The following is a 576,716-nucleotide window of genomic DNA, read 5'->3' as shown; positions in this document are numbered from 1 at the left end:
GGCAGTTTTTCAGTGCATCTGTTTTAAGCAGATGTATGGTTATTGTCATCAGCACAAAAAAGCAAGCACCAACACAAATGACCAAATCCATATGCTGCTGACACTTATCCTTGTCACTTGTGTAGCATAAATTATACTGAGTTAACTTAGCATATTCTAAAAATAAATGGATTTTTGTTCATATTTTTTTCTCAGTGTTATTTTTTGTTTCATCTTCCACTAATGGGAGTTCATTGCTCTCAAGTGGCAACAGAATTGGAAAAGCATAGTAAGCTTTTAAAAATTGTGCACTCTTGCAGAAAGTTACACTTCTGTGTCCCTTTTAGGAGGCTTGGTTTGCAGGGTAGCAGACACCAGCCAATTACATGCACAGCCTGGCCAGTCTGCCCACTCACTATGAGTCCTTTCTGCTGTAATGAGCTTGATCAGACTCTAAATTAGGCTTCTACATTTTTATGCTGATCAAATTATTCCCTTGTGTGTGATTCATGAAATAGCAAAATAAGGATTGAGGAAAATATGCCAATAATTTTAGCTATCAGTAACATTGCTAAAGTACCAATTGCATAAAAAAACTAACATCAGAAGTTGCCTATAGCAGTATTTCCTCCATTCTATGTCTCTGTTTTGCCTCACTTGGCTTTAGATACTGTCATAGGGGCTGTCTCTCTAGGCATTGACACACACTCTGGTTTAAAAGCATGAACACAAGAATATCTTGCATAAGGAGCTTGCAGGATTCAGATTGCTGGAGGACTTTAGGAACAGTTTAGATAAACTATTGATTGAAAGAGCACAACTAAAATTAGTTCTACTGGTGGGAAAGAAAGTCAGTTACCTTCCAGCACTAGTTTTCTCTGGTCCTGTGATTCTACGTTTTCTAGGTTCTTAGTGGAAACAAAGTTGTGGACATCCAACAAATTCTTGCAGACTTCATAAACCTCACCATTTAGGGTCTAACTTTTCTTACCTTTGCTTAAGCAAAAATAAGGTTCCATAGCTTCCTTGGGTCACTGCTTTCAGCATTTAACTATCTATATATTTTTACATATTTTCCTAATATCAAACCTACTTTTCACTTTTAAGCTCATTTTTTTCTTGTCCTGTCCCCACTTAACATGGAAAATAATTGCTCACCAATGAAAAACTCATTATATTATTATAAGATGAAATAATAAAATACAGTGACTAACAGAGTCCACCTGATGCCCTCAGAGCTCCTTCCAGTGGAACTTCCCTTGCAGAAGATTTCATATATCTGCAGAAATACTGCTATTATTATCAGAGACAGAAATTACTGTAGCGATTACCTTGAGTGGAATTAGTCATCTTTCCTTGGGTGGAATTAGTCATCTTCTAAGGTTTTGAGGTTTTTTTAGCAATTTGCTTTTGCTCCCACAAAACTCATGCTAATAAGATGTAGGTATATATCTTATATAGGGATGTATAAAAAAATATATGTATTAATTTCCAGCTTGCTAAAACCTGGTTTTTTTATCACATCTTTGTGTATACTGGCTTTCTCACTATAACAGGGAAGGAATGTGTATTTTCAACATATATTCACTTCTTAAAAAAATCTCTGAGGATTTTTGTAAGATATATGTAAGAGCCCTATTAAAGCACTCAAGCCACTGTAGAATTTTCCCACGCACATCAATTGTTAATCTTTGCTTTTTTTTACATAATTTGCCCACTGCAGGTAAAATGGAAAATCCTTTTTGTTATCCATTCCTTGACAGTACTTCGTAAATTGGAATACTCTCATTATATTGATGCTTTTTTGGGGCTACCTAAAAAGAGAGGCCAGACAAAATTAAGAGAATAAAAACTGGCTATATTTATAGAAGGGCCTTCAGGTACATTTAAGGCAGATGAAGCCCCCTACCCAAAGCTACACCCAAAAATGAACAGTGGATCACAGGTTTTTACACTTTTATAAATTTGTTTTATTTGCATAGTGGGGGTTAATCTTCAAATTACAACTTCAGGTAATGAAGTTATTTTGCCCCAAGTTTGCTCCTCCCCAACTCACTTTTGTTTGCATCTCTCAGGGCCTGAGACAGCAAGGTGTCCTGGATTCCCAGGCCTAGAGAGGAATTGTTTTGTCTGACCAAAATGGGAAAACTATAGCTAGAACTATATATGGAGTTAAGAATTATACACTAAAGAATTACAGGATTTAAAATGTATGAAAAATATAAAAGCTAAAATCCTAAGGTATCAATATATTCTTGAACCTCCTCTTAAAAAAATTAGCTTCTTCAAGCTGTTCTAGTAGACACATTGTATAAGCCTTGGTTTAATGTTTGTTTTGCTCTGTCCTTCTCTCCATTTTTTGCATCTTATTTAAGTGAAGTGTCCCCAGAATCTAAAATAGTCCGAAATTTGAAACCTCACAAGAATCAACTAGAATTTACATTATCTCTGTGTCTTATTATAGAAGTAATTTCTGTTCAAACCAGATTGAGTTGCTTTTTTTCCTGCAACTGTGGGGCTTTACTGACTGATTCCATTAATGATCTATCACAACTGCCACATCCTTTTGCATCATATAACTGCTTTACTTTTTATCCATGAGTTTTTTCTTCTTTCCTTGCATGTTTGCCTATTGAATTTTGTAGTTTTAGTTTTTGAGCTTTTTCTTCAATTTATCAAAATGATGTTTAAATCTTATCCTGGTCTACAGAGTGTTTATAAACTCTTATAGCTCATATAATCTAAAAATGTTTTTAGTGTACTTCTATCATTGCAATCAATATTGTTTTAACAGGTGTCTAGAGTAGACAGATAATATGGTTTCTCTATATAACATGGATAATAATTCTTTGAAAAAAAACAGCCTTTGAAGACAAGTAATCTTTACGAGTCTCAAAACGGGACTGTCACTGAATAATAGAATATCTGGTGTTATCAAAGCTGTTTGTATAAGACTTGTGAGGAAATTATACTGCCATAGTTCCAGATCTCAGCTGATTTCTACTTACACCAGCTCACAGTGAGAGCTGTAATATTACACCTTTGCCTATCAAAGTCAGGATTTTTTTCACTTTGCAAAGCATTTACTCCCCTGTGCTGTTGAAGGAGTCATTATATTTGATGACTCTTCTATCTGATCTAGTACTGCAAAATCTACAATTATAGAGATCTAGCCATGCACATATCCTGCTTGATATCAAGTAAGTTTTTAGGGAGTCCTGTGTTTTTTCTTTGGTTTGTTTGTTTGGGTTTTTTGTTTTTGTTTTTGTGTTTTTTATTATTTTCAGAGAGAGGTTATTTTGCTTATTAATGGAGCAGAGCTGACGGTATATCATCAAAGTACGAGGATGGACTACTGAAATGTCTTTTCCTGGAGTTACTTTTCACAGAAAAACTGGTATTCAAAGCTTTTAGATATTTTGTTGTTGCAGAATATAGATGGTTTTGGAAGCCAAAGGAGTAAAGCATGCTGAAAGTACATTACATTAGCTAATGCATGTGTGTGCTGAAATTGTGTCAAAAGAAGTCATGTTGTGGAGGGAGAGAAAATCCCAAAACCACAGGCAATGCAACCACTCAATTACTGCAGGACATTCATGTAACTTGGAATTCAGGAAGCAGCTCTTCCTCTTCTAAAGCAAATTTTGAGTTTTTGAACTGCTAGTTTGCCCTTTTTTGCCTCATTTAAGCTGTTGCAGGTAAAAGCTGCCCTCACATTCCTGGCCATGTGGAAGTGTAAAGGGCAATCTGTTTTCAAGCTGCAGAAATGGTCTGAGAAACTCTAATGAACAAATTGCATCTACCACTGAGTTTAATTTGGTTTTTTATGTGGCAAAAATATGAGGGGAGGGTGTAAATTCATTCTTTTTCAGCCCTTTGCCTATTCTAAAGGAGTCCTGTTGCGAAAACTGGAACAGGTGTCCTCAATTCAATTATACCAGAGATGGCAGAAGCAGTTGGACTAGGAAGCACATGCCATGACTCCACTGTAGAGAAAACATTGCAGAAAAGATATTTTTTAGCTTTTACTTTAGTTTTGATTAAGATCACACAGTTTTCTCATCGAGCTGCTACACTATTTTCTGTAGACTTAGGAATGACAAATTATAATAAATACACTCATTTAAATAGAAATGTAGATGTAATTTACCAACATTTCAAACTAACAAAATGTTATACAATGTTCCCTGTTAGGTCACCAGATTGTCACCTGTTGTTAATTACTGAGAAGTGTCAGGTTATATTTTCTGGGACCCAGTGTCTCACTGCATAGTCATTGATTTTCTGTATGGAGCTGTCTCATGGCCAGCACAAGACAAGCACAGCAATGGTACCTTAGTACAGATGTAGTGTAATTAGCATCATTAATAGTGTCATTCCAGGTTGGGCACTGAAGCAACCTCCCTTCGTTAAACTCTTCTGGTCACTGTAGCCATCACTAGTTGCAAATCACCCAAGTGAAGTATTCTGAACTATTTTATTTTTTCCACAAAATGAGGATTAGTAACCTGGCAGTAATTCAGATAAATGAGCCTTTCTTGGCAAAATTATCCTGTAAAAGTTATATATAAATAGATAGACACAAGCAGTCTATATACAGTGGTCTTTGGAAAACTGATCAGTATAAGAGAAACTATCTGTACACACACTTCACAGTCATTCATAGCAGTAACTGCCTGCACTGTATATGCTGTCCAGCAAACTTGTCCAGAATGTGTAGACATTGAAGACTAAGATGAAGGCTAACCACTGAATAGGAAAAAAACTGGTTTGTACACATTTTTTTCTTACTAAGTAAAATATAATTTAAAATATTTGTCATGAGCAAAATTTACATCATAGTAGGGATTAAAACCTGAAAAATGTATTTATTTTTTCCCCAAGAATTCCAATATTTCCTTCACATGCTGTGCATATATATCTATGATCTCTTTCCCTCAGGCTTGAAATATGTAGTTAAATGATCATTAGTTTTCAATTTAAAATAAATTGCCTAAACCACTTTGAATATTCAGAAGCATTTGAGGTTTTGCATGTAGGGAAATTATATAAAAATTCCTATAAATGTTTTTCATATTCTTTGCACTCTCCTTATGGCTTATTTTTTCATGCTTGTCTTTTTATTCCACTCACTGGAGTAAGCTCATGCATAGATTTGGACAATCTGCACCTGGCATTCTGATGGGAAGCATGCTTAGACCTCCATCAAATCAGTTAAGAAGAGGCCACCTCACTGTAAACAAAAACTTGATAGGAGGCATGCTTGTAGTTCAGATTGTTCTGAAAACCCTTTCAGAAATAAGCATAGGTGCTCACTTCTGGCCAGGTAAATTTTTTTCAATATCAAAATATTCTAGTGCAGCACATTTCTTTTTTTGTAATTCCAAAGAAGCCAACCGATTGAAGTGAACATGACAAGACATAATAGCAGTTGACTCATGCATTATGAAACATTTTCCCCATATGAATCAATATAAGTTTGTTAGTGCATTGTAGTAAAGATAATTCATTCTCATTCTCAAAGGATCAGCTGTATATTAATTTCTTTCATGGATTTGAGGCAAAGAAACACTTCAAACATTTTGAGTGTGATAAACATAAGACTACTTTGTTCACATTGGAGAGATGTGTATTTTCTCCCATGGTGAAGGTGCATTTATTGTTATTGGAGACAGGTCGATAAACAGCTATAAAGCTCTAAAATTCATGTTTCCAAGAGAAGAAACATTCAGTTTCACCTTTTATTTTTCCCTTTAATTTTCTTCACTATAATTCTATGCATGCAAGAATATGTCACTAGGATGATGGATTTCTGAATCTCATTAAAATAAATGCCTGGCACTGTAGAATGCTTCCAAACTGAAAATATATGAGAACAATCTCTTAAAAGGAGAAAGACATGCAAGAAGACCTCATGATCAGAACAAAAACCAACTTTCAGGAACTTGATCAATTCTACTCTCTTTTTATCATCATTCATCTCTTTTCCTGTCTTGGACCATAAGCACACGAATCCTCAAAGAAGTTACGCTTATTTGCTTTGCACCTGTCAACAAAGCTTTTACTGAATTTGGAGAGCTGAATTTTATGTAAGGACTCCACTCTTGGTAGAGCTGTTGTACCAAGAACATCAAAGCCATTCTATATAAAAAAGAGCAAGGTGGAGAGTAATGGAAGAATGGATGTGAAAATGAGGAAGGTCAGACTGTGTCACAAAAACATTTGGCCTTAGAAGCCAAGAGTGGACACAATGTTACTGTATTATAGAAACAGAAAGATGAGAAGTTTTGTTTTCCCTACTAATTACATCGGAACATGATGATATTTTCAATTAAATTACACAAGTTGGTCATTGAGGGTCACTTGGTTAATCAGTGGTCTTTGAATCCTTAGTGAATCGTAAATCTCAGAAACACACTGCTATGGAGTATCATTGAGACCAAAAATGGAAGACGATTCAAAAGAGAAATGAGGAATTATATAAATATAAAAAATGTCTAGCAGAATTATCTCAACTTGGGAAGGTATATTTAATTTTGTATTTCAAATTTCAGGGAAATCTCTTACAGAGGATAAGAAGCACCCACAAAGAAACATTCTTTTTTCTTGTGGTCCTTCCTACCTTTAGCTAATGTTCCATCCTAGATATTGGAATTTGCCAAATTGTGAATCTGGATATTTGTTTTCCTGTGAAACTAAAAATAATATTTTTACTTCTCTCTTTCTCATCTGAGAGTCTCCCAAATCTTTGAAATATGCAGCATTCCTGAGTATTACTGAAAGTCCTATAGGTACATTTACATCCACACTTATCTAATAATAAAAGCTATATTAAAATATGTTGAGGCTTCAGTTTTTACATGCAAAAAGAGAATACTAGAACAAAAATATTGATTAGACTGAAGAAGAGTTTCTAAATTACAGTAATGAATTAAATGCTTTTCTGGATGTACCCCAGATATTGCCATATCTGGATATGGTGTGTTCTGTAGATACATACTTGTGCATCTGGCACAAGGTTGTTTGAATTTATTTTATTTTGCTTCAGAAAAGAAAGTCTGTTTCAATTTTCCATGTAACATAGTAGGGTATTTGAGATATTTCTTGTCTAAAGAGTGCATTCATTTATTTTAAACTGTTTGAAAATTACTGATGCAACAGTTAATTATGTTGCAGCTTGGTAGAAGACTGACATACCACAGTGTATTTAAGTGTGTTTAGTGTACTTTAAGATGGATTTACTTGAATGGAATAATCACATAGTTTTCATTATCATTTGGCTTTTGAATTGTGCATCAAGTTTTGCTAAGTTCAGCATGCCTTAAGCATCAGAAATTCTATTTTCAATCGTAGCTTAAAGGCATTAAGAGCTCTCCTTTTTCTTTTGAAGGACTTGAAGGGCAATTGCAACAAAGCAATGCCACTCAGGCATGAAAATGTTTTTATGATTACTGAAGCTCCACCTCAATATCTTGTAAGAGAGAGCCAATGGCTGACCAGGCAAACTTGTATTGTTTTTATCACAAAATATAAGGTAGATATCAGGATTTGAATTTAATCATAATTTTATTCAGTGAATATTTAGAGGAAATTATTTTTGATGCTCTAGGGCCAAAGTTGCTTTTTAGGAGCTTCTTAAGCCAGTGCTTGATATGCCAGTAATTTGAAATTCAAGAAGGAGTACCACAGTGTTTCAATATTTCCAGAGGTGCAGTTGATATATTGCAATGATACTCAAATGAAAGAGCCCTGAGGTGAAAAAAACAGCAGAAATGGGGGATTTATCTCACTTCATCTTAGACATGTGCAGTGTAGATATCAGTGTCTGAGCCAAGCAAACGTCATTAATCAGATTGCCTTCATAGTCAAGGGAAACACCTGGTTTTATAGCTGGATGCATTTGATGGAATTTGGATGCCTTGTTTAGGATTTCCCACCTACGAAGTTTCTTTTCTTTTCATTGATGACAAAAATGACTAGCTTAGATGCAGACATGTAGATAGCTGTGTTTGATTAAATAAATGCCACTTTGGAACACTGTAAATAGTGGCAAAAGCAAATTGCTTTGCAGGTTTATTTATGACTTTTTTTTGTATAACCATCCAGTGTTATTGAAAATACACAATAAGAATATTAAAGTAAATCTATAAATTCTATTAAAAACTAAAATTGGAAAACATTATTTCTCTAAAGTAATCTTTTGCTTTTAAACAAGAAAGTTTTAAAAAAATAAATCACAAGTTGTCTGCTATGAATTATTTTACTGTCTTAAAAAATGCCCATGGATCAAAGGCGCTTCTTACATTCATCAAAACAACAATGTTCTGATGTATAAAAGTACAGAACCAGTACAAAGTACAAAGTATGGCTCAGATGAGCCATAAAGAACAAATAAGCAGCATTATCAAAAGCTTGTCAGCAGTAGGTAAGTCTGAAGGAGATAGTTTGCAGTCTGAAAAGAAAGCAGCACAAATCTTTCAAGGAGATCAGACAAGAAGCTGTGAAATTCCATCCATGTTTATATATGTATAAGCATGAAGTGACTTGCAAAAATTCCATTTAATGTTAATAACAGTAATATGCACAGCTGTGTAATTCAAATAATGTAATATTTACGTGCTATTTTTTAAATCACAATGTGAGTTTAATTGCAATAACTCTATTATCACAGTTCTTATCATATTGGTCCTTCTCTTCTTCTTCTGCAAGCACTTTATGCCTTCAGCTAGCCTCATTCTCACTCCCCTGTGTTCCTCCCCTTCTTCTTTAAGAGGGTCTCACTGCTACTTCTGGTAGCATAACTGAATGAGTCTGTAGCACTGACTCATACAGAGGTGTTAACATTTTCTCTCTATTCCTCATCATGGTGTGGCTCTTGGCGAGGGTCCTGTCCAGGTCCAGGAGCTGAACATGATTCTTGTGGGTGACTTCCAGCTGAGCATATTTTGTGATTCTGTGTTCATCTTATTTGTTCCCAAACATCGTATCTCAGTGTCTTCTATTACCACTATTCATAATTTGCAAAAAGATCTTAACTGCCTATAGTAAATTGATGATGAGGTCAATTTTGTAAGTTAAGAATTCAGTCTGAAACATTTAGTTTGCCTCTTTTCCAGTTTTGTGGAGATGTGAAAATGTTGCAAGTTCTCTCAAATGCTAAGTAATGCTGTCTCACTGCAGTTTCCATCTTAGCTCTCACTTAAGATAGAAGAAATACAGTTACTTAATGTACTTTTTCTCAGACTCTAAGATATGTACTTTTGACCTTCACAGCAGGAAAAAAATTATTGTTCAATTGTCAGCTTTGAGATTTAACTCATAGACAGTCTTTAATCCATGATGATACCATTCTATATCCCATGCTTAATTAGCTCATTACGACTTTCTCAGAAAGATCTTGACAAAGACCACCTGAAAATATTTATTCTCTGTTCTGCATTTTTCCCTTACACTCAAAGAAAAGTACCATTGAAATAAAACACTGTAACAGTGAAGGAAATATGTCAAATTCAAGGTTTACTTCATAATCATTAGAAATCATCCCCACCTCAGTTTCCAACTTTGGAGACTGAATTCATGTTGATTGTTTTTAAACCTAATCCATAGTATTTTTTAGTTTTCTTAGAACTTAATCCAAGTAGATATCTATTCTTACACGAAACCTTGACAGTAGATATAAAAATGTGGTGAAATAAGTAGACTTTACTTATCAAAGTGGAATTTTTTTATTTCATTTCAATTTTAGTTTCAAAAAGTCTTATCAGAGCATTCAGATTTGTTGAGATAGCCTGCTTCTGGATTTTTGTCTAAATGTGTTGAATTATTTTTCTTTTTCACAATTCATGTTGTTTAAACACTTCCTACATCTGTATACATAAAACCAGAATTGTTTTTGAATTTATATATAATAGAATATGTTAGAATTTTCTTTCATGAAGACTTCTTGATATAATAAAGATTCTTCCTAATTGAAATGTAGCAAGACTTTGAATGAAAGAAATTCTTCTCAAAGAAGAATCACTGTATTTTGCAGTACTTGAAAGCAATATAAAGTTCATTCTTGTTAGCTGATTGACTTCAAAATAACCTAAAATATGTTTACTTGGAAAGAGGCACAGGAAAATTTTACTGGTGATGCCATATGGAATAATTACCGTAACAACCCTCAAAAGGGTAAAGCACTAGTATGTGTTTTGTACAGTCAGAGCAGTAAATTAATACCCCAAGGATTAACTCACCAATGTCTGAAGCAATCTGTAGTGCAATAATTGTATCATAGACACTGAATTTGACTCAGCTAAGCTGTCACTGTCCTTCTGCCACACCGGATTGCTAATGGAAACACTGTCTGCTGAGGAGGAGCTGGGACAGGTCTAACGATTGTGTTCCAAGAGATCATATTGACACAGGTACCTGTTCATGATATCAGGATAGTTTTTTGTACATTTATTTATTGCTTTGTGTCAATTTGTGTACCTATTGATGAAATAGGCCACACAAGTCTGTGTATGCTTGGTAATAGGTTACAAAATGAGATTGTTTCCCATATAAACACTGGCATTTTTAACTATATATTCAGTTTTTCATGGCAATTTCAGGCAATATTCCCATTGAGTCTGAAGAAAGTAAGACAATTTTGATAATCTTATATATGCTGTATATACTTTGCAAAAAAGCATTAAAAATCCTCACTTTCTCAGGGAACAAAATGTGCTAAGACACATTTAAACAAGGACAGTGTTTTGCTCTGCTAAATTCAAAATTAAAAATGAGTTGGTTTTAGTTAGTGTGGCTGGTTATTTTTTAAAACTTATTTGTAAAAATGGAAATGGTAATTTTAAAATCAGAATTATTTTTCATTAAAGCTGATAAAATGTTTTTATCTAGTTAATGAGATAGTTTTTTGAAATTTAATATGCTGTATAAAAATATATGCTTTATCAGGAAGGATACTTTGCTTCAAATTTTAAAAGACTGAGTAACAGAGACTATTTTAGTATGAAAGCGAACTTTTTGTATGCGTACAGAAATCTTGGACGTGTACAAACAGCAGACCTGGAGAGCCTGTACTCTTCAGATGATGCAGATGATTCTTTAAGAAATAAATGTACATTCTCATGCTGTATACTGAAGTGGTTGCAATAACTATTGTATTTACTTCTGTGCCAACTAAGCTGTACTGCTTTCAAAGAAAGATATTCTTGTTTATAGAGACCTTCATTTTGTTAATATATTAAACACAGTGAAATGAATGCAGACATTCTGTCTGCTTTGTGATAAAGCTAAATTAATACCCAAAGGATTAACCTTCAGTGTGCAGTGTACTGACTACCATTTTAGGAATTACTATTAATTGCTTTTTAAATGTGGCTCCACCAAAGACATTACTCGTGATAAGGGCAGGGGAAGGGGCGGTGCAGGAGATGAGAAAAGCACTCTAATCCAACATGAGTAAATATTAAAACTCAGCACATTTTTACCACTGTTATATCTGCTCTAATAATTTTATTTAAGTGCTGGGGGTCTTTTTGATTGTTTTTTTATTGTTTTATGCACATTTTCTGAAAAGATTTAGTTGCTATTCCATAATATTTGTATTCTTCATCAATGTTATGTTAACAAAAGCAGAACTCAAATTCTGTTGCCAACTGTATGCCAACAAAGTAACCTTCTGTAAAGCATCTCATCTACCATAAAAAAATTACAGTGTTTCAAAATAATCTTTAGCTAATTTAAATTCTTTCTTCCTTGTGAGTTTTTATAGGAGGTGGTGTCTTCTGCTCCTGAGCCTCCTGAAGTCAAGGGCATGACATCGGGTCAGTGCCCTTGGTACATTTAAACAGGAAAGGACTATAGGACTAAAGTAGTTTCCCTTGTAAACATATGGCATGCTGACTGAAGATAGGACCTCATTATACATAAAAGATCTTGAGCAAATCACAGAACAACATCATGAACTGTGCTGCTGGTCTAAAAAGGATTTTTTGATCCAGCATTGAAAAACAGCTGCTTAAAATATATTTGAACAATGGTTTTAGTGATAAATGATTAACTGAACTTAAAAAACAAATTTTAAAAAGTCCACCTTTAAACTTGCAGAGAAAATATCATAATCATATGCCTGTGAATGTCCTGCTTATCATGTATAGAAAAAATAATTAAATGCCATATTGTCATTATTTAAAAAAGGAAATATTGCTAGATTTTTCATGCATCAGTGAAAAAGGCAAAGATGGCTATTTCCATCAAGGAATACTTTTACTGAGGGCTGGAATGCAGATTTGAAACACCTGTTTGAAGCCCTGTTATATACAATCTGACTCATATCAAGTGCTTGACTTCCAAGTGAATATATAATAAACTCAGGAAATAATTAAAATATATTTCCACACAGAAGATAAGAGGTTGAAAATACTTTGTCAATTAAACTGAATCACTCTTCAGAAGACTAAGAAAGGCAATCTGTTAGTTACAGATCTTACTCATATTGATGTATATTTGCCTTAGGCTTGTGGTCTCAAATGAATCTGATGTCATTGTCATTGTCACCCTCTTATTTTGGCCTGATCTTTTTCCCACCATAAAGTTCTTTTAAAGCCACCATGTACTTTGATAATGATGACCTAAATTTAACGTAGCCTATCTTTTGGATTGGTCTGTACTTTATTTAAGTATTTGTATGTATTTTTATGGAATAATTTTTCTTGTCTCTGATACTCAAGTCCAGAAAAATTTTTGAGCAGTAGCTCCTGTTCTTTGACAAAATTTGAACTTTAAGAAAAGCTTACATCCACTTCTTGATTAAGTTCTTCTATAAGGAAAGGGTGCTTATGAAGTTCCGGTTTGTCATCTACATGTAGTTCAGTATTTTAGATGATATTATGAGCATTTTTATCTCTTTTACAGAACATTTTAGTTGTACTAAGCTATATTGTGGAATTGTGGGCAGATGTGTTTGGTTCTAATGTTGTAGAACATCATATAAATTCTGATTACTCATTATTTTTTTCTTAATTTAGTAAATCATGCTGACTTTGATACTTCTGGCAGACAATCCAGTGGCTGGCCCCTCTGGGCACAGCCAGCCTGTGCCAGCCGTGGAGCTGCTGGTGGCTCTGCTCCTTGCTCTCTTCTGTCTGCACAAAGTGACTGGGCATGCACTCACTGGATAAGTGTGCCCTGACTCTCCTTGGAAGGAATTTAAAAATATATCTCAAAAGCAGTACATGCAGAAGATTTTGCACGTGTTCAAAGACAAGCATGTGATTACATTATTTACTGGCTCAGTTTCAGAGCGCCTTATGAAACGCAGGCAAATTATGGAAATAAAAATAGAAAGAAAATTACTTAATAAGGCTGAAAATGCTGTGTAAGTATGTAGTGGTGTGATTGTTTTCCCAAAGTACAGAAATAAAGTAGGAATTATCTTTCATTTTACCCCTTTCTCCTGAGAACAACTTTTATTAAAAGGACAAAAATCTACATATTATAGTAGAAAATTTTCAGAATTATGTGGGGGATTTTTAAATCTCAGGGGTAGGATAAATACCATATAACTGAACCTAAATATTTGAGAAAATCTTTGTGCAGTGAATATTCTATACAACACATGTAAATTGTTTGCAGATTGAACTTGGTGCCTGGAGACTAAATTAATTTATATAAGATGTACCCATCTTTCTCACGTACACTATTTGTGAGTATTGCTAAGTATTTTCAAAGCATGAACTGATACTAACTTTATAGCCAAATGCCTTCTACTCCATTTTTCAAAATGTACTTCTCTATGTAGGTGAAAATTGTCAAAATGCAAATAGAGATGTTTGAATCACAATACATTATTAAACCTTTTGGAAATAGCTTACCTTAGTCCATTCCGTCCCATTCTTATAAAGTTTCCCTAAAATAGTCCAGATTTCTTGCTAATCACTGTTGTATGTAGAGCTCCTCACAGAAAAATAGAACCCACAAACACAGATTTGTCAGTGGTGATGGAGAGACAGACAGAAAACTGATCTGCCATGACTTCTGTGAGTATAATTTGGCTTTTTGTTTGTTTTTCAAACTTACCTCACCTAATGCATGTTTGTATTTACATTAATTAATCTTTTATTAACTGACATGTATCAAAACTTTATGAAAACGTAGTAACCTTCATTAAAAAGTAAACAAGAATGTTAAGAAATGCTATCACTGAAGATGGCCACTTTTAAAACAGGATAAAAAGAATGATAGAAATAAAAATATAGCAGAGGGGTCAAACCCATAAGGTGATTATCTTTTATAACCTTTATAGTTGCACTGGATGCAAAAAATCACTAAAAATCAATTATATTCCAAAAGAAACCAGGTGACAATTACACATAATATTGGATCATTCTACTGCATCATATAAGTTTATTTCTGTGTATTGCCTCAAAATTTTATGAAGATTGGAAGATTCAGTGCCCAGGCATTAGGAATTTGAACACAAAGGATCTTATAGGAAAAAAACCCACAATTCATCATATAATTAATTAGTACCACAATGCTTACCGTAAATCTCTTGGATAAAAATGACATTCAAGAAATATTCTTCATACATTTCTTCTCTCTGTAATTATCATCCTAAATCTCTATATACATCCATACAGCCATACTGCTGGGTGGTTGTTACAGTGCACCCAAAAAACCCCAGAACTTTACAGTTTAAATGAACAGAGGATTTTGTAAACTAAAAAAAAAAAAAAATTGAAACAGCTGCAACATTTAAGCTAGATTTGGTCCTTACACATGAAATTAGCTGAGTATTTAAAATTATTTGTGAAGAAACTGGATATTGATAAGGGTTTGAACCAGAGAAGTTAGAGGTTGGAACAATGCCAATGAAAAAAAAAGCCAAATTTCCTACTTGAAAGATTTTTCATCACATTGCTTATGAAATTTAAATGAGACCGCACCATACTGAATGATTTGTGGGACCTATTGAGGACCTACATAATTTTACAGAGTGTAAATGAATTATAGCCTGTACATTTGGCTTTCAGGTGTAAGTTGATGAGAGCTTTCAAAGCTATTCTAAAAGTTTTCTGGAAGATTTGTGTCATTTGAAGTAAGTAATTAGGGCACTTAACAACTAGGGATGAGATAATGCTCTTTTTTCCTGCCAGTTATGAGCAAAGCATAAAAATCTGGTGCAATGGATAAAAATAAAAGTGCTTCAGCGCTGCAATCACAGAAATGGCTGCAGTATACTATAGATACACTCCAGCTTGATCTGAGGTGACTATTTCAGGCCTTACAGTCAACCCCCAAGGCCAGGACTGCTGCTTAAGCTCTAAAACCCACAGGTAAATTTGCCCACCAACAGCTTGGTCACTTCAGGACTTCCATACCCCAGTGTAGTGGCAAAGGAGAGGCTGAATCTGCATTCACCTGGGAGTCTCACAGGCATCAACGTGCTGCTCTTGGTGCTCATTCCTCTCCTGGACCTGACATCCATGCAGTGCCAAGTTACTGAGCTGACTTCTTTAGGACACACACACACTTTCCCAAGAGCTAGAACAAAGGAATTTTTAATGTTTTGTAGGTGTTTCCATGCAGGTGTTCCCAAATTATCAGGCAGGTATGTCTATACTCATTTTGTTTTCAAAACTTCAGCTAAATGCCTGTTTAAGAACTTTAATGTTTCCAGGCAACAAAAGCACTGATCAGAATCTTCACACTAATTTTGTTTTCATGTATTAGAATGTGCAAGTGATGTTCTATGATTTCTAAGTTTTCCATTAAACTTCATTTCCATAAAACCACAATGGAGTTGGGTGGAGTTTTTTATGTTACACAAGAAATAAAAAGATTTTAGTGAGATCATTCTCTGTAAATTTCTAGTTTTTCTAAGGGAAAATTCAAAGCTTCTCAAATGAAATATGTATGTGGATGAGCTAAAGAGATTGAAAAGCACTCTTTATCATCAAAATAACTCTCAAGTGTGTGTTATAGTATAGTGACTATCTTCAGAGAAAATGGCCCAGGTGTAAGTAATTACTGCTTTTTCTATTTTTCTATGTGGGTTTTAACAGGGAAATATTTCAATACTGCCGTATCTTGTGAATGTCTTTGTGTTGCACACCCTGTATCAGTATCTGAGTAGTCAATCTATTATAGTTCCTACAACAAAAAAAAAAGTTAAATTTCTATGCCCAGTAAACAAAAGCAAACAGGATGAGTTGACCTAAAACTCTTTTAATTTTCTTGATAAATTCCCCACTGCAGCAGAATGCTTTGCAATCAACATTTTCTGTATTTTAAAGCTACTCTATCAGAATACTCAACAGTTCCTTTGTAATATCTCATATACCCTGTGTAATATTGACCGCCTTTACAGCTGACTTTACATGCCTTTTTAAGCTAATGTCACAGGGCAAGCTTTAGAATGTCTATCATTATCTTATTTTGTCACTAAGAGCTATTAACCTCAGTAAAAAAATGTTTTATTGGAATTTAAACAGTACTTAATTTTTCTCTCCATGGTACAGATGCAATTATTGCCACAATTTTTTCAGAATTGTACAAATATTAACTTAGGAAATAATTAAAACCTGTAGTTAATTAGCTCAGTTGGTCAGAGTACAGTGCTAACAACCCCAAGATTGTGGGTTCAATCCCTTTACAGGTCATTTACTTCAGAGCTGGACTCGATGATTTTTGTGGGTCCCTTCCAACCCAGAATATTCTGTGAGCCTGTGAAATACAAGGAAGGTGAAGGACAGCTCTGCTCCCTGGAAGAGCATATTGAGGTTTAAGAATACAAAGGTGTCAAAGAAGCACTGGGAGGACAGCAACATTTTTACTTCTCAAGTGAATGTATAATCTCCATGAAATATGAAGCTGAGATTAATTTGGATATGGCAGACCCTGAAAGCTGCAAACAACATTTACTACCTACCACTAGTAATAATAGGGGCTCTACTAAAACTTTACAACCTTCTTTAAAGCTGAATAAAGATATTTTACATTCTGCCTATTTATTGGATATTTGCATCAGTACAATGCTGAGTAGTTCAGTAGTTTGAAGGAGGAGGATATGTAGGTGATTAAATAATTCATGGCTCTGAATGATAGAACTAATATAGCAACCTTCTGAAATGTCAGCATACAGTGTGAAGCCTATTAGTAAAAGGTCCTCTTTTTCACAGAGAAGTTAAATAATTATTACTCAGAACAGCAGAGTACAAATCTAAACATTTAGAGACAGTCAAGAATTCTCAAAAGACTTTTCTTTTGGTACATTTTAGATGAATTCATATTTCCAGTGCAGCAACTGTTTATCTTTACTCCAGACAGTGAGGGGGTGAGATGTGAATCATGATGTCTCTTGTTTGGGTTGCCATACGGAAATCAAAGAGAGTTGCTGATCATGGATTCTCCATTTCCACTTGTATTAGGACTCAGCAGACTTGGTTATGATCTCATACTTTCCACTTATCCATCGCCAGGCATGACAAAGTAAAGTTAATTCTAATGCCTAAATGCTAGATACAGTTTTAAAGAACACATTTAGTTTTGAAAAGATCATAAGCCAGACTATACATATACATTATGTATAATTTTTTTGTTACAGATAGGCAAGCTAAACATCATTATTTAAATTTTTTGCAGGTGAAAGATGAAAGTAAGCAAGGAGTTGACTATAAATCCTGTAAAAAGTAATAATGGCCATGTGTAGGGTAAGAGTAATAGACTTGCAAAGTGAACAAGTGGAATCATGAAGAAGTGAAAGAAATGCCAGAAATGAATCTAGTCCTGGTCTCTTGCTCCATAGTGTTTCAGATGTGAAATGCATAAAAAATTCTTTATTGGAAAAAAAAAAAATCATCTACTTTATGCCAAAAAATAAAATCCCAGTAAATGTTTAAAATTTTTTACAAATAATTTTAAATAGCAAAGAGACTGTAACTGGCAACAGCTTCTTACCCATAAAGGTCAGATTTCCTGGAATGTTCAGGTTAATGAATCCATATGTGAAGTTTACTGCTGCTTTGAGTCACCAAAGTAGTGCTTTGCAGTAAAAACACCTCAGTACCCCTTCCTTGATGCATGGGAAGTGCTGCTTATTTCATTCTTTTATTGCTTGCATCTAATCATAAGCATTTTTTTTCCCACATAGCTCATGCATCCGTTTGGATCACAGCTGCTTTTAGCATACGGAACACCTTCAGATATGCAATTATTCCAGGCTGAATTCGGCTGAATAATGTTAATCCTAAGCTTCCTGAGCAATTTTTTTTTTTTTCATCCTGATTTTCATACCTGTTTAATTTAAAATCTGTTGTCTTGGGTTTGACTTTTTTTTTTCCCCTAAATAAATGACACTACATTACCTTTATATAATGGTCTTACCTTACATATTAAATTCTATGGTAACCAATATAAAACATCTGGATTTGAAGCAATGGGGTGTAATTCTGCAAATACACAACATAAGACTCTGTCAGGAGCACTTCCTAATAGCTGCTTAAGTGGTAGGAATACAGAAATTGTGTAGGCAGAATAAGATACTTGATGTTACTTGAAGCACAGCAATAATTCTTTAAATTGCCATCCATTAACTCCCTGCAAAGTCTAAATCATAATTTAATTGATTTCTCATAAAGCATAAAAAATATTACTGTATGAACAAAATGCCAACTTCTTGAATTGGAAAAATGCAAGTAAATGAAAAATAAACAATCATCAATAGAAAAAAAAAGGTACATAAGTTTAAATGCAAGGGTTTTATTAACTTTTTAGAATAATTTTATATTCTCCTCATGCAGTTCTTTGCAAATCCTGGATATGTTTGGAGAATATGGATAGCTGGATGCTCCTGCTCAAAGTACACTGTAGAATAATGTATAAAATGTTTAGAAGTGATGTATTTTCCATTGTTAATATTTTCCAAGTAATTGTCAAAGCTACTGGAGTATTTTACTACCTCAAACTGGCTATTTCAGCCTTATTTTACAATTTAGATTTCTAATGAAAAATAACATTTTATATTTCTAATCCCAAAGAGCTCTGGGTTATTCCCAGCCTAATAAATGTAGTAGCCAAGACATGTTGCCAGTAACACCTCTGATGTAAATCTCCATCCCCCAGCACAGGTTATCGTATCACAAATGGACTTTGGAACTGTGTTTTATGCCATAGAATACTAATTTTATTAATTAGTAATTAATTGGCCAAAATTGTCTCAGAGGGATGCTCATTAACAGTACGAATACATGTCTGTAATGTGTAGCCCCAAGCTTATGCCTCAGCAGTACCCACATATACTCTATGTGGCTACTACAGTCATACTGAGGAGTGAAAGTGCCACTATAAACACAACCTGTGCCTAGAAAATTGAGAGGTAAATCAACATCTCCAGCTGTAAGACTGTGTTTGTTGGGGGCTAGGGTTATGGCATGGGTATCCATCCCTTCTGGCTAACTCAGTTTGGTACTGTGGGTTTGACTAAAGATCTCAAAGTCTACTCATGAAAATTGAGTAAACAAGAAAGAATTACACAGAATGTGTAAGATACCATATTTTCCCGGATTTTTGCTGATCTCAGCCCTGAAGATGAACAAAAGTGTACTGGAGAGTAAATTCATCCTCTCAAAGGCTTCTAAAATGTTGATGGGCTTTCTGACCTCTCTGTGAAGGCCCAGACTCACATCCAGGAAGCCATGAAAAGTATACTAGTGAGTTTTCCAATCTGATTTTAAAAGTGATGATGCTGTCATTACATTAACATTTTGAAGACTTGAACACATTTTTAAATGGGATTACATAATAGATAATAGTCTGTCATCTAGACATCTCTAAACTGGCAAGATCTCCTCAAATGCTTGAGGTACATCATTTATCTCTCCTAATTTTAGGCACTGAGAGTGTAGAAATCTGAATGTAGAATTTTTTTTTAAGAACTGAAGAAAATGATTGAGAGTAACACTTCCAGGAGGCAACTCACCTGACTTATTTCACACTTTGAAATAACGATTAAATGTATCACCACAGGTATAAAAATAAAGGAAATAAAAAACTCAGTAAAGATGTCAAGAATTTTAATTGATCATTATAATTTGTCTTTTCTGGGGTGATCATAAATATTCTCTCTCTGATAGAAAGAAAAAGGAGAGGGAGAGGAAGGGAAGGGAAGGCAAAGCAAGGAGAAGCAAGGCAAGGAGAGGCAAGGCAACAGAAGGGATAGACATAATCATGGAGGAGATTTTAATTATTTTTTTTTAATATTGAAATACTTCTTTATTCAGTCAAGATGTTTTGACCGACTTTACCCATAATAATTGTGAAATCAATTTTCACTGAAAATATCCATAAGGTCTAAAAATGTTATATTTTTCCAAATGTTCCTTTGTGTGCTTAGAATTTTATTTGCTACAATAATATCTATTCTCATTTCTGATCAGAAAATTTCAATATTGCACTTGGGTTACTTTGACATAAAATAAGGCCAAGAGTATAGTTAAATCATGTAGTTTTAATCTGTGATGTTATGGATTTGTAGTCTTGCTTTTGAAAAAGCTTGATTATATATGAAAAAGAATGAGCTCCATGCCAATCTGACACTACACAGTTAAGCAGTTAAACAGTTCATAAGAAGTTCCTCAATTGCAGTGAAATATGAATTCTTCTGATTTCTAAACAGAGTTTCTTCTAAATCATAAACAGAAATGATAACTGACACTAGTGCTGCCATGGACAAAAAACCCCTCAACAATACACTAATGATCTTGTAACATTGGCCTAATGCACATATGAATTTTGTTTTCCCGGACTTACAAAATGAAAATTTCACTGCAAGACAACTTAATTCTTAGTTTATTCATTTCACTGGATTTTCCCAAAAGGTTTGTGATGCACAATATTTTGCAGCATACAGAATTCAGGAATGGATGAATTTAGGCAAAGAAGTTCCTTAAACAGAGCTATTCTATGACTCACATATAAAGATAGTCAATAGTGTTCTAATACTTTAGTCTATCTGGTATTATTCAGTCTAGAGTACGGGCCTAACAAATACTTTGCCTACAATGCAAACTCAACATTGATTTTAAGTAAGAGAGAGCAAAATCTGTTATATTAACCACCAGAGCCACAAATCATTATTTATGATGTACTACCAACATGAAACCTGAGAAAATTAAAATAGTTGCAACTGCAAAGATTTGGGTTTCATGGTTGGTAATTTTGTGGCTTGTTTGTTTGTTTCTTTGTTTTCCTTTAGTGCTATTTATTTATTTAAAGCTTATATAAAAACAAATTGTGCTTATCAGTTTATCATGGAGTAAAAGTAACAATTTCATAAACTAACAACACAGTCAGTGCCTGACTGCAAGAGCCACTCATATTTCAGACAAAATCGAAACAAAAGACAGGACTAATTTGGCAGTAATTTTTTAAGACCTTAGAAAGTTTTTGACAACCCAAGAGCATTAAAACAAACACATATATTTTTAAAGCAATTTGCATCTGCTGAGTAGCTACATAAAAGGAATTAGTGTTGTGGCGCTTTTTATCTTTTTTTTTGCAAAAGTAAAATCTACTTATTTCACAGTATTACAGGAAAGATACAATGTCATATGAAAATTACCTTCTTTTTGCCTTTTAGTCTGTTGTTTGCCATAAAGTCTTTACTCAAGTGAGCCTTTAAATTTTAACTTGACTCTATGAGATAAAATATCTGAATTTGTCTCAAATGTTGACTTGATATTGTTTAACATCTTCTGCCCAACTTATACTGGAAAAAAGCCATCCCATGGCTCCCTGCAGTGAAATCTGCCACTTTTAATCATCAGAGTTAAGTATAACAGATATGTTGCAGTCAAGATAACAGGTCTATACTTAAAGCTTACTTCACAAAGTTAAATATTTGTGACAAAAAGGTGGTATGTACATGCCTCTGGTGCAGGATGGTTATTTGTTGTTTTAATCCACACCACTCAGCCCTAGGAACTGTTCCTGAGTGGAATCGCACAGTGCAGCTGTTTCTTTTTGTTTTTATCACTATAGTTAGAGTATGAACCCTATTTTAACCAGAATGAAGCAACACTGATCTAAGCTAGTCTTCTGCAGTAATGAAAGTAATTGAATGGTATTAAAAAATCTCTGATTCCAAATCAGATCCCTGTTTGAATGTAATGACATGAGGGTACTTTTCAGATATTGATTCAGCAGCAATCTGATAGGTGAAAACAAAAAATAAAGATACTACAACATGTGATAGAGTATGAGAAAGGAAAGGAATCCCCTGTGCTCAGGCATTGTTTACTCTCCACCTAGGTGTACACTCTGAAAAATACTAAGTTTTGGCATTGCCACATTCAGCTGTTCCTGTACAAATATTAGAAAAGAAAGAACAAGAAACTTTTAAATAATAGAAAAGTTTTAGATAATTGGTGACTTAGCTGCTAAACCAGTGTATAAGGATCCTGCCTATTCCCAAAAATATATATGTTTGTTATCTAGTCAATAAATCTCATTTTAGTAACTATGGTTATTCTAAAATTATTATGTCATAACTTTTTAAGCCAGTGCCTTTTCCAGTGCTCATTTTAGACATTCCAAAAGTGGAGGGGAGGGGCCTGTGTAAATCCCAATTGTACAATTTCCAAATTTGGTACATAATATGTGTCAAAGCTCAGTTTGAGATTTCAATGCAGTGCTGAGTATTCAGTGAATAAAGTTATCTTTGAACTCACCCAGTCTTGTAGAATAGTAATTTTGTATTTAGTATGAAAGCAAACAGAGACCTGATCTAAACTGCATCCATCACTGGTGTCCCTAGGGAACTGCAAAAGGCTGGCAAGGCTTTAGTACGAAATCCTTTATCCACTCGGTTTATTTCAGAAGTGCCACCACCATTAGCAGCAAGGAGTGTGTGTGGTGCCATGGTGACATGCTCTATGACATCAGAGAGTGACACAGAAATTACATTGCTTGCATTTCATACAGGCAATGTATACTAGTAAGGTGTGGCAAATGACTGGTTTCTGTAAAGCACTGGACATCTCTTTTGCAATTAATTGCATCAGAAGACCACTCTCTCTTTCCTACACTACATATTTCAGTGCCATGTAGAGAATCTCAAGCAGAAACACAGGTAACTTTAAAGTTCTCTTTTTCATTTAAAGAAATTGGCACTTTGTCTAACAGGCACAGTCAAACCTGTGGGTTTTTTTCCTATCAGTCACCAAATATGAAAAAATAAGAGTCATGAAAATATGAAGAAATAAAACCAGGACTTTCTTTTAAATTTTATTCTTGCCTCTAATATTCAATAGATGTTGATTGATTTTTTTCTGGACTACTGGGAAACCTCAAAGTCTGTAATTATTAAAAAGCTATTACAAACAAAAAATCCCAGAAACCTTGCTTGCCATTTTTTCCAGACTCAAAATTTTACTACCCAATGAATACCAGTGTTGCAAAATTATTGAAATTAAGGAAATTTGTTAAAGATGCATTCGATGGAAATCCTTTAAGCACAAAATTTCATTATCTTGTATCCTGATTATTCTGGACCTCAGAAGAGAATGAAAGTCTTCATGGATAGAGGACCAAAAAAAAGAAATATATTTTATAAATAATACAGCGTGTGTGGCTTTTTGAAATTTTATTTCCCAAAAATACATGACTTCTCAATTGTCACTGATACTGTATCCGTAATTCTTTGATATTTAAAGGAATGTTTGCTTTAAATAGTATCGAAGAAAAAGTGTTTTTTTCCAAAAATATGTGTGTGTCACAGACACTATTTGCAGAGGTTTACACAGGATTCTTCTTACTCAAATCACAATAACTGAGGAATAACTGTCCCTGAAACTGAGTTTCATAAAGTTAAGAATGTGAAGGGCACAGAGAGAAGCCAGACGTACCAAGGGAAAGAACTTCTCTGCATGTTGAATTAATAAATCTTTTCATCTGTTTTCTTGTTTTGTGATTCACAGAAATAATGTAGGTGATGTTTGCTTCGACTGCTGCTATAAACTGTTTCTTTCCTCTTTCCTAGAGGAACTGGAAGATAACTATATGTACGAAGTGAAAACTGAACATATGCAACACTGAACGAAATCACAGTGCTTGCTTGCTTACTGATTTATTTTAAAATTTCAGAAAATAAATTTCAAATAATATCTGTGGTGATAAAAACAACAAAGAATGCAATTTCAGGGAAAAAATCTCTTTTAATTTGAATAAAATAGCACATTTATTGAAGACTTTTATACAAACTGGCGTATTCCTGATACATTCAAAGGAAGATAGGTAAATATCACTGTGCAAAATTTATTACATTAGTACTCAATATTGAATTTTTTGGCTAATAGAGACAAATTTTTTTATTTTATATATACAATTATTGATACTGTAAAGCTCAGAAAAGCAGTGTTAATTGGAAGTGTTGGCATATATACTTGCTGATAAATTAGCCAGTGGTCACTTTACCTAAAAGAATTCTAATACAATGGTTGTTTCTTTCTTCTCAAAAGAAAATTAGGTGATCAGAAGGAAAGTCAAAAGGCATACCAAACACGAACTCCATTTTTTTACCTTCTTATTTTGTATGTGCTGAAGCTGAAAGAGCAAGGAAATCAAATTAAAGCTGATGCAGCTTTTCGTGGTGGGCTGTCCCTGGTTGGATTGCAGGTGCCTACCAAAGCTGCTCTGTCCCCTGCTCCTCAGCTCGGCAGAGATGGCACATAGTGCAAAGCTCATGGGTCAAGACTGGGAGAGGGAGAGATCATTCACCAAATACCTTCTTGGCAAAACAGACCTGCCTTGGGGAAATTAGGTTAATTTATCGCCAATGAAATCAGAGGAGGAATGAGAAATAAAAACAAATCCTAAAAACACCTTCCCTCCCCCCTACCACTTCCAGTTTCTCTACATCCTCCTCCACAGTGGCACAGAGGGATGGGAAACGGGGGCTGTGGTAATTTCATCACATGCTGTCTCTGCTGCTCCTTCCTCACAGGCAGGACTCCTCACACCCTTCTCCTGTTCTAGTGGGTCCCTCCCAGGGGAGACAGGCCTCTGAATTTTTCCAACATGAGTCCTTTCCAGGGGCTGCTCTTCTTCACAAACTGCTCCAGTGTGGGCCCCTGCCATAGGGCACAGCCCTTCAGAACCAGGCTGCTCCAGTGGGGTCCTGCCAGCAAACCTTCTCCAGTATGGACTCCTCTCTCCACAGGGCCACAGGTCCTGTCAGGAGCCTGTTCTAGTGCAGGGTCCCCTGGGGTCACAGCCTCATTCATGCCTGCAGCTGTTCTCATGTGGGGGCTTCCACAGGCTGCAGGTGGATCTCTGCTCCACCCTGCACCTCCATGGGCTGCAGGGGCACAGCTGCCTCCCCATGGACTGCACCAGGGGCTGCAGGGGAATCCCAGCCCCAGTGCCTGGAGCACCTCTTGTCCCTCCTTCATCACTAATGTTGGCTCTTCAGAATTGATCCTCTCAAATATTCTCACTTCTCTCTCTTTCTGGCAGCTTTTGATCTGAAGAAGGTTTTTCCCCTCTCAAATCTTATATCTGAGACATGCCGATGCTGTCACTGACAGGTTTGTTCTTGTTCAGCAGCGTCTTGTTGCCAGCTGGCATTGGTTTCAGTGGACATGGAGGAAGCTTCTGGAAGTTTCTCACAGAAGTCACCCTTGTAGACTTGCCACTACCAAAACCTTATCACGCAAACCCAAAACACACTTGAGCAATCCTTTGTTGTAACCATGCTGGTTTTAGCAGATACATAGATAAATATTTGTAGAATGAAGTAATATTTTTACTACATAGGATTATAGAATCAGAGAATGGTTTGGCTTGGAAAAGACCTTGAAGATTCCAACCCCCTGCCATGGCAGGAGTACCTTTTACCTTAGACAGCTTGCTCATAGTCTCACTCATCCTGGCCTTAAAGACTTTTCCCTAACCTTCCTTTTATCACAGACATACCTACAGAAGCTTTTCTTGTTGCCCTTGATGTGCCTGTACAGACGTAATTCTATCAGAGCTTTAGCTTTCTTAAACTGATCCAAGAAAAGCATTTGGAGAGGCACTAGAGACAGCTATCAAAATTTATTTATGAAATTAAGAGTGAAGGGCCATTATAGACTGAGGTTATAGCTTTGTAGGTTAAATAGCTCTATGAACGTTATGTAGGAGGTCATCTTGCCACAGATGGCAATTGAACTGTGAAATGATGGAGAATTTAAAAAAAGAATAAAATTGAAGTGTCCTGAGTGGTATTAATGGAAGTTTAACTATCCAAGCAAAGAATGGAAAACAAAAATGAGAGGAAATAAGACTGACGGTATGTTTGCGGATGTGGCACACAATTGATTTTTAACTGAATATCTGCATCAGCTTAAAGGGAAGGAAATAATAATGGCTCTGGCATTTAGTAATTCTGTCAAAGACATACAGTTAAATAAGCTTGTACTGCAAATGAATAAAGGCATGGAAATCCAAAGAGAAGGATGTTTATTCCTAAATTTTATAACTTGAAAGGTAAGAAAGTCATCACAGTTTTACCAATAATGGCAAAAATTCATTATTTGTGTGAGTAAATGTCAGGTGTTGGCACAGAGACTCTAGAGACAAAGGGGAGGGAGAAGCATCAGTGATACTTATCCCAAAATACCTTTTTACAAAAATATCTGCAGATTAGAAGACTTTCTTAAAACCCACATCCTCTAGTGTGCTTGGGAAGTTATGGTTTTGTGGGGACAGAGATCTTCTTTTTGAGATTAATGGCTCAGCCTTGGCAAGTCTCCATGGTTGTCACTGTCTTCCTAAGGTAGCAAAAAGGAGAGTTCCCTTACTGCCAGCACCTCATTTGCCCTTTGCGTGGGGGAATTAACAACGACCAGGAAGGCAAATCACTGTAGTAATTTACATTGAGTGATTTGTTTATTCACTGTCTTGTGTGTTTTAGTGTGCCTTATTTTGTTCTATTAGGAAAGGGGTGTCTGTGGAGAGGAAAGCAACCTGCTACCAGGATTGAATGAAACCAAACTCCTTCCTGAAAATATTTGGAAACTCATAAGTTGCTTGAGGGATTTCTCGAGTGCAAGGTGAGATGTGCAGAAAGAAAAGGGTACAGTGAAAATTCAGAATGAGCAGAGAGATGGCCTTGGCAGTCACAGGTAACCCTAAAGAAGACCAGAGGGCAGATGCATACTAAGGTCTTAGTGAGGAATAAATAAGAAATAGATGAGGACAATGGGGATATTTTTTAATCCACCTTTTTTATTATTGTATCACTCTGTTTATCTCATTTTTTTCTATTCAGGAGCTTTGCACTCTAGTTGTGTCACCATTACTCAGTGCTAATGTGCAGACAAACCTCAATATTTTTTCAACTGAAATTCCTATTGTAGAGCTCCTCATGGCATTTTAGAATAAGATTCTAAAGAGTATGGCATAAGAACTGAGCTACTGAGGTTGTGTCAGAGGATTTTACTTGTGTCCACACATTCAAAGGCTACAAAATATTGTCTAAAATATATGAAACAAAAGTCTATGGAGAGAACCTGGCCATGAGTCAATCAGGAGCTGAAAGTCGCTTCTTCATCTGCCTGTAAGTTCTGATTCTATAAAAGCAAAATAAATTATTTTTTTCTGTTCCAAAACTCTGAACTAGTTGACCATGGCAGATTGTATTATTTGTTTAAAATGAACTCCCAGATGCAATGGACTAACCAAAAGTTGACCAACACTATTTTCTGACTTTTGACCTTAAAAATAAGCTGGATTCATACTCTACACTAATGATTAATGCCTCTGAGAAGAGTGCAGAACCATTTCGATAAAGGATCCAAAAAATATTTATTTTTTTTTCCACTTACTCATCTCTCTTATCTGCTTGGAAAAAATGTCCAAGTATTTTAAGTCCTAGATAATCAAATTAGAAATCAAACTAGGTATAACTTAGTCCAAATTGATTCATAAAACCTAGAGGACCAATGCCAGCTTAGATAACCTGTGACATATATGACTTAGATGTATATTTCCCCTTAACACCTGATAACCACAGTGGTGCTGAAAGCAGCCCAATCACAGTCATGTAGCTGTAAATTTATTCCAGGAACGTACTTTACTAACCAAAGCTAATCAGATTTCACAAGGACCAAGTTTTTCATACAGACATATAAATCAAGGCTGAGAGTTATAGGAAAAAATTGGAAACAAAATGTGATATTTATTTATTAAGCTTTTTTCTCAATTTAGTCAAGGACATGAAATCCACAGGTTTGTGCAGCTATCTGAGATTCTATTCCTCACCTATTTTCGCTATAACATTCGCTTGCTTACCTAAAGTTCTGCTGCTGTAGATATTCAAGAATCAGTCAAGTTAATTATTCTGCACATATTTCCTGCAAAGCTCATTCATAAATATCTCAAGTTTGAAGTGATTTTTTTTATTTTTTTTTTTTTTTTTTTTTTTTTTTTTGTGTGTGTGTGTGTAGTGTCTTTTATGAGCCCTTTAAGTAAAGGTCTTTGATAATTTTTACATGCCTATCTCGTACTGGACTAATCAAATTCACTATCTGATACAGTATCACCATAATTTTTATTTTAAAATGCCAGAAAAGGAGGAGGGACTTTTCACTTAAAATCCAAAGACAAAATCTTTAAACTACGAAGTAAAAGACTTGAGACTTCAGGGGTTTTTTTAGCCTGAAAGGTAAAATAGCTTCTGGAAGTTTACTACTGTTAGGCTTAAGCACCTGTTTCATCTTTTCTTCAGTCTGAACCTCTGTATGACAGGCAACAGAAAAGCCTGAAGGACAATAGGAGGACAAACAGCTGGAAACTTGACTCGCTAGCTAAGTGGCTAAGAGAGCCAGCTAGCAGACAGCAGACCAAAACATCGGTCTCAACATCAGCTCTTTTTTACTCAGTAATCTAATATAAAAAGAATCCAGGGAAGTGATGCCAGACCTCAGGTTGACTTTTATCAGATGCAAACTCTATTTAATAGAGTCAGGAATTATAAGCAGACAGCTCATATGAGTTTTGGTGTTTCATTTTCATGTGCTTCCTTGTCTGTTTAAAGAGACACACAAGCAATAAAGAAAACCGCATCAGAAGACAGCACTGACAAAAACTGCATACTAACATGAGTTTCTACAGTCTGCAGCAAAACTGAATAGTGAATTTTCCCTTTCCAGTCTTGTAGAGTATTAGTCAAATAAGAAACTGCATGCATCAATAGAAGACTTAAAAATCACACAGATGAGACAATTCTAAATTGAGTGCTCCATTAAGTTCATTGAATGCAAACTAGCATCAGTATATGATGCTTATCTGTGTCAGTTCTCACTACCTTTACCAAAATTTCACTGAAAATGTGGACCTAATAATTTGCTTTGAACAATACAAAGCTTAGGTTTTCTGCTTATTCATGCTTACTGCCTGTGTAGTTGATATGTCCTGACGAGAGGTAAGACTCATGGTTGAAGCCTAAGGTCAAATTTCAACCACATCACTTTTAAAAGGATTACTGTCAAGAGTAAGGCAAGAGGGTTTTGACCTTTATATTGTAGCCATTTTAACTGTATGAAAGCAACACAGGGAGATGTTTATTGGTGGGGTCTTGACAGGGGACCTGCATGAATTGATAAAATGTTTATATTTAATACTTATTTCTTCAATTTTTACAAGTACCTGTTTACCTCCATTACCTGTTTACGAGTAATGGAAGTTGTGGCATTTAGTATTTTAGAATAATTGATAGATTTTTTTTTTTTCCATGGTGAATACTTAGAAATAAAATAGCCTGTGTTATAATAGGCGTGTTCTGAATTATACAGGCAAAGGAAGTCTGAGATAGTGTCACTGGCAAAATGGAAGCCTCAGATAAGGTTAATCAAGGAGATAATTCTGTTGAGTCACAAAGTTCAGAAAGGACAGCCTTGTTTTCTAATGTGCTTCTCAGAGGGGAGTCTAGGAGCAGTTGTATCCAGTCCTAGTACCAGGCTTGGTCAGCAGTTTATGTCTAGAGGACTATATAGGTGTAGATGAGCCCCTATACAACTTTGTCCTGCAGGATTAGGGAGGAGAAACCAAACATATTTATATGAATCAAATATAGTATTTGTTTAAATTGATGATAATAGACTAAATAGATAATAGACTAAAATACTTTAATTGGAATTACTTACTACACAGTATAGATACTTGTAACTACTTATACAGCGCACTATTTTTTAAATCAATAATTTCAAAGCTAGCTTAGTAATTATTAAGTAGAGATTGATGTGACTCACCCATAGCAACAACTGTGGGCAAGTCTCTTTCTCAAAACCTTGAGGATTAACCTTGAGTGGTATCTCCCACGCATGGGAGAACTCTCCCCACACACTCCTGAAAGGAGTGTGTTAGAAGTTCCCAGCATTTAAAAAGTAGGATTGGGTTTTTATAGTACAAAGTGATTGACTGCCAGCTCTGTCAGCTCAGCAGCCTTTAGATCATTTAGCAGTACTATTGCTTCTTAGTTCCTTTATCAGAGACTTGGTCTGTTTTGTACTCCCCAGTGCCAGATTCTTTCAGGAAACATTGTTCTTCACATCCTCAGAATATTTAACTTTGGGATTAATGAGTAAACCTGGTCTCAGCATTCTTCAATACCAGAAGAGGCATGAGCCACCTTCGTCAACCATCACTGCTAACTTTGGCAAATAGTGTCAAATTTGAGATACTTTACCCCCACATAGGCAGAGCATCTTGCTACAAACAGCTCTACAAATGGAAAAAAGTTTATTATGGGGTATAAGAATATTCAATCATTTGAGTATATCAGTGTTATCAAGCATCAGCAAAACAAAAATCCAAACTGGATCCATGCAAACCCATGCTCTCTGTATTAGATTTACTTTGAAAATAGGCATGCTTGATCATCTGGCATCACACATTATGGGAATCAACCCTGCAAAGATTGATGTTGGCTGTCCTCTTCATCCATGGTATAGCTAAACTTTTATACAACCAAAGTAGTTGTGGACAACCTGGAGTCAAATGATATTGAGGGGAGGATGGGGTATACAACTCCATTAAGTCCTCTTCCTATAATAACTGTTAATTAATTCTTCACGTTCTAGTGTTCTTCATTCTTTCATCCTACCACTCCAGTTTTCATTTCACATCCCCTATTTTCACATTATATGTTATTTATTTCTTTGTGTCCCTGCCTCCATATTCCAGATCCCATACTTCCATATGCCCTATGACACTCCTACTGTGTCCCATCCTTTCTCTTTCTTTTTCTTCCTTGGGAACAATCTTAACAGGGTAGGAATTCTGACAGATTTCTTCTACTTCCAACCTGCAAGTTTTGCTGTTCTTTTTCAGGGACATAGGTTAACTCATCCCCTGGGCCATATCTAGGCTGCTGCTTGGCCAGATCTGCACTGTAGTCAGGTTGCATGAGTAGAACTTGGCTGAATGAGCAGAACAAAATTATTAAGTTTGGCACCCCAGGAATTGTAATTTCTACTTCTGCCTTTCACTGCAGCACTAAAGATTCAGCCCAGTTTCTGTGATACTCAAGCTAACATAAATTGCAGCTATAACGGAATTCAAGATAGCGTTTTGGAGTGTGTGTGTGAGAGCTAGATTAAGGACTGTCTTGAGCAAAACTTTCAGTTGAAATTACAGAGAAGAGAATTTGAAAAAGAACAAATAGTAGAAAACAAAAGAAGTTACAAGTGAACAAGGAAAACTATTTCACAGTTAACCACACCTTATTCATACAAAGATGCTGGGATATTTATTGGATTATAAATAATCCCCATGATTTTATAGGGAATTCTGTGTCATCATAAAATTAAATATTCCATTTCATAATAATATTTCAAATATCTTGGCTGAGATGTCTAAATCCAGTCCATAAGAGATATTGAAATACATGAAAACTGTTTACAGAATTGAGATAGTTATTCTTGTCCTTTATCCTATGTCACATAAGAATGTTGAAAACTGATTAAGTAAGAGACAGAGCAGTGCCTGACAGGTTTTGGAGTCTTAAACAGAGCCTGAATGTGGTTCAAGGTCATGAGTTGTAATGAGATCATCATTCCAATGCCCTCTGCAGAACTTGTTTTCTGTTTAGCAATTGTGTTTTACATGTAGTCTGTGCTAATCATCAGCGTACAAATAATAAGCAATTAATTTATTTCATTAAATATGCCTTTCATGATGACAGTAACAGGTTCCAATAAGCCCTTTTCTAGTGATATTTTTATCTCTAAGTCAGGAGGGTAAAATATTTCTGCCATTTTCTTGATGTTTGTCACTATAATACCCAGATACAAGGTAGGTTTTTTCAAAATGCGCTACTTAACATTTTGTTGTGCTCTTCTGAGGGGCAAGTAACCATGCTGGAACTTGGAATTAGTAAGATTACTATTACTGACTTAAGTGAATTCTGGCTAGAATTAATTTACTTTTCCTCTGAAAAGTCTGGAGAGAGGAAACTATATGGAAGTAGTAGAGCAGAAGTAACAGATGACATTAATTGCACAGAAAGGTTTCTCTTCCTCAGGAAGCAGCTGTCTCAGGTTGTTCCCAAAGTTCTTACTACGTTCGTATCTATTATTTTAATCCTAACCTGTGAAATAGTTTTCAACACTAAACTGCCTGATGGGAATATTTATGGCTTTTTTCTGTCCTTCATTGTTCCTACGCAATGTAAAGCACATTCTCAGCAGAAATCCCACTGGGGCATGGAATATTGTACATATAATTGCTAAATACTGCAATTACCCTCCAGCCATTGGTACCTTATCTAAATATTCACTACTATTCAGTCAAACATATTTTCCTCATAGACAGGTTTGTCTATGGGGAAAGAATTATAATCAAATGAAATAAAGAAGAGCATAGGTGAAATGTCTATGTAAGCAGTAATGTACTGGCACAAAAAGTAATTATTCAATCAAATCAAACAAATCTTAATATTTTTAATCCAGTAATTTTTATCCTCACGGGGACTGAATTACTTGAGTTTTTGTTCCAGCCCAAAGGGCAAAGATTCAATTTTGAATGATAATACTAAAAATTCTTGTTCATGTCAAAGAATTTGTTTACAGGACATTCAAGTCACAATTTTAAGTGTAGGCTCAATAACTTTTTCCTCATTGTGGCATACGATTAAGCCTGTTTATACAGCCTTGTATATTTGTACATCACAATGCATTTCTAACAGGTTTTATTGTAGAAATTCCTTTCTTAAAGGACCAGAGGGTTTAAAGAAAACAAAACAAACAAAGAAAAACCAACCAACCAAAATAAAAAACAACCAAGCAAAAAAAAAACCAACAACACAAAACTACACAACAAATCCCAACAAAAACATACCAAACAAATAAACAAAAATCTCTAAAAGCCCAAAAGCCAACCAACCAACCAGGCTTGTATATAGATTTATTTTGGAGTATCTTGTGTCTTGAGAGCTGTAAGGTAAAAACAACACTTTCACTAGAAGTTGTACAGGCACATTCTGGATGTGGAGATCTATACAATTTAATAAGCAAATGCCAAATAAATTCAGGAAATTGTGTAATAACAAGCTCTGAACACCCTGCCCTCAATCACTATTTTCTAACTGTATTAACCAAATTTGAACTATCCCCCACAGCTTGGTTATAGCTTCAATTAAATTTTCACTTTAAAACCTATAGAGGAGTTGCAATCCTTTGCACTCAAGAGTCAAACCAACAGCTCTGCGACTTAGAATGGAAACCTGAATGCATATCTTGCAGCTATCTCTATGTAAGATAATCAGTTGTTACTCAATTCAAAATGAAAAATGGCATTTCATAAATATTTCATCTGGCCTTTTTAAAGTTAGGGAACAAGCACTAAGTGTTAAGCATGTACATTAAAACCCATATTGTTTTCCCATGGCTCAAGGCATCCGTTACCACTAATGCAAATACCCAGAAGTTGTGAATACAGGCTGCTTTCACTAAGACTTTACACTTTGAACATTCATACTAGAAAATATTTCAGCCAGAAGTAAAATAAATAAATAAAATCAGAGCAGTTTGCTAAATCATCAGATGTTAACATAGTAACTTGCCCGGGGCATATACGTAATCAACCGATTAAAAGCACATCATCATGCAAGCTGGCAAGCTATCAAACTCAGAGCTAATGATGGGGAAAATCATATGTCCTATGTTATATCAGAAAAAGGGGAAACTATGTGAAATGATTTCTTGAACAGAGGGCAATGGGGTGAGCAGATTATACCATACCTGATGTTGGAGTGAAAAAATAACAGGGTTTGGGGTTTTTGTTGTTAGATTGTTATTTTCATTTGAACACGCTATGCTTCCATGGTCTTTTCCTAACTGAAGATCTGTAGCTAACCTTGCTAGCCCCAGCAATTATACCCCACAAACTAGTTAATAAAAGCTGTATCTAGAGAAATGCAGTAACAGATTATTTTGTGGTATCAGTTACTTATGAGAGAATATTCTACCTCTTGTCAGGAGGCACTGGAAAATAGACCAAGTGTTTAGAAACAAAAAACTGAAAAATCTACAGGGTCTTCAAAAAATATCCTCAAAAATTGCATAAGTGGCTCACTAGCTGAATTTCTTGTAACACTTCAAAAGTGATTTTTTTCCCATGTCTAAAAGACTCAATACATCAACTGTGATGGAGCATCACTCTGTGGTCTTATTTAATCTCTAATCTAAAGGTGCTTAGGTTGATTCTACAGCCTTCCATCTCAGACAGGGAACTGATGTTTTCTTCAGCCTTATTAAACATGCTAATTGTTCTAGAAGCTTTATAGACACCTGTCAAAGTCATTCAATCATGACAAAATTATTGATAAACTGGGGAACAGAACTCAGAAGACACAAATGAGAGGTGACTGCCACCACCAAGTGAGAATAGGCTTCTTTTAAATAAGAATGCTTCTTCACTTTTATAACTATACTTGAAAAGTGCCTGCATGTGGCAAGACTGTTCACCAATCTCTAGGGGGGTGAGTTGGACAGAAACACACATATACAGAGAGTTTGTGCAAAGGCCTGATAGTCCTAAGCTTATTGACAAGTAATACAACCTTCACAGTTCCCTAGTTCTCTGAGATCTCTCCCATGCAACCCTTCATCATTGTGATGTCATCCATGCCATGATAGCACCTCTCTGGCTAGCTCTGCCTGATGTGCCTGGCAATGTATTTAAATGTGAGTTATTGAAATGGAAGTAACATTCAAATAAAAGCCTAAAATCTTGATCCCCCAACTACTGTAATAAACTATGACTGCTCTAGAATAAATGTAACATGATGCTAATTAAATGCAATATCACAGAGCATTTATTAGCAAAGCAGGTTCTTTTTTTTCTGTGCTAGAACTCCTGTTAATAAGCAGATGAAAAAAGAAAAAAACTATTCTTACCTGTACTGGTTCTGACAGGGGCCCTTGTCCTTTCAAAAATAGCTGCAGCTGGTGGATATGACTTTGCTGCTTCTTTATTTCCTTCTGTTCAAAGGAGGAGTGAGAGAGAAAAACTACTCAGAAAACCAGAACCCAGAACTGTCCATACAACTGTGCTGGATAACCCTATAGCAGGAAAACACTGCCCTTCAACACATGAGCCTAAAGACCATGAAATGGATATTGCAAGTGTATTACTGGAGAGTGAGGTAGCAAAACACAAGGATTCTCATACCAATTTTGTATAAAAAGAAACCAAAGTTTCCTTTTTTAATGACTGACCTCTTGGTGACATCCCTGAGGAAAAAGGAGAGTGTTTATGCAACTGTTGTACAAAAACATAAGATTTCCAAAATATTTTATTTTTCAACATAAGTACAAATTGCTGTAGGAAGGAAGAAATTTTGTACCACATTTAAGGAATGAAGAAATGTTGGAACATGGATTCTTAAAAATGTGAAAAATAGTTATGACATGTTTTGTTCTGAGATAGAACTCAAAAGCAATTTTTATCTTTCAGCAAAATTACGAAAAACCTATTTTGCAAGGTGATCAAAGGAGTGAGTGCTTTAAATAGAATTCAAAGATTTACTTCATTCTTGAGTTTTTAATTTTTAAAGAGATACCTATATGTTCAAAACAATTCCCTTCAAAAAGAAAAAAGAAGATGAAAAATGTGGAAAACAGCTTATTCTGTAATTTTTAGATCCTTTGTTGACATGTAGTTGAAATAGAGTCAGTTTTATGCAACAGTCTAAGTTTAAATAATTCAGGATTGCAGTTAAAAAATATTATCTTCTCTAGCATGATGTGTGTAACATGATACCTCCTCTTTTTAGTCCATTGTGTAAAATATAAGGTAGGACACGGAGAGACACAGAACACTGAGGGTGCTCCTGGGACAGACGTTCTGATGTGTTTGTGCACTCCTGGGAAAAGTAATAATGTACTAAAAAGCAGTTCAGTTCTGCATAAATCCTAAAATGCCATGTTTTCCAAAACAGATCATGATCAATCTACAGAAAATTACTAATAAAAACGAAAATCTTTCAAAAGGTGCCATAGAAGCTGCTTCTTTGCTATCAGCACCAAAGGTGATGCAGACAGAGAGAAGTGCTGTCTGTTATGCACTACTTGGCAAAGCAACCGGCAAGTGATTAATTCAAAAGTAGACATTCAGAGTTGGACTAGAATTTGACTAAATCTTCTTGGGGCATGGCATGTCATTCCTGTTGAAAATATATTAGACTACTTTATATAATGACTTCTTCCAGGTTAAAACCCATGCCATGTCTATTATAATAAATAACAAAGTATTTAACTCTCCATAAGAAAGTCAATAGCTCAATAGGGTCTATGCAGGAATTAATAAACATTTTGTGGATCACAGCCCGTTATAACACTGTGTTTTAGCAAAAGATTTAACTAGTCCACCGACTGGAAGATGCAACATGAGCACTGCTCTAGGTCATATGCAGGCAGTTGTAGAAACACAGCAAGAAGCTTATTATTTGCAAATTTAATGAAAGCCTGTATCAAAACTACTGATAAACAACTTAAAAAAAAATCAGTGCTGTACACAAATTTAAAACTGGTTTGGACAGGGAATTTCACAGGTTTAACATTACCATACATCATGATCACTGGATGCTGTCCCATAGTTTTACATTGCTATGACCAGAGCTGAGGTAAGCATGAAGATTATCTTTTTGCAGGTTTTGGGCCTTTATTTAGTTACTTATCTATCCATTTTATTTACATTTTGCCTTTATATTGTTCCAGAAGGTTTTTTGTAGTTTTGAGTATAGAAGGATTATAAGTTGCCCATAAATATCAGCATAATTTGAACAATTACCCACAACTGTTGCAGTCACTTAAAAATGTTCAGTAAATGTTCAGTAAAAAATCATTTCTCTGTTGGAAATTCCAATACTTCAGAATCTGTAGATGCTGTATAGCAGAATAAAAAGCAAAAGCTTCAACTCAACTGTGAAACAAACAAATCATGTTCATCAAATTTTCCATTCAGTTTAAATAATTTGCCTATATTAAATACTTAATTGTATGTAGTAAGATCATATAAAATGTTAAGTGTAATAAACACATATATATGGGGTTTTTTTATCCTATATACTATATATAAAGACTATCATTATAAATTAACATGATGATTTTTTTAAAAAATGGTATTTTTAAGCAGAAAACACTGTTTTGCTGAAAAACGCTGAGCTAGTTATTGAGGATTATAAATGCCATCACACTATAAAGAAAAAAGAAAATTCTCCTTAAATCAAGAAGGATCTTATTTTTTTGTGCTAATTTGTCCTCCACATTAAGAATAACCCACTAATCTTTGAAAACTATTCATCCAAAGAGAAAACTTGCCATCATGCCACAAGCTGGAGACACTTACATAAGAACTTCTGTAGGTGAAACATATGTGGACTGAAAAAATGAGCAATTAAAGAGTATTTACCAACAGAACCTTCTGTATGCTGTTGCAGCACACCAAAGTATGCTGTTTAATTTGTTAAAAAAAATCATTTTTTAGAACAAAGATGCTGAAAATTATTTTTAATAAATTATTTTTTTAGTAGTTGTTTAGCAGGAACGTATGTAGATTTACCAATGATTTAGCCACTAGCAACCAGATGATGATATTGAAAGTTAATTTGGGACTCTGGATCTATTATTTGCTACTCTAATTACTTGCTTTAGTGAACAAAGCAGCCTGAGGAAAATAAGCTGGAATAGCATCACGTCAGAGGACTGAAATGATAGAACCTCCAGGCTAAGTGATCTGAGGTGTTGCCACTTGCCGAAAGACTTTGTATTTTAGGTATTTTGCATAAAGTATATTTTATCTTCTGAAGACTTTTTATACCAAAGCCTGTTTGATTTCATGACATCATTTTCAATAATTTCCTAAGAAGTAAGCTTTTTTCCATCTCTTTGACCTCCCTTCTCACCCAGTGATTCAGATTTGAAGAGGTAATAAGAAAAAAGGAAAATTCCCTTTGAAAATATCATTTGAAATGCTTTAATAACTTCTTTGCCCCAGAGTGAATATTGAGCTGTGCTGCTGATAGGCAGGGGGAAGGGTTGCACCTAATAAACGAAGCCCGCTGTTATTCTGCTGTGTCTCATTTTTGTGCAGTGATCTTCTAAAGAAATAGGCAAAGAGAGACTATTCAGTACCAATGATGTTTTCTGAAGAAAAAGGATGCCCTTGTATATACTATGTCATTTTAATAAAAAAAAAGATCATGTAGATCATTCAGTTTTCTACTAATTCAAAATAGAAGTATGTGCTGTAATAGATGAGTCCACTATCTATGGATTTATTTTGATATGTAGTATGATATAAAGTTAATATATCTGAATATATCTGAAGTTTAATTTATGATTTTCTCCTAAAACCATGCTTCCAATATGTAAACCATGCTTCCAGAGTAAATTCAAAGTAGCCTTTGTGTTCTCCTTGTCTTCCAGTGCCTTGCTTAAACTATAGAATGGAATTTAATTAAAGCCCCTACTTACTTCAATAAGAGAAGCCTTGTCAGTTTAATTGATTTTTGGTCAAAGTAGTATTGATTGGATAAAAGCAAATCCATTTCTTTCCCAACAATTAAAACATTTAAATAGGCTCTGTCTCCCTTTTGATGAAAGGACATGAAACCACTGACATCTGTTCCTGTGGCTGATGTTGATCATTAGCAAATGAGTTAATGTACATTTATATTACGACTCATCTTGTTTTATTATAATATTCTACTACATTAAGGTTTCTAATATCTATTAAAACCTGGAGAGTTCTATAAAAAGTCTTTACTACATTCTGCTGTAAAAACTGTCTCAAATAAGTGTTTTTATTCTTGGATCTGAGTCTGTACTGAGTGCTTTTAGTTCTCATAGTGAATATGAAACTGTGAACGGTGTTGAGCACTTCAGAGTTACTGCTTACTTAAATATTTTAAAATTATGTAAATACCATCTTCCAGAAATCAGACCTAATTTACTTGCAGAGAAATATTTTAGCAATTCTAAAGTCCAAAAATCTTCTCTCCAGACCTTCCCCACAGTGCATGCCAATGAAACTTGCATGGAAATTTCTACCTTTAACTTATCACTTCTGTTTGAAGCCTACTATGTCTTCCTAAAACTTCTGAAAATACTAAGACTTCTAAGATTTCTGAGATCTCACTTTCTTTAGCAGAATAAGATAAAAGTGAGCACAGTTTTACACCTAAGGTCCATGTAGGTCTCTATTCTGTCTCCAGCACTAGCCAATGTTCAGAAATGCAATGTAAGAAATAGCACATGGGGAGTGATACTTCCCACTGTGATATTTTCTCAGTGATCTCTGATGTGGTCCTCCGTGGGCTGCGGGGGCACAAAGTGCTTCCCCTTGGTCTTCTCCACAGGCTGCAGGGGAATCTCTGCTCTGCTGCCTGGAGCACCTCCTCCCCGCACTTCCTTGCTGTCTGCAGGGCTCTTTTGCTCATGTTTTCCCACTCACGTTTCACAGCTGCTGCACAGCATTTCTTACCCTTTCTTAAATGAGTTATCAGAGAGGCACCATCCATGTCACTGATGGTATCAACTCTGACAAGGGATGAGTCCACTGGAACCAGCTGTGTCTGAGAGGGACAACTTCTGGTGTCCTCACATGGAAGCCACCCCCTGCAACTTTGCTACCAAAAACCAATTGCCATGTAAACCCAAGACAGAAAAATAAATAACATCTGAAGCTTTGTAAAATCCACACATATTTGCAGAAACATTTCACGGTATGGCACTGGGAGTAGGATGCTTCTGAAAATGCATCTGGTCCTGGGGCTTAATATTTCTGGACATAGAAGCAAAAAAGAAGTTATAACAAAGAACTAATGTGGGAGAAACAATATGAGAAGCTTTGTAAAGTTGGAGCCTTGTTGGCAGCAGCTTCATACCTGAGACTGGAAGCTCTTCCAGACTGGAGTACTGTTTTTGCTATCAGTTATATATTCTTTAATTTGCTTCTACATATGTCTGTAATGAAAGCAGTTTTTAAAACTATTCTAGGCAACTAGTGCAGTGACAAAATATCCTAAGAAATAAAAAGTATTTCAATAAATTCTTTGTCATAGCTAAGAGTTTGTAACATATTTTTTTTTCTGCTCAAATACACTGCAGTAAGTGTATTCAAGACTGCTGGAGAAAATGCACCTTTTGCATGAAGATCCTGTTAAAGGAAAAAGTCCTCAAAACTGAACATCCCTGCTTTCATGGTATTGTTTGCTTAAATCTGTTTATCTTCCTTCAGTCATGTGCAATCACAAGAAAGTGACTGGCAATGGGCATAGCTGTGTATGGTTACATTTCTAAACATATGTATTACACTGGTAATACTGTCAAAACTAATTCTAACATTTTAGTGCTGTTGTTTGCTTGCTGATTTATTTTGTTGTTTTTTTCTTCCATTTAGTATTATCTTAGGATGCTAAAGTATCTAGTCTTACTTCTGGTCATCTACCTGATTGTTATTACATAGTAGCACAATCATATTGTTTGTGTAAAATAATGCTACAAGCTATGTAGGAAAACACAGTCTTATGTTTTTAAGTTTACCATGTATGGTCTCACTACAATTGTCAGGGGTGGAAAATATGTATTTTGCTTTGATAAAAGGAATCAGCCACTTTTTTCATTGTTAACACTGGTATGTTAAATGTCCAGGCTTTTAAAAATTGAAACCTCTTAAGCTAACAAATTATTTGCTCTCTCTGAGAAGTTATCTCATCCTGTTTGCCTGATTGGCAATGACCATGTATCTCCATTTAGAATTCTAGGAAAGAAGAAGCCTTGAATATAATGATTTTTCTGTGCAGTACTCAATATGATTATGGAAAGCAAAAAATTAAATTTTTCCATTCAAATTTTGTTTATGACATGAAAATTCTCCCTTTTCATCAATGTGTTGACAGGAAGTACACCTTTTCAAATAGTCCATTAACCTTGACTGCAGTTAGTCAGTTGGGAACTTTTACAGCAAAAATGATGACTTTTTAGAAGCTTGGGTAAGATGGAATTATGGACTTTTGTTTTCCATTGCCCTCCTGAGTTACATAGTAAGGTTTCCTAAATATTCTTGAAGTGTCTTAATAAAATATTTGGGTTTTTTTTATTTTTCTTGGTGTTCTCAGCCTACAGCTGCTTTTATTTTAAATGCAGATATGTCCAGGTCCAGTAGAGAGCAATAAGAAGCCACTTTTCTCTGACAGGCAAGAGGTAGACACTGTGCTAACAAGCATGGTGGGAGACAGCTTCATGACTTTTACCTACAAATATATCTGTTAATTCTTCCCTACGTGCCTAGCAGCCTCTCTGTTTCTTTTCCTTCCAGGTATGACTTGGCAGAGCAGCAGGTTTCAATACTGTACATAGTCTTATAATTGCCACTAAACTTAGAGTTTAATAAGGTCAGAATTTGTCTAAAGTACTCATTGAGATTTGTGTCATCATTTTTTTAAAGCACCTAGCAGGGGGGAAAAATGATCAAAAGCATTAATTATCAGTTAGTTAGATGTCTCCATGCTACTTTGCCTGAAAATCATGCTTGCCTTTAAATGCCATTCTACCCCATAAAATCATTCTTCTCCATCCCAGGATTCTTGCTGAAATCAACAGAATGGCATGACCTCAAGAGAGCTTCTTCAAATATAAAAAACATTTTCCAGCCTTTAACCATGTGAAGAGCTTTTAGGGACAGGTTCTCTTTAGTATCTGATAGCATTATCCTTCCAGAACTGCTGCTGCTGCTTTGTACCAAATGGCCTACAGAAACAATATTTTTGACAATGAAAAGTAACTTCTTTCTCCTCTAGATCTTCTCTCCCCACCCCCAGCCCAGCAGTGATATCTCCACAGGAGTAACATGTTTGTCTCTGTTGTCACCACAAAGATAAGTTTTCTGAGGAGATACAGGTGCTAGCAAGATGGCAATACTGTCACTGGAGCAGCAGAACTCTACCACTGACCTAAACAGAATCTTTTTGGACACAATGAAGGCTTCATTCCAAATGCCCGATCAGTAACTACACTGATAGTACCAACGGATATTTAAAGGATGGGAAAGCAACATTATTTTCTCTCTATGTCACTGCTCCCCTGAGAGTTTATTTCTTATTTCCCATGCAGTGTGAGGGGACTGGTGTGTATGGGTTTCTCCTGGGAACATCTGTGCACCCATCTGCGTGTGTTTGCGACTGGTACTGCTTTCTGGGAACTGCAGGCACACAGCAGCCCGTGGTGATGTGAGAGGAGGTGGCAGGCTGCATTTCCTCAGTTTTTTGTTAGTGTCAGATTAAAGACAAGGATAAAAGGTTACAGCATGTTCTTTCTTTTCTTACCTTTTAAAACTGTATTAACCTTCTTATGGAGGAAATAAAAGCTGACCTGTACCATTACAGTCTGGCCTGCCCTTTTAAAATTAGACCTGGTGACACCTCCTGAAAAATATCTAGAAGTGCTCTATCTACTCAGTTTGCACTATATAGCACGTATTTGATTGCAGACAACTTCCTCAAAGGAACTACCAGTTGAAGATTTAAGTTATCTCTTGTCTTTATTCCTTATTTTCTCTTTCTGTTGACATCAGTGGTACTTCAACTTTACTTGGCTTCAGATGTGACTAGAACCAGAACGGGGATTTGGTCTATGATCAAGAAACCTAAAACCTATATCCTGCTTGCCTTGTGTTACAAACTATGCAAATCAGGAACACAACTGCCCATACAGATGTGTCTATTGTCATTTGGAGCACTCAGGCTGGATGTCCCAGATATCCAGTGCAGACATCTGTGGGGCTGTCAGATCTGATGCAGGAGTTGCACCCAAATGCCTGCTGGAGGAGGTGTCTAGAGGCCTGGTGGGATTCTCTGGAGAGTTTCAGATGAAACCAGGTGCCCAAGTGTGAGCAGCAAAAATATTCTCCAGGCAACAAAGTTAGTGCTTAGATCATACTCAGGCACTTGGATGTCCAATGCCGGCCCCTGTTTGCAGGGGAGCTAAACCACATTGATTTTCATGCTGGCTGGTATTAGGGCACAGATACCTATGGAGCATGCAGATATCTGTGTATAAACATGTAAAGCTACACCTGAACTGGCAGAGATGTAGAAAGCAGTATGTGTCAGCACAGTGGACATGTTTTAGGCATGGTAGGAAATCTCAAATAGCTGTAGATACTTTTGAGTACTGAACTGATGCTGAAAATATTTAAGGCAAGAAGACTGAATGTGGATGCTGTCTTACAGAGACATTCACCTAGGTAGGAGCAGCACTGAAAAGGCACTGTGAAAAGGCAGCCCTCTCTCTGTAGACTCATAAATAAGTCCAGTACTGTCCCATAAATGAATGGGAAAACTGTGTGCCTTCATGCACACATGTAGTGGGAATCAACTGAGGGAGATTTCTGATAGATGTGTGTGACAGAATAATAGAGAGAAGACAGGCATGAGAAATATGACACTAATTTTGTGTATGATTACAATTAGATTTATTACTAATACAGTACCTAAATATTACCAATGCATCAGAACTCCCCCATGTCTGGAATACATCAATTACATGAGCATTCAGACAGTTCTTCCTTCAATATCCACCTGGCTTTCCTATCTTAGGACAAATTGCACTTGCTATCAGAGGCGTGCAAGTGGGGTGACTGACTTGACCAGAATATCTTTGTTGAAGTCACTATATGTCTTCACTGCCACAGATGCTCATGGTCCATAGAACAACCAAGGTTCAGTGTTGGTCTTCAGTTCCTCGGTGCTGTGTTCTAACCCCAGCCAGCAGCTAAGCCCCACACAAATGCTCTCTCACCCCTGCAGTGCAAGTCCAAAACCCAAAAGAAGGCCTCATACTAGATACTGTGAAGAAAGTTAACTCTATCCCAGCCAAAAACACCACAATCACAAAAATTCCGTGATGCATACCTTGGTCTAAAATGCATGTTCAGTGTTTTACTGAGTGATTTATGGGTGGCTGCTCATGAAAGAGAAATCAAACAGGATTTTGACCTTAAATTGAAGTGCAAATTCAAGCAGAAATAGTTGAACTGTCAAAACAAATTCAAATATAAGCAAACTTGTCTTTATATTAGAGATAATACCTCAGAAATGATGCAGTTGTTGGTGGTGCATCCTGCTGCAGACCTAATAATTCAGTGAAGGATCATTTTCTAAATCCTTCTGTCACAGTGGTTCCAATAATCTGGACCTTTTTAAAATAGAGTATTTTTGAAAATTCTCAGTGGCTTTCAGTCTTTTCTGCTGTTTTAAATCTGACAGTTATTCCTAAACACCCTTTTCAATATAGCCTGATTACCCCTGTTTACATTTTCTCATGTTTCTGGCACCCAGTCTCACAGTAATTAGGGTGGTTGCAGCTGGCAGTAGGCATTTCTGCCATGAGCATCCCTAATTCCTGCCATCACCTAACATCTGCTCACTGATATCCTGCTCCTCAGTGTCTTAATCTCGAGCTCCATTTATCCTAGGGGTAAACATCTTCAAGAAGGTTTTTTTGTCTGCTCTGTTCATATCAGAAAAGTGAATGCTTTTATTAACTATCATTTGATCTGACACATGCAACCAAATTCAACTGTTATTCTGTGCAGCAGGCAGCACATTTCTTATTCAAGTGTGTTAATTCACTGTGGTGGTCTCCTTTATTGAAGACATTTTGATAATGTCATTATAAATTGTGTGTGTCTAATGAGTTTCATTCAAGGCAATAACTGTATTAAAATAATACTTTTTAAACTATAACACTTATTTCTTAGATGCAAATTTCTAAGGAAAAACAGAGCAGTGATGCTTCAGTTTGATTCTGCTGTGTTTTCTAATTCAGTGATTATCTCTGAGATTTTGCATCTGATATGAAATTATGCCAGTCCAGTGAAGCAACTAAAGTTACACCCGTTCATTCTGAGCACACACCCCTGAGTTTTGATTGCAGTCTGTCACTGGGCCTTGCAGTAAATTTAAAAGAAATGCATTTTGCATCCAAAACAAAGGAATAGACAACAACAGAGAAAACAAAAACCTCCATCAGATTTGTGTTTCTTCAGTTTTCAGAAGGCTGAATGAGAATTGTCACTGAGGTTTGTTAGTGTAAGAACTGCAGTTTATTAAAACAAAACCCCACTAATTTCATAGCTACATCCTAATGATAATGATTGAGATGGCTGAAAGGACTTTTGGCTTTGGATCTGACCCAGGTCAGATGATTACTGTTTGAAAACCTAAAAAGACTAAAATAAAAAACTGATCTGTAAAAAAATAATAAAAATAAATTAAAAGCCATAAAAAAGAAGATCTGAAGAGCAGCTTTTGTAACCTAAGCCATGTCCTTACAGAAACCATTAAGACTAATCCAATCCTGAATCCTACACTGGAACAAATGAAAATTGTATGGAAAAAAATGACCTGTGCATCTGGAATAGAACCCTTCACAAGGGCGATTTGTTTTATTCTCACGTAGGCTTCAATTACTGGCAACCATATTCCCGAAATTGTGCAAAGGCATTCTCTTATGAAACTTGGCTGTGAGGGACTGGAAATACAAGCTTGACTCCTAGATGATGCTTGATACTAAAAAATAAAATTACACGTATGCACAGTTTATTTGTCTTTTTCATTTAAAACCTGATACCGACATAAACTTGAATGATGTTTTTTTTCATCCCAAAGTCCAGTTCAGCTGTGGAAATTAGGTTTGTCTAAGGAAGGTATGGGACAGTCACATAGTCACTGAAATCCTTGCTTGCCATGTAAAATTTGCTCACATTCTTCAAAAACTGAGCAGCTCCAAAACAACATAGATTTGGGCAGCCAAATGACTTTCTAAGCAAGTGCCTCCTCAGAGATACAGGCCAAATGATGTATGCTGATCCTTTTAGCACTAATGGATTTGCAAAAGCAGCATAATATCAGGACTATGGAATGATGGAGATGTAGCTGAAGTGATAGTCTACCTTTACAAATCAACATTATCAGTGAGACACAGACTGAAACCATATATTTTTCTTATAACCTCTCCCTGAAATGTGCTTCACTGCCAAACTGTGTATTATGGAGATATAATCCAGAAGTATTTTATTCTTGTGAGGTCTGGGATTTTTTTCCTTTTTTTCTCCCCCATTTTTCCGATAGGTTATACTGCAGACAGGTGACTTTGGCAAGCTGCCAGGCCCCCACCCAGCCACTCCAACTTCTCCTCTTTAATGGGATAGGGGGAAGAAAATAAGATAAAAAAACTCGTAGAGTGAGTCAAAGACAGGGAAATCTCTTATCAAATACCATAAGGGGAAAAACAGTCTAGACTTGGAGAAAATATAATTTACTGTCTTTAAAATAGATTTGGATTGTGAGTATCAAAGACAAATTAATACAACGATCTTCCTTCCCAGAGTTTAAGTCACTCCTTCATCTCGGACTCTATCTCCCCACTCTGAGCAGTGTGGGGTGATGGTGGAATGCAGTCAGTCCATATAAGTTCCTTCTCCTCTCACTATTCCCCTGCTCCTCCATGGAGTACGGTTCATTCAGTGAATATCCCCTTGCTCTGGTGTGGAGTTCTCCACAGGCTGCAGTGTGGGTATCTGCTCCACAAGCTGCAGGAGAATCTCTGCTCTGGTGCTTGGAGCACTTCCTCGCATCCTTTCCCTACCCTGATCTCTGCAGAAGTTTCTGACACTCTTTCTTTTCTCACTTTCCCCTCACACTACTCTGTGGTGGTTTTGCCCTTTCTTAATCAAATTTTCCCAGAGGAATTGCCAGCTTGACGAAGGGACTCAGCTGTGTCCGCTCAGTGATGGGTGCATTGGAACCAGCTCCTCTCAGAGAGGGAGGTTCCATTAGAACCACTTCTTAAAGGGGCTGCTCCTGCATTCTTCCCAGTGCCAGCAGCTTGGCAGGGCCACACTTAAATCTGGTGGAAAAAGATAAAATTCAGATTAGTCTAGAGAGGGGGAAGACTGAAGCAAGGCAGAATAGCAGCCTTCAAATACAGGTTAGACAGATATTTCTCTGTGAGTGTTCACACTGGCTAATTTTGGCTCCAAGTGGAAGAATTGTGAGTGCAACTCTAAGTGTTGAACCATAAACATCAGGGACACTCTGAAATTCACTTATGAAAGCATCATGTGTATTAACCTAATTTCTATGAAGATTTGTGAATTTTTTCTGGTGAGTCATGAAATGCATATTTGATATTCAGAAGTGTTCACCCAAGTCAGAACAGTTTATAAACTTAGGAGTTTTTATATATGTTTTATAACTATGATTATGTGAAGTTGGTGAGGCATTGGAACAGATTGCCCAGAGAGGTTGTGAATTCCCCATCCCTGGAGGTGTTCTAAATCAGAGGGCTCTGGGTAAGCTGGTCTAATGGAGCCATGCTCCTCATGGCAGGGAGGATGGAACTTGATGATCCAATTTTTTTTCCAGGGCAAGATCTCAGAGAACAGACTTCATGTTGTTTATTCAAGAGTCTTATTTTGACAGGATTTGCTGTCAAAATACTGTCTCGTGAGGCTTGTTGTAGAACTGACTGACATTATATCATCCCTTTTCTGTCTCTATCATTTATCCCTTTCCAAGAATGCTGCCAGCTTCAGTAGGATGTTCATATACCATGTGATATAGAAAATTAAGACTATCAATTTGAAACAGTTATGGAAAATGCTGTTTAGTTATAATGTAAAAGCCATCTTTTCCTTTTCATTCAAAATATGATAAATGCTGTCTGGAATCTTAAAGTATTTTAAAATGCCTTCCTTTCTACCCATCTTTCCATTCCTATCTGCTTATTTATGAGATGTCATTGAGTTTCCAGTTTTGCTTTTCCCTACTATAGCAAATTATATGGCAAACTCTACCCAAAGTCAGCATCCTTTAGTTTATCCATTAGTTATAGCTATCATGTGCATCCATAGCAATAGTGATTACTTCTTCAAATACTGGCTAAAGAGGCCAAACAAAAAGAGAAAAAAGGCTGGTTTTTGGGTTTTTTTCTAATTTTCATCTTTGTAATAAACCGTATTACTTAAAAATTGAGATGTTTACCCAGGCTGTCACTGTGCTCTAAAGCAAAGCCATAAACTGTCAATTATAATACACTATACTAAGTCATGAATATTCAGTAGCTGACCAGTATCTCATCCACAATCTAAATTTCTCTTTCTAATTTGCATCTCTTCACTAGATACCTGGTCAGGTCTTAAAAGATGTGAGCAACCTTAAAAATTCAGTGGTAATCTAAATTTTCTGTAGACTTCTGGGATACTTCCCCTAAGCTAAGACCCACGCTTTACAGTTTTGTTTACTTAGTTTACTGGATGTGCTATTTAAATTTTTAATTTCCCAACATATTTTGACTGATAACAAAGACATTAGGTCTGCATAGGATACTTAAGTTCTACATTTAAAAAGTTACTCTGAAATGAACTACTTGTAAATGTACCCAAAACCTGGATAGATGTGTCAGCGTTCTTATCATGTTAATAGAAGTCTTACTTCTTGAATGAGACTACTTTTTGTGGATATTAAAATTACAGATTCATATTTTTTCACTGTTTTGTTCCTGTCCATGTCACTGTCATTTAAAAAAGTGGAAAAAAGATCACAATAAGAAGATCAAACCTTTCACTGGGCATGGTTTAAGTGGTGATCATCGACTCAGTGTCACGACTGAGATTCTCCAAACCAGGAGACCCTCCCTTGATCTGCTTTTCCCCTCCCTTTTTGTGAGGGATGGAGAGAAGAATTGGAGGCACAAAAGGCAAAGATCACACGTTGAGATAAGAAGAATTTACTGGAAACAGCAAGGAGATCAGAAAACAAGCAGTAACAGCAACAATTCTAATGACAGGAGCCACAAGAAAAGGAAACCATTCACATGGAAAACCCCCAACAACAGACAATGTCCCCTTGCCACATTTGCTGGAATAGAAAGAACTTCTCCTTAGAAGGGAGTCCCTTAACCCCACCCCCAGCAATAACGTAGGATGGTATTAAACAACCTCTGTCTCTTGCCATGCCCTCTCCTGGCTACTGCAAAAAAAATTACCCTATCCTGGCTGGAACCAGGATCCACTGTAGTATGCCAGTACACTAAAAAAGTTTGAAACCCTACAGATCTGTTCTTATCCCTGCTTAATGTACTGCTTGATTTTTCTACTTTTGCTATCCCCACTGTGTGAGAGGAAGGGAAGGTGCATTCTCTTGTAGTTATTTCCATAAGTATCATGCAGTTGCTGGTGTCACAGTAGAGCAGCTATTCTAAACCACAAATGAATACTCACACAGCATAATTCCCAGAGTTATAAGCAAACCTGTGTGTGCAACAGAGATAATAGTCAGCTATTGTGATTTATTTTTTCTTTGACTTTTCTTAGGCTCTTTAGAAATGAGTAATAGCAGTCAGACACACATGGACTTTCAATCCTTTTACGTATAAATATTTTTGGTATTTAGATTTTTTTTTTTCCCTTTTGTTTGCAGTTACAACCATCAGATCTGTCTTGCCCTGGACACTTTCCTTCTTCTCTTTCCTCAGAGTCCCAGAGACACAAAGCATTTAGACTCACTGTATTAATCTTATATAAATTTTTAATTCTTGGATAGTCAATACTTTGCACAGCGTTTCCTTCAGATCCTACTGTAACAGCCTCAGGGTTTTAGATGTTTGTTTTTTTTCATACAAACTGTACAGCAATTCGGTGATTCAGTATATCAGTCACCTCTCTAATCATCTTTCTCTTCTAATGATGTGTCTGAACTCTGTTTACCATCTACATTTCAATTGCCTGAAAATTTTACATTTTTCAATAAATCTTCACAAATCTGATGTTCTCCAGCTTGACACAGAAGCTGCTTTTTTGACTACTTTCTCTTTTGAGGAACTGAAATCACACAGAGTCCATCACTGTTTTGTTTCCATAGTTTCTACATGTTGTTTGTCTCCTCTAGCTCTCTACCAGGTATGTCAGCAGTTCTGCCAGAGATTTGTCTACCTCTCCTCTTGGCTGTCTCTACAGCCTGTCTTTTTTCTCTTATGTTTCTATTAGTCTTGAAAAAATTAATATTCTGAATTTAAAACTGAAAAAAATTCCAAGTAATATATTTAAAGCAAATAAATTTCTGTTATCAATCAAAAGAGTTGTAATTTGCATATTCTTTGATTCATTGGCACTGATAAGTCAAGTGCTCACAGCATGGCCTGTCTGGAGATCAAGCTCTGACATTTTCAACATTTGAATTTGTAGTGAGGAGCCTTGGGTTTTTTTTCCTTCTTTCCCCCGCCCTCCCAAGTTGACAAGTTCTTTATGTATTCTGTGGATAAATAACATAGACTTGTAATGTTCTGTGTTTAAAAAGGAAAATTATAAGAGGAGAATTCTTTGCCTGTGAAGGTCAACTTTAGACTGTTCACTAATTTGTTAATTAAATAATAAAGCTCACTAATTTTTTAATTAAATAATAAAGCATGTGTGCTTAGAATAGCTGATCTCTAAAACAGAATAATGGTATGCATATAAGGCATACAGGTAGATAGCTAGATAGAGATCAGTATAGTTCAGGCTAGAAAAGAAAATGTTTTTTTGCTTAATAATAATGAAAATTTAACTTTCTGTCTGTGATTCCTTCAGGATGAGATTAGCAAGACATCGCCAATCCTTATTGGCTAGATTCACCAGTCTAAAATTACATTGTTTAGCTTTACAGCCTGCTTCATGGACCAGTTAGAAAACCTTTTAAATCATATAGGCTTTTAAATTAGCCGAGAGTGAGGGGGGGAAAATGCCCAAAATAGTTTTAGAGATGTTCAGGCTAATGTTTTATTTAATTCTCATCTGAAGTTTAGGAAGTTCAGCTGCTATTTACAGATGAGGCTGACTCAAAATCTGCAAAAACAACAAAATATTAAGGTAAAGAGATTTATTATGTATTATTTTTCCATATGTCTAGGTTGCAGTATCTTAATGTATTAATATCTTCCTTCACAGAGAGAAAAGAGAGACATAGACATATATCTGTAACTACTAACACCCACTTGAAATCTGCAATACACAGACCGTAGAAAAAGGACACTGTGAAGATGGGATATTTTCTCCTACTTCTAAACACACTGGCAAAAATAATCTAAAATCACATCTTGGGTGCACAAAATTATTTTATTCCGTCCTAATTCTTTTGCCTGCATTATTTATTCCCTGTACTCCATAGGAACAAAACGTTCTGGAAAGCTTCTATCAGCATAGAAAATTCTGATAATTCAGTTTTAGATATATTGAGACAACAAGGAGTCAAGCTCACTATGTGGCACAGGCCAGTACAAGCTCTAGTGTCTATAGCTCTGGTAGCTACCTCATTGAAGAAGAGTTTCTGGTGGTTAAAATAAGTTAAATATTTTCCTTGGCAAGAAATTAAAAAGCAGAATCCTTCAATTTGAGCGATTCAAGTGGATTTTTTACTAAGTGCTAAATAACATGGTCCACAAGCTCTCTTTACGAACAGGATATAAGTGCAGGTCAAGAAGGAAGTTGATCACTGTTTGAGAAGAGCATTCATTACCATACTTAGGGGGTCTAATAAGAGGCAGTGTGCCTGAATTACTAGCTGCTATAATTTTTCAAATTCTTTTTATTGAAATAGAAATAAATTAACTTGGAAGCAGCGAGTAATGATCTGTAGCATCTCTTATGCAGAGAGGTTTTCCTTCACTCAAAGAATCAGTGTATGCACTCCTCCTTCAGTCTTGTTCTCAGAAGCAAGAGACTGAAGAGATAGGCCTTAAACTTAAAAGATATTAAAAGAGATAGGCCGACAAGAATTTGCTCTTTCAAAATTCCTTTTCTGTCCTTTTCTTCTTTTCATATTTGTATTATTCCCTATTCTTAATATTACTTTTCATTTAACGAGAATCTATTTCTTTTTCTTGGTAAAAGCAAATGAATGTTCAGTAAATGCACAAGAGTCATTATAGGAAAAAGTGAATTAAAAAACTCCATCAACCCCCTTTTACTCAATTTTAGAGACACTTAAAATAATAGTGTACAATCTACAGCCATTTTCTAGGCATTGTGCCTTCCATTATAATTTTTTAAATGACTGAACTGAAAATTATCACATCCTCGTATCTTTGTTGCATTTGTTGCTTGTTTCTTTACCATAGGCATAATTTCAAATATAGCATACAGCATACCATCATCATTAGCCTTTTTCTGAAGAAATTTATTAGGCATGCTACACAAAGGAGAACAGGTGTGGTTTTTTTCTTTCATTGATAATATTTTTGTTGCTCCTTTAATCATTTTATTGTTAACATTTGACATTGACCTCTGGTTGAGGAATATAAATTATTCAAGTGTTCTCTAAAGTCAGAAGACCAAAGTAAGAAATTCCACTGAGTTATTCAGAAAAGATCCAAAGAAGGTACACTAACACGTTGGTGGCGAACATGTTGACCATAGTATGACTAACTTTCTAAGTTGTATCACATATATAACATTCTTCTCTCACAAATATTCTATTAAGATATATTTTAAAAATAAACTGTAATTTAAAATTCCTTAATAAAAGCATGATTGATGGAAATTTTGCCTTTCTATTTGAAATCCCACACTAGACATGATTTTTTATTTAAAGGTATAATGCAGTTATAGAGATGATGGAACAGTGTTTGGCTGAAAAGCTGAAGTGTATTTTTGAGGATACAGTGTAAAGGCATGGCATAGAATCCAGTAGATATTTACTTTCCTGTCTTAACTTCAACATTTCAAAAGCTGGAAAATAACTGAAAACAGAACAGGAGCTATAACAAATAATGATATATAATGAGCAAATTCTATGGGCCTGTCCAGTGTTCAGCCTTATGTCTCTGGAACCTTCACAAATATTTGTATTTGAAAATCAATGCTGCCATGATACAGCTCATTTTAGACAAAGAAGAGTCTTTTATGGACTTCAGTCTGCAGTGAATTAGGCTCCATACCTATTCTATGGTAACTATCGGTTTTCTACCACAAGAAATTAAAGAGGGTATAAAGGAACACTACAATAGTGTTGATCAATTCAAAGGAAATGTTCAGTGTAGCATTATCAGCATGGAAATATTTTCAATACAAGTCGTCAAAGTGGTCCTCAAAGTTATACTCAGTGATAGTGTAGAAATAGAAAATCTGTTCTATTGTTCCACTTTCTTATGCATCAGTTTTTCCAGTGAAGTGAAAATCCATATGACTGATTGCTCTTATCTCCATTTCAGTTCTCAGTTTCCTTTATTTCTTGGTCGTTTTATACTCTTCTTGCATATGTTTTGAATTTCGTAATATTTGTGCTGTTGTCCTCTTTTATTAGTGTGTACTTATATAAAAGAAAGGCAAGCTGGTGCTATTATTAAATGCTATTAAGTGGAAAAAACAAAGTTGAAAAATTATATCACTTTTGTAAAAAACATGTTGAACTAAGTAGGGAGTAGATACAATAAGAAAATGCGATATTTCTAGTGGACGACTATTATTGTTATTTTAGCAACTATGTTTAGCTGAACTGACCTGGGCCATGCTGAGATAGGGTACACCTGCTCCCAAAATCTGTCATGATTAACTTCTACATACCTTTCCCAAACACACAACAAGCTTATTAAAAAAAAAAAAAAAAAAAAAAAAAAAAATCCCACTACTTTCCATTGTATGTTTCCAAGTGAAACACTGGCTCTTTCTAATATCCCCTCCCCATCTAGCAGATAAAAATTTCACCTCAAATTAATAAAGTAACTCTGCACATAGAGTTCAATAGCATGCAAAGGCTAGAGGATGTAATAATTGTAATAGATCTATGTTTGAAATATCTACTTATTGATTCACAAATGGAACAAATTTCTGAACCTTTAATTCTGGGCATATGAAAGTATGTGTTCATGCTTCAAAGTCCTGTGGTCATACTTGTGATAACAGAATTGAGCATTTCTTTCATTTTTACATTTTCATGCTAAAATTAAAGCTTTGAAGATATGATTTTGTGAATGCAAGTGTTCCCCCTAACTGCAATGCCAGATGAAATTGATTAAATTCCCAATTGTTTGTGATAACTGAAATCTTAAGGAAATGTGTTAAAACAAAGAAATTGAACAAAGTATTTCAATGTACATGAGGCATGTCCAACCCCCTTGGCCAGGGCTTCAGATAGGTTAAACCAGAAACAAAAACCCCATTCTTAAACTCATTGGCGCTTCGATAAATAATGACCCCTTACTACAGGATCTTTTATGTTTGTTCATTCACTTGAACTTGCCAAAGTATGCTTTAAAATAATACAGTCATATAGATTACCTCTGGTCTATTTTGAAGCAGATCTGACTTTTCAATCAATATCAATCACAATATGTCATTCTATTCCTGGTTAGAAGTCAAATCTTCAGTTTAATGAAAAATTATGAGCTTTTGTCATTTATTTTTTTTTTCCCGCATGGAACAAACTTTGTTGTTTTGTTGATATTTTGACTTGTTTTCTTCCAAAGTGAGTTTAAGAACACTCACTTATTCCTGCCTGGACTCTCAGGCAATGCCATAAATGATGGCAGTTGACATTCACCACATAAGTCTCACTATCTTAATCTCACATCTATTGACTCTTCAGAAGTACAAATCTTTATCTCTCATGAGAATACAATGACATGACACTGCGAAGCACACACACACACAGAGCAAGTTAAACTCAGTTATAATATCAAAACTAACCCTTTAATCAAACAATTTTATATGTACAACTTGCTTTTATCAGGATCCTTATTTTAAGGAAATCAAGTCAGGACAGCTGTTTTTTCACTTTATTATTTCTTGTTGCCTAGGATGGGCTTTTTGTCTGTGCCTGCCTAAGACTTTTAAACACTTATCTTGTGAACAAGCAAATAAAAATAGAAAGAGACTTGACATATATAAAAGATTTCAAAATTGTATTCCTTCCTATTTCAATTCAGTTTAATTGAACCAAATTGGAATTAAATTCAGTATGTATGAATAGGCTGTTTATTTCAGTGTAATTTTCGTATTGTTAAAGTTCTCTTGTATTCCCATAAAGCTGAACAAAATCCCTTTTGTAGCTGTTGATGGGTGAAAGTGCCTTTAAACACTATGCATCCTTATCTGGAAAATTATTATAGTATGTTTTGTATGGTGAAATATTGTCATTCATATTATTCATTGTTCTTGGTGAAAAAATGTCATTATGCAAAACTAATAGAATAAATCAAGTAAAAATAATTACAAACTAATATCAAATAACACTCATAAAATAAATTGAAGCATAGATTAGCATTTTTCATGTATTAAATCCATGTTCTAACAAAAATACCTTACATTATGTGGCAAACTCAGATCAAAAGCCATGAGAAGTCCAAATTTTTATTACTGCTGCAGCTGTTCTTCAGAGTTGTAAAATCTTTGCCACTCTTTCGAAAGGAATGAAAAAAACTCACAAAAAGTCTTTTTAGAGATATTAATAGACCACTGTTTAACAGTTAATTGTTGCTGATATCTTAGTAAAAAAACTAATTTCCAAAAGTTATATGGATTACATATAAAAATTCCTCTGATAAATTAAGTCTCCCAAGGAAACATACAGTCATACACACACTTTTATTTTGCACTTGCAGTGTTTTTTTACATTGCATTATGCCCTATCAATATTGCTTACATTTATTTAAGTCTTGGAGATGTGGGTTGAGTAAAAAAAAAACAAACCATGGGCACAGGAAAGATGACAAGGAATAACACATAACAGCTTGGCCGGAAGCTCAGAGCAGGCATAACTTAGATAGAAGGACTTGAGAGAAGCATAAGCAAACTGCAGAGCAAAAGCTGTAATGGAAAACACCCCTATCAGAAAAGGAAAATTCGTGATTACCAGCTTTTCAGTTTATTTTTCTTCTGTTATATGTACTTTAACAAACTACATTTTTAACGAAATGGAGGCCAAAGATACACTTTAATAGATGCAGAAACAGTTTAAAAAAATGATAAAAAAATTGCTGCATAGTTCAGAGTGTTTGGTTTGAAGAAAAGCAGGAAAATAAATTCTCATTTCTCATCTTTAGAAGTGTAAGCCATCAAGGGAAAAACAACCTATACAAGAAGAGACAGACATAAAGGAGAGCACCTTTGTCAGTGCTTCTGAATGCATTTCCATTAGAGCAGGACATTGATGTGTGGGGTGAGGAAGTGAATTGTGTTATACTAATTGAAATCATTACTTATCATTTTTTGATTTTTATCAAAATTTTTGTCAGTTATAAATTTCATTAATGTGTAAGCTAATCTTCCAGTGTTTTGATCTATTTCTTTTTGAATGTATGATGTCAGATACTTTTATTGGCAGTGGGCTCTTTCATGATATCGAGATAACACACAGACTCTAGATATCCTGCTGATAGGGTACTGACTGAAAAAAGAAAAACCTCTTTTATCCTAGATTTCAAATACAAAGGAGAACATGAAACATACAGTGCCGCTTGAAAGGTTTTTCCCATTAGTTCTTTTCCTTATGCTGTTGCACAAATTTATCCCTAAGAACATAGCAGACATTTGATGGTACAAACAGAAATCTCAGTTTTTCTTTTCAGAAGCAGGTAAAGATAATTCTCTAAAGGGATTCATGACAATAACACTGTCAAAAAAACCCAAACCAACCAAACAAAAAAAATCCCAAATAATAAATCCCCTGCAAACTACAGAAAGTTCATTACTGTTTTTCTTCTTCCATAAATGTATTCTTTTTATATCCATACCATTGTAAGCAGCAGATTTGTAGTTTCCTTTTACATTCCTCCTACCAATATGAAAGTTATTTTCTCCTTTATCAGTCAGTGTTGTTCTTTCCTCATAAATTTAACTTGCTTTTTTTTAAATATTGATATTATTTTACATGCTTTCTTTGAACCTATTTATCAAACCCTGTATTTCATCATGTGTGAAATTCTCCCTCTGCCTTCACCTCTTTTTAGTGAACTTTCTACATCAGACAGATGATAGCAAATAGAGAAATCTACTGAAACTTATTTTTTTTCGATCTCCTTCTTGGTTATCATGTCTTTTAAATAAGTTCCTTAGATCACCGTTCTGAATTGTATCTGTCACATGTCTTCATCTTTATTTGGATTCAAAAACTGAATGAGTTCCATAACTTTACATATAAAAGAACCAGGCTATTTGAAAAGATTGAGCCCATTGTCATGCTTTTGAATGCATTTTTGTTTATGTAGTAGAATGAAAAAAAGTTTTATGCAATGTATTCACATATATGGAAAAAGCGTTAATATAACTATTAAAAATATGAAAAATAAACAGCTTATAATATCTAACATAATATATAATCATATTCCACACATAACTAAAATTTAAAAGTGAAAGGCAGGAAATGGACAGATAGGAATGGATATAGAAAAAAATAATGTCAGGCTATGGCTCAGAATAATAGGCAATCTTTATATTCCATTCTCATTTTGTCTTCTGGCTGGGACTTTGCACTCCAGTATCTACTTCAGTGAACAGCATGTTCCAATTCAGCAAGTAATGATTTAATAAAAATAAAGTCAGTTGCTTTTGTAGCATGGCTCTTGGACTGCTTGAGAAACACAAGTATTGATTGGTTGAAAGTGCCAATAAAAGACATACAGTGAAACAAATGATAGAAAACACATTCTTATCAAAATGTGTAAAACACAAAAGCATAAAGTAAAAACATGCATGGACTCTTGCCTCAGGTATTTTTTTGCCAAATCTTTCTTGGACCAGGGAGTGAACAGTCAAGGGCTGTGTCTGTGACCTTGGTAGTAATTTTATGACTAGTTGGACGAAAGTGCTTTAATCCATTGGCTTTTTTCCTTCAGTCAGCTGAACAAATCACTTCTGATATTCACAGTCAGCTTGGGGTCTCTTAATCAAAATGTACCATCAATATTTCCTCATTATACTCAGCACACGGAACTGTGTGGTTGCTGATTTGGGCTAATTCTAAAATGTCTGGTTTGTAAACATGAAACCATTCCAAAGAGTGTTTTTTGGTTATGAATAATTCAGTACACCATGGTTTAGCCTGTACATTATCTATAAATTTTCATAAACATAACTTCATAAATCCTAGTAGTCAGTGGTCATTTGTAGAGATGAGCAGCAGGTTTTTTTCTGAAAAACCTTACATGGGATCAAACTATGAAGCTGTTTAAATAAGATGATCATTTTCAATATGTGTAGAGTCAGGTTAAAAAACATCAACAACAAAAAGAAACATTTAAGCGAACTGTAATGAAAGCATATTTATTCAGCTGAATTCCACAATCAATAATTCTTTACTCTGCTGTACAAGAATGTAGTACAGCATGTTGTTCTCCATCAGCATATTTTTCTCCAAGGTGACTATGGGAGTTTAATCCAAACTCTTTTAAGTGTAAGAAGTATGAGATATAGCCCTTATGCTACATACATCTATGCCAGAGTAAATCAGGAACCAGAAGCCGCATCTTTGCAAAAGAAGTCTGGACTAAATTAGTGTGTTCTACATTGCAGCTGCTTGTATGGGAGCTAGAGATGAGAGGCCTAAAAGGAGAATCCTTGTGCAACAGCTGTAGCCCCCAGAACCTTCTCATTTCCATCTCAGTTTTTGCTGCCTTGAAAAGAAAAAAAAGAAAAAAAAAAAAAAAAAAAGAAAAAAAAACTAAACAGCCACTTTTGGTCTAGAATGTAGTGGCTGAAGTATAAAGCAGTTAAACTAGTAAACCTTATGCTATTATAATTAGTGCTGTCTCCACACAACCAACCCCTAAGAGTATAAATTCAGACCAGGAGTGAAAAGAAATTCCAAAGAAAAATTAGCAATAGTTTTAGCAGCAGAAATCTATTTTCTGAGATTAGAGTTCTATACAAACTTAAACATGTTTATAAATGTATTTACCGATACCAATAACACTTCTTGAGGCTGAAACATTCATAACATCTTTGCACATCTTGCATTATTTGAAGGCTAATCGAGAAAAATCTCCTTGGCACATTTCCTCCATGCATTCTCTCATTAGGTCCACTGACAAAGCCACTCTCTTCCTTTCACCTAAGGAATATCAATTTTGACAAAATTTTTGAGTTCTTAGTAACATTGAGATTTGAGAGATATTGACCATGGTATGAGCAGAAGAGGAAACAGGCATATGAATATGAACTAAAGAGCCACACACAGAAACACATATGAAAAAATTATCATATCTCTGCAACTTCTAGTAAGAAAACCATACTGAGAGTTTCCTCCCTATGATGCACACAGTTAAAGTTATAACCTAACTTGCTATAACACATCAGAAACTTAGTCTGTGGTCAGCTGAAATTCCCAATAAACAGCCTCTCTAGTTCTTCTCCGCTGTGTGAATCTGACTATTTGAACTCAAATTCAGAGTATTTACACTCAAATTGTTTCAACTGCAGTATTTAGTTTGTGTGGTCAGGTTTTGTTGGGGAACTGCAGGGGTGGCATCCATATGAACCTGCTGGAACCACTCCCAGCAGAGCCAATGCCAGGAAGCTCCAGGATGGACATGCCACTGGCCAAGGCTCAGCCTATCCAAAATAATAGTAACTCCTCTGTGATAACATGTTTAAAAAGGAAGGAAGTTTATTGCATGGATTAATTGCAGCCAGAGAAGACCAGAACAAGAATATGTGAGAGAAGAAGCTCTGCAAACACCAGTCAGTGGAATAGGAAGAGCAGGAGATGCTCCAGGCAGCAGAGCTGAGATTTATTCCCCTGCAGCCCATGGTGCAGACAGTGGTGAGGCAGCTGTGCTCCAAGCCCATGTAGATACATGGGGATGCAGAGATCCACACTGGAGTAGGTGGATGCCTGGCAGGAGGCTGTGAGGCCATGGGAAGCCCCTGATGGAGCAAGGTCCTGGCAGGGATCTGCAGACCCATGGAGAGAGGAGTCCACACTGCAGCAGGTTTTCTGGTAGGACTTGTGATCCAATGGGGAACTCACACTGGAACAGGCTGTGCCTGAATAACAGCTCCCGGTGGAAGAGGGACTCACATTGCAGCAGTTTGCAGAGATCTGTTGCTCATGAGGTGGATTCATGTCGTAGAAATTCATGGAGAACTGTCTCCCATGGGAGGGACCCCACACTGGAGCACAGGGACTGCTGTCCCTGTGCAGAGGGTGAAACCATGGGTGATGAACTGAGCACAACTCCCGTTCCCTGTCTACCTGTACCGCTGCAGGAGGAGGTAGAGCTGAGTAGGAGGGAGGAATGGAGGGAAGGAGCTTTTAAAAATTGGGGTTACTTCTCATTATACTTCTCTTGTTTTGTTAGTAATAAATTCCATTAATATCCCAAAGCTGAGTCTGTTTTGACCGTGATGGTATTTGGTGAGTGATTTTGGCCACTCCTTATCCTAACTCATGAACTTTTTGTTTTATTTTCTCTCTCCTGTCCACTTGTGGAGAGGAGATGCCGTAGAAGCCCACTGGAACTACTAATTTAGTCAAGTTCTTAGCATAGATACAGACCTATAACACACGTTCTGATGATGACTAAAATTATGATTATCAAGCACATCTTGATGCTGATGTATACTCATTATACTGTTTTTATTTCACTTAGAGCTTTTGTAACCAAACTTTTTTTTATTATTTTTAAACTGATTCCAATTTCTGCTTTGTAAATCCTCATTCTTCATGTTCATAGAATTCTATTCCAAAGTCTTCCATGCAGGTAAAGGGGAATATTTGAATGGTTAGATGAAGCAGCTTTAATCTTCTGCTATTTTTGCTTAAAATACAAGTATTTTTATATATGTAAATGAGCCGAGTATTTATGGGAAATTAAGTGGTCAGGTATCTGCAAGCAATTTCTCAGTAGTCATAAGAATTTTTTCAAGATTTTACTATCATTTAACCACATTTATAGTGTATTAAATATCTTAGTGCAATTTAGGCAAGCACATTCTTCAACATTTCCCATAGTCATGCTTTCATGGAGAGAAAATAATGAATATCAAAAGACTTTTTAATTTAGCTAAGAAAAGTGTAATGAGAGAAAATATCTGGAATGTAAATTCAGAATAATTCTAGTCATTAATTTGGCATAACATTTAATAATTGATCAGTTATTTGGAGTGATAGATTCTTCACCTCTTGAAATAAAGTCTTGCTTCATAACAGCACAGGCCATTGCATTCACTGAAAGAGTAACTGAGTTAAATTAGAGTGCCTGTGCTATAGATGAGGTCACAATTTATAATTTAAGGGTCCATAGTGGATTTAAGATGGAAACTTCTTTTAACATTCAGATATGTTAAAATGCTTTGAACTACAAAGTCATACAGTGACATAATGTCTGCAGATATAATAAATAACAACTACCGTTTAGTGTATTGATAAAAGATTTGTGTACACTGTTTTGCTTAGATATTTTCCTCATCAGTGTTTTCTCTGCATAGGAAATACTTATCTCCTTTTTGTGTTTTTGCCTCCCACAAGTGCATCAATGTCATTTTAGCAGGATAATAACACTGGCTCTGTGGAAGCACAGCGCCTCAGTCCGTGATTAATGCAACATTCTCATTAGGATTCTTTCTCTTTTTTTTCAGTTTGGGCTCTAGGACTGTCAAATCTCTCACTTTGATCTTCACTAAATTCACTTCAAAAGCTTTCTAAAAGTTCTATTAAAACATTTTTAGCTTATAAGAAGGATTTTTTTTCAGTAATGTCATTAATTTTAATCATAATTTATTTACACTATTCCCAATTTCAGAAATATGTCACTTGAAGAAAATGAAATGACGCCCATGTCATTATAATCTAGATTGTGAGATACTAGAATGGTTAACCCTTAATGGGTGCACTGGCTTTTCATAGAATATATTAAATAGCAAATCAGAAAGCTCAAAGGTTTGACCTCTGCACAAATTCACAATACATCAGATCTAAAAGGATCCTGAAAGCAAGCTATGCAAATTTTTTATTCCTTTTGCTTTATGGCAAGCTAAGATAAGGAGTTATGCCCATGTCTTTTTACTTATGGGCTATTCTTATGGTTTCTATTTACAAGTTTTCTGTTAATATTGTAGAAAAGTGTGTGTTGTCAGCATAAAACAAGGTCTGTACTGCTTCACTAACACGCTATGATTTCTGGATGATATTCAACTGGTGATTTGAACAGAGTATAGGAGAACTTAAATGCAAACAGAAATTTGATTCTAAATAAAAAATTCATTCTGCAGGCTAAAGTCTTAATGCAATCTGAGAGAAACAGCAATCACAAAAAAAAAGAATGCAGAGATTGGAAATTAAATCTGACAGTTCTGGCAAATAACAGATAAAGCAAAGACTAGTATTCCAGTCTTTACTTTTGTGTCTTTACATTATTAATTTTTTATATCTACATTTTTATACTGTATGGATGGCTACAATAGGAGTCCTAGTAAGAAAATTAAGTGAAAAAATTATTATCACTTAGATCAGTGGTGAAGCTATGCCACTCATATGATGTATAAAAGGAAGGATCGCAGAAAATACCTTAGTACACTCTTGACTTTGTTATGCCAGTGGGAAGTTTTAACAATTGCAAGTTTGTCAGCCTGAGCTGCAGCTGAACATGTCCTTAAGCAATCATATATGAGTAAGATCTTTGACTAATGGTCTCACTGCATTCCAATAATGTTTCCCCTTCAAGATCTGGCTGCTTTACAATGCATCATGTTCTCTGACCATAGGATATGATATTCTATCTGTGTGGTTTGTGTGTGCATAGCCTTCAAAAAAGTGAACATAATCAGAATAAACCATCTGTAATTAACTAAAGACTGCAATGAAAGGATCTAGTTCTATGGATTGAATGAATAGTTTTCTTTTTAGTTAATTGTTTAAATAATCTGATCAGAAATTTTAAGAGAATACATTCCCAAAACATGGAAATGCTGCTTTTCTTTAGCAAATAAATGTGGTTTGAATGTGGTGGGCTTACACTGAGAATAAGAGTGCCTTTTATTGGTAAGGTTTTGCCATCTGTTCTAATGATTTATTCATACTAAGAAAGAAGCAGGTGAAACTAAAGAATGGAGATAAATAGCAATGGATATGCACTGAATTGGGATGTGATTGTGCAAATGAGTTCAATGTTAACACTAATGTTCAGCCAATTGCTGTCATTCAAGTGACATCTTCATATGCTCTTATGTGGTCTTGAGATGCAAAATATTAAAGATATAATGCAGAATATCTCTTTCTAGGCAACTAATGATTTCTATCCTGTATTCAGATATCCATCATTATTATGAGTAATACTATAAAATATTGATGTACATTTTGGTCTTTCACGTGTAGCAAAAAATTAAGGAAATGTTTCGATGAAAGATCTCTGCATCAGAGATTTCTGGAAGATGTGAAGGTTTTTCAAGATGTTTGCCCTGTTTCTAAGTCTGTTTTATAGAGTCATTTTCCTCCAGCTTGTGTCTCAACCCATATAATGATTCCTTTATGGAGCTAAATATCCAAAACCTAAGAGTTTGGAATTTTTACATAAAATTTGATGTAACCAACTTCATGAATTTTAATTAATTAGGTAGAGACTTGGGCTGGAGTAGCGTTCCTATGGGGCTGTGTTTTGGATTTGTTCTGGAAGCAGTATTGATAACACAGGGATGTTTTAGTCACTGCTCAGCAGCACATGCACAGAGGCCTCTTCTGCCCCTCACCCCACCCCACCAGTGAGAGTGCACAAGGATTAGGGAGGGGATACAGCTGGGACAGGGATATTCCATGCCATAGGGTATCATGTTCAATGTATAAAACTGGGCAGAAGGAGAAAAGAGGTGACGAGGGGGGACTGGGAGGGACAGGGGGTACATTCAGAGCAATGGCATTTGTCTTCCCAAGTCACTATTACAGGTGATTGACCCTGCGTTTCTGGGGATGGCTAAACATCTGCCATGGGAAATGGTGACTGAATTTGTTGTTTTCAGGGATATGAGTGTCACCACATATATGTAACATATATGTAACAAAGGTTTTAACAAAAAAAAAAAAAAAAAAAGAATACCACACATGCAAATCCCGCACAAGTAATCCCTCAGTAAATATTCAGAAAATGTAATAATCATACACGTTGAGACTTAAAAACTTTCCATACTCTATCTCCAATTATAACATATAAAAGGTTATGGTTATTTCTGTGACAAGGAAATCAAACTGGAGACTGATATGTTACCTACACTTTGTCATAGGTGGCATGCTATTAAAATAATCAGCTTTCTTGATAAGCTCTAAGAATCATACTACATTTATAAATAATGTTTTCATAAGTTTATGCTTTTTGCTTAGCACCTGAAAGAGCCAGAAATATGTACTGACACCAATGGGTTCTTTTAAATTTTGATAGACTTTGGTCTTGAGCTGTGGATTCAGAATTCTGTATATTGGTTTGACATGATGTAGAAATCAAATTGATGTCTTCACAGGAAAAGTTCCATTTTAGAAAATATATTGCAATCAAAACTTTGCTACAGCTGGGAAGGGAACAATCCTTATACATATTGTTCATCTATCTAAAATGTTAATGGTTAATCATAATACAGAAATTACTGTTATTATTATTATTAATAACAATATTAATGATTCATTTACAGTGATAAAAACTTGTATTTAGTAGTATAGTTAAGACTAATGCATAGAAACTTCCTAGCACCTATTTCCTTTCTCTGGTATCATGTTGAACCTTCCTATTTTTCCCTACATTTAGACAGCTTCAGGTTTCCTTAAAAAAGAACTTATCTCTTTAGCATTTTGAGCTTCCAAGTAAAGAACTCTGATACTGATAAGAACATCTTCCTACACAGTGTTGAGTGCACCTAGATATTTTCCCCCTTTTTTTTTTTTTTTATTTAATGTTCTTAAAACATAAATTTCTTGGTGTGATCTCCCTTCATTTATTTCTCTTTTAAGTATGGTTTCCAGCCATTACCTACTGAAGTTACATAATAGGCTTCCCCAGCACTGATTAACATCAATGTAATTATGTTTCCCTGGGCTAATGTTCATTATTCATTCGCAACATGGGTTTGTTTTAACTTTATGGCATGTAATCTTCACAAATAAAGAATTTGGACAATAATAACCTGACTGCTTGAAAGTTGTTAACATAGCTAATACAAGGTAAAATGAGCTTAGACAAAATCAAAAATAGACAGCTCCAGACTGCCAAGTCAGTACAAACAACCTGTGGATTTTTAGTGGTTGCAGTGAGTGAAATGGTACTTGATGGAATACAGATTACTTTGTTAATAAATAATCAACTATTTTGAAGACTAATTATTACCAAATACAAAAGTAGTGCTGATTAAATCTAGTTTAACTTTCACAGTAATTTTCTTAGAGTTGATCCTCACCTTTTAATATGAAGCAGTATTTCAGAATGTGTTTATTACCAGATATTAGCTGATAAATTTTTTAGACATCTTCTAATTCTCTTTCTGGTGTTTGGAGCATCAGTATGTCATGTTCAAAGTCACAAGAATAAGTATTTAATTTTTAAAGTTTTTGAGTGATTGAACCATAACTGCAGTGTAATTATCTACAGTGCTTTGCACCTCTTCCCAGGCAAACGTAAATGCTTCAAAAAAACAGAATCTTTAACTTTCCAGTAGGTGCTTATAATTTAATAATGGAAAATATTTAATTCTTGGAAAAATGTCTTCCTTAATAATTAAGGTGCATTTTTCTTTGCCTAATTTCATCTCCTCATCCTAGTTTTAGCTTCTCCTACAACATATCAAATTAATTACTTCTGAGCATTTATCATCCTTAAGTATTTTTTTGTTATTAATATTTATGACCTATACATTAATTGTAATTTAGCCACAGCATTTAAGTCACATGACTTCTTATTAATCTGTCACATGCTGTAAGTCTCTCATAATGAATGAGACAATAGGTTGTGAAAGAAAAATCAAGATTCAAAATGTTTTCTCTGTAATTACTGTCTTACTTTTTTTTTTTCATTTTAACACCTTCATGTGTCTTCTTACTTAATGCTGAAGTGACTTATTCATTTCTGACTGAAAATCCACATTTTAATTGTCCTTTTTCATAACTAACAGAATGATGTAACAGGCAGAGAGGCAAACTTTTGGGGTAAAGAGAGAGCTAGGTTACTGAAAAAAAGTGAGAGCTGATAAAAAAAGTCACAGGTGCCTGACTTACAAAGGGAGATATCCTCTGGAAAGCAAACAACTGGCTAACAAAGAACAAGTGGACAACAGTGTCAAAGCAATAAAACTTTAACACTTACCTTGAAAAATGTGCAGGATGACCGGAACTAAAAAAAGGGAAGTTAATTTTGCGTTTAAATTTCAGACAGAAATAAGTTTTATCAAACAAAACCTGAACATAGTCTGCATGTACCTAATCATGTTGTTTCACACAGAAGAGAAACAGAAACTCAGGGTAGAATTTTCTTCCCTGTTTTATTTGCCTTATCTTAAAATTTGTATAGTCAGTGAAAGAAGTGGCAGAACATCATTCTGTACTCGATGGAATGTCTACAGGTTTTTTGAGCCAGGGCTGAACTTCAGTTTGCCCAGTATGTTCACTGACAATGTCCTAGTGATCAAAACTGAGCCCTGGATGAGCATCCAAAGGCTGCGGCAGAGGTGGAACAGGGGACTGCAGTGCTGTTTAGGCCAGCACTTCTATTAAATAAATAGTTAATCAAGCACCATCCTTACTGGATTGAATAATGCTCAGTATAATGAAGGTCTGATGGCTGTTTTGCCCTCCAGGTGCACCAGGCAAGATTAATGTCTTAAAGGAGTAATATACATAGAACACAGAGAAAGAGGTAAGTGAAGACCTTGAATTGACAGTCTCATGCAGTAAAGCAAGAAGTAAATTTCACTAGAAGATAATTGATTCTTCAGGGACCTTTACCTGTCAGATTCAATAGTAGGCTGGAAAATGCTGCTGCTTTTTTTAAGGTGCAACTGAACGAAACAGAGTGAAAGACAGATTCCTATAATTTGTTCTTTTATTATCCAATAGGTTTTTGGTTTTTTTTCAGTAAGATTAAGCTGTGTTGAACCAGATGTCCCAGTGGTATTTCAATACTCTGTGGCTAAACTAAACCCCAAATAGCTGTTTATAACACATAGGACTCTGAGTTCTAGTAAATTAATATGGTTTAATAAACAAAGCAAGTGCTAGAAAAATCTAAACAGTCAACAGCCATACAGCTGTAGTCTTGTACCTTGTCAGCATACTAAAAAAGTGGCATAATAAAAAATAGACAAACCAAAACTAACTCCAGGAAGAAGAAAGTGTAAAGAGGCTGCTTCCAAACTATTAAGAGTATAAGTACTTTGAGAGTAAAGGTTCCCTGTGGGTGTCTCCTGATGCCTCAAGTTTTATCTTTCATGTTTTCTAGATTCTGTACTGCATTAGTATGTAACTCTGAACTTCATATAGAGTTTTAGTAAGTTTTCTTCACAGTTTACTTAGACAAAACAATTCTTTTCCAGCCCAAGAATCATGGACACCCTTACAGCTTCAGACCCAAAAAGTATAAATAACTGTGAATTGAGGAGAGCAATCTGGGAGGATTTAGCTTCCTGAACCTGAAGCTAAAATTGGACAATTGACCTCAATATGTAAATGGACCAAAACTTATAAAAGTGTGAAAACATGTGATCCATCATCCATCTTGGATGTAGCCCCTGCTGGAGGGTTTTACCCAGGCTGACAAAATGAGGTACACTTTCTTAATGGAAAATCCTGCTCTGGAAACAGTTTCAGACATTTACATTGTTTCAAATATGGATTCAATTTAATATTCCTGAAAGTTCTTCCATGCGACCACTACAAGTCCCAGATACCCACCTTGGAAGCTCTGTAGCAAGTCTTCCTACAGTGTGTAGGGTAATTGTGCTCTTGTGTTATTCATCTACCTCTACTGAAATCAATGAAAGAAGATTCTGTTTGTTGGCCAACAGCTGTAGTGTCATTATTATTTTTTCTGCAGTACTCTTTTTGAATCAATGAGAGGCCAAGAGGCCTTGACAAGATATATTTTTTCTAATATTGATCTTGATGACCAAGCTAGTGCCCTCAAGTCTAACCATTGATTCTAAGAGACAGAACTCTTAAGCTGGAGGCCAACCTTGAGCTATTAAACACATCAGAATTTGTAATTAAAAAAAATGTCACACTGTCATATTTTTTATCACAAGCAAAAGGAATCTTTCCACACACATTAAGCATAGCATGAAGTGCAGAGATACACTAGAGATATGCACCCTGAATTTAATTACTGATTTTATAGACTGCATTCAAATTTGAATCAGATTCACTAACATTCCACTATATATGGAAGTTGATGTCCTTCTATTTTTCCTTTATTAGAATTTTTAAGAAAGTATTTTAGTGGGTTGTTTTCACTTTCATTCCCTGACAATATTTTCAATTTTTTTTTTTTTTTAGAGTCTCATTATGAATAGAAATTTGAACAAATAGACCCATTTCAGCTGGCCTGTCTTTTATCAGTTAAGGATCAGTAATTGTTGATATTACTCTATTCACTTTGTTGTAAACTAACATGAATCAAAACATAGAAAATATGTTCAGAGCTGTTGACTAAATATGAATATCTGAGAGAGCAAACAGAATTAGTTACCTAAAATTCAAAAACATTTTTTTCCTTACATATCTTGGAGCACTAGAACACTTGTTCTCTAAACATGCACTGTGAATGTCTGGATGCAGAGATATCTGCTGGCTTTTAAGAAGATCATAGCTACATGCAGCTTAAGGCATATTTAATATAGCTAGCATAATTTTAGAAAAAAAAATAATTTATGACAGAAGGCTGATTTATAGTTAAGTTCCAAAGATAGAAACTGATTTCTATCATTTGATAACATTACAGTGAGGAAGCCTCCTGATTCTGTGATTATGTATGTTATGGGATTAGGTTATAAATTATGGCTGACGTATTACATACTCTAAGAAACCCAGTAAAAGAGAGCTGTTGTCTCAGAAAACTTGTTGCTCAAATTAAGGGAGAAAACACAATCAGGGAAAAGGTCCACAGGAATGTTCAGGAAAGACTCAAAAATTAAGATCAAAGAGAGATCATCTATGCCAATCTCCTGCTTTAATAAAGACTAACCAGTTTCTGAACACTGCACAGTGCCAATCTAAAAATTAATAGAAATCACCAGGTTTTGATACAATAGGTCTTGAAGTCTGAAGATATTTAGATACCAGCACCACACACAAGCACTACACTTTGTAATTCAGTAGTCTGGAGATGACCAGCCCATAGATGTCAGCCCTGTCTTGATTTGCCTGAGGTCACACAGGTTCTTCTTGACAGAATAGGAAATTTAAGAAGTAATACTTACCCCAATGGCTTTGCTTTCCAAAACTCATTATTTTCATTTCAAATTTCAGCTTTACTTGGCTTAGCTTTCATAGGAATTGTGCTGAAGTATCTTTGTTTCATAATTTAATATAACACTTTTGTTTCAAATATTTTTAGTGTTATTTTCATTACATAGTTTTGAAATACCATTATTCAGTTTATAAGAATATCCTCATCAGCATTTCTGCTGGAAAACACATATTACATTTGTTCTGAAAATATCAAAAGGAATCAATTCATAAACAAACTCCTCCAAAATTTTATAGTACATTCATTTTATTATGCAATGAATACTTGAGTCTATATGACCAAGAGAAAGAGGGAAAAATAATAGGCCTATGAATAGAAAGATGTCTATATAAAAATGTGCAAGAAATATACCTGGTTTGCTCTAAGGACTAACCACTGCTATAGAAATGCACAGGGACTGCATTTAGGCTTTCATACTTTCCAGTTTTAAATCCTGTTACTTTCTGCTTTTACTTGCATTTTCTTTGTCTTTACAAAACTTTGCCTATGGCAGTTAATGTGCCAGTTTTTAGGTCAGAGGAATTTGCAAAGTTTCAAGAAAATTGAAGAAAATAAGCATTATAAGTCATTAAGATTTCATCCAACTGAAAAACTAAGCTTAGTTAAAGTTTCTACAATTTCTTGAAACTCAGAAGTGATTTTTATTTTAATTTTATGTTTTCCATGGATTTAAACCTAAACACTTATATTCCAGATAACTGACAGCATATATACACTGAGCCTGCTCTAATTAATTGCATATCCCTTTAGAGACTAAAAATGATCATACTATCAGTTTTTTGGTAGTGATAGCCTGTCAGGGCTGTCACCATCTCTAAGCATAAATTAATTTCTAAAACCTCTCATAAAAATAATCAAGTCTTTTTCTTTTGGATAACTGGAGAATGAACTTTGGGAGACTTAGCTCTTTATTTCTGAAATGTTTTGAGGCTGCACTGAAAAAGCACGTTGCACATATTACAAACCATGCAATATGGCATGGCTTATGACTGAAAGGAGGAATTCAATGTTAACTGTGATTGACTGTGACTGAGGGATCAAAATATAAGGTATTTTAGTTTATTGTTCTCTAGTTTTGACTTTAAAAAATAAAAATGTATAAAAAGTAGCAAGCTGAATGAAATGTTAAAAACTACTATCTAAATATATAAGATATTTTATTCAAAATATATAGGTATGTAAAATTTCATCTCATATTCTTAGTATTCTATCACTAATTATGAAAACTACTACCTAAAAATCAAATAATCTGAAGACATTCTGAAAGAGAAAAAGAACCACAATATTGGATATAAGGTGCATATTTCAAATCTAAAGCAAATAGTTTTATGCTAGTAGAAGTACTTAACATCTCTCCCCACAGTGAGTCTAAGGAAGGAGAAGTTCTTTGAATTCAGAGAATCTCAAATGCCAGTTGACAGAGTGAAAGACAGTGAATATGTGTGACAGCACAAAACAAGCCTGCTTTCAGGTTGGAAATAACGTCATCAAAACAACATCCATACTTCAAATCTTTTCTTGGTTCAATCCACAGTTACATATCCAATGCTGAAAATAAATATCTTAATTAGTTAGTTCTATTTACACAGACACATATAATGCTAACTCTACAGTAAGTAGAGAAAAAAAAATCTTCAAACATTAAAAATGTCACATAATATAGATTAATATAGATTTATAGAGGTAATTTTTAGCAAGTCATGTTTTCATCCATTTGGGTTATTTTCCACCCAAAGACAGCCCTTACACAGCTTCAACTCCAATCTAATTAGAAGATCTTAATTAAGGCAGGATTAATAAAAGAGAGCTTAAAAATTTAGATTGTTATTAAAGGAATACCATAATCAATTCTCTGTTTAGAATGTATTTGAAACTCTTAACTTGTTCCATTAAACTTTGTATGTGTACACTAAATTGCTGTTATTTGCTAAAATTCTGAACTTAAATGTTTTCTTAAGAGAAGAAAAAAGTTCACCCCTTTGTGAACACAGGATCATTCACTGAGTCAGCTTCCAGCTGTTGTTACTCACCTTAGAACCTGCCTGCTAATATGGTTTATGGTTATTGCAATACTGAGAATTCATATAATTCCATGGGGGGATTTTGTGATGATTAATAGCATATTTATTTAAACAATAGTGATTTCAAAGTAATAGTCATCAATACAAAGAGTCACGGCTAGATTTGTTTAGATGAAAAGTGTTCACAAAATCAAGTTCATTTTTTCTGATGATTCATGATTATTCTGGAATTTATAGAGACCTGAACAAAAAATCCCTTATTATAATTTTTTTTTAATTGCTAATACTAATTTTCTCTTGAAAAATAGATATAAGGTTTTTTTCTTTTAGTTTTGTACTGGCATGAGCATTCACCTAAAGAAACTTCTTTATCTACCCCCTTTGTAACTGATATGTTGTCTACTTAAATCCAAATTATTTTAATTTTTCATGGCAAAATGCTTTCTCATTTATAGAGGAGAAAAAGAGATATAGAATGTGCTCATTCTATGCAACAATGAGAGATAACAATCTTTGTGAAATTAAGGATAAGCATGCATATATGGAACAGTAATTTGCTAAGGTGGCTTCTGACGACGTTGTCTAAGGATAGATGCATTACAGCTTTGCATGATGAAATTAATATATGGCAAATATTTATATTACTTTCATAAATGTTTTAATTGTTGCATCTTTAAGAATATTTTCATAAAATTGTCTTTTCTTTCTTCATTATCTTTAATATTCTTGTACTTCAGTAGAAAATTCCTCAACAATAATCTAATACTTAGAAAGTTATTTTCCCCACTCCCAAACATATTCAAAACAAAATAGGACTTATTTCTCCATTTTTCTTCTTTATCAAAATGAAAATAAAAATTTTGAAATTTTTGTTCTTGTGTATCTAGAGTGAGAAGATGACATCTTTAAAAGCTGTCATTCTGTCATTCAAAAAGGAGAAACTGGTTAAAGAGGCAAGTCCTTTCAAGGGGAATGTAACTTGAATTTTGAGCAAATGACCTGCTGCTGCTTTAGTTCTTTTATTGAATATGTGTTTTTTTCACTCCTGTTTGCTAATGTGACTCAGCTTGTATAAGAAAGTGTTATAAACATTGATGATAATTCTTAAACAGTATACAGGGTTACATGATATCAGCTCAGCTGTTCAGGAGATAATTATCTTTTCCTGGGAAATGTCAAACAATTATGAGACATTTCCTGTTCATGAGAGGAAAAGGGAAGGCAAAAGTACAAAAGTGAGGGGAAACGGGTGGGCGGAAGAAAGGAAGGAAGGAAGGACCTTGACCTTCCTTCTTCTCTGTGTTTATATTTATTTTTTTATATTTATTTCAGATTTAGATTTAGATTTAGTTTTTATATTTACTTTAGATTTACAGTGTGGTTTTGGTATGTACTAAACAGAGTTCAAGGACATAAAATGGGAAATTCCTCTCCAAGAGTGCAGCAAAGGCTCTGTAGCTCCTGATTTTAAGGTGAAGGAAAGCAGGTTTAGATTAGATGTTAGGAAGAAATTCTTTACTCAGAAGATGGTGAAGCATTGGAAAAGGTTGCCAAAAGAGGTGGTAGATACCTGATTCTTGGAATCTTTCAAGACCAGACTTGATGGAGCTCTGGAAAATTTGATCTAGCACATTTCCTCCCTGTCCATGGCAGATGGGCTGGAATTAGGTGGTCTTTAAGGTCGCTTCCAACTCAAACTATTCTCTGATTCTATAAATGTTCAGTACAGACTAACCTACCCCACAGTAAACTCCATGGGCCATATGTATCTTGTAGGGAACCGATCTAACACTTTTATATACTGGTCTCATCATACTTTGCTGAATGAGTTCCTACTGTAAATTTCTCCTTATTTTGCCTCTGCTAATCCTAGGGAAGACTGGAAAAAAAAAATATTCTGGACTGATTGTACTGGGGTTTTTTGTTGGGATAGAATTAATTTCTTCATTGTAGCCAGTGTTGGGCAGTGTTTTGGATTGTTGTGAAAACAGTGTTGATAACAGGTTTTTAGTTATTTCTGAGCGAAGCTAACACAGAGTCAAAGATTTTTCTATTTCTTTTACTGCCTTGGCAGTGAGGGTGCTGGGCATGCACAACTTCTGGGGAGGGAACACATCCAGGAGAGTTGACAACAATTGACACAAAAGATACTCCATGTGATATGACATCATGCTCAGCATGTAAATCTGGGGGAAGAAGGGAGGGGAGGGCATTCAGAGTGATGAAGTTTGTATTACTGAGTCACTGCTGAGCACAGTGGAACCCTGGTTCTCCTGGAGATGGCTGACCCACTGCCCATGAGATGTGATGAATGAGTTCCTTTTTTTGCTTTGCTTGTGTGCACAGCTTTTTTTTTTTTGTTATTTTTTTTACCTATTAAACAATCTTTATCTTAACAAATTATTTTTCTCACTTTTACCTTTGTGCTGTTTATTCAGGATTTGAGAAAAAAAGCCTGAGCACAGTAAAAGATGGTAATAATAACAACAACAATAGTAATTACTTATTTTGAACTGGATTTTTGTATCCATATCACACATTTGTTCCATGCATGAAAGCAAGCCAACTTAAAAACAGACGTGACACACAATTGACAAAGAATGCTATTACGGTTTATTTATCAAACAGTTTAAGCTTAAGAATGCAGCTTCACATTGAAAATTTGTAATTTTTACCTCAGCTTGATTTTAAATGACACAAGTGTCTGGTGATTTCAAGATGGTTTCCTGATCAGTGGTTTGTTTTTTTTCTCCAAAATAAGCACAGTGCAAAATGATCTGCGCCAGTTCTATCCCTGAAATCCTTTTCTAGGCACAAATGGGCCAAAAAATACACCTATGTACTTTGTCCTGTAACTCAGGTAAATTGCTGGTGAATACTGCAGTATATTGGCAGTGAAAAGGATCATGCAATTTGCTTTATTGCACCCACTTCTTGAGTAGGATACACACTACTAAAATTTTTTCTTCATAAGGTTTCTAACTTATCTGACAATTATTAAAGAGATTTATTACATTTACATTTATTATATCTAGGAGGCTGTGAATGTGTTACTGAAGTACAGGTAGAAAATAGCCACTGCTCTCCTCACTTCTGCAAGGTCAGTCATTTCATCATACAAGTTTATCAAGCTGGTCAAGCATGACCTCCCTTTCAGGAAGCTGTGCTGACTATTCCTGATTATTTTCTTGTCCTTCATGTGCCTGGAAATAGTATCAACATTAGCTGATTCATAATGTTCCCAGAGACTGAGGTAAGGCTGAATGGTCTGTAGTTCCCTGAGTGGGCTGCATGTTGTTAGAAGAATAATATTAGGAATATTTCTAGAATTTGTGTCACAAGATGAGCTGGAGAGTTCTTTACTTGATAATATTTCTCCATGCATCAGTAACATGATGACTTTTTCAATAACATATCAAAGCAACTCTGAATGTTTAAGAGTTCCAGCACTAAGAGGAAGAGCATTATTGATTTGGAAGCCATTGATAGAATAAAAAAGAGAAAGGATAAAGCATGAGCAGCACATAGAGATGTTGGTATGTGATTAGCTAAACCAGGCACCTTCATCTAAATCTATAATATACAATATATATCTAATATCTTATATATTAAATGTTATATATCATATATTATATATCATGTATCATATATTATATATCATACATAATATATAATATGTCATTTATATATGTATATATTATATGCATATATGATATTATATATTATATGTATATATTATATAATATATATAATATAATCTTTTTCCAGATGTAGTCATGTCCCCCTCCCTCCTTTTTAGTTTAGCTTCTAACAAAGATGAAATTCTAACATTTTGATGGAGAGAAGCAAGAGAAAGAGGAAATGGAGGAGGAGAAGGAGGGCGAAAAGGAAGGTGTTTAAAATCCCAGGATTTTTTACCCAGTAGGTACTCTGGGACAGAATTGCACTAGCTGCAAACTGACTGGGATTTGAGGCACAGGGTGATGTGGGAAAGAGAGCAAGAAGCAACTGTGGGCACTTAATAGTTTTGGGGTGATGGAGAGGGCTTCAGTTTTTAGCCCAGGCAGCTGGGCTCACATTACAGAAGCACTGAAAGCAATGGTGGTGTGAGGACATTTATGCATATTGGAATAACATTTCTAGTAAAAATTAGGTTTTTTTTAGTATTTATCCCTTATAGTTCTGAATCTGGCATCTGTTCCAAATCACACTTTTTCTATCACAATTTCAACATGGTTTTAACTAAGCTGACATATTTAGAAAGGAATTTTCCTGTGTTTAAAACATTCAAAGTATGTATCAGCCCCCGATCATATACTTTGTAAACAAAGAAATATACTCTGCTTATCTTCATTAAATTCTTGTATGACTAACCCTAAAATGTATCTCTGATTATTATCTCATATGCTCTACCTATACTTAATTTGCACTGAATTGTGGCATCTATGTGCCATTTCCCAGTGTAACTTACTTTCACCATAATTTGGGTAGAAAATGCTCTGAATGACATGGCAAAGCCACTGGGGCCACAGTTCAGCCACCGAGCCTTCCTCACTCTGCAGTTAGCATGGTTCTGCCTCTCAGTGCCTTTGTCTGCATGAGAGAATAATTCAGTCATCTTTTGTCCTTAGTGTTTTTTAGTTACAGGCACTGCATATTGTCTGATCTTTACTCCTGCGTTACTTATTCTCTTGTACTGACTTATTAAGTAATGCTGTTTTCTTTGCTGCTCTAATAGACCACTCTTTTCTAATTAAAGTAGAATGAGAGAATGAGAAGCAGCATGTTTCCAAAGTAAAGCAACAGGCAGGAGACTCAATTTATTTTACTGTTTAGACAGTGGATCACTGTTTGACTTAGTGAAAATCACTTAGAAGGTCCAAATTTGCAAGCAGCTGCACAAAGTTTGGGTGTCTTCCTTTTGTTACATACCACAGAGTTTTGTTCTGAGAAGTGCCCAACAGAGAGAACAGCAGTTAAAGGTGATAAGTCATGCAGGTACTTGACATATTCCCCAATTAGGATAGTATTAGAGCATTTCAAAGTCAACATCTTGAAATCCCAGGTGATTTCAAGCTTGGTTTTTGATTTTTGTTTGGGTTTTTTTAAGTGCTGACTTAAAAAATAGTGTTCCTTGATTTTCCTGTCTACAAATAGAAAATAATAGCCTTCATAAGGCCTGTTGATTGAAAATGTTTATAAAACTTTGCAGGATTCCTTGTGTGAAGGAATGAAACTTTATGAAACTAAGACTCTCTACTAGATTATGACAGTTCGCCAAGTCTTCTAAAAAACAAGGTTTGAGTCAGCCTTCACTGTACACTGATCCACATTATTGTGTGCATTATGAGTCAAAAAGAAGAGAAACACAATTAGTCATAATTCTGCTTTCCTCCTAGAGAGTGATATATATCCAAGAAAAATCATCTGTGGCTACAAAGTCGAAAGAAAACTTCCTGTTAGTTACACTTGAAACTAAGTACTTTTCCACAATTAAAAAGAATCTGAGCAAACATGCAACAGAGGTTGAGCTCAGAGGAGTTCACCATGAGATGAGTACTTGCACTGGCAACCAGAAACAACAGTGAGTTTATTTCTAAAAGGTATTATTTTACTAACAATGATGCAGCAGCAGTGCCAGCATAAGCAGCATGCTTATAGAAAGGTGGCCTTATATGTGAACGTGAAGATCCTGTTGGAGTGGAGTTGGAAAACAGGTTTGGATAAGGAACTCTCTCACAGTCTCCTTCTCCCATCAATATACCCATGTTTTAGTGTGTTGGAACAAGCTTAGTCACATGACAGAACCCTTGGAGGAGACTGCACTATGACAAGACAATATGCATGATAAAAGGTGAGAGAAACTCCATAGCCAAGTCTCATGATCTGTGTAACGCAGGGTTACACAGCTGGTGCATGCACAGAAATTGCTGCAGGGGGATTGTAGGATTCTGTAATGCACAAGGAGATGGACACTTTTTATTCCTGAAAATTTCTCTTCATTATTACATAGTATCAAAAATACTACAAAAATCAACTTTAGCAAGAATCCTACCACAGAGATCATCAATAGCAAATATAAAAAGGATCAATAAAGTGAATACTTTTAATAATAATATAGCAATTAAAAATTACTATCAGCAATCACTACAATTGCTATTATAATCAATAATATATTAATGAGCAACAGTATGGCAACAGTCAATAGCATCAGCAATCAAACATATAGCAAAAATCAATATTAAAAAAACAACAATTAGCATAGGTTACTGTGAGCTTTTCATTAGTGAAGCAATTTCTCACCAATATAACAGAAGATACACTTAAAACAGATGATTTATATGGATGTAAAATACCAGTTTTGAGTGAATTATTCTTCAGAATGGGCCAAATGACATTAAAGTGTAAGACAAACCAGTAACCAAGAGAGACCCAGCCATTGCAGAGCTGTAAAGAGCAAACTGAAACTACTCCAAAAGTGGGCCCAAAGCAGGGACCAACAAAGTAATGGAGTCTGATTTCAAAAATGATTGACATCACGGAGTCTGGAGTTAGCTAGGTGTCCCCAATGAGAGTCTAAGATCATGTAGAAAGTTTGTGTAGATTTAAACTTTTTTCAAAAAGTAAAAACATGTGCAGCATGAGAAGGTCTCAGGGAGAGCGAAGCTCTATTTTGGATAAAAATAAAGTTCTTTTTATATTGTAGAGATATACACAATTAGGACACACAATTTTGAGCAGCCACTAGATGCTGTTAATGTCTATTTTTCACCCAGACCTCCAAGGAAGCGGTGATATTTCTGTTCTTTCAACCCAATTTTATTTTCCAAGACTGTTTCCACTTTCTCAGAGAGTAAGTAGCACTCTCTTGGGTTTTGCACTTACTGATCGTATCTCAGGAGGTCACCACTTTCTAGGTTTATTGCCTGTACCTTTAAAGAGGCCAGCTACACTTTTCCAGTATGTTTCTAGTTCCAGGACCCAGTTCCAGGCTCACAGCTCCCGTACCAGCAGGAATTCTCTTTGATAGCACCTTTCCTCTTTCTAAACTTTTTGGCTGCTTGCATCACAAAGTTATGGTGTTAGTGATGGCTCAGAATAAAATCCCAAAGTAAATCATGCAGCACTGTGTTGTTCATCTTCTACATCTCCTATGATAGAGAAACAGGAAACAGAAGCCAAATATTATGCCACTTACAAACATTTGCAAATAATCTTCTTTTGGAGGTGAGTGTGTGTCCTCAACATTTCATCTATACAACTAAGAATTGTCTACTGCCATATAATTTTGTTCTTTCAAAATCTGCATCTGAGCAATCTAGTTCTTCCAATACTAACTCTACAGCCTAATGGAAATTGCCATTGAAAGCCTCATATTTATTGTCATAGCTGTTGGTAACCTTTTCCTTACTAATTCATGTCTCTGTGGTTTTCCTTCTGAAAAATGGACATTTACTTCTATTCTGAAAAAAATTATGACACACTGCAGACAGCACCAGTTCTGGGTGTTAGAGATATTACAGACACCCTCATTATTGTTATTATATTGTTGCTATATATTATTATTATAAATGAGGGAAGAGCAACTATTCTGGGATCACATCTTACTGTTTATGGAAGGTATATGTAAGTAAGCAGTACAAAATTACTTGTGAATATCAATATATCATTTAAATGTAAAGTTGAACACGTTGCTACATATTTAAGGACTTGAGTAATAATCTCCACTTCTGCCTACCAGATTAAAAATGTATTATGAAATATTAGTTTTGAAATTACAGAGCTCCAGACTATGTGTATAAATTTAAAATAAATCCCTAGTTTCATAGGCTTTCTGAAAATTTTCCTACTGGAGAAGTCTATGAAAGACAGAGATGAGGACATGCCACTCACTGTGTGGTACCTATCATTCCCTTCTGCGAGTAAATAATTTCTCATCACTTCAGGAGTTGACTTTTGTTTTCTAAATGAAATATTTTTCTTCTAAATTTATGTTCAGACTTAGACAAAGCTTCCCTTGGGCTGACCAGGCTGTTGCCCACCACACAGGAGGGAAATGCTCTCACACTTCCAAATAAATCAGTAGAAACCCTTTCCTGTGTTATGTTTGATTTCTCTATGGGTAAATTCAAAGCAGACATTAAAGGATAATGTGAGGTGGGAGAAATAGCTAACCCATGGAGCAGTTTTATGCACTGAAGCTCTATTTTAAATTGTATTTTAAAAAGGCTTGGGATGAAATATGACCAGTAATGGCCAGAACACTTGATAAGGGGTCTGAGGATGAATTTCTTGCCATTAATATATCCTGGTATATCTATACTCTCTGTAATCCTCACCTGTTAAGACTGTACAGTACCAGAAATAGATTGAAGAAAAAGGAGAAGAAAAAGGCTCTAAATGGAAAACGTTGCACTAAGAATTCAAAAGAAGGATTGAAAGCCACATACGTAGTAGAAATACTTGGGGTTTTTTATAGCAAGTTTATTCTTCAGTGTAACCTGCACTACAAGCCTCCCAGAGGACATTTAGGAACACAGTAGTCTTTGGTCTTAATGGAAACTGTGTTTGCTGAGGATGGTGCTGTCTGCCTTGCAGTCACCAGGTAGTCTGGTTGCACAGCAGGAACCTCTTGCCTGTAATACAGACACAGATAGTGAAACCTGCTTCATCTGTCTGAGGATGCCTGGAGTTTCCTCTAGTTCAATGTGGGAGGTATTGCATTTCTTAGAAGAGCTGCTTTTTCCATGCAGCCGATGATGCCGTGACACATTTTCAAAGTAGCTGGGGACTGTGGGCCCATTTGACAAAGTAGGAAAGAGGCTAATCTAAGTGGAAAAAAGATCTGATTTGACCCCTTCAAGAAAATAGGTGGAATTATTGAGTAGACACGTGAGAAGAATGTAACTCGATTTTCTGAACCATGCTATGTCAGAAATAGTAGATTTGTTTAATAAATGTTGAAGGGCAAGTCAATTGACAGGCTATATTAATGAAAAATAAAGGATTTATCCTTCAACACAGAATGAAATTTTAAAAGGGCATAACTATCTTGTGTGAGGTCAAAAGCAGGAGAAAGATCTATGCAACTCTCAAGGTATTTTTTTTTTGAACTACAGCAGGATTCAATCAAATTTCTCACCGGATCTATTACCTCTCTATTTGCCTCTCCTGCCTTGCCCTTCCACAATATTTAATAGCTTTATAACTGCTTCTCCTTTCTAACATATCAAAATCCACTGATTCTTAAATGGTCATTAATGAGAATGTAATCTGTCTTGTCTGTGGATCACTGGGAGACAGCATAGCCCCACAGTGAGCTATTCTTCACATCCCTCCTGCACAGCCTTTCTGAGGATACTGATTTTACACCTCTCTCCACTCTAATTTCCTGTTCATTCTACAGTATAGCATCTATTAGTCACAGAAAGTTGGAAAGTTAAAGACTCTACAGCTAGAGTACTCTGAGGCTTGCAACTAGAAAGGTTTTAGACCTTTGTGTGTAATGGGCTGTAAAAGCAAAAGCTGTGATTTATTGTTTCTTTCAGATACTGAAACCTAATGGCTAGCCCACCTTCTGTGGAATTCAGTGATCTGCAGATGTTTATATCAAATAAAGTGTTTGAATAAATTGTGATTCTTTCTCTTTTAATGCATCATGCTTCCATGTTACTGTGCAATATTTCTTTCACAATTATATTTTTGACATTCAGTTCAAAGCTAAAAGTAATACAGATTAATATTTATTTTCATAAAAAAAGTTTAAAAAAATTAAATCTGTGACAATTATTAGCAAAAAATTCAGATAAATTATACATTAATTCATATTAAATCTATCTAAAATAAAATAAAATAAAAAATTTAATTTTTTTGGCATATGGATATGGATAAACACAGAATGACATCTAATATTATAGACACACACTCAATTAGGATATATACCTCTGCAAATTATAGAAGAGAAAGAGACTCAAGGAAAAAGAAAAGTTAATTCTGAACTGTACTAAGAGTAGTGATTTGTCGCTATTTTTGTGAAAAGGCAATTTGTATGTTTGCTTTTAATTTCCACTACAAAATAAAAATTGTTTAAAATGAAACACCATGGAATGACATGATTCTTAAGTGCAATGTCTTTCCCAGGTGTAGCTGTAAGCTTTGCAGGAAAATGATTGATCAGCTTAATAATATCTAGGAATTAGTTTCAAAATATGCTGTGAAAAAGCAGAATTTTTATAGCCAAAAAAAGAAACACATTGTTTATGTAGATTAAATAATTTATTGTTAGTGTAATTTAAATCCTAACTGTCTCTTGAAGACTTCTTTTTAGTTCAGTACTTATTATTACAGGAAAAAAAATTTAAAAAAATAAAGAAATTAAAAATAACAAAAGCTATACCATCAAAGACGAAGCTGAAATTTCCATACACACGGTATTGCTAGTACTTTTATCCTATTAAGTTTGATTTCCCTACACTCAGGTCTAAATGTTGGCTTCAGCAAAAGTAGGGGCTGCAGCTGTTTAATGTATCCTCAGTCCTTCACGAGTACTAAGGTGGCTGTTTTCTTCCTCACCTTAGACTCAGGTAAGGACTTTTTCTATGTTTGCCAGCTTTCTCACAATTTACTATTTGTCACTATTTTTCATATGTGTGCTTCATCTATATTTGCTAATTGTGGCATAATTCACATATGTTAGATACATCATCTTTGCTCTCTTTGCTGCCTTCAAAAGTGTTTTTGCCAGGTCTGTCTGTACTGCCTTGGCTGGTCATTAGTAGGATGACATTGGGTCTGGAGCATCAGCTTGTATCCTATTTCTTATGATTATGTGCCTTCCTCTCTCTGAACTGCATCCTCTGTCCCATTATTCAGGGTCTGCTTTGTCATACCATATCCATATTCCTCTATTCTTTGTTTCTATGTTAGAGTCATAAATATTAGATTCTATACAGAAAAACTACTTGTTACTACCACATATATGAAAATTTTAATCTAAAATGATAAGCAAAAGCAAAATGAAACAGACCTACTTTCTTGGTAATTTCAAAAATTGCTATTACAGCTCTAGCAAGTATAACAAAGTTTAGCTAGGTAAGAGAAGTTATAGCCTTGGAAGTTTGTTCAAAGATAAGCGCAAGCTGGTAGCTGTAGCAATGTCTTTTTCACTGAGCTACAGGGTCCATTCCACTCAGAGAAGTATTTAGGGCTTTTTCTAATTTTCAGGTAAGTGCTTGAGGATTGAGGTCTCCAATATCCAGGTGCTGATTGGAGAAGCTCATGATGCAGTCTAATGAAATAAAGCGGGGCTGTGTGGGGTTGCTTCTGTCAAAGATGGGAATTGAGCCTGCAGCTTCCGAGGGTGAATAAAGTTTCACCCATTTTATCATGTCTCGAAATAGTTGCTAACAAACAGGTGCTTAAAGGACGGGAGCAAGGGATGACATTCCTTACTAAAAGTGTCAAAATTGTGCTAGGAAATGAATCTTTGAAGGTTTATGAGCTTTTACTGCTTGGTAAACAAGTAGACCAGAGAAAGGTGTACTTATAGGATACTTGGTATTCACCTGGTTATTTGCTTACACTAAGCATTATTATAATTAGCAAATAAAAAACATATAAATACTGTGAAGGAAGGGAAAGATCTAATTCTCTCTCTTCCAATATGGTGGCCTCATGACTAGATTTCTTTTATCTTTGTCTTCATAATCTTTACAAAATTTCACTGTTTTCTGCAAGGTGAGCCAACTCTAAAAGAAGGATGAGCAGACTGCCTTCCTTTGCTTCAGAGATCTAAATGGTTGCTGGACTGCAGATGCAGCTTTGAATCATTCAAACAGTACAGAGCAGAGCTGTAATATCACTTAGGTAATTTCTTATCCTCTAGGCTGGGCTGCAAAAATATTAATATGAACAGCAGCAGATTTTCTTCCTTAAACTGTTGGTTAGTTAGTTAGTTAGTTAGTTAGTTAGTTAAAGTTTGTTTGTTTGTTTCAAAATATGAAATATAAGTCAAAGCTACTCTCTGACACCTTAATTCAGTGCCTTTCCAAACGCAAGGTCTAGATAAAATTTTTAATTTTAACTCCAAGGGTAATAGAGTGAGGGAAGAGTGTTTATAATTCTCATGTGAATTAGTTATGAAACTGATAGTTCTACTGGTACTTCGGTAGAAGAAATTTGGACACCTAATACATTTCCTGCCAGTCACATAAACAGGTATGACTAGGACAGTTAGTTGGCTTTTATTTATTTGTTTGGTTTGTTTTGTGTAGGGCCAAAGCTGTTTAATAGATATACTTCCAGCTGCTGCTGTTTTCCTAGGACAACAGGTGAAGTAGACAGTAACTTGGAATTTGAAGGCATTGCCCATGTTTCCTTTAGTCAAGATAAAAGAATGAGAAAATCAAGGAAAGAAGCATTTAAAAAATTAACTCAGGTTGAGTATAAGAAAATGAAAAAAAGGAAAATTTTAAAATTATATGAATGTGTTAATTGTTTAGTTAATAGATACTTTTTAATGAAAAGACTGTTTTTTAGCCTTTATGTGAAAATTACTAAAAGCCCATGTAACACCACAACAGCGTTTTTTGCGTTTTTTGTTTCGGCTTAGGGATTCTTTTTTGTTTGGGTTTTTGGGGTTTTTTTTGGGTTTTTTGGGGTGTTTTTCTTTAGCTGGTTTTTGGGGGGAGAGGTTAGGGTTTTTTTTGCTTTCCTAATTGAAGTTGCTAACAACTGTTCAAATTTATTAAAAGTGTTGTGATTTCTCTGCAGTCAATTTAACTTAATGATTGAATAGTTCAAACAATAATTATTTTAAGGAAGTCATGCTCTATTTTTTTTAGGATAATAAGCTAAATGGAGACACATGCCTCTAGCATAATTTCAAATGAGTACTTTGAAAATTAAATAATCAACAAAGTTGTGATTGCATGTTATCTGGAAAAGGTCACCCTAAAAAATTCCTGTGAGAAAGCATCTTTACAAAAATGCTTATGAGTTGGTTTAAATTCAAACAGAAATTATTTTATATTCCTTCCATTATAGATGAGTATACATGAACATAAGAGGCTAATAGTTTAAACCCATACTTATCCATTCTTCCCAGCACTATCCTTTCTTAAAGAATAGCAGACAAAAAAGTACTCTTAATTCTCTTAATTTCTTGTTCTTGTTTTAAGAAATTAGATTTTTCTTTTCCACCAAACAGCATAAAACAAACACTTTTGAGTTCTGTATCCACTCTGAAACAAGACAGGTATCTCAGATTAAACTCGTACAGCCAGCCTACACTGCCATATCATACAATATGCAAGGAATGAAACACGAAGAGCCAAATGAACATATTCCACATAGAAGAAGGTTTGAGACATCTAACACTTCAAATACAGCTCTACACACACATATAACTTTTTTTTTTCCCCACAGGTTACAAAAAGGGAGTCCTAATACAATTGGATCCAGTGCAGCTCCTGAGAATCATTGGATTTCACTCATACAGGACCTAATCTGTGGAGATCACTTCTGTTTTGAAGAACAGCTTCTGTACAGCCAATTGGAAAGTTGAGGTACTGGATATTTGGACAAAACTGCTTTTGGGTTATGTTATTGCCTTTATTTTTTGTCTTTATTAGTTTATAAAGTTCAAATCAAACACAGATGTTCTCACAAGCAATTTAAACTGAATAATGTGACAAATAGAACAGAGATTAAAAAAACAAATCTAGTTTTATGGATATTTACGTTATATTTCTCACTATGGGTTTGCAAAAGGTTCTGTTTTGAAAGTGTATACCACTCCTTATAAGTGTTTAAAAATTGTCACTGCAGTATAGTCTTAACCTCAATGCATTGAATAGGTTTTGAAATCTAACTTTTGTGTCACATTTGGTAGCATATAATTGATTCTGGAAATCTCTGTAGAAAAGTCACAAAGTCTATACTGCATGTCTAACCTCAGATATTTCACTGTGGCTTGGTCTAGGTCTAGGATATGGTGGGTTTGCTGCAGAACTCTGAAATGACAAGAGAGTTCCACAAAGGTAAACCTCATGAAGGTCAAGGAAAATTCCCCTTTTAAGAATTATGGGTTATTCCAATTTATATTAAGTGGTTTGTGTAACTCAGGGAGCTAGATCAGTGAATAAATACAAATCTGTATTAATGAAGCAGGTGAATATGGAAAGTGCTTTGTTCAAGAGCCTGTTGTGATTCAAACCATTGTGATACAGCAGCTGTAGATTTGAGTCATTTGAATCTGGTATTCACTATACAGATGAATGATATTCGCTTTCAATTTATCATGAGTACAGCCACAGATTGAAATAAGATGGAGTAAATGTCTGCGGTTCTCTGTTAACTGGCGTGCTTTATCATTTCATAGCTGAGTGACTCATGATCATGCAGTTCAGAACACCTCTAATTAATTTTTGCGTTGAGTCTTTATCCTTAACCTCAAACTATGGTTTATTAATGGGTTAAGGTAAAGAGCTTGCTAAAGTGTAATGTGTGGCTGTGCAAACATATTTGGAGGCACATAGTTCATTGTTGGATGTCAGATGTTTTACCTGCCCACCCAACTAATTGAGAATCATATCAGAGAGCCAGAAAGACATTGTAATGAATGACAGTGACCTCCAAAAGACATAACTGAATTAGAACTGATGAACTTGATATGAGTAGAATCACAGTGTCATTTTAAATACAACACAGTTTAACTCATTTTCCTGCCCTTGGAAATGTATTGCACTAAGCATAGAAAGGATTGGCAGGTAAATTTCAGCTTGTTGGGTTGTTTTGGTTTTTTTCTACAAGAGTCATAACATGAGAGGATTTACTGAAGGATATTTGTTATATCAAAATATTTTGGTTCTGAATGCATGCAAAACAGGCTTTCTGGAATCTAAGACATGTCTTTAAGGGTTTTGAGGAGCAAAAAGTGATAGTGGAAGAGAAGAGGGAAGAGAGTTTTTTCCAGAGAGATAAATGAAAAATCATTCTTTTATCTTTCTTGCTAAAGAACAGAAAAGTTTAAGACATAATTGTTTAAGATACATTTAAGACATTATTTCCCACATTTTTGTTTCCCAAAATAATAGCTTCTAATAGGCTAAATAATGGTGTATGCTATTCAAGAATTCTGTTAGTCTTTAGACTGGAGGTTTATGGTGGTCAAATTTTGACAAATATTTCAGGATCATTCATGTAGATATTCTTTCTACATTAATCCATAATATCAAGCAACAGAACCAACATCTGGCCTGCCAGCCTTTGTGTGGAATGTTAAACTCATCCTTTGTTGCAACAGAACAGATCTGAGTCTTGTGCCTGTTCCTTAAATCCATGTGGTTCATTTGCCATAAATGATAAAGTGTTCAAATATAGAAATTCCTATTGAAAAATAACATAAATTTCCAGTGAAGCACAAATTGTGCTGTATTTTGTTACACTTCTTTAAAGAAAAAAGATTTGGCTTGATTTTATACCTAAGCAGGAGCTGCTTATTTACTGGTGAAGAATATGTGGTCCAAACCATATATTTGGTGGTCCATGCGCTCAGCCTCTCAGTGAGTACATAGTGTGAAATAAAACAGATTAAGGGAAAACACTGAGCTTCCCTGCCTAGAGCGCCTTGAATTTTTTTCTCAACTTTGAGGTTAAGGCATACATTTATCTCTCCCAAAGTATTTTTTTTCCTTGTCTAAGATTACTATGATTCCCCTGTTTATTTTCTTTTATTGCTGTGTATTTATCTTTAATTGCGTTTCCCAGGAATAAGGTTTGCGTACAAAACAGAATAGTTGATGCATGTCAAAGTTCCATTTGTTTTGACTTAACCACTCAAACAAATGGATAACGACAACAAAGTTTATATAAACAATAGAAATGTCTCTGATGCATGTTTTTGAATAGGCTATATCATTCACATTATGGTATCTATCTTGACCATTTGGATCTTGGCATAATAATTAGATTGAATAGATCTGTTAAGAACTGCTCTTTCATTCAAGTTTTGCTGGAAAAAATTGTACCGATTAGGAAAAACAGTTGCTAAAATGGGGTCTATAAGAGGGGGCTATATTTTGTTATTTTGGAGGATCTGAAATTCTGACAGTTTTAACAATGATGGTCAGGAACAAAAGTAGCAGTGATTTTTAAAACACAAGTCTTCAATGTCTTCCAAATGTGAAGATTTCAATAGACTTACACACCAGGAGAGTGGAAGGATCTGACAGAAAATAGTCATTTTCTGTATGTGTAGAACTTAACAGTCCTTAAATGGTTCGTGCTGGATGAAAGAGAAACAGAAAAATGACCTTTATCTTTGTCACCACTGCAAATCTTGCTGTTCCACTGTTCCAGTGATGCATAGAGGTGGAAATAAAGGAGATGAGTACAATAGACTTTTCCATAGACTGAGTTTTCCAGGTCATTTAATTCTCTCTAGTGTGTTCAGAACCTTTCCAACAGAGCTAATGATAACGGATTGCCACATTATCCTACTCGTGGTGACCTGTTTGGGTACCTGCCAGAAATTCTACTCACTCAAAACTGTATGTGAAAAAAAGTGTTTACTAAATTCACTTCTAATGGTTATTATAATTTATTCAGGGGGGAAAAAATGTATTATTGAGTACTTCATGTGTTAAATAATGGCTCAATTATTTTAAAAATTGATACTTTAGGTTGCTGCTCTGCTGCAACAAATTTTGAATTTTCCTTATGGACTCTGGCCTTTTGCCAGTTCATGTTCCATGGGGACAATTCTCCCTATCAAACAAGGCTGTTTTTTTCAACATATAGCCAGCTAATATTACCCACAGGAATGCTCTCCTTCCTAAAAAAGAAGCACCTGTGGCTCTGAAAGGGATAATGTAACATTTTTTTCCAAGGAATTTTTTTTTTTTTTTTTTTTTTTTTTATTTTTTTTGGTGATTGCTTTTACAAGCTTAAAAGGTGCTAAGGAGAAAGTCTTACTACCAGAGAATATCATGGTGTTCAGGTTCTTGATCTCATTATTTTAATATGACTTTTTTATGCATAAAATTGACCATTCTAGATTTACCCTTATTGTTTGAATTTCTATCTTTAACATAATTTCTTGAGAGCCAAGAAGTTTATATCACATACACTATGTGATTTTTACCATTAAAAGAAAGAACCTCTAAATATTAATTTTGAAAAAAGCATTTAAATATTAATTAAAGAAATTTTGACTAGAACATGCATTGTTTTGCCAATCCAATTGGAGAAAAATAATTTTCTGAAATAGATTCTGCCTGGGCATCCTACTTTTGATATAACTTGCTCTCGCATGTTACCTACTTAATTTTTAAGAGCTAAAGAGATTTAAATTTAAAAGTTTACTGTTTATTCGTGTTGATTTCTAATCTAGTGTGTTTAAAAATGATTTCTGCAATTACATATAATACTTTGGGTTGTTTGTTTTTTTAACTACATTTAAGTTTCTATAGAAATCATACTTTTTCCATATCAATGCAAAGTTCATGTTAACAGTAATACTAAACTTTACTATACACCAACGACTTAGTTAGGCTTTCCATGTACAGTTATTAATTCTTTAACTTAGGGCCATTCAAGCCTGCATTGAGCATGTAAGTCACCTGAATAGCTTTCCCTTGATTATAGAATTAAAAATACTAGAGGTAGAAAATGCTATCAAATCTATTTCAGATGCAATTGCTCTCATCAGAAAAGGTTTCCCTTAGAGTCTGTTTCATACATTAAGGGCTCCAATTTCAATTTACAGAAAATGTTTTGCCTGCTGGATGCAAAGTACAGCAGTTTAGCTCGTGCTTTGCTAGCAGCTGAATCATCTCATGTTACTAACAACTTTTCAAGATGGGGAGAGCAACATAGACTGGAGAATCACAGGTAGCAATGATAACATATTAGTTTAAAAAAATAGGGTTTAAGAGGTTTGAGGCTTACATGACTGATATCTTGTTGACAACAAGCATGCCTGTGTTTGGAGAAAATTCATGTTTTTATTGCCTAAAATGAGTAGTGATTCTCTCCTTTCCTACTTATGTGTCTACAATAGAAATAACTAGAATATTCCAGGTTTTCAATCTTGAATCCATTTACTTTGGCTTCAATTTTATGTTCTTCCAGATTGCTTTATTTAATTCTGTAATGAAATATTATATTTTGCTGCTCTGTAATTTTAAAAAGGTTTAAGCACTTCAAAATTAAGTCTTTATGTTAGTATAATTTTTTTAAAAAGTCTTCCGAGTAATGTCTGAAGTCCTATTAGACTATAGTTCTGAATTATTCAGATATTAGTATGGTTTCATTAATACTGAGTACATAATTTAATGGATTAAATTGTGATATATATGTTTACAGCTTACTCCAAGCTAATGAGAATCTAAAATGTAACATATTAATAGTGTTTCACTGCCTTTTGTTGATGCACAATAGGGAAAATAGAAATACTATTCTAACAAATTTCATGTATGCAGGTTTCAGATCTCCTATAAATCAGTCTCCATACAGGAAACTTTTTATACAACCCAATGTGAGCTAAAGAAGAAAATATTTTGTCCTAATATAGTTACTTAGGCTCAGTCTGTAATTACAGTGAAGCCTTACCAATGACAAATCACTGCAAAAGATGAGGTTCAGTTCTCTCCTTGCACCCCTTTCTGCCCTGCAGCACATCTACAGATTATATATTCAATGTTTAATTGGTTGATACGTGGAAAAGATTCTGGTTTTGTTTGTTTCATTCCATTCTGTTTTGGGGCTAAACCAATATACTAGATGTAAGGGAAATTTCAAGGCAGTAAGGCTTCTACTTTCCAGGGCAGCTTGCTATCAGACTGGCATTGCAGCCGCAGTAAGCCACAAAATATGCCTAAATTTCTGAAGCAGGTGAGCTCTTCCTCTGATGCAGCATCAGAAATCCCCATGAGAACACAGGTGAACTACACACAGAGCGCTTAGGGTGCTACCTCCCACTACTGAAGGATTAATTAATACAAAATTAAGTCTGGTAGGGCCTCACCCCCACTTCTGGTCTGATCTGGGGAGGCACCATTCTTTTCATTAAAGCAGCAATGAGTCAAGCCTGTCAAGCCATTAAGGTCCAAGGAGCTTTCATTGTTGGTTAAAACCAGCTCTAAATTATACCAATTATACCAATATGTATACATTTGGTATACCAATACCAAAATATGTTTGCTTTACACATAGTGAATATGGAAGTCCGGTCACAAACCTGGCTGTTCAAGGCTGTGCTACACTGCTGTTTCCTACCAGCCAGGCTGAGATTAGCTACAAGGCAGCCACTCATTCATGCTGGGAATGGATAAAGGCAGATGGAATTTGGGGCAGATACTACACAGTCGCCCATCCTTTCCTAAGAAATAAGCAGGAAAAAGACTTATATTTTTAGCCACACATACTTTGTGAGTAGTGAATGCATTACTATGCTCATAATGACAAACACTGAACCTTGAAGACAGCTCATGGACCATGCCTTTCCAGATATGATATAAATATCACCGTCTTATGTGTAATTCATGTATCTGGGTGATAACCAGATGTAGCAATCCCTGAGCTAGAGGTAATTTTGGAAGATGGCCATATTTTTCAGGTTTTTTTGGGTTTTTTTTGGTACAGAACACTCAGAAAACTGATGATTTGAAATTGATAATCAAAAATCACGGAGAGAGTTAAAGTCTTGTGTAAGATTTTCATTATACAGGCACAATATTTCAGAACAACTTCATATACCATTCAAGTTTCTGGTTTTGTATTAAATTCATTTACATTTCAAGTTTTCAGGAGTATTTGCAAAGCATATGTTTATTAATGTTGTTTTATCTTCCTACACCTGCAAAAACTCCTAGTAAAGTGCTATAAAAATGCTCATACCACGCTGCTTTACATGACTAGAGGAAAGAGAGAGAAAGGGGCTGTCAACAGATCTTGATTTTGTCTCATGTATTCAAACCTGAATCTAAATTCATATCTCAAGATATTATATGTTGTAAAGACATGTAGAGAAGGGGTCTTAGCAAATGAAATATATTTCTATCTTTTGCAATGCTTTTAAATAGTAGAAAATCCACAGGCTTACACAAAAATTGAAACTTTACCTACTATAACAGAGACGCTAATAATAAGCATTAAACATCCCTAATATGCAGCACAATTCCTTCTGCTTTCACAGGATGACAAGAACCAAAGCTCACTATTATATATTGTCATTATACTAATTATTGCTATTTGTTTATTATAGCAGGAGTATTTTTTCCTATTTAAAGCCCTCAGAATGAAAGCTATTTTTATCCTTTGATTCATGTATGCAGTGGGGTTTCTAAAGAAGATTTCTAATTAATTCTTTCAAATTCATAGGAACATTATTATTGTCTTAATCTAATATTTGATACTGATAGAAATGAGCTGCAAAGTATTTAATGACATGCTGCATGTACTGTCTTATCAAGTTTGTCATTGCCACTTGACACAAGCAATTTTAGAAGTCAACAGACTCATTAGTTAATGTTAATGAATTTGGCAGACACACACAATTGGCTTTTACCTTGATTTTCATGTATTTTTATGGGATTCTTTTTTGAGAGTATAGACTTGATATTTATTGGTTGTGTAACTTTAAAATAATTTCTTGTAATTGATGTCTGCCTGGATTTTCTATCACATGAAATAAACTAGGTAACTACCAAATCTGGTAAGCTGAAATAACTCAATATAAAATGCAAATTTCATACAATCTTATTGTTCAGCGAGAAAAAGGGCCTTGGACAGTCTCCAGTCCAATCTTCCGCTCATGGCAGGTCAGCTTCAGAGGTCAGGCCAGACCGCTTAGGTCTTCATCCCTTTGGCTCAGACTGAGATGCTTAGGTCTTCATTCAGTTGGGTCTTGAAATCACCCAAGGATGGAAAGTGAACAACGTCTCTCAGCTTGTGCCACTGCCTCTCTGTCCTTATGGTGGAAAACTTCTCCTTATATTCAGATGAACCTCTCTTATTTCAATTTATCCTTCTTGTTTCTCATCTTTCCAGCTTGCATTGCTTTGCAGAGCCTGGCTGTCTCACTGACTTCCCCATAGCACTGGCGTCTGCTGGTAGGTCCCTCCAAGGCCAACTCTGTTCCAAACTGAGAAAGTCCAGTTTCCTTGGACTCTTGTTAAAGAGCAAGTGCTTCAGCCGTACCGTCTCACTGACCTCCTTGTATTCTCTTCAGTTGGTCACTGTCTTTCTTTTACAGAGTGGCCCAAAACTGGACCCAGTATTCTAGATATGAAAGTTCTTGGAAAAGAGAGAAATTAGGCAGTCTTTATCTTCAAAAAAAGTTTTTTTTTTTAGTTGAGACCAACTTTAATTTACAGGAACATAAATCAGATTCTTGCTGATGTACCAAAATTTGATCTTCACACATATGCATCAAAAGGGATAAAATTTTTGTCTTGAAAGAGGATATTATGTAGCTCCTCTTAAAATTCCTGAATTCAGAAACATCAGAGCAAAATAAAAGTTAAGGTAAGACCAATATTTGTATGGTTTATTCCCATAGGAGAGTTCTCTGGTTGCTTTTTTGGTGATGTTTGCATAGCTAGTTTTGTGTAAATGTTGCATTCTGTGTAAGAGTGAAAGAGCAAAAAGAAACGACTTTAACTGATGCAAAAGACATCCCTCTTTACTTGCTTTAAAATTAGTCTGAACTGTCCCAGCTGGTGGTCTAAAATGAAATAGCTAAATGGGACTGTTCCTCATACAGTGGTATCTCTTACACTTACATACTTACATACACTTACATACATCAGGTTCTCTTGCACACCTCTTCTTTCCCAGGAAACCAAACTGAGAACATGATGGTCATCAAAGCAGCAGCTTTCAAGGCAGGGAGCATACTGAAGAAATTGATAGAAATTAACCTTGTATCAGTGATTTGGCAAAAGGGATACATTACTTTACATATCACTCTCAAGTTTATTATCCTTTATTTTCCTTCTACACCTTCAGGTTTCATCCCTTTTGTCTTTTATGAGACATAGTTATTAGTGCATAATTACATTTTGTTGCACCACTTTCCTTGTTAGGTCATGGCTTTATCTCCTGTTTGCCCATTGCATGTGGTGGAGATGTTCTCTCCTGGTTTGAGATTTCAAAACAGATAGAAGTGTGGGCTGCTCACCATGGTCCTTCTAGAGGTAAGAATGAAAAGGTTGTATATTAGGAAGAAAAATGTGCATCATCCTATTGCAAATATCTGAGAAGGCAAAATATTTATAGGGTGATTTCTCTCAGGTTTATTTCTAGCCAGAAAGAGAGAAGAGTGGTATTATATGAGACACAAGAGTTACAGTCATTAAATTTTGTGAATAAGAGACTACACTATTTTTATTTATTTTTAAAGGAAGTTTAAAAGCTTTAACTGTCTCTTTTATGTGAAAAACATAGTGTGTAGTCTTTGTGATTTACAGTTGAAAGTTGTATTACAATATTTTAAATGAAAGTTCACCATTTCATTTCACCAGAACAAAAGAGGAAAAATGTAGCTTCTTTCATGCTTTTATTCTTTTACTCCAAGTTCTTTTCAATTAAATCTTAATGTAAAATGAGAAAGAGCTACAGCTTCCTTAAAATATGATTAGGTATTCTGGGCTTTAAGTTCTTGATACACAAAAATTAAAATTTCATTTTAATCCTATTACCTGAAGTGTATTATAATTGAATATTCATTTAAATATCATCCCAGTTCAGATGCTGCATTTAGAGATTTATTTATTTGTAAATGGCAAATTACATTTTAAGTCTATGTTAATTTAAGGGAAAAAAAAAAAAAGTAATAAGTTATTACTCAAAATAGTCTGCCATAACTATGTAATAAGGAACTCACACCTATGTGGATGAAAAAAAAGCTTTGACCACAAGACCTCAACATTTCACCTGGTGAAAGAAATAACTAATTTATTTACAAAATAACAAAATATGGAAGGAAGCACATCTCTTGATGAATAGGCTGAATGGAAATGTCACCTGATAGGCTGAATATGTTCTGGATTTAAGGGAAATTTCTGCGATTGCATGCAATAAAATAAGCTGTGTTCCTGAATATTGTAAAACAAGGCTTTTGATATTCTATTCCCATTTTTGCCAGACTTTGAAAGCCTCTCTTTCAAGTCTTTCATGAATGGAAACTGAAAATAAACATCAACATAACTTTTTCATAAAGCGAATAAAAGTGATATGTTAACTTGCTTAAAGTGCAAGGAATCTTTTACAGAATTTATACTGAACTGTTTATGAGGACTAGGCAGTATAAAAATAAATTTGAGTAAATGACTATTTCTAGCAAGTAAAATGCAACATCTAAATTTTGTAACAGTAATCCTAGTTAGTGTTTCAGATGTTTTATGCAGCAAAATTCCGCTTCCAAAATTTGATACTGAAAATCCTTTGATCCAAACTAGTTAGTTTAAAATTAAGTCATTGGTTTGCAGAAACATGTAAGATTTCAAGACATCCTAAGAACAGGTAGAAGAAAAATAGAAAGGCACTGGCAAGTGTCAGCTATTCCATAGCAAAACTCACTTCAAACAGAAAACTTTGTTTAGCTTTCCATAGTGAATGTGAGGCAAATACTTATTTTATTTTTAAAGGGAAAGATTTTTTTTAATTTTCAGATTTAGGAAAAGAAAGGCAGTGGGATGTCACAGTTTCTGTCTACAAGCTGGTGCTTCTTCAATAGCATGACTGGCTGGGCTCTGCAGCATAGGAAAATACATTATTTTAATCCCAACTCCCTCACCTACGTCCCTATAGAGATAATACCTTATAGTGAAGGAGTTGCTAGAGATATAAATGTGGTGGATAATGCTTTTTCCTCTTTAGGTACATCTTCCATTTTTACCAATAGTTATTCTGAAATTTCAGCAAAGGTGACGTTTGCTATGTAAACTTCTGCAAATGGTCACTGAGCTCACATTCAAGGGTACCCTCTGAGCATTTCTGTTTAATCTGCAGTACTTTGATGTATCCATACTGGTCCCACCCATCAAGAATTCATATATATTTCTATACAAAGTCATTTACAAAATCAATTACTAATCTCTGACTTTTTTAATATATCACATGCTTTTTATAATTCACATGTACTTAAAGAGATGTGTTCAGTTTCCAAGATATACTGATCCATAGATCTTTTTTAACTATTTTTGTTATGCAGATTTTCAAGTAAAAATTTCTCCTATTATCTGTAGATTAGTAAAAAAAAAAAAAATAATTACTTCATTGTCTTCTTGAGTTCAAAATTAAAAAGTTCATATACGGGGTAAAGAACCTTCAGTGTTATTTATTTGATTCAGTTTGCCCCTGACTGAACATTACCATTTTTACTATATGCAGGAATTGTTTATTTCACAGACTTGATGTAAACTAATTCATAGTATTTATTAAGATAAATGCAAAAATAAAATAAAAATTAAATGGATTTTTGTTCATTAAAAATCTCCTTTACTCTGTAAATCATACACTAATGAAAATTAGATAATTTAGAGGAGAGGTGGGAAGGGAACTCTCTTTGATGAGGACAGTAATCTCTGTACAGAAATTATGGAAGTACAAATGCTATTCTCTGTAATTTAGGGACTCAGAAACATTCCTAGCTGGGTTCAAGTCCCAGCCAGCATATGCAGTTGTATGAAAATCTGTTTGCTTAGTCCCATGAGCAACACTGCTTGCAGGAATTACATAGTTACTGCTGAGAAGGAAATCAAGAGATTGTAAGTAATATAGTAAAATAGCAGTATGTTTTTCTCATTACAGTGTAGCTACAAACCACAGTCTTCCAATTTCTCTGTTTCTCTTTTGGTTGATAAATGGACTGATCTAACTCTCCCACTTCAACGACCCATCTAATAAAAATACTTATGAACAATGTTAAATATTTTACAGTCTAATTATATAATTATTTGTAGAAAGAGAATCTTTGATCCAAATTGTTAGACTAGGAGGAAAAGTGGAACAACAGGCAATTTAGCTGAAATTGTGAATTACTAGTTTTCATGCTATAAAAGACCTTGAAAGTAGAAAGTCAATAAAACCACCAACTGAAAACCTAGTTCAAATTCCACTGTAGTTAATAGCAAAGCTTTCAGTAGTGCCAAGGGTTGCATATGTCCATGACATTTATAGAAATTTGAAGAACAGCATACAGTGTGTCTGAGAAGTAGAATCCTATAAAAATTCTATATGTGTATTCTTTTCAAAGACAAAATGTCTATTGCTACTACGGGGAATTTGAAGTGAGCACATTAACTTTCAGTAAAAAAAGCAAAAATTACTTCAAAGTTAATTTGAACTAAGTAGAAATGTGGATTAAAGAAAAGCAAGAAAATGTAAGATAGCATGGAAATAGAAGGTACAGAATATTCCTTCTTGAGTTTCTGTAGAAAATATACTATGAAAAAAAACCCAAACCAAACTCAAACCAAATCAGCCAAACAAACCAAAAAAACCAAGCACAAAAAATGAGCAAGCTAAACTCTTTAAAACTCTAGAGTGACTAATCAGGTTGCTAGCTCTTGGGGAATTTTCATGACACGCCTTGAGGTGAATTAGATACATTTGTGCACAACTATATATATACATATATTAAAAACTAATAAAACATGCAATGTGCTGAGTCCTACTATAATATGCAACCCTACATGGAGTCTACAATGACACATCACAAGTAGAATCCTTATAAACCTTTGCACCAGCACCAGTCCCAAGAACAGTGGTACGGGACGCTCCAGACCACCCTTGGGTCCATCCTCCAGTCCACATCTGCTGTGAAACATGGCCCCTAAGTGCATTCCAGGATGGCCACAGGATAATACTGAGGCTGTTCCTTATCTCAGCACTCAGAAATGCTTCACTCCCTTGTAAAGTAGCCTTCTGTCTCCAACACCCATTACATTCAGACAGCTTAAATCCTTCTTGTAGCTGATCCTTCTTGCCCTCCATGAGAGCTTATTCATCACTCAAAAATTACCACTGCAACGGGAATTTTCTCTTCATAGATAAAATCCATTTTAGGATCTGGGAGTGGAATAAGAAAGGAAGGGTGGCAGAAAACCCTCGGAAAAGTACCTAATTAAAGCAATATCAGTTGACATTCATTATCTGTAGACAAATGCAAGAGAGCTCACAGAATGACTGAGAACATCATGTTAATTTGGAAACAAGTGACTCACTATAAATTGTGAAAATAAAGTGAAAAAATATACACAGCAGTGCCAGTCAAATAATCTCCCAAACCTTTGAGCAAACAGAAATGCCGCACACTGAAACTTTTTAACTCACTAGAATGATGTGGGGACCAGAACACAAATGATAAATAGGAATAGGACAAATATGTTAATAAATTAAAATTTCAGATACTTATATATATATATATATATTTCAAACAACCCACAGAACCAAAACAAGACACGTATTGTAGTTGAACAACTCAAAGGGGCCAACACTGTCCACTTCTCATCTTAAGAATTGTGTAAAATCCATAGCATAGAGGTGATTGTAGTGTAACTGCAGGAAATCTAAGGGATTGTATGAGAATTATATTGCATTGTTAGACTTGGACTGACACTTCTGCCTTTGTTTTTCCTATAAAATATATATTTAAACAATAGAAGAATAAGAGATTTTTGAATATTGGTTTTATTGCTTATTTTTCTTTTTTTCCTTTTGAAAAAAAGAAAAAAATGGGTATATGCCATTATCCTACTGAGTTTACATCAGCATTATTAAAACTCCCACATGTAGATCATGATTTGTACAAGAAGCTTGTTTGTGAACACAGCAAAAGAGTAATAATTCAACTAAGGATGAAGAATTGCTTCATTTTAAACACAAATGTTTGTCTTTAATATTTTTGTACTTATATGAAATCTATCAGCATATATTCTTTTTGTCTGTATAGATTTTCCTCATAAAAAAATAAATGTTAATAATTCTTAAGACCTCAGTATAAGGAACTCTAAAATTTCCCTGGTTTAAAACATGGTAATTATCATACATAAGTAATCAGCCATGTTGCTAAATTTAAATATAATTTGGCTTATATAGAAGAAATGTGTGTTTTTCTTGCATAGCGCATTCATTATCCATAACAAATTAGTGCCCCCATAAATTCAGTCTTCCAGACAAATGAATGTTCAGCTACATGAGAATGTGGAATTTGCACATCAAAATAAATGCAACTGTACCAATCTTACAAATGGAATTAACAGATTCATATGAAGTAGTGTCTATTTAGCTGACAACATACATCTTACATGGTATAAAAATACACTTTTCACAAAAAATGAGTTTACATTTAAAAAAACAGTTGTACTACGTTAGAACTTCATGCATGAATTAGAGAGCATGATTTATTTATTTTAAACTTTGCTTATAAAAATTGTCATTTATGAAACACCCAGTCCAAGACATTAAGTTTTTAAAAGAAAATCTCAGAAAAGAAGTCGTTCTTCTCCATAAACTTCACTTCATGCTTAAGGCATTTGGCTTTGAGCCTCATTACTGAGTCTCTGTTTATAATGAATAAAAAGAAATAGCAGAAGTTAATTCAGTTCAACCAACATCTAAATCATCCTCAGGGTATCTGTCAATAAAAGGAACCTGGAATTCCTAGCTGGGATGAATTGGCTGGGTATTACACATTAAACTTCATTTGGAAACACTACAGTGTCATGTTGTAGAAGTCATCTTGCTAAGATTTTGCAAAATAGGGTATTGCAGAGAATGTATAACAGTATTTTGTGTTGTAACTCTGTCAAACTTAATAAATATAACCTGGGTTTAGTGTGAAATAGTATTAGTTAGAGTATGTGCTGTTTGTATTATGCATTTAAGCCTTATTATGTAAGTCTTTGAACAAAATGTCCTTATACTTAGCAAAACAGAGATTCACAGTGCTCATTACAAAAACATTTTCCCATCACTTGGATTTTCTTCAAAGAGCAGTTACTCCAAACTGACATACTTCAGTCAGCTGGTGAAATTTAAGTCCTGTTTAACTGGTAGAGCCTTCACCTACTACATCTACATAGTCAGGGTTCAGGGTGGTATTCACCTACTCACTCAGCCATGCTATGTATCTATCATATATATCATTGTTATATTTTTCTCTTCTATTGCATTATTCTGATTTCAATAACCTTTACTCTCTTGCCACAATTCAGTCCACTATTGAAAGCTTCTGTTTAACATTAAGTTATAAAATGTTCTCCCTTTTCTGACACCTGAATATTCTTCTCTGCTATATGTTTAGAGCTTGTTCAAAGGAACTTTTTTTGAGCATGAAGTCAATAACAATGTTAGACATAAAAACTGCTCAACTCATAGTGGTTTATATCAAATCTGATTCCAACTGGTTTATTGAATTATTAATGAATTCTAATTAACCAACAATCAATGGACCATATATTCAGGATCAATATCCACAATACAGATGATAAACTATAATGCTGGATATACATAAAACTGTAAAAAATCCCTTGAAATTTCTGAAAAGCCTTTTATAACTAATTTCCAGAAGTGGGAATTTAACACATTGAGGCAGCTGCCCACGTGCTCTGGCTTTGCCCACGCCTGTATCAGCCCATCCACTGGTGATATATGTTGCATGGGTACACACATGGAAGCAGGTGTGGGTCCTGTGTTGCAGTCTGTATCACCAGTGCCCTGACCACATCCCTGTGGTCCCAATGTTGAGGATGCTCAGCCAGCCCTAGACAGAGATTGCAATGGTGGCAAGGCAATTCTGGAATTCTAAAACTACCATGGTCTCTTTCTCCTTCTTTTCAAGCTCACCTCCTTGTTAATTCCCTGATTTAAAATTTAATCTAGCAGTTGCTGGCATCTTTCCCTCCAGGGTTGTCAGCATTTGGACAAACAGGCTCTTGGACTGTGCTGGGTAATCCTCATGACATTCAGCCGCATTGCCACTTTCCCAGCTACTGTTTGCTCTGGTAAATGAGCACCTTGACTGAGAGCAATCCCACTTGCTTGTTACTCTCTTCTGCTGCTTCTGTACTGGATTTTAGTGTCTACCCTGCAAGGGAGAGAAAAGCCTAGAAAGTCAGTGAGCTGGAGGGTGTAGGCAGCTTTTTTGGTGGGCTCTGAACCTGCTGGAAGTGAGTGTGGGGGTAACTGCAACTCTGTAGACAAGAAAGGAGCAGTGCATATTGATTTGGATGCCACAGAGTCTCTTAGGGTCTTGCAGGAGAAGTTTAAAAGTTTGTTCTGTAAATGTTTTGACTTAAAGTCAGTCTTAAGCATCTCTGTGACTATATTCACTGGTTTAAGATCAAAGTAGAGTGGTGGGGATAATGTTGCTTACACAGGATAGAGAATTCATTAGAGCCTATTTACCTTGTGATAACTAACTTGCATTTGTTTATCTTTCCTCTAATTTCTGTGGTTTTTATTCAATTCAGCTAGAGTGATTGCCAATATGTGAATAAAAGGCAGATTTACTGCATCTTGCAAAACAAATCATTCTTTTAAGTCATTGTGCTAATCAAATATATTTACTCTGGAATGGAATTGGTATTTAATGTCATTTGTGCTTTGAGATGTGGGAAAGCATTTATTTATTTTTTGTTTCTTTGTCAACAATTTTTTCCTGTCAAATACTAAAACATGCTATACATCATAAATGTAATTTTATTTATCTCAAGAATATATTAATAAATGTTTAGTCAATGTTTTTTACTACTACTACTACTACTATTATTATTATTATTATTATTATTATTATTGTTATATAATAACAACTCCTGAGTTCTGTTTAGTGCATTCTTTCTATAATAAATATAAATAGTTTGTTTGACAAGAAATTTATAGATTTGAACCCAGCGAGAAATGAAATAGAGCTACTGACATACATTTTAAAATTTTAATATTTATGTTTTAAAAAAAATTTAATTTCTTAAAAAAATCAACACCAACAAAAAGCCACAAAACAACAGACAATAGATAGATAGTCAATCAAAATGACTGCACTAAATTGAAACCCAATGTCTGTACATTTACACATTTTTCAATTTCTGAAATGTATTAGTTTGTTTAAAATTCTTAGCAGTTACAGAATTACAGCACCTTTAAAACACTGCAAACTACTTTAAAATTACTGTGTGTAACAAATATCAACCTCTTTATGTTTAAAAGTGCCTTTTAAAAATGTATTAAATATTAAATAAATTAATTTAATCTAATTCTGTTTTGAACTGCAAATTAAAATTGTAATAGTTTAATGTCACTAGGAGCACTGAAGAGCAAGTAATGTGTCCAGATTTTTCTATATTAGTAGAGTTATGTAAGAGCTTTTAATATGACAGCTTTTAAAAAAGAAAATGCTTATAAACTTTACTTAGTTTTAACAGTCTTTTCCCTTTAGGAAATTTAGAGTCAACTTGGGCTTGTAAAAAGTATCTTCATTTCATCTCACTCTAGTGATATACTCCCATAGATATATCAGAGTAAAACAATAGCAATTCAAATGAAATAATGGCAAATTAACATTTATAAAACAACAAGTTTAGGTTGAACAACCCTGATTCTCTCAGCCTGTCTTCATAAGAGATGTGCTTCAGCCCTCCCCTGGACTCATTATAATAGATCCACATCCTTACTAAGCTTGGGGTCCCAGAGCAGACACAACACATCAGGTGGGTCTCACCCTCCTTGCTGGCCCCACTACTTTGGATGCAGCCCAAGATGTGTCTGGCTTCTAGGACTGCAATTGCTGGGTCATGTCTGATTTGTCATCCACCAACGCCCTCAAGTCCTTCTTCACAGGGCTGCTCTCTCTTCTGTTCTCTTTTCCACTTCCACTTAATCATGGAGCTAATTTCACTTGGTTTAATTAGCTAATGTTTCTATTTTTTGCTTAGCATCCTAATTTTAAACAAACACACCACTGTTGCTTCACTCCTCTACACCTCAAAACCCACTCAGAATTTGGAAGTTGTCCAATGGGGAAGACAAATTTAGATCAGTAACAAGAGTTATGGCCTGATGTAATGCAGTTGTGCCTCCTTTAGGACCCTAACACTGGGGACAAAATTTGACATTTCCATAGGCTATTTAAATGCCTTATCAATTAAACAAAGAGCTAATTCTCTTTATCATGATTGCATTAGTTAAAGTAACCCTTAAAGAACCTTGCTTTTGGCCAGAAACTGCTAAAGGTGTGGCTGTTTTCTTCTTATGTAACACACATGCTTCCTGGCTTCAGAGCTTTAATGTTATGAGAAGTTTGGATAAATGTCATGCATTTAAGTTACACTGATTGCTGCTTTAGTGCACAAAACAAAATATATGCCTGAGTTCATGAGAGGTTGTTCTCAGGAATGGTTCCTGAAGTCCCTTTCTCTTCCTAAAGTAATCCATACCCTTATTTCACCTCCTAGAATAACACGTACCTTGATTTATAATTCATCTTAGAAGTGTTTAAAAGGTAGAACTTCCAAGGTGTCAATTTATGGAGGTGGAAAAGGCAATTCACTGTCTTACATTAGTTCTGGTTGATAGGTTTCCCTTTCCTCTATTACTGTCTGTGCTGAATAGCTTTGTAATCCCTGAAAGAAGAGATTGTCTGCCCTGGAATTCGTGATCATTATTGATTATGCTGGGTGAGAAATAAAATTGCTCAGTATATCTTGGTATTTGTCATCACATTGGAGTTACAGATGCAATACTGATTTCTTCTGGAAGCCTTCCTTTTAACAAAACTAATTAGAAAATCATGATACCTTTATTTAAGAAGTTCTAGTACCTAGTGCCTTTGGGGCATCTGTTAGAAGTTTCAGTTTAAAGAAGCCTACTTGATCTAGCTTTCCAATTGGTTAGCATTGGGAAAATATAAGTTCTTGGACTAGCTAAAGATTTTGATAATATGATAACTGTGTTTACTTTTAAAATGAAACACCTTGTGGAGTTGCTTGTGTGCAAAAATTAGAAAAATCAATGCAATGCATTTACACTCACAAACCAGAATCAGTGTTGTGAGATAATAAAATTGTATTTTTACTCTAAAGTTATTTTCACTGCCGTTTGCACCATTCATGGTTACTGAGTGCTGTTCATAACTGCTACAGTTTGTGTGAATGTCGGCAAAGGTTTTCTTTTATATATGCATCAGATATATGTCATATGGGTAGACTGATCAGTGTTTGTGAAATCTTCTTTCTAGTGCTAGGAGACTTCCTGGACTGATTTAGCTCTCTGTTTATTACCAAACTCTGGTCATTCAGGTCCACAGTGACAAGGTTGAGAAGCCCTAGGGCAATCAAAATCATTTCATGGCACTGGGATGGCAGGTTGAAGATACAGGAGAACAGGTGGTGTTTTCTTCAATCATTTCAATAGGAAGGAAGAATGTCAAGGAAGAGAATCCACCTGATCAACACATGGCTTAAAGACAGGTCCATTGGTGGATTTTTGGCTTTTTGAATCATGGGGATGTTTACATGGTACCAGGCCTCCTGGAGACATATGGGATTCACCTATTTAAAAAGGAGAGAAGGACTCTCGACCATGAGTTCACTGGGGTGATTTAGAAGGCTTTAAATTACATTTGAAGGGGAAAGAGGATAAGATCAGGCTGACTAGAGATGAGCCATGAGCAACAGGCCAGTGTTGGGAGAGAAATCAAGGGCAGAGAAGTTCATCTACACACAGCATGGGTAAGTAATAAAGAGGAGGAGCTGGAAGCCATTGCGCAGTAGAAAGCTATAATAATATATAATATAGTCATCATCACACAAACATGCTGGAATGTCTCCTGTGCCTGTAGTGCTGCTATGGATGGATACGAGCTCTTCAGATAGGATAGATGAAGAAGGAGAGGTTGTGAGCTGGCTCTGTTCACTAGGCTGTGGGTGTTGTCAACCTGGACTTCAGTAAAGCCTTTGATACTGTCTACCACAGCATTTCCCTGGAAAAGCTGACAGGCCATAGCTTGGACAAGTCTACTCTTCACTGGGTTAAAAACTGTCTGGATGGCTGGGTGCAGAGAATGGTGGTGAATGGCTACATCCAGCTAGCGGAGGGTCAGCAGTGGGGCTCCCCACTCTATTGTGTTTAATATCTTTATCAATGACCTGACAAGAGGATTGAGTGCCACCTCAGAAAGTTCCCAGCTGACAATCGACTGTGTGGGAGTGTTGATCTGCTCAACCACTCTGTAGGTGACTGTTCAACAAGGACACACACCTACAATGCCGAGCGTCAAATCTTTCTTTGCCTAAGGAATGGTCTGTGGAAGGAATGAAATAAACTGCAGAATACTAATTAAAAAAAACAAAAAACAAACCAAACAAAACACAGCCCTTGGATTACATGCAGCTGTTCCCTATATACAAATTGGCTGTAGTAACGAAGCTGTTCTATCACACATATATATATATAGTGTTCTATTATATAGTGAGTCTGATATCCATCTGATAAGTGAGGTTTATATGATGTCAGACATTTCAGAGTATTTATGTATATATATTTATTTTAAAACCCCCAGATATTTCTGTATAATAAAATGGGCCTTGTTCAGTGCCATTTCTAAAGAGATCACCATCCATGTAACAGATTCAATATGTTTTGTGCTTTTAGTTTGATTTTCTTTTTGGAGTAAGAATATTTAGATAGAGATTGGAATCACAGGAATTAAAAATGTGATTCTTCAATAGATGTTTGATTTTTTCACACTTTTTATTTTTGTTTCAAGGTTATGCCTTCATAGCCTTTGGAACAGGTATTCCCAAGGGAAGGGGCCCATAAGGATCATTTGGCTTAAGTTCAAGTCCTTCAGGGATTCTGTTACTGATATAGCTTTTTCAGCAAAAGTATATAATAATTTGTGTGATGTACAGGAAATTGCACAGCTCAGTGAAAAAAAGCAAACCCCAAACCACAAAACAACAAAAAACCACAAAGCTCTATAATCTATTAGAAATTATTATTAATCTTCAGTATTGATACAATTGAGGGAAAAAACCCAACAAACAAACAAATGTATGCTACAATCAGGATAGAAACTATAATATTACTACCTTGGTGAAAACTATTTTCAGTTCTTTTTATTAAATCCCATTTAAAAAAACACTGATGCTTTTGACTTTTGAAAGTAAAGTATTCTGTACACATGTGCATACTCTAGAATAAAGTGTTAATATCTCATGCCCTCCTTGAGAAAAGACTCTAACATTAAAGATGACCATTTCCTGGGGAGTTTCCAATTGGACACAAGAAGAACATTTTTTAAAAATAAGAACAGTAAGCTGTTCCTAGGGAAGTGATGGATTCCCCGACACTGAACAGAGTGCCGGGGCATCTTGTCTAAACCATGATTTTTCCAAGAGAGGTTGGATCAGATGATCCTTGAGGTTGGTTCCAAAAGGTATTCTATGATTCTAGAATTCTATGAAAATACTATAACCATAAGTCATTTAAAGATGTTTCATATCTGTGTTGAGTTCATTAATAATTTGGAGATCCTACAATAATTTCATAGCTGGATTTCTTAATTTCAAGGTCTTGAAATTACCAAGAATACCTATTGGACATTTATGTCAAAAGCAAAAAAGTTCTTGTTGCTGTAGTTATCTTGACAGCTGTAAATAACTCCTAATACAATGTAAAATAAACCTCTAGCTTAGACTCATACAAGTATTTTCTATTACTTTCAGAAAATTAATAAGAGACTTTATGTTAAGTAAAACTAATCAGGGGGATTTATTTATCTGTTTTTCTGATTTATGCTAATATGGCTTCATCATTAGTCTGAATTAGACTCTCTAATGCTGTTTTGGCCAGGATTAGAATTTCTCTGAGGCTTTACATTCTCACATGGTTGCCACTTCCATTCTGGTATTTCCCCACTGGTAGTTTTAGCCTGGATGTTAACACTAATTGCAGAACACTAAATAGTTCATTTTAATCTTTAATAAGTTTACATCTATTCAAATTAATTCTTGGAGTGTGAAATCTCTGTTGTCATTGCAGTTTAATGTCTTAGCATCTCAGGATAGGAATTTGAAATTAATTTTTCTCCATTGTTTTAGATGATTCAGCAGCTATTAATATCAGAAAGCATAATGCAGTTTCCTTGACTTTAAACACAATTAACGCTCATAATTTTAAATTCCCTTTATCAGTGTGTATCAGCACTGACACTGACTGATTTTGGCAAAGACCGAGAGGAGACAAAGTCCAATGTAGTTTTGTAAATGTCAATGTATGACATCACCACAGGGAGTTGGTGTCTTTCTGTACTGCCAAACGGAGGCTGTAATTAGAAATGAATGACAAGGTGCTTTTCATCTTTGATGAGAAAAGATTTTTGTGTCAAAATATCTCAATGCAGGAACAATTTTTCTCCAAGCATTTCTTGTCCTGCACTTATTTTGCATAATAATGAAGTGGGGAGCAGAGAGGGCAAAATTGTTGCATAGTGTTGTTGCTAAGTGACAAAATAGCAGATGTTCTGCATTTGCAGATAACAAATCTTTGATTGCTATCGTATTGTGATATTGACAGATACCATTCCTTAGTAGGCAATATATTCAATACTTGAAAAAAAAATTAAAAAATCAAATTTATTAAAGTTTCTAAGACCTTATGCAGAGAGCATTTTAAAATTTACTTGACAAAAACAAAACATCAAGTTTAGAAATGTGTTTTAAGGATTTAATTCCAAAATACGTAACAATTTAAGAAGATAAGTGACTTATGTTTTCCTGTTATTTTACATAGCCTGACCTGCCTGGTCAGTCAGTGGAAGTGGCATCATATGTGATCTGAATTTTTAATGATTAATAATTCACACTGCAAATGGATTTACTGTGTTTACGTGAAATCAGTATATAAAGAAGTTACTTTTTTTTGTTGTTGTTTTTGCATAATTCTGAGTTAAACATGATCTTTGAAGCATTTTAGAAACCCTGCAGAATGGTGTATGCTGCTTTCAGAGAAGTATAGAACTTCCAGTGTGGCATTATCTGAAATCATGACATGTAGGAAAGTAAATTTAACTTTGATAGATTATTAATTCCTTAAATCTATATTAAGTCCTGCAGATTTGCAAGACAACTTGATTGGTTTGCCAAAGCTTAGAAAACAGTTTAGCTCTTCTTAGCAAATATATTTGTTGAAAATTATATAACATATATGTTAAAACTTGAGCTTTCAGGGTTGTATCTTATTTCTCCTGATATTTACTTAAAATTTGCAATTAGATGAATGTACAAACAATAGATACCTTTACTAGTCCTGTCCTCTTTTCTTCAATTCTTCACAAATACTAAAAATATGAAAACAAATTCCAGTTCAAGGTATAACTTCTGTGCATTTAAAAGCATTTTTCTTTGCATTGAGAAGTATCCAAATTTAACAGTCAAACTCACTCTTAAAAATAACAAAAAAATATTTTTAAAAAATTATCTGCAAATTAAATCAGGGGTTGCTTACAAATATTTAGGTCTGTTTAGAGAGCAAGACTGAGTTGAATATGTGTGCAGATAAATATAATTTATTAGAAGTAAGAAGAAAAAATTGGTTCCTCTCCATGCCTTCAAACTTTAGTGCGCTGTCACTGCAATTTTTGATATTGTCTTGAATGAAAATGTGTGAATTTTCAATGTGAAAGCATTTTCCAGATGATTGCCAATGAATTTCTCTTTTAGTATAGACTGAATATTTTTTTGCTTTTTCTATGAAATGGCTAAAATTTCAGAAAAATTCATGGAAGTTAAAGGAACTGCATCAACATATAGATGATGTAAATGCAGTTTGAAATTACAGTATCTCTTATATAGATCCTTTCTGAGGAGATAAAATTTAGTTTTAATTTATTTGATAATTCTTTCACAGTTTGAATTTAAGTAGACAATCTTTAATTTGTGCTTGTAAAGAATAAGTAGGTTAATACAATGAGTTTAGAATTCTAAGAGAGTTTTCAAAGTTTTCGTTACCATGGTAGAGAGATGGAGTACATAGCTATGATCTATAGTGTAAAATCTGAACTATCATTTAAGAATCCTGTGGGTGACTTTAAAATCTGTGCTAAGCATTTAGTTGAAATAAATAAATTAAATTTATTGCCATTGTTTGAACAAATATTTGAACCAATTTTGGCTGCATAAGCAATATCTGCCTGGAAGCTGCAGGGAGGTTGTTGATCAGCTGTTATCACCATTCTGCCCACTTTAACAGATGGTGGGAATGACCAAATTAAAGACAGAGAAGGGTGAGAAAAAAAGAGAGAGAAAATCAAGGGAAGGTAACTCCATAGCATGGAGTCTTTCTGTCTCTGTTGCCAGATGGATAAAAATACCTGCTTTGTACATTCACCTTCCTTCTCCATTATAATGCTTGCCAAAATCTTTACAAAGTTCATTGTCACTAACTCATCCTCCCTCCCTCTACTGCAATTGTAGGTGTTTTTGGAAGTGCTAAAAGTCAGACAGGCTGCTTTAGGATCATGAGGTTATTTATTCTTCCTTGTTGGGCCCAAATTGTCAGTAGACTGGAGGAACTTCTTGTCATTTTTTAAACTATCTTAGACCACCAAACAGTTAAAATTAGTTTGAGAAGAAGTTGAACAATGGATGTTAATGTTCAGGAGTGTAAGGAAATTTTTAGCTTATTTGAAGTTAGTGTTTCACTTCCTATGTATAGACAAAGATAAATAAACATATGTTATGGTTTATAGAATAGACACCCTGCAGCCCTTGCATTAGAAGTACCAGGAAAAAATTTATAAGCTGTGGTTTACCTTTTCAAATCAGTCTGATGTCTGTTCTATTGCCTACTCTAAACAAAACTAGAGAAGATTTCTTTTTGTTTGCATTTGCATAGGTCTCCTTTGCAGAAAATGGCACTGAAAAAGGTCTTTAACACCTCTAGAATTCTTGCTGGCTTTGTTGTAAAATTGGATGATTTCTTTTGTATTTCGAGTACATGTAAGTTGAAAAAAGAAATTTTATTTCCCCAGAAACAAAATACAGACATCTGAATTTCATATTAGTGTCAATGACTGACTGTGCTTGTACAAGATTAGAAATAGAAGGATTGTACTTTAATGCTTTTATCTCTGTATCTGAGCTACTAAATGGTACTGACAGGAAAATTTGGTACATTGATTTTTTAATTTCCAAGTTAAAACTTACAGATGTAGTCCCAAAAGCAAAAAGCAGTGTTTATTATAGATGGTGCCACACTGGTAAACAGCAGTCCAGAAGACTGACTCGACTTGGACTGTAAGGATGATAAGGCAGGAGATCAGCCTGGCAGAGAAAGAACCTCTGGGTCCAACTGAAATACAAGATGGAAATGTTTATGGTGAGGAAGTGGGGATATGCATGCTGGGACAAACACAGCAATACTGCCTGAAAGTCTAGGGATGGGACCAGGAAAGCTTTGGCAGAGCTGGAAATAAATTGAGAGGAGTAATAATAAGAAGACAATCTGCAGGCACATCAGTCAGAAAAGGAAGAGAAAATAAATTGTACCTCCTGAACAAATGAGATAGGGGATCTGATGACAAGTGATATGGAGAAGACTGAGGGACTTAACTTTTTTTGTCCTCAGCAATTGTTCTTCCCCGCTTTCCTGAGTTTCTGAATCTAAAGTCAGGGAATGGAAAACCTCCTCCCTTGATCTGCTTGTCACACTTCATTCGAATGAATGAGCTTTCTGGGCAGAAAGAGCCCGTTGTTGGCTCTTGCCCAATTTTATGTACACCAGTATCCCCAAGTTCTTCTCCAGAGACCTGCCATTAATTCATTCATCGCCCAATCTGTATTGATCCTGTGGATTGCCCTGATCAAGATGCAGGGCCTTGCATACAGCCTTGTTGAACTCCATGGAGTTCACGTGGATCCACTTCTCAAGCCTGCCAAGGCCTCTCTGGATGCCACCCTTTCCCTGAAGCTTGTCAGCTGCACCACTCAGCTTTGTGTCACTTGAAAACCTGCTGAGCTGGGGCACCCAGCCCCAAGGTCTATGTCATTAACACAGATATGGAACAATATCAGTCCCAGTATGGAACGTAGAAGCTGCCCATGACAGGAGCATTGGACTAGATGATCTTTAAAAGTCCCTACCAACACAATTGTACAATTCTATATTTCTATTAAGTTTTTGTCAAGTACTTGAGCAGTCAAAATTATATCAATGGAGCAAAATTCCTACTGTGAGGAGCATATGCTTAGCATGAAAAGAATGGTAACTATGTTTCATAAACAGAAAGCAGAAAATGAATTTGTTTATATCTCCATCCAGAATGGTTGCCTGCAGTCATTTCTACATGATGCTGAAAAAGATCCATTAAATACCTTTTAAATATATTTTGTTTTCTTTGTTTGCTTTTAATTATTATTTCTGGAGTCTAATCTAGACCTACCTGTTCTATACCTGTCCTATCTAGTTCTGTCTGTTCTATAGCAAGCAAACCTTTAGCAAAGAATTATTATTTTTCATAAGAGTTTTACACTGGAGTCTTCATTCAGAGTATTTTCCCTCTTCCTTACAGTGTTTTTTTGAGATGATGTTATATTTTCCCCACTTTACTAGGGAACTTGGTCACCGATGTTAGGCAGCGTGTCCAAAAGTGCTGATCAGTTTTTATGTCTTATGTAAAAAGCTAAGAGGATGACTTTTTTTTCCAGTTTTTGTAGCACTTTCCCAGAAGTTTAATTCAAAGCAAAGCTCCAAATGATTTTTAGTTTCATTTTTGTTGATAGTTTCGACTATCAACACTTTGAAACACTGCAAATTGAACTTTAGCTGTCTGAAACACATAATCCTGTCTTTTTCCAGTACACAGTACCTAAATGAGGTAGGGATCTTGTGGGAAATAATATGTGATCATGTAAGTAAAAACTGTCTCTGAACAGCTACATATGCCAGGGTGATTTCAGGTTACATATTGTCTGGTACATTCTACCTTTTTGCTGTTTTTTTTCTTACACCCTACCATACTTGTGATACATTCTTGTTTGATTAGATGCAGGCACGATTTGAAGAAGGGTGCAGGGTGCTGTTATTATTTGGAGATTTTATTTGATTTTTGACAGTAATTTCCTGTTATCTGTTAATTTTGTTTTCATCTTCTGAGTGGGATTTTCAAAAATACTTAAGGGATAAATGCATGTAAGTGATAGACACTGGGAAGCAATCATTTGTTTGCTGCTTCCTTCTAGGAAAGCTTTGTAATTCCCTCTGCTTTCCAAGAGATTATGACAGGTTGAAAGACACATTTTATTTTTCTTCTTTCTGCTGTTCATATTTTCCGCTTTGCTTTATCTGCTGGAGTGAGGTTTTTTCCTGTCTTTTTCCTGTTCTTTCCATATTGCAGAAAATTGTTTCTTTTTTTCCTTTCTTGCTTACTATTGGAAAATACAGACATCTTCTTTATTTGTTTCATGCAAAGTTCCTTGATGGTACTTTGCCCTGGAAAAAGAATTTGGAGAAAAGAAATCTTGCTTTCTCCACAAAGGCAGTATTCAGTAAGAGTAGTGGATATAGGCTGTGCTAAGTGAAACATGCTAATTCCCCACAGCATTTGCCTGATGACACCTAAGACATCTAACTATGTGTGAACTTAAAATGCAGAGTTTTATAAAAGGCAGAGTTTATAGATGGTTTTCAGAAGAATGAGTAAAAAGTACATGTGGTATCTAGACATCACGCTTGGTAAAAATGAAGTCTAAGATACATGAGACAGATGTACTAATACTTCTTATTCTTATGACTGCAACAGTTTGAGCTTCAACACAAGCAGAAAATCCTTTCTTTAATTTCAACCATACTGCCTCAAAAGTTACTAGAGGTAAACTTAAAAAAACTCCAAAAACATAACATCACAAAAATAAAATTGTATAGTGAATGTCACTATGAGCAACTGCAACAAAGGCATGTTTATTCAAAGTAATCAAACATTTTGATAGGAAGTGGCACATCAAATATCTATACAGTAATTCCAATTCTCATAAGCGGAAATAGTTTATTCTGGATAGAATTTTATTCATTAGAAAAAGAAGGTGTGATGTTTTTTCCATACAAAAATAATATTTTGGAAATTATTAGGATTTTTTTTTGTCTTTCATTGAGTCAGTCAATAGAGACGTCAAATTTAATTTGTCTCATCATTCATGTGCCACCTGGGGTTAGCAGAATTCAATCAAAAAAAGTGGAAGAGCTGGTGAAGGTGAAGGTTATTCTATGATAACAAATAAACAAAAAAACAGTTATACTTCAGAGACATGATATGAAGTCTTTTTTTTTTTTTTTTATTTATATTAAACCACAGAAACAGAGAGGATCTGCACAGATGCTTAATTAGGATTGGTCTGAAATAGTCTTGAAATTGATCATCACCTCAGTCATAAAGGATTGCTCTGGAAGAGACATTCTGTGCATTTTGGAGGACTAAATCATTAAGGTTTATTTCCTGCAGAGCCAAAGAGCCCTGTATTGATTACCTTGGACTACCATTGCTGCTATAAAAAAATAGAAATCAAATCTTTTGTATAAACCAAATTGGCACTGATATTGAACTTCATTTGAAATTCTAATGTGTTACAGAATAAGCAACACTGGTGTTAAGATGATGCTGGCTTGACCGTTTGGAAGTTATAGAGACCTGGATACATTGCCAAGGAAATATCAGGAAGAAAAGGAGTATTTTCTCTATTCTCTGATCATAAATAGAGGAATGGAGTGCATTTCAGCAAATACAGATTTACCCGTGCTTGTATGAATTCAAAACCTGTTCTTTTCTTCCAATTCAAAAAATAACAGGCAAAGCATTTGCAGTTTGGCTGAATTAAGAGCCAGGAGAAATCATTAGAATCTCTGGATTTCATATAGATTTAATTTTGATACTCTTACATGGAAGCTAACATCTAGTTAGGGTGAAATATTTTTCCATGTGTGTGCTCCAGAGATAGAGCAAAACAAGGCTACGTTACCCAACCATCATGTTCTTCCTTAATACTTGGTAACATTTAATTTAAAATCAAAAAATAATTTGAAGTTAATATACTACTTTTTTACAAGTGAAATATTAAAAAACATAACACTTTTTTTTTCTGATTTCTTGTCCAGAATAACTCTGGTTTTAAGAGGAAAAAAAGTCTGATTTTTTTTTTGGGGGGGGGAATTACGACTTCAGGATTTAATCCGAAAAGCATACAAACATGTAAAAAGCATTCAGATTTTAAATAGATTTGTAGTTAATAATAATTAGATTGAGTACAATAAATACTAAAAGGCTTATTATTCATAACTTCAGTGTACCTCAGAATTTTCCAGTGTGATAGGAAAGAACATTTTTTCTTCCCAGTCTAAAGTATCTACATCTGTAATTCCAAAACACTTTTACTGGCCTTGAATTCATCTCCTCTCCTCTCCTCTCATCTCATCTAACATGAGGCTGTGAAAAGCTAAATTACACCACATTTCATTAGCATTTTGTTTCTTTTTTTCTCCCAGAATTATGTGCAGTCATGTCACTGGCCCAATGATCTCAATTGACTAAGAGAAAATCTATTATAAATATGGTTAAATGTAAAGTAATTGCTTTAAAGTATTATGAATAATTGTACCTATTTTGTGAAGATGAAAATACAGATTTCCAGAGATGATCCCACAGTGTGGAAAGATGGATAGAAAGAAATTTGATGATAGTGGCTCAGGGGATATCAGCAAGATATGCTGGCCCTTAAAGGATTATGAAAGTAGAAATCAGGTCAAGAAGTTACAACCTGCTGTGAAGGTTCCTGTAGCTTTCTCTTAAGACATACTCAAAAATGATCTTGAACTGTTCTATACAATTTTAACAGCAATTTCTTAGTGTAACTGTCAATTTAATGTTTCCTTTAAGAAACTCTGGCAATTCAAACACTCCAAATAGGAGCCTGAAGGGTTTTATTTCCATGTTAGCGATTTTGGAGATGACAAACATATATCATGAATCAGATCCTAAAATATATCTCTGATTGAAGTAACTGCCTTCCTAGAACAGCAGAACTGAAGACAAAGCTTAGTTCTGCCTGTACATTGAATGCCTGGAATACATTGGCCATATACAAAGTGTTGCTAAACATAATAATTTCTTGTATCTTTGTATACTCTCAATAATGATGTTCTCAAGAATTCATAATAGAAAAAAAAAATAAAAAATTACAGATTACAGTCCAGCATGTGTATAGTCCACAGTTGTTTTGAACTTGGATATTTTTAAAAAAAGGAAAAAAAATTAGAAAAGGCCCTTAATTGACTGCAGTTTCTTAAACTTGCACTTCTTCCTGATACCTATGGATCAGCAGCAATAACAAATCCTAAAGGCATTCAGTTGTGGAGTTTCCTTAACAGAATTTATTACAATTAAGCAGAATTCATAAGGTTTTTTCTTTGTCTTAGTGCAATACATGATAAGAACAGATGAAATTTTGATAAGTAAACTTAAAATAGAATTAATGTTACCTGCAGATAAGTTGTTCTGTTTAGTCCCCAAAATATTAATATTCCATATTGTAGAATATCATCAGGGTCACTTGTGGCTTTTATGTGTAACTTTCACCTTTTCAGAGAAATTATTAATAAAAATTATTAAATAAGAATTATCAATAAGACTATAATAAGAATATTATTGTTTAAATAATAGAGTGATCTAGTATTCTTAAGTAACACCAAAGAAACTATTATAATTACTTGGCTTGATCTCTCCAAATAGGGCAATAGATGTTAAAAAATCTCCGTAAATAGGACAAAGAAATCAAAATATAAAACATGTTTTTTGACATAGATACTGCCATATCATAAAGTCAATTCTGTGCTTAATTTCTTAGTGTATTAAATATGTACTTATTTCAGCCTAAAAATTTATTAGTAATGATTTTGTGACATCATGTTTTTAATATATAAGATGCTCCATTGGCTATTCTGTATTCTACATGTAGTTTTCTTGTGTCCAGGCCAACTTTAATGCTTCCATTAGTTTAAGGACTTGAATTTTTCACTGTAAGGTATAATTTCCTCACTTTTAAATCAATAAGAAAGTTTCTCTGAATTACCTCCAGCTCCTTGACAAACTCTGTGAATTATAAGCACAATATTTGAGTAAGGGTTCTGTAAAATAACTGATATATACCCGCAATATTTATTATTTTAGCCACTAGAGCTTTTTATTATTATCACTGTTTGTGACATTGTCTTGTAGTGATTTGATTTTGAAGATATTCAGATAATTTCCTTCAAAAATATGGTCCATGATCTGGTATTTAGCAACACTGTTTTGACTTTAGTGATATTGAAAAGCAAACTGTGGGAGAGAGGTGGTGTTGCATTTTCTTCTGACTCCTCAGGTAATCCAGGATAAGTGGTCTGATTATTGTGTCATTTAAATATATTATTTCCTACGACTAGAATTTTTTAAGGTCATTTTTAGATAATGCGAAATAGGTATTTGGCATGACTAAGTACCTGGGACCCAAATAGATAACCATCAGAGTAATATACAATCTTCATTCTTAATCACATTGTCAATTAACCACTCTTTCATTGATTTCAGTGTTCACAATGCATTTTGAAGAAGAAATGAAAGCTATTTAATTTTAATAGTGTTGCCTTTTCAAAACCAAAGTATACTGTATCAGCATTATTGTTTTCATGAACCAATATTATGACCACATTTAAAAAGATATCCTTTTAAGATATCTAAGTTAAGGTCTACTTTCCATAATTCCATGCTGATTTGGATTAATTCCTTCCTTTAATTATTAAATATACTATCAGCACTTTTGTATAATTTATGCCAGTTAACATGGCCTCATTTTTTTTTTTAGTATTTGAGTCCTACCTGTTATTTTTCAAAAGACTGACATGTGGTTGATAGATTGGTAATTTCTTGCTTGAAACTTTTACTTTTCATTGGCACAGCATCATCTTTGTTCCATGGTCCTCAAATATCTAGTAGTTCAAGGCTTGAAGCAGGGCATCAGCAGACCAGATTTCAACATGGATAATTTTTTAAAAACTGCTGATTTAAAATTGTGCATCATGCCTACTTTTTTTTACCAGTCTCCTTAATTTATGTCTTCTATGGCAAATATTTCTTCATAATGTAAGAAAATTGAAATTTTCATCTAGCTTCTGGGAAATAAATTAATTAGTTCAAATCTTTCAAGTTTCTGACATCATAATGAAATTTGTATTTCTAAGCAATCTGTACAGAATCTCTCCATAGATAACTTTTGCTGTCTGGAATGCTTTCCAAGACTCTCTCCTAGGATTTTCTTTTAATATTATGACAGTTGTAACTGGAAATGTACTTCAATTTTTTTCTCTAGACATTACTCTCTGATACCTTGGTAACCAAGATCTTTATTTAATCTTGATCAAGATATAAATGTTGGACAATTTACTTCAAAACATACAGGTAAAAACTCCCTGTTCCTTAGGTGGAAATATTTTATTTCCTGACTCCTGTCTGTTGATTTTTTATGAGTTTTCTTTTGCCAGCCTAGGTTTGTCTACATATTGCCCTTACAGCTTAATGCTATTCATACAAATATGAATTTTCAGGTTCTCAATTCAGAAATCATAGTCTTATCACATTATGAAAGAAGTCAGCACAGTGTCATTGTACATGACTTCATAGGTGCAGAGGACTGTGAAGAGTCACAGGAGAGTCTTCAGAAAACAAATTAAAAATCTGCAAAGTAAAGAAAATGTTCCTACTCTGCTCATTGCTGAGTACTGTGTAAGACAATACAAAGACCCTGCTCAAAAAATTGTAACATATTTATGTCACCCTCCTCTGAAATAGAATCTGAAAAGTAAAACACTTACATGCAGCTCTCTGAGTGGGTGTATCCGTATTCTGTCACCACTGGCGTGACACTTAATGAAATTTTTTTCACAGAAAACCTTCCTTTAAAAAGATTTCATCTTCTGCTGTCAAAAGGGGTGAATTTTATTTTGTGAATAAAATTCAACAGAATTTTCAACACGACTGTCAGGCAATTTGGAAGGTGATCTGACTCTCCCTCTACTTCCATGGTGTCCTCTCAAATAGAAACATCTTCAGCAGCATATCTTGACAGATCACTTTCAGAGCCTTAAGAAAATATTCAAGGGAACATTTTCCAAAAGGGAAGTTGTTCCTATGGAAGTCTACTTAAATTACTGTACTCACTAATTATGTTTAGTCCAATAAGTTAAAAATACATCGACCATTTATTTCTTTTCTTTTTTCTTAGGTATTTCTTAAACATTAATGGAATTGTTAGGCTAGAAAATCAATAAAAGGTGTTCTTTCTTGAAACTATCATGTTTCTCAGCAGTACAAATTAATTGGATCATATAGACCATTTCTGAACCTGGAGGACTTGCACACCAAAAAATGTCAAATTTTATTGGAATTAGTGCTGTCTGTCGTGGCTAATATGTTTAAGAAGTAACCCTTCCATCCTGTTATTGTCATGTCAGTCGATCCATCCTGGACTGGAACTGGTAATGGTGATCCATTAAAGGAGCATGGAGCACTGCTAATGCCAAAGTGACTGTAAAAGTACCAATGGCAATGAAATGATTGTAGGGAAGTACAGCTACCCCAGCCAGAAAATCACCAAACATGAGTTTTAAAGGAAAATAGAGTCTTTAAGGGCACTGTGTTTAATGTTGTAGACTTGTGAAGCAGTATTTTCTTCAAATTTTATTTTAATTCTCTTTAATTGCTCAAATATTTAAGTCAGGTTGTTTTAAAACACTAATTTTATTCAGGCAGGGTTTTTCAAAGAATTTCTTGGCTTCAAGGCTGTATGTCCAGGAGTGGTAAGTATGATTCTGGAGACTTTGGAGACTGGCCTAAGTAATGCAGTTCCCAAGCTCTGGCACTGACCCTCTATCATATATGTTAATTTCTTACATTAAAAAGTAAAATACCTAAATTAATTCTTCAGGGAACAATAGTAAAAGAACAAGGGAGAACTTAGGTTTTTTCTATCAAATTAATAAGATATTGCTTGATCAATGTTTCAGTCATTCTTTCAGTTGCCATGGCTGAAAAGAAATGATATATAGATTAAATTGATAAAATCTGTCCTTCCTACTAGTTCTTGGAACATTTTTGCATTTTTTTCTTTTTTATTCTGACATTGTTAAGCAAAATTAGGGTGGAGATAATTTGTGCTGTGGCTGAAACTATTCACAACACAGTGTTGTAACCTACATGGGTTAGTTCTGGCTGATTTTAGAACCAGGATGTAGAGAAACATGTTCTGCCTCTTAATAGCAACTTCAGTTTGAAGCATTTCAAGAAGAGGTAAAAAGAGAGTAGCCAGGGGTTATGCATCTTTCTTAGGACACAAGTATTTTTTGTGTGCTCAACTATTTCGGAACTCTTGAAAATCAAAAAAGAACTTTTACTGAGTGGGAGTAAGGAAGACTACATTACTAGGGATTGTCACTTCAAATCATTCCATTGTTAATATCACCTTGACCCAGACATTTGCAGAAATGGCAGAAAATGGAATCTGAGTTTAGCTCCTCGAACATAGCCAGGACTTCAATCAAACATCAAAGGATCCCTGAAGTTAGGGGTGGGCTATTTAGGGATAAATCTGAAAAGGTATTTAAGCAGTCATTCATGCAGAGATGAAAGTCTTATGAGGAGCTTGACTGTCATAACCTTGAATTTAAATGGTAAAAAAGTATCCTATAATAGGGGTTTTGGTGTTTTGTTTTTGGTTTTTTTGTTTGTTTTTTTTTTGTTGTTTTGGCAGTTGTTTTGTTTTGTTTTGTCTTGTTTTGTTTTGTTTTGTTTTGTTTTGTTTTGTTTTGTTTTGTTTTGTTTTATCTTGGTGGTGGTTTTTTTGTGTTTTGGGTTTTTTTATTATTATTATGCATTGATTTGTTTTAATTTCTTTTTTTTCCTGCAGAATATTGGTTTGTCCTATCATTTGGACACAAATTGAATGAAATTAGGTGAAGAGATGGTGATGACTGTAAGGCCTGGTGATAGGTGTTTGTCCACTACCAGTGTTCGTAGAATAACTGTTGGAAACTAAAAGCTATTTTACTTACTTTCTACCTTCAAACTTCTGATAAGTTTGGTATGAGAAAGCTGAAATCCCATAATTAAATACTATTATTTTAATGTTATTTCATCATATTAACATTCTCTTTACACTTCAGGATTATCTATCATTGCTCCTTATTTTTTGTGCTGCTGGGTTTAGGCCAACCAATACCAGTTCATCTCTTAGTATGAGGATAATATTTCTTTTTAAACCAGGAAGACTTAAATCACAGAAATGTAGGACTGAAAAGGATAACACAAGATCACTACAAATTCTAGTCAACAGACTGAAGGCTTAGTTCAGGAGATCTACCAAAAAAATAAGGATGAACTACTTGAAAAAAAACAATGAACTAAATATAAAATTATATAAATAATAGTGAGATAAAGACCATGTTTTATGTGTTAGCAGAATTTTTTTTAGATAAACTTGTACATTGCATCTCTGTGAAAGCGACAAAAGTGGTCTCAAAAAATCCAACATATAATGCTCACAGAAATATTTCACTTTAATTTTTGGGTTTCTTGCCTGAATAGTGGAGCCAACTTAATCAGGAATTCACCAGCCATACATTGGTCAGAATATGTAAGAAAGCAAGCTGAGAAAACCAGTGGTCTTATTTTGCCAGTCTTAAACTGAAATTAATGGATTTTATATTTGCCAGTCTTTGAAATTTATGGCTATATAATTTGCTTTCTGCCTTTTGTGATAATATTGCTCAATGAAAACAAAAACATTTGTACACATCCATGACTCCTTTGTTTAAATTCCATCTTTTTTCCTTTTGTAAGAAGCAACCATAACTGTTTCTGTGTAACACTTCAAAATATCTACAGAAAAAAATTATCTCTGTGTCAATATTACAAGGACATTCCATAATCACCAGCTTGTGAAAAAGAACAATATGTTTTGAAATAACTTGTAATTCATTATGTATTTAATGAAAAAATTCATCTAAAAGAGATTCTTAAAACAAATAAACAAAAAAAAAGTTATTTGTTTATACATTTTGCTAAGTACTTTAGCAATTTTGGCTAACTCTGTTGTTGATAGAAATTAAATAATATTTCTTAAGAACTAAACATCCTCATATAATTTTCAATAGTTGGATACCAGTGTACAATAATCCTATAAGAACCTAGGTAAGTTTGGTAGACCTACTAAATAATTTCCCTAACTTTCACTGCTTATTTTATGCCTACAATCATAAAAACCTGTCAAATTATATATCCAATTTAATAAAAACTTTGTCTCATCCCTTATAAAAAAGCTCAAATATTTCAGAAGGATAAATTTAGTAATAATAATTAATAAATAGGGCCATTTTTCATTAATTGAAATGACAATATTCTCTTGGAAAGATCTGAAAATCAGAAACATAGCGTATTTTAAAAGAAGCTTGCAGGAATTGAATGTTCTTCAATGATGTTGAAATGCAGGAAAATATACATCACAAACTGCATTTTACTCTTAGGATTTTCAAAAGATTGTGATTAGAAACTGCGATGACTTTTACCTCTCAGGGTTCCATTTGGCAATTCTTTCATGATTGCTTAATTAATCAAATCACATTTATAAGAATAGTGAAACTCCTTAATCCAGTCCAAAAGTCTGATTACTTTTGAAATAAAATTACAGTTTAATTTCAGAAATAGTTGGTATAATGCTTCTTAACCCCTATTGAGTCAAGTTCAATTGATTATTTTTAATTTCAGAAGGTCTCTGAACAAAGCTCTCCCTCGATAATTTAGCAGGTGAAGAAAACCCTGCAGCCAGTAATGGCAAGAATATATGTGGAAATCATGAGAAAAAACAAGTAGCAAGTTTAACACATTCTGACAATTATTTTTACAAAATTAGAATCTTTATAATCATAAATTTTCATGATACTTGCAACAGCTTGAACCCCCTCTCAAGTCTTGACCTCAGCTAACGCCCATTAATAAAAATTTCAGTACAATGCTTTATTTAACTTTTGTTAGGATACATTTTGAACACTGCATAAATCTCAAGAAGAAGTGTCTTTTTTTAGGTTCGTGATTTCATTTTGGTAAGTGTTGAGTAGTCCACCAAACTGCTTAAAACTGTAGAATTTCCCAGCAAATCTTTCAAAACTCATTATGAGAGTTGGTTTTTTTCCAGTACCAGAGAGCTCACTTGAAGAGGTGGTGATGCATTGATTTTTCACAGGATCCCAAAATTCTTTTAATTTGCAGGAAGAAAATAAAAAAATCCACAGAATTCTCATGAAAAGCTAAGCTAGTTATTCTCCTGCACGTCTTGTTGAGCTGTAATTCTTGCTTTACAAAGTGCAATAAAGGCAGAAGATTTGTACCTAGTAAAAATGCTTGAACTTTTTCACAACTATATGGTCAATGGGTGTAAACTCTCAATGCACTATAAAAAAGAGAAATGGGAAAAGCAATTTCGTAACCAGTGTTTCTGAGTTATGGTTACCTTCCAGTAAGGTAGCCAGAAATTGCTTTCTGTCCACACCTTTTACCACATATCTGAAATGCATCATTATGTGTTTGATTTTCTTTCAGTTTTGTTGGTCTACTGCATAATCTTTTCCTAAAGATGTTTCTTAGACTGGGAATGTCACATATCAAATTAACAAGTAGATCACTGAGAAATTCTTCAGGTTTAATCTTTGAGCATATTCTGATGACAATTAGATGATAAAAAGTTGTTTGCATCACTTCTGTCTAAACAGGCTTCTACCCTGAAAGGCAGGACAACGGAAAGAACACATTTTAGATGAATAATTTCAATTGAGAAGTTATTCTGCAGCATAGGGTCTAAATGGAACATTTCAGATTATTTTTACTCTATTACCAGTCTCAATAAAGAGCTACCAAAAAGAGCTGAACATGTTTAAAATTATCTAAAATTACATTTTCAAAGTCATAAGAAATAAAATTATTTTATTTTCCAATTTCTAAGACCTCATTAATTCTTATAATATTTTATTAATTTTTAATTTCTGGTTTTGGTTATAATTTTTAGTTCTGGAGAAAGTAAGTAGATAGAGAATAAATAGTATGTTGAAGTGACTTTGGTTTGGTTGTGAATTTTAATTTTATTTAGTTTGGGTCCCTTTAACTGGACATATTCAACTGGCCCTGGAAATAGAGGGATTTTAATTTTTTGTTTGTTTTCTTGCTTATTTTCTTTATACATTCTTACAGAAATATATTTTTAAGAGAGTTGAGTTGTTTTCCCACCTTATTTCCTAGACTGAGCTTTACATACCCATGAATACATAAGGATCTAGAATATGTAAAGAAACCTAAAGAATTATATAAATATTTTTTTAAAAAAATGTAATTTAAAAAAAATGAGTATCTGATTGTACAATAAATGAAGATATATTCTGTAAACTTTTAAACTGAATTTGCCAGTTGAGTGCTATGGAACACATAAAAACCCCAAAACAACTTTCAAGATGTACATCCTGAAGATAAGAGCACCTTTTGAATAGGCTTTCTTTTCAGAATAATCTCATGTAACAGCATCAGCTAAGCTTCTTTGTCTATTATTCTTCCCATTTTTCCTCTTGATTTTGATTGCCTTTCCTCTCTTCCACCTCTACAATTTGTTACAAAAACTTAAGATCTTTTCTTTATTTTTATTTATTCAGTTTAAGAATACAGGCAATTTCCCCCTTATTTCACTTAGGGATGACATCTCCTATAAAATTCAAAACCACGAAAGTGTAGACTGGTGATGCCTTGTAGTCAAACAGTTCAGACATCATATTTATTTAGCCATTTTAATTTCTGAAATATTCAAAGATGATAATGGACAGAAACCTGCCCCAAGCGCTCTGTGCCTTTGGGCTAGAATATTGCAACAAGCTCTCTCTCTTTAGCACTGTCCTTGAAAGCCCTCAAAGATTTTGTCTGGTGCGGAGTGATGAGGCATAACTCCTCAAGGGCACATCACTAAAAGAACTAGAGACATCCATAATCCTCAGGCTTTGCTTGTTGTTCAGAATGACTAAACTTTAATGTAAGTAAGAGAAGTAAGGAGTTTGTCTTATAGAACTTGGAATCAAGTATTCTAGCTTGATTTTATTTTTTTTAATTATACTCTGAAGTTTTTTTAATGATGGTGAAAGATTCTCTTTACAGAGATGATCAGAATTGCTTTGTTGAAAACTCAGGCGGTTACTTATTTGTTTTCTTTATATTGGTGTGAGGGATAACATTTTTTTCATTCTGACAGGAAATGTTGTAAAATCATTAACCTCTGAATCTCTATCTACTGTGCAATGCAAACATCCAGAGCAACACCAGACCCTGTGAAAAACTTGTCATTTTTCTAAGGTATTATACACGGTTCTTCCAGAAAAAAGGAAAGTGACATTTTCATAATTGTTGAAGTCTATTTGTTTTGTAGTGACCTGGTGGTGGAGATTAAATCTTTCTATACCAGAGAGAGCAAGAGAAGGTCTCTACCCTGAGGGCCCTTAATATAGCAAATTGAAGTGATGAAATGAAGTAGGGCAGCAGATTAGTAGAGCAGTACCAGCAAGGCCAAAGGCCAAGGTTGCACAGAGAAGTTCAACTATCCTCCATAGTCATGTTCTTTAATACTGGGGTTTTGTTTTGGTTCTGTTTGATTTCTCTTGGTGAGGTAGTAGAGGTAGTAGGTCATGGATCAGGACTCCACTATACCAGGTACTTCACAAGTGAAGGAAAATATTGTTTCTGTTATTGTTCTTTACAATTAATAAGTCATTACAATAATAAAGGGCTGAAAACAAGGAAAGATTGTTCTTTTTCTTTGGTGTAATGGACAATATCAGTAAGAAATTTTTTTGTCAAGAAGAGTCTAAAAAGTGTTTAATTTCTCCCATGTTTAAATATAGAGGGTGATTTTGAAGGGTAGCTCTTTGTAAATTTGATAATAATCCAGATACTAAGGTTACCATCCTGAACAATGAGACTGCTGCTATTTTGAGACTGCTAAATGGCAATTGTTATAAACCCTTAATTAAGTTGTTTCTATGCTTGGGGGAAGTGAAATATTATGAGGATATATAGATGGTTAAAAGGTATGGACACCTGAAATGTAAGGACATCTGAGTTGTGATGATATCTGGCTAATGGCAATTCAATTTTAAAAACAATTATATGAATCAGGAGAAGAGTTAAACATTTAGATACAAAAACCTAAGTGACAACAAAATTATTGAAACAATATCATATTTCAAGAGCTCACAGAACATTGAAAGGGTCAGTGAAGAACAGCCTTGAAGAGATTTACCCAGAACTTCCAAAAATAATGGAAGAAACACATTCAGCATGGGTCTCAAGGGTAAGAGCTAATTTACAGTGGGATATTTAAGAGGTTTGTCAGATGTGTAAGTTCATTTATAGGATGTTTTAAGGAGATTTTAACAGGGAGATGAACAGGTTTGGCAAACTTGAGAGGAGTGGGGTAAAACTTGCCAGTCCAGTGAAAGCCTGCTGATGGACCTTACTCTGACCATGCCAGGAGAAAACCTTTCAGTATGAAGTCGTCCACATATTCTCTGGATATATATATCATCTAAATATTTCATTTAACAGGGGCCTCTCTCTTCTTTCTCATCCTAATGTGTTTCTGTTTATGATAAACAGGCTTAGTGTAGATAGAAGGAGTTGATTTTCTTCTCTTTGTTTTCTCTCCAATAGGAAGAGAAACAGACTCATATTTCTCTTCCCAAATGTAATTGAAGGATGGGAACTGCAAATAAACTTTATTATAGAGTGGAAAGTTATGGCAGTAATATAGAATACATAGGATAATATGTAGAAAGACAAAATGAACGTTGAGTTTTGACTTTGATTATTTGAAGAATTTCAACAGGACATAAGATTTGTACAATTTAGTAATTTGTCTGCGAGGAAATTCTTTCTCTTTCATACCAATAACAACAGAACTCATTAGCCAACTCCAGAGAACATTGACGGAATACTCAGTGTTGCTGTTCAACAAAATTTAGTGAAAAATCTAAGCAAATTAAAAAATATCTCCAAATGCTTTACTGGGATAAATTTAGGTAGAACGTGGATGTTCTACATTCTGTTCAGTACATCTGGTGAGCAAACTACTATGTAGGGTGATAAATTGAGCACAGAATACGCTTTCTCTTAACCCACACCAATATGGTTGGGATGCTGCAAGAAGCCGATGGTACTATATCTATGGACAGATAATTTTGAAGATAAAGAACTGTAGATAAATAGGCTTTATTCAATTTCCTTTATACAGAACAAAATAATTTTTTGTTTTCCTGTTTTTTTGGTTTTTGTTTTTTTTTTTTAGTTTTTTTTTTTTTTTACAGAATATCTAAGTGTGCTGTTCATGAGTACTCTTTTGGGTAATGTTACCCAAATTCAATTTTATAATTGAATTCAATTTAGAAAATATTTGTTTATTTTTCTGTTGTTTTGACTACAACTGACACACTTTTTAAACCATTTGTTATACAAGAAATGTGTGTGAAATAAACATTTTTGAGTTTGCACAGAATTCTGCAGTTACAACATTCCTTTTTTTAATGCTGTCTGATGGAATATTTAATTCATTTCCCATATCAAATAAGCAGATATTTGAAAAGAGTGGACATTATGTTTTTCCTCAAGGCAGTTTCCATGCACGTGGATTCAAATATGATGTGGATATTTTGTTTATTTTTACAAGGTTGTTTCATCACTGTATTGTAAATCATTCACTTTTCCAAATAATAGTATTTGTCTGCAGAAATCACATAATGATTAAGGAGAAATTGTACTTCAAGATTTTGAAATGTGAATATATGAAGAATAAGGATAAGAATATATGGCTGTTGTCTACTTATCATTGATTTCTACTGACTTCTCCATTAAGAAATTCAAATTAAAATATGTGACTAAAACCTTTGTGATGGGAGATGACATACAGACATTTGTCTTAGGGGCATTATATATATTTTCTCCATCTTATTTAAAATGTGAGAACTATCATGCCCTGATGCTGCATTTTCTGAGGCCAAATGTCCCTCAGAGGGTGTCACCCTGTGCTCCAGGCATGATGAATTTTCTGATATAATAACCCAGCTGCCTCTGCTGCTGACATCTAGCATACCCTGTACCATACTTTTGATGGCTGTCATTGCTACACCAAGGTTATGTGGCAGGAAGTAGTTTTGGGATCACTGCATATTTATCACTTCTTGTTGCCAGAGACGAGATCCAACAGAAAGCACATTTGGGTGTTTCAGGGGAGAGAAGAAATCCTAGACAATATTAGCATGTATGAGATTCATCAGTTCATTAGTCATACAGGTCTCTTTAGGCACCTCAGTCTTGAGTTCATCTTCAGCATGGCTGAAAAAACAAAAGTAAAATATATTATGTCCTACCTGTGTCCTCTCCTCTGCAGAAATGCAGCAATGGAGCCTGGGGCTCCCCTGTAGCCTAAACTCAGTTTCAAGCTACTTGTGATCCGTCCTCCTTCCCAGCTTGTGTGCAGTCCTGCCACCTCCCTTTCAACCCCTCAGCCCTTATCCCAAGGAATTGTAGCTCACTAGCTAGGCAGAAAACTGTGCACTTTCAGGTGTCCTCTCTCCAAGGTTAGCACGAGGAATGGGATTGCAAGAATCTCATCAATATCAGAATTAATGCTACTGTAGCGGGCTCAAGATCTGTTAAGTCATTCTGACTACATAATGTGTGCAGAAATAAGCCCTTCTTTTTCTTAATCATCACATAAATTTGAGGTTACATAATTTTTTATTTTTTATTTAATAGTATTCAGCAAAATATTTGCTTTGTATATTGGATCAAAAAGTAGGTGTTTGGAGACAGGTAGAGGACCATACAGATGATGAAGATGAGGCAAGAGAGGAGCTTGCCCGGTCATGGTCAGGGGGGCTGCAGGCTGCTAACTGCTCTGCAGCTGAAGCCAGGTTTCACTAGCTTTCTTAGCTAGATTCAGAGCAAATGAAAACAGATTAGTGTAAACCATGATTGCTATAAACCAGTGAATTATGTCTGGTAGTCAAACTCCAACTCCCTCCTTCCATTTAGCACTCACTAATACATTTAGTATTAGCCTCTTCAGATTTAAGCTGAGACTGAATTTGAAGATTAATCTCCTGCTACAGATGGTCTGCCTAGCAAGGAATTAGTGTATTTCTAAGAAGCATCATTTTCGTACTGTGCTCCTCAATAATTTTATAAAGGCTATCAGTTTCTAATGTAGGAAATAAAGCTCCAAAAAGAAAAAAATTTGTTTGCTTTTTTTTTTTTTTTTTTTCAAAAAAGACTGCTTGAAATCTCCTCCCTAGGTAAAAATCAGGAGAGTTCTAGTTACTGGGAATTTTAAAACATCTGTCGATCTTCAAAACAGAACCTGAGTGACATAAGCATTACTTATATACTTGGTTTTATTCATACTTACAATCACATACTGGTTTTAAAATATATTCCCTTGGTGTGTACACTATATTTATCCCTCATCCACTTTTGCAATAAATAATTCACTAGATACAGATATTCACTATTGTATATCATTAGAAAAGCGATAAAGAGGGAGCAGCATCATGACTCTCATTACAGTCCCAAAAGAATATACATGTAAATATATAAAGTGTGGTAGAAAGTTCATATTTGCCCCATAATCTTATTGACTTTCACAAACTCACTACATCAAGAATGTATAGTGTAGAATGTTTCTCTTTTGTTTCTTTGTTTTCTTTCAGTTCCTCTCAACTTAGTTAGTAAGGGTCAGAAATGAAAACAGGACTCTTAAAATGTTAATTTGGGCTTTGCCTACTGTTAATGTGATTTATTTTTGCTAATAACACTACTAATAATAGATACTAATACATAATAATGCTACTAATTTTTGCTTCTCATTTTAAACTACTTATATATAAGCTTTGATGATTTACAAGATATATAAATATGTATAACATATTCAATGTGAGTGGCAACTCTATAATTTAAAACTGTATATCACAGTATGCCATAAAATTTTCTTATCATCAATTCTTGGCAATACAAAATTGATAAGTTTGGTGCTACTAGGTAATGTACTCTTTCCTGGAAGTCACCTTATTCTAATTTACCCTTAAACTAGTCTCTGCATGGAGGGTATCCTGCTATGGACTTACTAATTAACTTACTGGTGAATCAAAAGCAGTTCATCCATAGGCATAACTAACTGAGGATGACCATTACTGATTTAGTTGTTTTGGTTATCCAAGATACCTCGGTTATTGTTTGGCAGCAACAAAAGGAATATTCAGCTTTGGGAATTGATGTAGCATCAGGTGTCCCCAGAGGCTTTGGCACAATTTGTCTGCTCCAAATTGGTAACTTCTTAATGCACTATTTCTCAAAGAGGTCATCTGCTACAGCAGTATTTCTACTTTTCTGATTGTACACTAGCTTGCCTCAGTGTGCTAAGAGCAATAAGGAAATAAGGAAAAAAATAAGAGCAATAAAGAAAGAGGAGATCCTCACTGGAAAATTGCAAGAGCTTAGTAAAGATTTGAATAAAAAAGGCTGTGTCATAATATCCTCCTAGGAGGGGTGTTTGGACTGTTGTTTGATATACCTGGTCCCACTGTCTTGTCAGAAAGGCTAATTTCACTCATTTCTGTCTCTATATGAAAAATCACTTATAAACCATATATCCCAATTAGGTATTCCTTTTCACTGTCTTCATCAATGTGGACATGCAAGATTCCATGGATGAATCTTATGTATGCTTCCCTGTCACTTAGATATGATGTCAGGAAAGCAGAAGGAAGAAGTGACTGTACTGCTGCCATCAGTAATGGGCCTGAGCTCTGCTGCAATTTGTGTAATGTAAAAAGCCACCCTGGGTCACCCAAACAGAAAGAGACAGGGGAGTTTATACCTTCACTGAGTCAAGGAATTTGCCTGTCAGGTATAAGAACTGATCTGGTCTAAGAAGAAATGTGTGTTTCTAAGGAAGTGAAAGAAAGCTTTTTTGGATTCAGATGGATGGTCAGACTATCACTAGAATGAAAGGGAAGTTAACTGATTTTAGTAAAACAAATGAAATCTCTCTAGATGCGTTGGAGGGCTCCAAAATAGAATTAATTCTAACCCCAAGCCTGTCTTGCAATGGCAAGATTTTCTTTCAGGGGTAACCCCTGGGGTACAAAGCAGGAAGAAAAATAAAATCCACAGATGTCAAAGTTCACAATTGCTAGATAAAGAGATTTTTTTATTTAATCATAGGGCAAAGAGATTAAATACTGATTACCTCTTCCTTTTTTTTTGTAACTGTGTCAGCTCTTTTGGATGCTTTGAATTTTTTTTTTTCCTTTTTCTTTAAGCTAGCCTGAGAAAGGGATGATTTTAAGATAATCCGTCAACAAGAAGTTCCTAACTGAAGACTAAGGCAAATCCAAAAACCTTGCCACTTGACCTCCTTAAATGCACAATTCCTCCATGTTCCCTGAATATCCAAAAAGGGATTGGAGAGGTTTTTGTGTGCAAATACCACATGGCCCTGACAAGGAGCATGTGTCACATGGATCAAGATGAAATTGAAAAGTGTCTCTCAGGAGTCCATCTGATATCGATTTAAGATAGGGAAACAGGCTTCAATCACTGGGATCACTACATAGTATACACCAATGTCTGGAAATCAGAAATTGACAATAATTTAAAAATGTATAGACTGACGGTTATTTAGCAACCTGCAAAATTTAATTACAGCAATTATGAATCTAAAGATAATTTGAATAGCAGTCCTACATACAAAAGTTACCCAGGAAGAACAGTAGGTTGTGTTTTCTTTTATCCCTATCTGTTGCACATGAACTTTTAATAAAGTACTCTATAATAAATTTCTGCTATTTTCTTCATGGAAAAAGAGAAGTTATTTTATGTGTGAACTGACATTGATCACTGAGAATTTCAAGGCCGAAACCACCACACAGATCTAAGTAGTGGTAAAAAAGAGGAAGTGAAGCCTAACCAGGACTTGTATGTTTAGTCAGCAGTGAAAAAGGCTTTTGGAAACAAACTCTTACTGCACATTAAAATTTTTGTAACATACAAAGAACAATGTGTTGCAAGAGCAAAGCCAGTTGAACTGAACAGCTATCATTTCCAGGCTGGAAGCTCTGCTGTGTCTTTTACTTTGAAAAGTGGAAAAAGAATTTTGCAATAGGCAGGGCAAATACTTGTCCCCTTCTTTTCTCATGGGGTTTTTTATCACACTGTATTCCCTCCTCCTCTCCCTTCTTTTCTCATATTTTGGTGAACTATAGAAAGATGATGGAGATGATGGTGAAAAGTTTAAGACACTGAAAAAGTATTTGAAGCTTTCAGACTACGAGTTAAAAGTGAGACTGTTGTGTGATACACTTTCAAAGTAACAATAATACAAATTATTTTAGTGACTTCAGTGTCTCAAAAGAAGACTAGAGAAAGAAAGTTAAATTTAAAACTAGTAAGTCAATGGGACTCAATATTCTATTTCCAGAAATAAAGGAATGTAAGATTACAATAGAAAATTTTTTATTTCTAAATTAAATATGCCATGTATGTACCTAATTAACACAATATTGTGTGACCTTACTGCTGAGGTTTATGACAATCTATTAGCATTAGAATGACATCTTTTATATATTCTGCTGGCATTAAAATACAAGATTCACAGTTGTAGCCTATGCAGAAAAATAACATTTAATAAGATGTAATGACAGGTTTTTTGGCTGATTGTCTATTAAGATGTCTAATCGAATGATTTTCTATTATAATTCAGCAGTAAGAGAGCCAAATGCATTCTGATTCAGCCTTCTGTGCTTTTTACCTTTTAAGAAGCAAGCATTAGTAAGGGAAATGGCTTCTTTTACTCCTGTTAAATCTAATGAATTTTGATATTAGAAATAATATATCAATCTTATAATTCTTCCTAAGGAAGGCAGTATTTTAGCATGTGTAGTAATTGCAGTGATTAGAACCCTTACCTAAAATTTCTAGACAAAGCTCAACACTTAAGATATACCTTATAAATCTGAGGATTTATAAGTCCTCAAGAGTCTAAGAGCAGGTAGCTTGCCAACGTCTCTTAAAAATGGGATGTTGTAAATATTGGCATATAAATCTTTCATAATAACTTAAATATTTTCCTTTTTTTTTTTTTTTTCTCTCCTAGCATTAAATATTTTCCCATCTAGGACTGAAATAAATAGAATGACTAAATTTTCTTACTGAGACTTTCTATTTTATATATCTCTAATATATATATATTGTCCCTATATTGTTGTCCCTGCAGAAGGATCTTGGCAAACTTGGGCTGAAGTATTCATGCATTTATCTCTGTCTGGAATTATATAATGTGTACTATTTGGAGCTTCAATTCCCTTTCCTGATTTTATGTCATTCTCTTCGGAGCAGATGGTTGCATGCTAACAGTTGTCACTTACATATTAAAGTAACTTACAATTGACTGTTGCTCTTGCCTTAAAGTGAGTGTTGGATGAAATGGGAAAAGTAGTTGTCTTGCAAACAAATCAAGCTTTTATCATAAATTTGACATGCATCACGAATTAATGGAGGCAGTTTCTATAGTAATAATGTAATCCCTGGAAGAACTGTAGCTGTCTATTCAGGTGCATTCAATCTCTCCTTGATGGGAATAATTACCTTCCATCCTTGCTGGATAATTGCCTTTTGATTGAGGTCATCAGAGCAATCAAGATTGTGAGAAGCAGAAATCATTGCTTGGGTGAAGAAAAATGGGGGAGGAGGATAGAGACCAGAAAAGATATTTTAGAAGGAAGAACTGATAGAGAATTTACATGTATTTTGCTGTTTCTTTCTTTGAAGATATTTCTTCTTTCTTTTGCATGTTTCAAATGATGTGATTATATGAAATTAGATGGCTGTTAAATATGCTAAAGCCCATTAATACTTACTATATTTTCCTCCAAAAGAAGGTTATTATTCTGTCTGTCCTTGAACACAAAATTTTCTAATTCCAAGCTTTGAAAACAGTTTCCCTTTCTGGATGTCTGCAACTCTTTACTCTTATTAATTTGTTTACTTATGTACTTACTTATGTATTTATTTATTTACTTATTTTTCTTCCCCTATGTGTGATCATTGTTAAACCAATTAATTCAGTAACTTGAGCTTTTGCCCCGCATCTTCAGATCCTAGTGTTGGTCGGTATAGGAAATTGCTTTCACCTGGTTAATGGTTGGATGGCAAAACATCTGAGAACACCATTTATTCTTTTATTACATGACTTTCTCATTGTTCTACCTATCTGAAACTGTCTGCAATGAAGGCAACAGTTGTCTAGCCTATCATCTGGCAGTTTTAGCATTATATCCTTTAGTTGTACCGAAAAGGGAAGTTTTGCATTGGTTTTACAAATTATGAGGAAAGACCATAAGGTACACACTATTTATTCTTCCTTTCATAACAATATTATAGCAGATAGGGATGCACTATATTGCTTTAAAATATCTTGTTTTCATCACAGGTAAAAATGTTACTTATCTCCACACATTAATAAAGTTTGTTTTTTTTTATCCAAGTGTACATGAATAAGTTATGCAACAGAGAAAAATAAGCAGGGTGATCTCTCTTAGTTGATCATGGAGAGGACACTGTTGCATTATGTGGTATATAAAATGTATGCATTTTAAATTATAACCTTTCCATTAGTTTTTAAGGAAATCATGAAACAGAAAAATAGAATACTTTGTAATGAAAGAATATTTAAAGGTCATCTACTCCAATTCCCCTGCACTAAACAAGGACATGCTCAGCTAGAGCAGGCTGCTTAGAGCCCCGTCCAACCTGGCCTTGAAGTGTTCAGGGATGTAACATCTAACAGATCTCTGGATATCTTGATCCAGTGTTTTACCACCCTCATTGCTAAATATTTATTCCTTATATTTAGTCCCTGAGATTTGCTTTTATGCTGAGGTGGTAATAAAGCTGATCTTCTCTTACAGTGGGAGGGACTTTTCTTCCCCAATCCCTGTCTTGCTGTCTATCCACTCAAGAGGTGTGGGAAGAGTGACTGCCAAGACTGAGGAAAAAAAGCTGAGTACCTCAGCCTTCTCCTTGTCCATAATTACCAGTTTTCCAACCTTTCTTATCATGGGAGCTACGCTTTCTCTGACCTTTCTTTTTGATGGACGTACCTGTAGAAACTCTTCTTATTCTTTGCATCCTTTACCAAGTTCAGCTGTGCCATGGCTTTCCTGACTCCCTCCTTACACAACCAGGTGATGCCCCAAGGCTCTTACCAGGACATCTGTCTCTGCTTCCTTGGTCTGTGTATTTTATTCTTGTGCTTTAGTTTGCCCACTAGGTCTTGACTCATCCATGTTGGTCCCTTTCCTTCTTGGCCTGATCAATTAAATGCACTTGCACTGTATGGAAAGCAATCTTAAAGATCTGCCAAGTCTGCTCTGCTCCCTTTTCCCTGAGGGCAGTTTCCCAGGGGGTCCAAATGACTGATGCCTAGAATGGCTGGAACTCTGGTTTCCTAAAATTCAAGGTCCTGACTTGAGTCTTCACAAATACAAATGAGAGATTTACATCTCGTGTAACAGATGCCTTTATTTCATACAGCTATAAAGGGAAACAAAAATTCTGACTGTGTTATTTCCTTCATGCATTTAACATGAGTTTATCCCACAAACTGTAAATTACATCCATTCTTTGGAAAGGAAGTCTCTGGATATCTCAACTGCCATGTAGAACCAACTCAGATAATTCATCTTAGGCTGGAAAATTTGCTGTTCAGAAAAAGTTCAGGAATTTAGGGGTTTTTTTGTGCATAAATGTATTACATCACAATTTAAATTGCAAATAAAACTAAGCAATATGTAATGAGGATGAACTTATAGTAAATATGGAAACAGTTTATGTTGTTTCAGTGTAAGACTATATGATAAATTTTCATGAGCTTGTGTTGTGGTTTAACCCAAGTCATAAACCAAGCCCCATGCAGCTGCTTGCTCACTCTCCCACAGCAGATTTGGGGAGAAAATAAAAAGGATAAAATAAAATACTTGAATTGAGATAAAGAATGTTTAACAGGGAAAGCAAAAGCGACACACACAAGCAAAACAAAACAAGGAAGTAATTCACTGCTTCCCATGGGCAGGCAGGTGTTCAGCCATCTCCAGGACAGCAGGGCCCCACCACATCTAAAAATAACTTGGAAAGACAAACACCACCACTGGAAAAGTTACCCTTTCCTCCTTCTTCCTCACGCTTTATGTACTGACCATGATGCCATGTGGTCTGGAATATCCCTTTGGTTGGTTTGGGTCACCTGTCCTGGCTGTGTCTCCTCTCAACCTCACATGGAACCCCAACTTCCTCATCAGATGGCAGCATGAACACAGGAGAGGCCTTGGCTCTGTGTGAGCCCTGCCCAGCAACAACAACACCTCTATATGATCAACTTTGTTCATGAAAAATCCAAAACACAGCCCCATACTAGCCACAGTGAAAAAGAATAACTCTTCCCAAGACAAAACCAGCACGGCCTGTTTCAGAGACATACCATGAATCTTTAGATAATAAATTCAGTGTCCCTGAACCAGTACTGAATTAATTGTGAGCATATGATTTATCATTTCCAGGGATTTATCAAAAATTGTTAACTACCAAAATCTGCTTTTCAGAGGGTCATAAAGAAAAAGTTGTGCAGCAGCATTTCCTTTTGTTTTTAAACAAAAATATCTATATAAAATGGCTACCTTAAAACTGAAAGGACTCAGCATTTAAAATGGTGTAGTGAGTCGCTATATACAACTTATACTTCGCTTTAAGTTGCTCTGCTATTTGTAGTGACTCTACAAAACAACCTTTTCCTTCTCTAAGGAGAACTTATGATTCAGAGATTTCTATTATTCTTACTAAAGAGATGATCTAAAATTGAGAATCTAAACCTGCAATCTAACATGTAGAACATGTTCGAATATGTGCATTTTCTCACAGAAGAGATTAACAAAAGCTGTGTTAGTAGTGCTCATCAGAAAACAGAGCTAAAAGGAGCATCACAGAAATGTCCTGGTTTGCTGATAATCCTGCTCTGTGAAATACATATTTTCATTTGCTAATCCTATTTACAGAAGATAAAGTCCCATGCTTCAGAGCACTGCCAACCATGAACTGCTTGGTGTTTAGCACAATAATACTGCTGCCTGGGCAAGTGAAGCATTGTGTCTTGCTCCTTTTAAGTAACCCAGTTAAATTGCCTCTGCCTACCACACCTGGGATTATGGGACACTTCATACTTTTTAGATAAACACAGAATAATGATGATAAGCAATTTTCAAGGTATTGCCCCAACTACTCAGAAAAACAGATGCAAATGAGAGAAAAGCTGTTTAGAAGAAACAGGGTCTGGATTTGCTCTGAGACAGAGCGAGACTGCTGGAGAAGCTATTGGATTTGACAGAAAAACACAGAAGAGATCATGGTGAGTGACAGTAGGAAGAAAAAAAATGTTTGAAAGTTAATGGTGTGGAAATAAGGTAGGTTCACTAAGGCTCTGCATGTAACTGAAAGGAAATTGTTGCTGGTAAACACTAACTGTGTCTGAGTGCACAGGATGCACAGTTGGCTTTTATAAGAGGTTTCTTGCTGCTCCTTCTAGGCAGCTAGTGTTAGTCTTTTTTCATTCAAGTGGATGAGCAACTATTATAAAACCATCACAGTCTGTACATGGCTCTGTCATTTACAAGTGGGAAAAATAAAGGTTTTAGAAAGGAAAGATGTGTACTGATAGCTGCTTCCACAGGACAGAAATAAATTTTCTTTATTAGCTTCCTAAGGAAGTTATTACTCCATGTCTCACTCCTACTTTTTCACTTGTCTTCAAGAGCTGCTTGAGCTTAATTTATTGGTCTCCATCAGTCTTTTTGCTGTTCGATTTCCTTGTTTGCAATTAAAATCTTTGAAGCCAGAATGTGTGTGTCGGAACAGTGCCTAGTACAACTTTGTCAGGTTTCTCTGTAAATTCTGCTGGAATATTATTCAGAGGCTGTACAGGTTTTGAGGAAACTTTGACACAAGGACCTTAGTATGTTGCCAAAATGACTGTAAACTTGACTTCTTTTTTCTTTTGCATCATTAAGGAACTGGTCTCGAAATTATGTGTGTAGAGATACATTAATCTTAATGTATAGAAACGCAGCTTTGATCATGAGATGAAAATAGGTATGTGAAAACTGTATTGTCAGCTCTTAATCGCAAAATGAGATTGAAAATTTAAGACATGAAACTCCTTGCCTCTTAATCATTCACAGGCCAAGGTGACTCAAAAGTCAGAGTGGCAGAAAATGTTGTTATCCCTTCTCTTGAGTTCAGATAGAATGTAATTAGGTAAAAACTGGATATCTTACTCTTCTTCCTGACTGCTTTCTAAGAAGATGGTTAGTCTTAACTGACAGGAATGAAATCTCAGAAATGTGAAAAGAAATGTAAATGAAAGAGAATTCCTATTTTTAAGGTGCTGAGCTTTATTATCTTATATACTTAATGTATAAATTAGATATATTTAAATATATATTAATAAGATTTAATATATATTTAATATTTAATAAATGTAAGTCAAATAAAATCTGTCTTTAAATTCTGTGTTTAAAGGAGTTTAAAGGGTCATCGGGTAAAAAAAAGAATGAGAATGGCAGATGCGAATTACCATGGGTTTAAGGCTGAAAATTTTGCTTGCAGAATACTGTCCAAAGTAAATTTCTGTTGATCAGTGTTTCCTAGTTTTGTTGGAAACACTGTGTATTTGTGACACTTTTATCACAAGAGAATCATTGAACATTTAAAAACTTTACACCTTCTTTTGTGCAAATATTTAGCTTCAGTAAGGCCTGAAATATATTCTTTTTCTTTCCTTGTTTGGAATATGTGATAAAATTGCATATGAACAGCAGAGAACATTGACATGATGAAAATAACTCTCTTAGTGAGAAATGTAAAAGGATTCCTTATATGTTTGCATCAGACAGGATATATACCAGAGTGCCTAACGGAAAATCTTTGATTTTTTTCTTAATTGAACATAAAAATATTCAGGGAACTGTATTTTTAAAGGCCATCTATTAAACAGAATAAATTATCTCATTGACATTTTCTGGTAAGAACTATATTGGGACAGAACTTGCTTATTAGCAATTGTCATTCTCATCCATAATTTTTCTTATTCCAAGGATAGGATACTCAAAGAAGCCCAGGTTTTGTGTGATTCCCTCTGAGACTGGAGGATGGAAGTAGGATGAGAAGAGAGCTTGAAGTAAATGCAGCTCTGAAAGAGGGGTTCTACATCTACCTCAGAGTCTAGCATGGCTGGAGACATTCCTCTTTGTTCTTTGTATGCTCTTGAGCTGAGCCACTGATTAACTACATCCTTTGGTAGAGTACAGTGCAGCTCATTAAGCTAAATTTTGCAATAGAAGCCAAAATGTGGAGACTTTACTGTTCTTTATACATAATGGTTTTTGGAACTTTAATACACATCAGTATCAAATTCTACAGCTCAGGATTTTTTTCCACCAGAAACAGTTGTGAGGGGGAAAAAAAAAAAAGTTTAACTTCTGTTCTTTGCCAGAGTACTTTTCTGTCTCTTACCAGACATGTAACGATAGAACTGGAGAGGGTACCAGTGGAATGGTAAAAGTGTAAAGGAAATTTACTATGCTTCCTAGAATAATATTTGGGAAAACACTCTTGAACTAGTTCTCATGAATCACAGTTGGATATCTAAACCTTTGAACTCTAGAGGTGTCAATTTTTAGTTCTATAAAAGATGCTATTTAATCTAGCTTGATTTGGGAGTTATTTTTAGAAACACTCTTCAGGACTCTAAATCAGCTTCCTGTTGTGATACAGATCTCCAAGTGGTTGATGCCTGTTAACCTCACACGAAGCTGGCGCACAGCTAGCCCAGACTCTACTGGGAGGAAGTGTCATCTGAATTTGTATGAAACTAGGTATTGAGATGAAGTTCAACATCCAGACAAAGTTTCTGAGGACTACAAAATGATCAAGAGTCTGTTTAATGCCTCCTGCAGAAATCTCATTTCTGGATACTCCTCATTAAACCAGAGTATTCCTGTGTGGGGATTTTCATCTAGGATGGTAGACTATAATCTAGTGGTCTGCATCAGTTGGAAAATGCTCCTGGAAAGGTGAAGCAGTACAGTCTGAAAAGCCAGTAACAGTATTTGATCTACTTAGGACCTCCAGTAGGGAACCATTTTGCTAGGCTAACAAACTCCCTTAATTGAGACAGCTCTTGTAGATTTATCCAAAACCTCAGACAATTCCCTCTGCCAATCTCTATTACATCCCACTTTGTCTAGCTTGCACACATGCCAACTGCCTTTCAGGCATATCTGAAGCCGTGCTAGACATTTAGAAATCAGGGAAAAAACATTATATAGCTGTGCTGAAAAGCATATGTACAGTAAAAAATAAGCTTCCTATTTGTTTGTTTGTTACTTTAGAAGGCTCTTTCCTCCAGCAAAACACAGGGTATACTGAAATTTAGGATTTCCATGGTTCAATAGTCTAGATTTCTTATTAACACTGATCTTTAATCATGGAGAGTTCTTAAATTCTCATGATATTCTTATGGGACATTATGTTAATATGAATAATACTAAAGGCTATTGAGGAAAAACAACTCCTTGCTAGAACTTCAAGTTAGTTGGTTGAATTTGGTTTTTTCACAGATTTTCATTTGCATGTAATAGAAGTCTTTTTTTCCTTTGAGTCAATAACTATAAAGAATTGTTCTTATTTAGTAAGTTAAAAAAAATTCCTAAATCCTGTATTTGACAAAGCCTAATAATCCACTAAATGATTTTACATTTCTTCAAAAGCACACATCCTTTTCTTCACTTCTAGCAGTGGTTCACAATTTTGTTGGAGTGAGAAAAGACCAAGAACTCTGGGTCGTGAAATATATTCCTCTATCCATTGTCCTTAACACTGTCCAAAGACCATGCCTAGAGAAGGACTGGGATATTTTTCCCCAAGGTCTTCCAGCAAGCAATCATTTTCGGCACAGAAATGATATTTATCTCCAGAATTTTTTTTTATAACTTAGCAACTCTCTGCTCTCAATTCTCTGCACTACTGCCCCATATTAAACTCAGATACATGAAATCCAGTGGAAAGCATATGTACGCTGCCCGGATAAAACATTGCTCTTTATTTTCTTTTTTACTTTGCTCCTGCTAGTTATATTTTATAACATCAAGGCTAATATTTTAATATGCCTTTTTGTGGCCTTAATAATTTTAGATAACCTTCTCTCAGCCTTCCCTTTCTCAGACTAAATTGTCCTAACTTAGTCATTGCTCACACAAAAGATTTTTCATAACGTCTTTGCTGATTTCCTTTGGACCATTATCCAAATATAGCATATTTTTTTTGAGTGAAGAATCCATTCACAGAATGAATTTTAGATGTGAGAAAACCATGGGTTTCCATGATAGCTTTGTGATGTTCTTGGTTCTGTTCTTCAAATAGTTTCTATTACCCAATGTTTGTTTTCCCTTTATACTGCTGAGTATGGAGCAAATATCTGAGTGATCAATCCTGGCCCCAAGACCTTGTTCCTGAGTGATAATGAGACCACCATCTCATGTTGCTAGGATTTATTTTGTTGCTGTGATTTTATTTTTTTTTTTAAATTATGCATGGAAAAATTATATCCTAGAAATATAGAAATTAATTTCTGATTCAGATCCTGTCTCTATTGATGGCAACAGAAATTAGTCCGGGAAAAGCACAGGAGCCTATCCATATTGCAGAGTACTTTGCAGTCCTGTAGGTAATTTCTGTAATCCTTTTTTTTCTGCTTCAGCATCTACAGTCACTACTTTAGAGGTATTAAAACATACATGTCTAAATATACACTTTAGTATCTATTGCTGGAGATATTGTCCATTATTTTTACTAATTGCTATTTGAACCTGCTAGGCATTTTCATCTCTGGGGGATGCCACTGCTGACTCTTTTCCCCACTGAGAATTGAACACTAATCTTTACTTTCATACCTTTTAATGAGATTTCAATATGAAAAAAAAGAACCTTCTGCCTAATTCTGTCACAATTAAGATTCTTGAAATTTTCAAATGGCCCAGTAGACTGAGGATTAAGTAATACTTTATTTGTCAATATATTTAAAGAACCCCCTAGACTTATTTTACCCAGGCTGTAAAATCTTTGGAATAAAGGCAACATTGTATGAAGAATGAGATTAAAAAAACTGAATCTTCATGACAAGAAAATATTCTGGAATAAATACTCACATTATTTTTAGCCCCTGACAGGTAAGAAGGTGATGAATGGCTGCCAGTGGGACAAGTAAGAATAAGTTTTGTCATACAAATCTAACTGCGGATTCTATACTCTTTATACAGCATGATTAAGTAGATAGGGAGTATATAGTACTGCTTTTAATTTTCTGCTTTGGTCTGGACTTTCTAAAGGAATCTAAAAAAAAATCTAGCTAAGACTAGGTGGTAAATGTAAAAATAGCTAGAAAATTACATTCTAAGAATTTCTGCCAGCAGTAATTAATTAGGTAGGAAGAGTGCACTGACTTTATATTGTTAAACTCTAAAATGTTTATTCTAGGCCTATTTCTAGTTGCTGCAACCCTAAAATGTTTATTCTAGGCCTATTTCTAGTTGCTACTTCCAGTAAGAATCTAATGATGAGTAGTGGGTTGACCCTGGCTGGATGTCAGGCACCCACCAAAGCTGCTCTCTCACTCCCCTCAGAGACTGGACAGCAGAGAAAAAACATAACAAAGGGTTCATGAGTTAAGGACTGGGAGAGACCATTCATCAAATACCATTGCAGGCAAAACAGGCTCAAATTAGAGATACTGATTGAATTTATTTCTACAATATCAGAGCAAGATAAGAAGTAAAATAAGACATTTAAAAATGTTTTCCCTCCCCCCCTCCCTCCTTCCCAGCTCTACCTTCTGTCCCAGCGGTGAAAGGAGACAGAATTTGGTTTATGGTCACTTTATCACCCGAGCTTTTCTCCTGCTGCTCCTGGGGAGGACTCCTCCTGCTCCAGGATGGGATCCCTCCCCATGGGAGATAGCTCTCCATGAACTTCTACGTGAGTCCATCCCCAAACTGCTGCAGTGTGGTTCACTCTTCCACGGGGTGCAGTCCTTCAAGGCTGCTCCAGCATGGGCTTCTCTCTCCATCTCAGTTCCTGTGCCTGGATCACATCCTCCCTCTCCTCCACTGACCTTGGTGTCTGTAGAGTTATTCCTCTCACATATTCTCACTCCAATCTTCTCTGGCCACAATTAAATCTGTGCAGTAACTTTTCCTTCTTAAATCTGTTATCATGGTGGCTTTACTACCGTTTCTAATTGGGCCAGCCTTGACCAGCAGTAGGTACATCCAGGGATTGGCTCTGCTCGGCATGGAGGAAGCTTCTGGCAGCTTCTCACAGAACTTATTCACCGTAGTCCCAGAATACCAAAGTTTGGCTATGCAAACCCAGTGCATGATGGCATAGAGATCTTCATATTAAATTTCAGATCACAGCTACCTCACTGAGAATGAAGCATATTGGAAGGTTCAGATTTTGAAATTATCATGACAAACTTGAGCAATCATGTAGGGGAGAAAAATATGTAAACCAACATGTATAACCTGAAAATAATATCTTACATAAGAACAAACTGTGCTGGTAAGAGATGCCAAGAAAGAGCTCATGAGATCACAAGGTAAAAATGTCATGTTAAAGCCCTGTTGCTGCCCAAAGAGGAATATCCTTAGATGGATGACCAAAAAGTTTTGGACAGAGCAAATGTACAGAAAACAAAATATTTTTTAACTAAGCTGTACAATAGTAGCTCTCAGTTGAAAAGAAAAAAAAAAAACAACCTAATATTTCTAATCTGACTGATTTAGAGACGTGTAACTTCCTGCAAGTCCAGAGATAAGCAATGAGAACAACCAGAGGTTAGTGAATTTATTAGTGAAAACAGATTGACCTACTTAAGACTGGCTATCTTAAAGAATATAGAATTCATATGGAATATAGAAACCATCTAAAACATAAAAAGCTATAGCAGACAATTTACCACCATTTTTTCAATATACAGTGTGGATGAGCTGAGAAGTTACAGCTCAGGTTCCAGGGTTAAAGATGCAGACAGTACGACAGGGAACAATATGTAATTGTGGATTGAGTAAAATGCATAATGCAATTGCAAAATTTCTGTTACGAATGACAGTGTTAACAAAAGATTGGACAAATACTTGTGAAAAATTATGTAAGTGAAATTGATGTTTTACAGTGGCAGGATAATCTGCTCTAGGGAGTTACTCAAGATTTTTGTTATTTTTATCAGAATCTTTACCTCTTAACACAAGGTATATAGATATTATTAATAAGTAGATAATAAACAGATTAGAGAATTGGAAAAGAAATACTAAATAGGTTTCCTGAAGAAAAATGAGATATTAGAATTTAGACTATGTGAGAAAATTTGCAATTTTCTGTCTTTTAGTCCAAGTTGAGACAACTTAAAACCATTTGTTCTCTAAAGTAGAAGGCAAAGGAATAGAAATATGTATGTAATATTCCTGATAATCTTGCTGCCTCACTGCAACAGCTACAAATCAGCTCAAATGTTGGGTAATTACTTCTTATGATTATTTATCTTATTAAACAGCAATTCAGATGGAGGTTGAAACAGTACTTAATGTACCAGGAATGAAAATGAACCTACTTAAGGATGAGAAATGATCTACGGCAATCGATACCAAATGGTTGCAACAGAAACTGTCGTGGAAGAGCACAAAAAAATCCAGACTGACTTAGGAGTCATGCCAGGTCGAATGTGTTTGTTCTGTACAGAGACTTCTTGCAATATGGAACTGAATTATCTAAAGAGTGCCTCAGTTGAATTCATGTGCAGTCTTCTTTCAACAATTTCAAGTACCCTTAATGAGTTTTCTGATGATCTGGAGAGCTTTGACTAGACAATATAATCTTTTCTTCTTCAGGATGATAAGAAATTATGGGTGCAGCAGAAAATACATATTTTCTAATGCATTTGTATTGTTGATTAACTTGCTTATCTTTGGTCATGGTCTCTGCTTGCTTGGTTTGAGTAATGAAACACCACAAGTTAGTATGCTTTCTAAAGATATAAGTTAGTAGAGTGTTATTTTATATGAAACCATGTATTTTTGCATTTAAATAATTGAAGTTGATTTGCTTTGCTTTTTAGGGCTTAATCCCCTATTTTCACTAAATCTTGCATTCAATCACTCACACACTACTGACCTTGGAGATTTTTTCTGCCTGTTCATAACTTTTAATCTTAAACCTGAATTTATGACTGTCAGTGTACTTTATACAAATTTCAATAGGCCTCCTGAAATAATTTTATTTGCTTTCTTTTTGTTATAAATGGAATTTTTACCCATTAAGCAAATTATTCTAAGTCTTTGGAGAACTTTTGCTTTTTGTAAACTTTTATCATTTCAGTCTGTATTCTTTTTTAAAAAAAAAGATTGTTTGATGTAAAACTGACAGGTTTCTACAAGCATTCCTGAATGTTTGATTGTTAATATTTTAGAAGTATTTTATTTCATGGTTATTTTTACTTTAAAGCTACATAAAGTAAATAAAGGGGATGTAAAATTCAAATATTAAGTATTTAATCTGGTTTAAATACATTGTTCAATTACCACTCAGAACTCTTATGTTTGTAGTTGCTGACTATGAAGTGTGTTATCAGGGTTTTGATGTGAAACAGCTTTTTGCACATTTTTGCTTTTATCTTTGTTTTAGTCATTGCAGTACTTTGAGCCAAATAATTGGTGCAAAATAATATTGCTATTGTTTAAACTAAGGAATACTTTTACAACCTTTTAAGAAACTATACTGATCTTACTTTCTGCTGTCTTATCCCATTTTTGGAAAAGTTTGACTTGCAGCAGATGAGGAGGTGTGTCAATTGGCATCCATATGTCAGTCTTACTTTAAAGTTAGAAGTGAGCATTCTGTACTTATCTGTTATTGGAAATGGAAAAAATTACTGAAAATCTTCTGAACCAGCCAATTCCTTGAGCACAGAAAATCTAGAGTACACAACATAGTAAATCTATTACCTAATGAGGGCTTGTGCTTGCCTTATCTTATATTTTCAGATCCCAAAGATTCTGTAAAGAATGCATTTCAGTAGTGGGATTCATTTCTCTAATGTCTTGTGATGAAGTGATAATGGAATTTCTCCCTTTTGTCGTGTTCTGGTTTTTTTTTAGTCTTTCATACCAATATCCTCTATTTTTGTTAATATCTGTTTCAAAGCTCTAGTCCTCTGAAGCAAGTAGTTGCCAATTTAGGTTACATAATGCAAAATCTGAATATTGGATATTCACAGACTGAGATGACTCAGAGATGACTCATGGTTGTTTTATTGGTGGAGGCTTTGGGTTATTTTTTATTATTTGCTTTTCTTGATTTGTCCACAAAGTGCAAAAGTTGCACTTGTTCCAATGCTCTAATGTTTGAAATAGGATCTTTGCTGGTTGAAAGCCTACAAACTGCCTTAAATTGAACTGAAAAAGTCTTTATACTATAGCCTAGTAAAATCAGAAGGATCTGAAATATATTTCAAAACAGTGAAAATTCTTATGAACTATTTATGCTCTAGCATTTTTGAATGGGGGTCAAAAGTCCAGTTGTGCTTTGAACAATGGAGAAAATTGTGAGTAAATCACATTGAAGTTCCTAATATTATCTGATTCCAGTAAAGAGAAAGCACTCAAGGAAAATACTAAAAATAAGAGATTCGTAGAAAATCTTGTGTTGGAAGGGACGTCATAGTTCATCTAGTTCCAACCCTGCCATGGGCAAGACACCTTCCACTAGACCAGGTGGCTTCAAGCCCCATCCAGCCTGGCCTTGAACACTTCTGGGAATGAGGCTGCCACAATTTTTCTGGGCAACCTCTGCCAGTGTCTCACCCCCCTCACAGTAAATAATTACTTTGTAACATCTAACATAAACTTACCTCTTGGTTTAAAACCATTTACCCTTTTCCTGTCACTACATGCTCTTGCAAACTGTGTTCTTGGAGCTCCCTTCAGGTACTGGAAGGCAGAAATCAGGTCACCCCAAAGCCATCTCTTTTCCAACTTGAAAAAAGCCAACTCTCTCAGCCTTTCTTAATTGGAGAGATGCTCCATCCCTCTTACCATCCTGCTGGTTCCCCTCTGGAGTCACTCCAATAGTTGTCCTTCCTGTGCTCTTCCAAATTTGAATCTCAGCTCTTGGGAGCTAAAGAGGAAATAATCTGGAAATAAGCCCACTGACTGGCTGTGACTTGCATGATTTTATCTATGAAGCAAAATATTTTCAGTAGTAATGATGAAATGCTGAAACGTTAATGCCATATTGTCAGATACTGTTAAAACCTTGTGTGGAATGCTGTGTATGAGTGGATACTTCCTGCTCAGTATAGGCAGAGCTTACAAAGAGCTCTTACAAAGAAGGAAATATTTAAAATCTCAAATAAATATATATATATAGATATTGTAAAACAACAAATTAAATGCAATTGTCCTTAACCACTAGGGAATGGCAAGTCTTTCCAATAAGAAAAGTGTGAACAAAAGATTGTATTTGATAATTGGGCCTGTACAGTCAGAAAAATGATAATATTGGGGTATTTAAATAGAATTCCTTTTCACTCTCACACATCATGCTTTCTACACAGAAGATATAATTAATTCACTGAAAATGGAAATTAAATTGAAATTGCTTTCTTAAGAACTATTTAAAGAACAAATGGATAATAAAGCAGTTCTAAGAAGAAAAATCTAAAAAAAGATACCTGCTAAAGTCTTTAAATAATCTGATGCAGACAAAATGAATTCAGAATGAATACCCCTAAACTTATGACATTTGAAGTGGTGCATTTGGTGCAGCAGATATATGTTTAAAATATTAAATGTTTGTATTGAATCATAACTGTCAATATTAAAAATTCATTTTACATGTTACAATTGTCTTTTAGGGGTTAAAAGAGAAGATTATTAAATCAACAGATTACTTATTCACAGAATTGTTGTAATTTATACTATCTGAAACTTTTTCTGTAGTCGTTCTAACATGGGTTTCAAGAGACTTAGAGCAACACATTTCATTCAACATTGTGACAAAGATCGTCTCTCAGAAACGCAGCAAGTTGCTGTCCTTTAAAACTGACCCAATTTACTCTGGCCTTTTATGTAATTCCATGGAGGAATATAGAGAAAATTGGAGAATCAAGAACTATCATTTAAATATTCTGATGTAAGAAGTTTTGTTTATGGTTTCATAAGATATACTTATTTTCATATTAGCTTTTCTTTACAGTCAGAGTTTGACAAGGTTGGTTAGATTTGGTCAGAACAGACAGCTGAGGTTACTGAAGCAATCCTTCAGGATAGCTGTACACGGTGTGCCCTGAATCAACTTGCTTGGTCAAAAGTGTGACAATACAATATCTTTAGTTTCTTCTACTTTATTCCCCTGAGTACAGTAACAGTGATATTATTTGCTAGTCTTGATAGTGAATTGCCATTTTTTCTAAATTTTCTTAAATGTCACTTTCGTAAATTACTTTCCTAAAGCTTCTGTGTCCTCACTTAAAAAGGATTTAGTTCAGCCATTGAGGGAGTAAAAAGAATCCTCACATGAGAATGCTTACACTGACCCAGACCACTGAACATCTGAGAGATGAGGCATCAGGTACAATTTTGGTTCTAGTACTAAATACAATATTTTTAGACACAAAAGACAATTTTTACAATTTAATTATTCCCTGGACAACATCTTCTCTCCATTTACATTTGGTCAATCCTTTCTGGGTTAAAATTATTTCAAAAGTTGTTTAATTTCAGTCACTTGACCTTAAAAAAACAACCACTTTTAGATTTTTAAAACAAATGTGTGGCTGTCATAAAACTTATTAAATGCATTTAAAAATCATATGGTATTCCAAAGCTAAAGAATTAAAGTTTCCGTTAGACCAAAAGGTATGTTTATCTCCAGGAGTTTTGGAGAACAGCCACTGTAAAGGCCACTAAATGCAAAACCAGTTTTTTTTCATTAGTTAATTTACTGGAAAACTTGTTACTATTTTTTTCAAGAGTTTTAATTCTGATGTCTGAAATTATGCATTTTTCTTAGTGCATTGAATTAATTACTTCTGTTTTGAATCTCTGTTTATTCTTCATGTCATCTCTGTGTATTGAACCATGTACTTTAATCATTCTGGTGTATTTCTATATGTTGTTTATACCGGAATCTTTCACGTTAATGACAATAATATATTCTCAATCTTCTGTAAAAGGGTAGTTTCAAGATAATATCATATAATTATGATGTTCTAATATTGCCAATAAATATTATTCTGGTTGCAGTCATTTTTACAAAATATGCTAGTCCTGTTTCATATCAAAGCACAAAACATTCAGAAAAAAAACTTACTGTTTAAAGAGAGAAATTTATAAGATATTTTAGTATCTCCTAGATACAGATGACAAACATATATACCAAAAGTTAAAGACCACATTTAGCCTATGCATTTCACTTCAATACAGCCAGGATTTATTCTGAAGCTTATTTGGTAAGAATTTCTTTGGCAAAACTCTCTACATATTTCTCTGCAAGGATGATAAAAGAAGAAATTAATTATGTTTTTTTTTCATGATGAAAAGAAGTAATCTAGAAATTACAACTAACTTTCAGCAGGACTAACTAATAGAAAAAAAACAAGTGTTTATGAAATACACATAAATTGTTATAGTTCAGTAGCTTCAGAATTACATCAATATTAGGAAAAATTACATGATGAATACCCAAATTAACAAATAATTTAAATGCTTTTCAACAGTAAATTATTGAAAACTTAGTACATAAATATATATGCAAGGATGTGATGCACATTTCAAGAGTGGTGCCAGAGTAGGCACTACCTATAAGGACAAAATGTTTTCTATGGGAAATGTCTTTCATGAAAGTGAAATGCGATCATTTTTCAGACTCCAAAGAGACTTTTGGTTTGGTCTTTTTTTCAGATGTACTAGCACATTGGTCTGTTTCTTCATCATTCAGAAAACAGTGCATATTTTTTGCCATCTTTGCTAAGCAGATTAAAAAATTACTTCCTTTCTTTCTCCTTATCAGTGCTGGCCACCCTCGTAATACTGAATGCTATGGGTTTTGATGCACATCCTCTAGTGAATCTTGCAAGGCTGATGTGACACATCTATCTCCAGCTCTCCCTGCCTTTTTGAAGCAAAGTTTCCTGCCCTTGTGGAGGAGGTGATGAAAAGGAAATATGTTCTAACATTTTCAGTTTGTATTCTGTAGCAATAATTTAAATGGCTAATGAAAAGATGGGGTTTGTGTGGTTTGGATAGACCAGAATATGAATATTCAAGAATATTAAGTTCTCTCTTAAAAAGCTGAAAGCTTCTGGCATTAGGCAGGGCATTTGCTTTGGTGCAGTAATTTGCTAAAACACTGCTACAAGAGAACATTGACCAGAGCCCTTTGATTTTTCCCTGCTTTCTTTCTTATACATTTGCATAGGTTCTGCATCATGGCTAAGCTTGACAAAGTGTGACCGTACCTCTACCATGGAAACAGAACTTCATTATTCAAGTAATATGTCAGGCAAAAGCCTCAGTCCTCCTAAGCCATGTTCCCCTCCTACCAACCTATTTTAAGGTTTAGCCTATTTACTTAGCTTTTCAATTTCAGAAGTGCCAAAAATGGTGTCATAATGAAAAAACCATTGCATGAAATCAGGGGAAATTAAACTTTTTTGTGCCCACTTCCAAGTATGTGGAATCTGAACACTTATTTTATTGGATTCCACAGTTCATTTGAAGTGATGATGCATGTCATTGATAGACCTCTAATTTCCCACAAGCCTCTAAAAAAATGCTATCTCAGCAGCAGTTTTGCTTAGAATATGCCTTTCAAATTCCAGCTATAAGGCTAAAGTATTCTGAGCAGCAGATGCCGTTTATATTTACTTTGTAGAAATTATTTTGCTACAGGTGCTGGTCATTTGCAGGTTTTTATAGCATTGTGGAAGCATGGTGAGACTATCTTCATGTTGATCAAAGTGCTGAGACTAGGAAGTGCTAATATTTCCAAGTGCTGTATCATCATATATTTAGATATAAGAGAGAAGCTTCTGTTGGCAGATGTAATAGCTTTTTGCTATGTCATCAGTGTGAGAATAGATAGTAATTCAATTTTTCTTCCATAGTCATGGGTTGATTCCATGTAAAATATATTAAAAACTAAAGGAAAAAATACTATTAGCATAATATTTGGGAGTCATCCTTGTTTTTTGGGCAACTCAACATGTTAGAAAGATAAATAGGTCATATCCAAAGAAGACTTCTATTTTTTGTTGGCAATACTGTTGGATTAATCAATCAACCAACCTATTTAAAAAGATTTAAATAAAGCCATCTGTGAAATATTATGCTCCCAGTGCATTGTTCAGTTTTGTGTAAGAAGTGTAAACTTAGAACATCTGAATGCATGCTGTTGCCTGCTTGCCATGACTCTTTGTTGATACTTTTGCATTTCACCACAATAAAGAAGGATTTTCTCTTTTTCTCTCTCACACACACTTGTGCACGGCCAAGGACACACACAGACACGGATATACACACGCAAATTTATGGTCTGGTTCATACACTGTTTGAAAAAGAACTGTTGTGTCTCTCCTTCATGCATTTAGCTGTGGTACTGGCTAAAAACTTTTAGAATGCAAATGCAATCTAGAGAAGTGCACTTGTAATTATAACAAGACTAAAGTATTCAAATCTTATCTCAATATCTAATCTTACATGTCAAGAGCGAAAAAAGCCATTTTAATTTATTTGAAAGAATGATTCTATGATCAAATAATATTTTTTAATTATATATGAGCTGCTCTGGTGCAGAAAAAATAATATTAAAAATGTGTGCTTTAATGTGAGAGCTCACTTGCTGTTTATAACTAAGATTACTGTACAAGAGTCAAGAGATTTCAACTGCATTCTAAGTTCCAATAGGCATCTGATTCTTTGATATTGGCTTTCTTTGGAAATTTATGCAATGTGATATCACAGATTATTTTTAGAGGAAAAATTCAACTTCAAATATTCTTGTATATGGTTACAGGAGAAGGTTGGAGTTTTTGTTTGGGTTTTTTTGTTTGTCTATTTTTACATGAAATGCCAAATTTTCAAACAGATTTCAAAAGTTGATTTGATATTATTAAAATCTTTGTTGGTCTACCAATAGCATAAAGTTCACCCTGGTAAAATTGCTACATGGAAATGGCATCCAAATTAGACAAATGAATGTCATAAAATATCACTATCAGTTATGGTTAGTAAATCATGACCATGGGCAGAACAGATGACTTGACAGTTCATTAGGAAAGACAGGAGTCAGGAAGCAAGACATTTTAATAGCCAAAATGTCTGATGTTCTAGGCAACTACACTTAATATACCAAGGCAGATAGAAGAAAATCAGAGTTTGTTGAAATAAACTGCTATCCAACACTCTTGTAAAAGTTTCTACTCCAGAAGATTAATTTGGTACAAAGATAGCTATCAGAAAGCTTGAATGTATCAGAATTTTTGGGGGGAGGTGAATACCAATCTATATTAATAATTGCTAGCATTTAACAGTACTAAGGATCATAAGTGTAAGAAGTCAGAATAATAAGACAGTTTTGTTCTGGGATAGGAAGTTGAGAATAAGAGATGACACACCAGAGGAATAGAAAGGGATGAGTCCTTTCAGCCCCACAAAAAGCCTAATTGTTGCCATGTTTTCAGAAACAATGATTACTTAAGAAGCTTGAGAAGCAATTTGGAAAAAAAATGGTATGGGGTAGTTGTCTATCTGCTAGGCCTTTGTCCTAAGAATGAGCAACATGAGATAAGGACACAAGCATTAGTACCTGCTTGATAAAATTGTGAGCCACACATTTGCTCTTTTACTCAGCAGTGATGAGGCTGCATTTTGAATAATGTTCAGTTTTGAGTCCATCTTTACAAGACATTGAGGGGCTGGAGCGTGTCCAGAGAAGGGCAGCGGAGCTGGGGAAGGGTCTGGGGCACAAGTGCTGTGAGGAGCAGCTGAGAGAGCTGGGGGTGTTTAGCCTGGAGAAAAGGAGCCTCAGGGGGGACCTCATCACTCTCTGGAACTGCCTGAAAGGAGGGTGCAGCCAGGTGGGGTTGGTCCCTTCTCCCAAGTAACAAGGACAGAATAGGAGGAAACAACCTCAAGCTGTGCCAGGGAAGGTTTAGGTTGGATGTTAGGAAAAATTTCTTCATTGTAAGGGTGGTCAGGCATTGGAACAGGTTGCCCAGGGAGATAGTGAACTCAGCATCCCTGAAACTGTTCCAGAAATGTGTGGATATGGCACTTGGGGATACAGTTTAACAGTGAATAGGGTGGTCCTAAATTAACAGTTCAACCTTATGATCTTAGAGAGCTTTTCCAGTCAAAAATACTCTATGATTCTATGATTGTAATGTAAATCAGGAATGGATATGCTTTCATTATTGAGACACAATGCATAGAATGACAGTTGCTTGATTACTGTATTAAAGAGGGAGACACAGAAAGGGATAAAAAGGTAAAAGTAATATTGCCTTAAAAAAAAAAACCCAGACAAGTAGGGATAGAAATACTTAATAATTTTCAGCAAATAAACTTCAGGTCCTTTTTTAGACGCTTGCTATACACAGAGCAATTTTTCTGGATTTTGACAAATTACCATCAGGTCTGTTTCTTTAATTGTTTATTTAGGAAGTGGCATTCCATATGAGTAAGTGAAGCTGTACTTCTAAAGGAGCCATTATCATGCAGTTGTATCACTAAATTTCATCTGCTTTTGTCAGCTGAAAATTAGATTATGAAAATAGTTTTTTTTTTCTAAAATTTAGTTTTAAATCAATGCACAAATAACAGGTGACATAGATATTCTGCTTATCATTAAGTCTCCTAGTCTGTTGGTAACACTGAAAAGTGAAAAAACAAATGGAAAACTTGTGATCTTTCTGCAGAACTTTAAGATTACTATTGCAAAGCCCATTGTTATTTAGTGTGGGCTTCTCAGTACAATACACCAAGTCTTTCTCATTTTTGTACTGGAGACTCTAAAGCTTTAATCTAGGCTGTAAAAATCCAAATCAGATTTGAAAGGTGCCCTTGAGGGAAATCATGACATTTAGGGCAATGTCTGATTTTTTTTTTTTTTTTTGAAATAAATAATTCCTTTCAATTTGAATAGATATTCTCTTGTTGACAACTTGGGTTTAAGTGAAAATGGGTAATTTTGCATTCAGCGCATACTGCAAGTCTTATCTTAGTTAACATATTAATAAAAATGTATGGATTAAGGAAAAAAATATCACTGGGTTCTACAGTTATGCTATTTTAATAGCAAGACTCTTCCTTTCATATAAGCTGAAGCCTCCTTCATCCTGTGATAGGAAAGGACTAGCCCCTGCTGTGTGGTGTCCTCAGACTGACCACAGGGGCACATCTTCACTTAAGTGTAAAATTTCCCTTTTTATTAATACTTGTATCTATATTATAATTGTATCAAGGACAAAATGTCTGATTTTTAAAGAAGGTTATTGAGATATTTTCTTTCAAGGATATATGTGGATGACATCTGTCCTGGGGTGGTGTCCCTAAACCAGGACAATATCTTAATAATATTTACTAGCTTTCACACCTCTCAGCAAGATTTTTCTTTTTTTTGTTGAAATTTTGCAGGTGTTTATCTCACTAATATTTTCCACAGCAGAAAAAATACTCTGAAGCCACATTTTGTGACTTCACTTTGATGGAAGTTCTCCCTGTTTATCTGTCCTGATATCCTGAGTGAAATATATGAAACAACAAGAGTAACCTAGCAGTCGCTTTCTCCAGTCCTTCAGGATTAGCGTTCCTGGTATGTGTCAGACCAGTCTGAGTGAAATGTAATGGGAAAATAAACCCCTCTTTATTCTAACAAGATAAAAACCCTAAACTCATTATTAATACTGAGAAGAGATGCAAGGAATTGAAATTAATCAGGATATGTTTGTTTCAGCACTACCAGCAGTGTTTATTACCAACAGACTTGATAACAAGCATTGTCTCCTGGGCAGTCCCTCCCCTCATTGCCACTCACTGTTATTCCCATGGACTGCCATTGTTCAACAGGGGGTTCCTAAAATTCTCAGCCTTCATAATTAATCAAATCAAATTATCATCTTGGAAGAACTTGCTAATGAAATACTGTCAGTGACAATACTGACTTTGGATACGCAAAAGTACATTATAAATGTTCTCACAAGGCATCCGCAAATAGTTTTGGCAACTTGTTGATGAGTAAACAAATGCCTGTGTAAGTGAATGTAACTATATCTTCCATAAAGTATAGCTGCAATGCATCTAAGAAAGAAAACATTTTTTAATTTTTTTTTTTTATAATAAGGAATATAGTATATTAATTAACATTTGAAAAATATCAAGAGAAATATTTATAGACTGGATATGTCTGGATATCAGCTGGCTATAAATACAAGGCAGCAAAGCTGAAGAGGCTTCTTTAAGAATAGGATAATAGATGGTCTTTTAGGACAATAGAAGATACCCTGAGATGAGGCTTAGAGAAAAAGAAGTGGGAAAGACTGAAGGGTAGAGGAAAAATTGTAGAACTGTAGAATTGTAGAAGAAGAATTGGGAGTAATAAGAAAAGTTAAAGTAAAATTAAACAGAGACCGGAAAGAACAAAATGTTTGTGCATGGTAGAGATTTCCCTGAATGCAGTGACAGATTTTCTCATCTCATTGGGTTACGACACCATGTAGTTGTCCAGCATCTGCTCTCCTAAAACTAAGCTCAGTCTATTATTTTACACTTCCAGATGGAGATAGTGTGATGAAACTCTTGACTGGATTTGGCCCCCTATGCAGAGAACTCCTTGGCTGTTGCTGCATCCTCCACTGTACAAATTTATTCTTGTCTACAGGGATTAATTTTACCATGAAAATGTATGCTTTGTAAAGCAGCATTCCAGGATGGCAGACAGGGAAGACACACAGTTTTTGAGCAATGATGGTTGAGGGACAGATTTTCAGAGAAAAGTGGTTTATCACCTTGTGAGCTAGCAAAAGTACAGTAAAGCTCTGAGGACAGAAAGAAGCATGTTACCAACTACAGAATCCCACTGCAAGAGAAATAATCCCTTTTACACACTAGGCTCACTTTCTCTTCTGCTGATGTCTGTGTGGGTCATGCAACCTTCTGTCTCTGCAAAGGGAGAACATAATGATTCAATTTATGGAAGTCAGGGCAAAAGGAAAAACTAAGATCAGTGGGTCACAGGATAGAACCCTTGAGAATGACTGAGCATTGCATGACTCTGAAGTCCACAGGAAAAACAAGATTTAAAGCCAGAAATCAAAGCAGTAAATGAGACTGGGTAGCAAGCCAGTGCCAATTCTGTTAAAATAAAAAAATATTCTGCTTTTATAACAAAATAAATGAGCCAAAAATGTTACTGCTTTTAAAACAGGGTCTATAAGGATAATGTGAAACCTTTTCTATCTCCAAGCCTTTTATTGTAATTTATAGTGTAGAGTAAAAGTAATTGCATTTCTTAAAAAAAAAAAAAAGAAGACAAAGGGGGGAAAACAAAACAAAAAAACCTCACCCAATTCTCTCTATCCAAAGATATTCCAATATACAGTTATTCATTGTACAAAAACTTTTTCAGTATTATTAAATTTCTATACAAAGGGACATGGTTTGGTTTTTACTAAAGGTAATAGAATAAAATTCACTGTATTTTCACAAAGAGTAGTAGCCTATAAGTTTCCAAAAGAGAACTGCTGAAAAGTGCAACACTGAAACATTTTTCATTTTTTGGCAGTACAATGCGAAATACATGTTCTATCACATCAAATGTTTGATAGAATCCATATAACATAACTGTTTGGGTTTTTTTTTTTGTAAGGAATACTAGAAAAAAGAACTCAATTTGCCCTGTTTTTGTGAAGAGGTAAATATATTAAAAAGAAATTTAAGAAATATCTGAATTGGTATTGAAATTCATGAAAACAAGTTCAATCTTAGGAAACTTTATTTTAGCTCTATAATCTGAAAGAGGAGAGAAAAAACAGAATGATCTGCATTGTAAGAACAGACTGCCTGCTGTAGTTCCTGTGCGAGGCTTGTAGGATTTGAACAATTTAGGTGCTTATACTCAAGAGCAGGTCAGAAAGATTATATGAAATCGAGGCATCACATACTGGACTTTGATGTTCCTTTAGCATTTATCTTTCAGTTTCTGTAGAAAATTATTTAAGAAAGGATTTTTGTGTCCTAAAAAATCGTCAGTGACCTGGATGCCATGTATGCATCAAATGCTCCAAAGCTCATGGCCACAATCCTTTTCAAAACACCCTTCAAGACCATAATGACATTTTTTAAATGCCTGGATTTTTTTGTCTATTTAAATTGCAGTTTTGTTTCTTTCTCCTCAGACAACCATCATTCACAGTAACTCAGGACTGGTTATTACAATGGTAGCATCTTGGTATACTCCCCTTCTGACACTAAGTGCAGAGCTGAACAGGATAGTTTTTGTTATATCTTTTGGCAGTGAGACTTCATCCCCCATTCCTTCACTGCAGATTACTACAACATTTTTGCACTAAACATCCATTGAGTTCAACCCTGAAACAATTAATAGAAAAGTAATAGACTGGAATGCCAGTCATGGAAGAGATCAATTTCTCCTATCAATTTTCATTCTGTCTAGTCTGATAATGTTGTGTTTGAAGACTGACTTCAACATGAGGAATGGAATCATGTGTTATTTGGTGTGTCAACACATTAGGAATTGGAAACTGGGAAACACGGCCCTGAGTTTTTGTAACTGAATTGAGATGGGAAAGAATGGGAAATTTCTTCTGCCAATATTTTAACAAGAAATGTAAACTCCAGACACTTCCACACCTCAATGTTCCTAAACAGAGAGAGGCTTTACTGGGTGCCATTTAAGATTCCTTCACTGAGAAAGTAGAGTGTGTACTAAATTTGCACATGCAGGCATAATCTTAAGTGTTATGAATAAATATCAAATAAAATGAGAATTCAAAGATACCTCTCTGCTTGATATAGTCTTTTGGTTAGCTGTGGGTGACTGTGCTTTGAATAATTCTGTGACTGTGTCTCCTGCAGGTCACTAACTTTCTATGAAATTCTGACACACAGGAGTTCCCTATCTCAACAGGATATTTGAAGAAGGCATTTTGAAAAGCAGCTGCTTTTTGCTGAATGATAGCTAATCCAGAGAGTCAACAGAATAATTATGTTCCTTAAATATAAATTTATATATTGATGATCATGAAAAAAATGACATGCCTTCTTCAAATTGGACTGAAATATTTCTTTGCTGTTTATCTCCTCTTTAAATATGTTTAAGAGTAACCTCTCAGGCTTCCTTAGTGCCTTCCTAAAAGAATTACTTGATTCAGAGTTTCTAAACTATTTGATGAAACCAACTTTTACTCATATCTCTCCTAAATTGGTTTGCTTAAGACAGTAATGAATATAAACATAAGAAGATAAGTGAGTGCTTTATATCTAAATGCAGAAAGTTGTAATTTTCAAATGTCTTTTAAAAAGCAGTGGAGTCAGATGACATTCTGAAATCCTATTTTCATAATATTTATCTTGCATATTATACTCCGTCAACAACAATAAATAAACAGTTCCTTAACTCAAGGCTTTTATTTAAAACTTTAAAGTTATTTATTAGCTACACTATTCTTCTTTAGTTGTCATTCACCTATTCCATCAGTATGTTTCTCCTTTCCTTTTGCTTCATTTCTTTCCAGAGGTTGATACTGCCTTGGAGGAGAATGATAATCAGGCTGCATCACTTTGTTGTTCTCTAAAGTTTGGCTGCATGAAAATCATAAATGATGCAGTGACTGCTGCACTACACTAGGAAAAAATAAGAATACCAACAAACTCACGGTTAAAGTAGAGACTGTGTTTGGTAATATTATGAAAGTGACAGTAGACAAACTTTCCAAAAAAAAGGTAAAGATAGAAATAAAAATTAACTGTGTTCAGAATTCCTGTTAGGGAAGAAAATAAATGTGGGTGAGGAAGCCAAGTGGTAAGAGGAGAAAGAACAAATATATGCCACTTTTTTCCTGAAGGAGGGTAAATTTATCATGTCTCAGTTAAAATAACTTATTTTCCCCATGGAAACAGAGCCACACTTTCTGAAGAAAAGAGGCAATTTCTAGTGATACATTTAGATATTGATACAGGCACTAGCAGTGGGCGAACTGTTCATTGACAGATGTAGTGCAAATGAATTGGAAGATACTTTTAAAAGATGAGATGTATAAAGCTTGCAACGTTCATTTCAAGGATAGTTTTCCTTCTGTTTAAGGGCAGATGGAGAGATGTCATTACTGCGCTGATAGATAGGCAGTTCTAGTGCCTTCAGTTTGGAAATTAAGATTGCAAATGAACGTGGGACAGAAGCTGACCATATTGTTAAGCCTGGAGAAAACTCTTATAACATCTGATGAAGTAGTGTAGATTTTGAGCTTCTGAGATATGAGTGAGAGCTCTGAAGAAAGAGTAACAAAGATGGTAAAACAAGCTGCTAAATGTGAATGCAGCTTGACTTTTTTTTTTATACCAAATCAAGATAGAATTTAATTAAAAAATCACCTTAAATATGATTTCCAAATTGACTGCACAACCCATTTGGGACACCCGTGTGCACACAATGTATTGATGTAATAGCTACATGTCAAGTTAATGTAAAAACACTCAAGAGAATTTAGATCTTACTTCTGTCTGAAAATCAAATTCTGGTAAATTAGTGCTAGACAGGCTAAAAACTTTGCAGGTAGTAAGCAGACCAAGTTGACAGTAGGAGAAATCCCTACCCACGTATTTATTTGCCTTTTGGGACTGATTTATTGTAGTGAAGTAAATACTCATCATTCTCACAGGGGTAAACTTGTGACCTCAAACCACCTCACTTGAAGAGGGGAACAAGTCACTGTAGTGTGACATCTAACAAGTTAATTTTCTTCTCCATTTAGCTGGTATATTGCAAGACTTTTCAAGCTTCATACTTGCATTTCTACTTTAAAGTGCATGCCTCCTACATGTAAAGGCTATTTCAAGTATATTAACCAAGTGTTTGCAAGCTAAATCTGATGGTGAAAAGTAAGCTAAAACTCTGTATCATTTTTGGGAGGGATTAGATTGAAAATATGAGTTGAGCTGAGCTGTCTCTAGATGCCTATTTTTAACATAAACCTGAGATGTGGGGGGATTTGAGTGATGTCAGTTTGGGGTTTTTTTGATAGAATTAATTTTAGCCTGCAACGCCATGCTAGAAATTCTGGTGATTCCTTTCTTTTCTCTCATATTAGTTTGGTACATCAGGAGAAAAGTGCACATTTATTTTGTTCTAGACAGTTAGACTTCATGCGTGTTCAAACAAGTGGATTTTCTGGTCGTGAAAGCTTATAAAGATTTTAAAAACAAAATATGGGGGTTGCCATTGATGCTGTAGACAGTATCAATGGTGTTGTCTACACCACAGAATAAGGACCACCATAAAGGTGCATCTAGAAAGGATCAATTAATGGTACATGTGTAAGTTTGTAAAACCTCTTATTCCAGAGATCAGTAGAGATAATTTTTTTTTTTTTTACATTTGAGTATCCTCCTACTTCTGATACATTTTGTCATTAATTCTTGTTTTCAATTGTGCCATGTTCAAATTAAATGTATTTTAGAGATTCTCCTTATTAAACTAGTCTAGTGCTTGAAAACATTAGTACTGTTTGTAGTTTGCAAAAGACCAACATTACCTTAATTGTCCGTTCCAGGTTAAATACCCTGTAAATATTCCAGGGTTCCATTACCTGCTCTTATGCCCTCCCTAAGTTTCCACTGTTGATTATTCTTTGAGGAAAGAAATAAGTAAACTTTTGGATGATACAATAATACCTAATTTTTAGTTTCTTCCATGCCATGTATTTCTGCCCTGGTTTTGTCTTCATTCTACATCCATGCTTGGATTTATTTTTTGCTTAATTTTCAGCCTCACCATGGGCTGCACCAAGGGCTGCAGGGGAATCTCTGCTCTGGTGCCTGGAGCACCTCCTGCCTCTCCTTCTGCACTGACCTTGGGGTCTGCAAGACTCTCGTTCTCACATATTCTCACTCCAGTCTCCCAGATTCTGTTGCACAACTTTGTGTCCCCATTCTCAAATATGTTATTGCAGAGACACCAGCTTTGGGCAGCATGGGTGCTTCTTGGAGTTGTCTGGAACTTTCTCTGTTCACTGTGCAGACAGGATCAGGCATCTTCTCTCAGAAGCCACATCTGCAGCTCCTCTCTTCCTTGAAAAAAGAACCCTTGCCATGTAAACCTTATACAGTTGGCATTCTGAAATTTTGATACCTTTCATACTGCATACTGCTGCCCAGCCCATGTAGCAACTGCTTCAAGAACTGCAGTGCATTGCTTGAGAATCACTTTAAGCAGCAACACACCAAGTTCACTCGAGCTAAATTCAAAAGCTTTTGGTTCCAATCCATAGCACAACTCTCTCTTGTTTCATTCATGCAAAGTCACCACACCCAGGGAAACAGATGAGCCACAGCAGTTCCAAACATGTTGGATGAACATGTTGGAAAGACATCAGAATATCCCCCTTTTGTCACACACTTTGGCAAATCCTTGGTAGGATAAATGTATTTCCAAAATTTATAGATTATTAATTACTTTCAGATTATGTGTCATAATTATTTAATATTTATTTATATTCCTTTATTTATTATTTTTCCATAAATGAAGAAACAAGGCTTGTGTAACCATGTACAGTTAGATCTGAGTTCTGGAACACTTCATGCAGTACACTTGAGTAATTGAAAAACACAATTTACAGTAAGAAACAAAAAATGCTAAGGCCTTGGTAAGTAAAATATAAACAGGAATAAGAAGAACAATACTGCAAATCTAATTTGTTTTATTGATTCTGTTTTGGTATTGATTTTGACTTATGTTTCTTTCTCTTCCAAAGCTCTGTCTCTGTGAATAAACTTGTTTATGACACATGTTTATATTGATAGCATAATATGGTGTGCAGTATAAAACATAGATTTTTGAGGCAAGTGACAAGCTTTAACATCTGGATGTGGAAACACTTATGTGACACTTCCTGTCTGAGGTGGGATTTTAGGATCAATTCATGTTATATAGTATGTCTGTCAGATACACTGGATTACAGTTTTCATGTTTATATTTCTGTATTTAGTGACTCAGAGAACTAAGATTACAATTTCCATAACTATTTTTCCTAGTTGTGGTTTTTTCATAAATATATTGCAGTTTTATATATCTCTTCAACATCTCTAGTGAGAAAACAACTTTTGAAATGGAAACTTTAAAACTAGACCAATACAGTAAAATAATACCAATAAAATAACCTGCAGAGCTGTGAGTTCATTCATAGATTTCCTACATAGTAATTGAAGCTCCACAGAGCTATCCACATTGTTTTTACCTGTCTAGGTATGCTACCATTAAAATAGATACTCAGATATCTTAGTAGTAAAACCTTCAGATATTAACTTGTAGTTGCCACCTGTAATCACGCTTGTAATATATCTGTGAGTACATTTAGATAAACACAAACTCATGAACTGACTTTAGCCTAGAAGCCATAATTTCATGCTGCTTTTCTGCTTGGTACAGATTAAATTCCAGTCTATCATCACCTGTCTGTGTAGTCATATTTCACGTAGAAGTGATGCTGTTTTTCTAGACTGTTGTTTGACAGGTCTCTACCCAAGACACAGTTCTTTAGTTTATCCTTCTACCACCCATCTCAAGTAAATTATTGGGCAATGGACCCTTTAAGTCTAGCACAATAATTTCTCAGACTTAATAATAATAATAATAATCACATTTTTAACTACATTGTGAAAAATAGTCTTACTATAAAGCATGTCTTTCTTAACAAGTGCAATATTATTTAATTTTAATACTATTTGTATTTGTATTTGTTTGAAAGGAAGGTGATGTTTTTTTCCCCCATTCCTTTAATGATTCAATATCTGAGAGTACCTTACAATTAGGTTTTAAAGAAAAACGTGTCCTATTCAAAGATGACAATTTACTAAACATTAGTATCCAAGTGTTTTTATCCTGAAATAAAAGGATTTTTTTAACTTTTAGTTATAACTGTATTTTAAAACATTTTTTACAAAATTCTGTCCTGGCTTTGGCTCGGATAGAATTAATTTTCTTCCTAGTAGCTAGTTCAATACTCTAGTTTGTTTTTTTTCATTTAGTACGTGAATAATGTTTTAGTTGTTGCTGGGCAGTGCTTATCCTGAGTCAAGGAGTTTTCAGGGTCTCATGTTCTGCCAGAGAGGAGGGGCACAAGAAGCTGTGAAAGAGGATAGCAGGGACAGCTGACACGAAGTGGCCAAAGGGATATTCCATACCTCAAAATGTCATGCCCAGTATAAAAACTGGGTCAAGTTGGCCGGTAGGAGCCCATCACTGCTGGGGGACCAGCTGGGCATTGGTCAGCAGATGGTGAGCAATTGCATCGTGCATCACTTGTGGGTTTTGGGTTTTTTCTCCTCTCTTTTTATCTTCCATGTCATTGTATTATTATTAATAATATTAATATTTTCTTTCCATTTTTAACTGTTCTTATCTCAACCTATGGAGTTTACTTTTTTTTTTTCCATTCTCTTCTCCATCTCACCTTGGTGAATGGGCAAGTAAGCAAGCAGCTGCTTGATACTTTGCTTCTGTTTGGGGTTAAACCATGATAGTTCTCATATTTAATCCTGTTTTCTATATGTTTCTGAGGTATTCATGCTCTAACAGACAGAAATTACTCATCTTAAATATGGCTTCTTTTGTAATTCATAATGATGCTTTATTTTATTCCTGTTAGGAGAATGCCTGCTAGATAACTTGAAGGTTTTATTCATATGCAGAGTGTAAAATTTCTGTGCTGCATGAAACAAACTTTATCTTAGTAATTTCTTCAACACCAAAAATCCTGTAATAACAGAACCAAAATACTTAACAGTTAACAGTTCAGTAGTCTTTTGTTTTAACATTAGTTTTCAGGAATGTAATTGAAAATGTTATGTTACTGTGGTAATAAAAGAACATACACATTTCCTCATGTTCCTCTTAGAACACTGATCTAGGTTTGTGGCTCAAAGAAATCCTGAACTTTCTTTATAAAGAATGTATACCTTATTTTCTAGAGTTTTCATTTATGTTTAAGAAAAGATTTTTTCTCTGAAGTACTGTTCTGCAATAGTAAGGAGAGGAAATTAATTTTAAGTATTTAAATAACAAGCTGCCAGGAAGGTGGGCAGATCTTTTTTGGCAGGTACTTGATTCCAAAAACTGTCAAGATTGATGTCATCTTTGTAGTTCTAACAGTAATTTTCCTTTCCCACAAAGCAAGAATGCAAAGCCTAAAGCACTGCATATAACATGAATTTTGTATTATACTTTATTTCTTTCATTTATTAAATAAATACAACATAATTCTTCTCTCAGGTAACTGAAAATGTTAATATTGATTTTCTTTCAGGTACTTATTATAAAAATTGCTGTGAGTGATTGTTCTGTACTAGTAATGAAATGTTTTGGTGAGCTTGTCTATCAGCCTATATTTTATGAAAGGAAAACAGTTCAATTATCAGTAAGATGCTTTAAAAAAAAATAAAACACAAAACCAGAAAGTTATTTTTTTCATTTCCCAGTTGAATTGTGTTCGTTCATCATGAGAAAACACATTAGGCTCCTTTCAAAAATAAGTTTTGATTAGTAGGAAAATTTTCAAAACATTGTCAACTTCTTAGAAAACCTAAAGATATTTAAGGACCAAAGTCACACTTAGAGGAACAGCAATATGCATACATTAGTGTACTTGTAAATTTAGCACTGTCAACTTTCATTCCAGCTTGTAAAAATAAAACTGAAGTCTGCAGGAGACAGATGTGTAAGAGTAGCAGTTCTTTTATCTTTAGGGATGAAAGAAGCAGCAGTGTAGTATTAACTTTTCTGAGGTTTGGTTAATTATTTTTGCTCTTGAAAATGTTTCAGTGATTTACTCTTCAGCTTTAATAATACAAGGACTTGATATATATATATATATATATATATAACATTTACCCTTTTTCCAAGGCTATTAATTTCAATTGCTCAGTACCTACAACTGATTTAGCGAAAGAGGAAGTAAACTTATAGGTTAACTAAGCAGATGAAGTAATTTCCTTCCCTTTTTGCATTTCTGTTGTCCAGATTATAAAGTGCAACTGAAAAGCAAATATTTGTAACCTCTAATCATATTGATTTCCATAAATCATCTAATCGTGACAGAATATGCTTTTTACAGTTTTGCTTAATTGAAAGAAGAAATTGCTTCAGTATAAACTCTGAAGCCTAGGTTCTAATACTGCAAAGTCACTTAAAGAAACACTAGGTTGAAAAGAGACTGGTAGTTTAGTACCTGAAACAGAAGTTTTTGGATGTACAGAAGTTGCAGTGAGCTGTATTGCTAAAAAATACTGCTGATTTTGCTTGATGATGACTAAAATAATCTCTAAAAAAAGATTAAATGGCTTCTCCATGCTAAATTCAAGGATTTGGAGAACTGCAAGTCATAGAAGATTTAGGTACTCAAGACTAGAATGTTGAGAATTTAGCCTCTCATTAGTTTCTGAAGTGGAAGTCTTAAATTTAATATGACTCCTCTGGCAATTTTACTAATTATTTAAAAGGATAATCTCATTATTCTACCCACAGTTTTGTATCTAACAGGCAGTCACCCAAGTACATGACTGATAGAGCAATCTCAAGCATTAGCCACTCACCCTGTGAAGTGCTGATGCTGGACATACACATGACTCCTTAAGGCCATTGCAAAAATTCTCACCTAACATGGATAAAAAAATGGAGAAGTCAAGCAAAGAGCAATAGAAAATGTCTCAGTAAAACTATTAACTATATAATCACCATATTAGAAGGTGAAAAGTTTGGGGGATTTATGATCTCTATCTTAAACGCATCAACTAGCTCAGTTTAAAGTGTATGTGCCTCTATGTGTGCCTGTAAAAACCATATTCTTCATTTTGACTGTACAGTGTTGGGTTTAGTGATTTCCTGTGACAGCAAGTTTCACTTCATGTTTGATAGATTTTTCAATATTGGCTTAGGAAGAAAAAACAACCATCATAAGTGATTATGCTCTCAATTCATCTTAAGATACAAGAAAGAGTAGTGTTAAAATTGGCAGTGTAGTTTAATTATATAAGATTTCTTTTTTCTATGTACAAAATAAAGTGACAAGATTTGGGGACTGGATATCAATAAATATTGTGTACATGCTTAAAAAGAGATTCCCAGCTCTAGAAACAGGATGGAATGAGAATGAGTTTCTGTATTTCCTTCACTAATTTTTATCCCGGTATCCCTCTTGCTATCAAAATCATAAACTGCAAGAAGGGTTTTACATATTGAAGCTATCACAAGCATGAAGTTATTTTCTGGAAGTGATAAGTGAGAAGGAGTACTGTTTTCCATGTCCTCCCCATGTAGCAGAAAGTCATTTGTGTTGCCACTTTATGAGGCCACTTGCTAACCATGTGCAACTCTGAAAAACCTCTTGAATACAGCAGTGCCAGTTTAATTTAGGCATAGTTCTTATCAATGCTTTTGCAGATGCTGTAGGCAACAAGCCATGTAAGTCACTTACAGAATTTTCCAAATTACTTTCCATGTCTCAGTGATGAGTGAAAGCATTGTTCACGGCCGTGGCCTCTCCAAAGCTAAATGTACTTTGCTAAGTACATTTTTTTTTAAAGCAAACCTACAGTACTAGTATTTATAAAGCCCCCAAGAAGTGATGGAGGACTCAAAGTAATTTGCTTCCCACTGCAGTCTGATGGGTGCATAATAAAGACCAGATCTTTTCTGCAAGACGAAGATACAGAAATTTCACATCTCTTCCAATGCACAGAATCAGGAAAAAGCAATGTGTGAAACTGGATCACTCCCTGTGTTGCAGGTTGGTTTTTGGTGTGTAAGAGCCTGAACAAAAGAAGCATGAGTTGCTTTCGAGTCACTGGGCTGTTCTTGAATTAGCTATTGCCACACCATTTTGCTGCAAGCGCTTTCAGTGTCACTGCCACCGGTGTTCGTTTACAAGAGAAGGGTGTTTCTGCACAACCTCACATTAACGTTCACCTCCATTCTTTTGCCCCAGATGACCTCCAGCCTTCCCTGAGCTACTGCAGAAAGGCATTTGAGAATTGATAACCCTAAATTGTAGAGAGATCTGAAAATTACTGGAAGAAATCTCTCACATCCATTTTTTGACTTCTGTCTGGTCTAAGCAATTTCATTGGGAGGTCTCACTTTGGACAGCAAATTACAAGTAAAGAATGCAATTTCATACAGTTTGAGGAAAGTCAGTACAATGCCGGGTCTCATTTAAGACCTGGATCAATTGTATCTCTGAAATTTTTACAGTCTAGACAGAAGGGGAGTATTTTTAACACAACACAAAGGTCTTCATACTTCTCTGGTACTTGCAGAAAAATGGAAAGGTGGAAAAAAAAGAATCCTTACAGCAAAAAAAAAAACCAAACTAGTGTAATGTTCAAAGAAGGTTATTGTTTGAAGCGTTAGAAATCATTGCAGAAACTTAAAGGTATGTTTACAGCTAGACACTCAAACAAACCATGAAGTAGTAGCAAGACAAAAAAGAGTTACCAGCACCACCACAGAGTTCAGATTTGATGGCTGCTTTGGCCTAAGGGCATTTATTCCACATCAAACCTAGTTATGAAGTTCTTACTGTAATATTATGCCGCTCTCAGGGTTTAGTTTGCTAGTCTGTATCACTAGATCAGTGCAAATGCAAAATTATAGGGAGGCTATATAACCATCCCTAAGAGAAGCAATTAAAAGTTTTTAAACTTTTACCAGAACAATATCAAGACAAAAGTAGTAATTTCTGTAATTTTTTGAAAATAATCAGTTTCTTCAATAATTCCTCATGATGTTTTCCTACACCCTTTAAAAAGCACCATAGAAATCTTTCTTTATAGAAAGATTAGGTTTTAATATGAAAGCACAATTATTTTATCCTTTTACAACTGCATTAAACAAAAGACCTGCAAATCAGACTCTGTAATATTTGCATCATTTATATTCCAACTTTTGACTTATCTGCTTCTTTAGTTTTTCATCACACCATTGCCTGAACTTTCTGTGTGTACAGGAAATTTCAAGAATACTTGCTTTTCCTGGATTCTTTATAATTTGGAATCTTCTCTTTTTTGAAACCTGAAATGCAAAATATATGTACACCTAGTAACGTATTCATTCATGGTGTTCACTCCCTTAAAACAGAACATGTAGTTTTAGAAATGAGCACATAACTCTCTTTAAAATTAATACATATTTTTCTTTTTCCAAATAGTTTAACAGAGGAGAGGACCTGATGACAGTACATGGAAAGACAAGACCTACCTCATTTTCAAGTTCATCCATTTTGAGTTTTACAAAATAGATTGAGAATTAAAGAAGAATCACCTAGTGATTTTTAGACAATATTAATAGACATATATTAAACTGAGAACATATGAGATTATACTGAAACTCTGAAACCATCTATAAGAAAAAATAAAGAAATAAATGTCATTTTTTTGCAACCTGTCTGGCTGGTCATAAGAATTAAGTGTCAAGGTGCCTTATTAAATTAATTCAATACTCTAAAAGCATTTGCTATACTTTCAGTGAAATCTTACATTTTCCACTTTTATTCCTCTCAGAATCAAAACATATTGTAGCTTAATCTGAATGTCTGACCACAAGGATAAGGGAAAAATAAAACTGTTGAAAAACAGTACTTTTTATTTACTTTGCAGAGCTGTTTTTACTGCTATTAACAATCATCCTGTAGTTGTCTTCTGAAAATACAAATATGTATGTATCAGAATGCACCTTCCACTCAAAAATCTGATATATCATCCTTGGCAAGAGAAGAGAAAATGAAAAGGGGAATATTTTAATTAGATTTTATTTCAGCCTTTTCCTAATGCATAATGCAAAATGTTTCAGAAGGTCTTAATGTCTTTTAAGGCCTCTTAAGGTCTGCATGGAGCAGAACACAGGTAAAATATCAGCCAATGTCATACAGCTTCCCCAGATAACTGTTTTTAAAAAAATCTCTATCTATCTATCTATCTATCTATCTATCTATCTATCTATCTATCTATCTATCTATCTATCTATCATCTATCTATCTATCTATCTATCTATCTATCTATCTATCTATCTATCTATCTCATTGTGATAGTTAGGTGATATCTATGGTGATATATTACAAGTTCCAGAGACAAGAGCTGATGAATTTTTTATTAAAGAGAGTCATTAAAGTCAATTATATAGAGAGTATGTGTGACTTCAAATAATCACAGAATAGCTTGAGTTGGAAAATATCTTAAAGATCAACTTGCTCCAACCCCTGACAATTCTGGTGACAATTCAATGGAAGGATGAGCATTCATTTAAACTACAGGTGGGACTAGAACCTTGAATGCCCAACACTGGCATTTAGAAAAACTACTTCTCAGCACCTGGCTGCCTCTAATTTACCCAGAGCCTTTCTGATTCCACTTCTTTCAAAGGCTGACTTCACCTAGATTCAGAGGTTGGCTTCACCAGAGGTTGACAGTTCCTGTCATTCAAAGTGATACAACACAGCAGCAAATTAAATTATCTACTCAGGTGATAGGTAACACACAGTGGGATCTCAGCTTGTAGCAGTTAGAGTCCATGGGCACAAATTATGATTTGTGTTTATACTCTTTCTATCCTTTAATACTTATACATCTTTTGTTCCTTAGAAAGTCCCTAACCACGGACTGCAATCCCCTGAGTTCATGTTACGCACCTTGATAAGCCACGTGTGAAAAATTTTGATACCCCAGGGATATAATAGAGGACTTACACAGCCATTGGTCAGTCTTTAGCTGTACACCAGGCATCCTGCTCATTGCTGTAACATAAAGTGCTTGTCAGTTGCATTCTACGGCTTTCTGTGGTTCCAAGTCCTTCATGGATTCAGTACTTAGATTTGATGTTCCCTCCTCTGTGAAGCATCATAATTGCCTATAGCTGAAATAATCTTGAATGACATAAAATTTATGATTCAGACAATTTATTTTATTGCTTGAAATATCTTTGATATCAAACTGAAATTTTAAATTCACTATTCTCAGGGATCAATATGACTTTTTTTGCCACATAAAAACAGTGTAAAGGAACGTAAATTAAATGTCTTTGTAAAATTATTTTATATTAAAAAGTAAAAATAACTTAGTAACCATTAAAAATAATAATCAAAATTGGTTTTGAACGCAGTAGCAAAGTATTTCATTTTACTCCAAACAGGTTTTTGGTTTTAATTATTATTAGTTTGCAAAGAAATTTAAAAGACTAATTTTAATTTTCTGTTCAGCTGATCTTTTTAGCTGACAGTAATACCAAAAGTAAGTTCTTTACAGTCAAACTCTCTTTTGGCGACTCACAGTCTTAACATTTGCTGCTGACAATTACTGGCAAGAAATATTTATATTAGTACTATGAAAGAAGTATTTCTTTTCCATAACATTTAACTCTCAGCAACAGCAAAATAGCTATTTAGTGCTCTCTCTGGGGATTTCCACATATCAAATAATACTGAAAAGCACACGGAACTGTTGGAGTGTGTCCACAAGAGGATTACAAAAATGATGTGGATTACAGATAAAGAGGTTGCAGCACCTCTTCCATGAAGACAAGCTGAGACAGCTGGGCTTGTTGACCCTGGAGAAGTCTCCAGGGAGACCTTAAAACACCTTCCAATATCTAGAGGGCTAAAACTGGAGAGGGACTTTTTACAAGGGCATGATAGAACATAAGGGCTTTAAACTGAAAGGGGCTGGGTTTAGACTAGATGTTAGTAAGAAATTCATCCCAGTGAGAGTGGTGAAGCACTGGGACAGGTTGCCCAGACAGGATGCCCCATCCCTGGAAGTTTTTAAGGCCAGGTTGGATGGGCCTCTGACAACCTGGCATGGTGGAAGGCGTCCATGTCCACAGCAGGAGGGTTGGAATGAGATGATCTTAGCAGTCCTTTTCCAACCCATGCTATGCTCCTATATATGATTAATTGGCAGAAGATATGTAAACCCCCCAAACATTTGTAATTACAATATCCTTATTACAATAAACTTTAACAACAGCATTCTGAAGTGTTTTAATTGTCTAAAGTTTGGTTTTATTTCAAACTACCAGTAACTGTGAACTAATTTTCTTTAAGGAAAAGTAATATGAAAACACCATTGACCTAAATGTTAATGTAAATAAAAATAATTGTAAATGGAAATAAAAATAATTTCCTCTCTTGGTGACTCTTAACTGTAGCAGGCTATTTTATATACCTTGTTTTAATCTCCAGTGTTTTTTTGCTGTTTGTACTGTAGAAGATCTCAGAAAACCTTTCAGCTTGCAGATTATTTGGGGTTTTTTAGCTGGAGTTTTTTCAGTTAGATCTACAAAGCTTTAGTATCATTTTGCTGTTTTACCAATTTCCATTAATATACCCATGTCACTTGTATTCATGAAGAAAGTTTCTTCACAAATGTCTTATAAATCCCTCATTCTCTGCTGTAAAAAAGCGGGGTTGGCAATATATTTTCTGCATTTGGACAAAACTGCAGTGCTCTGAGTATTGCATCAATTCCTCTTCCAGCATCACAGCCTGGGTGTTTCCTGTGGCTGATAGGAATTTCATTAGTGTATTGCTTGACTACTTAGTGGCTGAAAAACAACTACAAGTAAAAAGTCTACTTGCACTGTTTCTCATATAAACTCTTAATCTCTTAGTAATGAAAATAGTGCCCTCTAAGACAATAGAGAATTTTGGTTTAGAAACTCTATAATTCACATATTCTAAAAATCAAGTATTTTATTTATTTTTCTGTTTTTTACAGAAAAAAACATGTTTATCATATTTGAAGAATTTATAGATATTTTTAAATGAAAAAAATATATTCTTTATGAAAACTGACTATGGCTTTTCTTTCTGAGTCCTGAATAGAAATTTGTCTTGTTCTGCGATAATATAATCCACTCCTTTGGAAAAGTGTTGGTTAGAGCATATTCCATCTTGACCCTCTTTTGTTTTGTTGGTGCATGAATAGTCCTGTGTGCAGTCTTACCCTGTATATTTATTTTTCCTACAGCTTTAATATTTACATTTGCTTCTTTAAAAATAATTTTAATCCTTTTGGCACATTTTACTTTGAAAAACTGGAGTATCTTAAGACATCAGAAGATTCATGTATGTGAATTCTGCCATAGAAATCTGTTTACAATGATGAGTGTTAAGTGACTAAGGCTTCCTTGATAAATAAAAAAAAAAAAAAAATCATAAAAATACACTATGAACTTTTCACACTTTTTTTACCCCCTGAATTCCACTTTCATGTTTTTACCTCAGACTGTGTATTCATATTAGCATTATATACAAGCATTCATATTGACTATGAAAAGGAAAATACTCTCTCCTATAAAGTGCTGGTACGTTTTTAACACCTAGAGCAGGAGAAAAAAATTGTCTCAGTCTTCTAGCATCTCTCTGCAGAAAAATGCTGGTATGTGAAAAGTTAATCCATCTGTTACTACTTCTTTGAAGAGCAACTAATTTCTGTAATGTATAAATATGGCTGTTTCTCTCTCCTCATGATCAGAATGAAGGCAATTAAATTCCTCCAGAATTCCCTAATAACAGCTTATTTTTCTCAGACTGAAATGTTGACTGGTCTGTCTTCCCACCTTCTCTGTTGTTCATTCCTAGTTCAAGTAGAAACTAACTGCAGGGACCTGTTACAAATTGGAGGCAGTAATTTGTCATTTATCTTATTTATTTAATAGGCCTTTTGAATAGATGTTCAATTAAATAATACTGTAAGACTTGTCTTTATTTAATCTTGTATTAAAAAAACCCAAAAAAACAGAAATTAGTGTCACATGCATTAACAGTCATTTTTACAAAAATAAAGGATTTAGCTTTTTTAGTTGGTAAAGTTCTCCTTTTAAGACAGCTTTCCAAGTGATGTTTTCCGATATGTCATCTGTACCAAGTTATGATTACAGTAAATATATAGTCCTGGTTACAGCTGGCGTTTTTAGTTGCAGCAAACATTTTGCCATTTGGAAATTACCCTCATCTGGTAGTCTGCATTCAGAACAAAATTTAATTTCTATTGATAGATACATCAATTAATGATCAAGTAGCATGTTAAGACTCTGGATCTGTGCTTTGTATCTCCTACTATAACAAAGATGCAATTTTCTCTAGATTTTCTATTGTTCCCTCTCCAAGGCTGCTGAGCAATATTTTTTGTTTCATGTCAAGTTTTTCAGTAGATTTTAATTTCCCCTTAAAGTGATGTTGGACAGTAGCATCTCAATCTTACTATCTGAGAAATATATATATAGCTCGATGAAAATACATACAGCTATTTTTGATATTTCATTTATTTTTGATATTTCTATACTTCTTCAAAGAGAAAAGAATTTGACTAAGGAGTGAAGATTTGTTAGAGATGTCCAGTTAAAGTATAACCCTGTAAGATGCGCACTTCCGAAATGCTAATTATGCTAGTCAGGTCCATTTAGAGAGGTGTTTGCTCAGTGTTCATTCCTAGAAATGGTTTGTAAAATCCAGAATATTGATGCTGTTGTGCAGTAAATAAATTGTTTTTCTTGTCCCTCATATATGTAATATGTCCCTTTGAGGTAAATCCCCACACATGGAGGATTTTCTCAAGTTAAACATCAGCCGTCCCCTGGGGTTGTACGAACCAAAGACAAAATTATCTGCAGTTCTGGTAAAAAGTAGTTGATGTGGCAGGATCAGGAAGTTTCCCAGAGTATGTGTACAGCTGATGCCAGCTGCTGTTGTGTGTGTTTGAAGTCGTGCAGTGGAAGGTGTGTAGAAGCATCTATTCACAGACGGTGCTGTGTGTGTAGCAGTCATGTCAACCCTTGCTGTCTGTGACTAAAATGTGGTAGACAACATAGCTCAAAATTCCTCATGTGTTTGTTTCCTCCCAGAGGCTATGTTTGCAGATGGTGTCCTTAAGATTTTTAGTGACAAAAGCTGATATAAAACTGTAGTCCAAAATGGCATTTAAAGGTGCATAATTTTCTTTTATTACAGTGTTTTCAATTTCTCTTCAGTTTGTTATGCTTTTATAACCTAATGTGATTTTAATTGTAATAATGTATTGCTAAAGAATCAGCAGAGGGAAAAAAATCCAAGACAGCAGTGGCATGAATTACAAAATCTGTCTTAAAAACTCCATGACTGCTCCCAATTATGAAGAAAATAATGTTCTAATAAGAACAGAAGATAGGACATTATGATTTCATATTGATGGTTCATTTTATTTTTTTCTCTTTAGCTGATCATGTTGATGCACGTGGCTTATGAAATGCTTTTCAATATAAGAGTTTGTATATCAGTATCAATTTTCAAAGAGTAAAGGAAGAGTTTATTATAGACAACAAAGGGGAGGTGCCGAAATTAGACGTTTCTGGTTAAGTATGAGAAAATCTGGTTAGAGTAACAAGAAAAACAGCAAAGATTTTGCTTCTCTATAACAATCCCTACTGAGAGCAAAAATAAAGCTTGAATATTTGATAAAATGGAGACAATCTTAGAAACTTGTAGAAAGGAAGTGGGAACCTGCTTAAGGAAAAAAATATCCTAGAAAATAAAAATAGCAATTTTTTTAAAAAAATCTGGGCCATTTTTAAGTAGTTTGTTTTGACCCAATAAAAAGAAAGTCCCTGATATTCTTAATAGAAGAGGCATTCAGACATGGTTATGTGAGTGGGTGGCTAAGACTGTTTAAAAAATTAGTTCCTGTATCTCACTCACACATACTTTTAAACATGTTTTAATGGCAGTTTGTCATCACTGGGTGTTAGTAAAGATAATCAGTGCAATATGTTCTTCAAGATTATTATGACAGTTAATTCATGACTAAATAAATTATCTGATGTGTAAGAAAGAAAGAGCAGTTTTGGAGCTGGCACCCAATGAAATATTTCATCTATGCTGTTTTTTGATTTTTTTCCCTACTAAACAAGAATAGTTGTGTGATTTTTACAGAAACTTGGCTTGATTAGTGATGTTATTTAGGTTATAATTCATTTTATTTAGAACACCTTATTTTAACCCTTGGATATATCTCCAGTAATTTTATAGTCACTCTTTAGAAGGGATCAATAAGGCCCAAACCTAACAAAGAAATAAATAATTAGAAATAGGCTAAGTTGTTGCAGTCTCTTCATGTTTTATTACAGGAAGAGCAAACACAGTTCAGCCTCTAGAAAGGCTGAACACCTTGAAATTTTAAATGTTGATAGTGTGAGTTTGAATAAGTACATTCAAAATTTGGATGATCATCACACTGATCGAGAAACCTGACTATAATGTGGACAAATGCCCACATAGCCACCAACCAAATTTAGACTATACATATCCTTGATTTCACTAATTATTAGAGCTGCATTGTACATTTTACTGAGTTAATTAAATTGATTTTTAAACAAGTCAGTTTAAATTACTTTTTATTTCTTTGGGGAGGCTTTTAAATGGGCAACTTTACTTGAATTATGTTGGATTCATTTCTCAGCGAGTGACCAAGTTAAGCCAATATTTTATTTTAAAAGGAAGAAATTTATATTTGCTCACACAAATTTGTACTAGCTGAAGAATGATCCCGAGACTTTTTGTGGGGGTTTGTGCAAGTTTAATTTCTCTATCTGCAGGTTACTTAATTTGTTATTAAACAGATCTTTTTACAGCCCACCCATGCTCCCAGTAACTCCAAGAGAAAAACGTGGGCTCAGAGAAAATCTGTGTTTGAACAGCTGTCTTTATTCTTCAAGCGGAAAAATAAGACGAGCAATATTAATGGATTTCATAGGAACATCTCTACAGTGCAGTGAGGGTGGAAAATAAAAATATTATTTGAATACTAGTGATAACAGGTTTGCAGCTGTCATAGGATATACCCACAGAATGATAAACATGTCCAGGAACTTTGTATGGATTGCCTTTGTAATCAAACCTGTTTCTGAAAAAGCAAGATGAATGATATAATCCTTTTAACTCATTAAGTCTTATTAATTTTCAAAAAGGCTAAACACGTAGACAGAATTTTCTTAGTAGGAAGTCATGACTGCCCAGTTGAACCTTTATCAAAGACATGACAGTCAAAGTCAAGTAATTGCATTTTAAGTGCTTTCTTTTATATCCACATATTTCTTGTTTTTTCTTGTTATGATTGTGTTTCCATACTTTCTGATGTTTACTTTGTAATTCCATATGCCAAAGCACTGATTTAAAGCTCAGTGCTCAAATATATCATTTACTTCCAAGCTTGTCTTAATCTTTCCAATAGTTTAAGTTTACATGTCCGTGTGACAAGTTTATCTTTGTGTAAAAAAGTAAAATATTTTGAGCAACTGAATACAGGGGAAAACAAATATTTTTATTTGCACATCTGTTCTTTAATAAACAAATAATTTTTGCTGTTCTGGATTGCAAGTAAAATGAGTTGCCTTAAATATCAGCAATCCTTTTTTACTGCAGTAATTTCCAGAAAATATTTTTGTCATAGAATTTTGAGAAATTGTCATTTCTTTAACTTCAAAGTGAGATTTAAGTCTCAAAACTGTTTTTGATATACCATACAAAACATAAGATTGGCAACTTTATTATCCATAAAAGCCTTATAATTTTGAAAAAAATAAAAACCAGCAAACTAAAACAAATTAGCAATGCTATCTTTATTGTTTAGGTAAAACTAAAAAACAAACAAATTAAAAAAAACCTTGTTTTTTTAGCACTATAGAAAATTTAATTTTATTTAGACTATATATGGATGAACACCTGGACATTAAACTGAAATGTTTAGGTTTAATTAAAGCCTTGCCAAGTTAAATTTGACAGTATGCAAGACAAAATAAGGTTCAAATTAATGTCTATATATACAGACCTACATTCATGTACATCTGCATGTACATGTCTTAATTATTCTGACTTGCTCAGACCAAGACAACTGAGACTGTTGTGACCCTACATAATGATATATGTCTCAGCAACAAAACTGGACTTAAAGACTATTGAGTTAGGAAAACCAAATGGCTAAGTAATGGTGGAGGGTGAAAGAACACGGATTTTATCTTCATGAGAAGGGGCAGGCAGAGAAATGAGATGAACATTACAATGCTTTGTAGGAGAGGGAACCTGGTGCTAAAAATCCCTTGTGGTCAGTGGATTTTCTTAATTTATTCTCAATGATTTTAAACTACTCTATAAATACCGAGCTGTAAAAAATGGCACATAAGGCACATTTATTGTGACACTACATTATAAATCTGATTGATTTCTCTGAATTTTATGCTTTCTTTGTGGAGGGAAAAAAACAGATCTAGTAAACATTGAGGCAATAAATAATGCATTAACATTCTAGTATATTGCATGCAAATAGTCAAGGGCAAAGATTGGCATATAGAGGCCAACAAACAAGGACAGCTGGGGGTAAGACGGGCTACAGAAGTGAATATAGGAATAGGAAACACAGCAGATTTATTTTTGGATTTGTAGCTGTCTTGTAATATTTAATCTGCTTGTTCTATGAAAACAGAAAATACTTGGGGGCAGGATGTCATGATCTGACTTTAATCATTCATCTCAGTCACTGCTGGTCACATAATTTACATTGTAAGAGAACAGCTGAGGAGATTGGTAAATTAAAATAAAAAAGAATGAAATTGAGCCAGCTAGCTCAAACCTGAAGCTTATGAGTAAGAGAAGGTACATTGTCTCTTCTCTTGTCCTTCATTGCTTCTCCTTCATAATGTCCCTCACTTCACCAAATTGTGATCATAGATTTGTTTTGTTTTCCTTATTCCCCACTTCCTCTGCAACTCTGAAAATTATCTTCCTTAAAACTGTGGCACTTCTGATATGTTTAGCAAATCCTCAAATCACTAAGAAAAGGGTGAGATTCCTTCCCTCTGTCTCCCATATAATATAATATTCAGACTAAATTTTTAGACGTGAAGTGGATGAATGTGAAGAAACATCCATCTTCTGCCATCTCAAGGAGAAATCAGTCTCTAAGTTTCTCGTCAGCTTCTGCCATCTTTTGTTTATCCAATGGTCCCCTTCACACCAGTTTGTTTTGGAACAAGGAATTTAGTGAGGAAATAAGCAATTTTATTAAATGGATTAACTGTGTAGTAATTTATTTCCTCACAATATCAGTGCATCCTTTTCTGAAGGTCGTGAGTTTTCTATGGTTCAGGAAATATCTTTCAGCCTGTATCTTTGGAAAATAAGATCAAAACAGATGATAATATCCACTTGCAGTTGTAATATTTGTACTAACTAATTTTCTCTTTTTATCTCTCCATAAATATTATAAGCACTTTGAATGACTGTATCATACTCTGGTTTCTTAATGTCTTTCTCCTTAGTGAATAAATTGTCAGAAGAGATCCACTCACATAATCACAAAGTTGAAACTGAAATTGTTTTTAGTTGTTCTTCAGTGAGTTAATTTTTCTGAAACACTAACAAAGTGTAAGTGTAAGTGTGGTAAAACAGTGGCAAAATTTTCAAATTTGAGATTTTTCCACTGGATGTGCTATGAGTCATCTCTACTGGAAATTTAAAATAGCTATGTAAGATGTTTCCTGTGCTTTTGGTTAGTATTCAGTTATGTATTTTGGATTTTTCTTAGGTGGAATATTATGATTTATTATATACTTTCAGTGCTGAAGTGAAGGATCTACAATTAGAGACTTTATCTGTTAGTTTATTGGAATTAGGCCAAGCTAACACATGACTGCTTTCCTGTATAATTATCTATGAAGGATTATTAAGTTTCTAAAGTCCTTTTGTCCTTGATTACATCTGGTTAAATTTTTAAAATTAGTTTAACTTAAAATCTGATTAATTAATTTAATCATTATATTTAATGAATTAATTTATTGATTTTTTAAAATTAAAACAAAGTTTTGTCCTATAGTAGGTTACTGTATGGGGACAAGGAGTCATATAAATATGAATACAAAGACTACAAATAATACACAACTTACACTTAAAAACAATTTTCAAAAACAGACAATACCTGCCTCTCCATTTTCAGTAATAATCTATATAATCTTATTTAATGACATCCTCATTCTTTTATTTTGAATAATTTAAAAGTATTCTGACAGAATGTAGATAGTGGAAAAAAAAGAAGTGAACATGCTGTGAGGGTTATTTTCTGTTTCCAATTGCTCAGATTTTTTTTCAATGGGACCTGTCACAGTACTAAGTTGCACAGATAAATCATGTTAATTTTATGGATAAGCAATTATAATTACAGTCTAAGGGAACACTCAGGGTAAGAAGAATAGAAAGTACAACATCACATTTAACAAAAGGTATTATCAGACTGATTTTGAGAGCCTATTTTACTAAGCCTGTGTCCTTTTGGCATCTTTTCTTTCTTTGCTGCTGTTCATGAAACCTGTAGGGAAGAGCAGGAACGTGACAAGGCACCCTGAGACAACATTCATTTTCAGATATAGGTAGCACTCCTTCTATTAGCCATCTTGCTATTCTTTTTTGGCAGCAGAGGTTAGAAATTGAATTGTAAAACACTTACGATTCCAACTAATTATCAGGGAGGGAAGAGAAGCATACATAAAATTCCTATCTCAATTCCACCTTGGTTCCTTTACAACCACTAATCAGGACTGTGCCAAGGGGTTCCTGTCTCTTGGAAGGGGATGCCTGAACTTTTAATCAAGGCAGGCATCATTCCACATATCTTCCAGAAGCACAAAAAATCATCTTAAGTAGGTGCAGTGACGGGCCTGACACTTCACTCCCTGTCAAACAAGTGAGTGAAAACTCTGTCCCGACAGAGCCTTCTCTGGGTAATTATTAGGATTTGTCAGCACTTGTCCAGCATGCACCAGTAGCCCCAGGCTTGTATTTTTGCATGATACACTGGCAGAATTTCAGCACACTAACAGCACAAGGTACATGATTTCTTCACTATATTTCACTGCATTTTGATGAACTGATGTTCTTAGATTGTGTTTCACAGACAATATGAATTTACCAAAGTGAAGAATTTCTACAGCAAGGAAAGTGCCACACTATAAACTTTAAGCTGTGCATAGTTTGTGTTCTTGCTTGTAAATTCTAAATTCTATTCCTTCATAAACAGGAATAAAGAAAAAAATTTAAAAATAAATTTTCATCTGTCAGTGAATACAACTTACAAACTACAGCTGCTGTTCCAGCAATTGGAGCTCAGTAGCTAAAGAAAAGAGGACAAGTTTTTTGCAAGACATGTTCTGATAGAATAAAAAAAACAACTAGAGATCAGTGGAAATAACTGCTGTAAATACAATCAATGACAATGCTCTGTGGAAACCACTAACAGCCTCATGACTTCTTTTAATCAAAGAGGGTGTTCTCTCCTCAGAAAAAAAAATTAAGAAATAATTTCAGAAATAAAACTCCAAAAATGAAAAAAACCTCAAGACATTACTTACTTCCATATCTCCTGCCAGAACTGACCACTTCTTGAAATAATTAGGGAAATATTGGTACTCTGTAGGGAGTGCTAAAGCAGTTCATCTTCATAGCAGTAAATTCCACTTTAGCATACCAACAATACAAAATTATACAAAAACAGTTCATCCAATGACAGAGGATGTAGAAATGGTAGAAATGGTTAGGAAAAAGTGAGAAATAACTGGATCATTGCTGACTTTCATGCAGATCAGATAGTGCCAGTTTATGCAAAATTAACATTATGCTGAACGTGTTGTGTGGGCAGGATAATTAATCAGAAATATGCTCCTATTTGGGCTGGATTATATTTCTGTACAAATATTGAAGAGCACAGAGATCTGATATTGGTTACATAATATTCTATGTCTGGAGTCTCTGTGCCTGATTCTGAACTGGTATATATTTCACAGCTTAATTCATGTTTGTTGCAATATGAAAGCTTAGAGGGAAAAGAAGCTATCCTAAGGGGTTTTGTTGTGATTGTTTGTTTGTTTGTTTTTGAGAGGTGTGTGTGTTTATTTTTGTTGTGATTGTTTGTTTGTTTGTTTATTGGTGGTCCTTTTTCTATGTAATGGTTACCTCCAAGGTGATGGCTAACACAGAAATCCTGACTAAATTCCATCTGCATGTGCACCAATCCAGCCTTTGGACTTTCAGACTATGACATTCTCTATATCTGATCCTAAAACTGTCTTGTCAAGGAGAGAAAAATTCTGTCTGCTTCTTGAAAACATCACATTTCAATACTCTAAAATGTATCAAAGGAAAGGTTGCCAACTTACACAGAAATCTCTGTAAGAAATTAATCTTCCAGCAATAAAGGGCTTGAAACCACTATTAGCACACTCTCTTGCAACGTTAAATTTAATTATCTTTTTAAAAATAAACAAATGAAGAAGTGTTGGCATCACAACCTACTAACAGCTATGCTAAGGTTTCCTCTAATTGTTTCTAAACTCAGACAAGGTGTCTGAACAGTATGTATGGGTAGATTTTATATTAGATCACTTATTTGAATCTATGAAGAAACCTGAAATGTTCTAGTTGTGAGCTACTGTGATTCTAAATATTTACTGGGATTTTCCTTTAAATATCAGGAAAATAATCTCCATGGAAAATAATGAAGGCAATAGTTTCATGGAGAGGACTATTTAAAAGAGCCAGACAGGATGTATGCCCTTATGCTTTATCACTAATACTGCAGAAGGTTTTACATTATGGTATCCTGGGCTTCAAATTAAATGTCAAATTCAATTTGCCACTGAAAACATGAAATGTGTGACTGCCCTTAGAGGGGTAACCTGACAGCACATTTTCATAATTGGTGTCTGCCCTAATGCTGAGTTAAAACACAGGAAGAAATGTTATTTGACTGCAGTCATACCTTACTATTTAAAAAGAAACAATCCACCTCTAGATAGGCTAAAATATATTTGGCTTAAATTTGAGCTCTTAGTAATTTTTGCTGGCTTTACTTAAAATCTGTGGAAAAATAATATTGAATACCATATGATAACAGATAGAAACCTCCCTGATGGGTTCATGTCAGCAGTTATGTCTTTATGCCTCTGACATTTAGCTCATAATAAAATGAGATTTGTGAAAGAAAATGAAGAGGTGCTTATTCCACTTAGAGTACTTTATTTTTTTTTTCTTTCTATTCAGACAACCTTGTGTTCCAATAATGAGATATCTAATCCACTTTAATATCCTATCATTATATCTTAGTGAACTATCTGCCATATAAGTAATAATAATGAAGTATGTTTAAATATAAAAATGCATCCTTAAACATCTAGACACTTTTAGTACTTGTTGTAATTAGAAACTTAAGAAACATGTGCAATTAAATATGCTCGTAAAAAAACCAGATACATCTCTGTAGTACCAATCAATTTGTTGCATCATTAATATTCTTCAGTATGCCACTTAAAAAATGCATAGCACTGTTCCAAATAGAAAATAGCTAAGGACAAAATTATTAACATTTAAACACTTGTAATCATTACAGAACAACAAATGAGTGTTTTAGGTGTCTTCTAACTAATTCTGTTTTCACAGATGCATTTTCACATTCTGCATCTGCTCCTCTAACATCTAAGTTTCAAATATAATGTCTTTTAATTGTATATTAAACTCTTTGTTGTTGTGAGATGTGGCAACTATTAATTGTAGTGAGATAGTCTATTGTAACAATTTAAGTGAAACAAATAGTATTTTTGTTTATTTTTTTTCATCTGAATAGATTGAATTGAATTAGATGCATAGTTTAAAAAATATACTCAGTGTTTTTAAAACACACTTAGTGTTAAGACTTGTTTCCAAAAGTGTCCAAAGTGACTTTTGTCTCCTAAGCTTAGGAAATATCTAGCCTGCCTTGAATTGAAGGTGTAGTGGCAGTGTTAGGTTGGATTCAATGAACTTGAAGTCCTTTTCATGGAATCATAGAGTCATAGAAAGGTTTTGGGTTGGAAGGGACCTTAAAGACTTCCAACCCTCCTGCCATGAACCTTTCACTTGAACAGGTTTCTCAAAGCCCCATCCAACCTGCCCTTGAACATTTACAGGGCCGGGGCATCCGCAGCTTCTCTGGAAACTAAAATGGTTTCCATCCTAAATGATTCTGTGATGAGATGGAACTTTTCAGCTATTTCATTATATATCACAATAAAATAAAATAGTTGACTAAAAATGGTCTTGATACCTACACCTGGGGGCTGAACTAGTTATGAAATCTGAAACAGTAATTACACAGGTAATAACTCAGAACTCACAAATAACGTGTCAAGATAAGGGGTTTTTTTTTAATGGAACTGTCATTTTTCTAATATGTGGATTGGTATTGAGGCAGACTTGTACCACATATGCACTGACAGACTGTGCACATGCACTCATTTTGCACACAATCCTCTCTGTGTCTCCCATCCACTCTACACATGAAACAGCCTCTTGCACTCAGCACATGTAGCCTACACCCTTTTCAGACAAGTGTCCTTCTGACAGTATTGAAGGATCTCACTTTTCCTTAACACACCTTTGGGACCCTGCCTTGCACCTTCCTTGTACAGTGCATGGGATCTCACATCCTAGGCACAGAAAATTTACTGGTCTTTTACATGCATAGTGTTAAATACCCTGGTGAACAATATGCTGTTACACCGCAGATAATTTGTCTGGAAGGGAGCACAGAAATGAGTTGAACTTACAGGTCCAAGGAGAGATTGTGGCCACTACTTCAGAGCAGCACACACAATCTTCAGGGGTTTATCCTTGTAGAAAAATGAGTAAGGATCCCGCTATGTGTTATCAAAATGCATAATCTCATTAGTCTGGCAGTTGCAGTAAGTGGAAGGTTTAAGCTGGGCCTATTTATTCTGGCTGATATATGTTACAGTGGCAGTGCAGGATATTTGTTTAACTGCAGTCATCTTCCTTCTCAGCAGTAGGACTGCTGCAGAAGAGAGGCCAAGATGAGCTGCTCTTTATATAGTAGAGGTGGTTCTACCGAGTGCAGCCGAGAAACAAAATAAAAGCTTGTGTCTTGCTTGTCCTCTCATTGTCCTTAATCCCTTGCTTGACAGAGAAAAGACCATTTCCAGATGTGATTACACTGGCACAGGTTATGATCTCCCAGAAGAATTTGGAAATAAACAAGTGGGCCTGAAAAAAGTAGCATGAGAACGTCCCTTTTTCCTTGCAACTTTTCGTTGCAAATATATCAAGTCTAACACAAAGAGTGCAGATTTAGAGCAGGTTACTAATGTGACCTGCAATTCTACAATTCTCCCTGAACTTGCCAATTTCTCTGAGGCATCTGTTATACTTAATATTAAGTGCTTAAATATATTTCCTAAATAATTAAAGAAAAATAGCAAAAAAGGACTATTATAGATGAAGGGTGATTTTATTGTAATTCAACTGAGATTGGGAGTTAAATGACCTGTTGAGTTTTTCACATGCAGTTGAAACTTCCATTCACTCTGGAAAAAAACAAGTGACGACTGCTATCACTCAGCTTTAGCCATCTGAAAGTTAATTGAACAATTTAAGATAGCTGTCTAGGTTTCTGCTGCAATCAGGTTTTCATCACACTTAGCAAAAAGAATGAGGTTGTTCATCTCACTTCAAAATAACTGTCAAAAATCTTTGAATTAATTTTCCTTCGGGTTTTCTATTCCTCTTCATTTACTAACAAGAGAGTTTATATACTTCGTTTCCAAAGTGTCATATTATACATAATTTTTATTCTTTTTTCTTTCTTTCCTAATAGAGATGAATAATATTGGGAGAACTAAAAAGAAAAAAAAAAAGTGTGTGTAACAACAGCTTGTGAGACTTTGAGCAATTGCTGTTCATAAAGTTCATAAACAGCTTAGCTGTGGAACTTATGAAAAAATCTTTGTTATTTCCAGCCCAAACTTTAAGAAATTTCAAAATCATGCTGCTGATGCATGTTGCATTCACAATCCTAAGTGAGGGAGCAAGGCTTTTTAAACTACTTCACCCCCAGCAGCTGCTTGTTCTCTGAAATGTGAGCTGAATTTTAGAAGCTGTCAGTCTGATTGGCAAACAGATGGAAAAATCCCCCACAGAACTAATTCCACTCCTTTTCTTCTCAGAAGGCCTCATCCAACAGGTATTTTATTCACCAGAGAACAAGACCATGCCTTGTAGTGGGAGCAGCATGCTGAAGCTGCCTCAATGCCTGCAAGTAGACAGGAGTTGATGGTCTTGACACTTCTCAGCACCCAATACCTCAAGGTATATCCTGAGCCATTTGACTGCCTGAGCAGTGCTCTAGCTTTTTCAAGCTTTATTCAAACGAATATTGTCAAATAGGGAACCTCAGTATTGCTGGTTTAGAGACGCCAAGGACTCTCTCTGCCATCTTCACCTAAGAACACAAAGACATTTTGTGACTGATTTGCTGTAAGAACGTCAAAGAGGATCTAGATCCTACAACAAATAACATTGAACAATTCCTCAAATAATTCAGGAAAAACCTTCCTTCATGGTCAAGTGATTTTTTGAAATCTCCTCTAGACATGTTAATGGTGGATTTGGTTAAAAAAGTAATATTAAACACAATGCAAATGCAGTCAACTGGTTGAAACGTTGGAAAGTGATACATTCTGCATCTTATATAAAAATTCTCTATTTTAAATATGTATGTGCAAATATATTCAAATACTATAAAATAATCAATATTTAATATAATATTAATACAATATTAACATTTTATTTTATGGGTATCGTGCACAGCTTGCCAAACAGGTTTGTTTCATCTGAATAATTCAGAATCACTTGGACTAGTAGGCATTTTGAGACACTTATTCAGCACTAGCAATGAAATATTTTGATTTGTTTTTTAGAGCAGTAGTTCAGATGTTCATGCACCAGTATAGAAATTGTGATTTATCATTATTTCAGAAAGAGTTAATTTAAATCTTTTGTAGAATAACATTCTCCACTTCTTCCTAGACCAGGACTGGTGTCTCTGAAAATATTATTAGTATCATGAATAAAACAACAACAATAAACCACAAAAAAAAACACAAGAAAAACTTATAAAAAATTAATTTAGATGCTGAAAGTCCTAGTTGCTCACCAAAAGGAACCTGACAAGGAAAGGTTCCACTGCAGAATAAATTTTTAATATTATTAGCAGTAAATTGAGTGTTCATAACTCTGAAATTGTTTTATTTAACTGCTAAATCTTGATCTTTATTAAATGCTGTTTACAATAGTTTGAACAATTACTAAAACTTGAAAATAAATGATCTTCTGTTGGGGTAATAATCAATCCTACAAGATGCCTTGCTGTTTACATTAGCTTAATATCATTTCTCTTTCACTTGTCCTGTAACAGATTTCACTGACATTTCATTGTACAAGTGTCTACGGTACGACTTTTATCAAATATTAACTTAATATGGTTTTAGTAAATTTCAAACAATTTAAAAATAGTATTGCCAAAAAGACTCTGGACTGAACAAATAAAAAACTTTATTGAAAGCATGCAGGACTATGAACCCAGTCAAGGTTATTTATATTCTGTATAACCACTGTCTGTAATAATTGTGGCCTAATAGTTAACATTACATGTAAATTTTCATTAGGGAGATCATTACAGACAAGCTCCTTCTAAAAATTTCCAGCCAAGCTACTTCCTCTGTTCATTATGAGCTTAGTAATATCTGAGCCTTTGGTTTTGTAAAGCCTCCAATTCTCCGTGGACTGAGCATTAGAGGTCTGTTACTCATGGGAGCAAGGAAGATAGGCTGAATTGCTGTCTGCAACAATTCCATTCATATCTTCCAAGCCCTGATTGCAGTGGAGGTTGTGCAGGGAAGCAGAAAGAGTTTGGTGCAGTTCAGATAGCTTTAAAGTGTAGAAGTACTTTAAATTGTATCTTCAGGTAGGCATCTGTCTTCTTCCAAGAGTACAAGCCTTTTATAGAAAGCCTGGTCAGTGATACAACTACCTTGTTGCATTTATTGATTTCACAGGTTTGCCACCTTAGGTAAGGAATATTATTATGGATTTCATTGCACCTTACACCAACATCCTCCACCTACTAAATGTGATAAAAAGTATTGCCTAATAATACTACCTAAACCAATCCAAGTATATTTGATTTACACATCATATGCTATTCTTTTTCTATCTGAATGTATGGGTCTGAATGGCTCAATTCCTAATTCTTTTCAGTTCCTGCTTTTACAAGTATGTCTAGAACATCAGAGTTGCTTATCACTGGTGTTATTTCTTCATTACCTTTGAACATGTTCCTTTTTTGAAGGGAAAGGGAAAATGAAATAATTTGAGCTTTTCTCTAGCATATATTGATATATGAAAAAACATTACAGAGAAAACTTTTTATTTTTATGACAAATCACAGCCTTTTCTCTGAGTAGTATAGTCACTGTAGACACAAAGATTTGCTCCACTGCTTTGAGAGAGGATGCAGATTTAAGCAGTCATCTCTCTCATGTTGCTACACATAAATGGATAAATATGCATATGATGGAAAAGGGAAATTAGGTAGTGATTATGGAAGAAAGCACTTTGATATCAGTGTCACAGTATCTATGCTAAAGGCTTTTTTTTATAAGTATTTTAATTAAAAGAAAAAGCAGACCCTTGCAGTTGCATTTAAATTTATCATAAGTTCCAGAAAACAAATATTAATGACAGTAGATGCTATTATTACCTTCAGAAAGAGTACAATTTTACTGGATCTGGTTCAAGCCTGTTGCACATTAAGGTTGACAGCATTGAATTTGTACTCATGCTCTCAGTATTCACAAATTCTCCTAGGAGTCATAACCACGAGAAAATATTCACCCTGTCACTACCAGCCAAAGCAATTAATTAAAATATACTGAATGTTGAGGGCTTTAATAAGTTTTCTACAATTAACACACAGAATTAAAAGAAATTGCAAAAGTAATTTGGCAGAAATCCTGGGAAAAACAAAGTATCATGTGGAAATTGAAAACTGCATTTTCTAATTTTTGTGCTGGAAAAGTTAGAAAAATTACTTGTTGCACATTATATACATCTGTATCTTAGTCCACCATTTTATACGAATTTTCTTCAGGGAAAATTCATGTCATTGGTATTAAGAAAAAATAACTTGCTGGAACTGTGTTTATGGTAAAGAAACCAGAATAAGAACAGGATAAAAATTTAAAAATCAAGAAATTATTGGCATTCATGATATTCAATGGTAGACAGTCCATCTTTAAATTAAAAATCTGACTGTAGAGCTTTGTCAACTCATGCTATTATGCAAACGGCATCTGTAAAAAGTAGTATATTCTGGACAATTTCATTTTCTTTTCTTGAAGAATGAAGAAAAGAAACTCTTCCTAACAGGCCAGTTGGATTTTTGTGAGCTCCTAATTTATAACTGAGAGAAAAAACAGGTACTGTTTAGCTGAAATGATTTTAAAGTCCTTTTAAGCAGCATCTTCAGCTGTGTGCTTTTGCATGATTTACTGTATATTCTGGTTTACAGTCATAAGATTTAAATGTATTTTTTTTCCTTTATTTTTTTTTTCTTTTTTCTTTAAAGTATTTCTCATTCTGGGATAGTTAGAGATGGGAAAAAACCAATACAAAACAGAAAATTGGCAAAATTTTCAAACCAGGAACAACTGAATACTGCTGGTATATATGCCCTTAAACTACTTTTAGAATAAGCCAGTTTTAAGTGGAAGATTTTTCTTATAAGATTTAAGGGAATATTCATTAGGGTTTTTTTCAGAAATAACACCCTTTCTTTTTTTTTTTTTTTCTTTATTTTTTCTTAGTAAGAAAGAAGATGTTCCTCTTAATGGATTTAGTGCAGTTTTGATCTTTTTGCTATAAGCAAAAAGGAATTCTTCAATCACGCATGTGTCCAGAAGTGAAAGCTTAGTCATTGGAAAGATAAATGACAACCACCTATATCTAGAACAGAAATTAGACTATCTACCTATATTTATTAAATACATCATCTTCATCCTCTTGCCCATATTATTTCCTACAAAGCTCCTTTATCATTATCCCACATGCCACATGGCAAACCTATACCTGCAGCATCAATGTATTTGTCAGTCTACATGAATGGTATTCCCCAACCCTGGGATGTTCATTAACTCTACTATGTTACTATAAAATTCATTTATCCATATGCCCAGTAAATTTTTAGCCAACCATCCTTGAAGAAACAAGAAATATAGAACAAATAAGTAGAGATGCAATATCTTTTCATTATGACAACAATCAAGATTTCTAAGTTTTTTAAAAAGATATGCAGTGGCATATTTTTCCCTTGCTTGTTTTGCTGGCAATTCTTCTACTGAAGTCAGCTAATATATTTATACAACAAATATCCAAGTATGAAGGCCAGTGTCCAACATCCATGACTTAAATTAGATTGCCTCCCTGTCATAGTGCTCTGGTTTTATATTTTCATATTCCTGTGTAGGAAAGTATGAGGTATAGATTATATTTATAGGTACAGGCTACATGGGGTTGTCACATAAATGTTATTATAGCTATTCAGCTATGGGCTCCTTATCCAACACAGCTTGTGATAAATCTCTTGTCTACAATGACACATTCATAATAAAAAATAAAATAATAATAAAAAAAAAATCACAGAGAGTTTAAAATGTTCATGTTTCAAGATTTCTGAGAGAGTTTAAATTCACTGTGTTTCAAGAATACAAAGAGAAATGTGTTTAAGTCCATCTTTTATTTTGATTTTCCCACTGTTTGGCTCCAGTTATTCTTCATTCTGGTTTTGTTCTACCAATCACAACCTTTATTAATATTATTTTAACAGTCTAATCCAATAGACATAGTAATACATACTAATAAAAACAGCAAAAATCTCACACTGTAATACTGGAAAATTTGATATATTTTTCCCTGTTCATGCTAGAGAAAAATCACTAAGTTAAAACAATTTCTGTGTGCCACTGTTATAAAAGTAGCTGAAAAGAGGTGAAGAAAAGAGGAAGAAGAAAAAGTAATAAAGTTGGGGGCAGGGGAAGAAATCTCTGCTTTACTCTCTTTAACAGATATGGCCATAAGGGAAAATTTTAAATTTTAATGAAAATACGTATTTCCCAAAGGCCTGGCCAGCAAAGAATGCTGAATGAGATTATTCACAAACCAAAGGAACACAATGACTGAAAAGTAGATTATCACTGAAGTGAAAAACAAAGGCAGAAGACATTAATAATTAATTGAGGAGGTTTCCTGTGGAGGTTTAGATGAGTTACAAGCTCTGTGTGGAAAATCACTTGTCTAGCAGATTGTTGTGCTCTCTTTCAGTGTTGCTTATACTTATGTGTACGTCCAATATTAAGTTTCCCTGGTCTGAGTTACCTGAAAGGAAGTACAAATGCTAAATGGGATTTTTTATCTGTGTTGAAAAATGTATCTGCTGTGCTGTGCTGTTTAAATGAAAGCTGACAAGCTACACCTTTATATTGTAGCAGGAATAACTTGTATATTGTGCAGGAATAACTACCACCAACATAAAGAGATGTCATCTTGTGCTCACAGAGTGTGCCTCTATATATGATGGAAAGACTGTCAAAACTGGTTACAGCTGAAGATACTCAGAGAGCAGTTGAAATGGGATAATCCAACAGGAACATACTCTTACATAATGATTTATATTTTTATTTTGGCAAGTGTGTAGAGCTTTGCTTCTGTTCTCTTACTGTGAAGATTTTAACATAGAGAATAGGACCCCCAAAGCAGTAAATATGGCATGTAACTAAACTGATTATAACCTGAAGGAGTAATATTATCTCCAAAAGGGGTTTGATAGAGGAAAAAAGGAAATTCTCCTTTGTCTCATAATTATGTCACATGTCATTGTTCTTGTAGTTATAAATCACAGACTCTACTGACTGAAGATTCCTCGGACTCCAATAGTAGGATCTCAAAATCCTCCTGAATAGATATGACTAATTAAATGTAGGAAATTAACTTTATGTTTGCAACTTGATGCTTTTCAAGTCAAAGACCAGAAGTATACATTTGCCCATAAAAACCCAGCTGAATCTTCTCGTATTTTGGACTGACTTTTCAGATACTTGAATGCAAAACCTCTTGAGTTCCAATGTGCTAAAGCTGCTGACGTTAAAGTGGACTGTGCTCAAAGATGAAGTGTGCCAAAATTTATGTTCATAGCATGGGACAGATAGGAAGCACAAATCTGGGGAATAGTAGGAGATGAGTATGAATAATGTATTCTGTAAAAGCACTGATTGTTTCAAACATATTGGTAGATTCTTCACACACTAAGTAAAATTGAAGAAACTGGAATCTATTTCAATCCAGTTTGCAAGTAGTAAAAACACCTAGATTCTCCTAAAACATTTTAAAATTGCTTATACTAAATATATCAACATATTACTTTAGGAAAAGAATCGCACAGTGGTTGGAGTTGAGAGGGAAGTATGCAGATATCTACCAAAGCATATTCACCTGGAACAGGTTGCACAGGATTGTGTCCAGTACAGTCTTAAATATCTCCAGAGAAGGAGACTCTCAAGCTCTCTGAGCAGCCTGTTCCAGTGCTCTGTTGCCTCTCTCAGCTTTCCCTCACAAGAGAGATGCTTCAGTCCCCTCATCATCTTCACTACCTTCAGGTGAACTCTCTTCAGTACTTACTTGTCTTTCTCGTACTATGGAGTCAGGAACTGGACACAGCACTCCAGATGTGCCTCACCAGGGCTGAGCAGAGGGGCAGGATCACCTCCCCTGACCTGCTGGCTCTTCCTTATGCACCCCAGGATCCCACTGGCCTTCTCAGCCATAAGGACTCATGATGAGTCACACTGCTGAGTCAGGGACAGCTTGTTGTCCACCAGTCACCAGGACCCCCAGGTCCTTCTCTGCAGAGCTGCTCCCCAGAAGGTCAAATCCCAGCCCGTACTGGGGTTATTCCTCCCCAGATGCAAGACTCTACATTTTCCCTTTTTGACCTTCAGACAATTCCTCTCTTCCCATTTCTCCATCCTGTTGAGGCCTCTCTGGAGGGCTATACAGACCTTCGGGGTACCAGCCACCCCTCCCAGCTCTGTATTATCAGCCATTTTCCTGAGTTTTACATTCAGCCAGGGTCACTGATTAATAAGTTGAACACAACTGGACCCAGTATTGATCCCTGGGGAACACTGCAAGCTACAGGCTCTAACTAAACCCTGCACCAGTGGTCACAACAATCTAATCTCTGCCCTCTAGCCAAGTCTCAATCCACCTCACTGTCCACTCATCTAACCCACACTGCCACATGAGCTTTATGAAACACTTTACATCAAATATCAACATCTTTCAGGAAAATAAGGACACATGTCAGGTTATGTACTTTGAATACGTTTGCTGTGAAAGATATGTGTATCATCTTCTAATCCTGGCTTTTTGGAAATTCAAAGCTGCAAGACATGCAGTTTTAAGGTGATATCCATATAAATACATATATATATATATATATACATATATGCAGAGCACTTCCTGCATATATGTATATATATATACATACATATATATATATACATGTATATATACAAATGTCCTGACATTTGAGCTATTAACACTGTTAACTACTGGAGCAGGATCCCACAGAGTATCTATCAGGATACCCACTCCTGTGTATGCAGAGACTTTTGGAACTAGACTTTTAATTGCATTAGGAACAACTTTGTCTCTTGAATTGTTTTTCATATTATTGAGAGATATTTTTAATTTTCCTAACAGAGATCTGTCTTTGTCCCACTAGGCTAAGCTTTAATTAAGAAACGTCAACGTTGCTAACAACTGCACAAAGAAGGACGGAAGGACCTTTGTGACCAAGGATGTGGTTGTCATGGAAACTCTTGCTGTTTCTGTCACTCACTGGCTGTCTTTCAGGTAAATCAAAACAAAGAACAAGAAAACTTTGCTTATCATTTTAAGGCTCTTAACTGCAAGCAGAAATAGGAAGATGTAAAAGCATGCTGGACAAGATCAACATCATTATGAAAACTGTTTGCCTAAGTGTGATGACCCACCCTTAAGGGAAGGAAACACTTAAGATTCAAAAATGCTCCCTGGTCAAAAAAAATGACAGAAGTAAGAGGGTCTGCAAAGAAGCACAGAGTATTATTGGTAAATTATGCATTTGGCATGAAAATTGGTATGTTAGTTCCTGACCTGCTATGTAAGCATGTGGCAGTGGGGTTCAGATAAAAATGTAGGGTAAAGGGAAAAGAGACATTAAGCACATGGCAGTGGGTCTTGGATCAAGGGGCAGAATGGAAAGCAAAACAGAAATTAAAGTAGTTCATTCAAAAGAGGGAGATTAATTTAAGAAAGGAAAAGAGAAAAAGGGAGGACAAGAAAAATGAAAAAGAAAAGGAAAAAAGGGTACACCACCCCTCACTTCAGCATCAATCCAGATGGTGGGGATGCCTATCCCAGTCTCAGTGCCAACCTGGTTGAGGGGCTGGCCGTCCTGATTTCAGTGTCAACCCAGGTGATAATCCAGCTGCATCAGTGTGGCTGATATCTCCAGGGTCCCTGGGCTTGGGGCTGGGTACCTTTTTGTGGAGAGTCTTTATTCTGAAGACAATTTCCTCACTTTCTCTGCTGGTTGCTTGTTATTCATAAACCATTCTTTTAGGCCTTTCAAGAAACGGGTCTGAGGTCTTCCAAAGTTTTGGTGGTCCCAATCTCACCTTATAGTCCATGTCCACTTTCTGCCATTCATTCCTGTACTCAGCTGCACTGCACCGCAGTTCTTTCTCACAGAAAAATGCTGCCCTCTCTCCACCTGCCCCCCTTTCTCCAGTCAAAACTTGTTCTTAGAGCCTGCTACTACTTGAATATACTTTAGAATACTTAAGTATTCATCAGCCCCTCATAACTGAGAGCTCTAAAGGGTCTCACTTCAGGTCATTGTTTATAAGATTGCAAGAGAGTGGCTTTTAATCATACAATTATATCATAATATCTATCCTGGATGCAATTCTAGTTGGTAATTTTCTTTGAAGTTTCAGCAACAGACATATTATTTCATTTGGGTTTTTCAGGCAAGAAAAATAAGTTTCAAAGGCTGCTCTTTAAAAAAACTGATGCTCTTCTACTTCCTGGAAATAGACAGTGTTTCTGACAAGCTGGAGAGAGATTTATGCCAGGTGCAGATATTCAAGGCCAAAGTCTAATGAACCTTTCTCAGACCATAATGGGGCCTAAGGGTGGGTGGGAATGAGACTAAAGCCACCTTCTCTGGGCTTGTACACTGAGTGGTGAAACTTTAAAGATCTAGAGTAAGATATTAACAAGTATTAAGACAGGTTTATTGCATCTCAACAGTTACTATTCTTCTCCCACATTCTTCCAAAATTTACTGGGTTTTTGTCACCACAAGATGAAATTCAAAAGCCATTGAAATACAGCATCTTGATTAGTAACAATAAAATGATATTTGACATAGGAATTAAATATTGGAATATGCCCATGATGTCAATGTACATGCTTTGGATACATACACGAGAGTCTGATCTAATCTGATTGCCCTCATGTAGCTTCATTATCTTGTGTTATTCGAGTCCATTGATTTTGGACAGCGAAATTTTTGTTTTCTTTGTGCTGGATTGTCAACCACATTGTAAATTCTAGTTTGTATTGTAAATGTTTGTATTTAGGTGATTCTAGTAGTAGTACCTTAAAACCACCACCTACTAATTGTAATTTATTTCTTTAAATTTAAATTTATAAATTAATTGCTACAAACTGCAAGAAAATTGATGCAAAATTCAGAAGTATGTCAGAAATTTAAATATATGATTTCTTCTTAAGAATTATTTATTTTATCTCGAAATCTTTGAAGTAAATGTCAACATCTGACAGAAGATATTTATCTGTGATCTAATGGGATTGAGCCTGCAGTTGGTTTCAAGTATCTCCTAACTCTCAACTGTTGTTAGAGAAAATACCTGTAGAGTTTGCTCCAAATAGATTTACCTGCATACAACACATTAATATGCTTCAAAATTTGTGTGAGTCATTTAATATGCTGACAATTCTGTATCCTGAAATTGGATACACAGGAACAAGCTTCAGCTGTTTGCCATAGGCATTGTTTAGGCACATACATTCAAACAACATCTTGCAAAGACTTAAAAGCATTAGCAGTGACTAATTCTAATATAGCATTAAAGTGTGTAACTACTTGGGAAGTTAAACTGAAAGTCAATATTTACAGAAGAATTTTATTTAAATGAGATTGTATCCTGTAAACTCTTTCCAGTCATTCAGCACTATATTTAAAATTGACTATTCTTCTCATCTGTTAATTTATTACTCATCTCTGATGGTTTTTGAAACATTCATTTTTTTAAATTTCATTCTGATTTTTGATTCTTTAGAGTTTTTAAAGTTTTATTCCATATTAATGCAGGATATTTAAATTCTGTAACAAATAATTTTTAACTGCAGTACTTGTTTTCACATGTCGTTGAATATGTGATAACACATACATTTTACACACCCAAAAAGGTAACTTTTTTATTTACTTAATGTGCAGGTATAATTATTTATTGTTAAATTTAATGCTATTAGAGCTGAAATTAACCAAATATAACAAAATTGGATTTGAAGTTATTAAAATAAGATCATCAGTATAACTAGCAATTTACTGTCTCCATAAGTATAATATTTGATTACATCATCCTGCATTTGGAGAAGTTTTTATATTACAGCACTCATTAAAACATGTTTACACCAGCAAATAGTTCATTCCTTCAGCTGATGGTAGCCTAGTAAGTTTAATGCCTGAATGCACTGTTAACAACAGAGCAATAGATATTGATGGTGTTCCACAAAGATAGTTCATTCAATTTCTGTTCTTCTAGGCTGTGTTAAAATTCAGTACTTATTTATCCATTAAATCAGTGTATCATGGGAACACTCCTAGCAGCTGGCAGAGTTTGGAAGAGAGTACTACACAGTTGTATTGATTTTGCTGTGCTGAGGGAAAGAATCCAAGTGAAGGAACAACCTCTTTATTTTGTGTTGATCCTATTTTTGTATAATTTTTATTTTAAAATTCACCCTGTTATTTTGGGTTCTGCTTAAGCATGAATGCATGGAAGTGTGCTTAAGCTATATAGAAAATAATATTTGAATGGAGAAAAAAATGTATTATTTTCTGAACATAAGAATGAGGACAAAACTATGTCTCTGGTTTAAGGCAATGGTAGTCAGGGAGTACAGCTAGCAGTTATACACCTAAATTGTCCAAAACTTCACATTTATGAAATATTGATAATTAACAGATGAAAAGAAGATCTCACAATTGGTATGTTCCTTCTTCCATGTTGTACTGTCCTTTAAGCCAAGCTGGAGTTTAAGAAGAATTAAGCTGTTGTTTTTGACCTGAGGACTGCCTCACTACTGAATAGATGGCTGGAAAAAAAATGTCGATTTTTGGAGGGTTTTGGGGATATTTTTTTTCTTTTCTGGTTTTTTTTACTCCTATGAAGGTTTCCTGTAGATAAAGACCGTATGTTGCAAGAGAAGAGATTGCCTTGGGGGAAGCTTAAAATATAAAATTCAGAGTAGCTTTTAAATCTGATTTGGTTACAGTAATACACAAAATACAGAGATGCTCACCTTAAATTTAATCCAAGTTTGTCAGAATTAGTCTGGGTGTATATTCCCAGGATCTTATTGTCCTGGTTCCCCTAATCACTTTGCAGTCTGCTTTTATGTGTATAGTAAAAGCTATTTATTTTTGGTTCACACTACGAACAAGTAAGAAGAGAATCTTTTCTTTGTTTAGACTTGTTAGTTTTCTTGCACTGATTTCTCAGAGAGGTGGGAATTACATATTACTAAAAACTTTTTCTTTAAAGCAGCACCCCTGACCTTGTCATGAGACAAATAGGTATGTCTCTACATGTTTCAGAAAGGAAGGTATTTTTATAACAGAAAAAAAATGACATAAGATTATCATCTCACAAATTATGGAAAAATTAGAATAGTGGGTTTATTTGCAGAGGTAAGACACTTGAAAAAGAGACCTTGAGACTAGGACTCCTGTCATTCCTTTTAATAATTATTGCTGCCTGTTACAAGATGTTTCAAATTTAAATATATGCTGAAGGTTGCATAATAGAGTGAATAGTATTTGTAGAGTTCTAATTCTATTTTAATCTAACACATATTCTGTATGCCTTTTTGTTCCCCTGCCCATTTATCTACTTCTGTAGTATTACCTTCTGTATGTTAATCGGGTCAAAGTGAGACTCATTTTCTCTGTAAGACTGTATAATTCATGACATCAATAAAATTATGGGTATAATGAAAGTAGTAAGATTTCACAAGATAGAGGCAGTACCTCTGAGAGGTCACTGTGCGTAGCATCAAGTGGGTAAACATTTGTCCTTAAAACTCAGCTCTGTGTACCATTCATTCCTTTTCCCATAAAACGTTCTTACTACCAAACAATGACTGCCTAAATACTGGGCTTTTTTCTGTATCCCTCAATATGGTGTTTAAAGTTAGAACCAGCATGACTTTTTCTGAGCAGTTGTTTGCTAGAATATGGATGGAGACTTACAAAAAATGCTCTTAAGTAAGAGAGCACAAACAAACACAAGCGTCCTGTACAAGGACACAAACAAACACAAGTGTCCTGTACAAAGACAAAACCTCAACGAGTTTTGACCTACAGCTGGCATGGATCTGAGGTGCTTCATGTCTTTTATCATGCCCATCCCTCTCCATCTGGCTATTTGGAGACTTTTAGGAATTGTCTCTATAATTTGCACTTATCAGCTTCCAAAATATATCTCAAACCTGCTCAATATGGAAGTTTCAGATTTGCACCATCCATGGCCAGGATTAGAATTCATAGCCTAAGGTTCACAAATTCATTAACCAAACCATGTAAATATGCATGCCACTCTGAGTGCGTTTTTATTCTTCCATTTTTTAGACAATGTCCTTCTCAATTCAGTGGACAGCATGTGAAATGTTGCTTCTCTGCCAAATGAATGATGAACACATGAATAACCAGTGTTTATCACTGATAAATCTATGCAGTTACCCACAGTACCCTGCCCCAGCTCCTGGCCCTGCACTGATGACAGTATAGGGAATATCATGCAACTTTGTCACCTTTGATAGCTGGGCATAAAAGCCTGGAGACAGAGCTCCAGATAAGTACTAGTGCCTGAGGACTTTCCTGGTCACAAACTTCTGTGTAAAAATGGAAAATGAGATGACACAAACCTTCTATTGCTCATCCTGAAGCACTGCATTTGCAAAGGGTGCAAGGCAAGAAAACAGCCATAGCACTGAAAAAAAAGGAAGATAACTATCCCCATCCTCTCTCTTCCATCCAGTGCTTAGTTAAATCAGGGAGTAAATATTGCAATTTCTATAAATTCAATTCAAAAGAAGAATGGAAAGCTAATAAATATTTACTGCTCCAAGAATCTGGATGTCATTTAATGTTAAGTATGAGAAAAGTTTTAGGCATGAAAAAAGGCACTGAGTATGGATTTAAGAAAATATTTTTAGGATAAATCCTTCTGCTTGCTTGCATGTCTGTATTGTTCTTTATTTTAACATTTTTCTATGTTTAATTTATAAAGCTGATTTCCTACTGCTGGCCAACAAGATGTTGAAATAGTTCTTATGACTTTCCCCATCATACTTTTCCAAATTTGACAGTGTATGGCACCTCAACAGAAGTCTTCATCCCCAGGAATCTCTGCTAGTTTCATTCATACTACAGGGAATTCAGCTATTATACTACACATTGCAACTGTGATAAGGTTTTTGTAGGAATATTTGTAACTGGTTTGCTGGCAAAAGTAATTCATTCTATGAAATGATTATCATTTTCATCAAGTGTGCTTCTAGATGACCACTTCTCATGATCAGGTGTAATGAAAAATGTATTATTTAGTCTGAACAAGCAACTGAGTCTGTTTTCCCTTACTTCCAGTGCCAGACATGTACAAGGAGCAGTTAGCTCATAATGGAGAATAATTTGGAGTTTCTAAGCAGCAGAAATAATATCACAAATACATAATAAGTTTTTAACTTCATTTCTAAAAGTCATTAGTGGTTACCACAATGTTTCTTAAGCATTGACCTGGCCTTTTCTAACAGGAATGCAATCAAAAGGCAGTGAAACCTTGGAAATTATGATAAATTCAGCTTTGAAATGAGATACTAGTTTTCAAGTAATGAGGTTAAACCAATATTGGAAGAGGTCTACTAAGAGAGCTGGCAGAAATGACAATGCCTCAAGTCAGAATGCAAAATTAAATAACTTTAAAAATTAAATGTTTTATCGAGTTTCTAATAGAAATTCCGTGGTGGTTGCAAGTGAATATGTGAGTTTGTATGTGTGTGTGTGCATATACCTGTGCTGAAAGAGAGTAAGACTGGATTGCCTTCTAAATAGTTTTTAGTTGCATTAACCCCTGTTCCCGCCCCCCCCCCCCCCTTACATTCCCCCTGAATGTTCATTGAGAGCACAGCAGGCTTTCTATGGCTTACTTTCACAGACCTGATCAGAAGTTTCTCAATGTGCTATCAATTTATCAGGCTAGATGTGTTCAGGATTTTTTTTACTTTACATGACCAAGATTTAATAAAAAACAAATTGTTGGTTCATCTCCAACCACCTTATTCCAAGAAATAGCACCGCACTAATAGCTTTTAACCCTAAGGAATACCAAGCTCAAACCTTCTGACAGAATCTAATTTCCAAGTTGCCTCCTATCTATAGAAATATAGTACAGTAGTAAGAAGAACCTTAATTTGCTGTTAATTTTTTGCAGTAAATAACTGAGAAAAATACCACACTTTATGTCAAGATGTTAGGGGGAAAAAACACAACAACCAAAAACACCTGCAAGGGGGTTTTCTGTGTTTATTTCTCACTTGTTGATTTCAGCATTAGGTGGCTAACATATTATTGCAAAAGTTCTCTGTGTCCTTGAGAATTCCAGTTTACTTTTCTTCAGTTAAAAGTTCCAGTCAGAACTCTTCACATGGTGTGTTGCCAAGTGTGTATGGTTGTCTCTTCTGGTTTTACCTAGCATGGCCAAATATAATGAAAAAACAAGATTGAACTGACAAATCACAGGCCACATTTTGGAGTAAAGGAAACCTCCTTGCTCTTTTAAAATGCAAAATATTTTTATAGAAAATAACATCAGAGAAGCTAGTTGCTACCATGTAGTGAATACATTTAGAGAATAAAAGATGGAATGTATATAAAACACCTTCAGAAATGATCCAGGGAGATAAAGTCATGGCTTGTTTGAATGAAAAGTCATGTACTTATTAAGGTTATAAACTTTCAGCAATGATGTGATTCTCTTCCCAAAGCTAAAGTCGATAGCTACTCTACATATGATAATTATCTGTGTGAGAAGGCAACACATAATATAACCTGCCTTCTTGTAAATATTCTCCTTTGCTCCCTAGGTGTAGGTGCTCCTTTTTTCTTTCACACTTTCCCCTTGGAGTAATGGCAGTAGGTTAAACTCAAAGCAATTTTAGTCATTATGAAGTTAATATTTGACTGCAGCATACCTGAAGTCTTCTTATGCAAAACACCCCACTTATGTGTTTTTGTTTCAATTTATTTTTTTATTAGTTGATTGTGTAAAAAGTTTTCTTACCACTTGAAAACACAGCTACTTCTTGGAGTCACCCTGAAAGAATAATCATCAACTTGTGTTGAGAACCTCATTTTTATTTGGAAAAATTACTAAATTAGAGTAAAATTTGTCAGTTTCTCTACATGGGAGACAAGCTGGTTGATGTGGAAAGGTCACATATCTAATAGTGAATAAACACTCTTCATAGCTATGTGAGCTGATGAACACAGGTAGCTATGGGGAAACTTCTTGCTGTTCCAGACTTAAAGATGCACTTGTCAACCCTATACTGCCTTTGTTTAAATTGGTGTAAGCAGTTCAGTGACAGCAATTTCTTAACTGTACTGTAACTAAACCTCTTCCCCAAACTGAATGAAAATAGAGTATGAAAAATAAATCTCTCTCCTGTCAGAAAGTAGGATATATGCATACAGTGCTCCATGATAAGACAGAGGGAGGCAGTTTATCAAGCTCCCTACAGCACTGAGACTGGTAACTGCTTTGCTCAGTGGACTGCTTTGATAGGGAGGTTTTTACCTATTAAGTGCAGTAGTGTGAAAATGTTATAATAGTGAAGAACATATCCTGCAATTTTGGCTTTTGTTCAACATGGCTAGGTGTGCTATGTACTGAGACCATTTTAGCAGTGGTTTTAGTTTACTTCTTTGGATTTATCCATTTAATGTTGGGTATTCAAGTAGAAAGGCTTTTTCTAGTATTCTTTTAAATACTCCATTAGAGCTGGTTTTGATTGAAATTTTTTCTGAGAGTTGTGTGTCGGGGGAGTGAGGAGGTTGTACAGTATTTTTATGTTTTAATCTTAGCATCCCTACAGCTCATACCGTGAGCTCAGTGGTTAAACTGTTCCTGTACCATTGATGTCCACTGGGGTGTGACCCTGTGGTGAGTGCACCATAGTCTGTGTTTGCCCTTAATATGGTGTGCAACTGTGAGCAGGGAGTGTTGTAGTCATGGCACTATATGTAGTGTCAATTTAGCTCAGTGTAAAGCTGTAGGTGGTTTGATAGTGGCTCACCACACAGCCACTAAAGTATCAACTCTGCTCAGCACAGAACTGCAAGCGATAGTACTTAAACTCCCTATAACGCTGTGATAGATAGTGCTCTCATTTTGTCCAGGAAGAGATGTGAAGACAGGCATTCTGACTAAGCCTGTGATTTAAGTGAGTTAGGTAAAAAAAGAATGTAATTTCATCATCTGCAAGAGGATGTGGCATCATTGAAATTCACTATTGATTTTAAAGTGATTAAAAAAGAACAATGGATCACAGAGTCAGCCATTTTAGAAGAAAAAGATGAGCATGTTCATAAATATTTCCTGACATTAGCACAGTGTAACTTAGCAGTTCTGAACCCTCCCCTGAGATGCTGCTTTTCTCTAAGCCCTGTGGAAACTACTCTTAAATGAGTTGCTTGGTCTAGATCATTCTCCACCTGTTTTTCACTTGTCATTGGCACCCTGCCCTGTTCAAAAAGTTAAAAATGAAAAGCCTCTCAAAAATTATTTTAGAATGTAAAACACACAACAAAATAACGTAGAATGAAAATATGCTGAAATGGGAGAATACAGAAATGAATGTTTTTTGTCTCATAGCTATTTTCTTGCAAAGATATTGTAAAATCAGGTTTGTGATAATGTGCTCTAAATTTACCTATGTCAGAGATGGGCAGAAGGTGAGAAGTGAAATGATTATATCTGCAGGAAAATGAACGCATTATGATTTTGTGACCTTTCCCATTGGGAGTTACATGAAACATTACAATTCTGTAGAATTTACACTTGTACCTACCTATCATTTACTTGTAACTCAAATTAGTATATTTTTCTATTTGAAATATATTTTTTCTTTGTTTATTTCATATTGTTTGATGACCATTTTAGATAGAATTTTTAAAAGGATAGAATTTGTATTTTCCATTTGATGGGCAGTTCTTAAAACTTTGTAACAGTGTTTGACGTACCACTTTAATGAGTTTAACATTCATAGCTATGGAAAAAGATCATAGCTATGGAAAAAGATCATAATGTACAAATTGGGTAACTCAAACAGAAATGAACATAGTGAAATGAACAAGAAACTATTGCAGGCCTCTCCTTACATTAATTTCACCATTGATTTGACTCATTGGGTGAAATGGGGCCTATTGATGGACTTAGTCACCTTAACATATGATTTAGTTTGTATAACTCCTGATATAGATTGTTTACAACTGGATTACCTTATCTAACAGGAGACATGCAAGGCAAACAAAAATCTAAAGTAGACTTCTACTATGCTCTTTAGTTTGATGTTTGCATCATAATTGTTTAAGATTTAAGAACTTTTAAGCTGCACCTTTAAGGATGTCAAAACAAATGTCAGATACTGGGTTTAGCAAGATATCCTATGTGTGCTCCTCTGCATTTCAGAATTTCCCATTAAATTAGATTTAGGAATGAAAAAAGTAAGTTTGTTAAAAACAGGAAGAAAAGAATGTTCCTCCTTCTAAAACTCTCTTGGTATTCTCTGTTCTGTTAGTGTGGTCTTAAACAATGTCTATAATTTGTACTGTATTCTATATAGTTAAGGTTATAAATTTGCATGTCACCCAACTTGCTCAGAAAAACGAGTACTGTAGTGTAGTCCGACAGCATAGTAACATGCCAAAGTACTATAAGAAAAATTAAGTATATCCAAAACCAAAAAAATTAGCTTTTTTGGTTGTGTGATATATGGAAAAAAAAAAAAAAAAAGCAATTCAATTCAATACCATTTTCACGGAACCCACAAGGTAATTTTTTATTTTTATATTTCCTTTGATCAGTTGCCCTTATATTTGTTGTCAAGGTTTTAAAATGCCGGTAGAGAGAAACTTTATGACAAGCAAAATAATTTTAAAATTATTAAATTAAATATTTTTTATGTAAGACTTGAGAAAATTATGAATTTAAATATTTCTAATTCTTGGCAACACTTAAAATGGATCAATTGAGTTTCCACTTTGATAAGGTATATTTTGACATAAATTATAGAGTTCTTAATGAACTTTTCTTAATTAACCTTATTTTCACATTAACCGTGTCAGTGGAAAAGTTAATTTTAAAATACTAATTAATCTTCCAAATAGAGCAAAAGCATATGCTTTTCTAGAAAGGTTTCCAATTTACAACCTGAGTCTTCCTGGGACATTTTTACCATACCTGTTCTTGTGAACATGATTAAATGTGCTTAAATAAATTCCTTCTTTCCCTCTTATACTCACACATTTCTAACAGTATTCCTTCTACAAAAGCTGGTGTGGGGAAGTCTTATATTATTTCATTCTACGGTGTAAACAGTGTTGAACAATATTCAAAGAAGCTCAAAATTCCTAAAATATTTGGAGGTATCAAATACACATATTACTTATCTGTATAAAGAACATAAAGATTTCAGTGATTTTTCAGTCTGGCTCTGATTTATCAGACTGGCTCAAGGGAAAATAGTCTTACTAAAGATAGAATTAATCACAGTGGTTTTGGTGTTTTCTTGATGTTTAAGAAATGAGAAACTGTAAAATGAAAAACCTAACTCTAGTCCTAGCGTACTTTAATGAGGATTTTTTGGCATGAAATAAAAGTAAAAGATTAAAAATAGATCTACATCCTGTTTCTATATCCACAAAGAATATTGATGTGTCTTCAGAGAAATTCATCAAAACTGATTTCCAAGGCTCTGGTCACAATACTCACATATTTAATTTCAAAGTAAATTTGTCTAGCATTTGCTTAATTTGGCTAGGAGTAACCAGTACAAAAAAATTAGCAGTTGATGAGTTCACTTCTGGTTTTGAGCCTTGAAATTTGCTTTTGCTCCAGTTTCAAAGGCATATCTGCAGCATATTATGTTGTCTGCCCAAGTTACTGGGAAAAGTAAAAGGATTGGCAGGTCTTTAAGAGTCTGTGCTCTGGGAACTTCTTGGACATAATTTTAGAAGTACCCTCAGTTGAACCCAGAGAATGTGTTTTATTCCTTGCAGAGTCATTTTTGTTAGTGTGGAAGTTGTTTTGTTCTTGTGTTCAGTGAGACATGATCATATTAGCAGCAACATTAGTAGTTTCCCTGTTTCCTAAATTTAAATTGTAAATAGATAAATATGTAAATTTACTTTTAAGCTTTTATTATGAATTCCAAGAATCACACACTTAGAGATGATTAATCCTGAAGGCCATACGCTACCTAAGTAAACAAGCCCCTATGTTCTTCATATGATTATACCAGAAGGAAAAGATTGCTATTAATTGGTTCACAATTCTTCCCTCTTATTTATAATCCCAGCATAATAAATATTGATAGAATTAATAGATTACCAGCTTCATCTTAATGGTGTCAAATAGGCCAAAATGCAAATAGGGATTGCTTTAATGAGATTTATTGATTTATGTGCATATGCCTTTTCATCATTTTTGTGCTTGACCTACACAATTCCTTTATTTTTCCTTTCCATATTTTTTTTTTTTTATTTATTTTTCCAGTTCCTGTATTCCATTTCATAAAGAAAATGCAGGGACCCCCTGGTCATATCAGGTACTAGTGTCTTAAAAAATTGTCTCCACCACGCAATTACTAGAATTTTCAAGCAGAGCTATTTCTCTATGTTCCTCACGTGCTGCTTCACATTCTTCCAACAGCAAGTCAATATTCCTTTAGTTCTTGCTTCAAACTGAAAAAGTAAATTTCAGGGGCTGTGTTGGAGTATTAAGTACTAAGACTCAGAAAATGAGACATTGTGCTGCTTAGACTACTTAGAGATGTTGGTATAACCTATTTTAAGATATCTCCATGTGCTTCTTAGGAAACATTAAAATGTCACAGATTAATAAATGTCAGAGAAGGTTTTATTTGGACTTCTAAAACAAGTTAGAGAATTATGACCTGTAGCTCCTGCAGCTGACATGCTAATCAAATAATCTGAAATAAGACAATAACTATCCTGAGGGTCTCTGTATTCCCTCAACCAGGCCCAAAGAGCATTTCTGTATTTAAGAAGTAGAGCCATCCAGGGATATTTTCCTCTGGGGTGATGTAGAGACAAGAGCATTCTTGAAGCAGCATGTATGGCAGCATGGATTTTATCTTCAACTGGCAGGAATATGAATTTCAGGTAATCCTCTTACCTTTAAAAAAGAAAGAAAAGGAAAAAGAAAAAGAGAAACGATTGTTCAATAGATGCTGGTCCTTCAATAAAGTCTTCATTATACCTTGGATGTGCTGATTAGCTTCATAAAAATGACTCATTGTACTTCTATGGTGATAAAGTGAGTTAAGTATCATCTGGTGTGTGTAATTTACTGTTCATTTTTTTGGCAAGATTAAATCAAATCCATCCATCTTATACAAATGCACTAGTGTGGATTTCTATTAGATAGATTTCTGCCAAATCACTGCTCAAATCTAATTTCTACAGCCTTTTCATGAGGTTTTTAAAGCTGTGACAAAACTTACTCTCCTGTTGCCCCACCCTGCCAGCCCCTCCACTGGTGGAAGGGAGATTCACCAAGTAAACCTTACAACTCCAGGGATGAGAAACTTTTTCCTGGTAATTTTGTTGGATCATACATTCTAAATGGTTAAATTAAAATTTACAATACCCTGCTGTCTTAACAGTAAACTAGGTTTCCTTAATGGAACTAAATCCATACAGTATGACTGCAGAGTAAGTCCTTTGGTACATGCCTGAATTCATAATGGATAGAAGTGTAAAAACCTAAATAGATCATGTGCAAATATAGATTTTTCAGAATGGTTAGGAAAGATTTAGAATAGTATATTCTCAGTTAATCAGCCAACTACAGAAGTCTAATTATCTCATCTGTGGATGTAAAGATGATATATATATATATATATGTATATATATATAGACATAGAAATTTAATTTCTAAAAGAAGTTCTGCAGATACACTGCAAAACTGTACCCCTGCAATGTTTAACTGTAGCAAACTAAACAAATCAATCAATCTTCCAAACAGGAGCCCTATGCAGAAATTATTTTCACATCTATAGGATTGGTTTGTGCTTGCCTCTGAATTAAGATGAAGATCTGCTGAAATATGTGTTGCTTTGTAAACCTGGTATATATATATTTGTTTTACATATCATCCTCGTATTTAAGTTTTGGAAATAAATATACATAATTTTACTTCCTATACTAGGTATTTAAATCAGGCACATTTAATTAGGAGTCTGTCCTCCAGGTATCATCAACAAAGACAAGAATAACGCTCCTGAGAGATTATTTTAGGACATAGGCTAAAAGCCTTATTAATCATTCTCACTAATATACTTACCATGCGGTGTAGTTCTCACACTGTATGCTTTTTTATGTACCTCTCTTTTTCCTTGGTCTCTTCCTCTACATAAAATCAGACATATAGAAACAATTACTCAAAATCAGCCAGTTTTTATTTATGAAATATGAACTTTCTCACGTAATGAAAGTATTAAAACCCTGAGAGCAGTTTTCTAACTTTTACCACCTATTTCAATATGAGAGTGACATAATACTTGAATTAGCACAAATTTTGATATTTAGAAGTATATAACAATGACTATTTAGTGCACTGATACTTTTATTTTATTTCACTGTCAAGATTAGATAAAAGTGTTCTCCTTGGCTGTCACTTCTTTTCTAGATGAAACAATGGAAGTATTTCCTGTGCTTAATTTGAAATTAGTAAGAAAAAAGGAATCAGAATAGAATTAGTTCAGCGTATTTCTGTCAGACAGAATTTAGATAATGGTTAACAAAACTAGAATTATTATTAACATGTTGAAAAGACATATGTTAAAAAATATTTCTCTGTATTTCCTCTTGGTACTGTTTTAGCAGATATTGTATTCACCTTCCCTTATTCAAATGATTTATGATATAAAAATACAGCGTTTTATGATAGCATCATCTCAGAGTTCTGTGGCTGGTTTCACAAGACTGTTTGGATAGATCAAGGATGGAAGTGACTATTCTTTGATAAGACAGCAAATCAAATTATCTTACCAATGTGTTATAACAGACACTACCACTCTCACTGTTATTTCACAGTTATTGGGATTATTTAGGGAAAAGAGAGTATGTGATGTTGATAGATGTAAAATGATGATTCACCTTGTTTCCCAGGTTTATTACTTCTTGACATTCAGCTATTTTTTGTATTCCTTTTCACATCATATCTGTAACTGTGAATTCTCAAAGTGGGTAGCACAACTGTGTGACAACAGAAGCAAAAGATGTTAAATGGTTATATTTATAGGAATGGAGTCCTTCAAACGGGTTTTAGGAATTATCTGAAGACCTTAAAAGCAAAAGCATGCTCTTCCTTGACCTGCACATTATGATAAAATCATAGAATTGTAGAACCATAGAATCATAGAATGGTTTGGGCTGGAATGGACCTTAAAGGTCATTTCATACCAGCTCCCCTGCCATGGGCAGAGCCAGTTCCCACTAGACCAGGTTGCTCAGGGCCCCATCCAGCCTGGACTTGAATGCTACCAGGGATTCAGCATCCCACATTTCTCTGTCAGGCCTGGTGAGGTCACACTTGGAGTGTTGTGTCCAGTTCTGGACTCCACCACACAAGAGAGACATGGTCACACTGAAGGCAGCCCAGTGAAGGGCCATGAAGTGATGTCTCCAATGCAAAAGGCTAAGAGACCTGGGCCTGCTCAGCCTGGAGAAGAGAAGGCTCAGGCCAATGTGATCCATGTCACAAGAACCTGAAAAGAGGGTGCAAAGAGGATGGAGCCAGGCTCTTTTATTTAATGGTGCCCACTGGCGGAAGGGACGATTAGTACAAACTGAAACATCAAGAGACGCTTTTCGACTTTGAGGGTGACTGGGCACAGGTTGTGCAGAGAGGTTGTGGAGTCTCTCCTTTGATCTGTTCAGCAGCTTCCTGTGCATGATCCTGTGCAACCAGCTCTACGTGTCCTTTCTGTGGTATGGGGGTTGAACTAGATGATATCTGGAAGTCCCCTCCAACCTCAGTTATCTGTGAATTAGTTAATCTGTACTGAAACAGGATAAGACAGTCAAGGCTTAAAAAGTCAATGCAGGTACTAAGGATTTTTCCAAGAAACAGGAATTCTTTACCAGAATTTTTTTCCTTAACAGTAGAGTGCATGCCATAGACCTGTTGTCCTACGATTTATTCTTCCTTATGCGTCAAGTCTTCTGCTCCTAGAGAAGTCAGTAGATCTTGAGCATCAATTTTGCTAGTTGGAGGGGCACCAGACAAAAAGCAAAAACATTTCTTCATTTTGTGGGCTGACCTTTACAACCAACAAGTTAGCAACATTTTACCATTTCCTTCTCTCCCTCTCACTTCTATCTTCTTTTTCATACGTTTTCTTACCATCTCATTACTACACAAAACATGCTCTTAAAACTGCTGTATTAACATTACATCAGTCTACCCATTTGACTTGCTGACTTTAATGCTTGTAAAATACCTTGTACTGACAGTCAAGTAGAACGGTAAAAAGCTTAGTAATTCTACAGACTAGGGTTTTGTAGTTATGAATTTTCTAATATATGCAGTGGTTATTTTTCCCTGGCTTGCTTTGGGGTCTCTAGGTGCTTAGCTTGAGAAAGCAAGCCAGGGAACCATGTATGAATTTAGAAGTACTATTATGCAGAGTGCATTAACTGAGGTTTTCAACAATTTGGTGTTTTGAAAAAAAATTCTTTGGAGATTTGTTGGCACTAAACACAACAGCAGAAGTATCACCAGCAACATGTTCTTTACATTCCCAGTGGAACCCTGAGGAACTCTGGCTGCTTTCCTTCCTCATTTACATTTATTTTTTACTTGTTCAGCAGAGCTCAAAAAGAAGAAAAAAATTCAATTTACACATGGATCTACGCTATTCCTGGCTATTCCTGTAAAGATGGCAAAAATACGTGTTGATGGTTTGAATCTTTGTTTTTTAGCAACAGGAAAAAGAAAATAAATACATTCTGTATCCATAGATGGAAAACATTAATCACTGAATACAAATGTTTAAAATTCAGCCTTTTTTCTGCAATCTTTTTTACAAGAAAAAAATGCAATACCGCTCATTATTTTTGGCTAAAATTGGAATGTGTATCTGTGTGTGTATTTGTGTCATATGATTTAGATTTGGTTTTTTACGGGTATAGTAGTATATATTTTGTGTATGTTTTTCAATTTGAGTAAGTTTCAACTAAAATGCCTATTTTTTCCTCCAAGTTTTACAGACAGGCAAGAATTTCAAGTAGCACATTAAAAGAACATTGAGCTGTCTCAATTGTAGTAGACCAATTGTACCCTCAGCAAAACAGTTCTTGCAAAACAAATAGTGTCAGGAATTTATCATGAGTTACATAGATTTATGTGGGTGATTTCTGGTGATGTTGTGTTTCACATCCTTTGTAACGAGATGATCACCCATCAAAAAGAGACAAAAGTGTGCGTGTGGTGACATTACAATGTCACTATTCTGGTACGTGTTATATAGTGTCATAATTCATGACACAGTCATTTCTTGCTGACAAAGAAATACAGATGGTTTGGCCTCTAATTAATCCACTATTCCTAGTCAAAAGGACAGCTTGAATTTTTAATTCAACCCCTCTCTACTTAATAATTCCTGGTTGTCCTTTAAAAACCTAAAGCAGAAGGTTTAAAAGTTTTCTTTGACAGTGCTTGTACAAAAAAGAAGACTTTAGTCTGTACTGCCCTCAGTAGTCTATAAGGTACTTCTAAAATTAATGTGCATCATAGTGCAAATAATATTTTCTCAGGGACCTAGATAAATAAATGGTAAGTTTACTTTGAGTTCCACTCTGATATGTGTCCTTTCCTCTTAAAGTACATGAAAAGCCATAATTCAATATAACTGTTATATCAGTGCTGTACTGATTCATAATAGAAATTCAAAATTTTCCCATGTTTTGACACAGTAGCAGAAGACCATATGAAGTTTCATCTTGCAGACCTGGCATTTTCTAAATCTATTGTCAAAGGAATTTTCCCAGGTTGAGCAGACACTTTTGTTTACATCTCTGGATAAATCCTCTGAATATAATCAGCTAATGCATAGCATAATGCATAGCATAATGCATTATATCACCAAATGCCACTCAATTTTAAATGTCAATGACTGAAGAAATCTTTATTATCTTTTTGACCTTGTACAAATTCTTATAAAAAGGGAAGGAGGGATTTGGGTCAAAATTGAGACCTGTTCTAACCATGTTCTTTCTTCCAAAGAAAAGTTTTACAAAAAGAAATTCCCTTTGCTGGGTGATTACCATGGGTCACTGCTAAACATGTTCCATAGAGCTGTGACTTCTTAGAGAACTGACAGCATAAAGAAGGGCGGTTTTCAAAGTAGGAACATTCTGTGCTGTGCATTTTTCTGTGCTTTGATTATCTGAGTATTGACATTGTTAGAACAACTAACAGTACCAAGAGTACCAAAGACGTTTGGTTATTTTTCCATTATGTTTTTTCTTATTACAGCATATATTCTTTTCTGGTTGGTTGGTTTCTTTTACATTTCTTAAAACACTTGACAGTGAAAATGCAGACAGAAGAAAATAGTAGAATCATAAAAAAATTGAGATTGGAAGGGACCTCTGTAGATCAATTAGTTCAGCCATCAGCTCAAAGCAGGGGTAATTATATCAAGATACCCATGTCCATTAAAGTCCTGAAGAATTCCTATAATAGACATCCCACAGTGTCCCTGGGAAATGTTGCAGTATTTAACTACTCTTATGCTTGGTTTTTTCCCTTGGTATCCAACACAGATTTCTTACACTTCAGCTTGTTTTTCACCCCTACTCCTATCAAGTTATGAGGTTAATGCAATGCCTGCTAATCATTTGCTTTATTTATAGTTTACATTAAGCTGTTTGTGGGTGCAAAAAGTTGTAACATGAGTGTAATGGTTAATGAAAAAATAAAAAAATTGAAAACAAGCATTGGCTGGAATGAGTGGAGTAATAAGATTATTTTGGGATTTCCCTTTGATATAGGTGAACCTAGTAGATACGATTCTACTCTGTTTATTTGATTTTTGGAATAACTCAAAATCTTATTTTGTATTTACAAGGTAGGGTGACATTTTGAAAATCTGTTACTGTTTTTCCTTAATACATGTTACCCTATTTTTTTCATAGCATGATTTTCTTTGATTTGAAGGTTTTTATTCCCTTAAAATCTTGCTTATCCCCAGTAAAAACAAGTGGATTTCAGGGAACAATATTGGCATTTTATATGAAGGACTCAGTTCTTGACTTTGCTTTTGCAAGTTGCGAGAGAGAGTTTTTTTGACTATGCTGGAGCAGCACAGTCTTGAGTTATGAAAAACAGAGGTGATTTTAATGAATATCATTGTAGTGCCTTGGGAATCTAAATCACTCTTGCTCAGGAGCTGTAGTTCAGTGGAAAAAAATATTTCTGTATGGGCCTACAATCTTTAAAGTTTAATCAAATAAAGGTTAAACGTTCAGTATTTGTTAGAGAATGGCTTATAGAATACTTAATTATGATATGTAATTTTATCTTTTATGACTTAATTGGTCAATTTAAGAGGTTATTTCCATATACATGACCTATTAATGTACTATCCTTTTTAGATTATTACACTGTTGGTTTTTCTATTTGAATTTATTGCTTGAACCATGAAGATGTATAAGTCCCCATGATACAGAGCCAAATTAGACAATGATCATGTAAAGTTTTGGGGTTTTTTTCCGGTGCTTGCTGTTACTTAATATTTAATATTTAATGCTGTTGTGTTGGACCTGGCATTTGAGTCATTTCCTGTGTTACTCTATATTTTCTTTTCTGCAGGAGTACCCTTGAGGTCTTGTAATTTTCAGGCAATAGGGAGTTTCTATCAAGATTTTGACCACTCTTTAATTATTTACCATGTCAAAGATTCTCTAATGTTTTTATTGCCCCCTTATGAGCCATTTACTAAAAAGCAATTGTTGTTTTGAAGATAAATTAGCTTTATTTTTGCTTGTTGTAATACACAGCAAAAGAGCTGTAAATGGGTTTGTTTTTTATTTCAGGTCATCAGAGATCCTATTAAATTCTACTGCCCTCATTTTTCACATTCTTAAAAGATCTATTTTTGGCCTTGTTAATAACACAAACATCTTGACATTTTAATACTGCAGTTGGCTTTTCCTAAAGCCAATGGATAAAAGAGGAGGTGAACTATTGTAATTTGTTGCTTTGTTTAGCGGTCCTACAGAGAGCCAGGTGGCAGCTAGACAGCACTGACTGTTGTCTACACATGGCCAACTCCTATTTCATGTCCCCAGCCTGTTCTACCACATGGAACTTGCATTGTAGCACAAAGGAGAAGGGATTTTGTCTAGGCCTAATTCACAGTTGTGGGTGGAAAACAGCTGGGAAAGCTCTGGACCAGGGTCATGGGCCTTGTCTTGACCTGCCCAATGCAGTTCCTGGCTGTGTCATCATCACACAACTGGCCATCTAACGGGGTATGACTCCCAATTTTCATATCTCCCTGAAAACTGTCATACAAATCCTGTGACCCTTATGAAGATTTTGATATGAAGGATCAAGTTTGGTTGCCATGGATTAAGCCTCAGTAAGTAACACTGCTCTCTAGAGTGTTCTCTTCCTTCCCCTGATTTGATGTAGTTAGTACATTTCTAAAATCCATCAAGTGGCTGAAATAAGGTGGGGCGGGTCTGGAGGGCAGGAACAGACTTGAGAGCAAAGGAAAGTTGATTTCAGAAGGTTTGTTTAAATAGTTTTCTCTGCATTCACAAATCAAAAAAATAGTGTTTCTGTCAGTTTGGCTTCCCTTTAGAGTCACTAGAATTAACTGATTGAAAATCAGCTGGAGACTTAGAGAACAAGGCTAGGCTATTCCATAGTATTGTGCCTCTTCACCTCATTTTAAATCGATAAGGCATTTCATGTATAAATGAAAGGAGCTGGTAGACAGCTTACTTCTTCAGTCATTTCCAATATACATCTGTTTCCATGTCACTGTTTGAGGCATGTGCAGATATGAGTCTGTACTTATGTGTACAAACCAACACTTCCTTGAATGACATGTATTATGTAAAATAAATTACTTGTATGAAAGGAGCTTTGCCTGTGATACACTCAGATTAATTTCTAACTTTACTTCGCATGCCACTCTGCAGTTTATGGGATAACTTTGATACTGTCTAGATATTAGTGTAAATTTACATTTATAGAGGGCATTTCATGATGGAGCACTCTGTGCAGAGAGACTCAGCATGCATGTATGAAAAGTACTTAGAGGAAATAATTCACTGCTGGAATTTAACAGTTCTTCAGATATACTTGGAATTTCAGTATCTAAATATTTCTAATGGTCTTACCTTTGGATTATGGCATCCTCTACAAACATTATGAAACTATATTATGAGAAGGATGGAATTCTACCTACTTAGCCTAGTTTTAGCTCTTTTAAGAAGGTAGTTAAATATTCATGTTTCAAAAATTGTTTCCTGACTAAAAAAATGTTGTAAAAAGAGAAGGGTTTTGAATCAAGCCCTACCTCATAAATTTTCTCTTGTCATCCAGTCATCAGTTTCCATGGACTTTAATTGATAGCCATCCCAAGATTAAAAGGCTGGCCAAACTCCCATCGTATACTCATAAAAACCAATATGGACAAATAGCAATTGCAACAGTAAAGCATTGGCTATCTCCACTTGGCAGTACTTTTGGAGGGATTTAGAGGGAAAGTAAATATACACAGGCCATTTTTTTTTTGTTTCAGGAGACTAGTTATATTTTCTATATTTGTATGAAATGGGACAATTGTCTCCTTAGACCCAGTCCTGAAAGTGATGTAGATAGTAGAATTGCATTTAATTAGAACTATTAGTAACATAAATTTATATATGTAATAAAATACTTAAAAGAAAGTCTCTGTGTTTATCTTTGTCTCTTTAAGAACCAAGAATTTTCAGAAGTGTCACTAATTTTCGTGGTGACGTATGTAAAAGTCTGCAAAGTATAATCCTGCAACTAGGCCTAGTCACTCTAGAAGCCAAATTTCCCTTTTAAAATCTATTTATATAATCAATATTTTAATTCTCATACACGTCATGTTTATTGTGGCTTTTCACCTCAAAAATCAGGAATTATTGTCTAATACAAAGAGACCTGAGGAATATATGGTTTTCAACTGAATTTTTCACCATTATTTTTACTAATTTTTTTTTGTTTGTTTTTTGTTTTTTGTTTTCCACCTAATTTTAACAGATGTAAATCCCTCTGTATTGGTTATATGTCTAGATCTGTAGATCCTTTCTTTTAGCTGCAAACCTCTCATTTCTCTTGCATTCATTTCCAAACACTAAGCTATTATTAAAATGCTGTTTGGAAGACATTGGCAGATGATCAGAATCTCTAGAGAAAAACAGAGAAAAAAGGCAAATATTATCTAGAAAATAATATGAAGCATTAGTTGCAGCTGCCATGCTTGAGCTGTATATCGCAATGCTAGAAGTGGATATTCAGAGGTCACTTTGCAGAAGTACTTTACAGTCTAGGACTGGCACAGTACAAAAAGAAAAGATTGAGAAGAAAACTCAGGTATCCTGAGTTCCACAGTCACAGGGATAACGTAAATATGTATTTTCTAGATTTTTTCCCTGTGATTTTGGGTGTTCACAGAAGCACAGAATATTCTGAGTTGAAAGGGACCCACAAGGATCATCAAACTCCAGCTCCTGGCCCTGCATAGAACATCTCCAAGAATCATATCATTAACTTCTTAAAATTTTATAGAAATTTTCTATAGAAATCACAGTTTCAAACTAAAGTTCTGGGTAGTGAGAAACAAACAAACAAAAAAATATCCCAGACTTTGCAGAGCTTAAAATTGGTGTAGGCAAGTAGACAATAAGGTACTAATTTAAGGAATACACATTTTTCCCTGAGTTGGGAATTTGAAAACATGATAAAGGCATGATTATGCCTGATGGAGGTGTTGTTTATAGGGTGTTTATAATTAGAGATTCTTCCAGTGTTTTTTCCTATCCAATTTGTTCATTTTGATGGAAGAATCAATAGTGCTAGCCAAAATAATTGGGAAAATTAGTAGCAACTAATGTAACACAATATGCACGTCCTCCTTGTTATAACTGGCATTTAGGCACGGCCTTGGCAGAGTGGCAGCACATATGCAGAGGCTGGAGGATCTGCAAACTGACAGCTGCTTATATTTTGATCACTGTTCAATTTCAAATACATTTTTTGTAGCAGTGAAAACAGATGAGGAGGCTGGGAAGCTTTACAAAAAGTGTCCCTGATAACAGTATCTCATTGCTAATTGAAGGAAAATGTGCATTATTTCTGTGAATGCCAGTTTTGTTGTTCCTCCCAAGCTGTTACTTACAGGCTAGAAGATTTCACTTAACTGCATTCACTTGTACTGAGGCTTTAGAAGCATAAAATCTACAGGTAAAAACGTGTCTCAAATGAAAACCAAAAAACCCAAAAAGTCTATGTGTATGCGTATTTTGTTTTTTTTTTAGAGAAAGAAGTTTCATTTTACTAGAGAATATGTACAGGGAGAAATATCCTTAAAAATATAAAGAATTTAAATTAAAGTTATTTTTTCTCTTTCTACTTGTTTCTATTTTCAGAAAATTAATAAATGTTGTGGTGATAGTGAAACAGGGAGGCATTTTTCTATGTTTGAAACACAAATGTGGGAGAACACAAACACAAAAACATACCTAATCCATTAATCATCCAACTGCACAAAATGAGAGGAAGATCTGTGGAAATCTTGCCATGTTATTCTTGTAATATAAATTAGTTTTTCTGTAGTCATATGCTTCAGTATCTATTAATTCATGTGACTACTGCTTTGTTCCCAACCCATCTAAGCAGTGAATGACTTTGTGTTTTCAAGTGGCCAGTGTAAAAGGACTGAATGGCTCAAGTACAACTTTTACTATGTTTCCAAAAGTATTAAGGTTTTTTTTAGTTTGTTGGTTTTGGTTTTTATTTTTTTTGTTATAAAGCTGTATCAAAGAACAGATGATTTATGGTTTCACAATTAGAGGTATCCTGGCATTTGAGGATATGGTATGAGACAGCAAATAAGAGAGAGGGGACACAAGGATTAAAGATACATTCTTGTAATTCTTGGCCTGTTCTTTCAAAGAAAAAGAAGAAAAGAATACACCAACACAATAAATGGAATTAGATGGCATATTTTCGTGGTGCATTTCTCTATAAAAATTCATGTCTGATATCACTACAAAGGTTATAAATCAACAGCATGAATTAGAAAAGTCCTGGAAGCTGCAATCTAGTTTGGTTTAGAAAAGTCCTCAGAATCAAAAACAAATTCTTGTTATGTATCCTCACTGTAAGCTGCATTTCTAGTCATTAATTTGGATTTACATGGTGTATGTAGTCCTTCTAGAATGGATTGGTTGATTTCCATCATAGAAGTAATAACAGGTAGATAGAATCATAAAATTATACAATGGTTTCAATTGAAAGGTATCTTAAAGATCATCTAGTTTCCAGCATCTAGTTCCATCACCCCTGCCATAGGAAGAGACAATTTCCACTAGACCAGGTTGCTAAAGCCCCATCCAACTTGGCCTTGAATATTTCCAGGGGTGGGGTATCCACAGTTTCTCTGGGAAACTTGTTCCAGTGCCTCAAAGCCCTCACAGTAAAGGATTTATTTGTAATATATAATCTAAATCTACAGTCTTTCATTTTAAGGCCATTACCCTCTGTTCTATCACTACATGTTCTTGTAAAAGTCCTGCTCCAGATTTCTTGTTGCCCCCTTTAGGTATTGGAAGGTGTTATAAGGTCTCCCTAGAACCTTTTCTGTTCCAGGCTGAACAAGTCCAATTCTCTCAGCCTGTGTTCATAGAAGAGGTGCTTCAGCCCTCTGGTCACATTTGTGGCTCTCCCTTGGATGCACTCCAACAGTGCCGTGTCTTTCCTATGTTGAGGCTCCAGAGCTGAATGCAACACTCCAGGTGGGGGTCTCAAAAGGACAGAGCACAGAAACAGAATCCCCTCCCTTGCCCTGCTGCATTAATGCTGCTTTGGGTGCAGCCCAGGACATGTTGGCTTTCTGAGCTGCAAAGGCATGTAGCTGGCTGGGTCTTGTTGAGCTCCTTGTCCACCAACATCCCCAAGTCTTTCTTGGCAGGGCTGCTCTTGATCCAGTGTCTACCCAGCCTGCATTTTTGTTGGTGATTCCATCCCATGTGCCAGACCATGCACTTGGCTTTGTTGAGCTTCACGAGGTTTGCATGGGCCCACCTCTCCAGCCTGTCAAGATCCCTTCATTCCACCATATCAATGAATCATATGATGTGGTTCTGCTGAGGAGATGGTTTTGGAAAGGAAATACATTGTATTACATTTTTTAATGCTTTTATGAATAAATATAAATATATTTTGATGTAATAGAGGGCACTCAATTACACCTAGATAATGGTATTATCTATTTATTTTAAGTTTTTAATGCTAAAACTAGTACTCTTATTTCCATCCTCAATTGTCATTATTTCTGTATCCATTTTGGTGATCCATTCTGCTGTTTACTTGCTACAAAGAGTAAAATTTTCCCGTTCATAATGAATGAAGAAAAAAGGTATCCTTGAAAGTAAAGGTAATTTTCAGTTCCTTCTATCCCAAAACACTATTATACTTGCAAATAATGTTAATAAAAATTACATCTACAGTTGTGGACAGGCAGGCAGGCATACATGTAAAAATTCTGAAGGACAGTAAGTCAGCTGAGGTGTCAGTCAGAAGCTGTTTAAGCTGTAATGATAAAGAGGATGAAAGAGTCTGTTCTAATTTTAATTAATGCTAAAGGGCTGGAAAGCAAAATTTACATTAACATTCTGAGTAATATTGAACATTCTGTTTTTTGGCAGTCTTAGTCAGAAGTCTTTTTAAATCTGTCAGTCTTAGAAAATTGTATTATTATATATTGGTTTGATTACTTTCTTAAATCTGTTTGGCATGTAGCCATTACTTAGTAAATTGCAGAACAAAAGCATCAAAAGTACTTCATAAGAAAAAAAAGGAGAGAGAAGGAGAACAAAAAGTAGATAAAATACACCAAGAATTTAAATTTCATATTTATATACCAGGAATATAGAAGCATGCCTGAGTGATCAAATGTGACTTGATTAAGATTTGAAAAAAAATCCTAAAGGTACCACATATTCTTTTACCTACCTTTCAACAAAAAGCATCTTTCATCAGAAAAACCAGAACACACTTGGAAAACTTTATGCTGAGATTCACCTTGAAAGCTGTGCTATCAAATTGTGTTGGAACATCTAAACAAACAAACCATGACTACACGTCCTCCTTTATGTAGCAGTGATCTGATATTTAAACGGTTAAAAACAGTAGGAAAAAAGTTTGCAGAACAAGTCCAAGTCACTTGCTGAGTTAGTTTGTTTTTTCTAAGTCCATTTCTCAGTATTGATTTTTGATCTGTGCAATACATTGCAAGGAGCTGGAATTTCTGAATCTAAAAGCAGTTGCTCTACTTTGTTTATTCCAACATGCACAGTGCATATCTCCTTACAAGTATAATTTGTGGTTTATTTTCCAAAAGAGGACGGAATGTGAAGTACCTCAGGGTTTATTTCATAGTAGTTCGTGGGTACCCAGTACAAAAAACCAAAGCTCATAACCCCAGGTCAGTCTTTTCCCAGACTATGATTCTGGGTGAATGTACTTTCTACTACATATTACTTTAATGCCGGAGTTTGAGGCAGTAGAAATAAATACAGCAACCCCCATTGTGAACCAGAGCAGTGAATTATTCACAGAAATCACAGCCTCCTAATGATGCCCCAGCAAGGCATTCCCTATCTGTGGATCCTGACCTGGAAGAATTCACACTTGCCTCAAGGAAGATAAAGTGCTAGCCAGACATAAAGCAGGAAAATAAAGATATTATAATTAAAATTGTTATAAGATAGACCTGAACTGAGTTTTTCCATGTACTCTTCCCTCTCCACAGGGGCTTCTCTGTGACAGTAGATCTCCTCTCCTGACTGACTAAACAAGAAATTCTTTCACTGTACTTCCTGCAGTGGGGGAGTATCACATGGCAACTGGAGCATCTTCAGCAGCACAAATTCATTATGAATGCTTTTGCTACTCTGTTTAGGGCAGCTCTATCAGATGTGATAGACAGAAATTCTTGTGCTCCCAAAGTAAAAGGAAAAAGAAATTTAAATCCTTCCCAATGAATAAAAGGCTGGAATCTATTTCTTGCTTATTGTCTCATTTCACAAGAGAGAGCTGATTCAGCAGAGCTCAGCAGATAACATTTTTTTGGCTCCATCCTGAGCCAGAGTCAGACACCTATACCCTGATATCTGTATCAAGGTGCACCACTGAATCTCTTACACTGAAAATAAGGGCCCATTCCTCAGTCTGGAATTTCTTACTTATGTTTAAAGTCTTTGTGCTCTGTCAGCTGGCTTTTACAGCTCCTTGTTTTAAACAAGTACATCTCCACTCTGTTTATTAAAAGTTCAGTTGAAACTAGTTTCCTAGCAGTCAGCAGAGAAACTTATGGTAAACCTTTAGTAACATTTAATCTAAAAAAATTACTAGAACTACATTTTATTATTCTATTTTGCTTGACAGAATGAAAGTCTCAAATTTCAAAGAAGTTAAGGCTTCCTTCTAAACAACAACCTTATTAGGACAGGAAACAAAAAAATTCAGGTAGCGTAAAACTACAAGGTGCAATTAAAAGTACAGATCAGAATAAAAATTAAATTTTAAACGTACAAGGCAGACAATAATTAAATATTAGATGAAACACTGTTAAAACATTGAAATTATCTATGGGAGAAAAGATTAATTTGTTTGATATAATGCTTCATAAAATTTTGCAAGTAATATACACAATAGTATTGATTCTGGAACATGTCCCTCTCATGCCACAGTGTAATCAGATTTATCCTTTAGCAGGATAAACTGTCAGACAATATTTATCCTGTAATACGTGGTATATATAAATATAATATTTATCCTACAACAGGTGTGATGCTTCCCTGAAGATGAGGTACTTGTGTTTATAATCCTTCTCTGAATAAATTAGATCAGAGAATAGAAAGCAGGCCTGCCTTGTCTACATATCGTGTGTAGCAAAGGCCATGAATGTCTCATCTTAAAGTAAAACCAAAAGGAATCAGCTTTAAGCTGGAAGAAGGTAGATTTAGATTAGATATATTGAAGAAATCATTTACTGTGAGGTTGGTGTGACACTGAAATAGGTTGCCCAGAGAAGATGTGGAATCTCTATCCCTGGAAATGTGCACAGTATGAGGCAATATGACCTAGTGGAAGGTTCTCTGCCCACAGCCAGGGGTTGGAACTAGATGGGATGGAAAGAACTATGGATCTTTAAGGTCCCTTCCAACCCAAACCATTCTCTGATTCTATTTAACCATAACATTTGCTAGTTTTTAGGCAGGCAAACAATATCCAGAAATATTTTCAAAAGCCATGTTGAAATTGTAAAACATTACTTTACATTAAAAATTAGAGAGCATTGCAACATCAACTGTCCATCAGTGATTCAAACAGCACCTATTGCTAATATTTAACATTATCAAGTTAGAATAAATATTATGATGAAGAAGAATATAATAAGATTTACCCGCCTCTTAAATTTACTGCCTTATTGCTTTGGAGAGCTATTTCATACAAATGATCTGTTGAAAAAATTGGATTTGGGGATAAACAACTAAAAAACCTAGAACTGTATAGAAGTAACCATTGTCTTACTATACTGAAAGGTAAACTAGAGTTGTCAGGAGGACTAAAAAGCAATTGGTGGGAGAAAGGACAGAACACATTGTTTTCCTTTTAAAAAAATTATCTACATAAAGAGCTGGCTAGTTCAGCTTTATCAAAATTCCACTCTTCAGGATGCCAGTAACATATCATCTATCAGCACAAAATTTGCAAATAACTATGCTGCCACTTTTCTTGCCTGAGACACTCTGTAACTCAGGTGAGCACTATGCTGTATCTATATCTTAAGTTGTGTGTGGGTCCTTGTTCAGGCAGAATTTAGTACTGTTTGTGTGCAGACAACAAGGAAAAGATTATGCAGAAGATGGATGACCATATTTCAAATTGTTTCACTATTGTTTTCTCTCACCAGGATGAGATGCATGAATGAATATTTAGTAGAAATGAAAAACAAAATTATGGGAACACATATTTTACATATGTCTACAGTATTTCTCTCTATAATAGTCCCTTTGTTCTGTGTAGTGAGTTGAGACCATTCTTCCTGTGGTTATATAAGTAAAACAGCTAGATTCAATAATCACTATTCTACACTTAAAAATATAAACTCTGTTTATAAATTAAATTTCATAGTTCATTATTTTCCTTCTATCCTCAAGATTTCTGATGTTTGTATTTTATAAGCTCTTTGCTAGAATAAGGTGAAAGATTTTGAAATCTTTAGTAGAGCCATGTTATTGGAAGAAAAAAAATCATCCTTCTAATGTAATGTATAGTTGTGACTATACATTACATTAGTTGTATTGTTGCTGGGAATGATCTAGCCAGATTGTATGAATGGAGCACAAAACATGCTTTACTTTGGTTCCCACTGATTGATTTGAGTACTGTTTTCTCCCCCTGCACAAATGACCCCTAACTATTATTATATAAAGTATATCTACACTTTAGAGATAACTTGCTACTATACATGAATCTCCGTAGTGAATGTTCTCTACAAGTCAAAATTCATTTCCACAACCTATCTTTTGTTTTACTGGTAGAGTAAGTGTATATAATAAGGATTTCCCTTTTAATGTATCTTTATATGAGAGGAGAGGTCCTGAATATTTGGTTTATGACTGCAGGTAGATGTTGAATAAACTACAGAGAGGACTGCTCTGCTGGCCCTTGCAGTATCTAGATCTTCCATGCAAAACGCCCTACAAATGTTAGTAGAAAAGCAAATGCTTTTCAGTACATAAGCACTGCTTTATAGTACTAAGAGAAGTTTGGCTAGTTTTGTTTTTTACCATATTAATATCACTTAGATGATTTTTTACTTGGCTGTCTTTTTTTAAATGAACTCTAAAATGATGAATATTTAATAAACATTTCAAGATATATTATTACAGTTTGAACTACTAGAGAAAGAAGGTAAGAGAAATTTCTGGATGTCGTGGTGTCTTTTGTCAGGATACACTTTTGGAAGTCCACCTTTCCAAATTAGTAAGTTCCTAGATATAAACTCCTTATCTCACAGCCAAACTCTTTAGGAGATCCTGATCTTTGACAACCAATAGTAGTGATCTCCAGAGATGCCAGGTGTTCTGGTTACAAATCTGTAAGGCACAACAGGTACAGGTGAGACCAAGTCCAAGCTGTTACTAGAGGCATGCTGTGGCTTTTCTTTCACCCAGGCCACTACTCCATGATTCTCAGGTGCAGTTACTACAGTTGTCTCTAGAGTGTGATCCTCAAGGCACAGATAGTATTATGGTCACTTTCCCAGCTGAAGGTCAAGGCTTCAGAAGAGACAGGGATATCCTGGAGATTAAGGCATAGCTGTGATGATGGTTTTTCCAAAGTGGATTCCTACACCACAAGGTTCCACAAGCTTGCTGAGTTAAAGCTGACTGATGAAGAGTAAAAACAAACATCAATTCCACACTGACACGACAACTGAGAACTTAAAATGTGGTCACAGGAGTATTATTACCCTTTTAGGTGACCTGGCAGAAGGTATGTGAACCAAAGCTGAGAGGATTACTCATATAACAAAGACAGGGAAGTGTGTAGTAAATCAAGTTGATTAACATCTTATATAAATATTTATTAATGCAAGAAATGTAAACAGCAGCATCTTATGATTATGATAATGATTAAATATATAACTTAGTTATCATAACAGAAATTGGTGAAGTCACATGGGTGGAATAGAATCATAAATTGTACACCTTGCCTGGGATGTGTTGCCTAGTGAAAAAGGAGACACGACATAGTCATGAGCCCTTTCTTTGAGTTACCAGAGAAATTGTACCTCCTGAAAGTCTGCATGATAACAAAATGAGAGATGAACATGGGTACTGCGACTGAGGCTGCAGCTCAGTGAGAACACTGACATGCATAAGGATTCTGTGTAAGTGATTAATGGAGTTCACCAAAGCACAGGTCTCAGATGAAGTGAAAGGTTGAAACAACCTGTCCAACCACTCAGAAACAAACACAGTGGAATTCAGACTGATGAGAAAGTTTGGGAGTATGTTAATTTTATACTTTTTCTAAAAATAGTTAAAAGGACAAAATAGGCATCCATAACCTGACAGTTTTCTGTAAGTGCAATCCAAAAGGAAAATTATCATGCAATTTAGACAAACATTAATAAAGAAAATTCATGACCTTTAAAAAAGGAGATGGAGATATAAGAAGAATGGAAACATGGATGAGGTGTATATTCATACATCTGCTTTAAAAATCTGACCCATAAATTAAGTTTAGTATAATTATCTTAGTATCTTTTTTAATGCCACAGAAGCAGACAGCCTATTATATTTCCACTAAACAAGGTTGACTCTCAGACAGTTGATGGGCTCTTCCTCCAAATAAAGAAGAAAGATGTCACTGGTTGCTCAAAAAAATTAAATAAATTCAAAATCAGCCAATTTATGAATGACCAGCTGAGGGGCAGCTGGAAGTAGGATTAAAGCCATCAGTCACACCCTGTACAACAGAATTTATAGCCAAATATTTTATTTAAATAACAAGATTTTTTAGCAAAAATAATGAATATTCCAGGTATTTTGAGAAGGACATTTGTAATTTCTATGTAATTGTGGACAGTTGTCAGGGGAAAGCATTTCCCAGACATTTAGTATGTGTCCTTTTCTAGAAATGGTGTGAAAATTTATCACAATTTTTTTTAAAAATGGGAAATAGAAAAAAATCCTAACATCCTAAAAGTTTTCAAACTGTGGGGGGACTGGAAAAGGCTAAGTCAGAAACCCAGAACTTGCATCTGTTTTTGCCAAACTTGTGAGAAGAGGTATTGTTCATATTATAAAACAGATTATTTTAATGGTGTGTTTAGCTGCAGCAAAGCCTGCAGAATGTGATTAATTATCTCACATAACTTCCAGAAACCCATTTCCCAAAGGAGTGGTGACAATAAAACTTTGTCCTTACAGCACTTTGCATTTGTGAGTCTAGAAAAGATTTATAAAATTTACTAATTAAGTCTCACAAACCTCAAGAGAACCAGTAAAGCAATAGTTTACTAATTTTTATGGATGCTGCACATCCAACTAATGTGACTTGTGAAAGGTCACACAGAGTCAGAGAGAGATAGAAAGAGATCAAATATATTCTTATTTCCTAGAGGCCAATAGGAGTGCCCAGCAAACAATAGTTCTGTTGCAATTCAGAATGCTGCATGCCTGTATCTGTAGAAGTGTCATTGAGAAGTCTCTTGCTATGGTTTTCACCCTCTTTTTTGCTCTACATTTTTATATCAAAACATAAATAGTAACTTTCTGCATATTAGGTGTAATAAATTAGCCTTTTTGTTAGAACAAGGGTGAAGTTATTTAAATATTTGTCCAATATGTATTCATGGTGTTGTGAGAGAATATGTAGTTTATTAGTCATAAGGATGAAATAATGGAAGACTCTGTAAGGGGGAATTTATGAACTTAAATTGCATGCTGAGTAAGACAGACTCTTTTAAATAACAAGCATGTATGATACTCTACTAAATGTTTATATCCCATGTCTACAATCAGGGAAATTTTTATTTTTATATAACTGTTATAATAATTTGGGGCATCTGTCTGTGTATCACTGAAGAATGCTCGTTAACTCCTAAAACTGCCATGTTACTGAATGCCTCAAGGAGTATTAAGTCCATCACAAATTGGAAAATTCTCTAACAGAAATCAATCTTCTTGTCTGGTTGAAGCTGCAAAACAAACAGCATCAGCCATTAATCTGACAGTCTGGCTTTTGGCCAAAAACACTGTTAAACTAAGAAGACCTGGGTGAACTGGGAGAAAATTTCTAGGTTAAAAGAGAGAGAGATGTCTGGGATGGAATATCCCTCAGAAAAAGTACAGTTTTCAAGTTTCTGCTTCTCACTTATACCTATAATAAACACAGGTGGAGAAAAAAATGGAGGATTCTGTTTGCTAGAGAGGTTCTTCTCAGGGAGAGGAGAGGAGAGGAGAGGGAGAGGGAGATGCGCTGTGCATTTTTCAATGACTGCTTTTAAGCATGGGCCAAATTCCTCAGCTTTTTCTCACATTAAAAATGCATTAAATCACAGGACCATCTTTCCTGAAGTCAAGAGTTACTCATCTCAAGGACTATAGAAACGGGATTCTAAACTAGGTATTGACCTTTTAGCCTGATATTGAGAAGACAGGTTATTTAGTGATAGCAGGAAAATGAAAGCAATTTCCCAGTCTCAATCCTTCATTCCCCTCTCTGTATGAATATATTCTCATACAGAGAAAGGCAAACTAGAGTGCTGCAAAGTGGCTGCAAAGTAATTAATCTTTGAGTGAAAGGATGAAAACAGGAAGTACTATCAGTAATTTACTTTGCTGTAAGTAGGTTAGACACTTCCAAATCTGAAATGATAACTCAAAGGAAGAAAAGTCAGGCAGTCAGCCACTGTCTGTCAACATCAGACTGTGGCTTTGCTTTCTGCTACTGCATTTTTCTGCTCCAGCAAAATTATCTTGTCATTTATCCATAAACCAGTTATGAATATTGGTTATGAATATCTGGAATTGTTTATAAATCTTAGCATAAAGATTTTTTTGTTGTAGTTAGACTTAAATCTTTGATAAGACATTAACTATAAGCACTGAACTATTGTGTTTTATTCTGCAAGCCTCTTGATTTCTAGAGACAAAGGGTTTTACAGTAATTTATCTAGCCTACTGTTCTAAGGCCTTGATTTGCCTTCTAAATCACAGGTGCACATTGCCATTATCTTGTAACATCAGCTTGTTCTTCACACGTGTTAGTGATTTGCATGTCCTCTAGATGATAGAACAGATACACCTGCATGCTGAAGGGCTGAGTTAAATCATTAGTCAAGGCTTATGTCAGGCTGCTTTGGGCCTCAATGCAGCATTTGATTGTAAGCACCTTGCTCTTCTGCTGCCTGAGTTATTCTGCCTCTTTCAGCAGAGCACCTTCCCTGGAGAGAAGCAGTCATGTGCAGTTTGCTAGGTCACCATCAAGTCAGACAGGAGTCATAAATACCTTTAGAGAAAAGAGTATTTGTTCAATAACAGAGACTTCTTCAGGAAATGAATTTGTCTTGAGGACTTAAGTTCATTTACAATCTGGTGTTCTCTTACACACAATCATAGCCTGATTCTTCATTGGTGCAGATTAATGATATGTATACAGTGAAAAGGTATTATAATTTGTACGCATATCTTACATATCAATATATCATAAATATATTTAATATTTTCCCTATAATAATATATAGTTATAACATTATTATATACAAATTATTAATAAAGTTATTGAATATATGCATTTTATATACACATATTATATGCTGGTTTTAATATACAGTGCATTCTCCTGAATATTTGCAGTTAATACATCTGCATTCTAAAAGGATGGTTCAGAAGAAATAGTGCACATTAGTAGGATACCAATAAAAGGATGCCTACCCCTGTCTAATGTTTACAAAGGAAATTAAGAGTGATGAGAGAAGAAATGTTAAATGTAGAATTATGTCTGTGATAGCATTATGAGTAGCACCTGGGAATTCAACCAGATATTTTGAGTTTAAGTGAACTGCTGATCCATTAAATTGTCCTTAATAGCTCTGCTATACTAATATTATTCATTGTAGAAAAGAAAGTGTTTCTGTGTATGCCTAAATTTCCTGTCAGGAAAACATTAATCCACTATAACCTTTGTTACTCATGCTGATCATCCATGCAGAAAAAAGAGTAATTTATTTTAAAATGACTTACCTTCAACATTTGTTGAATTTTTAAAAAAAGTTGATGAACTGACAAAAAAAAAAGTAGTCTTTCACTCCATCTTATTGGTTTTTGTGGGGTTTTTTTTGTGCCATCATTGTGCTTTGTTGTTTATTTTTTTGGTTTAGGGTTTTTTTTCATCTATTCCAGAAACTGGGTTTTCTGTGATGTAAAAAATATTCTATTCACCTGAATTAGTTTCTGTTTCAGGATATGGATTCTATAAATGGTCATTCCTATGGGCTCAGTGGTGACTTCATACTTCTTGTGCTAGTGATCCTTCCAGATCCACAGCACGTGCATCTCTAGTTGAGGTTACATACTGACCTATACACTAACACTAAAACCAGGAGAAATTAATTTTTAAAGCTGGAGTGGACTTTTTAACGTTGTCTCAATTAGAGGTTGTGAATTCTGGGCTGATGATTACCCAGATGGACACAAGAGTAGTGATATACACAGCAAAACACATTGCATGGAAAAACAGTGATCCAGCAAAGTGTCACATAACTAGAATTTCCTATTTAGAAGAAAGGTTACAACACATTTAAAGGGAAATTCCTTGCAAAAGATGTTTAAAACCAATCAATCTTTTTGTTGTTAGTTCATCCAGGATTTAATTTTTGAGGTGTAAACATGAATAACTTGATTTAATGTTTATTACTTATGCATAAAACATACAGAACTAAATTGAAAAATTATCCCATTATGTTTTCAAATCCAATAGAATTAAGAAAATAAACAGAATTAGAGGTTTCTCTGATATTTTCTTAGTTACTAGAAAGAGGTTATTAGACAGCATAATTACTGAGATTTTATGCAACATGCACGTGTATTTGAGAGTACATATACAAACATATGTACATGTATATGTACATATACAAACACAGAGAAAACTAGATAAATTGAACAAAAGGAAAGTCTTGATCAACAAATGATAAAGAACTTCTGTGAACTGAATGTAATGATTTCTGTAAGATTTCTGATTTTTGAGACTAGCAGGTATGAAGTGTCCTTGTGTCTCTCCTTGTGATTTCTAGAGAAATACATGTAGTATCAAACAGTTAATTTGTGGTCCCACGGGGGTGGGAAATACTGATCAGGAAACCTTTGTGCAGGCTATTAGGAAGGAAGTTAAACTTTGCTTATGAAGGATACTTTTTGGAGCAGGCTGTAAGAGTATATTATTTATCCTATGACAAAATATAATAGTGAAGTAAATCAGAGCCTCCTCACTGCTGCATGCTTGTTCTATCAATCACAGTTTATTGCAAGAATGAGTAATGTGAAGGAAACGTCTGTTCGATGGTGTGGGCAGGCTGTCTGCTCTGTCAGCTGTAGCAAGTGTCCCCTTCAGGCTGAAGAATCCCAGGATGTTCAGAGGAGTTTATATATTTCAGTCCTGCACCAGCAGTTTTGAAAGAAAGGGACACGAACATTTTCAGGCTATTTTGATATAAGTGATAGCTACCAAAATCCTTAAGTAACTTAGATTGTTTCAGACATCACAAGGTTTTATATACACATAAAATAGCATGGTTCAAGAACCATACTTAAGGCAAGAATTCCAGATAACAAACATTGTATGGATACATCATTACATACAAAAAATGTATCCATAGGCTACCTAAGAATTTCAAGGAATATTTCTGACAGGCCACATAGAGAAAATAGAAGCACTGAAAAATATGAAAACTTGAGGACTTTAGACCTAACTCTGTCTTGCAATGTATTTCAAACAGCTCAAAGAAGGAATGAAAACACTAAAAGATTAAAGAAGATTGTTTATTTTACTGTCAGAATTCCATATTATTGGGAAAATGTTGTTTTTTCCTCTGCTGTCTAAGGATGTCATACCTCTTCAGCGGGACAGTATGTAACTACACAAATCTTGCTCAGCTGTAATAGAGCTTCAGCTTTAGATAGCTATTTTTTCTTTGATTAATATCTAAAATGGATACAACCATTTTTCTTTTTTAATTTATATCTGTTGTTTTGAATATATCACAAGTTATAAAGCCATAAGTAGCCATCCAATGCTCACCATACATTTTGCTCAGGAAGTACTGGTCTTTCTTGGGGAACTCTATTCATTTTGACTTATTTTGATGTCTGTAAGACTAATTATCTAGATCTTGCAGCTCGGTTAGAATTTAATAGTTTAAAATCAAATCACAGCAAGCTGATTTGTTTGTCATACTAACAATCACTCTATATGTAGGATTTCCATGAATTACCCAAGTGCATATTACAACTGCTTAAACTGCACTCCAGGGATTCAAGCATTGCTTTCAAGTGTGGGAGGGATTTGGAAAACATTTTACACATCAAATTTTCCCTGAAATGCACTTAGCCTCTCTGTTTCACTGTTTTATCTATATGCATGTGAAGTGAATGACACAAATATCATTTCATTTGCTCGTGTGAGCCCTCAACAAGACCTCAAAGGTACAGTTCATTTTTATTAAGTGCTGTTCCAAACAATATGGAAGGGAAATATCTCCTGTTATGAACAGAATGTATATTAATAGTCCCAATTGTCAAACATGAGCAGCTCCTTAGAATTTGATGTATATCCTCTGGGTCCTTGTCTTTTTGCCTTACCTCAAGGAATGCTGTGGAGCCAAGTTCTGTATCTTTGCTGCTGCTTAAATCCTGGTTACTTGTGGAACATGTGCTTATGATAGGACTAGATGTTTTTACTGAAGCTGTAGCCCTTTTGAATGCAAAGTCTGTAGGAGAATAAAAAAATGGTTTTCTAATATTTTTGTCTTATGGCCGTCATAAAAGAGCACACAGCTTGGTGGTAATTTATGACACTACATCTGCTGAGCTACAGGAGCTTGGAAAAACTATCCTGCTAATGGTGTCCTAAACTAAAATTGTTATGCATTCATCAAGATACAATAAATAGAAGAAGAGCTAATGCATTAAAGTTAATAGGGCTGCTGGAGATATTTACAGTGAATAACAGTATGGATAACACTCAGAGAGCTATTAATCTCACTGGGAAATCCATTTTAGTGTTAAGTTTGTAAAAAGGGAAGAGTGAGAATGCAATAGATTGGTGCTTATGGCAGGCTAATGTAAAATTGTGTCACTTGACAATGAACTCATTTCAGGATGCATTCATTATATCTTAAAGCTATTTTTAGATATATAATTATAATATATAATTATAGTATATATTACTCTTATTCCTTGACTTTGCTATTTTCATCACATTTGAAAAATCAAGCTAAATCCAGTATGCCTACTACAAAAAAGAATGGTTTGTAGACATCAAAAAAAATAGACTTGAAATGAAAGTAAAGATTGTCTGTAATTTTGTAACAAAGCTATACAGTGCAACCACAGTAAGTAATTAACTTAAAATGGTAACAAGAAGCCCAAATAATTTATTATTAGGCTTATTAATTATTTTTTAGATTCTCTTTCATATGTAATATTGAATAAGATTTTAACACTTAAATCAGTCTAAACTAGAATTTGACAACACTGTTTTCAGTTGTTTCGCAGAAAGTGTTCACTAAGGACATCTCATTCCTTAATTAATGTTTGACAAATATCTTATTGACCTAGCCAGACCTTTGCATTAAGAAATATCTGCTTGTATGTGTATCTCACTTTTGGCCCTGTGAATTATTCTCTCTTGCTGTCTAAGTACTATTAATATAGCCATTATACTTTCAGTACAAAACAATGCTCAGTAAATAAAGAATGCACTTTTCCCCCATTCTTAAGTTTGATGTCCCTATGATTTACAGTAAGTACTATGTTTTCTTAAATCAACATTTGAGATTTAAGATGAGGATTCTCTTTTAGTTTTCAAGGTTGAAGTGGGACATATAATGCATGTAAAATTATCCAAAATACTGATCTAACAGATAGCAATAGTGACTGTAGGGAGAAAATTAATATGCAGGGGGAATAAAACTGAAAAGAGCAATCATCTTTGATAGCTTTGATAGTGGGATTGAGTGCATTCTCCCTAGCTTGATGGTGCCTCCAAGATCTGTGGTTCAATTGATGTGCTGCAGGAAAGGAATACCATCCAGAGGGACACACGTTTGAGTGTGGGGTGTGGGTGATTCTCATGAAGCTCAATAGGGTCAAGATCAAGGTCCTGCACCTGGGTAGGGCAATCCCAAATACAAATACAGATTGGGTTGAGAATGGATTGAGGGAAGGCCTGGGGAGATGAACTTGAGCTTAATGGTGGACAAGAAGCTTGACACAACCCAACAATGGGTACTTGCAGCCCAGAAAGCCAACTGTGTCTGGAGCTGCATCAAAAGTGTGGTCAGCAGGTCAAGGGAGGTGGCTTTGCCCCTCCACTCTTGTGAGACCCCCAGCTGGAGTGCTGCATCCAGCTCTGGGGCTCCCAAGATGAGAAAGTTATGTGTCTGTTGGAGTGAGTGCGAAGGAAGACCATGAAGCAGATCAGAGGGCTGGAGCACCTCTCCTATGAAGGTAGGATGAGAAAGTTGGGGTTGTTCACTCTGGAGAAGAGAAGCCTCATGGCACACCACCCAGCAGCCTTCCAGTACCTAAAGGGGACCACAAGAAAGATGAAGAAAGACATTTACAACAGCATGCAGTGATAGGACAAGGGGTAATGGCTTTAAACTGAAAGATAAATGTAGATTATATATATGTGCATGTGACCTCCCACTAGAGCAGGTTGCTCAGGGCCCCATTCAGCCAGGCCTCATACATTCCAGGGTTGGAACATCCACAGTTTTTCAGGGCAGCCAGTTCCAGTGCCTTGCACACTTATCATAAACAATTTCTTCCTTATACATATTCTACACTTCTTCTGTTTAAAACCATTGCCCCTGTTATTACCTGACCTCAGCACTGTCAAATTGCTGATGATTTGTTGCTCTGGACTTTCAGGCACTTATACCAGTTTTGTTCAACCGTAATTCTTTTTCTCTTTTTCTCTTTAAGTTAGATGTCTCTCTTGTGACTTTTACCTATTTATCATTACATCACCTACATTTATATTAGACTTTTTTGCAACATGTGAATTTTCAACAAGCTGATAAAATGTTCACTCACATATTCACTCAAACTGTGAATGAAAAAATGGTTGTATTGGAGACCACAGTAGCATGCAGTTCATGAAGTTCAAAACATCGACAGAACCTATTTCAGTGACTTAAAAACCTTAGTTATAATTAGATCACATTGCTTTGATTAATATCTAAAGCAAGGTCCATGAACAATTTTCAAATAAATTATAAATTTCATTTATATAGTGATTAATGACAATTATTTTTGGTTAAACATTGTTCTTTCCCTTCCTTTTTTCTCCTTACCAAAATACACAAAACCTTTATAGAGTAAAAATTATCCTTAAGAAACAGACATATTTAATTAAAGTGCATCATCATTAAACCATTTCAACACATTGCTGTCAAGCAGCCCAGGCAAATAATTATCTCCCAAATGATCTCATTTATAATAAGTAGGATACCTCTCAACTGTGCATTAGTCTTCCTTTAAATTGAGCTCATGTAACCTGTTTAAAATTTACTATAAAGTAGAAAATATTATCATCTGGATCAATCCATTTAAAACTCCAGCTCACTATGAAGATTTTGCCTCTGAGGAGGTAGAAGCATCTATAGAAATCCCCAAATTTGTCCTCTGAATCTTTCACCATTTGTTCCTCCTCTATGATACCCCAAAGTCCACCATTTGTGGAGTCCCAAAAATATCCTGCTCTTAGGGGAAAGTCTTTTTTCCTTTGGTCCCAGCCAGGTCCACCAATTTTTTTGTGAGGTTGACCTGACATTTGCTGAATGGAAAGGAGCTCATGACTCTCCGCACTGCACTAAGGAAGTCCCTGGGAGCTTCCTTAGGCAACAATGTGCAAAGTCTCTATCCTTCCTGTCACCACTGTGTCATTAACCTTTGATTTAGATGATCAGTACCCAGCAGAAATAAAGTCACTGCTGCAGTTTGTGCCTCCCCCTTCAGCAGAAGTCTGCACCAGGTGGGCACCACATTTATGCTGTGCTGGAGACACAGCTGATCAAGGTCTGCAGGACTGTGCACACTAGAACACCTAAACCATAAGTTCCTCCAGCCTTTTTTTTTCACTGTTTCACTGTTAATTATATATAAATCTATAAATCTATGTACAAATTATATAGATATATATAAACATATAAATGTATAAACATATAAATATATAAATACATAAATATATAAATATATAAATACATATATTTTTCTTAAAATGGTTCTGACAGAATACAGTGACAGGTTTTCCAATCACTGAAATTATAACCTGTATCAGTAACCAGCAGGAAATTAAATTCCTGTGAAATGACCTGTATACTTTTATTTCTCTTTTTTGTTTAATTTATCTTCCTTATAAAAGTTGTATTAGCCAAGGACCAAGTATTGTATGGGCAGTAACTTGACTTCTGTAGATTTGTTTCAAAAACCTGAGGCACAAATTCAAACTATTTCATTTCCAAGTCTTGTATGTTCAAGTTGCATGCAGAACATCCTCATTAATCTATTACTCTTCCTGTTTTTCTTCCACACCTGCACTGATTCTATTAAGAGTTCTTTTATTAATCTTTAAATTTGCACTGGTATGTAAGACCACACTTCCTTTTCAGCCTTATTATTTTGTGCTATAAAAAGCACCTGAAGCAAGTATTATATATTCATTGAACCCTCAGGAGCAAGGCATATTTCAAAGGAAATACTTGCAGTGTCATAAATTTCTATAGCTTGTTACTTTAATTCAACTATTTTCCCCTCTTTTAACCTAATCCAGAAAGCTCAAAAATTCTCATAATTTCAAGGAAATTTCAGCCAGTGCACACACAGGGTTTGGGAGGAGCTGTGTATGTGTGCATCTTTTCTAAATATAGAGAATAAACCAGAAGCTGGTAGTCTTAATACAGTAATGTAACAAGCTTAATTGTGACTTAAGTGGCATGACAGAGACGTATGATAATTCTCATGCCAGTACTACTGACACAGATTTATTTATTTTTTTTTTCTGAAGAGACATGTAGAGAAATTGGAGATAAAGTTTTGCCCTATGTGTATGCCAACTGCATGCTAATATTCTCAGGTCTATAAAGTGTGAAGGGAAACATATACGTTGAATGAGGCTATCAAAATTAAAACAGAAATAAGCAAGCATTTAATTTATATGGACTTTTATTAGAGAGATCTACTAGGAAGCTTAATGAGGAGGGTTTTGTGACTAGTTGTAGGGCTTTTAGAAGCAAGAGAAAATTATTATTATGGAAAAAAGGGGGAACAGCAACAAAGTAATGATACTGAACATTACTGTGGCATTCTTCAACAAATCCAGAGTCCAGGTCTTAAGAGAAGAAAACCTGAAGGACTTAAGTAGTGAAGCAAACCCACAAAGACAAAATTATTCTTATGCAGAGAACTCATAGCATGTGCAGTAAAATCAGTTTGCTGGCCCATGAGCTTTTCTTCATTGATCTCAAGCACAAAGACTGCAGAATGTGAAAGTAGGCATGCTAACTTAAAATAAGTATAAAACTACGCACATCAGGAGAATCAATAAGAATATCACATAAAATCATTAAAAACTAGTAAGGAATAGCAAGTGCAAAAAGTAATTCTGAATGTATATAAGCATTAAGAGAAGGAGCAAAGAAAATGGTATGTTTCAGTTCAGCAGACAGGAAAAGCAATAACAAATTGCTATGTAAAATCTTAAATATTTAATATATTTATTCATTCAAATGAGAAAGGAGAGGTTTCTGGATACAGCAACTAAAAAATTTTGAAAATAATGAGGTTGGGAGTGAACATAATATGAAAGGGAACCAGCATGCATGTTTGTCTCCATTTCATTCATCCCTATGTATCCATTTAGGGCCATTATTGGATCGCCCTGTCCCAGTGTGGCCATTCCTCCAGTAAAATAGATGGGTGGGAAGGTGCAGCACCCCTTCAGAAATTCTTTCAGAGTGACCAAAAGACAGACACGATAGTGTGAGTCACTGTGGCAGACAGTCCCTAAACTACCATGTGTGAGTACTAAAACTGTTTTCTAGGTGGGACTAAATTTTTGCTTCCAGAATAACAGTTCAGCCTGGAAAAAATGCTGTGAAACATTGTGGTATATGTGTTGGTGCCAAACACTCTCAAGAGCTGTCAGGAATGGTTAGAAGCAGATGAACTGGCTGCAGGGATGGAGGGCTAGCCTACGTGAATCATAATTTTCCCTATAGATTTTTTGTCAGTTTTCTAAACATCTTCTTTTGATGTGCATCCATATGTTGTTTGCAATCTAAAAGGAGGCTCTACAGTTCCTTGTATGTAATTCTCTGACGTGAAAAATGCAAGCAATAAACTGCTCAGATCAAATGAAGGTATGATCCAAACTATTACTGGTTTTACACATGCCGTCACTCAAGGTATTCTAGCCCTGACCAGCTGTGTATCAGTTCTTTACACAGTTGTCTTAATAACATCTGGAGTATCATAACTGTGTCAAGGTTTCAATGTACTTACTGCTAATAAAAGGTGCAAGTCACAGGGTTGTTCTGAATAACCTTTAAGACTGGTTTCACTCCACATGCAGTGCTTTTTAGTAATATTCGAATTAATTGTTTTACTAGAGAATGTACATGAACATAAAAAGTTCATTAAAAAGTAGCAGAGCATTATTTTTCTCTTATTTACAATGCAGTTAGAGTTTTAACTTTTATATCTTCTAAGGGAAAACCGTTCTTTTGTATATTTGTAAGCATATAAAAGGAGAGAAGAGGAGATTGAGATTTTTGATTGAGAAATCAAATGGTCAAACAGAAGCAAAAAGTTTCTCCTTACAAGAAGTCAAAATGATCCCATTCTAGGAATAAAACACCCCAAAGTTAATAAAAAGCAAGTCTTTCTTATTCCATACCTATTATATCAAATACCTGTTTTAATTAACCTCATCATGTAATTAAATATTTGGCTCCACGAATTAAGTTGTAATTACACGTAAGACAAAGTATAACTTAGATATAACTGTTTTGTGAACTCTGTGCCTTGTTCAGAGTTGCTGTCAAGGTACTATAATGAGCACCAGAATATCAAATAAATATTTCTCAAAGCATTTAATAAATTGTTTTTTCAAAGCATATTAAACCTGGAACTATACCTCTATTTAAATATGTATGCTTTCTCTAAATTTGAAATGTATGTGTGTGTTTACATAAGTGTTCTTGTGATGATGCACTTTTGTATATTATGTAGTTAAAAGGGTGTTTTTCTATAATTAAATTTTAATTTTATCCTAAAGAAAAGAGAGACTAGAACTTGTACTTTTATAAAACTTAAAAATAAGTGGGAGGAAAGGTTTGGTTTATATATAAAAGGGAAGTAAACCAGACATTTTTCTTTGCCACTATTTCATCATTATTTGATGCAAAATTTTTATGGTAACAGCATAAAAAGCCATAATTGGGAAGGCACTCCTATCAGGCTTTCAGGAATGTTGCTTCATGGGCAAAATCATCTTCATTATTCTAATCGCAAAGTGGTTGTATTTGCATAGGCTTATTTTTACTTTGTAAACTGGCTTTATGTTCAGATAGTTTCAAAGAGAGCGGTTTTGTCATAGGCATCCCTAAGAGCACAAGATTTAGATTTGATATACATGGAAAAATACAAATAAGCAAAAGATTCATGGGAGAGCTGTCATACATCAGAATATTTCTGAATTTCCATTTTGAACATTTATGCAGATATCTGCATATATTTTGTCTGCATGGAAAGAAGAAATATCATTTTAAAAATCATTATTAAGGAGGAAAATATTTAATTATTTATTTTTAGGGAGTTTATCTCTTATTATGACAGTTACCTGGCATCATTTTTCACATACTAAGCACTGAAGGACTACCTGGGTACTATTGAGGAGCTTTTAACTTGTCTTTAGATCAGTGTCTCTGTTAATGGAAAATAAAATTCCTAGCTAGGCTATCCAGAACACATAATTTATTTCATTAATTACAAGTTTCTTTATATGTAAATTATTTTCTAACATAGCATCCATTGTTCTAATGCAGCAAATAACTTCAAGACACAGACACAATACAAATTTAATTTCACTCAACATATAAACCACTGGGTATCATCTGCTGCTGCAGCAGGGCCATCTGGAGCTGGTTGCCCAGGACCATGTGCTGGAAGCTTTGAATATCCCCAAGCTGAGAGACTCTACCACCTCCCTGGGTTACCTGTGCCAGTGTTTAGCCACTCTCACAATGGAAAAAGTGTTTCCTGATGCTCAAAAGGAAACTTCTGTACCTCAGTTTGTGTGCATGGCCTCTGTCACTGGGCACCACTAGAGCGGCTCTCTTTAAAGGTTTCATGCTCTTTGCACCATCTTTCCAGGTATTAATACAGATCTCTCAGCCTTTCCTAATGGGAGAGATGCCCCAGAAACTTCATTTTTCACAGTATTTTGTAGAACTCTCTCCAGTCTGTCCATGTTTCTCTTGTACTGAGGAGCCCAGAGCTGGACACAGGCCTTCAGCTGTGACCTGGCTAGTGCTGAGCAGAGGGGAAGGATCACTTCCCTCTACATGCTGGCTAAGCTCTGCCTAGTGCAGTTCATGACACCACTGATCCTCTCCACGGTAAGGATCTCCACGGTAAGCTCTGCTGGCTCATGTTCAACCTGGTGTCCACCAGGATGCCCAGGTCCTTTTTTTCCAAGATGCTTTCCAGCGGACTACCCACCAGCATATGGGGCTATGGTATCATAATTGAAAGTCTACAGTTCCCAAACCTTCTGCAAATTCAGTAAGAACATGCAGATAGATATTAAAATTTAATCATAGAGTATGCACATGTATATAGAATACTTTGCTTTCAAAGATCAAAAGCATCAGTGTTTTGTGTAATGGGATTTAATATAGGACTGAAAGGAGTTCTTCACCATGGTATTAATATTAAAATTTCTACCCTGTTTCTACTGCACATTTATAGTTTTTTCTCAATTGCATCAAAACTCACAGTCAATATATATTTCTAATATATTGTAGAGCATTTTTTTCCCCCTGAACTGTGAAAATTCCTGTATATCACAAAAACTAAAAAATAATTTCCTGAGAAATCTATGACAGTAACAGAATCCCTGGATGTGGAGTTATGCTTGATAATCCTTATGGATCCTTTCAGACCTGAGAGATTCTCTGAGTCTATGACGTAATATTTTGTGAACACTAAAACCTTACCAAAAACGGTATAGTCTGGTCTTATTTGACTGGGATATTCTTCTGCATTATGTGTTAGTGCATAACACTTTCTGGGTGTTCCAGGCTTCTGTTTTTGACTCCCGGTGGCTGTTCATCAACTGAAAATCAAATGAGAGGGGCTGAAATTGGATCATTCTCCTTCATCCTTTCCCCAGCATTATTTGTGGCTACTGCTTCTCCTGTTTTGTATATATCAGCTTCTGTAGTGAAGGTGAGCTCCTTTGGTGAGGAGAAAGTATCCTGGAGAGCTTCAGCAGACATGGCTCCAGCAAGGCAAGACCAATACGGTGGCACTGGAACCAGCGCTGTGGCACCGAATGTCAGACTGTGACACAGGAGAGGATTGCTAAATCTGTGATCAGCTTGATATGGTTGATGAGCCAGAGTAAAAGTGAATTCAGTGTTCATTTACTCTGCATTGCACTGCTCTAGTGTTTCCCTGGAACATGTACATGCACACACACAAGTTTTTCATTCCAGAAAATCCTTTAGTAGCAAAATTATTGACCGATCTTCACCGTAGTAAAAGCTGAGCATTTTTACATTTAATACAATATTTACTAATAAATGAAAAGTATTCCTATTAATAATTTAAGCCAAACCATACCTGTCAAAAATAAATTAATGAAGTACAATTCACACTGCTTTACTCTGGTACTATTGTATGTTTGCTTCATTTCTGTTTTAGAAGAATAACTGTTCTTTCTGTGGTTTAAGGGAATGAGCAAAAATATCTGTTACATGACTCCAGAAGTTACTAGTTTTGCAGCTAGCAGCTCATGTACCAATTACAAAAATAAAAAAATATCATGAAGAGTAAGTCTACACTTTTGCATATATTATTGCAATTGTTTGATTCAGGACTTTGGTAATCTAAAGTAATTACCAGACGTAAGAATGTGTTTTCTCTGAAGGCACTCTATATTTGATACTCATATGGGCTTAAAAGTAAAACAATAAGTCTGAATGCCCTTCAGTATCTCTGTTGGCTAATAATGTGTTCACAGACATGAAAAAATGAGGCAAGGAGCGAGTGAGTAAATTATCCAAATAACTAACAGCCTGTAGAAAAAAGCATTGAACCCAGACTGCTCTGATTTCTGCAGGTACCTCCCTTTCTGCTTCATTAAAATCTGGTGGTAAGCTGGAAGATACATTCATTATGGAGCTGTATTAAATAGTATTGCCTTAAAACTACTTAAAGTTTTCATGATGGTGTCATTCTGAAGTTATATAATCCTTCAAACTGGTATCTGATATGTTGGTGATCTTGATGTAACTTTAGACTCAACTGTAAACTAAGAAGAAAACTATCATTTATGAACAGTGCACTCCTGAATGAGTATTGCCATGTTTAAACAAAAATGTAAATTTCATACCATCAATTTAAAATAATGGTGATGGCCGACATTTAAAATCTCATTCCTTATATGTGTTTTTGCTATGTTTCAACTGCTTGGGATATTTTTTTATTCCTGAAGTTATTTTTTTCTGCTTAAAAACTATCCTAATATTTTACTTTGATGATCTGTTCATTGTGCTCACTGACTTAAACAGTCTCCATTCTGACTCTCTTGTCATAGTAGAGTCTGTGATTTATCTGTTTTCATATCCCTAAAGATACAGCCTTAACTGAGTGGTCTCTTGCATAATCAGACTGGCTTGGAGTTCACTAAATGTAATCTTACACTGTGTATCTCAATTAATCTTGCAGACTGTGGCTAATCACATCCCCACCGGGCAGGCTCACATATCTCACCAAGCTGGATTATTAAAATCCATATTTCACGTTAACAGCCATGTGTGTGAGATTAGTTTCTAAGTAGTAATGCACCTGCCATAAATACCTCATATCTGGTATCTTCTGAAATACTGCTGCTGTCAAAGATGAAAAAGCATGATGTGCATTCAAAACTAGTTTATGTTTCTTTTTTATGGGCAAGTGATTTTTTTCTTGATTCCTTTGCTTTGTTCTGATATATCTGAAAATCTATACAGCACAGACTGTAATGAAGACAGAACCTGGGAAAAGATACATTCTGGAAGGACTGATGGAAGAATATGATTATATTATTTTATTCATTTTTTTTATCTTTTCAAGTAAAAGCTTAACTGAAAAAACCCTCATTAATTTAGGTTCATACCATTAGATGTACATTAAGGGCTAAATTCCATTTTACAGTAAAACTTTTTAAATCTGGAGTAACTCCAGTAAGCTGAGCTGATCTAGAAATTGCCTTAGCATTGTCATTTTGCTAATTACATCCTGGGATAAAACACTTTTCATCCAATCAGTAGACTATTAGCAGATGATCCAGACACTGAAGCTTGGAGTTTCAAGTCTCTTGGGTCTGTAAAGGCAACTGATGCTATACTTCAAGCTCAATAACTTTAAATGGAAGAATTTTTGTTTAACTCCCTGCATTCCTCAATACAATTGCTGCACTAATGCCTGGGATTTGCAGTAAAGACCAAACTGACTTTTTTCCCTGAACATTACTTAAAAGATATCTTTGGTTTAACGGGACATAAGAAGAGTTAAAAGTGTACAGCTACAAGCAAATAGGCTTTGCACAGAATTGCTGAATATGATGATGCTTTTCTTAAAGGAAATAAAATAAATTAACATGTTTATTATTTTGCTAATGCATTGCTCCTTAATTTAACTTCTCATTCCTGTGGGAGTGTGTAAAGGTCTTTCTGCATTCAGGCAAGTAGTTTGTCTCCCAGCTGTCTGGCAGAGACATCTCAGGCTGACTTGTGGGATTGATGGGCACCATCCTTGCCCTTTCACAACTTTCCAGGCTTTCTGTCAGGTGAATGCTTGAAAAGCTCCTGCTTGGAGCTCACAGATTCTTGACAGATAAAACTGCTGTTTTGATGATTTACAGCCTGATTGCTCCATCTCTTCTAACAAGCAAAAGCTGGTTTAGAGTAGCTACATTTCACTGGCATGTGCATTGATCAGTGTTGGTGTATAGCCCTTGGAATTTTTGTTGGAACCCTGGACACAGAGAACTTCATGCTTTCTGTGCTGACAGGTACAGACCCATAAGAAAACAATGTGTTTGACCTGAGACCATGGAAAAGGCTTCCAAAATTAATAGATAGAACTGGGAATGTGAGTGTGTAAGTTAGATAGAATTGTATTCAATTACTGGGTGAAAAAGTTAGAGTATGGAGTTTTAGTTATATTAATATGTGAGATACAAGATGGAGGATTTGGGGTATTGTCCTTTTCTTCTTCTTCTTCTAGGGTTTTTGGGTAATATTAGAGGATTGGATAGAAAAGTCCACATTGCAGCACACAGGTGTCAGGTCATTGGGTCACTAAAGAAAATAACATACTTGGCATTTGATTATTGGGTAAATGGACATATAAAATGCCTTGAAGAGATTCTTCATTCCTCCATTTGGCACCTTGCTTCTCTGGTAAATATGTAATATAGATAAGGAAAAATAAACACCTGAGCCTGAAAATGAGAAAACAGGTCTCTCTCTCATCAGTCTCAGTCCTGAGGAACAGAACCAAACCACCAATATCACACCCTGACAAATTTTGATGCCTGGAGGAGGTGGGGAGGCAGTGGAGGAGAGGGGCTAGATACTCCGATCATAAAATGGAGTCTTGTTAAGGACCATATAATAAAATTCATAACTTTACCAAAATATGGCAGGTTTTATCAGTAGTATCTTCAAACCAAATTTATGCAGAATTTTCCTGTAAGAATCTCTCATTCAAATGTAGATGTAAACTGACAAAAACATAGCCAAAAGGTTTCTGTTTACAGGGCTTTCAAATGTCCTTAAGGTATATCTGTTATTAATAACCATGCTAAAATAATTTTGGTTTAGGATTTTAAAATTATTATTAGAATAAGATTATTGCAAGAAAGCAGAAAAAGAAATGATTGTTTAAAAATTCAGTACCAGCTGATGATCATGCATAAATTCAGCAGTATAATTTCATAGTTCAAATATGATGGACATAAAAAAAAATGGTGGACATAAAGGAAAAGTTGTTGGAAAATGACAGTCGCTTATGCATTACACATGCCCAAGTCAGAAAAAGCAGCTGATTGTGCCATGTATTACATATGTCACAGTTACAGTTTTGTAGTTGCATGTCATAGTATGTGTTCCCTGTTATACTGAATTCTGTGTAAGAGTAGTGGCTCGTTTTTAAACTTTGCTGAACACTATTTTATTTTTAAATTACAAGTCCATCACAAGCTGAAAGAGTTATTTGGATTTATTGTTGCTTATCTTTTGCAAACCTTCATATGATGTCACATCAGTCACCAATTGCTGCTAATGTTTTGAAGAACGTCACAGAAAGGGGTAAAATGCTTCAAGACAAATCAGACACCATGCTTCTGGGTAACTGCTGAACACCCTCCAGAGACACACAAACAAGAATAAGAAATATGCTTTAAGTCCTGAGGTCAAATGCTTTACCTAAGAAGTACATTAATCCCCTGGAGAAGTGCTGCTTTGAGAGTTTAATTTCTTGTAGGCAATAGAAGGAAAACAAAAACCAGCAAAAGCCATCCAACCTTATGCATCCACTGGCATAAAATACCAAGAGGGTATAATATTGTCAATAATATAGCAGTTCCTAGGAGCTTGTTGTGGTGGGCATTTTACAAATTCAGAACAAATAACTCCTGTGAAGAATTTATCACCCCAAAATAAGTAGTCAGCAGGAGAGCAGATGAACTGCCTAATACAATCGAGACTGAAAACTGCATAGTTATCATGGACATAAGTAACTGAAACCACATCTTTATAATTTTTACACAAATTATTCTGAAATACAGATTTTATGTGGCTTCTAGCCAGCTAGTCAGTTCTTTCCATTTCTTTATACTATATCTGTCAAGTTATTATCTGATTACTTTTCGGTATTTAAACCCTGAAATACACTGTGGTGATGTTACAAGCTGTCAGGTTTCCGATCAGTGCTGAATTTCAGATGGAATAGGTCACAGCAAAGTAACTGACCACTCCTGACCAAATAGGTGCATGTGGTGATATTTGCATAAAGAGCTAGACTGATATTGGGACTAAACACATTTTTAATCTTAACTGTCATTACTGACTATGTTCAATTGCACATAAAGGTACTGTTTCCTTCTTCAACAGTTTTTGGCTGTTTGGTTGCAGAGAGCTGACCACAAAAATCCTTCTGTGAGTTTGATACTATTCTACCTGCAGAGCATGATAAATTATGTTATTAGTATCAAATCAGTGTTAACCACTGTTTGAAGCAGGGAAAAATAGTATTTTAAAGTTTTAAATTTTAAAAATTTTAATTATTAAAAGCCTTTTCGTACACTGACTGACTTAATTTGCATGAAATATGTGAAGACTTCTAACAGTTGCTTCAATGTGCTGCATTCGTTTGCTTCAAATTACATATTAGGCAACTTAACTGAACTAAACAATCTTCAGAACAATTATATTTCTAAATATATACTATTTAATTGTCAAGAAAACAGTATTCAGCATGAGAGGAATACTAGTGCCTGGAGAAGAAAGGGATAAATTCAAAGACTGCTTCTTCACCAGCAAAATTATTTTACCCACAATATCTTCTAAATTCCTTATAAGCACTTTCAAGTAACAGCTTTGCCTTGGACTTTCACAATATAGATCGTCTGGCTTTAGCTGGAGATAGAGGCAGGAGGATTAGATGCTAAAATTTTGCAACAACCAAAAAATGTTAGGGTAAACCCCAAAAACACCTACAGCATTCTCAAAATCTTCCACTCAAATCTGTACAAAAAAATAGACTTCCCATCATCAGGGAACTTGCAGAGAGAATACAGGAGTTCTACATTTTTCTCTTAAACTGCTAATTTCTATGAAGAAAATTAGATGAATTTGCAAAACCACAAATATATTCAAAGTTTCTTGAATACATGAATAAGGAGGTTTTTGAGAAGAATCTAGACTCCTGCGTTTCTACATTAATGCCATTACCAAGAAGCTTTCTTATTTTCTCTCCTCTGCCTGAAGAATTCTCAATTAATTAGCTAGAGCAGATTTGATCAGAAAACCTGAGGGAACAAGTCCTGAGAACAATCTGTGCCATATGTATAGGCTGTCTGGCCGAATAGGAGGATCAATTTCCTTACTTGAATCTGAATCAGAAATTCAGGAAATTTGAAACTATTAATTTTATTCACATGTAGCTTTGTCTTCTCTTCAAATCCAGAATACTGCCTGTCTAATTTTTTTTTTTTATCAGAGCATGCCAGAAGCTCTATCCTTTTCTTTACATCACTGCTTTATAAAAGATAATGCAGAACTTTCTGTAAATAGGTTATCTGTTGTCTTTTCCATGTCAGCCTACTAACTACTAGTACTGTTCAAAAAGCTGAGTCCACAGAACACACACCTGGATGATTTCTTATCTTGATTTGCTGTGCCAGTTGTTCTCTTGTCCTGGGATTAAAATATCCAGTGCTATGTTATTTTATTAAAAGCTGAGGTGACAAAGTGAGCACCTGTGTTTTTTTGTTCACTCCACCTGCTTGCTCTGGTACTCTGCTGTCTCATCTCACTGCAGCAGCAAAACCCATGTGGCCACCATTACTGAAAGTACTGTCTACTCCATACAGGTTTAGATGTAATTCTTTACTTGAGGAGAAGAACAAAATTTAAAAATTCAGTAATTGAATCCAGGCAGCTGCTTTACAATTTTTATATTTTAAGCAATTTTGTACTTGATCTTCCTCTTTCGGGTCATGAAAGGATAACCTAGTGATGTAAATGAGGATAAAGCTTGGTAATACCAGAAGAAATATCAGACTATACCTAAGAAAAAAAAAAAATCCACTCCCCAGTCCCTATAGAAAATAGAATATTTATTTACTCCAGCACCCTTAAGAAATTAATAAGAATTAAGAAATAATCAAATAAATTGATTATTTGAAATAAAGGTTAGAACAGGTTCTTAAGAAATAAATGCCCATGTGTAATTTTATCAATGGCTGTAAATAAATGTGAGCAGAAAGCAGATTTGGTTACAAGCATGACTGGTGCTGCAAACAGTAGAGTTAAATATAATCAAAGAATCACAGGATGGCAACGTCATTAAGACATCCTGAGAGAGATCTCAGGACGTGTCCAGTCCAGCCACCTGCTCAGAGCTGGGTCAGCTCTAGGGACAAACCAGGTTACTCTGGACATTTTATCTAATCAGGTCTTCACAACCTTCAGTGATAGTGACTCCACAGGATTTTTGTCCAAGCTGTATCAATGCTGGACCTTCCTCACTGGGAAAAAAATTATTCCCTATATCCAGTCTGAACTTCTGTCTTACCAATCTATGTCAACTTTATTTATCCCTGTCACCCAACCTTCTGTGAAAAGTGCAGGCTCCATCTCCCCTAGAATCCCCCACAGGCACTTGGGTTCCAGTTGGGTCACCCCAAAGCCATCTCTGCCTCAGGCTGTACAAGCCTCTCACAGGGCAAACGCTCCAGCTCCTGTCCTGATATCCATTTAGCTGTTCAATGTCTTTCTTGTAGAGGAAGATATAAAACCAGACACAATTTCTGGATGGATTCTTACAAGTGCCAAGTAGAGAGAGGGAAAAACACTTTCCTGGGTCTCCTGGCTCTGCCCCTTTTATTAGAGCTCACTCTCCATCAGTCCTTTTTTTGCTGTCAAGGCTCAGTGAGATCTCATGGTTACCTGAGGGCTGCTCCCCAAGCTGCAGGTCTGCAGCAGCAGCTCTTTTGTGACCAGGATACATCAGTGGAGAATTAAAGAAAAATCTCCAAACCTGACTATTTTTTGTCTTTACTTTAAATAAGTAAAGGCAAACAAGCTGAAATAGTAGATTACTAAGACAGTCTTAAAATAGACAAAAAATGCAACAGATTTTTTGTAAGAATTGTAATAAAAATTATATTGCCTGCTGTCTGTGAAGCAGTTGTAACCCCTGACTCTTCTCTAACACCATTAAACTTAAATGTTGGTCTTGCTATTATGCACACAGCATAAGAGAGCCTGCAGACACAGAATTACATGACTCAATTTAATACAGGATTGCTAAGGCATGTAAAAGTGTGTGTGTATTTAGCCCGATACAACCTAAATGTCTTGGACACATGTGAAGGAATAAAAAAATTAATTCAGCAAGCTTTAATACAACTAAACTCATAGAGGTGCCATCCATTTCCACCCTACATCATCCTTCCTGCACTCCAACTTCACAGGCTTTTGTCATTTCTGCTGACAGAAGTGAAACAGAGTTGACATCTCTCCGTGTTATCACTGCCACTCACAACAATATTAATCCCTAAATTGATTTTTGAATTTTGTATATTTGAAATATTAGCTGCTCCAGAAAAGTACACCAGTACTTACAAGTGACCTGTGATTCAGCAGAACTTCTCAGGATACCATGTCTGTGGCCAAGTATACAACAGCTGTTTCACAAAATCTCTACTTAGGGGAGATTGAAGTTTCACTGACAGCATTATAGCATTATATACATTAAAGTTAGTTAAACTTTTTTGTTCTGACTTGGTATCATCTCAATTATCCTGATTCTATCAGGTTTGCTCTTGCTCATTGCTTAAGCCTTCACAAATTATCCCCTTCTGCCATGCAAAGGTCCTTGGTTGGATGACCTTAATGAAGATCTCAACTCTCACATAACTTTAGACTCTGCATTTTACTATGAATATCAAATAAGTTATTTGGGTTCAGGTATATGAACCATACATTAAACAGAGTAGTATGAGTTACCATGGTTTATATATTTAGTACTGAGGAAAAAATGAGATCTGCTGTGTGCTTCAAGGAATTACATTTTCAAAGTGTAATGCTACAGACACTTCTGAATCCCCACAGTCCATCTTTAAATAATTTTCTGTTTAGATTTTTCTTGGTCTTACAGGACCTGTCAAAATGATGTACTATGTATTGGTCTTGTTGTTCCATAGACTTTAATAAAATTCACATTACACGCTATGTTCTGCTTTTGCTTTTAAAAAGAAGAAAAAGTTCACCAAAAGTATTTTAACATCTTATTCCAATATTATTTTTAATTTTTTCTGTAATTATAGACATTATATCACTTTTTAATGACTTATATTAACATCCTAATTTCTCTGGAAATACTAAAAAAGTAAGAATATGTTTTTCTCTAAAATGGTGTGGTCTGATGGATACTACTAAAATATTTTTTAATTTAATGGAGACGCAACTTCTGAATGGCTTCCTTTAATTATCATGGATAAAAGCATGTAATTAGAACCCTATAAATATTACAGGCATAAAACTTTTACAAAATTACAGATAATTATGCTATTTTATAAGGAATTAAAAACTCAAAATAATTTTAAAAATCATATAATAAACACAGTCTTAAATACACAATAAATACAAAAAACCCCAAAAGCCAACACTAAAAACAACAAAAAAATCCATACAACCAACCAAACAAAAACCCAAACCAACCCAAACCAAAAACACACAAAAAAAACCCCACAAACCCCTCATGTTTTGCTTCTGATTTTAGAATTAGGTATATTTTGTGGAATTTATTTTACACATCTTTAGGTTTTTACTTCTGAAGTAGTTGTACTCATAATTTGGGAAATAAAATAACTTTAAGAATAGAATTCACCCACTTCAGTGGGAGATTAATTATGCTCTTCATCTCAGATGTATTTATTTTCTTTCACTCTATAAAATGTCTCTGAGTGATTTGCTTGATGCCAACAGCTGCAGCGGACTATGTGTATCCCATCTTATTGCCATTATACTATAGGAGTGGTGTGTTGTCAGGTGTTTTTAATATTTTAATATTTCAATATATTAATATATATATATTATATATTTTAAAATATATAATATATATTATATAAATATTTTAATATTTTAATGTTACAGGGTATTCCCTGGATTTCATATTCACAGGGTATTTTATGTTTATCATTAAATATATTTTTAAAAATTCAGCATTTATCTATAATTCTATGTAGGTACTATTTATGGTCCCCTCAAAAAAGTAAACAGGGATCTGAAGATGTTTTAAGGCTAGAATTTTGATCAAAGAAAGTCATAATGGATAAAAGTTAGTAATTTCTCCTTCTGGAGTTCTTTAATAGTTTTAAAATAAAAGTAGATAATAAGCGACTGGATGTTTTTCAGTTGATCATTAAAATTAAACCATCTATTTTCTAATGATCTACTTTCTAACCCTGACTGTAAGAAATCTTTGTCGTAACTATGTTTCAGTGACTTTTTCCTTATTTCCCCCTAAAGTCTTTGTAAGGTGAAATATGAGAATTTTGTATATTTCTCTGGTATTCATATGTGAGACAAGATTTGCCAGATCGTTAGTCTGTCTCAGTAATAGAACTTTCAAAAAAAGGCTAAGCCTACAGTTTGATTTCTGAATGTTATTGCTAGCATTCTATTTATACATTTGTACTCAAAATTATTAATGTACTCCACAAATAAAAATATTAGAATTGAATACTTCAGTTACCCATTCAGTTCAGAGTTACTAGCAAAAGTGTACGAATTAAGCTCTAGGACACTGGGATTTTTTCCCCTGTTTGGTGTTTTTTTAATACTTTATTAACTGGTAATTAGCTACAGTTTATTGTTATTTTAAAGTGACTAATTTGAAGGTGAAATCTGGTACATGCATAAATGCGGGTAAGACTGAAGTAAAGAGTATTTTCAGTCTACACTGGAAGAAAAAATTACTTTTAGAAAAGTGGCAATATGCCAGTTTCACTGATAATGGTTGGTAATTAACTTCAACAGCAGGCTGCACACCTGCTTCAGAAAGTCTAAGGGTGTAAATCATTATCCCCTGAACTCCCAAAATTTTAATTTTAATTTTCTTATTTGGGCCCCCAAACTCAGCACCGCAGGGACAGATGGCTGAGCAGTACTATACTTTAATGGACCAGGGTTCTACCATTTCTATGAGAGAGGAAAACATCCCACTGTGGAGAGGCCAGTCTTTTCCTGTGGGCCAAGTTATTTTAGTGCTTATAATCATTTTGCTGATCAGGTTTTTAAACTGATGAAGCGAAAGTGTACTTCTACAAAACCCAGTGAAACTCTTTGATATCTAGGGAATATACTCAGTGTGTCAAAAACAACATTGAAAAGCTCCTACCTGTGATATAAATGACACCGTTAGCACCCTCATTTAGTGTATTCTGACAGTTTAATATAAATATTTGTGAAGCTAAAAATGGAAGCATAAGTATTTAAAAACTGCTGGGTTTATGGTTGCAATTAAAGGACTCAGTATTTAAGTGGGTCTCATCAGAGCCCAAAACATACTACATTGGCCTTTTTGTGATATTTATCATGAGGATTAAGCATACATTTATTCTCAGTATGGAAGATAATCTTTTTTTTTTTTTTCCCTTGGAGACTACATGAGTTTAACACATTTTCTTGTGAAAAATTTCAAGATTATCCCAATATTACAAAAGATGGAGCTGAAGAAGAGAGAAACAAATGGATTTTCCTGTTACTGAAATTAGCCATAAAAGCAAATCATTATTTCAGTATTTGGTGCTGATCTTAGAGTGTATTTAAACAATTTTTACAAAAAAATCATTGGTGCTGAAAATTGACAAAAAAGCATGAAAATTTCTCAAAGGCAAAGCTAGGAAAATGTTTGTACCAATAATGGGTAATTTTAAAGAAAATTTCGATACTGCTCTGAAGCTTATTGCATTTTCCTTTATTAATTCCTCCAGTAAATGAGTTTGCAGTCTTTTATGCTCTTTCTTATCCATACAAAAATAGTTCAGTAATACTGAGCTGGCATCTTTCCCCCCAAAAAATGGAAAACTAAAGCAGAAAGACTTCAGTATGGTGTGACTAATATAAGAAACTTTGAAAGGAGTTTTGTTTCTTACTGGTAAATCTGAGTTATTTCTTCTTTGGTTATTGTATTGGTTTTGTTCCTTTCTCAGGCTGTTAAAAGTCACTAAAAATATGGATATTTGTTACTAACAGTGATCTCTGGTCTCCTTAAGGTCCTTGGATTTTCAAATAATTAAATATCAAGAAGTTAATGAATATTTTGAAGACAGCTTATGCTGCTTCATGTCTAAAATTAGTCAAGTAAGGTTTATCAGCCTTGTCAAATGTCTAGAGTTTAAGAAAAAGAGGTGCATGCTCAGGTAAGAAAGCAGAATATTTGGAGATAAACATCTTTTCTTTTTTATTAAGCAGTCCAGGATACTGTGTCTTTGTAAACCAGGAATGTTATTTCACATATAACATTAAGAAAGTGCAGCTCTTGCTGCATCATTTAGTGATACTAATTTAATACGACTTATATAGTTGATTTATTCAATAAAATACTTCATTATTCTATAAAAATTTATATTGCAAAAATTGAAGGCCAGCTATGAGGGTAATTTCAAAAGCATCAGCACCTAGTATACACATATTTAAAATTAATTAAATATAGAAGAATATTTGTTGACTGAATAAAATTTTAGACAGTGGTTTATTGATGCCCGTAAGTACTGGTAATAGGCATCTCAATAAATATTTAATCATAGTTGTAGTCAGTGTAACATTTTTAATAATTACGATGATGTTAGTATGATAAGAAGGGCTTTCTCCTGGCAATTCTACTTTTGAAAAAGTGAATTTCAAATGAAAAGTTATGTGACTTAAATATGTAGTTGTTTCCTCTAGAGTACAAAATTGCTGCTTTTGTTTTGCAGTTGGTAGTGGCAGAAAAAATGCATGAAGCAATAGAGTTGGGTCTTGTTTATTATATGAGCTCAATTTTGATGACATTTTCCCTTATTTTCTCCGTTTTTTTTATTAGAACTTTAAATCTAGATTAGTTACTTGCAGAGAGATCTTTTGAAGGTCACGTGTGTCTCTGGAAATGGAAATGCACTTTCTCAACTGCATTCCTCCACAACTTTCTACAGCATTCATTACTGAATCATGCAGCAAACGCACTTATTTTACAGAGTTAGAGATTTTATGAAATGTTCTAGACTTTAAGAGATCAATTTTTCACTATATATTGCATAATTCACAAATAAAAGTAATCAATAAGATTCTTACAAAGCCCTGAATTCCTCAGAATGGTCATGGACCTTTAGGTTTCAATCATAATAAAATAATGGTAAAAACCAGCTATTTTATAAATGCTTCTACAAATCCTCAGGTGCACTTTTTGCGTAATTCATTATACAAAAGCTACTCAATTTTTTCAGTGGTAATGAATAATGGTAATGACTTTTGTGTTTTCTTCAAAAAAGTCTTGTTTTTTAAAACATGACATGATTCAATATGTCATACTTGAACTAAGGAAAACCTTTTCTTATTCTCTAAATGAACACTGAAGTATTGTACAGGATTCCTTGAACTTTCAGCTCTAAGTAGTCTTGAAAAAACAATTTTTCTTACACTCTTACACTCTTCATTTGACCTGTCCCTCACACAGGAAAGAATGCATAATTAACTTGAAGTTGTTACTTCTGTACTCTGTAAAAGTGCAGTCTAAAGTCACATAGTCCTGAGGTCTACTTTTGAGCTGGTGAATACCAGTAGGAGCAATTTCATGTTTTCTCAGGTGAGATATCTGTGCTACTGATGTTTTTCTCCTTAGAGAAAAGTCCTTTTGACTTCTGCAAGATGCTCTCATTGGGATGTGCCACACAAGAAGCACTCACTTCTTTCTAAAGGGCGGTGTACTTCTTCTTCACTCACTTCCATAGGATAACATGTGAATTATTAGAAGGTATATTTACTCCTACTATTGTACCAGTAAGCCTTATTTTCTCAGGTTCAAGTTCTGCAACGTTACAAAAGTTCTTTCTGTACTCCTTCCCACAAGTCATCCCACCTTGAGATATGAACCTTTTGTTGTTCAACAGGTTCCTTCCAATACAAGGATCATATTTTAATATGATTAATTAATTGGAATTAACTTTCCCAAAGTGGAAAAACAAAAGAGAAAAAAGAATGCATGTCACCTTGTTAGGCACATGGGTCATTTCTTCAAGAGAGCTATTAGAGAGCCTTAATTAGAAAATTTACACTGAAAATTTGCTGTGTTTCTGACATAATTTTATAGGGAGTGGAAAAGTGAGACTGATGTTATGCTTGCATTATTTTTTTTTAAATAGCTATAAGATTAAAGCTTTTGTTCCAAATTTCCTATTTTACCTAAAACCAATATTGTACTGTAGCTCATGCATTATCTAAATGCTAATAAAGATACACCAGACATACAATTAGATGATAATGTCTCTTGAGGCACCTCTTTGATCTTTATTTGTCTTATTTCTATAATTTATAGTAGGCAGTTTAACAAAGATGCCTAAAATACTGTGTGTTATTGCTAAGCATATGACCTTCACAAGAATATATAATTTCTCACTTTATCTGTTTCCTCTCGATTTTGAAAACATTTTAACAGGATGGACAGATAGAGAGAAGTCTCAGAGACCGCTGAGCTCCTCCAAGCTCTACAACAGTAGATGTCCAGGCAGAAGTCCAATAAAGCCTGCAAACATATATACTGACGAAAAAATAAAAAAAAAATAATAGAAAAAAAATCTGAAGTCAAACACTGATTGTTTCTCCTCTATGCTTTTGTCATAAGCTTTGTCAGAGAATTCCTTCGCACTAAAAGGGAAGGTGTACGAAGCAAAATGACACAGAATCCCCAGGCAGGTGTGAAGGAGAACCGCTATGCTGCAAAACCCCAGCCTTTATAAGCAGTTAGCCAGTGATCAGTTACACAGTTTTAAATCATAATAAACAAAATCCAGCCAACCATTCTACACCACGATGTGAACACGTACTGGTTATAGAACTTGTTTTTCTACATCCAATTCAGCTGAGTCACTTTCTTATAGTCCTTTTCTGCTTAGCCAAAGTAGCAGGCCTGAGCCATGGCTTCACAAGGGTAACAAGGCCCTTATCTTATAAGGCTTTATTTATGTGCAGCAAGAGGGAACCGTATTGATTTCTATTTTTTCATTGGCTTATTATTATGTTCTTAATGAGAAAAAAATTAATTTTGTGTAATGATAACTTAACTAGTATAATTCCAAAAGATTGTGGATATTCAAAAGCTGCAGTAACACTGTCTTTTGCTGCAACTATTCACCTGGTGAATAATTGTCTGACTGCTTCTAGCCTGCAGACTTGGCCCTGGAAACATTCAAAATACTGCAGTGCTGAATAGTCCAAAAAGAAGAATTCTAGCTTTGTACAGCACTGCTGAACTTTTGAAATCATTGGTTTCTGATTCTAGCCAAGGAAAAAAAATATGTATACATGTGATCAGGCCCAGGTGAATTATCTCACTGAACTTTCCCAGCCTCAAGATCAAACATGAAAAATTGTCTTCTCTTAATCATATCTGAAGCATAAAAACTTTGAAAAATGCACATTAGGAAAACAATATTTGTTTGCAGAAGTATTCCAAGATAAAAAGAGAAGTTGCATTGGTCAAAGAAAACCTTTGCTGAGCAGTAATTACATACAGATGATGTATGGTATAACACTCCTTCCTTCAATAACCAGGAATTTCTGACAGTGAAGTTTTTCAGTGAAATCTGATTAAAAAATACTTACTCAATTATTTCAGAGCAGTTTTTTATGAAAAAGAAATTGAAAGTTTTTAAAATCTGTTTTGAACACAATACACTAAAATAAGCCATAATTTTAAGAAATAAAACTTTGAAGAATAAAAACATCATCTCTTTCTACTCATGTGAATTAGCCTGAATACAATATGACTAATTGTTTAAAGCATACCAGAGTTTAGACAAAAAAATCTCAACCCCTTTTTCTTTGAACCTCGTGCTTTAGGACTGACCTGACCAGCTCAAGTTTTGTTTATTTTGCTGGTCATATTCTATATCTGCTATCTGATCTTCAACTGGAATTTCTCTGCTTTCCCTAAATGAGGTTTAGCAGTAATTTGGGTAAATTTCTGTATCTTCCTATAATATTAGATATTAGATATGACACCAATTGCAGTCACTTTTCATGAAGACCAATCCAGCTTTCTCTGCTCTACCTGCTGGAAAATCCTTGTAAGCCATTAGGCAGGAATATTGACAAATTAATTATTTCCCACTTATATAAGATTTATTTTACAAATTCTTAGTCAAAATGTACAGTCAACAATTTGAACACAGGCTAGTAACAGTAAAAAGACACTGTTCTAGAGGAGTTATTAAAAACTAACACATCTTTCTTAGAAGTAAATTGTATTTTGGAACTTTACCTACATAAAAAAATCATAATTTAACTTGAAACACAGCTATGCAGTGTTAAATATCCAGTATGCTTGCCTGCAATTTCACAGAATTATAGAACAGTTTGGGTTGCAAGGGACCTTAAAGATCATCTAATTCCTTCTGCCTGGACACCTTCTCATAGACTGGTTTGATCAGAGCTCCATCCAACCTGGCCTTGACCATTCCCAAGAGTGAGGCATCCAGAAATTGTCTAGACAACCTGTTCCTGTGTCTCACCACCCTCACAGTGAAGAATTTCTTCCTAATGGCTAATTTTCAATTTAAGATGCTTCCCCCTTTTTCATTTTTATTCACTGCAAAATTTAATAAAGAAATTTACATACAGAGGAATTGCAAATAAAGCACAGATGCTCAAAACATTTTCTTGATCAATTTCTAGCAGATTAATTTTTCTTTTTAAAATAATCACTGATCTGTTTTAAACTGTCAGTGAAGAAACTATTACCTGATGAACAGCTGTAATAATTTTAAGATCATCATATTTTAAACTTCCATATCCCTTTACTTGCCTGCCTAGCCAAAATATGCTTTTTGACATAATCAGTGCTCTGAAAATAGTTATGAAATATTTTATTTTATGGAAAGTTTCTGCTCTGAAGTAAAAGTCTTTTGTCAAATTTACACGAGGAATATCCTTTCAGGGCTGATAAAACCTCTCTGTGAGGCTGCCCATGTCTGTGTGATGTTTCCAATACAGAAGGCTATAGTTAGAGAAAGAACCAATACATCTTTTTCTTCCCACCCTAACATTTTGATGCTAGTCCTGGCTTATGCTGCTGAGCTGTCATCACACTCTGCTTCAGAGACAATCTCCATTCAGCACTTTCAAAATGTAATTTTCATTGCATTTTTCAGAAATGTTACAAAATATTATTATATTAAAGAAATTATTATAAAAGATAAAAAAAATTCTAACATAGAGACAGACCACCTGAATCATGACCTGAAAGTCAAGCATGACATAAACCCACCAATGGACATCTGCTTTGCATTATGAGCTGGCACACAGAAGCAGGGGTTTATATTGCCTCCTTCCCTTCCTCTTTTAGTAAGAAATACAATACAGAAATTCACATTTCAGTGTGACCAGAAGAGCTGGTTAAGGTGAACAAGTGTTCAGACTGTTCACTGCACTTGGCTTCTCCTCAGTTTGTGTTGTGATAGTGCATGAACATGAGAGCTGTTGTTACTCTTGGAAGCATTATTTTCCTTTCTCAGAGAGGTTAGACTGTCCCCCACAGTACTGGCCAATTTCAACTCTGGTTGAGCTTTGGCCACACAAATTTCCCCCCTTACAGCAGCAAACAGCTGCATCTCCGTAGTCCCTTGTCAATAATTCTCCTAAAACAGAAAAAAGAAAGTTATAAAATTAAATGATTGAAAGTCACAAAAGCTAGAAGAAATATGTTTTTAAGTGCAAATAAATGTTATTGAATGCAATGGATTACTCTCTCTAAACCCTTAAAAGATTCACCCCACCATACATTTTTCTATTTAATGTACTGCCTTATGATTTGTATTTGTAAAATAATGAGCCATCGGCTTAGGATGCTCTTTTCTATTAAACCTAATTTTAAATATTAATGTGCCTTTAAAATGATACATATTACAAAATTTTTTTTCTGAAGCAACTGTGGAGAGCCTAGTGTAAAAATAGAGTTAGTGGAAGAAATTAGATACAAAGCTAATTCAGCTGACATTAGAGGGACCATTTCAGTGTAGGATGATCCCTACAGAGGGCAGAAAATGACCATGTGGCTGGATCTGTACAACAGCTACAAAGATGCTACGAGATTAAAAAGCAGTAAGCTGACTGAAGACTGGTGTCCTTTTGAATAAGAGGGTAAAGTCACTCAAAGAGCTGTATCAAAGATCATCCAGGGACAACCAGGCTTTGCTTCACTGACTTAAAAAAGGATTTGCATTTGCATCAGCAAACACTATTACTTGGCCTTCTAATTATAAAGCCTATTTTCAGTTTACACAATGGGATTACTGCCTGCTAGTGAAAGGTCAATTTCTGTCCTTTGGATGAGAAATTGGAACCTATTTTAAAATTTGCATGTATTTCATTGTTTCAATAGTATCAGGATATCTAATATTTTATCAACCAAATGACATATTAAAACTTCAGAACTCATGCATCCAGCAAAAGAAACGTAATTTTTGTTAATTCTGTGTGTGATATCAATCTCTCAAAATTGTTCTAGGGAGACAGGGCTGCTATGCAACAGATGTCTCAGAAAGTTTTCTGAGAAGTTTGTCTACTTATGACAATTTAAATAGTCTTCAATGACTTCAGCAGTATTTGTTTGACTTTATACTGCAGAGGTGAATGAGTCATAAGGTGCCTCTGGTTCTGATTTTGAAAGCTAAGAGAAGTAAATTGCTTCCTTTCTTTATTCCTAGAACTGTAAAAAATTTGTGAACAAAAATACACATAACTAATCTTTGTTTTAGTGGGTTTTTTTCTGTTTGTTTTGAAGTTAGTTGATTAAAAAACGTTAGAGACAAGTGCAAGTACATTGTGAAAATTACATTGTATGGGCATATGGAATAATAAGTTGTGTTTAATTGGGAAATAAACATTATCTGAGACATTGAGCAGCATACCATTTTATAGAGTGGGATGAAGAAGAAAAAGTGTAAAAAACTCTTCATATATTGTAGAGTTTTGCAGTTACTAGAGCATGCTTTAGTGGCTTTACGTGGTTAGTAATTAGGTGCTATAATGTACGTGCTCTTACACTGTCTTTATCTCAAAAAACATATATTTATGTTACTTATATATGTGTATAGGATGGAAATTTAGAAAGATATAGTCACTAGTGTTCTTTATGTCAGATAAATATTTGTTTATTTCCATTATATTTTAATTTCTTTATGTTGGTAAGATAAATGCCACAAGTACCTAACTAGAGTTTTCAAAATGTTCCTTGGAGACAACACATTTCAAATTTCTTCAGCTTATCTTTATGGGTATGAAATCTTCCTAGTCCTTGGTGGCTGGAGATTCCTCTTTGCCATGCAGAGAACCTTACGAGCCCATGAGAGTCAGAAACACACTGGTGTGAATCAAACTCTTGCAGAGCAGTGTCATAACCAAGCAGCCTCTTACATGGCCTACAGGCAGAAAAAAATTTCTACACTTGGAAAGCTCTGAAGTGGTTTAGAAATCCACAGCACATACACATCACTGCCACAAGGTGGAAGCCGCTTTTCCAAAAAAGAAGGTAAAGTTTGGGGAAACACTCAATTGGTACTCACTGGATATGGATTTAATATACTCTACCACCCTCTATTAAATCCAGTACCATGGATTTTTGTTTTAACATGTAGAGTAGTTGTTTGAAATGCGATTATTTTGGTCTTTTCATCAAGTATGTGTCTGAGTGTAATAAATGTTTTCATAGGTCCTCATTTGGGAAAGAATAGATTTAAGTATTTCTTAGACATTTTAATATTAAGATGAGGCACCTGACTCTGTCTGTGAAAAGCAGTCTAAGATGAAAACCAAGCTGTAAGTCCACCATGGTAATATTCAGAAACTTGGTGTTTAAAATGCATATTGACTATTTGTTGATTAGATTCAGGTTATGCTTTTCCAGAGTTTGAACCTCAATCTTCCCAGCAATAAAGGAGCATCCTAAACACCCGAATAGATTATAAGCGGACTCTCAGGAGTCTACATGCTCCCATTACCTCTTCCAAAATACTTATTGGAACAGGGCCTTTAACCTATGATTTTTACAGAACAAGGGAATGCTCTCTATGTTGAATTCTAGAATAAAGAATTTAGAGTCTTTCTTTTATGCTTAGTAAAGATTGATCTGAAAATTAAAAAGAACAGGGGCATGAACATATATCACTCATATATGGTGTGAATGCTAGATGTAGCTAAGCTTCTGGGTATTCTAGGACATTTTTCACTCCGATTATATCAGTATTTAAGAATTTATTTCAGAAAAAAAACTATCCCAACTGATGTGTAATTGCAATTTTCTTTCACTCTGATAAAAAGATGTCTTCTAATAAAATAATACTCTAAAGAAAACGATTTTAAAACTGCAGAAAAAAAAGTCTAACTGTGGGTGGAAAGCTAAGTAGTATGACACAAAAGACGCTTTTCTTCTTCTAGATGTTCCTTAGGAATATTTTTACAGAAAAATTGACCTCGGGTTTTTATGAACTGTTCCTTACATGATGACAGCCCTACCTGCTACAATTCATATGCTGAAAGGGATAGTTTTCAGATTTATTTACTTCAAGACTTTTTTTTTATTTTATCTTTTCAAACTTGGACCTTTATTGCCACAGCAAGTTCATAAAGCAAGTTCAGAGGCATCCAAAACCTGACTTGCAGGAGCAGTCTAGAGGAAATGAAAAAAAACATGTCTTGTGACCTATTGGGTTATTACTCTTCATGAGCACTGGTATTATTGGCAAACACACAATTTACAAAATCATGAGAAATATGGATTACTACAGATAGAATTGAAGGCCTACAGCATAACTGTAAAAGACAATCTCTGATTTCATTTGAACAGAGTAAACAAACAAACAAAAAAAAACAAACAAAAAATAAGAAACAAATGAAAAATACTTCTACTACCCTTTTAACGGCAATCTTTTCCTTTAGCTCATGCATGCTTGAAGAAATATCAATGGGTTGTTTGAGAGTAATTAATGATGCCTTCATATGTCCTATAAAAATTAGACAGCTTTCCATAAATTTTCTCCATGTCATCCTGGCCCTCAGTTTTTGTCTGGGATCAGTTTATTCTCTAGAATTCATTAATAAATATACCAAAATCCCAAGCAAAATTAGCACTGATGCTTGGTTCTTCTGGAAGTCTGAGTTAGTCAATAGTATCACGCATAATTCTTCTCTGGGATCTACCCATCTAATCAGAAACCTTTAAATCTTTGACCATCATCTCTTTTGAGAATCACAGAATGATTTTTGTTGAGATGTGCTTTTAAAGATCATATAGTTCCAGTGCTCCTGCCTCAGGGTTTTGTGAGTAGTGATTTGGTCTGGAGAAAGGAGACAGCAAAGAACTAGTAAGAAGAGCAGAGGGGGGTTTTGTAAGCAATACAGAGAGAAGTTCCCAGTAAAGATCATTGTTGGGCATTTGTGCTCTCAATCAACTCAGTAGCCATGTGGTGGATGTAAGCTCAGCTACATCAGTGTAACTGTGACCTGGTGCAGAAATCTTTGCAAAGAGATTTTTCAAAGAAAATATGGTGGACAATCATATTATAAATATAGAAGTGTATACAAGGAAGAGACCTTTCTTTTCTTCTTCAATCTCTATATAGAAAAATTGGTGTTGTCTTCCAAACAGACAGAGATTTCTGTTTTGGGACCTTTGAACATTTACACAGCCCGTAGGTAAATTTCAGAATTGTCACCATCGCCCTGTGTATTCAGATTTCAAAATTTTGCAAACTCCCTTAGAAAAAGGTTTTCACTCAAAGGTCAAGCAATGTTTTAAACTACTAAGCACAAGAGAGCTGGTGTTATTTTTTTAGTCTGAAGAATGTATTTTTAGAGGTTAAAGTAATAGCAGCAGCTGATATTTATTTTTTGCTGTGTTAGTGAGTGCTCATCAATAACCTAATGGCCATATCTGATTCTACAAAAAAAAAAAACAGGTGTTTTGGCCAAGTACCCTGCAGTGCATCTGCTGGTGTAGAATTTTGATAATTTTTAGTATAAAAAACTCAAAAAAACCAAAACTTCAAGGTTTGGATGCAATCTTGTATATATAGTTCTTTATTAACTCTAGGAATATTATGCTGGTGGCTGTATTTTGTTCCTGTTTCTGTTGTTGTCATTTATAAGAAAGTTACAAATGTAACCAGACAGATTTTAATCTTTATTGCAAGTATCATCAATATACTGTTATTCTTTTAACTTCTCTGCTTTCACTATATCAGATTTTCTGATTCTCTTCATGACTTTAATATTCCCTTCTGCTCTACTCTGTGGCAGGAATAAAGTGATTGTTATTTGCAGAGGGGAGAGACACAACTGAGCCACTTTCATTTTCTTCTAAAATCTATGTATCTTCCATAACCTAAAATTTGACAGTTTCTCTCCTGCACTTATTTATTCTCTTTCTTTTCTTGGTTCCAATGCTGTTTGGTGTCAGTCATCTATGGGAAATGTGAAAGGATAAAAAAAATGAGAGTAATATCAGAGTTTAAAATCCTGCAGGGATTTGTCTTCATATATGGTTCCAGTGGCTAATAATGAGCATAAACATAAGCTACTCTCCCATTTTAAAAAGTTGTATTTTCAAGTCTCTGAGCTTAGGCAGAGTGAAGAAGAATTTTCAGTTTCAGAGGGCCTTCTAGCTTTTTCCTTTGAAGAAATAATGGAGTTTGAAACCTTTGGATAAATGCAAATCTCATTAAACAACACAAGAAATGAATGATCTTCTTTGATTCTGCTGCCGACAGGATCATACCACAAAGTTTATTCTCACTTTTTTGCATCCCAGAAGTTCCCTGACAGAAGACAAAGAATGGAAAATGAAGAAATCCAGCATCAGTTATTCTCAAAAGAAACAGCCCTTCCCTGCTGCCACCTACCAGAGCGTTCAGAAATTCAATTTACATTCTATGTTGACTGCTAAAAAACACAAGCATAGAAATATCTGACCCACACAGATCCCAATCAGCAGCAATATAAGTGCTTTTGCTCTTTGAGAGAGCCTCTCAAAGTTTTTAAATTGGAATAAAGGAAGCAAAAAGGTTCAGGCTTGGGAAAAATGAGAGATCCAGTTGCATGCTCTAAAATTTATGTGCTTAAATTCCCTCCCTCCAGAGGAGATTACAAAAATGTAAGCAAATGAATAATAAAATATAATTTTTTTTTGTTCGTCCCCATAGAAGGCCTTAGGGAGATAAACCTTAGGACCTAATTCTACCCATTTATACACAATGGATGTAAAATTAATTAAAAAGACATGAGGAAAAAAATACATTTTAATCCTTCCAGATGTGCCTTTATGGTACTTTCCTGTAGGACAGCTCAAATGGAGTTTAAGAATCAAATATTAAAATGGTAACTGTAAAAATATAAAACTTTTTCAGACAAGAATTAAATTTTAAAAGTATGTCTAGGAACAGTCTGTATGTCTAAGCCAACTTAGTAATTTAAAACATTGCTTGACCTTTGAGTGAAAACCTTTTTCTAAGGGAGTTTGCAAAATTTTGAAATCTGAATACACAGGGCGATGGTGACAATTCTGAAATTTACCTACGGGCTGTGTAAATGTTCAAAGGTCCCAAAACAGAAGTATTTCTGCTTAGCAGACAACACAAATTCTAAATTACCCATATGTAAGAAACACCTACTAGAAATATAGTTTTTTCTTTTTAAAATTAGGAGACCAAAGTGTCAGAATTATGCCTGAGGTGACCTGTGTGTACACTGTGGTGGAGGTTTTATTGTCACAGATTTGTGGACTCCCATCTGAAAACAAATAAGAGAGACTTACATGAAGCTGTCTTCCTTCAGTAATTAGATCCATAAATTCAACCTGCTTTGGAGATAAATAGAGATTGTCACTAAACTAAGAAAGATTTTATTGTGCTATTGCACAGTTGAATTTTCCTTATGCTTCATTAGAAGTTATTGTAACTTTCTCATCTCAAGCTACTTTGCATCAGAACTGGGTAGAAACATTTTGGCTCTAGAAATCATGTGCCTGGAAATGTGTCCCAAAATATGCCTTCCCTACTTGTGACTGATAGGTCTTGTCTGACTCTGTGCTACACCTGCTGAAATCTCCCAGAATAACAGTCCTCTAGACTTTATTATTTCAAAGTAAGAGAAATTTCAGGTAAGCAGAGATTTTTCCCTATGATGATTGACATTCATTGTCGTTTAGGTATGCAAAACCATAGATGGGAACATAAAATCCTCAGAATGCAAATTCCCTCGAAATGACAAGGCTTAGTGATTCACTATCTTTTCTTTATTGAGAGGATTTTGAAATGAAAGCTATAACCCCAGGCTTCAAAACAGACACACTAACTGTGTTTACAGTAAAGTTCCATATACCAAATAGATGATTTAAAAGAAATGTTTCTGTTCAGTGTTATTCATACTTAAAAATTTACTTATATGACAGCAGTAAATAAGGTTATATTGGAGAGAAATATTATAAATTCTCTTGGAAAGATATCTACATTTTAGTCAATCTTGACTGATTTCCAAATCTTCTTTATTTAAAAAATCTATATATTCAAAACTACTTTTGAAATGGAAATCAGCTATAAATCCAAAACAATTCAAGATCTGATAAGTCTTTTCTTACTGTTGCCCATGTGTACTCCTGTAAGACCTTGACAAAATAATGTTACTTTGAAATGTAATTCTGACTGCTTTAGAAAAGTCCTCTGTGGTGACTTCTAAAATCAACTGTGTTTATTTTTTCCTGCTGTATTTTGCATTTTTATTGCTTATTCACTTGATGTACGTATAGGGGCCAAGTGTGTCTGTCATGCTGTTTCAGTGCTGGCCAACTGCAGTAAATTTACATCTGTTACAGTGCCAATGCTTACAGATGATTTATTTTTCACACAGCTTTTTCTAATGCATTTGTAGGTTTTATTAGAATTCTGCATGAAAATTCGTAATACTTTTATCTGATTGATTAATTTTATTTTTAGACCTTTTGTTGCTGTCAGTAATAAGAAAACATGCTTTTGTTCCAATTTCATAAATATCTCATCTTCTTTTTCTACTTTTAAATTCCTAATTGTAATTCTTCAGGATGACTTTATTGAAACATGAGGCAAAGAACTCATGATGATTTCTTTGGCGCTCTAAAAAGTCATTGACTAGTCTACAAAGAGGTGTGTGGCTGCCCACTGCTGGATGGAATGATGTTACAGGGCATTTCCTTGGGCTGCATTATGATATTTTCATATAATTTTGAATGTGGCTCTTCATTTGAGCATGCACAACTCTGTTCTCCTTAAAATGAGAATTTTTCTCTTAAAAATAAGAAAATATTCTTATTTTTAGAATAAAATTGTGAAGTTTCTCAGTAATGCTGGTATTATTACTTGTATGTATAATATGCAAAGCAGTTATAATCTGCCAACTTTTTTGTACGTAACACATAATATTTTGCCTCTTGTATCCCTGCACAGTGCACTCTATTTATTTCATTGCAAATCCTGGAACAGTTTTTGATGTTTTAAAGAATTTATGTCTTTCCTCTCTATTGGTACATGTCAGACAAGAGGACGAGACATGTTTTGGCATGTACATTTGCATGGCACTGCTGTTTCCATGCAGGAGGATGGCAGAACTATGTCCATCATAACAGGGTGGGGATTTTCTAATTTTATTTTCTTTATTATTTTTAAAAACAGTTCAGATGTGACATAAAATACTACCTCCTTAACAATCTGTAGATCTAGGTGCCACTTTTAATATTAAAAAATTCTTGCAAACTTTTTTGCAAGAGTATTTGTTCAGAGCACGAGAATGAATTTCACTCCATGTGTGTAAGAGTTGTTTAATTGCTAGCAATAGTTGTTTACATTGACAGTACATCCAGTGATTAAATCACAGGATTCCTGAGGGAAGACTGAGCCACAAAAAGGTCTCAAAGATGCAAGTCAGGGTAGAGAGTGCACTGTAAAATATTTAGCAAACATTAGAGCAAACCACAAAGAGCTACAGGAGGAGCCAAGGGTGGGGAAGAATATATTATCTGCCTAAAAAAAAAAAAAAAAGCTTTTAACCTGGAGATAGCTGTTTTAAAGGGGATGAAACACCGTGTTTCCAATGGACACAAAAACACACCAAACTGGGATATGTAAGGATGTGTATCCTAGGGAACAGAAACACTTATATTACATTGTTTCCTTTGCTAAATGATTGATTGCTTAATGGATTATTAGAATTTTGACCGCTTGAGGATGGTATTAATAAATCAGTCAAGTTATTTTATATTTTATATTTACATTTTACATTAAAATAGTCAGTTACAAATATCTTCTTTGTTGTGGATTAATCTATTATTTTCCCCCTAACATTGATACGCATATCATTGTAGGAAGGAAGAGATATAAATAAGGATTTCTCTCCATCTAATTATTTTAATTGATTTGTGCTCAAATAGTTAACATTTTATTATTTTATTATTATTATTTGTGATAATAGACCTTTACTACTGGTCTCTCGCTTCACATTAAGAATTGACAGTTCACTCTGATGATCACCAGCCACTGGGAAAATAAGTTAAGATTTCAATTAAAAGCATGCAGTGTAGGCTAACCTATGGATCTCACATTAGTAATGCTCCATGCTTCCCTGCTAGAGAATATGTATCATGTTTGGGCTGAAAAATATAATTTGGAAAGCACCTGAAGAAGTACTAGAGTGAAATATATCTAAAAGTTGACAAACCAAACTGACATGGGGGCCAGTGCACGTGTTCATGCATGTTAACAAATTACACCTAGTCAATAGCACCTCTCTTTCAGGTCAAAGATCACAAGATATTTGAAATAAGCTAATCCTTACACAGTATTTCTTGGGTGGCATGGAACTAATGATGCCCTCGTCTACCTACATTGTTTGCTTAAAGTCTCATTTTTCAGGAAAAGTTGGCCTAAAACTGCTTTTTATTAGACAAACAGGCAGAAACAATTCACATGCTGGTAAAGTTTCAGACAAACCTGTCGTCTTTGGGAGTGCAAAAACCAGAAGTAATAAATGTTGATATAGATGGAATTTGCTAATTAATGAGGCTGTCGCTATTCTTTGGAGTTAAATTTTTCTTCAATATGATCATTAAAAGAGTCTTTAAAGTGTTTTTTATGTTTTTCACTTCCAAAAACACTTTTCATTACATGACTTCAGTGAATTTCAAAAAACAGTGCAAAGCACTCACTGAACATAACGACTGTGTTTGAAGCCTATGCTATGGCACAAAACACACCCTAACTCATTTTATTCTGTATATTACATTAGAGTTCTTTAAAAGAAACACCATTAAGTGTTTCAATAGAAAAAAATATAACAATAAACCCAAGCACTTTTCTTAGTTCCAAACCACTTTACTTTGGACAAATGTTGTTCTATAATTGGAATATATTATTACTTTTATTATTTGTATTAATGCAGTCGGAAGCATTCTCTAGAGGAAGGTGTTCTGTATTAAAGTACCTTTTGGTTGCTCTGGTGTATGTCATATGTTGGATGCAAAGTGGGAATAATTTGGCTTATATTGAGTAATCTATTTGTTGAATTATGAGTATGAAGTGGAAGTAAGATGAAAAATAGATTGTTTTTTGAGTAGGAAAGGAAGTAATGACTAACTCTCCAAACCATCTTTATATTAATCAAAATAATTCCTCATAAAAATTCATGACATTTAAATTAGCTGTAACAGTATAATATTCCAAAGATGTTGATTCAATTGCTAATAGCTGCTGGAAATATTCTTTACTATCTCTTGGTCAATGTTTTAAGTCTTCAAATCACTCCCTCTTTGTTATTTTAAAGGAAAATAAAATATATCCCTAATTATTTTTCCCAAGTCTGTCTATGGTATTCTATGTTCTTAAATTTGTTGCCTTGAATGACCAGATTTCTAAGAAAAAGACAAATTCTATAAAGTGAGAGGCTATTGCAGATTTTGAAGTGCAATTATCATGTATCTTCCTTGAACAGCAGACTACTGAAAAGTTCAAGAGAACAATTTTTGGATTGAATGTTTACTTATTTTTTCCAAAGACCTGGCAAAAATATTTTTTCCCCAAAGAAAGACCACTTTACATACATAACTTTTCCCTCTTTCTCCTGCTACCATATCACTGCTGCAGTGAAAAGGGCTGATGAATGTCACCAACATAATTTCCTTGAGAATATCCAGCTTCTAAGTCATGCCCCACTGCTTCATTGGAAAATAATTCAAATTTCTTGATTTTTTCACTTCTTTGCAGAAGAACGAAGTATTTTGAGCAGAAAAGACACATACGAAGCTTGACTGATTTATGACGGGAGAACTAGAGAAAAGGAGGCTCTGGGTGGACCTTATCATTCCCTACAACCACCCGAAAGGGGGTTGTAGCAAAATCAGGTTCAGCCACTTCTCCCAGGCAACTAGTAACAGGACAAGAGGACATAACCACAGACTGCATCAGAGAATGTTCAGACTCGACATCGTGAAGAATTTCTTTACTGGAAGGGAGGTTAAACACTGGCACGGGTTGCCCAGGGAGGCAGTGGAACCACTGTCTCTAGAGGTGACTAGATACAGAACTGAGTGCAGTGGTCTAGTTGTTTTGTGATAAGTCAAATGTTGGACTTGGTGACCTTGGAGATCTTTTTCCAACACTTATGAATCTATAATTCTATGACTAAGACAACTGAGATCTGAAAAATTGAAATGTTGACATCTTAGCTATTCATCTTACTTTCTTTTACATTCTGTGGCCAGAAGTAGCTGTTTATTGAAACTGCCTGTCCTATCACAAGCCATTTTCCTCTTCCTTTCCTGTAAAATGAGCTCAGCCTCATTACCTTATGTGTGGGCATCCAAAATCCAAATATTTAAAATGAGGTCTCCAATGAAGGTTTCCATCTCATGGTTTGTTTGATTTTGATGATTTTGACAATGCAATGTCAATAGACAATGCAATGATTGCATTGTCTACTGCTTTGAGTGATAAGTGGGATACAATAGCAACTTCAGAATACAATCTCTCACAGATAAACTAAACCACCACAATGGGAAATGCACAGAGAAGGATCAGATGAACTAACCAGTTCCTGAGAAATCTACTGGCTTCCACTTAGTTCTGGGGGGTTCTTTTGTGTGGCTTGGTTGGTTGGCTTTTGGCTGAAGCTTTTTTGTGTATGTTTTGCTGTTTTGCTAGGTCTTGTCTGGTTTTTTTTTTGTTACAGTTAATATAATTTTATCAGAAAAGTATTACTTGATCACAGTTTGCTGTGTTTTAGTAGTAATCCTAGTTCTCATAGGAGATGATCTGGATGGACACCTTGTCAACACAGCTTCCTGCTATTCTTGCATCTCTCTCTGGGTTATTGCCCAGCTACATGTCATTGAGCAGTCTAAGAGGAAACCAATGTGCCTGCACAGAACAGGGCAGAAGGTATATTTCTGTTTAAAGACCTGAGCAACACTGATACAATCCAGTTTACAGAATTAATGCACATATTTCCATAAGCTTAGAAGACTGAACACTTCCACTGAAACAATGTAATTAAAAGTTACAATGAAAAAAATAGGTTATCATTCTTAGTGACATTTGATTAAACATGCTAGCTCACAAAAATACACAAATGAAGGTCACATTTGCAAGTATTATAAGACAGTCTACATTTTAATTAGATAGTTGAGAAATGTCAATGAGTTAGTAACTGACCAGGAGTCAGTCACTTATAGAAAAAAAGGAATAAAGGAAAACAAAACATCACACCAAAAGGCTGAATCCTTTAGTCTGTATAAAGTTCAAACATTACAAAGACAGTTTTCAAAGAAATTTTGGGGTTGATTCAATTAATTTGCCTTGTCACTTTCCTCTGTTGAAAGAAAGAATGTATTTTAGTCAAATTACTGTATATCATTGTTTGAGCTTTTTTTAGCTATGCTGTACCATTTAAAACAAACCATATAAAATATAACAGAGTAGTACTTATTGTTTATATTTGTACCCATGGACTGTACCCAAGGAACTTGTGTAAACATTTGCTGTCTTGCCTTTCCCTCGGAGTCAGCTTTGTTCTCCCACAACAGCACACATGAAATAAAGTTGAATTTAACTTAACATAGATATTACAAATTACAGGAGTAAAATTCTTTCACATTACCTTATAATTAATATTTTTTGTTTTTTTCTAAAAACAAAAAAAACCCTTCAGCAATCAGTGGAAGACAGGTTCTCTATTACCTAGGGCATTGTTGTTTTCCTTTTTTTCTTGAATCCTACCAATGTGACTGAAGAACACTGAGTGCTGGAAATAATAAGAGATGCATGAATAATTTATTGAGTTGATACAGATTCACTAAAAAAAATTACCAAAATTATTTCATATCAGTTTGCTGTTGGTAATCCATTAAGAAAATGTACACCGGAAATTAAAAAAAATAATCTATCTTAAAAGTGTCATACCACTGTTAAAATGACTATAAATCTGGTAGTCCTAGTTCAAAGAACTATGAAGGCTAACCCAGATCACTGATTTTATTGTGGCTGGTTTCTAGTTGCTTGGTATCCTTACCATTTGGACCTATACCTTCCTTATCTGTGCCTTCTTGCAGTTGAAGGAACTTTTGGATGTTTCATCCCAGATTGTTAATTTATTTCTCAGAATGAGGCTAGGGAAAACATAATTTCATTGTGAAGTTCAAGTAAAACAGCATTTGAGAAGTACCCATAGTAGTTTCAATGAAATTTCTCAAGGATTTTTAGGGTAGACTGGTAAAGTGAAAAAGCATATTAGAGAGTAATATCTATTCTCCAGCAGTTTAACTATGTACTTAAATAATGGAATATATAAATTTATTCTCCCAAATCTCAGAAGTCTAATCCAAACCAAATTAAAGGAATAATTTTTACTGTAAATAGTACTCCAATAAAAATATATTCTAATTAAGCCACTGTAACTAGGCAGTTCAGAAGTCTAAATCTCTGAAGGTGAATGCTTGAATTAGGAAGTAGGTTTTTTTTCCAGATAAGAGTGTTTTCTGCTGTAGTTGTCAGTAACGATCACAGGCTACAGACTTACAGTAAACAAAACAAGAAATATTTCCTTATGTATAATTTATTAACCATTTCCAGTTATGTTTTACAAGAGAAACTTTACTCAGATACAGCATCCCTGTGAGCATAAAACAGCAACTGCAGTCAGGGTGAAATTTCACATTGATCGCTAATCCCCGCCAAACATAGCAATTATACCATAGAAGGTCAGAAAACAGATTACATAACACTATCATTACTTCAGGACCTTTTTGCTATGTCAAATTACTTTTGTATACTTTCCTTCTCTTTCTTTCCATGGTACTTTTCATTCATGCTGCCTGAGATCTTGTTGATTCTTTTGTTCATGCCACCTGAGATCTTGTTGATTCTTTCGTTCTTTCAAACCCTGAAAAGACCACTGCAGAAGTAGTGTTCCCCACTCTGCAAATAACAAAGAAATATAAAATTATTTTTTTTCTTTTTAAGTGGGAGGATTGCAGCCTTCCTAGCTTGATGAGGTAGCACAGAACAACTTTGTTTCACAAAATTGTCTGCACAAATTATTTTGGCAAAAAGAAGTTGCCAGAACTATTTCAGTGTTGTTGAATCCTATTTACTAGAGCAGCTCATAGTGTTACATACACAAAAAACAGGGGAGTCATAGCCTAAAAATGACAAATATTACATGCTATGCCAATGTGAAAAGGATGTCCAGTTTTTAAGAATTTATCACCACCAGAGATGACAGAACAGTGATGTTTTTTCTTCCAGCCACTTCCAATTATCCTGCAAAATATCTGTTCCTTCATAGGTACTGGATGTACAATCTGGATCCCTTTGCTCATCTCTGTGAATATATTTTTGAATGCTCTTCTCACCTCCTTAATACTGTTGCATTTTCAAGACAACTGATTTCCTTACTTCTGCTTGCTTTGTTCCTCCAGATCCTGAGTTATAGTTTTTAATCTATTATAATGTAATTCATTTCCTTTATATTTGGTACTATACAGGGACAATAAACTTGGGCACTATTCTTTATTTGTAAACACCAACATTTTAAATAGATACAGAAAAGTAAAAAAGGGAAGTTAAAGAGACAGCAGAGGAAATGACTAGTGTATATATGTTTTTGGAAAGGCATTATGAATACAGGTACTATTGGCTCATTTAGCTAACCTGCTTGATTCGCAGAGTAGTTGAATTGAGAAGCATATTTAGTTGCAGTCAGTGTTTCTGCATTGCACATACAAAGTGAAAGAAAGACGGTGGCCTGGCAGACACTTTTCCACTATGAGATAGAAATATAGAGTCATAGAAATAAAATTTAAACTTTGAAACCTGATGTTTCCATAGGAAAGAAATTTAATAACCACCCGATTTTTATGTTGTGGTGAAACTGCAGGGAAATTTTCTTAGTGCTCTGTGCTGCTACATGATTATTTTCAGAAGCTGAGTCTCTCATCAAGCCTGGGATATTTCTGTCTCTCCATTTATGGATAAAACTTTTCTACTGCTTAACTAAACAATCTTTTGCAAAGTGACAGATTTTGTCTCTATTCAGTGTTCACTTCTTAGTTTTTTGTTTTTTTTTTCCAGAATATTCAGAAGCTGTTCCTGGTCTCCCCACATCATATGCTGCTATCCTAAGAATCAAATCTGGTAGTTCATCTTTAGCCTCATTTAATTCAAAGAACAGACCACGATTAAGCAGTCCTTCATTAGGAAGTGTATCTTCACCAGGCTGGAGAGGAGCTGCACAACATTATCACTCCCCAACAAACCTCTACCACTTTTCAGAGACCTTCAAACATGATGGTAAGTGCAGCTTCCCCCTATGAAACTTGGAAACATTTTTCAAAATCAGTACATTTTGTCAGCTTACTTCAGTATTTCTCAGACATAACTTCGAATTTTATTAAATTTCACAAGGTGGAAATGAGCTGCTTTCCTTTAGGTTCTTCAGAAGAGCCTTAAAGTCACCAGTTAAAATATCCTTTCTTAAAGATTCCCATGCAAAATGGTTTTATGCAGGTGTTGCTACATGAAAATAGCAAACCAGTGATTTAAAATTCCATTACAGCACAGTTTCACCTAGCAGCAAAATGTAAGCCATTTTTTATAAATATTTTTCTTTTTTACCCTTGGAATTTTTTTTCATTTAATCATGAATGTTAGTAATATAAATTAAACATGAAGAGTAAATCTTATAAAACTACTTTTTCTCTAAATTATCTATTCTGTAGAATAGATTCTGTATTCTATTCTGTAGTCAACTCTGTCATGCATGTACTCATGTGCATGCTTGGATAGAGTTTCTGGTGTGATATGGTATAATTCACCTCTAAATGTAATAATTCATAGTAAAAAATCATATTTCCCCATGTTTGGTTGCATTTTAAAAAGCCACATTTCTAATAGCATTTCTTTAGTGACAATGATTATCTGAATTGCAGTCAAAAAAGAAAGCCAGAAAGAAAGAAAGGAAGGCAAATGAGGGAGATATTAGAGGATACATATTAGTCTAAGGATATTAAAGAGGAAAGAATTGTGATTAAAAACTTGCAGTTCAATGAAATTCACACAGTATCTTGAGTGTGATAACAGGTTACTTCTCTCAGCAAAGTCTTATTTTTTCCCCTGGAAAATGCCTTACATGTATTGAAAGTTAATGGTGTATACATATGGTTTGTGTAGAAAAACAGCTTATATATACAAACATAAATATGTTCCCTGAATAAATTTTAATCTAGAAAATAAACAATTTGATCCTGTCAGCAGATAAATTCTGTTTGATACCATTTCTGGAATAGGAGAATGTTTCTACATTTGTCCTTCCACTGTAACACTCTTTTAAGCAGTGACTAGAGTGAACTCAGTTTTTGCCCATCCACCAGACACTGATAACTCCTCCCTGACAACTTTTAAAGAGCAGGTTAAAATTAATGTCTATTATTAGAACTACAGTCTGTTATGCTGATCTTTTACAGCACGAATATCTAAAGACTGAAGGAGAAAGCAAAAAATACAGATTAATTGAATAATATAGTACAAGCTGGAACTAGAAATCCTGGACATCTCCAGAAAGCACGGCGAGATTATACCTCAGGGATGATCACCATACCACAGATATGATCTGTGACTGAGGTCAGCAATCATGGCTCTTCTCAAAACACTGGGGCCACACTGCAGCTCAGCAGTTGAGATTCATCAGATTTTCAAGAGCAGGTGAAAAAGCACTGACTGGAGACAAAATTGTAAAAGGGCCATACCTCATAAGGCCTAAAGAACAGAGTATTTGACCAAGAGGAGGGGAGCACCACTCTTCTAAAGACTACATAAATAGCCCTAGGAGACTTATTTCACTTACAGCTCTTGGTGTATCCAGCTGTGTAGACACTTGTAGGAACAGGTTAATCTGAGTCACCTGATAATGTTTTAAAAGCCCTTGATTATCTTAAGTGCCTGCATAGCACAAACATAGGTATGACACTGTATTTAGAAGAGATCAGCATGTGACCAAGTAAGATAATCTGCATCATCTAAGAGGACTTGAACACATTTGTTACGGCAGCTGAATGTTACTTGTTTCTAAACCTCTCTCCGTATTGTTAATAACTTGATGCTTGAATAAATATCTTTGATATTTAGAAACAGAGAATAAGTGAGTGTTTCAATTATCTGTCATTACACTTACATATATTACTAAATTTCTTGATTTTGATTTGGCCTCAAAATATTTTTTTGAGTTTTTTTTTTTAAATTGCCATTTTTACAGGTCTTGAAGTAAAGATATTCTAGTTATCATCCTATAACTGCTATGTGATGAAAGAGTTAAGTGGCCGTGTTTACCAGCCAAGGCTTCCTAAATGATGAAATACTACAGCATCCTGGTAATGAGTGGTAATGAGACTCCACTGCTTCAAATGAGAGGACATTTTTAAGAGGAGAGAAAGCATATTTATATTATTATAATGGAGAATTTTCATAATTCGAATGTCTAATATATTCCATAAATTCAGGAGTGAAGTTTGCCATAAAAAATACCCAAAAATGCTTCTATCAGCTGCTGAATCATACCAGTTCTCAAGCGACTTCTCAAATGATTTCCCAGCTGACATGCTCAAACACCTGACATGGCTTGTAATAAAGTCCTTTTATACTGACTTGATGTTATTTCATTTGCACTTTCAATTCAACATGTGTTTCCTGATATCTTAAATTAAAAGAATTATGCTCACTGCTCACTGCTGACTTTAAACTATTTGGAATTATTTAGCATAAACATGCAGCTAAGGCAATGTGGTGCTGCTCTTCAAACTATGTATCAATGTGTAAAGTCATGACTAAAAAATGTGAATAGAAAGTATGAATTATTCATTAAATACTCTTGAAGAATCATAAAACTGCAAACTCTTATATTTTCCTACTGTTCCAAAAACTTTTGGAATTGCTGCAGTAAAGATAATTGAACTTAACCTTGAATAGGGCATCTCTTTGTCCTTTCATCTTTGGTTAGACACATTTTACAAGAAAATTAAGAACAGTCTATGTCACTACTGAAAGTGTTAAATCAATGAACCCCAAGATATGCAAGATCCAAATCTAATTATTGTAAAATTACAGTCCCTGTTTCCCCACCATCTGTCAGATTCAGCACTTATCAGTCTGAATTATAGACACAAACTACTAATTTTTTTCCATTGCTAAAAACATTTTATAACTTTGATTCATATGTGATTTAGATATTATAAGCTAAATTTAGAACAGATTTATTTGTTTCAGACCACAGAACAAACATTTTCAAGCAACAGTAAAGTCTTGTATCGTCTTGCTTAATAAGTAAATAAACATGTTTCAGAAAAGATAAATCTGAAAATATGAGAAAATAATTTAATCTTCGCAGTATAAACTTAATAATGAATGTACTGTACAATGTTCCACCTTGCAGCACACTTAAATCAATGTACATACCTTGAAGCTCGTGTATCAACCTCAGCTTGTCTCAAAAGGAGTCTCAAAGTTTCTCAGCTTTTAAGTTGACTGAAACAGTTTAAAAATTAAAATGTTTTTTAGAAATGTATATGCTGCAAATATACATGTATGTATATCTGTATATATATATATACATACGTGTCTGTGTCTCTGCTTCTAAATATGCAATATAATTATTGTAAATTTCAGCCACCTTTGTTATTTTAAAATATGCTACACAGGGATTTAACAATTGGAACGTATCTTGCCTTGATGAATTTGTGGGCTTCTTTTTTATTATATTAATGTAAATTTTGAAAATATGTAATATTTTGACATATGATAGTGATATTAAAATGAATAGTATTTTTTTATTTCTTAAGAGTAAAGGTGAAAGATTATATCATAAGACCTACTTGTAAAATTAATATTAGCACTGAGGTTAATTTTTTTTTTTCACTATTTAAACAAAAAACAAAATAGCTTCTAGCTTTTATCCAGGCAAAGCACTAAGTTTCCATTTAAATCAGTGTGAATATACATCTAAAATATTTCTGAATTACTGAACAGGTTCAACAGTCTTGTTCCATGATAACAGAGGTAATCAGATGATCCTTTGGAGTCATCACCTGAAGTTCATACAACAAGCATAACCTGTAAACAAAAAAGGCAAGAAATTCAAAATCAAGTTTGATACAGAGTAGCATCATAGTGTGATCCACCTGTAGCAAAAATAATCTTTCAATTTGTAGGACCAATCTGAAATGAAACAACTTTTTTTAATTTTAATTACGTCTTCTTATATGCAGATTTCAGCAGCATATATGGACTTATGAACAATTTATTCAACCTTCTTAATGTGTCTTGAACATATTAATACCTAGATCACTGGGATGTAGTTTGGTCTGTGTTGTGTCAAGTAAGTGCTTTTCTGGATAGATACATTTCTCTGTATAGGGAGTACAATCATCTGTATTCTAGGATGGAAGGTCTGTTAGTGATCCCTCATTTTAGGCTGCTTTAGAACTTCCATCATTTTACATTCCTTGTGTAGCTTTTCATTAGGAAATTCTTCCATCTCTACAAGGGTTCAAGAAGTCTTTGCAACATGGGGGTGGAAAATAGAGCAATAGGAAAACATTCTTCCTGGTCCTGTAAAAAGTGCTTCCAGAGGGACATGAGCAGAGAAAGGGGAGAAGACCTGAAGGAATACTTCCTTCCTCCATATACAAAGGCTGCCTGAGCGTATCCCCTCACATAAAGTGTTTGCTGTTTCTTCCCACCAGTAGCCCAGACTGAGAAGTTGGCTCCATGATTGATTAGGCCAGTTATGCATCTTGGAGGGTACTTATTTAGGGAAACCTTTATAGTAACCGCATTTTTCTTCTATAGAAGTACAGCACTTAGAATTATGCTGTAATAATAGTGTCAGTGCAGCTACAATTTTTGAGGAGTTTGAACAGTGTCATGTTTCCTTCCTGCCCACCTCTGTGTTCCAAAGGTTCCAGGAATTAATTCATTTTCTCAGTGTATTAATTGATTTTTAATTAATTTTAATTTTGATTTTGATTATTTTTATCAAAATTGGTGGCAAGAAAACAACTGTTGAGGAATTACATTATTTCAGTTGCTACACGATTTAAAGTACAGGAAACTTCATTCTCATCTGCAGCTTATTGTTACAATATCTGCATTGCTTAGGAAGAAGAACTAAACATCTGATTTTTTTATTTTTTTCATCAGAAACTGAGGGAGAGAATGAAAGTAAGAAAGAATGTCTGTAGATAAGAGAGAGAAACCACATTTTGTCTACTGTCTGATTCGCCAGATACTGATTCCAGTTTACATTCCCATGAGGATTAAAATACTTGGTACTAAGAAGTCACATGTCCCAGAAAATTTAAGTGCAGAAGTGCTGTAAGGAGCATGCTGGCACTCAAAGAATATAGAAGCACTGCTCTGAAGCATATTCAAGAATTTAAAAGGGGGATTTTTTCTTATATTTTGAATGTTTTCCATATCCTTGCCTCTCTGGATGACAGCAGTTTAAATAGTAAATCCTAATGAAAGCACTTAATGCTTTTAATTGCCCAGGTTGAAAATGGCAACTTAAAACTTTTTAAGGGGACCACAAACTAGCTGTTGCACTGCTGGTTCCAGTTAACACCTGTATTCCCAAGACCCTGTGGTAAATCACTGTTCTTAAATAAGATAGCACTTAAAGCAACCAGTTTTCTGTATTTTATTTAGTAAAAATCTCCATGAGGAACAGAAATATTTCCCTTGAGAAATCATAATAGTGAATTGAAATATATACATGCTAACATGTATGTTGAATATTCATTTAATTTTATGCTCTTGATAAGTTAAAGAGAAAAAAATAAGGTGTGGAACTCAAATCCTGCCATGCACACTCACAAAGGACTATCCTGTTTAAGAGCTAGGTCATAGCTAGAAAATGGGTGTAAAGAAACCTGATGCCTTTGGACTCCTGAAGGCATCAGAAAACATTCATAACTATAAAAGACCGTGTGTGTAAACATATAGCTCATATATCCATATGTACAAAGGTATATACATAAATATAAGAAAATGAGGGCAATAAGAATAAGGCCATGGATATTTCCCCAAGAAGACCACACAACGCAGAAGAGCCAGCCAATGGTTCATGAATCAGAAAATTTTAATTCAAGGTCACACAGAGGGGTTGGGTTGCTCCCCTCTCTGTGGCTCAAGGGGAGTCTGCAGCTGTCTGTGGGACCATGGTGTCCAGAGGTGCTTCCTTGTCCTAGGTCTATGGCTGAGTCAAAAGCTACAGAAATCTCTGTCTGAGTGGCTTAGGGAGAGGATAAGAGTGTGCCATGGTTTGGTCCTGCACCTACCCTTGCATCTTTTTCATTCTTTCCAGCAGTTGTAGACTGTGATACTATATTTTGTCTACAGAGTCCCTCCTAGGGAGAAGATAAAATCATTAATCTTCATTAATATACACTCTATCCATATGCCTACTAACTGCATGAAATAACACTTAAATCTAAAGCCATGATTTAGATTTGTTATCCTTAATTAATTCTTGTTTTTTCTAAACTCTAGCTCAATGTCAGTTCTGTTTATTTACACCTACATTCATTAGTATTTTCTTTTGTGCAATGCCAGAAGCAGGTGACCAAATTATAAGAAACAATCCACACACTGTATTTGTACCAACACTTCCTTGAAATAAGTTTTGCAAACTGAGTCCTTTTCCCCCATGGCATTTTAAGATAAGTTTCTCAAAATTTATTACTGGATTTTATTAATTATTTTATTTTTTATTATTATATTTTATTATTTTATTATATTATTAATTGTTATTATTATTATTTAAACTTCAATAATAACAGTACACATCAGAAATCACTTATTGTGATTGTTTAGTTTGTGGTTTTATTTTTTTAAATAATGCAGATATTTGTGCAAGAACACATATTTCTGCCAATAAACCCAAGCAAAACAATGTACCTACACAGTAATATAAATATGCAAAACAGAAATCCACGCTCCTTTACACAGTCTTACAAGCAGAGCTAATAAATTGGAAAATCATGGGAAAGAGAAACTACTAATTGCTGCTGCTCTTATTTGCTGACTTTACAAATTGACAGGCTAATTATTTGAAACTATTCCAGCAGAAGCATACACACTTGGAAATATAGGTGTTTTCAAAATTAGCATATGAATGGTAGTGTAAAAAGACAAAACTGAAGTGTATAATAAGTGTGCAGTCACTAAAAAGAAAGGTTGACAAGCACATTGGGGTCTTATGTCATCTTTTTACTGTATTGTAAGAGAGTTGAGAAACCCCAAATGTAAGAATTTAAAGACATGGAAATTTGCATCTCAAAAACACTAACATGTGGAGGGAGAACTGTGTCTCCCACATTCCTTATGCTTTTTCAGACTCCAAGTCTTTTCTTTTCTTTTCTTTTCTTTTCTTTTCTTTTCTTTTCTTTTCTTTTCTTTTCTTTTCTTTTCTTTTCTTTTCTTTTCTTTTCTTTTCTTTTCTTTTCTTTTCTTTTCTTTTCTTTTCTTTTCTTTTCTTTTCTTTTCTTTTCTCTTCTCTTCTCTTCTCTTTTCTCTTTTCTTTTCTTTTCTTTTCTTTTCTTTTCTTTTCTTTTCTTTTCTTTTCTTTTCTTTTCTTTTCTTTTCTTTTCTTTTCTTTTCTTTTCTTTTCTTTTCTCTTCTCTTCTCTTCTCTTCTCTTCTCTTCTCTTCTCTTCTCTTCTCTTCTCTTCTCTTCTCTTCTCTTCTCTTTTCTTTTCTTTTCTTTTCTTTTCTTTTCTTTTCTTTTCTTTTCTCTTCTCTTCTCTTCTCTTCTCTTCTCTTCTCTTCTCTTCTCTTCTCTTCTCTTCTCTTCTCTTCTCTTCCGTCTTCTCTTCTCTTCTCTTTTCTTTCTTTCTTTTCTTTTCTTTTCTTTTCTTTTCTTTTCTTTTCTTTTCTTTTCTTTTCTTTTCTTTTCTTTTCTTTTCTTTTCTTTTCTTTTCTTTTCTTTTCTTTTCTTTTCTTTTCTTTTCTTTTCTTTTCTTTTCTTTTCTTTTTTCTTTTCTTTTCTTTTCTTTTCTTTTCTTTTCTTTTCTTTTCTTTTCTTAAGAAGCCCCATGTACCAGTACATTGTAGCCCCATGTACCTTTTTCTGTTTATCCAGATATTCTAAGGCTGTTAGTCTTAGATAATATGATAAAGGTTATTATTAGCATGATAAATTAAAAACTTAGGATGATAAAGGTTGCAGTTCCCAAAACTGTGAAAACATAACATGTGGTGGAAGTTGTGTGGAGTTGGTAAAATAATGTAATAAATAATTTTCAAGTCAGTGACCAAGCCCCAAGTCTTCAGGTGTACCTTTTTCACTTCAAGCTGCTGTTGGTGGGACCAACAGCAGGATGCTGTAAACTGCTGAATGTGTTGTGCCATCCTCAGTAAGAACTGGAAGATGTCTATCCCATGAATATATGAAACCCTACAACTTATGGAGAAAACCCTGCTCCCATATGTTCCATTGCAAGTAGAAGGACAGTGCCACTGTCTCTCTGCACAAAAATTATTAGGCTGGTGCTTTAAAGATGAAGAGCACCACGCATTTAAAGCATTCAAGAGTCTGGAGTAAGTCTAAATTTATTAAAATTCTACAGGCTTCTGGTGCACAGTGAGAATTTTAGTTATTCAGACCAACATGATCAGGAATACTCTGCTCATGACCTTTTTCTTTTCTGAAGGCTTACACTTCTCACTTCATAATATGCATGCACTGGAATTATAGACATGTTCTATGAGTGTCCAGCTTTACTAGTTCAGAAATGTAAATTCTTATTAAAATACAGTACATGCCAAAATTAAAGAAGACAATGGAGGAAAATTAAATGTCAGATTTAGCTATATATTATTTAACAGCAGACACCATTTTTTGCCATTAATTCTCTAAGTAATTTTTCTTAGCAACTCCTTGACATAAAGGGAAAAATTGTGTATTGCTTTTCTGTGACATAAGCTGCTGCAAGCAGTAGGAAAAATTTTGTTTACCTTCCTCTTCATAAGCAGAGTTAATTCTTAAGTATCTTGAGCTTCTCTCTAGACTGCAGGCTAAAATATGTCTGAAGAGAAAGCCGCTCTTCGGTATAAAAAACACTTAAATCATACTATGTGCTTTATTCTTCACTTAGTAATGTTTCTTATATTTATTTTTATCTTTTTTTTTTCCTTTAATAATTGCTTTATAATGTAGCATCTGAAGTAATGGAACATGAACCTGTGGAAAACAGATATAGTCATGCATACTTTAACCATGATATAAATTCTATAACACATTTGCATTTTTTCAGCTTTTTAAACTGTGGCACTTCTTTTTTTCACAGAAAGTGTTGATTATGGGCCAGTGTTTGTACAAGAGCCAGATGATATGATTTTTCCAACTGATTCTGAGGAAAAGAAAGTGTCTCTGAATTGTCAAGCACGTGGAAATCCTACTCCCACATACAGGTATCTGCTTCAGAATTTTATTTTTTTTTTAGCTTTCAGAATATTAGCTCCTGTTGTCCTGCTCTGAGAATCACTGTATTTTGGTGAGAAACAACAGAAACAGTCCTCTGACACTAATGGTTTTCCTATAGAATGTTTTTTGTGATTATGAATAAGTAAGAAGCAGAAGTGGCAGTGATTAAAGATAAAGCTATATTTTAAGTTTCAAATTATGTACTCTCTGCATCATTTCTATTCATGTGGAGAGACTTCTTTTGTCCAGTCCACAGAAGTTTGTCTGTGACAACTGAAAAAAAACCAAAATATTTAATTCTTTGGGGTTTATTTCTAAACATCTATCAAGCTACAAAATACCATCCCAATATATAGGGAAGGCAGCAAAGCATATGTACATTACATGAAGTGACTTTGGACTACAACATACAATGGCTGAGTCAAATCTGGTGTTTTTCACTCACAAGTCTACCATTTTACTCCTCTGCAACCATCAGCTGTTGCTTATTTTTCCATACAGACTTATATGCCACAGTTATCCATTATTCAAGCCTATGATCACACCTGTGATCTCAGAGCGCAGTTTATTGATGGTGCACCCTTACAGGTGGTAACAGTATGTTGAAGTCACCTTACCCGTTTGCTGGATCTGTCTCTGCTCATATTTTATACAAATTACTAGTGATGTAAGAAGGCTGGGGGCACATATTGTTGGTTATTTACTCCACATATCCTTCAAATTTTCTCGTAGTCATTCTTCAAATACAAAGGGAACACAAGGACTCTCACTGTGTTTTGTCATAGGTGGCAATCATCAGTTCTGCATTTTGTCTTTTGCCTTTTACCCTTATTTGACTTGTGAATTCCTCAGAATTCTGGTTGAATCTTCCTTAGAGTTATTTGAATCACAACTCTTGCATTTCTATAACTTGAAGAAATTCAGAAGCAGTACTATCCTTAGCCATCCCTACCAAAACAGCACTCAATCTGCCTCTTTGTAACATATGGATTCATTAAATGGATCTGATGCATGATACAACCCCCCCGGCTCAAACAGCACAGGCATGAGTAAAACATGTAACATGGGATTAGGAATGAATATCCAGAAATTCTCCAAACTACAATAGCAAGAATTCCTCACTCTGTGGTATGAAAACCATGTCGCATTCTTCTTTACGGACATTTTTTGTTACCTGCTGGTGATTTGTTGATTAAAAAAAAATAAAAAAATAGTGTATTAGTTCCATATATTGTGAAAGTGCTGTTGGTCCACTAAACATAGCCTATGACTATGGGAAAAAGGCACAAATTCACCCCCAAAGAAGAGTCCTGTATTTGGGTCTCCCAGACAACCTCATTATTCCTGTAGAAATTTTGTCTGCAGAGAACTGATGTTGTCTCCTTTCTTTCTTCATTTAACCATTTTTTGCATTTTCCCAGTGGAATGCAGTCAACAAACGCAGACTTTCAGCATATTTTAAAGGGTGACTACAAAGAGGACAGGTACTCTTTTTTCACAAGGAGCCACATAGAGGAGGCAAGAGGCAAGGTTTCATACTCCTCAATAATCAGTGAAAGCTTTCAAGATGCAAATGAACAAAATGTTTGATTATCTCATCTAGGCTCCATTTCCCATATAACACTGGAGCAAATGATCTTTTAACATCACTTTCAACCTGGGTGTTATATGGTTTTTTGATATCCATTTCTTCAGTTCTCCAGACATTAATTGGTGCCAGCAGCCTCATAAACAAACTTTCCTGACTGTTGCTCATGGAAGGAGAGATTTAACCTAAACCACCTAATTCAAACAGCACAGTTTAACTTCTCCTTCTATTGCTGCCACTTGTCTGCACAGCGCTTGCAAGTCACACTAACATTCAAGGGAGGGAAAAGAGGTAAAAATTGCTCTCTGAGGAAGATACTATTCTCCAGGACAAATGTAGAGGGAATTTAGCCTTAAAAGATCTAAAGATATACATATTTTTGAGTATGCTATTGCCCAACTACATTACCAAAGGCCAGCTGCACTGGACCTTTATTTACATGTGCTCTGAGGCTTGTGCTGCTAAGAATTATTTTCAGCCAAAACCAAAGCACAATATGTATTTATTTAAAGTTACATTAAAAAAAAACCCTACATCTAAAGGACTCAAAATGTCAATATTAAGTTATCTCCGCCTTTTTAAAATTAATTTCTTTAGTCTGTACAATTTGTGAGTGTTTGTAACCTGTTTACAATTTTTTTTTTGTTTTTTTGAACATGACTTTGTTTTAATATAATGGAGAAGGCTCACATAATTTCAGACGTTCTTCCTTTCAAAGAGCTTTGTTTCCCCTTGTCCAAACTCTACCCTGAAATAATAATATTTAATTTCTTAACTTTCAGTCATTAAGGTATTTCGAGACATAGTTTTAGGGAATAACTCCCTGAGATAAACTGATTCTGTTTGCTTAGCATTTCTGCAAATATACTTTAGCATCACAAGTCAGGACTAGTACAATGAAGATAAGTGTGATCCTTTGATGAGGAATACAGACATTTATAGACTTCCTGTGGGATCTCACAGGTCAGCAGTATTATGGAGCTACAAGCAAGCGTTGAATTCCCTGAGATGCCTCTTAACTACTCAGCTTTCACTGATTGTGAAACACTGCATGTACTCTTTTACTTAGGACACACATAAGCTGGGTAATAATGTTTTTGTCAGTATCATTTCCTGTTAGAAAAGGCAATTTAAAAAGTTTTCTATAAATTATTTTTTGTCTGCTTAAGACAGATTATAGTATTTTGAAATGTTATCTATCACTTTTCTTTAAGAAAAAATGCATCTGAGGTTTCCTAACAATCTGTGATCTTAGAAATGTTATATTTTGGTTTCTATCCTTCCAGATCAGCCAGGGTACCTAGAAAAAAGTCACCATATCCTGTGTTTCTTTTCATATAATGTACATAGATTATATGAGGGAAATACAATCCTTCAGGATGGACCCCAAGATATGGAGGCGAGTAGCTATCGAGATCCAGAGTTTTGAGGTAGAATTCAAAGAATACATCTTTCCATTGAACTTAACTGAAAATGAAACTAAAGGAAAAAAAGAGAATTTTACAATATTTAACAGAATTTTTTGGCAGTTTCCACTTGGAAATACCAGAACATGCATTTTTTGCGTTTTCCCTATCTAAATTTCCATTCAAGATCAATTAATTTTGCATGCTTTATTTCACATATATAGACAAGGATATATATATAAAAAGATAACACATGTTATGATTTTACTCAAAACATAAACTAATTAATCAATTTTTCCAATTGAAAATTATTTTCCTTTTTAACTCTTCTGTGTATGAATCTATTTCAAAAAGTAGTTAATTCTACCAAACTTCCCTTGCTATCCTTTAAAATATAAATAAATTGTCAATGTCATTTAATTTCTTACATTAAACTAAGCAGAGGTACTCTGCAATCAAATGTCCACTTGTGAAAAGAAGGGACAAATAATAGATTCACAGTTCATCCAAATTCTGAAAATTCTGACCTTTGGATTAAGAGATATTCACTGCTACTGCATCTGAATTCTGCTCTCTGCACCCTATTCACCATGAATATTAACAAGATAGGGTGAATTGATAATTATTTTGCTTTGTTAAAGTTGTGTCTGGAGTTTAAATGTTGCCAAGTTCTTCCAGACTTCACTGATGCCTGACAAAGCTTGCAGCTTCCTGGAGACTTCCCAAGCCAACTTTGAAGCCGCAGAATAACAGCAAAAGAGTAATGAAAGAAATATCTGGGCATTATAATAATTGTACCCTATCTGTTTACACTGCTTATCTCTTCCTTGTATTCTTATTACAATTTAATGTAATTACACTTTGACAAAAGAGCAAATTTAAAAGTCTTATGTGGTTGTTATTTTTAATTCAACTGCAAATATACACACTCATATAAGAGGTTATTCCTGACTACTGAAATCTATTAATCTACTACACAAAATATTTTTTCATAGACCATTACAGGGTTTATTGCTTCAGTCTTTTGAGATGAATGACAGGCTGAGGCTTTTTGGCAGACAATCACTGAGACAGGTGAGAAACCCAACCCATAAAACTACTTGCACAACTGAAAAATTATAAGACTCTTAGTTTACTTCTGAAACCTCATAAAAATAAGTGTTTATTCAGGAATTATTCAAAACTTTGCCTCATTTGAGATACTTTCTACATTTCCTACAGCCTGGCTTTTTCCATCTTATCTTTACTCTCATCCTTGATTTTACTGCTCAGCCTTCTTATTCCACTCCCAAACACCTCCCTAACTTAGGAGACTCTTTGGACTGTTTATTTGATCTTGGTTTCCATGTACCTAATAACTGCCAGGAACTGCCATTGGCCATCCAGAAGTTAATTCCTGTCTTCGGTTCCAATCTTTTAATTATCTGTGTACTGATTCAGCTGATATTATTTGGTCTTTATCTGTTGCCAAAATCCTATATTGCGTAACAGCCTATGTACATCAATCTACCCCCCTGCTTTTCACAGGTCTTGTTTTTCCTTCTTCTATATTTAAATTTAAATGTATTTAAATGAGGTATCTCTGTTTCTTGGGCTGAGAAGATCAAACACTGAAAGAATAGAAAAAAAAGTTTCCTTGTTTGCATGCAGTGCAGACTCAGCTCTGCTACCTGTATGCTCAGCTTGGCCTAAGGCTTTAATAATAGAATATAAATTAAAACTTTGATTATCATAAGCACAGTAAAATTCTTATTTCTGACATAAAGGATGCATCTGCTATGCAGTTTTCAAGTCTTAAGCCTTTGTGAACATTAGTTTTTTTTTGGGGGGGAAAAAACAGAAAAAAGAAGAGGTCATTATTTTCATTCAGCATAGGCAAAACAAAGAATATCCTTTCTCTTCAGAGGTGGAAGATTAAATTTTGCTTGTGGTTTTTGCTATTCAAGTTTTGCCAGAGTAATGGGTTCCTGCACATGATATCTTTGAATAGTTGTCTTCATTATTACAACTGTAGCTGTCAGATTCTGTCCTAAGTTTCATATCTTCATTTGGCTATTAAATGCTCAAGTAGTTTTTTTTTCTGTTTTGTTTTCCCTAAGATGGCTTCGAAATGGAACTGAAATTGACATTGAAAGTGATTATCGCTTCAGTTTAATAGAAGGAAGCTTGATCATCAGCAACCCAAGTGAAATGAAAGATTCTGGACAGTATCAATGTTTAACTACCAACATATTTGGCAGTATTTTAAGCAGAGAGGCTGTTCTTCAGTTTGCATGTGAGTAACATTTTTTAATATATTGATAAATCAGACTTTATAAGGCACTAAATTGTAATTTGAATACATTGTACAAGTGATACAGACATTGTTGGGCAAGAATCTCAGAATTAGAAATAAAATACTTAGCGGAAGAGAATGATTTTCTGTAGACTTGTTACTTTTAAAATAGAATCATCTAGAAAATATCTCTAGTACATGATCCCAAATGCTGTACTTTAATGGCATATTTGAATACTCTGCAATGATGTATTTCACTCATTGCTAGTTTCCTGAAACATCTACCATTTTGCCACAGTATCTGAGCAAGAAAGAAAGAACTGTAAACTTAGGAATAGAATGAGATAAAGTGCCTATATATCTGTTAGATAGTCTGCACCTCTATTTTTTTAATGTATATATGTATATAAATATATATGTTTTATATCCTTGTTTTTGCATATGGATCCAGTGTACCTTCATACATTATAGAGCTGAAGGTGCTTTTATAGTTGTTAATGGAAACTAAAAATGTCTTAACTTTTGAAATTATTCACTACAATATAATTTCAGAAGTTATCAATAGTTCATGTTCCCAAGTAAATGCTATGATCTATCAATAGCATGCTCTCTTTCAAACATACTAGCAGAAAAAAAAGGGCCAGGATTTCTTTTCAACCCTATTTTCCCTTCAGCATTTTAGAGGAAGGAATCCAACATAATTTTATTACTTTATCTAGATAAACACTCCTACCAGGAGTGTTTTTTAAGAGGAGGAGTGCAAAAAGAACTCCATCCTAGTTTCTCAGATCCCACTGGAAGTAAGACATTACTGTGAAACATGAGGCAGCTCTTCATATAGCCGCAGCTGGAGCAGTGGTTTTTAGGAGAAGTTGCCATCTGCATGTCTACTAATACATCTGGTGTTGTCAAGACCTCATCAGATCTGTGAGGTCTGATCCTCCCTTAATCCACCCCCCCGGTCAAGTCAGACCTCTTAAATCTATTGCTTAGCTGCTGTGTATTCCATCAAGGTGCTTGTTAGGAGATCATGGCACTATCCACTTACTTCTGAGCTGGGAAGAGTAATGACATTTGTCAAAGTTTGCTCCTGCCAGGGCAGCATGTTTAAAACTCTAAGTCCCACAAGAGTATCATGATATTACTGGACTTCAGTCTTAAATGTAGCTTCTGATAAAAGTCCACTTCATTTTGTCTTTTAGACAAGAAAATTATCCTACAACAAATCTCTTGATTAGAGAACCCAACCACTGGTAAAAATATATGGTTCTGTGGGTCTGAATCTTAGATTTCTCTTCCCATCTCAAGAGTAAGGCTAAGAGGTGGCTATTTAACCTCCAATTAAAAAAAAAAAAAAAAAGAAAAATACAGGGAAAATGAGAGCTGGAGCTCAAACAACAGAAGACCTATGAATTTCGAGAGCTACATCTACAGTTCATTCAGGCCCCCATACTTATAATACTTATAAAACTTATAATATTGCCTCCTCCAACAAAACAAATTAAATCAAGTTAAAAAAAAAAAAGAGATTTGTTTTAGTAGGTTTATTTTCATTGGATTTTTAAGTTTGTACTATCTTACACACCTACTTTTAAATGTATCAAAATTATTACATTGAAATGTCTGTAATGTGATTTCTGTTCATTAAAGTATTTAGAAATTTTAATGAAAGTTTCTTAGGAAAATTTAATCATGGAATACTATTTGGAAGGGCTGAGATGTAGTAAATAATGCTGCAGGACTTACAATGGAGAAAAAACTGTTATAAAGACATAAAAATATTTTTAAAATGATAGAGTAATAACTGATTAAAGTTCTTTTAGAAGCTTGTGAGAAACTTGTTCACAAAAGCAATATCAAGTTCAATGTGTATTTGTAGCTCTATTTCTATGTAGTATGATACTCTCTTCCACTCTTGTTTTAATGCTTCTTCAATTCCCTGATCTTAAATGGTTGATGTTCATGGTGAAATAATATTTGCATTATGCAGCATCTCAGATTTTAATATTGTTTAAATTAATTAAAGTTTCATGATATCATCACACTGTAAACTCATACTAACATATCAGAAGCTTGTATCACTGAAATGCTGTTGTAAGTCAGATCCAAGGGCCACCCCTTCCAGTGCATCATCACCTTTACAGTGTAGTATTTCTTGTTAACAGCTGGCCTACATGTGTCCAGTTGATTTCAGTAAGAAAGAAAGTAAAGCATTGGAATAGATTTTTTTAAGGAAATGTCCTAACCTTAAAGTAATTAAAGTAATTGGTGCTCTGCAGTTTTACTGGACTCTAATGTCTTGAAGGATAATCTATAATCCCAAGGATAAACCAAGCCATTTCTGACTAACAGATACAGAGCTACGCAGAATGTCGTTCATTTTCCCTTTTATCACTGAAAACTATGGATTCCAAAAGCTTAGAAACTTAACACTTTCATAAGAAAAAAACCCAAAACCTTGGTTCGTGGAATTGTTGGAATGCATGGGTTGTACCTCTGTGGAAAATAGTTATATCTTTGCAACCTGGAAGCTGTTCTTCTAACTAAAAAAAAGAAATGGCATGCAGCTCAAAATGAAACAGGGACCATTAAGCATGGCCTATCTTACAGACAAAATATGTACTCTAAGGTGCCTATGCAAAAATATCATGAAACCCAAAAAAGGAGAGCATGTTCATCACACTGGCTCTTAGTTCTCTCCCAGTTCCGGGGCCAAAAGTCCTGTTGCTATGGTTATTATCATGTAATTCACCATTGGTGATGCATTGCAAGTATAAATGTTTATGTACTGTATCATTTGCATGTGTGTGCACAGTTAAAATAGGAAATCCTTTCAGATACTTATGTCTTTGGATTTGAAAGAGAAAGAGATAAGGTGAACACTGTATGTGTTTAGAGATATAATACTTTAAATAGACCACTTTATCACTGGTCATTTTTATGAAGCAAAGTTGGAAGACGAGTTATGTGCAGGGAAAGGACTATTCAAAATTTTAAACTACCTCAGCAAATACTTATGAAGATTTAAATTCAATAAAAGTTCTTTTTTTCCCTTTGCATTTTCTATGATGTCTCATGCTCAAGGTCATGCTGGTTTATGTTATTTTAAGAAAGCAAGCAAAAAAAACAAAAAAGAAAACTATCTCAAATAGTAAATGAAATTAGAAATATATTAGAAAGCTGTAAATGAAATTAGAAATATATTTCTTCAATAAAAACAATGTATGATGAAAAATTGAAAAAAATATTTCAACTTGACTAAGTCTACCTGCCTTAGTGCAAAACAACTGCATATTTTTGTATGTGGTTCCACAGCTTCTCATTGGAACAGTGTACTAATAACTTTGGCTACAACAGCAGATGCTTTTTGTGCTTACCTTTGCCACTCTTACAATCTCTGTATTCCATTAGGTCACAAAACAAAATTGCTTTCCTTTATCTGTGGATTATTTAACCTTTCACAACCCTGCCATCTCAGTGAATCTCAGTGATATTTACAGCCTGGGCTAAAAACCTAAATAAGTGGTAGGGGAAAACAATTTCTCACCTGTCATTTATGGAATTCCTCACTGCAATTTTATTAATCCAATTGTCACTGTATTCTTTGCATAATTTCCTTTTTTCTTGTACTAAATCTTTTTTTCCTTTAATCTACAAGGAAGGGTATGGATAAGAGACAATTTAAATGTCCTTTTCCAGTGGATGATCTGTGATGACTGACCAGTGATGTACAGAATAAGAAGTCATCCATGATGCAGACATATAAATTGATAGTTTCCTAGGAGCCTGTGCAGTGCCCATTCTATCACAGCACACTTTTGTCAGCCTTTTAATTGACTTCACCTACTAAAAAATTAGTTTTATCGTCTGTGTTTCTTTCTTGCCATCATGCTACCTGGACACCTTGTTGAGTATATTTCATAATTTCCTAGCATTAATTTGTGAAGAGTTGATTTATTTAAACGCTCTAGACTTGAGAAAAGCTTTTGTTTTTCATGTTCATTCAGAATTCACCATTTCAGAAGATGCAGAATTACAAAATGGTATTACAATAGCAACATTTCGTTCTAAATCATATCAATCTAAACAGTTTTAGGTACTATAAATGAAAGGTGATAACTGAAGAGAGAAAATAAATCAAAATGCAAGTAGTTATACTTTCATTTCCAAAAGTATCCCTGATCATTCTGTAATAAACTTTTAAGTTTGTGACTGCTTTCCTCTGAAAGCATCACAGCTGTGTGAAGAGTGTTACTATGTGAGTTAAGAATAGCTAAACCTCCGACACTGACCCGCATAACAAAATTTTTGGATTGTATTTTCATTATCTCAATATGCCCTCTTTAGAAAATATATGCTTAAAAGATACCCGAAAACCATGTATAAATGCCAGAAAAAGTAAATTTTGTGTAGAACTGTTTGCATTTTATTCATAAATAATTTATTAATTTAAGAGTGTCATTCAGTGAACCTGAAATGAATGTGAATTTGTCAAATTCTACAGTTTTAGCTGTTTCAAGCCACAGTTTCCTACATAAATTTTCAAACCACTTGCACATATCTACTTCAAAATTCTGCAAATCTATCCCTTTCTTTTGTTAACAGGATCAGGGAAAAAAAATCCAAAATAACTGGAATATATGTATTTTTCATACAAAAATATTGAAAAATTAAGTTTTCAGTTATATTAGAAGTCTGGAAAATTAAATTATTTGAATTTTAGCTGTGGTGATACTAACGTTATTTATAGAAACATTCAACCTATATTACTAAGTTTAGTTGTGCAAAGTCCTGAGAACTTTCGCTTTACTTTTAAAAAACATTTCATCTTTAAGTATCTGCATAATCCTTTTGAATTTGATGGGTTGATGTACCTTTTTAAAATTCAGCACATGCTTAAACTCTTTGTTGTTGTTAAAGATGAGGCTTCCTGAAGCAAGATTTAAAACAATCTGTATGGATTTGTTGCCAGTGCCATCATGACAGACATATAATAGGTTTAATTAAGCCTTCTGTCATTCATTTCTTGATTCTTTCTTCTAAAAGTGAATAAATACCTTAGAATAATAAACTTTATGAATTAAAAATAGCAGAACTCATTACAACTCATTGTAAGCAGCATTTCTCAAAGCTCTCCTTTTGGAAAAGATAGATCCTGGTTCTCTGTTGTGGCTATGGTGAATCATCAATGAAAAATTGCCTTCAACCTTGCTTTACAAAGGTGAATCTGGGTCTGAAAGCAAGTATGGGGAAATCAATAAAATAAGAAGATCACCTAAAACTATGAAGACAGCACCCACTCTTTCTGAAAGAATGGCAGAATTCATTAATTTTATATGTTGTTCAAATTTTCAAACAAATCACTGAGTATTGCCAAACAGTAAACCCTCTGTGACTTCAGCTGTATTCAGGAGTGGTATTCAGTGAAAGCTATGGAAAAAAATAAACTTGTTTCCCCTTCCATAGTATGCCTTTAGAAGTGGTCTCCTGACCCTATCAATAGTGGCTTCTCTGTAATAGCGTAAGATCAGCTCCAGTAGACTTTCTCTGTGTTTCTGTCCCTTCATTTCTGCTTCTGAAGCTGTCTGAAAATTGGAGTCAATTTCCATTTCTCCATTGCTGCATCAGCATTTAAAGACCAACTACCTTGGCTTGCCTCTCCATTAGATCACTTTAATGAGAAAAGGAAACCCAATGCTTTCCTATCTACAAAATCAGGTGCTTTTCATGAATACAAGATGAGTGTGGGGAAATTCTTTCATTATCTGTTTGTTGTCTCAAAACAGAATCCTGTCAGTTCCAAAAGGGGCTCTTTGTGCTAGTAAAGTAAGCATTCCCTAGCACTGAGAGCAAATCATATGTAAAGATTCCCATCCATAATTCTAAACTGTTCTACCTTCCATGACACAGAGTACTTCTAAGCTCTCTTTTGAGTACTGCCCCTAGTAAATTCTGCCAACACCAAAAATGTGACAAGAATTGTCTTGGAGAAGAAGGCTGTGGTCCCACCAAAGAATCCCAGGTACTCTTCCAACAGAGTGACGCTATCTGTGATGAAAATCCAGTGCAGGAGATTAGTTACCTTTCACTGTACTAGTATAGACAAAATCTTCCTCTGAAAAGGAAAAGGTGTAAGACTTTCTTTGTTCTCCCAAAGAAGTTAGTTTCTCTTTGTCCTTACAAACAACTCACTCACTCTTTAACTTCATCCGCATGAATTCTCTGGGGTGAAATCATGTATTACTTCAGTTTAAGAGGGGCATTTTGACAACACTGAGAAACAAAACTCAGGAAGATCTAAGGCAGCAAATCTTTTATTCCTAATTAAAATTAATATTTATTCTTCCACACAGTAGTACTAGAAAGAAGGCAATGAATGAGAAAAGTTGAGGTCAGATCCCTGATTATGGATTATGCATCAATACAGCGCAGATTTGATACTTACTGTTACTAGCTTCAGAAAGGGGTATCAGTTCTGGATGTACTCCATTGAGCAACATTATCTCATTCCATTTGAATTAAACATAGGAATAACTTCAGTCTCATTGATCCTCATACCCATCAAACACCAAAAAAAGTTATGTCTATTTCCAAGTACTTAAATGGAAATGAGATTTATTAATCTTTTCAAGTTCATTTATTGCCACATAAGTTTTCATGCCAAAAACGGTATTCTGAGGTTTAAATTCTGCTTAGTCTTTTACTATGAAAATGTACTTTACACAATACATTTTATATTTCTTGTTCTTTGGAAGAATTAATAGAAGTCAGTCATGTAGAGCGACACAGTTTGAAATGTAATTACAGCAATCATTTAAAGATGCATAGTACATCTACTGACTTCTCATTTTAGCATTGTGCATTTCTCTGCAGGACTGGAAGGCTGGTGTTTAACCTGCCCATAACCTAACTCACCTATCTTTCACAATCTAATCTATCATGCTAATGAATCATTAGACTTGGCATTTAAATATAGGTGACAGTAATTAACATTAGCATTACCAAACAGGAAAAATTTTAAAAGGTTGAAGGAGAATTTTTTTTGCCAAGATCAGACAACATTTTCTAAATTTCCCCACAAGTTGTAGCTCAGACTGACTTTTGGAAATTATTGTGTCATCTTTCTACTTACACCCTTCCAGGTGTTCCATATTGTGGTGAGCATTGCTGTAACTTCTTTCAAATGAAAAAATATATTTGAAATTTCTTGTAAGGTATCTGTAGTGCTACCATGACATTCCTGCCCTCATTTTTCTCCCTCCTTTATCCTGACACAGATGTATTATGGCTTTCCTGAGAAACAGATCAGGCTCCTGGTCTCATTGAAAAGTAAAGTGGTCTGACTGGTTATTCTTCTGTTTATAAATGCAGGGGTACAGGTACTTGTGACAGTACAAAGGAAAGAACAGCACAAGCTTGGGAGGGAAGAAAAGAGAAATGGACAGGGCATTTAAGCTGACTTAGGAACTGCACTCTTTATAAAAGCAGTGGAGTCACTTTTGATGATACTTTGGAACACAGGGAGGAAAATTGCTAGGAAAGAATCGAGTTCTGTCTGAGTTAATAACACTGAAGAAATGCTAATGTAATAAGTGTGATTATGAGTAGAAACCTACAATGAATAAAGGAGATTGATCATCAAAGAAAACATATGGAGAGTTGTGAAACACATGGATGAAATGAGAATTAGGAGAAGCTGAGTTTACCTGGCAAAAAAATGAAAAATAATACAGAAAATTTTTTTAGTTAGATTATAAAAAATTAGAAAGAAAAGATAGTGGGATAGAATTAAACTATATGTGACCCCAACTTCAATGGTCACTTTTGTTTGGTTTTCTGGAAGGACAGAGCAGTTTATAAATCAGTTTCCATAAAATGCATGAGTTACATGCATTTTATGCATTTATTAACAGAAAATCAGGCATTTACTTTGGGAATGGGAGAAGGCAAGAATTTAAGAGTAAATCCAGACTTAAAACAAACTAGTTCCAACATCCATGAGTTCTATTCATGACATTTAGTACTTCAGTGGCTAAACTGAAGGCCAACTTGTCTTTTGTCTTCCTTGATATTTTCACAAGTATTCACAGCACAACTGTTAATTAAATCACCTGAAGCTGCCAAGCTGGGAAGTTTTGTCAACATGGAAGTTATATTCTCAACTGAATAATTATATATTTTATTTATAATGTTTTGCATTCAAAACCATGAACATAGTAATAGAACTGTTGATTTATTTATAATTTCTTGTAATTATTTTGAGAATAAATGACATAAATGCCAAATGTTAGAAGCTGTTTTCATAGGACATGGTGTATATATATAAAAAGAAGCAAACCCTTTCTATAAAAAGTACTGTAACCTGTCTCCATATAAAAACACACACACACAGAGCTAAACAATAAAAGCCTTTTAATTAGGTTTCAGCCCTATATCTCATCAAGCATGGAAATATGCAAAAATGTCCTCAGGATTCTATAAATATGTAAATCCTGAGCCCACCCACATACCTATCACACAAAATAAAACAAAATGTATTAAGCCAGGAATTTATATACTGTGTGTCGAACTATACATTAAACATTATGGTAAATTCTATTAGAGTTGCAAGGTCAAACATCCAAGCTACAGGATGAAGGATTTATCATTGTCTATGCAGTCTGAATTTTGCCTTGAATCTGGAGTCCTGAAATATAGAATTGTCACACAATCTTTTTTTTTATTATTTTCTTTTTTTTTATTTATTTGGTTTTTTGGTTTATTTTTAGTTTTTTGGGGGTTTTTTTTGGTGGTTTTTTCTTTTGTTTTTGGTTTTTTTTGTTTTTTTTTTTTAATATATATTAGTCCTACTAGACTCTTTCAGGTCACAGAAGAATTACTGCATATTTACTGAATGGCATTCTATTTTCTATTTTTCAGTGCACAGCCCCCTGCCTTCATTAATTCAGACTATTCAAAACCTACTCTGAGTACAAAATTAATTTCCTCAGAAGCTTTTTATGGTGCTCATTATTGCAGTATCTAAGTGCTTCATGAACATTAATACATTTATTTTTACAGTGTTCCTGTGAACTGAGTAGTTATTACTATCTCCTTTTTATAAATGGAAAACTAAGACATGAGAGATTAATGTAAAATATCCAGTAATGTGGGGAACTCTATGTGAGCTCAACAGGAGCTGCTTTTCCCAACTGCTTTGCAGAGCCAGAACTGATCACTCTCCTCTTCCTCACACTGACTAATCTTTTTCTCAGCCTTTGTATCAGTCATATCTCAACCCTGCATCTGGTTTCTGATCTCTCTCCTACTACTGATAAGGCTACTGATCCCGTTTCCAGTTTCCTTACTTATTGAAAGCATTTTTTTGATCAAAAAGGAAAGTAGCATCTTTCTACTGCCATTTTAGTCTCCATGTACTCATTTTCTTTAATTGCCTGCAGTTTCTCTGTCTCACATTTCCCACTTCCAGGTTCATAAGTTCCCTTCCCTTTCTTGTCCTTCTTCAATACCTTCTATATCGTGTTTTTTCCTTCCATAACTGCTGCATCCTTAGGAGGCTGAATGGACACTTAGTTACTTTTCAACTAGAACTGAGAGTAACTAAAACAGAATCTTCTAATAGAAAGATTTTGCCATCTTAATCACAATAGTTTCTATCTGTGGTGTTTATAATAATGGATGGATTTCCTGACAGTACAAATATCCATTGGCAGAATGGATTTTTTGAATTAGAGTTTTTTTATATAACTTCAGGCTAAATAAATAAAATTTCTATTCCATTAGCTTTCATAAGCAAAATGGGCCAAATATTTGAGTGGCAAATTTATGGTACATTCAGTAAGAACTTCTGATAATTCAGTGTTTTCTCTTCTAAATTATTAAATTATTACTACAGATAATGAAGCAGGTGGCCCTTGCATAAATTTCTGTCTGGAATGATATATCTACTTAAATACTTTCCATTTATATACATTTTTTTTTTACTATGGGATTTGAACTATCTTCACTCATTAACTGAGATTAACTCTGTGTTTTGGTTAGTGACTGCAAGACTTAGGCATTTTAAGTAAGTCTTTATTCAGTCATATCTTCTGAATTTCACTGCCTTTTTTCTCCTGTCCTTGCCTACTATACTCCTTTTTGGCTCACAAATAAAAGACTATTCCTCCATTGAAATTAAAATGTGAGAAATAGAGAAAAATATTAGCATATGATTGTATCTTGACCTGATGTGCCACAAATGTGAGAAAGAACTCTTCTAAAATTTTTCTTTGTTTCAGAGTTGGCTGTATAAGTTCTGGTAATGTGTAGTGCTCTGATATTGGGAAGTTAAATCTCCATTAATTTTTAATTAAGTCTTAAACCTGTCATTACCTCATTAAAATCAAATCTGCTAAAAAAAGTGAAATTATCATGGATAAAATATGTCAGTGAATGTAAAAGTTGAACAGAAATATTGGTAAGAAAATCATAGCTAGCAGAATTAAAGAAAGTATTTTCAGTTCAATATTGCCTTGTGGCAGTCTCAACAGAAAAGCCAATCCTTTAAGTATTTTATCCTGCCAAACACAGTTGCCAGTAGCTCACTCTAAGTCACTGCGTTAGCATTCAGGATAAAGATCTTTGCTGTATATTTTGGTCAAAGTTCCCTAAAATGTACAGAGTTTTATACTATGTGCAAAGGATGTTTAAATACTGGGATACTCATTCCACAGGAGATTTAAGCACTTCTTTTTTCCTTAGTCAAAAACTGACCTTTTATTTTATTCCTTTCATGGTAAAATTCCAAAGCAATATATTTTGGAGCCAATGAAACATGGTTTTTTTAATAAAATATATATATATTTAGATACATTGGTTAAGAATATCCCATTATAGTGAAATAAAGTAGTTTTTACAGCAGTTTGAGTACTTCAAAATTGACTTTGTACCATGTTATACTACAAATAAAAGAAATTCATATCTATATATAATGTGCATATAGACATGGCAAAACTTGACCCAGTACTGTCAAAACTAAAAGCCTAAATAACTATTTTTATGTATTAGAATGGTAAAAATGTACTGGGACAGAAATGCTGTTATAATGATCTTAATATTTTTTTTTTTCTGAAAACTGTGACACTAAGTCTCTAAAACTCTGTTCTAGTTATTCAATTGTTGGAGTAGAGTTATAAGAAAATAATCTAATAAGGAAGGAGAGGCTGCATATGAAGTCAGTGAAACAGACACTGTTCATCTAAACTTCCTCCCTCTCTTCCACGCAGCTCTTCCATACAGCTTCTCCTTAAATAAACCTATAGCCTATAAACCATCTTTGTTCACTTTACCTACCTGATGACAAAGGTGCACATTCTGCCTTATCACACAGACATACAGTGAAACTTGCAGCCCAGAAGCTTACCTTTATTTCCTGTTATTTCACATAGACTCCTAAATAAGTGACCATAATACATATCCATACTTTTCCCTGGGGTAAAGATTTACATAAAAGAGTGTAAAGTCAAAGATACTAGAAACAGAAGACAAAAAAGAAAAACTATCCAAATGCAAAACCAGTGGATTCTCTGACTATTTTAAATGAACTTTTTATCAGACCAAAAACACAAAGAGAAACATGCTTTAAAAATATCATTTAAGTAAACTACCGTTTAAAATTATTCATGCATTATTTGAGACCAAACTAAACACAGTATTTTTAGGAGGTATAGATCTAAAATATGTTTAAAATTTGTTGAAACTTGAAGGAAAAGGAATGAAATTCAAATTTTACTTTCACAGTATCACAGGTACCTTACTAGATTTAAATAAAATATTTTCTGAGATAAATTTAAATAAATCATGGGAGTTAAACTCTATGATCCTTATGGTTATGTTCTGACTTGAAATACTCTGTGATTAATTGAATAGAAATAAAAAGCACTCAACTGAGTTATTGTGCATTTTGAAAACAGAATACATTAAGGACTTGTTGCATTCATATCACAGAAACATAAAATGGTTGGGTTTGAAGGGACACTGGACATCATCTAGTTCCAACCCTCCTGCCATTGTCAGGGACACTTTACACTGGACAAGGTTGCTCAAAGCCCCATCTGACCTGACCTTAAATACTTCCAGGGATGGGGCATCCACAACTTCTCTGGGAAATCTGTTACAGTGCCTTAATACCTTCAGAGTAAAGAATTTCTTCCTAATATCCAATCTAAACCTACCCCCTTTCACATTTTAAAGTCATTCCCCCTTGTGCTATCACTAGCCTTCTGCTATCACAGAATTACAGAATCACAGAATCACAGTTGGAAGGGACCCTCAGGGATCATCAAGCCAAACAACCACAACTGGCCCTGCATAGCTCCATCCTCGAGTCACACCATGTGCCAGAGACTGTTGTCCAAACACTTCTTGAACTCTGTCAGGCTGGTGCAGTGACCACTTCCCTGAGGAGCCTGTTCCAGTGCCGAAACACCTTCTGGATGAAGAACCTTTTCCTGATATCAAACCTAAACCTCCCCTGGCTCAACTTCAAGCCACTCACTTGGGTCCTGTCACTGTCACCACAGAGAAGAGAGCCTGCCCCTCCTCTTCCCCTCACAGGGAAGCTGCAGACTGCAGAGATCTCCCCTCAGTCTCCTCTTCTTCAGGCTGAACACACCAAGTGCCCTCTGCATGCAGAATAAAATGGAGGTATCCTCACCAGACAGAATTTTTTGAGTACATCTGTTTTTTAAGTATTACATTTAGACATATATCACTGCATAAAATTGTGCCTTTCATCTTTCTAGGAGTAATACTCTTTGTAAATAATAATTCCAGACATCAGTTGTTTTGTAGATCCAATTGTTTGCAACTCTATCTTATCTAATAACTTATCTAATAAGCTTGTTTTTTCAGCTCTTTCGCTTCCTAAAAAAACATTTGAAGATCTGTAAACTACATAATGATTTTGGTTTTTTTTTTAAATAACCAAGCTTTCCAGATCAGTTACAAAGATTTCTTATCTTCAAACTTTATCAATTCAGAGTCTAGCACTCTGTGACAGAGCATTGCAATGAAGACAGCATTCAACAGTCTACTTCAGTTAGTCAGGGCTGCCAAGTTTTATTCTTTCTTTTTATTTTAATCTTATTGAGTATCCTGAAGTATGATGAGTTTTCTAGGATATTGCTTATGTTTTCTTGCTTATTCTTATCCCAGTTAATGAAAAACAGTCAAGGCAAGTGAATCAGTCACTGACGCATAAAACCCAAACCAAATGTTTTCTAAAAGCAAGAAATACTGTTTGTGGCTTAGCAGCTGAAAAATCTGCAAATGATGTTTGTCATAGAGTTCTATGCTCTCACTGCTGATGGTCTTAAAATGTTTTCATCCACTTTAGCTGATCCTTTTTCCAGATAGTAATTATGACTGATGTCTTTTAAGCAAAGACTGCAGATATGTCTGCTGTTGCTATGAAAATGCATGTGAACTAGGTCACTGCTGCAATATACTGGAATGTGAGTCTTCATTTTTTAAATGTTTTAGATTCCAGAGGATTTACTTCTGGGTTTGCTCAAATCTGCCTTAATACCAAAATGAAATATTTATACTGGAGTTAGTACAATCAAGTGGTCATTTTGTTTGACAAATTGGGTCATCTTTAGCGGAACTAACAGTTTGTGAGCTGCAAACTCGTTTGGGGTTTGATGCCCTGCTCATGGTGAGCACCATGATATTGGCACACATGGACCAATACTGTAACAATGACACAAAGTAGCTGGAAAGCACATTCTCCTGAAACAGCAAGGGTGAAATATCAGACTTTGGTCCTGAACTGAAAATAAAATATTTCTGTAGAATTCAAGAAGGGGAAAACAAACATCATGGAAAACATTTTCCATCCATAATGTGGCATTTTGAAAAAGTTTTCCAAATGTCTTCTCACTACAGTTAACTGTACATCCATATTATCTTTTTTTTTTTTTTTTTTTCATTTAAGTAATTCATTCATACAAGTTCTTGGGAATGTCCTGGTAAAAATAAATATGTGGACAGGGATTTAAATGCAAATAATTTGTATATTAAAAATATTTCACTCTCTTCAGTGTTAGTAATTCTTTTCTCTGTGCAAAGGAGACAGCTGAAATTGATGGCATTGATTTTCAAGATGGAAGCCAACAGGCAGCATCTTGAAACTTGGATCCCAAACTAAATCATTAGTGAGCATCTCACATCTCTGTGTTTTCTGCATTATCACATCAATGGAACATACAATATGGATTTTGTATCCACAGCTTGTTTTGCTTTTAGAGGGGTCTTATTTGCTGATTTCACGGAAGTTAAACACCAAGACTGTGAAAGGTTTATGTGATATGGTACCGAAAATTAAGTTGGAAGTAATTACAAAAGTGGTGGATTTTATATATCTTACTGACATTGCCTACAAGTAAAGTACCTACAGGAGAAACTTTACATTCATGGTTTGTACCTGTCTGATAGAAAAAGCTGCAAAAAATATAAAAACCTTTTGTCCATTAAGCACAGGCATTTTGAAAAAGAACTATAATAAAAAGTTTACAAGTTTCAGTGTTTGAATTATAATGCAAAAGATAATGTTTCTGCTTCAGCTCTTTAAAGTACTATTTGAAATGGGAATGCATTTAGGCACTTAAGGTTTGATTTATAAAACTTCTATTTACTTTTATGCATGTTCTTTGCATAATTTACTTGGTAAAAGTAGAACAGTTTTAGTTTACATAAATCATATTATTCTTTTCTTTTTTCATGGAAACTCTTGTAGATGCTATATCATCATTCTTATTTCAAGACTGTGCATTAAGATAAAAAGGGCTTGAAGATGTGAAAGAACTGTGGTAATCTCAGACTCCATAAGCAGATTGCACTGCAATATATTGTATTGATTCTTGTTTTAATAAAAAAAAAAAAAAAAGACTGGAAACATTTTATATTAATGTGGAGAAACTCAAGTTGCTTAAAGAAAGGTAAGACAGAAAAAAAAAAAAATTCACTTTGAAACAAAGTGTTTAGTCTGATTTGGCACTTCGAGGATATTCATCCTGAACTTCTTTGCTACATGATTTTTCTATTTTCTAAACATACATTGTTAAACAAAATAGGGCTAAAGTACTACTCAGGACAGCTTAGCTGTCATCTAGATTTTCAGTGATGGTTACCCATGAGAGCTGTGAGTCAATGACTAGACTGTAAGCAGAAAACTGATTACCACTACTGTAAGTGTTCCCAAATTCTATCACATTCTAGATTTGGGTCAGAGGGGGGAATATTATTTTCCATTACTGTATTTTCTGTAAGAGGCCAAACACAATAAACTGAGAACAAATTGTTTGAGAGAACATATAAACATGGAAAATGAAACAGTTGATCTGACAACAGCGGACATGTAGAAAAATGGTGTATCCAAAACCTCCTTTTTGCCTTGGTTTTACACAGGAAATTTCTCTTCTCACATCTTTTGAGTCCCGGAATCTCAAAGCAGGGACTGTTGAAATTAAGTCCCACCCATCACAGGAGAATAGAATAAAATTAATAGAACAGAATAGAATACTCCATATATCAAGAGGGCTTATATGAAAGATAGAATGGACTTTTTGTCAAGGCCCATAGTGGTAGGACAAGAGAAAACAGGAAGAGGGTAGATTTAGATTAGCTATTAGGAAGAAATTCTTTACTGTGAGGGTTGTGAGGCACTGGAAGTGGTGTTTGTCTGGGTTCTCCTGGTTTACAATCTTATGTGTTGCAAAGTCCAGGTTAACCTCCCTGGAAACGGTACCTGTGTTTTCTTGCTAGTCCATCAATTGGTGTAACTGCTGAGGTTTGTTTCCTCTCATTTTCTTCACATTTATTTGCTCTGGTGTGTGTTTCCTTAGATGCTTTTTTTTCTGGTTTTCCTCTTTTCCTTTAGTTTCCTTTCCAGTTGACAAAGCCTGCTGACAGATAACCATGCTGAAATGTTCTTACAATCTCACTTGCCTTCATCATTTAGTGTGGGCAACCAAGTTTTATTCTTATGACTGGTCTATATGTTTTGTTTATGACTTACTCCTCATTATGTCTTTTTGCATTGAAAAAGGATCTTATCCAGATATTCTTAAAGAAGCCCTTCTTCTTCCACATACTAATACAACTATGACTAGAGAAGAAAATTCACATCATTTCTTCACCAAATTATGATTCTTTCACACCTCTTCTATCCTCCTTTCTGCTCATATGCAGAAGCACCCAAAAATATTAAAGGAAGCTTGAGGCAAAAACAATTCAAATAACCCAAATAATAACAAAAGCACTATGCTTTTATACTTTCACAGCTGTTTATTCTTTCAAGAAATGTCAGTTCAAACTGTGCTTTCCCCCAAGTATTAAATAAATGTAGAAGCATTGGGAGCATTAAAGTAACACTAGGCATTCTCTTAATGTACTTTGCAGTAATTTTCCTTTCATCCTGAACTGCTATGCATTGTTGTCATAGATATCAAGAGAAAGAAACCTCTGATAATCATAGGGACTGTGAACCCATATTCCATTTGCATGAATTTGCACAACATAATGTTTCCTGGGTTTATACCAGAGGATTTTTTTCCTGATCTTGAGCTCCATATCTCACAAATCCTTTTTTAAAAGAAAGCAAGTAGATAGTAACCCACCTCTCTGTAGTAACCATAAAACACATATTTTTATTTTTTTATTTTCTTCCCTGAAGCATCTCAATATCTGAACTTAGATTTTTCAGACTACCTGTAGCAGATAATATAAAATGCCATAGCATCACTTTTTCAGCTCTGTTACAATTTATTGGCTCACCTAAAATTGGCAGTTTGCAGATTTCTATATTGCACTGTAAGCACATAGGTCCGGATTTTAAAGTGTAAGCTAGGATTAGTGTGAACAGCCTCCCTGTTGAAATTGTTGCTAATCAACTAGTCAAATGTCAAAGAAGCAGTGCATAAGCATATATGTGTCTTCAAAATGCAATTATATGTTTTATATTTATCTAGCTGATAAATAAAAATATAGAAATGCATGTATACACATATGTGTATATATATATATGCATAGATATATACACGTACACCTACATATATGTATAAATTTTAAATTTCTGAGCCAATCATTTTTCCCAGACTTCTATACTTGATGTCTGTATTGGACTGGTTTATCTGATATCTTTTTTATGCTATTGACTGTCTCTCTATGTTCACTGGACCATGTTTATACAAGGTTTTATAAGGTAGTAGATGAGCCAGGTAATAGGGGCAAATTCCACGACAGAGAAGATGGAGATCTTCTGACAGAAGAACATGTAATGTGAAGGAGATGTGAACCACAGAATTTGCAAAATATTGTAATGGTCTTTGCATGCTGCTAGCCTCCAAATTTCCCTCTGTTAAATTAAATCTTAAATGATTTTTCCTTCTCTAGAGATGATAGAGATAGCATTCTGAGGTCACTCTGAACTTTCAAGGGACTGGTTCCTCCTGTACAAATTTGATCATGAATCGCTTTACCATCAGAAGATAAACCCTTGATTCTTTCAAAATCTAGACAGAAGAGATGTCAAATTTTGTATTTAGTAGACTGTCTTCTGAAAGGTTCAGCTAGATAGCTTAAAAATCTCCAATTCTTATGAAGATTTTCATGAAAATAATATAAAAAAATGTCCCACAAATTCATGATTGTTAAGTCTCTTTTCTACTCCTGTGAGAGGGATATCAAGAAAAATCCACCTGTTCTTCCTACACAGCAATCTACTCACTATGTGCTTGTCACCACAACTGCTTTAAGTCTGACAGAATACTACAGAAATTTCTAAGGAACTGGACTGACATATGGCTTTTGCCACCTGGCATGAATTCCAAAGGACACTGATCTTCCCATGAGGTTCGATCGCTCCCAGAGAGCTTTTTTGCATTTAAAAACTCCCAAAAGTTCATAAGAAAAAGACAGTTGTCATTTTCAGCAGAAGTTTATTTTCTTTCTGTATCTATCTAGTATTTCCTGAGGCTTAGAAGGGTCAGGATCTTTGAGCTCTTGTGTCTAAAACAATTAAAGGGGTCTTGTATTATTGGCACCTATAAGCTTTAGGATGTGGCAAAATATTTCCTAGGGTGTTGTTTTTTGTCGCTCCTTCATGAGTCACATTATCATATGGATCAGCCCTTGGTGAAAATCTGTGTCTCCATGGCACTTCTACTCTAAGGGAAAGATGATTTTGAATTATTCCATATTCCATTTTATTGGAACTTTTAATCAAAAATCAAAGTTATTCTTCCATACTGACAATATGAAGATTCCTGATCTTCCTTTCCATCTTGGAGAGCATACCCTGGGGTGTACAAGTTAAAAAGCAGCTTAATGGATAGGGGAAGATTTGGAGGAGTAGAAACATGAACTTTGTTCTAAAGAAATGAAAGTTTTTGTTTAGCTCTACACAGGAAAGAGATTGACACATTGATACATAAACAATAAGACTGTAATTTAGCAGGAGAAGGAGCAAAAAAATCCAGCATTTGAACCTTAAAAGTATAATTTTTTATTGGGTATAACTTCAATGTCACAGAGAGGAAAAATAACCTTGGAAGAACTTGTCTAGAGAATGAGTGCAAATTTTTCTTCTTTTTATTTAGCATTTTTTATTTTTTTAAGAGGTATCTATTTTAAAACGTTATTTTTGAGAATTTCTGTGGTTCATGTTACACTGGAGTTATAGTAGATGATTGGGAAGGTAATTCTTTATTTATCACTTCTTAATATCCCTGAATATGTTTAAAAATTCCTTCTATATTTTTGACTCTTGCATTATTTGTTGGGAACAATATGGTGTTATTCGTTTGCTGAATGATGGCTAAAGACAGCAAAGGTAAAACTTGCACAAATGATCCTTCATTAGGAGTACTTATGACAGCTTGATTTAGTGATATACCTTAGGGTATGTAGCTTGATTAGTTGCTTGACTTTGACATACCATCTTTTTACTCATAGGATCTCTGAAATTTGCTTTCTCACATTTTCTCTTCTCCAGTCAACTACATACCTGATGTAGATACCCGATTTTTTCTCTGTGACAATCCTAGTACTAACCTTGCCATGTCTAACCATATAAAAGAGATTCTGACATTTAGAGATACAGCAAGTGGCCACTAATGTTACCAAAAATATTAGCAATTAAGTTTTATTTTCCCTATATTTTAGTCCTAAATTCTCCAGCATGAAGAGGCAGTCTGCTAACTTTACTTTTTTGGCAGAGAGCTTCCTTGGAGAGATTCTAAGCTTGGTCAGACAGGGCAACTTGATCAAGGCTGGTCCTGCTTTTAGCAGATGGCTGTACGTGATCTCGAGGGGTCCCTTCCAACCTGAATTGTCATATGACAGTTTTACGGAGGAGAAAGGAAAAGTTTCTTAGCCAAAGTCAGACTCCAGTTCCAAGCCTAAATTAAAGTTAACTTGCTATAGGCTGGATACCTGTGTCTCAAATTTTGGCCATCCATACCTACTGTCCTCCAAAAGAAAAAAAAAACAATGAAAGATGTCTTGTTGTTGCATAAGATGTGAGCATGAAACAATATAACATAGAATTGGTTTAAACTGCTGATGGAGTATATATATAAACATAGAGTATATATAGACATAGAGTGGTATGGAAGGTGGTGACACAAGCAGAGGGAAGCTGGAGCCATGTCTCTGCACAAAGCTGTTCTGCATTTCCAGTTTCAAGGGCAGACAAAAACCCAGCATTCCTGTGTCCTGCAGTTACATACCATGGAGAGCAGCAGCTCCTAAGCTGTTTTCCTCTGCACTGCTAATGCTGATTGCATAACTTTACATACATACATATTTTAAGCACTGGTTTTGATACTGTTTCAGTGGAAAGAGTTGAATGTCCAGAAATTATTTAGACAAAAACATAATAAAATAAGTGTGTGGCTCACAGCTTGATTTTTGATAATATCAATAAAATTCGTGCTGATGTGAGAGGAAAATTTAAGCTTGCAAAGATAGTGTCTTCCTGCCTCTAACAGGGACCACACAGCAATTAGATTACATAATTTGTCTGATAGAAGTGAAATTTGTTGCCAGGGTGTGTTTAATGTCACAACTGTCCCCTGAGATCCTTGTATTTGTCAAAATCACAGGGTGCCCATTTGCCCAAGTTGGAAAGGCTCATAGCGTTAAGAGATTCTGACTGACTGTGTCACAGTACCTAAATTGCAGTCATTTTTTTTAAATTGAGGCAAGGAGTTACTTCTTTTTCATTATTTCAATAATAATTTCTATTTCTTTTAAAGACTCTTTAAATAATTAATATGGTAATATGGCAATGCTTAAGAGATGAAAATCAAGGATTTGGACACTTGTCGGATAACAGTGTCTGCTGATGAGATCCATTTATTCCATGAAAGGACAAATTGACACTTTGCCCAGTTTCAGACCCATCAGTAAAGAGATTAGGAAGCTCAGGAGAATTCAGGGGATTCCACCAAGGTGGTGAGGGCTAGAGCATTTACCTTGTGAAAAGAACCTGGGGGAGTTGGGTTTGCTCATCCTGGTAAGCATAGATGGCTTAGTGGGACCGAGCACTATTTCCCAGGTGCCTACTGGGAGGTTCACAAGACTTTTCAAAGTGGTGATTACCAGGAAGAAAAGAGAGGAGGCATGAATTTGACTGAAAATCATGAGAAGAAACATTTTCTCTGTGAGGAGAGCTAGGCTGTAGCACATGTTCCCCAGAGAGGTTGTGCAGTGTCTGTCCTTGGAGAGTTTCAAGACCCAACTAGATGAAGTTCTGAGCAACCTGGTCTAACATTTCAGATGACCTTACTTAACAGGGAATGTGACCAGGGGCTGCCTGAGCCCAGTCAACTGAATTATTCTCTGATCCTTTGATTTTCTGATTTCCATAGTCTGTGAGTCCCTCTTTCTGTTAAATAAATTTCACTGTTGTATTGCAAGTATCACATCTGTGTTTTTAAGTAAAATATACTTCAGGGTAGGGCTGTGAAGTGCAATATTTTCAATTTATTCAGAAGGCAAACAAAGACATTTATTTTCATTCTCTGTGAGACAGGCAGAAAGCACTTTGACACCAATTTGGATTACACAGAGAAGCTGGAATAAAAAAACAGCATTTTATATTGAATTAGATATAGAAAATTCATTTGAGGGTGGCTTGAGTCCTTCACTTTAGGAATAACATAAAATAGAATGTTAATCACCTAACTTCAAATTTTTGAACTTGTTGTTAGGAGGGCAGTTACTGTTAGTTTAGGAATTTCAGCAACTGATGTTTGTTTAGGGGAGAAAGTCAAAATAAAGAGTGAGTACAGTAAGAGATTTTTCCTCCAGTCCTGTGAGCTTGCTGATATGACAGAATATCTAAATGACAAGCTGTCTCTTCAGGTTCTCAAAATTTGGCTGAATGTATAGTTAAGGGGTAGAAGATATGAAATATCCTCAAGAAATATCAGCTTTAGTTTTAAAATACTGAGTTTACATGTGCCCTGAAAAGAAATGAAAGACAGATTTTTAAACTTAGAAGAAAGAAACATCTACACAGTGGAACTTACATCATCTGGTTCTGTGGCACCGTGACATTGGAAGGTCAAATTGCAATGAAAGCTCTAGCTCCATTGGTCACAATTCCTTAGAGGGGGACAAAAGAGGAAAGCAGCTGTGTTGCTCTATCAGTGATCTATGGCAAACATACTGCTTACTAGTGGAAATGTTGATGGACGACCAGTCTCAAGCAAAAAGCATTTGTATTCTCCCTGATTTCCCCCTTCTACCTAGATGCAGACAAACCTTGATGTCTGTCACAAGGGAGAGCATGAGCATCTGACCATCATTTCTACACGTAATCTGAATCATAAAATATAGATCTATGTCCTGCATGTGCCATCCTTCCCTTATGAAATAACAGATTCATGTCCCAGAATTTATGGGATTAAAGGGAGATTGATTATGGAAATAAGGAGAGCATAAAAAAGAGTATTTGTCTACTGCACTTGTTCCTTCAGAAGTTAATTGCATTAAAAATTTCAAAGAAATTGCAAATGCACCCCTTTTAATACTCTTTCTTGTGCTGTGACCAATAACAGTAGGTATACCTTTTGGAAACATTACATATTGTAATGTAAGTGTGGGAAAATTTTTTTGCTGGAAGATAGAGTACAGAGAAAATGGTAATTATTTTAGTCCACTGTAGTAAAATGGCTTTTCAAATTTGCATTTGTATGCTAAATATGAGATTATTAGTTCCACCTACAGCGGATGTCCTGCTCTTCCTACTTGAGATAAATGCTCTACATTATTTTTTCTGAGCTACACCTGAAAATTTTCTCTCAGATCTAAAGACATACTAAGCTTGACTTTCCATGTCCACCTAAGCAATTTGAATCCATATATAGGCTAGATTTCATCTGTAAAACACATTTAGAAGAGTCTTGTGAAAGCTTCTGGACTCAGATGCCATGTGAAAATATTCATGTTGCACAAACAAATGACAAAGAACTTAGTTTCAGTATCAGTCTGAATGACAACTCCTGAAAGGTTGTTTGGCTCTACACTTCCTGAATGACAAGTCATCATTCCACAGTAAATATGTGTGCCTACCATTTATGCACTGAGGAGGGTACCAGAAATCTTCTCAGAATGTTTGCAAAAATTGTGTGCATTTTTTTGTCATAATTGACTAGTGTAGACTGTCAGTGTGAAACATCCTTGGAATATATTCTCAGGTGCATGAGTATGTATATCCTTGAACAAATCACATTTTGCCTCCTCTTATTTACACAAGAACATAAAAAAAAAAGAACACTAAGGTCTGTGAACCTTCCCTGAGACTTTTTAACCTGAGATATATTAAGGTGGATGCTTAGGATGAGGTTAGCGAAGAAATAGATACTTACTTGTCTTTAACCAAAATTTATTCAAATGTTCAAACATTTTCTTTTAATTACATTTCATGAAAGATTACATAAGTTAATGATTCTGGAAATTACATTTTACATTATGTAAGAAAAAGGCCAGTCAGGAACTATTTTATCAAAAAGCTATTGAGCAGTCTGCTGGAGGTAAATAGAATTTTTATTGCCTTCATCACCAAAGTATTGGACATGCCTTCTCTGCAGGCATTGTGCCATGAGCATCTATGCCAGCTCTACTGAAATGCAGTATCTGTAAGATTTAACAGGACTGACTAGTCATTGGGGGTTTTTTTCTACAAAATGCTTCAGGAAACCACAAGTCTCCTGGAGAAATTCACTGCAGTAATATAAGAAGACAAAATGACACTCCAGAAAAACTGTAAAGAAAATGGAAGTGGTATTTCCTTTATTTTTCCAGTAATCCCAGTGACCGGGAACACAACCATTTTGTTAACTAGAAAACAATGGACCCCAATAAAGTGGGGGACAAACAAAAGTAATATCAAACTAATGGAAAAAGTTGCCTTAAATGGGTGTAATTTGTTGAAGGACTTAACCCTATTTATGTTGTATTAAAATTAATATTTTTCAAGGTAAACTTTTTGAAAGAACTGATTTCTGTTCTCCTATGAGAGCTCACTGTATTACTTTAATTTCCATTATCATATTATTTTACCTTGTGTCTTTATTTTGCCTTTGGCCTCTTGAATGTGCTATTTGGTCAGGTGTATGTGTTTGTGTGTACATGTGTATGGGTGTTTTATTTTTACAATAATTATTTCCAAACTTCAGAACATTACTTTGTGCTGTCTCTCAGAAGCTGTTATGGACCACATTGCATCTCTTCAAGTGTTCAAGCTTCAAGCGCTTAATTCATAAAAGCATAAAAGCAGTAGGCTTCTATTGACCAGCAACACATTTTTGCAACACCTCTTCATGACCCATCGAGGATTCCAGGACTGTTGAACAGAAAGCAGGGTTTACAACTGTGCTTGACAAATGTGTTAGGTATTTGTTAAACAGTATGTATTACTTACCATAATGATAGCATCATAGTCCCATTCACCTATTATTTCGAAGGGATAGAAGTGCAGAGTAAGGAATCAGCACTTTTTTCTAACAGTGTTGCATTGGGAGTATATTCATAGGAGTAGAGATTTAAAATGAACTAATAAGATATTGGGAACTTAAACAATAATGCAGTGCAACCTCATGGAGTAAATAATAAGTTGAGCGAAGTGGTGAAACACAAATTATATCCTTTCACATACAATAGATTTAACATTATTTATTAATGACAGTCATGTATACAAAGCTGCTATTTGTGTAGTTTGATTACAGACACTTAAATATATGAGTGCATTTCAATTTTCTAGAGTATGCCAAGAAAACAGCTGATTGGATTGTAATTTAATAGAGTATCACTATGGAAAAATACTTTGAGAATTTGGGACTAGTTAGTTTCTTCAAGTTTTTCTTGCATTAGAAATCAGTGTTAGGATGAAAAAATATCAATCCTTCCACTTCTCATTAGAAACCATTTTTAGCCTCTGTACATACATCCCAGCATACATATCTAATAACTTCCTATTTAATTCTATCTTAAGACAACTAAGCACTCAAATAACTTGGAAATGTTTTAATAAAGCTGGCATTTAAAAGGAATTAAAAGGATTTAACAGGGAAATTGTATTTTTCAAGTTGCATTTTTTGTGAGGATCAGGAGCAGTTTTATATGATAAGCAACAATCTTTTCTGCTGTCTATTTAAAATCAATACCTACCCAAAGGCATTGCTTCTCTGACATTAAAAGGGTTCCTAGAGAGGGAGATAGTTTCCTACACTCTTTACAAAGTCAGTGCCATAAAGTAGATATATAGCCATATATCTTCCTTATTCTGAAAGCATTTTTTTTCCACTGGAACTAAAAGCAATAAGTAGAAAATGCTGGCTGATTTTGTGCATGCTGCATGAAATCTCTGAGTCATCTTAAGATGGACATTTATTGCAGCATTAAGGTGGTGCTAATTCTGTTATCCTTTTTTCTCCAGTAAGTGTCTTCCCAAGGTGCAGTAGATTAGGTTTTCTGAGTATCAATCAGGCTCAGCAAACTGAGCTAGAAGTCTTCCTCTATATGTACATTAATCACCAAACAGGTAGCCAGAAGATGGAGTCCCTCACATACTAAGATTCTTTTAAAATTCGATGTAAAATCCTTTAATACATGTAACATTTACATTTTCTATACTACAGAACAAAATGAAACACAGTTGTATATACATTTTGTTTTAAATTTAGAGCTATCATCTTTGTCCTTCAGGAACAGTATCTTACCAAACAATTAGTGTCAAAATAACAAAGACTATGAGGTTAAGGGCTGAATTTACCTTTATTTGGACATTATTTCAAAACTACTATGCTTGTATCTTAATCTCCTATGTAGCTTTAAAAAAATTGGTTATGTCACTACTTTACTGATAAGAGTAAGAAACTGTTTACTTACAAAAGTCCAACACAGTTAAAAAAAATATATTTCCCTTTATATATATGAGAGGAATCCTTTACCATCTTCTACTTAGTTTTACCATGGCATTGTAAGCAAAATAATTATATTGAGAAAACAATCTGAAGATCAAGGAAATAGTAAATTGCCTCTAAATTCACTTTATTCATTCTCCTTTAATGTCAGACTGTCAAAACCATAGGCAGCTGCAACTGATCTAATTGTTTTGATTTCCTACTTAATCTGTTGCACTACTAAGATGCAATTCATTCATGTCAAGTTGACATCTAAAATAGGTCAAATGAATCAGGCCTTTGAAGTGTCTATTTCCTTCCATTGCCTTGAAAGGAAGAGTAGGATAACTGGCTCAGATATAGCTATAAAGATATACTGTGCTTTTGTGGTAAAATGTTAGAAAGAAATCTCATCCCAAGAAAAAAAAATAAACTCAAATAATAGGGATAACAATTTAAGATTTTATTTCATTACATTCAAAATAACTTATGTAAAAATCAATCTTTAAAAAGGCTTTTTTAGCACCAACACCAAAATGTTATCTGTAAGTATAATCACATATGAACCTTCTCAAATACTAATCACCATTATTTAGTCACTATAGAATTCAATTTAGGTTTGCTTACATTTTATTCAAATTTGGTAGAAAATAGGTATTTATGATATGACTACCTGAAACAGTAAGTCTAAATACTCTAACATGATGTTTTTACTTGTAGTGAACTTAATTACAGTTAATTTTTATCTAAAATGTATGCTTGTATTGTTAATTGGAAACTTCAAATAGGTAGAAGTAATTGACTTAGATAAAATTAATGTCTACTGCCACCGAGGTTATTTTTGTCAATAATTTACAATTACACTGATAAAAATCGCGGTCATGTCCTCAGAGTGTGAAACATAGAGTGGGTTACAATGATTTGAACAAAATAATTTATATTAAATTACACTGATAGTATGGATGCAATTCTCCCCAGGTATTTAGCTACCATTTCCTTAAATGTCACTCCTTCAAAGGAGATTTCATCAATCAGCATTATAGTGATAACACTGCAATAATCTAGTACCATTTTCCTGTGCTGTCCCACACATCACTGAAAAGCATACATATTTCTATTATTCTATCTTTTCTTTTAAGGGTATATTTTAGTTTGCTATTAATTTTTGTGTAAACAGTTTACGCATGGAATTTATAGTGGAAATTATATTCCATTCTATGGAAACAATTATTTTAGCATATATTTAAATATATGCTAAATATATATATATACACTATATATTTAAATATATAGAGTATAAATATTTATATATATTTAAATATATAATATAATATATGCTAAAAATATATATTTAAATCAGTTAAGTATACCAATTGAGTCCAAGGGAACCATTTCTAGGACAGAATTCCAAAAACCACATGAAGCTTATTTGTGGGACCTGTTTAACTCACTAGAAGATTGACTCAGTAGCTCAGATATTTTCTTTTAAGAAAATGAAATTACAGAAAACTCTTTTTTTCACCTTTAACTCCATCAGAATATATTTTTTTTTTTTTTAGGTTTAGGCATTTATCACTGTAAGATGTTCTCTGTAATGCAAATTAATCTCATATCTTTTCTCTAAAGACTTTCAGATTTATCAACCTCTTTTTACAAATATGGCATCAGAAAAACATATCATACTTATGAGACAGAGAAGTTTTCAAAGGACCTGATTTTCAGACAGCAAAATCCCAGCCCTTTTTTCTAAAAACAAGTAAGTATTGTTCTCACTGGAGCTGGGGAAAACAAACTACTTTTATAACACATAACATTACTTATCTAGAAGCTGACAGGTATGAGTAAGATTTTACTCCTGAAACATTTCAGACACACATAGGCAAAATTTCACCTTTTTTTTTTTTTTTGTATTCTTCTGTTAGCTGTATTAGGTTCTTTAGAAATTAATGCCACATTCAGAAACAATCCTTTCAGAACATCTGAGGTTTCAGATCTATTTGTTTCAAGCCATTCAATGATCATCTGCCAACACTGCTGCAAAAATTGTTGAGCTGTAACTACTTAATCCCTGGATTTTGTTCCCCTGATTTTCCTTTTCATATTCATTACTATCCAATTCATTCTTTATATAAATTCATATTATTAAAATCTGGAGATTCACCTTCATAGTCTTCATTTCACAGCCTATAATTATTTGGTCTACTTCAGTATAAAATCCAGACAGTATTTTTTCAACACTTTGCCTCTTTTGTTTTCCTGAATTGAATTTTTTGCTTCCTTTATACTGTCTATTCAAGACAGAACCCTGGATTCTTTTCTTGATGGTAAAAACATATTATGCATTTACTCTGTTCTGCCAAAATCACATCATATATTTAAAATGGCTAGACACTTTCATCAATTTCTCCCTTATCCTCTTTTTTGTCTGAATCTCTCTGAATACCGGTTATAACTCCTTCATGGTACCTTCCTACTAGGCCAGTACTACAGGTTTGACTGCTGTAACAGAAGTTTTCCTATTCCATGAAGAATTAATGTATTCAGGGCTCAAATCTTCTCCATCTTTTTTTCAAATTTATCTTTTTTTTTTTTTTTTTTTTAACCTCTCAGTGGTTAATTTTGCCTACATATTTTATGCCTGTATTACATATGGAGACCAGTGCTTATGTGTGGCAAAGCTTTGTCTAAATATAGAATTGTGATTATGGTCAATAATAGCTTTAAGTCTTACAAATGTTATGTAATATATTTTTATTAATTAGGAGGAAGTATTTTTCCTTGGTAGGATGCCCAGACCTATCCTGTTTGCAAGATCCGTTGGCTTTTCCAGTGTCATGGGTTAGCTTCACCTTTAAGACCGAGTGAAAAAAAAAAAAAGAGGAAGTTGAAGCTACTGGTGACTGATGGGAGTTTTTCTTCCTGACCAATTATCAGCCATTTCCAAGAATTGACAGCAGATCTGACCATTAAAAAGTGAATTCAACTTGTAAACACCCCCTTAAGAAGTATACTCAAAGCTTTCTCGTTCTCTTTCTGGTTTCCGGCATTTAAGAGGTAACAAGCTCTGTGTTGGTTTCCCCCCCCCCTCCCAGGCCCAGGACAAGGCCGCAGGGATGGGGGGGGAGGAGGAGAGAAAAAGCCGAGCTTAACACTTTTGTTTAGTTTTCACGGTCTGCTGTTAGACTGAAACCTGACACTATGAACTTTTGCAGCTTTCTTAAAACTTTTAATTCTTTTACTACCTGAATAAACAAACAGATTACTCCTTTTTCTTAGAAAAGACAGAGAGAGACAATTAACATGTAAGACATCATAAAACCACCAAAAACAGTGAAGAAAAGAGTTAAGTTTAAATAAGAAAGAGAGAAAAAGGAGATGCTTGTTGCTGAAAAGTCTTTCTGTTGCAGCTATGGAGATGGACAGTAGTTTAAAGACTCCTTTAATTCATGACTAGAGTATGGGAGGAATAGAGTATTCAAAGTGTGGACTTTAGAGAAAAGTGGTTGTGATAACTGTGAGTTGCTGGAACTTAGGAGTGAAGTGAAGATTTTGAAGCTTTAAAAGAGCCAAAGAGATGGCTGTTTTCCAGGAGGGCTCACAGAGAGAAATGAAGAAGATTTCTACCTTTGAATTACTTATCCTTAAAAATGGCATCCCAGGACTTAAAATGACCCCTGCACACCTCGGAAGAGTGTACAATGGGAGAAGTAGACTCTAGAAACTCCATGGATTAGCAGAAAGAGACTTCTGTTTCTCTGTGGAGACTGATGAAAAGACTCTAGAAATTGAGACTGTTTTTGACCACCAAGATTCTAAATTTTTTGTCTCTGTGTTGTTATGTGTACAAAGAAATGATCAAGTAGTGAAAAGTAAAAGGGTTCTCTGAAAGTTTGTTTTGGTATTCTTATTCTAGTAGTTTGTTAATAAACTGTCTTTATTCCTTTTAAGTTTTAAGCCTGTTTTGCTCTTATTTTAATCCATATCTCTAGCAAGAAATAAGTAGGTTTTTTTTGTTACTAGCTTAAAACCACGACATCCAGAAATATCTGTCCATTATTTTTTTGCTTTGTTTTTTAAAGGATTGTATGTTACTGTGGTTAGGAAGAGCTGCAGGATTGGACACCATAGTCTTGTATTTGGTACCGTCTTGAATATTGTCAGCTGTCCAGATGAGAAGAGAAGCTAGCCTGCTGTTTTTCCCCACTGCATTATAAATGCTACCAAATTACCCATAACTTCAAAACCAACAGCTTTCACAGCTTTGCTTGCATTTAGTTTCAGTACCAAAAGTCTCTAAAAAAAAGTTGCAGCTGGGACACTCTTGGCAGCCATTTGCTTATCCTGGGAAGGTCAGCTAAAAAGAGCAATCTAATAATTGCTTAATGAAATCAATCAGTATTGTGGAGCACTTAACCGACATAGTTCAGGAAACATATTTTAGTTTTATTTCTATTGATCAGTGGGTGATAATATATAATTGTGACAAATGGCAAAGGAGTTAAAAGATCAGATGAACTGCTGAGGGATTGGTGCCTGATATAGATCCCTAAAGCAAAGACTGTGATTACATCTTTGCGCAACGAGGAGAGGAGAGGTTCGGAGAGGTTCGGAGAGGTTCGGAGAGGTTCGGAGAGGTTCGGAGAGGAGAGGAGAGGAGAGGAGAGGAGAGGAGAGGAGAGGAGAGGAGAGGAGAGGAGAGGAGAGGAGAGGAGAGGAGAGGAGAATGCTTCATGTTATGCAAGCTCTCTTACACTAATATGTGCAGAATTAGAAAATAAGTGACATAGGGAAAAACGTTAGAATGCAAAGAGAGAGATGGGAGAACTAAATGCCTTTTAGAAAGCACTTGAAACTGTTTTAGCCAAGAATTTACGAAATAATGAAACCTTCTAAGGTTTAGCTGTTCTGATCAGAAAAATAAATAAATTTTGTGCCATTATTTTGCAACACATTAGATCATTAAAGGAATGTTCAGACCACCTTTACAGGGCTATTAATTGATGTGCTACAGATTACAGATTGAAAAGATGAAAGTGCATAGATGGCAATTTATAGCTGCTCAGATGACTAGTGCCAATTTACTTATCTTTGATGACTCTTGTACAATTACATGATTATATCCTAAACTGTGATTTGCAGTGACTGATACCACCTTGATATTAAGCATAATAACATGCTCCAACACAAACTCTTTTATCAAAAACATTACCTAGCATCATATGTAACAACCTGCTACCTAGGCAACACTCTATGCTTGGAAGGCCTTCATTTCCAGTTGAGCTATTCAGCTAAGACCAAGGTCTTGCAGATTTACTCCTTGCATGTGTCCAAACACTCAGTTATCTTGTCACAATTGACTTGTAGGTCATGCTGGGCACTGCAACTCTTAGAGAGGATCAAATAAATAATTTCTGAGAGATTATGACCTTCTTCTCTTCTTTGTGACAAAGGAGAAGTGAAGTATGGAGGCATTTATACACATTAGTCTCGTGAAAAGTCAGTGCAGCAAAATGACCTGTCTAGAATGGAGTCAGAATTTGATGTGTCATGTCCTATGGAAATGGTGTCTACAAGCCTCCAGCTGTTACTGAAACCTCAACAATCGTGCCATTCCCCAAGCCTTAGATCTGAGCAGTGGTTCTCAGTTGTTTGACCCAGTTCATGCATATAATGACATTCTGAACAAAATATGAAGAATTCAGAGGGGGGGAAAAAATAGCAACTGAAACATTATAAAGCATCTTACATATTATCTTCATAACAGGGACCCTGGGACATCAGGCTTTTATTTTTTGCAGATTCTTTTTCTGTATCACACCAGCAAGATAGTCTCAAATGCAGACACTGTGGAAGTTGTAAAGTTTTTAATTTAGATGAGCTCAGTGTCATCACTTCTGAACTTGGGAAAGCTTACTTCCTTTGCCACCTTTCCCTCATTAGAAGAATTTAATTTCTTAACTCTTGTATACCCTTGCTTCTGATAAATTCCAGCTTTGCCAAGGCCAGCTTTGGAATTTTAGAGATGTAAGAAAAGGAATCTTTCAGACTAAAGGTTTTCAATATATTTCTGAATATGTGGAAGTGAAGACATTATTTTAGGACTCTAATCCATGAACTAAAAGTATTAAATACGTATAAGAAATGTTTTAATATACTTTCTATTATGAATTGGCTCTATGAAATACAGATCAAGTTATCTTTAATGGCTTGTTCACCCAGAGGGTAAGAAAAGGGTTTTTTTTGTGTACTACTGTTACAGCCTTCTGTGAACCACAGCACCTACACAGGAATTTTCCAATAAACTATATGGAGATTTGTCACTGCCCATTTCATATCACATCAAAAGATAAGAAACTGTACTATGATAGTCATTCTGTATTTAATCTTCCAAAATCCTAACTGGCTGTGATCTTTAATTACTAATTAAAAGAAGAAAAAGTCGCATCCTGTTGAAGAAACTCACAACAAAATGAAAGGTTGCTTGCAATATATCCTGAATGCTTGTAATTAATTTAATTGAAAAAAAGTGACTAAAAGAAAAATCAACAAAAAGGGAAGGAGGACTCATAAGAAGAAAGGAAAAAAAATTAAGAAATTAAAATCATGTGTATAGGATTTTTACAGGTTAGTATAGCACTCAGTGTCAGGAACTTCTGTGTAAAAGGTTGGAAATATAAATGTATGTTTCTCAAGATGCAGATAACATTATGTAAACCAATGTGTTTAAAAAAATATATTGCATATATTTCTCTAAAAAGTGAAAAAAATCTATTTGCTCAGAGGCTCTGGAAGCAGTAGTATTTATTGGCCCACTTCGGTGGTTAAATGTTGGCATCTGTATTTGAAAATTTTTCATTTGCTGCTTAAGATTGGTTGCTTATTTGTTTGGCTTTAGTTGTTGCTTTTAAATGACAGAATGAAAGGATGAAAAACACTTGACTACAATATTTCCACTTGATTCTGTGTTTTGCCTGGAAATTGCATTATGCAGAGGTGAAAGACAGCTGAGAAGCATGCTGAAATAATTCTTCTGAGAAGAGATGAAACCTGACAGACACAGAATGATTATAACTAATTAATCATAACCATCAACAAGTGTAATCATGGACATCCTAATTATTGTGAACTTAACATGCCAGCTGGAATCACATAGCAACTCTGTAGTTTTCAACATAATCTTGTTATTTTATTCTGTATGTAAATAATTTCTTCTAATTCACTTTGGTCCAGTACTTCAGGATTCATGAATGCAGAACTACTGAAATTCAGGGAGATTTTAGTACTTACAAATTCTCTTTTTATCAAGGCTCTGGGGAAATTTAAGCTTTATTTATGATGCCGATGATATTAATTGGTGTTATTGAAACTAGATGAAACAAAAGGAAAAATTCTTCAAAGCTCTGAATTTCCTCAACCTTCCTGGAGTATGCCTCCATGCAAAATTAGATTATAGACAAGACAAAAAAGCGGAAGAAGCATATCAATTCATAATTTATATAAAATCTGTGTAGGATCACAAGTAGTGAATATTTTAATTGAAATATAGTATTCTTTTTAAAAAGTATGACATGGTAAACATGTGGAATAGTCTATTTTTTGTCTTTTATAAAACGTTTAAGTTTTTAAATAATTAAAAATTAATAAATATAAATCATCCAAATTGGGAGAGAAATTAAAAAGAAAAAAAAATAATTGTACTAGATTTAATACAGGATTCTATAAATAAATTTAGGAAATATTTATATATATATTAACAAGTGAAATACAGTACAATATGATAATAACAAAAATAATACTTACAGTGCTAACAATAGTAATACTACTTGTAATTAAAAATGAGAAACAGAAAGAGAGGAGGGGAACAAAACCCAGGAGAGACGAGAGATGCCCAGTGCAGTTATTCACCACCCACTGACTGATGCCCAGCCCGTCCTCCAGCAGCGATCAGTGCTTCCCGACCAACTCCCCCCAGTTCATACACTGGGCAGGATGCTCTGTGGTGTGGAGTATCCCTCTGGTCAGTTCGGGTCAGCTGTCCTGGACATCCTACCTCCCAGCTTCTTGTGCCCTTCTCACTGGCAGAGCACAAAGCACTGAAAAGTTCTTGATTTCAGATAATCAGTGCTCAGCAACAACCAGTACATCAATGTTTTGTCAACATTATTCATATAAATCCAAAACACAGCACTGCACCAGCTACTAAGAAGAAAATTAACTCTATTGCAGACCAAACCAGGACACTAGGATAGTTAATTTTCTCTTTAATAGATCGTATTATGACAGAATGTTTTGGTCACATTAATGGATTCATGACCTCACTGTGATAGAAAATGTAGAAAGTATAAAAAAAGTTTCTACTTAAAAGGTAAACCAGCTAGACATAGCTATGACATACAGCTACAATGAAGAACAATAAACAGTAAACCAGGTATTTTTAAATGGTTATCACTTATAAAAATTATATAAATATAAATACATCATTAAGGACAGAGAAAATTCCTTTATTTGACTATTTATCTGCCTTTCACAGTGAAAATTTAGTTCAGGGCTATTGAATCAATAGTACATTAAATTTAGTGCTGACACCATGGTAGATAAAAAAGTCTTTTGTTTCCAAGAACACATCCATGAAGTACCATTATTCATAGATCCTTCTTTTTTTTTTTTCTGAGAAAAAAATATTTTGTAGTATCTGAGAAAGACTCTGAAGATGTTAGTCTAAATATAAGTACAGTATCTTTTCTCCTTTCTTTGATTTTTAGATTTTCAGAGAGAAATCTTTAGCCAGTTTCCTTAGTTTCGTGTCACCTTTTGTTGGCACTCCCTGAAAAAATCTGTGTATTGACCCCCTTTCCTTCAAACTCTTTAATGGCTCTGCAGATGTACACAGACAGAGGGTGTATGTCATGCAGGCTTGAGCTGCATCATTGTTTCTCTATGCACTATTTCTGTTTTCTTCTTAGTAACTTCTTTTACAAAAAAAAAAAACAAAAAACCTTTTTTACATCATGTCAGTCTGGTGATCCATGAAGGATTAAAACCTTTCTGGTAATAAATAGTAACAGCAGCAATGATAATAAACATGATGCATTCTAAAGTGTTTGAATCTTGCCCTTATCTTGTCACCTAAAAGTCATATGGTAATGTGATTTTTGAAAGTCCAAGATGCATGCTTTTCCCATTATCAATGGTGAGATGATGTTTCAGTCATCACTTCACATTTCACATTCCACACTTTTTGTAGTGAAAAAATTCAGTATTAAAAGTTGTTCTCAGGTCAAATGAGTGACTCTATTAATACAGCTTTATCTACTTAATCTGGTATGCCTAGAAAATGAGTGTATGTAAATATAAAATAATCTATTAATTTCCTTGGACTTTTGGATATTCTGAGTATTGTGTTTAATTCGTCCAATGTAAAAGTTCCCTATACAGTCAGACGTGATATCTTTTCAATACCACCTTTCATTCTTCTATAGCTTGTGTTTGTGGGTTATTAAACAGAACATTTATATTTTCCCTTGTTTAGAGTGTACGGTCAAATCATGTTTTTGATTTAGGTTATAATGGGATTTTGAAAAACATGTTTTAATGGAATTCTTTTCCCTGTAAATCTTACCTTTTTTAAAGAGCTACAATTCCAGCTCAAGGTCTATTTCTTAGTCCTGTCTTTCAAATCCAAGGAGAGGAAGGCTACCCTATCTTAGTGACAATGCAATAAATAAATTTGTCCTTGGCCTGACAGAAGAATCTTGCCTTGTGTAGAGCTATTTTTACCTTATTGGAAAGAATATTGCCTGCTTTATACTTGTCTTTAGGTATCTTCAGAATATGTCTTTAAACATTTTAATACATATCATATTATGTCCATTTTAAACTCCATAATAAATTTGCATATAAAATAGTTTAAACTTACAGAACCGAGTTGGCAAAGGACATTGTTCTGCACCAATCTAATTTCTACTTTAAAGTTAAATTGACTGGTTAAAGTCACTGATAATGAAGTACAGAGCCTTTTAGAGCTTCCATGCCAGGTTACCAAGCAATAATTGCCTACAATAAAAACAAGGTCTGTTTTTCATCTTTAATTTGATCCTAATTTCATAGCAGTTATCTGTCGACTGTTGACTGGGTCACAAAAACCTGCTTCCCCCCTTAGCTGCAGCAAACTGATGAACACAGTGAATGAATGATCCCTCCTGTGCATACCTAAAATCCAAACTGCAGTGAAGGTGACTTGGAAGGCCACTAAGTGATAAAAACTGCTCCAACTTTTGTAAAAGTCCTTCTATCAATGGCAGAACATTTCCCCTTTTATTTAAATGTTTATTTTGTTGTTAGACCTGCAAAAGGTTTTTGGTTGCTTCAACTGCCTTGAGGTTTTTCTCATTTATTTCCCTTTCAGTTTCTGCAGAAGTGTTCCTTTTTCTGCTGAGTCTTATTTAAACTGATAGTCTCGTGGTGGTGTCATTCTTCCACAGTGCAAATCAATACATGGGTATAAGTGCTGAGAGAAATCCATGTTTTAGCTCATATCCAAAGCATGGGAATAGCCATTGTGAAGAGAACTGCACTACCTGGCAGATCCTTTAGATCAGATATATAAATTATTTTCCCAAGTTTATAACTTCTCTCAAAGATCAAATACTACACTGTGCTAATGTAAATACACTTGCAGTATAAATCTGATGTCCAGAAAACTGCACCAAACTGATTTGGTTTAATGGCTGGCATCATCAGTATGGAATTTCTCTCCTATTTCCCTTTTACAGAGGACACCACTCCCCTCTCACAGGTTGTAGGCTAGTGACACTATATAAAAAATTTTAATTGACCAATTTCTTAGCAGTAAAGGAAATTTGGTTACTCTTGTCACTTGCATTCCATCTAAATGTTTTTTGAGTGTTTTGCATATATATTGTTAATAGTAAGTTACAGTAGACAGGGTGGCTGGCACTTAACTACATTTTTTCGAAGTGGTCAGTGCTGTTTCTTATGTTAAAGAGTATGGGAGTTATGTAGCTGAACCCCAGGAACTGCTTTGAAAATAACATAGTATGTGTTATCACCTCTGCCACTAGCACAGAGATAAGAGTAAATTAATCTTTCAGGGCAAAAGATGGAGCACAAGAAGGCATTTTCTTATCAATTGACTATATACATCACAATAAGATGAAGGAGAGACTCGTTCTGTGTGGGGCATTCTGACATGTCACACAAGTTACAGGTGTACACTGCGGCAAGAATACTCAACCCAAGGCTGGTGTCGCTGTGTGAGAGGTTACAGCTCCCCCCTCCAAAGCTGGATTCTGTTGACCCTTTCTCTTATTATCTACCTCTTTAGAGTTTTAAAGTGAAATGAAAGGGGTTTGTTTAAATTTTTAGTAGCTGCTTTTTTTCAATGTGGTTAGATATGAAATGGCTTAGATTTACAATAAAGTAATTAAATTTTCCGTTAATTTGATTTTTCCTTGTTGGGCCTATTACTTTAATGTTGGGAAACTGCAAGCATGATCCTTCACCTTTCCTTCCTTTTAAGCTTTTCTACATTTATTTGTTTTGCAGCTAAATACCTGCTTTTGTACCTGATAATCCTTTTTCTGCAGTATGCTAACAAGAAATCCAGTTCAGAGCAACCAGATAGCCAAAACCAGCTGAAATTCAAAGCTCTTTTATACTTTCCTCCTTCAGTTTGAAAATAATTGTTTTGAACAAATAGAAACTTGAGTCATACATATGTTTTAAAAAAAGAAAGAATATATTTGGGTTTTGGTGAAAAAAATGTATATTTTTCCATTACAGGATGCAATCAAAGCAGGAAATGGAAAAAAAGGTATCCAAAGGTGGCTATCACTAATAGGAAAATAACATTTGATTACCTGAGGCCTTAACTAAGAAAAGTTTCAATTACAAGGTGTTCTCCCATCCAAACTTTTAATGCAGGGATGTACCAGCCCACTATTTTCTGGACACCAAATAATGATTATTTTTCTGCAGAAGATCCTGTCAGGTAACATGCATTAGGAGACACTATTAAAGAGAAATTACTCCAGAATGTACAACCCATGACGTGCTTATTTTAAAATGTAATACCATATTTAAATTTTTAATTATCTATTGACTAGCAAAAGTTTTCAAAGTTTTGTAATGTAACCCTAATTTAAAAAAAAATTCTACTGGACCCTACATACCTTTTCTCTATTCAAATATGATACCTATTGTTAAAATCAAAGCACTAACTTATTTTGGCCAGAAATAGCACAAATTTAAATGTATTTAAATTTTAGAATTCTTCCTGTGCCCAAAACATAATTTAGAAATGTGAAAAAAAAAAAAAAAAATCAACTCAAACTACTTTTAAAAATCATTGAACTTCAGTTTTATGCTCTACTAGGTCTGAAGATGTGGAATTTCAGCATCCGACAGAGAAATACTAACTGAGTGCAGTAGGAATAATTCTGCTCCACCTGTTCAAAGTGTTTGGTGGTGTCTGACTCATCCCAGCACTCTGGGCTCTGAGCAGAAATTAGGAGGTATTGCTACAGATCACTGAATGTCAGTGAGAGAAGCTCCCACTGGCCCAATATATTCATATTTCTGATCCTCATTTAATGCTTGCTGAAGCTGCTGTATCCTTTTCAAAGATATCTTGTTGCTACTCTCTTCACCTTGATCCACATCAGATAGAAATGTCTCTAGAAAGCCCCTGAGAGAACAGAGGTTTTAAACACCATCACTGGCTCTGAGGAATGGATGAAGACACCAGTCTGAGGGCAGAACTGAACTCTTATATCCCTTTACTACAGATACAAATACTATAGCGTAACTATCCACCCCAAATATGAACCAACGTTCTGTGTTCTGTGTGGTAAATGGAATAATAGGATCTTCTGGTTGAGAGGCTTTAAATAATCACAGTGAACTCTTCATAGCAGTGTCCTACAGTTTTATTCAAAAAATTTGTGTTCCAATAATGGAATGTTTCTTATTTCCCTGATGGAGAGAAACTTTTGGAGGGAAAACATGTTTACCCACAGTTGGTTTGGGCTTATAGCACCAGAGAAATCAGAAGGAAAGTATGTGAAAACAGTAAATGTGCTAGAGAGTAGATTTGGTTTTAGAACCAAAGTTTTGATTTTCCTTTCTGTCATAACCATGTGCTCTGTGTGCTGTCCAAGTGGCATCTGCAGCATCATCAGTCTGTATGTTAGTCAAGGTGTTCCCTCCAGTTGGATTTCTTCTTTTTCACTGTGCATGAATCCCTTCTACTGAGGGAGAAAATCAAGCAGAATATAGTAAAAAGAAATAATATCACTATTAAATGAATTTGTAAATGGCATATATGTATATATATATATATATATAGTCTGCTGCATATTTTTTTATACTGTATGCAAGTGCACTAAAAAAGGAATAAAGTGCTGATAAAACATAGAATTTTTTGTAATGGAAATAGATTTATTTTTCTATTATCGATCAAGGTATGAAAAAAAGAACAGTCAGCTTTAAAAGAGGAAATAAAATGCAAGTCACAGTAGCCACAAAATTTAAAATCTTTGGTGTGTAACTAAAATGCTCTGTTCTTTTGATAGATCTGGGAAATTTTAGCGGTCGGACAAGAAGTGCTGTATCTGTACGTGAAGGTCAAGGAGTTGTTCTGATGTGCTCCCCTCCACTTCATTCTCCAGGTACAGTAGGCTGCAGCTTGTATTCATGCTCCTCCTTTACAGTTTCATCATTATTGGACGTCCAGGATTTTAGATACAATATGTATTTGATTGTGGAACTTCATAGATGAGGTATCCACCATTCTTCTGGCAGTTTTTGGAGTATCAAAGGACTAATTTAAACTTACATATTGCAAATGCCAATGAATAACAGAAGAGTTTCTGTTACAAGACTGCCTAATTCCTAGTGTAGAACTTGAATGTGACAATAGTCTCCATCCTATCATGGTGAATATGCTGCTTTGATGTCACAGAAGATTGCTTTTAGCGTTTAGAAGCCTTCAGAAATTGCTGCAAATTCAAATGTCATGATACTTTTGTTGAATACGAATTTCATTTCCTTTTCAGTAGTAAAGGCATGATTTAGTTGCTTCCTTTCACTGTATAACTTAGTTTCACAAAACTGCATCATTGCTAAAAGTCAGAATTAACATAAATTCTATGAAATGCCTATGGATTCCCACATGAAAACATAGGTATTCCAGAGCGGTTACTTTTTTGCTTTTCAAATTGACACTCCCGCAAAGTCTGTAGACAGCTAGGTACATCCTTATATTTGCATGTCATATGACACCTGGAGACACAATGCTAGACAGAATATCTTGTTTTTCAGAAGATATACTATAGCCTATCCTTTTCTTCTCTGGGAAATGAGGAATGTACTGAAGGGATTTTTCTACTCCAAATTTTAGGCCTGAAGTAATATTGCAGATGGAAGATCCTCAGAACATAAAATCTCTTCTGAGTTTCTGTTAGAGAAATGTGTTCAGTATCTATTATATTATATTATACTGCATATGGTATATTATACTATAGTATATATATACTATTATATGTAGTATACAGTATGCCATATTATACTGCAAGGATTGTTATTGCTGTATTACAGTTATCAGTGCCATCTCTCTGCTCTTCTCCCTTCTGAGCAGATCCTCTTGTGGGTGCCTTTACAATCTCTTTCTGAGTTTGACACTGCAGTCTATATGATGCAATTGAGATGAGGTTTAAGGCCTGATAGTGACAAGTAAACTGAGAGGGAAAAGGTGTAGGCAAAAAAAGTGAGCAATGGTTTCAGCAGCGCATCTGAATTTCATTTCCCCAAAGAAACTGAGAACAAAAGGATAGAAGGACATCAATCAAGAGGGAAAGTGTTGTACACCATTTAACAGTGGCCATTCCACAAAATACATATATTATTTATATATCATCAAAATATTTAGAATTCTTTTCCTAAAATTATGCTTCTGAGTTTTATTTAGTTAGATTTTAACACAGTATTCTACTGTAATACAGATATTGCCTTTGATAGTGGAAACTAGTATCTTTCATTTTCATTACCAGGACAGCAAAACCCCTGCTGTGCAAACTACAGTGCTCAAAAACAGCATTCAGTTGTTTTAATTTATATTGTTTGAGTACCAGTAGGCTATGCCAGCAGGAAAATTACTTCCAGAAAAATATTTTTATCCTCTGTTGGCATAGTTTTTTCACCATAGCTAAGCCAGAAAAGGTTTTACAGAGTGATGGAGTAATCAAGAAAAGCTGAAAAATTGCACTGATATGCAGATGGAAACACAAGCACCTATCAATGCGAAGGGGACTTGGCCTCCCTTTCTTTTATTCATTCCGTAATGCAATGCAGTTCTTCATCCAAAGGGGTGTCAAGCACTGGAACAGGCTGTTCAGGGACGTGGTGGAGTCAGAATTCCTGAAGGTATTTAAAAAGTGTGTAGATGTGGCTCCTAAGGACATGGTTTGTTGATGGAAATAGTGCTGGCTTGAAGCTTGGACTTAATGATCTTAGAGGTCTTTTCCAACTTAAATGACTCTGTGATTCTATCACAGGCAATTTGCTTCCAGCTCCTTACTTGCAAAGTACTGAGGGCCAGTAAGTACTTGTGGTACTGCAGTGGGACTGCAGGTGGTATTAATACAATGGCTGGAGTCTCCCTGGAAAGGGGAGAGCTACCTCCACAGGCCTAGTGATGTTTCAAAAATAAATCATTCCACAAAGCCCTGTCAATAAAATACAAGACATTAATGAAAGCTGACTGTCAGATCAGAGCTCATTTGTAAAAAATAATTCTGGACAAAACCTGAAATTTCAGAGGGAAATGTATGAATTTAATTCTGAAATTAAGCAACAAATACGAAACTTGCAGGTAAAAAGGTTTTTTGACAAGCAGAGTACTTCAAAGATTTGTTGTGCAGGAACATCTAAAATTTTTTTTAAGCATTCAGTTTCTTGGTACTCCATTTTAGTTTCTGTGTCTGATTCGCAAAGGTGCTGTTATCTTCTAAATAGCCCTAAGAAATGTTCAACATTAAAATCACCCAGGAGACAAATTTTCAAGTGGATCTTAAGACATTATAGTGGATACATCTAAGCTAAAGGCTATTCAGAGCATGTTTGCAATGTCTGAACATCTCAAATTAACAAGACCAGGAGTTATGGGAGTGTTTTTGATGATAGAGAAATTTTTGTGGATGAACACTGCAAGCTTTGCGATATTGATTTATTTACATTGATCAGCACCTTTAGAAATAATTTTCACTTACTTATCACATGAGATATATCCATGATACAATATCAAGCCTAATAATTCTCCACAACCTCATAAGCAATTTGTCCTTCAACAGAATCCCATTCCTCAATCTCTCCAGTCAATAACTGCATTTGAACTTGCTCAAGAGCTTCAGCTTGAGCCCTTTTAGACAATGGCATTATCAGCGTGGGAAAAGACAGATGACTTAACAAAAGAGCACTGTATTAAGAGAAATTTAGTTTTATTAACATGTTTTCAAATGGAAGATAAAGCAAATACTTTTGATTGAATAGTACCTACATTCCATTCTTACAGAATACAATTTTAGAAAAAATCTGAAAGCCTTTGCAAAGCACCACTGACTGAAAAAAAATACTACACTAACTTCTTTTGACAAGATTTTAATCAGAAATGCAGTTTCATATGCATATAGACTTGATTTCTGTTTATTTATGCTGGGATATATTATCAAGAGGTAATGCATTAAACATACAAACATACACAAACTTTTGATGTATTTATATTGTTCATATAGGATTTCATTAGATTGTTGTCCAAATATTTTACAGTGAAAACAAGGAGGAATGTGGGATGATAAGCACACCTGAAATAGATCCTGAAAATTCAGTAGTGCAGATTCAAATGAGAAAATTATCTCTTTATTTTAATAAATTAGTTTTTTTTTTTTTTAAATTACTGTCATCTTTGCTGAGAAATAGCAAGGCAAAAAACTGAAGGAGGTTTTTTGGAGAGACATTATCCACTGCTTCAGAATGGTGAAGGAAAATATATTAAATGAAAAAATTTTTCTGCCAATTCCTTTTGTCAAACAGGCACCAAGAGATTGTCACCTCCTGCTTTTCCTGGACCAATGCTCATAAAAAATGCTGCCTCTGACTTCCTTGGGAGTCCTGTATCATTTTGATGTGACTACTCCAGAAGCTTTCCCACTAGCAATGTTTTTGTTGCTAATCCTTAACTTCTCCCCTGTGAAATATATTAAATGTGAATAACTTGATCATTCATAAACATAACACTTTATCTTTTTTTTTTTTTTTATTCCATAAACACAATATCTGATTCTTCCCAATTATTTCTTTTCTCCAAGAGGGGTTTCCTAGGCAGTTAACTCTTAGTTGTCCTTGCCAAGCAAGAGTTACATTAATTACTTGCTGCTTAAATAACAAGCTTTGTTTGATGTTTCCAATTTAAAATGCCTCTACTGTTTTCTTTCCATAAACAGGATTATGGTTTTTCATTGTGGTATTCTAAAGGATGTAAATATAGGGTTTTATTCAGTCATTTAATCATCTTAATTACAAGGTTTTCCATAGCAAGATTAAAAATGAATGGAAGTTTTCATCCAGATTTACATGTTTCCCTCAGAATTAATACTTTCAGCTGAGCTTTTTAAGGCTTTTATTCAAGGCTTTCAGTATGAGCTTAATGGAGAACGACGATTCCCATTGTTAGAATGAGTAGAGCTCTGATGCACACAGGGAAAGGCAGATGTGTGCTCTGTCCTGCCTCGGAGGGATGCTGCCGTCTGGAGGGAGCTCTCCTACATAATCTATCTGCAGCATGTAACATCTGTACAGATGTTAAACTGTAACTTTTTTAATCTCTTTCTGAAGGGCAAAGCTAATCTTATAAAGTTTGGAAACTGTGCTGTAAGCTGCATCTTTTAGACTTCTCCTTTACTGTTAGAAAACCACTTTTCAAGAGAAATGTTCCATCAAAGATGATTAATGCCAGTGCCGTGGGGATCACAGTCCTTCAAGTCCATATCTGGCTGTGTTGCTAAACAAGCAAGCTGCTAAAAAATTCCTGCTACTGTGGGCCAGAAATTTTTTGTCCAGTTCTTCTATTACCTACACAGTTGTCTTGATCCTCATATTAATTGGAGAAACTCACACAAAAGTAAGTTTCTTTAAGTCATTCTAAGCTCCTATTTATGTGTACTTCAGGCATACTCAGAAATCCACTTTGTAATTATACACAAATGTATCACTTCTTACTGTTCAGGGTCTGCTAAAGGAATCTTAAAGCTGCATTTGCATAAAATCTGCAGCTTTGGACTGCAGCTTCACTACTGGTTGGAAACCAAGTCCAACTGAAGTGCAATATAGCCTTAGAACTGGCCTGGTTTGAACACTGCACAAATATACATAGAAATAATAAGACAGGCTCTAAGTCACCCCATTCAGGTAGAGAATGGCCAGTAGACATCTCCAGGCAAATTAGTTATGATAACAAGATGGTTATATTTGGGCTGGACTGCTCTCAGTGTGCTCATTAGCTTGTTCTCAGGTAATTGGCTCAGGTATCTACATGCAGGACATAGAAAATTCTGTTCTGAAGGATCAGAATCCAGAGGATTCTGCCCTCTAGATCTAAATTTACTATGCTGATTTTGGGAATACAATTCTTAGATGTCTGTTTATATGTAGCTGAAGGTCACAAGGTTATTTTAAGGCTATGGATTAAGTCCCAGGATCACCCAACAGTGGCATTTCAGTCCACAGCATCAGAGAACTTCTGTCCTATATGTAGATCTAGTCTTTACCTGTTTCTTCAAAATCATAGCAAGACTTCAATATCTTAGATTTCTGATGCTCCATCCCTTTCTAGGCTCTTCATCATGTCAACCTGTCAGAACAGGTGAGATTTCTTCCTGACCATGGCTCATACTGTATTAAACAATATTATGTATTAAACAGAAAAGTAACATCCAGATTCTTTTCTGTTATATATTTTTATTTTCTTCAAATCTGAATTTTCAAATAAACTTTAGCATAGAAAGCTAAATAATTTACTCACAGGAGAGGCCAATATGTTGGTGAAAGTGATATCTCTCCAGTTGCCTTGAGATTAAGGCAGAATTCTTTTGCTGGTACCTATCAAAGCACTGGTCACTCCCAGTTTACCAAAACAGCTGGACAGGTCATGCCTCTAGCCATGAATCTCCCATGAGCTAAACAGAGCTTACTAATCACTCAGTACTTTCTCTCAGTTTGCAGAGGTCAATATGTATGAAGCTGGTGATGGCAAGTAGAACATGTCACATTCACTGTGAACAATTATCATCTCTTCCTAACTGCTAGAATTGCCGAGAAGGTAGAACTGCCCAATGCTCCAGTATTCTTCCTCTTCTACTAACAAAAGTGAGATTGAAAGGAACACTAGCATTTGGGGATTGGGGATTTTATTGTTGTTGTTGTTATTATTGTTTTATAATATAAACATAGATTCCTATGTTGAGCAATGTCAGGGGCCATGGATATTCTCTTTAATGATAATGTCCATGCAAATTAGCATTATTAGCCATGAAAGTTTCAAAAGCAGTCTAGACATAGGAATCTGTGTTCTTTATTTGTGCAACTGATTGATGACTATGCCTGTAGTTTTCATTATGGAATGAAAAAATGCAATTAACTTTTTTTCTTCTATGGTATTTTCATTACTCAATACATGACCAGTAATTTTGCTGCTGACTTCCCTGAAGCACATTTTAAGGTTTCCTTCCTCAATCTTGTTGAAGGCATTCATCTAAGGATATGGAATTAAAGAGTTTGGGAATTACAGAATTTTCTTTAGGGTAGCATTTTAACACGCTGTATTTGCCAGAGTTAAGTTACTCCCAGTCTGTTGGCAATGTGTTGTTATTAGATTTTAATTGCATTTTAATGATTGCATGTGCCCCAAATTCCAGACAATGTCTGTATAAGAGGTGTACAGATAAATAAGTATAGATTTTCTCTCGTTTTTTTATTTGGCTTCATTGGGTTTCTTGCATAGTTGTTGGAGTTTTGGTGGGTTTTTCTGGGTTTTCAACTTTTTTGTTTGGTTGGTTTGTTGCAGTTTTTTTTATAATTTGAAAGTAATGAATTAACAAAAATGCATTACTGGTCCAACTGTAGTAAATTCTTCCAAGGAACTTGTAAGTATTAAAAGGAAAAAAAAAAAAAAAAAGAAAAAACAAACCAACCACAAAATTTTCCAGATATTACCACTGTTGAAAAATGTTCCACACCTTCTCAAAAATGTTAGTAGTTCTTTCAAATAACACAATAACTTACACTAGAAACTGCAAGCTCTATGTCCCTACAGTCACTGGATCACTCACTAGAGCTGTTTTTCCCCTCAGGGACCATGAAAATGTAGTGAGAAGAAGATGGTTGACCTTGCCCAATTAAGGCAGCACACAACAATGGTGATGGGGGCAGCCCTGACAGTGCTCTGCTTAGGGGATGTGTGCTGTAATTTCACAGTCACAGTAGTGTCTACAAATATTACCCCAGCTGACAGCTCAGGAGAAACAAAGTGAAAGGAGATACCAAGAAAAGAGTGAGAAAGCATGAGAGATTAATTAATTTTAAAAATATGTGGAGTGAGTTGGCCCTCAGGCTCATGCACTATTTCCTCTCAGGCACCAACTGCATGTGAATATTTGTTTACAGCTTGACAAATAGGACAACGATGAAAAGTTTCTGTAGTGGGAAAGCTCCTCTTCCCTCAAGACAAGTTACTAGCCTGTTACTGATATGTCCCAACAAATTAGACATAACTATCAGGAACCTCTTAGTCTAGGGGTTAAACCAGACAGCATTGTCCTGCCAGGTTTAACCGAGATGGATCCTCATGGTATCACATCCGCTTTTCCGCATCTAGTGTTGAAAAGATCAATTAAAGCATTGCACAAAAGCTCTCTGTGGCAATGGTTGCACAGTTTGTAAAACAGCAGCAGCCCAAGGTTCATAGATTTAAGACTGATGTATTATACAGCAGTTACCATTTCAGAGGTGCAAGGCTCACCCAGAGCCAATCTGCCCACAGTAACTTTCCCATTAAAATCCATTTGCTGTTTATATGCAATGCTTTACTGAGCTGATGCCTGGAAAAATACCATTTCACAAACATATCAGTTAGTTAAATGTCAGGAAGCTCATTTTGTTTAAAGTAGAAAATTCCTAATTAATCCTAATTATCTCTCCATATCACAAATAGAGTGAGAATGCACATGCTAATCTGTGTAACTAAGGAGAAGAAGCCAGAAATACAATGCTGGGCAGACAGCTGAAACAATAGGAAACAGAAGAAGGAGAAAGAAACGAGAAATTATCTGCTTCTTAGGCTTTGGATTCTAGTTTTTTATCTCCATAACTATTGTGATGAAATCTTAAAGAATGTAAAAAAAAAGGATCAAAACAGTGGAGTTTTCAGAAAATGCAATTCTTCCCACATTAGGAATGATTAGCTGAATTCAATGGTGATTCCTGTAGAGATGACTACTGTAAATGTTAGGAGACCAGTTTTGATTCAAAAGCAGCAAACTTTGGACAGAACTCATCTGAGTTCAGTCAGATTCCATTAATAAGTTGCCCTATATAATAAAGTCAGTTATTCCTTATTTCCTAAGTATGAAAGTGAACTTACAACCATTTGAGGTGATACAAAGCTTAATGAGACATAGATTTTCATAAAGTCTGATTTAATCAGTTCAGGAAGATTGTTCCAAATAAATTAAGTGATATTAAAACAATTATGGTTGGGATATCTAGTTTGCATTTTTCTTTTTCTTTTCAAAGGGGAAGCTAGAAATTATTTAGAAATATATACACCTATATATCTCCTATATATATGGAGATAGATAGATAGATAGATAGATAGATAGATAGATAGATAGATAGATAGATAGATGTATTATAGGGTTTTTTCCTAGCCAATACAATTATGACTGGCATCAAGGTAGCTATAATTTAATATTAAATATGTTAAAGGAAAATGCTTGGATTTTTCAAGGAGAAAATGACTGTATAGGTATAAGCATATTATCCTAAGAGTTCAGATGGCAATCAGATAATAGCAGATCTGAATCACTGTGCAGCAGCACATGTACATTCTATATTTTCTTACACAAAATATGTTTTCCATAGCAATAATAGTGAAAAAGTGACTTTTTATGATCAAAATTACATCTTTTTAACAATTTAATAAATACCACACTTAATTCTGATTATTTGATTGCTCACTTCTCTCTCCCATGTTCTCATGCTTTGTTTCAATACTGTTAGAATCATTGTGATGACTTCCTTAGCCAGTGGATACAGTTCCTGTTGTTTTGATGCTGCTGCCCCAGAGTGGAAAACCTGCAACCAGAAAATTTCACTTAATTTATTGGTTTATTGAAGCATTAATTTGCATGCTATTTTCCTCTTTCAATAAGTGAGAAAATGTCCTATAGGAGACTGCAGGGATAAAAATTCAGGAGTTGGAAGGGAGGATAGAAGGAAGGATTTAGGTAATATTGATAAAGAATTTGTCAGCTTGGCTTTTCCAGCAGAAGCATAAAGTCCTACAGGAATTTAGCAAGCTAGTTTCAACCCTGAAGAGTCTATTTTTATCTCTACCAAAAGCAAGAAGGAAGAAGCACTACCTATTTTACAGAAGATAACAGTGGATGATCTAGAAAGAAAACATAACATCAAAGAAAAACTAAAGTTGCATTGATGTACAATTCAGATATTGTGACTTTACTTTTGTTGTCTAGAATTGGAAGGAAAACTTTCCAAACAGTATTAAAATTGATAACATAAAGGGTAGTCTTTTAATGAAAGATTTCAAGTGCACAAAATATACCTATGTGCACACACAGGATTGGATTTTTACATTTTTGTAAGATTAACTAACTAGTATATCTAGCAAGTACATCCAATGGGAGAACGGTTGTCCAGGTAATCCACCCTGGGACCTGCTCCATTTGGGTTCTTAGCTCTATATCTTGTTATGTCTCCCAAGTGCTGGGATGTTCAGGATGTTCTAACTAGAAGCTGTTTTCCTTGAAAATAAAACCAAACAGAATTTTGAAAATGTTGACATAATGTGTGAGAAAGGGTAACTTCTGTTCTAAAGTGTAAGGAAATGTTACAAACTACAGAGCTATGTATTATAAATCTACAAAACTACAAATATATGAAAAAGCTAAAAATCTTCAGGCATCATATCACAATTCTTTCCTATTCCTAAATGAAAATAGATTTCAAAAAACAAAATAAGGCTTCTGAAAACTATGCACATAGTCAGCAGAAGAGTGAAGGACTGCCTGCTGTTCCCATTATTTAATTAATGTTATTTCCTTTAAAGTAAACAAAAAGAACAGAGGAGTTGTACAAATACTTTCTTCTTCCTTGTGATATGTATGTGTAATGGGACACATCATATGTATATATAATATTTCACTTTGACTGCTATTGCTAAGAGTTTGAAGAAGAGATACGTAATCCTGGGATACTAGTCCAGGCTAAAAATAAGACAGCAGAAGGCTACATATTATGTCTCAATAATAATTATGTGACAACTAGAATATGGGTGGAAGCAGTTCACTGGGTTTCCAGTAGTGCAGAACAGTGTGCACAGGGATGCAGCAGTGTAATATCTGTATGTAGAAACAGGTAGGAGTTACATTCTCAACATTGTAACACTTTAAATGATTTATTGTTGCTGACATTATTTGTGGTGATTTATTTGTACAACATGGTTGAACAGCAATATCAGCGTTCTGGAGCAATTTGCTAATGTGACATATTTCTTCCCCTTCATCTGCACTTTATTTTTTAATTAAGGTGGAAAAAGTCATCTGTCACCATCATTCTTAGTATGTAAAATTTTTATTTTGTGGACTATAAAATTGGTTTTATGCTGTTCTCTGAGGCATATGTTCACCAGTTCCATTAAGTTCAGAAAAATGTCATGGCTGGTCTGTCCCTTGGTACATTTCAACCTAGCAAATATACCGAGAGGGAGACGAGCACTAGACCTTTAACATCTGGGAGATTATGAGATTTATACCGCTATTTTATTTTTTGGGCTTTTTTTACATATTTGAAAATCATATTTGGAGGGAAGATGAGGTACCTGTCTCCAATGTGAATCCAAAAAGGTCCTAAGGATTCACTGGCTGTAATGTTTTGTGTGTGTGCTTTGGCATTTTTTGTAGATGTAAAATGAGCTGGTGGGGAGAGGAGCAGATACTAGAAATTAAAATAATTATGTATTAGTGGAGATATCCACTTGACTGTGGCTTGATTCAGGACTGCTGGAAAGTCACTTCCTTCCATCTTCTTCGGTATTCTCAAATGAAAGTGATGATAATGGCAATGCCATTCATTTGAGACCTTAGGGTAATAAGTACTCTAGGACCAAAGAAGCAAAACATTCATCAATCATATTGTCTCATGTCCAAGGTGGAATTCACCAAACACTGACCCTCAGATAGACCCAGCAAAAGCCTTTATATTTGTATTAAAACACTTAATATCAAGAGAATATAAAACAGAGGGGCAGTGGGCTGTGTCTTAAGTTCAGTGTGTACAGTCATACAAGAGTAACAGTACAGACTCCAAGTACCCAGGTTTTCACAGTACAATTCCTATGACAACTATATGTGAAGACTGGTGAATTCTGCTTAAAAAGAGTGTTTTGAAGGACAAACTAGAGCTCTAGTTGCCTTTTATTTTCATTTCTATACCCAGAAGCCTGAATTTAAATCTTGTTAAAGAAATGTTTCTTCTGCTATTAATCTTTCCTGGCATTAGGAATCAAGGTGACTGAGGTGTAAAGGGACAAATTTAAATTGCTTTCTTTCTTGTAAGTACAAGAAACTGAACTAAAACATATATAAAAACTCCTTGAGAGACTGATACTATTATAATTGAAGTACTAGTGAGTATTTGTAGCCAAATTACAGAATCTGCTTGACAGAGTTTATTCTGCTGAATAAGGAAAGTTACACATTTTGCATCTCTCTGCTGAAAAAGAGTTAAGACAGAACAATATTCTATAAATTTGCATGATCATCATCCAAACATTACTTCTTGGTTTTTTGATCTGAAAAATGTCCTAGTTATGCCTACAAAATGCATTATCTCTTGGCATCATTGTAGTAGCCATTAAATGAAAATTTCATGTAAAGCAGTCGTCCCCTTGGGACTCTGGGTTCACTACAAGTGACAAACCTCTGAAGGAGGATTTTTCATTGTAGTCACCAGTGCATCAAACTTAAAAAACAGAGCATGCTGAAGTAACTATCACCAGTGCCATTATATTGTAGAGAAAATCAAGTGTCACAGCATGGTCAGAGAACAAGAGACACATAAAGTGTGAATGAAAAAAAAAAAAAAAAGGAAAAAAAAATAAATTCTGTTGAATGTGTTGCCAGAGAAAATAATATTCACATATAGTCTACACAGTGATTTTTTCCTAGCATTAAACAATATACTCATTCTTTTCCAGTGCCACACTTTTCATATGAATGTAATAGTTAGTTAAGCATTACCACAGAATTCTTGTTCATTCAAATTGTCAAGAAACAACTTGCATTGTAGATTCAACACATTTCCATCATTATGTAGGTTCCAATAATAATAAGCTATCCAAATCAGAGTATAAAAGTGATTTGTTCTGTATATTTGCCCTTATATTTCCTGTAGATCAGTGACTACAACTGCATAGGTTTCTTTTAATTCTTAAAATGGTCAAAAATAGAGAACAAAGAATTCCGCATCTGGTCTTCTTGATCATGCTTTGCTGTCAGCTTTTATTCCCTGCAATGCACAGTAAGTTAATTTTGAGGTTATTCTAAATATTTTAGTCAACATGTTCTTTTATAAAACATGGATTTGAATTCTAGACACATTACAGAAACTTTGTTCTCTTGGGAAATACAAAAATTATAAAACTTAGTTAGACTAAATACACTTTCTTCTAATATTGTTAGTTATACCTCGATTTTAAAACTGGATATTAATCAAGTCTCATATTCTCACTACTTCATCTAAGATTGAAACAGATGTATTTGTAATGATGTGCATCTTCTTGATTGCCCTTTCTAATGATAGACCAAATTTAACTCTAATTCTTGTCTTTGGAAATTACTAATCATAGAGTAATTTAGATTTGAAAAGACCCTTAAGATCATAGAATCCAGCAACCCTAAGTGCCATGGTTTTATGACTTCCAAAGACCTGCAGGGTTTGCAATTTCACCACTTCCCCGGAAATCTTGTTCCAATGTTCAAGAACCTTTTTGGTGAAGATTTTCTAATACTCAATTCAAACTTTCCCTGGCACAACCTGAGGTCTTTTCTTCTTATCCTTTCAGTTATTGCTTGAGGGAAGAGTCTGACCCCCACCTGGCTATAATCTCCTTTCAGATAGTTTCAGAGACTCAGATCTCCCTGAGCCTCTCTTTCCCCAGGCTAAACACCCTCAGGTTCCTCCTAAGATTTTTGTTCAAGACCCTTCCCCAGCTCCGCTGCCCTTCTCTGGACACGCTCCAGCCCCTCAATGTCTTTCTTGCACTGAGGGGCCCAGAACTGAGCACAGCATTTGAGGTGTGGCCTCAGCAGTGCCGAGTCCAGGGGGACGGTCACTGCCCTGCTCCTGCTGGCTGTGGATGTTTCAATTGTTTCAATAGTGATTCTCTAATATCAATTATTTACATTATTCAACTTTATTGTTCTTTAGCACTTAATTTTTTTTCTACTTTTCACCACAAATAACAGTATACAATGGCATTTATATTACCTGGTGTATTATAAATCATAGAACATCAATTTATATGGCACATTCAGGACTTTTCTACATAAGTATTGATTTCCATTCCTACCTTAAAAATAGATTAATATCAATAACAGAGTTGTTGTTTAAAATCCCTTAATTGCGTTAAAAATAATTTTTAAACTTTCTATCTGGTTTTTCTACCTTGCTGTCAGAATTTTCTGTTTGTATTTTGTTTCTGTTTGTTCCAGTGTTTGTCTTCCTTAAAAAATTCTTTCAAATATTATCACAAATTTATTTGTTTCTCCCATCAGCTTTTTTTCCCCCATAAATTTCTGTCATTTAAACATCTTCTTTGTTTACATAAAAGAATATAATATATTCCTAAAATAGCCTTAAAGTATGTCTAAACATTTCTTTACATGAAAAGGTTACTCAGAATATGTATCAAATTAAATTTTATTTTTTTGAATGTGTGAGTGACCTAGAGTAAAGAAAGACATATTTAGCATTTAAGAATGGCCCCTGCAAAAGGTTACAATTACTGCAAAGCACAGAATGAACATCAAAAAGTGCAGTGGAGAAATGGATTGCAAGGAATAACACTAAATTCAGCAAAATTCAGATTACTGTACTTATCAAAGATCAAATATACAAATAGAATAAAAAGGAATAAGTGATTAAACAGCATTTTTCCTTAGAAAAAAGCAATTACAAAAAATAACAGAATACACAGCAGGATGGGTAATTTAGTAGCAGAATTCTAGGACATTTTAAGGGAACTGCTACCTGTGGAGTAGGAGTGACTGTTGTTCCACTATTCAGTAGTGTTGATGTCCTGCTTTGGGTCCTACATTATAAGATGCAGAAAAGCAGTAGAAATGAAAATAATAAAATTAAGCAAACGATTAAAAATCAGGACTTCTGAAGAAAAGTTGAAGAGATTTGGCTGATCCAGCCTTGCAAACAGAAGTTTGATATGCACAGGGGTTATGGTATTCCACTGTACTGTAAAAGTTTAATATTACTTTCTAGTAATGTGTTTTCAGTACTTCCAATATGGTATTTGGTATAGGCAATAAACAGTATTTAAAAAAATGATAGGCAAATATTAAGGAAAACTAATTATCCAGACAAATAAATAGGTTATTGTGTAGACCTAAATTTAAGAATATAAATCACTGGATATTCTTTAAGAGTGGGCTTGAGAATATTTGGTCTTGCCTGAGGACAAAAGAAAGGTCTGAAGCGTGTCATTTTGATAACAGTATTTTAACACATTCTGGAAGAGGTTTCTTTTTTATTATGAAAATCATACCAATGACAATCAAATACACATGATAATCCAGTATCTTTTCAAAGCTGTATTTTTTGTTGCATGCTACGTGGTCTCTTTATAGACTTTATGCATGAGAAATACATTTCCTCAGTCTTTATATGCTTCAATGACTGGCTACATTTCATACATATTAAAGTACAAATTAGACTACATTCACTGCCTATGCTGGTAACAACAATATAATATTTACATTCTCCAGAACAAGATGAATCCTGACAGTACATTTACCTTTTCTAGAATATTTTTAGTTATTAGCTGTGTGAGTGGGTATAAGAAAGAAAATATTTGGAGACCTATCACTGTAATTGAATCTGAAAAAAGACAAAGATGTGACTGGTAGAACTGTGTTTCAGATAAGTGATACAGAGCCCCCACAGAAGGAAATAAGCAATTTCATGTATAACAGATAAATTGTCAATATCTGTTTGATCTATGTGGGTGTGTTACAATGGAACAAATAAATTATGTTCATTAAATATTTTATTGGCTGATTAATGAGCACTGATAATAAACCATAGCAGCACAAATAAATGCACCACAATTATTTATCTGGTTGCGGTGGGAGGCTGGAGGAACAACTCGTTATCATTCATTTTAGCTAAAAAGAAACCTCTTTCCCTCTTAGTGTGAAGTGTTCCCCATCATTAGTGGGGACTGCATATTGCACCCTTATTCTGTAGATAGTATACAGAATATCCAAACAGCAATTGTGAGGAAAATGTTCAAAGCTGGCCTTAATATAAAATTAGGCTTTATATTTTTGAAAGGGGAGATGTAGGCCTATATTCTTCCTTACAGTTTATTTCATTTAAACAGAATAGTCCTAAATGCTAAAGCAAAATCATCTTGCAAATTTCATGGTTTATAGCTATGTATAGTAAATTTGGCCTGTAATGTTGAGTGTATTTTTTGCTGTTTTACTTATCGATTAAATAATAGCAATAAAAACTTTTTCAGATTTACAAAAATTTCCAGATTAGCTCAGATTCTGGCTGTCATCAGGCATCAGTACCATTTATTCATCAAGTACTGCCATCTTGTGGAATTAGAGTAATCAAAGCAAATCCTAAATGGAGGAAGAGAAACAAATTTTTCCAATAGAATCTCCCACTGAATTACAAAAAGAAGACTAAAACTGGAGTTATTTCTTGTAAAAACATCATAACTCCATGGAAGTGAAATTATGGGATGGGTGTTTTGCATGCTTTGCCCTTGAATAGGCAAAATTTAGCTGTGCTATGGACACAGGTTTTCAGTGACCTTAATAGAGTTCATATGACAACCTTCTTGTTAAGTCTTCACTTGCACCCAAAATACCACTTAGCCGGCAGGAGTGGTGAAAAGGTGTCCACAAACCTCATGCTAAAAGGATGAATGGAGCAATTTCTTAAGAGAAAAACCCTGAAGCAAATCTGGGAGACATTCAGGCAGTAACAAACAGAAGTGAATATTTGGTGTTATCTGAATGCTTCAGCACAGCTCTCTTTACTATACTTCAAGCATTATTTCATACTGACCCACAGTGACAGAAAATACTTTTCCATTACCATAGTACTGACATTTTCTGCATCAGAATACCCGAAAGCACTAAGGAAAATGCTGATATGTCAGTATTCCAGCTTCATCCATTAAGGGAAGTACATCACATTGTGACAGTTTAGGAATTAGTGTTGTTTAACAGAGAAAATAGAACTACAAAAATAATTTAAGAAATTATAGTAAGCAAGATTTCAAACTATAAATTCATTCCATCAGGAAATAGATGAACTCTTCTTACTATTTCATCATCAAATGAGCTAGATTTTCACCTATATAGCCTAGTAAAAAGTGCTTAACAAAATACAGAAACAAACTTGACACTAGGAAGGCTTTCCAAATAATCTTAGGAAAAAAATGATAAATATTTCCTTAGAGACATTCTTCTGTAAACAAGGTTGGTCATTCATAAAAGGAACTATCATATTTGCAGTTACCAAAATGACTTATATAACTTTTACACCAAGACTTTATGTACAAGAGAATTTAGCAGCAGAAGAGTTTTTCAGCCCATGACACAAATGTCAATTTATAATTGTTCTATAATATGTAATTTCTTTATCTTTTTTTATTCTCTGTTTCTGTCTATGTTGATGCAAAGTATCTGTGGAAAACTTCTTTTTGTGTTGGCAGTCAATTGTAATTTCCAGGAACGGATATGCATCCTCTTTGCCATTTTTTCATTGGTGTCACATGGAAAATAAAATAGATGGGCATAAAAATAAAAAATAAACTCAGCTCACATTCTTAAAAAAACTTTCAAGCTTCTGTTTACTGCAGTGTTTAGTTTTCTCTTGTGTCTTAAATTTATTCTTTCCCTATTGAAAGCAAATTTTGTACAGCACGGAAAAACGATTTACAAAGTTTTTCCCAAAAGCAGATGACTTCATAAGGTCCATACATAAAGTAATTACTTTCAGATTTTAAATTTCTGGTTTGGTTTATTTTGGTTTTGGTAGAACTGACTTTTAGCTTAAAAATTTCTCAAAGGTTATTGTTATTTATCTGTCAGGCTTGAGAAGTATCTCTGGAGTTCAATATCCAATTAAAAAATAAAGCAATGGCAGTTGTATTTGTGCTTTGCCAAATGACACTGGTTCTAAAATCTTTTAACATAAACCGTTATAGGAAAATTCAGGGTTGAACTTTAGCAAAAACTGCAGTGAACTGTGAACAAATAAACTTCTTGTCTTCTGTTTGGTCTTGGGCTTCTTCTGAAATCCTGAAAGTTCACTCAGAAGTTTACTATTTTGTAAGAGTAGGACTTCAGACAATATTTAAATGCCTTTCTTTCTTACATGTGCTCTTGGGCTGAACTCCTGTGGGACTTGTGACATGTAACTACATTCACTGTTGTTTCAGAATATTTTACTGTGCATGTACTATAGATTACAGACATGTCTACAGAGAGACAGCTAGTTTTAAATGTTGATTCTCCATGTTTGTCTTTTTATTAGTTAGGGGATTTTTTAATATTTTTGCAATCATTTGAATATTGGCTTATGCTTAATATTGCCATTAGAAAAACAAACCAACAAAATGAAACGAACTCCCAGGTTTTGTACTTGGCCAGCCTTTGCAAGCAACTGTGGTTTTTACACACTCTAACTTGTAATTTTGCTGGCATACAAAGTAGAAACAGTCAGAGTCCAAGAATGTGAACAGCGATGCATGTTTCATCCTCTTCTAGGGTTTCAAATTTAGAAGTGTGAGATATTTGCACAATGGATCAATGTCAAGGTACACCCATTTTCCCTTAATTACAGTCATTCTGTGAACACCCTTTTGTAAAATCACTTTTACAAGATCATCCATCTATTTCTGTCAGCTAGAAACTGCAGGGTCCCCAGATCCCAAGCCAGCTGTGGTTGCTTCTGACTGGTCTGCAACATTTTCCTGAGATATTTCCACTGAAGCCTATGCATAGTGTATGGACATGACCCTCAAAATTTTATTTAAGTATCTGCAGAACTCAACAACTAGGTCTAACAGGAGAAAAAAAATCATGAAGTGTCTAAGGGGCTTTTCATCTGCAAAGGAGATCAAAAATTCTAAATTAATTCCAGATCTGAGCATTCTTCAGGTACTTTAGAGTGTATTCTTGGGGTTTTGCTTTTTAGAAATGAAAAGTAGGAGTAATTTTTTCTATGTCAATGGGCTGACAAGAATCAAGAAGTGAACTACTGACACTTTTTTCTAGACTTCACACTTTGGGCTCCTGGCTGGAATATAGATGCTGTAGGTGTGTACAAAAAAACACCCCATAACCCCAAAACATTAACTACAGTTTTATAGCATAAATGCTTTGAATTTCAGATTTGGCAGGAGTTCTGTTACTTTTTTTTCTTAGTACCCTATACCAGTACACATTCATCCATCATGCCATTTTTAACAGCAAAAAATAATTAAGAAAGTGACAAATGACAGTATCCCCCTGGATTCAGCACCAGCAAAGACTAAGTATTTTATTTCCTTAGAGGCACAAAAATTTATTGCCTGAAATCTGTTCTTTAGTATTAATTATAATTAATAAATGAATAATTAATTGTAAGTGGCTTAGGCTACAAATGGAGAAAGTTCCCTTCTGTGTGAACTGCCAATGAACCCACACTGATAACTGTTTTGCATTTGGTTTGAACTACTTTTAAACCAGAGCAATTAGTGCCACTGATTGCTTTCTATTTGAGTTGGTAACAGGTCTTCAGTTAAAGCCTATGTATCTTCCTTGAACTTGTGTATTCATCACCACTGTGTAGAATTTTATACTGCCATGAATCATTTTTTGCCAGCTAAAGCATTATGGCAAACTGTGGAAACAAAATTTTCAGAGACATATTTGGGGTATAATTGGTATTTTGCCTGAAATAGAAGAGGAAGGAAAATCTGAACACTCAGAGAACTCTCTGGGAGACTTTAATTCCTTAGAGTCCTGTGTAGCCACCAAAATTATTAATAAATCTAAAAAATATTTTAGCAAAAGGTCCATGTGTGCAGTTTAATTCCTCATTTTGAGATTTTGAGGCAGTCTTCCACTCATGTTAGCTAAGTATGTTCAGTCCTTTAACACAGAGTTTTTGTATTGACACCATCAGATTTTTAGGAGAGAATTTTCATCTGATTTCAAAACTAGAGTAAACTTACCAAAAATTGATTCAGAAGGTACTGCATCTTTAAAAGACTATATGCACTGTTTGCTTATACTGGATGAAAAAGCAGTCATTGTGCTTCTCTGTTCCTTTCTCACCACGGTGTCAGGGGACAATAGAACATAAGGATAGAAAGGATAAATCCATTGGAATTTCTAATGCTCTCTATATTGTTATAGTCAAAGTGTACACTTGGCTAGGATGTGATATATTTCACACTTTTTCTAACAAGAACAGCTGTACCAGTTCCTCTCCAATCATTAGAAGAAAAACACATAGAAAAAATTAAATGTTGAGGTCTGTCCTCTCACCCCCTTGGCCCTTTCATCCTCAAACTAACTTTCTATCAAGAAAACATTTTGACTGTCGTCAGGATGAAAGTATGAGAGAGCCAGACTGACATACTTGAAATTGCTGTCTTTCTATTGCTGCTTAAGCTAAGTAGTCACCAAGAAATTTCAGTCTAAAAGCTTAGAATTTGTTATATCAGTGGAGCAGTTTGCATCCTGGAACAGTAGTAGGGACTTTACATTCCTGGACTAGCTTTGGCTTTTCTCATTTTGAAGTCAGGTTTTTGAAGGCTATACAGGGGGGAGATTGCAGAACAAATAACCTTACAGCAAATGTGCCAGTTTAAGTAGTGATAAATATTTTTTTTTTTAAATTGTGAAGAAAGAATGAAACAATGGAAGATAAGTTCAAGAGGAGAACAACATGTAAAGAAGAATAGATAGGGTTAAGGCTTTAAAGTTGGAGATGGTGAAACTCCACATGAATAATTCCCTGCAAGGAACATCCTGCTAAATCAGAATCTCATTAACTTTAGTAATACTTCTAATGTTGAGACATAGATGAATCTAAATTAAATCATGATATAATCTCATACAGAATAATAGGAAATAACTTTTTTTTCTCAACTAATTATTTTGAGTATAAAGGGAAAAGTATATAATGTTCAGGTAAATAGAATAGATGATTCATGGGATAAAAATAAGAACCAAGGGACTGGATTTGGCTGCTATTTTTAAAAGTCACTGATTAGTTGGTAGCTTTGGTTTAAGGAATTATTCATTGATCATAGGGATTTAAACTGCATGAAGGAAGGGTTAAGAAATTCTTCAATGAAGCAGACATAAAAGATAGAACTACAAGGCAGTAATATTATCTACAAGGTAGGTTGAATAGTTACTACAATTTAGTTATTTTAAAAACGGTCATTCGGAATGAAACCTGTTCATATACATACACTGGCAGAAGTCATCTGTAGCTCTGTAGGAATCATCTTGATATATTTCCCTGCAAATCTGAACAAATAGAGAAAATAATTATTTGGATATTATTATCAGTTTGACCTAAAAGTCTAGAAAAGGGATTTATCTAATATCTTATTGCTGTTTTCTGACTCTAATGAATAATTTAATTATTTTACCTGAACTAAATCTGTCTTCACAAGGAACTTGTGGATTCAACATTTATGCTATTTTCAAAATCCCAAGGGGAGGAAAAAATTTCTCTTCAATTCTAAACCAAACAAATAAAAAGTTTTTAAAATTTTTAACTTTTTTCCCCCATAGATTATTGAAAAAAAGCTAATAAACGTTAATTTAATGTATCTAATAACATGACACAGTATTGTTTCTGTAATTACTTTGTCTTATTTTCTTTCTGTCCTCTTTTAGAGATCATCTATAGCTGGGTATTTAATGAATTCCCATCTTTTGTGGCAGAAGACAGCAGGCGCTTCATCTCTCAGGAGACAGGCAATCTCTACATATCCAAGGTGCAAACATCCGATGTTGGCAGCTACATATGCCTGGTAAAAAACACAGTGACAAACGCCAGAGTTTTGAGTCCTCCTACGCCTCTGACACTGAGAAACGATGGTAAGAAAGGCATTACTTCTGGGTATTACATGGAATAAAAATACCAAAGTAAAAATACTATAATTAATTTAAGAACCATGATTTTATTGTTTTTCAGCATATGTATTCATTTTCTGTAGCAACTGGGAAAGGAAAGTGTTCATGGAGGCAGTTTCTTTTAAAACATCCAGACATTGTGAGAATATTTAGATCTATGAAGGCTGAGGTGCTAACTGACACCTTTTGGTGTATTTGGTTTAGAACAGTTACTCTACCTTGCTATTCTGATATTCTATCACTGAAAGAGAATCACTTCTCCTTTACAAGCGTTGTCTGTTTCCTTGGGGCTCAGTTCAGTTGCCTCAACCCAAGTGGCTACTGCCACACTCCTGGGGCACCTGAGACATCCACGGGGGATTAGCAATTGCCACATGGGGCATACAGACCAGCTGCAGGATGCCAGGAGATCATTCATGGTTGTGGCCACTGTGGTTAAAGAAAACACAAAATGTTTCCCTGAATACACTGACAGCAAGATGGCTGAGGAGAATCTCCATCCTTTTCCAGGTTCAGAATGTGTCAGAGTGTAAGAGGATGACAAAAGGTCTGAGATACTTAGTGCCTTCTTTGCCTCAATCTTTAATACCAAAACCAGTTACACTCAGATAATCCAACTCCCAGAGATGGAAGTTAGGGATGGGAGATCCCTTGAGTGATACCCCCATAACCCAGGAGGGAATGGTTAATGATCTGCTATGCCAATTAGATACCCACAAGTCTATGGGCCTGGATGGGATGCACCCAACAGTAATGAGGGAGCTGGCGAAAGAGCCCACCAAGTCATTCTTAATTATTTACCAACAGTCCTGGTTATCCAGAAAAGTTCCAGTTGATTGGAAAATAGCAAATATGAGGCCCCTCTACAAGAAGGATCAACAGCCCCAGGCAATGCTACAGGCAGGGAGCTGTGGATGGAAAGCTGCGTAACAGAAAAGGCCCTGGGGGTGCTGGTCTATAGCAGCTGAGCATGATGCAGGGTGTGCCCAGGTGGCCAAGAAGGCCAGTGGCATCCTGGCCTGGATCAGCAGTGGTGTGGCCAGCAGGAGCAGGACAGTGATTGATTGCTGAGCTGTACTCAGCACTGCTGAGGCCACAGCTCATGTGTCCTGGGCCACTCACTTGAGAAAAGGATATTGAGGTGCTGGAATGAGTCCCAGAGAAGGGCGGTCAAGCTGCTAGAGGTCTAGAAAACACATCCGATGAGGAGCAGCTGAGGAAGCTGGGATTGTTTAGCCTGGAGAAAAGGAGGCTTAGGGGAGAGCTTATCACTCTCTACAACTGCCTGAAAGGAGCTTGCAGAGAGCTGGGTGTCAATCTCTGCTGCCATGTCCCAAAGAAAGAGAGAAAATGGCCAATGTTTTCCTTCTTTCTAAGATGTTCCACATTCAGTTATGCTTTCTAGCTCCTCACAGCTATGTGCATATTCAGCACATGTGAATCCATACCTACATAAATCAAAGAGAGAAAGAGAGAGGAAACTTTTGAGACTTTTCTTTGGTCTTGCTTATAGCTTTTTCTTGAGCTAATACTAGTCCTATGCTACAGACACATTAGAAAATCTGGATTTAAACACAGATTATTTAGTTTAATAGAGTAAATTAAAAATGTGTTCACCAATTTGAATGAAATTAACTTAAAGTTTGTTTTTTGTAGAAAATTTTAATTTCCTCCTGCATTGCATGTAGCCTCTGCAGCAAAAAGCTGCTCTTTTAATTGATCACTTCCTATTTTCTTTTGCTGGTTTAGTAATGTTAATAATGTTAATTATTGAGTTTCAAGTGTTTAATTTTACTGGTTTAACATAGTGAACTTCATCTTTTTTGATAAAATTATTTTTTTTCAAATTTAGAACACCCAAACATTGACTGCCTTTTTAATCTGTTTGGACTCTGAAAAAAAATTAAAATTTTATTTTCATATTTATTATTAATATCTTAATATATTTATTCTTTATGATATTTCTTCATGCTTTTATTTGGTTCCATCTTGTGCAGAAATTCAGCAAATTATCCATCTTGTACTGACAGTACATAGACACACAATATACTGTAAGAAATTGAGAGAGTAAATAAGGATAAAGGCAGCAGTCTACATCACTGAGCTAAGAAAAAAAAATCTATGAAGGAAAACTCTGCAGATTTTTTTAAATGTCAAGTGGGTAGTAAATACCAGCCTCCAGCAAATTTTTGTTTCATGGCTGGCTGTCACACCACTGTGATAATCCAACCTTCTGAACTGTGCTGGAGTATTGGGGAAGTGTTTTCACATAGATGAACAGCTCCTCAACAGTTTCCCACTTTCCTGACTCATTTTTTCACACACATGAATTTCCACAAGGCTTTCATGCCTTAATCTGTTGGTATTTATGAAAAGCTGCTTTATTGACAGGGAATTCTTTAGTATTTCTTAGTAAATTGCTTTCTTTCCTGTATGACTGAGCAAGTTTCTCAGTGAAGAAACCTCGGCTTTCTACTTAACCTTGCAATCCCCATAAACCTACCTGGAAAAAGAATTTTAAGGAAAATTCTGTTTGCTAAATCATATTATTTGGGAAATCTGTCTGGTTCTACTTTCTCCACATATGGGCCTTTTAAAAACTACTTGGGATCAGAATAAAAATTTCCATAAATCATACTGTACTTTTTCATTTTCATACAAATGGCCTTAGGTAATATTGCTTTGTCCATTGACAAATATTAAAGGATGATGACAACCTTTTTAAAGTATTCATTCATTATGTGCCGAAATACAGAGTAACTGCTGAAAAGTACTACTAACTAGTTAAAGAAAATTAATTTATGAATAAAGAAACAGCTGGGAATAGATTCCAAGAGGGAAGTTAGAATTTAAAAATGGCATTAAAACAAACATCAAATTTCCTAAAAATATACTGGAGTCTATGTTTGCTAAGTTGTGTTATATGTTTTTAAATATGGCTTTTTAAGCATTTTTTTGATCATAAAATTACTTGAATTGGTTTGAACTTTTCAAATACTCTCTTAGGTTTAAAAATGATGCATCTTTCTGAGTTCCAATGGTTGGCATCACAACTGACATTACCCTAAGCAGTCAGCACATTTGTTAGAAACCACAGGAAGAGCTTGTGGTTTTAAACAGCTTTTACAGATAGCTCTATATAAATAAAGCAATTTATATAGCCTGTATTCTCCAAACATATATATCATTAACTCCAAAATGCTCTAATTGATTTATTTATCATCATTCTTAGATTTTGATGTATATACAGTACCTATGCCCAGGGGATTAGACAGCTTATGACAAAGAGCACTTCAATGACAACACTGGTCTCTATTAATCTATGAGAAAGAAATGAAATAATATTAAGGCATTCTGTCAAACTCTGCAAGATTGTAAGAACTTACTTGGATTTTATTAATCTTTTATTTCTTCTGTGATGTGTCTCAAAGGGGAGCTTAGCTGCTTGATATGAAGCAAATTAAATAAAAACATCAAGAAATCCTTCAATGGATTCTGAATAAAATTAATACCTCACTTGTTCAGATGTCCTTGACAATCAGTCATTTCATATAATTCAATTTCACTTCAAACTGAGTTATAAAAACACCTAAAAATTCTGATGAAATAAAAAGTTTTAACAGGAAATAAAAAAATATACATTATTTCATTACCTGTCTTTTAATGTATTACAAAATTTGACAAATTATTTGATAACTGTTTAAAATAATAAACAGATTTGTTAAATTGTATCTTCATGGGCTTGGATGCTGATTGGGAGCAGTAAATTATCTTGACTCATAAAAACAACAGAAAGTCATTTTAAATTTAGGAATTAGAAACCTAGAGTATAAACATTTGATGTTTGAGAGCATTAGACAGTTATTTCAAGTTCACACATTTGTATTCCAGTTTTTCTTAATTTTTTGTCTTTCTTGTCTTTTTTATTTCTTTGGAAAATATGTTAACTTTATCATTATTACTGTACAGTAGCCAATTATGTAATTCTTCATTTTAGCTCTGTGCAAATACTGCATATTAACTTGCTATGGTGAAGTTTTCAGAGTAAAAAAAAAAAAAAACAAAAAAACCCCTAAACCTGGACAATTTCAGACATGAGAGGATATTTTCTACTGTTTCATTTGAGCAAATTAGTTTAACCTCTAGAGATTAGTATGTCTGACCATATTCTCATGTGATTTACTTTCAGATTTTTTGCATGTCTTCGCAGTCTGTGAACCAGTGAACAGAGTTTTTTCTGTCCTTATTCTATTGATTAATTCAGTGTGATTAATAGTCTCACATAAAGATAGAACATATAGTAATTGAGGTATTAAGGATGTTCATTTCTAATTTTCCATGATGAAATATGATCTGCATGTGCTTTTTGAGGTTAAACTCTGGGATATGTTGCTTGAACATCACTAGGTTATCTAAAGATCTCTTTACCAGCATGAAGAAAAATTTGGAAGAAATCATAGAAAATTACCAAATAATAGAAATCAAGCAAGAAAAATGTCCAGTGTAGTGTAATAAGGTAATAAAGATAGAAAATTTACAGTTTCACAGACTTAGCTGTACGCATCCTTGAAGAATGCTGACAGTTATTAATTAAGTGATACTATAACTTTTAAAAAATTACTTAAATATATACATTAATGCTTTTGACCTGTCATTCTTTGCTTTCCTTTTTTGGGGTTTTTTTTAAATTTTTTTTTTCAACTTTTATTAGTGGTTTTGTCCTCTAATGGGGTTATTCATATGGAGCTGAATTCTAGAACACAACAAAGTACACCTGAATTTTAATAGGGGTTCAAAATATCGAGCTGTGACTTAATTGTTTTCTGGAGCTTCCAGCCTTACAGACTTCCTGTTTCATGTGGGTTCTTTTGCAAGGTTTTGCAGTAACATTTTGTATTTGAATTGTGCAAGTCCGTAAAAATTGTAGAGAAACTGTAGAAACTCTTCTTACTCAGTACTTCAGGGCAGGAATCAGACCTGAAGTAATCCTACTTTGATTTTATTTTTTTTTTTTGAGCAGAGACAAACTGTCTGGGAAAAATCAAGTTTGTCTTTTAGTGGTATACAAAGATTGATAACACAGACAGAGACATGAATGTATGCAAGGTTTGCTCCAGGGGAAGGCTGATAAAATTGCAATGTCCCTGGACAGCATATTTACAATATTACCTGGTAGAAAATACGTTTCTCCTGTAAAACTGTAGTGAGGTAATTTAATGATCGGTCATTCTGAAAACTGAAAATAAAAGTCTTCCCACAATCTATGCTTTACTGAAAGTACATCCTGCATGGGTTACAGGTATTTTGAACTTTTTGGTTTTTTTGTTCTGCTCCTGTGCCAAGGTCCTCCTGCAGTGTTGTCAAAATAATACGATGAAAATCAGGATTAAGAAATGTCAGGGTAGTCTTACTATGATTTTTTAAAAAATGAAAGAATTATATACATATAAAAAGATGGGGGACAGTTATTTGGTTTGTTTGAAGTTTTTTTATTCCAAAAAGAGTACCTTTTATATATGTATAATTTAGAAAGTCTGCTCCAGTTAGCAGCAATGGTTTTTACCTATCGGCAAGAAAATCTATAGGTAGGCAGAGAATTTTATAGACAGCTCCTATAAAATAAACCTTTTACAGAGTGTTTTGAAGGGATTGAAGAATAGCTGGTGAATACTCTCAAACAGCACACAACATTTCAAAGGCATTATGTGCAAAATATTTAATCTAAAATAGTAGAGAGAGAAAATAACTTGGGGTGGTCTTCTGACAATGTAAAATGGATGAACCCAGAGGGCTATGGGGCTATTACAAGAGGAAAGCAGAGAAAGGTTGGGAAAAGATTATGTCCCAAGATTCAGTGTAGAGCAAGAACTCTTCCCCTGCAAAAGTTTGAGTTAAATTCAGTGTACTTTTGAGCTCTGTTAAGGTAACCTCTTGAGGATTTTTAATTGCTAAGTCTTCCCATTAGTTTATGGAAACACTATATGCTGGAAATGCAGTGGTTACTTTTTTAAAATTAGCTAAAATAGCTCAAGATTCTAGCTATGTAGAGTCTTACACATCTTCTGCACTGATGTTTTCTTCCTTCACTCCTCCTCATGATTTTTGAAACTTGCACAAAGGGTTAACTGATCCATATACACAATATACAAAGCCCAAAATAACTGAACTTGGAAACATTTTTCCTCTAAATTAGGAAAGGTGATGCATTGAACCATAACTATTAAGATTTCAGACCGAAGTATGTTGGTAATATTTTAATTCTTGGTGACTGAATTTAAATTTGTGTAAATTGATAATGAAAATAACCTTTACAGCTGTAAAAGGTTTCAGATTATGAAGAATGGTTCTGAATGGTATGTATCTTAGCATCTCAGGATCTTAGATGCAAATTCACCAGTGACTGCTTTGCAGTCATATGGTATGGCACAATATTCAAATAAAAATTACGTGTCAGTTTAGAGTTCTTGTCGGAGTAGCGAAATAATTTGATTGTCAACAGCAAGAGTTTTGCTTGAAGTTAAGACAGCAGCAAGTAGGTAACAATGATTTGTTGCTACCGAGTCTAAAACAATACTAGTTGCTGATGACAGAGAAATTTTACTGTTAGTTTGGTCTTTCATATTGAGGAAATAATCAGTTCTTTGTTTTACATGGTTATATGAGCAGTCTCATTTGAAAAAAAATATATCTTATTTAGGAAGCTTTTTCCAGTTAATTAGATGCAACGAATATTAGAACAACACTATTTCATGCAGTAGAGTTCTAATTGATCAGAAACAAGGGAAATACTCTCTCTGGATATCACAGTAGTTTTGACTGCTCAGTTTGTATGGCTGCTCAGAAAAATTATCTACATACCTAGTCAGTGAAAATGTTCAGGTTTTCATGTTTAGAGACAACTGGATATGCACAAATCTTGATGTTGGAATGTTGCATACAAACCACTCACGTGTCCTCACTCATCTCTGAATGTCCAAAGGGTGAAGTTTTGGTTTCATCCAATACCAGATGTGCTGGATTTAGAAGGAGAGCTTAGATCCCATTTTACAAATATGTGGGAAACTGTTGAAAGGTAAAGAATTTTCTACACAGAAAAAGACTGCAGACTTGGTCATAGTTACTGCTCAACATCTTCATACACAGGTAAACAGAAATCTCTGCAGCTCAATCTGTACACTAGAAATTTTGGGCTTTAATTTGAAGAAATAAATAATATACCAATATCTCCCTCATTTCTTATTCTGAGACTATCTCATTGTTTTTGTGTCTTTAGGATTTGGACTCGGTTCCCTTTATTTCAGTCTTAAAACAGCTGTTTTCAGTTGAAAATTACGTGCTTTTAGTTGTTTTCAATGTTTACAACAGGCAGAAAGCTCATTTGTATGTATAACATACATACAATACATTTAATAGTTATAAATAATAATATTTTTCAAGAAGGTAATACTATTTCTAGAAAGGGTTTTCCAGACAAAGTTCAGAGATCAGTTCAACTGATGAACTAGTGAAATCAATTATGAGTAAAATATGGATTTTATAGTAGTGAGAATAAAGTTATGTTTAAACTTTAAACACATTTTTTCTGCTAAATGTGATTTTTCTTTCACATTTATTCCTCTACACTTAGGAATACATTAACATCTTATCGTTTAGTTGTAAACTATAGTTTATTCCCTTCTTGTGCTGTATTCATTATGATATTTTTTCCAGACACTGAATTACTATATTTTTTTTTTTTTCATATGAGGATATATTCCAGTAAAGACCTCCTTCCATCCAGTGATATGCAATAGGATTTGCTCTCTAACATATGAAAACAATGTTGGCACTTTAGTATTAGTTCAGTTCAGTGCTTGGTTCAGTGCACTACAGAATGCAATTTCACATGAGCATTTTCAGGGCTTTTCAAATGATAAATTTATGGCTCAAAATCTGGCTGAGAGACATCTAAGCGGAAGGAATGCTGTGGACTGTTATCTTAAAACAACCATTCCTACAGTAAATTTTTAGGGACTTACAGCAGGTGCTGGTCCTTCCATTTAGAATAAGATTAATAGCAGGTGAGTCAATAAATTCTTCCCAATGCATTTAAAATCTCTGCTGCAGACCAGATACAATGGTAGGTATCATAATTATACTTGAATTAATTCAGTTTGTGCTGTCAATTTACTGTCAATGTAAATGTGTATATTCATGGCTCTCCCAAACAAATGTCTAGAGACATTTAATGGTGCAAGTCTTCAGGGAAAGTGCTAAATATTAATTTGCCACAAAAGGACCCACACCTTGGATCATCTTAGTTTTCATCACAGATTATAGATAGAAGAAGAAATTATGCATGAACATTCTGTAAGCAATTTTTCTTAGGCAAAATTCTCCTGGATTTAGGTACATATTCACAAACAGATCATCATTACAATGTGGTAGGATACTCAGCTTTTGACCTGTAAAATTATTAAAAATTTCTAATGCAGCAGGATGAGTTTATCACTCCTCAAGAGGTTTACCAGAAACTGAGAGGAAGATACAAACTACTAAGAAACCAAATTAAATTCTTCTCTCGATCCTTATCCAGAATGTAAGAAAACCATGTTAACATTCCTACACCGTCTGATTGAGATCAGGGACTTCTTTGTGCAAACATCTCAGATGAACACTTTAGAACACTCTTAGTCACTGAGCTGGGAGGGTTTTATCATTTGTTAACAAAATAATAGCAACTATCAATCCATCCCTAATCTTTCTCCAGGGCACAGGAAATACTTGGCTTTCATTTTGTCCTGAACATTGTGATGATGTTTAGCCAGGAATCTTAGAATCTTTTCTATCTACTGTCTTAAACGTTTATTAGTCACTTATTCAAGTACTCTCTGTAACCTGTTCCATTGAAAATTAGGCTCCAAAGCAAGTTAAAGAGCTATTACTGAAAAAGTATGTAACACAAATCATTTTAGCTGAAAGGAGTTAAGGAGCCTTCATGTTTTGGGACATGCAAGAGGGTAGTTAATACCTGGAAGATTAATGAAAGTATCATTAGCCTGTACACAGCTGAAAAAGAGGACATGTCATGATTTCTCAGCAGTCAGATTTTTTGCCCCCATGAAGGAAGAAACTCTTACTGTATAGATACTGTCACACTGACTCAGTTTTTCCATAATCTTCATCTGAGGTTGTATAAATCATGGATTGGCAGGCTAAATGATGAGGTATGGCAGTCCTTTGCAAATCAATAATGTCTGATATCCCATCTGTAGCTCTTTCCCTTGTACTAGGCTGAAAGGACTGAAAATCAGAAACTGATCTTGCTTCTTTATTCCATCCTCCAATTCCATTAAATGGCCCTTAGTGGATAATGTAAAGAATTTTAGCTGCAGTAATATCTGTAAATGTTTGAAATTTTATTATATCTATTCCTGTGATATATAAGTGCCTCAAAATCAATATTTATCACATTGTTATGTCATCTCTTTTTTTTTAAAGAAAAATGAAATGCAGGCATTATATCTTAGGGTTCATAAGACACTGAGTAACAGAGCGTAGAACTCAAGTCACAGATCTGCAGTAAAGTTGGAAGGAAAACTTATTAAAGGAAACCCCTTATTAAAAATAAACCTGATTTTCTGAATACCATTTTGTATTTGGGTTGGTGAATAATTACTTTGGATAACTGTATCATTGTAAAAAAAATATAGAGATAAATACTATAAAAATAGAGATCTCTTCTGTAAATATTGAGGTCCCTTTCTGGCTAGGTGACTAATAAGCCATCGATTGTATCAAGGTCAAACTGTGCTTTGTCCTGGGATATGCTCAATCATTTAAATCAGTGTCATCTTTGGTACTCAGAGACAGAACAAAAGGATTATTAGCTTTTAAATCTCCCCCAGCCAAGAATACTCTGCCTGAAAGGGCAGGGACCCAAACATTGGAAAATTTAGGGTGGAATGGCGTATTTCAGAAATAAGGCCAGGGATAAGACTGACTTTAAATAAATAGTAAAGTTAGGCTTTTAAACCCATTTCTAATCCCAGACCAAATTTCAAGATAAGGTAAACTGCATTTATCTTGAAGAGGTAAGCTTCATATCAACCACAAATTCAGTACTTTTATACCCAGCTCAGAACTCAGGTGAAAGACAAAGCTTGTGAAGTAGGAAATGTAGTAAACTAAGTAATTAGCCTAAAAATAGTGAATGATGGGGGTCAGGCCTTGAAAGGTAAAGGATTTTCAGAAAGGATGTGTTTTCATGGGAAGGCAGAGAACAGCAGCATTGGGAATGGCATCCCATTGCTCTGTTGTGCCTAAACCACGTGAGCTCTGTGATTTGTTAGCCACTTGAAAATCGTATATTATGGTTTTATTTTCTGCTGATCAATTTTATTTATTGTTGTATTTTGTGTTTGATAACTGTATATAAAAATGACTGAGAGTATTTTTTATGACCCTAGCCAGACTTCTAGAAGTTTGTATATAAGCCTGAGAAAGATTGATTCCAGCGCATGTAGCTCAAAACCTCAATATTTCTTGAAAGTTCAGGCTCCTTTTAGCATCTAACACAAATGAACAAAAATCTTTATGAAAATGCAGGTGATGGTTGTTTTGCCATCACTGACTCATAGAAACCTAAAAAGAAGCTGGAGAGCTAAAGAGCCTAGAGACACCACAGGCATAGCACAGCAATTATAGTGTAATGTGGGATGATAAGGCCTTAACAATTCCCTTAATATCTATGCAATTGTAACGGCCTTCATGGTCTCAAAGATCATAAATAAAAAGGATGAAAAATATCCCTCTGCAATAATAGACTTTTGTTTCCTAATTTTCATAGGGACTCTGAGCAATTGCTCAGTAATTTTTATACATTTCCTGCCAGTTGCTGCAGGCATGTTGCTTGCTAGGGTAGCAATAACCCAGAAGAACAGGATGTGGTACAAAGTATCAGTCAATCAGCATTTCATTAAGAATATGAAATGGTGGCATGACATGCAAAGAGCCTTCAGTACGTGTAGAGATTACACTTACCAAAGGGACTTAATGTGACTTAAAAGCATAAGATCTGAATATTGTCCCTCAGATAGGTACAGAGGTACTGTATTATTTTAAAAACAAGAATGATTTAATCCCATTTTAAGTTCTGTTTTTATTCAGGGCTAAAAAAGCAAATGTGAAATAGTATACAACAACTCAACACAATAATTTTCGAGAACAAAGCCTTACCCAAAAACAAATACACCCATTTTAATTTCATTAAAGCACAAAAACTGTTAGTGAGTGTGAACAGTCAGCAGATGTCAGAGATTCAGAAAGGATCTTAGGCTTCATCGTAAAACCCAAGTGAACTATTTTCAGCAGTGTTCACTACAAGAGAACATAAGAGAATCCTCTATCAGGACTGAAGTTCTTGTAATTGAAATTTAAATAGAAGAAATCTTAGAAGAAATATTGACACTACAAAGAATAATAAAGCCCCAAGGCCCAGCTTCTGCAGGGATGTACTATTTTCTTTCACTTAGCCTTAGGACTAGAAGTAGGGTAGGTAGAAATGGTGGGGTTATTTTTTCAAAAGAAGGGACTCCTAATAAGAACATCTGAGGAATGACAAGCCACTACGTCTGACTTCTGTGTCAAGTGTGCTGATAGAAAATACATAAAAATGCATGATCATTAGGATTGTATTTAGCACATTATCATACAGTAGTTTTACCACACAGTCATATACCAACAACACAGCTTTAAACCAGGGAAGTTGTGCTTCAGTCTGTATACAGCATTTCTAAAGAGTCTGAGAATACAAACAGAAATGGCCAAGCTGCTTTCATTTCACATTGTTCTTTAGGGGGTCAACCATCAAAGGCTGTTGAAGAAACTGAATTCTTACAGGGGCTGAAGTACAGCCCCATTTTCAATTAAAAATCGATTAGAAAAAACCCACCTATTGTATGAAATTCACCTATTGGAGAACTGAGAGATTGTTAGTGAAGGCTTTTCTGGGTCTTTACTATTCAACACATAAAGTATCTGGAAACAAAATAAACAGAGAAGTGGAAAAGATTGTTGATGTAGCATTATTCAGAAATTTTAAAGCTATAACTAACCCTGAAGAACTGAAAAAGGATATTGTGATAATAGAAATAGAGCAGATAGGCAAAAAATAATGTCACCACCAACAAATTTATATAATACTTAAACCTAAAAATATAATACCTTTATTAGATATTATCAATAAAGAGATTAGGGTGCCATGGTGTATGAACATCAGCTCAAGTACAAAACAGCAAATAGAACTGAATTTTGTAGAACAAACAAAAAAATTCCAAGGAAGAAAATAGTGTGGTAGAAAGATCTACATCTTCATTATTGCTGTGCAGTTCTCATCTTCACATCTCAAAGTGATAGAATGGAATTTGAAGAGGTGTCACATGGGCACTAGGAATGTTTATTAAAGATTCTTTTTAAGGAAGAATTAATGGTCTGGGATTTTTCAGTCTGTTAAAGACGTATTTAAAGGAGATATGATAGATAGCCTGTAAAACCATATAATTGGTTAACTGAGATAAATCAGAAACTAGCATTCATAATCACAAAAAAAAATTCAGAAAAGAGTAAACGAAGTCACAAGGAGTGTAACTAAATTATAAATTTATTATGTGATGTATTACAAGCCAGTGGGAATACATTTTCATGACATATTATACTAGTAGTCACCCCAGTCTAGGCTAAGGAAAATTTTAATTGACAACCATTTGTTGATGACCTGGCTTTATTTTAGTACCCAGTACACACGTGTTTTTGGGTTTTTTTCCTATTAAAGAAAAAGGTTCATAAAACAATGTCAAAACACTGTTTTAGCAATATGTGGGAGGAAATGGGTCAGTATTGCTAGCACATGTAATACTTGCAGCATTATGTTTTTTAGAAAGAAACCTGCTACCTATAAAACCACATTATTTATAAAATTGCATTGTTTGAAAAAAAAGCATTTTATGCTTTCTGCTTCTGTCACTTGATTCACTTATGAGACATGTTTAGTTTTTCTAATTGGACTAAAGCCCCTGACAAAACATTCAAACGTATATATGTTCGGACTTTCTCCCAGAACCCAGCTTCAGGAGCCTGACAGTGGGAAAATGAGAGCAAAGCCCCACTGGAAACTCCTGAGCCCCATAAGAAACATTTGAAGGCTAGGAATATGTGCTTTACAATTTCAGTCTTATGTATTGTTTTTTGCTCTCGTAGGTTGTGGGTTGTTTTTTCATCTATCTCTGCCAGCTCTTATTGTCTCATCTGTAAAACCCATACTCCTCTCCTTACACGTTTCTTCTTACACTCATTTCTTTTCTTTCTTGCATAAGAGATCTCTTTTCTCTCCTTCCTTTTCATCTCTTGTTCCTATTTGCTTTAGACTTTTCTGGAGAATCTTGATTGATTTTCATAGATTTAGACTTGTCTTTTTTTGCTACTTTTTCAACCAGTCAAATTTTATTCGTTTTCCTCATCTTAAAATCTGAACGGTTCTTACTTTGTAAAATACAGCCTTTTGTTTCTGAGTATTTCCTACCCTCATAGCCCAAATTCCATCTAACCAAAACAACTGTTGGAGTCATATTCTTCTCCTTCCATGCTGATTATGATATTTTCTCCAAGTGGCATCAAATACAAATGTATCATGTCACCTTATAAAGCATACCTCCATTTCCCTACTGATTTCTCCTTTCCTAAGATCTTGTGGTTCTCCAAAGCTGCCAATCGCTCTACAGTAAATCTGAGATAACTTTATTGATTTCCATTTTTACATTTTCCCATTCCTGAATGTTTCCCTATTTCCTAGAATATTATCTTATAGTGCTTAAAGTGTTGTCTTGAAAAGAAATTTTCTCCCAAATTAAAAGTCTCACTGAAAATGACATAACTGAATTTTGCATGTCTACTTATCTGTGCTTGTATCTGTGTACACAAATTCTCCTATATATTTTGAGGGTTTTCACTGAGCGTTGAAAGTTTTCAGTCAAACCCAGCATGATATGTTGGTTCATTTATCATAATTGTCAATGTGCTGGTAAATAAACACTTGGTCTATGAAAATTCTCAGTCTTCTATTGATTGCCCACTTTAATCTTTGAAAATTAAAATATTAACCCAAGTTTGAAAAAAATAAATCTTTTTTTTTATGCTAAATGCTGTGCTGCTGGTAAACTGAAGAGTATTTTAGTATATATACTGGACCTGAGCACAGCATATCAGATCAAGAGAGGTTATCTCCATTGATTACCATCTTTACTGATGATTCAAAAATCAAGCCATGAGTCTTTCTGTGATAATGGAAACTGCTGATATTTCATATTTTAAACATTCATTATTTTCCAGGTGTGATGGGGGAATATGAACCAAAAATTGAAGTCCACTTTCCTTACACAGTTACAGCTGCAAGGGGAACTACTGTTAGGATGGAGTGTTTTGCACTTGGAAAGTAAGTACCAATTCCTTCATAATTAACATCATTAAGATGAGATATGCCTGATTTGTGGTTTCATTATTTTTGCTGGGTTTTATTTTTGCAGACAGTCCTTACTTGCATTCTCAAAGTGACCAATTGACTAAGTAGCTAATTATGAACTCCCTGCCCAGCCATTTCTGTGGTCAGGAATGCAGTCAAGTTAACAGTGTCTCCGTCAAAATGAAAAGTACCAATCTCATAAACAAAAAGAAGAAAGGGGTTTTTAATTGAAAATTTTACCAGTCTCACACCCATTTATTCACTTGGATACTATAAACCAGCAAATTAGAGTTTGTTCTGTCAAAATATCGTATTTGGAGAATAAACGAATATTAGTAGAGTTTTCTCCCCTCCCCCATATTTATAATATATACATGAATTTAAGATCACAATGTCTTGATCATGTCCTATCACACTTTGTGGCAGTGTCTGCTCTATAGTTTCTACCTGACCTAATAGCACTAGTACAGAATGGGTGTTTGGTATTCATGTCAAGGGGTTTTTAGATGTTTGCTGATAAAGGAGTTCAGGGAGAGAAAAGTGCGAGAAACTGAAACTAAAATTACTTCTATACAGTATTGAGATTACAGAATGTAGGATGAAATTGATAACATTTCAGTTTTGCGGTGGTTACAATTAGTTACTTAAGTTACTATTGCCATATCGAGAATAAGGTTGGCAATGTTATTTTACAGCCAGACAGAACTAAGAATCAATTCTAGTGATTCAAAGGGATTCTTTCTTCTTCACATATATGCTGCTAAAAAAGATGTCCCTCAGTGATGTTTCTCTTGAGACATATAAAAAATTATAACAGATAGGGTTCTTTCCAAAATACCTCATCAAATTCTGTGTGGTGCATTGAAAAAAAATATCACTGTATTGAATTATTTTCAGTTCCTTTTCATAATGATGTTCCTTTTGGACATCTTGCCACTAGTCTCCAAAGATATGCTGCTAAATATCATATATCCTGCTTCCTTTTATAATTCATGATTTCTCAAAAACATTCAAGTTTCTTACAGGATAGCCTTGGTTAAAAAATAAGGGAAGGATTTGTCTTTGTAAGTCCTTTGGAGGAGCTTCACAAAACAGTTAGTCTGATAAATACTATATCTTACATACCATTGTTCTTACTTACCTAAGGAGGAGCAAAACATAAGCGGTTAGGAGTTTTAAGACAATAATCTGTTCTCCTGATCATTCCTCCAGCTTGTTCGGCAGGTCTGGTTTTCTAGAGTAAATTTTTAAAGCTTGTCTGTACTACCTTAAAAGGCTTTTTAAATGTTTTATAGTCCTTTTGCTTTTCATGGGTCATAGGATTTTTTTCTGTTCAGATTTTTCTCTCAACAGTTCCTAATTACTGACTGGATGATATATGTCTGAAACTTACTCCCTTCTTGCTGGTTTTTCTTGTTTGACCAATACCAAGATGCTCTCACTGCACAGGTCAACAGAAATTATACAAAAATAATTAAAGATAAATTCTGACAAAGTTTTTCAGTTGTATCTATTTAGTTTCAGTGAAGTTGATGAAGAAACAGGACATAGCCAAACCACTAAAAAAAAAAAAGCTGGGAGACTACAGCCTGCATGGAGGCAGCACAAAGACAACAGCTTTTGCAAATTCATCCCAACATAAATGCAAGCAGTAGTTTAGAAAAACTAACTCACAAATGTGAGACAAGAACTTTTGTAAGGTAAAAAATAAGTCTTATGTTTGATATAGTAAAGGTGAGGAAAGAGGTACATGACAGAGGACAGAAAAGCAATAAATGAAGATTCCCTGAGATGTTGAAATAAATGAGGAAAAGGGCTCTTCTGTAGAGGCTGATGGCTCCTGGCTCTCTCCTGTCAGAAACACCGCCAAGTCAATAGCCGGCAACAAGGCTCTTTTAGACTCTTGGCTATGGTTGAAGCAGTAACCAACATATTCCTTCTTATTTTCCTCATTTTTCTGGAATTAAATTGCAGTTGCTGACAGATTACAATTCAACTTTCAGTGAAAAGCAGACATGACACACACTGTCCTTTGCACCCATCACTGAAGGGCAAGAAACAGACCTACTGTTACCTTCCATCTTCAGCACAGTGAGATTTAGTAAACTCTCTCAAAAGGATTTCATCACTATTCAAAAGAAAGTGAAGCTGACAGGAAAGGTTTCAAATAGGTTATACCCACATTTTTATTTGATGTTAATCTCTAATAAACAAAAAAATCAAAACCACCTGAATGATCAAGGAATTTAAGGTTATCTAATAAGCTAATTGACCCCATTTGCTGCTATTATAATGGGCAGCTATTTTTACCATGCACATTCCTTATCTTCTTTTCCCAGCCATTAATGCACAATCAAATCAGCTGAGCTGAAATTGCTTTCAACTTGATATGGTAATAATTACATGAATGACATTTCAGGCACCATTTAAACCTAGAGGCTGAGGTGAGAAGTAGAAATGCATCAAATTTACTATTCATTTTCATAATTTTCGTTTTTTGTCCCCATTTTTTATTCCTGATGCCCTGTAGGGATTGTTGCTTGTTACATTGACATGGGTCTCATTTGCTAAACTAAATCAACAAATAATCTGTTCCTTTTTTATTTAGTATTTTGAAACTTGGTATTTTGAATTCTTATTGTAAATAACACTGGGGTTATTACCATCTCAAAACCAATACGCTACTGTTTTTTTCATGCTTTAATTTGGATATCTGAAACACTCTGCTCTCTCCACTGTAATTGTGAGAATGACAGACGTTCCAGTGAGATTTCCTGAAGTAGGCATTTGGCAAATATTCCAGGAAGAGCCTAATCCTTAGCTACCGATTAATGATTTATTAATAGTGTTTATTTAGCACTGCCAGTCACTATGAAAGAATTAAATAAATTGAAGGTCTGCAGCCTTTGTCTTCAAAATAAAGTTAAATATCTTAATTGCTTGACAGAGAAAAATTTTATGAGAAGGATTTTATTCTGACCCAAGCAATATGCAGCTGGTTCAGTTACAAGCGAAAATATTATGTTGCTGATGCTACCTACAAATAGACTTTGTAGTTGCTGAAAAATTCAAAGCAATGCAGGAGTGAATTATCTCAAGATTATCTAATTTCTACTAGATAACACTTCTTATCATGAGCATCAGTCATTGGCTAGGAGATCACTACATAAATCAATGATTTACTGCTGAGGTTTAACAAGACATGAAAAACAGAGGAGCCAAGTAAAATTTACTGCAGATATATATCAGAGATGTGTATTTTAGTGACCTTTTGTGCTGGATATATATTTTGGCCCGAGGTTGCTTTTATAGACATATTCACTGCCATATTTACACAATAACTTATGTTTTAATTACATCTATCTTTCATATATGTACCTATATATGGCATACAGATATGTTTTCTGCCACCCATTTAATTATGTAATTTCTATTAGAAATACTTGAATTTTTTTTGTTCCCTAACAAAACATGGGATCATATTTTTTAAAAACATACTAAAAAAATACTGGCAATAACTATTAATATCTTCTATTTATTTTTAACTTGTCACAATAAAATAAATACTTCTTTTCAGTCTGCAGAATTGCTACATCCTGATTAGTATTTATATAAATGTTGATAAAATAATCAAATAATTGAAAAGAAAAAAAAAATCTGAATGGAATAATTCAAAACATCTAAATTAATAAAAATAATTCTAAACTGAAGTATATTAATGATTTCTTTTGAGTAACACAGTTTTCACTCCTTGTGTCTTTGATCTTCAAAGGTGATTTAAAAAGATAGGTTAATATTTTTGTAAAACTAATAAATGAGCTAATGGGTAATGAGGTTTCTGTTTGTAGTCTAGATAATCTTGATTTTCTATGTCCATTTCAGTGCCAGACCTTAGATTTCTTATGTAAATCAGGAAGACAGATCATGACCTTGTTCTTCAGAAAAGTTCTGGCGATGAAGATAAAATTTTCCTAGCTGACACTTTTCTACAAATTACAGCATTCATGGCTTTTTCTGCTCCAGAAATGCAACTTTTCAGACACTACCTTCTGTGACAGCAGGTTGCCATTTTAATTTTTTCTCAAATGTTACTGACTTTGCTTCCAAGAACATCTAGAGGCAAGTGGTCCATTCTTCAATTTCTTTTTTCATGTACTTTATTCAAAGAAATGATTCTGGTGCCCTCATTTAGCTCCCTATTAGAAAAAGATTAAATTAATGCTGCTGACATGCAAAAGGACTCTAAATTCCATCCCCACAATATGACACATTCATTAATGAAGCACTTCAGTGAGAGCCATCCAAGCATCCTTTAACACTTCCTGACTTTGGAGCATACTTATGTCATAAGTAATTTTAACACTATTATTTTAAATACGAGATTTAAAGGCAGGTATAGATGGAAATATACCTTTTTTTAAAAAAAAAAGCCTGAAAATGAACAAGTTTTCATAGTTTCAGAAATGATACAGGACTGGTTTGTCCAAGTTGGCATGAAAAGCTGTAAGTTCATGCCCTCTTCAATGAGCCTAGACCCTTGGCCTCAGAGGAAAGCCAGAAAAGTGCAAGTGTCAGAAACATCTTTCTTTCTTTTCCTTTATTATTCTCTCCGGCATATAACTCTAAGTTGTCTTCTTGCTTCCATTTAAAATAATTCTACTCTCACTCTTTTGCACAGTTTTTAAATTTAAACTGTATATAGTGCACACACCCTACCTGACCCTCAAACTTCCACCTTTTCCTTAGTGCATTTTTGTTTGTGTGTTACACTAGACTTCTATTTTATTTTCCATATAAATGTCACATTTCATTAGTTTTCTGGCTCTAGTCAGAAAATAAAAGAGTTTGTATTATGATAGTGCCAGAAGCCAATGTTGAGTGAGTAATCATATTTTATTTCTCATTAAAACAAATTACAAGATGTGAGCTATTGCAGTACTTGTAGATTACTAGAGTTTTCAATCTATTCTTTTAATATAAGGGCTGTATAGACTGCCAAAAGGATTGTTTCACTGAAAGCAAAAATAAGTTTTATGCATCCCTTTATTTATACTATGGTTATTTTTAAACCACATAGATATTTGAATCAAACAAATCAATAGACAACTGTGCTGACAGACGATTTTTCTTATGACCCATTTGCTTGTTTTTCTGTATTTTTGAGAGAATATTTTATGCTTATGCTATTTCTGTACAATAGCAACATACACAAAATTTATCAACATTCTTTTTAAATGCTAGGTTATTTCGTTTTGGTAATGTCAAAACTATGTTTTTGGTTTGAAATATACTTAGTTAATGATAAGAATAAATTAAACATATTTATTTTAGTACTGAATTACAAAAAGGCTGTTTTGACAGAAGTGTTGTTAATTTTGCCATATTTAAAGTATTGCCTTAATAATTCTATTGTTAACTTTGTTTGGAAGAGATTTATAGTTCAGTTTAAACAATCATCCCATCAGTAGTATGGTTTGCAATAGCTCAGCTGAAAGTCCATTTAAAAATCTTGCTTTCTAAATGAAATTAAATAATAAGAAGGTGAAGCTACATATATATGTCACACATGTTAATTGAAATTTAGTGACATTTAATCTAAGAAATGTCCAAAAATGTTCTCCCGAAACAATGAACTCTCAATCCATTCAAATTAATAAATATCTCCAAGTTTTAAATCCATTAAATATAATATTTTTTTGTTATCTGGCCTGCCTGGTTTTCTTTTACCAGACTTTCCTAATTAATCTTCAGACTTTTATCAAAAATGCTATTATTTTATGTCACTATCAATATTTTCCTTGCAGACTATATACCTGTTGTGGACACACCATCCTGGAAGTGTTTAAGGCGAGGTTGGATGGGGCTCTGAGCAACCTGGTCCAGAGGAAGGTGTCCCAGCCATGGCAGCGGGGCTGGAACTCAATGACCTTTGTTTCCTTCCAATTCAAACCATTCTATTAATCTATGTAAAGAGAGCTTACTAAATATTTTTCAATATGCAGAAATAAAGGCAAAGTTTTTGGATGAGTATAATAACTAAGCAAAGATCAGAGTGGCCAGATAAAAAGTCTTTATGGTCTGGTGAAGAGCATTTGACTGTAACTGGAGAATTGCATGAAGTTACTGAAGAAGTTATTTTTGCTAGTGTGGCTCATTAAGCCAATGATGCAGGGTAATGAAGCTATGAAGCAGGTTTCTAGATATTGCAAATCTTTTTGCAGGTGTAAAAAGATAGACTTTGCAAGTCCACATTTAAAAGTCCACATTTTAAATTTTCAGTGAGGTCTGGTCAATATCTGGCAAATAATCTAATGATGAAGAGAGTAATTTCAGAAAAGAAGGTTAAAGGTACCCAGGAATGAATCTTTGGTCAGAGATTTCACAGTACCTGATTCCATTATTTTCTTCATATGCCACATAATTATACATGATTTTTGGAGGAAAAAGAAGTTCACAAACAATAATCATATAATGAGTCACAGATCTAGGCTGCACCCTTCTCTGTCTAGCACATTCAGTTATCCATCTGGTCTCTACACACAGGGAAACAGAAGGTTCCAGCACTGCACCATTGTTTCCTAACTTCAGAGGACTGACTTTAACCCTCCCTGCTCTTCCAATCTGTAAAATACAGCTTTTTACCTTCAGACCACAAGTTAAAACCATCAACCAAGTCTTCCATATATTTCTCCTTGACTTCTGTCCTCTACTTGACTTATCTTGGCAAATCCAGCATTACCTATTGGTCTTGAATGTTTCTGAGCAGGTCTTCCATGATTCTTCCTCCAGAGCTGGCAGGAGCCATCTCCTGTTACAAACTGTCAAGAGAACCAGACAAGATATTCCTGTAACCAGACCCCTTCCCAATAATCTAGTGTCAAAAAAGGTCTCATGAGGATTTCTCTTCTGGGATCTGATTCTTTTCTAACTTAAGTCTCCTTGCTCTCAGCATGAATCCACATCTTGTTTCAGCCCTGGTGGTGTGCTAGAGTATCAGAGATAATGCGCTGGTGATACTCCAACTTAATCAATCTCTGTTAACCGCACTACACTGAAACCCAGGGGCATCAGCATGAGTGAGCAGTCAAGACAGCAAGCAGCAGATGAGTATTAGTGGATATAAACATGGGAATAGAGCATGTTTCACTTGTTTATATAGATAGATAGATAGATAGATAGATAGATAGATAGATAGATAGATAGATAGATAGATAGATATAGATATAGATATATACTTACATGCATATAAAATTTAAAAAAGGACAACATCAGGGATAAAAATTTGGCTTCACTGTTTTTAGGGCCAAGTATGAAAGTTCTGTTGTCAGTGAATCTGGGATATGTCAGCAGATCTTTACTTTTCTCCCTGAGGATAAGCTGTTATTTCCTTGGACAACTGTTTGAAACTTCTCAGGGAGTGAGTGTGTCTTTGATAGCTCGTGGAATAGCCATTCAGCCCTGGAAGTTGCTTAGTTATTGTCTTTTGGAAAATAGTAAGCTACTTGTACTTTTCCATGAATACAAAACAGTCCTTTCCTCTTCCCACAAAAATGGTGGCACACAGAAACACCTTTGATATTAAAGATAACTTAGCATTAAATAAAGCAAATCATTCTCGATGCTATACATCCAATTAATAGTTGGAACTTGGATTGAAATATTTAGTTGTTTTCCTACATATAGCAGAATTACTGTGGGAACAGGGCATGCTAGTAAATTAACATTTTCAAGCCTCAAGCTAATTCACAGTGTAGAAGTCCACAGGTAGTAATTTGCATCTATCATCAAAACCAGGGTTTAGCATGATGTTCTATTTTTCATCTACAGGCCACAGAGACATGAATTGTCTGTTTTCTCTTTTTAAAACAGAGAAACCATGCCACAAAGTATTAACCTGGTTTAATTTTTTGCCCAAAATGAAACTGCATGATAGATACAAAAAGTGATATAGAAATACGTGTTTCTAAGTTCCATAGGACAAAAAATCATGTTACTCTATGTCCCTTCACACCAATTCTCTCTACTGGAAAAATATTTTTAATTCTATCAGATACCAGACCTGGAAGTTTTGGAAGCCACTTTTAAATTTTATTGATAACAAAATAATTGCAAGAGGGAAATAAACACTCTCTGCAGAACAACCTTTGTCAGTGTTATAAATAGGGATGTCCTTTCCCTCAAGATAAGCTTCTGATCACAAAAAAGCAACCTCTTTAAACACAGGCATGACATCTTCAAGTTAAGCTTATTTATATGACAAAAATAGACCCAGGATTGTCTTTCTATTTTTTTCCCTTTGATAGTATATCTTGTTTATATCAAATAAATATTTCTAAGACTTTCATCAACTTCAAGTTCATTTTTCACTCATGCTGAATAAGTATTTATAAGATGCTAGAGCCAGACTGGATTTTGTTCTTGGTTTTGAGGCTGGATTTATTTCTCTCTTCTTTTAAGTGGACTTGTTCTTGAATAGACTTTATAATACTGTTACAAATATTGCAATCATTCATAGCAATGTAATAAAGATTCTTTAGTAAATCTCACATAGCATTCCCATGCTTCGTTCTGCCTCACTCTAAATCTAAAATTTAGATTTGATTGCTTTTATCACATGGCATAATGAAAGTGGGAAAAAAGCCTACCAAACTGCGAGTCCCTGTCAGTAGAACATCACTCTTGAAAAAGCAATATTACCAATCCCTTCCCTTTCTCTCTCAGAACTATCAAAGAAAATTTATAAATGTTACTAAAAACTGTTTTCAGTACCTGACACAGCTTTGCTGTAGATTTAAAGATAGAGGAGCTTTTTTTTTTTTTTTTTTGCATTCCAAACTTAATATCCAGAAGCATGTGTGTAGACTTTCTCTCTCTTTCAGAGTCTGAGAGGATTAGAAGGAAGAAAATTGTAGCATTTATCAAGAGTAGGTCAACAGAATTACCACTATTATGTTTCTCTTCAGGATTTCCCACAAAGAAATGTATACGGTACTATGTCACAATAGCCTTAAATGCAGCACTTCAGGAAATCATCATACTCATTGTCTTCAAACTCTGTGTCTGATCAGCAGGTTCAAAGCCATTCCTGCACTCTTCAGACATGCTAGATTTGTGTACAAATTTGCACCATCATTGATGGTATTTCATGATTTATGGGATTTTTAGGATTTTATGGGATTTAAGACTCTGTAACTAGTCTTCCAAATCTTCTGGATCTGTACACATATGCTGTATCTGTACAGCAGAGTCAGGACATCCTAGATCAATGTGCTAGCTACAGAAAATCTTCCTGGACAAAGCTTGGAGCAGAGAAAAAGTGCACAAAATTCAGTTATAGAATAGCTTTAACACAAGGCAAACAAAGACAGTTCTACTGCAGTACTGTGGCCCTGAAGATCTGTATGAACACCTACCAAATATGTGTCATCTTTTCAAAGAAATTTTCTGCTTCAAAGCATTGTCTCTTACTTTAGTCATGGATTCTTCTGTAGGTATTATCCCCTACAAAAAAACAGCAGATATCATGTATGCCTTTTGCTTTTCAAGTTGTTTCAGATTCTCTTCTCAACAGCCTTGGTCAATAGGTGATAATTTACCTGGTGATAATAGCCTTGGCTGGTGATAATTTACCTGTTATGTCTTGAATTTTTTTTAGAAGAAGAATGTCCACTTCAGAATGCCCCTGGCCACATGCTGAGTTAAGGTGTGATGCAGAGACTAGAAAAAATAGTTACTGGATGGCTGAGGAAAAAACAGAGCTTATTTCTATCATTTTTTAACAGACGTGGTGGCTCAATACCTCTTCAATATCACTATATAAATAGCATCTACAATATTATGATGACAGAAATATAACACAGAGTTTTGCAATGAGGTCAACACTGAATACATAGGAGGAGATGTTCAGTTCTTTTGTATTAAAATTTGCCTGTACTGTTGCAATTTCATCAAGAGTAAAAACCATTACCTAACTTTTAAATGTAAACCCAAAAAGTTATGGAATAGCTTTTCCACTTTCCTCACTACTTGTCAAACCAATATCTTTGCCTCTTGTGATCCTTCTGTTCTTGTTAAATTACACATTAATCATTCTTTCATGATTAACTCAAATTTAAGAATTTGGAAAAAAATTAAATCACCAAAACTGTCAGTTACATCATCTGACTTAGGGTATTGGACAGCTATGTTCTCTAAATTTAGCTGTAGAATAGTTAAGTGTCAAGACTGAGACATCAGTTTAGTCTCTGATCAACCAGTAAAGAGAAGCTCTAAAGTATATTTCACTGGAAATAATGAACCATTATAGAAACTGAATCATCTTTATACATGGCATTATTTTAGATGCTAGAGATGCTCTAACATGCCATAATTTAAAGTGTGAAGAAAATGCTGTGGAGCTAGATATGCAGCCAAGCAGGCACTGTCCTTGCTCTGTGCCATAAAGAACAAGCTAATAGTGCTGGTAAAGCACATCCACATTAATACATGACACTCCTATATGCAACAGGCGTTTTTAGGACAATCATGGGCACCTGGACTTGTTCCTGCACACTGGCTTCAAGCTCACCATCATTTGCTTCTATTCTCTTTTAATTTTTAAATCATCATACTCATGGCTGCTGAATTTCATGAGTACTGTCTTTTAAAAATCAAATTAAAGGAAAAATGATTATTTGGTGCCATAAAACTCTGAACAGATTTTTATGGAACATTATAAAACCAGATTTCAATGGTTGATAGGCATTCCTGGAAAGCATCTGACAGAGAGAATTTCATTATAGTCCTCAACATCTTAACTCTCATAATTATCCTATAATAATTAAAGATATTTAACACAATTGCAAGACAGGAAGGCATAAGAAAATAAAGGTCTTTTTCTAGTCCCCATAGGTATGCAGAGGTTTTCAAGATATATGATGATGTGAACCTGTGGGTTAGAAGGCACTGCTCAGAACAGTGATGCATGGTAAAGAGAAATCATGTGGAGAGGAATTGAAATTACAGTAGTAGATTAAATATTTCAAAATATCACATCAATCTGTACCAACAGAGTATAGAAAAAGTAATCTATGTATTCCTATTTAAAATGTTCTTGAAATACTAGAAGCTCACATCCATGGAAAAGGCATTTTAAAATTCAGCCATTACTCTTATTTTTACCTCCACTCCCTTCCCAAAATAAACATATACTTTAGGGATGTAATGTAATCCTTTAAATTATGGAAGTCTAACTGAAAAGTATGCAAAATAACTTCTAAAAGGAAATAAACTTTATAAATTAGAACCATAAAAGCTTCAGAAGAGTCCTCAAACCAAACCCACAGGGCACCAAAATTTGAAATCAGTCATCAAGAAAGTAATTTAAAATTAAAAATGAGAAAGCTACAAAGCTTCTGTGGTGATAGAGAGGAAAAAAAAGAGGTGTTATGATCCACACCCATCACATGATCCACAAATGTCCATAAAAAAAAAATAAATATATACATAATTGAAGTGCTGGAAAGAAAAGAGACCAGCCTGTTTTATTTAGCAAGGAGAAATAAAAAAAGTTCCATACATTATTTCTTCTGTGGGGGACAAAATGATAAAACATCATTTTGCAAAAATAGCAATATATTGTAGGGACCATGTCTCACAGATGAATGCCTACACATTCACAATAAAGTTCATTTTGTCAGGTTAATTAATCAGTGCAGCAAACTGATAAGGGAAATAATTATTTTTTCTTTCCGGTATATTAAAATGAATTCCATATGGGACTATATGTTGGTTTTGTAAGGTAATGATGTTAACAGGCTCAATGAAATTCAGTGATATGTGGCACTCAGGAGTTAAAATTAGATAAATCTTCAGATAATCAATTACAAGTTTGGGAATTGTCTTAATTTCTGTGAAGTACTGGAATGTGGAACATAATGTCTGAAAGTTTGAGTACAACTTCAGTTACTCACAGCCTGATTCTAACTGGTTGAAGAATAACCAGAACTTGATTGTCACATACTTATTTTTTGTGTCTTAGACTAGATACCCTGAAATATTGAGAGAAAGGTGATATTCTTAATCAAACTTCATATATTTACAGAAAGTGAAAATCAGCAAATCATGACAGAAATTCATAGCAGTTTTGAATTTAAACTAAATTAATTTGAACTATTATGAAGTGTTTTTCCTCATCTAAACTGTCACAAGGTCCTGTGTTCATCTCTAATCTTAAAATAAATAAAAAATATGTTTTTCAAAAAGTTCCATTTTCTGTTATGGTGTCCTCCAGGTTGCTTGTGGAGTACCTGAAGCAGTCCAGTTTTCAGCTCACAATCAAATATTTTTTTTTTTATCAACAGTTGTCTTTTTTCCTATTAAATACTTGCCATATTTAGGAAAATGTATGTCTGTACATAAGGCCCATGGATGCACAATGGCTGATGAGTTTTTGAGCTAAAAAGAACATTGTATGAGTTCAAACACTATTTATTGTATTTCTCCCCTGAATATGAATGTAAATGACCCAGGGTTCTCACAGACAGAGACAGTGGGACAGCAGGCTGCCGTGAAAAACCCTTCTGCTGCCGCAAGCAAGAGTGTAATGCTGTGAGACAGAAACAGAAGTGCCATTAATATGTCTTCTCTCACAACCAGTTTTGCAGCTTGAAGAATGTTGTAAGGAAAATGTCTCCACTTTGGTCACTTAAATTTATGCAAGCTAGCACCTAGACAGATGCTTTCACTGATTGACCTCAACTGCAGTTTCATTGCAGAAAAATTGGGATGTTTTGGAATTTGCTAAATACATCCAGGTTTTGAAGTTGTTATTTTTGTTGATTTATTGAGTGGCAGCATTCAGGAGTAAAGCATAGAGTGCTGATGATATTCTAGAGAGAGTGATTTTAAGTGATTTACTTGATCTCAATAAAAACAGTCTCCCTTGTGGATGAAAGAGACACATTCCATGTAGCAATCAATTTATTAAGGATTCCCTATAGAAAGTGAACTATATCAACCATTATATGAACCTTAATTGTGATTATGTTTTATTGCTACTTAGATTATTAAATGTTTAAACTACCGGATAACAGAATCTATATTCTCAATAGTGGAAGACTGTTAACATTAATTTTACTAAATATTTCAGCCCTGTTCCAACAATCTCTTGGAGGAAAGTTAATGGTCATAATCCAAGTAAAGCTCGCCTGAGAAAATCCCAAGCTGTGCTTGAAATACCTAATGTGCAGCTAGAGGACTCAGGGATGTATGAATGTAAGGCTGAAAACTCTCGTGGAAGAAATGTCTTCAGAGGACAGCTACAAGTATACAGTAAGTGTAACTGCACACAGTATTGTCCTGAAATTCTTTGTCCACCCTTAAGGCTTTGGCTACACATGAAGCATTCCAAGGCTCAGCAGAAACAAGATACCATGGTATATAGAGCATATACCACATACCAACAATAGATTTGAATTAAGGTATATATTTTTATTCCTTAGTATTGAATTAAAGTCTGAAACATAAATAATGTTGACTCCTTTGAAGAATTGACTTAAATACAAATTCATATGTGATTTGGTTTTTGTTTGTTTGTTTTTTTTCAATTGAAGAGTATAGCTATAATTTTAAAAGTCTATTTCTTTCAGTTCAGATATAACAATGACATGCAACCTAAACATGAATCATCTCTCAGAAAACAATGCTGGAGATGTTTTAGGATTATTATCACACTTTTATTTTACCTGTGCCTTGCTTAGGTGCTGAGCTTTGTCAAGTTCATTGCACTGGAATGAAAGCTGAAGAATAATCTGTTCTTTACAGAAAATTCTCAATCTAGGCGTGTGCAATTTCCAAAAGTTCTGATTTTAACAAAGTGTTCAACATTTTCTAAGACTCAAAGAAATTTTTTGACTGACCATAAAAGTAATACTGAGTAATGCATAAGATTGAAAATAAAAAAGGAATATTGAATATAAAAGTATTTAACAAACCCTATGAATTCTATTACACTGTTGCTATATTCTAAAGTCTAGAAACAAAAGCCTATGTAATACATATCATGAATACTTACAAGTCAAAGTTTGGCAAATATCACATGTAAGCTTGAGTCCCACTACTTTTTATCAGTTTAAGCCACACTACTTTCTCTATGAATGCTACAACATTAAATATGTAGCAGGAAAGGTCTAATTGGGAGGTTATGCAGCAGATCTTTCAAACTGAATTGTTTACTGTCTTCAAATATCCCAGCCAGTGGAATTCCAAATGCTGCAGTTTAGATAGATCCTCAAGTTAATGGATACATCTAAGAAGAAGTTTCTCCTCTTAATCATTTTTTTTTTTTCTTTTCGCGATTTCAGCCCATGGCTCCTAGTGCCTTCTCTCCATTACTAACTACAGAGTTCTCTGTCTTTGTTACACACTTTCCCCAAATAACTATAGACCAGCATAGTGTATTTACTTTATTTTCCACATATGTCAATATTTTCAGGTCCATAATAAATTTTTCTGTCTCCCCTGGCTTTCCAATCTCTTTCTCTTTACTCCGTTGATTTTAGTGAGTATCAGCACATCTCTGGATCATGATTCTTTCTTTTCATTCTCATCCACCTAGAGTCCAGGGCAAGTTTGTGTCTTCAATTTTTTTTGTTTATGCTGGAAAAATTATGTTATGGTTAAGATGACAGTCCATGCATTCAATTTCAGATTTGCCATCTTGCACTTGCAGCAAAGGTTTTATAAGACTTTTGCTGAAAACAGCAGTCCAAGCCCAGCACCTACTCTTTGCCTCCTACTATGACAATATCCCACTGACATTTCTCAAATTCTTACTATAAATTACTTCCATGAAAGTATAGAAGCTCCAGAAAGTCACCTGGGGTCAGGGGAATTTAGCAGCTGGTCTTTTTGTACAATGTTTCTTAAAATGTTAGAAATTCAGAAAATTTGAGTTTTAAGATGTATCCCAGCTCATACACTTCCTACCTGTTTTTTAGAGCTGTCAAACTACTAGATGCCAAAGCAGCATATAAAGGTGTTATAATTATTCCTGCTTCCCTCTTTCAGAGTTAAAAGAATACAGAAAGTGCTCTTCAAGAGAGAAGCTAAGATGCCATAAAATGAAATTATTTCTTGAAGAGCACCATGCAGCTCTGTGGCATAACATGACAGCAAACATGATATAGTGTCCTACACAACTCTTCATCTCTCACTAGCCTTTTGCTTTGAGCAGAAATAAAGGTGGTACTCAAATCCATGGAAAATATTTACAATGTTAGTTTTGTCCTATTCTGCTTAGATAGAAATATGAATTTTTCATACTTCACCATTGTCTAAATTATATTTTTAGAGTATCTGCCTTTATGGGGTAGAGCACAAATTTAGCTCATTGGTGTGTTATGCAATAGTATTAAGACGTCTTCTTTAACACTTTAGGAAGAGAGTTTCCTTCATATTGTCTCATTCCTCAATTAACAGGTGAGATTAGTACATTAATTTTCACCTCTGCATCAGCAGGCAGCACGGTCAGAACAGGTTACAGAGGAGTTTCAGATGGACAATACCAGCAGTGACCTCCAATACAGCAGGACAAGAAGCACAGACTTTAGTAGGCCCCCACAGGTGCCTTTCCTTGGCCTCAAGATAAAATACTCCCCATGGAGCCACCCTCAGCCTTCAGTGCTCAGGGAGACAGCATTAGTGTCTCACTGGCCTACAAACCTTGGCTACTTTTTCCAGAAGTGTAGAGAATGATATAAGAGGGTTTGTGTGAGAAGGCTTCTACACCAAATTTAGCCAAATGTTACTTCACAAAGCTCTCAGCCTCCTTTGCTGATGGCTGATGTTGCAGGATTTGGGGACATTATCTGAAACGGCCTTTTCTGCTGTATCTTTTGTTCATAACAACAGTCAACATGAATTATTTACCTGTAAGCTCACAGTCTTTTCACTGACATCTTGTTCCTCCAGGTGACAATGATTATTTTGGCTCAAAAATTGAGATGTAGGCCATCATTCCTTAGTAGGGGTTTCTTGTAAAATTTCAGAGCAGTCTGTAGGACCAGCTGTGTCATACTGTGGTCTCCCAATTTGCATATCTCTGTAGGAACTCACTCGCTGTCTGTTTGAATCTTCTTCATCCTGTCAGTTGCATCTGATCTGGGTCACCACAGAGTATTTTGGAGAAAGCCCAGGACACCCAGTCTGCCTGTCTAGTCACATTTAATCACAAACTAGCGATTTTTCGCTTCTTACCTGCTGCTGCAATCCAGATACACCATGACTGCCTGATGCAGCTGACAATTCAGATGTTGTTCAGAAAGTGGTGTTTCAGATGCTGACAACTTCAGATTATTGTAGTCTCAGCACTTAGTGGAAATTCAGCTGTAGGCATTAAAAACATAATTTTTAAAATGCCAGGCATCCTCTTATGCATTGCAACCTATTTTGAGAGGTGTGATTTTCCCCCAAGCGATCTGCTCATCCTGTAAGTTTCTGTGAAATTTTATTCAATCTCAAGTTGATTAATAGAAGAGAGCACAAAAATTAAAACGTGAGTGGATAAATTTGCCACTAACCTTTGTGTTTCTCCTCAAATTCTGGCTAGCAGCATTTTCCCAATGGTAAGCACTGGTATGTGCAATTTCTGCTCCCCTCTCACTCTAAACTTTTTGGGGTTTTTTCCATGTTACCTACTCACTTCTGCCAGGATCAGCAGGGGGTGGTGATGTGAAGTGATTATAAAAACACATTTTTGGCTGTTTTTTTTTGGCTGTTATCAGTTCCCTCATCCTGCACACAGCAGTGCCTTCCTGGCAGCTGGAGGGAAGGCTTGCCATAACACAAGAGTGGAAAAAGCATCTGACAGCAGGAATATTCTGTAATTCAGTGTAACTGACCATGCTGATTTTCAAATCTGCTTTAATTACTTCCTTATAAAAACTGTATGGGAAAAAAAAGTCCACTCCTGCCACTACAGGTTAGTCCCACACAGTAAAACTGGCAAGAGAAGACATTCTGTAGTCAAAATTGTACATTAGTTTTAAATTGCTTATATTGACTTTCTCACTTATCTTTCTCAATATAGTAATAAAGTAGCTTCTTCTACTTTACTCTTCCCAATTAATCTCATATAGAGGAAAATAATTTTTTTTACCTCAAACTCTGTATTCATTCACATTTTAGGACATTATTTGAAGTCATTTGTCTATGTAAATTTTTTTCCTTACTTTCTCTCAGGCAAAAGGCTGCTTAAAATTTTGAGAAATAATCTAAATTTTCTGCACCTTAATTTCATTTTGCATAGATGATTTAAAAACTGGCCTGTAAGCTTTCGGATTTATTGACAATTTATGTCTGTGAAATATTTTGACATCCTTGAATAAACAGGTGCAGAAATGCAGCATAAAATAAATCATGGATTGGAAGATGATTTAAAAATGTCAGAAACACAGTACAGATCCCTGGCCCAACACTGATAAAGACTACTGAATACTAAAATGCATCCTTCTCTTCTCATAGTCATCTCAAAACTTTTCACTGGGCTGATTAAAAAACAGGCAGACACCTATTTTTTTTCCCAAGAATAATGTTGTATTTATAAGAGAAAGAAGGTCTTGTTATTTTTGAAATCTTGTTAAATTTTCTAATTAAAATTGAGTGGAATTATGGAATGACATTTTCTTTGAATACAAATATATCAGGGTTACATTAAGATACTTTTATTAAAAGACCCAAAAATGGTACATTGAGTCAGAGGTTGTACATTTAGTTAAATACTACAACGTTAAAAGTACTGATGGGATTTTAGAACAAGGGTTTTGATTTTATGGGGAGTGACCCTTGCTAATAAGCAGCAAGGGAATTCTCTGTGATAAAGTAAGGAGTACATAGAGAGAAAAATAGAAGCCAAAAAGTGATGAACAGTATTTCTCTCTTAATCATGCTTTCAGCTCTATTCCAGCTACATCTACCGATTGCTTTGCTACTTTATTCTCAAAGGGGTGGGAATCTTGCCTTCACTGATGGCAAGTTCAACAGCTTGAAAAATGTGACTTCAAAGGCCATTTAGGCTATGAGGAGAAAATTTAGAGTAGAAATACCTCAACTAATGGAAAAAGGTTGTTCTGAGCAATCGGTCATAGCACTGTGATTTGCAAGTTTGTAGTTTCAGGAGAAAACCTGTGCCACAGCTGTGCTAGCAAGACAGCCACAAAGGGTAGGGAACAGCAGTTCTGAAGAGGACAAGTCTGCAGCCAGGCTTGGGGCAGCTTTGTTTCAATGTAAAAATGGGCACACACTTTTCTGGATGCTCTGGCTCATGATGAGTTCAAATTCAACATAGAAATGTGAGACTATATATGTTTTGTGTCAAATAGTGCAATTTACAGAAAAGCAAAATAATGAAATTAAGTAAATCTAAGTAGGAACAGTTTAGTTCCTCTTTGAAACTGCATGATTTTATGGTACCACTGGCTGTCTTTTATGACTTTTTTGAGACACATTTAACTGTCTCATCTTCCAGAATCATATTAATGTAGTTATTTTCAAAGGAAATAATTTCTTCTCAGCGTGCTTCCTTTGTGCATATTGAAGCACTCAAAATGAGAACAGCAACTATACAGTGCACTTGAATTATATTTTTAGGACAACAGACAACAAATAAGCAGGGACTACCAAAAGCTATTTCTGCATATTTTTATAGAATCCTTTGTTATAACTTTAGAAAGTAGAAATTCAACACAACAGAGCACATGTAGACAATTTTGTGTGTTGCCTTGGCTGCAATAAGGAAGAAGAATAAGAAAGCAGAGGTTTTTTGTCTTGGGTTTGGGAGTCGGGCTGGGTCAATCTCTCTTTTTCTCTACCAAAAAGGAAATGAGTGATTCTTCTTCTAATATATTTTCAGCTTCTGACAAATGTCTGGTCTGGGACTCCGAAGCAGACTATTCCCTGCTTAGGAGTGATAGACACCTCGTTCACTTTCTTTATCATCCATGCACAAGATGTAAGCTAGAAGCAGTTAGTCATCTGTCATGCCTTTTCATATCTTCTCACGTCTTTGATGGATGACCTGTCAAATGCCAGCTAGATTCAAAGATTTATTTTTAAACCCAATTCCCCATGTTTAAGTACATTATCAATTATCTGACATTTGAAACAGAGACTTTGTTATGACAGATCTGGACTTCTATTCATACCATACAGAATTTTACATCCCTTCAGCAATGCCTTTTAGCTACTTATTCTTTATTATTTGGAAAAACAGCAGAAAACAACAAAAACAAACAAACAAACAAAAAAATCCCAAACCAACATTTGATACCATTAAGTTAATTATCATCATCTATCACTCTGTGTTATACAAAGTGATATGGCTACAGTATGAAAACCCAAAAGCTGTTTTTTAAGCACATATTTTTATTTCTGCATATCAATGCTCAGTTTCTCACTGAGTCATATAATGTTTTCCAAATCATAAGATCCTACAAACAGCCATCTGATTGATTGACACATTAAAGTTCTACTTCTCTGAAAAAAGTATTCCTTGTTTTTTATGGATTATTTCATGAAAGGTATGTACTAGTGATCACATATACAGGTATCAACTGACTGCCTTTAAAAAAAGACTTAATATTGATTTACTGTGTAATTTATGTTTCTGATGAATGCTGGAAATCTCATGGGTTCTGTGCTTAAACATGTTAAAAGCATTTTCCCCCTTGAAATATGAATTAAACTTAGGACACTTTAACAAAAATATGTGCAAATACCTTACCAAATTCACAGTCTTTCCTCGCTAAATAAATAATGATTTCCTTGTAAACTGAGAAAATGACATGAAACACAGCCTGTGACAATCACCTCCTTACTACAATTCAAATATCTTAGGTTTTGTAAATTATTTAATGTTCTATTGTGCCCACCAAACATTTGTCTTAAATTCAGGAATAATGAACACAATAACATACAGTATTGCAGTTTAATCCATTGGACTTTATAAATCAGGCAGGTTTCTATTCTTGTTCATGTTACTGCTCGCTACCTGGTACCATTGCAGCAATTCCTTTAAAGTTTGTAAAGGCCATTAAATTAAGCTTTGTAATTGGTTAGGTCTTTGCACATCAGCTAGAGACTTACCACCTTAAAATCTTTGACTCTAACATGGCAATTTTTTCTTGCAGCCTACCCACACTGGGTGGAGAAACTTAACGATACACAATTAGACAGTGGAGATCAGCTCCGATGGGAATGCAAAGCCACTGGAAAGCCAAGGCCCACATATCGCTGGCTGAAAAATGGAGCTCCTCTCTGGACACAGGTACACCAGACAAGGAGTCACCTGTCTGTTGGATGCTTCCCCTTTCATTCAGAAAAAAACAGTTAAAGATAGCACTGAAAAGTTCTTCAGAAATGACAGTTTGGTTAATGCAAAAAGTATGATGACCATCGCATTTTCAACTCAGTTTGTTCTCTGCAAGTTACAGAACTCATCATGAAGATATTAAAATGGTTCATGTAAGACTCTTAGAATGTAAAAGTGTTTTACTACAATCACCTGATATATTTTAGAATTAGACATAAATAAAATTCTCTTTTTCTTTTAAAAGACCATTGATGGCATGATGTCTTTTATTTCACTTTTTTCTGTTTCTCTCATTGAATCATCCCATACAAAGTGGGTTTTTTTTGCCTAATACCTTTCCATTTTATAGTCTTAAATTATTTGGAATAAAGAAAAGTTTTGAAAATTTATTAAATCTATTTTTCCAGATTAAAATAAAGCTTTTGATTCTGAGAGAAAATATCTATATATTCAAATGAACTCACAGAATGGATTAATGAATATAAAAGATGTAATATCTTCCTTTTCAGCAAATGTCCCTTCTACCTCTCTGTGAACATCAACCAATTATGCAAACAACCAGAAAGAAAAGATAAAAACAGTTTACTTTTGAAGCTGTGAGGCATTGAAAATAGGTTACTCTATTCATTTCTGCCTTTTTAGATGGAGCCATTAGTGCTGAAATTGGAGCAATTTAAATATCTCTACTTTTTGGTTCTCTGATTTTCCAAACCATTAGCTTCTCCAGGCTCTAAAATTTCAAATTAAATTTTACTTTGAGATGGGTGAGGGCTTACACCAAACTGAATTTTTTATCATGGTTTCCTCTGCATTCCCAAACAATTTATGCCTTATCAATTTTAACTTATAAAAACTGTTATAATGAAACTTAGAGTTGTTTTATAGCAGTTCAAATTATTCATATTATAGCTTCATGAAATACTCACTTCTATAAACAGTTATTGATGTCCCTTCTCTTCCAGTTGTGGTAATTATTTTCTACTATCAGGCCTTTCAAATAAGAAATTTGTACTAATGATGAAAGCAATTGGACCCTTTCATTCTTACTTATGCAAGCAATCTTTCATATCTGCTCTTAAAAAAATAGCACTCTGACTGAGACCAAACATTTCTGACATATTTGAAGATCATCAGATATATCTATGATGATTTTTCACCTCCTTAATGTTCCCAGGATGAGGTGCTTTTAAAAATTCTGTAAGGGTAACAGCAAACAAACAAGCAAGCAGAAAAAAATGAACCTTCGAATACAGTGAATTGCTGTGAAAATATTTACTATCAAATATTTTTGACTTTTTATTCTTGCAATTTCTTGTATAAGAAGAAAAAGGTAAGCCCAAGGAAATTTGTTGCTCAGATTTGTTTTAGGTTCCTTTTTGTCTCTTCACCTTAAGCTAATAGCACAGCAAATTTCCAAAGTCTTTTTGCTTTTCTAAAATAATATTTAATTTTTATTTTAATTCCATTACAGAGCAGGCTTGAGATGATGAATGGTGTTCTGATGATCCACAGTGTGAACGTCTCGGATGCTGGAATGTATCAGTGCTTAGCAGAAAATAAGTATGGTACAATTTATGCCAGTGCTGAGCTGAAGGTTTTAGGTGAGTATTGGAAAATAAGCTGTTCCTTTTTGCCCCTTTTGAGAATTAATTTCTTTCTTAGACTGTTGTGACAAGGAACAGCTTCTGCCAGTCCAAACAGCAGAGGAGATAAAAGTGGTTTCTTTTTATTCTTGTTACTTATGTGTGGGCAAGTCCTTTGTTGCCCCAGAAAGTGTAGGGCCTTCTGTTAGCCAAAAATTTTCATTCATACATAACTGAATCAGTAACATTTTGTGAATATTTCTCATATAAGGCAGCTTCAATTAAAATAAATGGAAAAGTATTTTTATTCCTTCAAATGTATGTGCAGGGGATGAAATTTAAAGAAAGTAAATGTATTTTAATCTCTGATAAAATTAATTTATTAGTTCTATTTTGGTCATTATTCAAAGGCAATTATGCATGATCTTAGTTTCAAAAATCTTCTTATGAAGTCACCAAAACTGATTGAATAATATAAATTACATACTTGTGTGAATATCCTCCACAGAAAAGCAAATACACTACATAGTGTAACCTGGAAATATGACAAAAATGTCGTTATCCAAATGCTGAAGCAAGCAGTTTAAGAAGAAAAACCTGAAGAACTTTTCAAAACTCTAATTTTCCTTAAAGTGAACTGTAGCAACATGCAATGGAACAATAGTGATAAGTGCCCTTCCAGACGATTAAGACAGACTTTTAAGACTCGTATCATGTTTATTAGGGTATGATGTAGCAGGAAGAAAGGTGCCCACCAAAGTAATTTAATGGTCATACCAGAGATCAGACCTGCACATGAGAATCGTTCCTATAAACTCCCAGTCAAATGAGTAACAAAGCTATTATTGCAGAAATATACTGTATTTCAGCTAACATTTGGTTCTTTTGGCAAATAACCTTTCTAGTACATTTCAGATATTTCCTATTAAAATCCAAAGCCAGTGATTGTTCTCTTTTCATCACTATTTTTTGGTAATTTGTGATTCAGTCAACAAAACTATTGGCTACAGCATTCTTTTGCTCTGTTTTTTGTATTTGTTATAAAATAGGTATAGCTAGTATGCCAGGTAGTTACACACTTATGTCCTTTAATATTAGAAATAGAACCTGTATATTATTGCAGTAAAACTGCCTTTTCATTTTCTCATTTGTAACATTGTACCTCTGTTAAATTTTAACCAAAATATTGCACTAAAGATGCAGTTGTGTTTAATTTCCTGTCTTACCAAAGGGAAAAGAACAGAATAAATTGTCCATATAAATATCTCTGGCATGATGATTAACCAAAATAATGGTAGGAAATTCCTATGTATTTGAGGCAATGAAGTGTAAAATCCTTGTAGGTGTAGCTTAAATAGGTAGCTTTAGCTTTGCAAAAGTAGTTCCAGAAAAACACAATCAAATGAGATTATTTGAGAACTAATGTCCTTTCTTGGTGTGAAATTACAGTAGTGTCATTTTTTTATGCATTTATTATCTTAGCTTTTGTTTGTAAACAACGGGACTTCTTAAAAAGCTAAATACTAAGAACAAGACATGATTAAATATCTTCTATTAAGAAGTTCTCGTACTGAAATTCCCAGTATTCAGACAAATATAAGAAGTGAGAGCAATATAATTCCTCTAACAAATAAATAGTAATATTTTTTGTATGCATTAACTCTAGAGAGTGCATCTTGGATAGCTGGGGAATTAAAACTTAATTTTATTTTGAACTATTTATTCCTAACAAGTTTTTTATGAAGAAAGGATGGGAATAGTGTAGTTAAAACATCTGTATTATTTAATTTCTAAAGCTGTTTGATTTCACAAGTAGTTTAATCTGCTGATGTGAAAGATTTCTCAATAATCTGTAGCTGGATTAAGTTATAAATCTACCATATAATCCTGGCTGCTGATTTCAAATGTTTTATAAAATTTCGACTTTGACATAATAATTTCAAAGAGACAAGTGGAGATTCTATTTCCAAAAACAAATCTATTTTTCTAATATTGTTAGAACATGAGGAAACAGAAGGCTCTGATTGTTCTCAGTAGAGTTAACGTATTCTTTTTTAACAGCTTCAGCTCCCACTTTCCCACTCAACCAAATGAGGAAAACAATAATTGTTACCAAGGGCCAAGAAGTTGTCATTGAGTGCAAGCCACAAGCCTCTCCAAAGCCAACTATCACTTGGAAGAAAGGCGACAAAGTGTTAAGGGAGAATAAGAGGTCAGAAGTCTGTTTGGTAAACTAAATATTGTGTTTGTATGTTGGATTCTGCGATATGATATGAATAAGAATATGCTGAACATTGGCCTGGGTATGGCATAATTATTTTGTCAAGCTGATTTGTTTGACAGTTGTGACTCTACAGTTTCCACAATATTGAAATGAAAAAATCTTAAAATTGTTCGGAGATGCAAAGACATGAAAAGGTGCTGTTATTTCGTGGTGTTTAGTCTCTATTTTCTGTTATTAATTTCAAAAACCTTTCAATTATTTTATAGAGGTACTACAAATTTGGTGTATGAGAATATCAAAAGCTTAGAGGCTGAAGCATTCAGGACCACATAAAATATAAAATGTGCTTATTCATTTGAAATAATTTTAATAAGGCAGATTTACAGCTTGATCACAATGGAACTCTATGTAAGAATAGCTTTAAATTTATTCAGAGGTGGAAAATATAATTCCATTATAGAATTTAATTATACTGGTAATTTCTGTACTCAGCAGCATATCTGTTTAACAGATTATGCTTGATTAAATAAGTTCTGTCCAGCTTTGTATGGTAAAAGTAGTTTAAGCACTGCAGGTTAAATGCCAGATGTAATTGCACTTTACAAGATAGCTTATCTGTACACTAGAATAGTTTTGCCACTCTGCACATGGTCTTTAAGTACAAAGAGCAATCTTTTCCTTTTTCTGGTAATGTGGTATGTGAATGAACCATTTAAAATGACTTGTGTAGGATTAATCAGAAAGATAAAAGCAAGACCCCCTTTTGTTGAATTTATGCAATACTGAGGGAAGCAGCAGAGTGCATCTCTCCTCATTAACTGCAAAAGCTATTTTGTTATTTTCACCTCATGACATTTGTTTTGTTGTGAGAAGGAAAAATGGGTAACTTCTTTTACCATATTGAATTTTTTTTGTTGAGGGGGAGAGAGCAAAACAGCATTATATACAACATTTTGCTAACAGGAGTAAGTTGTATAATTTGCATTAAAGATATGACAGATTCATATTACTAAGGAGCAGAAAATATAAAATATTCTGACACTGATGTCTCTATGCTCTACCTACAGAGTTGATACTTTTCACTGCATGACCTTTTCCTCTCATCTCCGCAAAACTCACTCTTACCACATGGAAATCATATTTTAATCCAAGACCAGCAAAGTATTTTGGTAATTACTTCATATCTGTCCAAAAATAGCCTAACTCTGAAATTAAAAATCTTACGAAAATGGACCTGGAGTTTCATTTTTTGGTATTTGTAGCTTTTGATACTTGCTGGTTTTGACAGAGGCTGGAATAGGAAATGATGAAACATGGATAAAGAAAAGTTGGTTGAACTATTTCAGATGTTTGAAAGAGGAGGGTTGCATTCAACTTAATTTTTTAGTCAGCTGTTCAAGGATTATCTTGTGTCATTCACAGAAGTCTCCCTACATCTACTGTCTATAGAGGGGTGGGCGTGAGAGGAATATCAGTTTCAAGGGAATCCAGTTCTGCCTCTATACAGTACACTTTAAACAAAAATAATAGTCTTTTTGAAGAGAAGGTGAGGAAGCCTACTGTGATTTGTGAAAGGAAGTGTAAATGAAGATTGTATGTGTCTTTCCATGCTTTGGGCACTCTGAGAAGGAAAGAACTCTGTTAAAAAAATTTTAAAAAGGAATAAGCTGACATTGTAACCTTATCAGTGTGCTTTAAAAGTGGGTTTTCTTCATAGTCTGCTGATAAAAAATTAAAAAAAAAAAAATAGGAACTGTCATCTGATGTTTGAATGAACTATTGATTCCTTAGAGGTTAAAAATAATAATTTTAAAAATAGCAAAAAAATAGCAACATGCCAGTTAAATAAGGATGGGCAAGGGTAGAACAAGGATTGAATAATACATTATCTTCTCTTCTACCACAGTTTTTATCTCTTCTAAAGTGTGTGTATCAAGTGCATATTGTGTTTAAGTTTTGTGAAGTCTGTGAGCCCAGAAAAGGAATTTGACACTTTTAGCAACATCAATAATAAAGAGACCTTCCCCTCTACAGGAAAGAAAAAAAAAACCCACTTGTCCAGTGGGTCTGCTATCATCTATTCCATATCTTCGAAACTCTGTTTCCCCTTAGGTTTTTTTTATTCATCAAAAGCTGGTTGACAGAAATACCTCTAGTTACATTTCCATAGGTAACTGAAGAGAAGGTTGATTGTTGCTGTGGGACTTGTGGCTGGGTACAGTTCCCACTGCAGTCAGACCTGGACTCAAACTCCTGGAATTTAATGCAGTCTGAAAGCCTCAAATGTTTCAGATTCATTGGAAAGCCATGCACTTGGGAACATAACTGTGGAAAGCCTTCATTAGCTTCATTCTTGGTCTCTTTTACCGTTGAACAAATTATCCAGTTCAAGGCCTTCGTATCCATAATATAGCTATGATAGGCCTTGTCCCCAGAAATCATTTTGAGCTTCCAGGTAATTTGATTCCTCTTGGAAATCATCTGCATATTGTAACAGGTTTTTTCAGTTGAGTTTCAAATGAGTGGCAAGTCTATGAGATAGGTCCAAAAATATTAAGATATTCAGTTATTTCAGTTATTATATGTCAGTTATTTTCCAACAAGAAGTGTGGCTCTGAGTTTTACAATCTCAAAATATATTAAATCTGATGAAATTACTCCTATAGAAAGATAGTTATTTAATAAAGATTCTGTAGTGTTTATAATTCATTCTACTAAACACAGATAAAGATCAGGAACTGATGCTAAAGATATTAAATAAATTACATGATATTGGAGATCTTCTATGCAGAAGACTAGAACTTCCAAAGATCAAGGCATAGTCTGTGAAACAAGACATTTTGTGATCAGCATTTGAATGAAATTCAAGTCTCTTTCAAATATAATTATCTCAGTGAGTCATTAATACATTCACTCAAAGCTAATTTCATCAGGAATTTCACCTAGCAGTTAAAATAAAGGAATTGTTATACTTCTATTTTGGAATTAAGATACAGCTGAGCACAACACCAATGTCAGTGATATAGGTAGAGAACATTTTTAAGCTGCATATTTTCATTAATCACCTTGCAATAATGAAAATTCTTAACTATCTTTACTAACCACTTGTCTGTGTACTCCTGTCTCATAGGCTGGTAGATGATTGTGTCTCATTTATGGCAGGCTGTGATAATATATGCACTGGTTATTGATTTGAACCATATTTCCATCCATAAGAATTTGTAAAGAACTTTGGAGCATTTTAGTTCATAACTAGTTTTGCTTTTATAGGAAAGGGAATTATATTGGAATCAAAGTCTGAAAAAAAAATTCTTGCTTTGATTTTTAGTAAACAGTTTGGTTGAAACTTTAATTTAGAGCCTAAATAGGAAGAATTACGCCCATGGGCAAGAGTTCAGTGATCAAAAAATATTTTTGTGTAGTTTCTGGAATATTTCAATCAGGTACTTCCTGAAATGTAATCAAACCATCACTTAGTACATAAGCATCAGCTTCTAAACAAGACCAAGAACAAGACCAAGACCCAACCCACTCAGATCACAACGCCATGAAGAAGCCTGTTTATAATTAAGCATTTTTTAACTTACATATCAAACTAAAAGAAAGCAACAAAAGTGATGTTTTGTAGACCATAAATGTTATAATGCACACTAGAATGGACTAGAATTTGGTCAGTTACAACAACATAAATCATGAGTTCTACTAACAAAGTCAACGATTAAATTTAGGACAAATACTTTTTTAAAATGTTTTTAGTTCCTGTATTCAAGCATCAGGTATTTTATAAGGATTTACAAATGCATAACTTTTTGTGAGCCATTACTCCATGAGCTGTAGTCTTTTTCTTCACTTTCTTAAAGACACCCTCTTTTATAATCTAGATTGCCTTGTAGTGGTGGCTACAGCTTATATTTAGACAGATACACCTGAGGAGTCAAAAGTATTGAAAAGTCTAATAAGTCCTTGTTCATTTGTTTTTGTGCTTTCTCATGCAACTAAAATATTCTCTTCATTAAACTTATATTAAATTATTACTCTAGCTCATTATTTCTATTATTTCTATTATTATTATTTCTATTACATATCCATTAGTTTTAAAATAATTTGAAAGCACTCTAACAGTGAAAATGTTCTCTTTAGTCTCTATTTTTTATTCTTTACTAAGACTACCAAGCAATAAAAATAACAATAATAATAATTTAAAAAGCATAGTTTAACCAAAAAATGTGTCACTGAGGAATAAATCACAGCTTAACATAAACGGGTAACTGAGGGAGCAGGACTATTCTAGTCCCAATTCTGTGCTGCTTTATTTTGCTTTTGTTCTTTTCCTTTTGAGGCTTCTCAAATTATAATGCATTTTTAATCATTGTTTTACACTGTAATTTGTGTTTAGATTAATATTTAATCTAAAAAAAGAAATCAAAATATAGTGATGACCTAATACCTATGTATTCATTGGTAATGTAGTTCTATGTTTATGGATTTTTTACTTTCCATATGGCACAGAGGCACAGCCTAAGCTTTCTCCTTCACCTCACAGAACAAGCTGTGCAGAAAAGCATTAACAGTCTCTGAAGGTCAGATTCACCATAGATCACCAAGAACAGAATAGTGCCAGTGTCCTTGTGGCCACTGAGTAATTGTTCATATTGATCCACGTATGTCCCAAATTAACTTTTGCTGAAGACCTAAATACACTAAGCATTTCTGTGGGGAAAATAAATGGTAGCAAAATTCCACCTGCCACTTCAGATCAGTCACTTTTCCTATGGAGCAATTTGCTTCATGTGTTCTGCTCCTGTTTGAAGGAGTTCTGGATATAAGATGAGAAAACTTGGTATGTTAAGCAGCGGAGGGAGTTTTAGACATTTTGAAAGTAATAGGCTGGGTTTGGCCAGGACACAAACTTCAACATCCCTATTCTTGCAATACACAATCACAGTGGTAATTTTATTGATTTTCAAGTAGGTAAAATCTTTCTCCTTTTTTTCTGAACGATATAAAAGAATTACAGAACAGCAGTGAGTAGCATGGAGCTCTGGATAGCACCCGGTCCACTCCCAGGATATCAGAGCAGTGTCAGCTAGAACAGATTGCTTAAGGCCATGTCTAGTCAGGTTTTCAGTAACTCCAAGGAGGGAAGCAGTGCAGCCTATCTGGGAAATTTGCTCCTATTAGAGTTAAACACCCCTACAGTAAACCAAAACAAAAAAAACAAAAACACCAAACAAAAAAAATCCAAACAAACAAACAAAAAAACCCTTTTAATATTTAAATGTAATTAATGTTTACATGGAATTGCATGTGTTTCAGTTTGTGCCCGTTGTCTCTGCCCTGTCACAGAGAAGCATCTAACTACGTCTGTTCACTTCATCCCTTCAGAGTGGATGCATCAGTTGACCAGTGCCTTCAACAGCTTGGAGGCTCTGATCTGTAATAATTACAGCCATATAATGAATTTATATCAATGTGTCTTCCATGACACGGGAAATTCTCCATTCAGATCTGTGCCAAATCTGCCTGGCCACCAAAACTCATAAAATAGAGATGTCACTTCCCCATACAAAACCTGCCCAGTGTGTATTGCCATGTTGCAAAGTTACTTTCTGCTTGCCATATTCTTCACTTCCTGCGTGCCTCCCCTGAGGTGGCTGGGACTGACTTGCAGTTGTAGAGAAACCTGTAAAAGCTTTACTTTGAACAGCAAAGCACTTGACATCAATTGCAAGTTCTCTGACAGTTATTCCCTTAATAATACAAATAAAGTAAGTGGATACTGAAAATAGGGAGGTATGGATATTTGTGGAGTTACTGGACATTGAAAATACAGAGAATTATTTATGAAGAAAATTTTGTCTTCATAGATACACGAGTACAAAATTTCAAGCAATACATTGACCTGTGAGGAACAGGAGAACACTAAACACTGCTCATTAGGTGAGAATCATCGTCTATAGGTACTAAACTTAGAATAAAGACACTAGAGGGGACAAAGTGTTCAAGCTGTGTGTAACAATACATGAGGGAGTAATTGAGGCTGCTAAAATTTTGACTTGAACTAAGCTTGCTTTATTTTGCTTTCTTTCCATTATGTTTCCCTAACATTCAGCAGCTGTAAAAGAAGTCAGAGAAAAGAAAGAGAAGAAAGAGATATTTTACAGGGACATTAAATTCCAAATACAAATATTATACAAAGACACAGAGAAATCTGATGCTATTGCTTTTTACCTACCTTCAAGTCAATGCTGAAATCTTTGAACTCCAAAAGTAGCTGTCCTGTATGCCTAGATATTTCTTCTATTCCACTTTGCTATGTAATTAGTGGAAATACATAGAGCATTTGAATCTAAAAATATCATCATTCAAAACCTTAGAAATAGATATGTTTTTATAGTCTTCTGGTCTCTCAAACTCCGTCATTTTCAGTTTTGACAGTTTCTTATTACAGTTTTTTCTCTTCACTCTACTGTATTTAAGGACCTGTCAATGTTTCCTTTCTAAGTTCCTATTTTAATAGCTTTTCAGCTTAATTACGATGGAAAAAATCAGAGGAAAAGAAGGGTGTTTCAGAGCAACAGCAAGAAAAAGATTGAGTTTGCAGGCAAAATTTGTATTCATTTATATAAAATGCTTTGGTTTGTACATGTTCTGTTATGCTTTTGACTATGAACATGTAGCTTAGGTATATATTATATGCTTTACCTCATAATCATGGTGGTAGCTTTCCAAGAGAATTTCAGTTCCATCTGACTGTGGTTTGTATCATTTGTTTGAACTGAAAACTATGGACTGTGAAGACAAAAAAGAAGTATATATGTAAAATGGATGGAAAATTATTCTGAATCATATTTTTATATTTGTCTATTGGTCCCTGAATTGCAACAGGCTCAACTTGTTCTTGGCACAAGCTTTCTTGTATTTGTGCTATCAGCCACACAGACAGCAAAGTAGCTCAGCCTACTACCATTCCAGATTTTTGTAAGAAAAGAACACCCTTTATTTCCTCATAGGAATGAAATATCTTTGGAGTTATTCAAACTACAGGGGCAAAATTTAAAGCAATTTGAAGATCTTACTCTGTGCCCCCAGTTAAATATCCAAAGAAAATTACTATTTGTATGTTTTAATTAGTTTAAAAAATAACATTTCCCACAGAATACCAAATAATTTATCTTTTTGTATCCAAGTAAATGATTATCTACAACATCCTACATGACTTCTCTGAACTGAATTTCTTCGCAGGAATGATATTGAGGACAATATTTTCTATTATTTGTCCTTAATACAGTACTTCATAGACAGCTGTGTAGGCACTCACTGACTCTTTTTAAAGAAATAAGTCTTGATTCAAATCAGAAGTATATGTTTAGGAAACAGAGCATTATAGTCTACTTTAGAAATACATTAGTCTATTTTAGAAATACATTCTCTTCTTCGTACATTGGCTTGAAATTTGAAGAAATGTTCCACCACATCTTACCAATTTTCAATTCAAGCAGAATTTATGTGAAATTGGATACACAGCTCCCTACAATAACCCCCACTGCCCTCCAGCTGCTTTGGCAAATCTTACATAATTACTCTTTAATATTCATCAGGCACATGTGGGCATTTTGGACCTCTGCAGGTACCTACAGACTAGACACTAATACTTGATGAACTGAGTCCCATCCTGCAGGATCTTGCTCTTTAGTATTTCCATGAAATTGCATTTCCTTTTTTTTGACTCAGTTACTGAACTTTAAGTATCCCATAGATATTATGTAGTCCTAATTAAAAGAAAAAGCTGAAAAGCTCAACCATTTAAGTTGCTGACAACATACGATATTTGATCTGCTGTCCATGCCTTGAATATCTGCTGACAACTAATTACCATTTGAGCAACAAGTTCATGAATTTTGATTTTAACTATGATTCATTTCTCTGTTGTTGTTATAAATGGCTGCCTCTTTGTTCACCACACAGGTAGAATATTACAAATCATCAGTGGCCTAAAGGTTTTTCTTTACTTAAGGCTCTTCAGACTCTGACTTTCAGCATCATTTGCCCTTAAAAGAAACTTCATCAAAAAATCTTAGGAATTTTAACAATTAAATTCGTGCTACCAACTCATCCATAGATTCCCAAGGGGAAATTTAATGATCAAAAAGTAGTGAAGAAGGAAAATACGCAGGACATTAAGAAAGAGGAGCTTCATGACAGAAACTCTAATCTTCCTGAGAGAGTGCTGCAAGTCACTTCTTTTCAACTTTTGCATAAATCATGGTCTAATTTAGCTGTGGCAGGCTCATAATGGGAATTAGAGAGCTGGTTATAATGTAGAAAAGGGAAACAATGATAACCTTGACTAAATAGTGAAAGCAAATGGCAAAATCATCCCTTGACAGAAGTCTGTTGCATTGTTCTAATAACTGAGCATATTACGTGAATTTTTAGAACATAAAGATTTGGACACACATGTAAACAAGTCTCAGTCTTCACTCATGTTTTCTTACAGAGAACATGGTTAAGGAAACAGTCCAGTACCCAGAAATATTAAAAGTTATGTGCTTTGTGGACTTTGGGCAAGAGACTTGCTTTTCTGTATCTATGTGCACAGTTAGGCGTGGTTTCAGTGACAAACTGCCAAAATTTCCATCCCTCATCTCAGGCCTCTTGCTTTACAGTGAAGAGATTGAGGAATCCAATTTAGGTAAAAAATTATCCCTTTATTTCACCTGATCTTTGTTGACTGTATATTTTTTTTTTTTTTTTTTTTTTTTTTTTTTTTTTTTTTTGCTAGATCATTGCTAGATCATTGCCCTTCTCAGCAGGTCATACAGATGCAGTCATGCCTGTGCCAGAGCAGCCCAGGAAGGACTGGAGTGATGAGCCATGTCCTGGGACAGGTGCTCACAGCAGTGTCCAGGACAGCACACACACCCAGGCTCTCATTTTTCTGCCTATACTTGCTCTGCACCAGTTAGGACAGATGATTCACCCACACAAGGAAATGAAAAGCTGTTTTGTAATCCCAGCTGGGATTTCACTGGGATGCAATCAGCTGAGCTGTTCCTGGCTGGATTTTAGCTCCCTCAAGTAGCTGCCCCCAGTAGTCCCTAAGTATTTTAGGAATTTCAGCATGCCAAAAGCCAGTCCTGCTACCCTGTCTGCACCCTGCCACCATGTTTTAAAGTTTAACATCATTGAAAACGTTTCTGTGATTACTGACCACTATATGGGGGGAATACGCCTATTTTTTTTCCCTGATGAAGAAATAATCACTGTTTAAGTGATAGAGCACATGGGAGTCTTAGCCAGAATCTCTGGGCATTATCACTGAATTGGTCACAAGATAAGTAATAATTTCTATGGCTCAGTGACATGTAACCATACAGCAATAAACTGTTTCAAGGTCCTAGGAACCAAGTCTATTTTTAAATTACAAAGGAGTAGAATGTGAAAGAAGTTCCCAAGACATTGTGGGAAAGTTGAAACGTGAACCCAGATATCTTGGATTGAAAAGTTTTGTCACACTCTAGAATATGAGCATGTACTTCAATTATATATTTTAATCTATAGCACATATTGCATTTTAAGTGATACTTAATATTTTTTAAATCTACCAGTCAGCATCCATGATCTGTGTGGAGGTTACAAAGATCTTCTACACATGGGCTGTCAGAATTCATTTTGCACTGGAAAATCTGTTTTACAGGGAATATGCTTTCTTATCTGTCATAAATCTAAAATAATTAGGGTGGCTTTTCAACAGATTATCATCTATTGCATCTAGAGTTAGTGATCTTTGTAGGTATATTGTGAAATTTATTATTAAATTTCAATATTAAAGAGGAATTTTTGATGCCTTTGGCATTTTCTCTCACATTATGTTCTGACATTCTCCAGTCTGTCAGTCTCAGAAATCAACGGACTCTCAGTATTTACATGCTAATTGGTCCCAGAGAAGGAGAATAAGTCTATGCATATTTTTATAAAGTTAGATATATTTTCAGAAAACTAAATTTTGTGCAAAAACTTTAACAAGTGATTCATTATTTAGAAGAAAAAAAATGGTGGAGACTGGCTTTCTAATGGCATTAGATTAAAAAAAAAAAAGAAAAAAGAAAAATAATTTAAAAAAATACAGTAATCTAGAAAACAATCCTACAATTAATCCACGTAGTCGAGATAGAAAATAATGACTCTCTCAAGATCAATGATCTTCAGGTCTCTGCCTAACCTTATAAACACATTCCAGTTAATATATGACCATAAATTTACTACCCAATCAGCAGTCTCAGTGGTGTATTTCTAAGCAATATATGGCAATGGAGCTCTATATTACCTAGCAAAAAGATACTATAGATCAGAATAAGGGATACTGTCCTGTTTGCATTTTGCATACTTTCAATTACTGTGGAACCTCAGTCCTGCTGTTGTAAAGGTTCAGATTTCCTTCACTGTGAAAAATAGATTTTTTTCCCTATATTTTATGCCATTTTATCTATAAAGAAAGCCAAAGTATTCCTTTTAGTATTATGAAAATTAGTATCGCACAATTGCTGATAATAGGTTACATTTCTTGTCTTTTAACAGTATCATCTCATGCTCTCATTTGGACAAGAGGTTACTTTAAAAGAATTTTAAATATAGTGTTTCTCCCTAGTAAATCATAACAAGAAGGCAAGAATTTTACAATATTGATGAAAAACAACGTGAGTGATCTATCACTGCTTTTCAATTGTAAATTCACTTACCACTGGAAAGACACTATGTGGTTGTGTGTAACACAATTTTAAAATGGCATATTACCAGTATCAGTGAAAATCACATTACTCTGATAATAGTGACTTCCATGTAAGTAGGTTTTCTAAATATTTATCTGAGATTCCTGTATTTCCCATTTTTCTTTTCAATGCTTGTATACAGCTACTGTTCTTACAGCAAATAAATGAAAGTCAGAGGGGAAAAAATCATAAATGTAATGAACACAGGAAGCTTAAAAATATATTGAGGCTTCTTTTTATTACACTAGCCTTGAAAAAGAAAAAAACATACTAGCAAAACAAGAGGTTGAGGCATTTGATATTTGTGAAGGCTTTTAATGAGCATTCTTCTACCTTGCTCTTTCCTGTTGCCAAATCCTTTTAAACAAAATATTTTTCAATTTCTGGTTTTCAAATTTAACAAGCAAGAGCTTCTAAGTTAATTAATATGCCATTTAAATCAAATTATTAAAAAATATTTAGTAAAATTAACACCAACATTAATATCTGGAGCACTTCACCGGACCTAATATACTAGTAGGATTTTTTTTCTCCTGCCACAGTGGCCTGTCATCTCTGTACAGTCACTAACATGATTTTGTATGTCAGCTTACTGACTATTATCTCTCTGCCTATGTTCACAGCAGACATATAAAGCCTAGAGGTGGGAAATGTATTGTTTAAATTTTACCAAAATGTCACTAAATTAACTGTGCCATAATAGTTGAAGCATACTTAAAGCATTTTAGATATGGGAGTTTTTTAGATAAAAACTCAGAAAGATGTAAGAGAAAAGTTTGTTATTTTCATATGTACATGTGACTTAAGGTCACATTGCACTAATTCCCCTAATTACATAATCTGAAAAGTGATGATATGGTATTGCACCAATGGAAAAATGTGATATGGCCTGATAGAAATCCTGTTATGTTGGAATCAGAACATGCACATTCTGAAGCTGCTAAGTGTTTGATGTTTCATAAACTTTCCAGTTTCATGAAGTTCTCAAACCATGTATAGGAGGATCTGCCATGGCCCCTTTTTCTGTTATTTTTGTAGGAGTAACCTCTTTCAGTGTTCTCAGATCTACATATTACTTATTTTTTGACAAGAACATCACTATTCAAAAGAATCTCTCAGACTTTTGTCTATGACTGTTTATTAATCTCATATTTTTACCCTTGTATTTTTTCAATTTCATACAGTTTTCACTTTCATCTTTAAAAAATTTTCAGCTCTTCAATATGTACAGCAGTTACATAACCCCAAGAACATCCACTGGTGTAGTTCATTCATCACTGTAAGGCAAGTGACATATACTAAATGATAATTTTTTTCCTTTTCTTTTTTTTAATAAGCCCTTCTTCCCATGGAACATTAAGTCTACATGGTTTTTAGTTTAAAACTGAAAGGTTTTCTGTGGCTTGACTGCAAAGTTGTCATTATCCAAAATTAATCAGTACTTCTTTTTGTCTAAGGAAAATCAAGAAAGCTCTCTTCACACTAAAAATTGAAAAAAATAGGATCCATATTAGAAAGGGCCCAAATAAACCTAAAGTCTCATCCTATTGCAATAATTTTTTATCCCTCCTTTCTACAGCAATGAACGTTTTCATTGCTTAACCCCAGCCAGTATCCCCATGCAGCCACTAGCTCACTCCGCCACTATCAGGATCAGGGAGAGAATCAGAAGAGTAAAAGCCGGAGAACTGATGGATTGCGGTAAAGATAGTTTAACAGGGAAAGCAAATTCAAAACATAACCCCATACTACCCATTATAAAGAAAATTATATCTGTTCCAGTCAAAACCAGCACAATATCCACAAATTTCTTGGACTCATTGACAAGTTGTATTTTTCTGATATATTACTACACAACTTCAAAACACTTTTATTCTTTACTCTTTTATTGTCAGCAATTTTTTAAAGCTTCCTTCCTCTGAATCTGGCACATCTTTGCTCTGAATGGATCTCAATATCCTTTAGTAACAATTCAAAGTCTAAATCATTCACAGTCATCAATTCAAAGCAAAATGTTTTGAAGCTAGTTAGTAAAAACATTATTTAAAAAACAAACAAAATAAAACCCATAAAACACTTTTTTTTTTAAATTGATCTTTATTTTCTTTTTCTCTTTTATTTTGTATTGTTCTGTTACAATGCACTGCTCCTGGAAAGCATGGCTGTTAAAGAATAATTAAGATTGGAGTCTAGTCCATCTAGTCCAGCACTCCATCCAAAACAGGACTAACTGCATCATGTTTCTTAGGAGTTTTTCCAGGCCAGTCTTGAATATCTCCACGAATGGAGATTCTACAACCTGTCTTGTCGACTTATTCAAGTATTTGGACACTTTCACATTATGTTTGCTTCTTGACATGTTGCCACGTATTCTAATTTGTATCTGTCATCTCTTATTTTTTGTATCTTCAATTCCAGCTCTGTCTTCCCCATGCTCTCCAATAGATGGATATACACAGAAGAAATGTAAAGAAACCAAAAATATCTATCCTTAACCTTCTTTTCTCCAGGCTGAAGAAAAAACTTCAAATTTTCCCTAGCCTCTACTCATCTGTCATGTATTTTCACCCCATGAACATCCTTGTGTATTTCTTCTGGACTGACTCTAGTATATCAATGTAATCAGTGTGTCAGATACAACCCCAAGAGAAAAAGTGCCAAATAGAGGGAATCAATTGCCTCTCCAAACTTACCAGCTGCCTTTCACTAATGCTGAAAGACTGACTTTTTTGCTGCAAGGGTTTATTGCTGACTCATGTTCAGGTTGTTGTCAACCAAAGATCTTAGGTCTTTCTCTGCAGACCCGCTTTTATCTAGTCATGCATAGAGCTCTTCTTTACATATTTAGAACTTTATAAAAATACCTAGGTTTGTCTCATCGCATTTCTCCACTGGCTGAAGTCCATCCAAATAACAACCATGCTCTAAAGCATATCCATCACCCTCTGCATTTGGTATCATTTGTGAACTTACTGCATGCAGTCCTTGCTATGGTACCTGACATTTATAGGACCAGCAAACAGCAGCAGTCCCTCTACAGGACTGTAAGGAGTGCCAGCCAGTAACCAGCCACCAGCTGGATTTTATATCACTGCGTACAGACTTTTGAAATAGAGTGTAACCTGTTCATTCCACACAGCCACACAAAGTAGGTCCCATTACACAAATGTTTGGCCCAGGATCAGCTGGCCTTGATGCCTTCTCTGATGAGTGTTCCTCTTCCTCAGCTGCTCCCAAGGTACTCTGCCTCTCCTGAAGTTACAGATCTACAGGAGTAAATGACCTATAGGCCAAGATTTAGGAAGACTGCTGTTGCCTGAAATCACACGTTTCAAGTCTTCCCCATCTTGAGAGTTTCTATCTACCGTTCCTTCAAGTGCAGTTTCTAGGTGACCCTCATTTCTTGTTTCACATAGCCTGGGCTTTTGTCTCTTCCGAGTCTCTGAGAACAGCCTGTCAATCACCTTTCTGTCCTCTCTGAGGTCCCACAGTCCACATGCAGTGCTGCACTAACAACTGCTGTGTCTGTGGTAGCGGCTCTCAGCCTGACAGCCTCTCAAGCACCAGCCAAAGAGGTGTTCAGGTCACTTCTTGACAGCAGGCAGCTGAAGACAGAAAGCACAGGCTGTGTCTAAGCAGAAAACAACCAAGAGATGCCTCCTCTTTGCTAAAGGAAGCAAAAGTCTGGAAGACCACCCTCACAAACAGCAAAGCAGCAGTAAATGCCAGAAAAAGCTCTCAAAAGAAGATGGGAACTGTAGCAGTAACAGCTAGTTCCCATTTGATGGGCTTTGGGAACTGTGTTTTCTCTATCGATAATTTTTCTGATTGCCCATTTGTATTTTCTCACCTGGGATGAGAACATTTTCTCAACTTATTTTTTTCTCAGCACTTTTCTGGTCACTTCATTTTAAGCTCACCTCATACTTATAGTTTTCTTAAGTTTAACTTAAAGATAAGTTAAAAAAATAAAGTCAACTTTTCTAATTACCCCATATTATAAATCCAAGCTAAACCGAGATTTTGCAATTATTTAATCAGAAGAGAAAGGAAAGAATTTATTTTACTGTGAGTGATAGCTCAGTGCTTGGGAGGGTTAGCAGGAGGGGAAATGGTTCACCTGAAGCATCTGCACCAGGCAGGTTTGTGCAAGGTAGTGGTTCCTCTACAGCAGGCTGATGGAAGAGCCAAATATGATTCTAGGACATGAAGACCCTGTACTGCCGCATCAGTCACATGTATCAGCCTGGATTTCTCTCTTCATAAATGGCATAATCAGTGACTCAATTATTGTTGATATAGATCCACTTCAACTCAGAAACTGAAATTGCTTATATTTTACTCAAATTTTCCAATTAAAAAACTTAAAAAGTATCACCATTGACGTACCTTTAATTTACCTTAGACTTCAAGTGGAATTAGAAGAAATTATGCTAAATGGTTCAGACCTCATGGCTGATATCTCTGTAGCTTCACATAAACTCTGACAACCTATCTCCTTATTTTAGGATTTCTCTTTTTTCTCCTTATTCTGATTTCATGCATCGCTAAGCTCTGAAAATTTTCTGTCTTGGAGCACAATATGCACTAATTTTGCCCTGACAACCTTGTAATGGGAACTCTAATATTCGTTACATTTTTTCTAGATAAAAAAGAAGGGAAGTAAAAGACCCCCGCCCCCCCCCCGTGATAGCATTGCCTGAGTTATGACAAGAGGTGCTGTTTTTCAGTTATGTATTTAATGCCAATTAGGAATAAACTGTACAGAGTTTATCTCTGTACTGAGAACCTTTCAGATGAAAAGCAGGATTTCTGGGGGCTTAAAATTCCTAGTACTTCAGGAGCTAAGTTCAACATTCAGAAAGATACATCAACTGAAGTTTTTATCACCAGATTCTCCTTAGTAGTGAATTTATCTTGAATCAGTTTTTGAACACTTCCTCACTTTTGCATGCAAGGCACAGTGTATTGCAGTTGTGTTGTTGTGTTTTGTTTGGCATTTTCATTCTGTGCCCCTTTCCAGGATCAAGGCCCACACAATAGCTCTTTGTTGTCCACTGATTACCTTACATCCTCTTTGATATTCCATTAATACACAGTGGTTTCTGAACTCTAATGTCAGCTTAAAAAACTCATGCAACTCAGACTATTGAATTTAAGCACATGTGCTTTTTCCTTTAAGACATTATTCCTGCTTGATGTTTGACTTCTGCACTATGGCTTGATTGCACTTTCATGTGACACTGAGATAAAAGCATACTATAAAGTATAATCCAGATTTCATATTGAAGAGAATCCCCTGTGTCTAATACAAAGTCCTATAAAAGGAAATACTTGCAACCACAGCAGTAAATGGATTCTTATTTATTAAAATTCATTTATTCCTTAGCAAGGGACTTCCTGTTCGGCTGAATATAATTTGCCCTAATATTAATAAAAAAATTATCACTGTAAAAACATGGTATTAAAATGAAATAATTCAGACACTTCCAACAGGACCCCAGAGTGCAGGGAATTATGTAATAAAACTGACTATACACTGGTCAGACAATAAAACCAGGAGCACCATTCATTTGCAGATCATATCATCAATTTTTTTAACTTTTAATTCTGCAGTTAATAAATTTTAATTTAACCACTATCTGTCTACTAATTTTTCCTTACATGTGTGTTCATTTCGGTAGGCATGTGCTTTTTTGTTGTTGTTTTTTTTTTGTTTTTTGTTTTTTGTTTTTTGTTTTTTGTTTTTTGTTTTTTTAATGTAGATAATTTTCTTCCACAAAGGAGGTATCATTTTAGGAAATAAGACATAAAAAATTAAAAAAGATTTCTACCAAATCATTGGAGCTAAACTCACACATGGGAAATTTTTTTTAATGACTGTTACATGGCACTTCCTTTAGTGAGATTGACAGAGGTTTGTGAGCAGATAAAAAGCATATCGCCTATATTCATAAGTATTGAACTTGTGGCACCATATTTTTTGCCCTGTCATCCATCTGGCCTGAAAATGGATTGCAAAAATGGCAAATGGCCTAGCAATAGGTGGCTCTACTTTGCTGGTAGCTTCTCTCCAGGTTACTTCACAGAAGAAGTCCTATCTTCAGCTTCTTACTCATGTAAATAAAAAAAAGGTGTTTCTATACACCTTGACACACCACTTGAATTCATTTTCAGATGACCAGTCTTGAGTTGGATTTCTTCCCACAGACAACTTGTTTCTCCTCAGAGCCGGGACATGCTCCTTAGTTGCAAATCTGGCAAATATCTCTCAGTGTTATGAAATCAACTGAGTAAAGCCAAAGGATAATTTGGGGTATTATCTCCAGTGGTTATTCACAATAACATGTATTTTTATATTTTTATTTGTTCTGTTCATCATTACTTTGAGAACACAAAGTGAGAAAGTACTGTAGTTTAGTACTCGTTTACTTCAGTTGTGTTTCCTTTCAAATGATCCAAACAGCTGTTCTTTCTCCCTGCTTTAACTCCCAATTTAGGGCAACCTTTTTTTTCAGTGTGTAACAAAGTGTAATTTACCTTTCTGTATATTACTATCCCTACGTCATAGCCTCTTTTCCAATCTCTGTAATAATTTTCAAGCTGTTTATTTACCCAGTTTAGTTCTGGAATCCTTTCCCAGAAATATTTTTTTACTTTTACTTGAGAAACAAATTCCTTACAATTTTTGTATCTTTAACTTAGTAAAAATAACTTTACTCTACATTCCAGTCCTTTGTCCAGTGAATAACTTCCCAAGGTTTCATCTGTAATCAAGTCATTGAGCTCCTACCTTTTTTCTCAGATCCAATGTTCAAGAATAATGTAGGAAAAAGAGTAAATTTTCTATCATGCTCAGGAATACCTGCATTAACCATGTTTAGTATTTGTTATTCAATCCATGCCATAGTCTCCAATTGTGACGTGATTTTAGGAGGTATCTCCTTGTATGCTAATATTTCAGACATATACCCAAATCTGAGACTTCCTGCAATCCTTTCAGATTTACAGACTTCCTTAACTGATCAAACTGAAAGAAATCAGCTCCAATGATTCGATTAATTTTAAATATCATCTAATATTTTCGGAACTTAACTATTATCAGAACATGGCATTCACAGTCAAGTTTCTCTCTATTTTGGGCTTCTCAGCAGTATCAATCTGAACAATGTGTGAGCAGAGTAACAAAGGTTCCAGTGAGGAGGTTGCAGGCAGACACTTCCCCATTAGCCCCATCTGTGCTTGGAAGTTTAAGAGAAGGACTGGAGAAGGATTTGAAGGGAGGGGTACTCTAAACACAGACAATTATGTAAAAATTCTGCTTAACTTCCATGTGGAATGCAGAAGAAAATCAGGCAAATACCTTCCTAATGTAGAGGCATGTATCAAAATCCTAAAATTATGCCTTAAAAGCTTGTGAAAAAGGAAATTACAATATTGCTGTCATATACTGAACAAGCTGATCCTTTGTTTTATTATAAAATTAGCAGTTTAATTACAGAAACAACTGAAGCATTTCACTTGTAATATTGGAAACATCAAGGTTTACCTTGGTATTTCCACAATACACACTTCAAGCAAAAAAATGAGCAAAAGGTAAAAACTGTAGAGATTGATCAAGAACAGCTCTGCCAACAAAAGAAGTGGTTCTTAAGTGAACACAAAGTGCAGGAAAATGCACTCAGCTTTAAAACTCTTAATTCCAGACTTCAAAAGCATATTCCTTTCTCCTTAAATATTGAGGACAGGAACATCTTATTGTAGATTGTGGCTTAACACTCTTTAGTATGATGTTGAAACCTTGCTAGAAAAGAAGAAACACCTACCATGCTTTTAATGTACATTCTGGAAGCTTAGAAATTTCTCTGCAGCTGCTTTCATTCTCATAGCAGGGTGATTGAAAAAATGAGCATCGATGCCCCTGGTTCTTAACAGCACTCCGTGGATCTCTGCGGTAGATTTCTCTGCAGCGCTATTATCCATGTACTGCTAACGTAGATTTTGCACTTAGCAAGTGGAGAATTTTGATCAATAGGAGGGATTCTGCTCAAGGGATTTTAGATAGGCATTAAAATTACTGAAGCAACTAAATGAAGTCTCAAGGAGTCTTGACAAATTACCAGCTGCTGTTCTTGTCACATTCTTAGCAGTAAACTGGCTGTGAGCTGAAAAATGCATCAGAAATGGATAAAACATGAAACAGTTAAAGCACTGCAAGGTGGCACCTTTCTCATTTTGTAAGATATATCAATTTCCCTTTGAAAGATTCATAGGCTGAGCCCAAAACATGATGAAGAAACTTAAATGTCTCACTAAATATAATGTAAGCTGATACTTTTTAGCCTTTAGAACTATCACAGAGGATTTCTATCCCAGGTCTATATAAAGAAAAAAATCTTATATTTAAATGAGTGTAAATTACTAATAATTATGAGATAAAGAACAAGTAAGATGAAAATTGAATTCAGGTAAAATCAGAGGATCACAAATGTTAAAGAGACACCTTTCTTGTCAGTACACAAGTTTATTAGGTTTTAACCAAAAAGTACTGACCACAACCTGATTGAACTATTTATAGTCCTTTCACTTCATCTTCTAGCAACTGAATTAGGATCAACAATTTCGTAATTCAAACAGAGGCAGAAAATTGAATGGAAAGGAACAAATAAAATTTCATTTGTTCCTTCCAAAGAAATTATTTTTAGATATAACGATTCAGCTTTCAAAAAACATGTAAATAACACTCATGCTATCAACGTTGTCTTTTCATCCATTGTGCCAAGCCCTGCTCAGGCACATGCAGTTCCCACATGAGGATGCAGGTTGGTACAACGAGTGATGTTTATGTAAGCGTGTTTCTTGCTTTGTGGAAGAAATGCAATTTATTATTTAAAATCCAAAAGTCAAGATGAAAAGCTTATGCTTTCTGTGTAGAAAAGTTGGAACTGTAAGTTTGTCCCAGGACACATTACTAGTCATGAGACACAAATACTGCATATAATAGTATTAGTGAGACTGATAGTCAATATGACACATGAAAACAATAGAAATACTTTCTCTGATATATGCCAAAGCTGTCATCAGATCCTCTTTAAATGCTAAACACTGTTCATAGAATAAGACGGGAGTTGATATGCCTGTTTTTAAGTAAGGATATAAATATATTTCTTAGTTAAAGATACAATTCAGAAAAAGTATATCTAAATCATTATAAGCTATATTCTAATTTTCTACTGCAGAAAAAAAGAAACTCCCCTTATTTATAAGTAGCAGCTTGAAAAACTGCATTTAATGAAATTTCCACTGACTGATTTGATCACCATGGAATCTTCATAGCTTGTGATTTATAGGCAGGCAAAGGGTCATGGGAACCGTTTACCACATTAATGGTGATATATGAGAAACTTTGATTTGGTGGCCAAGATCTGAGGCCAAATTATGCCCTGAGAAACATATGGGGTGTGAATGGGAGCTGTGTGAAACAAACTAGCAGAAAAATTAGTCTGTAACCTGGACTGTGGAGCATTGAGTCATATAATGTTTCCTCTTTCAAACTAGAAACCTAGAAGCAAATGAAACTCATAGGTGTTTTATAATGCGCAAACCACTATATCAGCCAGTCATGTCCCTGGTTACAAGGTTTCTAGTATTTTCTGTCTCCACTAAATCACTTCAGTGAGACTGCCTGCTAACTGGTGTTTTTTAATGTTGAGTTGTTATTCTTCCCTTCCTCATCTCATTTACAGATTTCTCACATTTTCATCTGTCATCCCCTTGTTTTACAAGTGTATATGGTCTTATTAAGTTTCTTGAAAAGCTGGGCCTTGATTTGCAGTGCAGGCAACTAAAGTAGTTCATTGCTAATAGCTTCCTGAGTAATTGCTTTCAGTAGATGTTTTACAAGGCTTTATTTTCACCCCTTTTTCTGTTCAAGAGAACATAGGAAATTAAATTTGACACTTCTGTCATGACACTGCATGTCTAATGTATCATGCAGGAAAAAAATCAAGAGGGAGTCTGCAGACCTGTGTCATTCCTACATGCAATTCAGAAACAAAACAAGTTTCCACCCTGTTTTGAGATGCTTTTCTGAGCACTGTGCATGTTGCAGATAAAGCCATCTCATTTTCATTGCCTCCAGTGTCTTCTTCTCTCTTTCTCTCCTCCTGCAAACACCATGAATTTCCCTCCTCTCTTCTTCATCAAATTATTTTAGAAACTGATCTATTCACTAGTTTTTGTTGGGTAAGTCTCCCATTACAGAAAAAGCAACATTGCTGGGACTTCTGTCATGTACGTTGCAATTTCATTGTCCTTGGAACTCTGTGAATATAGAAGTTGATTTTGCCCACTCCTTTCTCAAACACTTAGGAAAACACACCTTATTGTTTTCATTATCTGACTTCTATGGCTTCGTGGGGATTTTTATCAGACAGTAATTTTTCTGACCCCTGAACTATTTGATATGTGTTTGCACATTAACACTTTCTTAATGACAAACAGAAGTAGCATGTAACATGTTTATCCATATTTACATAGTATTGCCTTTATATAAATAGTTTCTAACATTAAGGATTCTTAAATGTTTGTTCATAGAATTTCTTTTTCTAGGTACTTGCCAATATAAGTCAATATTTATTCACCTGCACTGAAGCTTCTATCTGTGCAAAACAGAATGCAGTTTATTTTAACGTCTGCAAGCTGTATTATCTCCAGTCTTAAACACAGAAAGTGTAAACATCAGACTCAAAAAAGTCATTTAGTATAAATCACTTTCAAAAAATGAAGCACACTTCGCTTTGAGAAGAGATCTTCATAGACTTTTGATTTTAGAATAAAAACTCTGCCAACCAATTTAAACAATTATTTTTAACATTTATTTTCTGATATTTTTCAACATTTCTATAAAAGAAATATATTTATTTTTACTTCCTTTTCTGCTTTACTTCACTCATGACAGATAGCTAACTCCTGATTTATAGCAATTTATTTTAATTAATTCTGGACACCTGCAACCTGTATTTGATTTGGCACCACTATAAATTTCCTGACTCCAAACCATCTATTACACTGCCTTCAATCATATTCAACTTCTCCTTTAGATATGGTGGCTTGCCTTAGTAGGGAATTGATTATATTGTTGTTGTTTAAATTCTTTTCATCTATACTTCCTTTTTTCCATTGGTTCAAAAGGCTGAGTATAACCACAAGATAAAATTTTGCTACAATTTGCACAACTATCATTGTAGTTAAGTGGGGATTGAATATCTGTAGACTGAAATGGGTATGTTTATTTAAGGTTTCAGACTACTTCTAGGAACTGAGCCAACCTCATCACCAAAGAATCATAGGCTGCTGGCTATTAAAGAAAAATAAATCTTTCAGCTTATAATATATTTCATTTTAATTGGATTTTTTTTCAAAAGGAGAAAATTTTGATAGAAATTATATCCTCTTCCAATTATCTTCAAAATTCTTCTTATGTCCTGCCAGTTTCAGGCTCAATACATTTAATTTCCTCAGTTTTCTAACTGGAATAGGATAGAAGTACTTCTAAGATGTTGAGCTGTACAGTTCTGATCTGTAGTATAGAAAACCCAGTGATGTGATCCCCATTTGGAGTAATGAGGATAAGGTCTGTCAAAGATCCCTGACCTCAACAATTACTGAGGATACCTCTGTCAAGCACATTCAGGAGAATGACCAAAATATATAGAACCAATTAAAAGTGCCACAAAACTGTCTTCTAAGGAGACTAATTTTAAGTACAGCGAAAAGCCTATTCAGGAATATAGGTGGAAAAATAAAAATTTACATTGAAAACTTTAGGAGATAAGTCACCCTCATCCACCCATATTACAGCATTATATACCCAAAATAAATGTATATTAATCACTAAGAATATTTTCTGTATGTTCTGGGGAAAATGCAGGGTCATTTCTTATGGGTAACATATTAAATATATATTGCCAGTATACACTGTACTTATATTTATGGATTATAAAATATTTGTTTTAAATGTATTCATTAAAATGTGCAAATTGCATTAATTATTTTATTTATATATATATATATATATACATATATATATACACACACATATGCTATGCATCTGATCATGGGCTATTATTTCTTACTGCTATAATAGAGGACATGCATGTACTGGTTTTAGTAACTGCCATCAAGTTCTTCTTATTTTTTTTTCCTGCGTATTTGAATGAGCAATACACGGAGGATACAGAATAACTAGCTCTTTCAGGCAATTCCATGCTCCTTTGCTTGCCTTTATGGTTTATTTGATACTGATCATAACAGCTCTTAAACTGAAAAAAAAAAAAGTTTAATAAAACTTGTATACATTGGATTAGATATTGATGAAATGATCTATGCCAGTAAGAAAGAAGCTTTGCATGCCAAGAATCACTGAGATTGCTTGACAATCTCATAAGGGAGGGGAAGAGACATACCTTTCTACTACTTCCAGGGATTCTGCCACAGAAATTAAGCCTAAATTTGAGAACAGAATTCCAGCAAATGAGTGACATCAAATCACTGTTTCCATGTCTCAGTATTTTCAGGTCAGGAGCTTTTGTCTGCTTTTTGATTTAACCTTGGAAGGGTCTTTTAACATCACTTCTTGTTAAATACATATAATATTCCAAAGTTCAGTTCAGTGGAGATAAAGACTTCTGGATAATCATCTGAAAGCTTTAATTTCTTTGAGTTTTATTGTAAAACATTCCTAAACTGCCAGTGTGTGTCACTATCTCTCTGAATGCACAGAGATGAACTTTAGGGATTGAAGCATGACTTTGACAAGGACTGCCATCACCCTAAGTCACTTAATACTTTGGATTCCTCATCTTGACTAGTGGGATAAGAGTAATGTTTCTAATTTATTCTGCAGAGGCTTGCAGGGTTAATTGGTCATATTATGAGACTATCAGTCAGGTTAGAAGGGACCCAGCAAGATCACTAGCCCGAGTCCTGATCAAAGTTGAATAAACAGTGAATCAGACCTGGCAGTCATAGTACCTTAATGGACTTATGATAATTTTTTTTAAAAAGTAACAAAATTATTAACAATTGTTTTGGGGAAAAAAAATAGGTAGCTTCATATTGTGCAATGGAATAAACTGAGTCATCATCACAAGAACACTTAGACTTGAGTTTATGGTTACAGAATTTGGCTAGTTTCTACACATAGGTTCAAGCAAGAACTTAGAGCTCTACGAGAGAAAAGGTTAGTTTTAATTAACATTGGACAAAATATGCTGAAAAAGACCATGGCATTATGGTATTTTGGGCTGAACTAAAACTATTCAAACTTCATATTTTTCATTAATTTAATTTAAGAAAAAAAGTGTTAGAACTATTTCTTTTCAGCTAAAAGGTATTTTCTTATAAGTGATTCAAGTATTTCTAGTGCAACGTTATACCAGAATATATGGCAGAAAATCCCTGTTTTCCTGAACTATAAGGCAAGTTCTCAAATTTTTTTTAGCTGTTGTAGTAAAAAAAAACAAACACTATTCGAGAATACTTAAAATTATTTGTCTTGAAATTATGTGGAATATTAAGAAAAATGAGAACCTTTTTCTGAGAGGTCAGTGATTGTGCTATTTGCCTTAATTTTTGAATTAATATGCTGGTATTGCTCCTGACTGATTTTATCTTTGTTGAAAGCTGCAATAGGAACAGCAAATGCACTAAATAAATTTACAATTTGGTAACTTATTTGACCAAAATCTGATCAGCCATTTATCTTCTAAAAAGGACATAATATCTTTCTGTAGCTTGAGCACCCTGAACTGTTACAAGTTAATATATGTCTTATTAAAAAAATGAGCTTATTAAAAAAAAAAAAATTGGCACTTTAAGTAGCAGCATTCCTGAGGCAATAATCCTTACGCTTTCTGTTTTGTACATTGCTGGCAAACCATTGGCATTGCCTTGCAAGTCAAACTTTTCTTATGAATACAAGCTGATTTTTTTTTTTTTCTGCCCAACTATCTTTTTCTCTATCTCCTACACTAGAAATAGTGTGACCAAAACTTCTTGTTTGTCCTCTGGCCAGCTATGAAAAAGGCCACCACACAATGTTTCAGAGTGTTTCATACCTGTGCCCCTCTAGCACATTTCTCAGGGTAAATGGACAAGTTACATCTTATTCTCTGTCCGGATGGATTTTTTGCATGGTTCATTATCTGCCCGATGCCTTCGACTGACAGTGGACTTTCCATATGTGGTGAGCCTGTGGGCAGCTCTTACTTTTACAAACACAGAAAACTGCACTAATCTTCGTGCATTTAATGCCTCACTTCAGCTTATACTGATGAAAACTATTAAATCTGTGACCCTTAACTCTTCTTTTCTTACAGTATACAGATACCTTAATAATCTCTGCAAAAAAAATGCTTTCATGTGTCAAGAAAATTGCTTTCTTCCAGCTTGGCAAAGCTCTGTGAATGCTTGGTGTCATCAGAGCCCATCACGGCCTGTCATGTATGATCAAGAGAAAATTTTAGATTTGTGAATAAGTATTGTCAGAAATGGCATGGATGGCACATACACATAAAGGCAACAGTCTTCAACAGCTCTCAGTGCTTGCAAAGAAGTGGCAGTATGCAGCGACTGCTGTAAAGAGCCACTTATCTCAATTACCTTTAAAGCAAAATATGTCATAGAATCATAAAATACCCAGTTGGAAGGGACATCAAGGATCATCTGGTTCAATCTTTCTTGGCAAAAGCACGATCTAGACAAGATGTCCCAGAAACCTGTTCATATGGATCTTCAATGTGTCCAGCATAAGGAGAAGCCATCAGTTCATTTTAGAGGTTATTCCAATGGCTGATTGTTCTTATTGTGAAAAATTTTCCTCTTCTAGTCAATTGGAATCTCCCCAGGAGTAACTTGCACCCATTACCCCTTGTCCCTTTCATTTACCTCCTAGCAAAAGGAAGTTTCCCCTCTTCTTGAAACAGTGGAGCATGCTGATAAAGTGTCCGCTGAGCCTTCTGTTCTCAAGGCTGAATAAATCCAGTTCTCTAAGCTGTTCCTCATTGTGGATGCTAAATGCACAGAGCCTGTGTGAAATTAAGTCACACAAGTTTCTCACTCTGGCCTGAGAAATCATAAGGAGGAATCCAAAGAGCCCTTGGAGAAGGACAACAACTTTTGCAGGTGTTGTTTAGATCCTTTTTATTTACTTGTAAGAAACAGTCAAGGGTTGATGTTCCAATTGTCCAATGATGGTGATGTGTTGCTTTAATGATCAATGAGAGTTTTACCTCTCAGACCTTCTCAGACCTGTCTATAAAAGAAGATCTGGAAAAAAACTTGCCCTCTTTTACAACCCACAAGAAAGTCTGTGTCATACTGCCTCACTGTTCCTAGTATAGTGTGACACCTCATGTGTCAGGCTTCCCAGCCCTTTGACCATCCTTATGGCTCTTCTCTGGACTCTCTCCAGCCTTTCCACATTTTTTTGGTATAACAGGGATGAAAACTGAATGCAGTACACCAGATGTGGACTGAAAAGCACTGATTAGAATAGGATCATGGCTTCTTTAAGTCTGCTACCAGTGCCCTTGCTGATGCAGCCTAGCATCCTGCTGGCTTTCCTTGCTGCAGCAGCATACTGCCTATATTGAGTTTGTCCACCAAGACCCCCAAACCCCCTTCCACAGAGGTGCTCCCCAGCCAGGTGGATCCCAACCTGTGCTGCACTCCTGGGTTGTGAGTTCCCAGTCGCAAGACCTTACACTTGTCCTTGTGGAACTTCATAAGGTACTTCTTATTTCACTCTTCCAGTCTATCCAGATCTTCCTGCAGAGGCTTCTCATTTCTGAAGCATCTGCTTACCCACTCAGTTTGGTATCATTGGAAAACAAGTCTGATCACAGCTATAGATAAGATATGATTCAAACTGATGCTTTGATGCTAAATGGAATGTATACATGAATATATGTAGAAGAATATATGAATATTGGAAATGTCCTGTCACACCAATACTGATCATACTGCAGCTGCCAATAGAACTCATCCCTCAAAAGAGATAATGCCACAGCGATATACTAACTTTATCCTATCTGGTCTACAATTAAATTAAATTAAAATAATATTTCAAGACAAAAGTTAATTTTATTTCATTTTAATAACCAGTTTATCTTAAGTTCTATGTACAAATGGAGCTTCACTTTTTTTGTTACTTCAAAAGAATATAATGCTTAGCGTCTTCTTCTTAGTGTTGCTAGCATTCTCCTTGCCTTCTGAAGTTATTTCTAACTGAAAAACTAAGAAAACTATCTTATAACTTTTGGTGGTGGCATGGCAGGAGCTGCCAAAACCACCATCTTCCTGAAAGCTATGTCTCCATGAAAGCAGATAGCTCAGCACACCAGATGCTCACACACCGAGATGACCACTGAATGCTGACAACAAACATGAGAGGTTCTTTGTATGGTCTTCCTATGGAGTTTATTGCTCCCACTTAGGAGGGGACCAGGGAAAAAGAACCGAGAACAAAGTTGGGTCCAGGGTTTTATGCTACAAGGGAGGGGGGAGCATCAGACCTGGGGGCCAATGGGTAGAGGGCACAGGGCATTGCAGAGGCGTGGCTAAGGGTTAACATCCAACCTGGATCCAGGGGTGGCGTGACAGGGAATAGGGACCAATAAGGAAGACAGGAGCAGGGAATATTCTGGAACTGGGGTGGAGGACAGGGAGGGCATAATTCTGGTATGGGGAGAAGGAATGATGTAACTTGGGTGAGGCAACGTGGCTGGTGTGACTGGGGTACATAAAATAACAAGTAACAAAACCTATTCCTTAAATGGGAGTCTTATCCCTGGGTACCCTGCTAACAGCATCTCCTGTCAACTCCTGGCATGCAACACCTTTTAACTTTCCCTTCCTGCTTTTCACTTTCTTCTTTTCCTTTTTTATCAGTGATAATTCATGCCTACAATAGCACTGATATATACATATATATATAGATATATAGATATATATATATATATATACACATATATATATATATACACACATCCCTAGAAAAGGTATATATAGCATATGATGGATACTACCAGACAGTGGATATAATCAAACTACATAAAATAAATGCAGGTAACTGGAAAAGATAACACGTACATCCTGAAAACTACAAAATTCTTAATAGCTTAAGGTTCCTTGTTGAACAAAACTAGAATGCTATCTACTGGTTTTTTTTTAAATGGAGTCCTTCTTGTCAAATAAGTATAGGGTGTTCAGGTGGTTGGAGTTTTTTATTGCTTTTTTTTTAATGTCAGCAACTTGCAATAGCATTTATTAGTTTCTTGTCGGCTTGAATTGTCAACAAGGTTAGGGTCTTTTTTAAAATCTGTTTTACTCGTAAACCATTAATGTCCCTTTGAAAGACAGAGGAAACATTCAGTTAAATAAATTTCTAGTAGTGTGTTTCCTGCCTATACACTTTTGTATTTCAGATAGAAGATAAACAGTTTATTCCACTGACATAAGAACAAAGTAAGTGTCAAGAATACCTGAATGTATCTTGCCCTTCCTGTAACTGTATATGTTCTTATTACCTGAATGTAAGAACCCTCCACATCTGTAAGTAACAGCAGTAGGCACAGCTTTATTATCTTTTTTTCAACTGGAAAACTTATAAATAATTATCCGTGTAGTATCAGATATTAATGTCCATGTCCAGGCCTGGTATAAAAACAGCTCCAATATCTTCAGCTACCTCATTCCATACTAGGGAATGGCTGAACTTAGCCTTCTGCTTTGTTGGTAGTGTTGTACTGAAGTGGCTCTGATAGTTGTCAACCATGATTTTCCTTTTGCATTTTCTTTTCTAGAAGAACAATTATTACATAGACCAAATTACCATGTCCAGAAAAATTTGCATACTACAGGTTTATGAAAGAAGGCAAAACATGCTGACATCAAATAGAGTTTCTATATTAAGTATTGAATTGTGATTTCCTGAAAAGATAAATAGAACAAAGAGCATTTTTCAGCTCAGTCCAAATCTGCTTTGTTGGTAATTCAAAACATTGAACAAGTCTTGCTGTACTCTACTTTGTAATATATCAAGGGAGCTATTTATTATACAGATAGATAGCAACTGTCAAATCCAAGGAATTATAATTTCTGCTACCTCAGGACAAATTGTACAATCGCTCAATACATTCTGCATCCTAAATCCAGTGGCAAAAGAGTGATCTTCTGCTTTCCTGGGAATGTGCAAGAGGCAACATGTCTTTTCCCATGTTTTGCATTACTTCCAGTCCATCATCCACTGTGAATAAGAAACTGCATAGTTGGAAAGTTGTCCCCTTCCCACTAAAAGTTCTTAATTTTCTTCTGTCATGAAGTGCATTGCTGGATGCCAAGCATATTCTCTTCTGTCAATGCTGATGAGACAAAAAAGAACACAATAAGAGCTTATGTCCTAGTGTTGTAGAGGTTAGAAATGTAATAGACTGCTGGATGATTTAGTCTGGACTGCTTCACACCTCAAATCCTCCTTATTCCCTGCCAAATAGCATGTTTGAGTATAGCAAATCTTCTTTTAAAAAGGAACCTAGATTTATACAAATACATAAAAGGATAGGTATCTGGCTCTTCCTATGCTAGTTTTGGGAATTTCTTTCTCCCAAATAATTTTTATTTGTTTTTCTGTACCCTCCTGCTATTTGTACTTCTAGTGCATTTTCCTTCCAGATTATTACCTCCACCTTGCTACAATCTCCTTTCACATTGACCATTCAAAAATATTTGATGTCAAGTTTTGTTTTTCTTGAGTAATCATGCCCTCTTAGGAAAAGCAAGAACAAAAACCAAACCAAACTAAAGAAACAAAAATAAACAACCAACCAAACAAAAAATGCCAAAGCGAACACCAACAAAAAAACCCAAAACTGAACAAGAACTTGTAAAAACCACAGAGCTTATTTTCAAGCTGGGTATAGTGTTCCTAAATCTCTGTGTTTGTCTTAACCCTTGTCAGCTAAGGGTGGAATAAGATACCAGTAAAATGCATTAGCCATGCTCAGCCTCTATACTGAGTGATGGATCTCTGCTATCAATCAGAGGTAGCAGGAAAATATCTCCACTCAGGTTCTAAAACACAACAGATGCTGCTCTGACAGTTTTTATTATGCTAAAGTAGTGTAGCAACAAGATTGTTTCTAGATTTTTGAATCTGATGTTATCAGTTTTCTTAGGAATAATACCCATTTCAGAATTCTCTTTTGACATTGAAATACAGACCTTCTTAATAGCCAGTACCTCTGCTGTTCTTACATTTAACAGCAAAGAAAACTAAGAAAAATAATCTAAATTAATATTTTAGTAGATTTAAGGACGTTAGAATGTATCCTGCAAGTTGATAGCAAATATTTATTTACAAAACATTCAGTAGCAGGGGCTTGAATGAAATGTAAGCAGTTCCTCAGACTTTTATCTAGTTTCCTCAGCTGTGCAGCGTTAATGAGTGTTTTTAATTACCATGAATTTTAACTACTACCCAGCTTTATTTTTAATTGATTAGTTTACAAAATACATGCATGAATCACATTAATGTCATATTTTATCATTTTCAAAATTACCTGATGGCAGTTGAGGAGCTCTAGATAAAACAACTTGTTTCTGTCTTTTTCAAATGCATTACAATGTGATCCAATGAAAAATTGAAGGTGTTACTAATTTATTCTTCTGAAGAGAGTTCATAAAAGATTTTAGCATAAGATAGTTTCTCAGACCCATTTCATTTCAGTATCTTATGACTATGATCGAAGTTATAACCCTGTAAATCCTTTGCATAAATGTTCCTGATAGGAAGTTTTAGGCAGTAAGCAATTAAGTGTATTACAAAAAGTTAAATCTTGGGTCTAGATATATTAAGGGTAATTAAATCACTAATTTTCTGTGACTATAGAGGGTTAGTCTTGAGTTCTGGATAGCTAAATGTATACTAATTATACCAATATATACTAAAAAATCTGTTAGATTTATAGATACTGAGATTATCATAAGGCCATCTCTAACTGCTACCGTTTTACATAATTATTTTTACATAATTGATACTATTTTGATTGATAGCCATCTGACACAGTGCAGATAAGGAGATATTGGTGTGGTACTCTACAAAGCTGCAATACTGTAGAAATGTGGAAAGGAGCAGAAGACCAGGCAGGACCGTAAAATTTTTGTCTGTTTTGATCCCATGCATGCAAAGCCAGAAATGTACGCTTACTTTCAAGAGCATCTGCTTGTACAGTAATGGCATTCATGTTCAGAATTTTAGTGGCTGACAGAGAACTCACCAACAGTGCATGACAATATGAGCTACTGATTCTGCCCAGCAGCAGGCTGAGCTCAGGGTGCCTTCATGGGCACAATGAGCATCAGGTTGGCACTGACACTACATAAAGAATTAGTCTAAGAAATAACCAGAGATTCAGAGCATCTTCAAAACATAGGGTTCTCTAGTACCTGTTAGGCTGATGCAGCCAGCAAGGATAACCAACACCAAAAGGGACAGAAGTGAAGGATACTACCTAGTTCTGCTACCTCCAGGCAAAATTTCTCCTTTCTGTTTTCATTGAACTCACTTGGTTTCAAACACCAAAGTCTATAATTGAGTTCCATTTGAATACGATTATATTAATCCTTTTACAGGTTTGCCCCTTTGTACCTCTGTGAGAAGCTGAATTAATTTTGATAAAGCAAAAATGGAGCTGCTAGAAACACAGCATGGACTATAAAGGAACCAGAGCTCCTTTTCTCATAACCTGCCTTACTTTTAACCAGGAGGTACTTAAGCAAAAACATTGTTCAATTTTCTCCTTTGTAGTCGGGAGAAGGGAGAAGGGAGAAAGTAGTCAAATGTTGCACGATCTTTGTCAATTACTGCAAGTGTGGATGAGCAGGAGTGGACTGGCAGTTTCAGACAGCAAGACAGCACTGAAGCGTGCTGCTTTTAAGTCCTCTCAATTATTCTTTCCTTTGGATCAAAGACAAATTCTGCTGCAGTCATCTGAGCCTTGGGAATAGCTGGTATCCTTACTAAATGAAGTACACCTTCAACAACACCTTTCCAAAGGTCTAACCATGCGCCTGTTATTCTTCTGATTTTATTCATCAGGCAATCACTTTATTACTGGAGCATGATAAACAGCAGCAAAGCCCATCTATGACCTTGATAATGGAAGTGGGAAAGCAGAGAATCCTTGAAAAATGCTGGGTTTAGACAGCCTGTTTTAGCAATTTAATAATACAATGACTAAATAAAACTAACTAAATGTTTCTTTTTCAAGTTCTTGCCAAATATTTAGAAAAAAATTTCAGCTCTCCAGCAAAAAGTGTGTTTTGCCACTATTTTAATTTTCTTTTGTTTCACTCTTGTATATGTCTTGGATGAAAATAGATTCTTTCCCTCAGTGACTTATAGAACCATTCTTAATATTTTATGTTGAAGGAGGAATCAAATTCATAAATAATAAATCTAAACCTTGTAGGTGGAATACACAAGAATATAATAAGTTTCTGTGAGAAATCACAGATTTAATGCAATAATGCAGTATTTTAATGTCAACTATGCTCATTTGCTACTGCATGAGAATAAATTATCAGTCATTAGTGTATGCATTCAAATGAAGGTAATTGCTATATTCTTCACTGATTTTTGCTACCTCTCTTAATAGGAATGCGAATCTTAGAGATTAAGAAATGAAACTGTATACTGCAGACAGTGGGGTCAAAATAAAAATGTATGAAAAACACTTTTATATTATTTCATAGGATCCATTAGATTATATTTGAAAACCTCAGCCATAACAACAGTTAAATAAAACAAGGGAAGCAATTTGATAAGCAACTATAAAATGATCTCAGAACAAAATTTTGTTGAGAAATTAAAAAAACATGAACAAACCAAAAACTACCCAGTCATAAAATAACTAATCTAAGTAGAAGGCTCTCAAAAGGTGGTACAGATAGAACTAAAAATAGATGCTAACCAGCACATTCAGGCTGAGAGTTTCAGAAGACCTGAAACACTCATGTCCTGTGTTAAAGAGGGACAAATGGAACTAAAGCACAGATTTATCTATGTAACAGACAGATGATACTCTTTCTGCCTGTCTTCCAGATCTTCAAATATATGGACTCGAGTTATTGTAGCTCTGAAGTTCATATTTCGTGGTTCATGAGGTTCTGTGCCTCACTGATATGAGTGTAAGAAACTATAAGAATTTCAGTATGGAAACAATCTCACAAGCCTAGACTATTTGAGCTGGAGAAATCTCACAAGGCTCTTCTGAGTGTGGGAAGAAAACTGTTGTGCCCCAGGAGCTGGGCATGTATTTGCAACTGTTAAATTGGAGCCACCTCTTTTGACACTTCAGCTCTCACCTTCCTTCCTTGAATTGCTGGATGATCCACTCACTTTCCTTATATGGAAAGAACTGTATTCTGGCAAAATTTAAACAACAAGCAGATGTATTCAATAGTTTTGACTTTCAAGTTGCAGGGCAAAGAGTACTTGACTGAATTAAAAACGTAGGTGCTCAAGAATTCACGAAACATTTAGCTCAGCACGGTTCATTTTGCACTTCAGCTGCCCAGTTGGAAGACTACTGTTAGGATGTTGATTTTCCCTGCATCAAATGTCTTCCCAACAATGAATGTGCATAAAAACTGCCATTCAAGAAAGGTTTAAGATTTAATGATCATCTGGCTAAAGCCCTTGATCTGTTATCAAAACCACAGTGAATCGATTTATGTTTTCTTCAAGAGGCAGTTTTTATACAATATATACACCCATGCACACAAATGTGCCTAGATAAACAAATATAAATTAATTTGCTGGCAGTGTAATTTTTGAGATTTCTACAGATTCAACATTTTGATTTCTAATCATACTTAGAAAAGTGGAGTCAAAATGTTCTGGTTCAAGATGTTCAGCTGTGTTCAGAGCGCAATCTGTTGTGGTTAACTTTTGTGATGAAAAACCAGTTTCCATGTCCATTTTCATCTGTGATACTCCAGATATTCTCATTGTAGATTTTATCAAAATAGACTATCACAGAAAATAATGGTTTTGAACAATTCAGTGAAGGATTAGACATATAATTGTATAATAAGATCCAAATTTCAAAAAACATACGAATTTATTAAGTTTTAATAGAGCTTCAGGGATAAATCTGTATTGTAGATTGAAGTATTGCTGTAGACAGGCCTGTTGTGTCATTTTCCCTTCTCTACCTTCTTAAAGCAAAGTCTTTGTCCTATATGTGCCAAGCCCTCTCCTTCAACTTTTCCTATTGGAATTACAAGGAACTATTATTTACAGTCAAAGAGCATTGAACATCTTGTGATATCATCCATTGTTCATCAAGGATTTAGACATGATAGAAGTAATTTTTCGCAGTACAAAATTTTCACTCAGGTTATCATACTTTTGTAGTTATTACTGATAGTGCCAAGTTTTCTGGATTATCCAGGTATTTCTGTAAGGACTATTTAATTGTTCAAAAAGACCATTAAAAAAAAAAAAACACAACCAAAAAACTAACCTTGAATAAATATTTTCTATATCTAATTCTAGCCCAAATACAAATGGTATTTTTTGAAGTTACAGCAAATAAAATAGGCTGAAGCCACTTTTCTTTCCCCCCCCCCCCTTTTTGATAATATTCTATATATACACAGTTCAAATACAGCTTCAAAACTTTACAGGCTGAGGTGCTGATCTATTCCTCTGGGGCCTATGGTTACACAATTTTCATGTTTTGTGTATTTGTCATTGAAAAAAGGCTCCATAAAGTCCCTGAAACTCATCAAAAGAGTTTCAAGATGTCCTCCAAGTCTCAAGTCAAGAAATTAAGTCATTCCTAGTTTTTGTTTGCACAAAACCTAGTAGTATTGTAATAATAGCTCTGGAAAAGTTGCAGACTTCTGTACTATGCAAGCACACTGTGAATATAAAAAGATGTGGCTTCAATGTTTTATGCAATCTTTTCTCTTTTTAGTGTGGTGAGGACCAGAAAAACTGAGTTTCAGAACAGCACAATTTTTTTTTCCCCCCTTTTTCTTTCTTCTTTTTTTAATGGAGAGAATTCCCACCTTGACAGTTCAACATTCATATAAACACCATTGGCTGGTGAGGCAGGTAATAACACAGTGTGTCAATTTTAGTATCAGAAGTCAGAGAAAGTGTCAAAACATGCCCGGACTGAGGCAGTCATAATAGTTTCATGAATGAGTACTGAGTTTGAACATCTGTTCTCAAGCTTCTCATAGAGGGACACAATCTTCTTTTCCTTCTTCATATTTACAGATACATATACATAGTATAAGTTCCAGTCTGCCAATCCATCTGCCTAGCTATCTGTGAGCAATCTTTGGCATGCTCCAAAATTCTTCATTTCAACCACTCACTCCTTCCTGAACACCAAACTATCAATTTCTTTCCCTTCTTAAATGCTCTTGCAGATACCTCTTATGTTTGGGAAACCAATACCCACAAATTCAGTGGGGAAGTTGCACCCCTCTAATGGCAGTAAAAGATGAAATATTTCAAAAGAGAAAGAAGGAAGCAAACAAGGAAGCAGTCAGAAGAAAAACGCAGACTTTGCTGAACCTTAAATATATGTCTAGATGTAGAAATTACAGAAAGAGAGGAAGAGAAAATGCGTATATCCTAAGGAATGTTTTATAAAGATCTATGTATAAGTGACGGGTACATATTCCAGATGTTTCTGCACCTTTTGTTTTCACAGTATGATGTAATTTAGCTACAAACTTTTGAATTCATGGTCATTTGTCTGGGTTTAGTACAAATATGTTTGACATAATGGCATCTCATTCACTTTGTTGGATAGGTTCCTTAATGTGCTATAAGATTTAGTTTATTGTTCATTACTGCTCAAGATTTATTTGATTTCAGTATGTGACTTATTTGTCACCATTATCTATGCAGTTACAAATACACTGTTCTGTGCCCACGGATTTCTCTTTTATTGAGTTAACTTTAGAAACAATTTATTTAGTTTACTCAGCTGGGTCTGGCAAAATCATCTATGTACCACAGTTGGGAATTTGAATTAGGTTGCTCAGTCTTTGAATATTACTTATTCTTTAGTTGAAAATAATAAATGAGAATGACACTTCTATTTCCATTTTTGAGCATACACTTTATCAGTTTCTCAGGGTGACTTTTTTTTTATTTCTTGTGCAATGGTACAGAACTTTTTTATGTCACTGCAGACATTGAAATTCTGGATTCTTTTCTTTTGAGCTTGAACTAGACAGCTGCTTTGGAATAAAAATATTTCTGTGCTTTATAAAAATAAAATGTGTGTTTAATAAATGTAGAAAATTCTATTTATATAATCACACCCCACACATCTGGATTAATGACAGATATTTGAATCTAGGAATGAAAGGAACCCCCCCCATCTATTTTCTGTCTCCTTTTTATAATAATGCACAGACGATTTTGTTGTTGTTGTTTAAAGGAGAAAACAGATTGCTTTGTTTGCTACCCTAAATACATTCATTAAAATCAAATGAAATAGAAAAACCAACATATTTTTAGAAAATAGTTATGAAAGGATTGCAGGACATCCTTAGTTATTGCATGACTGAATTTTTAATCCAGAATTACTGCAGAATGAAGGTCTAAGGAAAGAAATAATGCAAGAGAAAGGAAAATGACTGTCCTTGTTAGCCAAATAATGCATTTGAAAATCAAATAAAGTTTTTGGATTACTTTCTGAAGATATTCTAAATCTATAGGGAGCTGCTGCAAGAGTCTTGTCTTTTTTTTGGTCTTCTAGACTGATGGGTCTCTGCAAACTTATCAGTTGTTTTATTGCTCCAGATTAATAGTTACTGCGAGAAGCCATGGTTAAATAGAAGCTGGTGCTGCCACAGTTACCACATGATGGATTACAAAAAATATGTGAGCTTCATTCACAAGAGTCTCTGTTTGGTAGAAAGACAGTAATGAACACGAAGGCGAAAATGTTTTTTCATCAGTAGCTTATTCTGGGCACGAGTGCTGAATTCAGGCTCCAATATCAAGACTGTTCAACACCGAGCATGTGGTCTGCCTATTACAAGATTTAATTGGACTGGCTTTGAGGGAATGGACAGGCTGGAAGGGCAAATATTTTACATTTCCTCCCAAATGTATCACAAAGGAATTTTCTTATATATAAATTTAAATACTCTGGGGGCTGGAAGCAGGACTTTCTGGAGCACCAGAAGTATTCAAGTGTGTATGACAACAACCTAGAACCAGATCTTTGTATTCATTAGCAGGGTGATTGTCCATTTCCAAGTAGAACACAGAACAGCCTATAGCACTCAGGTAAATTTGTTACCACTCTGCTTCTTCTGACTTCACCTTCACTATGCCTATTACAGGTGTTTTGCATCTCAAACACTTTTAAAATAGAAAGAACCATAATATTGAACTTGTAATAATGATCATGTGCCCGTGGCTTGTCAGTCTTTTCCACTTTGAAACAGAGGAATTTTCTCTGTCAAAGGCAGGTAGGTGAAAGAAACATAAGAAGCAGTTATTGCATTCATTAAATATTTTAGCTATTATTGAGAAGACTTTTATACCGAATGTGAAAAGCACCCATTAGGGGAAAATTCCATTAGTATGTTAAAATTATTTTTTTTCTATTATTTTAAATAATTATAATGATTTTAAATAATACATGTATACATCCGAATTCCTGTACTGTGGTACAAGCCAAATTTTACTCCCTACAGGCACTGAGTTCAAACCTATTCTATTAAAATTAGAAAGTCTGTCAAATAGAGAGAGCAGTAGGATTACTACTACTATTACTGCTGAAATTTTATTGCTTTGCAGAAGGTCCTTCTATGGCTGTGACTCTCAAGAGAGTAAACCCACTTTGCTTCTGAAACCAAGTGTGCTGAAGCTATGTTAGGAAACACTGAAGCACAAAAGCAATCTGCTGATTCAGTATTGCTGGAGTTTTTAAACAAAAATAAAGTCTCAGCAAACTGCTTGATTTGAATAGTCTGTCCTCCCATGCCATTGGAAAGCAAAATGAAAACATAAGAATGTCATGAACTCTTAATAATGAGTTTTGGCTAGTTGGATGGAGACACCTATTGTTCTTCTGTCTCAAATTTATGATGGGAAGTGGTCCAGAGTGAATGCAAAATGAGAGAGTAAGATCCAGAAACACTCGGAATTAGGAACTGTTGTTTCATCTGTCAAAAATATACACAGTTCTTCCATAAGTTTCAGAGCTGAATATAGCAAATGCTAATTAAAGATGCCTTTCTTTGCAAGATATTTTTAACAATCTGCCCTGTTTCCATTTTAAGCAGATGTTTTCCAGTGCATTTGTCTATGTCTTTGTTTCTTTGATCAGGCGTATGAACCTTTAAATTGAATTTCTGCATTTGGGTTTCATTTCAACAGCTTCCTATTAATTAGATCAAATGAAATGAAATCTTATGGCTAGTGTCCCAACGTGAAGATCAAGAACTAATGTAACTCCATACAATGAAATGCAAGTCATTATTTAATTGCCAAGATATTAGTTGTTTAGACATGGTGATTAATTCATTTGGCATTTACAAAGATGAAAATGGTAATTCTGTAATCAATTAGAGACAGGCATATTGCCTTAAATGAATCAAGCCTCAATCTGTAAATCTCAATGAACAAAGACTTAATTTGAATGGAAACATTTTAAATTCCTTTTATTTAATATTTTCTGATAAAGATGGATTTTTTTTTTGCCCAACAGACAACTTTTTGCACATGAAAATATTATTCCAATAACAATTCAGGAATTCTGTTCAAGCACCAATGATTATTTAAACAAATTTCCATACCTAAAAAAAGTGATGTGTAAAATAAGTTGTAAAGAGGAGGAAGAAAGGCTTGACACTATTTATTTGGAAGTCAGTTTTTGTAGTTGCTATAATGCTTAGTTTAGTTTAGACAAAACCTCTGAAATTATTTTTTGAAGTCCCTGTCTTTGATCACAAATTTTATTCTTTTCTTTCATCCCATCTCATAGAAAATACTTCAACTTAATGGCCAAGCTGTAAATATTTTACACGTATTATATGAATAGTGATGTAGAATGTTGAATAATACAAAAATATAAAAAATATAAAAAACATTTTTTAAATGTTCTTAGAAAAATATGCTATTTTTTGTTCAAAGCCCAAGAAATTCTGGAAATCTGGGGGAAAGAAAAATAACATCCTGTAGCAAATTTGAACCTTCCATAACTATGGCTAATTCTATGGAATTAGATATCAGAATATTATCCCTAGAATACTTGAATACCCTCTAAACATTAATTATCTGGCACTAAAATATGATCCTAAAATATTTTCTTTTTTTCCATCATGCATATTTTCCACACACAGATAGGAAGCCGGTATAATTTGTACTTAAAACACATGTTTGTACCATCACAGCTAAGAATATGGTTCAACACCTGTGTTACATCCAAGAATTTCTTGGTGGTATACATTTTTCTCTTGATTATAAGCAAGTGACTAGTGCGCTACTGAATTCTGATCAAGTTTGAAATTCAGCCAGAACAACAGCCAAAAATTTCTTTTAGAAGGTACCTATTCCCAAAAGGTGCACTTGGACACAAATGTTTCCAGCGGTTTGTTGGGCTTATGTGCTGCCTAAAACCTGGTTAAATTTCCACAGTAAAGCAAAAGCAAAGCAGAAGGGAAGGTTTTGTCATTATTTTGTTACAGGAAAGACTACTTTCCCTCTGCAAGTATTCTTAGAACTAAAAGAAGTAAAACATTAAATGGAAAATTAGAATTGGATCAAAGACAACCTAGAAAAACAAAGAGAAAATAAAAAAAAACCTTGAGTGATCATGCAGCTGTAAGAATTAAAGCATAGCTGAGCTTAAGCAAGATCTCAAACTCTACATCTTCAAACACTCAGATGTGAAACCTGATCTGAAAAGTGTCTAATGGGATTAAACCTATATCTTGTCTCAAAGCCCCTTGCTTTGTAGTGAACTTAGGGCTTTGAGATTGTAGTGATGTATAATATCATCAACATAAAAATTCTCATTTTGAGATGAAAATAGCTGTAGAAGATGTGATATTAGCTTACAGCTGTAACTTCCTTTATAGTCACAGTGAGCTTGACTACTGAGAATAGCTATAGAGAGAATAGAATAATAGAATAACAGAATAATAGAATCTTTCATCTCACACTTTGGTTTTTGTTGTGTTTTTGTTTTGGTTTTTTTATGGCAGCATTGCCGAAGGGCTTCAGCGTATAGTGTTTTATTCTTTAATTATTTTACACTAACTTGCCTTCTTTACTAATTGTGACTTTTGAATCACAGTGCCCATACTCTAGATTTCAGAAAAGAGCTAGAATTCATTCTAAGGATGCACAAGTTTCAAAAGAACATCCAACATTTTCTTCATCCCAATTGTCCCTCACCATTCTTCTCAGATCTGCTGTCCTTCCTAGGTAAAGCTCATGAGAGCACCTGGCCCTTGCAGGAAATTGGTTAGAAAGTAATAATGAAGTTTTCTTGTACCTTCATTGCCATTTGTATATCTTCACAAGGATAAGAATATTAACCCTCTTAATAATTTCTTTGCTTAACCATCAAGCTTGAGGTAAGACATTCTTAGTAATGTAGATGGTCATAACTTTGTTCATTAAATAAATACCGAATGTGGAGAAACAAATTATGAATACAACTAATTCCTGACTGACCAAAAAAAGCTTTTAGATACAAATTGTTATTAGGTAGAAAGAGTAGTCTGTAAAAGAGCAGTCAGTGAACCACAGTTCAAAAATGCCTCAGTGGTCTCAAACTTTTCACACAGGTACAGTGATCACTAATGACCTCTTTGCAATGATAATTACTGCAAATCCATACTTATTTCATGTTTGGCAGTAGGACCAACTGATTAACCAACTGATTTCTCTACTGCTCGTGTCACTGCTGAACAGCTGAAGAAGTAGGCTTTTCATTTGTTCTTCTACAGACTACAGGGGTAGAATGTGTCTTTACTTCTTGGATAGCTAAACTCAAATTGCTGAGCATTGGTTCTGCATTCATTGCATCTCCTTTTGTATGAGGCAAAAAACCCTTTACATTGACATTTATTTTAAAACTATTTCTTCTTTTCCACCAACTGTTCTTATTTTCATAGAATCATAGAAGAGATTGGGTCAAAATTGACCCCCTGATATCCCTTGCAATGAGCAGGGACATCTTCAGCTAGATCAGGTTGCCCAGAACTCCATCAAACCTGACTTTGAATGTTTCCAGGGACTGGTTATCCACCACCTCTCTGGGAAACCTGTTCCAGTATTTCACCACCCTCATAATGAAAAATTTATTTCTTATATATACACTTCTAACCTCCTCCCTTTTTGGTTTAAAGTCATTGCACGTTTTTCTGTCACTACAGGGCCTATTAAAAAATGTGTCCCAGTCTTTCTTCTAAGTTTATTTTGTGTATTGCAAGGATGTCTTTTCCGTGTGTGAGAGACAACAGTGGAAGATTTGGTGGTTCAGGACTCATAAAAGTAAGGTTACTGCATTATAAAAATATGCTAATTGAGCTAATTAGATTTAGCTCTGATATCTTACAATTCATACGATCAGTTTGTGTTTGAGTCTCCTTAGATTCTGTATTTGAAGATATAAATCAAAGTGTCTCCACAATAAAGATAAGCCCATAAGTTGGAGTGATTTATAAATATCCAAAAATACAAGTCCATCTATGACCTTGGAATCTGTCAAGCAGTGTCTTGAATATACATATATTTCTGGGTATCACTAAGCCTTATCAAGGTAAATCTTCACCCTTCTTTTTAAGGGTTTATACTATACCCCACTCTCAAAGGGATGTTTTTGTCTGATCCTTGTAGCAAAGACCCCACCTCACTGTGTTCCCTTCCACAGCTCCACTGCTAAATGGCAGCTTATGTTTCCACTCTCAATAAAAACAGTAAATAAAATTATATTATAAAAAAAGTTCTTTGTTTTTGCTGACTGTGCATGGAAGAAGCTATGAAATTTTGATTTAAAAGGCCAATTGCTCTTTACATACTACATTTGCAAAGTTCATAAACAATCCTATAATCATATCCAAGCAACTTTGTGAAGAGCAATACAAAGGGTCTGAGTTCAAACACTCAAAAATAAGGGAAAAAATGATGGATGAGGTTATAAGTATAATCTCAGTTCAGCAGGAATTCAAGTGTGATAGGAGCATGAGTCAAACAGAGTTCTGAGGATTTTTCTGCAATTTTCATCAAAGTGAGCATGCCTAAAGCACCAAAAATCTTTGAACCATAGGAGCTATGTTTTCTTAGAAGTGAAGTAAAATCAAGGAGCATTTTTTAAATGGAGAAAACTTGGCAACAGAAAGGTGAAACTATAAACAGGTTATCATCATTCACTGTGTCCTTGGAAGGCTCGCCATTCCCTTCAGGTTGGCTCTTAGTTCAGAAATCTTTCATCAGTTTTCAATAAACCTGTATGTAGTCCTCTCTGTATCCCTAGGAAAAATATCTTTCTTTTCATTGCCTCTGATCCCTGACTGTGTCTTTTCCCAGACCTCTGAAGAGAGGGGAAGAGAGATGCCAACATAGTGAACTACAAAATGATGGGCAAAACTTGTGCCATCTGTCACTACTGCTCTAAGGACACATTCACACTACCGCCTTTAGATACTTAGCTTAGCCTTGCCAGGTCCCTGGGAAGTAGTTACCTGGTCTAATAGATTCAGAGTACACAAGTAAAATTATTAAAAATAGATTAAAATTCTGTTAAATGGCTGGAAAATAATTCTGTGTGCAAAAGTGTGATGTGATTATACAGTAAGCAGTGAGGTCTCTGTTGATTCAGTACTTCTCTGTTATCCTGAGAAGGGATCTTGCTATAGTACAACTATATAAAATTAATAAAAAGGGGGAGAGATTGCTAATTAGTCTAGATGTATAATTATAGGACACAACTGCATGTCTGGCAGCAGGTTATCCCTATTGAGTCAGTAACTTTTTCATCTTATTTTCTGTGTTCTCAGCTCCATGCCAATGTCATCAATAATGCACTTCATAAGTAAGGTTGGGGAAGAGGTGAGATGTGGCAACGTCTTAACATCAGTTAAGAATACAATAGCATGCTTTTGTGCAGAAAAGAAGATTTAGGGAAAAAAAGAATGAGAACTAAGTAAGTTTGAAGAAAGCAAGTAGAATTTAGGTGAATAAGGAAATTAAGACACTGAAGAAATATAATGTTCTTGTTTCTATGCTGATGAGTGAAGATGCCTATTTATTGAGCCTGTTGGTATGAAGACAGACAGTAAGCTTGGAGTTGTGTACCATGTGAATGCTTTAATGCTTCTTTGACCTTCTCAAATAGGAAAAAAAAGATGGATTTTAGCATTAGAGTTTCCCATTATGACTACAACAGCAGATATTTTTGAATGATTGCACAGCTACCATGTCACCAGTCCGTAGGTGTGACTTAGCTAATGCCACACAAAAATTTACATCTGCCCTATGACCAACATGGACCAATATGAGATCTTCTCCAATGTGGTGTGGCAATACAACCATGACAGTTTTTATCTTGAAATTAGCAACCCACAACTGATCACCTGTATCATGTGGGAGTATGTGGGACATAATGATATGTACCCAGACTTAGCATGATGAATAAATGTGGGGGACATTGTGTCTCATCCACCAGAGAACCTGTGGCTGGTAGAAGCAAGAGCAACCCAAGAGCCATCCAAATCCTTCAAATGATGTGGCCATCCAACACCACAAAATTAACAGTGGCATCTTCTCCCCAAGCATCTTTATTTGTTCTTGCTGGCTCCCTAGTCTTCTCCAGAGCCTGTGACCACTACAAATTTCCATCCATACACAAGCAATAAATGCACTGAGAGACAGGATGTAGAGGTTGTATGTGGGTAGTTTGTGCATAAAGCAAAACAGATTCAAACTGAGGACACCTTTTTTTTTATTCACAAGTAATGTTTCCCTCGAAGAGGTCTGTGACCTTCTCATTGTGCATGATGGGACACCTGATTCTAAAACAAAAGCCATCTCTGGGAGCAGCCTGGTGGAGTAGCACAGATAGAGTCACTGATTTATATTTTTTCTTGTTCCATTATTTTTGTCACATGCTTTATTGCACATAACTTATGTCACTGCGGGAATTCCATCTGTTCTCTTCCATACAGAGCAATACAGCTGTAGATGGATATATCAATTTTAAACACAAGCATGTCCTACTGAACTGTTACTCCAATCTGTAATCAACATCTTTGAGTAGAGGCTGAAGTACAAGGTATTCCAAAGTAAACTAAAGTTTCTAAGGTTCCAACAACCCTACTAATCAATAAATTGTTTTTACAGTCTTACAAAGTAAGAAAATTACAATTACAAAACAAATTTACAATTACAAACTTACAAAGAACTTTATACCCTTTTCACCCTTAGTGGCAATGTGGTTCTCTGGAGGGAACATGTGTCTTTTTAACTGCCTTTTCCAGTTAATAGACTGTGTTTCACCTTCTGACATGAGAATAAAATAAATCTTGTTCTACCTAGTTTTCCAGACGTGGTACCTGTTTCCCCCCCAGAATGCAAAATGAACTCATCTGACCTGAAAAGTGGAGTCAATAAGATCCTAATTCATTTTAGTCAAAATCCATTTACCATTCCCACATTCTGGAAGTATTTTTGTGCTGAACCAATGCTTTTAAGCTGTCTCTCCACTCAACTGACTGTCCCTTCTTCCTGTAAGATGTCTACATCCCCAGGTCAGGTTGGTCCTTTCACAAAATGTAAGAAAACTAATGTAGCTTTGGCAGCTTTATAGCTTAGTTAGATATATTTTTTTTAACCTCTCATAAAGGTTTAAACACTGCAAGACCCTCTAAGTAGGATCATTAACCTGTAGGTTTACTATTAAAAGAAAAACCTAATTAGAGAGAGTTGACCATTACTAGAGAAAAGGTAGTTATTCCAGCAAAGCTGTCTTCCATAAAAAATTTTCCTGTGATAATTTTGTATGTGTTGCAGAAAGAGCACAGCCTTTACTCTGCACTGCTATTTATAATCAAGGTTTATGAATATTCATCTTGCACCAATATCTTAATAAACAACAAGGTGTTCTTAAGAGGTACATCCTTTTGAGCACACCCCTTGTCGAGGATGCAGTCAGGAAGTGTGTTGAATGTAAATGATGTAGAAATCTAGAGATGTATCACAGAAATAGGTTAGAGATGCATCATGGAACTATAGGCGGAAAGTTGTTTATTAGGTGTGCTTTCACTCCTCACATTTTTTGTGAAGTCTGTTCTATCTATCTGATTTCTCCACTGAAAAGCTCTTGCCTCAAGATGTGAAGTAGTATGGAGTACAAATGGAGCCATGAGATAGCTTTTTGCCTCTATTATTTGCTTTCTTTCTGAATGTAGCAACAGATTATTTACATCTTTTACACTAGATCTAATAGTGAAGATGATAGAAAAAAGAAGTGCTGGAGTTTCAAAGGGTAAACTCAGAAATATTGCAGAACTAAGCAAACAAGTAATGACTATCCCTTATTGGTCACAGCATGGCCATCTCTGATTTGCATAAACAAAGGGCCAGCAGGGACATCTTACAACAAAGCAGGGCCAATTACTATTCTATCATATCTATTGCTATACTAATACTAATACGTACCATTTTTATTGAATACTATCTACCAAACTTATCAATGTTCAAAATTCTCTAAACATCTCAGCAAATATATTTTGGGAGCTAAAGTAATCTATGTTGAAATTACTCTTTTCCAATTTTCAGAAGTCGCTTTTGTACTGAAAAATTCTTTTGCTCTGTCCCCTCTAGATCATATATCTTTCATGAAAACAGTGTGTCAAACTCGTCTGTAGTCCAGCTGAGACCTTATGGTTTTAGACAAGGAGACAGTAAGGGCTATTTCACACCAGCGATGGCTGGAAGGCCAGCAGTTCTGTGGAGCACTGAATCTTATCATGACAGTTCTAAACAGCTAGTGAAGAACTCATAGCTACTGATCCAAGCATAGCATACATCATGCTAATGGAATCTCTCCTCCTAAGAGTTTCTACCTGGACAAACATGCAGTAAGGGCAGACTCTGCACACTCTCCCAGAGGCAGCATAATGATTGTAGCAATCAGTCTTCATCTTTCAGAGTCTAGCAGTACCCACCATATGATAGAAATATAATTGGAGCTTCTCCAGTTGACAGCAGAGTAGGTTTGATGTGAGGATAAGGCAGACATTGCCACATTCATCTGTCCTGTCTTTGAACTGCAACCAAGATTAGATATATGAGATGATTGAAGCCACAATATTTCAAAATGCAACAAAAGTAACAAATTAACAGAATGCTACATTAATAACATTTACCAGTAGACCATTAAAACTATCTCATTGATTCCATCCCACAACCATGTAAATCTCATTATCTTGTCTATTTCTGAAAATGTCAGGAAAGAATATGCTTTTTTTGGTGTGTTTTGATGTATTATATGAATGGAACACAGAAAACATCTATTTAAGCTCTAATCCTTTTCAAACCTCCCTGCTGGCTATTTTACAAGCATTTAAACCCTCTTGCTGATTTGATTCTCACCAGTCAGTTTCCTTCCCTAGCATCCAGCCATCAGTTTGGCTGCTGGTCCGCTACCACCTTGTTTGGGATTAGGGAATTCAGTTCCCAGGGGCACTTCAATAATTGACTATGTATGGCAGGGAGAGAACACTACAAAGTAGAAAACAGCTCTGCTGGGGAGGGGGTCTTAATGCTTATTAATTAACTGCAAATTACAAGGGTTTGGGTTTTTTGTTTGTTTGGTTGTTGGGTTTTTGGGGTTTTTTTTGTTGTTTTTTTCTGGTTTGTTTTGGTTTTTTTTGGGGGGGGTGACTATCTACTGTTGTTTATTTTTCTTGAGAGCAAGTGTTTAATGCAAAAGAACAAACATTTGTTCTCTTCTGCCCAGCTCTTCTATTCACAAGAAGGCAGTAACAGCATATCTAACAAAATAATATTTCAGAGAGGTGGAAAATATTCAATTTCATTGCTGCATTACATAAAAGTACCACTTGCAGTTAATATTCTAGTAGTGTTGCTGTAGAACATGATTCAACACTGGAAAGCAGGTTCCATCTGATTGGACATCATTACACAGCTTACAACAGTAATGCTTCAGCTAGATGACTGCTGCCCTAAGCATATGAAAAATTCCCATGTAAACATCTAATTAACAGCCTTCAATTTACAAGAATATCATTTGAATGAAATTTAAGTTTCTGCTCTTCATATTATATTGCTGAAGTTAATGTTAACACTTCAAGCATAGCATAGTTTGACTGTTTGGAGGTGTCTTTATCTAGAATGAGCCATAATAGAACCATGTAGTTGAATGAAATTATCTTGTTTTACGCTGACTAAAGATCTGCCTCCTTGAGCACCTGGCCTATTTGAATTTTAACTCTTGCACATAAGGTCTGCCTTTGAGTATTAATGTTGCTTTTCTAACAAGTGAAACATGGAAACATCTTACAGTAACTAAAGTTTCCTGTGATTTTTTTCTTTTCCTGGGGGGATCATGCATTCCTTGAAGATGTCATTATTTCTAAAGCATCTGACAAAAATAGAGTAAGTTAATAATTCATTGCTGTCACTTAGAAACATGGAGCAAATTATTGTGATAAGGCTTTTCCTTGAAAAGAAGGAACCTTTTCGCAGCATGAGAGTATTTCTGACATTGAAATAGTGTGCAAAAAAGAGGAATACATTTAATTATTAAAAATATTTCAATATTAAAATAGATATTAAATTTAAATGGGTCAAGAATATGATATGGATTTTAAAAAATATGAAAGAACAATTTAATAATTTTAGAGTATTTTCAGCATGTTTAGAGAAAAATTGTTCTACACTAATTGTATTTTATAAGAGCTTTTAAAAGAAGTCTTGGACTTCAATGCAGGGAAGAAAATACCTTAAACAGCCTTTCCTAACAATTTATTGAATAAGAGTTTCTGGAACACTTATCCTGATATGTCTTCTGAGTAATACTCCTAGTTCTTTCTTTGCACAAGATGAACAAATTTGAGGGTAAAATATTTGAGCACAACAAAGTACCAATTAGTAAAGTGATACTAAATTTTCAATATGTACCAACACTCGCTTGAGCATACGAGTAAAAATGTAGAATAATTTAAATATCTGCTTGTTATATAATTTCTCTAGCTAATATAGATTATTGATCAGAACTTCTGTTACATTTAGTTAGGCTCTGTTTCAGTTTATTAGCTTAGAAATTTAATTTTTAGCATCTTTCTATCATCTTTGACATTGGTGTTATTAATAGAGTCTTTAAACTATATATAAACTATAAGCATATAGAGTCTATATGCTTAAATTTTGTCTTGAATAAAGTAATTAATTAATTAATTAATGCAATGCATCATTTAAGCTAATAATGACCAGCTGATTCATACAAAGAAGAAAGCACTCCCAAAGACCCTTCCAATCCTGACATATCAGTATTTTCCAGACTTAACTGCACAGAAGCACTGTAGATATCATTTTTATTTCCTGTGCTTAGAATGGAAGCTACATTTATTAGCAAAAAATAACTTCCAGTGTCCTCCACATGAAATTATATTTACATACACGGACAACATTTGCACCAGTGAGAGCTGTTTAGTTTCATGCACAAATGTTCCTGTGCAGCAAACTGCAAGGACAAAATGAGAGGCCTGGCTGTGGCTGTGGCTCCAGAAAGAAACTGCCCTAAGACGGTTTGCATAGATTAGCTTAAATAGAGCTGGAAGTACATTAATAATAAGGCTTAGCATATTCCAATGACCTAAGATATCACACAAAGGAATTGCACCATTATAAATGTTTGAAAACATAAAGTGAAGAAAATCCAAATAATTTTGTGCTTTGCCAAGGGACTGTGCCAAATATAGGTTTTTTTCTAATTAAGTCAACAATATTAAAATTAAAATTACTTTATCTAGGGTGATATTAAAAAATTAATATAAAGTAGATTTTCTTTTGCTTATCTAAGTGGCTTTACTACAGGAGTAACTCACATCCATTTTCTGTAAGCATTAGAAGTTTGTGCATCTATAATGAAGGAGCAAGAGGAAGCAAAGGGGAATGAGATAGCCCAAAGCCATTAATGGAGAAAAAAAGGTTTCAGCTATTTACAAATACTTGTTCTGATTCCTTGTAGTCTACATTAAAGGAAACTGACACATCCCAAACCCAAACTAATGTCGAATGACAGATTGCTCAGATCAGAACACTGTGAGGGGCTGCAGGCTAAATGAGTCAGTACAGCTTCTCACCATTTGCATCTTTAAAATTCTTATTTCCAACATGCAGACAAACCAATTTCATACTCCTGATTTTAGATCCAAATGAAAAATGCAGGGGATGATTTTCCAACCACCAATAACTTTCTTTTAATTCCAGTTACTAGGTGCTAAATTTTGCAAAGATTTTAACTAAAAGTTATGTTTCCCTGATTGATGTGGTTATATCTCTAATGTGCTATAAAAATTTACTTTGGTTTGAAAGTCAAAAGATAATACCAAAATAATTAATTAAAAACAGAGAAAGATTCTAGTATCTATAGGCTACCAAACTATCCAAACTACCCATTGCTAAGTCTTCCTCCCCACCAAAAATGGCCACACATCTGACTTGTATTTTTTCTAACTTTGTAATTGTTTTTAAAGAATATCAAGCTCCAAGTATAAACTGCCTGACATTACTTTCTATTAAGATCCAGACACTTTGTCTGTGCAAAAAGTCCTCAGTAAAATCCTGAATTGTTGTGTAGCAATTCTAATGTTTGCTGCCTCAACTGCTCAGCTGCTTCAGCATCCAGAAACAATTTCTGCCACAGCATCAAGATGTCTGCTTGTGAGAATCTGCTATGAATGATGGAACAGAATAAAAATTAGAGTTTCAATTTATTGTTATCTTAATCTTGATGGAGGTCTCTGCTCACTGATTTAACATGTGATATGGAGAACAAATGCATATCCTGGCCCCAGTGGGTCAAGGTAAAATTGTCCCTGGTGATAAAGAAGGCTGAAAATTTCCAGCATCAATTTCCAACATACGATAGTGTGTGTTCTACCACACTATTATCCATTATCTCAGATATTATTTATTTTTATCTATTTAGATAATATCTGAGAATTCCTATGGTGGATGATAACAGATACTAATGAATAAATATTTTCTCTGTAAGAGAGTGGAACATTAAAAGTGTCTGCACTAATAATACATTTCATTTATACTTCAGAATTAATCAAAGGAAAAATTATATGGCAGGCAGAATAGATCTCCTTTTTTTATACCAAAACAATGATATTGGTATTTCCCATTCCTTAGTCCTTTCCCTCAACAAAAGGCCAAAGTTTATGGTCAGTCTCAAAAGTTTTCTCTAAACAGAGAAGCAGGAAGGAAAAAATAGCAACATTTTAATCAAAATACTGAAAAAAACCCCAAAAAAAACCAAAAAAAACCAAACTGTGCAAGACTTCTGACAAAGCAATTCTTACATATCATATCCTACTCACTCCAATTCTCTAAATCACATGAAACCTAAAGGATTTTCTTTACCTCTCTGTCAGTCAGCAGTGATTAAGAGAAGACATTTCAGACTGCCAAATAAAGGACATCCAAACACCATCTATTAGAAAAGATACAGCATCTCTTATGAGCCTGATTTCCATCCACCAGCTTCTTAGCAGACACTTAGTTTCAGAGAATACCTTTCTGCTCACATCAACATCCCATATGCAAACAGCATGGAATTTCATCCTTCCAGATAAAGCAGTACATTCTATATCAAGGACTTACTCTCCCCTGGTGCATACTTCATTGCTGAAAGAACAAAATTGACAAAATTACTGATCTGAGTGAGCTAATGCATTTTTCTTTAAACAAATGTACTAAGCACGTTTTCCAGCCTTAAGTATTACTAGTGAATATAAACTTTGAACAGACTGAAATATTTTTACGGTGAAAATAACAATTTTAAAATATTATCTGAAAACTCTAGTTGCTGAGTATTTTTCAGCCTTCTGGTGTTAATATAAGTCAAATCCTGAAAATTTAGAGTGGAAAATTTACACTCTCATTCATGTTTCTATGGCTTTGTAGCAGTTCTCAAACTAGTTTAATGGATTACACTGTCATTCACAGAACTGACATTATAGAAATGCTATAAATACGTATGTCCAAACTTGCTGATGTTCTGGACAAGAAAACCACAGGTGCTGCAAGCTGGGCATCCAACAATTGCACTATATCTGATACAATCAGAATGGAAAATTATAATATGCAGAGATATAAGATACACTTTGAAATCACATTCAATTTCAGTATAGTTGTTTCAATTATTAATTTTGGGGGGGTTTCAGCTTCATGAGCAGTGAATCTTGTGGCTAATTTATTTCTGTGTTTGTACTTTAAGCACAAACATTGTCTCTGCAATGTCTCTGCACACAGCAAGTAGGGACAATGAGGAAATTAATTTCTATGTCTTGCAGCATCTGGGGGTTTGTCCCACAAATTATGTCAGATCATGAAATGTACTTGTATCTGGGGAACTAAACTAAGATTTGAGGGTGAGATTCAGTTCAAGTTGAGATACCAAAGTGTGAAGATCTACAATATGAATTAGACATCTGCACTTTTTTACCTTTAACAGAGGTTCAACTGAATGCTGACAAGATTCATAAATTATTGTGTAAAATAGGAACTCATTTCATGTGCAGTTTTAATTTTACAAACAGCCTCTAGAACAAAAGGTTTTCTTTCCTCTCTGGTCATCAGGTTGATCCTTCCAAATGTCAGCTTGATTACAATTAATCTTTCTGAATGCTGATGACCAAAATTTTCCTTATTATACTTCCTCAGTGCTTCATGTATTAATACTTCCATGAAGAGGTGCAGGTTGGTGTCTGGTATATTCTAGGGCCACATTTTCCTTTCAGTAAAGGAAAATGGTCACATTTGGTCCTCTTAGTTCAGAGTCACAACTACTGCTTTTCTATTAATCTGGTGCTCAGCTGCTGTGTCAAAGAACCGTTTATTTAATCAAATTTTTTGCAGCCTTTTTGTATCTTGGTAATTTTGAAAAATAATATCATATCATAAAAACCAATTTATCTTTCAAAAAAAAAAAGCTTTTTCTTCAACCAGTCTCTTAACAATCCTTAATTTTTGTATGAAATGTATTCAACTAGTCATGTGAATTTCAGCATGAAAATCATGCTTGAAACCCATGGAAGATTAAATCTGTACTTATTTTTTCTAGAAAATATTTCTTATTAAATATTATAAGAATTTAATCTCATTCAGTGTGCTTAAGTTAACCCATGTTCAATTTTATCACAAGTCCATTTGCTGTTATATCTTGATTACTCTTTCCTAATAATTACTGCTAAAAGCTTTGCTGCAGATGATCTCAAGACAACACACTTTTTGACATCAAGACATTAACTCTCATCTCTTTTTCCTCATGTTATTAGACAGATGAAAACTCTTTTCTACAGAGACATTGATTTTGTGCAATTCTTTTTCAGAAATCATTTATGAACAACATCCATCTCCTTTATGTGATTACAATGATTTTTCTTATACTTAAATACAGTAATCTCCAAATTCTCACCTTGATCTCTCAATCATCCTTTCTCTGTTAGTTAATCTATCAAAATCTTTCCCTGAGTTTCTAGTTAGTTAACAATTTAGGTTTGCTTCTTTTCCTGAATTATCCTTAATTCTAGCCCAGCCCCATTTTCCTCTCTTTGCTTCCTTTCTATTTATGAAGTAAAAAACTTTTCACTACCATACTTTTTTATTAAAATATGTAGACATGCGATGCAGGTGGTCTCTCCGTGACTGAGAGATATTGGCAGGGAAGGAGGAGAACTCTATGTTCCTGCTGTGTGCAGCAAGTATTATATGAATAAATAAAGCATTTCAATTTCCATCATAACCAGGCCTCTGGCTTTTTTCCCAAACACACACAAAAAAAGGGAGGAGAGATGAGTGCTAGGCACCTTAAGTAAAATATTAATTTCTGAGCCAAATAATTCACTAGCAAATGTGTTTGCAATTCCTTTGATTGAGTGATTACTCTTTCCCTCATGGATAACAGGAGATTTTAACTACATATAAATGTAATTGATAATATCCATAAGATTCTTTAGATAATCTTCCATATGCATCTAGCTTTCTTTTCCTCCAAGGTCAGAATTCCAAAACTGTTTTATATCAGCACTTAACCTGTGTATAAGCTTCTATAAGTTGCAAACGTTAATGGAATACCCTTTTGTTTTTCTGATCCTGTCAGTATATTGATGAGAACTATCACTATTCTGCAAAGACTATTGCCATACAAATGCTGTCATCGGAGCATTGAAGACAGCATGTTGATAGAAATGTTTGCTTAAATTACACAAAGAGAAAAGGAAGGAAGCTTGCATCCCTGTCAGTTTCTGAAGCAGAGTGTTCCTTCAAAGGTGTGACATATCACTACAAAATTTCAAGCCTTTTTATTTGTTGGAAAAAAAATTCCAAACCCTCAAAATTCTAATACAGAGTCATTTGCTTAATACAAAATGTTTTCTATAGAATTACCTTTAGACAAATAATGTGACTCAAATACCGGTGTATATATTTTTAGAGCAGGATGGGAGATGCATTCTCAGGTTGTACTGGAGAACCCTAAAGTTGACATGTCCTTCCTCTGCCCTGTTCAATTTTGAAACTATTATTTTCTTCTGCTGTCTGCTGAGAGCAGTGAGTGGTTTCACATCTGAAGTGAACAGAAGCACATTTTTCTCTGGAATGAAATTCTGTTTTCTCCACCATAATGTTTATAAACCTTGGATAATAAACCACCATTTCTCACAGTCAGAAAATAGGGAACATTATTCTTTTTTTGAAGAAAAAAAAAGAAAAAGACAGAGAGAGAGAGAAAAGGAAGGAAAGAAGAAAAAAAGGAAAGAAAGATTCTTTATTGTTATTTATTATTAATTATCTTAATGGCTTAATTTGAGCACCTTATTGAATTTTAAGCCTATGTAAATAACTCCTTGTATAAATCAAGGGTAACAGCTTTGAAGTTTAACACACCCAGCCTATAAATGTAATTCCTTCCCTCTTTTGCTGCTGAAGAGCCCACCCATCCCATCAAAAGTGCCATACTCTTTTAAATACTTCTCAAGATTAAAACACAGCACTGTACCCTCCATGATTTCTGATCATAGACTCCACAGAGGATTCCCAGCAGAAGGAGTGTCAGTCTATACTGTATCAGCCAGAATATCCTCTCTCTGGACAGGTATAACTAAAAATCCAACCATCCCTAGGGAAGAGCCACACACTTACTTATTTAGATTCTCTAACACAGAAATCTTACCTCAGTTTCCAAATACAGAGAAGGAAACACCCCATGTCCTCCCCTGCTTCTGAGGGATACCTGAAAGCATTTTCAGAGGATTTTCTGCTTCCAGCACCCATTCCTCCCAGCCTACATCTTCCCAAGACCTTCAAGAGAGTCATAACCACTACCTAAACTGGGAAGGGATACAAAACATCTGCAAGCAGGGCTTGGCTTAAATACTACCTAAGAGTTGTCATATTCCTTTTAAGCTCACAGTTCTTTGTCAGGAAAAAAAACATGATTATTTACTGCTCTTCCTGGGCTGCAGCTCTAAGACAGAATAAATTCAGAGTCTTTGTCATTTTAGAAGAGCAAAAAAACATTAATTTACATGCTGCTTCATGGACTTAATGATTAATATTGTGTAAGCAAAAACAAAATTGGAAACTCCTAAATATGAACAGCCAAACATTTCTCATGAATATGCTTTAGTGGGGTTACTTACCAAGAGGTAATCTGCAATTATAGACTCAGAGAAAAAAAAATAAAACCCATCTACAAAAAGGAAAGATTATTTAAGTCCCTTTGCTAAACTGTGCTGTGATGCCATAAATCATGTTTTGACCAGATACAATTAATTTTATAGAGATTTTTTTTTTCTTGCCTTCTTTTGAGTTTTGCTTCCCATTCTTCTCAGGTCTGATTTCTAAGGTCATTTTTTTTCTAGATGGAATAGTCTGTGTTTGATATTGAAAAGTGATTTGACAATAATATAGTGGTGAAACTTTGAAGACAAATTATGAAGGATTACCTTTTTTACTGTTCTAGAAGTTTCATTAAAATTCACCTCTAATAAGTGTCAAAGGATACTAATCCACTGATGCTTCTGTGAAAATTTTGAATTAAGGAAGGAGTAGTAAAATGGATTTATTAAAACCTTTTTGAAACAGAAGATAATTCAGTTATCATGCTCATCATCCCTTGCTACAGAGACAGCAATCCTTAATCCTATTTATTATCTCTGAAAGATATCATCATGGAATTTGGCTGGTAAGATGGAGAGATATTTTTATATTTATGGATTTATCCTTTCCAGGATAACTATTCTTCCACATGGGAGTCTGAGAATCCTGAATGCTTCCAAGTCTGATGAAGGGCGGTATTTATGCCAAGGTGTAAATGTATTTGGATCTGCAGAAATCATTGCATCAGTGTCTGTTAAAGGTATGAAAAATTCTTTGATGGCAGTGATTATTTCTTTTGACTAATATTTAAATATTAGAATCCCCAGCCAACCATAAAACAGCATTCTTCAGGCAGAATAAAAAAGTGTTTCCAAAATGCTAAGGTTACTAAACTCCATCTAGTCAAACATCAAATCAGAATGCATACTCCAGCTGTTGTATTGTAGATGTGTCATAAGACTTTGTACATACATTAAATCACTCAAACTATAAATAATTCTGTAAGTAAAAAAATCAATATCCCTTCTAACATATTTTGTCTTTGGGAGCTCACCCCTAACTTTTTCTGCATGAGAATAAACCTTTAATTACAATCAAAGTAATAATTGTATCTATGGAAAATCCAGAGAAAGGTAGTACCTTAGAAGATTAATAGTAATGATAAAACCACTGAAGAGTAATCCATTTCTGAACCACTTTTTTTTTTTTTTTCATTTTTCAGCTGAATTCATGGATTTTCTTTGCAGGTGTTCAAGCCGTTTGACTTCATTTTTTCAAGTTTCTTCCTATATTTAGTAATCCATGAAACATCCTTTATTATTTTATATGACAAAACTGAATTTTTTATGCAATCACTAGATTCCAGGTGCTGCAGCCTTAAAAAAAAAAAAAAAAAAAAAAAAAACAAAACAACAAAGTAGATTTTCCTGAAACTAATAGAATTATTTAATGCATCTCAGATGTCCTATAGATTGTTGTTTAGGATTCTGCCTTGTTGACTCCATGAAATTGCCTGTACCTTCTGATCCCCAGTGTCATACTCCAGTGTGAATTATGAATTTATTTCAGAATTTGACTTTGCAACTCATACTAAGAGAAAATGTAAGCTCTGACTAGACTCAGCAGTACTCAATCCTGTTATTTTAGTCTGGCACTCTAAGTAGACTTCCATCTGAGTGTTCCTAACACTTCTCTGTTTCAAGAACCTACAAGAATAGAGCTGACTCCCAAGAAGATCGAGTTAACAGTTGGAGAGAGCATCGTCCTCAGTTGCAAAGCCCTGCATGACAGCACAATGGATGTCACCTTCTCCTGGACACTCAATGGGCAGCCAATTGACTTTGAGAAAGAAGGTGGACACTTTGAAAGCATCAAGGCAGTAAGTGACCATGCATTTGTCATCTCTGTGCTGGGAACTGATAAAAATTTGCATGCCTTTATATGTCTCCCATGTACCAAATTTTGAAAAAACTGAGACATAGCTTGTTTCAGTAATATTGGAAAGAAATGTTAGATAGAGGAGGTTCAAACTGCAGAAAACTAGAATTATTCCAAGGAGTTTTCCTCAAGATGGTATTAAACTTGTACATCCTATTATTAGTGATGTATCTGATAGTCTTTGTAAGGGAACAAAAAAGAGTTTTCATCAAATCCTACTTATATTCTTCTGCTGATTTTAATATAGAAAGGACGCTGCTCTAAGCATTGATGTCTCACAGATAATATGGCTGTTGAAATGCCCTCACCTCCCAATGCTCTACTTGCCTAGAATATATTTTTATATCTGAATAACAAGGGCTATGTTTACTAACTCCCCTGCATGAGGTACTTCCTGACCATGTAAACATTATGTAAGTCAATAAGAATCATATGGACAAAAATATGCATACCAATTTAAAATATTGTCACTTGAGTAAAAAAGAGGTTCATGTGATCAAATGGTATGATAAAGTAATTCAAACCTGTCTCATGTAAAATGATTTGAACATTTCCTAGTAGAAAGAAATCCTTTTATGTGAACAAGTTTGGAAATGGAATCCAGTCATTTAACTGAATCTTCCAGCCAATGAAATGTAAATCAAATGTCCATGCTATGTTAACAGAAAAAAATTAAGTTCATAAAGGTCAGGAAATTTTAAAATTTAATGTATATCATTTGGGTACAATGTAGCAATGTTAACTTTGCATTTAAAACCTTGTCCAGCTGCAATCAATTTATTCTTCTGCTTGACTAAATGGAGGTCATACTCTTTATGAAATTTATATCCACTTGGTTTGGGGGTTCATGTTTTTAAAATTTGAGTTTACTTCAATAAACCTTTTAATTGAACAACATTAGTAAATTATATCTTAGTGGGAAGGTTCTTAGCATAGTTATCTTCATACGAGGAATGCAACACACAAAAGAACACTATTTATGTAAGGAGGAAAACATTCACTCTTTCTTAAAAGTGAAAGTCATTCATCAAAGGTCATTCTTTGATTCAATAAAACACCCTATGATTACAATTTAACTTCAAGTCATTCCCAAAAAAACTGAAATCTAAAACACGCTACATGGTTCTTTCCATGTATTTCAGCATCTCTCTTCAAGGAAATTTTTAATCACCGGGAAAAATCCACGGGCTAGGAAATTTTCGAAGTAATTTTATATCTCATGTCAAAATAAAACTAATTTAATATAATTTATTATATGAAAAAATAGGATTTTGTAGCTCTCTCTCAAGAATTCTTCATTAATTTAATTTTTACAAGAGAAAGCTCTCAAACTGCTAGAAATAAAGTTTATTCAAAGTGATCAAAGATGACATCTTATTTTCAGACAAGTACTCATGCAAATCTCACTAAAATTACTGATTGATTTAGCTGTCCTGACATGATTAAAATTTGGCCAAAACTTGGAAGATTTAAGCAGCTATTTAACTTTATGACCTCCTCCTCATTGTGCTGATGGAGTGTCAGTGCCTCTTTACTAAGTGAGAATAGTGCTACTCACAGTCACAGAATAAGCTGAGTTGGAAGGGGCCCACAAGGGTCACTGAGACCAACTCCTGGCCCTGCACAGCACCATCCCCAAGAGTCACACCATGTGCCTGAGAGCATTGTCCAAACTTTCTGAACTCTGTCAGGCTGGTGCTGGGACCAGTTCCCTGGGGAGCCTGTTCCAGTGCCCAGCCTCCCTCTGGGTGAAGAATCTTTTCCTGATATCCAGCCTAAACCTCTCCTGACTCAACTTTAGGCCATTCCCTTGGGTTCTGTCACTGGCCACAAGTGTGAAAAGATCTGTACCTATCCTTTTGCTTCCCCTAACAAGGAAGTAAATGGCAACAAGGTCTCACCTCAGTCCTTCAGGCTGAACAAGTCCCTCATAATGGAGTCAATACTCAGTGTCTAAATTACTAAGTGACTAAAAGGATTTTAAAAAGTTGTTTATTAAGTAAAAATGTGATTTTTTTGTTTTCAGGTGCACATGAGAATTTTATTTTTTTCCTAAAACATAGTTTCCAACAAAGAGCAAACTTCAGGTACATTATATGCATTATAATTCAGTTATAATTTATATTGTAATCACAAAATATAATCAGTCTGGAAATAAAAGCATTATATATTTGGCAAAATATTACAGAATTAGATCCTAACATGTTCACATGTTAAAATCATATGAAATAGTGAAATAATATACAACTCTAAAGAAGCACCAAAATAAGGCATCAAACCCTGATATTTTTAGACTGGACTAGATCCATTTGCCTTTACAAGATGGTCAGGCCATGCTTTCTTTACTTGCATTCCTAACGCATTTAAATGTCAAGACATTTCTGGTTTTCATCCTAAAGAAAGAGTGGAAGTGTAGGCTTGGATCAGCTGGAAGGGGACTGAAAATAGCTGTTAGCACGTTACAAGCAGGATGAGGGGTGGGGAGCTACATTCCTCTTGAGAACAGAAGCAAAAAACATGGCCCTCTTAGGACAATCCTCATGGAAATTTTCTGCATGATGTTGGAAACAAAGTGTGACACATCTTTTGACGCTTTTTTAAATAATTGGTTAACATATTTTGACTCTTGCATTGTCCTGAAATGAAGCTCTATCAGTTGAGAGATGTAAATCTTGAAAGTGGTAATAGAGACGGTGGTAATAAAGCAGGTTTTTTTGTGTTTTGACACAATTCCCATTTTGAAAATTCCCATTTTCACTACTCATTTGTGTAATGTCATCAATTGTATCTCATTTCTGTTAATTACATGAGAAATTAATCAAAATATTAAAAATTTATTTCTTTACTAGAATAAAATCTAAAGCATGACCAGGTACCAGGGACAAAGGACCATAAAACTAATTTTTTGCTGTCATGTAATCTCCTTTAACCTATCCAGTTTCAAAGTTGAGATACACAATGTGTTAAAGCCATAGGTTTATGAATGGAGAAAACAGGAACTTGAAGTCTGATAGAGTTCTGTCTACATCCCTTATTTTACACTTCTGAAGGAAACACTTCAAAATTGCATGAGTTGATCCTGAACAAAATGCTTTTTAAAGTATGTTTAAGAAAAATAATATGTATGAAATAATGTGTATGAAGTCACAGAATTATATGTCCATTTTTTCTACATACACTGATACTTCATCAGATAAAAATATTCCCAGGCTTGCCTGCAGTTTGCTTACTCTTTTAAAAACCTGAGAAATTAAGCATTATTTAAATGGGTTTTGCTAATAATGAAACCACCGTAAACCTCTCATCACTGGTTACAATGCTCATACTTTCACTGTGGCAGACCCAAGTGTTAAATGTGATGAGCATCTTGATGCTTAATGCAGTGTTATAAAATCTACCACCAAAGTAACATTTATTTGGGCTGTAGATAACTTTTCACTTGCTAAAATTGCATGATATCTAGCAATTGCAATTAAAAATAAAATCTTCTCTTGCTAATAAATACTACTTTATCTGTTTTGAAATTATATCAATAGGTTTTGTACCAAAAATGGTGTTACAATTTTCATATTGAGAAGTAATTTTTTATACAAACCAAAGGTAATTTTTGCTGTTCTTTAATTAGCTATCAATTATTTGGTACCCATACCAATTTAGGTACTTCAAGGACTTGCCTGGCAAAAAGATGAGTGTGATAATGATGTCAACTTGTGCTTGAAGGGAATATTAAGGAAAATGGACCAGCTTAATTTCATTGGAATGACTGCAGATTGCAGTCTGGGAAAATAAAACATCCCAAATGTTCTGTTTATGTAACTTCATAGTACATTTGGTAGAAGAAAAATAATGCCAAGGATTATATAAAACCAGAATCCTTTGGCATTGGTAAAGTCTTATTTTGTCTAACAAAAGATAACATTTTAGCTTCTGTGAGGAATAATCTGTGTAAATAATAGAAAAAAAATTGTATAGAAGTCTGAATTTCCAGCATTTTCTTGTAGCAACGCTGTATACAATGAACTAAGAAAGTATAGGCCTGCTTGTTTTTATTAGGATAACTTTTATTTTCTATCCCTTGTGCCAAATATAGAAGTCCTAGTCAAAATTCTATTCAAAATATTCTCTCCTATAATCTCTATTGACCATCATTTTCTCATAGACATATCCCTTTTTCATCTAAAAATATCTGATTTTTTCAGTAGATTTTCATCCAACTATCATGATTCCAACCCTGTGCTTGAAGGCTGATACTGTTTTTATAGCAGCCAAACAAAATGATTTATTGTGGTTATCCACAGACTGGTAAAAAACAGCATTGCTCTTAATGTCCTTCACCTTGACTTTTCAGAATCAGGAAAGTGATTTGGTCTGAATATGTTCTTGGTCTTTGATCTTAGCTGAAACTGCCACCTGGAGAAGCAATAAGTACAACTTGTCATGTTGTATTTCACAATGGTTATTTGTTCACATGGAAGTGAATGGAAATCTACTGTTTTACTTCAAAAAGGACAGTAGGAACAGATTGGATAGTGCATTTAACTCCTGCATAGTACTGAAGACTTCAATTTGATAACTTAGAACTTTGGCAAGTGCATAAATTTGCACCTTTCCTTGTATTTTCAAGTCATTCCCTAGTTTCTTGTACTTTTATCATATTTGAGAAATTAAGACTATAATTTCCTAAGCGTTTCTAAATAAGAAGAGCTAAATTCTACACTACATGAAATCAATTAAAACAGCAGGGTGTTAATAATAATGTCTTTCCTCTTTATTGGATGTAAACCTAAACAAGGTTAATTAAATAGGGGTTTTACATAACACCCCGACTGCCTCCCCACGTGAGGAAAACGGCAATAGTTGTCAGAAGCCTTGCAGAAGATGGCAAGCTCTATGCACAGTGAAATTCTGTTCAGAGTAAAGCTGCCATATCAGTGTCATTGCTACCAATTTGTTTCACTGTCTGTTGCAGTCCATTCCTGCTGATGGAAGAGGCTGAACACAGCCATTACTGTCAACTCTAATCTCTAGAAATTTCAGCCCTATGCTCATTACCAGGTTTTGGTCACTTGTTATGCTACAGCAGTTACCTATTTGAGCAATCAGGAGCATTTAAAAAAAAAAATTCAAATCTTCGTATTTTGGTAATAAATAGTTCTTGTAAATTAGCTAAGGTACTAAATGGAATAAGGATTTCTGGACGTTGAGTTCTATGACTCAAAAACTACAAACCAAAATCCAAACACAATGAAGACCACAGTGTAATACTGTACTTTACCATGTGTTGTTTCCTGGATATAAACTGTTCTAGTGAACTGATTGAATTTATTTCATGCTGTGTTAGAAAGACATTTCCTAGAATCAAAAAAAAGTATGTAAATTGTTGCATGCAAGTGCTTGAGGGTTTGGCTATTAATAGAGACTAAGGGATAGAGATGATAAGCAACATCTTATCTTGTTTAGCCTGGAGAAAAGGAGGCTGAGGAGGACCTTATTGCTCTCTACAGGTGCTTCAAAGGAGGATGTAGTGAGGTGGGGATCAGTTCTCCTGGCCCAGGTAACAAGTGACAGGGTGACAGGAAGCGACCAGGTTGCACCAGGGGAGATTTAGATTACATATTAGAAAATATTTCTTCACTGAAAGGGTGGTCAGGCGTTGGAACAGGCTGCCCAATGAAGTGGTGAAATCACCAGTCCTGGAAATGTTCAAAAGGATTGTGGAATGTGGTTTAAGGGTGAACACAGCAGTGCTGAGTTAACATAGGGACTCAATGATTTTAGAGGTCTTTTCCAACCTTAAAAATTCTCTCAACTCTTCTACTTAATTTTATTTAATACAAGGGAGATAACCAATAATTTGAATAATGTGAGTCTCTTAACACTGACCAATTTCTATTAAAAAATGATTGCAATAAGTCATGAAATACAGTCAGATAATTTTTACTGATTTGATCCATTGTGGTATTTTGTACTTTTCCTTGTTTACAAAAAGCATTCTAATGCAAAAAATCTTGGTATAAATAAAAGACATGTCATGACAGCCTATTCTTCCCTCTGTTTACTTGGAGCTGATGGATCATTTAACTGCTTGGCACAGTGCTAATCTGAGCTATAACAGCAGAGTCGATTGTTTGAACAACTGATCAATATCAGTTCCTAAGGAAGCTTCCATTTAGAGCTCTGCTGCCTATTTCACACTTGCAGCTCTGCAGCCTTTCTCCCCAGCTGATGTGGCAGTGCTTTCCAAAGCCTTCCTGGCAGTACTTCTCCATTTCAGCTCTTATATTCTCGGTCTTCTGGTTTTATTCTTGTGGCCTTCCACCTGTAAACGTCAATTGTGTTGTTACAGAGAAGTGTCATGGGAAGAGGCTTTCCCTGTCCTGAAACTTGCCTCTACTTCTTGCCCCCTTTCTTTGTCTCTTGTATGGTAAACTGAGACACAGCATGCAGCACAGCAGACAATGTTCACATAAATACTTCATAAATGTTATCCAACAATATACATACTAAGAATCTTAATGATCAATCACTGTGTAACAACTGCTTTTAATTAACATATTCCAATTAACATTAACAAAGAACTTTAATTAGATCCCAAAGAAAATTATATAACACTAGGGCAAAAAAAACCCAGCAAAACATAATCATCATTTTCATTGTCACCTAGTGCACTGGAGAGAGCCTGTATAGGACTTTTCTTCCTTTTTTCTCACAGTTATAAAATCTCAGATACAGAACATGAATTTAACAACAGGGTGTAGTGGGCCTCTCTGTCCTGAAATTTGTCATTTCATATCCCATCTCTTTTCTCATTCCTTCCCATTCTCATTGCTTTTTCCATGTGTTTATTAATTTGTTGTTTTCACAAAACTACCCCTGTACCTGACATACCACCTGACAGCTGATATTCTTTTAACTTCATCTCTTTTTCTGCCTTCTTTCAATAAAATTAATCAAACTCATTTGCAGCAATTCAAGATGCACTTGACATGCATTTGAAGCATTTCAAGCTGATTCAAGTTCTCACTATCCACTCTCAACTCTCCATCACTCTCTGGCATCCACTCAAAGCCACCAGCGCTCACCAAAACAACTATTTTCATAATTCTTGCTTGTCTATGCAAACTGTTCATAAATACTGCCACTTGAAGGGTCTGCAGTCCCCCTGGATAATTCTTAAGGATTCACAAACCCAAAGCCATCTTTTTCACTTCTTATAGGCAAGGGAAATGCAAGCCGTGTTTTGCCAGGTATGCCTGAGTCAATCTGCATCAGCCTGGTTACTGCTATATTACCATTATTATCCAACCACATACCATTAATCACAACAAAATTGATAACAATGATTTCATCTTCTTTGTTCCAAATGTGCTTTTATGGTTAAAAGACAGAGCTCAAAATATAATTTTCCATTATCAATATATCAACCAAGAAATCTGCTGCTTCTTAGAAGATTAAATACTCGCAATTTGTAAACATCACAAGCAGTAGACAGATGTAGTTGATATGTTCAAACCTGAGAATTTGTATGAAATGGTACTTAAATAGACCTAAATACAATATGGACGGAATTTGGCTTGAAGCCAGCAATCCATCACAATGTACATATAAATTGTCAGCATTATTTAAAAGAAATTTATTGTATTAATGGTTCTCACTTACTGTTGATGGTACAAGGATCACACTGCCGTAAGGTTGTTTTGTACAATCATTAGTTTACTTCAGATAAACTCACCAAAAAAAACCCCCAAAAAACTCCATTGCCATTCAAATAAAGCAAAAATCAAGTATGAAATATTTTTTTCAATCTAATCTAACTGAATTTCATTAATAAAGGTTATTTTGCTAAATGAAGTAGTATATGAGTCAGAAATTTACCTAATCTATTATATGTAAAAATACCCATATATTTTAAATGATTATTTAAATTGAAAAAGCTATCAGTAACAACCCAGGTCGTTCTTGTTTAGGATCAAATCTCAGTCCTTTTTATTCGACACAGCATTGTTTTATTGTTCTCAGCTTAAACAGAATAGAATATTTTTAGGCTTTTAGTACATCCCCAAGTACTCTCTTCTGTATAAAAACCACTTTGTAGGAAAGCATTCTCCTCTCACTGTCAAGAGATTTAGATCAGGCAGCAGACCTTGATAAACCCCTGTAGTCATAGTAAAGAGGTGGCCCAAACTCCACTTTGGCTTTCATCATAAAAGTTTTCCTGCAATGGCAGTCAGTGTTTTCCTATTCTTTTCTTCCATTTGATTTAAGCTTTTGTTGAATCGCGATCATTTGTAATATTCTCATTACCTATTTTAGACACATTCTTCCCAGGCAAAGAGGCAGTTTTCACCACATGTTGTCCAGGCTGAGTTCCTTGCCTGGCTCCTCTGCACAGTAATAGGCAGTCCCCGAGCCCTTGCAGTGCAGAAGTTGAGAGCTGTGGGTCAACATGTCATCTCCACCGACTACCCAGTATTGTGAACTTCTTTGGCTTTTTGTCCCTCTTTCCAAGATAAATCAGAGCTACATTCAAAGCACTGCAGTTGGAGTGCAGAAGGGAAGTATGACAATGAATGTGGAAAATGAGCAGCATTAGAAGCAGATTAAATGAAAGCTGGGTTTGAAACAACCACAAAATAATGGTATTTCAGATATATATTTTCCACATATGATTCTGTAGTTTGAGCATATGTGATAAATTATGTAATAATCAACCCAAGTGTAATTCTTTCATGGAAGAGATAGGGAGAAGGGAACAAAAGACTTACTAAATGTTAAGAGAGTGCTCTAGGGTGTAACTGTGAGCTCCATTTCAAATGCAGGCAGATTAGAAATTGTTCCTGTTCAAAGTCTTCTGAAGAGAAGGTTGGATACACTGAAAGGACCACCTTGGTTTACAGATAAAAACTCAGCAAATGAATGGACAGATTAACAGAGAGGTTTCCTAGCAACTTTTTCAGGACAAATTCTCATGAATAATTTTAAGAAGGAGAAAAAGAATTTTAATTCTCTTCATTTGAGGGAAGAAACGTATGTAAAAGTTGTTTATTGCAAAGCAACTCACAACTGTTAAGATCCGGTTATTAAAATTAGAGAAATGTCTTTAACCAAATTAAGGTGCAAACAAGACCATATGTCACAGTCATTAGTATGGATTTTTATTTAACAGCAAAAGTGAGGCAGAGAGCGGGAGAGAGAGAGAGAAACAGGAAAAGAAAGTATAGGCGGGGAGAGAAAGAGAATGACAGAAAATATGTCACCACTGCCTGGATTATTTTGGTTCTCTTCTGGTCTTCTCAATGGTGGGGGTCCCATTGAGTCAGTCTAGTCAAAGTGCTTGTCACTGTTTGAGCCATGAGGGGCTCATAAAATCAAACGTAAAATCCACTGGGTTTATATTTACTGATGTCTGGGTGGGCATGCCCAAGTACTTCCCCTGGGACACGGAATTTTGCACTGGATAATGTAATTCTTTGGATCATGGGACACTTCGGGAGTCTGATGGTTAATGACACATTCTAAGACTAAGACATCACAGCTGCCTCTTATATCAGTGAAACTGAGTCAATTATGACCCATCAGAAGGGGTGAATTCCTCCAGGCTGTGTGTGAATGTCCTGCTACTTCTTTGGAAGGGAATTTCCACAGCTAGTCCCTGCTGTAAGGACTTTGTCAGGATAAAAAGGAGGACCCCAATTTACAGGATCTGTTTCTTGTCAGCCTCTTTCCTTATCCAACACCCAGCAGTAGCCTCTGGTGATGGTGTGCACACCTTCTGCATTCGGGCAGTTAAGTGATTGATTGTTTGAGTAATTAACTTGTATCAGTCCAGGCTCCCACAGCGTCGTCTTAAGATTTCTGAGTTGGAAAGAGAAAAAAAATCCACACACGAGTTCCTCTCCGTGGGTGTTTGAGATGGCTGAAGAAGTATTAATTCCCCAACAGTAAATTCTCTGAAAATTTCTTTTTGTTTGTTTGTTTGTTTCTGCAAACTCTCCAACATTAGGACAATGGGTGCAAAAGACAAATACAATGATGTCATTATTACTGAGTAAGCTGTGCATGCTGTATGCTCCTTGGAACCTTTTTGAATTTGGGGAATTATTTCCTCATGAAAAGCAAATGCTAATGCATAGGTGGCACCAATTTTTGAAAAAAAAAAAAAAATAGTTTCAAGCAATACTTTACATGTAAAGCTAATTAGATACCTCGCAGGCATGACCATGACCTCAGACAACATGCCACACTGAAGCAGGGAGCCGTAGCTTGACACATCATTCAGCAGTTGCCCAGAAGTTGCCCAGAACTAGATGACTGGGATGTTTGGGAGCATAATATGAATAGTGCAATAATTTGTAGTCCTGGAGAGAAACATTTGTCATGATAGACAGCATTCTGAGCTCTATTATTATTTATTTGCTACTTAATGAAGATCAGCAGTGTACAGCAGGTCTGTAGCTGATACTAACCTTGAAGGTTACTCTTTACTTTCCTGAAAATCAATAAAAGTTGGTTGTTGAATGTATCAGTTTTGTTATATTTTCTTTTAAGTTTTAACTTCAGTAAAATACAATCGACACTATACTATCTACACTATAATATCTACACTATACTTCTACAAGTAGAAGTTTATACTGAGATTAAGGTACTAATACTCAGTTAAATGGATAATACATGATCCTCAGAACACCAAGGAATATGGATTTTTCTAATGAAATGTTACTTTGAAATAACACACTTCTTGAAAAATATTCCCTGTCATGAAAGAGTACAAAAACAGTGAAATAAAAGGCAGCTTTTAAACACATACACTTAATAGCATCAAAATTTAGACCTAGACAAAGAAATTTAAATGCCGCTAACTTCAGATTTGAATAAAATTGAGACCACAAGGTTGCTGACACACCAGGCTGTCCTAAATCATGTTAGCCCAGGTGACAGAGACATTCCTACACTTTTTGCATCCTTATCACCCAGTTTTTGTCTTCTCCCAAGGAGAAGTGAATGGGTATGCTTTGCTGAAGCATCACATCTTTTTTCACTGACAGAAGTCTAAAAGAACTTTATGGTTCTTTATGGTTTCTGACCATAGATACTTTTCTTAATGAACTCTCTGCTGCATTCCCACTTAGCAGGCTTTTTAAAATTGGATTGTAATTGTTCAAGTGTAAGTAGCAACTACAATGACAAGGTACAGAAATTAAGACTTAAAGACCAAGCACATCAGTTTAACCTCCCCCAGACCTTTTCGTGGCCTAGATACCCTCATTACAGGATAGATTAATCAACAAGTAATTTGTCTTCTAAGACTTAGAAGAATCTGTAAAATTAATGAAGACCACTTTATAAATGCCACTGAACAGCAGTAATGCAGTATATTTTTAGAGTCCCTGGTCAAACATATCTCCTGCTTATCTAAATGGAAGATAAAATGCATCATTGTTTTCTTGATTATGATCAAGAATCCAGTGTCTGAGCATATACCTATCTGTATTAAACACAGTGTGAGTTTAATCCACTCACACAACCTCAGGAATGCTGGCTGCACACCCTGTTATGTTGTAATAAAAGTGTTCTATGGAGATCTATTGTACTGCACTGCTCTTCACTTACAGCAATGATTCTTTCAATTGCTGCTTGTCTGCCCAGTTACACAGGTGTGCAGATGAAATACATATATTTTTCCTGATAATAATATTAGGATTTACACATTCATGAACCCTCTGGAAGTTAGACTGACACCCAAAATTTTGCTGTAATTCAGATAGTTGTTATCCATTATGCTATTCCTCACACTTAACAACAAAACACACATTAGATGTAAATTACCCTCAAGAGAGGACAAATGTGGACTGATTCTGGTCTTTGTCTTTTAATAACTAAAGCTTTGTACCAAGACCGCTAATGATCTTGAGCAACCCATTTCAATAGCTAGTAAATGCTATTGTTATACAACATAAAAAAATGTCTATCCTGAATTTGACTCCTGGTAGTAGTGTGTGCTCTTCTTTTGCATTTTGAGCTGTAGAGTACTGAGCTATCCTTTTCCACTGCTGTGATTTCTCATATGGCAGAGCAAGAATATCAGAATTGCATTATGGCCTGACTGGTCTGGGTATCTTCCCTTCAGCAACATTATTACCTAGGCCACTTCAGAAGGCAAAACACTCCCACAGCAATCATGCTCTTAGATCTACAGGGTTATTAAGCTATAGATCATGCCCATACTCATTTTGGCCTCAGAGGCAGCCTTGATGTCTCCACCTCTCTTTTTCTTCTTTGCATTTGAATATCCTTTGGTAAAGATTTTGCCTTGATGCTACATGGAATATTACAAGTTAGTTCAAAAAATGTAAATGAAGAGAAGATTGACTGAAGAAGTGTGCCAAGATGTGCTGCAAAAGAACTCTTCTGCCTAAAAAAAAAAAAACAACAAAAAAAACTCCCTAAATTATAGAAGATGGGATCTTGAAATGAATCCTATTTCATCTTGTCATTAATGACCTTGGCATAAAAGAAAGAAGTATGCAAATGACGATAGTATGGTACAAAATTGGACATCTTACCAATACAGCAGATGATGAAAATAACAGATGGGAACAGACGAGAAATGCAGTCCTACAAAGCACAAGGTCATGCACATTTGAACAACTGGTTATAAAGCAGGAGCTCATAACTTGCTAATGAATAAGGATAAAGATCTGAGTGTGTCTACATGAGCACAGGATAAGTATGTGCCAAAAACAAGAAAATATGATTCTAGGTGAATTCAGTGACAGATTTCCAGCACAACTAGAGAAGTATCAACACACCCCTAATAAGATTTTATTTTGAATGCAGGGTACAATTCTATTCACTCAGGATCAAAATTACTCAGATTAGAACCACTTCATGGGACAGAAATATATAGTTCAAGGAAAGACTGTCAGTGTTTGTTTGGTTAACAAAGCAGACCAAATCTGAGAAGGGAAATACCTAAACTCATTTAATGTTTCTTAAAATGAACTTTGGGGAATTGTAATGACTGTTGGCTAGAATTCTAAAAAATAAAAATTTGAACTGGTTCTCTCTTTATACTCTCTATATATATTTTGAACTTTTCAGATTTAAATACATATGGATTTCATCAGGAAGGATGAGAATATGATCGTATTTTCTCAATCATATTTAGCATTAACTTCCTCTATATTAATGAAAATCAATATTATCTTTCAAGTTATCTTAATTTTAGCACAGTAGCAAGACATATTTCATATGTCACTGCATTGCAGTAAAGAGGGAGAGGAAGAAAGTTCTTAATTTCTAAGAGGACTTTTTTTAATACCATGGATAGCATCCGAAATATTTCTGTTCATCTCCTTAATGAATTTCTTTGTGCTAGTTGGAATAATTCCCCATGAACATGCAAATATACGCAATGTGCTTTAAGCAAAGTCAAAGTTATTAAAAACCTGAAATGCTCTTCTTTAATCCCTATTAATAATTGTATAAATGCACTGTTCTGATAATCCTCACAAGAGGGTATTAGGACACATACATTTTGTAAGATGAAAGCTGCATTCAAGAGTTTCTCAAACTGTACAACACCCTTGTGAACTACCTTGAACACAGATTTACTGAGTTTTAAACTGGCACTCCATCCCTGTTTCAGCAAGCGTCCTCTGCAGATTTAATGATCAGGAACATCCTGCTGATGCACGCTGGGAGATACGGCTGCAGGGTCCAGACAGCAGCGGACACCGTGTCAGATGAGACAGAGCTGCTTGTGAGGGGTGAGTACGCTTGTGGTTCCCCCCTGAGAATACAATCGCCACACACAGTTGTACCAGGGACTTTTAAATAAGTGAGCTTCAGGGACGTCTCTGCCACGCTCTGGTCCTCAGACTTTTTGTTATTGAAGACATTAGTGATTAACCAACCTGCTGTCATTGAAAGCAGTTTCACCATAAGCTGACCTGCAAAGAGAAACAAAAGACAATTAGAGGTTAATAGACAGCTTTAAGAGAGGTAACAGCACAAAAGGTATACCAAATTAGCTAAAATGCAGACAATTAGCCTTTACAGACCTGTGTGAGGTAGTTATAATGGGTTCTTTGTTATTTTATGTGATGGTTTGCCTTTCATCTTTCGGTCAAGCCATTCTTTCAGCTTTAGCAGTTTAGGAACATTCATTCATTTCCTAAGAGGGGTGCCCATGCAGCCTTTTGTAAAATCATAGATATGAACAATGAAACAGAAGCCCCATTATATGACAAGAATTTGGTTTTTTTGGAATTGCTACTGCCAATTGATTACTGTACCTTTATGCCCAGTCCTATAATGTTAAATTGTCTCACCTGTCATTGAACATTCCTGATTATGCACAGGAACAGAATCCTTTTCCTGAAGAATCCCAGATCATACTGAGGATGCCAACTAGTTCACAGTAAAGCAGGGCACCAGCACCATCTGTGCCTTCCATTAAGCAGCGTGTTTCTGCATTCCGCATTACTTGTGTGTGTGTGTGTGCATACACACACGTGTGTTCAGTGCCTGAGGGGGTCTGAGGATTTGCAGTTCACTTACTGGCATAACGACTGGTGGGTCCTGCAACACCAAGAGAGATGGATCCCTGAGAGGTAGCACAGCTGGGTAGCCTTACTGTGGATGTTACATTTTTGAAATATATATGAAAGGTCAATATGTTATTAACATTTGAAAATCTCCACATAAAAAAAAAAATCAAAATTATTTTGGTATTATAATCTTTCAAAAATATTTTTTTTTACCGCATTCCACAATGTCTTTAGACTTGATGTGTTCCTATCCTCCCCTTTTATGGTAAATATATATTTTAAACTATTAAGAATGTTCCTGGCTGACTGCAGGACTCTTCACATTTTCATGAAAGTAATAGTTAAATATTTCCACAAAGACACTTTGAGGACTGTCAGATTTCTATGAGCTATGGCACTATTGGGATAGTTGTATTCAGTTGACTCGCCATGTAATACCATTTTAGCTGCCTTATGAAATCTGATTCATCCTTCTGGGTTGTGCAAGGCCTTTTGTGTTACCTTTGTCTGTCTCAGACAGGAGACGAAGGCTCTGTGGATAGGCAAGGCAATCTCAAGTTTAAATTGGACTTTTGTGACAAAAAGGTCTTAGTTATTGTCTAGGATAGACTGATTACAAAATTATTTCAAAGAATACTGGTTATATAAATTAGTTTATTGAATTTCCTGTAGAAATTAAATTCTTCTCTGAGGAAGAGGTCTGAGATTAAATTTTAAAAAGGCACTGTAACAAGTATCAGGATGCATTTATATGAGTCTCATCACCATGTAGCATGCTATTGAAGTAAAAGCTATAAATGCTTTGTAGTGGAATTTGAATGCAAATATACTTTGCTTACAATTTTCTCCTTTTCTTTTTTCGATAATTGGATAATTTTCATATAGTGCAAGAAATTTTGTTTTGTATTGCTGAAAATGTTTAAAGCACGTTCAGTGTAGAATTGTGAATGACTAATCCTTACAAATGTCAACACTGCAAAAATCAAAAATATTTATGAGAATCTAATCTATGTCTCCTTATACTTTTACAGGAACCTCATTTTCATTTCAGTATCTCTAATTTTTTTTTTCTCCCCTATCTCAGTCTGTAGACTGCACTCAGTGCTGTGCAGTTTGACACCGATGATCCCAAATTGCAGCACCTTTCAAACTTCTTTATGTTTAGCTGCCGCTGATACTGGACATTGCTTAGGAGAAGATACCAGCAGAAACAGATGTTTCAGTAAATATTTCAGTTAACTCTGAAGAATTCCACCTGACAAAGGAAGTCATCTTCTATGAAGCAACTCATGCAGTAAAGTTTGTAATCCAAAGACATATTATTCTTTTTTTCCAGTACAGTTTATAGTTAAAATAATAGCATTTTATGCATATTACAAAACATCCCTTTCTTTTAAATGCTACAGCCCATAGTCAAACTGAGATAGCAGAATCTTTGTTATGAGCTCTTATATGTATTGATACAAGCAAAGCTACTGCACACCCTTACTCTGACCTTACTTTCTCTCCTTTTGCCTCTGCAGAAAATGCCAGTGATAATACTGATAATATTATAGCAGCATATAACTTCATTTCATTCATTACTTTTATTGTAGGCTTCACATGGTATTTTAATAAATCATTGTAATTTTTTCTTGAAAATTTGTTCTTCTTACAATGTTTCTACATGAAATAAATTGGACATAGAGAATAAATTAAATTAAAATAATCTCATTCCCCCTCTTTTAGATATTCATGAATATCAGAATTACTGCCACTAAGAAATTGATTAAATTTAAACTGAAGTATGCATTCAACTGGTTCACTATTTTTAAGTCAAAGGACTTTTTGTCAGAACTTAATTGTAAGTGACTTGGAAGAGAACTATACCTCACTGCAGCCTCGTCAGATGGAGGATGCAGAAACAAACTTTGCAGACTCCTGTTTCTGGAAATTAACATTCTGATCTTTAACAGACAGACATTCACCACTGTATTTTCAAGGAAGTGCAATATCTCAGTATCATTTATTGTGGAGAAAACAGAGTATCCTTAAACAATATTTATCTATACTGAAACAATTTTTATTACTTGATCTACTGGAAGTTCCCTTGAATATATGTCAGGCAATGTCACTATTTTTGCCCTTGTTCTTCTTTGCTCTGTATTATACAATGAAAGTTAAATTCCAAAAATATCACCAATGAAAGACAATATGAAGAACATAGACAATGTGCAGTGCCAAGTAAATCTCAATTTCTTTGAGCCTAATTACTCATATAAGGTAATTAACAATGCAAGAAAATTCCTGAATTTACTGCATATGTGTGTGTGTGTTTGTGTGTGTGAAAAACAAAGGAAATAAAGAGAGCACAAGTTTCTATTCTGCAGCTTTCTATAATGTATTATACCTTTTTTAAATTCAAAATTTAAATTTTCAAATTCATTACCTCACAGGTCCTGAATTTAGGTAATATGCAGTGAAAAACATATATAAAGTTTTTCCAATAATGATTGTGACCTAGTGAATCTCTTTCTGGAACATTTCAAAAGTATATATAAAAAGATATTCTATCTCATGGTTAGACAAAATCAGGATTCAAGTCCCATCATCATTAACTACTCAAATAAACCCTCCAAATACTTCTCTAAGTGCTTGAAAATGTGATTAAACTATTTATATTAGAGTTAGAAAAACTTTTTAATGGTCCCTAGCACTTTTCTTTCCTAATTCTGCCAGTAATATGGGTTTCATTTGGAAGAGATGTTCTGCCACTGGCTGGACCTGTCAGGCAGTACATTAGCTTTCCAAATTGAACGTCTTGCATGTTATTCTTGGAGTGGGTTGTGAGTGAGAAGTATTTTGGTAGTCTCATGCTGGTCAACACTGACCTTCAAGGTTAACCTGATATACCTGGCATCATCATTTGGGCAACCTAATATCTAACTTGAAAAATGCATTTCCTCTCCAAAATACAGCTCTACAAAATTCTCTGTAATTCATCATCACAGGTTGTTTTTATTATTAGGTGCCTAAATAAAAAATTCATTTTCTTTTATTCATCTGAGAACCACCATCCCCTCTAGATACACACATTGATTCAGTAGAGATCCCCAGAGAGTCCTTTACTCTCTGAATGTGGGGAGGATGAGAGAAGATTCAGATCAAAGGCCAGAACTGATTTAAGGCAGAAAAGGAAATGTCAATCACTTTGAACTTAGCTCAGCAGCTTCAGTGCTCATCTATGAGGTAGGATAACCCTTTTCATCTGTCTCAGACCACAACTTAAAATCATACTTTCTTCTTAAAAGCATGCTATACCTGCAGGTGGCTGTTAGGTGGGATCAAGATATGTTCAAGCCTTTTTTTAAGTCAGAGGAGCCAAGAGGACAGAAATCAGGTGACAAACAAATGAGCGCCTGCATGTGTAGGGCACAATTTAGGACATTTCCAGTAACCCAAATATTTTCTTCTTTCATTGAATTGACTCCTGCTCTAGAAATAAACTGAGGTTCCCTCAGGTGAACTTCTGACAATGGCTTAAGCCAATACACTGAACTGTTTATTGGAAAGGGAAAAGCTAAATAGCTTTATAAAAGCTAAATAACAGACATACCACCCCCCGAACCAGGTTGCCCTCCATTGGAGCAATGATGTGGTAAATTTTCTGCAATATTTTCTGTAAGACAGTCATGAGAGCCCATAACAGCAGAAAATATGTAGACTGATACATCTCAAGGACATCTAGAAGAGGAAACAGCTTTTCACAGAAGCTGGTAACTATTCTGGCACCAGGCCTGCACAAATGCAGTACCTTAACTGCAATCCCATGACAGAAATTCTGTATGGCAGATGATCAAAGAGTTTTAGAGTGAATGAATACAACAAAAATCACCATTGTGGACTTACTTTCCTGACACCCAAGTCATTACCTGATTTAATTTCATTTATGTCTTCTGTTGTTTGCTCACCCAAGGAAATGCAGAATACCTGTTTACCATGCAAACAAGAATGTTTACAGGAGAATATAGACACTCATTACACAGTCAACAAATGTTTTCCTCAGCACATGAAGTCAAGAGCCATTTAAGAAGTAGAAGTGATTTACGACTTTTATGAATGTCAAAGCTGTCCTTGACATCAGTCCAAGGATAGTTTTCCCATGTTGTGTGCATTTTCTGGCTACCAGCCTTTAGATATCCACCCAGATCTTCAACTTGCAGTGAATATTAAGTAGCAGAGGAACAGAACAGCAGAATGCTACAGCTTGGCTGGTTTTCCACCTAACATTGGCACACCAGCAGTTGTGTTGTCTTTGTACTGATTTTTCACAAAGAAGTGATTACCTAAGCAGAAGGCTCTAATGCAGGATAAATATGCATGTCATGTTCTGACACTAATGATATGATCACAAACATGGGTGCCAAACACCCAAGTACCAGCCAGGAGACCTGCCTCTCACAGATGTCTCAGGTGATCTTGTAGCCAGCAATGTGTCAGCTTTTCTTGAGACAATGCCTGCTTGGTGAATTAATTTGTGTTTTAAAGCATGACTTCCAAAAAGGGCTTATTACATTCTTATTTTCCATTATGGTCTTGAAATGATCATATCTTCTCTAAGAAGCTATCTGTGCTTTCATGTTCTCTCTACAAAGGATACCTAAATGGTCCCATGCTTCAACTGTGTTTTGCTGTAAAGATGTTTAGAACAAGAAATACTTCTATCATAAAGAGGTTGACACCATGAAAAAGCTGACCCTTACTACCATAAATTGGTCCAATTAGCTACAGTATTTTGTTTACAGTTTGTGTTTATTAAACTCATTGGTACAAAATCTATTCTACAGTGACTGGGAGGCTTTGAAGAACACCAGCAGAAGTCATAGATAAGAGCAAAAGGCTACTTCTTACATTTACTTTAGCAAAAAGTATCTCTTTTCTCTTAAAATGCACAGTTTCTAATGAACTCGTTTGAAGCACTGCTTTGCCATAGGCTGCAAGAAAAAAAAAAAAAAAAAAAAAAAAAAGACTTCAGTAGAAAAATGTCCTACCAAAGCTGTTTAATGTGTGTTCCTTGCTCTTTCTTCTGCAAGTCTGGAGGGCTGGCTAGAGAAAAATGTCTGTAGCTCAGCAAAGAAAAATGGTGGAAGTTGGTAACAATGTACACAAGTCTACCTTGATTTCACAGAAGTCATCATGAGGTTTCCTACAGTCAATTACAGCTAGAGATCCCTTTTACATGCACTGAGATGAGTAGTTGTCCTGGTTCAGCAGCAATTTCCAAGAAGTTTCTTGCAGATTAGAGGATCAGTGCAAAACCTGTGGATGGGGGCAGTGCTTCAAACATTTAGAACAGAGTGATTTTTGTTATATAAGCCTCCATGTTAGTCGAGATGATAGTGAAATCACAGACATTAGAGTAGTTATTTTTCAGTTATTCATTTCATGCATGACATTGCTTTTTAGAAGCATCATGACTGAGTTAGGAATACAAAGCTGTGAAGCAAAAAGATTGGTTTACATCTGTGAAAGCTTCAGTGTCTAATCAATACTACCAAGTTTTCAGGATTTTAATGCTTATTTAATAAATGAAAGCTTTTTTTCATAGCAAATTGCTGGTTTCAGTAACATTAAGTTTTCATATTAATTCCATCAAATCTTACTTGTAAAGAAGAAGAAAAGCTGCTTTACAATTCATTATAACCAAAAAAGTAAGCTCGTATTGGTTCCAAACTACTCAGAGAGATGCTGGATGCTGCATTATGCACTGCTAGTCCATGGAGAAGTGAGGTCAGCTCCAAACTTTCTTTCTTTAAAATTTCTCCACCTACTTGCAAAGGAGCAAAGACTACCAGTCCCAAAGTTACTTACTCAGTGTTTGAATTTCTGCAGTGTAAACAAAGGTAGTGAGAGTTGACAGTACAAGGTAACTAAACCTGGGAGAGTGTAGCTAAGAAGATGACCATTAGGTCTCTTCCAGGAAACTACAGCAATGCATCAGCCAGGCAAGTTTGCTCAAGTTTTGAATTTGAGGCGCTAACTAACAACGTGCCATTTTATAAAACAGAAAATATTTCAAATAAATAAAATGCATAGAAGTTATTTATTCATGTTTCCTTTTATTTATCAACTATCACATAAAAGATTGTTCCAGCACATCTATCCATTTAATAATTTATATATTTTTGATAGGCTGATGATAGATAGATAGATAGATAGATAGATAGATAGATAGATAGATAGATAGATAGATGATAGAGATAGATAGATGATAGAGATAGATAGATAGATATATAGATAGATAGATAGATAGATAGATAGATAGATAGATAGATAGATAGATATGATAGATAAATGCAGAGACAGTGATAGAGATTTAGATATATGGATATCACTCTCTACAACTACCTAAAAGTAGGCTGTAGTGAGGCAGGGATCCATCCCTTCTCCTATGTAACAAGTATCAGGATGAGAGAAAATGGACTCAAGTTGCACCTGGAGAGCTTTAGATTAGATATTAGCAAATAAATTTATTCCCTGAAAGGATAGTATTGGAATATGCTGCCCAGGGAATTGGTGGAATCACCAATCATGGAAGTGTTCAAAAAGTGCATGGTTGAGGAACTGGTGATGAACACGATGGGACAAAGTTAATGATTGGACTTTCTAAGATCTTTTAGAGGTATTTTCTAACCTTAATTATTTTATTATATCATAATTTTATAAAAGTACTTTATCAAATATTTTTATATTACATATCTACTATAAAATATACTTTAGGAAAAATAATGTGTTGGTGTCAGTTATATTACAAATAGACCTCTGTTCTCTAAGCATAAATACAGTTAAATTTGTTTATGGTACTATCTCATTCATCCACACTTAAGGATTTTAGTAGATTTAGATGCCAGCTATTTTCTGGTTATTTTAGTAATAGTTTACTCACTGTTCTTTGCTTTTATTTTCTTTTTTACTGCTCAAATTGTGTTTTCTATTGTGATGGATGTCAACATACATGGTGACTTTCTAAGGGTAAAAACATATGTGGTCCAGTCTTCTTAATTCTCTGCATCAATGCTGTACAGCCTTGGAAACTTATAAGTATGCACAGAGCTAATTAAAATCCTTTGACCAGTACAAATATTAGTACAAAAAAAGAAAACCATGGCAAGAAGCGTCTAAAACTGGGATGAAAATCAACTTCCTCCTATAATATAAAACATGTATTTTAAGACTATGCCCTGGTAGCTAACCAAATGCACTGTGCATGCCTACTGTAGGTTATATGAGCATTGAGGTCAAACATCTACCTGCAAGCTGTAAGATGTTGAAATGAAACAGAACACAATCCAGTAGTGTGAAGGGAGGATGAAAGTCTTTGTGACTACAATCTGTGGTTTGAGTACACATTTTGTGGTCTAAAAATAAAATTAAAAGGTTAAAGCTATTCATCTTATAGACTGAAAAAACTATCAATCTAAGCAACGAATCCACTCTTATCCTTTATTTTTTGAGAAGTAATGTTTCCTCAGAACTCCAGTGACCCAGAGCAAATATAACACAGGAACTGCTGGTTAGGTTGGCCACCCTGCTCCTTTCTGTTGTGATATTGCCAATAAAACTTAAAGACAAGTACTTGGGCTTAAAGGCCTTCAAACACATTATTAAATGGAACATAAACAAGGTCAGCAGATTCTTGTTGGTCCTTGAAATTACATTTTGAGCTGTAGCAAAGGCCAGGAAGATGCCCTGAACACAGACCCCCATTATTTGGACTCACAGAATGTGTCCATAATACAGAACTGTTCCCTGAGGCCAGTGGGTACAGCAGAGTTCCAATTCACACACTTACACTCCCAGTCCCCGTCCCTCAGGATGGGCCTGGAAAACCACCTGTAAGGATTTGCCCCAGCCCACAGTAAGCCATTAATTGTGCCAAAGTACTGGTTGGAAAAGTCATAATTCCACTGGGCTTGTGGAATTGTGATAGGGACTGTCCGCCAACATAAGAGCAGGTAGGATCAGGGCTAGAGTTCAGATCTGTACTTTTGCCCTCCTCAGTGCATCATCTGACAGATTTATTACACTGGAAGACAGTATATTACTGCAGATGGAGAATTAGCCCTTTAACCCACAGACTTCACCAAAACATTTCCAGAAATTTGATCTTATAATAGGACCTTAATTTTCTTTTTTAAAATATTTTTAATTATATGACAGGGAAATAGATTCATATGTTTAAAAACCTTTTGTTTCAAGAGTTTAAAAATGGTCCTTTGTTCTGAGAAGCTTTCTTTACAAGCATTGGTTTAAAGATATGAACTTACTTCAGTCAAAAAAGTGTCTAGAAACAAATACTAAATTAGAGATCAGATGTTTATTAACTTAGTGCCTAAAAGAGACACATGTAGTCCTAGGAGTGCTGGTGCCCACAGTAGGACTGCAGAGAGTGAAGGAAACAGCATGGACCAGGGATGGGACAGCTGGCAAGGGATGCCCTGAAGCACTAAAGGTCAGCAGGCCATGCCAAAGAAAGACACTTCCAAAACTCAGGCTCTTACTGTATTTGGGACCTGTTAGCAATGTCATCCATGATCAATTCCTAGGCTGCCAGTGCTTTTACACCTTAGATGAAATTCAAGTTCCCTGCGCTGTCCATACATTTGTGTCAACAACTACTGCTACACAAAAATCCAGCTCAGAGGTTCTGAACTGCAGTCTGGAATCTGAGCTCACAAAAATCAGCAGCTCCCAAGGTTGCCTCATCCAAATTCACTATATTTAGGTTTGCACAAGGCAGAAAAGTCATTAGGGCAAAGGGGCACAGCATGGCAGAGGCACCACTTAAGGACTTCTCAGGCAGAACACCAGGGATTTATTTTGACCCTCAACCCTGAATGAGTTGAGACTATGCAAGTTGAAATAGTCAGTCAATGTCTTCTATTTCTTACATTCCAACCCTAAGCCTAACCTTCCTGTCTATCCTGACACTGTCTGGGTTATAACCTCTCCATCTGCCCACAGCCCTTATGTACCTTACAGAAACCACATATGGAGGGACTGGTGTTATGGATGTATCCGCTAAATCCAGAGTCTAAATCTAAATATAGCATTCTAACATAATTCTAACATAAATCTAAATCTAAAACTAAATCTAGTGTCTACTATACATCCAGATTTCTCTCCATCATGTCCTCCACCATGTGCAAACCATGTGCAAACACATCATCTGTCACAGCTGGATGCAGCAAAAGGGATTTATCCTGCAACAGTCAAGCTCCCGTTTTATGCAGCAGTTTTATGTGCCTTTCCCAGTATTCTGTAGCTACTGCCTCTTTCTTATCCTCTTTTTCTCAGCCTCTCACCTTTTTGATGACAAGCCAGTGCACCTTCAAAAAGCAAAAACCTTCAGGGCAAGAATTTGTGTTTGCGAACTCCTACATAACAGGCTTCTTAGCTGTTTGGTAAAAGTAAGAATTCTCCTGGTCAGGCAGCAGTACATATTCTGGGATTCACAGGAAAGGGCACTGCCTCACTGAATGACTACAGCTATTACTGGTAATTGTTTTTCAAGAACTCTCGCATTAACGTTGTATCCTGACAAGAAATCTAATGACCTCTCAGGATGATCATTCCAACAATAGACACATAAAACAAATTTGCCAAAATGCAGTCATGCATGTCCTGAAATGAAGTATCAATCTATGGAATTGCTCTGAAAGGAGATAACTGACTTATATCCTTGACAGTGTGTTTCCAGTGCTCCTAGAGTTGTGTAAGAGCCTATCACAACCCCAAATGTCTTCTTCATGAAGGTCAACTGAACTATAGTGCATTTATGACCAGTCATTTTCTGTCTAGCTTCTAGATAAGCATTTGAACAGACCATGCATTTTTTCCTCAATTGGCTGTTCTCAGCTAAAAAATTGTTTTAGAGATCCTGAGCAATAACACAGCCCTTGGGAGAAAAGCCTTTCTGCATTAGCTGTCTGACTGACACCATGAATGATTACATCCAAGCACCAAATTTAATGAGATTTCTACAAAAATGAGTGACATCTGCATAGCACTCATGTCCTGGCTAACTGTCATACATTTGTCATCACTGAGGCCTTTGTCCTTTATTAATCCACTTTCAAGAATGCCTGCTGTTGGAAATTGAAATGCTTTTTAGCAGTCACCCTGCAGACTGTGTAAGAGCACACATCTCCGAAAGCATAATGACACATTGTCATGCCTAGGAATGCATTTAAAGCATTTAAAAAACATGAGAACTCTGACAACAAAATATATTGAGAATTTAGCAGTGGATGTCTGCATAAATATTATTTTACAACCTTTAATATAAGCAAGGTGCGTATTCTTTTGTTATAATACAGTGACTAGAAACTCTTCAGCAATATTCAGAGTGCATGGGAGAAATATTGTTATAAAGGAAATGTACTAAAATGTTTCCCTTTAATTTTGTTTTTGCTTGGGACCATCATATAATTCTGGGCCTAGGGCTCCAACCCAGTAAAAGCATATGATTGTATCAAAATCCCAGCTTTCCTCTAAACTTTCCCTCATGGCTACAAATAAAAATTTCACTAATATTTTCCTACATCAACAGATAGCCTGAAACAGTAGAGAATGGAGATTGAAGAATCACCCTATTTTATTAAATTAGCCCCAGGACTTTCTATTCTGAGACAAAGATCGGACCTGGTGCTTCCCAGCAAGAAACAGCAAACACTTGGCAGGAAGGCAGGACTGCAGAGAACACATTTTTCTGCCATGTTTTCTGCCAGGAATAAAAGCAAGACACTTGCACTGCAAATGAAATGGGACTCTGGAAGGCCAAGTGCTGCAAGGTGTCCAAGGGGTGGCACTATCTTATTCCAGTCATTGCTTGTGGCTCCATCAAAGGCACTGACAGCACCAAAGTTAAGCCTGGTGAGCAGGCAGAGCAAGGGGAGAGATTCCCAGCAAAGATGTTCATTGTCCATGGAAGTGGGAAAGCTTATTCCTAGTTCTTGCTATGGCCCAGAGCCATACCCCAAGCTCCTGTGAAGACTGCAGTGTGTTGTGAAGAAAATATTCTTCCGTCATATATCCATAGTACTAAAATTTACTGAATTGAATCTCCTGAATTTCAAACATTTTTTCTCTTTTTTGTTGCTATTATTTCTAAATGTCATATGTTTCCAACATTTTATTGTCAATTAGTTGCTTGTAGATCATTGCCAAGCAAATAGAGGCAAGTGAATAGCACAATTTGCTCTCTCATTTATAGGACTCAATGTTTCTTTCACTCGGAAGATATTGAGTCCAGCTATTAGAAAATTCTGATCCTATGCTGTCACAGTTTGTGTAACCATGTTTTAGTTGAAGGCATATCAGAAGAAATATAATATTCAGTGATATTTTCCTACATCAGCAGATAGCCTGAAACAGTAGAGGATGGAGATTGAGTCAGCAGCCGCAAATGACAAAAATTCACAGTATATACAAGTACTTCAATAATGGGGTTTTTTTTATCCCTTGATGTTCAGATGAATTTGTTTCTAGTCTTGGACTGAGAAACCCAGCCAGTAAAAGATTTGATTGCATGAAATAGCGCTAAGATATAAAAATGATAAACTCTGTAGTGCAGAAATACTGGCTTTAACTTCAAAAGGAGACACCAGATCCCTGCATTTGCCGCTTTGATCTGCAGGTGCTGAGCTCTGACATTTCAGCAGGTGGGACCACACCACTCACCAGAGCTCAGAGGAATGGAGGTTTACAATGGTCCTATTCTGCTGTAGCTCATGATATGTTCAAACAGCACTGGGCTCCCTCAAAAGTGTACCATCAGTGGCTTTCTAATAATGAAGTTTTGTTCCCTTCCTGCAGCTCCATTCTGGGAGAAAGTGTCCATTGGTGCACTTCTGATTTCACAGTCCTCCATCTGTGTAGGAGCAGAAGGAAAACATCAGCCTTTAACAAGAAGATGGAAAACAATTAGAAGGGCCTTGGATGCCAAAAAATATATATTTTCCATAAATAATTATAGCTATTAATAATATGATTATTTTATGGAAGTATCAAGTTCTGTCCTCCAGGACTTATATAAGCTTTTAAGTATAAGAAACCACAGGAAAGAGGTTTGTTTTGCATTTACACATGATAGAGACATAGTTTCCCCAAAACATCTGTCTAAAAATGATTATGGACAAGGATCCTGACCCAGGATCAAAGACAAACTTGCCTCCAATTTAGTTCGGCAAGTGTAAATGGACAATGTTTTCAAACACCAGTCATACCAATCATCAAGAAAAATTAAATAAGAAAACTATGGATAGGAGTGGGATGTTACAGCCACATTTTTCTTTGCAAAGTCATTTTTGTTACCAGAGACCTGACTAGGCTATACATTGTGATTAGCATATTCTCACTTAGAGAAGCTAAATGGAAAAAAATAATCCTTTACTTTTCAAATTAAGACATTTTCATGTGATTTTTGTTGGGTTTTAATGGCCCCTAAGTAATTTTCAGCTTTTAAAATACTTGGGTTTGGGTTTTTATTTTAGTTTTAGTAGCTTTCAATCAAACAGTTAATGAACTTCCAGCAGGAATCCATGCAGCTTTCCTGAGTGGGTGAATTTGAGAAAAAGGATGAATGTTGTATTCTTGATTCAGGTATTGGTAATATTATTGTTCTTCGTGAAGAACATCCTCCTGTGCTTCATTTTTCTTACAATCTGTCTTTCCCATTGACAAGTCTCACACAAAGAGAAGAGGTGATTGCGACAGTTCAGTCTAGCCTGGATGCTTCTTAAAGTTCCTCTTTTTTTCTTCTACTATTAGGTTCAGAACAATTATAATGGCATTTTAGGGGTGTTTTTTTAATCTGCTTCTTTTTTTAGTTCTTCTACTGTCACTCTGACAAGATAATTGATGTTCACTCATGCAGCTTCTAAAGAACATCAACAATCACAGTTTCCCATCAGAAATCGTGGAAATGAGGTATCTCCATGATGTTATCTTAGCTCTCGTGTTTCACGGATATGGAACTCCAGCGGGTCCCTACAGAATGCATCTCCTGTATTAATGCTGCACATCCACGATGATGGTGTAGTCTGTTTGACTATTCCACTTTATTTCTAGGTCCTCCTGGTCCCCCAGGGGTTGTAATAGTGGAGGAAATAACAGACACAACAGCAACACTCTCCTGGAGTCCTGGGGCAGACAATCACAGCCCTATCTCCCTCTACAACCTGCAAGCACGCAGTCCATTTTCTCTTGGCTGGCAGACCGTAAAAACAGGTGAGAAAAATTTTCAAACACAAGTAGACTGTTCGAAACTCCTGATCATAACAGTAATAATCATTGGCAACTACAGGAACAGATACTCATAAGAAAACAATGACAAATTAAAATCACTGATTTTTTTTCTTTTTTTTATTCCTTTTGTGTTACTTAGCAACAGCTCTGAAAGGACAGTACAAAGACACCTGCCACGATACATCTGTGAATAAGCAGAATGCTCTCACCTAAATCCTTCAATCTGTGTCTTTTCAGGAATACTACAGTGCCAAAAACCTAGCTGCGATTTCTGACATATTAGATCCTTGATGTCGGTCATTTCTAATGACCATGTTGTACCACAAACTCTGCTTTCTATCAAGATACTGCACGTCAGCTTCAGATTTCTGAGTGACCTCTCCATGTCTTTACTGTCTGCAGTTCCAGATCTGATAAGTGGTGACATGGAGTCTGCTATGGCTGTGGAACTGAACCCTTGGGTGGAGTATGAGTTCAGAGTAGTAGCAACCAATAAAATTGGAACTGGAGACCCAAGTGCACCATCACGAGTGATCAGAACCAATGAAGCAGGTAAGGACGGGATAAAAAGGTTATTTTTACAGCACCATCAGAAAAAAGAACTGCTTTAATGTAATAATGGGCCTAATCGCTTTGGTACACATGTGTGTGTCCAATAATCACAGTTCCAAGGTGATATTCTTTGTAGTGGGGAGTCTGTTTTAATTGCAGGAATGTTGTTTAACTTACAGAAATTTCAAATAAAATCATTCCCTGCTCTTCTACTTCATCTGAGCTGCCTTACTTTTTATCTTACGCTTAAGCCATTGCTGTCTTCCCTCTGATAAAGTACTGCTGCCCTTAAATTAGGCTGTTTTGCAGTGTCTTCAAACAACTGCTCCTAAGCAGCCTCTTCCTCAAATTTTTCACTTCTCTGACTGACAGAGCATGGAATGTTTTCAGCAAGATAGGGAAGTCATAAAAAGCTGCTTAATTTAAAACACCTTGTATTCAAAGTCTTTCTTTGTCTTGCACACTCTACTGTGAACAGTTACTACATTTTAATAAATTTCATTGTATTTCTAATTAGGATGATACTGTGGGAGACCAAAAAAACAAAATATCCTATTTAGGTCTCTTGAAAGTTACAATGAACTCATAAGATTTTAAATCCTTTATGATAAATTAGGCAGAACAAAGGAAGATAAAGAAGATAAAGAAGGACTGGGAATCTGAGTAAAATACCTAGGCACTTAGACATATTTTAAGAAGCAGAAAGAGATAGAGATAGGATTTGGACAAAGCCTCAGATGAGAACGACATGTCAGAACACTTTCAGTTTATTCTTCATTCTTCTGTGTTATTTAGGATGCCTGGACAGATTATTTTGTGTTTTGATGTTTCATCAGTTGAATAATTTTGAACTAATTTGTTGCACCACTGTGAAGACCTCATTCCTACCTCCTCAGTGACCTCCCCACAGGCACTGGGAGCTGCTGTTAGGTCCCCCACCAGACTATCTCTGCTCCAGGCTGGACAAGCCCAGCTTCCCCAGTCTCTCCTCACAATGCAACTGCTCCAGGCTCCCCTCCACCAGTGGCCTTCCCTGAATTTGAACTAGTTAATCAATGTCTTTCACACTGTGGCACCTGAAATTGGATGCTTTATTTCAGATGAAGTCTAACAAACTTATCTGCAGTTGTAATAAGACATATTTATGTTCTCCTTCCTTAAATAACAGCATATTTGCTAGCTCATATTAAATTTCACTGTACAATCACAGAACAGCACTGCAGTGATTTGATTCCTATTCATGCATGTCGAAAGATGTTTCATTTCAAATTGTCCCCCTCATCTTCTTCAAGCTCCCCACAGTGTGAAATTCAGCAACTTGATAGCAGAAGCTTCAGATGCTCCATACTTTGTTCCATTAAGAAAAGGAGGAAATGAAAATTAAATAAAAAGCACAAGGTAGTTTTATCTTGAATTATTTTTTTACAACCTCCCTTTTTTCACCACCATTATTCTTTCCTTAATTTTGTACCATATTTCATTGGTAGTACAAATTCTTCTGGACCCTAATGTTTGAAAAACTTTTCTATTTATTCAGATGATACATATCAGAGAGGACAAAAATATTCTGGAAAAAGTTTATCCTGAAATAGGTTGCACCCCACTATTATGCTCTTTCAGACTGAGGAATATTTTCCCTGTTTTCACGAGGATGGTTCAGTATTTTAATTGACCTAGTGTAGTCAAACTGTGGGCTTAAGTTTTTCTGACAAAGTGCAGTTTGAAAATGTTAGTTTTCACCCAGCTGTTGTGTTTTTAGGCTCCTTCTTCTTCTTGTCCAATGTTTAACTAAGGCCCTGTTTACTAAAACATATTCTCAAGTGAAACTCTCCTTAATGCATACTCATTTTCAATGTTCTCTACAACTTTACCTCCGTAAAAATGAATTGATAAATCATAATATTGATCAGCAGAAAAAATTACGGGAAAGACAAAACATGCAATGTGGTGATGAATTTTCATCTGGTGCTTGGTATTCATTTCTGGGGAATATTTCACCATTATCACCATCAGAAAGAACAGAGCCTTTAAGTCAAGAAACAATCTATAATCTGCACGGAGATTGTTAAATTGGAACAATAAAACAATGGATTCTGCTTTAAATAAAGAACCAAATAAAATTTAAAAGCCCAAACTGTTATACATATAGTTCTTTGAAAATGGCATACTGCACATAATATGCATGGCACTCTTGAAATGTCAGAGCCTTCATAATCAGCTTCATTTAGGCAGTCAGTTTTTCCTGAACTTTGGCTATTCCTGAAATTCAGAGTCTGCTGCCTCTGTGTTCCAAAATGCCTTTCACTAATTTTGGGAATTATCACCCTTGATTCAGTTTTCAGATGGCAAAGAGACAGGAAACCAGTAAGAGTTTTCATTGGCTTATAACAGTTTTCATATGGGTTTTCAAGTTAGTACATAATTTCCTGTCTTAGTGAACCCATTGATCCATTATTTTTCACAATCTCTCTATTACTAATTTTTTTTTATCTGGAAGCTTCAAGGGAAACTGTCTATTAGCATGATGCCTAGTTCAAGTATCATAGTTCTCAATTCTTAAAGGACATTTATGTGATAGGTCAGATTTCAGAAATTACATGGCATGAACCTCCCTACTCATGACCCAGGCAGAAAAACCTGCCTATGTGCACTGATGGTAGATGTGTCCCACAAGTGCAAACAGGCAGGTTTCCCCTGCACTGGGAAGAAATACAGAAATACTCATCTACAAGCTGAGAAAGTAACTGTGACGCATGTTCAGGTAAGAGTTGAGACCCATCAGGCTGAATGGTAGCTGTGTAGACAATCCACAGAGGCAGCAAATGTATGATTCTGGTTCCATTATTTTACACTTTAATGGAAATCTGCATCTGTGGTTTAATGGCACAAATAATTTGACTGGAGACAAAAGTCTTTTTTTATCCCCACACCTCACTTATTTTTTCACTGCTTATCCAAGACAGTAACAACACCTTATATCATTCCATTATCTAAAAATACCTATGAAAATAATAATTCAGATGGTGTAAGGAAACCAACAGAATAATAAACAAGTTTTGACTTGCTTTAATTTTTTAATTAAACTCTAATCTTGTTACTTAGCTCATATTTAGTTAACATGATTGCTTTTCATTGCTACTTCCATTGGAACAGATAATACCACAATTTTCTGGCACATCTAACTTACAGCCAGCTGCTGCATTTCTGTCAACTCTAGCCTTGATACATATTTTACAGGTCCACAAGTTGCAAAGAGACAATAACATGAATTTAAATACGTCTGGCATTCCACCAAGACAGTCGGGGCATTTGAAGCCTGGGGGCAAAGCATCAATTACATTATCTATTCATGGGGAAACATGGAGAGAGAGAAATTGAGTAGAATCAAAGTTTAACCTGTTAATCATGCATGCAAACTTGATTTTATGAGGTAACAATGTAATGCACTCTATTAGTAACAGACTGAACACTGGCTTTATTTTTAATAAGTCCTTATGTTCCATTAAGTTGTCCTTATTCTCAGCTAGAATTCCTTCACAGCGTAACAGGAAATGTCTCTGTCCCAGGAAAAAAGTTGGCCATTTTAGACTGGTTTTATTTTCAGGGGTTTTTGTTTTGTTGTTGGGAGTAGTTTAATTTGTGATTTGTGTAAAAGAAGTTCCAGCTTTTCCAATTACCAAAACTACTTTTGCAATAGGAAAAAAATAAAGAAGTAGCCTGCTGTATGTGGGACATTTGCAGATAATGACATGGTCTACTAAAGCCTTTGTAGAAAATGTGCTTTTTCCATGAAGAAAAACAAAAGGAGAAAGTAGGCTGTAATCACTTACTGGAGGCTACTTAGGCTTTGGATTGCAGGCTCAAAATAATATTGACAAGGAATCCAAATGTGCATGCGACAGAAGATGGAGCAGAAGGCACCTGCTTTTGTCCCATAGCATATTCGTATGCCACAGCATTCGGGATTTCAGCCCTATAGGTGGTGATTTGGAGACAATTCAGAGTCCTGCAGTCACATATGACCCTCTTGTCAGTGAATAGAACTGAATTCAATTGTAATATTACAAATGTTAATAATACAGAGGAAATTAGAACAGCATTTCAGATGCTGCGACCAAGGATGCCAAGTGGCATCCTTGTTTTCCAGCAGTTGAATATGTGTGTCATCCTCTTCTGAGATGTTGGCATGTTGTACGCTTCATTCCTGAACAGGTGAGATGTGTCTTGTTATGCTGGGAGGGTGACTACTTGAGGGCTGGTTTTTCACAGAGTGAAAGCATTTTCACTTAACAGCCTCCTGTTTCCTAGATGTGTACTGCAGGAGATGTACACACACACACATACATACATGCATGTAGAGGAGGAATGGAAAGCAGCTGAGAGGAAAAAACTATGTTATGAATATGTTATAACTTTGGTCTCACATTAAAAAGTTTTGCCAAGCTGGTGATAAGCCCTCTTACCCCTGCCCATATCTCTTAAATGGCTAAAAAGTGTTGTTTTTCAAACTACATCTGTATCTTAAGTTATAAAAAGCTTTAAAATAAATAAGTAACAGCAACAGCAACAGCAACCCTTGAAAGAATGTACAAGTCATTTCTTAAGGATTAAAGACAAGTTTATTTTTTATCCCCCAAAAAAGTGTAGCAATATCAACATTTTCCTTAATTTTCCTTTATTTGACAGAAGTTTCAGAATTTATATAAAAAATGTCCATGTTGAAAATAACTTAAAAATACAGGATTCAAGCAGAATAAGAAAGACCAAGTGAACTAAGTATGGAATAAGGATTTGGGAATTCTGGAATCATATCAAAATATACTATAAACTATAGTATAACTATAAACTATAAATTTGGGTCTCTCATATTAACATCTCTTAGTCTAAAAACATGAGTTTTGTAAGACTTCTCTTTGTCTTCCCTTTAGCTCATCTATTTCCTAATAAAGGATAGGGACCAAATCTAGATTCAAGTTTCTGCTGCAATAATGCAATCATTTTTACTCAATTGTAATTAATTATAATTTTGGCTGCTAAAGACTTTTGTTCTGCCCAAAAATTAAGACGGATTACAAAATGAAGAATGTGTATTTTTTCTTGGTAATAAACAAAACATATTGAAATAACACACTAGACATTTCCTTAAGGGAAAAAAAATAACAAACAGACCAAGACACAAACAGAAACACTTTTAAATTATTAATTATTCATTCAATAACATTTTAAAAATTTACTTACAAGGCTGGAATGCTAAAAAGAGCATGAATTGGCTTAAAAATACTTTCAGCTTTTCCAGGTTCAGTGTGATATTTTCCTTTCTATTAGGAAAGGAACCTATAGTTAGTTTAAAACTTTGTTTTTAGTTCATTCACTGCCTTAAAAGCACAGAGTATAAAACTGCTTTTAAACAAAATGGTTATTTATTTTCTATAGCAAATTAGAATGAAAATAATAATTTTGGATTAAAATTAAAAATCTCTGTCACCTCAAGCTCCAATACTCTCATCTGTATTTCTAGTTTTATTTTTTTTATTTTTAATAATTGAAGCAAAATACAAACTATACATTTTTAACTCAAATATCTCTGCTTCATTTGTTGTAATGTGAAGATTAAATACTTAATAAGCTTTAATATTTTTCCCAAAATTGAGTACAAAAAAATCTTTGAATCAGGTCATCTTTGCAGTCCACCATTTTAATTTAAAAAATAAATTAAAAATACCCCACAGATAAGCCATCAGCCATGCAGACTGAAGGGAAAGGAATTTTTTTAAATCTGATTAAATCACCATAAAGCACAGACCAACTTTGAAAAAATTGGATGCAGTGGAAGTCTGGAAGGAAAGTGAACATCTACCCATATGTTTGTGGTGTCAGTATTACCCACCATTTCAAAAGCTTCTCCATTTAAATGTTTTATGTTAAAAATAGGTTTAAAATATATAGATGACACCATCAGTATTTTTTAGCACTTTATAACCACTGTTCCCATACATAAAACCCTCAGCAATAGCAATTCTTTATAGATATTTCATCCAAAACTAAAACTGTCTGCTTTTCATCCATATTTAGCTTGCAACGATAAGATATGCATGAATTATTAAACAATTGTCATGGCTTCATGTGTAAGTTTTATCCTTCCATATCACCTTTTCTTCATTTATATCTTAAGTATCTTGTCAAATGTTTTGTAGGGCTGCTGAGGGCTACATTTTCCATGCCTGCTCTTAGAGAAAATGTTAATGAGTTTTTTGTTTGGTTTAGAGGAGATAAGTTTTAATAGAGTTTAATTTGACTTTCATTTCCAGCATATCACAGTAATTTCATGAAAATGGAAAACAGTAAAAAAAACCCTGCTGTTTACATTCAACTCAAACTCCTGTCACATTTGTTTCAAGATTTTTGTTTGTTTGCACGAAGTGTGGGGGTGTATGTATTCAGAAAAAAAAAAATACCAAATTTCTCAGCTTTGAAAAACCCTAAACAAACCTGTTCCCCAGGCACATGTATCCTGTCTCCAGGAGCCAAGTTTAGGTGTCGTATTTGTGTATTTGGTGCAAGTGCATGTTCATGAGTGTCACTGCTGAGAATTAGCAGCATAAAGAATGGGAAGTCATTAATTGCATGGCAACAAACTTAGGCCATGAGTGAGTAAATTCAGATATAACGTTGATATTAAAGGGATGGTGCTGAAAGCATGCCTGATGTACAGCCTTGGTGCCTGGCAAAAAATGTTTTCTTTTAATAGTTTTCTTCACTTAATAGTTACTCATTTTAAACTGTCTCCCTCTAACTGTCTATACTCTGCTTCGCTGCAGTGCAGAGGAAATTTATTCTTTTGACACATTTATTCTTTTAATGGTTATTCATTTGAAAGAGTTTCACTGTGTGAGTGTACATTTTAGTTTTGTGCAAAAGAAATTCATCCTTTTGACAGTTTTATTCTTTTAACGTTTATTCATTTAAATAGGGCCACAGTCTGCAATGCTGTTAACAAGAAAACTCTAGAAAGAGGATGCTGCAGGTTAAATAAGTCCATCATGTTGAATGCTTCAGAGGAGTACAGCATACTCTCTAATTTCCAGTGTGGCAGGCACCTACATAAAAACTCTATTTGTCTCTATAATTTATCCAAAAATACCTTAGAGAGGCAAGAGAAAAATGGGTGCTAAACAAGGTTTAAATATGCTCCATTAGAGATAGCATCATAATTTTTGGATGTTAATTAACTGTCAGATAAGGCTTCATCTGCATCTTTTCATGCTAGAACATTTGTCACACTGTTGCACATTGGTTATATTCTTTTGACTCTGTTTTTAAACCCAGAGGGAAATTCTGTTTCTGAAAGGAAACAGGAAGGAAGGAAAGAAACAGGAAGGAAACGAGGAAGGAAACGAGGAAGGGAAGGAGGGAAGGAGGGAGGGAAGGAGGGAAGGAGGGAGGGAGGGAGGGAAGGAGGGAGGGAGGGAGGGAAGGAGGGAGGGAAGGAGGGAGGGAAGGAAGGAGGGAGGGAGGGAGGGAGGGAGGGAGGGAGGGAGGGAGGGAGGGAGGGAGGGAGGGAGGGAGGGAGGGAGGGAGGGAGGGAGGGAGGGAAGGAAGGAAGGAAGGAAGGAAGGAAGGAAGGAAGGAAGGAAGGAAGGAAGGAAGGAAGGAAGGAAGGAAGGAAGGAAGGAAGGAAGGAAGGAAGGAAGGAAGGAAGGAAGGAAGGAAGGAAGGAAGGAAGGAAGGAAGGAAGGAAGGAAGGAAGGAAGGAAGGAAGGAAGGAAGGAAGGAAGGAAGGAAGGAAGGAAGGAAGGAAGGAAGGAAGGAAGGAAGGAAGGAAGGAAGGAAGGAAGGAAGGAAGGAAGGAAGGAAGGAAGGAAGGAAGGAAGGAAGGAAGGAAGGAAGGAAGGAAGGAAGGAAGGAAGGAAGGAAGGAAGGAAGGAAGGAAGGAAGGAAGGAAGGAAGGAAGGAAGGAAGGAAGGAAGGAAGGAAGGAAGGAAGGAAGGAAGGAAGGAAGGAAGGAAGGAAGGAAGGAAGGAAGGAAGGAAGGAAGGAAGGAAGGAAGGAAGGAAGGAAGGAAGGAAGGAAGGAAGGAAGGAAGGAAGGAAGGAAGGAAGGAAGGAAGGAAGGAAGGAAGGAAGGAAGGAAGGAAGGAAGGAAGGAAGGAAGGAAGGAAGGAAGGAAGGAAGGAAGGAAGGAAGGAAGGAAGGAAGGAAGGAAGGAAGGAAGGAAGGAAGGAAGGAAGGAAGGAAGGAAGGAAGGAAGGAAGGAAGGAAGGAAGGAAGGAAGGAAGGAAGGAAGGAAGGAAGGAAGGAAGGAAGGAAGGAAGGAAGGAAGGAAGGAAGGAAGGAAGGAAGGAAGGAAGGAAGGAAGGAAGGAAGTCAAAGGCACCATATTTGCCAGATGAACAAAGGTGTATTGAAGAGAAACACATTACAAATCTCCCCTATCTGTCTGCTAAGAGCCACAGATAAAAATAGCACCTGCCTCCTTTCCAACAGTTTGAATCAGAATCAATCCATATGCTATGTAGAGTTGCATCATTTATGAAGAAAAGCAGAATCAGGCTTCTGTTCTTTATAGGGGAATTCAAGGTTCAAAAAGTGACTACCCAAATGACTTCTGAAGTCTTTATCTGGTGGATAGGCAGGATTTAATAAAAACTGTAATATAAATAATATAATAAGGTAATATAAATTACATGATTCCAAATGGAACAAGTGACATTTCTGATTTTGCAAAATATGATAAACCAAATAAAAATGTTGATGATAGTTACAATTTACTTTAAAGAATTTCATCCATTGCTCATTTGCTTTAAAACTGCAATGATTAGCTCTATTTTTCAAGAACTGTGCGTAGTACTTCTTCCAGCATTTTGCAAGAAATCATGAGGGATGTTTGAAGTTGGTTGCTTTAAAATTTCTGAAGGTTGGCTCCCCAGTAGAGCAATGAAAAATAGTTTTACAATAATTAAAACATTCTAAATCACTAACTACCTGAAAAATCATAGAGACATTATTAATTACGTTCTAAGATTTTCCCCAAAATCTGAAATATATCAGGTTTCATAGCATTTCAAGTTGTTTGTTAAAAAATTAAAAACATTAACAAGATAATTCCTATTTTATCTCTTAGGTGATCTGCAGAGTGAAATTTTTACCAATCTGCAGAAGACATTGTGCTTAAGCAGTTTTTTATTCCAATATTATTTTCTTTGTCAGCTTATGTTTTGTTTGATTTTTCTAACTTGTGTATGCAATTCTCTGAAATGAATCCTGAGCAAATTTTATTTACCTCAGAGTGCTATGTTTTTATTTCTGTTCTGAAATAACAGTCTCATGTCTTCTGCAGCAACTTATTACTATGGGGAAAACTTCAATAATTTGGATATTCTGGTTTGTTTTGCTTTGCTTTGTTTTTCCTTTTTGCACACAGTGCCAAAGACACCTCCAGCTAATGTAAGTGGCAGAAGTGGAAGGCGACATGAATTAGTAATAGCATGGGAGGTAAGAGATTTTTCTGTTTAAAGGTTTTGTTTCATGTTAACATCTTTGAGCCCAAAGCAAAGAGTACTCTGCTAGGGTTTCCTTACAACAAACCTTGTCAACACATAAACACAAAATAACCACTCTTAAATATGGCCTAAAATTTCAAAGTACTGTGGATGTTCATGAGGTCTGAGTAGAAGACATTATGGCATCAGCTCTGAAGTTCTACTAATTTGTCAGGCTTTTCTTCCTGATTTACTGCTTGGGTTTATTTCATTTTTCTGGATCTTATGTAAACACCAGATGAAATAATAGCTAAGAGAAGAGAAGGAAAGACTTGAAAAATTTTTTGAACTTCAATTAAAAAACAATTAATCTTAATTTTTGAATAAAAATAGACTAAGGAGAATGTCAAGGACATATTTGTGATGGTCATGCCAGTGGGAGAGATGCTTTCCCTTCTAATCATAAAAAACCAGTAGGACAGAGACTTTTTTTAAGGAGTTTTCAAAACTTCTAGATTCATCATGAACAGTTTCAGATCCATAAAAATTCGTACATACATTTATATATGCGTACTCAAGAAAAATCCATCAGATAAATATATGGGGTTATAAAGAAAAAAAATTTATCTTAGCCAATTTGAAGAGTGACTCACATAGTAAGACACACCAAATTCTAATTATTTCAATTACCAAGTTTTAGGACATCTAAAGAGACATCTGCCTTTTTCAACACCAGCTACCAGAGACATCTGAGACAGAGCTGATTTCAGTTTGCTTTATATTCTATAAGGATGAATATCAATAACTCTCTTATCAGGAGAGAATTTTCTGAATCCTGAACAAAAATACCGGGTGGCTGGAACTGTGTCTGATGTGAATGGACCTAATCCCAGTGCCTAATAAGATATATTAGTATGTAGTTTTCATATTAAGTGTCTTTATAGAACTTCCCAGGTGTCTGGGTTGGGGGGCTACTGGAGAGTGTTGTAACTCCCACTCTGTCAGGGGCCAAAACTTTCTTCCCAAAGAAACCAGAGACGCAGGGGTGAGACTGCCTTACAAAGTCCATCTTAGCTTTTCATCCTCTGCCCATGGAGTCTTGATTCTTTTTTTATTTTTTCTGGGATGTGCAGTGCACAGCTTCAGAAGGATGGGTAGAAGATTTTGTTGGCAAGTGAAGTGCCAGATGATGAGACATTCACTGAAATGTGGAGGGGAGAGAATTCAGTGTCACCTGTGTCCCAGCTCTGATTCCTTTGTCCATTAGCTGCATATCTGTGATGGGCATTTCAAGAGAGGGAGTTTGAACACCCATTTCTGGACATTTCACATAGGTTTAATATGCACACAGCTGTGAAATATAACCTAGTCCCCCCCAGACTAGTCCATTGATTTCAAAACAAATGTTAGCTACTGCTAATTTACTAATTAGCATTAAAAGTTCCATTCATTGAGTTGGACGTATAAGTTTTAGTTTTTGCAGTGATCAGACTCTAAAAGAGATACGTCCCTTTTTTAACTGCCTGCTTATGTCAGATGTGTCCCAATTTAAGTGTCTAATTTCACATGTCCTCTGAGAAGAGAAAAGAAAATGTGTTATTTTCCACCAAAACAAAATGTAAAAACCTTTCTGAGACTTAGAACCATTTAGATTCATTACAATGTATTCTAAGTATTAAGTTGAACTCTGGAATTGAATCTCTAAGACTTAATACCCAATTTGGAATAGAATTTAGACAGTCTGACACCTAGAACCCAAAAGAGTCCCGCCACAGTAGGTATTACACACATCATCTTACTCACAATATATTGCTCTATATTTTAACAAGGCCATAGGGGCTATTCCACTGACAGACAACTGGTTAAAGCATCCCACTAAAAAGTGGGATGCATAAAAGAAAACATTTTTCTGAGCACAACAGCTCATTCAGTCCTAGGAAAATGATCTAACTACAGTGATTTGGTGAGGAAACTCTCTTAGAAGGTTCCTCTTTGGAAGAAATTGTCCTTTTGAGGACAGGTATGGTAAGTAAAATACTTCAATGGAACTGTGACTTTTTTCTAAATTAGTAAAATTATTTCCAATCATAATCAAGTTTCTGAACTTAATTTTTCAGCCAGTGTCAGAAGAGTTTCAGAGTGGAGAAGGATTTGGATATATTGTAGCCTTCAGACCCAATGGAACGCGTGGGTGGAAGGAAAAAATGGTGACATCTTCAGATGCCTCAAAATTCATCTACAGAGATGAAAGTGTGCCACCTCTGACTCCTTTTGAGGTGAAAGTTGGTGTTTACAACAACAAAGGAGATGGTCCTTTCAGCCCCATTGTGGTCATCTGCTCAGCTGAAGGAGGTCAGTTCAACATGAAGTTAAATTGCATATGGTAAACTATATTAAGCCTTTTGTATGTAATGCATCCTCTTATAACACACTTTTTAAAGCTTAAATTACAAATTTCTTTGCAGAAGTGCTAAATAACATTAAACAGGTTTTGCAGAGAGGGAAGTGAGCTAACTTGACAAGCTTACCTAGAAAGCAAATTACAAAGTTTAGGAAGAGACTTCAAGCCATGTCAGTCATAATTAAAAAAAAAAAAAAGTGCCATGATGCTTATGATGCTTCATCCTTTATATGAAATCATTAGCCTTCATTGTAGACAGGGTTTCTCTAACACTGAGCAAAGAAAGGATGCTATTTGCTAATTTTTCTGAGATTCATGGTCCTTTTTTGATGGGCTAATCAGACAAAAGCTCAAAGAATAAATAAATTCACTTATGAATGTTCATTTCCTCGTTAATGCATTCTAAAAGTGCACAGAAAGAAATTTTGATTTTTATTTCATTAGCAGAAAGTTCTGACTTTGCATTAATGTTCCAGTCTTCAAATGTCTCAGTCTTCAATGTGAATTATAGGAATAGGTCCCAAGAACAAATGAAAAATATTTCTTGAAAATTTCTATTGAGAATTGCCATAAATTCTAAACAGTATTCTGTGCGGCAGAAAAGAACCAAACAGAAACAACCAACAAGCACTAATTGGTACTAGTAAAAGAAGTTTTTCTGTTTTGACAGGACCCAGTGTATGGAAATTGCTACACACAAAAAAGGCAGACAAATGTTATCCACAAGAATATTTTCAGAAGCTCCATTATTGAAATTCATGAACATGAGTTTTTTCTTTGCTATACCTCCTTGAGTTATTCCACTGTCTCCTATTAAGACAATAAAATTAGCAGAGTCCTAGTGCAGATGAGAGGAATTTCATACTCTCTCTATGAGAAAGTAATGTGAAGATAATAATATTTAATGTGAAGCTGGGAAATATTAAATGTTATTTCATATTAACCCACGACAAATCTATAGCTTTGGAACCATGATGCAGCAGACGCTGTCTGCTACTATTCTCTCACAGTAATTACAGAGGTTGGAGGTGCTGTTTTTGCTAAAAGTAGTCCCAGAAATTTGGGGGTTCCACCTTTTGAATCAGGATTAGCAAGTAGTCATATTTTTAAAAACACAATTACATTTTAAAATGTAAAAATTGCACAGTACAACCTTAAAATTGTACAGTTGACTTCCCTTTTCCTCGATGAAAATGTATACTGTGAGGCCAATGGTGATGTTTTTATTTTTTAATAATTTCATACACTAAGCAAAAAGTTATTTGCAAATAAAGTTTTTCAAAGGAAGAGAGACAAACACCTTTTTTTTTATTAGTAGCAAAAGTTATTTTAGTGAAAGCTGAACACTGAATTGTAATAATGCATCCTTTTACCTTTGCTTGCTATTTGGACAAGATTGGAAATAAAATAATTAGTAATATATAAGCATTTTTCTCTATCAGTTCTTTTAAAATATGAACTTTACAAATGGTCTTAATAGAATATTAAAATTAGCTTTCTCTAGAAACCAACTTTTCTGATTTTAATTCAGTAACTTGAAAGTACCTATCCATTATAGCTTTGCTAATTCAGTCTGTATGTGTCTGTACATGAGGAATTCTATGGGCCTAAATATTTAACAAGACTTATATTTCAGGAAAAATATGGGATGCTGTGACATTGCAATACAAAATTAATTTATAAAAAGCTTTCCTCCAGAAAAAGCCAAGGTAATATACTGAGAATTTAAGGGAGTAATGAAACAGTTTATTACAGCTAAATTCTGGGCAATATGAAGATTAAGGACAATAGACATTGCAGCTTGCTATGAAAATGGGGAACTGCTTTTGAAAGAGGTATGGACTGTCATGCCTAAGGAGCTAAACAACTGAAGGCAGAATTTTTCAAGGATTTCTATTGAAGAGTAGATATTAAGTAACAACTGACAGTACAATATGGTCCTACGGCTGATCCAGCAAACCCTTAGCTTACTTGCTTTTCATCACACATCCTATTCACTCAGAAAACATCTAAAGAAAGCAATAGGATAAAATTATTTAAAAATTAAAGTTTTATGTTACATATTGAAGTTTTCCCACATCTACAAATGGATCAACAATTGTTTAATGGCATAACAGTTTTGTCTAAGGAAGTCTAAAGCATGTCATCTCTGGTAAGCACACTGGAAAAAACAGTTTTCACAGGACAGATTCATGAACCATGAAGAAATCTCATTTATTAAGAATCTGCTTCTTCTGTATGACTGAAAGGCCTAAAACATTGCCTTCTAAGTAAAAGAACTCAGAAATTTGACCAAAACACTGACCACTTTTTCAGAAGTAAACAGAGTGGCTAATATTTTTCTGTCTATTAAATCAGATCATATAATAAAATCACAGAATTATTTGGGTTGGAAGGAACCTTAAATATCATCAAGCTTTAGCACACTTTGCTGTAGGCAGAGAACTTTCCACTAACCAAGTTGCTCCAAGTCCCATCCAACCTGGCCCTGAACACTTTCAGGGATGGGGCATTCACATCTTCTCTGGGCAACTTGTTCCAGGGTCTCACTAACCTCGCATTAATTAATTACTCTCTAACAACCAATCTAAATCTCTCCTCTTTTAGTTTAAATCCATTCCCCCTTGTCCTGTTACTATGTGCCTGCATAAAGTATCTCTGCCTTTTTATAAGCTTCCTTTAGACTAGACAGTCTCACTGGGGCCATCTCTTCTCCAGGCTGAGCAACCCCAACTCTCTCAGACTGTCTTCATAGGAGAGGTGCTTCAGACCTCTGATCAACTCTGTGTCCCTCCTCTGGACCTGCTTTAACAGGTCCAGGTCTTTCTTGTGATGAAGACCCCAGAGTTGCTGCAGCCCTGCAGGTGGGGTCTCAGCAGAGCAGAGCAGAGGGGCAGAATCCCCTCCCTGGCCCTGCTGCCCACGCTGCTCTGGATGCAGCCCAGGATATAGGTGGCTTTATGGGCTGGGAGTGCACAATGCACTTTATGTCCAGCTTTTCATCTGTGACAATTCACAAGTTCTCTTCATGGCTGCTCTCAATTAGTTCTCTCAGTCTGTATTTATGTTTGAGACTGTACCCAACCGAGGTGCAGAACCTTGTATTTGGCCTTGTTAAATTTCATGAGGTTCCCACAGGCCCACTTCTATAGCTTGTCCAGGTCCCTCTGGATGGCACCCTCCCCTTCAGATGTGTCAGCTGCAGCACTCAGCTTGTTGTCACCTGAAAACTTGCTGAGGGTGCCCTTGATCTCGCTGTCCATGTCATTGATAAAGATATCTTTGAACTCAATGCACTGGTCCCAAGGCAGAGCCCTGGTGGATACCACTTGTCACCAGCCTCCACCTCAACACCTAGACCCAACAGGTATTTAGAAGACAATTACACCAGTGGTTGCTAAAACATCAATGGTAGTAGTGACCCAAAGCTGAAAAGGCAAGAAAGTCTACCTGGTCATAGATATTTTAAGACCTTTTTCCTCCTTGCCTGGTCTTTTGACTTCATAAAAACCATCACAAGAACATAGTTCATAGGAAAGAGTGTCCAGGAGCTAAAAGTGCAGGTGAATGTAATGGAATAGAGAATAGAATGGAGAGTTAATTAAAAAGATTGTACAAAACTAGACGTATAACCTATGGAGAAAAAAAAAAAATATATATGTGTGACTCTGGAAAAGGTGTGTTAATTCAGTAGGAAAGTTCGAAGGAGAAGCCTTTCCTGGAAAACTTAGAAAAAGGAAAAAAAAAGCAAGTAATCAAAGAGAAAAGAAGAAAAATAGAAGGTCACATGTAGTGATGTTAAAAGGGATGATGAGACCCAGGAAGCAGTTCTGAAGAGGGAATGAGGATGATGCTTAGAAGATGCAGGATAGAAAAAAGATGCAGAGTAATCTCTATAAGAAGACAGAACAGAAGGAGACAGTAGACATTTCCAGCAGCATGGAACAAGCCTGAACCTTACATGAGGGAAAACTTTAATAAGAGAAAGAGACATGAGAGCATGGCAAATTAGGCTACCTGCCAGGAGAAAGGTTGCAGTGTGCAGGCCTGAGGCTGAAAAGTACCATAAACAGAACAGAGAGGAATATTCTGACCATACCTTCTGTCAGGAAAATAAGGTATCAGATTCTTGCTAGAAAATACTGAAACAGCACTGAAATCCAGTGCAGGTACTGATTATTTTTATCCACAGAAGAAAAAAAATTCTCTAGAAGGCTCTAGATCCAGAAAATAAAGCAATGAACAAAAGCAATGGTAGCGCTGTTTGTTACAACATAAACATTTATGCATTCTCTTTTTATTGATGACTACATTCCACTTAAATACTGAGGAGCTAAGAATTCCAAGATTACTAATACAAGCTTTCAGTATCAGGGAAAACCATACACAATCTCTGTGTATGGCTTTAATTCATTGGAAAATGAAAACTGGGGAAATCAAAAATACAGCAATGGAGGAGGAAATACGAATGTGAAGGTATGGTGGCAAGAAGATGTAAAAGGCTTGCTGATAACAGTGATGGCCAGGCTGGCTTTCTTTAACAAGCATGGTGAGACAAAGTATGAGCTACACAGGAAAGACAAAATAAAAGTAAGAACTTGGATGTCATAATATGCTGATGATGTGATAATACAAAATCAGTGTTTGGATAAAACAGAATAACCGTGGGTTCCATGTAATTTTGGAAAAGGGCAATTTGAAAAGCTGGAAGTCAAGCTGGAGGTCAATTGCTGATTACCCTGATCAGTTTGGATGCTGAGAAATACCTTTCTAATTGTTGAAAAATATTAAAGGATGCTGTTATTTATGAGAGAATTTAGCTGTTCAGAGTAGTTTGTATAGTAAAAACTAATTAGTAAGGACTAATGGCCCTGTGTTCTGGCTGTGCTAATTAGCAGATTCTTTATCCAGTACTGAGTGAGAAGAAATAACAGTAAAATAGCTTTGTTCTGTTGAATAATTGAGACACTATAGAAAAATGATCATAACAAATAACAATGGAGCACGTCATCTTTAAAAGGCAGGATATTGTTTTATTAACTGGAATTAACAATTGAAACTAAAAATAGAAGTATTTTGGAATATCTCTAAGCCAAACGTATTACAGATACTTGAAGTTTATACTGCAAGAAATGGTATATTTCTGAGACAAGACATTACATATGAGGATCTATAGCTACACTCTCTAAAATATATTCAGAATAAGTAAAAAGCATACATAATACAATCTAAGTAATGAAAAGGTTAAAAATAACCCAAGTATAGACAAAAAATTAAGGTTTGCAATTGTTTGGTTTTGTTTTTTGTTGTTTTTTGGGAAAGTATATAAGGCCTGAAAAATAAAACAAGCAAAAGTAAGAAAAAGAAAAGTAAATAGAGAAAAAAGAAGAAAAGAAGAGTAATAAGGAACTGATGTTAAATAGACTCAAGTAATTGACAAAAATAATGAAAAACTTTATCATTTATTTTAAATAAGATTATATAGAAAGGAACATTAATAATAACATGAAAGTGAAAATTTTTACATCTGTAGTGAAAACTGGTATTGTTAATTGTCAGAAATCCAACCCTTTCCAAATTAAACAATGCAGAATTTGCAGAATTTGCTATTCAAACATACCATAAATAAAATGTAATCCATTTTTTCCACTCATGGAGATGGTAGAAACTACACGTAAGACTCAAATGTTTTAATTTTCATCAGAGCATTGCTCTGATAAAACTGTCACACCCTGGGGCAGTACTGGCAGTCAGTACAGGTGATGCCAGCATTTTAATGCTACAGATAGTTGTGTGTCCATGCTCAGGCAAGGTGCCTTGTCTCTCTGTCCCTATTTAGTTTACAAGTATAGATGCAACCTAAAAGCACAAGGATAAATATGAATTAGAGTACTCTACAGTATGGAAATGGATGAGAATACTAAAGGAAATAGAAACAAGTTTCCAGGAACCCAACGGGTTTCAAGATGAGTTAGGTCTTTTATAAAGGGGTTTTTGTTAGTGATTGTCATAGTGGGTGATCCAGGATCAGTTCTGTTCATTTCAGCATCTGATTTCTCTGTCAGGCATTGACAGAATTATATTCACAACAATTTTGATAAATGGAGTAGTGAATACTACTAAAGACTTCTATATAGGAAATATAAAGCCCTTAGATATACAGGTTAAAGCCTGAAGACTCACACTCACTGTTTAAAACCTCCTGAGGGACCTCAGATGCACTTCTGTAATACATAAAAGATGCAATGATACTGCACAGAGCTTTTGTTCATGCTTTGTATTGATTTTTGGTAATTCATAAAGCCAATAGAGATCCAAAACTCTCCATTATCTGAAAGGGAAAGGCCCATGCAAAAGCCATTGTAATTTTGTTTCTCCATATTCAAACTAATAAATTACTATTTTCTTTTCATTGAGAGTAAATAATATGCAATTGCACACCTTTGAATACAGCCTCAATGTCTTTAATTAAAATCTTAAAGTTGTGAAGTCCTGTGATTCATTTTATAGCTAAAGCTGAGCTACTTGGGGTTTAGGTGAACCTGAAGACTAATTGGCAGATTAGCTGTAAACTACAGAGGTTATTTCCTGATTCTGCAAGATGATCTGTCTAGAGAGATGCCGTGAAAGCTCAGATAGAGCTGTCTCCAATGATTTTTTAAGGATTGAAATCGCAATCCAGACATGCAGGAGTTTATTAAGCACTCCTCTGATCAATGGCACTAGCCCCATGGGAAGAAAATGTGCAACCAATATAATGGGCACATCCCCTCCTCATGTGATGAGGGTAACCCTGTCTGCCTCGGAGCTTGATGGAAATGAACCATTTGTGTTCGTGAAGATGGCAACCCTCCTCTGGTAAATTCTTCATGGAATTATTAGGTCATGGCAGGTCCTTATTGCCAGGTGACAGTTTGCTGTGTAATAAATCTGAGTTATTCCATGGGGAAGGGAGAGCCACAGCAGTGGCTGTGAGAAAGTGTGCAGGAGAGCATCGTTACAGGAAAAGGCTTCAGGAGTTCTACCCGACAAGTAAGAGTATTTCAGCACTAAATCAAAAATATTCAGGGCGGAGGTCTTATAGCTCATTCCAATACTCTTCTGATTTTTCTCTGTTTCAAAGTCTTCTGCAAGGACACTAGTCTGGGACAAGGTGAAAATAGAAAGGACTTGTAGAAAAGTGAGCATTCCGAAGGCCTGTCCAGGAAACACTAAACTTGTTTCTGCTGTTGTGGAAAACAGAAATTTTTTTTTCCCTTTTGAGCACAAGATTCTGGAGAAAGTTCTATATCCTTCAGACAGACATTTCACTGCAGATCTGGTGGTGTCTTCCCCTTCTCAGGAATGGAAAAATTCACTGAAGTTTCTCTGATTTGGAAGATAGTCCATGTGGCTATTTCTAGCAGGAAAGCAAATGCTACCTCTTTCTCTACCTACAGGTTGAAACAAGAGGGATGAATTTTCCTGATTTTCCTTCTGATGGATCTCTTGTGGATTTTCCCACAGAGAGGCATTATCACAGAAATAGATGCTGGCTGAAATCCCAAAATCTCAGCTATGAAGAACTGCCTGCAGTCATAATGCAATTGCTCAGACTGGGGTTCTTAGCTTCAAATAAGAGCTCAACTTTTGAATAAGACTACTTTGTAAAAATCCTTTTTGGAATCAAAGTAAGAACTGAATAGATATAAAGTGATTGGTTGAGTAGTCCTGACTGAGGCCCTGTTCCATAGAAGAATTAAAACAACATAAATTTGAGTAAGCTCTTGGACTTGTTTTTTAGAGTAGATCATGTGGAAATCCTTAAGGGTGAATATTTCAGGAAAACAGATCAGCTTAAAGTCATAAACAGGTACAGCACACTGAGGGCTAGCAAGTGATCCTTTTCTTTACTTTCCAGTGTCAAAATTCAGGATTTCCTCTCTGAACATTAGCAATGAAAAATGTCCTGGCATTTTACAGCTATCCCAAAGACCTACATACTGATCGTGTTTCTTTAAAATATGTTTGCAGCGCAAGGGAAAGACAGTGTTCCATGGACATTGCACACAGCGATATGAGAACTTGTTGTACTGCATCTTTAATTCAAACAGGGAATATTGAAGATGGCCTTTCTTCTTTTCTCAGGAAGTATGACCTTAGGTAGACACCTATAGGTTTAGCATAATAACAAGATCTGAAGGAAATAGTATGATTATAACATCAGTGGCCATAATAGAGAAAGCTAATGAACCTATCAAACTTATTATTAGTTTTAGACACAGAGAATAAAGCATGACATTGGAGTGAACCACAGACTCTATTATATCACCAGAAATTATATGATCCTCATCATATCTGAATCAATAAAAAATGCTATTTAGTCTCCAAAAACTTTCAGACCCTTATGTCTTATTCCCAAATACATGATTTCTGTTGTTTTGCTGAACACCATTCTCAGTGCCTAATATCAGTGAAACTGCAGTGAATTATTTCTGAATATGTGAGAAATACATTTTCTTCACATAAAAAAAAAACTATTTCTGCTCCATTTGTTGGAAACAATTTTTAAAAATATCAGAAAATATTCTATGTTTCTATTCAAGCAATGTATAAACCACTCCTAGTGAATGCTATGAAGAGGAAATGATACCTGCATTTATAGAAAATGTAAAGTCTGCCAACCAACATTTTGTGTACATCTCAAATTATTTATCCCACTGCAATCTTTTCTGACAACAAGGTAATTGCTTCAATAATACAAAAACTAGAAAATAGCTTTTGCCACACAAATCTTAGTAGTACATAAAATAGAAAACAGGATGTAACTGTTGAACAGAAAATCATATTATGAGCAATATATTTCTTCATAATGCAATTCTTTCAGTATTGAATTCAAAACATCATTTCTCTTGTTCCTGAACATATTTTTTTTATTCTTTATTACCTAAAAAGTTTCAAACATATTTTATACTTACTAGTAATACTCATTGTTGGCAAACACCACTTTATACCACCATATATATATAAACACCATATATATAAACACCACCATCAGAATTACTTCTTTTCTTCAGATGTAAATTAGAAAAGAGATCAAAAAAAGAGTAACAAACATTAAAAGTCTGACATCAAAAAGGATGAAAAATTTGTATGAGCCATGTCAAAAATATTTGTAGGGCAACAGTGCCAACAGCATCTGCAGAGAAAGGAGGGTAGCTGATGAGTCAACACTGAAATTAGGTATCTTACATATTAGCTGGTCTGATCACTGAGAAAAATATTTTATGTCAGGCTGTTCTGGAAGGAAACTCCTTTTCTGTAACCCTGTTAAACAAGTCCCCAAACCCCATTTTTCAGAAAGCTCTTTCATGTGTCTCCCTATGACATAAAACCAAGACTTCTGCCTGCCTTTCAGGAACAAATCAATACATTAGAAATGTAATGAGGAATGTTAGGCCAAGGAAGAAATCACAAGTTCCATGACTAAAGGGGAATGTGAATGCACATTTTTGCTGTGTGAGTGAACTACACCAGAGAAGTGGAGAAATGCCCTATTGTGTGCTGCACAGTATATGTAGAAGCCTTGCCTCCACAGCCTGTCTTTTAGAAAGTTTTCAGTCATATTTAGGTAATAAAGCAAAAGACATACAAGATTTCCTTGACTCATGTCCCAGTTTCATACGGAACAATTTTTTGGTACTTGTTACTCCCAGTGTACTGTCACAGGTGACACAGCAGAGTGGTGGGGTGCTCAATGGCCTGTCATGGCAAATATCTGGGGACATTTACTCACCTTCCCACCCACTGAAAGAAGCTGGTCCTCTATAAGGCATTCACTGATGTGAAAGTACAGAGGCACAACACTGTTAGGCAAGTGTGGCATGTAAAGCATCCTACAGCCTTTGGTGAGCATCCTAGCCATGTCCCAGTGTCACCAAAGGACACCCACCCAGGCTGGAGGACAGGAAGGGTCCTCTGTTCCAGATAATCAGGAGTTCAGGACTGCAGGGTGTCTTACGAATGGGACAGAGCTAGAAACACGGACAGAGAGCCAATGGTAACAAGCACATCTAATTGGAGGGACAAACCTTAGCTCTTGGTGCCTTTATAAAAATGTGCACCCCAGGCCTGAAACAGTAAATGCTTCACAGCAGAGCGAAGGTGGCACATCCCAAACACTGGCACCTGTGACTTTGAGGATATGATAACACAGTCCTAAAAAAGTCTTTCACACAGCATTTCACTACAGCCCTGGATATCACTTCCTACTCAGTATTACCCCAGAGCAGGACTGAGTGAGCACCTCACTCAGGAATTGCTCACCCTGAGCTGGCAGAATGGCACTAAGAAGCCACAAATAGAATGAATGCTCCATTTACTGCTGCAGTTACGGCTATGAAAGGGGTGCATGGAGGCAGGGGACACATATACAAATATTAAAGCTTTTTTAAAAAAAAATCACAGACAAGAGATTCTTTCACAGTTTGCTGCAACTGTCGTCAGTGATGAGATATTGATGTAGTATGACACAAATAAAGAAATACAACAATAATAATCTCTTCATCTTGTTCAGCTTTTCATGTTCCCCCTAAGTGTCATACCTTCTTGCGAGTATTAAGGTAGAATAAAGGAAGTAAATGACAGTTTCAGACGGAGTGTTTTTGATAAATACAAGCTGTTACAGTGGAGGTTTATTGTTTCAATTTTTCTTAATACAGAACCCACTGCTGCTCCCATCGATGTCAAAGCTACGAGTTTGTCTGTATCAGAGATTCTTGTTGCGTGGAAACATATTAAAGAAAGTCTAGGAAGACCACAGGGATTCGAGGTATGAACACAGAATATCATAATGAGAAGTCTTGTTGCTTTTGCAAGTGTTGCATTCTGTTAACATGTGCACTAGTGAAACTTCAATAGGAATTATGCTCATTTTAGCATACGTACCACTAGCTGTGGAACAGCAGTCACAGCTGTAGCACCGGAACATTTTTTATTTATTTGTGCTTGAAAACTGTTCAACACCAGTTCTTATAACATCTCTTTGTCACTTCAAAAAGAGCTGAAAGAACTGCAAGTGACCCAGCACGCATCATTCACAGGCTGGGGAAAATTAGGTATTGACTGTTTCCAGCTCTAAGCAACCAGTTCCAACTTGTTATTTACTGACAGCAACCAGCACAGAAAAAAGAGAGAGCCTCTGCTTCCGTGTGCTCTCATCCCACAGAGGCCGAGGGACATCTGCTGGGCAGACCGTATCAACAGGATGTCAAGAGGGAAGCAGCAGCTGCACAGTCCATAAACAAAACTCTGCTTAGAGACAGCCCTTCCTGTCTTGGGAGAGTGAACCAGCCCTGGCAAGGGACCTCCTTGCACTTTTGGATACAGTTTGCAATCCAAACCTCCAGGAACAGATAGATCTAGCAGTATACCTGTCTATTCCTTTGGGCCACCACCACAACCCCCCCGACCTTGTGGATCAGGCTGTGCTGATCCTCATTAAACAGTCCAGCCAAACCAAATTAACTGATTTTGGGATGCAGGTTATTTGTCCTGCTTTAGACAGTGCTGACTCATTCCTGATTTTCTACAGTAACACTGCAAAAAAGGGTAAACATGTAGGTCTGAGGCAGACACCAATCATGTGAGTGTCAAGAGATATCTCGTGATCTCCTAGCACAGGGTGTCTCCCTGGTAGCATGCCTGGGCCACCCCAGGGGCTGGTGATCATCACTAATAGCCTCAGGAAGGAAATGCAGGTGTCTGGGTAGCACCAGAGCCAACACCTTCTCAGGTGTTGCCAGCCATGACCAGGACCACACATGTACCTCATAGCTCAAACACAGCCAGTTAATATTTTCTTACCTGTTTCTGTAGCTTGTTGATATATTGCATAGCAACATCTCTATTAATATCTAGCACAGTCCAAATGGGCTGTGATTTTGGCATGTCCCCTCGGGTCTAGCATTTGTTCAGGTCTTTGTCCCCTCTACATCTGCACGCTGAACTCTGCTAACCCTCTGTCAGTTATTTCATTGCTCGTTTCTCCCGCTTCTTCCTTACATTAAATATGTTTCTATTCTTTTGCACATAGCTTGCTTCGTGCAGCAAAAGTCATATTTGACCATTTTACCTTTAAACCTGCTATTTATAAAGAGAACAAAACTGTATCTGATACAGATGATATTCATCTTACAAATACTATTCCTCTCCATGTTGAAGTGTTCCACTTGTTACTAACCTGACTTCAATCTTGAGATTGGTCTTTCATCATCTGAAATAACTTACTTGCTTCACCCTCTCTTTTTTCTTTTCAGAAAGGTGGCTGGTTTATTTTTTCTCAGATATCTTAACATCTTTTAAATTATACCTACTATTTTCACTCTTATTCTCATTCTTTCAATCAAAATGATTTTCAAAATGTTCTATTAACTTTGCAGTACATATTTTAAAATTAAAAAATATATTTTCTTTCTAAAATTGAAATTTATTTCCCTAGAAACTTATCCTTTCATAATGTGAATGGATTTTGCATTTGATTGCTTGTCACATAACACTTCCCTTAGCTCTACAGGTGTGTCCTAGCAATAGATGGCTGTTACAGGTAGGACAGTGGGCTTCCTTTGTGTCAGAGGTGGTCTTCTGCACTTGGAAAGTGCTCTGACCTTTGGAGTTTGGCATACTCTGACCCAAACAATAATACTTGCCAGCTCTATGTCTCTCATGGATTTCTCATTTAAAAATTCACTTTTCCTTTGTACGTCCTCCCACAAAGGAATTAGAAGAGCCTTCTAAATAGTAATGCCTTTTAAAGTACTACTTTTATCTGGGGAGATGGGGGTGTTTTTTTCCTCCCCACCCTACCCACCCACATCCTGCCCTTTCTGTCTTTGTTCATTTAGCCAGAATTCCTCTGCCCATTTTCTGACGGACAAATCTTTCATAGAGTAGTTTGGTCTTCTCCATCTTCACAGGAATAATTACAATCTGAGCAGCACTTACTCAGTAAACGTAAAAATAAATGTTGCTGTTCTGCACAATTCAGCAGGAGAGAATAACTTCTAAGGATGGTATCGCTAGATCTTTTCAATTCCATTTTTGTGAAGAATTTCATCAGAAAGGAGGTAATGATTTATGGGATCAGTACAGTGACTCAGTGCATTATAATAGTCACTTAAGTACACTAAGTCCACACTATCAGCCCAATTTTCCTAACACACTGACAGTTTGCCTTAAAAGCATCCCCACTGTGCAAAAAGGAAAGGAGTCTGTGCAGGAAGACATTGGGGCTAAAATTCACCCCCCCAAAAAAAACCCACAGAAGTACTGAACAGTTTTATGTTTTCCATATTTCTTACTTTCTTAAGAGTCTCTTTCACTTGTTGGGAAGACTCAACTTTCAAAACTGATTCCAGAAGTTCATCATTTGTACATCATTTGTACAGTGCAGTGCAAAACAAAGCCTATAGTACTCCTTTAATCCACAAAAAGCAAATAGATAATGCACAGAAATCCAGTAATTTTGATAAAAGTATGAATTATTTATGCTTTTTTTGTTTTTTAATTATTTCCTAATGTAAAATTATTGTGGGCCATAAGCAAAGAGAAAGTTGCCTTCAGTTCAATCTGATTGCAAAACAATCTGACTAGCCACTCTGTTTTAATGTCTCAGTTCGTATTCTGGCTGTGGTCATCATAGCAGTGATAACCTCCTACACAATCTTCACATTTCTGGCCTTTTGGCAACAGCATTATAAAAGGGACAGCTAATTTCTTAACACTTGGATGTTTGGGCTTCAATCAACAAAAGTGGCAGAATATTTAGTAAATGTGGACAAGTTCACAGTGACCCACTTTCACTCTGGCCCTGCTTGCACTTTGTACTAAGGAGTAATGAAAGGCAAAGGAGCTTGTCCAATTTCAGGTTGTCATCCTTGAAACAGTGAACAGTGTTAACTGTTATGTCACTTGAGTTTTATGCAGGGTTTGCTGCCCTCATTTGCATCTTCCAAAGCACATATTATTCCTGCCTTCAGTACAGGTTTGTCAGCTGTCTGCCCAACCTTACTAAATATATGCCAGCTACAGTCTGATAAAGCAGAAGTAACTCAAAAACTTTGTCAGAATTGTGGAAAAATACAATTTGTTGTTCACACCTGTTGTTTGGAATCTATAAGCTGAAGGTTATAAAATCTTTTTGAGCCCGAGGCAATGTTTTCTTTCTCATTCACTACTGGTAAGGAAGGAAAACAGAAAGAATTACTGATTGAAAGAAAAGATATTTTGGGTTTCTTTTTTCTTTTCCAGAAAGATAAGGCTAATACTTAAGTATAAATGAAAAAGCTCATGTCTCTTTTGCTGGAATTTCTCTGAGGGATAGGAGTTTGGCTAATACAATCAAAAGATCAGCTTGAAGCAAACAAATAAGCAAATTTAAAAATAACAAAAAAAAAAAAAGAAAAAAATCTTGAGTGTCATTTTTAGAGAGGATTACTTGATATAATAACTTGGTTTATTATATTATATATTTAATAAAATCATTTTATGGCTTTTCAAAGAGATTTACTCAATATTTTGCTGCTTCTTATCTGCATTTTATCTATTTTTATGATGGAACAGATAATTTTTCCTACATATTTTTGTACTGTATTTTTGTTTACTCTTTATTTAGTGAAGTATACCTAGAGGTAACTTAGAAAGAGTATATGGATATTTTAACCGCAGCCTGAAAAAGCAAGTAAGAGCTTCTTCTTGATTAGGCTCTTACTTGATGTGCTTTATTTGTAGCTTTAATTTTCTGTGATCAACAGAAAGAATATCCAGTTAATAACTCTAACTTTACTGCATTTATTGAAGATGATGTGCAGTTAGATCAGATCAAGACAAAGACTGTATAACCTAGAAACCGACTTAGGGAAAATAGTATCATTTAAGATATTTTTTAACTTAAAAATCCAAGGAAGTGGTATGCAACTATCAGAGGTAGAATAATTTTAGTCAGAAATTGTTTCTACCAAGATTTGTTTTTAACTATTACCCAACGCATGATCAGAGCAAAGCAGGTTGCTCCTCTCCAGCTTGAAGAGATGGGTCTCTGGAAATCAAGTGTCAAAGTTTACTATTTTTTGACTAAAATCAAGGCAAAGTCCAGAAAAAATTTAAAACCTCACAAACAATAATGCTTTAAACAAAAAAAATGCTTTCTTTCCCCCCTTTTTGTTTCAGTTTTCAAATATTGGCTACTCTTTAGTGATTTATGCTTCATGTTATTATCAATATTCAATGTTATTGAATATTAGTATATTTATGTTATATATATGCATGTATATATACATTATGTTATTGTTATATTAATGAAAACATGTCCTGTGTTATAAATCTCTTCTGAGAAGCTTAAATCAAGGTTACAGAAAATAAGATTTAAAAAAGAGCAGCAAATGCAGAGAAGTCTAAAAAAACAAACAAACCCTCTATTTTAAGATATATGTCCTTCACTTTTAAACATCAGAAGTATCTCCATTTCAATTCAACTCAATGTAAATCCCTACAGCATCTATCTCAGTCAATAATGATGGGAATTTCTTTGTTCTATAACTACTTCTTCTTTTATTTCCTTTGTCATCAACAAATGGATGCATTCCTTACCACAAAAAAAAGTTTTTGGAAAAAAAAGAGATGAAAGTTAATTCATTAACATTTCATTAATATGAGACATGGTGTGTCCTGTGAATAAACACAGCTACATGTAATTTTGCTCCTGGCTTTCTAGAAAAAGGACACAAAATTCAGTTGTGTTTCCACCCCTGCTACTGTTCACCTGTGGAAGCTTAGTCAGCTCACTTTTCCTTTCTGACCTTTTTCTTGTTGGATCCTCAGCAGACTGCACTATCTGGATGATAGGGTCTCCAGAACACATTGTCCCTCTCACTGCCTGTTCATACAGTGCTCAGTATTGTGCAGTTCTCACCATCGCAGCATCAAATTTGTAAAGACGCATCACAAGTTAAATGAAAGGAATCTGACTGCCCAAGAGATAATGAGCATTGGAGATTCAGTAGTAGGATGTGAATAAGTGGTTGCTGATTCCTTTTTCTTTTCAAGAAAAGAAAACTGACTCTGAATAGGTGTTATTTCAGATATCAGTAGCTTTGGTCAAGTATTCATCCCGCAAAATACCTCAGTGAATCACACTTATTTCAGAACAAGTGACTGCAGCTACACTTGTGAATGGAGCTGTGATTCATCTAAGAATTAAAGCAACAGCATTTTAACATGGGATAATGCAGGCACACACACAGAAGACAAATGCTTGAATTTTACAGTTGGAAGAGTGGACTATGGGCTGACACAAACTAACATACCCTCAACCAAAGTTAACAGAGACACTTCGCTCTAGTAAAGATAGGACCTCAAATGTATATTTTTGCAACCAGGTTGTTTCAGATCTTTTTTTCTATGGCAGTCCTAATGCAATTATAAAAGGTCAGCATTGTACTCATTGGTCTTATTTTCCTGTGAACCCCTTGGTGTTCTTTTGGTTTGCCATTTCCTGGGAGACATTCTTAAGAGTTCTGCCTTGCCTGTGACCTTTTTTCTCAGAGGAAAAGTTATACTGATACAATGTAAATAACTTATTAAGAAATAACCAGATTCACACAAAAGGTCAAAATGTGGAAGAAGTGCAAGTAGGTCTCAGCATGAATAACAGTAAGCTGAGTATAGGTCTTTGAATGGCATGTTACTGACATCTCCTCTTAGGCAAAATAGGGCCCCATGAGAATTCCCTTACTTGTGTAACTCACTTAGATACATTTTCTCCAGTAAAGCCCTGAAAAAGCTTGGTCCTTGAGGACAGACACTGGCCAAATTCTCACCTCAGCTTTATAACCTCTTTGAGATTACGATAAATTTAAATATGTCAAAGAATAAGAATTAAGAACCACCAAAGATCATTTAGGGGTTCATTTTATGTCTGAAAAGGAAGGGCATAAACATACTATCAAAACTTCATTTACTAGGAACCTCTTTGTATCCGAGAATTAAAACCAAATCAATTTCCTTCTTTTTCTTCTGTTAAGATTTTTCAAATGATTGAAACATTTGCATCATTGTTCTGTCATTGCCTATTCCTTGGACTGATAAGAAATCTCCTGGATCTGAGTTGCACCAGGCCAGGAAGAGAATATTGCTCACAACACTTCTTAACTGATACAATCAGTTTTCCAGGCTGAACATAGATATTCTGGTGACCTACCCGAGGATGAGTTCTCCTTGAAGGGTGTCCTTTAATGATCAGCTCTCCCCACCAAAGTTCACCCTCTGCTCCTCCATCTTACAGTAACCTCCTCTTGTGCCAGTAGAAGCTATTCCATGTTCTTCAGGTCACACCACCATATTCCAAGTCTTGCCATTTTGGAGAAGAGAGCACTTCATGGTTTGAGGTCAAGCTGCAAATCCCATATGCTTAAAGGGATCTGATGATCAGAAAAAGGCATAAATGGCAAAAACACCCTCCACAGGATAACAAGCACAAGCATCTGGCAGCATGAGCTTGCCAGGTGCCTATATTAATCTTTCATTTGGTTGATTGTTGGCAGGTTGGTTACTGGAAGGACATGCAGCAGGAAGAAGCAGCAGAAAAGGTCAAAACAGAGGGAAATGAGTCATCCATCCTCCTGACAGGATTAGAAGGAAACACATTATATCACCTAACAGTGAGGGCATACAATGCTGCAGGGTATGGACCACCTAGCACTGCTGTGCATGCAGCAACCAAGAAATCCCGTAAGTAATCTCAGTATATTTGCTAAAAGTAAGAAGTCAGGGAGCAACTCTGCCCCCTTGGGTTTTTATTTATTAAGAGTGTATAATAATGAGGAATCATGTAGAGATTTGATTCATGGTTTTGCTTTGATGTTTAGACATAAATTCATGTGACTCTGCATTCATAGCAAAGATTAATTTCCTAGAAAACAAGGCATTTTTATACAAAGGGAGAGAAAAGTCTTCAAGTGCATAAGCTTTGTGGAATTTAAGGGGTGGGTGGAATAAATACTCTATAAATACTCTATAATCTACTAAATTACACCAGTGATGAAAAAAAGTGTTATATGTTCCAGCTAGAGTTGGAAGCCTGGTAACACTACCAGTTTTAAATGTAATGCAAGATTAAAATACTTTTCTTTTGTTTTTAAGGAAACTGCTTAAAATATATATATATTGTACATGTTATTTTTTCTTCTCAGCTCCCAGCCAAGCACCAGGCAATATTATGTGGATACAGGATGGCTCACATGTGTCTCTTGGGTGGGAGCCAGTCAGACCTCTAGCTAATGAATCTGATGTAATGGGTTACAAGGTTAGTGCTTCCCCTTCCTTGCTCACCTTTCTCTCTTCCAAGCAATAGCTCCTCTTCCCTGTTGACTTTTTTCCCCTTTCTTGTTCCTCTGTGCAAGTGAAGCACTCTATACAGACTGTCTCAAATCAGCTTTTACTGTGAGAAGCAATAAATAAAATTAAAATGAGAGAAATATCCAAACATATTTTTGTGTTGTGATTTTCAAATACCAAACTCTCTCTGACTCTATCTGTGGGACTCAACCTCTGAATCAGCAGTGGCTATTAATAATATCAGAATGAAATGAAATTCCTAATAACTCTTCAATTCAACTGTAATTGAAGTAAGATTTAGGGAAATGCAGAACAATGAGATATCCTTAATTTACATTAAAATTAATATTTTTGGAAGCAGAAGCACAAGAACTTCAGGTGTTTTTTGTGATCAAAAAGCAGTGTTGGTAACATCTGGAATTCAAAGTTTTGAAGTTGTAAAGATTAAAATCCAGATTAACGCTTAAATAAAAAGTTGTAAGAAACAGAATTCACTGCAATACCTTAAGTCAAAGTAGAATGATTTCAGTGTTTTTAGAGAAGTGTGGGGTCTGGGTGTTTTTGAAGCCCTTATCAAGTCACTTCGATAGACTATAATCTTATATCTCCACTGATACATCAGGAAATATCACTGAGAAAGTATGAAATGGCCCAAATAAACCAGAAACTGTTCTAACCTTTATCAGAATAGTTGATATTCTGAAACAGTTGAGTTGACTTTGGTTTTTCACACCTCTCTGACCTTTTCAGTTTTCTCTGGGAACAGAAACTCTTATGCAGAAATACCAAAAAGACAGCTACGTGCTGCCTTGCTTTCCTCCCGCATGCCATAAATTTATATTGAGTTTCACAGCAAATGCAGCAACATATCTGAGCTGTCATCAGTTGATTTAGCTAGCTAAGGTAAACACAGTAAATACATTATTCAGGCTATTTTACTTCCATTTGAAGTTGGGTTCTTGAGCCAAAAATGTGAATATCAAGATGAACTTTGGGATAAGAACTTGAACCAAGTAGAATTCAAAATAAATTTTTAAATTTTGGAGATAAAGTTGTGCAACACCTAATGCTGGAGAGGGTACGTCCTCTGTCTTTGCTCTAGGTCATAACCTGTGTCCTTTCACATCCATGAATCTCTATAATATTTTGCTAATACCATTTTGAAGCCACTGCAGGATGGGAAGAGTAAAAGCAAACATCTGTTGAAATGCAATGTCAGGAAATCCCTAATGAAAGCATGAAACAGTTAACATTGCAGTGACTGCATAGTGACATCTATACAAAATATCTGCTACAGAATGACCACTGTGACCACTGTCTGCTTTATCCACCACAGGTGTTATTTCGGCAAGAGGGCCAGAGCAATAGCCAGGTTATAGAAACACAGAAAACATCAGCAGTGGTACTTCTTCCTGATGTTGGGGTCTACATCATTGAGGTCTGTGCAGTCAGTGAAGGAGGGGATGGGACTGCAAGTCCCCAGATCAGAGTTCCATCTTTTTCAGGTAAAGTTACACTTATATTTGAAAGTGTGGTGATTAGAGTGATGCTCATTAACTCTGTTATTCTCTACCAGAAAAACTATGTTTTCACAATTAACTATTAGAGAACTGATCTGAGCCTTTAGTTCTATGCTGAAACAAAGGTATCTAATTATACATGGGATGTTTAAGATCATCTGAGGCAACCATGTGAGGCTGATGCACAAAGATGATTTATAGGAAATTTCTCCCTTTTGAGGATGACATCTAAAAACCTACCTGAGCTATAGATGTTTATATGTGCACTGATGTCTCAAATAGCAATATAGTCAGCTGTGATGCAATCCACAGAGACCAGCAGTGGAGCCTTGACAACAATTTAGCTAATATTCTGAATTTTAATATTAAGACACAAGTGCCTAAGGATATCTTCAGTGTCCTAAGGCATCCCAAACAGAGCGGGCAGATGGGATGTGGGACTTAGGGGATACACACATCATTCTGTACCACCAGCCAGAGGTGTATATATGACACAGTTGAAGTGGCATGTATTTAGGTAGCTGACCCTTGTGTACGTGCGTGCTTGAGAGTAAGCTGAATTTCACTGTAAGTTCCATTGACTCCCTTGCATAATTATTACTTTATTTAATTATTAACTTATAGTAGTATTAAAGTGTTATCATTAGGTAAATCATGATATCTAGCTGCTCTCTCCTCAGTTACTGTAATATGTTGAAAGGATTTAAAGTATCAATATTACAAAGGTAGGTAAGGGATAGGAGGATTGGTGGAAAGAACAACGAAGAAATAACATACTCTTTGCCTAAACAGAACAAGGCATTTTAATTAGAACCTTCTGATAACACTTTAAAGTTTTATTAAATATTGCTTTTTGGTCCTTAAGGAGCACTAAGCAAAAGGTGTAAGCCTGAACTTCAAAATAGAACTACAATTTCAGCTCTAGTGTGGCTACGAACTGCAGTGCTATTATCAGAATGCAGAAGACACCAAGCCCTCCTCCATGGAATATTTTTTTCGTGTATCTTTAGAACCATAATTCTAGGCCACAAAGTCCTCCATCTAATTAGACTATGCATATCGCATTAGTTTCACTTAGGACAATTGCTGTCCAAAAAAACCCAGTCTGGTTCCCTTCCCATTGTTGCCACTACCACCCCAGAGCAGAGGTCCCCTTAGCATGGCCTCTTAAGATGCCACTGTGGTGAAAAATCAACACTGCATTAATGGGCAAAAGACCACCTTTTCCTCTGGACAAACAGAGGGATCACGGGCTGGCTTTCAATCCTTGTTCTGGGACAAAGATTTGTGACCCAGGGCAGCTTCTGCAACCTAATTTTTTTTTTGAAGATTAAGACACAAAACTGTACACACTTTTAGAATTTCCTATTAATTAGCAGACTGAATATGAGGATCCTATAGCTCCAGTGAACTGCTGTAGGTATTGTCATAAAATCTCATCTGTACAGGGAGCCCGTTTTGTGACGACAGTTCTCACATGGGAACCCATTGCCTAAAAATTAGTCTCTTGCTGAGGATAATAGAATATAAATTTGGGCAAAAGCTAATATCTAAATGTACTGAGAATAATTTGCATCATTTTTTTTCTTAATTACTTTGCTTTTCATTTCAGGAGGAAAAGTAACAAGTGCTCAGTCCACCTTACATGTGTTGTCTACTTCATCATCCTCTGTAACATTGCTTTTGGCACTGATGGTACCTTCGACCTCATGGTGAAGGCTGCAGACTTTGTTGTTGTTGTTATTTGTTTGCTCTAGCTTGATGACACCAAGGGATGGAGTTATATGTCCGTGGAGAAACTGAAAACCCAAGCTAATGATTAAAGACCCATCAAAATGCCTGTGGTGCACTTAGAGGAGTGTTGGAGACACGGTCAATAATTCATCAGGTTTTTATCTCTTCTTCATTTGTAAAAGTCCTCTGAGGAGGAGACCCTTTTTGGCCCAAAAATATGCAGATTGTATGTAATAAACTTTTGTAAGCAAAGGTAATTTCTGTCAAATGTATTTTCCTTTTTTAATATGTTCAAATTTGGTAAACCCAGTCATGTATCATTAGGTGTTTAAAGGGTGGTGTCTAATACAGTACACCTGTATGGTTTGGAGAAAAAAAATCCTTTTTTGAATATAGAACAAAGTTTGATACAGCTTTACTTTTGAATACTTTGCTTGCATCCCTGATAAATGGTTTTTCCTAATGACAAGGAAGAAAAACACAGTTTATATACAAAAAAACACTGCAAATGTAAAGAACTTGTTCTGAAAATATATAATATGTATTCAATTAGCAAAAAGAATTGTCAGTTAAATACTAGACAGCTTACTCCAGAATATAGCAAAATGGAGCAGAAAATCCATTTATTTTATTACCAGGTAAATGGAAAATTATTAAACAAAACTTAGGAGGAAACCAGTAATTTTTTAGCAAATGCCACAAGATTTCATGTCCAGTGAAATTTTCAATAAAAAATAAGAAATCAGTTCCTACTGCATATGACAATGAAAATTCCACTGGACATTGAAATATGGTATACATTAAGCTACTAAGTAGACAAATAAAGCAATGCAAGGAGATAAACCTACTTTTCCCAACCACTTCTCAGTAGTAACTTCCTTTTTCTTCTGAGTCCAATTTCTGGTAGCATTCTATGCTTTGTATAGATGGTACTCAAGTTGAAGTATATGTGAAAGCATATCACGAAGAGAATATTAACATTTTTCAGGATGGCATTATCCACATATATACAGATTGCAGTAGGATATATTTTGGAGAATTTTGCTTCTGAGAAAAAAACTACTTGGAAAGATGCTACAGAGCATCATTCCAATTATTTATCTATTTGGTTCTATTTCTATAGCTCGCTGGAGATTATTCTTGTAGGTACTGTGTGCTATCAGTTTTAATCCCCATTTTTTATGTACCAGACAATTTTTTACTCAATAGACAATTTGGACAATTTTTCTACATTGAAAGGCCTTCCCATGTACTGGAACCTGAAGAAAAATGACTTCCAGGGAAGATGGTGTGCATGTTTGTTCAGTCATGGTGTACACGGTGTTATGAAGGGTGGCATTTTGCTAACATATCTGGGGATCATGCCTAGGAAAAACACGGCACTGCCTGGGAAGAATCAAGTCAAAAATGGTTAACATGAAAGTCCTAGTAGCATGATTCTTCTAGTTGTCTATCTCTGTAAAAGTTTTGATGAAAACCTATTTTAGCTGGTGGGTTCCCAATTCAAAGTGCTATTATTTTGCCTGTTCACTAGCAAAATAATTTTTGGCATTTAGATAATACGCTGCAACTGTGCTCTTTCTCAGCTGTTTCAAAACAGTAGCCAAGAAAGCACAACAGACATAAAAAGGTGAGAAGCTGAAGATGACTAAATATTTTTGGTTTTGAATATTTTATCAGAAAAAATTTTCAGAGAAGGTTCAACTCAAATCTTTGTTACCCACTAATATTTGAAATAATTTTCTAAAAAAAAGTGTTTAAAATTACTTAAGTCACCCTGTTGCTCAGAAAACAAGGCAGGATAGCTAGCTAAGAATTGACTGCAGATATAGAGAAAAAAGCCTTCTATATCTCTGCTTCTGGAAAAGCCTTTGAGATCAAAGACAGGAAGGTGTAATGTACCTTGCTGATAGAGCAAACTCATAGAGAGTAACTACCTGCTGTCCCTTGTAAAACAGCAGCATTGCTACTGTGAAGAGTGCCTGCATCAGCAATCCATCATCTGCCAAAATGTTAAAATAAATAAGAATAAAGTGATGAACCAAAAAGTGAAATGGCTATTTTATAAATTAGTTAGGCATAATTTCCTCTATTTTTTTATACAGTTGCTTGCCAATGCAGTTTATTTCAGAGTATTCCAAAAGGCTACATTCACTGCTGATGGCATTTGGTTAAACTTTCTAACAATAAATGGATATGCTTAATAGGAGGAATAAAAGTCTGATAAGGAGACAGAGCTCCATCTAGATACATCTCCCTCTCTAGTATGAAGATACAAATAGAAATACTGAACATACCATCAGGTAATGTAGTTGTATTGCAGGGACAAAAGGAGGTATGTTTTATATTCAACATGAACAGAATATGTATTTTGCATCTTAAATATATTAATAAACATGTTTTAAATGTTTAAGTACCTATGTATTACCTATTTGTTACTTTGTAGATGATGTTTCCTTATCATGACATTTCTTTTTTGCAAGGGAAAGCTTTTTCCTTTTTCATGTAAAAGATTGTAATAGTGCAGTCTAGCGTCACTGAGGAGGCTGTATTTTTGTATGATGTCACAGGATCTGTTCAGAAAAAAAATAATTAGAAAGAAACCTTGTTTCACAGACCAAAAGAAAGTTACTGTCATGGCCCATATCAAAATGTTAGATATATTGTATACAATCTGTATATATGCTATATATAATGGTATATACAGTGTGGAAGACACAGTAATATAATAGTTTCTGTGTACTGTTCTTGTAACATTAGATCTTTTTAATAAATTATTCTCTTTTTATTGACTTTTATCTTATCTCCTGTCATCTCTTCAGTTATATTCACAGAGTTCAAGGTGACACAATTATTCGGTTTTCAACAGCAAGAACCTTTAAATTATTTTCAAGAAGAAAGTGATGAATTTGCAATGGTGAATGTGGAAAATGTGGCCATTAAAATCAAATACTTTTTGGCGTAATTTTAATTTCATCTAAATTTTGGTTTTCTTTGGTAAATATTTTTTACATCTAAATAACTGAGAGGTAAAAGAAGGCCTGAATTCTCAAAATTAAACTATATTTAATAAAGATTGCAATATAAATCTGCAATTTAGCCTCAGAGTTAAATGTTCTCTGTATTAAAAATATCATGAACAGAAGAGACATTTTTATTAATGTTAGGGAAATCTAACTTTTCCTGAGAAGGTGGTGAGACTCTGGCATGGGTTAGGAGCTATGGATACCACCCCCCACCACCCCTGGAAGTGTTCAAGGCCAGATTGGATGTGGCTGTGAGCAGACTGGGATAGTGGAAGGTGTCCCTGTCAGCAGCAGGGGGTTGGAACTGGATGATCTTCGAGGTCCCTTCTAACTCAAAGCATTCTGTGGTTTCCATGAAAAGAAGAGCTTTATAAGGAGATGACCAAGGTTGATCCTCTATGTACTGAATTATTACATAGTTCCTGGGAACACTCTGTAACATTCTGTCAAGTGTCACTTGTACCCAAAGCCTGGGGAGGCACAAAAGCACAGTGTGGTCATGTCATGTTCAATTGAAGAGTTCAGTTCCTTTGTTTTATACTTGAAATACTTTATGTGACTAACCATAATAGAATAACTTTCAAGGATGCGTATACCCTTTTGAGAAAAAAATGGAACAGCAGATAACACAATTACAGCTAATGTTTTTCTTTTTTTGGTTTTATTTGTGCTCTTAATAATCCCCAATCAGACCTTTATGAAATGCACATTTATAGTAAATGACTTTGCAACACAGTACGAAGTCAAAAAGCCCATACTGAAAATAAAAATACATTGCCACAGTCATTTCAACTGGGACTTCACTTACAAAATGGGTATGGCTTAAATAGCATATTATATCAGGACTTCCATTAAATTAGCTATGAATGTCACAAAAAACTGTAATGATTTGATTCTGCTGACATGGAGAACTGTGCATATTGAAAATCCATATACTATCAGAACTTCTACCCAACTGCAACCCACTCTTGCCCTGTTATTGCCATCACCCCAGTTCTTCTGAAGATGAAAGACATTCTACTTCTTAATTACTTCCTATGCTTTTGAGCAAAACACTGTCAAGGATAAGAGAAAATGAACAGCATTTTATTACAACAGGTTAGTTGGCTTTAGGCTATTGCAAACAGTCTCACTAAGCATGCTGACAGACAGGCTGCTTCCAAAAATACAAGTCCTGAGTTTGCCTAAGACTTTTCTCTCAATTCCAGTAAAGAGAGACCTAACTTTGTCCTTATCGTGGTTCATATTTTTAATACTTTAGTGTATATAAATCAAACCCTCACAAGCCTAAAAAGAAATCTATGGATAACTGTAAAATTTCACATTACTTCTTACAGCTGTCAGGTCAATTGTCAGGTTCTTACAGGTCAGCTGTTTGAGCAAACTGGCAAAAATATTTAGATGTGCAGTAATTTGTGCTTCCTATGCCACTTTTCTGCTGTCAGATTATTAACTAAACACCCCTTAGTGTCTAAGAAACCTCTGTCACCAGAAGAAACTCATAAAGAAATGTGGAATGCTTTGGTTCATCTTTTATTAAGATGAAATACATATGTCAGGCTAGAGGAAAATACCCTCCCTTTTAGTATAGTTTGGTGTTGAGGTTTTTTTCACTTTTATGCACAAACTCATGAATTCTAAAAAGACTATAGAATAAAAACATGAGAGTGCTCCTGAAAAATGCAGTTAGAAAGATGAATGGCAAAGGCAGGCACCATATGTGTTAACCATAAATTAAGTTATTCAGCATTTTTTGCTTTTTGTACAGAAAATAAGATGGGAAAATATATCAATTTCCTTTCCATAACAGAAAACAAGTGAATAAAAAGATACTGAAAGCAATTGAGACATATCTGGATCAAAGATTTAGCAAGTACAGTTTTACTTTTAGCTGTATTGCTCTGCTCCCTGGCTGAACTAGCATTTCCATTTCATAATGACACCATCTCTTATCTTCTACAAAAGGGACTTTTTAAGACAGGGTAGTAAAGCCATATAGTTCTCCTGATAATTCTTTAAAAATTTGTCACGTGGAGTGACTGAATGACCCTGAAAAGAAGCCCCAAGTCAATTATTTACTTTTGTATTAACTCATTCCCTTTACTTTATATATCCATATCTATCATTTAGGGGAGAGTCATTCTAGATGAAGATTTTTTTTATATATGTATGTTTGTTCTAATTAACAAGTTTCACATGTGCTTTAGGCAAAATAACTCAATATCTGTCCTGCTCTGACCACCAGACTGTAGTGCATGGGCTGCCAGATGATCAGTAGAGGTAAGGCTCAAGCCTGGTATTAGTAATAGGACAAGATTCAAAAGAAAATTGTTAATTTTTTCCAGATGTATTACCTTTATTTCAAGTCGTATTGGTAAAAGCCAGATTATCCACTGCGCACTGAGTGTCCCTTTTGCTCCAGTTATAGAAATGAAAAAGCAGTACAACTCTGTTCAACAAATCTCTGGCCAATCCCTCCTTCCTTCCCCTGCCCTGTGCTGTAACAAAATGAAAAGGCTATGTGTTTGTATGGAGGGGGATGGAGGGGAGGAGGAAAAAAAGGAGGAGGGAGTCCACGGGCACTGTCTCCCACGAGGGCGACATGAAATTAACCCTGCCTCTTGACCTAGCAGTGTTTTCCTTCCAACAAGCCATCCAAAATGGTAAGCCTTTTACCTTCCAAAAAGATAGAAAGCATTTTTACTTGTCTGAGAATGGCTGCACTAGATTATCCAAAACACTACGCTAGATTTCAACTGCATTGTGTCAACACTTTCTGACTTTCTAATGGGAATAGATGCAAACCTCACAGCTTTTGAAGGGAAGTAAAAGGAATTTCATCACTACAAATTTTTCATATAAAAAATCTGCTTGGGTGCCCAGTTCAGATACAATAATAAATATCTGTCTTTAATGCTCTTAACAAAGCTTTGTCCATTTAATGCCAAATAACTTGGGCAAGCTGCAGATTGAATGTTTTATTGCATCATGAAAAACAGGTTTGGTGGCAAAAATTTTGTCAGAGTTCTACTTTCTACACTTGAATGTTTCTGTATCTCTGCAAGTTTGCTCTCCAGAATGGTAGTTCTTCCTTTTAGGCCATTTTTTATTACACCCAAACATCTCTTGAAAGTTTCTGATGTACTAAGATCTACAACACTGTAAGTCCTCTGGTGCAAGAGATCTCTAGCACCTTAAACTTTGGTGTGACAGCAAATTAGCAAAAATGCTCGTTGCTCAAGGAATAGCTACTTCCACAGTTTTTCCCTCCACTAAGGAAGTATTTATATTATTATAATATAAAATAATTATATTATATACATATTATTATTTATATTTTTATATATATTATAATTATATTAAATTTACCTTCATAAAATACAGTATAATAAAGTATTTCTGTTCTTATATGGCTGCTGAAATCTTTCTTAATTCTCATCAACGAGTGCATTCTGTTAAAATATTGTAAACATCTAAAAAAGATGTTAAAAACACACACAAATCCAGAAGGTCTATTTTTATAGGCCAGCAAACAAACGAAACCAACCTGAAATAAAACTATGTTCCCTCCAGATTAATGGTGGGGGAGGGAGTGGCAGCCTATCACCCTGCAAACCCAACTTAATTTGCTGAATGTCAGTACAGAGAGATCTGCAGTGCCATACGTGGTTTTCACAAGGTTCCTGGTGGGATGCTATAGAGGAGGAATGGCAGCCAGGGAAAAGAACAATCAAGATTTCTGTCCATTTTGTGGCTGACTCTGCCATTTTTACAGAGCTCAGTGGCAATGTGAGAGATGTCTGGCCATCTTATATCTCCTTTGAAAACCTAAGTCTCAGCATTATGATGATACAAAGCCCTTTCAGACAATGAAATGGTAGATAATGTTGAAGCACTCATGGATTGATCAAAACTGATTGAGGGAGGAAAAGGCAGCAGATACCTTTCAATGTCAATAAATGTGAAATGAAGAAAACCTAAACTGTGCAAACCTAATGCTGGATGTGGACCTGACAAGTGGAACTCCGGAAAGCCAACCTGAAATAATCTCAGAGGGAGTCAAACTCATGGCTCACCATACAATAGCTTCTAGAATGTTAAGTTGAATTCCATCAGGAAGGCTATTGAGAGAAACTTTAAAAATCACTTTTCTGCAACACAAAATTTTGGTTTTATCACAGTACTGGTACTGTGTGCATCCGAGGTCTTTGCAGCTCAGATAGGATTATAATAGAAATAGCAAAGAGGAAGACAATTCAAGTGACCAAGGGTATCATCTAGAACATCTGTCACCTGGGGAAAGGCTAAATGGACTAGGGCTCCTCAGTTTGGAGACAGCAGGGCAGTGAATAATAAGCTATCATACCCGAAAGTACTAAAAAGACCTGTGAAAGACTGACTCCCAAAGCTCCTCTGCTTCCTGTTTGGAAAATATGCTTTAAATTCAGAGATCCTGCTTTATCTGTCCAGTGAATACTGAACTATTCACAAAGAAAACTCCAACACTGAAAAGATGCTGTTCCAGAGTACTTCCAATTCCCAAGACCAGAGTAATCAAATCTAGTCCCAGTTGTGATACAAGTTAGGAAGAAAAGGCTTTTGAGATCTGTGAAATTCTCAGCTGGATCTTTAAATAATTTGCAGCAGACAGAAGAAGGAAATGTGTCTTCCTCTTCCTTTTACAAAGGGACACTCACAAGTATGAATGGAAGCTTATTAATGTACCCAGGCTGATGAAACCATCCCTCCCATATGGACATAAAATGTAAGAGTTGAAACTGGGTCTCCAGAATCACAGTCTAGCATTTCCACCAGTGATTGGATTTAAGACTTTACTGTTATTGCTCTAACTATTGCTGTTTGGGTTATATCCTCATGGTAGCTCTTGCAGACCATCTGTGTTACCTGCTAATAGCTAATCAACTCAGACTGTAAAAAACCAAACTTTAGGATCTTCCTATTCTTGCACCAATTTTTAAGCTATACACAGACCCTGGGAGAGTTTTAGCTAAGACAGCAGAGGAAAAGCCAATATCTGTTCCTACTCTTTTATGTCTAAAAACATCACATTTACTGCCAGATCATCAGAGACTGGAGGAAATTGAAATGCAGCGTTTTTACTCCCTGTTTTATACCGAATACACTAAGTGGAATGATTTTGATATAATGTAGTAAAGAGACCTGATTGATGTAGATTATAATTTTAAAACTTAGTTTTCTGCTTCTGAGTACACCCATACTCACTAATTAACTTGAACAGCAGTTTATAAGACCAGTTTTGACTCTGCCCATTTAATGAACAAAATCCAATCAACCACCCTGTTAGCGTAATGGAAAAATACATGTCTACAAGAATGATAAATAACTGATTGCCATAGTGATTAACATAACAGGCCTTGTGGAAAGCTATTTGGCATTCAGCTCTCACTAGCACGTTTTAAGGATTGATACAAGCCTTGGTGTACCTTGCATTGGACGTGCAGCTGATTTAAATAGGCAGACATCTTTCTAGATCTGGTGACTGACACTTTCATTTAAACTTTTACATTTCTGTTTCAAAGAAAATGAATCATATTTTTCAGACTGCTGTGGGTGTTTTCACATAAAACATATTTTTGGTTCATTCCACTGAAAAAAAACCCAGCCACTCTTAGCAGTCCCAGGTGCTCCAAGCATTATTGCTGAGCTGAACTAACCTTAGGAAAGCTGTGCTGACTCACACTTAAGCAACCTGTTAGTTTTGGGCACCGTGTGCTCTACTCTGGAAGCTTTTAGACATTATGTACTTCAACTATCTGGACTGTAGAACCATTCAGATATTGAGTACATCAGACGATACCCTTGATTTTAAAAAAAAAAAAAATGACATTTTGTATGTACTTGATGTGATTTGAAATGCTGCTAATAGATAACAGGATATCTAGATTTGAAAAATGGACAATTCAGCTACTTTCTTTAGTTATTTAGCTTTCATTGCAATTAGGATGTGCTTTAGTATATTGGTCCATATTTTTAACATATTAGATTGTTCAAAATCCCCCTCAGATACAAAATAAATTTGGGAAGCTTGGCAGAGGTTTCCATGCCTGTCACAGAATTGGCTTAATTTTGGGCCAAAGTTTCTCCTGGACTGCAGGGTCCTGAGTCACTATCTCAGACTGGGTCAATAGAGCTGCATTGAGTGTTTCTTCCATCTCACAAATGGATGAGTTCACTCAAGCCAAAAGAAGTTGAGTTGCAAATAAATTATACTTAAATTCTGTAAGTTAATATGAAGAGTTTGAAGCAACTCACTACTATGAGCAACTCATATTTTCAAATTAACCTGTAAATTTAAAGGAGACACACCTTCAAGAAGGACACCATGAAATCCAGGGGGAAGAGAAATAACCTTTCAAGCTACCATAGATGCAAAAGGGATAAAAGAAAAAAGTTTGAACTGTTCCTTGAGCTCCTAAGGACAGGAACTGAGCTATCATTCCCAGGAAACACACAATATAAATAAAAACATTGTACTCAGTGTTCTTAAAATCTTGGTTATCTCCATAGCAGCACCTCGATACACATGCAAATTGTCAACTCAAGGAATACAAATATGAAACTGGGATATCACTGATCATACATCTGGATAATAAGAGTGAGAAATGAATGCAAGAAAGTATAATAAAAGAGACTTTAAAATCTCCACTCTTCCAAAGTACATAATTTTAAGTCTTAGAAATTTCATTATACTATCTGGAAGAAAAAAAAATTACAGCAAAACAGGAATTAAATTAAATATCTTTCTGGCAAATTTGATGTGCCTCTTGGACAGCCTTCCCTTATTAAAAATTCATGGAAGACACACCAAATTACTACAGGATCCTGTGTGCAAATGCTCTTGCCCTTCTTGCCTGTTCACCTCACTCTAAATTGTCAGTCATAGGAAGGAAAGGTCAATAAAGGCTCCCTCTGTTCATGGCCTCTTTCATGCCTGAGGGGTGAGGACAACTTTACCCACCAGTAACTCTGAATTGACTGAAGACAAAAGCCTTCTGCCCCTCAATACCAGCACCAACCTGAGCAGCTGCTGAAGAGCAGTGCTTCCATTTGCTGTATTGCTCCTGCAAAGCCTGGCATGATCTGTCTCGGGAAGGAAAGCACCCACCCCACCCTAAAGCACACTGTGGAGGTGGCCTTCAAAGGCTTGTGAATATTGAACTTGTTTTGAAGGGTTCAATTTTCATAATTTCTAATACCTTGGAAGGCTTTGCTTTCATCACAACCCTGGTAAACAACTCCAGATGTGTTGCTGGAACAGCAGCTTCCCTGACCCTACACTCAGAATATCTCAGAATAGCCCATGTGCAGCCTAAATATATTCTTGTTTATATAATGAATACAGGTAAAAGAGAGATGTGTTACACTACTCCTCATTTAGCCAATATTTATAAACGTGTCCAAAACAGTGAAAAGCAGACACTGAATTTCAAAAAGGCACCTCTCTGTATATGTACAAAGGCATCCATAACAACTGAAATGCTTGTCTATTATAAAGAGCTGATTTTAAAAAAAGACTAAAAGAACCCTCCTCCAAAGTACACAGCACTGTATTTTCCACTGAAAAAAAACCACCTCTCTTCAGACTTTCCAAAATTTTTCTGTGCAGTTTTCTGAATAATTTGGCATGTTTCATTTCCAAAGCAAGGCTGCAGAATGGAGACTAAATCCTTGTGACTTCTTTTGTTCTTTGTTTGTTTGAACCTGTAGCTTTTATGTCGCTCCTTGATTGAAACATAAACTGAAATAATTTCTTTGCTGTGAAACACACTAATAATAACTGCATGTCTCACACCTTCATACTGGTGTTTCTCTCTGGCACTCAAGTTCACACTGGGCATATTTGTTATTGTATTTGTCAGTTAAGATGGGCATACTGTAGCTAAAATCAGTTTTCCATCCAGTTTTCTAGTGTCTGTATTTCAGCCCAAGGTTTCCCCCATATACTCCAGGAGCAAAGCAGGAGTCTAAAACGTCTTTTTCTGTGATATAGTGGTTGTATCTGCAATTCACATTGGCTGTCAAGCACACATCCAGACTTGTGCACATCTCATGTACCTAAATAAATATCAGTTGACACTGTCATGATGGTTTCTTATCTCTCCTGAAATTCATTTAAAATAGCATTGCTTAATGTGTACTATTACAGTGCCTAATTAAGCAAGAAGTGATAGATGGTGACCTTTTCCAAGTGATTTTCCATACATAACACACTGCATGAAATGTGAAACTCTGGCACCTGAATGAAAGCCATCAAAAAGGAAGACTGTTCTCTTTTATACTACCATTCTAGAACACTGTGCAAATAACTAGAATCTTTAAGGCAAGAGCAAAAGCCTAACATGTGACATTTCATTTTCATAACCTTTTCAATCCTTGAAACATGTTTTTAATAGTACAATCCTCGTAAATTATTAATGCTTTTGCTGAATGTGACAAAATTTATAAGGCAATATTCTCAGCATCATTTATAAGAATACCTATTATTGTACTACAAGTATAGGGAGACAATCATAGCAGAAAAGTGAAACAGTCAAAAAGATATGTAAAATAAGCTGTGATTTGTGTATCACTCTATTGTGTTATTAACTTGAAAAATAATTCTACTTCAAAGGAAATGTCAGTGAGCTTTGTACAGTTTTCAGGTAAGGCTCAGTTTGGGGTAGTAATGAGCCTATCTTAGGCAGAGATGATTTGTCACACTGAGGAAAATTTTAAATTATCTCTCTTATACTTTGAGCACCTTTCACAGGGACCTTGTAAAGATTCTAAATATATATCCTTTAATTGGATGAAAAGGCTTCTGATGCATAGAAAATAACAAACAGGTTTCCAGCATATAAAGTAAGTTCAAGAGGACATTTTCTGGTTTTACATAAAATGGTAAAGTTCATTTCCATTAAAAAAAAAATCCTTTTTTTTTTTTTTTGCTGATTATTCAAGATCTACTGCTTTTTTTTTTATTGCTGGGAGTTTTAAGAGAATGAGGGGCATTATCAGTGATGATGAGCAAAAAATTATCCTGCTTAAGGCAGAAGCCTGAAAATTCACCACACCAGGATTTATTTTCTGCTTTTTTTGCACCTTTGCACCTCTCCTCTGAATTCTGGAGGCATATGGAAAAGGTACAGAGTGCTGAAATTATATTAGTCTGTAATTTCCACATGAGATTACAAATTTGTGAAAAAATACAATAAATTCATACTGGAATGTCCTTCATTGGTATAGTTTTCTATTTCTGAAAGGATGTCATAAGAAGAAGAAAAAATTAATTCTTCTCCTTGAGTGGAGTGATCATCTCAATGTTGACCAAGTCAGATATATATTTTTGTATAAGGAGATGAACTGTTATAGTAATATTCTCCATAAGAATAGACATAAGAGTAGAGGAACAGGAAAGGAAATACTTTCAGATTGTCACAGCAGGATGTAAAAATGCTCCTCAGGAGCTTGCCATGAAAATGGAGATAAAAACCCAGCTTAAATGTGAACTAGCCAAATTGTACTATAATATAGCCTGTGTAAAAGACAGCATTTTACCTTCTAAGACTCTAAGGCATTGGAATCACAGTCTATTCCAAAGAATCTCAGAGACAGCATTGACTGAATAAATAATGGTCTACTTAAAAATAGACATAGTTTTCTGTGTATCACTTTTGCAAAAAAGGAAATATTTATTTGTAATTCAGATCAAGAATTTTCAATTGCAAGTCAAATGCACATTTATTCATTTCCACAGGTATTGCTGGCTTGTTAATATTCACGTCAGAACCTGATGCTCATTAGATCTTAGATGCCTTGAAATTAGTCCTTCCAGTCTCATGATAATTTAGATGTACAGAGATATCTTCAATTTCTAATTCCATAGCTTTATGTTTATTCAAATCTTTTATTTAATTTTTGCTGCAATTACTTTACAAGTTTAAAAAAAAAAATAGTTCAATTTAGTCCAGAGACAAGGGTTGTTTTTTTAAAGACATGGGTCTTTAAAACTTACAGATGTGTTATAGTCTTTAAGAAAATAGTTAGGAAAATGAAGCATTTTTTAGACCAAGGCAATGTGAGAATAGTGACTGAGCATTGCCTTGGGTTAGCAGTAGGAGATCTGAAAGGCAACAAGTCAATTAAAATAATTATTTGTTCAAGGTGTGGAAAGAGAGCAGGGGACAAAAAATAAGACTAAAATAAAACTAACAGATGAAATTTTCATTCAACTTAAATTTTTTATAAAGAGAACATCAAGGTTGTTCTATTCTTTCACATCAGCATTATCACTAAAGTGGAAAATAAGCTTGTTCTGTTTCAGTTGTAATACCAGCAGCAGGTTGCTAAGACCTTTGTGGTCAGTGTTTCTTTTCCAAGATATGGCTGTCACTATGTGGTAAATCCCTTTCTACGTAATTAAACTCTGTCTTGAGTAGATGGCTTCTATTCTCCTCTCTGATTTGGAGCTGCAGTACCATGATATTAGAGAATATAGACTTTATCATGAGATCCTTCCTCAGGAACTTGGATCCTGACATTTGCCTTGATATGGATGGACACCTTCTAGAAATTTATTTTATTGATTTTCCTTCCCTTCAAGCACATACTTGATTCTTCTGTTTCTACCCTTTAGTTACGAATTACCTCATCTTTGTAAAGTTAACAAATTTAAATCATGAGGAGATCTATCCTTGGCATGGACATTTTTCCCTACTGATCATCCAGCCAGAATAGGCTGACATTTGCTTAAAAAGACCCTCTGCATAAAGTGTATTCTCTGTGAGATATTTTCACAAGGGAATTAAGCTACTGATGCATGACCTTTGATTCCAATAGCTCAGATAGGAAGAATTAAGCCCTAATGTTAGACAAATAGTCAACAATCTATTAAATCAAGTATTTGCAATAGCAGGAACTGAAACTGATACCCCAGATAATCTAAGCATTTCAGTTCACAGTCATTCCTGCTCCCTGGCAATTAGGTCACTTCTCTTTGACCCAATCAAATTTTGGTATAACCACTCGAACAGAAGAGCATGTCCTCAATAGTAAGTTGTGTCTTGAGAACAATGAGGTACAAATTGGTAGTTTCCCTATTGGTGCTGTAGTAAGTAAAGTACAAGGGGCCTGGGAGGAAATACATTTTTTAATATTAGATAAAACAGGCAAGAACATAGAAATACTCAGCATTTGGAAAGTGGAATTAAACAAAATCAGTTTAGGAATAAGGTGTGAATTTCTAACTGCAAGAATAAACACCAGAACTATTGCTGTCTCATGGACTCTCTACTAGACAGAAGAGATTTGTTTAGAAGCCTACCACTGGTACTCAGATACAGCCAGACATTAAAGTTTCTATGAAGAAAATTCATTTCTTCACAGAAAATTAAGCTTGAGATATGGCCAGAGTATTCCCATCTGTTATGACAACCCACAATCTGTGTAAACCAAGAGCTGCAACCCCCTATTTCCTTGTGCAGAGCTCTGGGGTGAAAGTGAAGCCCAGCAGGTCTCACCACAGACCTGCTGGAACAGCAGAGCTGTACTGCACTGGGCAAAGCTTTTGAATATAACAGCTTCAACTATTTCAGCATTTCAGACTGACTTGAAATGTTTTCCAATAAAATTTTACCTCATAAGCAATAGAAGTGTTCCAGTTTTTAGAAGAACTATTTGCTAATTATGTGAAGATGTTTCCCAAAATATTAAGGTAAACATTATGTCCAAGATTCATTATTTAAGGAATGAAAAATAGAATTGACACTAATTAAAACAAAAAGAGAATAACAAAAACTTTATCACAGAACAGAAGGTAAGAGAAAAATAGCCAGGCATTTTACCCTTCAGAAAGATTTGCTTAAGTACTTCAAGCCATTTCAGTGCTAACAGGTCTCATTTCCCTGATGTTATTAACAAAGGAAACAACAATTACCTGGAGGTTCATTAAATAAATCAGCACTGTTGCTCATTGTGAAGTTAATGATCAGTAGTGCAGATGATTGTTATGGATGTGGTTAGTACAGTTGATATTCAGCAGTCTCTTCACTAAAGAATCTATTACTATGCTCCTAAATTTTGGTATTCAAACATGTTTCCTGCTTCTTCTTTTGATAACTGAAAATTATTCTAACTGGGACTGAGTTTTGCAGCCTAATTAAGAAAAAGATTTTTCAGAGTGAAGTAAATTATCTGTCTTATATCTGTTACTATGAAACAGATTACATTCATGTCACGTAGCTCAGACCCACCAGCACCACAATGCGGTTACTTATTGTTGTGAAACTCTCAATTTAATACCACTTAAGGACCCATCAGAATATTAGCTTTCTTTGCCAGGAGGTAGCCTCTCATGCAGCAACTTCCATTCTAAGCTAGCAGGGAGTCTCTGTTTCATCCTGGTTTCCAGCCTTGTGTTGTTCCACCTCGACTGCCACAAAGCAATATACACAGGCATGAAATCCTCAACCCTTTGAGGAACACATCTGAACTGTTCCCACACTTCTATATAAAGTTTCCCCAGAATCTCAAGTTCACTTTAATGCTTTTGGTCTTTCTTCATGCCGATTGATCACCCAGGTCCACTGTGTGCATAAGTATATATTTGTATTAAAATAGTAATCCAACCATTCTGAGGAAAAATAGTAGTTAACAGCTCTATTTCTCAGAATGAAAAAAAAACCCAAATCAAACCTTTCCACCATAGAAGCAGAGCTCATTGCTCATAACAGATATCCTCTGAGAATTTCTTGAGACAGTGACTGCATTTCTACAGGAACTAGAGAAAACCTAGCTTCATCATCTCTGATTTCACATTTCTTACCTGTTTCCACTACAATAAACACAAGGCAGCTTGATTTATACTAACTTTTATCACATATATAAAAGTATACCTTTTATATACACATATACCTTCAATCACTCTAAGGTATCAGCATGCCATATTCTTCTTAATATTCTATTCCAAGGGAATGTGACATATTGATATATAATAACTGCTGGCCTGAGTTTTATAGAATAGTAGTACTGCCCTTTCAGCAATCTTTCAGCTACCCAAGATTCCTCAAGAAGTTCCATCTATAAAGGTTTTTTTTTTTTAAGCGCTTTGCAGCTCCCTGCAAAATTTTATAGAAGTTATTTAATATTAAAAATTAATTAGTAGCAGTTACCACATTAAATCATGAATTTTTTCTCTCTAGCCAGAATTTACCAGGATTTTGTAACAGATGAATAAATGTGCTCCCCATTGGCTTGGCCACTTTAAATAGGATGCAACAGATGGACATTTTCTTGCTTTTCCAGGAGACAGCCATGCAACATCCAGCTGACCAGCAGTCTAAGAGTCAGAGGAAACCTCTCCCCTAAACGGACCCATTTCCAATTCATTTATCTTTGTTCACAAGTGTCAAAGAGCAATCAAACCCAGGGTTTTATTTTACAAGGCCTTAGTAGAGTCAGGTTCATCATGTGTCCAAAGCACTTGGAAGTCAAGAAAATTTTCTGTCCCAAGTATCATGCTTCAAAAGATGGAAGCATTCTCTTTTAGACCTGGCCTACAGGAAATGTAAAAACCATTTTCATGTAAATTAATAGAAAGTAAGGAAAGAGAATAAAGCTAGTGTATCTGTGTAAAGTCAGTAGTTACCTCTGAAGTGAATAGCTTCAGATATAAAGATCTGTTTAAAAAATCAAACATAAATCACAAATAAGTAAGAGAAAAAATTAAATTTCCTTTCAGAATTTCTTACAGTATACTCAACTACAAAGTGGCAGGACACCTCAATCCAGATAAAAAAAATAAAATGCACATCAAAATAATATCATAATTTCGAATCCCACGTTTTATTCACAGAAGCCCACTTGCGATATTTATGTGTAGGAATATTTCACAAACCCCAAAGGTTCAGCAAATATTAGTTACTCTGTTTATTCCCATTGTAATTTAAGGTTATTCAGCTGGCAGTTTCTGAGGGAACAACCTTCAATTATATAATGTTATCAGAACTAGAAAACCCCTCTGCAAAAGATAAGTCTGCAAAAAAAGTAACATTAGATCTAAAAAAATGAGCAAAACAAGTATGCATTTATGTATGTATATGCTTACACAAGCTCGGAGGTGAGGGGTAAATGGCATTAGATCAAATGAGATTAAACTGCTGAAGTTTTGTTTAATTACCAAATTTTTGCATCTCATTATCACAGAAAAGGTATGAAACTAATCGCAAAGAGTTCTCAGACTTTTCTATAAATATCAATAACCACAACCATTAGGTTTTTGTTAAAGAAAGTACTTTAAGTTTTGCAGATCAGGAGGTGTTAATGATGTGGCACACACTCAAAAGGCAGCCCAGGCTAACAGAAAAACTAAGCTTCTGAAGGATGAACTTGCCAACATCAGCAAGACAGACTTAAACCTCCTCTGTGTCTCTCTGTTGTTAGGCAGAAAAACTGTTATGCCTCAAGTCAGAAGAAAAAAAAAAAACAACAACTTTAAAGCATGTTCAGACAATGTCCTTTCCTTTCCTTCCCTAGCAGCCTGGAAGTCTTGAAATAAATTAAAGTACTTGAAATCTCTCTGGATCTTTCACACTTTTTCCTGGGACGTGGCATCCCAACAGGCAGTGAGGATTACCTCTCAAAGTAGCTCCTATAAGCACTTGTTATGATGAGTAAACTAAGTAAAAGCATGATTCCTAAAGTCTAAATCCTTGTAGAGGAAAATTTCTTTCTTGAAAAATTGGCTGCCCATATCTGCCAGGAAGAGCAAGAGCCCAGGAAACACATGTGGATAAACTAAACCCAGCAGGATAAGTGTTAGGACTGGGCTATTCTGCAGCGCACTGGTGACTTCTGCTCATTTTATTTCAGGGAAAAGTCGTCAAAAGCAAAGAGGACAGACATTGTTCTTCTCCCACAGTGTACAGCATATAAAAATGCTGAAGCTGATACAAAGCAGCCATTTGTCCTCTAAATGCCTCTGTCCTTTCCTAAGCTCCAAAAAGAGCAATTTTGCAGCAAGCCCAAGACAACCTAGCAGCAAAATACTGCCACTATACCCAAAGGCAAGCTGTGTTCTTAGAAACATTTCCCTCAGCTGAATTGCACAGAGCTGCAAGGTTTCTTTTAGACTGTGGACCAAATCCCAAGATCTTTACACACAGGTTCTCTGTTACAGCCAAAATTATATTGGAGTTCTGTACTGGTTTCCTGGGGCAAGAGTTTGTGTAACAATGGAAGATACATAGCATATACAAAAACACTCCATTATTACTTGTCTTTCAGGAAAAATGTAAGGATTAAAGTTTTGGAATCCAAAACGCATTTGTAAGAAATACTCTCAAACAACAATCTCCCATCAGAATTATTCCACTCATTTTGGACTTTAAGTTAATTTTAATAAAAATAAATTTCTTTTTTTAAAATCTTTTCCACACACTTCAGTACAATTAGCAATTGTTCCTCTTCACTTTCAAAGGGCATAAAAAATGAAGAAAAAAATCCCCTGCACATCTGTCAGAGCAGAGTGCTATGGAATTGACAGAAGTGAAAATGATTGCAGCATCCTGGCACCACGCTTTGCTTGCACTGTGCAGAATACTCCATCAATTTTAGAAAATTCTTTCAATTTCACTGAAAGATAGGAATGCCATAGTTAGTTCCCAGCTGACATATTGGAAATGGGCTTCCTTTCGTTTTATAAATCCTGCCAGGAATTTTAAGACCTCTGCCTCCATACATAAGACATCAGAAAGAGCACTGTTCAGGTACCTTCATATTTATAGTTTATTTTGAGATATTTCCATGTAGTAGGTTGGAGTGAGAAAAGCAACACAAAAAAAAAATCTCTCTAAAACTCACAAAAAGCAAAACACAGGAAATAATCTATGTGTTCATAAATATATCAGGCTTAAGGATGGGAGAAAAAAATAATTTCATGAAGTCTGGTGTGTATAAACCATATCAGCCTGAAGCAATTTGCCTGACACTGCGGCAAAATTTACACTGTTTTGTGCAAAACCACTACATTACTCATTAAATGGCAGCATTAAATTAACAACCTGAAGCATCATGGGGCCTTTGCATGCACATGGAATTACTGAATTAGCGGCAGCAGAATAAAAGACTTTAATTCTCTACTTTTAAATCGAGCTACCTCCTTGCCTTTTATGAGTGTGATTTATTGAAGATGCATCAGTGCATAGAAGCTTTGCTTGTATTGCCTTCCATGCTTCATTAGGAAATCCTCTATAGGCAAGACAGGTTTTATTATCACTGACAAGGAACGTGATAGCACAAAGATTGCCAGATAAATTCTAGAGGCACAGAAGATGCTGTAAACCTGAAATGCACCATCAGGAGAGCTGGGAGGGGTTGCCCATCAGGCACCTGCCCCACCACATCACAGATGTTGTCTGTAAGTTAAGGCTATCCATGGCCTTCTCATGGAGCAGTGGAAAAGAGCATCACTTTATCATCCTCCACCAGTCACCTCTGTTGCTGACACTTCTAGGAACACAGAGAGAGGGCTACAGCTCCAATGACAGGATCTGGTTTCAGATACTTTACATGCCCCGCACGAGATGGGGACAAGAGAAGGGAATGAACACAAGGAGAGTCACAAAGACTTGAGCACAATGAAACATAGCTGTTGTGCCAATGGAATGGGTTTGTTATGTGATAGTTAATTTTCTGCATTGTACCTGGTCTGGAGCTGCATTTTTGAGTTGTGCTGAACACAATGTTGATCACACAGGGATGATTTTGTCGCTTCTGAGCAGTGCTTACTGCTCAAGGCCTTTTCTGTTCCTTGTCAAGGCCTTTTCTGTTCCTTCTTCCACCCCACAGTGAGGAGGCAGAGGGGACACAGCTGGGCTGTCTGACCCCAGATGTGGCACTGTGCTCAGCATACAATGCTGGGGGAAGGAGAAGGAAGGAAGCAGGGGACATTCGGAGTGATGGCATTTCTCTTCTAAAGCCACAGTTATGAATGATGGAGCCCTGCTGTTCTGGAGATGGCTGAACACCTGCCTGCCCATGGGAAGTGGTGAATGGATTCCTTGTTTTCCTTTGCTTTCCTGAACAACTTCTTATTTACCTATTAAATTGCCTTCATCTCAACCTACATGTTTTTCTTCTGTTCTTCCAATTCTCTCCCCCATCCCTCTGGGGGACAGTGAGCAAGAGGATGGGTGTGGCTGAGCTGCAAACTGAGATAAAACCACACCTACAAAAACTTAACAGATTGAGCAAAATAGACATGCACAACAAAAAATTAAGTAATTTAATTTCAGCCCTTTTTAATTTTTTTTTTTAATGCAGGATTTTGAAATCAGTTTTTAAATTAATATTTATGGAGTTAGGAAAAAATGAAATTAAGTTATTTTTCACCAAAAGCAATACACTTCAATCTCACCAGGAAGGTTAAAAAATGAATTCTGTACAGGCCCCAAAATATTTTTATTCAGCTAAAAAATATAAAAATCATTTATTGGCATAGCATTCTCTTTTCTTTCCAATCTTAAACACCTATAGTCTTACTGAATATTATTAAACAGTTTCAGAATGTTATGCCACAGGCTTTAATTTTAGCACAGTTGAAATCACATACCAAGAGTCACTTTTGAGGTATGAAATTTTTAGTGAATTCTGTAAATCCCAAAAGTGACACTACATACTCTAAGCTCCCCCTTGTTGACACAGTTATTTATACCTACCAAAATGCAACTCTTCTTTTAGTATCATTTCCTTAGAGATTAGACTTATTGTTTGTACACACAGATTACAGATATACCTAAATAACAATTGGAAAATATGAAAGTAGAAAAGAAAAATAAATATTAACACGGAGGTATTAAATGTTTAATTATTGGTAATTTAAAATGTTAAAAAAAACATTGAAATGTTCCTCTTATGGGGACATTATTACACCTATCTTTACCTGTGAAAAATTCTAGGAAAGAGTTTATTCAAGAGCTAGAGGCAAAATCTGTCCCTTTTATTTTGTTTTGCAGCATTACCCTTCATCATAGAAAATATGTTTTTTTACAAAATGGTTGAAGCAAAATAGTCCCTAGAGTTGAGGTTAGAAAGACCACCATGCAATATTGGCCAGGCAGTAGTCTCTTCCTTAGAGAATTAATTTAAATTTAGTATAAAGTTAAATTGAGGAGATTCCATCTGGAAGAGAGACATATATATGTATTTAAATAATGGAAAATAATTTTGCTTCCTGTTTCTTTACCTGTGCCTAACTTTAATTAAATACTTGCCTGTGAGCCACCATGAATCAAGTAGAACTCTGTAGTAGTATGGTAACTGAGAGTTTGACACTGCTTTTTCTGATTCTACTTTTAAATTACATTGTCATTCCTATAAGTTCTATTACTCAAGATAAAAAGTCTGCCAACTTACCTTTTGCTCCAAAGACCCCAGCTGTGTGTCCCTGTAGGGAGTTCAGTGAAGGAAGTTGAGGGTGTAGAATAAAAATTAAAGGGAAGAATTAGAGAATGCCATTATGACTCTGTTTCACAGCATTAAGAACTGGCTTGGGAAATAAATTGTTCTTGTCCCCAGTAATAAGCTATGGTCTATCTGTGTTCAACATTTTATATACACTGTAAATTGTATTGCTGTCAGATATTAGCTAGGTCTACTGTCCAAGCAGAAAATCATCTTAAGTCACTCATACAAGACAAATATGTCCCCTGCTGTAGTAAAGAGGGAGCAAACTAGGAAAAAAACCCTATCATTAAAAATATAGATGAAACTTTTCTCACAAGAGCCAGAACTATACTGATTATGTCAAATATGGTCATAATAGTACAGAATGCACTTTCATTTTACACTGCTGATGTTTCTTGCGTCAATGAGATGTAGTTCCCAGAGAGTAATTCTGTAAAAAGACACATTCGCAGCATTCACATGCTTTGCTGCTGTAGGTGCTGTGTACACATATGCAGTGTAAAACTTAATTCATTGGTCTTCTAGATCCATTTAAATTGCTCAGATTAATAAGTTTCTGCCAATCCAGAGCTTCCAGGACAGAACTGTGTAAAAATGTGAAATATTGAAAAATATGAAAATATGATTACAACAATTCACTATATGGATAAGGCCTTTGAAAGCCAGTTTTTTGGGTATATGTGGATTGCTGAGATTCCCTCATCTTACCCATATAAATAAAAAATGAGGAATCCAAAAATTCTTTAAGCTAGTTCTTTGCCACTTAAAAATTATGAACCGAGCAAATGAGTGGCATTAAAGTAGAACTCAAATAGAAGCTTTGTACCATTTCAAAAGATAAAATAGAAACTGCACATTTCCTTACTATTGAAATCAACTTGTGTTAAGCTCTCTGATATGGCTGACATCTTGCCCCACTTTTATTGCTGTTTCTTGAGTGGCAGACCTTTATTCACTATTAAAAAGACTGAAAACAGCAATACGAGTTCTTCAAAGAGATGAATAAGCAGCATAAGCTTAAGAATACAGAAATATGGTGAAATGTCATGTGTTTTGCTTGCAAGGCTGCAGGGCCAATAGTTGATCCATGTTTTATAAGTGCTAGCTGTTCCTTTGAAGAAGTATTTAAGTCTGTATGTAAGGGAAAACAAGCAAAAGAAATATGTCACAAGACTGCTACTGAACTTATGGAGAGAGGATCTAATTCATATATCTCTGAACAACATACACAATATACCTAGAGTCGCCTTTCAGAGACTCTTTCCAAAACTGTGAATATAGATATAAAATTCAGCTGGTTTTATGCTTTTTCTGATAACCCTCTGCTGTAGTTTCCTGTTTTCTGTCTTAATATTTTCCTGTTTATTTTCATAGAAAACAGCATGAAGCCAAATGCTGTCAGCATAATGAACATTATACATTCAGCTTCATTACTGTGGTTTATGATGATACATTTCCAAATCACATACAACAACTCCGTGGAAATAATGCCTTATCAGACATAGAAAATGCCACAGGTACTAGATCTAATTATTATAAAAATATTGAGAAAGAGAAAAGAAACTACGACTCTCTGGGGAGTGAAAAAAGATGAAACAAGAACAGAAACAGTAAATCCTAAAATAAAGTCAAGAGGACATGCAGAAGCATCCAGGGGGAAGAGCTAGCACACAGGAGTGTAAAATGAAAGACACTGACTTAGCAGGTTTTGGAAGAAAGTATTTTAAAAATAGCAGGTACAGTCTTATGCATCTGAAACACCAAAAAATTGACACAGATCTGCTAGACAAAGATAATTTTGTGACAGAGAAAAGAAATTCATACCCACAGACACACAGAGTCACAGAGACACAAAAGAGAAAAGAGGCATTGTTTCATATTTAAAGCCAGGATGTCCTTATAACACATAGATGTTTGCAAAGTCTTGATGTGAATCCTTTGAAAGTGTGATCCCCATGGGATACCACCACCTTACAGATAAATTGGCTTTTATTCTAATATTTGAACGTGTCCTTTTGAACGGAAGGTCTAGGTTAAGTCCTAACAAATAACTATCACATGAATGCTTCAGCTACTTATGGATAAAATAATTGAATCTATAACCTTAGTTCTACATCACAGATGTGCATTGATCACAGTTGTTTTTCAGATATCAAAGGTCATGATAAATAGCAACATTTTTTCATAAGATTTTTAGCACAGTATTTACACAATCGTTATCCATTCTCCAAAACAAAACACCATATACAGAGTAAGAGAGTTAAAAGTAAAGGGCAAGGAGAGGAGAGGAGAGGTGGAAATCAGAACAAATGTGTCATTCTTTTAACAGAGTACCAAATGTAACTATGCTTAAAGGAGAAATTAAGAATTACCACTCAAGCACACTGTACCCAAAAGTTCATGTAATTCTCAGGCCCTGAATAAGCAAACATGACAAAACATTTAAGAAACATTTAGATTTATATAGCATTTTATACTGCACAGAATTGTAAATACATGATCTCCTTCCTGTCTTTATCTCCAGGAGGGACAAAATAAAGGCTTGAGTAGAGATTAAATGACTTTGAACTCATAGTGTTATGTATAATAATTGTAGCATATTTTCATAGCTCCTGATATAGTCTGTAAAGAGATATAACACAGAGAATCTCTAGAAACCTTAGATTCATCACATTTATGCTCAACTTCCCAGCTGTGGAGCATAGGACTCAAATCTGTTCTTTGCTCAAGAAAACTTTAGTAACTGTTGCAGGTAAAACAATGTGATTACACATCCAATTTTTTTCTAATTTTTTTTCAGACACAGAAAAGATGAGTAAACCTTTTATGGGGTCATCTGTTATAGGTAATCCCATCATGTGCTGTCTGCCCTCACACTCAAATTGTCAGAAATGTATACCAGGGATTTAATCCTTTCTCTGTCTCTCTCATGCAATTTGGATCAAAGAAAACAACTTCTTGTTTAGTTTTGACATAAGACAGAGGCCTTGGTAATATCATTGGGACAAACCTAAAGACAGCAAACACAGAACTACTCCACAACTAAGCAACACAGTTCCCAAGAAAATCTTTAAAAGAGTCATCTTAATGAGGGCTCAGCAGGACAATTCCTCTGGTGAATGGATAATGCATCCTGAGTGTTACAGGCAAGGTGGAGTTCACTGGAGAATAACCCAGACCCAGCTATTTAACTCTGTGTTACTGTTTCTTCCACATTTGAGTTTCTGACTCTATTGATCTGCATTCTCTTCTGCAAAGTAGTGTATGCTCAACATCCTATAACAATATGAAGAGTTGCCAGACACAATTAATCATGTAATAATGAAAACAAAAAAATCATAAAAAGGGAGGGGGAGCATGTGCATGTGTGTACACAAGTGGAAGACATAAATCTGGGAGAAAACAATGTGAAGACGAAAGGAGGTAAGTGAGCTTAAAGGAGGCTGGAGGAGAAATACTGATTCTGTTATACAAAGAAATTACAGTGGCTGCATGAGGACATTGCCATGGCATCAGATAAACTGGAAACAAGAGACATTAACCACTGAGTGAGAATTACTCACATGAGATCTGTTGCCTAGTATTATGCACAAGCTCTGCCAGAGATCTTGTGCATAAATGAAAGGGACTTCTGTAACCATAGGTCATAAGGTTCTCTGTGGTAAAACCATGCACAAAAGGATTCAATGTCTAAGAGCTGTATCTACTCAATAGCTTAACTTTCAGCAGCCTGTTACTGTCACCAGAATTTCAGAGGCTGCAGTCCATTTTATTTATTGATTTTAGAATAAAATGCATGCATCTGTCAGGTAAGAAATCCCACAATAACATGACATTGATAGTTATGTCAAACAGACATCCTCAGACTGATTTGAATCACTGGTGATGGCAAATTCAGTACCTCTACTTCATTCATCTGAAAACCATTTCTCTCCCTGTTTTTCCTCATGCATAAACATATAGGCAGTGCAACATCCGAGAAATAAATCACTCAATAAGTAATCTACTAGCAAGTATAGTGATATCACCCCAGCATAATTTTATTCCTTTCATTTAAATATATACAAGGCCCTCAATTCCCCCACTTAATAGTGGGGGATTTGTCCCCCATTTAACATTTGTGCACTTGCAAAATGAGTCAAGGTGTCTCCTACTCATTCAATATTATAATTTGAAAATTAAATGAAACTGTATCTTTCTGCAACTTGTAAATGGTCATTTGACAAGGCTTTACATCAGGAGAGCAATTTCCTACTTATCACTCGTAACCAGGCCAATCACTTTCACAAACTGAACAGTAAATCTATAAAATACACTTCTATGCTTCACAGTGTTTGCACTAAGTAACTAGCAGTTAAAATTATTGACAGTGAAATAAATTTGCGCAAGTCAGACTGCAGAAAATGGCAAATAGCCATTAAAGACATTAACAATCATAAAACAATTCCACAAAATAAAATGTCAAGGGTTTAATGGGGGTTAAAAATTGGGAGCTTTACCATAAAAATATTTATGACTTGACTTTCATCTTCTTTATCTTAATTTCCCATCTGATGAAATTTCACAGAAGTAAAATTTGGGTTTGTGTGTCAAGGTTTTTGTAGTGGGGGTCCACAGGGATGGCCTCCGTGAGAAGACATTGGGATCTGCCTCCATGTCAGCAACAGGCTGCCCACAGAAGCTGTGCATGCCCCATCCCTGGAAGTGTTCAGCCTGATCTAATGGGGATCACCCCTGCTCAATGAAAGGGGGTGGATTTCCCAGGTGGATCCTTGGGATCTACACGATTTCCAAGACCCCTGCCAATCCAAGCCTTTCTATGATTCTTTGCTGCTGTGTCTGACAGAGACTGTTCCAGACAGCTCCAAGATGGACCTACCATGGCCCAAAGCTGAGCCCATCAGCAACAGTGGAGCTTCCTCCATTACATCATATTTAAGAAAGGGAAAAACTGATGAGCAGCAGCTAGAAGACAAGAGGGAGAATATGTGTGAGCCCCGTAGACACCAGTGTCAGGGAAGAATGAGGGGGAGGAGGTGCTCCGGCTGCTGGAGCAGAGCTTCCCCTGCAGGAGGAGGTCCACACTGGAGCAGATATCTGTGCTGCAGTCCATGGAGGATCCCATCCTAGAGTAGGTGGACATACCATGAAGCATTTTCAGCCTGTGTAGATCCCAGGCAGGAGTGGGTTTTCTGTCAGGAAGTGTGGCCAATGGAGAGGAACCCTCATAGGAACAATCGACTACTGAAGGACTGTACCCCATGGAAAGAACTCACTGCTGGAGCATTTTTTGAAGAACTGCAGCCCATGAGAAGGACCCATGTTTAAGAAGCTCATGAAAGACTTTTTACTATGGGAGGCACCCCACAATGGTGAAGAGCAGGAGGAGGAAGGGAGCAGAAAACCTGACCACAAACCCTATTCCCCAATCCCCTGGGGCACTCAGGGAGGAGGTAGGAGAGTTGGAGGTGAAGTTGAGCCTGAAAATAAGTAGAGGGATGGTGGGAAGGTTTTCTTAGTTTTGTTGTATTTCTCAATATCCTACTCTGTTAATGACAATAAATGAAATTAATTCCAAAAAAATCCTGGTTTTCCCCAGCTGTGACTGCTAAGTGGTTTCTTTGTTCTTTCTTTAACTCCTGAGCTTTCCCATCACATTTTCATTCCTTGTGCTATTGAGGAGAGGAAATAATATAGGAGCTTGGTGGACATCTAGCAGACAGACAAGTGCTGCTATATCAGTATAAAATCAAGGTAAGTAAAAAAAAAAAATCAAAATGTATTTTTCACTGAAAATAAAACATTTGAAGAGAGTTGTATCTCATCTTTTTATATAGACACTCTATGATTTGAACAACAATACTTTATAAGCTCTAAAACTCTGCTAACAAAGCATACACTCCAAAATACTTCAGTATTTCTGAGGTTGAATGTTTTTCCTCATTTTTCTTACACAGTGCTTGATCAGGACACAGAAAAAAGAAACCTTAATCTGAACAATCTGTGGAGGAACCTGTACGATAATGTTCCAAAGTTAAAAGTATACCTCTAAACATGTAAAGTAGATGCCACCTGCATTATTGGAGTGACTCAGCTCTGTAGAAGGGGCAGACATTACATGCCGGTCAGAGCACCAAGGGGGAACAGAGTTCTGTGGCTTCAGGGCCAGAATACTGCCAGGGTAGGAAGGATTTTATATTTTTTTTCCACTAAATATACCAAATTCACCAATGAAGATAAAATTTTCATAGTTTTCCCCCAGAAATGCTGTGGTTTTAATTTGTTGCTTCTGAAAGGAAAGAACTTGCTCCACAATTTTGCTATGCTGTGAGTGACTGCAGCAGCCACTGAGCATTAAGTCCTACAGAGGATGTGAGTGACTGATGATAGCACTGCAGTAGGTGCTTAAAATCAGAATACAGAAGTAGTTGTCACACACTTGCCCTCAGCGTTCCTTTTATTGTGTGGTTAGAATAAGCTCTATCCCACCTATTACAACGATTTGAAGTAGTTCATTTAATCCTCTCCACACCTGATTTTAAACCTGTTTTCTATAGAAAGTCTATAAGTGCTATCTGCTTACTGTTACATACCTCTAAACAGAGAACTGAAAATCTGAAGTCCTTTGAAATTTCCAAGTCCTTCCAAATTTAAATCCAAGGAAAGATTGTCACTGAGGCTGATGCCTTAATTACGATCACATTTTGTAGCATTGTAGCTTTGCTACTACTCCTGCTTCAATTTGTGAGGTTCCACTTATGTATGGTCAACTTAAAATACTTTACTGATCAACCCTTCCTCTCTCTTTACCCTCAAGATGATACATGTGGCTTAGTATTTTTTACATGGTTGATAAAAAATCATTCCCATTCATTTTAAATTAGTTCTAACAAGAGATGCTCTTTATGGCCCAAAATATCTGATGGGCATTCAAAAAATATAATTAAATATGCCACATTCACAGTATAACACATTCGCATTATATGAAGCTTTCTCAGGGCTACTTTCAGACAAAAAAGAAGGCTTTTCTGAGTAAACCCAGAAACCCAGTGAGGTAACCACTTCACACCTGCTGTGTGCCTCTGAACAGGTCTTGAGAATTCTCCACAAATCTAAATTCAGTCTTGATGAAAATGCCTGAAGCTCTGCCTCCTTTAGTCTGTTAACACTAAGGTGATTTTGTTCAGTGTTTTGAAAACTAAACAAACAAAAATCAGCTTCTTCTTCTTTAAAATAATACTGTGGTTTTTAGACAGTAACTGGCATGAAGGTGCAGTAAACCTCTAGTGCCTCAGGGGCTGAAAGAGATTGCATTGCAGGGAAGCATGCTTTTTCTTCAAACTTGTCTGCAAAAGAGGAAAAAGTGATCTCTGGTTCTCTCTACAGGCAATGGTGCCTCCAAGTTCCGCTGCCTCCTGAGGAACAGCCTCACAGACATAAAAGGAATGGCCTCTCCACCCTGCTGAACAGTGTGAAGACTGTAACAGGTTTTCCCATGAGACCCTGTTCCATATTCTGCACTTTTCAAAAATATGTGAGTGCAAATAAAACCTTCCATGTGTCACGTCCAGATATATATCCAGGCAGGCATCTCAGTCTCAGTGATATACATGGATATGCATTTGCATCAACTCCAAAACAACTTCTGCAGAAGAAAAATTACTGCCAGAAAAGCACCATCCTCCAGAAGAAGCTATTTTCTAAAAGTCACAAACATAGGGGAAACCGGCCCACAGATTTCCAAATAAAATGCAATACGCAGCTCTCATAGCTCTGACATCCTCCCAGATACACAGACTGCTCTCTCAAAGATGCAACATGACCTTTTGGGCATAACCAAACTGCCTCATTCTGCAAAAGTCAGAACTCAAAAGGAAAATTTTGCTTCTTTTCCTATTGTGCCAGTATATAATGAAATGATGAGGCAATATTACTGTTTTCTGCAGGGAGATGGTTGTTTTGTATTTTGTGTTAAGGTCTAGGGAGTGTGACATTTTTCTGTGGTTCTGTGAAAGGCACAGATGCTCACAATAGAGTGTGCACACTGGCAAGTCCTGCATTTTTTATTGTGGTAGATGGAGAAATGTAAGTATAGAAAGAATAATGAAGTATGCCTTAGAGCTATTCACACTGTCTCTCTTCTCAAAATTAAAAGTGAGAAAGTAATATTTTCTCTTTCTGACCCTGATAAAATATTTGTATTCCAGAGAAAAACCTTTAGCCTGAACACATCCCTCAAAGGCTTTTTCAGATGAAAAGAAAGCACATGATACAAAAATGGGGTCAGGATTCATAGAAGTTTAATGCTTGCAAAAAAGCTGGGTTTACTAGGATTCTGGTTACTAGAACTGGAACTGGTCAGTTCACTGCATTCCTGGAAAGTCTAAGAGTTTGGATATAAACTGCACTGAGTCATGTGCCACGTGATAGAAAGTATTCCAAAATTCCCTCCCATATTAGTATTCTATTTTCCAAAAAAAGATTTCTATTAAAATAGAAATTCTACAGAAAAATGTCACTACAATTAAAATTGAAAAATTGTTATTTAAGAGACAAATTCCTTAGCAATAATTGTATTTTAAGTTAAACTTGTGACTTCCAATAATGTGTATTGAATCAAAGCCTTAATACATATTGAATGCACCATTAAATGAATTTATATTATGCATGCCCTGAAATAAAATATATATTTCTATGAGAAAAATAAACATAAACCTCAAACTTCAAAAATCCAACAATATCAACAAACTCTTTTCCACTGTGGGAAATATGAAGTTTTTCAGGGAAGCCCTATAAAGAATGAATGGAAAAATTTTATTTTTTAACTTTACTTATTAGAATTTTTGTTAAAAAGCTTAAGTCAAATAAATGCAAGAATGTGACATAACAGTCCCTATTCTTGAATCTTTAAATATAAATTTCTCCTAAGTATTAATAATTAAGCAACACACTCAGAGAGGTTCAAGTTATAAATACTTAGTTAAGCAGAGACTTACTAAATGTGCACATGGTACTCTCTTAATTCTTAATTGGAAGTTCACAACAACAGATGAGATTTAAACATCTGTAAAATCACAGGCATAGAGACTATGAATAAAGATACTCAGGAATTAAATTTGTTTCAAAATGTCTTGGCATACAAAGACTCACATTGCTGAAGGACATGTCTTTTTATTAGTAACTTGCAGGCCATTCATGTGAAGCATGTGATAACACTTTCTTTACATTAAAAAATGATGGCATGGTGTGAGAAATGATGTTGTGAAAAATAAATGAAAAATAGATAGCTTTCAGGTTATCTATCCTGTCAGCAGGATGACATCATGTCTGTCACGGTGTACTACTATGGATGACATGCTTAAGTGGATCAGTGGCTTCCTCAAGTCTGTTTTTGAAGTTAACTTTGTGTTTTCAACCAAAGTTCATTTTCCTAATACAGAGCCTTGTCAAAGAAACTGAGGACAACCCAACAGGTTTGATGCTATGAGATAGTAAATTTGTCAATTTTCACAGATTTTTTGCAATATATGAGAGAAAATCAGTAAAATATGTCAATCAGCATGTCATGTCAATGGCTCCTGTGCCACCAAAGCCAGCAGATTTCACAATTTGGACACGTTTGATAACTTAGAGATAGTTCTCTGTATAGTAAGAGGGCTTTTGGTAATCTTGTCAATGTAGTTGATCATCTTGTTGAACAATCTCCTTGTATTAAGTAAATCAGCCTGATTAACTAAGTGTGACACTGGTTGTCTCACTGTGACTGTAACTTCAAGCAAGGACAACAAAGCAAGCATATTATAACTGCTTGATGCAGACCTGCCTATGAGCCAGACATTTCATTTTAGATTTTATTACTTGAAAGTTATGGATCACTCATACTGAAAGAAAAGTTAGAGTGTCCAGAGTGTACTTAGGGAGATATTGAAAGGTAGTTTGTCTGTGCTTGATTTTGGAGGCATTGGCCAAAGATAAGGAAATAATTTGTCTTAATTTCATTGCCTAGAAATAAGAGGATTTAGTACCACATTGTTTGCATTGTTTTTAAAGTTCATTGTAAGCAGTCATATTACTGCATTAAATCAAAGAGATTTTTTTTTTTTTCACTGTAAGCAATTGTTTTACAATGAATGACTAATTTTTAGATTAGGGTGGTTCAATTAAAGTGTTAAATTTATTTTAGGTACTCCTTAAGATAATGGTCTTTAATGGTTTGTGATCACTGATCATGTGACTTTCACTCTTCCACAAAGTCAAACTGATGTTGATTTTTCTCCTGGCACTTGAGAAAAAACTCTCATGTTCTGACTCACAAAATCTAGCAGACTTCAGCAAGTGAAGCTAGTTAGTGTTCAGACACTAAGAACATGAATTTAAAAAGCTGAATCCATTCAGTTTTATGCCCTGATATGTAGAGAGTCTCCTCTGGTGGAAAAGCAAGGTGGACTACAGTAGTGACATCTTAAATCACCATATGTTCAAAATCAGCTATCAGAGATCACATTATTGCCTTGAAAAACTTGTTAATAAAAGCAAGATCTGTGAGTTTATAGAGAATTAGATTATGTCTTAAAAATATTATAATTTAATTTTTACATGAATGCAGTGCCTCTTTCATAGCTTTGTTTTTGTATCCACTAGATATTCAAGAAAATATTGTTTTTTCTTTTATACAGGTATATCACAGTATCCAAAAGTAACAGCTTAATTTGAGAACTGTAGACTTTTTGCCAGATCTCCTTTCCTCTGGAGACCAGAGAATGGCATGGGTTGGGGTGAAAGGATTAGATCCAACACACCCTTTGGACTTCTGAAGAGGTCTGGCCAACCTCCTCATCTGTTGCAGAATGCTAAAAAGTCTCTGAATTGCAGTGAAAAAGGAAATTCTGATGGACGATTCCTACCTGAAAAACAGGCTGCAAAGCAGAGAGGAGGTACTATTGACCAAAGAAGTAAAGAAAAGAGGCTGTTTTAAAGATTGTGTGAGTAGGAGCACCTTAATTGCCATGGCTCAATGACAACAGTGTAGGAATGTATGGGAACACACAGAGCTGTAAACATGAAAGTGTGAAACCTTGATGATCTCAGGGACAGACCTTTCATCTTGTATTCAAAGTCAAATCTAGCCATGCTTTCTTATTTGTTGGACCACATAATATTCAAGATACAAGCCCAAACACTGAGGAGAAAGAGGAAGCCTGTTGTTGGTTACAGTGCAAAAGCTGTACATATAGCAGAGTAAAATATTTACTTAATTGTTCCTGGAAAATCAGCTATATGTAAGAAAAAATAATAAGAATTTCACTAAGAACCAAGTGGTGATGAGGCTGTGAATTGGTTTTCACATCAACCAAGGCAGTTACCAGAGAGTAGCTTAATAAAATAACATGGTATAACATTAGAGAGCTGCAGCAAATATTTTCTTTAATAAAAACACTGAAATATACTTTCCACCAGAAATTCATGCAGATGCATATCATGATCTCACTTAAATGACTGGGATAATTCTATGCATGATCAGAACCATCTTTTGATTCTGTTGCACACATATATCTGTTCCATATGGTTCAAAACAGTTTAGAAATATTACTGAAAATGAGCTCCATGTTTATACTGTGTTCTTACTATTACTGCTATTATCACTACCATTACTGTGACATTTTTCATCTAATCAAAGTGAAGCACAAAGACCTAAAGCAAATAATTTTAAAGTGACAGACATATAAATATTCAGGAATCATTTAAGTAGTCTTTCACTTATATTATGAATCTGCCACTGAGGTTGGGAGCAACAAACACATCTCAAGGTCAGCCTTTTATTTGGCTACCTACACCCAAGGATTTGGACCAAATGCTAGTTAACTAAGGTCACCAGGAAAATTCACAGTAAGGCAAAAAGTAAACCCATGTTTTCAGGTGCTGCTTTCTAAATACAGGATCTGCTGCAGCCCATGAGGTAAATATCTAGGTCCAACAAATGAAGTCACTGCATAGCCAGCTTTCCACCCACACACAGAAATATATGCAGACGCATTGGCTGTACAGACACTTGACTTTTTTTGCTTCTTTGCATTTAACACAGAAGCAGTGGACACAATAGATTGTTTCCTTTATTTATAACCACCAAGAACAGCCAAAGTCCAAAACTCTCGTGCTCATGCCCCATCAATCTTGTTGACAGGTACAGGGTGTATGCAAGATATAAGAAAGCAATGTTGCAGTGTATTGACTAATTTGAGATTGTGTGTCTCCAGAGATTTACACCAGTCTTTTAGAAACTAAAGATGGAAGAATAATAGGAATGAGGAGACAAGTTGAACAACCTCCTGCCAGTTCACTGATTAGAAAGAGATAATTAAAATGCTTTTTGCCACAGATTTAGCCTTGTAGGAACGAACAGATCAAGTGCCAAATTGATCTCAAATCAATGAAGGAAAACGACATTGTGAAGGTTGAGGAAACAACTTGAAATTAACTTCCTGTGATACACTGACAGAAATTAGGTAGTATCCATAGTTTAGAGGACAGACAGGACAGGTCAGAATTGCTACTCATTCAACAAATTCTGTGATTAAAAAAAGTTGTTTCAGCTGGTTTAAGCAAACAATCACATTTACAGGATGGTATTATTTTCATCAGAGACTACTCTTTTCTGTTAAATTCAGTGCAGATTTACACTTGGGGATCTTTTTCTCTAGCTGTATCCTTTTCTTCCCTTTTTTGCAAGCAACATCTTCCTATCCAGTGTCTCATTTGCAACATAACAATAGGAGGGAGTACTCTTCTGTTCTGTCACAGTCAATATTTTCCATTACTCTCACAGAATTTTGAACACACTCAAAGCCTAACACAGGTTCTGTGTCTCCTACACCCAGAATACAACATGAACTTTGCACTAAATGAGTTGTTTCCTTTGGCTTATCAACAAAATCTCACTTGTTAATTGCTATATCATTTTCAAAGATATAAACATATCTTCTCTGTGGATAGATATTTCTCATGCTTCAGGTTAAAATTCTTAATCAATATAGAAGTGTTTAACTATTAGTTAACTCACTGTCGCCTGCTTCTTAGCGTCCCCACTGAGACACTGTGCCCTATTTCTGTATTCTTAAAAGTAATGTTATGCATCTTCCTCCATTGCTCTCCTAAGTGCTCAATTCTCATTACTCAAAAAAATTAGCAAGGGCATGTCTAAGAGCTAGAACAATAAAAGACATTATTTAAACCAAAATAACACAAAATAGGGTGAGGACTAGTTCTGTAGTTAGACCATGATGCTGATAACACCAAGGCTGTAGGTTCAATCCCTGTACAGGCCACTTGCCTCCTTAAGAGCTGGACAGAATGATCCCTGTGGGTTCCTTTTAACTCAGAATATTCTGTGATTACTCTGTAATATTTAATAACACAGAAAGCAACTAAAGAACAGTCTTTTCTTTGATACAGAATGCTATCAAACAATATTATTTCTGTAAAGATCTGGTTTTAAGCCACTTTCTGTAAGAAAATATATGAAGGCGAAAGTAGCATTTCTTAGATGCAATGATCAAAATTCATGTCATCAAACTCTGCACTTCTATATTGTTTGCATTTAAAGCTCTGAGAATTTTCTAGACCTCATTTTCTGTCAGTGGGGGAAAAATGGAGAATACAATCCTAAAATTGTTTGTGTGAAAGGGATCTTAATAATCATCTAGTTCCAACCCCTGAGCCATGGGCAGGGACACCTTTCACTACAACAGGTTGCTACAGACTGGCCTTGAATACCTTTGGGGTGGGACATCCACATGTTCTCTGGGCAACCTGTTCCAGTGCCCCGCCACTCTTACAGTAAAGAATCTCTTCTAAATATCTAACCTAAACCCATCATCTTACAGTTTAAAGCCACTCCCCCTTGTCCTGTCATTACATCTTCTTGCAAAATGTCCTTTTCCAATTTTTTTTGTAGACCCATTTCAAGTACTGGAAGGCTGTTATCTCCTGCCACAATAGACAAGTAAAATTATCCAGGTGCTTTATCTCTTTAGAGATGTTTATAACTTTCTTTTCAATACAGTACATTGACAACTATTAAGATGCAGACGTTTAGATGACTAAATGTTTGTGCCGTGCTTACTGGCATGAACTTCACTGATTCTTCCTCCACAAAATGATACCTTAGTTTCAAACTTCATGAACCATTTGTTGAAATTACGATTCAAGGGAAAGCTAGTAGATTTTGCTTTGCAAGGAATCGAACAAACCATTTGTGATTAAATAACAAAAGAATATATTAAAGGTGAAAAGGAAGAGAAGATATGATGTTTGACATTTGAATAAAAGCAGAGGACCATTAATGTATAGTATAGCTTCCTAATGGAAGCTAATTCAAGTTAGTAGACCTTTACCCTTAGTTTTAGAGTTACTGCAGCTGAAATAAACGGGCCATGATAGTTCTCACTCCCTTAAAATTAGGGTGGTTCCTTGGGTCAGGAATGAGTGATAAATTCCTAACACTGAACCTGAATGTTCCCAGTTTCAAATAAAGATTTTCACTGTTTATAGGCTAATTAAGAATAACACATTTTCAGATTCTCAAATAATTTTAAGTAACTAGGGAATATTTATCATGAATCTTGCACTGTATTTATTATAGAAAATATATAATATTGCAAAAAGTCTCTGAATGTGACCTAGGGCTATCCAAACAGTGTGACTTTCATCAAAGGGAATTTCACTTTTTTCACAAAAGGGAATTTTTACATCAAAGAAATGTCTTTCTGTTGTGTCTCTTGTATTGTGAAGCTCAGGCTAGCAACATGCATATACCCTAAGAATGGAACTTCTTTGGATAAGTTAAGGTAAAACTTATCAAAAAAGTTTTGATAAGATCAAAACTGATCAGTCTTACCATCAGAAAATAGGATAGGTGACAGTAAACATCAAATCATTGGTATGATCAAAGTATTGTCTTTTTTTTTTCTACTCAAAGAAATTTCTTTCAAGTGGAGTTACAATTCACATTATAAGCAAAATTATTTTATGTAAATTTGTCCTCTGTATTTCTAAACCATCTTTTACGATTATAATTTCACACTGTTTAGTAATAAAAGTATGACTTGCTAGAACTGTAATTTTATGAATATCACAAACAAAAGGCCATACTTCAATCTTTACCATTTATTTGTTTAAAAGTTTATATAAAATTAAATCATTAATGAATTATTGGTTAAATTTTGCAATGAACTGAAATTAAAATAATAGAAAAGTTACAGAGTTTTAAAACGTCCACGTTAATATTTTATATATATTTAGGAACTTTCACTGTAAAAAAGTAAAAAAGCCCTGCAATGGCTGACGATCTACAGAGATCATCCAAAGCAGCTTGCTTCTTCCTTGGAGTATTTCAGTCCCTGAATTCTGTCATGGAACTGTCACAATGATGGCTCAGAGCTGATGTCCAAAGGCAGCTGTGCACCCAGGCACATCCCATTAAAGTCACTAACACACTGTGCATCCTCGGACTGTGAGTGCACATGCCCATACAATCACAGCCTACCCATTTATTTGACACCCATTTTTGTTACCTCTGAGCATGTATCTGACTTTCATGTATCAATGTTCAATTTATAAGCTTGGACAATACTGCTACTTTATTTTACAGATGAGGAACAGGCATCCTCGTATATAAAGTAGATCTCAATTCAAAGTATCTAATTCAGTCAACCATACCAATCCCGGAGCAGCTTTCAGGGATATCTTTTTCTTTTGTCTTTGTCTTCATGTTGACATAAAGATGGAGATGCTGTGAGAATTGCTACAGGATGATTACAAACAAGAAATCCTCCTGCTATGAATGCTGTTACAAAAATTTTTGTAAACATCATGCAGATTATTAAATGGTAAAAACTACTCTTATGTTCAGGCAATACTGTACAAATATTTTCAGTGAAAGATGGAATAATAATTCAATGTTTAAAATATAATGAAGAAGATATTAGATTAGGTGTTCAGAATAATATATATGGAAAAAAGTTATATCTTATTGGTAGGTATTTCCCATTTCCAGGTGTCTCATTTACTATCCAATTTTGCTGTCAGTGTCTCATTTCTTTTCTTTTCTTTTTTTTTTTCTCAGATTCCTCTCTCTTTTCTATTACTATTTCTTAGTAACTCCAGTTACATATTTCCTCACTCACCATTCAATTTGATCATAAAACCATCGCAGCTGTATTTCCCTCCTAAAAATCTGGATTATAAGAGAAATTTCTGTGATTGTAATAAATGAAAAGCAAATATTGCTGACTTTGAAAATAGTGACACTAGTACAAAAGATAAGAACACCCAAACTTTGCAGATTCTGTTATCTTGCAATGACAAGATATTGTTTAAGGCCAGGTTTTATGGATTCCTGAGCTAACCAATCTAATCAGCAGCATTCCTTCCCATGGCAGCAAGGAAGGAACTTAAAGATTCCTTTCAACCCAAACCATTCTATGATTCTGTAACAAAGGCAAGAACTGCATACAAATGGCAAAATTTCTGTATTTGAATGCATGCTTGAACCCAAGATCATGGAATATTCTGAGGGAAGGGACCTACAAGGATCATTAAGTCCCAACTCCAGTGAACCGCCCATGTCAGAACCAAACCTATGACCTTCATGTTACTAACTTTATTCTCTATGAAATTAAGAAATCTTTCTTCAATGCATGTAATTTAATCATCTATTTTATCCTATGAAATATTAGAGATGTGCCAGTTACTGGGAACAATAAAATAAGCAAGGACAAAGGCATGGCAAATTACTGGGAACACTGACTTAAGGAAGGAGAAAGGCATGCTTCTCTCCTCTGTTCTTACCCATGCTGCTGTCCTTGGTCTACCTTTGTGACCTCCTAAAGGCATCCTAAGTGTTGGATGCACAAAAGAACTTCACACAGTCTGTCCTATCATTCTCCAAAACCCACTGTATTTTTTCTTTCATGCTGTCCCAGCCCTTAATAACACAACCCATTTTAGTGTTTGTGCCAGATGCCCAAACATTGTTAAGACCCAATGGCTAAGAAGATTGCTTTGTAACTGTTAACCTGAGCTAAGGTTATGCTAGCTTGCAAGATTATGCAGCAGTCATGTAGAACAGCAATTCAACAGCCCATCTGTGTAGATAGTTAATTGCCCTACACAGAATGTGTGAGTGTAGGTACATTACCATTATTATCCTACTATAGCACCTATTATCAGAAAAAACATGTGTGCAATCAAGAACACAGCATGCAAAATATATATTTATTCTAATTGTGAGTCACAATGCAGAAAAAAACCAAATACCAGCAACAACAAAAAGCAATTCACAAGATGCATGTAAACTCAGGAGCTTTTCTTTCCAAAAGGAAGTTATTTCTTATTTCTGCTTTAATAGGAAGATATGTTACTCTATTATATGCCAATACTTACTTAAAATATTTGATTTGGTTAGAAAAAGGTAATTTGTATGGCTTTTATTCTAAATTAAGAACTCTTCCAAATTAAAATTTTAATAGCTTTGCCCCAGTAGGGCAATTCAGTCTACTGAGAACAGCTTCAATGTTAATGCATAAGATTTAAAGTTTTTTTCTGAAAACCTGTAGGAGGTAATCCAGTCTGCCTTAGGTATTTATATTTGCCATCTACTTCTAGACCAAGTTCAACATCTGCTTTCATCTGTGAAAAGCCTAAGGCCCAGGTGCAGGCAATGACAATAGCATTCCTAGGAAATGCTAGGAAAGCAGTCCAACTGAAACAATTGTGCATTGGAAACAAAGATATACCTGAGCAATTTGATCACAAACAAATGGCAGGCCACCAAGCAGAACTTCCTTTACCATCAAGAACTAATGAAGGTCCACACAGGACGCCTGTAGCACTGCAGACATGGAAATATCCAGTCGTGAGTTCACCATGAGTGAATTTATGACAATTAAATTTAAAGGTAATTTTGGAATTTGGAGGTAGTTAGCATGCAGGTAAAGTAAGCATTTCATAAAGGCAAGCAGTAAAGATATGACAGAAGACAATAATGAAGAGAAAAAGTTGTAAACAGATGATATATGTCTTGGATTTGGAGTGTTTTAATCTGGGCTACTAAGCACATAATCCCCCAGTACGACAGCACTAGTACAGCTGTTTTATATTAACTGCTTGCAATTGACATCAAATAAAGGAACACTCACTAAGAAGCTGATCTTGAATTCCCATTGTTGAAGTTCAGTGAGCACATTTTTGACTTTGGAGCGATCAACATATTACTGAATAGTAGCTAAAATGCTCTAGGGCTAACCCTGGAATAAATAACTTAAAGTGCCAATATCCAAATATTTCTGACTTCTTTCAGTGCACCAGTTCAAGGCACTGTGTTTGGAAGAGAAACAGGAGAAATATATTCATACTGTTGTCTGAGCATAAGGACATCAGATCACCAGAGGTGATGAAACACCAGAAATTTCACACAGATGATGACATTAAAGAAAGTGTTTTGTCTGATGAATTAGCCAAAAGTTCAGTAAGGTGCATACCAGACACCAAGCTTTTCCCCCCACTCCCTCAGCACTCAGCATATAGCCAGACCGGTCAATAAACTATTATATGGAACAGGAAAACTGGAAGCCTCTTTCCAACACAGAGACCTAGGTGTGGTCATTTTTTATCTAGCTGTTATCTAGCAGAAACTTCCCTAGACTAAATTAGTCCGTACCAGAATCTCTGAACTGCCGTGCATTCAAAGAAAGGGTTAATCCTATAGATGATAGCACATGATTGTGTCCAAATATATTTAGCTTGGGCTATTTTTAGATGATACTCTGAGAAACATTCTCTTAAATTTTAGTCCTAGAAAGACACTCTGTATACTGTTTTCATTATCAGCTCTTCCTTGAGCACTCTTTATGCAAAATAATTTTTGACCTATGTAATAGAAGAGAATCAAAGTTGGCCTCAATGTTAAATAATTTCTAACTAAGAAAAATATTTTATTATGATTTACATATATTTTAGAGATTTAAGACTTAATGATGTCATCTCATGTTTGAGTACAGTGTATACCCTGGATGTTTAGTTATGAAACTCTGATGTATAATGCATAATCAAGGTCTTCCAAGTGAATAATGCAACAAAGGTTCATGAATATAATTAACCTGCTTTAAAAAGACAGAGAAAATAGGATTAGATATACATAAAAAAATAACTTCAGTCATTTAGTTACAGATTTACAGGGAAGATGAATATTTTAAAATAAAAATTTAATCCTAATGCTGACAGTAGATAAAATTAAACAGGTGATTCATTTTTACCTCATACATGTTTGTAACATCTATAAAATGAATGCACTCTTGAACTGCTCTATAAATCCAATCCCATTCTTATAGCTCACACATAGTAATACTTGTTTCAGATTTTTACAACTACCTTCAGACAAGAGAACTATTGTCACAGCATCTACATTTCATAGTCTATTCATGGCATTTCATAGTCAACAATATCTGAGTAGAATCTATTCTTTTGCATATAAAAGTCATCATCAGTACTGATTACTCCAGCCTTTATTTCCACTAGTATAGGACTATCATTCTTTTAAAGTACAGTCTAATAAGTTTCATGAGTTGAGGTATGCACACTCAATGGATTTTATATGTTGTTTCCTCTACACTGAGCCTGAGCAATACAAACAAAATAAAAATACTATGGAAAAATACTCCAAAAAAAGTAGAAGGCATTTATTTCTTATGTTCTAAAAACTACATTTCTAAATGATATAGTGGTTAACAAGCTATATTTTAAAATTTGGATATGACATCATTAACATTGTTTTTAGCAGTCCTAATTCAGGCCACTTATGTACATGCATTATTTTGGCACAGACTTCCATACAGAACTTTTTTCTCCCAACCTTATGACTATTTAATGAATTGTTCTTGAATAATTTGTGTATTTATACTACCTTGACATATTACCATAGATAATTAAAACCTTGTGGGAAAAAAAAATTCAAATGCTTCTACACTTTTTAATACTAGAGTTTCTATGAAAAAAATCTACATTTTCATCATGTCATTTGATGAAGGTAAAAGGTATTACTCTATACATAGAAGTATTGGGCACAGGCAATGGAGAAGATTCTGATTTCAGATTTCTATCACATTACTTATCTATTAAACACATTAAATAATACATTAAACTGAGTTTAAGATGCTCAGGGAAGAGCTGTCTATTTGTAGCTATGTTTTTGGTCAAATAGTCCTAAAGTACAACAGCTGAGCACCCAGAAAACATGTAAATCAAGTAGCTCAAGGAGTGGATGAAGTATCTTCTAATATCATGTAGAAAAGACTAGGGCAATAACCAAAATCAGATGGAAAAGACTGTCAGGGATTGATCTCTGACATGCCAGTGGCACAGTCCAGCTATATCACATTTGTTTCCAGGTACTCTCTGAACCCTTTGTGGGGTTCCTGCAACCAGAAGACATTTTTAAGGTGGAAAACTGGGTGGGAGCATGTCAATTCAAAGTGTCTGGAATTATGTGAAGGTTGTGTGCCAGGAGGTGGAATTAAATTTTTAAAAGGCGCAAGTGAGGCTATGTACTGATTAAAATGGAGTATGGCATGAGGGCAGCCAAGTCCAGGAGCATACAGCCTGATGGCATTGAGGATTACAGGACGGGCTACACCTGGGTCAGACATGCCCACGATGCCTCCCAGGAGCGGTCCCTAGCACACACACAGTTGTTTTATCTACACTGCTCAGGTTAAGCAGTCATTCTCCTGGTCATTCTCCATGACCAGGTGGCATCATTGAGCTCAGGCTCCTGATGGACAACCTGTTCCACTGTTCCATCAATCTCCTTGAGTTTGTTTTTTTTCCCCTAAAGTTATTATGAACTTCAGAGACCAGAATCCATGTCTGGGAGATAACTCCAGAGAAAAGGTGACTATAAAATTTAACATATCCCTACTGACAAATAAAAAAGAAAGTTTCTAAGACCTTTGTTCTTATTAATATGACTTAAGAACAGAAATAGTTTTAATAATATCTAGCAGCTTCCTTAATTTTCACAGTAGTTGAGTAGACATATAGTTACTTGTAGCCACAGTTTATTTACTTCTACTGCCAACTCTGCTTGCTCTGAGCATTTCTGAATTTCTGAGTTATTCACAAGTCTGTTACTCTATTTGACAGCCCTTTGGAAATTGTAGTCTTAAATTATGAGATTAAATCACATGTTTCTGAATTTTAAATCCTGCTAGTCCATATTTTTTAGAATCTGACATCAGATACTGATTTAAAAATTCCCACTGATTATTCATTCTTCAGTACTCTTCTCTGGTATTTGTCTGAGTGTATATTATCAGTATATAAATGCAACAGGTTTTTGTTTTGAAAGTTTAAAATATAATAGAAATGACTAAGCTTTTATTCTTCATTATTTTCACTATGGTAAAAAAGGCTTTTTGCTTTAGTGCCATCATAAAAAAAAAAAAAAAAGAAAAAGCATCTTTTTGGATTAAAACTTACTCTCACACTATGCTTAATAGAACCATATATCTATTTGTTTCAAGTACCATGAATACATTTTTATGTGTTATGCATGAAAAGTGCTATAACTTCAGACCACAAAATAGTGCTTATCTCACTGTGTTTTATGTTATATAATTGATCCAACCACATAAGCATTGTGGGATTTGTTGATTTTCTTTTTCCACAGAAATAGACAAATGATTTAACTTTTTAATTAAACTTTAAAGCTTTTAATTAAATGCCTAAATTGCAAAAGAACTATTTTAGGGTAAACTGTCTTTAGATTGTTGGATATGTATTTTCCTATTGCATCTGCTCTGACCTGGAAAGCAAGAAAGACATTCTCACTTCTTAATTGGTACAATTAACACTACTTTTATTATCCAGGCAGACAAGCAGTGATTGTGCAAGTGCTGCAGGTAAAACAGAAACTGATGCTTTTAAACCAAATTCTGTCACTAATGAATTTCAAATGCTTTGCAAGTAGCATTTTAGCAGAATAACTTAATTTTCATGTTTCTCACACTATTGTTATACTATTTTCCCAATGCATTTCCAAGGGAAAAAACATGGCCCAGCAGATAAAGCACAACTTTAACAAATCCTATAGTCTTTCCATCTGACTTTAATATGATGTGACATTGAGTAAGGTGCTTTCAGTCTTTATATTTTGGACTGTTCTGTACCTGCTATATAAGGATAGAAGGAATCAATTCTGTAGAAATCAAATAATCAATAACCAAATCTCAAAGATAACCATCCAATTTCTGTTCTGTTTTGAATCTCAGCTCTGAAGGACACTATCTTTTCGTGGAGTATAAATTTTCTTTTTGTTCCTTATGATGTTGCTCTAATGCTGTAGACTAGCAGAGCTCAGTTAAAAGTGCTGATTGGCATAAGCACTATGCCACGGTGTCGGGTATTAGCCCTCCAGAGAGGAATTGTGTCCATGGTGGTGCTGAGGGGAAGCAATATCAGGGTTGCTGCCTGAAGGAGAGCCAAGGGTCAGGGCTGTGTTCTCAGCAAACAGCACACAGTCCCACAAGACCTAAGCAGGGCCATGTAGTGACAATAAGATGTTTCTTCACCAATGCAGTGCGCTTTAGACACGATCAAGAGTAAATATGGTCTGGGGTTCATTCAGAAAGTCCAATCATGCAAAGCAGCAGACGGGGCTGCTGGGCAGAAATACAAGGGTATGATGTTTTACCAAGCTCCCAAGAGCAAACAGGGCTTCAGACAGACTGTGCCATGGGCTGAGGTCTGAGCAGGGCATTGGGCTGCTCCCAGCACCAGGCTAAGGCCCCTCCCAAAGAGTAGCTGTGCTCTCTGAAGACACACTGCATCCTCACTTTGTAAAAAAGTAATCCCATTCATTCCAAAAGTTTTCCATCATAAATATCTTCTGCAGTGATGCCCAAGAAAAAGCAGGATGTCAGGAAAATGGAGGAATGTATGTAAATTCTCTTCTCAGTAAAGGCTTGAAAATATTGACTGGGCATAGTCCTCAGCTACCAGAGATAGATTCAAGCCAACGCTGTAAAATCTAGCAGAAGCCTGTTCAGCCCTGAATGTCTGAATCAATCACTGAGGTTCCCTTTCTATTTTACGCAATCTCACCCTTTTAATGAAGTGATAAATATGGCAATCCATTAGACACATAAAATACAATAGAAATAAAGACATGCTAATTAATGCAATTAAAATTGGTTTGTTTCATTTACGTGCAACAAAGTGTGGCTATAAAGGGATTTTTCTAATTTTTTTTTAATGTACAACATGTGGTATAATGCAAACTTTCTTTGCTTCAAGTGCATTCTTGAGGAAGATGTCAGGAGGTATTCTTGTCAGATTATGAGCAAAGCAAAAGAAATTATTACAGTTTTTTTTCTCTGCCATTCATCTATGGAGACTTAAAAAGTTCCATCTTTCATCCATGAACACAAAATGACAGCTAAGTACAAAAGATGTCAACTTGGTACAGGTCTTACCTCATATTTATTAAATCAATGAAACTAACCAAAACTTGCCATTAAATCATGGTATCATCTAAAAACCTTGAAAAATAACGAATCCTAAAATTCAAACTTCTGTTACTGTAGCAAAAATGATTGCCATACATCTCTTATCACACTCATATATTTGCATTTTTATTGTGATAACAGACACTTTATGATATTCTACTATTCATTTGAAAAATAAGAGCAGAATAAATCTCATTATAAAGTAAAATAAAATCATTCATATGAGGTAAAAGTAAATCCAAAATAAAACTTATCTTTTACTCTAGTATTTTAGGGGTGGTTTGTATTTCCCTAACAATTTGACATTGCATTTAGTCTGCTGAATAATGCCATCACATAACACAGGCACAAATCACTCAGTCTAAAGGGAGAAAAGCACATGGCATATTTTCAAGCTATGTAAAATCAAACCAGATAATTTATACTTTTACATTTTACATTTACACTTCACCGGTATTTACTTCCTGATGAACAATACTATTCATTCAAACTTGAATTTATAGATTCAAAAATCAGATCAGATTTTTCCTCTAGTCTAGAAAATGGCAGGCCTTATATAACACCAGAACTGTAATCAGCTTGAGTGATTGATCAGAAATAAAATCAAGGATTCATGCAACTTCAGTTCTATACTTTGGGCTTGATTTGCATAAAGTCTAATAAGGAAATAATGTTGGCCATTGTAATATGCCTGATTAATGGATTAAAGTCACAAAGTTAAAACATTAACTGAACAGGTTTAAAATAACAGTCCATAATGCTTTGAGAAAAATATTTAGATAACTATTGTTTTTCTGAATATGTTTCACAAAGTAACCCAATTATGAAAACATGAATTACAGCAAATTAAAACATATTAAGGGGGAAAAAAAGAAACATAAAAGTGTGGTTTGTGGGAAGAAAAAATTTTTGAAGTATTTTTTTAATGTGAAATTCTAATTATAGAATATATCCATTTTTACATTTGACTGCACTCTCAGAAAGTTTGTGTGATGTGGTCAGCACACAGGAAGGAAGGGATGCTATCCTGAGGGACAGACTTGAGAGGTGGGCCTGTGAGGAACTCATGAAATGTAGCAAGGTCCCGTCCATGGGTGGGGGCAAGCCCCAATATCAACAGTCTGGAGAATGCGTGGATTGAGAGCAGCCCTGCAGAGAAGAACTGGAGGCTTTTGGTGGGTGTGAAATTGGACATAAACCAGCAATCTGCTCCTACAGTAGAAAAATTCAACAAACCACATCCCAGCTGCATCAAAAGACATGAGGTCAAGGGTGGTGATTCTGCTCTGCTTAGTCTCCCCTGGTAAGGCCCCATCTGAGTGCTGCTCTCAGCCCCCCAGTATAAGAAGGTTGTGGACCTGTTGGAGAGCATACAGAGAAGGGACACGAAGACGATCAGAGAGCTGGAGCACCTCTCCCATAAAGACAGGCTCAGAGAGTTGTTTATGTCAGCCTGGAGAAGAGAAGGCTCCAGGGAGACCTTACTGTGGCCTTTCAGTACCTAAAGGGACTACAAGACAGCTGGAAGGAGATTTTTTACCAAGGCCAGAAGTGACAAGAAAATATCACTGAAGGCAATGGTTTTAACTGAAAGAGGGTGGTTTAAACGTGACCTAAAGATTCATGAGGCACTGTGAGGCACTGGGACAGGCTGCCCAGAGAATTTGTGGCTGCCCCATCCCTGGAAGTGTTCAAGGCTAGGTTGGATGGAGCTCTGAACATTCTCATTTAGTGAAAAATGTCCCTTTTCAGGGTGGGAGAAGTTTGGAACTAGATGATCTTGAAATGTCCATTTCAACCCAAAACCACTGTATGAGTCTTCATGAAGATAATAAAATAGTAAATAATAACACATAAAGAACATTCAGATTCAGCCCTAGAATATTGTTAAACACATACATTAGGAATAACAACTTTTTAATCGTCTGTTTTCTGTTATTTGTCTTAATATACATCATAGTTGTTTAAGTAAATGTCTGGAAGGTACTTAAAACACTGTATTATATTAAACCATTAAATTCTTGGCATGTTTAAAAATAAAAATCTCTGATGATAATAAAGAAACTGCTAATTGAAGAAGGTGAACAGGATAACCAAAATAGCAAAAGACAAGATCTTCTTCCAAGCCTAGCAACTTGATGGAAGTCAGATTTAGAAGTCACTGGAGATCAAAGATGTCTCTATTGCAAGATCAAGATTTCCTGGAAAAAGGAACCCACAAAACAAAACTGATTTAATTCATAGGTGTGATTACAAGGGTGATTCATAAATGCAGTTTTATAGAACATAACAGACACTTAGAAAATATTTGGCTTAGTATATGCTAATTAAAAACCAAAAAAAAAAATCAGAAAATTTACAACATTGATAAACACAATGTTATTAAAACATGGATTTTATATATATAAAATTTTTCGTAGAGAACAAGATGGATTGTGTTTATCCAAATTCTATAAAATATTTTCAGCAATTGTTTTAAAATAAATCACTCTCACCTACATTACTAGGTAGCACACAGATCACAGAAATTATTATGATGAGGCCATGCCTCACACACCTATATGCAATCAATTATTATTCACAAGATATCTCAGTTCTCAACCCAAACAAAATCATGAGTGCCATTTATCCATAGTATAAATTCAGCTTCATCTCAAAATGTAGAAAGAGGTTTCTAAAACAGTGGAGATCAAATTTAGGGGAAGAAGAGATGGATTGCACCTCAACACGTAGCACAAGCAGGATCTTAAGGCAGATGTTTACACTTTTTTCCCCTGGATTACCTCTCTAGGCCCCATATCTGTTCTCCAGAAATTTCTCTGCATCATGTAAATTCTTTCTTTTTCTGGAATAAAAAAACAAAAAAAAAGCAACCCTTTAGAAACACAATCCATTTGCTAATCAAATTCCTGAACAATTTTTTTTAAAAGGAATACCAGTTTTGATCCAATTAAGTCTAAAAAAAAGGAGGGATGTAGAGCTGGTGGAAAGAGTTTGTAACTGTTCTGGGAATATTGTCTCTTTAACTATTACTACTCTCCTTTCCTAATGGAAGAAAGAGAGGTTCGAAAGACCAGTCCTATCCAGAAGGCAGTCAGCTTGACTTTTATAGTTTCTTCATGGATTTTATTGTTCTATACATGCAAGAAGCAAGAAGTAGGACTATAATTACAAATCTATATAATCTTAGGATAGTGAATATATTCAGATTTTTGAGAGCAATTGTTTATAAGCTAATCAAAAAGCACGTTTACTTCAAATACAAGGAAACACATGCTTACAAACAGATCTGGCACACACACTGGCATTTTTCCTGGAACACATAGATCTAAAGTATGTGACAAAGATATTTGGCTAATCTGATGTTTGTGCCATTAGAACTGACCCTGAAGCAATACCTAACCATGGCTTAAAGGATGTTTGAAAGCTGTAATATTTGGTAAAAAAAAGTGATTGTTATCTAATTAAACTTACAAAAATAATGGTAACTAAGCCTGACTTGGGGTAAACTACTCATTCTGATTAGTATTGGAAAGGCAGGAAATAAATATTTTCTGCAACGGATAAATTAATTTTTAGAGTTCAGAAGCTGGCTGCTAGGGAAAAGGGTAGAGAGAGTTTAGAAAGGGAAAAAGTGATTCATTCTATAAAGACTATGTTCATGTTGTAGGGAATTGGACCATAATATCTGAATTCCCCTACAATGCAATCATGATCCTTTAGGTTCCTGCTGTGAGTGTTTTGAAATGTTACCCTTGACAATGCTAATAAAAAGGTCAGTTCTATTGCTGCATTGTTGTGCCTCTGTGCACTGCAGGTATTTTCATTGTGAGAGTAAATATCTTGATAGTAATCTTTGCATGGGTTCTGATTCCCTTAACCTTTAATGGAACATGACTGCAGATTGAGAACAATGATTTGCTCTTTACAGATTTTGCTAACTTAATCAAAATAACAGACTGAATCTGGACTGCTGTATGAATAACATTAGGTCCAGGCAAGCAACCATGAAATCACTCCATCCACTAGGACACAAACCACAAAATAATCAGGTTGTAGCATAATGGCAAAATTTAAAGGAGGAAGATCAGATACTGAACAATTATTTCAATGAATTTGCTGATTTATTCCATCTCAGGATACTTACATTAATCAGGGCTAAATCAGACCTTAGTAATATTGACAATCCTCAGCCTTGTCTTTGAATATTATAATGTTAAATGTGATAGAACTGTTTCTTCAACCATCCAACAGTATATTCATAGCTAGACAAGTTTTAGGAACCCATTCTGTCTGTTGGCTATGCTCAGAGATATCTAAGCTTATCTGCCTTTGAAGAAGAAGACCTTTTTGAAAGGAAAAATATTTTGAAGGCTTATTTTCCACAGATCAAATAGGCTTGTTGTTCAGTTGTTGGCAGTGATTAGTAGAGTTCTTTAATTACAAATTAGTAGTTGGGGATTTTGCATTAATTATTCACATTTCACCTACAATTAATATTTTTCTCTTAAAACGTCAATCATGTAAATTAAATCTATGTTTTTGTTAGTAGTAATTAGAACTCCTTCCAAGAAATGTGACTATTGGGGGCTACTGTCCTATGTCTTGGCAATTTAGTTACTAAAATTTGTTTCTTCAATGGTATTAGAGTCTGCTGAACAGAAAAAAAAGGATTCAGATCAGTTCAGTATTTAAGCAAAGCTCTCAAAACCTGTAACCCTGTAAACTTGCAAGCTATGTCCCTGATGAAGACCTTGTATCTTGTCAAGGATCACTGATGAGAGCTGTCTTTCTGATTTGTCTTGTCATGAGGACTGGTACTGTAACCTCAGACTTGTCTTCTTGACATCCAGTATGAATCAATTTGAAACATGAGACACAGTACAGAGAATCTTTTCAACAATCTTCCAGCACAGGTAGATTTGAGAAGCCAACCTGGAGGCGGCACATTTGCAACACATCAAGTTATGGTTCCTCACTCTATACTGTCCTACCTTTTCATAAACAAGAACATTTGTTTGGAAAGCACACATACTATTATTCTTTCCAAATTTAAATGCAATCCACTTTTCCATCTCTAGATAATTATGTCTTCAAGAGAGTTACATACATTAGATACTGCATATGTTAGATTCCTTAAAGTTCAGCTATCTACTTCAGCAAGTAATTAGAGTACTTAATATTATGCAAAATAGAATAAGGAAAACAAACCACAAATGGATTAAAATAGTAAACATCCTGAGTCAACACCAGTCAGAATGTATATACTTATTCATGGTGTCTTTTCTAGCACTGCTAGCACACAGTTAAATTGATCAGGTCAGTAGACTCCTGTAGATCAGAAGTGATTAACCCATCCAATTGCTGCAGATAGCAGTTTTTCAGGAAGGATATAATTTATTATAAAATAGATGGAGCACTCTCTTCCCCACAATATTCTCTACTTTTATCTATTTTTTTGTTCAAGTATGGATGCTACATACTTAGTCTTTTCGAGTCATATTTCTTCTTAAAAATTTAAATAAGTAATGCTTATTTCCATTCTCCACATATAAAGACCATTAACCTAAAATAACAAACAGGAAGATGAGTGCAGTGGATATTTTTCAAAATAACTTAAACTAACAAAAACCATTAAAAATTTATAATGAAATAAATAAAATGCCAAAACCAGGTATCCACCATTTCATGATCTTACTTACTTTGAAGGGATTTTATAAGCATCCTCCTTATTGATTCATTTGTCCACAAGAACAGAGCAATAAAACTACCTAGCTAGTATGAACCTTTTAGCACCACAAAATATAAACTTGTGTATCTCATAAGGACTCAGTCTTGTAAAATGTTGACATTTTCATTTCTGTTTCACCATTTGGGTTGTCTAATCTGAAAGAGGAACAAGTAAAATAGAAAATCCTTGTGAAATGGGATTTCTAGAATGCTGGTGGCCAAGAGAAAAAAATCCTTTATTGAACTCACATTTTACATTATTCTCCAACTGACAGAGTATTATTTTACTCCCATTCAGATATTATAACAAATCAGTAAATCAAATGAAATTAATTAATTTAAGATGCACTCTTCCATTCTAGGCCCTGCAGCTGAAATCAGGACCTTAATATTTGAGGTTCCCAATGCAATGTGAGAATTAGAGAAGCAGGATTGTTACTGGAAGGAGTGTGAGCTTTGTGTTGGATCAAGTGATAGATACATGAGCTTGCAGGCAGGTGCATGGCATTCTATAAATCCAAATAGCTCATATTTAAAGAGAGGCCTGTTTTAGGTTGCCATGCTTAGAATACAGATCTAGCAGGCAAAGTGGGATATTAAAGTTGCACAAAATAGGATCTTTTATATTTAGCGTACATAACAAAATATTATCTATTATATGCATTGGCGATACATGAAATCAAAGGGAAAATGTGAGCCCTAATTACCAATGACATGGGGAAGGGTGAGGTGCTCAATGACTTGTCTGCCTTAGTCTCCACCAACAAGTGCTCCAGCCACACTTCCCAGGTCGCAGAAGGCAAAGGCAGGCGCTGGGAGAGTCAAGAAACACCTGTTGTAGGAGAAGATCAGGTCTGAGAACATCTAAGGAACCTCAAAGTGCACAAGTCCATGACACACGATGAGATGCATCTGCAGGTCTTGAGATAACTGGCAGAGGAAGTGGCCAAGCCACTTTCAATCACATTTGGGAAGTCAGGGCAGTTTAGCAAAGTTCCCACTGACTAGAAAAGGGGAAACACAACCCCCATTTTTGAAAAGGGAAAAAAACCAAAAGACCCAGGGAACTACAGGCCAGTCAGTCCCACCATTGCTCCCAGCAAGGTCACGGAGCAGATCTTCCTGGAAACTATTCAATGGCACATGGAAAATAAGGTGGATTGGCGATAGCCAGCATGACTGCTTTATGGGTATAGTGTGTCTGACAAATCTGCTGTCCTTTTACAATGGGGTTACAGCATTTGTGGATGAGGGAAGAGCAATATATCCTCCAGCCTGACTCAAGCCAACAGCCCACAAAGCCAACCATATTCTGGGCATCAAAAGCAAAATGGCCAGCAGCTCAAGGGCAGGGATTCTCCAAAGCAGAATTGCACTACAGCCCATATAAGAAAAAAAAAGAAAAAAAGAAAAATAATAATAAAAAAAATAAGTTACAGAAATGTAACAAGGTACTCCTTAAAAAGAATTCATGGCAAGCAATGTACTCTTCTTGGCAAGCATTACTGATTGGAATGCCAGGGCTCTAAAAAGCTCTTTATTAAGGTGTAACTAACTGTGAAAGTCAATTTTTGGAACAGCAACTGTAACTGCAACAAGACAATGTTGCTGCTAAAAGAATTGGATGAATGTAAATGCTGTAATAAGAACATGTCTGTGGCCAGGAGCAGACAAAAAGCAATTTAAGAATAAAAACAGTCATACAATATTCAAGGAGGCCAGAGGATTAGCACTGAAAACAAGTAGCATTAATTATGACTTCTAAAGCAGAAAAAATTGCTGATAGACAAAATGTCAATTAATAGTAATTGCTCTGAGCCAGATTTTAAACAACATGAAAATGGTAGTTGTATAAGGTTATACAGTAAGAGATGACACAAAGTTGAGATCAAAGGTTAATTTCACTATTGCCTACAGACTTATACTGAAAAAAATCCAATAATATTAAGGCCAAAAATGGGTGACTTTTGTCAAGATAGATAAAGGGACAAACATTTTCAGAAATAAAAATAGTAGATTATTCATGAAATTGTGGCTACCATCTAAAATCTTCCAGAAGAACAAACAATTGCTTAAAAGCCACTAAAACAAAATACTTGAGAAAATTTGTGCATATAAATGTAAAAAATTAAGAACTTTCCTATAAAACTTCACCTCATTCTAAAATTCAAAGCAAACAAAAACATGAGAAGGTTGAAAACAGCTAAAACAAATCATCTTCTGTGACAGGTGTTGGATAATACTGAAGTGTTGGAAATTTCAGGCAGATTGACTTGAACAGCATTGACCACAAAGGTCATTCAAGGACATTACAGTTTTCCTTCTGCCCATGTTACTTCTGGTGCTCTGGGAAAAAATCAATTTGTACAATTTGTATGTTGTTGTGAAATTAGTTAATAGGATACACAGATTTTTCTCCTTGCATTTTTCTCCTCATTATGTTCACCATGACTTTAACTTTTTCAGCATTGCTAATCCAGAATTTAATATGACGGAATTGATTTCTTAGTTAGCACGAGTTTGTTAAACTAAGGGCAGTCATTATTTCCTTCTCCTGTATCTATTAAAAAGTCAAGCTCTGTTTCTAAATAGAGTGCAAACTACAGAGAAAGCATCAATATCATGCTCAAGCAGTGACAGGTAATGTGGAAAGAGATCCATTCGTTTTGACATCAAGGTTTAAATCTCAACTAGTCTTGGCAGGTTCCTTCTGTAGGCCACTGAAAGAAACAGACACTTCCAGAGGGTGATTGACACCACAGCATAAGTCACTTCTCTCTGGTCTCCAAAGACTACATGAGACATTCTCTGAAAGCATCTATTAGTTTTCACTGACTTCAAAAGCAACTAGGGTGACAAGTACAGACTTAAACATAATCTTTCACATATTTAAGGCTGGCTGAGGTAGATCTCTGCACTGCTAGTGCTAAAGCCCTCTAAATATTATGATTGGAATAGGCTGGATTAATGGGTATTTGAAGCTGTCTCAACACAAATATAGAAATACAGATCAAGTCTAATTGAATAAAACCTTCAGACTACACAGATTTAAAATCTAAATATATTTTCAGCTTATGCCTTTTTCATTCCTTTATTTTGTATTCGATATTGAATATTATCAGTTCTTTCTTCCCATAAAGCCAAGTATAAGCACAGAAGACTACCACGTTTTAACACCTGCTCTTGTGCCACTCTGTTTTCAACTACATTTTAGCCTTATGCCTACTAGAAAGTGTTCAGAAAATGACTACTATTAGTTATGAAAGTTTCATTACTCCTCTCTATTGAGAAGACCCCCGAGCTGTTCACCACTCTTCACAGAAGTAATTGTGAATGCCAGTTTATTTCTATCTTTAGCACACTTTTATAGGGTTCTACAGGGTCTGCAGGCAGAACAAGCTACTATTGGCTAACACACACAGTTTACATTTTTTCTCTTACACACAGGGATATTGTTTTGCTTTACTCTCTCTTCAGCATGAAGGTTTCAAGGACTTTAGCCCTTAATATCACGACTTACTTCAAAGGCTGGTTTGTGCATACAGGCCTTTACTAATATATAAAATATAGCAACACCTCTCTTCTACCCAGGAAAATCTCTGTAACGCATGCACAAATGTTTCATTTGCATATGTTTTCTTACACTGTAATGTAGCATCACTACAATACACCAATTTCCTATGGGAAGAAATAAATCAAATAACTATCCAGTCCTATTTTCAGTATATAGAGCTTTCAGAAAGATTCTTTTTTATTAATCAGTATTCAAATATATTGAGTACTTCAGAAATGAAAAGGAAAAATAATGATTTGTTTATTTACTATATGAAGCTCAAAGGAGAGAAAAAAGAAAGCATTCACTCTTTCCACATCAAATGTAGAGAAACATTTGGACTACTTACCAGTGGTCTTGTTTTCGTCTTTGGGTTTATACAGCACAGTACAGAACTCTATGCAAAATATATCACAAATTGATGACATTTACTTGGAGTGAGTAGTATGGAAAATAACAAAGCATTAATGACCTGCACTGACCTCTTGCTTCTGCATGAGTAAAACAATGGAGAGAGAGAGAACATGATATGAGTTATTGCTATGCAATAAAGAACAACATCTTGTGTCCATGCAAATTCTGATGAGAATACCAAGAATAAAATTTAGAGGGAACCTCACAGTGTTAGCGTTCAGGAACACACATAACCACGAATGGTTATATGAAGGTGCTTTATTTAAAGAGCTCTGGGTGTCAGGGGTACACATACCCAAATCTGACCCAATCTGAGTTTTCGAGTTGAACATATTTTATACTCTATCGTTATGCAACTTACATATTAATTATTAAACTTACATTGTTCTATTGTATGCATTGTTTTTACCCAAGCATGAATTTCTCGTGATCCCCCCTTAGCCCCCTAACATGGTTCCCCATGTTCTCTAAACAATAATTATATCTAACCACATCTAACAATTGTATCATTTATCATATACTGACTACACAGGTGCAGCTTGACCTGGTCTTTAGCAAGCACAAGGCCTAACATTTCCCAGGGTCTGCTTTTCCCAGGGCTTTCCTAAGTCCCCGAATTTTCTAAGATTTTAAGACCTTTTACTATCAACAGTATTAGAAGTCCTGGGGAAAGGCTCTCATCATAGTACACACTGTGATTTTAAATAGATAGACAGCTATAAAAACTGTATGTGTTTTTATTAGAGAAAAAACAATTAGTGGAATTTACTTCACAAATTGAAGTGCATCTTTGCAGTGTTCAGCCACACTCTTTCAGAAATAGGACATTGTTCATGAAACAGCTACCTTTGCATTCTACTGCTTATTTACTAAATATCCCATTAACTCTAGATTATATGTTCATATACACTGTTTTTCATGAAATATCACAATTTTACTTCTGATGCTTTGCTATTGGAGGGCAAAGAAGAACCCCCCACTGCTGCAATCTTATAAGCCAGAAAAAAATGAAAATGCAATAAACAGCTCTAAGTACATTTTTCCCCCTGCATTTCAGCTGTTCCCTCTGACTTGTTCTTTCTCTTTTGCTTTGGAAATGTAAAATAATGTAATTGCATTCATGTCACAGGAGCTGTACCAGAATTGGTGATATATGATGTGTTTTACCAGCTCTGCAATACCAATTTATTAGCAGTCTTTAACTTTACAAATCACCCTGTATTTGAATAGATGATTTAAGAACACTTAGGTTTATTTACTCAACAAATTGCTTGTGGACTTAATAAGGAATTCAAGCAGTTTCTCTGGGGTTTCCTCTTGGGAACTTGTTTTCTCCTATTGTCCCTGAAACAGAGGAAAAGAAAGGTCTCTTGAAGTTCAGCAGTATCAACACATACATACTCAATTCCACAATCTAACTTACCTAATATCATTAGGGAGTGGTGCAGTGGCCCTGACTGTTCCTCCACTGCACACGGAAAGAATGATCACATACGTGTAGGACCAGCACAGCCCTCAGGCCAGTGCTGCTCAGAACTTGGATGCAGGACAAACAGAACCAGCTGGTTTTAACAGAGGAGCCTGTGGCAGCTCCTACTTCATGCCTGCAGTTCCACTCCCTGGCTGGCCTTGCTTTCATCCAACTGCACAGCTGCAAGCCCCACACAAACATCTCTCCTGTCTGAGAGCAGAAATTATGACTGAGCTCCTTCCATGTAAGAAATAAGGAGTAGCTCACAGTGTCCAAAGGGGAGGGTGCGTTCTACAGATGGGGTTTGCACTCTGTGCTGCACAGGGGCTGAAGAGCCATTCAGTGCCACTCCACCTCAAGGGACGTAAAGACTACCTACACTCTTCTCTTCTTGTAGTGCTGACTCGGATAAACACCTTTTTATTGATACCTTACACAGCATCACTGGCTTTCTCATTGGGACTATGGTGGGCTGGCAAGCATCTCCAGGTACAAACCATTCATCTTGACTTGAAGATATACATCCTCATCTCCATATGAGAAACTTACTTTGCTAATGCGAAGTCTAAAATTAATACAGATGCCTCATTTTCTAATAAAATGTCCATTGTAAAATTTCACCTGGAAATAAAAGAAAATTGCATTAAATTGAGGGGATCAAGACCAGAACTCAATACAATTTTTTCTTGTCTGTATTTTAAGAATGAAATAAACAAATGTGTAAGAGTAAGACCCAGAACCAAGACATACCAAGTCCTCCTAAAACTGCAAGTTTAACCCCACATTTATTTAAATCAGTGCACTCAAATACAAGTCTTTGAAGTTTATCTTTACTTTGAATGAAAATATTACAAAAAAAGCATTCAAGTAAAGGACAGCATATAAACTTCCTGATTATTGTCATGTGCAAATCCTTGAGAAGGGAAGGCCTCTAAACCCACATCCATAAATTTGAAAGCTACATACATAAAATCAAAGAATTGCATTTTTCATCTTCAAAGGACCTAATTAGCATAATTAGTCCTAATTAGCATAATTAGTGAATGCAACAATTTATAGGTGGAGAAAACACTTGTCATCCCCCTCCAGTGTGACAGGGAGCAAGGGAGGAGCAAGACCCCATAAACAGTTTCTATTGGCAGCTCTATTTTGTAAGTGTTCAGTGCAATTTTGCTTGTTGAGATCTTTAAAGAACAATAGAACACAGTGAAAGTGGTCTACAGAAATGCTTCTAAATTTATTTTTGTTAGAGGCAGTGTGTCCTTTCAGTAACCTGTGGTCGAGGAATACACAACCTAAAGATATGCTTTGTTACTTCTTTTGCCTGTTTGCATAGTGTGTGGAGTATCCCTTAGCAGAAGAAAAACTTGCCATTAGTTTTACAATTGAAGCAGGGGATATGTTCCTGATGAAAGAAAACTGTTACAAAGCAAAGATCACGAAGGGGAGGGTGGAACAACTGAAATAAGCCTCCTGCTGTCTCCCTTTTCTAACCTGCTAAAGTATACTTCTAGCTGAGGCTGGATGTACTTTAAGTGCAAAGAACCATGCAGAGGAAAGACGAGGAAAGTTCATCTTTTCTGTTAAAAGGAATAATACGATTGTAACTAGCTGCTTATACTGGCTCAGTGCCCAGCATGATTAATGATGCTTTCAAAGTGGTTTTAGAGGACCACTTATACATGCTCTTATGAATTTCAAGTCTGTCAGTTTTTCAGTGCTTGGCCTGTTTATTTGACTGCCCTGTTGCTCAGAGCAAACCATGAGGCTAAGAAAGAAAAATTTGCAATTTATTAGCTTATATACTGTTAGATTGAAAAAGTTCTGCAAAAACTCATAGGGAAAGGGATAATATGAACCTTGGACTGGGAAATTAGTGTCAGTAGTGATAAAATAGGTTTTATTTGGTGTCTGATTAATAGCTATGTTGATCAACACGTTCCTGGTATACACAAAGTCTCTGAGCAAAACTTCCTTCCTCGCTTTCCTCATATACTGGAAGAACTGGAAATTGCAGAAAGGTGGGTCAACCAGGAATTAAGCCAGTGCATGTATTTGTTTCAGTGTGAATTGATACGTGTTTTTTAAAAAACAGACTGTAGTACTTGGTTTAATGTGAATTCTTCCATAACTCATAGAGTGCACAGTATTGACCATGTCTACAATAATTACCATTTGAAATAAGGCAAAAAGATTTGAAATTACTAATTCTGCCCACAAAGAGGAGGCAGATAAAAGCATACTATACATTTTAATTTACATTTTTTAGAAGACAATTTGCTCTGTGTCTCAGAGGACATTAGCGTCAGAAGAACTTTACGCTTCCACATCTATCCAGCTTTGCCCAATATACAGAATCCTGATTAGACCACTACTAGAAGCCCCAGAGGGAAATCCTTTTTGTTTTTTGTAAACTGTTTTAGTTTCAATGTGTTGAAAATGTTCCCAAATATGTCTGAGATGCACAAATTTTATTTTATACTGAGAAGCAAGCTTGTTCTCGGTCTGTATTTCCATGATTCTTGATCACGGTAATAGCAATTTTCCTACCAGTTCTTTTGATTATATAGGAGAGAGAACTGATAAATTCTTATTTCAGACTGGGTTGCAGAGATTATGCTATGCAATAGTATATTTCAAAGAGAAAATGAGGAAATAAAATGAAAATAATAAAATAATTTTAATTGCAGCTCTCCATGAAATTTCCTGAGTTTAATTTGGTAAATTAATTTTCTACCAGGAAAATGAAAACATTTTATTATTATTATTATTAATGGATATAATTCAAGAAATAAAGACACTTCAAATGAAAAGTGAAAATATTATTGTGCTATAACATTCTTAATGGAAACCTCCACTTTTTCTTTTTTCTTAATATTTCAAAATTTTCACTTCTAACAAAAAATTCTAATCTTTATAAGACCCAGGTACATTATTACAGGAAAATAATTACCTGGAAATGTTCAACAAGCTTAGCTATATTAAAAGTACTATTCAGCAGTGACATAGTTTATAGTTTGAACTTGTTCCAATGAGCTCCCTAAACTATCAAAGCAGAGGATATATACGCTGGCAGAAAACATCTATCACTCATTAACAGCTAATTAGCAAATTCTTTCATTTGCTCCAGTTCTACTGGGATTTATCTAGAGAATTTATATTGAAAGAAAATCCTGTATGGCTGATTTGTGTTCTAAAGTTTTGGAATCAATAAGTTGCAGTTTCTGGGGTAAAAAAGGAAAAGAAAAGGAAAAGAAAAAAAATAGATAAGAGAGATACTCTTTTTCAACTGACAGTGAAATATCCACTAATCTACTGCCACCTTTACGTCAGATATTCCAACACTGGAGAAATGAAAACATCAGCTCTAGTCTCTCCATACACTAAAGAAAGGATTGCAAATGGTCAGCATTAATACCAGCATTTTATTAGCAAATTGGTATATAAAAATGAGGTCATAAATTAGGAAAGCAAACAAAATCTTGGCTTCATCACAGAAAAAAAAAAAAAAAGCTTATTTTAAGGAAGAAAAACTCAGTAATAATAATAGACCTGTGGAAAAAATAAGTCAGAGATCTTTCATATGTAAGGTCTTTGCTCAGGCATAAGAATTGAAAGGAAAAGTGCAGAAATATAAAAAAGTAAAACAACACATCAAAGTATTGGTCCCTTGTACTTTCACTGAGAGCACAAGATTAATTTCTCCCTAAAGATCTTTCTGTGGGAAGGAAGTGTTAACTTTCTTTGCAACATGAAGGATCTGGGAAAAAAGGGCACAATTTCTGAAAATGTGAACTTTGTAAGATGAATCCAACAATACATTGTCTAAAAGCAGTAATGCCCATAAATTCACTACTAGCTTCACAACTTATAAATCAAGCTGAAAATTAGATGTCTAGGTCTCCAACTGGCATAAGATAGATGTAATGGAAGAACTATCCTTTGCTTTTAGGCTTCCACTGGAGAATGTATATCCAAGGGAAGAGAACCAATTCCGATAGAAAAAGAAGTAAGCAGTGACAAAGACATTTTATTAGATGTGTCATATAGAGATGAGGCAGGATTCCAATGTATAAAACAAAAATATATAAGTTATATGAAAAAACTAAAGAACATTCAGAAAATAAATCAGCTACCAGGAATAGATGAAATCCATTAAAAGAAAAAAGTGCATTTCCCTTTCCAGAGACAAACATTACTGAAATAATGAGGATTTCCTATCTTTACAATCCTTGTTTTTTAAAGTTCAGACATGCAAAGAAGTTGTTAAAAATACTAACAGATTTTTTTTTTAAAAAAAGGAAAGGGACTTGCTAAATAAGTCCATGTGGCAGACACTAACATGAGATCTTTAACTGAAAGTTAAAAATAAAGAGAGAAAAAGATCACAACAGCTATGGGCTGGAGATTTTCCTGTGCGGCACAAGAGGCTATGGCCATCACAGGGATTTTATGCATCACAGAAAGGCATGTCTTCCCTGTAAAATATCTCCTGATGACATATTGACAGTATTTTAGCAAAATCTATTATTGAAATACAGAAAAGGTTCTAAAGTCAATTGAACAGGGGGAATGGGTATGCAAGCACAGAGTAGTTCCTCTGTTTGCCTGGATTGGCATCCTAGTTAAGGGAGGTTCCAAAACATTCACCATTTCAAGTGAAAACAGAACTCTAACTCAACTTTGAAAAAATAAATTAAAAAAAATTAAAATTATATATATATGAGAAGAGATATGAAAAAACATAATTTTAATGCAGGAAGTAAAGTGGTAAAATCGATTTTCAGCTACACAAAAGATCATTCTTAGTCTTATCATTATTTATGTGATGTATATGCTTCTTTCAATTAAAACAGGCACTATTATCTTCATTAGAAAGGGTATTTCTGAGGATAAAATAGTAGCACTTTCTTAAAACAATACGCATTAAAGAAGAAACATGACATGTCTCTGTATAAACATTTAGAAAGAATTTCAGTATTCCCCTTCATTTAGAGAAGACGCAAGACACACTGGGTTTGTGGAAATGTTTTGGTAGTGGAGGAACTGCAGGGGTGGCATCTGTGAAAAGACATCAGGAGATGCCCAAATATCTGACAGAGCCAGTTCCAGCCAGCACAACATCTTTCCAGTGATGTTGGTGGTACCTCTGTGACAACATGCTTAAGAAAGGGTGAAAACTGCTGTGCAGGAGCTGGGATAACAGGAATGAGATACTGTGAGAGGAACACCCTGCAGGTACCAAGGTCAGTGGAGATGGAAAGGCAGGAGGTGCTGGACCTGAGATTCCCCTGCAGTCCATGGTGCAGCTCATGGTGAGGTAGCTGTGGCCCAGTAGCCCAGGGAAGTCCAAGATGGAGCAGAGATCTACCTGCAGCCCCAGGAAAACCCCACAGCAGAGACCATGGGTGCACCTGAAGAAAGCTGCAGCCTGTGGTGAGAAGCTCACACAGGAGCAGTTTTTCAGGCAGGAGCTGTGGCTCATGGTGGACCCATATTGAAGCAGTCCACTTGTAAAGAACTGAACCCCAGAGAGAGGACTCATGATGGAGCAGCTCTTGCAGAACTCCAGTCTATGTGCAGTACCCCAGGCTGAAGAAACTCATGAAGGACTGCATCCTATGGGACTGACCCAGTGCTGCAGCAGAGGAAGACTGTGAGGAGGAATGAGCAGCAGCAGCAATGAAGCATTAGGAACTGGACACAACCCCATTTCCCATCTCCCATCCTGCTCAGAGGGGAGGCGGTGGAAAAATTGCGAGTAAAGTTGAAGCCTGGGAGAAGGGAAGGATGAGGGGAAGGTGTTCTTAGCTTTGTCTTTTATCCCCACTATCCTACCTAAATTTTAACTGGCAATGATTAAAGATGAACAAAAGATATCCTGGCATCTACTGTAATATTACTGCAAATATCACAATATCAGATGTTTTCTGAATCTCAGACATCAGGCCAAGAGCTATATTCCTTATTCAGAATGGCTATGAGGTTTTGTTGGGGTTTTTTTCTAATTATTGTTTACAAGACAGCAGAATTCACTATCATCCTGTCAAAATGCCAGATATTACCTATCATAAGTTTGCCAGTTCTAATTTTCTTATCAGAAGAAAAACAACCATTATGAGGTATAGGGTAGACTGAGGGCTGGTATAAAAATACTAAAAGGAGAAAAAAAATATCAAAAACAACCTTAAGGCATTTAAAAACTGTTCCTGTCACATAAATTTGACATGTGCCTTTGCATCTTTCTTCCCTGCAGGTTGTTCTGTTTCAGCTATGGAGAGAGATTTAATTTTCCTCCTTGCTTGCTTTATAAAAATAATTATTTTTGTTTTATTTTTCTAACATGAAGTAGCATATTGTAACAAACAAGATAACAAATGGCATTGTGTAACAGTGACAAGACAACCATATTTTTAACAAAGATTTCGAAATTTAGGAAAAGGCAAGGCAAGTACTTTGGACAGGAAACTCCTGCTAGTTTCACAAAAGCCCTAGTACCTCAGTGGGTCTGGCTTGCTTAATGAGTATAACTTAGACAGCACTCTTTGCTCAGTTGTGCTGTTATTTTTCAATTAAACTCTGGCACTTTATTGTGACTTTTTGCGTGAAATAAATTGAAATTTTCAGATGGATTATCAACATATGTTGCGCAATTGCAGTTAAACTAACAAAGTGTAGTACACTACAATTTTAACTTCATTTAATTAAAATGCCTTTATTACTAATCCATGTCCATCTGGACAAAAAAAAAATATGTTTCTGACCCTGATAAGAGTCAGAAGCCAAGATGTAAAACTCTGTGAGTCAGTTAATTTTTTGAACAGAGAAAACATGCATGTAATACATACAGAATTTCTAAAATATTTCATATTAATCATAAATAATTAATAGCTCTAAATTACAACTCTATTTTTATGTACCTACATGCCAAAATCTTGGTTGCTATTTTCCCCATTAAAAAAATATATTTACTCTTCAGAAAAAGGAAAAAACCTAGGTTTCAAGCAAGTATACAGTAGTCCAGGACTTGCATCTGAAGATATTTAAGTTATTTCATCTTAAAGAAAAACAATACAAATAAAAACAGTATTTCTTGTAGAATCTTGTTAAAGAGTTCAATCACATTCCACACACCAACTTATACAAAACACAAAGATTTTGATTAGTACATTGAGGAAATACAAAGCAGTAATGTGTGGAGGTTTGTGTCCTATACGGACAGCACTGGGCAAGGTTATCACAAAACATGTTAGTGACAAGCTGATATTATCAGACTACCAGTTCAATAACATCATGAGGATTTACATTCAATCAAAATACTTTACAGCTGTCATTGCAAAGATAAACCCCAAGTAGGACAACTCCTAGTTTACCTTTTACTAAGAAGGATACCATCCCTATAGGTATATCCCAGAGCCACAATCAAGTGACCTGATCACATTACTATCTTTTACTCTCTGTGGCTGTTTATCCATCAGACTATGTTCAACAAGAGAAAACAATTGAGATCTTCCCCTCCTACTTACGCATTATCATCACACTGGGTAGGGGAAAGAAGCTCACAATCAGTGAACACTAGTGATGGAACTCTTTACTCTCCCTTAGCTCCAATTTTATGTAATAAATGTGGCTTCTCTTGGCTCCACAATTTTAGAATACCAATATGTTAGATTTTATCTTTTTTCCCCCAAACACCTATTAGTTTCAGTAACTAATTCTGGTTGTGCCCAGAATTGGAGAAAAAAAGAGATGATGGCAACGAAAAGTGGTTTAATCGAGTACAAGACTATCTTTTCTTTAGAAACATATCTAACTAGAGTAATTAATTTTAAGTCTAACTAGAAGTAGTTAATTTTTTCCCTTTTAAATTGTTCCATATTATACAGTCTTAAGCTTTAAATAACTTTAGCAAGACATTCCTTCAAAATTTAGATGCTCTGCTGAATGATGTAAGTCGTATGAGTCCAGTTTTCCCAACCTTAAATGCTCTTGCTTCCCTGGCTGCTGCCAGTGCCCAGCAGAGGGCATTTTAGGACTGAGCTATGTGAATACAAATGAAGAGACCGAAATTTCTATCCCAGCAGTTTGCTCACATTGCAGAAGCACAAGTTTGAGAAGATTAATAAATATTTGAGTGTAAACTGCAGTGTTTTCCACACAAATATCAGATCACTAATATTTAAATAAGCTGCAACATGTGGCATTTATTTTATTAAGAGCTATGTTTTCAAACTTGCACTTGTTTATATTGCATACACTGAAGTACTGTAAAACTGACATTTAGACAGTTAAACGTACGGGCACATTAAAACTTTATGTAAAATACATTTACAAAGCAGGGAGAACAAGCTGCACAGAAGCCAGTGGTTGAAAAATTTCATTTTAGAGAGCAAATTTCTTATTGCAGAAATATTATTTAATTACATGTTTAATTACCTTATATAAATAAACTCACCATTTAAGTACCAGGTTAAAACTATCTTTATGTATTGGCTGATTAAAGCCACATCGTAAGTTTATAACACACTTCTTCAATAAAACTTCTTGACTTTCAGATGTAGTCCTTTGAAATCACCTGAAAATCTGAATTGAATATTATAATGTTTAATCGCCAAGCTCCTACAAGTTAGCACAAACTGGAACAAGTGCTAAAAGTACAGCCTGACTGGATGGTTTCAAAAGATGCACGCTCAAATCTGTTTGCCTAAGTACATGCTCAGTTCCACCAGCTGGGCTTTTCAGGCATGGATATTCAGTTGCATGCCTCAATTTCAACTGAGAGCTCTCTTCATGGTGCCCATGCAACTTCATACAACCTGGCTGCAGTCTCAGGCTACAGCCTCAGCAGAGTCAGCCACAGCCGTGCCCTAATTAACATCTTCCTAAGGTTACAGAGTTTCAGTTTGTAAGGCCAAATGACAGAGGTGCCACTGCAATTTTCACAAGCTCAGGCTGATGGAGGGACATAGTACTAATGTGACACACATGCTCTCAGCGTCCACAAATGTTGTCTACTAGGCTATTGGACAAGGTTTGGGCATGGAAGAGGGGATCCATTGCATCTTTTTAGCCTTCTTAAAATGTGTAAATTATGATACGAACTACATCTCTGAGACTGACACCTCCTCCTGCATGTCAACGCTCCCTGTCAGAAGCACGTATTCAGGATCATTCACAGTTTAATCTCTGGTACTTATTAAAAACAAATTCTCACACACAAAATATTACTTTGGGGAAGAACAGAATTCAGATTGCAAACCTTTGTAGTTACAATAAAACTGCTGGATTTCCCCCCCACACACTCCCCATCTATTGTTTGGAAACGACAAAATATTTCAAGTTTCAATCATAGCAGTAAGTTAAACAATTATTTCATATCAGATGTGCAGTGCTGATATTAAAAGGGTAAAAGACTCTGGAACCATAAGAACTATGTGCTGGCTACAATCCTTGGTTGCACTGTTGACTGGCAATTATTTGGGGGGCTGAAAGAAGCTATACAAAACAAGAAAAGTTTATGACCTTGATGAGGTTTTTTACAGAAAAGTGCAGGTTTCCCATCTACATATTTCCAAACAGTTTACCACCAAGAACCTGAAAAACCTGCTCTCATGTAAATCTGTCATAAAATAATACCACTTTTGGCAAGGCACACTCCTGGGGGAAATTCCCAGTCAAATGAGCAGAGTGATAATGATCTAATGAAAAGAAAATTACAATAATGACAGAAAAAAAAAAAATAAAAAAATGTCTTCTCAAAGGCATACATGTCTAACTTCAGGGGAGAGGTTAAAAAAAGGGGTGGAATATCCCACAAACACACCAAAAAATTCCATCAGGCTTTTCTCCCACTGTGACCTGATTAAATGAGGAATCTGCTTAGGGTCACCTCCAAACTCCACATAAATATTTGCCAACATTTTCAAAGCTATGCTTACACCATACCCTAAAGAGCCCAGGAGCTCTTAGTCATTTCAAGTGATAAAATTCAAAGCACTGGAAATAATACTGGCTTTCTGAAGTTAAACCCTAGAAAAGTGGTTGTGGATGGTAAAAGATCTCCCAGGTGTAAGCTCAGCTCATATCCTATGCAGCTCAATTCCTGCCTGCCAGTGAGTACGTTCTCAATCTTCTGCCCAGACTTGGCTGTTCTTCCTTCAGCTCTGCCTGGTGTTGATGTCAGGGGGTGATCACCACTGTGGCCAGCCCGCTCTAGCAAGGAGCAGCAGGAAGATGCTGTCCCATGAGGGAGGGTGAGCAAGAGCCAAACACTACTGCAGTAGAGACAGTGTCCTCGTCAAGCAGGGCATAGTCCTGCAGTGCCTACATATCAGCCCCACACTCAGCATGACCCATCCAGAGAGCCAGAAGGAGCAGGGTGGAGACAAACCTAAGAGGTAGGACTGAAGTCTATCCAGAAAGCAGCACAATCAAATGAAGACAGTCGACATTAAGCATAGGTTTGAATCCACCAGGAGACAAGATCACAACCTACAACACAGCTCACAGGAGAACAGGTTTCCCAGGCATGAGCTTAAGATCATCCCTGGCCAGTGGGCTGCAGCTGTGGGTGAAGGTCCCAGGTGGGGCTGTCCAGGACAGCTAAACTATATTACAGCTCTCAAGGAACTGCCATTTGTATCATGGAAAAATAAAGTACTAAGGAACATGACAGGAACAACTATGACCAGGAACATTTGAAGACATAATGACCGGTTACTTGAGTCCAGTCTCTTCAGTGTATGCATCAAATACATTTCTGATTTACAAATTAAAATATAAAAAATATAAAAATAAAAGAACTAAATTGCTGAGCTTATCCAAGTAACTAAAAAACAGTAGCTAATATTGATACCTTGACTTCCTCCCACTCAGGCTTTAGGCAATAGGGGAATAACGGCAATATGCACTGATTTATATCCTCTTATCTGCTGACAGATCTTGCCAACTGGAATTGTGCACTAGTGTCTCACGTCAGTAGTTAGAAAACATGATGAGGCATTTAGAGCTGACCTTTATCCCATGCTTAGTAAAAGAATAACAGATGCCTGCTTTGTTAAACCTGAGGAATACGAGATTGAGAGGATCTCAGTAACTGCCATAAAGTCAGGAGTTCAAAACAATGCAGGCAGAGGACTTAATGGCATAAAGCTCTTCTGGAAAAGTGAATGTGTGTGTCTGCCTGTGTGTGTTGAGGGGAAGAGAAGTATTTCTAAACTGAGAGGGAACAGTAACATTTTTGAGGAAGACAGGGTAAAGATAGAAGAACAGAGGGTTTTCAAAATCATATCCAGGCTAATGAACTTGAATTTCACTGCTTAATTTTCAGCCAGAAAACTTCAGGAAGGAGACTGGGATCCATGCATCACCAAGAAAAAAGATCAGCCAAAACAATTTCTATGGGAATGAAAAAGGATTAAAAGGTCTGTCATGGGCACAACTTAAAGGAACTTCTTGAAATGGTGACAACTATTCTAAATTGGTTGTCTAATTCTCTCCAGGTAATGTATAGAGCATGTTTTTGAAGGGCATTCACAGTAATCTGTATCCTGGCTATAGCAGGCTAAGACAGGAATGCATACAAAATTTAATCAAAGTCCCTTTTTCTTACTTCTTTTTCTCCAGCATTTTTCCATAGAGAGGGAGGAGGACTGAAACATGAGAGTAAAGCAAGTAGGCACTTTGTGTCACCCCATGATAGTGTCCTTGATGGAGATTGCCACCTACCCAATTGCTGAGTCTTTAATTACTGCACAGGCATCCAAAGGGTTGCAATTTGTTTTTCAGGCTGTGGGGCAGAAGGATGCTGAGGTCATCAAGTCCTACCAAACTCACCTGATGCATTTCAGGATAGATTTGCCACTATTGCTAGTGTAAATGCTTTGCTACCAGGATGCACCAGTTCTGCCAGCCAGCACCTGCCTTCCTTGGAAATTTGGATCCTCACAAGGCTCTAGTCCTAGACAGAGATTTTATCAAACCACTGTGTGCCAAAGTACAGGGCCAGTACAGATATCTACCCACAGTGCATGTTCTCAGGGAAATCAGACCATCATTTCCTGTGAGAAATCCAGCGCAGCTTCCAAATGATACCACTTTCTTTACCTACATCTGGATGGAAAAATTGAGTTACTGCCCTTTAGATCACATCTGCATTTTGTTCCAAAAGTCTCACAGCTCACAGCTCTAATAACATACCAGGTCTCTTCAGAGACTACCTACTGTTAGTCAGAGTCATCCTTCCTGGCTTTGTAATTACAGACTGTGGCAGGACTTGGACTTCATAGCAGCCTTCAGAGTGCTTTGGTGTGAGAGCAGAGGTACATCATCCCATCAGCTCAAAGGTCAGGGGATGTGAGGAAGTTGTACACCAAGCTCTTGCTTTGACTATATATAAGAAAGAGGGAAAGCAGCCATTGTAGCAAAAATAATTGGAGCTGGAGGTAATAGATTCAGCAAGGCACACAGCTGCCTGACCCTGCAGGGAATGTTGGGAGATGGGGGATGAACTCTGGACTTTGGAGGGCTGTCAGGGCGCTTTAGTACAGTTGTGCATTGAACTCTATTGGAAACTGAACTGCAGAAGATACTTAATTGTTGTGTAAAATGCATCTAATAAAACACAATACAAGGGGAAAGCTTAAAATTATCCATGATGCCAATAATAAAGTGCAAAATTTGTGTACCGTGAGAGGGTGCATTCAGATAAATCAATGAGATTTTATTTCTAAGGAATAAATGATAAATGTTGCTTACCACAAGGTTCTAAATTCTAACACTTTCAGAGAATGAAGTCACCGCCTATTTCATGAGGAAATTCAAACCATATTATTTTGATCTACAAACACTTTGTCTACCATAACACAGCAAAAAAGTTGTAAAGCAAGAGGAACATCCACTCCTTGTTTGTTGTGGGGAACTAAAAAGTCTTGCATTTCTTAAATGAATCAGACTTCTTGGCAGCCTCCTATGTGAGTGGTGAGGCCCAAGACTGTTTACCTCATAAGATAGCAAGCAGATAACACTGTCTATTTGATGATCAAAGATATAAAATTTCCAGCATGAGGTGGGAAGAAGGGAGAGTCAAAAGCAGCCAGCCTCAGTTTAAAGAAAATATCAAGCAAATAACCTATGCAAACTCTGAATACAGAGGTTCAAGGACTGAGAGTGTCACCAAACTGGCAGTGGTACTTCAGGTCTGCACAAATGCAGAGAAAAAAGGAAGGAATCTGTTTCTCTATATAGTGTAGGAATACTTTATATTAAATATAGCATTGAGATACCAAAGAAAACAGAAACTGTTAAGCCTGTAAACCAAGAGCAGCAAAATCATGCCAGCACAGCAACGATTTCATATACAATTACTGTAGCATATTACAGGTTTGGTAGCTGAATCAGCAGAGCCTTCAGAATGGAAACCCATGAAATGTAAATCTGTGTAAGGCTTATTTGCTATCTCACTCCCCTATTTTCTGGAAATACAAAAATGTTAGTGAAGACATCTGAAAGAGATGTTCCTAGACACAGGATTTGATTCACCATGAGCTTTGATTTTATGGTTCTAAGTTTTCAGTTTTCCATGGTAAATATCAGAAGAACCATACAGTAAGAAAACTTCTTTCTTTGTTGTGGTGGCCTATTTTTCCTAAATCATCTGACATTTTTCAGAAAATAAGAAAATTAGAAATTTTTCAGAAAATGAGAAAAACATCAGAAAAATATTTTTCTGATAGATGGTATCAACTTCCATGGAAAAATCATGTTGTTCACATCCCAAGAAGATATGACTTTATTAAGATAATGACTAATGATTAAGATATGACCGTATGACTATATTAATGTAGCTTTTGTAATATTCCAAAACCATTTACAAATGTCCATTAAAAAAATCTATCAAATACTGTAATTTCTTATTGTAAAGACCAGACTATGCTTACCAGCACACAGAGAATTTTATTCTCAATATAAACTATTATTTGTTCATAGACTTTCTTTGAATAAGCCAAAGAATACATGTTCAAACTAATTAATATGAAATTGCTTGGGGTTCAATATAAAAAGAAATCAATCAGAATGCATCAGAAACAGAATCTGAAGATTTATTACTGAAATAAAGTACACAAAGCAAACAAAAACCTCTACAACAAAACACCAGAAATATAAGAAACAAACATTAATTTAGGTTTAGCTAAGCAGCTTCAGATGTTATGGTTTTGTGTTCATTCCAATAGAAATAACATATCATTGCAGCTGATATGTGTAAGGCTCAAATGAACAAGGTTCCTTAAGACAGCAGAAGTCATGTTCCTCGTTCATCTTGGCCAAGGGTCATCTTTTATATTTCCTTGTGTCAAAAAATGTCCTTCCACGTTGTATGAACTGCTGTCTGTATTCACCTGCTACATTTTTCTGTTGGCAATTAGTGGTTTGATACATGCTGATCAAACTGGTTCACTTGTAGGACTATCTCATTTGATTTAATGAAACAGAAAATGCCAACTGCAGTAAGAAAGGGTTTTACCTGAAACACTGAATCTAATTTAACAGAATTGTTTGCCTCCTGAATTTCATAGATAACTGTCAAAATAGCAATGGCACTTCAGCTAGTTCCAGGCATGACGGTTCTTTTTAGTTGTGCCTGATTTTTATGACAAAAGAAGAAGCAAACTTCCCAGAGTTTTAAAAGCACATGGCTCTTCAAAAGCAGCCTCCAGGTTTTACTAAACTAATATTTTTCACTTAATATAAGCCTAAACTACCTTTACTTGTGGCTTTACTACAAGGATATATGTAATCTATCCTTGGTGTATATTAATAATATTTTCCATATTGTTTTTTTGTTTGTTTGCTTGTGGATTTGTTTGTTATTTTGCTGGGCTTTTTTACATAGCAAAAGGCAATATAGAATCTGACATAAATCACATGGGTTTAGGATGCATTATATGATTTACGAACAATAAAACCATAAAGACATTTAAAGTAAGCTATTTTAAAACTGCCTAAAAGTGAGAGGAAATTATTTCACTCACTGCAAAGACAACACTTCCCAAGGAAAGTGGTGGAATCACCATCCCTACAGTTGCTCACAAGGTACATGGATTTGGCATTTGGGGATATAGTCTAGTGGTCATCACTGTGGTGCCAGGTAAATGATTGGACTCAGTGATCTCAGACGTTTTTGTTCAACTTTATTGAGTCTATGATTTGACCACAAAAGAAGAGCTCACTACCATAGCCTACTTTCCATAAGTTGCAAGTGGCAGGATAAAAATTGAGATACATATAGAAGGGAGTTTAGGAAACCTGAACCAAAAGCTTAAATGTTTCCGAATGCAAGAAGCACACACATTTTACTAGTGAAGCTCCCTACAGTCCTAAACTACATGACACTAAACCCAATATTCTGATGCACAAATCCAGTAACATGATCTGCAAGTCTTTTGCCTAAATAACCAGTAAAGTTTCTTTCAATTAAATTTTCCACATCTCTCTGGATTGGTTTCTACACAGATCCAGATTAATGGTCAGCATGGTGTTGTGGTTTAACCCTGGTTAACTGTGGTTCTTCCCTTGCCATTGTGAAAAATAATTCTATCCCATCCAAAACAAGCGCACATGGCAGTACAGGCCTGTAGCTGCTTTTGTGCTAACCCTCGTGGAAGAATCAGCCACATGCTTTCCAGCAACAGAGGTTGATGGTTCCATTAAGCTGGTGCAATAGGGTAGCACCACTTCATTTAATTTATGGCATTTCCTGGCACTGTTAACATTTTTGCAGGGTTACTTCTGCTCTGGTATGTCTGATGCCCTGAGGTCAGACAAAGGTATGGGCAAAGGAAAGGGCAGAATCATGCAGCTGTGAGCAGGGAAGGGCACTGAACCACTCACTGAAGTGCATTTCAGCTTAGAAACTATAGATTTGTGTATTGCACTCTGGAGTTGTGTGACAGCTACAGACCAAAACAAGTGCTGTACCAGCACGCTAAAACAAATACCTTCATTAATGAAAATAAACTATAGTTTGGGTTTATTTATTTTTTTTTTCATTTCTAAGGCAATGTCAATCCAGACTGAGTATTTTCTGAAAAATAAAGGTATCCAGGCTTTTAAGCCCTTCTCAACTTAAAAGAGCCTTAAACTTTTAACCTCCTCTCTCCCTAATGCAATTCCCACATCTTCCTGAACCTGTGTTATGACCCCACAGCACACACACTCAGCTGCCGACATCCCGCACAAGGAGACTTGAGTTTGACCTATGCTCCATTGTGTTCTGTATGTTGCCTTCAGGGCCACTGCAGCTTTTTTTTTGTTGTTTGCTTTTAATATGTGATGCATGAAGCAGTCTGAAGAACAGCCTGTAAACTTCATATAGAAGAACTACTTAAATTGCTCTGTTGTTCACTTTAACCCAGGAATGTGTGAGGAGATTTTTTCAGTATGTAGATTTTAGAAAAATTATTTAGGGACATTTGTGCCCATCTACTCTTCAGAATTTTTATAGAAAATGCTACACAAGTAGGTATTTTTACATTTTAAATGCTAATTGCAGTTGGAATACGAGCAAAATTTATCCTTCATGGGATGAACACTAGCATGATCAAAGCAGCTCCAGGAGTTGTTTTGTAAATATATGATAAAGGAGATGAGCTAGATCCAAGATTGTTGCTTTTATTGTTGTAGTTTTTACAACCAGTCTCTTGTAACAGACATCCCACGCATATTTTGCAACAAGGAGACAACCCTTGACTGAAACAGTTTACAGCAATTGTTAAATTGGAGAAATGAGAATAAAAAGATTACAGGCAAGTGATATAAAGACATTCGGAAACAGAAGTCTATGTTGTTTACTCCATAGTAAAAGTAGATACCATCATTCCAAATGTTCTAAATGTAAATTAAGCCACTCTTGTAGCCCAAATCCACCCGGAATAAGAATACCTACCAAAGTTAAAGACCCAGCTGTGAAATTAAGTTAATAGTAGAGAAGAAGTAGGATATGAAAAGAAAGGTAATAGCTTGAAAGCAAGTGTGCAAAGATACTGCTGATTCAGCATTCTTCTCCTGTCACACTTAAGGCCTCCTATCCGTAGTGAATCCTAACAAAATCCATGACATGA

The 576,716-nt window shown here is 35.1% G+C and overlaps 1 protein-coding gene across 1 annotated transcript; it reads left to right on the top strand.

Annotated features, from left to right (window-relative positions):
* The first annotated feature begins 192,383 nt into the window (after window positions 1-192,383).
* On the top strand, window positions 192,384-503,346 carry CNTN5 (contactin 5). The gene is made up of 23 exons (XM_058846829.1): window positions 192,384-192,462; window positions 271,242-271,460; window positions 280,507-280,630; window positions 285,737-285,912; window positions 324,959-325,054; window positions 345,896-346,099; window positions 360,500-360,602; window positions 373,759-373,940; window positions 380,795-380,931; window positions 382,448-382,577; window positions 384,621-384,771; window positions 440,166-440,293; window positions 441,237-441,412; window positions 455,120-455,240; window positions 469,134-469,292; window positions 469,713-469,862; window positions 479,283-479,353; window positions 481,458-481,692; window positions 492,442-492,551; window positions 499,318-499,504; window positions 499,966-500,078; window positions 501,447-501,615; window positions 503,243-503,346. The coding sequence occupies exons 1-23, from the start codon at window positions 192,408-192,410 to the stop codon at window positions 503,344-503,346; spliced, it is 3,300 nt and encodes a 1,099-aa protein (XP_058702812.1). The 5' UTR covers window positions 192,384-192,407.
* Window positions 503,347-576,716: the final 73,370 nt, after the last annotated feature.

Source organism: Poecile atricapillus, chromosome 1, assembly GCF_030490865.1.
Source record: "Poecile atricapillus isolate bPoeAtr1 chromosome 1, bPoeAtr1.hap1, whole genome shotgun sequence".
NCBI classification, from domain to species: Eukaryota; Metazoa; Chordata; class Aves; order Passeriformes; family Paridae; genus Poecile; species Poecile atricapillus.
The sequence above is the reverse complement of the archived record's forward strand: the minus strand, read 5'-3'. Positions and strand labels throughout refer to the sequence as shown.

Coding starts and splice junctions, on each gene's coding strand:
- CNTN5 (XM_058846829.1), top strand. CDS start 192,408: ATGTGGTTGTCATGGAAACTCTTGCTGTTTCTGTCACTCACTGGCTGT. Junction 441,413..455,119: donor ACTTTGAAAGCATCAAGGCA/GTAAGTGACCAT, acceptor TCCCTGTTTCAG/CAAGCGTCCTCTGCAGATTT. Junction 479,354..481,457: donor AATTAGTAATAGCATGGGAG/GTAAGAGATTTT, acceptor TTAATTTTTCAG/CCAGTGTCAGAAGAGTTTCA.